The 512,874-nt window shown below is 44.5% G+C and overlaps 2 protein-coding genes, 1 long non-coding RNA gene and 1 pseudogene across 6 annotated transcripts; 3 read left to right on the forward strand and 1 right to left on the reverse strand.

Annotated features, from left to right (window-relative positions):
* The first annotated feature begins 56,853 nt into the window (after positions 1 to 56,853).
* LOC135394429 (ABC transporter G family member 20-like) lies at positions 56,854 to 440,479 on the forward strand. 2 transcript variants are annotated; one of them, XM_064625169.1, is made up of 17 exons: positions 56,854 to 56,924; positions 129,503 to 129,604; positions 165,657 to 165,810; positions 194,203 to 194,357; positions 194,463 to 194,570; positions 310,319 to 310,412; positions 314,823 to 314,921; positions 361,722 to 361,915; positions 369,970 to 370,135; positions 383,656 to 383,759; positions 386,881 to 386,963; positions 400,405 to 400,511; positions 421,623 to 421,693; positions 421,752 to 421,840; positions 430,983 to 431,159; positions 435,760 to 435,846; positions 440,211 to 440,479. In XM_064625169.1, exons 1-17 carry the CDS (start codon positions 56,917 to 56,919, stop codon positions 440,423 to 440,425), a joined length of 2,013 nt encoding a protein of 670 aa, XP_064481239.1. In that variant the 5' UTR covers positions 56,854 to 56,916; the 3' UTR covers positions 440,426 to 440,479. The 2 variants fall into 2 exon arrangements, with proteins under 2 accessions (XP_064481239.1, XP_064481240.1); XM_064625170.1 differs by lacking the exon at positions 430,983 to 431,159.
* Positions 177,879 to 180,353, forward strand: LOC135394430 (uncharacterized). Its single transcript, XR_010422896.1, has 3 exons — positions 177,879 to 178,101; positions 178,989 to 179,208; positions 180,203 to 180,353. It is a non-coding gene; the product is annotated as an uncharacterized LOC135394430 (long non-coding RNA).
* Positions 260,785 to 261,479, reverse strand: LOC135395163 (E3 SUMO-protein ligase ZBED1-like; annotated as a pseudogene).
* Positions 334,823 to 345,266, forward strand: LOC135394428 (uncharacterized). 3 transcript variants are annotated; one of them, XM_064625168.1, is made up of 3 exons: positions 334,823 to 336,907; positions 340,314 to 340,738; positions 341,107 to 345,266. In XM_064625168.1, exon 3 carries the CDS (start codon positions 341,214 to 341,216, stop codon positions 344,211 to 344,213), a length of 3,000 nt encoding a protein of 999 aa, XP_064481238.1. In that variant the 5' UTR covers positions 334,823 to 336,907; positions 340,314 to 340,738; positions 341,107 to 341,213; the 3' UTR covers positions 344,214 to 345,266. The 3 variants fall into 3 exon arrangements, with proteins under 3 accessions (XP_064481238.1, XP_064481236.1, XP_064481237.1); XM_064625166.1 differs by having other exon boundaries at positions 334,823 to 336,508; positions 336,566 to 336,907; positions 340,314 to 345,266; XM_064625167.1 differs by having other exon boundaries at positions 334,823 to 335,531; positions 336,700 to 336,907; positions 340,314 to 345,266.
* Positions 440,480 to 512,874: the final 72,395 nt, after the last annotated feature.

The raw sequence follows: 512,874 nt of genomic DNA on the forward strand, positions 1-512,874 counted from the left end.
ATATTTTGTGAATTGGATCTACGTTTATGTGTGACCTGCGCTGATCTGGTTATTATAATTAATATAACATATCTTCCATTGTGTTTATGCATAACGCTCATCTTCATTGTATATTGGTTATTCTGATGACGGTTGTGTGATCCGCTTCTCCCAAAATCTGATTGCCACTTGGAAATTATTTCATATACGTTTGTGTGCCGTGTGTTACGAAGACTACGTGATTAGATATGTAGACTTGGCCTGCACGTCATGCTCGTAAAATCTTTCGTTTGCATTGTGGCATCTGATAATAGATTCGCTTTTCGCGAAGGCTTCGTATTATCTCTCAGGCACTGAATCCCGAATGCGATTGTAAAAGTCGATGACAGTGTGTCACGAACGCTTTGGCTTATCCCGCCGCAGTCAGTTATCTTGCCTTATTTCCCGTTTTGCCCTGTCTTGGACGGCTCATTTTTCCTATCGAGTCATACAAACGGACAATTGTGTTGACAAAAATATTTATTTATTTGTTCCGCACTCCAATCGGGTTGCTTGCAAAGACGCCTTTTCTTCTTCCTTTACTACGTCTGGGCTAGTGCAACTGATTGAGAAATATACATGCACTGTGGAATTTAATTCATGAAATATGATAAGTTTTCACATTAGATTAGTGATCCTTTTTTGTAATCATAGACTGATGTTTCATGTCTCTAAATTTCAATGATCGATCCTTCTCCGGCAATTCTATCCTTCGGGTGTTGAACTTGTACAGAGTGTAGTCGAGTAAAACCTATTTGGTGGTTAGGTCTCATTCCATATGAGAATTCTTACACAAATTGTGGAATATTCGTTTCCTTAGCGATCACTGTTCTTAGTCTAGCCATGCTAAATGCAATGTGTTTTTCATTGTGATGCGTAGAATTCAATTTAATGATGACAAAGATTACATTTATTGTTTCAGTTATACACTTGTTTATTTCGATAAATTACAGTTCTATTTCAAACTCTGAAGTTTTCGTTTGTTGTCTCCATTGATGAATTCTGAAGACATTAAATAGTTTATTCTGATTATCGGGCGCTTGAATCCAGCGTTGATTGACGCACGCGCTATGTTGTCGCCGTGTTTGTATTGCTTCAACAACTTGCATTTTGTCGCGATGAACTTGCACAGTCTCTTATGGATGTTTCCTTTCTTTGTATGAAGACTCTTGAATGGCGTACAAGAGAGTATTAGATGAAAATCGTCCGGTGGTCCACTACAATTGATATGTTTGTTGAGTTCCAACAGGTGATAATGCATCAGACCTTGCACGACAATATTGAACTTCTGCTTATTCGACATCACTGACTGGCAGAATAAAATAATTGCGTTGCCGTGGTATTGGAACATATCATGTGATAAGATTTTATGTACTTCCCATCTCAGATATGTGTAATTTCAACAAATCCGTAATGAATCGTGCGATATAGACCGCTTGTATATGGTAATTTGATCCGACTGCTTTCTTGATGAATGCAATGCCTATTGCAATGATTACAATTACATCTGGTCTAGTGTATTTCAATTCTTCGTTAGCAAACCTCAAAAACTCCGCCACCAATCCCAGTGGCCCTTCAGACGTTGATGTGCAGATATTTTTATAAGTACTGTAGATTCGGCATATAAATTCTTGCACCTTCAGTTCTGTAGTTTGTACCATATCTCCGAATACGACCATGCCTAGGACGTATTGAAATGCAGCGATAATGAAATCGTTTCGCGGCTCCTCCTTTTCGAAGCAGTTTTTTATCACATCTTCTCATGACTTATGGTATCGAGTACAAAATCTGTCTAATTTTCAATGTAGAGCAATTGTCTCTTCTGTTTTCAAGTGCACGTCTACACTTAATTAAAAGCATATCTATGTTTATTTTATTGATTAAAATTTTATTATCTGGTTTAGAATGCTATAATCTCCTCCTGTCGTGAGAATTATTGTTTTGATTTTGTTTCAAGTATTGAGTCGACAGATAATCTATGAGTTGTCAACTTACTGCCTGAAATAATTATTGTCTTGTATTTGTTTCAATTGTTCACTCGATTGACATAAGTAAGTACCTCTAGGATGGGAATGCCTCATAACTTTGAGTTGCATTTCACATTTGATATTTCTGTGTGGTTCATTAGAAATTTCTGTTGCAAGATATTACAAAAAATGATGTAATTAAATTTGTTTCTGGTTTTTGATTGAGTATCGTTGCTACCAATTAATAATTTGGACTTTCTCTACATGTTCAATAACAATATCGCGTCTCTACAAACTTAGTCGACTTGACAACCAATCTACTTGTCCTACGCGTGTTTATTTTTCGTGTTATTTCAGTTGTTCCACTGTTGAACCTTTCTCTTCTTTTCTTTTTTTTTCCTTTTTTGAGGCACACGAAGACGGGTATAATTTGTCTGAATGCAGACTAACGACCGGAGTAACGCGTTAATTTTTTCCTCTTTACTCTATTACTTTTGAAGTCGAGCAAATGGTAGCGGTAATCAATTACTTTCTCGAGTAACGGGCACAAGTCTGGTTCCACGCAATGTTCTTCCACAATGGGGTCAACGTCTTCCCGGGCGATAAATAAGTACACATACAGATCTACTTGTCGTACGCGTGTTTGTTTTTCGTGTTATTTCAGCTGTTCCGCTGCTGAACCTTTCTCTTTTTTTCCTTTTCTGAGCACACAAAGACGGGTATAATTTGTCTGAATGCAGAGTAACGAGCGGAGTAACGCGTTACTTTTCTACTCGTTACTCCACAACTTTTGGAGTTGAGTAATTGGTAAAAGTAATCAATTACTTTTTTCGAGAAACGGGCACAAGTCTGGTTCCACGTAATGTTCTTCCACAATCGGGTCAACGTCTTCCCGGGTGATAAATACAGTAGACATACATATCTACTTGTCGTACGCGTGTTTGTTTCTCGTGGTATTTCAGATGTTCCGCTGTTGAACCTTTCTCTTTTTCCTTTTTTTTTTCTTTTCTGAGGCACACAAAGGCGGGTATAATTTGTCTGAATGCAGAGTAACGAAGGGTGTAACGCGTTAATTTTCTACTCGTTACTCTATTACTTTTGAGGTCGAGCAATTGGTAACGGTAATCAATTACTTTTATCGTAGCAGTAACGGTAACGGTAATCAATTACTTTTTTCGGGTAACGGGCACAAGTCTGGTTCCACGCACTGTTCTTCCACAATCGGGTCAACGTCTTCCCTGGCGATAAATACAGTAGATATACAGATCTACTTGTCCTACGCGTGTTTCTTCTTCGTGTTATTGCAGCTGTTCCACTGTTGAACCTTTCTCTTTTCTATTTCTTTCCCTTTTCTGAGGCACACAAGGACGGGTATAATTTGTCTGAATGCAGAGTAACGACCGGAGTAACGCGTTAATTTTCTACTCGTTACTCTATTACTTTTGGAGCCGAGCAATTGGTCACGGTAATCAATTACTTTCTCGAGTAACGGGCACAAGTCGTGTTCCACGCAATGTTCTTCCACAATCGGGTCAACGTCTTCCCTGGCGATAAATACAGTAGACATACAGATCTACTTGTCGTACGCGTGTTTGTTGTTCGTGTTATTTCAGCTGTTCCACTGTTGAACCTTTCTCTTTTTTTCCTTTTCTGAGCACACAAAGACGTGTATAATTTGTCTGAATGCAGAGTAACGAAGGGTGTAACGCGTTAATTTTCTACTCGTTACTCTATTACTTTGAGGTCGAGCAATTGGTAACGGTAATCAATTACTTTTACCGTAGAAGTAACGGTAACGGTAATCAATTACTTTCTCGAGTAACAGGCACAAGTCTGGTTTCACGCAATGTTCTTCCACAATCGGGTCAACGTCTTCCCTGGCGATAAATGCACTAGACATACAGACCTACTTATCCTATACGCGTGTTTCTTCTTCGTGTTATTGCAGCTGTTCCACTGTTGAACCTTTCTCTTTTCTATTTCTTTCCCTTTTCTGAGGCACACAAGGACGGGTATAATTTGTCTGAATGCAGAGTAACGACCGGAGTAACGCGTTAATTTTCTACTCGTTACTCTATTACTTTTGGAGCCGAGCAATTGGTCACGGTAATCAATTACTTTCTCGAGTAACGGGCACAAGTCGTGTTCCACGCAATGTTCTTCCACAATCGGGTCAACGTCTTCCCTGGCGATAAATACAGTAGACATACAGATCTACTTGTCGTACGCGTGTTTGTTTTTCGTGTTATTTCAGCTGTTCCACTGTTGAACCTTTCTCTTTTTTTCCTTTTCTCAGCACACAAAGACGTGTATAATTTGTCTGAATGCAGAGTAACGAAGGGTGTAACGCGTTAATTTTCTACTCGTTACTCTATTACTTTTGAGGTCGAGCAATTGGTAACGGTAATCAATTACTTTTACCGTAGCAGTAACGGTAACGGTAATCAATTACTTTTTTCGGGTAACGGGCACAAGTCTGGTTCCACGCACTGTTCTTCCACAATCGGGTGAACGTCTTCCCTGGCGATAAATACAGTAGACATACAGATCTACTTGTCCTACGCGTGTTTGTTTTTCGTGTTATTTCAGCTGTTCCACTGTTGAACCTTTCTCTTTTCTATTTCTTTCCCTTTTCTGAGGCACACAAGGACGGGTATAATTTGTCTGAATGCAGAGTAACGACCGGAGTAACGCGTTAATTTTCTACTCGTTACTCTATTACTTTTGGAGCCGAGCATCAATTAGTTTCTCGAATAACAGGCACAACTCTGGTTTCACGCAGTGTTCTTCCACAATAGGGTCAACGTCTTGCCGGACGATAAATACAGTAGTCATACAGATCTACTTGTCGTACGAGTGTTTGTTTTTCGTGTTATTTCAGATGTTCCGCTGTTGAACCTTTCTCTTTTTTTCTTCTTTTTTTTTTCTGAGGCACACAAAGACGGGTATAATATGTCTGAATGCAGAGTAACGACCGGAGTAACGCGTTAATTTTCTGCTCGTTACTCTATTACTTTTGAGGTCGAGCAATTGGTAACGGTAATCAATTACTTTCTCGAGTAACGGGCACAAGTCTGGTTCCACGCAATGTTCTTGCACAATCGGGCCAACGTCTTCCCGGGCGATAAACACAGTAGACATACAGATCTACTTGTCGTACGCGTGTTTGTTTTTCGTGTTATTTCAGCTGTTCCGCTGTTGAACCTTTCTCTTTTTTTTTGCTTTTCTGAGCACACAAAGACGGGTATAATTTGTCTGAATGCAGAGTAAAGACAGGGGTAACGCGGTTAATTTTCTACTCGTTACTCAATTACTTTTGAAGTCGAGCAATTGGTAACGGTAATCAATTTCTTTTCCGTAGAAGTAACGGTAACGGCAATCAATTACTTTTTCGAGTAACGGGCCCAAGTCTGGTTCCACGTAATGTTCTTCCACAATCGGGTCAACGTCTTCCCTGGCGATAAATGCACTAAACATACAGCTCTACTTGTCGTACGCGTGTTTGTTTTTCGTGTTATTTCAGCTGTTCCACTGTTGAACCTTTCTCTTTTTTTCCTTTTTTTCCTTTTCTGAGCACACAAAGACGGGTATAATTTGTCTGAATGCAGAGTAACGAGCGGAGTAACGCGTTACTTTTCTACTCGTTACTCTACTACTTTTGGAGTCGAGTAATTGGTAAAGGTAATCAATTACTTTTTCCGTAGAAGTAACGGTAACGGTAATCAATTACTTTTTCGAGAAACAGGCACAAGTCTGGTTCCACGCAATGTTCTTCCACAATAGGGTCAACGTCTTCCCGGACGATAAATACAGTAGACATACAGATCTACTTGTCCTACGCGTGTTTGTTTTTCGTATTATTTCAGCTGTTCCGCTGTTGAACCTTTCTCTTTTTTTCCTTTTTTTCCTTTTCTAAGGCACACAAAGACGTGTATAATTTGTCTGAATGCAGAGTAAAGACCGGAGTAACGCGTTAATTTTCTACTCGTTACTCCATTACTTTTGAAGTCGAGCAGTTGGTAACGGTAACCACTTACTTTCTCGAGCAACGGGCCCAAGTCTGGTTCCACGCAATGTTCTTCCACAATCGGGTTAACGTCTTCCCTGGCGATAAATGCACTAAACATACAGCTCTACTTGTCGTACGCGTGTTTGTTTTTCGAGTTATTTCAGCTGTTCCACTGTTGAACCTTTCTCTTTTTTTGCTTTCCTGAGGCACACAAATACGGGTATAATTTGTCTGAATGCAGACTAGAGACCGGAGTAACGCGTTATTTTCTACTCGTTACTCTATTACTTTTGAAGTCGAGCAATTGGTAACGGTAATCAATTTCTTTTCCGTAGAAGTAACGGTAACGGTAATCAATTACTTTCACGAGTAACGGGCCCAAGTCTGGTTCCACGTAATGTTCTTCCACAATCAGGTCAACGTCTTCCCTGGCGATAAATACAGTAGACATACAGATCTACTTGTCGTACGCGTGTTTGTTTTTCGTGTTATTTCAGCTGTTCCGCTGCTGAACCTTTCTCTTTTTGTCCTTTTCTGAGCACACAAAGACGGGTATAATTTGTCTGAATGCAGAGTAACGAGCGGAGTAACGCGTTACTTTTCTACTCGTTACTCTACAACTGTTGAGTCGAGTAATTGGTAAAGGTAATCAATTACTTTTTCCGTAGAAGTAACGGTAACGGAAAATCAATTAGTTTCTCGAATAACAGGCACAACTCTGGTTTCACGCAGTGTTCTTCCACAATAGGGTCAACGTCTTGCCGGACGATAAATACAGTAGACATACAGATCTACTTGTCGTACGAGTGTTTGTTTTTCGTGTTATTTCAGATGTTCCGCTGTTGAACCTTTCTCTTTTTCTCTTCTTTTTTTTTCTGAGGCACACAAAGACGGGTATAATTTGTCTGAATGCAGAGTAACGACCGGAGTAACGCGTTAATTTTCTGCTCGTTACTCTATTACTTTTGAGGTCGAGCAATTGGTAACGGTAATCAATTACTTTCTCGAGTAACGGGCACAAGTCTGGTTCCACGCAATGTTCTTGCACAATCGGGCCAACGTCTTCCCGGGCGATAAATACAGTAGACATACAGATCTACTTGTCGTACGCGTGTTTGTTTTTCGTGTTATTTCAGCTGTTCCGCTGTTGAACCTTTCTCTTTTTTATTTCTTTCCCTTTTCTGACGCACACAAAGACGGGTATAATTTGTCTGAATGCAGAGTAACGACCGGAGTAACGCGTTACTTTTCTACTCGTTACTCTATTACTTTTGAAGTCGAGCAATTGATCACGGTAATCAGTTACTTTTACCGTAGAAGTAACGGTAACGGTAATCAATTACATTCTCGAGTAACGGGCACAAGCCTGGTTCCACGCAATGTTCTTCCACAATAGGGTCAACGTCTTCCCGGACGATAAATACAGTAGACATACAGATCTACTTGTCCTACGCGTGTTTGTTTTTCGTATTATTTCAGCTGTTCCACGGTTGAACCTTTCTCTTTTTTCCTTTTTTTTTTTCTCCTTTTCTGAAGCACACAAAGACAGGTATAATTTGTCTGAATGCAGAGTAAAGACAGGGGTAACGCGGTTAATTTTCTACTCGTTACTCAATTACTTTTGAAGTCGAGCAATTGGTAACGGTAATCAATTTCTTTTCCGTAGAAGTAACGGTAACGGTAATCAATCACTTTCTCGAGTAACGGGCCCAAGTCTGGTTCCACGTAATGTTCTTCCACAATCGGGTCAACGTCTTCCCTGGCGATAAATACAGTAGACATACAGATTTACTTGTCGTACGCGTGTTTGTTTTTCCTGTTATTTCAGCTGTTCCACTGTTGAACCTTTCTCTTTTTTCCTTTTTTTTCTCCTTTTCTGAGGCACACAAAGACGGGCATAATTTGTCTGAATGCAGAGTAAAGACCGGGGTAACGCGTTAATTTTCTACTCGTTACTCTATTACTTTTGAAGTCGAGCAATTGGTAACGGTTATCAATTTCTTTTCCGTAGAAGTAACGGTAACGGCAATCAATTACTTTTTCGAGTAACGGGCCCAAGTCTGGTTCCACGCAATGTTCTTCCACAATGGGGTCAACGTCTTCCCGGGCGATAAATACAGTAGACATACAGATCTACTTGTCGTACGCGTGTTTGTTTTTCGTGTTATTTCAGCTGTTCCACTGTTGAACCTTTCTCTTTTTTTCCTTTTCTGAGGCACACAAATACGGGTATAATTTGTCTGAATGCAGAGTAAAGACCGGAGTAACGCGTTATTTTCTACTCGTTACTCTATTACTTTTGAAGTCGAGCAATTGGTAACTGTAATCAATTACTTTCTCGAGTAACGGGCCCAAGTCTGGTTCCACGTAATGTTCTTCCACAATCGTGTCAACGTCTTCCCTGGCGATAAATACAGTAGACATACAGATCTACTTGTGGTACGCGTGTTTGTTTTGCGTGTTATTTCAGCTGTTCCACTGTTGAACCTTTCTCTTTTTTTCCTTTTTTTCCTTTTCTGAGCACACAAAGACGGGTATAATTTGTCTGAATGCAGAGTAACGAGCGGAGTAACGCGTTACTTTTCTACTCGTTACTCTACTACTTTTGGAGTCGAGTAATTGGTAAAGGTAATCAATTACTTTTTCCGTAGAAGTAACGGTAACGGTAATCAATTACTTTTTCGAGAAACAGGCACAAGTCTGGTTCCACGCAATGTTCTTCCACAATAGGGTCAACGTCTTCCCTGGCGATAAATACAGTAGACATACAGATCTACTTGTCGTACGCGTGTTTGTTTTCCGTGTTATTTCAGCTGTTCCAGTGTTGAACCTTTCTCTTTTTTATTTCTTTCCCTTTTCTGAGGCACACAAAGACGGGTATAATTTGTCTGAATGCAGAGTAACGACCGGAGTAACGCGTTACTTTTCTACTCGTTACTCTATTACTTTTGGAGTCGAGCAATTGGTCACGGTAATCAGTTACTTTTACCGTAGAAGTAACGACAACGGTAATCAATTACTTTCTCGAGTAACGGGCACAAGTCTGGTTCCACGCAATGTTCTTCCACAATATAGTCAACGTCTTCCCGGACGATAAATACAGTAGATATACAGATCTACTTGTATTACGCGTGTTTGTTTTTCGTATTATTTCAGCTGTTCCACTGTTGAACCTTTCTCTTTTTTTCCTTTTTTTTCCTTTTCTGAGGCACACAAATACGGGTATAATTTGTCTGAATGCAGAGTAAAGACCGGGGTAACGCGTTCATTTTCTACTCGTTACTCTATTACTTTTGAAGTCGAGCAATTGGTAACGGTAATCAATTTCTTTTCTGTAGAAGTAACAGTAACGGTAATCAATTACTTTCTCGAGTAACGTGCCCAAGTCTGGTTCCACGCAATGTTCTTCCACAATCGGGTCAACGTCTTCCCTGGCGATAAATACAGTAAACATACAGATCTACTTGTCGTGCGCGTGTTTGTTTTCCGTGTTATTTCAGCTGTTCCACTGTTGAACCTTTCTCTTTTTTATTTCTTTCCCTGTTCTGAGGCACACAAAGACGGGTATAATTTGTCTGAATGCAGAGTAACGACCGGAGTAACGCGTTACTTTTCTACTCGTTACTCTATTAGTTTTGGAGTCGAGCAATTGGTCACGGTAATCAGTTACTTTTACCGTAGAAGTAACGGTAATGGTAATCAATTACTTTCTCGAGTAACGGGCACAAGTCTGGTTCCACGCACTGTTCTTCCACAATAGGGTCAACGTCTTCCCCAACGATAAATACAGTAGACATACAGATCTACTTGTCGTGCGCGTGTTTGTTTTCCGTGTTATTTCAGCTGTTCCACTGTTGAACCTTTCTCTTTTTTATTTCTTTCCCTGTTCTGAGGCACACAAAGACGGGTATAATTTGTCTGAATGCAGAGTAACGACCGGAGTAACGCGTTACTTTTCTACTCGTTACTCTATTAGTTTTGGAGTCGAGCAATTGGTCACGGTAATCAGTTACTTTTACCGTAGAAGTAACGGTAATGGTAATCAATTACTTTCTCGAGTAACGGGCACAAGCCTGGTTCCACGCACTGTTCTTCCACAATAGGGTCAACGTCTTCCCCAACGATAAATACAGTAGACATACAGATCTACTTGTCGTGCGCGTGCTTGTTTTCCGTGTTATTTCAGCTGTTCCACTGTTGAACCTTTCTCTTTTTTATTTCTTTCCCTGTTCTGAGGCACACAAAGACGGGTATAATTTGTCTGAATGCAGAGTAACGACCGGAGTAACGCGTTACTTTTCTACTCGTTACTCTATTAGTTTTGGAGTCGAGCAATTGGTCACGGTAATCAGTTACTTTTACCGTAGAAGTAACGGTAATGGTAATCAATTACTTTCTCGAGTAACGGGCACAAGTCTGGTTCCACGCACTGTTCTTCCACAATAGGGTCAACGTCTTCCCCAACGATAAATACAGTAGACATACAGATCTACTTGTCGTGCGCGTGTTTGTTTTCCGTGTTATTTCAGCTGTTCCACTGTTGAACCTTTCTCTTTTTTATTTCTTTCCCTGTTCTGAGGCACACAAAGACGGGTATAATTTGTCTGAATGCAGAGTAACGACCGGAGTAACGCGTTACTTTTCTACTCGTTACTCTATTAGTTTTGGAGTCGAGCAATTGGTCATGGTAATCAGTTACTTTTACCGTAGAAGTAACGGTAACGGTAATCAATTACTTTCTCGAGTAACGGGCACAAGTCTGGTTCCACGCACTGTTCTTCCACAATAGGGTCAACGTCTTCCCGGACGATAAATACAGTAGACATACAGATGTACTTGTCCTACGCGTGTTTGTTTTTCGTGTTATTTCAGCTGTTCCACTGTTGAACCTTTCTCTTTTTTCCTTTTTTTTCTCCTTTTCTGAGGCACACAAAGACGGGTATACTTTGTCTGAATGCAGAGTAAAGACCGGAGTAACGCGTTAATTTTGTACTCGTTACTCTATTACTTTTGAAGTCGAGCAATTGGTAACGGTAATCAATTACTTTCTCGAGCAACGGGCCCAAGTCTGGTTCCACGCAATGTTCTTCCACAATAGGGTCAACGTCTTCCCGGACGATAAATACAGTAGACATACAGATCTACTTGTCCTACGCGTGTTTGTTTTTCGTATTATTTCAGCTGTTCCACTGTTGAACCTTTCTCTGTTTTTCCTTTTTTTTCGTTTTCTAAGGCACACAAAAACGGGTATAATTTGTCTGAATGCAGAGTAAAGACCGGAGTAACCCGTTAATTTTCTACTCGTTACTGTATTACTTTTGAAGTCGAGCAATTGGTAACGGTAACCACTTACTTTCTCGAGCAACGGGCCCAAGTCTGGTTCCACGCAATGTTCTTCCACAATAGGGTCAACGTCTTCCCGGACGATAAATACAGTAGACATACAGATCTACTTGTGGTACGCGTGTTTGTTTTTCGTGTTATTTCAGCTGTTCCACTGTTGAACCTTTCTCTTTTTTTTCCTTTTCTGAGCACACAAAGACGGGCATAATTTGTATGAATGCAGAGTAACGAGCGGAGTAACGCGTTACTTTTCTACTCGTTACTCTACTACTTTTGGAGTCAAGTAATTGGTAAAGGTAATCAATTATTTTTTCCGTAGAAGTAACGGTAACGGTAATCAATTACTTTCTCGAGTAACGGGCACAAGTCTGGTTCCACGTAATGTTCTTCCACAATCGGGTCAACGTCTTCCCGAACGATAAATACAGTAGACATACAGATCTACTTGTCGTACGCGTGTTTGTTTTTCGTGTTATTTCAGCTGTTCCGCTGCTGAACTTTTCTCTTTTTTTCCTTTTCTGAGCACACAAAGAAGGGTATAATTTGTCTGAATGCAGAGTAACGACCGGAGTAACGCGTTACTTTTCTACTCGTTACTCTATTACTTTTGGAGTCGAGTAATTGGTAACGGTAATCAATTACTTTTTCTGTAGAAGTAACGATAACGGTAATTAATTACTTTTTCCAGTAACGTGCACAAGTTTGTTGGTAGGTAATCCTAATGCTGTTTACTGTTGTCTTACTTACGATTCTAGATACAGCAGCGGCATGTGGAAATAGACTGAGTATGATGTTTCTATTCCTCCTATTGGTACAAGGTTTCCCGGGTGCCTCAAACTATTTTTTGTGTCAGATAGATTTGTTGTTGTTTCAGTATGCACCTGATCAGCTTTACACAGCCGCACACGATTTTTCTTGAGCAATAACGTTATCGATTAAATTAACGTTGTCGATGAAATCCACGGCCTGTTTCCTCATTGCCAGGTCATGCTTGGTGGCGGTTTCAACTTTCCGAATATTGAATGGGGGCCAAGGCCAATCGTAAGTTCTGCCATTACGTCCAGTGATTCTCAGTTTCTTGATCTAACTCTCTATACTGGACTTACTCAGGCGGTGTCCTTCCCTAACCGCCAATCAGCCACACTTGACCTTTTTTTTGACATCCCAACCAACATTGGTTTCAAGTGTTTTACCCCTCGAGTATATTTGTGATCATGTTCTGGTGCTTATCGACTGCAGTATCCCTACCAAGGAAAGTTTACCCTACCAAGTTATCCCTACCAAGGAAAGGACTTGTACGAAAATCAATTCTTAACTATGAGCGCGCTCACGTATCTGCTTTCACTGAGGGATTGCACAGTCTACTGAACTCTCCGGACCTTAACTATCCCGAGGTGAACGTGAACTGACGCGCGTTAAGAGACAACCTTACCTCACTCATGCACAAATGCGTTCCTAGGACATTAATAGCAAACAACGACTACAATCCTTGCTTTACAAATGCCCTGAAACGCTTGCTTAATCGTAAGAAACGCCTATACAGAGTGGCCCGATTTTTCAACAGTTAGACTGCTTGGGGGCGATACTTTGCTACTGCTAACGAGTACAAACGGCATATTTGTAATGCTAAAAACATTTTCTTCAAATTCACGATCCTCAATATTCTGCGGGAAAATGTCAAACGTTCCTGGCATATCATCGGCCCGAAGTCAGTGCATATTATGCCCTTACACGGAATGATAGTGAGCAGGCTTCTGAATTCGAAACTGCCTGTGCTTGGAACAATTTTTTGACGCTCTATTTACTGTCGAAAATTTCCCAGTCCCTCGTATTGAGGACAACTCAAGATTGTCCGTCCGCATGCCACCAATCGTTTTTTCCGCTGAGGGAATTGAGTCCATAATTAATCACCTCAGAGTAGGAGCGGCTCCTCGAAACGATGGTATAACAGTAAAGTTGCTCAAACTGGCACCTTCTCCGATCAGCTTATTACTAGGGATGTGCCAACCGAATCCGCGAATCCTTGAATCCACGAATCCTAGGCAGGGATTCGAGATTCGCGAATCCGAATCCCAGTGCCCAAAACGGCGAATCAAATCTTTCGAATCCACCGACCACGTTTTTTCGTTTCTTTTCCAAATTGGCGGAGTTCTCCGGAGTCCGCCGAAAGCCTCATTGACTGACGGGTGTTTTCTTGTTTCTTTGTTTACATGGCTCTGTGCCGAAAGAGTTCAGGCAGGAACTGTAACATTACAAGTTTAAAGGTAATATGGTTTTGCTATTGATTGTTGCTTTACCTTCATGGAAATAATTCAGACTCGAGAATTTATGTATTTCTTCTACTGGATGAAAAATATGTTAAATATGTGATATATTTTCTCCCAAAACTGAAGTTTTTTGTTGTTGTTTTTTTCATTAAACAAATGTATCTTATTCTGTTTCAAAACACTTCTCAGAAGAAGTTTTTTTTTTCTTGGCTTTTTAAACTCTTTTTAAAGAAAGGATTCGAAAGATTCGAGATTCGTAAGGTTCGTGGATTCGCAGAACCTTCCTTGGATTCGGATTCGGATTCGCAAAATTCTGGATTCGTACCATCTCTGCTTATTACTATGCAGACTGTTTCAGAATTCGTTAGACACTTCCACTCTGCCCCAGGACTGGCGATATGGTAAAATTATTCCGGTGCACAAAGGGCGTGACCATGACGTCTCTAATTATCGCCACAAATCGCTTACTAGTGTCATATGTTAGTTAGTTACTAGTGTTACATGGAGCACGTTATTTACTCTGAGATCATGAACTCCCTTTATATGGACAATGTCCTGTTCCATAATCAGCATGGTTTTCGGAAGAACCTCTCCTGCACATCACAACTTTTTGAATTTTCTTCGGATATCCACGCTAACTACCATGATGGCTACCGTACGGAAGCCGTTTTTATCGATTTTGCGAAGGCCTTCGACACTGTCCCACACAGACGGCTGCTGTATAAGCTTTCATGCTTGTGAATTTATCTAACGGTACTCAAGTGGATTGAGGCATTCCTAACCGACAGAGAGCAGAGCGTCCTTGTTAATAGCACATGCTCGAATACAACTCATGTGAAATCTGGAGTCCCCCAAGGCTCAGTCCTTGGCCCCTTGCTATTTCTGGTATATATAAATGATCTATCTTGCGAACTGAAGTCACAAGTCAGGCTATTTGCAGACGACTGTGCAATTTATCGGAAAATCAGCTCGGATGATGACTGCATCGCCCTTCAGGATGATTTAAACGAACTCACACAGTGGTGTTGTAACTGGCAAATGAATATAAACTGTACACAGAGCAAGGTCATGTCATTCAGGCCATCAAAGACCGATATACCCTTGTTGTACTATATTGGTTCATGTGCACTTGAGAGGGTCGTAAACTTTAAATATTTAGGCGTAACTTTCTCTGACAATCTCTCATGGAATGCTCATATATCCAGTATCGTTTCGAAATCTCTTTCTTCTCTGGGATATATTCGGCGCACGCTCAGTGAAGCATCCGTAGAAGTTAAGCTACTAGCTTACCAAACCTTTGTTCGCTCAAAGTTCGATTATGCAAGCATTATTTGGAATCCCCATCAGACTTAACTAATAAACCATATTGAGAAAGTCCAAAACAGGGCAGCGCGATTTACCTTATCCAGCTACGAGCATACTGCTAGCGTTAGTGCTATGAAAGCCGAACTAGGGCTACCTCCACTGGCTGTGCGCCGAAAAGTTGATCGTCTATGTTTCTTCCAGAAATTTTATTTGCAAATGTCATATGTGAAACCTCATTACTGTCGCCCTCCTACGTACATCTCAAGTCAAGTCAAGCAGTTTCATGCCCGTACAGATATTTATAAATTCTCCCCTTTACTGACATGCATTGGTGACTGGAATGCGCTTCCTGAACCGTTGCAACCTGTTGCGACTGAGGAGGATCCTGCCAAGTTTAGAAAGCTTTGCGAAGCTATGTGTTATGGGGCCTAATTTTGTAGGTTACCCTGTTATTGTTACTTTCTTGTTATTGATTCTATTTTCCACCTATGATTGATTCTATTGATTTATTGATTCTATTGAAACATATTGATTCTATTGCTTTCTTGTTATGATTATTATTTTCCACCTATCCCTCGCTGATTTTTTCATTTGTGTACTCTTGTATCCCACCTTCCTCACGTAATGTACTTTACAAGTACCTGTGAGGTAATAACATGAAATGAAATGAAATAAGTCACAAATACAGCCATGCGGAGAAATGTTCTTTCTTTTTTTGTTCTTCTACAATGTGTTTAAGTGCTATTCCTGTGTTTCTACAAAGTGTTATTAAATATGGAATGATGTTTACAAGCCCTACACGTCATATACATTTCAGGAGCAATAGTGCAGCGGTCACCACTGTATCAGCAGTCAGCTTTGTACAAGGCTGTAGGGAAGTTTATTTTTGGCGCGTGTAACAGAGACAGCGGCAGGGAGAAGCGCAAGACAACTGTCAACTTATGCATCACTCCCGCCCATTCATACCCGAACGAAGACCCGGATTCCTGATCTTGCACTGTCGGAATATGTGAATTCATTTTTAAACAAAATGCAACGTTAACATGTTGCCGGAATGCTTCAATGTCATACCAGTCTGTCATAATGCCTGTCTTAATCAGGCTAACCTGAATGCCCTTTCATAGGATCAAGTGAGGGGACGTGGTATTTCCAGATAAAATGGTTAAAAAGCAAGCGAGCTGGTGCCTAAGATTGAGACTTTGTGTTGTGTCGTCTGTTTTTCGTCTTTTTCCCAGTCTCTGGTTTTCGTCATGGGTAGTATTTCCGTCATGCTTGCCAACGTCAGAAGCATTCTTAACAAGCGAGATTCACTTGACTCCACTATTGACACTTGTAATCCAGACATCATAGCTCTCACTGAAACTTGGCTTCACCAGCTGTTAGCGATCATGAGATCTGTAATAATCCATCACGGTTTATCATATACCGTTGCGATCACTCACTGCGACATGGCAGTGGTCTTACTTGCAGTTTCCAGAAACCTGTAATCCTTTCAGATCGCGTGTTCAACCAGCCTTGAAACTGTTTAGGCATCTGTTGATATTGGCTATCACAAACTTTATTTTGGTGTATGTTAGCGCCCGCCATCTTATCGTCCGTTTTTGTTGACGAACTTCACGATGTATTAAGTTTTGTTGCCACCTGTTATCCATCAGCATCAGCATCTGTGTTCTTGCTTGGTGATTTCAATTACCCAAATATTTCATGGCCTTCCGTTACATCCACTTCCTTTGCACATAATTCTGAGCATTGCAATTTCCTTAACCTTTGTTCAACATTCTCCCTGTCTCGGCTTGTCACTTGCCCAACAAATTCCACTGCTAACATATCAGATCTCGTTTTGACCTCGCGTTCTGACTTCACCTCTCCCTTAACTTACTTGCCCGGGATAAGTGACCACTTAGCTATTTCCTTTGTTGTTTGTGTGTCCATAAATAATACACTAAAAATTAGGAAACAAATTCGTAACTATAACAAAGGCGACTTCAACGCAACCCATGTAGCCAAAGGTGGGATAATAAATGTCTAATCGACGTCTAAATTTGGACGTCTGGCAGGTCTAGTAGATGTCTCTCAATTGCCTTAATGTCTAGGGGAGTTCCTCTAGCCTTCCTCTAGAATAACTAAGGTTACGCTGCTTAGACGTCTCAATTTAGACATCCAATGTCTACCCCTAGCCCAACTTTAGACCTTTTATATACCAGACTGAAGCGGTTCCTAGCCCTGTACTAGACCTTAATTATCCATAATGTCTAGGATTATACCTTCATTAGCCTTTACTTAGACCTCACCTAAAAGCTTCTCTGTATGTGTGTACTGTTTCAGGAATGTGTGCGTGTGAAAGTGACACGCAGTCAGTGGCGTAGCCAAGGGGGGGCTAGGGGGGGCCCGAGCCCCCCTACCTGCCACTGACCGACCCACGCAAATCGTGCAAATCTTAGGAGAAAATAATATATACAGGGGAGGAGGGGACCAGTGTGACAATCGCGAAAGTCCTTACAGTTCATGGCGTCTATCTAAGCGGCACACTTGAATGGTTTCCAAAGTATGAGCTTTTCAAAAAATCCTTCCAATCTCGTGACACCACCCCATTGGACATCACAGTATAATCGCATTGTGGATGTCCAAATCAATTATTTTCGGGTTTTTTTTCAACTGCGTGCTGCGGTGTGCACAATTAAGTATTGTGCGTTGTCGCACCCAGGATCAGCGGGGGGAGTGGGGAGGGTTTTCGTATAGAGCCGCCCCTACCTTGGAGGTCTGGCTACGCCACTGCATGCAGTAGCTCATATATGAAGCACGTTGTGACGAAACTTTATTTTAAGTAAAGCTATTAAAACACTGCAAAAGTGACCAACGTATGCACTCTGTACAAATTCATTCGGGTACAAAGTTCATTCAGCTACAAATTCATTCGTTTGCTCTGCACCTCTGGCGCTGTCCTCAAATTAGTAGCAGTATCAAAACAGCCTCAAATCACACAACTGTTATTTACATGGCTTTCAGAAGCGTGAGCATTCACCATCGAGATGGGGATCGCTTACAAGAAACCACACGAAACAGTAACCCATTACAACACAAACTTGATTCAGCACTTACATGTCTTACCGTACAGCGTACCGTTGATCACCAACACACACGCCGTATTCAACAAAGCTTAAACTCATGAGGCACGTATCCGGATTATCCAACCAACGAATAATGACGACCAAACATTTTACTTCAAGTAGTCATCTCCTCGGCGATTGTGTTCTTCTGTCTTTTCGTAGGCTAGGGGATTCGTGATTTCCCGTCCAGTTTGCCTTTCTTGATCCAACGTCGGCGAGAAAGAGTTCCATTACCAGTACGCGACGACTCCATCCATTGCCTGCCGCTTCGTACGGGCTTAACCGGCAAGAAAGACCATTTCAAAATACATTGCTAGAACTGCATGGCGGTTAGTAATAGTCATACCGCATTGTGTCTTGCGATCTCCGTATCAGCCTCTCACAATGCCTGCCAGAGGAGGTCAAAGCAGAAAAAAGAACGGGAATGCCTGTCATTCACAAAAGCATACCCGATACATACTTACCTGAAAAATGGCTGAAATCCTGTAAACCATCCATTGCCTGCCGCTTCGTACGGACTTAACCTGCATGAAAGACCATTTCAAAACACATTGCTAGAACTACATGTCAGTGCGAAGGAGTCATGAAAATATGTAACATACCGTGTGCACAGAGAGCGGTTAGTAACAGTCACACCGCATTGCATCTTGCGATCTCCGTATCAGCGCTCACAATGCCTGCAAAAAGAGGTAAAAGCAGAAAAAAGAACGGGAATGCCTGTCATTCACAAAAGTATATCCGATACATAGTATACTTAGCTGAAAAATGGCTGAAATATTGTAAACGGACCCGGGAATAGCTCAGGGATTTCCCTACACCCCCCTGCATTTGTGCAAAACCATTCCCAACTCGGCCACCAACACGTTCTGGTAGAGAGTCCGGCGCAGCGAATTACATCCTGTACTGTCAAACTTGGGCTGTAGGACCACAGTCACGCAGACGATCGTACCATGCATTTGTCCAATCTGTGTGCTAGGTATTCATTGAGCTTCGTGAGACAAGGTGCTAGTCTTTTTTCTTTGTCGGTTGTGTGATTACGCATCTTAATGTGGGAATGCCGATCATAATGAATCTGTATTCTAATGTACTGTGTTCTAACCTAATGACATGTACAAATAAAACTGGAAAGCTGTGCAGGGGCGTCACCATTGTGCCACGATCCTTTCCGTGTCTAAGAAAAATTCCTTAAGTGGAACCTTCACCAAGCTCACCCCCTTGAAAGCTCGGCACACCCCCCTTCCCCCCCAGCAGTGAATTTCTGGGGAAATCACTGGAATAGCTTCAGATTCGAAACTAGCATCCAAGACAACCGCGAACTTCGACGTTCCACAACCGACAGATTAAACAGATTAAACCGCCGGCGACCGGCCTGAAACGCTTTCACGTGCAGTACAATCTTGCACAGATTGCAAAAACAATAGCTGCTAGAAGTAAGAGCTTCAGTATGAAGTTACAACACCTGTACCATGAAGGAATTGCTCACAAACATTTGAAATCACGCGGACTTTTTGCAACGCGAACGAGGTGGCTCTCAGCGCGAAAACCGCGTGCCAAATTCAAAAGGAGAAGGTAACGCCAGTGGGATGGACGTGTAGTATATTTCTATTGTTGGGAAAAGCTCACATGGCCTCTAGCGTTGGGCCAATCGTTGGACGACGGTTGAGTAGCTTTTTGCTTTATGTCTCCCTGGGTGATCTGTGACGCTGGGGTGCTTTCCCCTTTCCCTCTCTCATCTGTTCTCTACCCTCTCCCCCGCTTTGGCTGTTCTGGGTGGTTGTGGATTTTCGTTCGCGTCGAGTGAAATAAATAACAAAATGCGGCAGGCGTTGGCTGTTTCTGTTACACAAACTGCTTTATTTTTTGAGATAGATATTTCCAAATTACAAACTGCAATCTGCTGCAGCTGTGCAAATCACGAACATGATATGGACATTGTGTCTGAAGTTCGAATGATATGCCGAAGCAACTTTGCATTCACTGATAGCTGATGTCTCACTTGTAAGATTTCACAGTAGAACAACAGTATACTGGCCGCACAGGCACACACATTCAGAGATCCGGCATGACAGAGAACATGTCAATATCCCTTTGCTGCTTGTGTAGGCGCCTGGTTGACCCGCCACAAAGGAACTTGTGCAGCTGCTATGCCGAAAGATGATCCTCCAACCACTTTGAGTGGCTTATCCACTCTACTGTATCCATGCAGATGCTATTCTGAAGCTGATATGGGTTGAGTGCTTATGCCTGAACAAGAAAGATAGTGATCAGAAACGTGAAAACCAAAAATTATACCTGTGAAACTCCTGCGTATATGCCACAGGTGTGGAGCTATGCTATGCTAAGCGGCAGAATGGAATAGGAACTGACTTACCTGTCATCGAGTGGATAGCGGAAAAACACAGTATTCATCCTTCTTGAATCGGTGTCGCACCAAGCAATGCGAAGTAGACCAGCCTTCCACTTATCTATCACTGAATTGACTTGCAGAAGTATCCATGAGGCACCGAGCTTTTCAGAGTCGGTATCGACAACATGTTAGAACACTAAAAACCATCCAAAGCGGTACCGGCATAGATGCCTTGCTTGCGTCCCTGCTGCACCCAACACATTTCGAAACTTTGCTGCGAATTGCACCGGCACCGCCGACACGGTGTCGCCGGCTTGAGCGTGCCAAGGAAAGTTCATAATTTCAAACCAACCAATGAGCGCTCGCATACCGGGGGAGCGGCCTCAGGAGCCAATGGGCTCGTGACGGTTGAGAACTGGGGCTTCGACGTGAAAATTCTGACGTTTCATGACGTTTGATGACGTGAAAAGCTCGCAGCGCCTCACTTTAGTCCGCAAGTGAACTCGCGAGTTTCATTCCCTTGGTCACGCGGTGCAGAAGTCACGTGGCGCTGCCCTAGTCGAAAGAAAGGATGAGAGGGCAAACCAGAGAGGAGAGGCGGGAGAGGCACGAAGTCAGACAGGAGTTCGGCTTTTTTCTTCTGTTCTGTGTCGAAGCTCCGTAGCTCGCTCGGAGCCTCGGAATGTAGGAGGAAAGTTTGCTAGTTGAGGGCGGTTAATTTTTAAAAGCGTCCTTGACGATTGTAATTTCATCTGCAGTGCAGCTACACTATTATTTCATTGACCACCTTCAGATGCTACTAGTTCATCGAAGGCCGTGGATGTGCTCGTGTAACACGCAGCAAATGTGTGTGTGTTTTGTCTTCTTTCAGCTACCTCCTCTTCCTTCAAATAACTGGATGTTTTCAGAACCTATGTGGTCTCCCTGGTTGGCACCTGCAGCTCCATTTTTTGTAAACTTCTGCGTAATTGTGAAGACGTGATTTGAACGTGCGACGCTCTAACATGAGCGTTACGATGCTTTCCTTCGGTCTCTCATGTGTACTTTGTGCTCACCGTTTATATTAAAAAAACTGGAGAGCACAAGAACGGCTCATAAGCTAATTATGTTGCTTATTGCTACAAAATCGTTTCCTCTTTCGTCTCCACTTCTTCTGCAGATACTTCGCTTTGTGTGAAAACATGCTTTTTTTGCGTATGCTTATGCAATGCTACCTGAACCAATTGCTCTCTTTAAAAAAGGCAATGTTTCCTCTACAATTATTACGCGTCGCATTTCCGAGCTCCATGATGGAACTGGCTTTCCTGAGATCCCATGCGCAGGAGGGGGTGGGGAAGAGGGGGAGAGAGGGCTACAAAAAATCGAGCTCATACACGGCTCTGGTCGAGCTTGTCTGCTAACTCCATCACCCGTAGAGGGGGGGGGGGGGGGTACTTCATTCACATAAAAAAAAAACAGAAAGGGAATCACCGGTGGGATCAGTGCAGTAGCTAGGAGACAGAAATAGCCAAACAGAGTAGAACAATTTAAACGTTAATTCCAAATACGAAATAGTACCCGCATACGAAAGTATCTTAAAGTTCTTCTAGGGCTATGGAACAATCCACCATCCTAACGCTTTGCGGCAAACGCCCTGCAACGATTTCTGACAGATGCAGGCTGGGCTCGACGTTGACTGTCACTCTTTGACTCTGACTACTCTATTGTCCCAGTGACCACGTATTTCAGTGTGCACTGCCTGCAACCAGGGACGGCGAGCAAATTACAGGCCCTGGTGATGAGTCATGCCCGGGACCCCCTCCTCACGATACTGTCGTGATAACACCGTTCAGTACTTCTTCTTTGTATGATTACGACAGGCTTGGATTGGTTCTGTGGGCCCCATCCCGCCCCCCCCCCCCCGTCTCACCACCCTTGCCTGCAGCCTCAGCAAACGAATGCGGATCAGCAGGTCCTCGTAGCTCTCACCAACCTGGCAACCTTTCCGCGTATTTTAGCTCTACATATCCCTCCTGCACACACACAAAAAAAGGCACGGCATTGGGAGTCTTTAAGCGTGGTCAACAATTCATACGAGCTGCTATACGACGCGAAAGGGATATTTTTAGCCTGGAACGCGTCGGTGGTGTCTCGTGAGCCATTTTTAGTACATGTCTAAATAACATCTAACACTCTGGAGGTCTAGTAGACTTCCAAATTGGGATGTCTACTAAATGTATAATCCCGTAGAGGTCTAGTAGACATCTAGGTGCAGACATTCACTAAACATCTAGCCCCGTAGAGGTCCAGTAGATGTCTACTTTTATACCTAGCCCTAAAGCCTCAACTTCTCCCTGGGTTAGACGTCTATTATCCCACCATGTGCTACATGGGAATAAATAACGAGCTGTCATCCTTCCTTGATTGCTTTCTTGACGGGTTTGATAACAGATCGATTGAGAGCAATTCGGCTATGTTTAAAACAATGGTTCATGACTTAACCAATAAATATATCCATTCGCGCATTATCACCTGTAATCCTCGAGCAGCTTGGTATAATAGCAATTTAAAACGCTTGTCCAATCGTAAGAAGCGTCTGTATTGTGCAGCTAAACACTCTCAGTCTTCTGCTCACTGGCAATCGTATAAGGAAGCGAACACTTCTTACTTAGTCGCCCTTAAGCTCGCCAAGACTAATTTTTTTCCAACATATCTGGTCATCCATGCTTACCAGCGACCCCCGCAAATTTTTGCGTGTGGTCAGCCCAGCGAAAATCAGTCATATTGCACTTGCTGACTCGAATGGATCATATGTGGTGGACTCCGAGTGTTCATCCATGCTAAATATGTTTTATTTTTTGTTTTATGGTTGTTCTGAGTACTACATCTTCACTTCTTATTCTACGAACTTACGACTATTTTCCAATGGAGCCCATAATCGTTGAACCTAGTGGCATTATCAAACTAATCGGTAATCTCAAGGTTTCGCCAAGCTGTGGCTTTGACGGAATCAATGCGAAGTATTTGGAGAGCACTGTGCGATACACATCAATCATACTCTCCAAACTGTTCCAGCAGTCTCTCAACACTCATACAATTCCTAATGATTGGAAAGTCGGGAAGGTGGTTCCAATACACAAATCTTCGCCATCTAATTATCGTCCTATTTCCGTCACCAGCATCCCCTGCAAATTGTTAGAACACGTTTTATTCTCACATTTAGCCTCTTTTCTTGAAACAAACTTTTTTTTTTCACACGCACAACATGGGTTTCGCAAAAAAAAAAAAAAAATCCTGTGAAACACAACTTCTCTCTTTCACTCATAAACTTCACCTAATTTTTGATCGTAACTCTTCTGCTGGCTGTATATTTCTCGATTTCTATAAAGCCTTTGATAAAGTATGTCACAAACTTCTATTACTTAAACTAAGTAAAATAAATCTTGACCATAATCTTCTCTCTTGGTTGCATTACTACCTATCTAACCGTTCACAGTACGTCACAGCTAACGGCTATGACTCCATGCCTAGCCCAGTCCACTCAGGTGTTCCTCAAGGTTCCGTCCTTGGTCTCCTTTTGTTTTTAATCTATATCAACGACCTACCTAACTGTGTTTCCTGTAACATTGATTTATTCCGGGATGATTGTGTAATTTTTCGTCAAATCACTAATCACAACGATTTATTTGTTGCAACAAGATTTAACTGCTATCTCTGAATGGTGTGACACTTGGTTAATGAAATTAAATATTAATAAATGTAAAGTTTTGCGCATATCTCGAACTAATATTTTACCTCCTTTCACTTACTAACTTAACGGTATCACTCTTGAAAATGTTTCATTATACAAGTACCTTGGTCTTGATATAACTTCAACTCTATCCTGGTCACTTCACATAAAGAGCATAATTAACAACACAAACCGCATGTTAGGCTACCTTCGTCGCAACTTCTCTTCAGCCCCCTAAACCTAAAAACATTATAATTTTGAACGTACAAGAGACGTCTCTTGTACGTTCAAAATTCGAATACTCTGCCTCCATATGGGATAGCTCAGCCACACTAATTAATGCAATCGAACTTGTCCAAAATAATTCTGCACGTTTCATTACTGGTAATTATTCCCGCACACCGAGTATTAGTACAATAAAGAGCACTCTTGCCTTACCTGCCGCTGCTTCACGTCGTAAAATCTTTCGTTTATCTTTATTTCACAAACTTTACTACGACCTGCCTTGTTTGCGTGGTGAACTTCTACATCCTCCCACTTACATTTCATCTCGGATTGATCATCAACACAAGATCATGCCACACTAATACGTGCCTGCAGTCTTTCGTGCCCCGCACATCTGCTGAGTGGAACCACCTTCCTAGTGACATCACACACATTCGCGATCAATCCCGAATTCCCTCTGCATTATGTCCCTTTTTTGACTCACAATAACACCACGTAGTTTTATATAAACCTGTGGACCTTGATGTAAACTCTCCCAACTCACTAGCTCTTGTATTATCAATCTGTTACATTTTTATTGAGTATCTTGATTTACTGACCTTTGTTCACTGTTATTTATTACTGCTTTGTATTTTCTTTTTCTCTTTTCCCACTCCCCTCTGAAATGCCCAACGGGCCTTGAGGGTAAATAAATAAATAAATGAAGTGGTCATAAGCAAGGGCGTTCCCAGGATTTTTCCAAGGGGGGCAGAGCGCGAACCCCCTCCCCCCCCACACACACCACTACCACATCTTTTCTGGAGGCTGACGTTGCGTGGGTGTTCAGAGGTTCCTATTACGACATCTGAGAATAATCATTACGACCTATGACTAAAGAGTGCACCATTTTCACAAGCGATGGAGTTTCAAGGGGGTCACGGCCCCCTTGCCCCCAGCTCGGTACGCCCATGATCATAAGGGGTAGGAGAAACATAGTTTTTTAGAAACCCAGGTGTTCCAGCAAAAATCACAAATCGTAAATGACCTTTGAGATTTTTGTTGAGATAATACAGTAATCTGAAAGATCCAATGAAGGTACATACGAGATAACGGCAAAACTGGCCTGCCAATTATGGACCCATAACGGCAATATGGGCTTGCCAGTATTGGGTCCCCAATATATGGCCAATATTGGGCCGAGTTGCAGTTGCCATATTGGGCCAATATTGGCAATCCAGATTGCCAGTATTGGTTCAATCTTGGTGTGCTGAATGGGTACATCCATTAGTCAGTACATCAACGAGCCATTACATCCCACGGAAAACTATACACAACGAGCTGTTACATCCATTGCGCCGTTACATCCACAGACCTAGGAAAGTGTAGGACGGTGGTGTCAATGACAGCGCAGAGAACGCAGGTGTCGCTGAATGTAGACGCTCTCACCAAAACAAACAAACGAACGAACAAACACAAAAAAACATTCCGAGGATACGCCTCGAAATATTTGTTACAGAGTAGCTGTTTCCAAAACTGCATCGATGCCATGTTAGTTACAGACATGGCATGTCCTGAAGCAGTTTATCCAACGAACAGTCACATCCAAAAGGCCACAAAGCCCGCCGTGTGCTTACATCCAACGTGTCGGTAGATCCATACCGTGCCCTTACAGCCAATGAGCCGTTGCATTCAATGCGCCGTTACGTCCACCAATGGATGTAACGGCGCGTTGGATGTAACGTATCGTTCGACGTAGCGACCCCAGACCAACTGCAGGTAGTCTCAGATTAATATAGCACAGCGTCTGAAAATAGTCAGGGGCATTCAGCGAAATAACAAGGAAGAAAAATTACAGGACGGTTACGATTCGAGTAACGCGAAATTCAGCGTCGGTTGTGCGTGTGATGAAATCAGGCCTGATGAAAGTGTGTAGTCAAATTCATTAAAGCGTGATGAGTATTGATTTGTGGTCGCTGAAATGGTTGGCGAGGTGAGTGGTGTCCTGAACGAGGGGCTGTTCTAGAACACGACGTCTATGCATGAGCCACGTCTATAGGTTTTCCAGTGGTATTTAATCCTTATACCGCGGAATTTAATCCTTAAACCGTGGAATTTGATCATCATGCCGCCACTTTTAATCCTTGTTTCGCTGGATTTAATCCTTATGCCGCCACTTTTAATCCTTATACCGTGGGATTTAATCCTTCTGTTAAATTTAATCCTCGTGCTACCAACTTTAATCCTTATGACGTGGAATTTAATCCTAAATTCTTAGGTTATCTTTTCATTACTTTTTTCACTACAATGCGACAGTGTGGGACTAACTGTAAGATTTATGACCTGTTTTGACTATTTCCTCGTTTACAGCCACACACTGACTTTTGTGACTACCCCTGCTTCATGCACTACTATGTGATAGTATCGGACTACCTGCTTAATTTATGACTTGTTATCAGTATATCCTTGTTTACGGCTACAAATTGACTTTTTATGACTATGTCTACTCTATGCACTACTATGGGATGGTATGAGACTACCTACATAATTTATGACCTGATATGACTATTTCCTTGTTTCTGACTATCAAATGACTTTTTGTGACTATGCCTACTCTATGCAGTATAATGGATGCGATGGGACTACCTGCATGAATTATGACCTATTATGAGTATTTCCTTGTTTACGGGCATAAATTGATTTTTTATGAATATGCCTACTCTATCCACCACTATGGGATGGTATAGGACTACCTGCACAATTTATGACCCGTTTTGACTATTTCGTCGTTTGCAGCCATAAATTGACTTTTTTGTGAATATGCCTACTCTATGCACTACCATGGGATAATATGGGGCTACCTACGTGGTTTATGACTATTACCTACTACCTGATATGACTATTTCCTTGTTTGTGTCTATAATTTGACTTTTTATGACTATGTCTACTCTATGCACTACTATGGGATGGTATGGGACTACCTACATGATTTATGACCTGATATGACTACTTCCTTGTTGATGGCTATAAAATGACTTTTTGTGACTATGCTCATTCTATGGACTACTACAGTATGGTATAGGACTACCTACATGATTTATGACCTCATATGACTGTTTCCTTGTTTATGGCTATAAATTGACTTTTTGTGGCTATGCCTACTTTATGCACTACTATTGTGTGGTATGGGACTACCTGCATGGTTTATGACCTGATATGCCTATTTCCTTGTTTATAGCTATAAATTGACTTTTTATGACTATACCTACTCTATGCATTACTATGGGTATGGTATGGGACTACATACATGATTTATGACCTGATATGACTATTTTGTTGTTTATGGCTACAAATTGACCTTTTTGTGACTATCACTGTTCAATGCACTACTATGCGCATGATTTATGACATGTTTTGACTATTTCTTTGTTTATAAATATAAATTGACCTTGTATGACTATGGCTACTCCAAACACTACTATTCGATTGTATGGGACTGCCTGCATAATTTACGACCCGTTTTGACTACTTCCTCGATTACACCCATAAACAGACTTTTTTGTGACAGTGCCTACTCTATGCACTGCCATGGGATCGTATGGGACTACCTGTATGATGTATGAGCTGTTATGACTATTTTCTTGTTTATAACTATAAATTGGCTCTTGTGACTGCTGCTACGCACTGCTATGCTACTGCTCTATGCACTACAATGAGATGTGATGCGACTACCTGCATGATTTATGGCCTGTATTGACTGTTTCCTTCTTTGCCGCCAACATTTGACTTTCTATGACTAGGATTACTCAATGCACTACGGTGGGGTAGTATGGGACTACCTGCATGATATATTACATGTTATCAGAACTTCCTTGTTTACACCTATAAATGAACTTTTTATGACTATGACTACTACGTGCACCGCTATGAGATAGTATGGGACTACCTGGAACTAACGCGAACTACCTGGAAAGTAGTTGCTTTGAAGCTCGGACATACAAATAGACAAACACAACACTACCTTCGAGTTTCCTAGGAACAAGAACAATTACCAGTTTTAACGAATGGTACGTACCTGAAGTTGAAGCTGGAATTATACGAAGTATATGGAGGCACTTACTATCATGGGTCACATAGCGTTTTCTCTCCGATTCCGCTAAAACTAGCCACGTTCAAAGATTTGAGAAAGCAACCTTGTTGCTCCCCCTTTCCTCCTCCCTTGCACCTTATTTCCCTCATCTATTTCTTGGTGAAGCGCCAGTGCTGAGTAGAGCAAAGAGAATAGACGACACAATGTAAAATGGGTAAACCTCAAACTTTTATTCCCTAGGATGGGTTCTTGAGATTAGTTTCTGCTGCTTGAACCTTGTCTAGGGTTCCCACGAAGGCCAAATGGTGTTACTGTAAAATTGAGATAGAATAAATGTGTCAGGTGATAGTTTCCTTGGGGAAAACTCTGGCTAGGTGCTTGTGAGGGCGGGTCGCATATGGTGGGAAAGGAGTGCCCCATGATAGTAAGTGCCTCCATATACTTCGTATAATTCCAGCTTCAACTTCAGGTAAGTACCATTCGTTAAAACTGGTAATTACACTTCAGTATCTTCCGGCACTTACTATCATGGGTCACATAGCATGTTCAAAGCCTAGGTGAGAATTCGGGTGGCAAACTGTCTATTGGCAATGGGCCTTTGGTAGAAGCGAACAAAGGTTGTTTCCGAAGACCAATTTGCAGCTTGAAGAATTTCAGCGATAGACACCCCTCTCTCGTTAGCTGCTGAAGTAGCTGCCGCCCGTGTCGAGTGCGCTGAGAAGCGTTGTGTGTCTATGCCAGCCGCTCCTAAGGTACGCTTTAGCCATTGAGCAATTGTGTCCTTTGATGCCGCCCCATGAGGTTTGCGAGTGGAAAGCAAAAGGTTAGTTGTCTCGCCACGCACCGGTTCTGTTTGGGCTAAGTAGCTTTGTAGGCAGGAGAGTGGACAGAGCCGGTCTGCAGAAGGAGGTGCAGGTATTAGCAAAGAGCTGTGGTGGTGATTTGGCCGTGAGGTCTTCCTGAGGCCTGACAAACCGAGCGTCCAGCCCTCTGGGGATTTATTCAAAATGCGAGTGGTTAACAAGGAAAGGTCTGCCGTTCTCCCTGCTGTAGATAAAGCCAGCAGCATAGCCAGTTTATAGGTCAGGGTGGTCAGAGGAAGTGAGCTGTTGTCGCCCAATGTCCGCAGATAGGAGGTAACCTTTGACACTGGCCACAACTCCGAATACTTGGGTTTATGGGGGCAAGTGTTAAAGATGCCCTTCAACAATTTGCTCACCAAAGGATGCGCCCCCAAATCTGCCCCTGCTACTCCAGGTACAGACTGTGAGATTGCAGAACGGTAGCATCCAATTGTTCTGTCAGACAGGCCCTGATCGTGAAGGGATGCCAAGAAGTTTAAGAAGTCTGTTGTAGAGGGAGAAAGTGGATTAACCTGTTGTTCAACACACCAGCGAGTCCACCTGTTCCAACACGAAGTGTACACTGCTCTAGTGTTTGGACGCCAGGCAGCTGCGAGAAGTCTGGAAGCTGACTGCGAAATCTGATCTGCTGCGCCTGGTTGTTCGATACCAGCCAGGCTGCGAGTTGTAGTCCACCTTGCAAAATTAAGGGGTGACCATGACCCGCCCTGTTGGTTAGTAGGTTGTGATGGCCCGGCAACAGGCGAGGGAGATCTATTGCTAGTTGGAGGAGGGTAGGGTACCAGGCTTGTGTTGGCCACACTGGGGCCACTAAGTAGATGATAAGATCTGAAGAGTGAAGTTTCTGGAGACACTGGCCTATCAGGGCAAATGGGGGAAATGCGTACTTCGCTTCCCCACTCCAGTCCTTGGAGAGAGCATCTACTCCGCTGGATAGGGGGTCTGGCTTCCAGCCGTAAAACGTGGGCACTTGGTAATTTGTGTGGTCTGCAAAGAGATCTACTGTGAACGGACCCCACAGGTGCTGTATCTGTGCAAATACTCGAGGTTGAAGTTGCCAACAGCTGCTGTCGAGGACATGGCGAGAAGCCCAATCCGCGCGGTTGTTCAACCTCCCTGGGATATGTTCCGCCCTCAACGATATTCCGAGCTGGAAGCACCGTGACCACAGATCTCGAGCAATATTGGAAAGTGTTGTTGATCGAGCACTGCCCAACCTGTTGATGGCTGCTATGGCTGTCGTGTTGTCCATTTGGATCAGGACGCAGCCCTGGTGGAGGTTTTTCGCAAATGCTTGCAGACCCAAAATGCTGCTTTCAACTCTAATTCGTTGATGTGAAGGTTGCATTCTTGGGGATTCCAGAAGTTTCCAATTGATTCGATCCCACAAACTGCTCCCCACCGAGTTAACGAGCTGTCGGTCTGGATTATTTTGACTATCGGAGGATCTAGTAGGGGACGACCCTGCTGGGTGAAGATGTTTGAAATCCACCACTTTATCTCCTCTGTCGCTTCCTTTGAAAGTGTAATTGTGGAATCCCAGGATCCCCGCGACAGAACTAACCTCCTTAGATGTTGGAAGGTCCTGTAGTGCAAGGGTGCTGGGAAGATTGCTAGTGCAGTGGCATTCAATTTGCCGATCAAACGGGATAGTTCCCTTGCAGAGAGAGTTGGATTCGATAGAAGTCTTTTCAGACCACTGGAAAGGGTGACTCTCTTTTCGAGTGGGAGAGAGATGAGCATGGTCTTGGTGTTCAATGTGAAGCCCAAGAACTGGAGACATTGACACGTGGTTGTCTGTGACTTTTGTTGATTGAGTTGGAATCCAAGTGATGTCAGAAGCAAGCTCACTTCTGTCGTGAGGGAATGAAGACTCACTGCATCCTGGTGAAGGAGCAGGATGTCGTCTAGGTAAATGACAATCCGTGCGCCCCTGGCCCGAAGGCAGGCTACCACTGGCTTGAGCAGTTTGGTGAACACTCGGGGAGCTGACGCAAGACCAAAAGGGAGTACGTTCCATTGGTAATAGAGGGAACGCCATTCGAAGCAAAGGAGATTCCTGTGTTGTGCGTGAATGGGTACTGACAGGTAAGCGTCCTGCAGGTCTAATCGTGTCAAAAAATCGTCTGGGCGAATGAGGGACTTCACAGTGTGCCAACCCCCATCTTGAAATGTTCGTACCTTATGTGCTGGTTCAGTAGACGTAAGTTCAGAACAGGACGAGAGCCACCCTCTTTTTTGGCCACACTGAAGAGGGGCGACACGAAACGAACATTGTGGGGCGCGATTAAGGATATTGCCCCTTTGGAAATGAGAGAAGCTATTTCCAGGTCTAACAGTCGACCCTGGTTCTGAGATAGCTGCGGTGTTAAGGGGCGGCACAACTGTAGTGGGGCAGTGATTAGATCTAACCGATAACACTGTACTGTCTGATGTATCCAGGGGTCGGACGTTATTGCTATCCACTTCAGAAGACACTGTGCAATTCTGCCTGCCGGTTTGCAAGGAATGGGGGGTGGTAAAAGGGCACTTACCTCCGCCACGTCGAGAGTAGCCCCTCCCTCGGGTGCCAAAGCTTGAGGGGGGGCCGTACGGAAAGGGCAGGGGTCGCACAGGTGTGTCCTACTGATACGATGGCCTCGTCCTTTTGGGCGCCGATGCCGATTCCCCTGCCGACCTTTTGCCGCCCACCTCCACTGCTGTGTCGAGGGACCGAAGCAGCGCAGCATTGTCCTGTAGCAGAGTCAGGAACTGGCGTCCAAAGAGGCGGGCCGAGTCTTCGCCTGATGGTTCTGGGAGGCCAGCCACCAAGGCCCGCATGCTCTCTGGGAAAGAGAGCAGGGCACCCTCCCTACGCTCACGTATGATGAGGGCGTTAGTACCTGCTAGAATGGCAATAGCCCGGGTTACAGCTGCGGCCACAGCCGCCTTGGTTGGTGGGCAGTCCACCATCGAGGAGACGAGCCCTGCGAGGGGCTCCACCCCATCTAAGAGAGACTCCTGGATCTGATGGATCCTACGGTCTCGTACGTGTTGATGGATAGGTTGCGGCCTGCTCCAAAAGTATGGATTTCCCGATCCAACAAGGGGCGGGAGCTAGGGGAAGTTTTAGGGCGGGAGTGCCCTTTGGTCGCCGGCACCTCTCAGCTCTTCCTTCTAGCTGCCAAGCCCGAAGCACGAACTCTGCGACCTCTGGGATGCAGGATGTTGAAGAGGTCAGTGGCTGTGGGAGCAAAAAGGCCACCCCCGGCTTTTCTCGTGGGTGCTCCTGATCTGAGAGCGGTACTGGATGATCATTGGTACTGGATGCCTGTTGGACAGCTTGGGATGGTGCCCCTGTTGGTGGGATGTCCCCTTCTCGGGCATCCTCGCCAGACGGGGCCTGGGAGTCTTCCGGTGCTGGCTGTATGGGGGGTCCTTCGGGAAGGACTTCCTCTTCCACCCTCTCCACAATGAGGTGTCCTCTGGCAAAGCACTCGTGGAAGGGGGCTGTGAGATTAGCCATGCCCTCTTCCACCGCACTTAAACGTGCTGATGCCTCGGGGTCGAGAGCCATGACTGTTATGAACAAACAAAATCGTTACCCAGGACCATAATCAGGCTTCCAGTCTATCCCCGCCAAAGCGGGTGAGTGTGAATAAATTTAGAATAAGGGCAGGGATAGGGCATAGAGATCCCCTCACGGGTGTCCCACACTCAGTGAGAAATTTATGTGTGCATAAGTGCCCAGGAGAACAGCAGTTTTTTTTAGCTGTGTTTCTGGCGGTTCTCCAAAGCCAGCTTGCAATTATATACTGTAGTGATGTGATCACTGATAACTAAGTATAAGGCAGTCACAAACAGTAAAGGCATAAAGTGCCCTGCAGGAAGTTCTTTGCCCAATGCAATGCAGGAAGGGCATAGGCTGCCCTGCACTAGGCTTCTTGGCGAAGCCGAGACAGGAAGGGCATAAATTGCCCTGCAGGAGGTTCCTTGCTCAAACAAGGCAGGAAAGAGCATAAAATTGCTCTACAGGATGTTTCTTGTTCGGGACAGGGGAAAAAACACAATGTTCAGCATATGTTACTTGTTTCAGGCCGGAACGTAAAACATGACAAACTTCTGTTTATAATCCCTCAACATTGGGTCACACGAGGCAGTGAAGGGGATTAATCCAACAAAAGTTCAAGTTCGCCTCGTCCCCTTGAAACAGGTTAAGAAACAACTAAGTTACTACCGGCTAAGCCCAGGTTAGTGCCTGGACAAAGCAAAACTGTGTCGTAACATGGCGGAGCAAAAGGGAAGTAGCAGTAAAGTGGAAGTAGCGGTTCGCGAACAAAAATAAAACAGGAATGGTAAAGACGGTATATATGGAGCCTCTACTCACTGAAGAGGGTACTCAAGAAATAATGAATGTGTCTGCACTCCCAACTAGGACTTATGTCAGGTTTCGTGGGTATACTAAGATGACCACAAGCGGAAATTAACACAAGTACAAGGTAAGATAAAACAACCCGGGGGTTCCCCGTCTGAACTGTGTCCCGTCATTAACGAGCTAAAAGTAGAGATAATTACTTACTACAAGCGGTAGTTGACGAAAACTGAAAGCAGCTGAGAAATCCAAAAAACGATAAGTAGCAACAAGAACGTGACCAGTCGGCGCGGAGCCAAAGAAAAAGATGAGGGAAATAATGTGCAAGGGAGGAGGAAAGGGGGAGCAAAAAGGTTGCTTTCTCAAATCTTTGAACGTGGCTAGTTTTAGCGGAATCGGAGAGAAAATGCTATGTGACCCATGATAGCAAGTGCCGGAAGATACTGAAGTGTAATTGAAATAAGACATTCATCGAAAAAGCCCCCTTCTTTTTCAAATGTAAGTTGGTCAGCAATGACATGCACATCACAGTAACACATCCTGGTAATCAGTTCTTTATAATGCTCTTCATGTTTGCATACAATCTATCGCTTCATTAATCTCTTTTCGCGTCACAAACCTTCTGTGTTAAAGTGACGTGAGCACAGTTCTTGAATCCTCACATAGCAAGCGTTATCGTGAACGTAGCCTTATACTATCCCATCGCTCAACCCAAGGTTCAGTTGAAGCTGCGAACATGAAACAGTCATAACATGTCATAAATCGTGCAGGATAGTCTCGTGGTATTCCTGGCCGGATCGAGTCCACTAACGCTCTTCGATCAAAGCTCTTTTAACCTTTCTGGACACAATGGGATTTCGATCCTTATTGTGAAGGGGCTCATTATTTCATTCCTCACGTCACCACCATCAATGGGGTAGAGTATCGCTTCTGGCCATGAAACTCCACATTCATCATCTTAAAATAAAGTTGTTACTGTTGCTGTATTCCATTCTAGTGCACAGTGTAGTCGTCATAGTCACAAAAAGTTCATTTGTAACTGTAAACAAGGGAATTGTCATAATAGGTCATAGATTATGTAGGTAGTCTTATATATAATATAAGTAGGTAATATATAGGTAGTCTTATAATATCCCTTTGTTGTGCAAAGGATAGTTATATGCATAATTGCCCCATGGTAGTTCAAATAGTACACACAGTCGTAAAATATCAAATTATCAGTGTTGTAAACACGGGTTGAGTACAGCTTGTATATTACGTTCATAATAAATTTTGCTTTAACAACAATGAAATAGTCATAATAGGTTATAGATCATGCAGGTGCTCCCATACTATGGGATAGTAGTGCATTTATCAGCGATAGCAAATTTATAGCTGCAAACGAGGAAATAGTCATAACTGGTCATAAACATTTTAGGTAGTTCCATATTGCCAAATAGTGCATGGAGGAAGCCAGAAAAGAGGAAATAGTCATAACAGGTCATAAAGCATACACATAGTCCCACACCTTCCCATTGTGGTGTATAGAGTAGTCCTGGTCATAAAAAGTTATTTTGCAGGCATAAACAAGGAAATAGTCATAACTTGCTATAAATCATGCTGGTTGTCCCATACTTTCCCATAGTAGTGCATAGAGAAGTCATAGTCATAGTAAAATCAATTTATACCCATAAACAAGGAAATTGACATATGAGGCCACAAGTCGTGCAGGTAGTTCCATACTATCACACAGTAGTGCAGTGAGTAGTGTTAGTCGCAAAAATCTATTTATAGCCAAAAAGAAGGAAATAGTCATATCACGACATAAATCGTGCAGCTAGTCCCATGCTATCATAGGACAGTACCATGTGGTACGTCCCCTGAGGAGTCACGCTTTGTTGATGTATGCATGAGTTTTGGCCTATCGCAGTTGGTTTGTGAACCTACTCGAGTCTCGTCCTCATCTCAATCCATTCTTGACTTAATACTAGTCACTGACCCTTCCATCCTCGGTTCTGTTTCATTGCCTTTGAGTCTTAGTGACCATAAAGCAATTCACGTGCCACTACGCTTACCCCGCCCTGCCAGGCAGAGAGTACGTAAGACTATAAAGTTATACGAGCGGGCTGATTTTTCATCCATTAATAATGAACTTTTTTCATACTATGCAACTTTTCGTAGTCTGTTCGACACGCGTTCAGTAGAGGAGAATTGGCGGCTCTTCCGCAGTACACTCAACCATCTGGTTGAGACTTACGTTCCATCAGCGGTTATCCGGGCACCCGCAAGAGCACCATGGTACTCTAATTGCCTAAACAAACTGAACAATAAGAAAAAGCGCTTGTATCGATTGGCAAGGCGTACTGGCACTGAATCCGCTCATTTAAGGTATCAAGAGTGCTCCCGACAGTATTTAAGTGCCCTACGCAAGGCCAAACGTGCCTTTTACACCACCCACCTCCCCAACTTGCTTTCTTCTAACCCAAGAAAATTTTGGAAGGCTATTAACCCATCACAACCCGAGCAGCTACACGTTCTGGACTCAAACGGTTCTAAAGTTACTGGCATAGAGTGTGCTGCCAAGTTCAATGAAGCTTTTGCTAGCGTCTTCACTAATGATACTGATTGTGTCATACCTGACTATATGGCCCCCATAGGCATCCTAACACCCATGAGTAAGCTCACAATATCTCGAGCAGGAATCATAAATATCATTGACAACCTAAAACTCTCGTCTTCATGTGGGATGGATTGCATTAACTCCAAGATCCTTAAAAATACAAAAGAGGCGTCATCCTTGTACCTGCGTGACATTTTCACTCAGTCACTCGATCACGGGTATGTGCCTCACGACTGGCGTCTGGGGAAGGTCATTCCTGTTCATAAACATGGCGATAAGACGTCTCCTTTGAATTATCGCCCCATATCTTTAACAAGCATATGCTGTAAAATCCTAGAGCACATAATCTATTCAGCTGTCTCTTCTCATCTCGAATCTAATAATTTTTTTCATGAACACCAACATGGATTTCGCAAGGGTTACTCCTGTGAAACACAGCTATCTTCTTTTGTCTTTGATGTTGATTCTCACATGGATCGTGGTATTCAAACGGATGCAGTCTTTCTTGATTTTAAGAAAGCATTTGATTCCGTTTCTCATATTATGCTAATACGCAAACTCTCATCGCTTAATATCCACCCTACTGTACTACGCTGGTTTCAGAGTTATCTCAGTGATCGTTCACAGGCAACCCTTGTAAATGATTGTCTTTCTCCTTTCCTTCCTGTTTCCTCCGGTGTCCCACAGGGTTCCGTCCTTGGCCCACTATTATTCCTCATCTATATTAACGACCTGCCAGGTAGACTCTCATCCTGTGTCAGGCTTTTTGCCGACGACTGTGTTGTCTATCGCTTCGTAACATCCTCTTCTGACCAATTATGCCTTCAGCAAGACCTAAGTTCAATTTTCTCATGGTGCTCCACATGGCTTCTTTCTCTCAATTCTTCTAAATGTTCCTATGTTCAGTTCTCTCGCTCCAGGTCACCGCTCCCTTACCAGTACCACGTTGGCCATTCTCCTATACCACAGTCGTCTTCGTATAAATACTTAGGACTCCATCTCTCCTCAAATCTCTCCTGGTCGGATCACATCCGTAGTGTTGTGCGTGATGCCAATCAGAAACTCGGCTACATACGCCGTAACCTTCGTTGCGCACCCTCCAATGTCAGACGCTTGGCCTACCTAACATTAGTTAGGCCCAGGCTTGAATATGCGTCAAGCGTCTGGGATCCGCACCATGCTAACCTCATCTGCCTTCTTGAGTCCGTTCAAAACCGCGCCACTCGTTTCATCCTCTCAGACTATTCCTATCCTTCTAGCATCTCATCACTTAAGTCTTCTCTGGACCTTCCACCTCTCGTAACTCGCAGAAGTTTCTTCCGTCTTTCCCTTTTTCACAAATTTTATTCGAACCCATCTATACGACCATCTTTCATCACAGCCGCACCTTACATCTCAGGCCGATTAGACCACCCATGTAAGGTTGAACCAATCACTTGTCACACTTCCCACTTTTTGTATTCTTTTTTTCCACATACGATTGCCGATTGGAATAACCTTCCTCAGTCCTTAGTCACCTCGCCTAACCATCAAACTTTCCGTAGAAACTTGGCATCATATCTACACATTTAGTGAGAAAGCATTATTTCATCTCTTGTATGTGTGTGAATTTTGTTATTACCTTAACTATTTTGTGCAGTGTATGTGCTGTTTCATGTACTAATGTTGCATATATTGTACGTATCCCCCTCATGTATCGCCCTAAGGGCTCTTTGAGGTATTTACATAAATAAATAAATAAATAGGAATGCACTGAGCAGTGATAGTCACAAAAAGGCAATTTATTGTCGTAAACAAAGAAATAGTCCATAAGGTCATAAATCACGCAGGTAGTCGCATACCAGCCCATAGTAGCGCATCAAGTAGGTATAGTCACAAAAAATGTCAATTTATAGCCATAAACAAGGAAATACTCATATCAGGTCACAAATCGGGCAGGTAGTCCCATACTACCCCATAGTAGTGCAGAGAGCAGGCATAGTCATACAAATCAATTTATAACCGCAAACAAGGAAATACTTAGTCAAAACAGGTCATAAATCATGCACGTAGTCTCATAATATGACATAGGAGTGCACTGAACAGTAATAGTCGCAAAAAGGTCAACTTATAGCCATAAACAAGGAAATAGTTCATAGAGTAGGCGTAATCAAAAATCAGTGTATCCCATATACAAGGAAATAGTCATAATAGGTCATAAATCATGCAGGTAGTCCCATAGCATCCATTAGTACTGCATAGAGTAGGCATAGTCAAAAAAGTCATTTGATAGTCATAAAAAAGGAAATAGTCATATCAGGTCATAAATCATGCACGTAGTCCTATACCATACCATAGGAAGGAAGTTGCCTGTCCTGAGGCAACTTCCTTCCTACATCTCTACCGGTTCGCTGGATTTCTACTCATCTATATACCATACCATAGTAGTGCATAGAGTAGGCATAGTACAAAAAGTCAATTTATAGCCATAAACAAGGAAATAGCCATATCAGGTCATAAACCATGCTGGTAGCCACATACCATACCATAGTATTGCATAGAGTATGTATAGTCACAAAAAGTCATTTTATACCCATAAACAAGGAAATAGTCATAATAGGTCATAAATCATGCAGGAAGTCCCATACTATCACATAGGAATGCATTGACAATGATAATCACAAAAGTGTCACCTTATATCCATGAACAAGGGAATATAGTCATACCAGTTCATAAACCATGCAGGTAGTCCCGTAGTATCCCATGGTAGTGCATTGAGTAGGCATATTCACAAAAAAGTCAATTGATGGCTGTAAAGGACGAAATAGTCAAAACGGGTCGTTAATCGTGCATGTAGTCCTATACCATCCCATAGTACTGCATAGAGTAGGCATAGGCATAAAAAGTCAATTTGTAGCCGTAAACAAGGAAATAGTCATACCAGTTCACAAACCATGCAGGTAGTCCCATACTATCCCATGGTAGTGCATTGAGTAGGCATATTCACAAAAAAATCAATTTATGGCTGTAAAGGACGAAATAGTCAAAACGGGTCGTAAATCGTGCAGGTAGTCCTATACCATCCCATAGCACTGCATAGAGTAGGCATAGTCACAAAAAGTCAATTTGTAGCCGTAAACAAGGAAATACTCCTAACAAGTCATAAATTATGCAAGTAGTCCCATACTATCACATAGTAGTGCATTGAGCAGGGATAGTCATAAAAAGGTCAGTGTATGGTTGTAAACGAGGAAATAGTCAAAATAGATCATGAATCATACAGGTAGTCCAACACTGTCGCATTGTAATGAAAAAAGTAGTGAAAAGGTAACCCGAGATTTTAGGATTAAATTCCACGGTATAAGGATTAAAATTGGTAGAATGAGGATTAAATTTAACAGAAGAAGGATTAAATCCCCCAGTATAAGGATTAAATATGGCGGCATAAGGATTAAATCTAGCGAAACAAGGATTAAAAGTGGCAGCATGAGGATTAAATTCCACGGTATAAGGACTAATTTCCGTGGTATGAGGATTAAATACGACGGCAAACCCTGTAGTTGTTCCACGCACTGCGTAGTGATGGTGCGTAGGCGGTGCAGCAGTCGATGAAATTCTTCTGCCAAAGTTCTGTCGATAGTCGCCTTTCCGTAATAGAAGTTGAAGTCGTTGCCAGCTCACTCAGCTATCTCACATTCCATCGATAGCGGTTGTAAACTGGCTGGATTCTCCTCCTTACTCCCAGCGCTGAGCGCGCATGGGATACGAGTTTTATGCGGAATTGCGAATGCTGACGACGCCGACACTATCTCAGGAAAGTCTCCACTAAAATTGTACACGCTGTAAAATTTTACAAACAACTTAAGTCCCGTTTCCCCGCTGTCTTCGTCGTTTTCATTCACGCCGCTCCTGTGATAGTACGTATCTTTCCCTTGTCGTCGTTTTTTTGCGGGCGGACATGCGAATGTCGACGAAGCCGACGCGATCGCGGGTAAGTCTCCACTATACAGGTGACGCTGTAAAACACCGGCTCGCTCTGGACTGACCTTCCCTCTATTTTCCTTTGGCTAATCATCATCACGAAACGCGTGTACTTTTCACTATCCCCAAACCTCAAGCATTTTGCTTTATAAAACATCATCAACCAAAAGCTGAACCGCCTGTCATGAAAAACCACTGCAAATTGCCGGAACCGAAATTGTGACCGAACGTTTTTCTGTGCATAACCGCATGCTACCGACAAGAGCAGCATTCAGGGACACCCCCTCTGAAACCCGGCTTGACCTGATAGCAGAGGACTACGCAAGGAAGCTAAGTTTACAGGGTGGTGCGTGAGTACGTGAGGAGGAACAGATCTGGGCAGGGAGAGGAGGACATATCTGAGGCGAACAATTCCCTTTCCGCGCCCCGACCTGATAACAACACCGATAACACGCCCGGGAGCATTCGCGTAAGATAAAGAATAAGACTTGATGTATAACTGTGGGAACGAGCATGAGACTTTCCAGATATCGGGAGATTGCCGGATGAAATTGGCAGGTCGGCGCCTGTGATAGCCTTCTGGACGACAAATTCACTAAATGCGAGTTGTAAGAGTGCAGCAAGGACAGCAGCTATGATCCACAGACGATACACAGACTACGTAATTTTATGATGATACCATCAGTATGAAATTGGTATCAAGAGTTATTACGAGCTAAAATAGAGGAAACTGACAAATTGGTGCCAGTGAGTGCCTCTTCGGCGACGATTTGGCAAAATGTCTGAAGTATATAGATTGGGCTGGTTGGTGTAAATCCACAAGCGACCAAAGAACAAACACGAAACAACAACAGAGCGACTTGTGTCTGATCTTGTCTCCTGTTTGTTCTTTGGTCGCTTGAAAATGAATGATTTGACCAAACGCTACTTCGCGGGCTCTGGCAAGGGAATCAGGTATGGGCCGCGGACTCATAGCTATTAAGCATGGATACACAGACTACGTAATTAAGTGATGACATCTTCGATATCACGTTTATATCCAGAATTATTACTAAATGAAATGGAAGATACGGACAGTTTGGCGTCTGCGAGTGCTGTGGTGATGCGAGTGGCAATAGTTTGATCAAACGCGACTTCTTTGGACCAGATATTTTGGAGCAGAACTAAATACCAGATTTGGAGATAACGCTAAACAAGTGCTACGCGCCCTCGAGTACATTATTTATTTCTCGCTTAAGATGAAGTAATGCTTAGATCAGGGCAATCATGGCTCTGACACACGCGGGCCGCATGTGCATGGCTTGCATTCAGCTATTCTGTGTCCCGAGGGCTCTTGACCACTAAATTGAATAAAGCTGCCCCCCCCCACACACACACACACGCACGCACACCAATAATGAAGAAGTGGGAATGAAACCAGGTTTTCAGGCATTGTTTTTACCCTTGCTCGATGTAGTGTTGCTCCTGTCGACGTTAGGAAGGACATTCACATTCGAGCAGTTCTTGTGACTCATGAACCTCAGCTAGTAGTTATAGCGATTAGCGATCTGGTCTGAACGTGCATTTTGATAAGCTACACTGTAAGTAATATGATAATTGAGAAGTTATAGTGGAGACAAGTGCAGAGAATGACATCATCTTAATTATTACACTAAGTTTATGGGCTTACAGCATAGCAGCAGCCTCTCCGGATATCATGCGCGAAAAACTGTATACTGAGCACAGAGAGGCGCAGTGCAAAAAAAGAAAAAAAAATAGATGGAGTAGTTATGTTCGAGGGTCATTGTGTGAATATTTTTAATTATTTCTCTTTCCCTGATTTCCTTTTTCTTTTTCACGTTGAAAATGCAAGCAAAATCAGCAATACAGTGTGTAAACCGACAATTTCAGTGCTCCTGGACGTTGGGATAATCGTTCGTGAAGAACTATGTACGAAGAACTTGCAACGCCTTTCAAATTTTCAATGTCTAATTTGGAAAAGAAGCTCATTTGTCTCTGCTGGTGTGTCAAGTGAAGTTTCTCATTGACGAATTGTATATGCGAATGCCTAATAACTATACCGCTCAGCTGTTTACGCTAAGGTACTTTGCGATAATTGCTGTCCTTTCCAGGGTGATTACCCCCACCCCCCAGGGAGGTGTACGCTCCCCCTGAATTTTTCCAACCACTCCCCTGTAATTCATGAGATTTCCCGATACACCTTGGCCACCAATGCATATACGCATAGATATGTATCCATATAGATATACCACCCTATGGTTCTCTCCACTCGAAATCACGCAGACATCTTATCACGCCGGGTACCGCATCTTGGCTTCTATGCGCATTGATGATAGTGCCAGCCGCAACAACAATGACAAAGAAGAAATTGTCGTTCCTCTTCGCTGCTGATACGAGTAGCGCAACGGACCAAAGGCTGGTACCTTCCGTTTGAATTCAGCATCAGAGAGCCGCGACGGCAAGGAAAAAAACTTGCCAAGATACGGGGCACAAAAGTGAACTTGCACAGCAAATCGCCGGCAGTCCGAACATTTACACGGCAACAGACACCTACGAGCACTGGTGCTAAAGTCTGAGGAAAAGACATCATAGATGAAAATACATATCCGTTACAACAACAACAACAAATAGTTCATGACTATGGCCTGGGGTGGTTCACCGCTTGAGAACATATCCGTTACGAAGCCCTTTGAATTTCGCTGTTCATGGTAATCAACCAATTTTTCTCGAAGTGCAGCACGCATAAACAAGTCCATGGTATGCTTACACCTCGACCTGCAAGAAATGACCCACAGTGACCCTAGAAGTCTGCCCAGGACGCACATTTCACCAGGGCGTCAGTCGTGACGTTGCCCATATACGCGAGGCCGACAACGGCAAGCCCTTTCACCATCACCACCACAGTATCCTTCTGAAACATTGCATCACTTGCCAACTTCTTTGAGAACAGTAAAAAGTAACCTTTCTGCAACCCCGATGATGGCAGGGGCACCCATGGAATACACCACAAAGAGTCACTGGTGTATTCTGCATAGCGAAGCCATTATCAACGACTTATACTAGGCCCTTGTACTGGGATTTTGACAGTGGTGACCGCAAAATTTGGAAGAGGCGCCGACAGAGCCCTCTAAAACGGGCAAAACCCTTTGTATCATGGTGTCAAAGGCATATTCGAGACGGCTTATGCTATTGCCCTTCCCACTGGGATTGTAACGGAGGCGACCGCAAAATCCGTAAAAGATCGCAGCAGAGCCCTTTAGAACGGGCAAAACCTCTTTAATCATGGTTCCAAACAGATACTATCAACGGCTTATGATGCTCTTCTACAGGGATCGCAACAGAAGCGACCACCAAATGCGGAAAAGGCAGCAACAGAGTCCATTAAAACGTACGAAACCCCTTGTATCATGGTACCAAAGGCATAATAATGACGGCTTACGCTGTGCCTTTCTACCGGAATTGCGCAAGAGGAGACCGCATAATTTGGATACGGCAGCAGCAGGGCCTTATAAAACGGGCGAAACTCCCTGTATCATGGAGCGAAAGAAAGAAAGTTACCAGTGTCTTGTGCAATCCTATTCTGCTGGAGTTATAACACAGGCGATCGCCAAATTCGGCAAACGTGGCAGCAGAGCCCTCTTAAACGAGCAAAACCCCTTGTGTCATGCTATCACAGTCATATTATCAACAACTTATACTATGTCATTCTACCGAGATCATAACACAGGCGACCGCAAATATCGGGAAAAGGATGCAGCATAGCCCTTCAGAACGGGCGAGACTTCTTGTATCATGCTGCCGATGACATGTCATCAATGGCTTGTGCAATGCCGTTCTACTGGGATTGTAACAGAGACAACCGCAAAATACAGAAAATGCGGCAGCAGAGCCCTTTAAAACGGTCGATACCCCTTGTATCATAGTTCCAAAGTCATATAAGTATACGCAACGGGTTATGCATGCTATTGCCGTTCTACTGGAATTATAACGGATGCGGCCGCAAACTCCATAAAAGGCTACAGCAGAGCCCTTTAAAACGGACAAAAACCCCTTTAATCATGGTGGCCGACATTTTACACACCTATAAAGACGCGACGGCTTATGTTATGCCCCTCTCCTGTGATTGCATCGGAAACCACCGCAAAATTTGGAAAAGGCAGCAGCAGGGCCCTTTACAATGACTCAAATGACTTGTATCATTGTGCCAAAAAGATACTACGAACGGCTTGTACTGGGATTGTAACAGAGGATACCGCAACGCTCGGCAGCAGATCGAGCCCTTTAAAACGTGCGAAGCCCCTTTAATCCTGGTGCCAGGCCGTACATGGAGAGGTCGCGTTTGAAGAAACTGCTTCCGAAACGACACTCCCTAAGCAAAAAGCGTCCTAAGCTGATTTTGTAGTATGTATATGAGAAAGTAAGATCACGGTTTGAACCCCGTATCTTGTTCCCCTGTTGCACCCTGACAGGGCGCGTTTTAAAAATCGCTTCCAAAATGGCACTCGAAATGGCCAAATGGCCTATTTCATCAACTTCGGGGCTTAATATATTTTTATATAACAATAATATTAAAGATGTCCAAAGCTGATTTTCTAATGTGTATATCTGAAACTAAGATCATGGAGTTTGAACCACGTACCTTGTTCCCCTGTTGCACCATGACAGGTCGAGTTTGACAAAATCGCTTCCAAACCGGCGCTCGAAATGGCCATTGGCATATTTCATCAACTTCGGGACTTAATATCATTCGATATAACAATAATATTAAAGATGTCCTAAGCTAATTTTGTAATATGTATATGTGAAAGGAAGATCACGGGGTTTGAACCCCGTACCTTGTTCCCCTGTTGCACCCTGAGAGGTCGCGTTTGACAAAATCGCTTCCAGAACGGCACTCGAAATGGCCAAGTGGCAAATTTCGTCAACTTCGAGGCTTAATATTATTTGATATAAAAATAATATTAAAGATGTCCTAAGCTGATTTTGTAGTATGTGTATGTGAGAGTAAGATCACGGGGTTTGAACCCCGTATATTGTTCCCCTGTTGCACCCTGAGAGGTCGGGTTTGACATAATGGCTTCCAAACCGGCACTCGAAATGACCAAATGGCCAATTTCCTCAACTTCGGGGCTTAATATCATTCGATATAACAATAATATTAAAGATGTCCTAAGCTAATTTTGTAATATGTATACGTGAAAGGAAGATCACGGGGTTTGAACCCCGTAACTTGTTCCCCTGTTGCACCCTGAGAGGTCGCGTTTGACAAAATCGCTTCCAAAACGGCACTCGAAATGGCCAAGTGGCAAATTTCGTCAACTTCGAGGCTTAATATTATTTGATATAAAAATAATATTAAAGATGTCCTAAGCTGATTTTGTAGTATGTGTATGTGACAGTAAGATCACGGGGTTTGAACCCCGTATCTTGTTCCCCTGTTGCACCCTGAGAGGTCGGGTTTCACAAAATGGCTTCCAAAACGGCACTCGAAATGGCAAAGTGGCGAATTTCGTCAACTTCGGGGCTTAATATCATTTGATATAGAAATAATATTAGAGATGTCCTAAGCTAATTTTGTAATATGTATATGTGAAAGTAAGATCACGAGGTTTGAACCCCGTATCTTGTTCCCCTGTTGCACCTTGAGAGGTCGGGTTTGACAAAATGGCTTCCAAAACGGCACTCGGAATGGCCAAATGGCTAATTTCGTCAACTTCGGGGCTCAATATCATTCGATATAAAAATATTAAAAATGTCCTAAACTAATTTTGTAATATGTATACGTGAAAGTATGATCACGGTGCTTAAACCCGTACGTTGTTCTCCTGTTCCACCCTGAGAGGTCGCGTTTGACAAAATCGTTTCCAAAGCGGCACTCGAAATGGCCAAGTGGCCAATTTCGTAAACGTCGGGACTTATTATCATTTGATATAAAATTAATATTAAAGATGTCCTGAGCTGATATTATAATATGTATACGTGAAAGTAAGATCACGGGGTTAGAACCCCGTATGTTCCCCTGTTGCTCCCTGAGAGGTCGCGTTTGACAAAATCGCTTCCAAAACGGCCAAATGGCGAATTTCATCATCCTAAGCTGATTATATAACGTAATGTATATGTGTATGTATATGTGAGAGTACGATCGCGGGGTTTGAGCCCCGTACCTTGTTCTCCTGTTGCACCCTGAAAGGTCGCGTTTGACAAAATCACTTCCAAAACGGCACTCGAAATGGACAGTTTTATCAAGTTGTATAGTTTAATATAAAAGCGATATAAAATACAAGACGGTATCATTTGTATATTACTCACTGAAAAAGTTGTCTGTTCTATCAGTCACTTCGAGTTCTGGAAAAAATGACAGTTCTCGTTTCGAACTCCTTCAGACCGGCCGTACAGTCTCAGCGCATGCGTATTACGATAATACTGGGACTTAGTCCGTCGAGCGCCTAGGAGGGGAACCCTGTCTGAGTCGCAACTTTGAAGGCCCTGGGTGCATCAGGATTAACACTCACACATCGTGCCGTGGTTGGTATGTGGCCTGGAGGACGTTCTGAACGAAAATAGGCGATGACATTTGCAGAATTTGACTGCCTTTGTCGAAAAATCGTATCTAAACATGTGCGATGTGCAAAAATCGACGGAATCCCCATAGGCGCAATGCATTAAAATTCATTTGGCCAGGGTGCACTAGGCTTATATTCTGCTGGTGCCTTTCATGTCTCCAGGGGTTCTTTACATGGTGTTCTTCTCTATTAGGCGACGACATCTTAAAAATTTTATTCTGTTTTGCTGTTAATTGGCATAAACGCTGTCCCCCATTGAATTAACATCCTGTAAGGCAGCTTCCCGCATAGCGGCTGAGTATAGTGACGGAGTGCGCCGGCGGGGGGGTGACCGCGAATTTTGGGATTGACTAAGTAAAAACAGCGCAGAGACAGGGCACGAAGAAGAACCAAGTGCACGCACAGAGCACTCTGTGTGTGCAGTTGATTCTTCTTCGTGTGCTGTTTCTGTGCTGTTTTTGCGTAGTTATGTAGAGCTGCCGTCAAGTTTAATAATAACACTGGGATAAATCGTTTCATTTCTGAGCGCAATAACAGCCACCCTAGGGGCATTGGGGGAATGTTAAGTGAACAAAATCCTTGCATTAAACTAATAGAATAATTATGTTCAACGAAGATTTTCTCATGGTCACAAGGGTTGCTGTAATCGCGCTTGGGCACGAGACCATATTTTCTAAAGTGTTGTTATTAAGGCTGACGGGAGCTGTACCAACTTGCCTAAATCTTCGCCTTAACTCAGCTACCGAACTGCAAGCCGAAGTTAGGCCGATGACTTGTGACCTTGGGGCACATCGCCTTTCAACCTCAATGGGGTAATCCGTGTATCCATAGGATGAGAAATCGCACACACTGTACCGTCGTCGATCCGAATTGGGTCAACATCAGGGGTGCCGAAGTGGCGACCCGCCTGGGGTTGTCATGCGGCCCGTGTGGCCCCCGAGCAAAAAATTATATAAAAAATATTCTGCTCAAGCTTCATGAACGGTCGTGGCGTTATCACTGGGATTTGTACTTGTTCAGCTTATCTTGCGTTAATTAGTAATAGAAAACTGTTACCGCTGACCTGTAACAGCTGAGGACTCTGTAACTATAAGAGACGAGCGGAGCCGGGTGCACATGACAATAGCGAAGGCGACAAAAGGAACACAAAGACAGTCATGGAACGTCTAACTTTCCACGTTTAATCTCATGATAATAGGTTGAAAGTTTCCTGTCAGTCTCTGTGTTGCTTTCGTCGTCTTCGCTCGTGAGTCTTTAAACCTCTCCCTGCGCCTGATGTTTACATGATTAATATTACTAGGACACTCCTACCAAAATTTCTGAGCAAACCCTACATGGCCGATTTGTAATTTTGGTAGCTTCAATGCAACCAGAAACGGGCGCAGGCTTGGTGATCTCCCGAGTGAATTCGAGCAAAGATTCTTCGAGTGACTGGAGTTCCCACGTCAACCCTCCCCCCCCCCCCCCCCCTTCCCTGGAGACTTGAAACGGGAGTTTTGGCTCGCTGTTTTCCGAAATTGTTGTCAACGTTCCTGATGATTAACAAATGTAACTAATTGACCACTGATAAAAAGCAGGTTCGCTGAAGTTGGTGAGACTTCGTTTTGTTCTTACGCTGGGTGAAAGCATCTAAGGATACGTATGTTGTCTTGGACAAACCTGTCCATGTTCGGTACAACCATACGTTTAATAATAATAATAATAATTCGTGGCTTTACGTCGCGAAAGAACTACGTCAACGTACGTCTGCGAGCAGGCGTTTCCTATGATGAACCTGAATGAGTCAAAGTTACGCTTACAACTAACAAACAAACGCTTCGCACTCTCCAATATTGCACTTGCGCAATCACTTTTACACGATGCTGACGCAACAGTTAAAAAGAAGATGTGTCAAGTTTCCTCCTGACACAGCAAATGAAAAGGATTGCTGGCCCTGTGAATGAGCAACGCTAAGAAACCCAAACACATACTTTATAGCCGTTTTAAGTTCTGTGTTGTGTCATCTATATCAGAGACAGGCTGACTGCCATGCCCAGTCAGGGCATGGAGTTTAACTTGCGGTTCTGCCGACCCTTTGTTGAGGGATGTTGCCTTGTGGTGGGATGAGCTACCCCGCAACAAAGCAAAGTTGGAAATGCGCGACGGGGCAGCGAAGGTCGCCGTCACATTATGGGAAGTCTTGGAAGACATAGCAACGACCGAAAAGAGAGGGCCCAAGTGTCTGCCAGACAGCAGAGCTATAGGATTGAGACATCTGGACCTGGCATTATGGGCCTGAGACAAGGTCGGCAAAACAGCAGAAGGAGAAGACAAAAGCGAACCTCCCTTTAAAACCGGGTGTCTGACCTTCAGGGGGGAGATCGTCGAAGCGAGAGTCGTCGTCAGGGCTTCGATAAGCGGAGAGCCACCAGGTGTGGCCAAGCGTCGATGACCCACGGAGCTTCCGACAAGACTGAATCTGCCCCTGCACCAACCTACAAGACAGACAGAAACGCAGAGGATCCGAGAGGCACGACCGGGCAGCGAGGCGTCAGCAACGGAATCGCCCACTACGAGATAAGTCTGAACGCACGCACACCCTTAGCATAAGGTTAGTCAGTCCCGTAAATGTGTTTTGTAAATAAAGCGTTCGTTTTCCCGAACGTTTCGCCTCTGTGCCTCACTCAAAAGCGAACCCAGATTCGTGCGACCACCTCCTCGGAGGCCTGGGTCGTCACATTGGTGGCAACAGTGGGATCTCGCTTTTGAGCTGTGGTTGAGAAAACTAATTCCCTCTACCACGAGAGACAAGAGTAGGCGCAGCCTTCGGTGACGGACGTTGCAAGTCCCTATATAAGTGAAGCGAAGTACCAGTCATGGCGGAGTCAAACGTACCACCCCCTCAGGGAGCGAGTCATAGTGTTTTGGCGTTGAGTCACTTGATTCCACAGTTTTCTTCTGGGTATGGCCAGGGCCCGAATATCGGTAATGTCCTGGAGATGATAGAACAAGTGTCAAAAATGGGAGGTTGGAAAGACAGCGATGTTGTGTACATGACCAAATTCAAAATGATAGGTGTAGCACAGGAGTTTGTGTGGCATGACGAGACGGCAAAGGCAACCGACACCTTTGCGAAACTGAAGGAGGTGCTTTTGAAGCGATTTGACACGGGACCGTTAAGTTCGAAAATTCAAAAGTTCTTGAATGTGAGACAAAAGGCGAATGAGGATGTGCAGTCGTATGCAACGAGAATTCAGATGTTGGCCTACGCAACGCTTACCGATGCTTACGGCGAAGCGAATGTAGAGAAACGCGTGATGCGGAAAGAGCTATTGCAGGAGCAAATGTGCTCGCAGTTCATAAATGGTTTGAGAGATCCCGTACGTAGATTTGTGTTGTCCCGCTGCCCTAAACAGTTTACTGAGGCGGTTGACATTGCTGTGCAAGAAGAGGCCAACGAGGCACTCAGCTCAGCTGTAGCCCGTGTGATGATAGTCGACGATTGCAAAACAGATAATAGAGACGAAGTGCAATCGCTAATGTCGAGGCTGGCCGAGTTAGAAAAGATACTCGAAGAAATGGAGCGCCCGATGCATTACCCCGCGAGTAGATTCCGAGAATCCGACAACCGGAGGTGTTTCAAATGTGGGCGTATCGCCCATATAGCACGGCACTGCAGGGTTCGTGGAGGACCCGAGATTACGGAAGTAAACACGGCTCCAAAAAACGCGTATGGTCCCCCTCAGTAGTTTGGCGATGAGGGGGGAAACCAACAAGACACAAACAAAGCGCGCGTCGGAGAAGACGCCACAGGAGGAAGGCTCAAAAGGGGATTATACAGGGAGACGCTGGAGTCGCCATTATCCGGTATTCAACAGAAAGCAGTCCCATAGTGCCAGTTCAAGTCCATGGACACCCTTTCAAACTGTTGGTGGACACAGGGTCACGAGTTAATCTGTTGCGCGAGAGTGCGTTTAATGAAGTGATAAAGGGTGGCCACAAGTACTTCAGGCCGGCAAAATCACGGTACCACAAATTTGTCGGTTTTACTGGGCATGACATAGAGTGAGAGGTTGTTTTGTAATGAGTCTTTCGTTAGGGTCGTTTTCATTTCGACACCCTCTGTACATAGTTGCAGATAATCATTATCTCCCGGTAGACGGAATTTTGGTAGCACCCCGATTCGTCCAAATGTTTATTTCGTCCAAGTATTTACAACGTCCAAGTACTCATCACGTCCGAAAAAAATTGGACATAGTGGGCATTGGACGAACTGAACCAAAGGGGGGAGAAACTTGACCAACCCGTCCAAATAACCGTACCGTCCAAACGCTTGTTTCGTCCGAAAAGGGAGGGGGATCTCCGAATGCAAGTGAACAATTGCTTCGTTTACGATAGAAGGTAGGATTTAAACATTCACACCGAAAGATGCCATGCCATACACCAAGTAAAACGAAAAACAAACGCTCAGCCTGCTCTGTTTATTTATTTTTCTTTCTTTCTTTCTTTTTCCATTCCAACAACTGACTTATTAGTTGAAGGTGAGATTTAAACATTCCCAATGAAAGATGTTATACACCGAGTAAAACGAGAAACAAATGCTCAGCCTGCTCCGTTTAGTTTTTTTTTTTTTCCCTTTGAACAACTAACTTATTAGTTAGCATGGCCCAGCAAGTGGGACATGCGTTGCAGGTATGCCTTGATGACATGAGCAAACTGCTCTGTTACGTCTGTGAAGGGTGCTTCGTTTCCCAGCATCATTTCCCCTGAGCTGTATTTTCCGTACGCCCATGAGAAGGAAGAGCGAGCCTCTTGTATCGTCTCCTGCTTGGCGAAGCCCCGTTCAACAGCAGTCGAATGCGTACCTGCAAATGGCGGTAAGAAGCATGAATACAAAGAGAGCAAGCGAGGAAGTATATATGCCATATTCTATTAATTATCATGATGATGTTCCCTGATTATGCGAATTTGTTGCTTACCTGGTTGTGCCTACATTGTGTATGGTTGACTCAAATTCGACGAGGAACTTCGAAAACGTCATGGGGGGTTGGCTCTTGAATTTCATGCGCAGCGAATTATGCCACCCTTCGGTGTGATTGTTTGTGCGGAGATCGTCCTCATCCGCAAACTAATTCCAGAGATGAACGTTGGTAAGCCACTGCCGCTCGAAGTAGCCTACGTAAAGGCAAAGGACCGCAAGTTTCCTTTCAGATCGCTAGATGTTTCCAAGAAAGATCACTGACATTGGGAAACGCGGTACTTAGCGAGAACACAGTTATAGAAAACAACACATCGTTAACTGGACGGTAACTGTAGGTCAGCGGTCCTGTGAACGGGTTTGTGTTTTCTGTGATTCCCCGTTTGATCGATAATCCATTTGCTTTCATGAATACAGTCACCTGCCATTCACCCAATGTCAAAATGGCCTGTGCTTTCATGAATGCAGCCAGGCAGTCGCCTGCCGAAAGGAGCAGAGCCTTAGGCAGTCGTCTGCCGAAAGGAGCAGAGCCTTTGGGAATTCCCCCATTTGGACGAAATGGGCTATTGGACGGTACGGGTATTGGACGCGCTGGGTAAGTTTCTCCTCGCCTGTTCATTTCGTCCAAGTGTTCAATACGTCCGATTTTTTTCGGACGAATTAAATATTTGGACGTTGTGAGTACTTGGACGAAATAAACGTTTTGACGAAATGGGGCGTAACCGGAATTTTGGGTCAGGACATTCTCTCAGGCCAGAACATTGACGTTCTTACCACGAAAGGGGTCCTTCGGGTGGACAGTGTAGATATACCGATCGTTAACTGGAGTACACGCAAAGTTTGCGACAAGCTGACTAAAACCGAAGGAGAGACAATTGTCGCCACAGTGCGGTTTGATGCGATGTGTGAAATTTCACCTCTTTCCCAGGCAGTCTTCTGGGCTAAACTCACATCCTCAGTTGAAGAAGGTGAAATAGGAGTAATTGAAGCATCAAATCTGGATGTACAAGGCCTCCAAGGTACGGATGCTTTAGTAAGTGTTTCTGAGAACTCGCGTGTACCCGTCTGCTTTACCAATCTGACGCTACAGGAGATAACGTTACCCCGAAACAAGAACGTGGCCACCTACGCGACAGCTCGGGAAGATTTGGCTGTGGAAGTTAGGTCTGTAGGGGAGACGCAGTTGAGTATGACAGATGAGGAGATAGGCACCCTTTTTTCCTCTTTCACATATTTCTGGTCAAGAGGTAGCACAACTTCGAGAACTCCTACGTAAACAATCCTCAGCCTTCGCAAAAAGTGACTTGGATCTCGGAAAATGCGATACAATCGAGCTAGAATTAGCACAGGCGATACCGCCCCAATATACCAAAGGGCCTACAGAATTCCTTATTCCCAACGAGAGGAGATGGATAGACAGGTGAAAGAAATGTTGAAGGGTGGCATAATAGCGTCCCAAGTCGCCATAGGGAGCTCCGGCTCTTTTAATGGAGAAACCTGACGGCTCCTTCCGATTTGTTGTTGACTACCGCAAACTAAATAGCGCAACGAATATAGATTCCTATCCTTTGCCTAATATCCAGGAAACACTATCCAAGCTCGGGTCGGCGAAATATTTTTCTGTTGTGGACATGGCGTCAGGATTCTGGCAAATCGAGATGAACACGCAGGACAGAGAAAAAACAGCATATAACACGACGAGCGGGCACTACCAGTGGCTCGTATGCCCATGGACCTTGTGAATAGTCCTGCGGTGTGGCAGCGGACAGCAGATGTTGTGTTGGATGGATTAATTGGCTCCCTTTGCCATGTGTACATGGACGACATAATTATATATAGTTCCACTTTTGAACAGCACTTGCAAGATATTGAGCGGGTACTGCGGCTATTGTCAAGTGCCGGACTGAAACTCAAACCCTCAAACTGTCAGTTTCTTAAGACCGAGGTTAAATATCTAGGCCATATCGTTTCAGCTGAGGGTGTACGTCCAGATCCCGAGAAAGAGAGGGCAGTCAAGGAATTTCCTGTACTGCAGTGCGTTAGGAAAGTAAGGGAATTTTTGGGTCTTATTGGCTACTACCGCAGGCACATAGGAAACTTTGCGAAGCTTCCAAAACCGCTCACCCGACTGACCACAAAGAATGCGAAATTTGAATGGAGTGAAGAGGCTCAAAGTGCGTTCGATTGTTTGAAAGAATGTCTTCTTCGGGTGCCATTACTTAAATATCCAGATTTCACGAAGCCCTTCATTCTCGCGACAGATGCATCCCAATATGTTTTGGGCGCAGTATTATCCCAGCGACATGGGAACGTTGAACATCCGGTGGAGTTTGCGAGCCGACAGCTGAATAAGGCGGAGCAAAATTACAGCGCCACGGAGAAAGAGTCCTTGGCAGTGTTTTGGGCTGTGAAGCATTTCAGGTGCTATCTTTACGGACGCAAATTTAAGATAGTAACAGACTGCCGGCCCCTGCGATGGTTAATGAACATACGTGACCCGAACTCACGACTGGCGAGGTGCAATCTGCAGATGTAAGAACATAATTCGAAATTGAACATAAATCGGGAAAGGCGCACTCCAATGCCGATGCCCTAAGCCGAGCTCACGCGGCTAGTGCGCTAAATAAATATGTACCAGTAATTGAAACGTCTAAGCATAAAGAAGAACAAAGGAAAGACAGCAACATTAGCGACATCATCCTAGATCTCGAGCGCCATCCGTCTACTTATGAAGATTAGGTACTAGATGACGTCGGGTTGCTGCGGAGGAGAAGCAAGTTGAACGATTCCACTTCTTACCGACAGAAAGAGGCACATAAGATAGTCGTACCGAGCGGTATGGTGCTTGACGTGTTGAAAGCATTCCACGGTGCACCGTACTCGGGGCATTTTGGAGTGAAGAAAACGCGCCAGAGGATTGAGCGATCGTACTGTTGGCCAAGTATGAGGAGGTATATTGGGAATTACTGTTCGAGTTGTGAGGTATGCCAGCTAATGAAGACCCTTAAAATCGGAAGAAAGCTCCCCTGCAGGTTTCTAGCCAAGTCAACATGCCTTTCGAACGGGCAGGATTGGACATAATGGGTCCGTTGCCCTTAACAGAGGGGAATGGCTATATCTTAGTCTTTGTTGATCACTTGAGCAAGTTCGCGGAGGCATGCCCCATGAAAGACCAGAAAGCACCGACAGTAGCCAGAATATTTGTGGAGCATATCATTATGAGACATGGTACACCGAGACAGCTACTCACAGACCAAGGAGCCAATTTTACATCCAAGTTATTGAATGAAGTGTATCAGCTCCTCAAAATTGAGAAGTTGCAGACTACTGCGTATCATCCAGAAACAAATGGCGCAGTAGAGCTCTCAATCAAACAATCAAAGGCGTTCTGTCGTCTATCAATATAGGCGTTCTATCAATGTTTGCATATAATACTGCGGTCCATGAAACCACGAAAGAGACCCCGTTCTTCCTGCTATATGGCCGAGACCCTGATTTACCCCACGAGGTAATATAAACTCCCAGAGTCCCCCATTACAGGGCTTTCGATGACTACAAGACAGAGCTGGCGCTCCGCTTGCATAAATCGTACCAAATTGCAAAAGAAGTCCTCGCAAAATAAGCAAGATTGCAAAAGCGAACGTACGATAAAAGGACCGTAGATCCTACCTTTAAGGCATGCGACCGTGTTTACCTGCAAGTGACAAACGTTACCCCGGGTCTTTCTCGAAAGTTGCAGCCTCGTTGGAAGGGCCCATATCGAGTTACAGAAACCCTACCGCCTGTTAACTTTCGCATTCGCGATCTCAACAATGGTAGAACGCAAATAGTACATGCGAATAGATTAAAGATCGCACATCACGAAGTCCCATATCCAAGCCTAGATAGCAATGAAAACTACCCGGTTATCCCAGTGTCAAGTACATCCTCGTCCGTACGGCAAGAAAACGATGATAATGGACAGGAGAGTCAAATCCAATTGTTCCAGGTAGATGACCTGTGAATTCTCCAATCTGTAACATAGATTTGACGTATACGGGTCATATGTAAATATTGTACATACTCGTGTTTGCTTCACTAAATAGCTAACGAAATTTTGTGTTTATGATCATTTGTGCGTTCGGTCAGACTGAGTGTTAGTGCTGTGAAGTGCTATGTGACTTGAACAGGAGAAAGGGAAAGAAACTGACCACAAAAACACAAAGTGACTGTAGTGCAGTATGTGCAATATGTGTGAAACGAACTGAAGAAAACTCGCAGTGACGTCAACTTCATTCATATATGTGTTCATTGTTATGTCTCTTGTTTTCTTCTTCCCTTATACAAAGAAGAAAAAAAAGGGTGGGCGAATGTCATGCCCAGTCAAGGCATGCAGTTTAACTTGCGGTTCTGCCGACCCTTTGTAGAGGGATGTTGCGTGCGTGGCCTTGTGGTGGGATGAGCTACCCTGCAACAAAACAAAGTTGGAAATGCTCGATGGGGCAGCGAAGGTCGCCGTCACATTATGGGAAGTCTTGGAAGACATAACAACGACTGAAAAGAGAGGACCCAAGTGGCTGCCAGACAGCAGAGCTATAGGATTGAGACGTCTGGACCTGGCATTATGGGCCTGAGACAAGATCGGCCAAACAGCAGAAGGAGAAGACGAAAGAGAACCTCCCTTTAAAACCGGGTGTATGACTTTCAGGAGCGGGGGGGGGGGGGGGGGGCAGAGATCGTCGAAGCGAGAGTCGTCGTCAGGGCTTCGATAAGCGGAGACCCACCAGGTGTGACCAAGCCTCACCCAGGACCTGTGGCCAAGCGTCGAGGACCCACGGAGCTTCCGACAAAACTGGATCTGCACCTGCACCAACCTACAAGGATCCGAGAGGCACGACCGGGCAGCGAGGCGTCAGCAACGGAATCGCCCACTGCGAGATAAGTCTGAACGCAGGCACACCCTTAGCATAAGGTTAATCAGTCCCGTAAATGTGTTTTGTAAATAAATCGTTCGTTTTCCAGAAGGTTTCGCCTCTGTGTCTCACTCAAAAGTGAACCCAGGTTCGTGCGACCACATCCTCGGAGGCCTGGGTCGTCACAAGGCTACCACAAGACCGTGGTATGCGGCCCGCGTAGTTCCTCCATGGCTTGATGCGCCCCGCGGAGATGAATGAGTTCGGCACCCCTGGTCTACAGTCTTCATCGCGAGCAATACAAAACGAGGAGGACGAGGAATATTATTGAGAACATCGTTTTCGACACTGGTGCTGCCATATCAACGATGTCCAAGTAAGTAAGACTGCACAGTTATCCGCTATTTTTTGCGAACTCGGGTGGAGGCGACACAAACTACTGACATGACGACTGCACCTATAATGAAGCGGCAGCCATCCTTCACCTTGAGCTGACGTTCATAAGGCGACGTTCTGTGATCACCGGCGGGGCGTAGTTTCATATCAGGTCCAATGTGTTGTAAAAGTTTGAAAGTAAATACTGAATCGATAAATACGAAAAGCATAAAAGAGTGTGGTCTATAATATGTTACTCTTCTGTAACGCTCTATAAAGCAGCTTTTGCAAAAGCAGGGCGACGACGTTTTTAAGCCTAACGGAGGTAAAGGATGGCTTATCGTGGAACTAGGTGTACTAACAGGACCTGTAACTTGTAGGATACTAACAAGAGTTGCGTATCTGGGGGCACATGTGAGACAAAATACAGAATCCTCTGCTGACGAATAGAGCCGCGGTTGCGCGTATTTTGCCTAGTCGATACTCTAGTTCGTTTTGGTGTGTGAACAATGCATGAGCATACTAAAGAATAATATAAAATTAGAGCTTAGCACCGTACTGAATGTCAACAAGATCTGTCCTGACTAGCTACGTAATTTTCCAATGCATTGAGGTCAACACGTACCTCAGTCCCGCAAAGAAATGTGGGGCTTCTTGGTGAGTGCTTTCCTGTTATGTATATTATATACTCACGATCAGCTTCATCGCTGGGTATTTTTCCCCGGACACAATACAAGCTCATCCATATTTGTTACGACGTGATACAAAACAGATTCTTGCTTTCCTCGTGTCTGATCACAACTCTAAGCTACCTGTTTACAACTGCTACTGTACATCTTTGCTACATAAGAATCAGAGTTGTGTTGTCCTTTTGTACTGAATATAATATTAATATCCCCTAAAACCACCGCGCCAAAGCCCCTACCAAGAAACTATTGTTAGTTGACATTCAACTGATCAATAAACTGATTAACATTCTTCATGAAGGGACGATAACTACAGCCTTATGCAATTTCGTTGGGGCATGACCTTGCGGGAGATTGCGCCTGCGTCAGTTAGGTAGGACGCTCTATCGGACGTCGGACGCTCTCTCTAGGTCGGCCCAGTTGGAAGGCTGATGTCACGTTTGAGTGTTCGAACATGTAGCTAGAGAGCTTGTTCCCGAGTGCATAGACATATAGCTGTGGTTACGCATGATGCCGTGAAACAATGCCACCAGTTCAACAGCGACCACGCTGTCCTGGACGGTAGTATTCTACGCGACTAAAATCTTGGAGATGGCGCTCGACGTCTTCTCTCCTGATATTTTGCTGCTGTTTCATGACGTTGATACCATCACACCTCACAGTGATGTGATGTGCACTGCACACCGCACCGATCGTTATAAACGGGCGAAATCCAGCAGCTGAAGTTCGGATCAGATCACCACTTGTTATGGAACAGGCAGCTACGCAGCCGAGCCTTCTTTGCCGGCGGAGAACTGATAGTTGCCGTAGACGTTCGCTAACTGTAGTTATACTCAGCCATAGGTGGGCGTTTTCTTGTGGCTTCACTCATCCTCACCTCGCGAAGCACAGACTTTATCGGTCTCACTCACCCTCACCAAATTTTCCTCACCAGTAACGTAGCCTCAGTCGCCCTCACATTCCATTTTAAATTTTACCCTTACAAACCTCACCTCAGGGCGTCGGGATCCCGAAAGGCCTCACGATCTTCATCCTCATATGCCTTCACCTCATGAGGTTATTCACAACCCTCATGGGCTCACGTATCTTCACCTCATGAGGGTCCTCATCCTCACGTGCCGTCACCTCATGAGGGCCCTCAAGTCCTCACGGCGCCTCACGTACTTTCGCCTAATGAGGACCCACATGGCCTCACGAGTCCTCATCCTCATGTGGCCTCACGTACAGCTAGGGACAAAAGTTTACGGAGCACGGCACCAGCGTATTTCTTCATTGGAGCGGCCCCCCTGCTAGTATGAGGAACGGGTGACCAGCCATTTTATTCACCACTCAGTATGTGTGTCTACTACAGTTTGCTACAAGAGTGTCGGCGCAATGCAGAAATGCGCAATGCAGAAATGCGTGCGCCGCAATGCAAGAAAAACGGAACACCCCGGTGTTCCGTAAACTTTTGTCCCAAGCTGTACCTTCACCTCATGAGGACCCTCATGGCCTCACGTTTCTTCAAGTCACTAGGAGGCAGCCCCCGACGGTATGTACAGCCTGCTGGACACGGTGTGTCCAGCTTGGCCTGTGCCGAACGACACGGAGTTAGATAGATACTTGCGAGCCCCATGCAGCGTAGATGAACCACTTTCATTTCGAAAGACAAATTCTTGCATCTACCCACAGCTTGCGATAAGCTTGCTGCTGTGTGTTTTGGCATGCCAGCTACATCGGGGTCAACTAAGACTTTTTTTCTAGAGAGACCGAATCGAGAATTTTCCGAATACGAATCCGAATCCAAGGAAGGTTCTGCGAATCCACGAATATTACGAATCTCGAATCTTTCAAATCCTTTCTTTAAAAAGAGTTTGAAAAGACAGAAAAAAAAAATTGTGCTGAAAAGCGTTTTGAAGCAGAGCATGATAAATTTGTTTAATGAGAAACAAATTAAATAATAGTTCAGTTTCGGGAGAAAATATAGTCATATAATTCTTCTTAGACACAATTTATTTAACGTGTTGTTCATCGACTACATGAAATACATATATTCTCGAGTCTGAATTATTTCCATGAAACTAAGCAACAATCAAAAGCAAAACCAGGTTACTTTTAAGCTTGTAACGTAATTGTTTCTGCCCGCATTCTTTTAGTCCAGAGCAATGTAAACAAACAAACAAGAAAACACCCGTCGGTCAATGAGCCTTTCGGCGGACCCCGGAGGTGCCAGTTTGAAAAAGAAACAAACAAACGTGGTTGGTGGATTCGAAAGAGTCGATTCGCCGTTGTGGGCGAATCTCGGATCCCCGCCTAGGATTCGTGGATTCGATGATTCGCAGATTCGGCTGACACATCCCTACACTCTTAGAAATGAACTTCACGGCATAGCATGCTCCTAGCCAACCATCATCTCGAATGATATCGTTATGTGCCCTGATTCATTGAAAACAGGAGGCGTACGACTTTTTGTGAGAATTATGAACAGCATAAGTGTCACAAAAAGGCATACACCTCCCGTTTTCAACAAATCGTGGTAGATAACGATATCATTCGAGGTGATGTTTGGCTAGGAGAATGCTATGCGGTGAAGTTCATTTTTAAGAGTATACTTTTGTCCATTGCTGGCTCGCTACAACGCTGCAGCGCGCACAAAGGTCATCACTCAAACCTGAGACAATCGAGCAGCTGATACTCATCGGGAAACGTGTTTGTTCAACAAATCCCTGATAATACGAACACTTCGTGTACTTCTGGTGCACCGTAAATGACAAACAAGAGGCAGTTTATCAACATGTGAAAATAGAGTTATCATGACGTCGGTATAGCTTAGTGTTGGGTCTGAGTCCTGCACGTTTCCTTTACGTCAAGGTATGCTCACTGAGAACTCAAATTAGAAGACTGCAATGAGCGAAACAGACCAGAATTCTCTCCCATCAGTCCATCTCTGTCCTCCGCATTGAAGTCTGCGCTTTCGCCTCATCTTCGATCATGACATGCCCCTTTCTTATTTCCTTTTTGTTTATTACTATCTTAATTCATTAATGCTGCCTTCCGTGAGTTTTTGAATCTTGTTTGTTCGCTTGTTCTGCTTTGTTACTTCCTTCCTTAGTACTTCATTCATTATTGCTGTTGCACAGTCTTTGGAGAACCCGGTAAAGGCTGCTTTTTATTAAGCTTTATGCTTTTAAGAACAAGAGGCGTCAAAATAAAGAGAAAGCCTCGTTACATTTCCAGCAGCGGTAACATTTGTCTGAAAAGAAAATACAAAAATGCCGCACATGGCACCTTTGGCACGACATAGCACGCGTGTGTCCACTTGCAATCATTCGAAATTAGCGGGGAAAAGCAGTTGCACGCGCTTTTAAAAACGCAGTACAGGGCCTCTCCAACAGTAGACAGATGTAGTAGATTCCAATAAACAGACAGAAAAATGAATCCACGAGAGGTACGTCGCGCCCAAAACACAACGTAACGTCAACGAAATCATGTTCCCTACACTGTAAAAAGTAGTCGTGGAAAATACGGGCATATCGCCGCGAAAATACGGGGCGCGAACCCGTTGTTTCAAATCACACTCGTTTCCTTTTATTTCGCGGGGGAGGAAGAGTCTGGGCATGCGCACTGTATCTGCATGGCCTTCTCAGCAACCGGCACTCGTGTCAGGAACGCAAGTGTGCCCACTCTGTCAAAACCGCAAAGTCAAAGCTGTGCCTGCCCTCGTGGGCTTTCGCAAGAAGATTTTGAAGGTATGTGAACTCTTATTATGCCCTTTATGCTGTCAGCTTTTTAGAATAAAGGGAAACATGCGCCGCCGTTGTGTGTTACCAAATGCCTAGTGGATGGCGTCTTCTTCAACGGAACGCTGTCGCCTTCCGCTGTGTTCTCACTTGTCACACTGTCATTGTCGTAGCCATGCATGTTCTTCAAACTTCCCTCTCAAACCACTAAAATTAGTAATGTGTAACTTTCTGGAACTAGTGGATGGGTGTGCGTTCACCCGCGTGAACATTTGAAATAGGCCGGGATTCACCAACGCCGGTTAACCGAGATTGAACGCTCAATCGAGATTGAGGACCCTTACACCTTTTTATTAATAAGGTTAATTCGTGACGCAAGATTTATTTTAGAAATGCTTGGCAGTGCTGTCCAAAGAGAGTTGAGTCGCAATTCCAAGTTGAGGGACCCTTGATCTCGTTTAACCGACGTTGATCATTGAATGAGGCCATTGTGTACGCCCGTCGTTCATATAATGTTTAAGTAACTATTAACTATTTAAGTAACTAATAACTATTTATGAGGAAATATCAATGCTCTATACAGAATGCATGAAACAAACATGTGGATAAAACAGTAGAAGAAATATTGGTAAAAGCGTTGGCGAGACGTATTTTCCCTTGTCCCGTATACGCTAGAGTATCTTCGTTGTTAGCGCCAAAACCGTTCGACGATATCGCCTGATATGAACGGGTATCAAGTTACGGCACCGCACTGATGGCACACCAGCAAGACGAGCCCGCTTTGAATGGGAAGAATAACGATTGCGCGTCTCTGAGTTTAAAGGAGCATGGAAGTGATAATTAACATGACTCGAAATCCTGCTTCATTTGTGCAGCTGCCCACAAGGAGTCACCATGCAAAATATTTCCGATCTGCGGCGTATTGTCACTGCGCAATAAAATTTATAAAAGACAGTCGGATAAAGGACAGTTGCGGGCGAGAGACACGAACCCCGCGTGACGTAGAAGCTGCTCGGTGCCTTTTTTCTTTGTCTTTTCATCTCGGCTCACGCGCCGCTTATACATGTTTCAGCTGTGCCGTTGGACGTCACTGGTCACGTGCCGTAGCCCGTGATACGTCACGCCGTCTTCGGCTTCGCTTCGGATGTGGAGAGGGTTCTTTAAAGGTGTGCGAAACCAGGGATGGGCAGTATTTAAATACATTGTAATTAAAATAGTATTTAAAATATAAAATTGAATTAAAAACAATTAAAAACCCCCAGTGCTGGGTAGGACAAGGACAGAGGATAAAAGGACAAGGACCGGCACTGATCCTCTGTCCTTGTCCTACCCAGCACTGGGGGTTTTTAATTGTTTTTAATTCAATATGAACCAACCAGCCCAAACGCTTACTCTGCTACATGTGCTGTTAAAATATAAATACATGTATTTATATTTTGTATTTAAATACAGACTCGAAAAATGTATTTATAATTATATTTAAATAGCAATTTTCGGGTATTTATTCTTGTAAATACTTTATAAATACTCTTAGATACAGAATATACTGACTCATATCTTAAAGTTGCCTGCATTTGACCTTTCGGGAAGAAGGGCGAGTTTGGGGCGCAGTTATGCCGGGTTAGCGCTAGCATGCGCAATCTTTTTTTTTTTTTTTTTTGATTGCGTGTTAGCGCCGCGAAGCAACTGTGGCTATGAGCAGCGTACAGATGAGGACAGACGGAGAGAGGACAGCAGGAAGGAGTGGGGGACAGGAGGATTAGTATGCGTCCTGGGCCGACTTCAAGGGGAACTGTGCCGACATTCGTCTGGAAAGTCTTCGGAAAACCCAGGGAAAACCTCAGACAGCACAGCCGGTGGTAGGATTCGAACCCACCACCTCCCAGTCTTCAGCACGACCTTGGTTACCACCAACGAGCGGGACGCCTTAGCCCACTCGGCCATGCCGCTGGTGCATGCGCAATCGACAAACCATTTTAGATCAAGGAGGTGAACCCGAGAGTTCCGTTTTAGATGGCGAGTTTTTCACTGTTGTTGCGGACAACGGTCGTGACTACCAGATTACATTGTTCTACGAAGCATCTTCGTCAAATTTAATACAAGCATTTGTTCATCGGCACCTGTGGAGATGCTGTTCTCCTTTGCGAATCTGATTGTACGGCCGAACAGAAGACGCCTAAAAGAAGCAGTCTTCGAGAAATTTCTAATATTAAAATCGCCATGATAATCTAACAAATAAATGCTATTCTTCCTTGCTGATTTGTCCTTATGATCATCATTATTTCTGTAATTCCAGATAACATCTTCCTCACAGTATTTATCGTAGTAGTTACGGTATTTAAATACCCCTATTTATATTTTGTATTTAAATACTCATGTTGAAAACTATTTATGAAGAGTATTTAAATACCCCTGTCAACAAAGTATGTTGTATTTATATTTAAATACTCAAAAATGTATTTATGCCCATCCCTGTGCGGAACAGATCCTTGCGCGTGCTGTTTGGGCTATCTGCGCTGATCGTTCTTTCGCAGCAGCTCATTTTATGTGTTGTAGCTGCAGCGAAAAACTAATAATATTTTGGGGTCACGTCCATGCTCCTTTAACGAAAATCTGGCGAGGGGTACGCGATAACGTTGTGACAATTTTCGTTAAGCCCGGACCCCATAACAAGCGACATGCTTCAGATTTTGTCGCTGTCGCGGGCGCTAGTGCTGCTGTTTTCCGACACATTTGAGCGGCGACAAAAGCGAGCTGCGAAACAACATTTCAGGAAAGAAATCGGCGTTTCCCAACATAACACCTCACGACGTGAAGTGACTTTAGTTTATATACACCACACAACCAAATGTGGAGTCATCAATTAATAGCGTCAAATTGTGTGCACATGTATTTCACGGGGCTGGCTCTTGGTGGCGCTGCGGTTCCCGCGTTTTCGTCGTCTTGTTCGTTTGTTTGTTTCTTTTTTCTCATTCCGGCACTTTTGCTTTCGAAAGTTCGCTTGCTTCCCACCTACATGCTCGAAATTTCGTTTTAATAAAATTGACATGCCACCCAAGCAACGCCGTGGCCCCCACATTTCTGTCATTTATCATTCACTTCAGTTATATACCGCCAAATCTAGCGGATTTGGGCACGCGCCGTGCAACGGTCTCTGGCGACAAGCGACAAATATCTACGGGCTGTAGATGCAAAATTTTGTAGCCGCGACAGAGCTTTTTTCTCGCTCGCGTGGCGGCGCTGCCGTCGATTTTGTCGCTTGTACCGTGTCGCTGTCGCTTGTAGCTTGTTATGGAGTCCGCGGTGTTTGCATGATGAAGTTATAGTGTAGCAGCACAATACTTTTTCTGCTACATAGCTCTTACTCTGACGCAGACAGCATCTGTTCCTTTTCAGGCATTTTCTTGTATACGCCATTTTTTAATACCTTTTGTGGACTTATCTCTTTCTCTATTTTATTACCAAACAGGGTCTGGGCATATACAGACAAGAAGCAAGCAGCAAACAAGTATGTACTCTGCTGCGAATGCAAACTACCTCAAGTATACCTTTATGACTATCAAAGGCACTTCCAAATACATTCATCTATACATAGCGTATCTGTGTCATGTACCCAAAGAGACTGGAATGGAAGCCGCAAAAAGAAAGTTGCTGCAGCCCATATAAGGCACCCGTGATGAAAATGGCCGCCCAGGACAACATATGTTTGTGTTGAAGCCGGTCTGCGCATATTTTAATGAAGACTATGAGGTCTGCATCTCGTTCCACACTAAGTTGTCATGCACCGTCTTGATTCTGAGAGTTCTGTGATAATATGATCATTGACACATTTCTTGGTGACACACATGAAAAAGAAAATATCAAAGATCAATGTAGTATGATTGACATCTGAAGGTTGTGTCAGTGCAGGGGGTATGAACTTTAATTCAGACAAGCAGTTCTAAAGGAAGCAGCTTGCAATCACAGGCGATTTTCTCCATTGTCTCTGTTTCCTGTCTGTCAGTCAATTTTGTAAGAAGTACCGAGTGCACAATGCTTTTTCATGTTTATGTTTTTTATGATATATTTAGTTTCTGTTTAATGTTGCATATTTTCTTGTGTCTGATGACTATTATATGACTGTTCAACTGTTTGCATTACTGGGTGAGGTATACAATCTTTCTTTAGCACGAAGCTGGGCCAACAGCTGTGGAGTGAGCACCCCCAACACCACGCCTTTCTATTGGTATGAGTGCTTCCATTTCCTGGAAGTCTTCTTTGCCTGCTATTGGCACCTTGCAGTGGTAATTTCTTCTTTATGTAAAACGTATTTCTGTCTTGTGCAACTGAAAAAGTATGCTGTCACGAAACAAAAGTCTGTGCTGCAGCTGCAACATGGGCTCTCAAAGCATTTGCAGCCACTACAATAGATTTATAGTACATCTCTCATAGGGTCATCACTGCTACACTTCTCAGGCATTGTTCTTCCCTTGGACAACGACAACATCCTAACTGCAAGGAGCGTGGAGAAAGCATTGGCGCTTCAGCTCGGACTCTAGTTCAACTACGATGAGCAGTAACTGCCACCAGCGTTTCATATGTTAGAGTTCATGCAATGGTATGCGTTCTCATGTATTATACTCATCGTATCATAAATCGTTATCACGTAGTCGACAACAACTCCGCTGTATTCATGCTTGTATTGTTCATAGTTACCGTGGGGTGACAATAAGTTTCACGGCCATGTGTTTCAAATGTTTCTTTTTTCTGTCTTTCTATTCCTTGGTTTCACAGATACTGAAAAACCTGCTGCTGCTCTAGGCAACGTGGCGTTATTGGGCAACTGGGTTGTCATACATTCACTTGTGGACAGCTAGGTTTGCCAATTTTATTGTGTCAGTTCCGGTGGCAGAAGAAAATTAGCAGCCTTATCTAATTCATGAACAGATGGCCGACCTGCCCATCAAGCTGGGAAGGCAGTCCAGCACCTGACATGGTACAGCATGAAGAATTAGGATTGTTGAAAAATGCCCTCCTTTTTATTTCACAGCTATTTTGGACACACCGGCCCTGAAAGAGGAACGGCAAACAAGATTAAGTGGCATGTCTGTTCTATCACTCCGCTGCAAACGCCCGCAAACCGCCATTTTTCCTCTTCTCTGCTTCACGTGCACCCTGCATGTGGTCCATCTCGTTGTTCCATATGTTTTGGTTTTGCTTCGTCTCCAAGCAGCGCCACCTATACATGGCGGCCACCTATACATGGAAGGAAAAAAACATGGCCGTTTGCGGGCGGTATAGGCCATAGGAAATGCATGGGGTGTGAATTTGGTTTTCTCCTGACCTTTTTTCTACAAGGTGACAGCATTTGAGAAAAATATCGATACAACTTGAGGCAAATGACTATCTGACTGCAAGGCTTGAAGCGCCACAAACGTCGTCTTCTATTTTTGCGACTTGATCAAAATGTGTATCCTTATCAAATTAAATAACTTGAGTTTTGTATTGGGGTAGTTTCATTTATAATCGACCAAGGGGCGCCGATGACATTTTTATTTTCTTCAGGAAAAAATAAACGTTATTCCTAAGCCAAAAAGAAGCAAAATAAGCCTGGTCGCAGGCCTCTCAGATATTTAGTACTCGGTCTGCGAGACTCGAAATAAATGAGCGCCATTTGGGCAGTTCTAGCTTTTCCAGATTTGGCGCGCTGGATCCTTCAAACGGCTGCTCTCTTCTGAAAGCAATTCTTTTCACTGGCAGAATTGGTGGTGAGGATTGAATTCTGTGGCAAAGCCCGAAAAAATTTCGAAAAAAATCGCGAAAACGCCTCCCAGGACGTTCGTAGCGTAACATTGCCAATTTCATACGTGGTCCCATGATTTTCGAATATCACGAAAGCCACTTCAGGGTGAAGCTGTACCTGACATCAGGAAGTCTCGCATGGAGGTCTCTTTACATGCGTTTTGCGACGTCTATTTGTTATTCCATTTCACGCACCAAAGCGCAGTTGAAGAGACCTCCTGCGAGATTTCCTGTTCTCACGTACAGCTTCACCCTGAAGTGGCTTACCTTCAAAGGATTAACCCTATGGGAAGAGGTGGGTGGGCTGCAGAGTGCACTTTTGTTTAAGTTAGCTTTAACAGTCGACGTACGTCTTGGTTTTGTCAACCCCTAATGACGTAGCCTTCAGAAAAAGGTAAACGGCTAAAAAACGCCATTCTCTGACTCATGAGATCGAAAAGTAACCAGGGCGCGGGAAAAGAGTTCGCGCGCCCTGAAGAAATAAAATAAGCAGAAAATTTATTTTATAATATCAAAGAGTGGTGTCTAAGGCATGTCTTCAAATATAAACAAAATTGAAGATGGCCTTTTTGAGCAGGCATGACGCTGACATAAGTCATGTAAAAAACGTTCAAAAATAAATCTCTTGAAGATTCAAAAAACAAACTCTTCAATATAAATCATGCGAAAAAGCTGTCCAAATAAACTCGGAAAAATAAACTTTGAAGAATAAACGCTTCGAAATAAATCTTTTAAAATCCGCCGTCCCTGATTGGTGGACAGCCGACGGCTCTACGCCGCCGCGGAAAATAGTGCGCTCATCGCGCTTGGTGCTAGCCGGGGCAGGAACTGTGAACCAGGATTTTTTTACAACGGAAGTAGGTTGTCTCTCTGTATCCGACCCGTGGCCAGTGTTCCCAACTTAGGGTGGGTTCACACGAAGGACGCATCCCCGGAATAAGTCAGCGGAGGGTGGTGACGTCACGAGGACGAAAGAGTCCCCGTCCCCGCCGAGCATTCACACGGGACGATGGACGGGAGTCCGTCTGCAGCCGCGCTTTTATTGCTGTGCGTGAGCGTACAAAGTTGTGATTTCTTGATCTGTGCTGAAATGGATAATCAACGGAAAAGGCGTCTTTGCACTTTGGCAGCAGCTTTAGCTGTAGCTGATGATGATGAGTTTTTACAACGAAAAAAACGCGCATTTTGGACAAAAAGCTGGGTGGCAAGAAAAAACCGCAGCGCTAGTTCACTGTTGTACAAGGAGTTTGTGGTAGAGGACCCCAACGAGTGCCGACGGATGATGCGGCTAAGTCAGGAGCAATTTGAAGATATCCTATCTAGAGTAAAACATCGCCTCGAACGACAGACAACGAATATGCGGAGGCCGATTCCATCAGCTGATCGCCTAACGATAACGTTGCGATACCTTGCGACGGGTAAGTACCTATCGATTTGTATACGCTTCAGTACTCTCCCACAATGACTTTTACTCCCATGAGCTTTATAACTTCTATGCTTAAAACTTTATTATAACCCCCAAACAATAAACTTAATCCTTTTTTGCTTGCAGGGGAAAGCCAGCACTCGCTTAGCCGCCAGTTCCGTGTGGGACATAGCACAGTGAATGGCATTCTTTTGGACACTTGTCAGGCAGTTTATGATGAAATGCAGAAAGAATTTCTGCAAATTCCACGAACAGAGGAGGACTGGCTGTATGTAATAGACAGATTTAACACTATTTGGCAATTTCCGGGCTGCGTAGGAGCCCTTGACGGAAAGCATGTGGCGATAACGAAGCCAGCGAAATCTGGTTCCTTGTACTTCAACTATAAGAAATTCTTCAGCATCGTTCTTTTTGCACTTGCTGATGCACAGTACAAGTTTCTGTACATCGACGTTGGTGCAGAGGGTTCGTCAAGTGACGGAGGTATATGGATGACGACGCCACTGGCATCTGTCATTAGGCAAGGAAAAGCACACCTTCCAGCAGGTGTGCCACTTCCAGGACAGCGTGAGCTACATATGCCTCCTGTCATCATAGCTGATGACGCCTTCCCTTTGGCTGAACACCTTATGAAACCCTACGGAGGGTCAAACCTGAGCGATGATAAATGCATCTTCAACTACAGGTATACCATCCCAATGTAAATGGCTGCATTTGTGTGATACTTCCACATGTTCAGTGACAATGTTTTCATTTGTGCACGCCGTGCTTTTGTGTATGGTGTTTACTATTTCATAATCATCTCTAGGTTGTCCAGGGTTCGGAGGGTACTTGAGAGCGCTTTTGGAATCTTATCCAATCGCTTTAGGTTTCTCCATACAACGTTACAAGCAGAGCCAGATAAAGCAAAGGCATACGTCCAAGCAGCGTGTGCGCTTCACAACTATCTGTGTAATGCACAAGGTCAAGTCTCGGCATCTGCATCAAGTGAAGCAGAGACACACCTTCCTGACCTGCTCCCCAGCAGAAGCCGTCCTTCGGCCAGAGCTACCTATTACCGTGATCAACTTTGTCGGTATTTCTGTGGAACGGGTGCCATCCCCCACCAGGATGAAAGTGCCTTCATTAACGTATAGATAGAGAAGGCATGTGCGTAAAAACGAGAATAAAAAGCCTGCTTAACATGAAATTGTACAAATAAAATTATTGAGACATCTCAGACAAGTGTTGCAAGAACTGGTACACACAATTTTATTCAATAACTTCTGAGATTATATTCAATATCGCAATTTGACATTTCAGCCTACGGGCATTATCCATGCTACGCAAGTAATCGTCGATGACTTTGCCAAAGCTTGTACAGCTGTCTTCTTGCACCGGCTGCATCATTGACTCGGCTATTTTATGTAACGCTGCTGTTCTCTCAGCAAAAGAGTCGTCAGTCCTCTTTCTCTTTCGGACTTGCCGCACATTTGGAGTACTTAGTGCTTGCATAGATGAAGATGCTCCTCCCTCAGCTAAAGATGATGAACCCTCTGGCAGGGCACAAGAGCTGTCTCCTTCGTTAGTTGAAGGGCTGCTTTCAGTTGCATGATTCTCCGTAGCTGGGGCTAAGGTAGCATCATCCTGGTTTGTGAAAATTATTTTATTAAGGACACGTGATGTCAAGAAACTTGATAGGCATGCAGACAGTTCCCTAAAATTGCAAACAATGATGAAGAAGCATAACCAGCTTTTAAGATCTGTAAAGCGTTATAATTTTGTAAGGCTGATTATTTTTGTTCACAGCAAGTTGTCGTACAAATTTTAGAATGCCAGCTAAAATTTCAAAGAGGGGCAGTTTCCAAAATTCTTGTGTGTATTCCAATGTGACTCAGTTTTGTTGCTCGAGCACTGCATCCGTTTGAACGACGGGCTCGGACCTTCCTACATAACAATATGAAGATACCACTACAAATTACCTGTGTTAGTACATCATCAAACGTGTCACTGATGTCTCTCGGTGTTGTGCTGCAGCCTGCCGTGAGGAATGACATGGCGCTGAAAAATTTCCATGTTCCCACGTACTGTTCAGTAACTTCCACTTTCCACTTTTTGTCACTGTTTTTGTCGCCTTCTCTTTCCTGTACGTTCTCCTCTTATGCATGAAGAGATTTTTGAGGTCATCTGTAGTGAAGGAAGAGAGTTCGAAATATGGCAGTCGCGTGCCTAATCATGTTCAAGTCGCCATCGTTTACGTGCCAAGCTCTTACGTTTAAATGAATTTAATACACATTTCTGGAAGTGTGACTACGCGGAAAGCAACTTTAGATCCGCATAACGTATAGTACACAATTGCACAGGCTCTGGGATGTTGAACTTCACATCATGCAACAAGCTGTGCTTTACTTCTCGACAACAAGGCTCAGATGATCAATTCAAATTGCTCGTACTGAATTTCATGGTCAATATTTGAGACTAAAGTCTTATTTACTTACCAACAGAGAAGGGTCCAAGACTAGGGTATCTCACTTTCATCTCGTCCGTGATTCGCTCCCATAGCTTCTTCTTCATTTGCACGTTGTGATACATTTCATCCGCAATATTCCACAATGTAGGAAATTTCTCCACCAACGAAATAACTAAAACGCTGTCATCACTATACAGCACAGATTTCGCGGCCGATTTCGGATTAACGTAGGAGCAGGTCTTCAGTTTTGCGGAACTTCCACTCTGTTGAACTGGAACGTGTTCTGTGCTGTCGCGACTTATGCTTTCTCTCAAGAGGAGGAAAATGACAAACGCTAGCTCTTTGGTTTTAACAGACACTGCAATTTCTTTACAGAACAAAGCCAGAAATGTATGTCGAAAACGTTGACTGACGTGCAATAAAATCACATTCCCACGCAGTGCCCGCGTGTGTATAATATTTCTGCAGCTCCACTTGTCCCCCCAGCGGAACCATCGTTTTCCCCGTTTTTCCTTGCTTCCTAATTGCCCCTACACACGAAGTTCCCGTTTTTTATAACGTGGTTCTTCGTATCACCTCTGCTCCAGTGGTTACAGCAGGGCGAAAGAAGACGAAACAAATAAAAAAACGCTGGTCCGTCCTCAAGTCCCCCGCCAACACGGGGACCGTTTGTGGGTCGGAAGCGAATGGTCCGCGGTGGGATTTCGGTCCCCCGCGGACCGGAGAAGGCGCACATTTTGATGACGTAGGCTGTGACGTTTACACCGTCCGCGGACTTCTCCCGGGCATGCGTCCCTCGTGTGAACCCACCCTTAGTGGGGGGAACGTTTTCCGATTGGGCGGCTGGCAAATTTTATTAGTCGTGTATCCTGGCCGGCTTTATCCCTCTCTCTCTCTCTGGCATAATAACATCCAGCCGTGCGAATGACCGTCGCCGCACAGTCCGTCCACAACACCGCCATAGCCATCTTCCCTCCCCCAAGTATGTTATCCTCGTTCACAGCTCAGCAGCTCTCAGCTAGTTCAACGGTCAAGGGTGGGTCCTGTATTCATATACGCATCGGCCTCATCACTTTTAAACTGGATATTTAGAAATCCAAAGTTGTTATTTGAAGAAATGTACTTGAAAACACTACAGACATGAGTAAGAAACATCATAATAGCATGTTCCACCGAAAAGAACATCGTGCCGCCCATAAACTATCATACGGAACATTAGCTTGCTAAGCCTAACCGTGATTTATTTTAACAGCGTTTATTTTGAGGTCGTGTATTTTTAAACGGTTTATTTCAGAAAATAGATTTTGAATTGTGGAAGAGTGCAATTTTAAGCGTGGATTTTTAATGTTTTACTTTAAAGGATTTATTTTGGCGTACAGCCTTTCAGAAAAACGGCCCCGAAAACAGCGATTTTGTGGCACCCCTTCGCGATTACGGCATCACTGTAGACGGATGTCAGAAGGTATGACAATGCGCTATATACTAAATGGAAGAGTAGAAAAATCTCTTTCATCTCATATAACTTTCGTCATATTAGGAAATCGTGGGACCACGTAAGAAATTGGCAACTCGGAGGTGTTTCTCGATTTTTTTCGTAATATTTTTGGGCTTTCACTCAGCATTTAAGTGTCTTAAGCAAATCTTCACCACCCATTCTGCCAGTGAAAAAAGTGCTTTCAGAAGAGAACACCTGTTCGGAGGATCCAGCGTGCCAAATTTGGAAAAGCTGGAACTGCGCAAATCGCGCTCATTTATTTGGAACCTCGCAGTCCGAGAACTAAATATCGCAGAGACCTGCGACCAGGCTTATTTTGCTCCTTTTTGGATTAGGAATAACATTTATTTTTTCCAGAAGAAAAGAAAAATGTCACCGGCGCCCCTTGGTCGATTATAAATGGAACTACCAACTGGATATTACATAACATTTGGTAGTATGATCCACATGATCTTAACCTTGCCGAACATGCTATACACAAAACATGCCACTGTATTTACGCTCACAATTTTTAGACTTTTGTTACGTTGAAGATGGTAATTAGAAATGCCTGAATCTAGTCATTTTCTCTTCAGCTAGTGTGATGCATTAAGCACACCGCTTGTGAGTGCTCACAAACAGGAGAAAAATCATCTCCATGGAGATGATTTCTCTGTCTTAAAGGGGTTGAGACAGATCATCCCGCGTTATGCCAGATAAACGTGGGATAACGTGGTTCCAAGTGGTCCCGTGGCTCCAAGACTGTTCTTTGCACCAATGTGAATCAGTATTGAAAGTTCCACAGCGAAAAGAGTAATAGAAGCAGAGAAAATGAGCCCCGGAAATACCGAAACTCATGCGGCTCTGACATCACAGCGCACGCCGCTGCCAGTGAGGCAGCGCACGAGAAGGCACGTGCTTACGGCTGCCAATACTATCTCTATTATGATAGTGATAGTAACTGTTGTTGGAGGCAATGCAGGCGCAAAACGCGACGCACAACACGCGTCACAACGTGACGCATACTCCCTTCATGGCCACTGTAGAAAGCCTCGGATTGTGTCGTATAGAAATGGACGCAACTCTGACCTCTCCGACATCGGCGACTTCTTCGGAAGTGTGTTCGGGGCCTCAGTATTCAGGCGTGCAGTACAACGCGTCCATACTACAATGAATCGCATCTATGAAAGTGTCTGAACTCCTTTAATATATGCTACTCTGCTTCGGGTGCTGTGTTGTGGAAATTTGGCAACTATATAGGCCTCCAATAAGCTAGATGGTTCCACCACGCTGCCTTACTTGGGTCGTCTTGTATATGTGGTCACATTTTTCTATGTCATCTTGTTTCCTGTTTTGTAGGCCTTGTTGATGTATCAGCCCAAAACTTTAGCATTTTGTTACTCCAGTGTCAAATTGATGCATAGATGTCATTTGATGTGCTGCAGCAAGTATTCATCTATACGAACCACAGTTCTTCGCACGCACGTTGGTCCCTGCATTCAGTAAATTGTTTTAGATATGTTAATCCATAAGTGCATCTACACTTACATGTGCAAGTTCGCCAAATTTGCTATTGAATCTCACATTTGGCATGTTGTCAATCACCAGCTACACACTAGCAAAATGTTCCATCTGTTCGTTAGGAAGTCCTGTGCATAGGTGGGCATTTTCCTGCGGCCTCACTCATCCTCACCTCACGAAGCACGGACTTTACCAGCCTCACTCACCCTCACCAAATTTTCCTCACCAGTAACTTAACCTCAGTCGCCCTCACCCTCACATTCCATTTCAAATTTTTTCCTCACGAACCTCACTTCAGGGCATCGGGATCCCGAAAGGCCTCACCATCCTCATCCTCACATGCCTTCACCTCATGAGGCTATTCACGACCCTCATGGCCTCACGTATCTTCACCTCATGAGGGTCCTCATCCTCACGTGCCCTCACCTCATGAGGGCCCTCATGTCCTCACGGTGTCTCACGTACATTCGCCTAATGAGGACCCACATGGCCTCACGTGTCTTCATCCTCACGTGCCCTCACCTCATGAGGGCCCTCATGGCCTCACGTACCTTCACCTCATGAAGACCCACATGGCCTCATGTGTCTTCAAGTCACTAGCAGACACGTACGTGAGCCTCAAAAGAACTTTCCGTCATGTTCACATGAGACGTCGGCGTCTATCTACTGTGTCGGTAGTTGGTACTAATGATACTGCGCTTCATTAAACTGTTTACAGGGTTTCGTGCTCTGCTTGGATAAATGTGCTGACAGTTGTTACTGTCACAGTGAGGTTTAACGTTGGTGTTTGGCATCAGTAAAGTGGAGCCCGAAATACTACAGTGCAGATGTACCGCTACGGAAATGATCGGTGGTGGCGGGGAATAGTGCTTGAAGAGATCCTGTACTCGATTCTCAGAACCGTATGACGCTGCTGCCAGAATCGGAGGATACGCTCACAGCTGAAGTGTTTGGGCACAACGATGGTATACTTAATCGCACCTGCAATCAGGTCGTGCCTTTTTATTGTTGTTTTTTCTTCTCCTTTTTTTACATTTCAAAGGCGCGCTACAGTCCCGAGGATTCCAGTTTTCCTGGCTTCGTTTTGAGGAGACATAGAAATATTTTGAAAATTCTTACAACTCCATGATGAAAAACCCGAGACTGGGGAAAAGACGAAAAACAGACGACGCACACAAACTCTCAATTTCAACTCTGTTTTTCGTCTCTTCCCCAGTCTCGGGTTTTTCATCATAGATCTTTTTGATTGTTATTTGTTTGTTCTGCTTTGTTAGTTCCTTCCTTAGTACTTCCTTCATTATTGCTGTTGCACAGACTTTGGGGAGCCCGGTAAAGGCTGCTTTATATTCAGCTTTATGCTGTTAAGAACAAGAGATGTCAAAATAAAAATAAAGCCTCGTTACATTCCCAGCAGCGGTAACATTTCTTTAAAAAGAAAATACAAAAACACCGCACATGGCATCTTTGGCACGACACAGCACGCGTGTGTCCAGGTGCAATCATTCAAAATTAGCGGGGGAAAGCAGCTGCACGCGCTTTCGAAAACGCGGTACAGGGCCTCTCCAAACGAGGCTGCTATTCCAGTAAACAGGCCGAAAAACGAATCCACAAGAGGTAGTGTGGCGCTCAAAACACGACTTCGAAATCGTCTTCCCTATTCTCGTGGTTTTATCTTATGCAACAATACCGTGACCGCCTAAGAGAGTCATGACTTATCTGTAAGGTCACTTATGAAAAAGTCGCATGCCCCTTTGAAGTGAGATTCTTCATGGTAGCCTTCATACAGGGTGGCCCACCAACCCGGTAGAAATTCATAGTAAAAAACGTAGACCCTGGAGAGACATGCGGTGAAGGGATCTTTTTCTACCAGTAGCTTTTGTCACATATTTGTAGTATTTTGATTTCAATTGACGGAAAGTTAATTTCTTGAATTGAACTCCGAAATTTCCCAAAGCAATCTAACATATTCTTTGCGGAAATGGGTTCCCCGTCGTCATTTTACTCAGTATAGCGCATGACCCCACTCGTAATGCAATGGCAATTGCCGAAATAAATTAGTCGAAAATCGTGGAAATGAGAGCCCTTGGCACCGCCTCTTTTTTGAGCGCAAAGCTGCGAAGAAAGGAGGTTACATTGACACGCCACACGAGGGGGAAGGGTTACAAACCCAACCCACAGAAGAGTTCCGCTGCCAGGTATCAGCTTTGCCCACGTCACTTTCAGGGTCGCGCTCTTTTTCCTTCATTCGTGTTTTGCTCAGTGTGTTTGTTTGCTTTTGGGTGCGTACGCGGCTGTTTTCACTATGACCGCTGATAGCAGTCTCGTTGTTTTTCTGCACCACCTTATTGTCATGAACCTGTGTATGTGTGTGTGTGAGAGAGAGAGAGAGTTGTATGCGCCCGAACGCCTGTCAGCTCTCTTCTTTTTCCAATTCGTTTGTTTCAACATGCTACGGATTTCTTCACATTCAATACACTTCCTGTGTACTTTGATTACGTTATTATTAGCGTAAACGCGGTCGAAGCGTTCGCCATCTGCTGCAATGCACAGGTGGGCTCTCCGAATTGTATCTTCCACGGTCCTTTTTATTTCGGATCTGGAAAGCGACGAGCGGAAAGCAGTGATTTTCCCCTGCTGGTCAGCCGGCGATCCTGGTTCGCTTTTGTATACTTCGTCTTTGATGCGAGCCCAGACGTAAAAGTCCATCGGCGTTAAGTCAGGAGACCTGGCGGGCCATGACACTGGACCAAATCGGCCAGCCCACTTCTCCCGGAACATGTGACGGAGCAGCTGTACTGCACGCCGCGCGCTGTGAGGTGGAGCCCCATCGTGCTGAAACCACACGCGGGTCTGTTCAGCAAGAGGCAGGTCATCAATAAAGCTGAACACGGCATCTAAAATTTCGCTACGGTGGCGGTTGGCTTTTAGGGGTCCCGTGAAAAAGATTGGCCCAATAATGGTTCCGTTATAAATCCCGGCCCATACATTCAATCCCCACTCGTACTGATGCTTGCAGTTGGTTTGTTTGGCTCCAATAACGCGCGTTGTGTCGATTCACTTGAGCGCTATGGCAGAAGTGGGCCTCATCAGTCCAAATGACCCTGTTCACAAAGTTTCTTCTTTCCTGGGTCCGACGTCGGATCCAGTTACAGAAATCCAGCCGTTTCTGGTTGTCGCCCGGCTGGAAATGTTGATGAAGGCTCGCGTGGTATGGGTGGAGTTTGTGCTTGTGTAGTATCCTCAGCACACTTGACTTTGATGTCTGTACTCACTTTGCCAGGGTGCCCAGACTTTACGTAGAGATCTTCTCCTTCTTTCAGGGCCTGGTCTCTTTGTGTCGACTCACTGGCAGAGATTGGGTGTGACCGGCTGTGGGTACCGGAATGGAAACTTCCTGTTGTGGACAGTCTCACAAATGCACGCCATATGATACAAGAGCTCACCACCCTAGTTTCTGGAAGCATTTCACTGTATTTGAGGACTGCTCTGTCATAGTTCATACCTGAAGCCCCCAGAGCAATGATCATCCTTGTTTTTTCTTGGTTGGAATACACGGTGCTTGCCATCGCTGCCGTTTACGTGTTCACTGCATTCACTGTGTCCGGAGTGCAAAACGGTCCAAAAATGTATTTCCTTCCCTACCTGTCAACACGTCGGGTGACCTCATTTTTCATAAGATAGCTCTGATTCCCGCACTCACCGCGGGTGTTTGTTCCGTGGGTAAGGCATGTAACCCTTTCCCCCCTCATGTGGCGTGTCAATGTAACCTCCCTTCTTCGCAGCTTTGCGCTCAAACTTAGAGCCGTCAAAAAAGAGGCGGAGCCAAGGGCTCATCTCCACGAATTTTCGACGAATTTATTTCGGCAATTGCCATTGCATTACGAGTGGGATTATGTGCTATACTGAGAAAAATGACCACGGGGAACCCATTTCCGCAAAGAAAACGTCAGGTGTCCTTGGAAAATTTCGGAGTTCAATTCAAGAAATTAACTTTCCCTCAATTAAAATGAAATAAAAATGTTACCAATATGTGGCAAAAGTTATTGGAAGAAAAAAAATCCCTTGACCGCATGTCCCTCCGGGGCCAACGTCTTTTACTATGAATTTCTATCATGGTTGGTGGACCACCCTGTATATGGAGGAATGAAACCTAAGAACGGAACATGGCGATCCTCGAAGATCTTCGAATTTCCATTGGCCCTTCGCGCAGAGTGATGTCATCTGACGCACACATTCTCCAAGCGAAGGGATACAGTGGCTACCCCTTCATCCATGAGGCTCTTCACGAATGGACCCATGACCTCTTCCGTGAGGTTCCTCACGAAAGGCCTCACGGCCTCATCCGTGAGGTTCCTCACGAAAGGCCTCACGGCCTCATCCGTGAGGTTCCTCACAAAGGGCCTCACGGCCTCAACCGTGAGGTTCCTCACAAAGGGCCTCACGGCCTCAACCGTGAGGTTCCTCACAAAGGGCCTCACGGCCTCATCGCTGAGGTTCCTCACAAAGGACCTCACGGCCTCATCGGTGAGGTTCCTCACAAAAGGCCTCACGGCCTCATCGGTGAGGCTCCTCACAAAAGGCATCACGGCCTCATGTGTGAGGCTTCTCACGGAATCCGTTGTACCCTCACGTATTGATGGCCTCACGACGACTGGCCTCATGAGGGCCCTCACGGTGGGCCTCATGAGGGACAGTGCCTCACGACTGTCCTCATGAGGAACTTTCAGCGTGGTCTGGCCTCACTCACGCTCACCTCATCGTCGTGAGGTGAGGGTGAGGCGTCCTCATGAGGGTCCTCATGAGTGAGGCCGCCCAGGAGAGCAGCAGTTCGTTTGTGCACTTCATCGTCCGTGTCCCTTGCTGCGTTCCGTTTATCATTATGTCCTGTGGAGAGACAGAGGATAACAGGGATAAATTCAAGGAAAAGTTGTCCAGAGAAAGTCCTACTCATGTCACATCGGATATCCTCAGGATTTGGCTGGGACATCCAAGGATACATATTCTGCAGTCCCTGGAACGTCCTTTGGGCGTCCTTTGGCGGTACTTGAATCTTCCTATGATATCCTTATCCAGGACAGGGATCGGAACCGGTATTTTTTCGGTCTGGTTCGGGTTCAGGTTTAGCTCCGCTGAACCGAAATTATCAGCTTGAACCGGTTCAGGTATATCGGTTCGGTTCGGCTCAAGGAGAACTCCCCCCGCACACACACACACAAAAAAAAATCGGTCAGCAGTCGGAACATTTACAGGGATTGGAACCGTTATTTTTTTCGGTCTCGGTTTAACCGGTTCATGGGCAGTAATTTTGCTACATGAAAGCGAGCTTACGCTCACTGTACACGGTTGTAAAAGAAAGGTGTGAGATAACCGTTTCAGGTGAAACACCTTTCAGGAAAACAGATGAAACCACAAGACAAGTAATAAACACATTTATTATTTACCTGATATTTTACTGTATTGTACTCTCGTGGTCGTCTACTGAAAACGAAAAGCGAACTGCTGGAATCTTTTTGGCAGAACCCGGTCAGCGCCCTACTTTGCTGCGGTAAAAAAACTGGGGCTACAGTCACAAACTTTAACTCGCATCTGGCATCGTACAAACAAAAAATAAACAAACAAAAAAGGTCGCTCAGTAGTATAATTATTTCACCTCTGAACCGATTCCCGAACCGGTATCCGTATGAATTTTTTTCGGTTCAGTTCCGGTTCAGGTCAGAACAAGCAAAAAAATTGTTCGAGTTCGGTTCGGTTCGGGCTCGTCAGAAAATAACGTTTTTTTCTGGTTTTCGGTTCGGGTTCAGTTCCGGTTCCGATCCCTGGTTCAGGACATCCCTGAGATGTCCTTGGTTGTGTGGGGAATGTTCGCTACGATCCACTGTTGAAGTCTTCTGAGAAACGTCATTTTGAAGTCGTTTGAAGTTCAAGAGACGCATTTTCTGTAGCTTCCAACTTTGTGCGGTCGACAGTCCCGTACCGTGACGTGTACCGTACAACTATCATGTTTGCCGGATCAACACAGTCTCGCGATGAAGATATCTGAGCTCGAAATCAGTTCAGACGCGTCATTTTGATGTCACGCAAAAAGACAGACACATTTGAACATGGTCTGATTGACGGTCGTTTTTATCCACATCTGCTGAACTTTCTTCACTTCCCGACGAACTGGCACCGCTGGCAAACAACGTCGCTAGGAAATTATGTAACTTGGGAACAACGGTAGATGAAGAGCTGGTTACGTACACCTAATGCCACCGTTACGTGGCCGAATAAGACGCGAATGAAAAATATACAATGTTCTTTACAGACAGTAAGCAACGAAGAAGATACTGATTTATTGATTCCAATGAGGATGCCTGTGCCTTTTCGCGACGTTCGTTCGCGTCTCTGAGCATTCATATCTAATCTTTGGGTAAAAGTTCATGGTTCCCGACACCTGCTGTCAACCAGGTCTCGGTTAAGACAACACAATTAGCTTCACTATACAATCAGAGATATCGTCACCTTTGGGAAGAATATTACCTATATTCGAGGAAAAAAAGCAAGAAATCGGATGCTGTACATTACATAGGGTCGAAACTTGGGGTAGTTGGTACATACTTTGAGTTGCAACAGCGCCAAAACACAACACGGAGAAGGAGATGTCAGAGAACGCTGACTAACCATTGCGGAAGGAAGACAGCCAACATGTTCCTGACCCCAGTGATGGAAAGTAGTTAACTACACGTACTTACACTAGTTAAACTAGTGCATAGTACTTAAAAAGTAATTAGAAACTATCTCTGGGAATGTAATTATAACTAGTAGATAAACAACATTTTTTGTAATTAACTACAGTAACTACAGTGTGTTAGTTAACTACGGTAGTTAGGTTAGTGCGGGCTACAACTACCCTTCGCATTTTGATGACTTTGTCTCCAACGTGCTTCGCAGCTCTCCACGCGATTGTTTGAGGTGGGCGCAATAAACTTTTCGGCTTTGCGCGTCACATGCCGGTATAAAGAAAAAAAAAAAAAACGACCGCACGGTTAGGTGGAGAAATGGGCGGAGTCTTGTTTGGCAGGAGCAAATGTCTCCGTGAGCCGTACGTTGCTGGGAAAAGTTTGGATTGCAGTTTCTCGGCACTAATTTCTGATGTACACTTCGGGTCTCAAGTCAATAAATAAAAAAAGCTTGCAACGTAATCATATGGCTTCACTGCTTCACCCACTGTGCAACCATCAGGTACGAAGCACTCTGACGTTTCCCTGTCTTTGTGAACTCTACTTCTCCACTGCGAAGCCAATTGAACCATCGATCCCTCATTGCTGCTTTGAACGGTGTGTTCCAAACGACATCAGCTGGCTGCAGAAGTGGCGTCAGACCACCAGGAATGACAGACAGACATGTGTTATAGTGCTGTTTGAAGCTGGTCTTCGTAGTGTTTTTCAAGTGTGCGGGTGCGCTATCCATTACAAGAACGGCCTTCGGCTTGAAAAATGCTCCCGGTCGGGCGCCCCACACTTTCTGCTTGTAGGTGTTCATTAATTCTGCCGTCATGCTTCCTTTCATTGAGACAGTGACGACGACTTCCTTTGGGAACTTTGGCACGTTCTTAAGCCCCTTAAAAATAATCATTGGCTTCAACTTTGTTCCATCAGCCATCACACTCAGAACAACTGTGTACCTGAGTTTCTCCTTCCCCGTCGTCTTGCACGTCACTTGTTTTACGCCCTTGAAGTCGAATGTCCTGCTTTGTGGCATGTCGAACCACAGAGGGGTCTCATCCATGTTTCCAATGCAGGATGTAGGCACACCATCAAGGACTGACTTGTGAAAGGTGAAAAAGTTTTGGCACAACAAGTCTGCATTTGATAGCACTTTCTGTCCCACACTTGTCACTGTCCTGCTGACGATATCGTGGCCCTTCAAGAACCGTTCCAGCCAGCCGTTCGACGCATGAAACCCTTGTCCGTGAGCATGTCCGTCTTCTAATATTTGCTGAGCTCGTACCTTAATCGTGCTGGAACATACGGGGAAGCCATTCTCACGCTGCAGCGATATCCATGACGACAGTTCCTGCTCCATCTCAGGGAACTTGGCTCGTTTCCTTCTGTTTTCCTCACTGGAAGGCAGATTCCTTCTTTTCCGAACGCAAACGTCGTTAACTGATGTGCAGGCCTGTAGTTGATCCCGGCTTTTCAACCAGTCTTGCACGCACTGGCGAGGAATACCAAATGCTCTTGCAGTTGCACTGATGTGGCCACCGACCTCATCCAGTCACTTTATAACATCAAGCTTGAATGTGATCGAATAACTTCGGGTCCGGGTGCGTCCGCGCTGTCCTCCTCGTAGCACTTCGTCTGTCGCTGATGTTGCCGGGGGCTGCACGGCAGCGTGCATTTCGTATGCTCCGTCCATCTCCAATGGTGCACAATCCACGACTGAACTGGGAAACAGAGTATGCACGGCATCCTCTTGGTTTCGCTACTGCTGTACTTCCTTATCTCCTTCCTGTCAAGCCTTTGTCCTATATAGTTACGCGGGTGGGGTAACGGGGTTTTACCCCTGTGCTCCCTGACCTACTGGTGTTTGTCACTCTTGCGGTCGCTTGTCAGGGCGCAAGAAGCACTCTCGTTAATCCTTTCTCGGTTTCTGCCTTTCTGTTCCGTGACCTTCTGTTATTTATCACCGATCTCGCCAGGTTGTTCACCCCCCAAAAAATTCCCTCGGGTTTTCCGGCATGCTGTAAAATACGGGGTTCTGCGGCATCCGAAAAAAAATCCTGGCGGCTGTCATAGGAACTAGTTGTGTGAGTCCGCTCGGTTCTTGAGGGCTATTCGTACGCTTTCAGTAGTCACCTTGCTTCGGTTACGCCGCGCTTGAATTGATGGCATGCTAAAAGTAATGCCGTAGCGCACGAACTGTTGAGTCGTTGTGTGCACAAATACGTATGAGAATGCCGGGTGTAGGGAAAAAAATGGCCCCTGGTGATTCGGCAGCAAAATGGTCCCACATGTTCCTGCGCGCCCCAAAAATACAGGGGCGTGGTTCCGGATAACTGATGAAACAAATCACAGCCGACCGAGCGTTACTATTGGCTCTCCCCATTCGTTGCATATGCCCTTTTCATCTGTTAATAGATAATAAAATCTGCACGCCATTCAATGAGTACCGTAAAAACGACATCATTCGCTGCACTAGTTCGCTAGCGATATCGTTCGCTGGATGGATGCTAGTATTTTCCTACTGTTGGTCAGACACTAGTTTTGTGTTTATAAGTTTGAGCTTGATTGTCAAAGAAAAAAAAAGTGACATGAGTTGTACAGTTCTTCCCTGCATCTTTTCCGTGTTGATCTTTATGGACAATAAAAGCTGTCGCCCTCTCATTCATTGTTTCATTGGCTTTTCAACTCCGCGTCTGCTCAAGATACGGTTCATTGACATAGAAAGTATGACAGAACAACTGTAAAACCTGTCTGACCAACAATAGGAAGACACTATAGCTTGATTTGTGAATTGTAACACTAGGTTGAATTGGGAACTACATCCAACGACCCACCCCGTACAGTGAGCGTGAGGTAGGAACCAGGCTAGTGAGCTCAGTGCAAAGCGTTTATATGTGTTTTATTTTATTGGTACGAATACAGAAGGTAACGTGCCTCTTTGCTTGCTCTTCTGTAATCCGTCCTGTTATAAAAGAACGCGGGTACCTTTTTTCCGACGTATCTGCAAGCAATCTCATCGCATTGTCTGTACTCCACAAAAAAGAGAGAGGAACAGAAAGAACAGTTGAAGAAGAATCGCTTGATGTGATGTGATGATCGCAGAATGTGATCGCTTTGATGTTCCTCATTCAATATGGTGCCGCTTTTATTGTGCATTAACATCAATCAGGGCGAACAAACAGATAAATCAGGAGGGCGAATGATAGAACTTGGTCCGCTACGATCCCTTTCATCGGCTCTCCAACGGCTGCAGTATTTTTGGCGCACAGAACTCCGCGGGACCATTATTTCCGCCCACGCAACCAGGGATCTTTTTTTTTTTTCGGGTCCCGAGAATGCCCCAACGGGTACAAGGTTCTGCAGTTTCTCACCAAATCCACACGATGTGGACAGGAGAAGATGGGTTTCGGCCGTCAAACGTACGTGTCACAAAATAAGCTACTCCGTGGAGTCTATGTCTTTTCTCGGCCAATGATCCTAATTGGTTGCCGTAATCAGACCATATATCCTTCGTGATGTGTGTTCTCAATTGAGACATTAATTTCCATCTAGTTTGGACCTTGTGGCTTTGTCCGCTCAGGTAATGAGAGTTCTGCATCTCTTTGCTGTAAAAACTTTAAAACAAAACACACGCAAGTGCGGTGCGCGCGAAGAAAAGCTCAAAGAATTGTAATAACGACAACATGCCTGCTTCTGCATATAGTCTTATGCCTTATTGACCTCTAAGGACAGAAATTAGTCGTTCGCAGTCTAAAATGATTGAAATAGGCAAAGTCGCAAAACCGATTTACACATTTTTTTTTAATTTTCTTGACGCCCGCCACATACACTTTTGACTGGTTTCGATATCGGACGACTCACACAAAAAGTTCGCTTTCCCACCGCTACGTGGCCACGCAAAGCGCCACCTTTAGTCTCTGCACGAGGCGTATACGGTAATTAAGCGAAAAAAAAAATGACCAGGCGACTAGAACACAGGGCTCGCTAAGTACTATCCAGCACTTCTGCTTCACGTAGACTGGACATCTTGTATAACAAGGATGCCGAACTCATGGCGATCAAAAAACTCCGTTTCATGTCTCCTGCACTGGAAGGATATTTGCTCAGATTCACTCGGGAGATCACCAAGCCTGCGACTGAACCCGGCCCGTTTCCCGTGGCATTGAACGCACCCATATCCCTGGATTTTTTAAAATTAGAATTTGAACTTTTCCCCACCTGATTCGGTTTCTATGCTTTCCAAGGAACCCAGAAATACAAAATAGAGGTAACTACTTCTTGGCTATAGAAGATGGCGTCGTGTACTTGTAAGTACACGTAAGTACTACAAGTAAGTAGTATTACAAGTATTACAAGTAAGTACACGTACACGTACTTGTAAGACACAAGTAAGGGACACCCTTCCTGGTAGCTCGCAAGGGAGCAAGTGAACGAACGTTTATTTTGCTCGCGCCTCAACAACAGCGGCGCCGCGATGCCGATGGCAAAGCCACCACAAATCCCCCCCCCCCCCCGCTCCTAGCGCGTCGCTGCAAGGCGACGGGTGCGGACCAGGTTTTTGGACCAGCTCACGGAACGGCGCATGGTCGATGGAGGGGATAAGCCTGGACCGGGCGAGGAAGTTGAGAGGGCGAGTTCGCGAGGTCGATGGAGGTCGAGGTCGATAGAGGTCGAGGGAGGTGGATGGTTGTCGAGAAAGGCAGGCTTTAGGCGCTCGATGCTGACATTTTCCTCTTTCCCGTTGACGAGAACGGTGTAATAGCTGGCCGCTCGGCTCAAAACACAATGCGGGTCGGTGTAGGGGGGCTGCAGAGGTTTTCGCACTCTATCACAGCGAAGGAAAACGTGTGTAGAGCTGCACAGGTCAGGATGTTGGTAGGGACGTCCAGAGTAGGAACGGAAAGGTGCAGGGCGTAAGGCAGCCATGGCGCTGCGTAGGCGGGTGACGAAATCGGATGGTGGGAGTATACGGCGGGAGTAGATGGGGGTGACACGAGGTCACCGGGCAACCGGAGCGCCATATCATACACGAGCTCTGCCGAGGAACACTCGAAATCTGGCTTGAACGCAGAGCGGATTCCCAGCAGGACAATGGGTAGGGCTTCAGGCCAAGGAGTTTCGGGTGATGACCGTAATGCGGCCTTGAGCTGCCGATTGAGTCTTTCCACAAGGCCGTTGGATGCGGGATAGTAAGCGGTTGTTCGGATGCGGCGAGTCCCAAGAGCGTTCGTAAGGCTGTAGAAAAGCGCCGACTCGAACTGCGGGCCCCGGTCAGTGGTGATGATCGACGGGACTCCGAATCTGGAGACTCACTCACGGACAAGAGCCGCCGCAACAGTTGGGGCCGTGGGATCTGAGAGAGGAACTGCTTCCGGCTAGCGGGTATATCTGTCGATGATAGTGAGGATATATCTGAAACCCTGAGCTGGTGAAAGCGGGCCCGCGAGGTCCACATGTATATGGTCGAAACGTTGATCGGGCGGGGGAAAAGGAGAAGGCGTCAGGCGAGTGTGGCGGTGAACTTTGTTTCGTTGGCAGGGCAGACAGGCCTTCACCCAACGGCTGATGTCGCTGTTCATACGCGGCCAGACGTAACGCTCGCAAATGGCCGCTCGCGTCACGCGGACGCCGGTATGGCACAAAACATGGAATGTGTCGAACACAGCGCGACGGAAGGCCCGAGGAAGGAAAGGGCGGGGACGTCCTTGGGAAGTGTCGCACGCCACAAGCTTGGACGCGCCTGGCAACGCAATGTCTTGGATGACCAGGCCAGACGACGAGTTGGCGCGGAACGTGGCGAGTTTAGAATCCATGGATTGGGCTTCAGACAAGGTGTCCAAGGACAGCGTCGACGGGGATTTGGCAGAGTCAACGGTTGAGACAGATCTGCTGAGGGCGTCAGCGACTGGGTTGTTGGTGCCAGTGACGTGACGGATGTCCGATGTGAATTCAGCAATGTAGCCAGATGTCGGGTTTCTCGTGGCGTATAACTGGTGCTGGCGGATGGCAGAGCGTACGTAAGGGGCTTGTGATCGGTGAATATGATGAAAGAGCTTCCTTCCGGCGCCATAGGAATCTGGTGGTATGCGCGAACCAAGTCAATTTTCGAAAACGTTGTGGCCCCTTCCAGGCTGGCTGCAAAATCGAGGATGTGCGGAATGGGGTAGCGGTCACGGACGGTGATGCGGTTTAAAGCGCGGTAATCACCGCAAGGCCGCCAGTCGCCCGTTTTCTTAGGCACCATATAGAGGGGTGACGCCCAGGTGCTGGATGATGGGCGAATGATGCCGAGCTCCAACATGTGATCGAATTCGGCCTTCGCAATCCTGTACTTTTCGGGAGCGAGACGACGTGGTCGAAAGTGACAGGAGGGCCAGTAGTGAGCACATGATGTAAAACGTCGTGTTGGACGGGCTGGTTCCAGTCAGGTGGTTTGGTGAGTGCGGGAAACTCCTTTAGTATGAGAGCATAAGGAGGAGATGGCTCAGCAAGGGAAAGAACTCGTTGGGGACTTGCCGGGGCGCGAATTCCGTGCACAGACAGGTGTGTCAAGGAGTTGACGAGGCGCTTCCCAGAAACGTCGACGAGCAGGTTAAAGTGGTGTAAGAAATCTGCTCCTAAGATCGCCTGGTGAACATCGGCGATCAGGAACAGCCAGCGGAAGGTTCGTCGCAATCCAAGGTTTAGGGTTAAGGACTTTTGGCCGTATACAGGGATGGTGGTTGAATTGGCCGCCTTGAGGGATAAGCAAGGTTCTCGGGAGCGGCGGCTGAGTTTCGAGGCAGGGATTACGCTAACTTCAGCGCCAGTATCCACGAGAAGACGCATGCCGGAGGTACGGTCCACGATGTGAAAAAGGCGGCAATCATTAGGGCCACGTCCACTCGCCGCCACTAGTGGTTGGCCGGCGGGTTTCCCGACCACGCGCAAGGTTGGAAACAGTGTCGGTCTTCCTGGCCGAAGCGGTGATGGTACCAGCAAAGCCCGTTCCTGTCGCGTGAACCTGGGCTGCGATGGCGAGGAGACCGGTTGCGGGAGCGGAAACGCTGGCGACGTGGCGACGGAGAGCGGGATCAAGTAGACAAAGCCGCAACTAATTGAGTCAGGTGAGCGACTTGTTGAGAAAGAGTGGCGAAATTCGAGTTGGCGTCAGGGAAGGGAGGTACACTTGGGGGAGCATCGACTTGAGGCGCTTGGACGGAATCCAAGGTCATAGTAGCAGGTGATGCGACTTCCATGACTGCGTCAGCCAAACTCGCTAGCTCTTCATTGCTGAGGTTGTGAGTGCTGGCAAGAACCATCTGGACATTTTTAGGGAGCCGTTGGAGGAATAGCTCGCGGAGGAAACTGTCGGTACTTCCTTCGCCGAGTAACTGTTTCATCCGGCGCAGCAGTTGGGTTGGGCGCCGGTCGCCTAGTTCTTCAGCTGACAACAGCTGTTGCAGACGGGCGCGGTCGGACGGCGATGTACGCTTCAAGAGTGCCGCTTTCAGGGCTTGGTACGGGGTATCGGCGGGAGGGTTGGCAATGATATCAAACACTTCTTCTGCCGCTGATGGTGAAAGGGCCGCGATGACGTGGTAATACTTGGTACGTTCGGCCGAGATGCCGGAGAGGTGAAACTGTGCTCCCGCTTGAATAAACCACGTCGCGGGGTTGCGATCCCAATACGGAGGAAGTCTGACGGCGATGGAGGATACCGGTGTAACTGAGGTTGTCGCTAAGGATTGTCCAGTTGGGGGAGCATCGCCAGTAGAAATAATGGCGGATGGAACGTTAGGGTTCCACGTTCGGGTCACCAGTTGTAGCGACAAGTGACACAAGTAAGGGACAACCTTCCTGGTAGCTCGCAAGGGAGCAAGTGAAGGAACGTTTACTTTGCTCGCGCCTCAACAACAGCGGCGCCGCGATGCCGATGGCAAAGCCGCTACATACTAAATATAGTACACCAGGGTTCAGTAGATGTGAACAAGGTAAAAATATTTGGCGCTATAAGAGTTTTCGGGAATCGGTTGAGCACACCCGGTATGATCAGTTGGGAGAGAAGTGAGCGACCCGCATGCACTTTACCCCGCGGGGACTATCCTTCCTGCACGGCGATCTTCCTGGGCGCTTCGAGGACACGATCGGTTCGATTCCGATGGTTCTCTTTCGGGGACCCCTCAACGATGCCGAAACATAGCCGCCGCAGCCGCGATGGATTTCATTTACCTGGCAGCAGTCAAGTATGCTTTGGTTGGCGTAATGGTTCCTTACCAAGCCCAAAATTCGCGGTAACCTCCCCCCCCCCCCCGGCGCGCTCCGCCACTATGCTCAGCCGCTATGCAGGAAGCGGCCTTGCAGGATGTGAATTCAATGGGAGACAGCGTTTATGCCAATTAACAGCATAACAGAATAAAAATATCAAGATGCCATCGTCTAATACCGGAGGGTACCATGCAGAGAACCCCTGAAGACACGAAAGGGGGGGGGGCAATAGCAGTATATAAACCTAGTGCACCCTGGCCAAATGAATTTTAATGCATTGCGCCTATAAGGATTCCGTCGATTTTTGCGCAGGGTCCATGTTTAGACTACGATTTGTCGACAAAGACAGTCAAATTCTGGAAATGTCATCGCCTATTTTTAGTCAGTACGTCCTCCAGGCCACATACCAACCGCGGAACGATGTGTGAGTGTTGCACCTTGATGCACCCAGGGCCTTCAAAGTTGCGACTCAGACAGGGTTCCCCTCCTAGACGCTCGACAGACTAAGTGCCAGTATTATCGTAATACGCATGCGCTGAGACTGTACGACCCTTCTGAAGGAGTTCGAAAGGCGGACGGTCATTTTTTCCGGAACTCCAAAGGGCTGACAGAATGGACAACTTTGCGTTGAGAGAGTAATATAAAAATCATAGCGGTTTGCGTTTTATATAGCTGTTATAGGGTGATTTCACGCCGGATCAGGCAGGGTGGTCCGGTCCACCTGTTCGATTTTTTCTTTCAAACATATATTAAAGCCTTGTCCCTAGGAGGCATATTGGCCCTGAAAGTAGTCAAAAATAATTGCTGGTTATTTTTTAATGAATTATCATTCAGATGTGGGCATTTCGACCATTCCGCTTAATAGGCAGTTTGACGCCACGTATCGTCATAACTATTTGACATATTCAGCTGAGTTGTTTTTTACGTATTGTCTGGGGTGGGTAGCATTGCATCCTAATTTCTGAAGATTCGGTTGTGAACAAGGTAAAAAGGTCAATTGTTTTCTACGTATTGTCTGGGGTGGGTACCATCGCATCCTAAGTTCTGAAGATCATAAGGTTTGCCTTTGAGGAGATAAAAAATCGCAAAGTTGCCTCATTTGTAAGATATGGTACGTTTTGGGAACCTCACAACTCGTCCCCCAGTTGTGATACCCCAAAGTAATATACACCATTGTGTTCGTCTCGAAATGCCCTTTCTTCTCATAGCGACTACATCGTATTGTGAATTAGGGCAACGCCCCCAACAGTCTTTTTGTTCTCCATACAAACGTTCTCCATCACGACTCAAAACAGCACATAAAAAATTCTGCTTCAGAGATGGTCGAAGTTACGTTGCGAACGACGTTGAGTTACGAACGTAACTTCGCCCATCTCTGAAGCAATTTTTTTTTAATGTGCTGTTTTGAGTCGTCATGAAGAACGTTTGTGAGTAAAATGAACGATGTCACGAGTGGGAATATAAGGGATGCGCGTTGTCGGATTTACGCATTTTCCGTAGACACCCCTCACAAAAAGACTGTTGGGGGCGTTGCCGTAATTCACAATACGATGGACGCGCTATGAGAAGAAAGGGCATTTTGAGACGAACACAATGATGCAGATTACTTTGGGGTATCACAACTGGGGAACGACTTGTGAGATTCCCAAAACGTACCATATTTTACAAATGAGGCAACTTTGCGATTTTTTATCTCCTCAAAGGCAAATCTTAGGATCTTCAGAACTTAGGATGCAATGCTACCCACCCCAGACAATACGTGGAAAACAATTCAGCTGAATATGTCAAATAGTTATGGCGATATGTGGCGTCAAACTGCTTAGGAAGCGCAATGGTCGAAATGCCCACATCTGAATGATAATTCATTAAAAAATAACCACCAATTATTTTCAACTACTTTCAGCGCCAATATGCCTTCTAGGGACAAGGCTTCAATATATGTTTGAAAGAAAGAAATTGGAGAGGCCGACCGGACCACCCTGCCTGATTCGACGTGAAATCACCCTATATTAAACTATACAACTTGATAAAATTGTCAATTTCGAGTGCCGTTTTCGAAGCGATTTTGTCAAACGCGACCTCTTAGGGTGCAACAGTGGAACAAGGTACGGGGTTCAAATCCCGTGATCTTACTTTTACATATACATATGACAAAATCAGCTTTGGACATCTTCAATAGTATTGTTATATCACATGATATTAAGCCCCAAAGTTGATGAAATTGGCATTTGGCCATTTCGAGTGCCGTTTTGGAGGCGATTTTGTGAAACGCGACCTCTCAGGCTGCAACAGGGGAACAAGGTACGGGGTTGAAACCCCGCGATCTTACTTTTACGTATACATATTACAAAATCAGCTTAAGTCACGTCTAATATTATTGTTATATCAAATGATATTAAGCCCCAAAGTTGATGAAATTAGCCATTTGGAGGGCCGTTTTGGAGGCGATTTTGTCAAACGCGACCTCTCAGGGTGTAACAGGGGAACAAGGTACGGGGTTCAAACCCCGTGATCTTACTTTCAGATATACATATTATAAAATCGGCTTAGGACATCTTTAATATTGTTGCTATATCAAATTATATTAAACCCCAAAGTTGATTAAATTGGCCATTTGACCATTTCGAGTGCCGTTTTGGAGGCAATGTTCTCGAACGTGACCTCCCAGGGTGCAACAGGGGAAAATGGTACGGGGCCCAAACTCCGAAATCTGAATTTCACGTATGCATTCTGTAACACCAGCTTGATACATTTTTGATAATATTTTTATATCAGATCATATTAAGCCCCAAATTCGATTTTTTTTTTGCCTTCTCGAGTGTCGTTTTGGAAGCAGTTTCCTCAAACACGACCTCCCCATGTACAGGGGATACAGGTACGCCCTGTCACTACGATTAAAGACGATTTGCACGTTTTAAAGGGCTCGATCTGCTGCCGAACGTTGCGGTAGCCTCTGTTACAATCCCAGTACAAGCCGTTCATAGTATCTTTTTGGCACCATGATACAAGTCATTTGAGTCATTGTAAAGTGCCCTGTTGCCGCCTTTTCCAAATTTTGCGGTAGTCTGCGATACAATCACAGGAGAGGGGCATAACATAAGCCGTCACGTCTTTGTATGTATCTAGTGTGTTTGCCACCATGATTAATGGGATTTTTGCCTGTTTTAAAGGTCTCTGCTGCAGCCTTTTATGGAGTTTGCGGTCGCGTCCGTTATAATTCCAGTGGAAGGGCAATGGCATAAGCCGTTGCGAATACGTATATGACTTTGGAACTATGATACAAGGGGTATCGACCGTTTTAAAGGGCTCTGCTGCTGCATTTTCCGTATTTTGCAGTAGCCTCTGTTACAATCCCAGTAGAAGGGCATAGCACAGGCCATTCATGACATATCTTTGGCAGCATGATACAAGGGGTCTCGCCCGGTTTGAAGGGCTATGCATAGGGTTTCGGGTTTTCGGTAGTTACCGAAAAGCACCAATAAACGTACGCCGGTAACATTTTCTCATGTTCGGTGGAAAGGGATTTTGCATTGATAGCCACCGTAAATGACCTTCTCAGGCTGCTCGGTTTTGCACAAAAGAATGGAATCACTCAAGTAACTGATGAACTCCACTTCCCTCAAAGGCAAGAAAGCGGAGAAAATGCGGAACCTGATGTTGGGAGACCCTGCAGTACTGTATGCTAAGTTGACCTTTCTGTCAGAAACCTCAAGCGTTCTTGTTGAAATCATGAAACTGATTGAGTCTCTGCGTACAATAGTAACTGACGTTTTCTACGTGGTTGGACTGCGATTAGAAGCGAAACTGCAGACGTGGTGTGAAGCAACACCGTGTTCGGATTTTGGAACAAGAACAACAACGCTTCTAGAGACAATGATGGAGTTACATCGGGGGCAGTGCGTGGCAGCATTCAGTAGATTTTACGAGACTGTACGCACAAAGATCTCTACAAGGGAAAGGAACCTGCCTCTCACAATGGACATTTTAGATGAGTCCTTCTGGTAAAAAGTCAGGGTTATTGATCCCACCAACAAGTCCGAAGTAGGCGGTAGCGCTAATTACATTCTTCACGCTTTTAAGTGTGTTGTGTCATCCAGTGATCTACCACAACTCCAGGACGAGCTGGCGGTCGCCTCCGTTACAATCCCAGTGGGAAGGGCAATAGCATATGCCGTCACGAATATGCCTCTGGCATCATGATACAAAGGGTTTCACCCGTTTTAAAGGGTTCTGCATGCGCCTTTTCCAAATTTTGCGGTCACCACTGTTAAAATCGCAGTACAAGGGCCTATAGTATAAGTCGTTGATAATAGCTTCGCTATGCAGAGTACATCAGTGACTCTTTGTGGTGTATTCCTTGGATGCCCCTGCCGTCATCAGGGTTGCAAAAGGTTGTTTTTTCTTTACTTTTCGCAAAGAAGTTGGCAAGTGATGCAATGTTTCAGAAGAAGACTGTGGGTCATTTCTTGCAGGTAGACGTGTAAGCGAAGCATGGACTTCTTTATGCGTGCTGCACTTCGAGAAAAATTGGTTGATTGCCATTAACAGTGAAATTCAAAAGGCTCCGTAAAGGATATGTGTTTTCATGTATGATGTCTTTTCCTCAGGCTTTAGCACCAGTGCTCGTAGGTGTCTGCTGCCGTGTAAGTGTTCGGACTGCCTGCGATTTGCCGTGCAAGTTAACTTTTGTGCCTCGTATCTGGGCAAGTTATTTCCTTGCCATATCGTCGCGGCTCTCTCATGCTGAATTCAAACGGCATGCATCAGCTTTTAGTCCGTTGCGCAACTCGCGCAGCGAAGAGCAACGACAATTTCTTCTTTGTCATTGGTGTTGCGGCTGACACTATCATCAATGCGCATAGAAGCAAAGATGCGGGACCCGACGTGGTAAGATGTCTGCGTGATTTCGAGTGGAGCGAACCATGGGGGGGGGGGGGGGGTAATGAATCTTTGGGTATATGCATTGGTGGCCAAGCTGTATTAGGCAATCTCAGGAATTTCGGAGGGGGGGGGGGTAATGGAACTCCTGGAAATGATCGCAATTATAGCAAAGTGCCTTAGCGTAAAAAATATAGAACAGAAACAGCTGAGCCGTATTGTTATTAGGCATTCGCATATACAATTCATCAGTGAAAAAGTTCACAGAAACAAATGAGCTGCCTTTCCACATTAGACACTGAAAATTTGAAAGGCGTTTCAAGTTCTTCGTACATAGTTCGTCACGAACGATTATCCCAACGTTCAGGAGCACTGAAATTGTCGGTTTACACAATGTATTGTGGATGTTGCTTACATTTGCAACGTGAAAAAGAAAAAGTAAGAGAAAGAGAAATAATTAAAAACAATGACCCTCGTACATAACTGCTCCATCTCTTTTTTTTCCCATTTTTTTCTCTGCGCCTCTCTGTGCTCCGTATAGTTTTTCGCGCATGATATCCGGAGGGGCTCCTGCTTGCTGCAAGCCCATAAACATAGTGTAATAATTAAGATGATGCCATGCTGTGGACTTGTCTTCACTATTACTTCTTAATTATCATGTTACTTACAGTGTAGTTTATCAAAATGCACGTTCAGACCAGATTGCTATAACTACTTGTTAAGGTGTATGTACGCGTACTTCCTAATATCGACAGGAGCAGCACTGCATCGAGCAAGAGTAAAAACAATGCCTGAAAACCTGGTTTCTTTCCGAATTCTTCATTGTTGAAGGCGGGTGGGGGGTGGGGGGGCAGCTTTATTCTATTTAGTGGGCAAGAGCCCTCGGGGCACAGAATAGCTGACCACAAGCAATGCACATGCGGCCCGCGTGTGTGAGACCCCGGTTACCCTGATCTAAGCATTGCTACATCTTCATCGAGAAATAAATAATGTACTCGAGGGAGCGTGGCACTCGTTTATCGTTATCTCCACATCTACTCAAGGACAACTTTATTTTTAACATTGGATGTCTAATAGCCACCGGCGGTACTCTGCCCTGTTCCAGTCTCTAGTACCCTATATTCAATCCGATGCCAGTCTTCATACCATGGATCCATACAAATGGTTATTGGAAATCTACAATAAACATTGCAGATCAAGTTATTATAGGCTGGAATTGAAGGAAGGGGTCGCACAATCAAGCCGCGTTATTGTTGTTTCGTTTCAAGCTTATCTAAACTCTCTGATTGCTATATGCAATTTAGTTTTGGAGCACCTTATATTTTCCACGCATAACTATACTACTGAATACAACAGGCATCGGTATACGTCTGTACGCCGCTCATAGCCACAGTTACTTCGCGGCGCTAACACGCAATAAAAAGAGAACTGAAGACAACAAGCTTCGTGCGACGCATCCGATGCACACTACATTTGTAGCTGTAAGGGACGAATGTTGCCCCGGTATAAATACTTTCACCCGCTGGATCACGTCACGGAAATGTTTCCTTTCCAGGCGGGGGGCGGCAGACGTGTACTGTCATTCAGAGATGCGATAACACACCACCGAACACGTTTCAAAATGGACTCCCACAAAAAAGCTCCCCTAGCAGTACAATGTACTGAGTGCAATAGGGGTGGACGGGTAGGTGGAAGGCTTTGAACAGACTCGTGAAACTAAAGAACATTGATAAGACACATACCGTCCACCCCTATTGCACTCGACTTTCAGTACATTGTGCTGCTTGGGTCATTTTCATGTTATTTTGGTTTTGTCACTGATTTTCCTTTCCCACACTTCAGCCAATCAACTTTTTCCTACGTCCGGAAGGCAAAATCTGACATGGTGCTTTAAGTTAGAAACTGCAACATCAGTTGTAATTGTCTGTGTTGTTGTAAATTGCTCTGTGACCTATCCACCTACGACTATACCCACAAGTATGGGTAAACAGTATTGTAAATACACTAAAATAGAATTCACTCAGTGTTCTCTACTTCTTCACCGCCTCGTGTGTCAGCGACCTTCTATATTCCTGGCCACTACAGATATTTGGGAATATACACGCCTTCGATTCTGAATGTATTTAAATCTGCACCAAAATTTCTGGTCCAACGAAGTCTCGTTTGATCAAATCATTGCCAAGATAGCTCTCGCAGACGCCAAATTGTCCATTTCTTCCATTTCCTTTGGTAATAACTCTTGATATAAACGTGATATCGAAGATGTCATCATTTAATTACGTTGTTATATATCCATGCTTCATCGCTATGAGTCCGCGGCCCGTACCTCTTTCCCATGCTACAGCGTGCGAAGTAGCGTTTGATCAAATCGTTCATTTTCAAGCGACCAAAGAACAAACAGGAGACAAGATCACAAACAAGTCGCTCTGTTGTTGTTTCGTGTTTGATCTTTGGTCGCTTGTGGGTTTACACCAACCACCCAATCCATATACTTCACACATTTTGTGAAATCGCCGCCCAAGTGGAACTCACTGGCGCCAAATTGTCAATTTCCTGAATTTTAGCTCGTAATAACTCTTGATACCAACTTGATATTGACGGTATCACCATATAATTACGTAGTATGTATACCGTCTGCCGACCGTCGCTGTTGCCCTTGCTGCACCCTAAGAACTCGCATCTAGTCAGTTTGTCGTCTAGAAGGCTATCACAGGCGTCAATCTGCCAATTTCATCCGGCAGTCTCCCGATACCTGGAAAGTTTCATGCTCGTTCTAATAGTTATACATCACGTCTTATTCTTTATCTTACGCGAAAGTTTCCGGGCGTGTTATCGGTTTTGTTATCCGTTCGGGGCGCGAGAATTGTTCACCTCAGATATGTCCTCCTCTCCCTGCCCAAATCTGTTCAGCCTCACGTACTCACGCACCACCCTGTAAACTTAGCTTCCTTGCGTAGTCCTCTGCTATCAGGTCAAGCCGGGTTTCAGAGGGGGTATCCCGGAATGCTGCACTTGAAAGTTTCATTCCTCGGAAACCTCGCGGTCTGCGATGTTTCTGGTTCACCATTAGTCAGATTAAAGGTCAGAAACTCGACGTAGAAAATATCGGAAAGGACCACTGCCGCCATTTTGAATGCCGTTCCATGTGGGGATGCTGTTTCATTTCGTAGATTGTACAATATCTTATCGATCGAATATATACGTGTGGGAGTACGGATATTATTGTCCTGTGAAAGGATATTTACAGTGCTTCGGAAATATGTTTCCTTCTATTCTCAACGAGAGATGGCGCCGCGCGTATTGCGGCTGTTCCCGGTTGAAAAACACTACAGAAAATCTCATAGAAATATAGCATTTTCTCAGAATTTCTTACAGAAGCGACTTCATCTCTCATCTCTCAAATTTCTACCTTGGTGTTCATCTCTCAGCATTTCCTACAGAGGATACAGATTCGTATACATATTCTCACAGGAACATCAATGAGAAAATATCCTGTGGGATAATTCAGGGTCTGGCCTTGCGATTTCTATGAGAAAACAATTCATACAGGACTGACTTTCTCATGAACCTCGCTTCAGTCTTAAGAAAATTTTGAATGATATTTCCCTGTCGGATGAACATGAAGCAAGAAATGACGGGCCGCAGAGAGTGATATGTCGTCCGTGTTGGAAAGTAGTTCGTGCGATTTCGTATGTTTGTGAATAATCCCTGTTAGGCAGAAGTGCCCTGATTGCTCTTTTTTTCGTTCCTAGTGAAACTATCAATTTTATAACCCATTATGATATTCCATCGTACATTAGTGGAGGCGTTTGTGCCAACCGCCAGCAAGCTAGTTAGTCTGCTTTGAAACGAGGAAGCGCATGGACGCAGCTATGCATCTCAAGCAAATACCGCATGACATTGAGGATTTTCGTCGCATTTGAGGTATGTAGCACGTGTGCGTGTCGTATATAATCGTCGGTGCTGTGTATTCCCATTCTTTATGAGTCATTACCCCTGTTTGCAGGTATTTTGTGGGTCGGAAGGTAGAATGCTGTGAGATCGTTATAGCAACTGTGCTTTGGGAAAACGGTATGTTACATATTTCTATGGCTATCTCTCACGCACGCACATGTTGTTGTAACCGTGCTTTTTGAAATGCTTTTTCTTCTAGGTTAAACTCGTAAGAAGCGGCAAGCACGCATTGGATGCGAGTTCGTGGTCGTAACCCGTTCTCGTCTCGAGGAGGTTGGATGGTACTTTTACGCAAGAAATCCAACGCGTTCCCAAGGTGCAAAACATGAACTTGGCATAGTCACATGAAGAAATTTTTTGGTCGTCGCATTAGAGATTTCAAGTATGTGTACAATGCATTGAACGCTTTTACGGCAGTGTGCGTGAATGGCGCGCGGATGCCATTTCAAAAGTACATAAGAACTGAATCAAGTTCCTTGGTTTATTATTTGTGTGATATCTAGCGATGGCTTGATTCATCTGTGTTTCGTATTGAAAGCTTCCCAAGTGATCTCAATAAAGAATGGAAAGCACACGTGATGGATTCTGTGGTTCTTATTCTCCTGGTTTCTCCTGGTAAGAAGTCTAAAGGAAATCCTGTAATATTTCTGTAAGAAACTGGGGAGGGGGGGGAAATTCTGAGAGAATGCTTTGGGAGAAACTCTGTAAGAAATTCTGTGAGAATGTCCAATTATCACACATAAAATCTCTTAGAATAACGCAAGATATTTTTTGTGAGATTTTCTGTAGAGTTTCTCAATAGGGAATTGTTCCTCTTCGCTTCCCGAAAACTCCTTTTTGCGAGTCTCCGGTGGTTCCTTGCCACAGGACCACGTACCGACCCACCGATCGGCCGCATACACCATGCCAGTTCACGAAAACTACCTATAATTTATTTTGGACCCTCGACAGAAAGGGGAAAATGTACACGATGAGCTAACGGTTGTCAAAAATACTGCAGCGCATGTGGATATCGTTCTCGAAGATGAACATTTATGAGCAGCCCCAAAAATTAGCAGTATGGCTTCTTCATTAGTTTATTTCGCCATTATACATGCCCTGTGATTTGCTGTTCATCAAACACGTCAGTTAGCTCATGTAATACATGATGTCCATCGTCTGCCGCACCTTGTGAAGCAAATTCTGCGTCTTCCTCCTTACCTGGATCATCATCTCTGTCAGATGCCTTTCAGTTCCTAAGTAAAGAAACATGGGAATATGAAGGGAGAAGCCTCCGTCGCAAAATGAAAGTTACTAGGCGCAATTCATATGAATAAAATAAAAAGAAAGCTAAGGAAACGCTGTTGCGAAGGGCTACTTCCTGAGCCCAACTTCCAAGGAGTGGCAGGCGCTGGACTAGCTGGACCCTGGTGTAGTAAATACAGGGTGTTATCTGCAACAAATTTTCATAAAAAGGAGAATTGCCTAGGACGTTTTTACTTTCGCCATTGGTTTACTCGACTGGGCTGGTACTAGAAAGCAGTATGTATTCTCAATTAGGGGACTAATTAACAGATATTTTAATCAACCTTTTAATTATTGACTTTAGGGAGCACATTGCAATTGTAATATAAAAGCGCTTCACTGTAAAAGCGCTGTAATATAAAATGCTTCACACGATGCTCTCGAACCACTGACGAAGCACGAAAGTAATCGCAGCGCGCGCCACATACCTGGTTATTTGAGCTCTGCCGTCTGTTGCGCACCTTAAGTGATCGCCAAAAGAGCGACGGTGACGTCAATATCTCCGCGCTCACTTTGCTCACAGAAAAACGTAATGTTTCACGATCTTTGTTTTGTTTTTCTTTTTTTGCTTACAATGAGCTTTGTACTTCACCAATACCTATCAGCGCTTATCATACCGGGGAAGGGCAAGAGCCGTGTACGGCAGGATGAAATGACTAATACGACAAGCGGCTGCGAACACATGAAGGAACAAAATGAAGAAAAAAGAAAAACAAAACAAATATTGTCAAACGTACTGCGATAAGGGTTTTCCAACATCGCGTATGACGAGTTTCTGTGACGTTAAAGCCCCAGGACAGATTTTCTCTTCAGGAGGTAAGGAAGATTTGATTGGCTCCGAAATGGGAGAGGATGATCAGTGACGAATCCAAAATAACAAGAAAATGAGCGAGCTGCTCCAGCCCGCCTTTGAACTCGCGTCCGCGCTTATCATAGTCTGCTAATCTATCGCGGAATGATTCAGCAGAGTCTTCTCCTCCTCTGGAAAGATAAAAATGTGGAAACGACGTGCTGAAACGACTGAAAACATTCAGGAAAAGTCCTTTTCCAGCATGTGTCCTCCGGGAGGTTCCTCCTATCATTATTTCGAATGGGACGTGTTGTATTGGTCGTACCGGTACAGGCGGTGAGTGGAACATGCTCCAAAAATAAAATGAATGAGAAAGAGCCACACTGGATACACTTCAGCGATATAATAAATGTTTCGATAACCTGACCCCTGGGCTCATTTAAAGTGTGCCCCTTAAGCATATGGCTAAAATGATGCTCCTGGTTTATCTCAATAAATATCCTATTTCTCATTATCTCGGAATGACTGTTGAATGAATGTTGTGTGTGTCTGTGTTCGTCCTGGTTTTAGCGCTTTTACGTTATGGAAGTCGGAATGACTGTTTCGGAAAAGTCGGATAAAGTATGAAGTCGGGGACAGCAAACACGTGACACAAGCAGCACGAGTAAAATATGTCGTATATATGTACATGTGTCGTATCGTCTATGTGTATATACGAGATGAAGGCTGAGGAAGGGGATGTGTCCCCTTGTCTTCTTGTCCCGGGCACCTCCCTTCTTGGGATACTCAGCTTCCTTCTCGACACGTACGCTTGGCGTACCGTGTTGGAAAATCTACACCTTTACTTATTTCTACATTACAGCTCAGCTTCAACCTTCACCAGGAACAACAAAAATGTATTCATTTCACGTGTGCGAACTTGGAACGATAATTCGAACGATAAACACAATGACAATGCGACAACTTTGAATGTTCATCTGCAGACAGTAATATCCGACTAAAATACTGGGGTATTCTTTTAGGAAGCAGTCATAGTTCTGCGCCTTTTTCACTTTGGTGCCGAACGTAGGTGAGAATGTCGCCTCGGTTTGCCTTAGGAGTATACGAAGAAAGAAGAAAAAAAATTAAAGAGAGACGTAGACCGCACTATTGCGCCCGGTCAATCCACGACACTTGAATTGGTCACCACTTTTGAATGCCGCTGCAAAGCCACCTCTTGTGTATCTCGTGATGTATACGTAAACCCGCCCGCATCATTATCATTATCTATCTGGGGGTTATTGGATATATAGTGTTCGCTGAGCGCCTACGTTGTGTGTACCTGCTTCCATACCTAAAGCACACGTGCGCGGTTCCAGTGCCTGTTGTGATTCGAAGCAAGCACACGTGAAATGAATACGTTTTTGTTGTTCCCGATCAAGGTTGAAGCTGAGCTGGAGCGTAGAAATAAGTGAATGTGTCTATTTTCCAACAAGGTATGGTGAGCTAGAATGAATGGTGTGCTGAACGGCGACTGAAACCGGGTCGTGACGACGGGCCTGCTGATAGGTGGCTACCAAGGGCTCGACCCGCTGCCGCTTCTTGCGCTCTCACGGCCATGTGACACCATGCGCAAAGAGCACCTGGGAGCGCCAGGGAGTTCCCGCGATGGCCGAAATTGAAGCAATCTGGCAGATAACAGGGGTAGAAAGAAAAAAAATGTGGTCGTGCTGATACGTCACGCTTCGGAGATAGGATTACGACGGACTGACGAGTTCGCGTTTTGGAATGTTGTGGTAAAGGTAGTGTTTCAATGCCTTTCGATTCCTTCTTGGGATAATCGGGAGATAATTTTCTTCGATGGATAAGGAATACCTCTGGTTCTGCTACTTCGCTTCTGCGCGAAATCCCCTAATTAAAAAGGATAATGAATTTTAGGTAATTAGTGACCTTGTAGTTACATACTTTCTTCGAGGGAATGTTCGCCTAGCCGTATATAACTCAAAGAGAAAAAAGCAAGAAATAAATAAAAGGGAGGAATGGAGTGGACTTTCACTGCTGCAATATATCATGGAGCCAAGCTTGTACAAGATACTAAAAAAGTATTCAAGTCAAGATACTAAATACTGCCTTTTAAAAGTATTTGTAAGATACCAAGTTACTTCCAAAAGCACTTAAGGGAAAGTAACTTGAGTAGAGTATTTTTGTTATGTACAATTCTGTCTGAAGCTCTGTCATGCAATGCACAAAGGCATTCCATACCAGTCTCCTTGGGTACATCACACAGATACGTTATGTATAGATGAATGTATTTGGAAGTGCCTTTGATAGTCCTAAAAATATAAAGTTTTTGGGCGCGACAGACTGACCATCGTGATACACGCTCTCAAAGTCACACAAATCTTACCATACTCACGCTGAAATTTTGTTTAAGACTCCATTTCCAAAACAGCGTCATGTACTAATAGATGCAGAGTATTGGGAAAATCAGTCAGATACCCAAGCCAATTCTTCACATCAAATTATGCAAGCTGAAGAACATCTCCTTATTTACCTCATAACATGTAATCGGAACATGTAATAACATGTAATGTAATCGGAATGAATGGAATTTATCCACCAGCTAGCCTGCATTTACGCCATTCTGTCAACATGTAATCGCGTCGTTCGACAAGCAAAAGTCGGGGTGTACTATGTATCTGTCGCGAACATCGTACTAGACGTAGTGGAAGGTGAGATCCTGTTTAGACAGAAAGTCACATCCTGTAGGAACACTCTTTTATCCTTCGTCATAGAGGCAATGATACGATTTCAGAACAGGGTTTATACACTATGTCACTGCTCTCTCCCTTTCCCGGCTTTTCGCGATGCAACAAGCTTTCTATTTCACAGCTGGACTAGAAAGTATATCATGCTTTCTAGTCCAGCTGTTCTGCCGCCCAAATTTTGAACGATAGCTGCAGCAGAACCAGCAATCCCAAACGGGGTCAAGTCCGGGCCACTCCGCGAACAAATCTGCGGCGGCCCTCCTGGTGCTGGGGTTCACTATGTGTTAGAATGTGAGGTGCCCTTTTATGCTGACATGGCATGCCGAGACTGGCAGGTAACCTGGGTTCGAATCTCGGAGGAAGCTGTGCTGTCTGAGGCTGGGCTTTGCTCGTACACTTTAAGACAAGTGTCAGCACAGTTGCCTATGAAGTCTGTCTTTAAGTCGGAAATTTGCCTAGTAAAGATCACTTTTTTACCCCACCAATGTGAAGAGCGTGTCTAATTTAGTGAAATTCATGATAATTCACAGTGATATTCACGAGCTATCTCATCGGAAAAAATAGCCGAATATCATGCTTTTCGGAGCACCGGACCATAGCGCGCGATGACTTTTTGAACGCAATCGCTCTCGGTGCGACGAAAGGAGGTTCCGAAGCCAGCCCACAGAGTGGTAGTAGAAAAAGTAAGTTCCAGCGGTAACGCGTGCGCTTGGAGACTGGGAGGTCCGCGGTTCGAATCCGCGGGCCGGCTGTGCCGTCTGGGGTTTTTCCTGGGTTTCCCTCAGATGTGTAATAGGCGTATGCCGGCACAGTTCCCCTGAAGTCGGCCCATGGACGCAGCTATCCTCCCCCCGAGCGGATTCCGCTCGGTCTTCCACTTCACCCTTTCCTCTCCTCCTCTCCACCACCTTTCCCTTCCCGATAAACATGCCGCCTAATCAGGCAGGCAGACCTCTCGGGTTCCTTCCAACGACACTCCTCCTCCTCCTCCTTTCTGCGATGTCGGGGAGGGCTGGGTTTCCAACCTCCTTTCGTCGGACTGACAAAGATTGCGCTGAAAATTCATCGTGCGCTATTCTGTGCGACCTCCGTAGAGCATGATGTTCGGCTATTTTTTCCGATGGGATAGCTCCTGAATATCCCTGTCAATTATCATTAATTTCACTAAATTACACACGCTCTTCACATTGGTGGGGTAAAAAAGTGACCTTTACTAGGCAAATTTTCGACTTAAGCTCGCAAAAAATTACATGATTAAACTTACGTTACACGACATTCACATGAGGAGGTGGCAAAAAAACAGTAAGAACAAATGCCATTGACCGCATGACTCTAGGTGTTGTAGCTTTTTAATTATAATTCAATGTCACGTTTTCTGGGACACCCTGTAGAGTCTCATTTCTTGAAAACAGCGAGAAACAAGCAGTAGTTATGATGTGACTGTGAACAGCAGGCACATTATCGCCGAAGTTCTTTCCACTTGTTCGTACACCAGCTAAGGGGTTCAGAACAGGATGAATAGAAAAGCAAACGAAACGTCGGGTGGCTTATCGTTAAGGGATAACAAGTGAAGATAATGTCGCATGCTTAGATGTAATTTATATCGCATCAAATACAATGCGGTGTAGTACATATGATCGCGGTATTTGATTAGGCAATCGTCTGTAAAGCACTGCGCGGTCCTACGTTTGTCACTCGGTCAGTGTCCGAAGCGACGAGGGTTTATCTGACCCCTGATTAAACTGTCGAAAACTGTTTATCCGCACACTTGGTGCGCTTCCCTACTTATCCCGGCCACTTGCCGGCCTAATAAAACGCGAAAGAATACGCATCACAAACTCTGACCAGGTTCGATAATTCTTGCACTGCGCACGAGTTCGACGCTGTGCTCTAACTTGTGAATCACTGAGAGAAACGGTTTCTGAAAACTGTGTGAAATTAGAAAATATAACATCCAACGATTTGTTGCTACTGATTTCTCGATTGAAACCGTGCTGTCTCGGGTCATACTGTGAGGTCCTGTAGTGGCCCTTCTCTTGCCTTCGATACACAATCCTGGCATACTTGTGCCTGACGCGGCCTTATGCGATAGCGGATTTCGAATGCGAGAAAACAAGCACAGTTAAACTGCAAGGAATAGCCATTGCACATCGTCTAACCAAGTCTACGCGTACTTTACAATCAGTGATTTATGGAGGCCCCCTTACTAAAACCCTCAATTGTTTGGCGTCAGGTTGTGGATTCCATTCTGACTGAGGAGGCTATCAGCTTTTCGGCGGGGTACGAGTTGTGTGAGTCGAGGGAGTTGTGCAAGTTGCTTATAGATTGTGCACGCGCAGTGAGCGAACGCCCAACGCATTGCCAATGCTACTGGAAGGGTTCCCCGGAGCGCAAAGATCCCTCAAGTCTGAGCGAGAATACGCAGAGAATATGCACAGACCGACCACTGTTGCATCGCTTATGATCATTGTTATAAGCAACAAATTATCAACTGCAAGAGAGTGAGAGATAACCTCAGCAAGCAACGACTTTGCACTGAGCTCGTGATGCCCTTCATAAACCATCCATCGACACTGTTCCGTTTCTCGGCCGGCGCGCTGCGAACCTCTGCATTTCACGGAAAGGGCATGTGATACGAAACAGGAGAGTACCTCGGATCCCCACAAAAACCCTTCCGCAAGGCGCGCAGCGAGCTTCAGCGCATCCATGTAAACAATCGCACGTGGTCACCGCGACCTAGCGCTCCCATGCGTTGGATTGGCCGGTAAGCACACCAGTCATTCTAGCTCACCATAAATAAGGGTCACCAACTGCACATGGCGACAAAACGAATTGGCGGGGACTAACACAAGGGGACACATCGCCCTCCTAAGCCTTCACCTCTGATTTGCACATATTTTACTCATGCTGCTTGTGTCGCGTGCTTACGGCCCCTGACAGCGGTTTATCCAGAAGCCCAAGTATGAGGGGTGTTGCAAAAAAATTGGGCGGAGGTAGGGAGTGTACAGGTAAAAAGTTAGGGGTGTGTCGCCGAACATTTGGGAGTGTTGAGGGTGCAGGGGGTTCTGGATAAATCACTGGTCTTCGACTTCCCATACTTTATGGTCCGAAAGAGTCATTATGGGGTAACAGAAATTCATGGGAAATACATAGCATACCTGTTGGGAATAGCGTCCTGAGGGTCTTCATTATTATAACCATCATAGGGAATGCTCAAGGGCACACTTTAAATGAACCCACAAATCCCCTTACAATACATTTATTTTCTTGCTCAAGTGTCTCATCCAGTGTCGCTCTTTTCCATTCAGGACCTTTCCCGAATTGAAATGCTTTCAGTCGTTCGAGCACGTCGCTCCCACATTTTTATATTTACAGACGAGGAGAAGAGTCTGCTCTATCATTCCGCGATAGATTAGCAGACAATGATAAGCGCGGACGCGAGACCGAAGGCAGGCTGGAACAGTGGGCTCATTTTCTTGTTATTTTGGTTTCGTCAGTGATCATCCTCTCCCATTTCGAAGCCAATCAAATCTTCCTTACCTCGTGAAGAGAAAAATCTGACCTGGGGCTTTAAGTGAGGGCGGAGATATCGACGTCACCGTCGCGATCATTTTCTGTTTCCAGCGGACGGCCGAGGTGATATACTTGGGTCTATAGCACACGCTGATATTACTTTAGTGCTTCATCAGTGGTTCGAGCGCATCGTGTGAAGCTGAGGCTTTAATATTGCAATTGCAAGTTGCTCCCTAAAGTCAATAATGAAAAAGTTGATTAAAATATATCTGTTAATTAGTCCCCTAATCGAGAAAAAATGTTTCATAGTAGCAGCCCCGTCGAGTAATCCAATGACAAAAGTAAAACCACCCTAAGGCAGCTCCCCTTTTTACGAAAATTTGTTGCAGATAAAAGGGAACACCCTGTATAGTACGTACTCGTATGAACCTGGACGTGCCATATCCGATGCATACGCTGGGGCAATAACTTTTTAGTGTCCATAAGTTCTTTAATCGTTCATAAACAACATGCAAAATTACAATACGTTACGCCAGTTACAATACATGATTCACAAAAAAAATATATATATACAGGGTGTTCCATTTAAGATTGACCCCACCTTTAAAAAATAATGAATCATCGCAGAAGAATGAAACCACTTGCATAGTGTTACCAGTGACCTGGAGCATTTAATAGTATTTTTGACGCGCAATTAACTGATTAATTAATTATTTTAATTTTCTAACTTTTTAATTAGGAGGATCAAACCGGAGATGTCAACTGTGAAGTTCTGAGCGTTGACATGAGAAAGCGAATGCAGTGTGTTGCAACTCTCTAGCTCATACGAGTCTTTTTTTCCCGGGCCAGCAGAAAGGGCCCGGAGTTCCGAAAATACGACGGAATCAGTTTCCGTCGCGCGAAAAGAGCCCTTGATTGCAGCGCTTTCTCACGGCCGCTTGACGAACAAGCCGTCCGTTTCGCCGATGCTGTTATCTGTCACGGGTGCGGGGACACCAGCAAGGTCACTGCGGCGCTTTATCTCTTGATTCTTTGTTTTTTAGGCGTGAAACGACACAATACACGGGAAGGGGAAGATAACCGCTCAAGGCCTACCTTGAACCACGAGCGCGATATTATTAAATCAATGAGAAAGAAAGAAAAGCTGTGGGCTATGAAATTTATGAAGTCGCTCTTTTACACCTTTCCATTTGCACCCACTCTCTGCGTTGTAGCACAAGTTATGTCTTTTCCAACGAAGAGATAGTAGGTTCGATGCTTGTCCTAGATGTTGCACAGGGCAAGCAAGAAAGGAAGGAAGCAACCGAGCATGTAAATAATAACAGTAATAATTTGGGGGTTTATGACTATAGGGGAGACAACGGTGATCATGACCGACGCCACGGTAGTCGGCCTGTGAATTAATTTTGCCCACTTGGAGTTCTCTAACGTGGGTGGAATCTTATACACGGAAGATCGTATGTAAGTCACACCAGGAGACGGCATGCCTAAGCAATCCGTGCCTTCAAACAAATTGCTTGCGTCTCCGCCCGCGTTCAGAGCACGCGACCTTGGGAATGGAAGCAGGAAACGCTGTTAACCAAGCCATCGTCTTTTTTTTTTTTTTTTCAAACTGCCAACCGAAGTTTGTTCAAGCAAACAAAAAATTAAACGAGTAGATAAAAATAGTAAGCCTCTTTTTCATTGAACTTATTTTACAGAACATTGCACAGGTAACAAAACATGCATCTCTTAATTGTGTCCTCCGTTGCCCTCCGCAACGTGGCCGCGGGCATTCCACGGCACACTTCCGTGATCCTCGCCTTAAGGGCGTCAGGTGTCAGGTGGGCGTCAGTTGTCTCCTGGTCGTACACGCGATCCTTCAGATATCCCCACAGAAAGAAATCTAACGGCGTCAGGTCTGGGGACCTCGCAGGCCTCGACACAGGTCCGTACCTTCCTATCCATCGGCTAGGAAATGCCCTGTCGAGATAGGCACGAGCTTGGCTAGAGCTGTGGGCGGGTGCGCCATCGGGCTGAAACCACAGCTTGCCAAGCCGTGCCAGTGGAACGTTGGCGCAGAACTCTTCCACGGGCCCAATAGAATCTCATTGAGGTACCTCACCGCGGTCAGTGTCCCATCAAGGAAGACGGGGCCAATGAGATACCGCACCACACGCTGAGCGACCACTTATACTGGTGGCGCGTCCTTCCAAGCCAATGCGGATTAGTAGCGCTCCAGTAATGAGCGTTATGCAAGTTCACCTGTGCGTCACGAGAGAAATTTGCCTCGTCAGTCCATATTGTCACGAAGCGAAATGGGTCGGCGAGTCGTCGAATAAACAGCGAACGGTTTATTAGACTACTTGGTAGCAAAACACAAGAGTGATAGCTCTCTGAACACAACTGAGTCCAAAGAATGAATGCTCCAGCTTGGAGCGCACAAGCATTTAAGCGTCGCGCCGAAGAGTCTAGAAACACCACGTGCGTTTGCCAGAGAGCAGGCGATAGCCGCGTTTACATGAATACGACACAAGCGTATCGAATCGAGTCGAAACCGGAGAGAAGACGATACGCCACCGTTTACATGAATGCGCATCGAGTACAGGGCGAAGATTGCGCCACGCCGTGTCGTATCCAAAAGTTAGAGGTGCATTGCGCACTTCCGCAAAAAGCGCAGTTTCCGGTGTGCCGCCTCATTCGAGCCGAGCATGGAAATGTAGGAAGCGTGTTGCGTTCTCACGCGTACTTCAGAAGTTCAAAATGGACCCTTCACTACAGCTGCAAGTTCTGCTGCTCATGTTCGTGTGGACCCACCTTCACATCCTTCTGTGCACATTTGAATGGGCGCGGTATCAACAGCGTTGCCGGCAGATACGGTTTCTTTGCAACGAAATGGTGCTGGATGCAACACGCGTACTTTCTGAATCTGACTTCAGCGCATGGGCAGTCATGCAAGGTAAGGAAATAGCAATAGCTGTCATAGTTTTCGTAGTCTGTCGCAAAAATAGACGTTCACGAACTGTACTGCCAGTAACTCCCACCTCAAAAGTCAACTGCAGTACGGTACAGTGCCATGTAGAGTTGCTATTTTGCGACGTTATTATTTGCATAGCTTATGTTGCATACCTTCCTGTCATTTATACAACCTTTTACCCCACTTGATTTGGTTGCCAAAAGGTGTCTAGCCTTATATATAAATAAATAAATAATAAATAGATATGCTTATATCACCAATAATGATGTATTAAATAATACACAATTATGCGAGCTGTCATAATGATGGCCTTCCACTTTTTTGAAAATATGTGATTTTGTATATGTCACTGAATTGGCCATCGTAAATGAATGATCTCACATAACCGCAAAGGGGGTACGTTTTCATGCTGTTGAAGGTGGTTTCAACACCGTTCTGTGGTGCACTTACCTTTATGCAGTGCATCATTTTGTCTGTGCTTGTTAGTATACGGTATAGCTGAGCCAGCATTGCTTGATATCACATGTGATATGTATATATATTGCAGGTACATCAGCAGGTCAACGCAACAAGAAAACAGTCTGGATGAAAACACGGTCTGATGACTGGTGGACACGCATAGTTCTCACTGAGTTTACAGATGATGACTGGAAGGACAATTTCAGGATGAGCCGGTCCTCATTTAACGAACTGGTTGCACTTGTGGCACCATATATGTCTCCAGAGCCTGTTTATGTGAGGCAACCAGTACCTCTTGAGAAGAGAGTGGGCATTGCTCTGTACAAAATGGCGAGTTGCTCAGAGTACAGAGTAGTCGCAAACCAATTTGGAGTACACAAGTCTACTGTCAAGAAATGTGTATACATGTTTTGCGAGACACTTGTGAAGCATTACCTCAAGGAGTACATCAGATTGCCCTCTACAGAAGAAGCCATCGACATATCCAGGAATTTCGAAGCCAGATGCCACATACCTCAGATTTTTGGAGCCATTGATGGAACACACATACCCATTCTCCCGCCAAAGAAAGGATACAGAGACTTTGTAAACCGGAAAATGTGGACATCATATAATATGCAAGCAATAGTCGATGATAAAGGCCAGTAAGTATCATTTATGTATATCAAACCTTACACTTTATGCATACTGTTTCCTTAGTATTGTGATGGGCATGTGGTTTTGCAGTCAAACTAATAAAAAAAAGTATTAGCACTGCAGTTATAGTGCTTGTAACATGGAACTGTGCGAATTAACAAGCCTTCTTTCTGTTCAGCCAGTGGAGTCATTTCAGTTTAGCTGTGATAAGGTAAAGCTACAACTTATTACATACTCCAGTCATGACTTTTAAATTTTCAGGTTCCGCAGCATCACATGCAACGTACCGGGAAGTGCGCATGATGCAACTGTCCTTCGCCTATCATCTGTGTATCAGAGAAGTGAAGAGCTCCTACCAAAGGAAGAAAGATTATTTCGTGGACATCCAATCAGGTTTATGTTGCTGGATGACCCTGCGTATCCTTGTCTTCCATGGATCTTGAAAGGCTATACAGTGTCATCGAAGGGACTATCTAGAGAGCAAGAGTCGTTCAACGTGTATCACAGCGCTGGGCGGAATGTTGTTGAACACGCTTTTGGCAGGCTCAAGGCGCGTTGGCGCATAACTTTAAAGCGGGCTGACATGCATTACAAATTTATGCCTACAGTAGTATCAGCTGCTTGTATTCTTCACAATTTTTGTGACAAGAGATGTGAAGGTATTCGGGACACATGGCTATCAGATATCAGGAGTGAGCAGAACTTGTATGAGCAGCCATCAAGTAGCCCTCGAGATGCAAACCTTGTTTGCGCAGTGCGGGACTCTTTGAAGGACTACCTGGCTGACGAATTTCCTCTGCGTACTTCCTCGTGGTGAACAGTTCCTGATACACAACGCAATATTAGCAAGTTTTGGTACATCGGAAGAACTCCATACGAAAATGATGCGATAAAGAAAAATATCAAACCAAATCATAGATGTGATGTCTCGTGCTCCGAAGAAGCAGGGTGATTGAATTATCGTCTCCGATGTACGAAAACTGGATATTAACGCATTTCAGTACATCGCAAGAACTGCAAAAACAATATGATAAAGGAAGTTACCAAATTCACGTTTACCAATGTGACGTCACCAGGACCAGCGAGAGAAATTGAACCTGTGTACGCAATAAGGGGATAAGTCGACTTATCCCGTTTTTACTATTTTTGGCTGCAATGACATCTGCATAACAGTATGTGCCTGCAAAAGAAAATTTAGGACCGTATTGCAATTTATTGGCACACTACAGGAGGGTAAAAAATGGGAAATGCATGTGCGTCAATGGGACGGACAATCAAATCAGGCCCCTTTTCTCGGTTTGAAATTTTTCGACTTGCCATTGCATACAGAGGTTGATTTACGGACCTCGGTGAGGGGGTCATCGCGAGGCCCCTCCTCATGTTTCGATAACAAAGCCCAAGTGTTCCTTCATTATAATGATTGCGACAGGTTTTTTGGCCCCACTCTCTAGCCCTGGCTGCCCCACCCTCTCAATGGCCCTGGATGTCGCCAATTTTAAAGAAACGGGGATTGGCTTATATTTTTCGAACAGTTATCATGAACACCTTCCGATGTACTAAAGCTCGCTGTGCTGCTAAACACATGCTGTAAAAACACGCTATGAGTGTGGTTGAGGTTAACTATGTAAAAAAGATCTGCTGCTCGTACTTCAGAAATTGCAAAGGTCACATTTAAGTGCCTAGTTGCAGATGGACACGATTTTAGCACTAGTTTCTTGATTTGCCTAAATATATTACTTCTTTTTTCTGTCTTCCATTTGTATATGTGCATCTCTTCTAATATATCCTCCCCTTTAAATGTGATTTATTCTTCTCAATACATTTTTTGCTTTGAAACTATTTAAATACATCTGGTATCCCTTTTGTTTGTCCCTAGTTATGTTGGCGACATTGGTGTTGGAAGTTAAGAAGTTTATTAGTTGATTAAATATAGTTTACTAACATTTGTCTTTGGGCTTGTTGGTAGAGATTCATAGTGGGGTAAAAGTGCTAAAAGGATGACTAACAGAACATAGTGGTCACGGCCATGTTGGACTAAACTTCGTTGGAAGCGAGTGCTCTGTCCTCTCAGTTCCTGTATGTTCTGTGATGGTCCTTTTAGCACTTCTGCCCATTATAAGTATACTTTAATTATGATTTTGTTGCTGCTGTTCAGTAACGTTTCGAGGAGACTGTGCAGCAACATTGGGGCATTGAAAGAAGTTGCCTTGTCCAGGTGCAGCCTGAGTCGCCGGTGGTGTGAAGGGCTGAGGAGGCTGGAAGGCAAACGGGCGAGATTGCATGTTCATTTGGTTTAACACGAGTTGCATGCCTTGGAGATATGACGTGCTTATGCCAGACACAACTCTCTCCATGTGTTGTCTTTCTTCCTCTAGGAGTTCTTTTTGCTGCTGAAACATTCTATCTGCATGCTGCTGCAGCTGCTCTGCATTTCGTCTGTGTTGCTCAGCCAGTAGTTCTCCTAGTTCCACATTCCTGCTGCGTCTTGACCTGCTTCTTGGTTGCGCGGAGGACAAGGAGCTGCTTTCAATTGCTGTAGTAAAATCGACAAAATCTCAGAACCAGGAAACACAGAAACAGCACGAAACACAACAGTAACTGACAAACCAAGACTTCTACCAACCGCTGACATACACACTGCCTGTTTATACTTAGCTTCAGTTGCTGCAAATACGAAGATGTGGCCATTGAAAGAAGGAAAGGCACATTTACCCGAATGGATATGCTACATGTCTGACGTCATCTTTATTGGGTTGTACACAAAAGAGCAAAAAATGGCAGGTGTCCATGTCAGTGCAGTATCCTGTATTGCAAAAGCATAATGGTGAATGGTTGTTCTATGCAATAGTTTGTAGCCCAGCTGCTGACCATATAACTAAAATAAATTCCAACAAATTCCGTGCTTCACTGATCCTGCACCGAAATAGCAAAGCTTGGTAAAGCACGAAAAGCTGTGGGGAGCGCGAATTTTCATAAATTTGATGGGTTGCGGGGTAGAAGAGTTCGGGAAGCTGTTAATGACTTACAACAGGAAAATCCTTGATTGTCCAGGTTACTCTCATCCTCGGGCTCACTCCTATTTGAAAGTGAAATAAAGGCAGTGCTGCAATGTCTTCGTAGTTCTATATCTCTAAACGTGCATGCGATGCAACCTATCCTAAATACGGATGAATTACGGGCGTGTGAAAGGACTCATATAATACAGGAAGGAATCTAACCTCCTTGGCTATCGTCGGGGTATTCGGCGTTGCTGTCTATCCCGTAATCCCTCGCTTCGACCATCGGGCGGTGGGCCAGGAGTGCGTTCATCTCGCTGAACCAAGTCCATGTGGACGGAGCTGCCCGCTCTTTTCTTGCGCGGCTCGTTCCTGGCGAGCATAATACTAGTTGTTACGCACAAAAGTGAAACGACTACCACCAGTAGACCAAAGCAGTAGTACCTTCTACCAGTAGAAGGTACTACTGCTTTGACAAATAATGGAAAAACACGTCACCTACCTTGTTGTACCTAGTTTTTCCAGTGGGTACGCAACTGTTGCCACGTCCATTTGTACCCGAGAACCCCCATTTCTTTTTGAACCCTTTCGAAATGTACTTGATTCCTCTGACGCCTAGAGTCGAGGAGCTCACTAATGTTTAGCTCGCTAATTATTGCGAGGAATGCTTGTGTTTCGTCGCGCGCGAAGACTGAGCGGGAACGTCCTGCTGTCGCCATTTCGTCGTCGTCTGCTACGACTACGTCGACGTCTGCAGACGACGCAACTGTCCCGCGGCGGGAGCCTTCCCATAATCCTCTTTTTTCCTCTCTCGATGCGCATCGTCTGTTTACATGCACAATCTGAATGCGCATCCACCGTCTCGATCCACCTCGTTTAGCGAATTGAATTCGATACGCTCTCCTAGCGAATTGACGCGTTTACATGGGTGGATTCGATTCGACAACTGGATACGATACGCTTGTGTCGTATTCATGTAAACGCGGCTGATGTGTCTGGAAGCTTCTTCCTTCTTCTTCAGCATGCGCCGGGATGAGATTTACCGTTTCGTGCCTGCCCTGGAAGTTTCGCGATGATGATTCGTGGCAATATGACATTTGTTAGAAATTGGGGGTTCTCATCGACGATCTGCAAAAGCCAGTTGGCGTAGTTCAACCGGCTTTCAAAGTCCTTTTGTTCCAACCTGTGGTGAAGTTGTATGTGGTATGGATGGAGGCCTGCTTCTTTTACCACTCTAAACACCGTAGACAACGCGACGTCTGTCTGCCTGCTCGCCTCGCGGAGGCTAGCTTCAGGGTAGGCTTCAAGAAATGCCAAGATGTTGATGCGAACATCGTCTGACAGCTCCGCTGGCCTACAACGCTCCTTGATGAACCTGCCATATTGCTTCAGCGCCTCGTATTGTCGGACAATAGTCGATGGGTGTGGTCTTGTGCCAGGGTGCCACCTCTGAATATCTTGACTGCCTTTTTCTTTTTGCCCCCTGCAGCACCTAGGGCAAGGACCATGTCCGTTTTCTGTTCGTTGGAGTAGGGCATTGTTTGTCCCTCAGAGCGTTCAACAAAGAATGCCGGCACAGTGATAGCCCACAGCTTTTCTTTCTTTCTTATTGATTTAATAATCTCGCGCTCGTGGTTCAAGGTAAGCCGTGAGCAGATATCTTCCGCTTCCCGTGTTTTGTGTCGTTTCACGCCTAAAAAACAAAGAATCAAGAGATAAAGCGCCGCAGTGACCTTGCTGGTGTCCCCGCACATGTGACAGATAACAGCATCGGCGGAACGGACGGCGTCAATGCTTGTTCCTCAACCGGCCATGAGAAAGCGCTGCAATGAAGCGCTCTTTTCGCGCGACGGAAACTGATTCCGTCGTATTTTCGGAACTCCGGGCCCTTTCTGCTGGCCCGGGAAAAAAAGACTCGTATAAGCTAGAGAGTTCCAACACACTCCATTCGCTTTCTCATGTCAACGCCCACAACATCCAGCCAGTTGACAGCTCCGGTGTGATCCTCCTAATTAAAAAGTTAGAAAATTAAATTAATTAATAAATCAGTTAATTGCGCGACAAAAAATACTATGAAATGCTCCATATCACTGGTAACACTATCCACTTGGTTTCATTCTTCTGCGATGATTCATTATTTTTTTAAAGGTGGGGTCAATCTTAAACGGAACACCCTGTATATATATTTTGTACTTCCCGCTGCTTCCCTCGCAAGCGTCTGTGCCTTCTTCGTCGTCTTCTCCTGTTGCAGAGCACACGAGAGCCCAACAAGCGATGCAGATGCGGATTAGGATGTCTCACGAATATTTTCGCTTCTTCTTTGTCTAATTCGGGCATTTCATTGAGGCGTCAAAACAGATCTTTGTTGTGTACTTTTTTTAGTATACCAGGGCCGAAACTGATATTACAAATCGGCCATGTAGGGCTTGCTTCTCAGATATTTTGAAAGAATGTACTAGTAATATCAGTCAAGTAAATATCAGATGCAGGGACAGGTTTAGAGAGTCACAACTGCGAAGACGCAGAAAGCAACACTGTAGGTCCATTCTTTTCGAAAGAAAAATGCTGCACTCTGCTGCACCAGTTCTCAAACACATGCGAGGTCTATGACGAAAAGAATGCGAGAGGGTTGCACTCCTTACTCAGGAGGTCAGGCGGAAAGAATGGCCTTGGAGACAGGCAGGGATCGTCGAACTTTCAACTTTTCATCATATGATAAAGGTTGACTATGATTAAAGGTTGAAAGTTCGACGTTCCCTGGCTGTCCTCGTGTTACTTTTGTCGTCATCGCTGTTGTCATGTTTCAATCGCCCCCCCCCCCCCCTCGTCTGTTAGAGAGTCATCGGCTGTTACAAGTTAGTGGCAACTGTTTCCTATTACTAATTAACTTAAGATAAACTGTACGAGTACCGAGCCCAATGATAACGCCACGACCGGTTCATATAGCTTGGGCCGAATATTTTTATTTTTATTTTGGTGATTGGCCACTTTGGCCGCCACTTCGGCACCCCTGTTGTATAACAACGCGCACAAAACGCCAAGGTAGTTAAAAAATTAGTTAAACTACGTCGCAGTAGTTACAAAGTAGTTTTAACTATTGGTGCTATGATGTAGTTACACTAGTACACTCCTAAATATGAAGTTCACTGCATAGCACGCTCCTAGCCAACCATCATCTTGAATGATATCGTTATCCGCGCTGATTTGAAGACGGGAGGTGTCGCCTTTTTTGTGACACTTATGCCGTTAATCATGGTCACAAGAAAGCCGTACGCCTCCCGCTTTCAACAGATCAGCGCATTTCATATAACGATATCATTCGAGATGATGGTTGGCTAGGAGCGTGCTATGCGGTGAAGTTCATTTGTAAACTACAACTTCAAGAGGTATTTAGCAGGACTTTGTAGTTAAACTAAAAAGTAGTTATTGCCCATCCCTTGCCTGACCCCTAGTGACATCTTCCGGAAAGAACTGATTATTATTTTTCTTTATCTGCTACTGATAAGTGCGTGAACAGCCCCCTTTATTTCCAATCACCCTAGCCCCCATCAACCGTAAATATTTTATCTCATCACAGGTGATTACCACATAGGTTGAACTGACATATTTTTCCTTCTTGCTTTATCAATATGATAAGGCCCCAAAATATCTCTTTCAAGATTTAGAGACTTAGGGAAGGCTTAGGGATAAGCTTGAAAGAGAAATTTTTGATGATTATCACATTCATCAAGCAGGATGGGGAAAATGTGTCATTTCAGCCTCTGTATGGCAGTATTTAAGGTTGATGGGAGAATTAGTAGTGCTGTACCCGTTACGTTAATACGGTATCGCGATACCGATACTCGTTACTTGAGTAAAAAGCATCGAAAAACCGATACTACTTTTTTAAAGTAACGGACTACCGCTCCCGTTACTAAAAGAAAGTAGCCCGATACTTTCGTTGGAAATACGAAAGTGATGCGACATTTAAATCTCGCGTACGCGAACACCCCATTTGGATAATAGTATATTGGGAGAAGACTGTTTTGCAGTGAAAAGACTGCATATTTACTATGTAGCTCAGACACTGCTTGCTTGAGTTTTATCAATAGCTGGTCCCCAAAGTCCGTGGTCTCTCCGGTAGCTGACAGAGGCCAATATGACAAGTATGTTAGCGTCAGGCCCCCATATACCGTGGAGTCCAATGACCAAGGAAACGTACTGTATCCGAAGTTACAATAGCACGTGGTATTGTAACTTTTTAGTTTAGTTTATTTTATCCGTGTGAATGGCTGTAGTTGGTTGCACAATTCTAGTGCGCTACGGCGAAAACACATGTGCCGGCTTTTTTATCACACCGTCCATTCTTCTGTTTTCTTTTTCCTTCCAGTGGTTTATAGGAACAACACTGAACCCAATGTTTTAAGGTGCGCGTGGCAATTATGCTGGCTGTCGCTTTATTGCCCACCGTGCTGTCCAGACTTGCCGTCCTGCGCCCCCTGACGGAAGGCGCCCCTGGCGGCTGCCCCCCCCCCCCACTCGAAACGACTCTGACGCCTACCTCAGACTCTAGTCTGTTGATTGTGGGAGACAGTTTCGGAATGGCTTCGTCGGTAACAACTGTCTTATAGGGGCCTTACCATAATCAGTAATTCATCTTCAGTAGCTTATTCATAGCACCGTCTAGTCGTGTAACTATCTCAACAACATGCGTGCTCGTTCATCTTGGGTCCTCGGGCCTGGGTTCAACTCTACGTCATCCAGAGGTCCAATAGAAACGACAGACACACTATGTATAAAGTTGGAAGGCATAGCGCAGCGAAACTCTGAACGACGCCCATTGGGCACGAAACCGCTACCAAACAACGATTTCAAGAACAAAAGCTCTTAGCTTGAGGTTTGTAACTAACCTGGATTATCAATTAGTGTGAGCAATGCGTCATATATTAGCGCAGACGTGCCCAACTGACGGTACGCCGTTCCAGTCCTTTTTTGAAGTAGTCAAGTTCAGTAGCGGGTACTTGTGGTGATATCTGAAAGCACAAGTAGGTCGAAGTTCGGTGAGCGTGTCAACACGATAGGGTGCTGGCAGATGCTGAACAAGGTAGTCAAGGGTAGGGAAGTTGTCCCGGATCAGTGTCACGAGCCGCAGAAGCACCTGGATTAACGAGTGCTAGCGACGCAACAGTAGCAGCGCCGTGCCTCACGTCAGAGCTTCACGCGTACGTGTGTTCGAGGTGATGTCTCGCCTAGTACGACAAGCAGAAAATAGTTCCTCAATAATCTGACATGCGGTACAATGCATTCATGTTGTAATGTACCATATATCTGAAGCTGTTACACGCCCGTAAAGACAGAATCCCATTAAATGCATTGCCAATCACTGGGACGTTGCCCCGTCTCTCTCCGAGATATCAGCGGCTCCCAACCTAAGGTCGGAGTCACACTGGTTATACATTATACACGAACATCCCGTCATACATGTATGACGAGCGTGTATAACAAACATCCCCTAAACACGTATGATTATACTGTGCTGGTCACACTGCTTATACACCGGCAAAATATGTTTTAAAACACCTATGTATAACCAGTGTGACCGTGTCGTCATACAAGCAAGCGCTCCGACTGTGTTTGACAACATGTTGTCAAACACACGACGATGTATTTGGGCACTGCCTAAAAACGGTGATGGATAAGTTGGAGAAACGGTCGTATTCGCCACCACAGTTTTCGTTCGCAGGAGTCAGTGTCAACGACATCGTGATGCGCGTGAGTTATTTTGCACGAGTAAGTTATAAGTCAGTGTCAGCGACATTGTGTCGCACGTGTGTTCAAAATGGCGAGCCCTTTGCCAGCGTACATGGAGCATGAGACAATCGAAAAGCAGCAAGTGAAGCCCCACTCCCACTTTTCCTCGAGTTAGGTTATATAACCAGTGTGACCGATGTTTGAACAACACATGTTCGAGACTATGTATAATCATACAAGCCGGCTGCAAGTTGTCAAACAAGGATTGTATAACTAGTGTGTGTGTGTGTGGGGGGGGGGGTGATGTAGGGGGAAGGTGCGGTCAGCCTGCTCTGAAGTGGCGGCTCGGTGCACCCAGGTGAGGGAGAAGAGTGGAGGGTTAAAAAGGGAGGGGAGAGATGATGGTGGCACAGGAGAGGGAGAGGTGTGCTAACCCTCTTGCTCTGGGACTAGGGTAGTCGAAGAGGACTACCCACCACAGAAAACATGTGATTATCCCTCAGTAGTCTTCATTGGGATGCTCCTTGTACCACGGTAACCGCCAGGAGTATTGACGAAGTTACCCCAGTGTGACCGAGCATTATACATACGCCATACACGTTTGAAGACATGTTGTTATACATGTTTGGAGCACGTGTATAACCAGTGTGACTCCGGCCTTAAGGGTTCGCTTCAATTTACCTTGGCATAATAGCTGCATTTATCATGTTTCTATGTATCATGGAATTGCGTTTTAATTTTAATACAGATGCCTCCATGCGCAGAATGAGTTCTAATAAAATGATCATTAATGTAATCGCGAAAATCAATAAAACTTGACCAACCTACTTTCTAACAAACTTTTCTAGTTCTCTTTGGTAATATCAGTTAACAGCGTATCAGTTAATGAGCGTAAATCCTTAGAAGCAAAACAGAAGCGCTCATATCGACACGTAGAAGACCAGGGACACGGGACAATATAAGTATGACACAGGAGAATTTTAATTTCCTGTCTCCTTCTTATTGTTCCATACCTCCGGGGTCCTGTTTCAGAGTGTATGGCCCTCTCCGTTCTCGTGGGCGTATCCCTTCCTCTTTTCTTGGAGACCTATAGTTTCCCATAAAGGATCTTTGTTCTTGAGGTGAAACTTTCAAAGATTAACAGAGCAGGATAATCCGTTGCAGCTAATTGCTTAACCCTGTGTCGCAATGCATGCCCAGCAATTCGGGAGAAAACGTAAAGCAGGCTTCACCTGATACTGCTCCCATAGAAGCCATGTATTAGGAATAGAAAAGCGCGTGTAGCACGTTCCTTTGTTACCGCTTTGCATTCTTTCTGTAGGGGACGTTCTCTGTGTCATAGCGAAACATATGGTGCAAGTTTCGTTAACGAATATTGGGGTCTTCGAGGTTCCATTTTGGTTCCAAATTTCAGACCTGTAAAATAAGCTTCACCAGATGCACTGAAGCGCTGGTTGAAGCCCTCTACCTGGTGAGTTAGCGCAAATACTCCACGTACTTTGCAAGAAACGCGTGAGCAATTGAATGCTCTGTACGGCATCTCAAACACTCTGCAAGACAGATAATTTCGCATAATTTGTTGCGCATGCAAACAAGAAAAAAAATCTCTTGCTCTCACGAGTCTCTTGCTTCGATGCACGGAGCTTGTGAGGAGGTCTTAGGCCAGTGGCGCGCGCAGGCAAAGAATATCGTGGTATGAGCGGTGGTAAACAAGCACAGAGGCTGATATTAGAGCAACTTTTGCGGTGCGCTCGCACCTTCTGTGGTGCGATCGTACCGTTTCTTTTGTTGTGGGGTAGCAGAATTCGCTTGCGCGAATTCAACCTACCCTTGTTATTTAACCAACCAACAACAACAAGTTGATTCCTTTCGCATGGTAATAAGCAGGCATCATCTACCTACCGCCGCGGGATGCGCGTATTGAAAATCAGAGCGCGTGTAGTGTTGTTTTTGTTATGGTGATGCTTGTAAATGCATATTTGTGGGTGAATATGGTCAGGTTCTTTTGGGGTCTCTCCTGCGTCGACTCCTTCTCAATGTGGCTTTCACCCCACAATTCAAGTGCATGATCAATGCTGGCACACAAGCCTCTGCTTAACGTGCGGTGTCGTTGTGAACTCTCAGCACATTCTTATGGAATGTGCACTCTACTGCCCGCAAAGAACATACTGTGTGATGAGGTAGCCCCTATCAACAAGAGACCACTCAATTTAGCTGCATTCATTGTCCCCATGAAGATCCTGTGCTCCATCCATCTCGGGTTCTTCACCTGGTCATGGACTTCCCGTCTTCCATTGAATGGACGCTCTCATTCTTTCTCGTATTTTCATCCTTCCTTCATCAGCTTCATATAATGTTCCACGTGCAATGGGTTAGGGTACTAAACCACCGCGGTGAAACACCCCATCTCATCGTCATCATCTATTGTTGGTGTTGTCCTTTGAGGTTCCAAACTGTTCCGCTCGGTTTGTTGAGGGAGCTTCACTTGGGAGCCCCAATGTGTGTGTGTGTGTGGGGGGGGATATTCTCTGCATACTTCCGCATATACTTCGCGTGCTCAACATTCCGCTTGCATGGATTCGAAATAAGGAACAGATCCAATGCTCCTACAACCCGAAGTCCTGAATAGGCTGTGAAAAGAACAATGAAAATCAGGTGAGAAGATGGTGATATTCAGAGGGCGATGGTAACATCCCCTTTCTTTTTCTTCTTTTTCTGCCAATAAATCCCCCCCCCCCCCCCCGCAACGAATATCTGTTTTCAAAGTCCCGAACGTACACACTCATCCTGGCCTCCTTTAATGTTCTTTATGATTAGTCCTTCAAGGAGCCATATTTCCGTATGAATGTCTTTATGTTTGCGCTACTTGGCTAGGCGCGTTTCGGATCGTTTTTCCTCTGTTTGGTTGGTAACATGTGTCATGGTAACATCTATTTCTGTCATTTGTCATCCATTGTACATTCTCCCGTCTAATTTTGTACAAGCCAGACATTCTGCTGCTGCACGAAAAAGAAAAGAAACGGAAGAAGCAAAGCTTTTCAGACATAGTATGCGGAAGCAGAATTGGAACAAGCGGAAGACCAGCTGTCCAGCACCGGATCAGAATCCGTAAAAGTGAAGCACAATTCACTTTGTTGAGTATGAGGTCATCGTAGTGCAGCACACAGTTCAAGCAATTCCAAACAGTTCTAGCAATTCGTCGAAACATTTATCTACATAGAGGTGACATGACGGGCTTTTACAGCACCCTGCTGTGTGTGATCAAGAAACTCCAAGAGCGTATACAACGTGTTGCGATAGAACCGTGTCACCTTTGGTTCACCAGTAAAATATCAATGAGAAAACATATAACGCCCTCGTACATTTATCGCTTATCGGTGCTTCAGAGAGATATGTAAGAGGGAAGCAACGCTGCCTCTGAGACACCCAAAGCGCATAATATCTTCTCTTTTTATCTTCAGATTGATCGAACCACAGTTAAAGAACACGGGTATCAAGCTATGGAAGCTATATGTGAGCACCTGCTGTACAACGCCTGCGGTCTGTGTATCAGCATCGTGATCATACCATGTAAAGGTTTATTTGAAGCTCTGTACAAAGAGCGGCTGGAACTTCCGATCATATTGCATGATAAGCCAATCGCCCTGTTTCTTTGAAGCGGGTGGCATCACACTGCTAAGCTTGGATATGAGAATTTATTTATCGTATCGTTTTCGTAGAGTTCTTCCGATGTACTAAAACTCGCTATTAGCGAGGTTTAGCGATAATTCTTCCGGTGTACTAAAACACATGATAACACGCGTTTTAGTGCATCGTACGCTATCGCCTTTGCATACGTAAGGGATAGTGTGGTGGTCCTGCGCAGCTCTCTAATGCGCGAAGCTCTGTTTTCCTCATGCGCAGAACCAACAACGCTATCCTTTACGTGCGCAAAGGAGATACCGTACGATGCACTAAAGCTCACTATCAGATAGTTTTAGTGCATCGTACGCTATCGCCTTTGCCTATGTAACTGATAGCGTTGTTGGTTCTGTGCACGCGTAAAACATAAAGCGATCTACAGAAGATACGCAGCCAGACCCAAGGGACGACAAACCCGCAACAACTGCATGCTTACTAACAACTGACATAATTTCATGCAACAGAAAACAAGGAAAACACAAACGGAAGTGATAGGAAAAACTGGCTTGTTAGTCACTATCTTCCTCTTCGGTGGTCTAACAGCGCCTGTCGTACAGGTAGCTAATCTCTTGTGGCGATAAGTCAATTGACCACCGAACAGGAAGGTAATGACTAAGAAGACAATTTTTCTTGTCACTTCTCTTTGGGTTTTACTCGTTTTCTGTTGCATTAAATTCGGTTAGTAAGCAGTTCTTGCGTGAAGTCTGTCGTCCCTTGTCTCTAGCTGCGTATCTTCTACAGCGATATGTTCCAGCAAAAGAGAGCTTCGCGCAGTGCGCATAACCACCACGCTATCCCTTTGCACTAAAACTAGCTGTTGGGGACTCCGGTAAATAAGGTACTTTTTACATTGACGCTTGAATGAATGATAACGAAAAGTAAAGTCAGCAAAAAGGAAAAAAGAGCATATAGTGCTGTTTTTGACACCCGGAGAAGTTGGCTAATTCGATTACAAACAGCTGAAGAAATATGTCCTCCACATAACACGAACAGCAATTTACCTGCCGAAGCGTGATGTAGAGTACGATCATGGCTTTTCGCTTTTATTTCTTTTTTTAAGTGCGAGTGATCTGAAGCAGTCAGCACCGCATTATTGAGACTCCTCAGTTTGCACTTTGGTTTGATTAGGTAGGAAAACACAGAAATTTCAGTATGCAGAAGGCCACTAAGACAGAAAAGTACAAAAAGTTTCAACAAGAAATGCAGCAGCGGCTCAAGGGCTGTTGCTCAACACACATCGTAGTATTTGCCTGAGCTTCCTTATGTCCTTCGAGGTGTCACTATGACACCTCGCCTGATTTGCGTCGAGCTCCGCGCGCAGTTGAGCGTACGTCATTGAACCTACGGATATGTGGTTCCATCAACCTGAAGATAAGAAAAAAAAAACGAAATAAGAAAAACGATATTGTGCGATTTGGGGGCGTCAGAGGCAGCGTTGCTTCCCTCTTAGGTGTCTCTGAAGTAGCGATAAGCGATAATTCTACCAGGGCGTTGTATGTTTTCTGATTGATATTTTACTGGTGAAGTAAAGATAACGTGGTTCGATCACAACACGTTGCATACACTCGTGGAGCTTCTTCATCGCATACAGCAGGATGCTGTAAAAGCGTCATGATGTTACCTTTATGTGCGGAAATGTTTAAACGAAAATTGCTGGAACTGTGCGCTGCAGTGCGATACTCAGCAAAGGGAATTGACGTTCATTTTTACGAATTATGCTCCGCTGCTGGACAGTTAGTTGGTTTTCCCCTTGATGTGCAGCTTAGGACACCAGTTCACGGCACACCGTGGTGTTGCATTTCTCCATTGGAGCGACAGCCCAGCAACAAACCAGAGCGGACGCACACACACACTCAGAGAATAGCTGGTGTTTCTTATTCGATCTCCTCCTGATAGTTAGCAGAGCGCCGCTCCGATGAAGAAATATGTCAGCGCCGTGTTCCGTAAACGTTTATCCCAAGCTGTACCAATAGACCCCCCGCAGCGGCACGTCATACCAAGATATCATGAAACTGGGAAAGAGTGGATCTTTGGCAAAGCAAGCACACGTGGTTGTCGCCGTCGTTTAACGTCGTGGTTTTCGCGTTTTGGTGAGGTGAGGTCAGGGTAGTTCTGCCTCGCACATGAAGTTTTCCTTGGTATCTCCTTCTTGCAATGGCATCCATTATCGGAAACAACTCATGTGGTCGGCAGCTGCCAACCCACGTCGCTTTATTTTGCCAACGACGGTCGCGACATTTGGCAGTGTGACGTAGACTGTTCGCAAACAGCGGGTAGTCTATTGCGCACATTCTATGTACGAAATGCTCTGCTTCTTTCTTTTCTTTTGCGGGTAGCAGGAGAATTCCCACCTTGTACAAAGAGAGACGCGATGATAAACACTGGACGACAAAGGACACAAACAATTGCTCTTTTTTATGTTCAGTGTTAGCGCCGCGAAGCAAATGTAGCTATGAGCGGCGTACAGACGTGGACAGATGCAGAGAGGACAGCAGGAAGGATAGGGGGTTAGTATGCGTCTTCGGCAGATTTCAGCGAGAACTGTGCAGACATTCGTCTGGAAAGTCTGCCCGAAAAGCCAGAGAGAACCTCAGACAACACAGCCGGTGCCAGGACACGAACCCGTGTCACCTCCCAGTCTCTGCGTGGAAATGAGTAATTCTAACCACTATGCCACGGTAGCTAGCACAGAAATATATATTGGGTAATAGGGCAAAATGAGACAGAAATTTGCAATTTAACGTGAAATTTTTATTTTTCGTGTTTTTCAAGAAAACTAGCCATAGACACATTCTCCGGGTTCTACAACTTCTGACCTGTAAATGGAGAACGAATGTAGCCGGTCTAATATAATTACAGAACAAGAAATTTAAAAACGCAGATTGTCTCATCTTGCCCCAACCCTCTGGGCAAGACGAGGCATCGCGTGGGGCAAGATGAGACACTCCGTGGTAATGAACTACACAAATTAGTTTTTGCAATTCATGCAGACAAAGTGAAGCCCGTAGACCCCTACACAACCCCCTGAGCCCACCATGACCACATATAATGTCCAATAAAACCGCACCCAACCCGGGGCTATTTTGCTCCACCGTCCTTTACAAACAGGGCACGGCCCGTCTGACGTGTCGCTGGTGACTCGCTTTTGTGTGCGCTTCTGCTTTGCTGGAAATATCCTAGGAAACAGCAAAATTTGCTGGAAAATACTACACAATATGCACAAAAGAAATTCCTGAGGAACAGGCATAAAGCCACCTAATAGTTGACTTATCAGTTTTTAAATAACATGAAATTGAAATTGCATTCAAATAAAATTACATTAAATTGTCGCGTCTTGCCCCGTGCATGTCATCGGACGCATTATTTTTTCTGTTCAACAGTGAATAACCAAGAGTGCCCATATCTTGTATATATCTAGAAGAATGAATAAAAAAAACGGGATGTGAACTTCCATTGACAGAAAAGGCTGCGAAACGCTGCCGCACTGATTGCAACAAACGGACTACAGAAAATCGCGCCTTTTTGTCGGGTCTTTACATTCCAGTCAGAAGTAACCGATATTTTTCTCCTAAACGCATACACCAGTACGTACAATTCTCACGTGCAATAAACCGGACATGTAGAGCCGCACATGGGTAAAGTTTCAAGAGCATGCAGCAACGCGTCTCAGTAAAGAATGTCGCGTCTTGGCCCGTGTCTCATCTTGCCCCACCTTACCCTATATGTTACCAATCAAAGTGAGAAAAAACGATCCGCAACACGCGTAGTCAAGCAGCGCGAACAAAAAATCATCTATACGCAAATATCGCTGCATAAATCAGCTGTTTCAAGGACGAATCATAAAGAAGAAAGATGGCAGATTCTGTACTTTCGAGACTTTCGAATCCGATGTTCGTAACTGGGATGTTACCATTATCGTTTGAATATATTGCATTATTTGCGCATTAAGATTATTAGCGGTATTTGGAGCACGCGAAGTTCATGCGGAATTGTGCAGAGGAACCAGCCAGATTGGGGCTCCCAAGTGAAGCTCCCTCAGCAAGCCGAACTGGAAAGTTTGGAACCTCAAGGGACAACAACAATAAATGATGACGATGAGATGGGGTGTTTCACCGCGGCGGTGCGGTACCCTACCACATTGCACGTGAAACATTATATGAGGAGGATGAATGAAAATACGAGAAAGAATTAGAGCGACTGGAGCAATCCAGTGGACGACAGGTAGTCCATGAACAGGTGAAGAACCCGACGATGGAGCACAGGATCTTCACGGGGACAATGAGTGCAGCTAAATTAAGTGGTGTCTTGCTGATAGGGGCAAGCTCATCACACAGAATAATCCACCTTTGCGGGCAGTAGAGTGCACGTTCCATAAGAATGTGCTCAGAGTTCACAACGACACCGCAGGTTGAGCAGAGGCTTGTGTTCCAGCATCTGATCATGCACTGGAATTGTGGGGTGAAAGCCACATTGAGGAGGAGTCGACGCAGGAGAGACCCCAAAGGAACCTGACAATATTCACCCGCAAATATGCATTTAGCATTATGCATTTATGCATAAGCAACACTATAAGAAAAACAACGCACTACACGCGCTCTTTGATTTTCAATACGCGCATCCTGTGGCGGTAGGTAGATGATGCATGCTTTACCAGGCGAAAGGAATCAACTTAGTGCTCTAATGTTGGCATCTGTTCTTGTTTACCACCGCTCATACCACGATATTCATTGCCTGCGCGCCACTGGCCTCAGACCTCCTCACAAGCTCCGTGCATCGAAGCAAGAGTCTCGTGACAGCAAGAGATTTTTTTGCTTGTTTGCATGCGCAACAAATTATGCGAACTTATCTGTCTTGTAGCGTGTTTGAAATGCCGTACAGAACGTTCAATTGCTCACGCGTTTCTTGCAAAGTACATGGAGTATTTGCGCTAACTCACCAGGTAGAGGGCTTCAACCAGCGCTTCAGTGCATCTGGTGAAGCCTACTTTACAGGTCAAAAATTTGGAACCAAAATGGAACCTCGAAGACCCCAATATTCGTTAACGAAACTTGCACCATATGTTTCGCTATGACACAGACAACGTCCCACTAGAGAACGAATGCAAAGCGGTAAGAACGGAACGTGCTGCACGCGCTTTTCTATTCCTAATACATGGCTTCTATGGGAGCAGTATCAGGTGAAGCCTGCTTTACGTTTTGTCCCGAATTGCTGGGCATATCCGCAAGTCCCGTGCACTTAGGGAAAGGTATGCTTGCAGAACTGCTATATGTTAGATAGAAATTCGCAAGAGGGCAACAGGGGCCAACATGTCCGCTTGCATACATACGTGCCTAACAAATGCATTGCCGACGAAGAACAAAAAGACATGCGCGCCTCCTTAGAGGAATGAGAACGTGCAACATGACCCTCACAAGAACATTTCCCTTGAATATGAAGAACACAAAATATAGTAAGAACGATTACATAATCCAGGCGAACGTTATGCAGCGCTGACCAAGATAAACCATTCGTTGTATCCAATCAAAACTCATTAGGAGGCGTTCGGTGGCACAAGAAAGTAGTCAGTAATTGTTATGAGAACAACAACACTAACGCTGAAAATGAAATGAAACACTAAACTTGTGGCGACCCCTGCACGATGACAATGTGCCCTTGCTGCCATGCGCTGTGAAACTACAGGTCGAGAAGCTCTCCAGCACATCAGCCTCTCTGGGACATTCAGTCATCGCTAGTAGTGCAGAGGAACAACACTTCCCCTACATTTCGTGATTCATACAACGAACAGCGAGTCTGGTGTACAATTCTCTTCTTACCCGGCACCCTTCGTCTTCAACACCCCGCAACGGTCGCGGTACGCCGTGGTCCCCCCGCCCTTATTCAGCCCTCCATGTACTTCGTAATGTCGCTTGTAAGCACCGCTCCGCGTCTGAGGGAGGTAGGAATGTGGCGACCCGTGGACGACAACGATATGTCCTTGCTCTCAGTCACTACGCATCGGTTCGTCAGTTCAATTGGCAACGTCCTGGAGTGAAGACACGGGTTGAGCGACTCGCCAGCGCGTCCTGCCCTCCTCAACCTTCCATCGTCACCGATCAGGACTCATGTAGAGGAACAACGCTTCCTCTGCACACTGTCGGGCCGTAAATCCGCTCATTAACGGATCCCAGAGGAGCCGTCCAAAGGAAGGAGCCATATCATGACCGTCGCTGACAATTCTAGACGAGGCAATGAAACGCCCAGTAATTTTCGCGCAACAAAGAGCCAGTCGTCTATTGCGACATCAAAGCCAGTTCTTAGCGCTGTAGCCGTGTTCATGACGCTACATGTTTACTCTAGCTGGCGATGCTAACAACACTTTCTTTCGCTTACCGCGATCGAAAGTTTGCACGAATACCTGTTGTTGTTGTTTTTTGTCAGCGCACGTAACTGAACTTCAATCCGATGAACAAGAGAGAAACTGATGTTCTGAGGCTGGAACAACATAGAAGGGACAGATACAAACAAAGCCTCAAACTGCCTAAGAAATCAACGATGAAAGATGAAAGTCACTGAAAAGGTTAGCCAGCTGTAGGGATCGAACCCGATCGAACCCGGTAATCCAGAAGATGTGGGCTCGATCCCTACAGCTGGCTAACCTTTTCAGTGACTTTAATCTTTCATCTTTCAATCCGATGCTTTCAAAAAAGTCTCAGTTTGTCTTTTATGAATTGACATCAGCATCAAAATGGATGACAAGAATTTACACTTAAGCGGTGCTTTGAAGCGATTATCGATTGCGTCTCAGTAGGGTACAGTTGGTGTTCTGCTGATATCAGTACTAGCTAGCTGAATGTGATGAATATTACACTAGAGTATTAATGAATGTTGTGCTTGACCGATTCTGATGGATGCCTCTCGAAGAAGTAAGCACCATATTTAACAAATGTGAACTTCTTGTTTTCTTTCAAGACGACAAGCTGCAGTCACAGTGCGCAACCTGCGGCTTTCATATGATGGGGGCAAGACGTATCAGCTCGATGACATTTGCATGACAGTGCCGATGGCTGGAATGTAAGTCACATTAATATAAGCGAGATTACCAATACTTCGTTTATTCTATGCTGATCAGTTGAGACAGTGTGGTTTGATAATAGCCCCGTGCGTCAGAACACACCTTGCAATTGTGCATGAAGCAGAAGTGTGCTGATCACCTTTGCGTACGTAAGGGATAGCTCGGTGGTTCTGAGCATAAGAAGCTCTCAACGCCATCTCTTCCGTACGGAAAGGCGATACCGTACGATGCACGGAAGCTCTCTATAAACCGTATTTTTCCGAATGTCTCAAAACATAGACGGAGCAGTGGTGTGGGGGGTGTGCAGGTGTAGATATCAGGATTTATTCGATACACCATTAGCGCAATGGTGAATTCGCGGGGTAAATTCTAGAATGCGACGTTTCTGTGGCTCTGCGTTCATCCATTTCATCAGTTGTGAGTTATAACAGACACGTTCTCCTTGTCCGGTGATTAGTACAGTTGATTATGCCGCGGAGTTTATACTTGAAAAGTTGTTTAAAAAATTTTTACACGACCTATCTTTCAACGTTTTAGTTTTCAATATTTTTTCTTTTCGGCGTCATCCTATATTTTCGACTGTAGACTTGCTTTTGCAAAGACTGTAGACTATTGACTTGCTTCACAGAGTACACGTTCGTGAAGATCTTTTTTCTTCCTTCGAGGAACGGTGCTTCCAAAACGGTGGGAGGCACCCTATCCAAGTATGTACTTGATATGACATATTTGTGAAGACTTTCGTGATTTCTGAGCGCGTTTGTCTCACTACGTAATCGACTGCTACGCTACAATACGCTTATACCCCTGTCACACGGCAAATTGAATATCAGCCCCAGTGTCCCAGCGAATGACATTCGCACCGAATGTCATTCGCTGTAAAATGCGTCTTCACTGTCAAACGGCTAATGCATGTGTGTCAATGGGAAGGACAATTAGATCTGGCCCCTTTTCGCGGTTTGAGATTTTTGGACTTATCCCCTTATAGCGCCGCCCTCGGTGGCTCAGTCAGTAGCGTGTCGGCCTGCGCATCCCAAGATCGCGGGCCGACAGTGGCAACTTGGTGGAAGGGTGCAAATTGCTGAAACGCGCCGTCTTCCGCGAGGGACGTTCAATGTGGTGTGCCGTGTGTCGAGATTTCGGCACACGTTAAAGGACACTCACTGTGGCGTCGCTCGTGATCGCGGTTGTGTCGCGACGTAAAACACTGGGAGTGGTCATGTGACCGTACCTTCACAAGGTTAATACCATTTACTTTTCTAGGAACTGTACAAGGCCTTGCACTAGGACTTTTCCTGTCCCTGTAGTGTCTTCCATAACCACAATTTCTTTCCTTCATAATTTTCCTGCTTGCGTGCCTCTTTTAGCTCGCACCGTACCAGACGCTGCTCCTCAAGTACAGGTTTTCCCGTCGTATTTAATCCTCATACCGCGGAAATTAATCCTTATACCGTGTAATTTAATCCTTATACCGTGTAATTTAATCCTCATGCTGCCACTTTTAATTCTTGTTTCACTGGATTTAATCCTTATGCCGCCATATTTAATCCTTATACTGTGTGATTTAATCCTTCTGTTAAATTTAATCCTCGTTCTACCAATTTTAATCCTTATACCGTGGAATTTAATCCTAAATTCTCGGGTTACCTTTTCACTACTTTTTTCACTACAATGCGACAGTGTGGAACTACCTGTATGATTTATGACATATTTTGACTATTTCCTCGTTTCATACCATACATTGACTTTTTTTGACTATCCCTGCTCAATGCACTACTATGTGATAGTATGGGACTACTTGCATAATTTATGACTTATGAGTATTTCCTTGTTGACGGCTACAAATTGACTTTTTATGACTATGCCTACTCTATGCAGTACTATGGGATGGTATAGGACTACCTGCACAATTTATCACCCGTATTGACTATTTCGTCCTTTACAGCCATAAATTGATTTTTTTGTGAATATGCCTACTCAATGCACTACCATGGGATAGTATGGGACTACCTGCATAGTTTGTGAACTGGTATGACTATTTCCTTGTTTATGGCTATAAGGTGACCCTTTTGTGACTCTCACTGTTCAATGCACTCCTATGTGGTAGTATGGGACCACCTGCGTAATTTATGACTTGTTATGAGTATTTCCTTGTTTACGGCTACAAATTGACTTTTTGTGACTATGCCTACTCAATGCACTACCATGGGATAGTATGGGACTACCTGCATGGTTTATGAACTGGTATGATTATTCCCTTGTTTATGCATATAAGGTGACTCTTTTGTGAGTATCATTGTTCAGTGCATTCCTATGTGATAGTATGGGACTTCCTGCATGATTTATAACCTATTGTGACTATTTCCTTGTTTATTGGTATAACTTGATTTTATGACTATGCCTACTCTATGCGCTACTATGGGATGGGACTACCTGCACGATTTAGGACCTGTTTTGACTATTTCCTTGTTTACACCATAAACTGACTTTTTGTGAATATGCCTACTCTATGCACTACCATGGGATAGTATGGGCCTACACTCTTAAGAATGAACTTCACCACATAGCACGCTCCTAGCCAACCATCATCCCGAGTGCATGTTCTCTCCCCTGATTTGTTGAAAACTGGAGGCGTCCGCCTTTTTGTGACAATTAACATTTCTACATAAGTGTCACAAAAAGGTGTACGCCTCCGGTTTTCAACAAATCAGGGGAGAGAACGATGTCACTCGGGATGATTGTTGGCTAGAAGCGTGCTATGTGGTGAAGTTCATTTTTAAGAGTGTACCTGCATGGTTTATGACATGACATGACTATTTCTCTGTTTATGGCTATAAATTGACTTTTTATGATCATACCTACTCTATGCGCTACTACGGAATGGTATGGGACCACATTCATAATTTATGACCTGATATGACTATTTCCTTGTTTATGGCTATAAATAAATTGATATAAATTGATTTTTGAGGCTAACACTGCTCAGCGCACTACTGTGTGATAGTATGGGACTGCATGCACGACTTGTGGCCTCATATGTCCATTGCCTTGTGTATGGGTATAAATTGATTTTTCTATGACTATGATTTCTCTATGCACTACTATGGGAAAGTATGGGACTACCAGCATGCTTTATAGCAAGTCATGACTGTTTCCTTTTTTAAGCCTACAAAAAGACTTTTTATGACCAGGACTACTCTATACACCACAATGGGAAGGTATGGCACTATATGTATGCTTTATGACCTGTTATGACTATTTCCTTGTTTCTGGCTTCCTCCATGCACTATTTGGTAATATGGAACTACCTCCAATGTTTATGACCAGTTATGACTATTTCCTCGTTTGCAGCTATAAATTTGCTATCGCTGGTAAATGCACTACTATCCCATAGTATGGGAGCACCTGCATGATCTATAACCTATTATGACTATTTCATTGTTGTTAAAGCAAAATTTATTATGAACGTAATATACAAGCTGTACTCAACCCATGTTTACAACAATAATTTGATATTTTACGACTTTGTGTACTATTTGAACTACCATGGGGTAATTATGCATATAACTATTCTTTGTACAACAAAGATATATTATAAGACTACCTACATAACCTATGACCTGTTATGACAATTCCCTGGTTTACAAGTACAAATGATCTTTTTGTGACTACGACTACCGTTTACACTAGAATGGAAAACAGCAACAGTACCAACTTTATTTTAAGATGATGAATGAGGAGTTTCATGGCCAGAAGCGATACTCTATCCCATTGCTGGTGGTGATGTGAGGAATGAAATAATGAGCCCCTTCACAATAAAGATCAAAATCCCATTGTGTCCAGAAAGGTTAAAAGAGCTTTGATCGCAGAGCGTTGGTGGACTCGATCCGGCCAGGAATACCACGAGACTATCCTGCACGATTTATGACATGTTATGACTGTTCCATGTTCGCAGCTTCAACTGAACTTTGGGTTGAGCGATGGGATAGTATAAGGCTACGTTCACAGTAACGCTTGCTATGTGAGGATTCAAAAACTGGGCTCACGTCACTTTAACACGGAAGGCCTGTGACGTGAAAAGAGATCAATGAAGCGATAGATTGTATGGAAACATGGAGAGCATTATAAAGAACTGATTACCAGGATGTAGATGGGTAGAAATTGAATAGAAATGAAGATTACCAGGATGTGTTACTGTGATGTGCATGTCATTGCTGACCAACCTAGATTTGGAAAGAGGCGAGAAAAAGGGGGCTTTTTCGATGAATGTCTTATTTCAATTGTCCTTGTTCCTAGGAAACTCGAAGGCAGTGTGTTTGTCTATTTGTATGTTTGAGCTTCAAAGCAACTACTTTCTAGGTAGTTCGCGTTAGTTACAGGTAGTCCCATACTATCTCATAGTGATGCACGTAGTAGTCATAGTCATAAAAGTTCACTTATAGGTGTAAACAAGGAAGTACTGATAACATGTAATATATCATGCAGGTAGTCCCATACTGCCCCACCGTAGTAGGCACTGTCACAAAAAGTCAGTTTATGGGTGTAAACGAGGAAGTAGTCAAAACGGGTCGTAAATCATGCGGACAGTCCTATACCATCGAATAGTAGTGTTTGGAGTAGTCATAGTCATAAAAAGTCAATTTATACTTATAAACAAGGAAATAGTCAAAACAGGTCATAAATCATGCAGATAGTATCATAATATCACATAGGAGTGCATTGAACAGTGATAGTCACAAAAAGGTCAATCTGTAGACATAAACAACGAAATAGTCATATCAGGTCATAAATCATGTATGTAGTGCCATACCATACCCATAGTAATGCATAGAGTAGGTATAGTCATAAAAAGTCAATTTATAGCTATAAACAAGGAAATAGCCATATCAGGTCATAAAATATGCAGGTAGTCCCATACCACACCATAGTAGTGCATAGAGTAGGCAGAGCCACAAAAAGTAAATTTATAGCCAAAAACAAGGAAACAAGCATATCAGGTCATAAATAATGTAGGTAGTCCCATCCCATCCCATAGTAGTCCATAGAGTAGGCATAGTCATAAAAATGTACACCCGTAGATAAGGAAATAGTCATTATAGGTCATAAATCATACAGGTAGTCCCATAGCATTCATTAGTACTACATTGAGTAGGCATAGTCACAAAAAGTGATTTGATAGCCATAAACAAGGAAATAGTCATATCAGGTCATAAATCATGTATGTAGTCCCATACCATACTCATAGTAGCGCATAGAGTAGATATAGTAATGAAAAGTCAATTTATAGCCATAAACAAGGAAATAGCCATATCAGGTAGCCAAACCATGCAGGTAGTCCCATACCATACCATAGTAGTGCATAGAGTAGGTATAGCCACAAAAAGTCAGTTTATAGCCATAAACAAGGAAATAGTCAAAATAGGTCATAAATCATACAGGTAGTCCCGCATTGTCGCATTGTAGTGAAAAGAGTAGTAAAAGATAACCCGAGAATTTAGGATTAAATTCCACGGCATAAGGATTAAAATTGGTAGCACCAGGATTACATTTAACAGAACAAGGATTAAATCCTACGGTATAAGGATTAAAAGTGGCGGCATAAGGATTAAATCCAGTGAAACAATAATTAAAAGTGGCGGCATGAGGATTAAATTCCACGGGATAAGGATTAAATTCTGCGGTATAAGAATTAAATACGACGGGAAAACCTGTAGTTGTGCAAGTAGTGTCCGCTGTGTTGCCTGTTTCGGTTTCTCTTTCTGCACCCTTCGCTGGTTAACTTCTGAACTTTCACATGTCGTCTCCCTTCTAGCACTTAACATGTGCATCTCATGTTAGTGTGATTGAAGCGTTGCAAATTCGTAAAGTGCCTGCTCTTCTGTATGGCTTTCACCATCTCCATGCTCCATGCAAATGATTATCTGAAAACAGAGTGTCCAACATGTAGCTACAAGTACATCATATGCGAGAAATTAGGCTGTATATGGTGAGAAGAAGTGAAAGCACAAAATGGTGGTGAAAATGAAAATTGTGTCAAAATTTCGTGACCCACAACAAGGTAACATAATGTTGAGATTCTTTCGATGAATACAGTGTGCTGAATGTGGTTGTATTGCTGAGATGCATGTGCACCAGTTGGTTGTTTGGCTATTGTATTGCCAACTGTAGGATAGGACAAGCGCAAGCTTGCCCACAGCACATTTCAAGAATAGTACTGCCCTTGCCCTAAAAATTGCCTTTTCACTTCAGTCTGAACACTGCTATTCACACAGCAAAATTAAATCACAGCCATGCTTAAAAGAAAGTTTGATGCTGCACCTGTTCAACGGAGGTGTGGTCGCCATAGGCAGACTTGTCCATGAGGCTGTTGTCGTTCATGAGTAGGGACCCTAGGAAACGATGGATTGTCCCAATGGATGGACGTCCCAGTAAAATTTCCACCGAATTCCCCCAGACCCCACGGGGTGTTTTTTTTTGGCTGTGGTTCCTGAAAAACAAGCATCGTATAGAGGATACTCGTTCTTGAGTATTGGTCATGTCACTCATCGGCTCCCTGTCATGAAAACTTTCTCATGCAGCCCTCTTCCAATTTGGGACAGCTATACCAGACGTTAGGATTGTCCCAACGAAACCCATGTGCCGTGGTTACACATGACAACGTTATTTAAAACACCACACTAAATGGGTGATCACAAAAGGAAGCCCACACTAATAACGCAATACATCTTTTTTTTGCTTCTGCACGTGCAGGTGAGCGTCGCAGTGTCAGACATAGACTGTCACATGCTCCAGTAGACCTGTACTTTGTCAGTTCGGGACTAGTGTGAAGAACGGCAGTGAGCTCTACGGCAAGCCGTTCAGCAAGCAGCTCGACACCCTCAAATATGTATTACAAAGAAGACATGTGTGTGAAACAACCAGTCGGTAACGGGGGAGGGGGAGGAGGGTGCTGGCTTGCTGAGCTCAAGATCGGAGGTTCGATCCCGGCGGTAGAAATGTGGGGGAGGCAAACATTGCTTCCAGCACCGTGTGTCAGAGATTTCCGGCGCACGTCAAAAGAACCCCAGGTTGTCCAAATTATCCGCAGTCCTACCCTGCGGCACGTGCAACATGTCGCCACACTGCGCAGACAAACCTTACGTGTAACATCACAGTACCATTATTGCTCACCTGTAGCGGTTCCCGAAGTTTTCAATTTCAGTTTTCACATACGGTTTCACTTGCTGTGCTGCTCCGGATAGATTTTTCTTAAATCTTTCTCAATAAAAAGGTCGTCTGGGCAGTACTGCTTGCAGTGGTGTTCCGGGAAAATTTTCTTAAATCTTTCACAGTTTTCTGAATTCCTTGGGCAGCAAGCTTCATCGTTATCTGTCCATATATCTTCAAGTTCCGTTTTGCTCGCCATAAATTGCCGAGGAGGAACGACAGGACAGGACAAGCTATAAATTTGAGGGTTCGAAGACATTTGGTCAGTCAAACCAACGTTTATGCAATGGGTGTTGTTTTGTTTGATTTTACTCGATGTGTAACAGGCGTCGGGGGAAGAGGTCTTGTCTCTCTTTACCATTTTGACGCCTGCAAACGACGTGCGTAAACTCACGTCACTTCCGACTTTTCCCCAAGAAAAAGATCACAGGACTCCGCAGCTGGTGGCGATTCTGCCTTAAAACTCCCCTTGGGTGAGGATCATCACGCAACGCTCCCCGATCGAATTAGGCAAAACCTCCTTGATGTGTGTAGATCATGCTTACATATCCACAGGGCGCGAAGTTTGAGATATTTTTCAAGAACATTTAAGAAGAAGCCTGTGCTTACGCAGGCAAAACACAAAGCCAAGAAGGGGGAACAAAAAGCTGGAGCGCACGTCCAAACACCAGCACAAACATGCAAGCTATACGCGCAGCCACAGGCAGACGCCAAAGCCTCTCCTAAACGAACGATGCGCACCACGCATCGTCGGGGCGATTTTTCCATAATAATAATAATAATAATTATTATTATTATTATTATTATTATTGGGGGTTTACGTCGCGAGACAACTGAGATCATGAGCGACGCCGCAGCGGTCGGTCTGTCGATTGCTTTTGCCCACCTGAGGGTTCTTTAACTTGCAATGAAAGCTCATCACACGGCACCCCGTATTTAACGTCCCTCGCGGAAGACGGCGTGTGTACGCAACTTGTACCCTGCCACCAAGTTGCTCGCGTCCTAGGCCGGGTTCGAACCCGCGATCACGGGATCAGAAGCTGCACACGCTACCGACTGAGCCACCGAGGCCGGTTGGGGCGACTTTTCGCCAGAGTTGTCTGACCAGGAAGATTACCGTGCTATAACCATGTTGTGATTGGTAACATATCTAACTATGAAAAAATGGCTAGGAAGCAAGCGAGCTGGTGAAGATGATGCATAATGTAAAAAACCCCGAGACTAGGGAACACGAAGGGACAGACACAACACTTCGTGTTGTGTCTGTCACTTCGTGTTCCCTACTCTCGGGGTTTTTTACATTATGCATATCGAACTAGTAAACAGAGAATGTAGGATTGACTCACTTTGATTGATAGTGTCTTTTCTTCAACTGCCGTATTCGAGTCCAGTAGTAAGAGGGCAGGCCGAGAGAGCGGGGTGATGAGTTAGCAACATGGACCCCTGACCCCTGCGCCGACTTTTTTCGCGCGCGCAATGGATGGAGGGCTGCGCGTGCGCTTACCCTCGCACATTTTTCAGCCAGGACCGACTTCACTCAAATTTTTTCCCGATAGAACAGGTGTGCAGTGAGCGGTTTACATGCAAGCATAGACATGTAAAGGATAGCTGTACACAAAAGTACAAGTCAAAATATCTTTATTAAAGCCAATGCTGTAATGCCAATTTGTGAATGGGGAAAGGGCAGGCCAAGGGAGACCGGATCAGAAACTCAGGCACACCCACCGGGGCAACGCTGCCGTCGCGTTTGGGCCGACTTCACTCGCGTATGTTTTCCCGCGCGCGGCGGCCGGCGCGTGTGCGGAGGGTTGTCCGCGCCCTCACCGTCGGGGGAGGGCTGTGCGTGCACTTAGCGTATTTTTCAGCCATGGCCGACTTCTTTCGCGATTTTTCCACCTGGGCCGACTTCCCTCACAATTTTTCCACTACAACAGGTGTGCGGTGGGCTGTTTACATGCAAGTATAGACATGCAAATGATAGCCATACACAAAAGTACAAGTGAAAATATATTTATTAAAGTCAATAGTGCCAGGAATTATGCTGTGACTCTGTGTGGAGGAGAAAAACCCAGCGAAAAAACCTGAATCTGAAGAAACACAATACAATACACGTAACAAAGAATATACTTATTACAGGTACGATACATAGCATTGAACAGGTATCACAGATCAAGCACAATATTTTTATTAACAGTAATCATACACACAAGTTTTCAATAAATCAGAATTAAAATGGAGTAGCACATTTAATCAAAAAAGATATTCTTAATCAATACGATTACAATCAAAATTACAGGTTGTATGATAAAAGTCTGAGACGTGAGAAGCATCATTGCAGCAGTGAAGTTCTGATAGTTTGATATTCCAACATGACACAAATTTAATTAATCAGTTTCTTATGAAGTGGATAGCACAGACATAAGGAAATAATTCCAATCAACAAGATCAACAGATAGCATTAATACAGAACCAAACCGACATATCCTCCAACATGTAGGGAAATAATCATAGATTGAGAAGTTATCCGTCAAACAGAACTCGTTACAAGTTAAGTTACCGTGTGCAAAATGTAACTAAGTTAATAACGAAGTTCTGCAGTCTGAAATTTAACTCGCAGTTACTGAGTTACTTAAAAAAAGAACGAGTTACTTCCAAGTTACTTCGGACACAAAATAGCATTATGCAGGTACAGCGCGCGTGAGCAGTTGAGTTAGACCATGAGTTGGCTGCGGAGGAGTGTAACACGCTTAGATCGTTTTCGTTTGTGTTTAACAACAGACCTCTCCCTATTTGTAAACAAATGACGTCATAGTGTTCGACAGCGCCAAAATTTGGTAGAATTGAACTACGCTGGAAGCTAGAGGTGAACAAGGTCGCGCCCGAATGTCACGGTCTTGTGGGGATTACGATATGGTCCCTTAAAGGGACGCGACCCTCAGTCCTACTTTTCTTTCAATGGGAGGCAGCGAACAAGTGCCCGTTCGTGGAACCCAGCCCTCTCCTTCCGATTTGTTTCGGTTTCAGTCTTTCTACCAATGTCATGATGACGTTTCTCTGGTAGAGGTCTATTAGAACGCTTTGCATCTTACTTCCTGTGGGCGCACAATGGTTAACGGTAATCATACACACAAGTTTTCAATAGATAAGAATTAAAATGAAGTAGCACATTTAATCAAAGAAGATATTCTTAATCAATACGATTACAATCAAAATTACAAGTTGTATTATAAAAAGTCTGAGACATGACAGACATGAGACAGTTTTAGTTACAAGTTCTGATAGGTGTAAGTAATTTCAGGCACAATATGGAAGCTAGGTTTGATATGCCAACATGACACAAATTTAATTAATCAGTTTCTTATGAAGTGAATAGCGCAGACGTAGGAAATAATTCGAATCAATATGATCAACAGATAGCATTAATATAGAACCAAACTGACATATCCTCCAACATATAGGGAAATAATAGCTACACAATACCATATCAAAACGAGAAACGGACACCACATTTAATCAAAGAAGATATTCTTAATCAATATGATTACAATCAAAATTGCAAGTTGTATTATAAAAATTCTAATATTCCTGTACGTGACCATCATCATTGCAATAGCAGGATTATAATTACAAGTGCCGATAGATGTATGTAATTAATTGTGAACAGCAGAGACCCTGGAAGACCATAGGACACGAACGATAAGAACGACACAAACACAAGAGGAAATAAAATCTATAACACTACATTAATCAAAGAAGATATTCTTAATCAAAACAAAAGAGGAGAATAATCTATCGTTTTAACTATCATAAAATCATCCTTGTGACTTAATCTAAACGAACAGTATACAATTGTCATTCTAAGAGACACTACAAACCTTACCTTGTTTTGTGAATCCAAAATAGAAGATAGATATGTTAAAAATGAACTTAACCGCATAGCACGCTCCTAGCAGACAACCAGCTCTAATGACATCTGCCCTGATTTATTGAAGACGGGAGGCGTACGCCTGTCTTGTGACAGTTATGAACATTTCGCGGGCAATAGGGAATCACAGTTTCATATGTTTTGTACCAACATTACACAACTTTTAATTAATCAATTTCTTATTAAGTGAATAGCATAGACATAAGGAAATAATGAGAAACAACACAATCAACAGTTAGCACTGATAGAGAGCCAAACCTGCACACCATCCAGCACACAGGAAAATAATAGCTAAACAAAATCATATCAAAACAAGAAACATTGCAGATTTAATACTGTGACTAGCAGGGGCTTAACGCTGAACAACAAGGAAACACTCTAAACGGCGCATCTGCTAACGTGTAAACAACAGATACATGCAGGAAAACAATACCGAAACAATCTATCAAAACAAGAAACATCACAAATTTAATACTGTGACTACAACAGACATAATCCTGAATAACAGAGAAACACTCTAAACGGCGCATCATTCAACACGTTAAACAACAGATACAAGCAGGCAAATAGTAGCGAAACAACATATATCAAACGAGAAACATTACAAATTTAATACTGTGACTAGCACAGACTTACCGCTGAAGAACAGAGGAACACTCTAAGCGGCGCCACGTAAACAACAATAGAGGAAAATAATCTATCATTGAACCATCATAAAATCATCTTCGTGATGTAATCTAATCGAACACTATACAATTTTCATTCTAACGAACGCTACAAACTTCCATTGATGGAGACGTCCAACACACAGGCACCGTACAATATGAGAGGATCTCTGTTTTCCTTCAAAGCCCGGAGGCATTATCTATCTATCTATATGATCAAAGCGAAGCAACTGCGCATGCTTTGTCACTCAAAGGGTTGGGGCTATATTCCTTTTCCTTCTTCCAGCAAACAGGATGCTTTCAACGTAAGATACGATAGTAGAAAGACGATATATTTTATTGTACATCGCAAATAGATGTCGGCATTATTCGCGGGGATCACTATCTTTTCACACATTCTTTCCTTGAAACGGAAGTCTTTATTAAAAGTGGAGTACAAGTCGGCTAAGTTTGTACAGAGACGATATTTTTTATTGAAAATGTAGAGAAAGTCGAAGTTATTCAATGATAGAAACGACACTCAATCAAAAACGAGAAACGAATTTAATTTCATCATTTTTTGTAATATTTTGCAACAGAAAGTTCTATATTAATGAACCACACAGAAACATCATATGTGAAACGCAACTCAGAAATATGAGGCATTCCCAACTCAGAGATTATGTTTACTGATGTCAACCGAGTGAACAGTTGAAACAAATACAAGACAATAATTATTTCAGGCAGTAACTTTCTCAGCAAACGAGAAATATTGAAAAGTTTTCCTATAGAGGAAATCAACAGACACAATTAATACATCATGCATACACAATTCCCAACTCATAGAAAATCAATCGAGTGAACACCTGAAACAAAGTCAAAACAATAATTAATTCAGACAAATCATTTCTAAGCAAGCAGCGTGAATACACCACAGAATCTGTACAGAAACTTGTCTTTTTCAATGAATAAACAGGATGAACTAGTGGATTCAAGCGATAAAGTGAGTGATGAAAGCCGATGACCACAACACCAACATCAAGTTAGGGAAGGGATGATTCTAGCGCGGTCTTGTACATAGAATCATTGAAAGCACACGTTTTTTCTTACTCATCACATCTTTTTGTAAATCAATTTCGATAATACTCATGGCACGTGGATATTAATAACATTCTAAACCAGATAGCATAATAAATTTTTAAACAATAAAATGAGCATAGATATGCTTTTAATTAAGTGTAGACGCGCACTTGAAAACAGAACAGATAATTGCTCTGCATTGAAGAGATGGACAGATTTTGTACTCGTTACCATAAGTCATGGGAAGGTGTGATAAAAAACTGCTTTGAAAAAGAAGAGCCGCGAAACGATTCCATTATCGCTGCATTTCAATCCGTCCTAGACATGGTCGTATTCGGAGATATGGTACAAACGACAGAATTGAAGATGCAAGAATTTGTATGCCGAATCTACAATAGTTATAAAAATATCTGCACATCAACATCGGAAGGGCCACTGGGAATGATGGCGGAGTTTTTGAGGTTTGTTAATAAAGAATTGAAATACACTAGACCAGATGTAATTGTAATCATTGCAATGGGCATTGCGTTCTTCAAGAAAGCAGTGAGATCAAATTATCATATACAAGCGGTCTATATCGCACGATTCATTACGGATTTGTTGAAATTACACCTAACTATTGAGATAGAAAGTACATAAAAACCTTATCATATGATATGTTCCACTACCACGGCTACGCGATTATTTTCATCTACCACTTCTTGCTACGATATCGAATGAGCAGAAGTTCAATATTGTTGTACAAGGTCTGATGTATCATCACTTATTGGAACTCAACGAACATATCAACTGGACCACCGGCCGATTTTCATCTAATACTGTCTTGTACGCCATTCAAGGATCTTCATAGAAAGAAAGGAAACATCAATAAGAGATTGTGCAAGTTTGTCGCAACAAAGTGCAAGTTGTTGAAGCGATACAAATACGGCGACAACGTATCGATTGCATTAATCAACGCTGCATTCAAGCGACCCATAATAAGACATCATTATATAATGCATTCCGAATTCATCAATCAAGACAACAAACGAGTTCGGGATCGGACAATTGTAATTTATCGAAATAGACAAGCGTATAACTGAAATAATAAATGTAATCTTTGTCATCAATGTAATGAATTCTACGCATCGCAATCAAAACAGTTTGTATTTAGCATGGTTAGATCGAGAACAATGATTGCTAAGGAAACGAATATTCCACACTATATGCAAGAATTCTCATATGGAATCAGAGCTAACCATCAAAAAAAGATTTTACCCGACTACACTGTGTACAACTTCAATACCCGAAGGATAGAATTGCCGGAGAGGGATCGGTCATTTAAATTTAGAGGCATGATACATCAGTCTTTGTTTACAACAGAGGATCACTAATCTTTGTGAATTAAATGAATTAAATTCCACAGCGCATGTGTATTTCTCAAACAGTTGGACTAGCTCTCTTATGCATGAGCAAACGACAAATTTATTATTGAAAGTATGTCTATAACCTCTTTTGACAATACAGGGTGTTTCATTTAACTCGAACCCCACCTTTAAAAAATAACGGCTCATAGCATCACAACGAAACCAACTGCATAGTATTACTAGTAGCCTAAAGTGTTTCAGAGTATTTTTGTACCGCAATTAATTACTTAATTAGTGGAAATTAATTTTATAACTTTCTAGTTACGAGGATTACAACGAAGATATCAATTGTGAAGTTGTAGGCGCTGCCATGAGAAAACGAGTCCAGTGTCTTGCAACACTGTAGCCCTAAGGACTCGTTTTTTCCCGGGTCTGCAGAAATGTGCCCGGACTTCCGAAACTTGGATGGAGCATGTTTCCGTCACGCCAAAAGAGCGCTCCATCGCAGAGCCCTCTCATGTCCACTTCCCCACGAACAAGGAGATATGCGATCCATTCCACCTACACACTTATCTATCACCCTTGCATGGTGCCTTATCTGCTAGACTATCACGAGGCACGCTGACCACGACAACGCGGCGATTTGTCTTTTTATTGTTTGTTTGATTTCCTCCTCTTTTTTCATTCTTTTCTAACGTTTTTTTTTTCCTTATTTATTTTCTTGTTCACCGGACTTGGGAATCAAAGCATGTACACGCCCACGCGCTTTGCTGATAAGGTGACGAACGAACATCCACAGCATGCCATGTGTTATCACATCGAGACGTTCAGGTGCGTGCCACCCGTCTGTCGTTGTCACGTGACGACTTCGACGTACTGTCCCCTAATTGACAACCATAAATGCAAGCAGAAGGAACAGTGGCCGCTTAAGAAAGCTTCGACATCAAAATGCTTTATTGCTTACACGGAGACACAGGCGGAGACTTAGTTTTCCTTTGTAGTTCGTGGCGAATCCGCATGGTTCGCTGCGAGCGACGACTCGATCGCGACTTCATTTGAGGGACCCCCCCTTCCCCATGCATTGGATAGGCCGATTGGTACTTCTAGCCCACCATACACCTACTACACTCTTATCTATCATCCTTGCATGGTGCCGTATCAGCTAGACGATCAGAGGGCGCAGAGACGATGACAACGCCGCCTTTTCCTCCTGTTTTTTCTTCTTACGGAAAGTACGGGACAAGGAATGTTATCTTGCAACCGAAGCACCTTGATTCTTCGTTCGCTTTCGTCTCCGTACACGCACTCCTTGTTGGGTGCTCTGCGGGTCAAATAATGCCCTATTCCAACGAAGAAAGAGCTGACATGGTGCTTGCCCTAGGTGCTGCAGAGAGCAATAAGAAAAAGGCAGTGAATATTTTTCATGTGGCATCCGGGCAGGAGACCAAGCCCTGCGACGATTGTTCGTCAGTACGAGGCGCTAAAAGAATTTGGCAAGTTTTCCCGAAAGCGTCGTAGGTCATTGACACCTTCAGACGACCTTCGAACCAACATCCTGGCGCTCTTTGAGGCACACCTTCTAGCCTCGAGGCCAGCAGTCAAAGTGGCGTTCCGTTGTCGACGGTGTAGAGGGTTGCAAAAGAGGCCTGCGTCCATCCTTACCACGTTCAACTGCATCAACAGTTGCAGCAAGGAGACTTCGAAAACCGGTTGCACTATTGCAACTGGCTTTTGGGCACTGTTGGTCAGAACCCGCAATTTTTGAGTACATCATCTGGGCGGACGAGGCAAACTTCTCCCAGGACGCGCAGGTGAACCTGCACAACGCTCATTATTGGAGTACCACCAATCCCCTATTGGCTTCGAAAGTCCCATCATCAATACAAATGGTCCCTCAACGTCTGGTGCGGCATTTGCGACGGGACCCTCATTGAACCCGTCTTCCTTGATGGGACATTGACCGCGGACAGATACATTCAGGGCCCCGTGGAAGAGTTCTACGCCAACCTCCCACTCGTGCGATATTGCCAGCTGTGGTTTCAGCACGATTGCGCTCCCGCACATAGCTCCAGCCCAGCTCGCGCCTATCTCGACCACGCATTTCCTAACCAGTGGGTGGGAAGGTTCGAACCAGTGCCATGTCCTGCCAGGTCCCCGGACCATACGCCTCTGGATTTCTTCTTATGGGGATATGTGAAGGACCGCGTGTACGTCGAGGACACGACAACACCTGATGCCCTCAAGGCGAAGATCACTCAAGTTTGCCGTGAAATCCCCGAGGACATGTTGCGGAGGGCGACCGAGAACACAATCAGGAGATGCTGATTTTGTGTGATGACGCACGGCGACCTCTTCGAGCACCTGCTCTGAATATCCATAATATTGTTTCTGTTATGTTGGAATACATGGGCGAAATGCAGACTCACGTTGTTCTATCTTAAAGTAAGTTGTCATTAAAATAAGTGACACCAAAAAGAGGAAATTACTTTTATCTTGCTATTTTCTGTTTTCCCTGTGCAGTACTTAGGGGAAGCATCATACCCGCTGGCTCTTCGCTGGAATAAAGCATTGCTTGTGCCACAAACCATTTTACAGAGAGTGACTGTAAATGAGTAAATGCGTAAACGTTAAAAGAGCGGCTGAACAAATGCCACCCGCGACAGCTCTTCCTTGTGTTTTCTGGTTTGCTTGCCTTTTCTCCTTTTTTTTTGTTTGTAAACACATGCTACCGGTTCAAGGTGCTTCCGTGGAAAGATAACCTTCCCTGTCGCATACTTTGAATTGCTCCACGGCGAAAGAATGAAAAAAGAGGAGGAAATCAAACAAACAATAAAAAGACAAATGGCCGCGTTGTCGTGGTCAGCGTGCCTCGTGATAGTCTAGCAGATAAGGCACCATGCAAGGGTGATAGATAAGTGTGTAGGTGGAATGGATCGCATATCTCCTTGTTCGTGGGGAAGTGGACATGAGAGGGCTCTGCGATGGAGCGCTCTTTTGACGCGTCGGAAAGATGCTCCGTCCAAGTTTCGGAAGGTCGGGCCCATTTCTGCAGACTGGGAAAAAAACGAGTTGTTAGAGCTAGAGTGTTGCAAGACAGTGGATTCGTTTTCTCATGGCAGCGCCTACAACTTTACAATTGACACCTTCGTTGTAATCCGTGTAACTAGAAAGTTATCAAATTAATTTCCACTAATTAATTAATTAATTAATTATTTGCGGTACAACAATACTCTGAAAAACTTTATGCTACCAGTAATACTATGCAGTTTGTTTTGTTGCGATGCAATGAGCCGTTATTTTTTTAAGGTTGGGTTCGAGTTAAATGAAACATCCTGTATATATTGAAAGAAACCTCTTATCAAATGCCGCGATACAAAGGAGGATCTTACAAGTATGACGTGCAGGCGAAGTCTACATTTCTAATCACGTAATCTTCGTAACACACGGCACACAAACGTATATGAGACAAATTCTTAGTGGCAATTACATTTTGGGAGAAGAGAATCACACAACTGTCATCAGAATTGTTTAACCAATACATAACGAGGATAAACACTATGCATAAACACAATGGAAGATTGGAAGACTACTAGGTAAGCTACGTACATCCGGTGTTTCTGACCCGCTTGTTGCATTCTTCGAGTCATACCTAAGTCAGCGTTCCTGTTCTGTTTTTGTCTCGGGCGCGTACTCAGATGCATATGTCTCCACATCTGGGGTTCCTCAGGGATCCAACCTATAGGTCCCCTGCTTTTTAATATTTTTGTGAATGACATGTCATCCTGCCTCAAACATTCTACTCTACTTCAGTATGCGGATGATTTCAAATTAATGAAAGTGATCTCTTCGGTTTCCCACTGCTTACAGACTACAGGCAGATAAATCCAATATACTGTCATGGTGCAGTGCCAACGGTCTCAAAATTAACAGCGCAAAGACGAAGGTTGTCTCGTTCACACGCAAGACAAATATCTCAGTGTTTCGATACTTCTCCGACATTGAAATATGTCGTGTTGACAGTATCCGAGATTTAGGAGTTATTTTTGATGCCAAACTGCTATTACATGAACATGTCACAGCGGTCCGTTCTTCTGCTCTTCGCACGCTGGGCCTCCTGTCATATACATGCAAGGGGTTTCAGACTCCTGCTGTCTTCGTTAAACTTTACAAGTCCCATGTTCTTCCTAGGCTTGAATATGCCTCTGTTGCTTGGAACGCACTTTCAGGTACTGATACAAAGCGTCTTGAGGCTGTACAAAAACGAGCGCTCCATATCATGCACAATGGCTTCTTACGAAAAAAGTTATTGTATGACTATGACACACTATTGCAATATTTTCACCTTCACCCACTGGCCACACGTCGCTCTATCGCCGACGCCCTATTTCTGTACAAATGTGTCCATGCCCGTGTTGATTCGCCACTCCTGCTGAGCCTCCTAAACTTTTGTATTCCTCGCGCGGCTTTTCGTAATCCACCAGTCTTCTACGTTAAACGCTTCTGCCCCAGCGATCCGATTACCCGATGCCAAATTCTTCTGAACTCGCTTCCCCCCACATGTGATATTTTCCACACCTCAAGCGCATCCCTTAAACGCAACGTTATTTCTTTCCTTCATCAGTGAATTTTCAATCGTGATATTCTTTCCTTTGTTTTGTACAGTATATCGTCTCATTCCATCTTATTACTTATGTGCTGCGCGTAACCTATGTATTGTAGTTTTGTTGCTGATATTTCATTGCATGTACTGCGTGGTATAGTTGTCTGTAAATATGTAAGTACGTATGCGTGTCATGTAGTTTTGTTGCTGATGTTTCATCGCGTGTACTGCGTGGTCTATTTGTCTGTAAATACGTATGCCTGTTATGTTTGTAATGTACCTCTGCTAGTATCCCACTGTATATGTATTATATATATGTATGTACATAATTATTTGTGCGTTTATGTCTGTATTGTATCCACTGTGAGTTATGTGTATTGTGTGCGCCAACACCATGGCCTTAGCGGCCGTTCTTGGTCACTAATAAAAAAAATTATTATTATTATTATTATAATCTTCATTATAATAAGCATATCAGCACGGGCCACACATAAACGTAGATCCAATTCACAAAATGTACTCGAGGTTTCCCGTAGCCATACTGAAAAACTCTCACTCTATTCTTAGTGTCATAGCATTCGGGCACTACGCCGGGCCACGTTTCCCCAACCCCGTACCCGAACCGAAGGCGATTCCGTGCACGACGCGTTAACGCAGTACCGCACGCGAGCGTGTTGCTTTTTCCGGAAACGGGTTCGTCGACGCGGATGACCCTTTCTTCGAATTGTAAGTAAATTTCATTCGGAAAATATTCGTAATAATCTCCATGGCACAGAGTATTCGCATTGGGTTGTACTGTATACTCTTCGATTGAAATTCTCTGTCATCGCAAAAGAGTGCTTGTAAAAGTGAGCGAGTTAAAGCCTGCGTATTGTGAAATTACACATTGTACAACACAGATCGTAAATCGCAACACCCATTCAAATTTTAATTAAACACTTACTGATATGTGGTAGTCTCCACTTATCCTGGGAGTGAATCGATAAATTTTAGCATTTAAGCCACAATCAAACACCTTGTATAGTATGTGTGACTATATGCACAACTTTTTAATCTATATCTTTAAAAAAATGCAAGAAAGAGTGTACAGTTTTGACCTTCAAATTTTAAACAAGAAAATTATAATTAGTGTGGAGTTTCCGTTTTACCATGCTATGAGCTAAAAACTTATAAAATTAAAGTATGGCGTTTTCATTTGTAGTGCCCGAATGCCATGACACTAAGAATAGAGTGATAGTTTTTCAGTATGGCTACGGGAAACCTCGAGTACATTTTGTGAATTGGATCTACGTTGATGTGCGGCCCGTGCTGATCTGCTTATTATAATTAAGATTACATATCTTCCATTGTGTTTATGTATAGTGCTTATCCTCATTATGTACTGGTTAAACAATTCTGATGACAGTTGTGTGATTCGCTTCTCCCAAAATCTGATTGCCTCCATCCAATCCTCCATTTGCATCGCGGCATTTGATAAGAGATTCCTTTCAATCTATATATTGTCAAAAGATGTTATAGACATTCTTTCAATTTTACATTATTCGTTTGCTCATGCATAAGAGAGCTAGTCCAACTGTTTGAGAAATATACATGCACTGTGGAATTTAATTCATTTAATTCACAAAGAATAGTGATCCTCTGTTGTAAACAAAGACTGATGTATCATGCCTCTAAATCTAAATGACCGATCCTTCTCCGGCAATTCTATGCTTCGGGTGTTGAAGTTGTACAGAGTGTAGTCGGGTAAAATCTATTTGATGGTTAGCTCTGGTTCCTATGAGAATTCTTGCACATAGGGTGGAATATTCGTCTCCTTAGCAATCATTGTTCTCAACCTAACCATGCTAAATACAAACTGTTTTGATTGCGATGCGTAGAATTCATTATATTGATGACAAAGATTACATTTCAGTTATACGCTTGTTTATTTCGATAAATTACAAATTACAATTCGGAATGCATTATATAATGATGTCTTATTATGGGTCGCTTGAATCCAGCGTTGATTAATGCAATCGATACGTTGTCGCCCTATTTGTATCGCTTCAACAACTTGCACTTTGTTGCGACGAACTTGCACAATCTCTTATTGATGTTTCCTTTCTTTGTATGAAGATTCTTGAACGGCGTACAAGACGGTATTAGATGAAAATCGTCCGGTGGTCCACCGCAGTTGATATGTTCATTGAGTTTCAATAAGTGATGATACATCAGACCTTGTACAACAATACTTAACTTCTGCTCATTCGACATCGTTGCAAGAACTGGTAGAAGAAAATAATCGCGGAGCCGTGGTAGTGGAACATCTCATATGATAATGTGTTTATGTACTTTCTATCTCAATAGTTAGGTGTAATTTCAACAAATCCGTAATGAATCGTGCGATATAGACCGCTTGTATATGATAATTTGATCTCGGTGCTTTCTTGATGAACGCAATTCCCATTGCAATGATTACAATTACATCTGGTCTAGTGTATTTCAATTCTTCATTAGCAAACCTAAAAAACTCCGCCATCATTCCCAGTGGCCCTTCCGATGTTGATGTGCAGATATTTTTATAACTATTGTAGATTATGCATACAATGCAATTCTTGCACCTTCAATTGTGTCGTTTGTACCATATCTCCGAATACGACCATGTCTAGGACGTATTGAAATGCAGCGATAATGGAATCCTTTCGCGGATCTTCTTTTTCGAAGCAGTTTTTTATCACATCGTCCCATGACTTATGGTAACGAATACAAAATCTGTCCATCTCTTCAATATAGATCAATTGTCTGTTCTGTTTTCAAGTGCGCGTCTACACGTAATTAAAAGCATATCTATGCTCATTTTATTGTTTAAAAATTTATTATGCTATCTGGTTTAGAATGTTATTAATATCCACTTGCCATGAGAATTATGGAAATTGATTTACAAAAAGATGTGATCAGCAAGAAAAAACATGTGCTTTCAATGATTCTATGTACAAGACCGCGCTAGAATCATCCCTTCCCTAACTTGATGTTGGCGTTGTGGTCATCGTCTTTCATCACTCACTTTATCGCTTGAATCCACTAGTTGATCCTGTTTATTCATTGAAAAAGTTCTGTACAGATTCTGTGGTGTATTCACTCTGCTTGCTTAGAAATGATTTGCAGGAATTAATTATTGTTTTGACTTTTTTTCTGGTGTTCACTCGATTGATTTTCTATGAGTTGGGAATTGTGTATGCATGATGTATTAATTGTGTCTGTTGATTTCCTCTATAGGAAAACCTTTGAAGATATCTCGTTTGCTGAGAAAGTTACTGCCTGAAATAAGTATTGTCTTGTATTTGTTTCAACTGTTCACTCGATTGACATCAGTAAAAATAATCTCTGAGTTGGGAATGCCTCATATTTCTGAGTTGCATTTCACATATGATGTTTCTGTGTAGTTCATCTATATGGAACTTTCTGCTGCAAGATATTACAAAAAATTGATGAAATTAAATTCGTTTCTCGTTTTTGATTGAGTATCGTTTCTATCATTGAATAACTTCGACTTTCTCTACATTTTCAATAAAAATATCGTCTCTGTACAAACTTACCCGACTTGTACTCCACTTTTAATAGAGACTTCCGTTTCAAGGAAAGAATGCGTGAAAAGATAATGATCCCCGCGAATAATGCCGACACCTATTTGCGATGTACAATAAAATATATCGTCTTTCTACTATCGTATCTTACGTTGAAAGCATCCTCCCAAGTAGCAAAATGTACTGAAAGTCGGGTGCAATAGGAGTGGACGGGTTGGTGGAAGACCTTGAACGGGCTCGTGAAACTAAGGCACATCGATAAGACACATACCGTCCACCCCTACTGCACTCGACTTTCAGTACATTGTGCTGCTTGGGCTGTTTGCTGGAAGAAGGAAAAGGAATATAGCCCCAACCCTTTGAGTGATAAAGCATGCGCAGTTGCTTCGCTTTGGTCGTATAGATAGAGAGATAATGTCTCCGGGCTTTGAAGAAAAACCGAGATCCTCTCATATTGTACGGTGCCTGTGTGTTGGATGTCTCCATCAATGTAAGTTTGTAGCGTTCGTTAGAATGAAAATTGTAAAGTGTTCGATTAGATTACGTCACGAAGATGATTTTATGATGGTTCAATGATAGATTCTTTTCCTCTATTGTTGTTTACGTGGCGCCGCTTAGAGTGTTCCTCTGTTCTTCAGTGGTAAGTCTGTGCTAGTCACAATATTAAATGTTTCTCGTTTTATGTATATTGTTTCGCTATTATTTTCCTGCGTGTATCTGTTGTTTAACGTGTTGAATGATGCGCCGTTTAGAGTGTTTCTCTGTTATTCAGCATTAAGTCTGTTGTAGTCACAGTATTAAATTTGTAATGTTTCTTGTTTTGATAGATTGTTTCGGTATTGTTTTCCTGCATGTATCTGTTGTTTACACGTTAGCAGATGCGCCGTTTAGAGTGTTTCTCTGTTGTTCAGCGTTAAGTCTGTGCTAGTCATAGCATTAAATCTGCAATGTTTCTTGTTTTGATATGATTTTGTTTAGCTATTATTTTCCTGTGTGTTGGATGGTGTGCAGGTTTGGCTCTCTATTAGTGCTAGCTGTTGATCGTGTCGTTTCTCATTATTTCCTTATGTCTATGCTATTCACTTAATAAGAAATTGATTAATTAAAAGTTGTGTAATGTTGGTACAAAACATATGAAACTCTGATTCCCTATTGCCCTCGAAATGTTCATAAGTGTCACAAAACAGGCGTACGCCTCCCGTCTTCAACAAATCAGGGCAGATGTCATTAGAGCTGGTTGTTGGCTAGGAGCGTGCTATGCGGTTAAGTTCATTTTTAACATATCTATCTTCTATGTTGGATTCACAAAACAAGGTAAGGTTTGTAGTGTCTCTTAGAATGACAATTGTATACTGTTCGTTTAGATTAAGTCACGAGGATGATTTTATGATAGTTAAAACGATAGATTATTATCCTCTGTTGTTTTGATTAAGAATATCTTCTTTGATTAATGTAGTGTTATAGATTTTATTTCCTCTTGTGTTCGTGTCGTTCTTGTCGTTCGTGTCCTATGGTCTTCCGGGGTCTCTGCTGTTCACAATTAATTACATACATCTATCGGCACTTGTAATTATAATCCTGCTATTGCAATCATGATGGTCACGTACAGGAATATTAGAATTTTTATAATACAACTTGTAATTTTGATTGTAATCGTATTGATTAAGAATATCTTCTTTGATTAAATGTGCTACTTCATTTTAATTCTGATCTATTGAAAACTTGTGTGTATGATTACCGTTAACCATTGTGCGCCCACAGGAAGTAAGATGCAAAGCGTTCTAATAGACCTCTACCAGAGAAACGTCATCATGACATTGGTAGGGAGACTGAAACCGAAACAAATCGGAAGGAGAGGGCTGGGTTCCACGTACGGGCACTTGTTCGCTGCCTCCCATTGAAAGAAAAGTAGGACTGAGGGTCGCGTCACTTTAAGGGACCATATCGAAATCCCCTCAAGACCGTGGCATTCGGGCGCGACCTTGTTCACCTCTAGGTTCCAGCGTAGTTCAGTTCTACCAAATTTTGGCGCTGTCGAACACTATGACGTCATTTGTTTACAAATAGGGAGAGGTCTATTGTTAAACACAAACGAAAATGATCTAAGCGTGTTGCACTCCTCCGCAGGCAACTCATGGTCTAACTCAACTGCTCACGTGCGCTGTACCTGCGTAATGCTATTTTGTGTCCGAAGTAACTTGGAAGTAACTCGTTCTTTTTTTAAGTAACTCAGTAACTGCGAGTTAAATTTCAGACTGCAGAACTTCGTTATTAACTTTGTTACATTTTGCAACACGGTACCTTAACTTGTAACGAGTTCTTTTTGACGGGTAACTTCTCAATCCATGATTATTTCTCTGCATGTTGGAGGATATATCGGTTTGGTTCTATATTAATGCTATCTGTTGATCGTGTTGATTCGAATTATTTCCTTATGTCTGTGCTATTCACTTCATAAGAAACTGATTAATTAAATTTGTGTCATGTTGGAATATCAAACTATCAGAACTTCACTGCTGCAATGATGCTTCTCACGTCTCAGACTTTTTATCATACAACCTGTAATTTTTATTGTAATCGTATTGATTAAGAATATCTTCTTTGATTAAATGTGCTACTCCATTTTAATTCTGATTTATTGAAAACTTGTGTGTATGATTAGTGTTAATAAAACATATTGTGCTTGATCTGTGATACCTATTCAATGCTATTGTATCGTACCTGTAATAAGTATGTTACGTGTATTGTATTGTGTTTCTTCTGCTTCAGGTTTTTTGGCTGGGTTTCTCTCATCCACACAGAGTCACAGCATAATTCCTGGCACTATTGACCTTAATAAATATATTTTCACTTGTACTTTTGTGTATGGCTATCCTTTGCACACGCGCCGGCCGCGAGAAAAAATACGCCAGGGAAGTCGGCCCAGACGCGACGGTGACGCTAGAAGTACTGGAATAATACAACTTAACGAGCAACTTGATACCTTCCTCCTCTCTCACCCCCCCCCCCTGTTACCCCCAATTTTGCAATTTCCACCCCCACCCAATTGTTAATGTTTTTATTTTCGATTTTTTCACTTAAAATCGCTCATACACGCATAAGAATGCGATAATAGAGCGTAGAATATAATTTTCAATTGATAAATTCAATGACTATTCATTCGAACGAGAGAGAGAGAGGAGGAAGGTATCAAATTATCGTTAAGTTATATTTTTCTATAATGAGACACATGAAAAGAAGCGCACATACGCATAAATACACCTTCTAAACTCATTTAATAATTCAAGTCATTACTATACACATTCAATTTATTAATGTGTCAGACCAGGATCGGTAACAGCATCAGCCCATGGGCGCCGCCATTTGCAAAGCGTCACACCAGGCAGGTCGGAAAGCATCACGTCAGGTGGCAGCACCGCTGTCATCATGGTGACTTCCGTGGAATGCAGAAAAAAACAAAACAAAGAAGCGCTAACGAGGGGAAAACACGCGCGAAAGCAGGCACACACAAGATTTTCACCATCGCAAACATGTGTGGGCATGCACCGACGAGAATAGCAACAAGGAAATTGCGAACATGTTTGGGCATGCACGGACAAGAATAATAACAACAAGGGGAAGACTTTGTGCTAATCGCAACAAGGTAAATCGCCAAACATACACTACTCCAATACACGCTGACAAGTAATCGCAGTTAGGGGGTAGGTAAACGCGACAACAGGAGAACACTGTTAGAAAAATCTATACCTTTTTGGGGTATAAACGGCTTGTCCCAGGGCGCATACCTTTTGAGGTATAAACGCTATACCTTCCTCAAGGTATACTATCTTTATACCTCCCTGAAGGTATATTATTTGAACCTCAGGGTATAAACATATATCTTCTAGAGGGTATATTTTGAAGACCTTGTGGCATAATTGAAGAAAACGGTAATATTCGATTTGTTTTAGCGTCATATCCGAGTGGCGGCTTCCCAGCGCAGCTTTCCAGAAATATTGAGAAAAAAAGGACCAAAGAAACGATAACAAAAAAAAGAAAATACCTGGAGACACTCGCGCACAAACTCACAAAGCATGGATGTGAATCGGAGAGGAAAGAAATTAAGTAACAATTAGCATTAAATTTGAATCCAAGAAGCAACACCAACAAATATTAGGAAAAATATTTCCAGGAGCAGTTGGCATTCGCTGGAGAACAGATACATATACAACACACCGCGGCTACACATGGTGGAGACCATCCTTCGCCCGGGAAGCAACTTAAGAAGTGAGGGCGTGTAAATTTATTTATTTTGGGATCAAATACTCGCTTCAAGATGTCACTCCCCAATATAATTAGAATGCTACTGTATTAGTGACTATGTTTTTAAATTAACTGAGATGATATAACCGCCGTCACAAATTAATGTGATCCCAGATGTTGCGGAAGAAAAGGTATACAAAACGCTGAGGGTACAAACGTAATATACAAGTACTTTTTTATACCCTCAGCTGTCGTAGAAGGTATGGAATCAGTGATCTGTACCTTACACAGGTTTAAACAGGGTATAGACAGTGGTGATGAGGTATAAATGCCGTACTCTAGACCTTATTTATACCTTTCATATACCTTTTCTTCTAACAGTGAAGAAGTAGTATTAAAACGACAACTCACCGACATCGAAGCCTATCTGTATGCACACACACCGCCCTCCATCTTCTTTACATGACTAAAGAGTTCACCATCACATCAACGGTCACGATACGAGCGACGCGCCAGACGTCCGCACCAGACGAGAGGCAAACAGAAAACTGAATCTGGCGCCCTCTTCGCGGAGCCAGTCGCCGGCTAAAGCAAAACGCACCGCCTCCAAAATATTGTCGCCACCGGCGCGCGTACGCGGAAGATCTCTGATTGGCTGCGCAATATATGTATAAATATTTGGATGCTCATTGGTCTAAAAAACTGGCGTCAGTTTCCTTCGCGCTGATTGGGCGAGAGTCATTTGACTGAGGAGCGAGCATCCGAACGCGCGAACTGGCGAACCGCTCAACAACGGAAGCAGTCGAACGGAGGAGAAAGAAAAACGTCCAAAGCACGCAGAAATCGTCAGAGAGGAAGTCTGCACGCTTTCCGACGTACTGCAGGTGAACGGTAAGACAAGTTTGATTACTTTTTTGTGACTGAAGGAAGTAATGTAGGTTTATCACGTTAAGTGTATTACGTACAACATTTACGAGCCACTCGGTACGTTAGCGGCGTTCATTGTGCAGTGCATTGCCGTAACTTGTACGTTTCTGATATGCCGTTAATCAAATTATGTGTGGTTATCCTAGTTGCCCCTCATGCGCGTTGCAGCCGTTCATTCACTGTGATCTACGAACATTCGTGACAAATGCCTTGGTGTTCAAATACGAAATCAAGATCAATTGCCTATCATAGCAGTGATTTTCGTGCAGAGTTACGGATCATCAATATATTTTTTTGTTTTGTTTTAGTTCTCCCGCAGCCATCGGCAACAACGACGAGCTCAGCATTGGCTTTTGAACTGCCCTTCGATGTCGAAGCACCGAAAGCTCCAGTGAAGCCTGTTACAAGACGTAAAAAGATATGTACTGTAGCTTTTTCGATGCAGTTCCCGAGGACAAATAAAGTTGATTTGTCATACACCACGGCTTTTTGATTGTCTGCTTTGGGACAGCATGATCGTTGCTCTACAGCAAGACAGCAAGCGCCGAAGACAAACGGACGATGCTGGGGGGGTAGGGGGGACGAGTGGAGAGACGAAAAACCAGAGAAGAGAAGGGGAAGGAGGTTGGGAAAGGAGGTCGGTCTGCGCATGCACACTGGGCCCCAGCTTTTTTCCCGCGCTGGCCAGCGGAGACACTGTGAGTGGCTCCTGGGGATCACGTGGTTTGGGCGCCCGCCATTTTACCTGGACCATTGCGCAAACGGCAGCTTCCGGCGGATGGCCGAGCACACGTCACACGCGCGCGCTCGCAGCGCCACCACGTCTACCGTCGGACGTTTCGGTTTTGGTCTCGTCGCCCTTCACGTCTCCCGCATGCGCTTCGAGCACGGTGGTGGTGCTGGTGGATTCGCTTTCCTTCTGACGCCCATTTCTTTACGTTTTTTTTATTTGGAAGCGCCGTACAAAGGGAGAGCGCGCTATCCGCGCGTTATCATTCAGACCAATACTTGGAAAATACCATGTGTGGTTTATTCTCCTGCGTTTCCCGTCGTTGCCCGTCGCGAATTTATTCGCGGCATCGTGGAGGAAGCTTTTCAAGTCCACCGCCTGGAATGCTTGCAAGCACGTCAAGAAATGTGTCAGGACAGGATGAAGACGCTCGACCGCATTTTAGCGGCGGACAGACTGACGAGAAAGAAGTCCACCTGTAGTCTGGATAATCTGTATTGGGAACGCAGTTCGGACCTAGAGGACGACGACGACGTGTAAATAAAAGAGATGTATTTCTCTACGAGTCTGTCTCTTCTTTTTCTTCGCGCAACGTGTGCACACGCGTCATGTCTACCCCCGAACCTTTTCGTTTCCGCCATCCTTTTCGTTGTATTTTAAGTGGCCCCTCCATGTGCGGTAGATCCACATTTGTAACGAACGTGTTGAGGAACCTGAACAACGTCGTGGACAAGCCTCCCTCGCAAATATTCTACGTGCAGAAATATGCTTCGCCGAGCATGCAGGACGAATTTGGGGACTCCGTAAAATTTACCGTAAAATTACGTGGGAATTAATTTACGTAATTTTACGTACGTAAAATTTATTTACGTGGGATACGTCGCGCGCCACGCTCATCGTCGTCGACGATCATATGACCGACACCAATTCCATGAAGGAGGTGACCGATCTTTTCATTCGGGGTTCTCACCACGCCAACGCGTCGATCTTCTTACTCGTACAAAACATCTTTTTCAACAGTAGCCATTTTAGAACTATATCCTACAACGGCAGTTACGTCGTCCTGTGGCGCACCGTGGGCAGCGTCCACCAGGTGGAACATTTGAGGCAACAGCTATTTGGACGCATATAAACAAGCGATGTCGTCACCCCCACTTATTTACTCGTGGATCTTCACAACTATACGCACGAGGACCACAGGTTGCGTAGCAATATCTTTCCGGGTGAACGTCAATATATCTACGCTCCGAAATGAATCTCCGTCCTCATCTCACGTTACTCAAAGTACTTTCCATTTTACCCCTCCGCGCCGTCGTCACGTCTTGAGACGTTCTTCCTCCTCCGACATGAAACACCTCTCCGAAATTTGTCTCAATGTATTGAACGGAAAAGTGTCGTTGGCTCCAGATACGTTCGCGCGTTTGAAGAAGCACAAACGCTTCTTACGCCGGCTCGTAAAGCGCTCGTTTGAAGCGCTATCTGTCTCAGCAGCGAGGGCAGGGCGTTCTTTCGTCGGTGGTTCCTCTCCTGCTTTCCGCCGTGTTGAACCTTTTCGACAATGGCCAAGTGAATTGAAGTGACCAGTTCATTCGGAAATATTCTTTCTTCGAAGGAGAGTGACGACGTCAAAGTGAAACTCATACTGCGGGCACTGTACCGCATACTCAAGCAGTACGGATTCGATCCCTACGACAATAAAAACAAGGCGTCCGACGCTACAAATGACTTTGACTATTCGCTCCTCTCTCCAGAGGTTGACGAAGAGGAAGCGGAAACGGTCGTCTCGGAATTAAAAAAAGTTATTTCCTGGGATCGCGAGGGTTGTGTCTCCGTGTCGGGCAAGCCCATCAGGCACTCCTCCGTTTACGAACTCGTTAATTAAGAAGAAAGTTTAATAGGAGACGCATCATCGCGCTCAAGATCAACGACGCGTGGCAAATGGATCTCGCCGACTTTTCAAAACACAAGAAGTTCAACGGTGGCTACCGCTACATTCTCGTGGCGATTGATTCCCTCTCCCGTTTTCTGCGCACCCTCCCGCTAAAGACGAAACGCCCTGTCGAAATGAAAAAGGCCATGATGCGACTTTTTCGGAGCGGTAACGTGCCTACACACATCTTTTGCGACAGAGGAGGGGAATTCTACAACAAGACCGTCAAGGAGTGCCTGGCACAAAAGAAAGTCCACATATATTCCACCTTCTCTCCAGTAATCAAAGCATCACAGGCAGAACAGGTCATACGGACTTTGCGCGACAGAATATTCAGTTATTTTAGAGTAACCGGAAAATACCACTTCGTTTCTGCGCTTCCCAAGATCGTGCGCGACTACAACACCACCAAACACAAGACGTTGGGCATCAGCCCGTCCGAAGTCACGCCCGAAAACGAATTGGAACTGTTCAATAAAATAAATGGGAAGCCCGTTGTACCCTCCGTTAAAAAGAAGCTGAAAGTGGGGGTAAAGTGAGGGTCCTACTGCACAGAAAAGGTTTTCAAAAGAGCTCGGAAGGGAGTTGGTCGCCTCAGATTTTCACCGTCTCCCGCCTGAGAGACACCTCCCCTCCCGTCGTGCACCTGGAAGATTACCGGGTTAAGGAAGTAGACAGATCTTTCTACCCGGAGGAGGTACTCGTCGTAACCCGCGACGCCAGCCAACCTTGGCCTGTAACGAAAGTGCTGAGAAAGAAGAAAGTGAACAGTCGGAGCTTCTCCTTGGTTCGCTGGTTCGGTTACGACAAAGAACACGACAGTTGGGTTCCGAGCAGTGAAGTGGTCAAGATTGGGAAATGACGTCAGACATCTACGTCCACCTCCTCTCGAACGCCAGCATGGATAAGTTTCCTTCGAATAAACTCAATGCCTTCACGGTAGCTTTCGATACTCCCCTTCAACTCTCGGATCGCTATAAAGTCGGCCTGATGGATCTCAGCATAAGCAACGAGTTTTTAAATATCGGATACGAAAAGCAAGATGCGAAAATCGAGGTTTCTTTCGAGGACACGGTCGAAGCCGGGAGAACTTTTCGCGTCACCTCGGATCTGGAGAGGGATTTGGGAAAAGCCCTTTCAGAATTTAACGTTTCTTTCGTGTACAATAAATCGCGATACGACTTTGTATTACCCGAAGACGTGAAAGCCGTGGAACTGGACCCTCGGCTCGCACAGGCGCTCGACTCGTTACTGGCATCACGCGAATCAGGTCGTGCGGTGAAGCCCCTCAAAATGAGCGAGCGCGAAGCCACCTGAGTCTTATTGGAGCACGCTGTACCCGTTGCTTTCGGCGACGTCACATTGAATTCGCAAACAACGTCCCTTCGTAACACACTCAACAAGTATTTCCAATCACACAAGCTGGAAGCAACGCTTGAATTCGCGGATAACGTGTACTCTCTGAAAACACCGAAAGAGTTGAACATTTCAGAACCCTTTTTAAAGCTGCTACAGTTCACACCCGTCGAGGGGCACGAAGAAACTCTGCGCACCTCGTTCGCTGTAACGCGTCAATTTTCTTTCGTGATCAAGACGAAAATTCCTCGATCATTGCAAGTACATCTTCCTCCCGGCTATTATGCTACACCCCAAGCACTCCTGGATGCGGTAAACCAACGCGTTGGTGAACGCGTGCACTTCAGCTTCGATCGAGCCGAACAGAAATGTAAAATTCCACTTTCCGAGGGCACCACCACATTAAGACTTTCCGAGTACCTGGCCGTGCTTTTGGGTTTCGAATCGCGTACCCTGTGCACAGGGGAGGAGGAGGAAGATGCCACGAGCTCAGTGGAGGTACTCCTGGAACCCCCATTTCACAACATAATCGTCTACACGGATATCGTGGAACCCACCTACTTGGGGAGCGAAAAAAAAAACGATATTAAAAATACTACCCTTTTATTACGAGACAAGCACAAGTACGTCGTTACCTACACGTTAGATAACATCCAGTATTTTAACCTGTCTCAATTCGAAATTCCCTCAGTGACGATCGTTCTCGCAGACGAAACGGGAAGACGTTTACCGTTGCGATCTAAAGGTAGAACCAATCTAACGTTGCATTTCAAATATGCACCGTAATTCTTCAAAAATAATCCCCGTGTATACGGGTCCCCTTTTCCAACGCGGAGGTGATGTGTTGAGCAGCATATCCAAATTTATTGTACCCATCTGGCAACAAATAAAACCTATCGCCAAGAAAACGTTGAAGCGCTTGGCGCGGAATTTGGCCGACGGCGAAGGAATATCGCGCGCAGTAAAAAAAAACGGCCATTGCGACGGGGAGAGACGTGTTGGATTCCATGCAGGGCTCGGGGAAGAACGATGGGAAGCTACGCCGCAAAAGACAACAAAAAGCCATACCTGTCGAAGCACCTGCAGACACCTTTGGTTCTTTTTGAGCGAGAGGGTCACATATCCACTACGCCCCCGTCATGACGTCAACGAAAGGAAAAATACAGACGCAACGGTCACCGCACTGTCTTACGAGTGACGTGATGATATTCGACCCCCCTTCTGTTCAATACGGAGTGGAAGATACTTCGTACCAACTTTTTTATCCGGTCAACGGAGTAAGTAATTCCGTGATCGAGTTTTGTATTCGAAATTTACAAAGGGCACACTTGGATCTCTACGGTAGCTTTGTGTCTTTGACCGTGCGCATTGTTCGCGACGACGGGGAAGTAATGGACGAGAAAGATGTCGTTTTCCCAATAAACCATCCGTTGAGCGGCATGTTTAAGATGGTCACCGTTTATGCGAACAACAAGCTCGTCAGTTCCAACGAGTTGTACGCCTACAGGAGTATTTTGGACGTCGTGCTTCATTCCACGCCCCTGGCTCAAGATACAGTGCATGCGGCTGGACTCTGTCCAGGACGACGAACATTTAAAGAACGATTACGACGTCTCGTCTCCCGGTCCGAAACAACGTTACGAAGCGACGAAGGGTGGGAAATACTTTAACCTGGTCGGACAGATCAATACGGACCTGTTCCAACAGCCGCGACTGATGGTACCTGCCGTCGATATTTGCATCATTTTCCTGTTAAACAACGACGAATTTAAACTCATATCGGCGCCCAACGACAAGGAGACGTACAATTACGAGGTGGACATCAAAGAGATGACGTTACACTTGAAAAAGGTGACGCTAGCACCTTCCCTGTTTTTTGAATACGAGCGGCGCCTTCAGAGCACACCTGCTATCTACGTCTTACGCGGATTGGAAACTAAAGTGGAAACTAAGTGGAAGTGGAACTAAGTGGAACTAAGTGGAACTAAGTGGAAACTAAAGGAGTTTGAGTGCCGGGAGCTTGGACGCTCACTTTGAAAACGTTTATCCCGAAAGGGTGCCTTCCAAATTATGCGTCGTCCTGCTCGCCACGTCCGACTTTCTCGGAGACATCCAGTCGAACCCCTACAAATTCCGCCATTACGACCTGTCTCATTCGATGTTCTCCGTGGACGGTCAGCAAGTGCGAGCCGAGTACGACTTTAAGAACGACCTCGTCAACATTCCCTACTTTAACTTCTTGCAAGAACTGGGTGAAAAACATTTCAAGTACAGCTACGACCGATTTAAAACGAACGGGTTCCTTCTCTACTTCAACTTGGACGTGGACAAGTGTTCTTCTTCTTCGCATTTGAACGAGTGGCGAAAAGGAAACGTTCGCCTGCAATTACGTTTCGCTAAAGCCCTTCCGCACGCGGTCACTGTCCTCTTGATTTCCGAGTGTCCCAAGCTCATGTGCGTCGACAAGGACGGTACGGTCACCTTCCCATAGAACAAATGTACGAGAGCGAAATCTTGGAACTCGTGTCCCTGAACCCCCTCGCTTCCTCCATGCTGAGAGGCATTTGCGCTTCACCCTCGCAGCCATCACTGTGAATATAATCGCGTAATCGTAGCAAGTCCCGATACATTCGCATTTGCACAAAGGTTGCAAACCGCTGCTCTGCGTCATGACTGAGACATGAATGAGAGTAGACAACCTTTTTTTTATTTATCGTGAGAGGTTACATGAGTGAGAGAGAGAGAGAGTTAGCCTCCAGCTTTGGTTTCGTAACCGGGAAGACAGCCCAAATACAGGCGAAGGCTCGAGTCTAACCAATGGCTGGGGTTTCTCGACCTGAGTCCACCGCAACGACAGGTTCTCAGCTGATCACCAATCCGCAAAAAGAACGTCTTCGGAGGAGGCTTGAAGGTTAGGACCAAGGGCAGATCTCCCGTCAGTAGCCATTCGTAATCTGCACGAAAGGAGTGTAAGAAACACGTATTTAAAAAAACACACACAGATACACGCAGTCTTCTTCAGTCACAGAGTGACACTGATGATCCATCTCCTCCATCTTCTTCTTCTTGTTGTCGCGTTTACCTACCCCCTAACTGCGATTACTTGTCAGCGTGTATTGGAGTAGTGTATGTTTGGCGATTTACCTTGTTGCGATTAGCAGAAAGTCTTCCCCTTGTTGTTATTATTCTTGTCCGTGCATGCCCAAACATGTTGGCAATTCCCTTGTTGCTATTCTCGTCGGTGCATGCCCACACATGTTCGCGATCGTGAAAATCTTGTGTGTGCCTGCTTTGGCGCGTGTTTTCCCCTCGTTAGCGCTTCTTTGTTTTGTTTTTTCTGCATTCCACGGAAGTCACCATGATGACAGCGGTGCTGCCACCCGACGTGATGATTTCCGACCTGCCTGGTGTGACGCTTTGCAAATGGCGGCGGCCATGGGCTGATGCTGTTACCGATCCTGGACTGACACATTAATAAATTGAATGTGTATAGTAATGACTTGAATTATTAAATGAGTTTCGAAAGTGTATTTATGCATATGTGCGCTTCTGTTCATGTGTCTCATTATAGAAAAATACAACTTAACGATAATTTGATACCTTCCTCCTCTCTCTCTCTCGTTGGAATGAATAGTCATTGAATTTATTAATTGAAAAGTATATTCTACGCTCTATTATCGCATTCTTATGCGTGTATGAGCGATTTTAAGTGAAAAAATCGAAAATAAAAAATAAAAATTGGGTGGGGTGGAAACTGAAAATTGGGGGTAACAGGGGGGGTGAGAGAGGAGGAAGGTATCAAGTTGCTCGTTAAGTTGTATCATTCCAGTACTGCCGGCGCTGCCCTGGCGGGTGTGCCTGAATTTCTCATCCGGTCTCCCTCGGCCTGCCCTTTTCCCCATTCACAGATCGGCATTACAGCATTGGCTTTAATAAATATATTTTGACTTGTACTTTTGTGTATGGCTATCCTTTGCATGTCTATGCTTGCATGTAAACCGCCTACTGCACACCTGTTGTATGGGGAAAAATTTGTGAGTGAAGTCGGCCCAAGCTGAAAAATGTGCGAGGGTAAGCGCACGCGCAGCCCTCCTGCCGCGCGCCGCCCACTGATAAGCGCGCGAGCAGCGCTCCACCCGAGCGCCACCCATTGCGCGCGCGGAAAAATCGCGAAAAAAGTCGGCGCAGGGGTCAGGGGTCCATGTTGCTAACTCATCCCCCCGCTCCCTCGGCCTGCCCTCTTACGACTGAGTCCGACGAAAGTCCATTGAAAGTCAATGCAGATTATCTACCCCTGCTTATTAAATTTATCGCAATAAATAAATACAATGAATTGAAACTAAAATTGTGTGGAAATATTCATGTCTGCTGCCTGAAAAAGTTCCCGTAATCCCGATAATCCGAAAATATTCTCACGCCGTGCAGTTCTCTAACGTTTCCTCTCAAACCAGGTTAGAAAATTATTACTGGACACAGCAGAAGTTAAACTTTTTTTTTTCTTTAAGCTATGGACTGCTGGGAGCGAGTGGCTGTGGAAAGACGAGTCTACTACGGTGCGTTGTTGGTCTGCAACGACCAAACAAAGGTGTTGTCCGGATTTTTGGAAAGAAGCTCAATACTGGACTTGTTCCTGGCCCTGGTGTTGGGTTCATGCCACAAGTACGTGTCGTATGTTGTGGGTTCAGGTGCCACACTCTAAGCAAAAATAGAGTATACCTAACTCTTATTCAGTGTACAATCTTTGTCACTGAGATCACTCTTTTTAGGGTAATGTTCACTCCTTTTTTCGAAAGCGTGTTACACTGTCGCCCAGGGGTGAACTTAACCCTGCAAGGGAGTAGAAATTACTCAGCATGGATGCGGGGTAAAATCATGTTACTGTCCTTCACTTACGCTATTTTGTTAGTTTTTTGTTTATTGATGAAGAGTGCCCTTTTAACGATCACACCCTATGCATGACGTCGCCCTGGGCGAATTCACACTGAGAGGGGCTGTGTGGACGGGCGTACAGACGTTGAGACTTGGGCTGACAAAGGATGGCTCACTAACACGCATATAGGTACTTTGGAAATCACTCACAAGCCGCGATTTGGGAGCACAGGTAGTCAACGGACGAGAACCTGCGTATTCAGCGTGGTATGGCAACGTCATAGTCGTCATAGCAGGGTAAAGAGTACCGGAAGACTAAGGCGGGGTGATCAGAGTAAAGGTGGACAGAAAAAGTAGAGAAAGACTGTAAAAGTCATCGTTACACCCCATTTCTTCTTATTTGCTCTTTGTTTTTCGTAGCGTAGACTAAAAAAAAAACGCCGTTCCTACATTCTACTATCATCCTACTACTACATCCTACGACTACATTTCAAGACTTCCTGTACGATATCCTGAAAAGAACATTAAGAAGGATATCCAGTTAATTTTTCGTCGATACATACATTGAAAATGATATTGAAGAGTGTTCCAGACGCGTTCATAGGCCGGTTTCTATTGGACTATCTTAACAATACGCCCTTCTTAGGCAATGGGCAAGGTAAATATAAATGATAGCGAAGCCTGCATTGGCCACCACGTCTTCAAGGGCGGCCATGATAAAGACCGTCAGCGCCATCCATCCGTTGCGGGGCAAACTACAAATTCCCTCATAATGACGTCACCATTACGTATAGCGCGGGCCGGGCGCTCGCGCTGCGCCTTCCTTCCATCGCGATGTCGAGTCGCGGAATATCACAATCGCTGTTGAAAGCAACTCCAAGATCAAAAACTCATAAACAATTTGTAAACAGAGAAGAATCAACACTAGCGACATGCGTGCAACAAAGGACACAGGAGACCAGGTGGGGGCTTTCTTTCTTTTATCACAGGTAAATTCGCCATGTAAACAGTATAAATACCCACAGGAGACAATTGATGTTCTGAGGCTGGAACACAGTGTCTTTTCAGTGACTTCCATCTTTCATCATAAATACCCACGACAGAATAATGTGCAAAATAACTAGCATGACAGTCCATGTACTGAATGAGCACGAAAGAATAATGCACAAAATTCCAGCAAACACAGGTTGGGCCCAGGGCCTTAACGTTCAATGCATGCTGCTATAGCTGTCCTCATGCACATCTGGAACTTTCCACATATATCTCGTACAAAGTGAACATATTTGCACTTGAAGATCACATTATATGATATTTGCATACTGTGTGGTGCTGTGTCTGACCACAGTTTTTGGCAATGTAACGAATGCTATGGGGGAGTAAGAAGGCACAAGTCCATTAGCTCAGTTTAGAAGTCTGTGATACTTTATCTTGCAAAACAGACACAATAAAATCAGCTTCCAGCAATGACAACCTTGTTCAGTGTGTACACAACCTGCTGATGACTACTACTACTTTGATTACAACAGCGTTTTTGTATTAAAGGCATGTCAAAGCATCGACAATGTTCTGTGCTTCTGCTATTTTGTGCACATTTTGCATGTGGTGTATGTTTTCAAGCTGCACAAGGTGCTTAGCTCTGCACATAACTGCGCCTACATACTGGCGGTTGTGCACACAACTACTGAACTCAGCGCAGGATTCAAAATATAAAATTACGTGCTAGGGATCTATGTACACATGTATACACGTAATACGTATCAAAGAATAGGCGAACTGCTGAAGATTCAAAATAGAAAATGTATGTTAGGTATCTATGTACACAGGTGTACATACACTAAACATATAAATAATAGGCACAGACTACTGAACTCTGCATGGCTGTCAAAATACAAATAACACAGTAAGGAGCTATGTGCAAAAGTTCACTTTGACAAATCGTATACTACATAGGAGTGAAAGAATTACAAGTAGAGATCATGTGTAATCTAGGTTACAACTGAAAGCACTGGATAGACAACAGAACCATGCATATCCTTTTGCATGGAAAGAAAACTTCTGGTTGCATCAGAACAACGTGCAGAGATAACGAACTTAGTCTCGCTGCCTGCTGCAGTGCCTTCTGACGTAACGTACTACTTCGTACTTCCTCATTCCTTTGTCGTGCAAACCAGAACAGTCGTACCCTCAGAAAAAGTGGAATAGATCATCACACACCGATGAAAAACACAAACTGAATGTGTTTGGCACAAGTGTGTCGAACACTTCACACAGCCTGGACCTGACCCCTTGGGAGGTGAGGAATGTCTTGACGTTGGTTTTGAAGGCTTCCTCACACGCACCCACAAACGTCGCAAAGGCAGGAAGAGGAACCGACAGCTCCAAAGTCAGTACTGTCCACATTCTTGACACTCAAATAAAGCAATAGCTGGCTACTGTGCTGAAATGTGGCATTCCTCCGAGGAATGTCCCATGTTGGACTTGGTGGTTTGAAATTGAAAAGACGACGATCAAGAAGAAAACGGCTATGAACAGTCAAAAAGTGCGCAGTCAACGTACGGCAAACTCGTAGCTAACAACATGGAGAGGGACAGGAACCGGAAGCGTACTCGGCTCTGTCTATAATCTTACGTATTACTGGCAGACCGCGCGAATTGCTATATTAAAACATGCATATTGCATTAGTACACATATTATTCGCACCTCCGATTAAAGTATTTTTGTTTACCTTCGTAGTTTGCCCCTCAGCAACCACGCTCGCATGTGTATCATGAAGGGCGCAGGGTTGCTAACACAGATTTCGTATTTTTTCCCGCCTTCGCTACCATTTATATTTGCCTTGCAATGGGCATTCGGTTCTCCTACCTACACATGTTATCTGATTTGCGAGACTGAAACTGGCTTTGCACTCTGAAAATGGTGACGCTTTCGTGATACATATGGTTGGTGCGACACTTTATCTGCATCAAGGTAAGCATTTGGAAAGAGTCACAGCAGAGACTTAGGCCCTGCAACTATCAAAGGCTCATTTAAGAGTGTAGTACGTTGTTACACACGTGTCACCGTAAACGTAAAGCCATCAGTTGGCCTGTGCGCGGGATCATGAAACTTGAATTGTGACGCTCGTGGAAGGTTCCGCCGTTGCATATGACACATTGTTTAAAAGAAGTGGCTCCTCAATATTTTCATTGTTTATTCGCCTGCGGACAGCGGCAGCCCGTCGCAACCTCCATATACCCCATAGTATAGGCTAGTTCACACAACACTGGCCACACGACAAATCAGAATTCAGCGACTCCTCCCTCAATCCACCAATCAGAAGCCTTGCCGTCGGCTCTCTGCTTGGCATGACTGGTTCCGGCTACCACTGACTTCTAGGTCTAGTGGGTTTCATGCATGCCCTAGACTTATTCCGTGGTTCCAAAACAATTCTGAAAATTGTTGTAATGAAAAGCATTTTATTTGATTCATCTTACAAACACAATGGCCTATCAGGCTGTCGCACATACATCCACTGAGCGTACCATTGCGTACGAGTCCATTGCGTACGCTTGCTGGCGCACAGCGTTCAAGTTCAAACTTTCAAAGTACACATACAGACACTGCCTGTTCCCAACAAGGAGCAAGTGTCACACGCTTGCGCGCAATCTCGTGATGAGCATGTCCTTTCCTTGCGTGCTATACGTCAAACCGAAAGTGATTCAGCATCATGAATTGTGTTTTCTTGTCACCGTGCTGCAAATATGACGGCGCCCGAGCCTGTTCCTCGAGCCATAATTCCCGACAACAGTACAGTGTGGAATGCTTGTTTTCAGGGGATTTCAGGGAAGAGATTTCAGTGCAGTCGAGCACCATGCGTGTGCTGTGACATATACATCAAAATACTTCGTTACGCATGCAAGCACTTCTTCCTTCACAGGAGTATATACTGCATGCTTCAAAAGCGCTGCAGGGATCAGAACACTTTGCTTAAATATATTTGAAACAATTACCCTATGGATACAAAAAAAGTAAAGTCTTGGTACAGCTTCAGTAAACTCATCAGTACGGCATCTTCATTTGAGATACAAAAATCCCTCGCACTTTTCAGCTGCCGTACGTCTGCGTACAATTCCGTCAAGCTGTAGAACAGTTCCCAAGTTCCCAATAGCGGTTAAAACCAGAAGTGAGGCTTAATTTTTTACTCTTGACAAGGAGAGTAACTGTTTACCGCCCGTAAACATGGTGGTATTATCCACGTGCACTGCCACTTCTTTACTGAACGCGTGAAAGTCCTGCAGAATGTCTGGAAGATAAAACTTCAACCGTGAGACAAAACAGTTATATATATATATATATATATATATATATATATATATATATTAGCGGTCAGTGACAGTCACTCTAAGAATACCCGTCATTTGTTAGAGCAGCATGCACATGTTGTGTGAAACCTGCATTGATACTTTGAGAGAGGTCAGGAATGAAACATGATTCTCAAGCACAAACAATTTTACGCATAACAGCGAATGGAGGCCTGTATCTTGCAAACTTGTACTTGACGGGCTGTCGTCCTCTGAACCACCAAACAAAACGTCCAAATGGTGAACTAGAGGTTTGCTGAATTCAGCATCTCCAGCCGAGGGCGCAAGAAACAGTGGTCGAGCCATGTCTTCACCTGTATAAGGAGTAATCATCAATCAAGCAGACTTTCAAATGTAGCCAACAAACATGCACTAAACGTCTGCACTTGTTGGACAAACTATAAGCAGGGTAGATTTGCTCACGTAGCACTTCATCGCTTGTTGATCGGAAACAGTCATGTTCTTCACTGAGAAGCATAGAGCTTGAGGATACAGCACGGGCTGTAGGCACAATGCTGAGGTCTAAGAAAGTTAAAATATGTTGTTCCGTTTGGCATACAATGAATTGAAATTTCGCCACGTACTTCAGTTAAGTACAGCGCTGCTGACAGCGCTGTTCAGCAAACAGCTGCTGAAACAACGTTTGCGTAACGCACCGGTTATGTCCTGCAATGGGACACTGAAGCTTCCTGCACAACCATGAGTTTCTGCAACTGTTCCCTATGTGTCATCGGATGTGACGCTAACTGCCGTGGTCAAAAGTTGTCACATAACATATGATATGGGAATGTCTTCCTGCGATACCATCGTCGTCTGGAAATACACACCAGCGAAACCACCATTGAATCTCTTCAACTTCCTGCAAGGCGGTTTTGGCGGACGATCAAGTGGGCGCATTGGCAGATTTTGACTTGGTACTGCCTCCGGAACGAGCCACCGCATCTTCCATCATTTGGCCGAATCGCAAATGCGATTACTTTAATATATCATATCTCACCACTTTTAGATGCGCAATCATTGTTGCAACCTACCGAAGATCTTACTTCCGACTGGATAAATGCGTGCTGCAGACGCGAACATAACTGGAATTTTTGTCGCCCATGCGAAGCGCCATATCTCTTACATTCGAGCGTCCGATGTGTCAGAGGACAGCTAAGAGACTTGCCAATATCTCCTACACACAAAGTGTCCTGACGCCTTGGGTGCGCATCTTGAGGCTTAGATTTGCAGTCTCGCTTGCCGTGGCAGGATTGCATGCATTTTGTGCAGAAGTTTATTATTTTCTCCTTTGGACAGTCTGCTGCTAGATGATTCGCGTATTCATAACAGTTAAAACTTTTGACACGTCCCTGTTTGTCGCTCGCAGGAGCTCCCATCCCTCGCGTTTGAGTAGGCTTCTGCTGGCTCGTGGTAGCTTTTGCTGTCTGATGTTGATGCTTGCTTCGATCCCCCCAAATGATCTCTGTGTTCTCTCTCAAGCCCGTCATTGCGTCGTAAATCACGCAACAAATCCTCGAGACATGCATGCTGCCTTGGCATTAACATCTGATAAGTTGCCCAATCAATCACGCCTAACAAGATCTGTTCCTTGCTCTGAATATCTGTCGATCCGCAACGTGTACACAAATGCATTTTATCCATGAAATATGCCAAAATAGACTCGCCCTTACCGTGAACGCGACGTCTCATCTCATCGAACTTGTTCACTGGGTCACTCGTCGGCGCGAACATTTTTCTAAAGTTCAACTCAAAAAATTCCCATGTTTCACCTTGACCTTCACCTTGGTGCGGTGCCACTGCGAGGCAGATCCCACAAGCTTGGCTTGGACCAGCGTCAGCTTGGCGTTGTCGCTGCACTTGCAGTGAAGCGAGAGCTCATTGAAGGTATCCAGCCACTCTTCTGCATGGAGCACGTCTCCTTCCCCGTTGGAGATTTGTACCTCCTTCGAAAGGTCCGATAGTAAAGTGCGTGGAATGGGACTTTCGTTCGTCTTGGCTTTGGTGTCCATTAGTTCCCTCATCACGCGGTTACGTTCCGCCTCTTGCTCCTTTATAAATTCCAGAAGTTGCTGGACGTACTGCCCGGCCGTCAAAGCTGAAGTTTCTGAGTCATTGTCATCGTGCGCCTTCGGATTCGCATCATCGGTGGTGCTTGTAGTGGTGCTTACGGTGCCTACACCGTCACTTCGTAACTTAGGTGGTATCGTGAATCGACTTCGTTGTGCCACTTGTGGCGACAGGGACGAGCTTGTAGAATCCCACTTCTGAATAAAGTGTAAGCTTTGCAACCGTCGTACGCGTAGCTCTTGCGTATAAGAAGAAATACAAAGCTTCGATATCGTCGTAGGGCACTTATGCCCAGAGCCCGCTCTGGCTGAGGGACGCATAGTCGAAACAACACGTCTTCATGTTACAGTGTTACATGTTGTTCAATGCGTTGCACTGCTATGCATCTAGCTATTATTCGCAACAGTGTTATTAACCATTGTGTAAGAAATCCGATGACAATGTATTTACGATGTTTCGTATAGCGTTACGGGCACGGTTTGAGTTATGTACCGCAAGCTAAACTTTTGTACTATGCAAACCGTTTACCAATGTTTCTCTGTCAGGATGTGTTTCCATCTTATTTTGTTGCAATGTCATACTCCTGAACAGCGTATGCGCGAAGACGCTTTATTGTGTGTCGAGGGCGAAACATTACTTAGGATGGCCCAATGTGACACGTCAGACATAAACACGGCAAGTGCGTGTGTTTGCCCTCATTGACACATTGACCATAGCTTGCAAGGGGATACCACGGGTCAGGGTACGCTTCCTCGGCAGGGTGGTCTGTACGTACCTAACGCAGCATATCGTAACTCACGTAATCCAATGCTCCGATTTCGTTTCGTGTACATAGTGTGAAATAAAGGAGTGTGTTCTCGAAGCTCGAAGTGTGAAGACGTGTTGTCTCGACTCTGCGTCCCTCAACCAGAGCGGGCTCTGGGCATAAGTGCCCTGCGACGACAACAAAGCTTTGTGTTTCTTTTTATACGCACGAATTACGGGTACTACGGTTGCGAAGCTTACAGATGGACATTTATGAAAACTGACGCCACTCTCTCCCGCATATGTGGCACACTGAGGCACTGAAAAAAAGGGTACCATCTCCACTAATATACAGGGTGTCCCAGAAAACGTGTCATTGAATTATAATAAAAAAACTACACCACCTAGAATCATGCGGTCAACGGCATTTGTTCTTATTAGGTTTTTGCCACCTTGTAAAGTTAATGTCATGTACCCCAATTTTAATTATGCAAATATTTGCGAACTGAACTCAGAAATTTGCCAAGGGAAGGTCACTTTTTTACCCCACCAATACGAAGAGCGTGCCGAATTCACTCAAATTCATGATAATTGACGGTGATATTCGTGAGCTATCCCATCGGAAAAATATAGGCCGAATATCATGCTTTTCGGAGCACCGGACCATAGCGCGCGATGACTTTTTGAGCGCAATCGCTCGCAGTCCGACGAAAGGAGGTTCCGAAGCCAGCCCACAGAGTGATAGTAGAAAAAGTAACAGTTCCTAAAATTGGGAGAGGGAAAGCATTATCCCAGCGAAAGTCGGACGTGATAAGCCATGCCTGCATTATCTCTTTCTGCGATGCCGGGATGGGCAGGGTTTCAAACCTCCTTTCGCCGGACTGACAAAGATAGCGCTGAAAAATTCATCGTGCGCTATTCTGTGCGACCTCCGTAGAGCATGATGTTCGGCTATTTTTTCCGATGGGATAGCTCCTGAATATGTCTGTCAATTATCATTAATTTGAGTAAATTAGACACGCTCTTCACATTGGTGGGGTAAAAAAGTGACCTTTACTAGGCAAATTTCCGACTTAAGCTCACAAAAATGTACATAATTAAACTTACGTTACACGACATTCACATCCGGAGGTGGCAAAAACCCAGTAGGAACAAATGCCGTTGACCGCATGACTCTAGGTGGTGCAGTTTTTTTATTATAATTCAATGACACGTTTTCTGGGACACCCTGTATATCCGTTCCTGGTGAGCGAAAATCAAGCACGACACAGGCAAAAACAACGCAGGACGAACGGCTGCGGAGCTCGGCCAGCCGCCGGCTCTAAAGCGAAACCCACCGCCTAATATTGTCGCCACCGGCGCAGCTGATCCGAAGATCTCTGATTGACTGCGCATTATATGTGTAAATATTTGGATGATCATTGGTCTCCGAGAACTGGGCGAGAGTAATTTGATTGAGGCGCGAGTATCCGAACGGTCGGTCGAACGGAGGAGAGAGAAAAACGACGGAGGAGACATCATGAATGCACCAAAAAATGTTTTTCTGCCTGGAGCTAGAATTTCCCACTGGAAGGTTTCCAGCTTGCATGATTGATACCGGTTGGAAATTGTACTTTCCGGCTGGAATGCAAATCCCTTCCACCTTCATGTCATCTTTCCGCCTGGAACTATAATTTCTCTCTGGAAGATTACCAGCTGGTGGTTGAGGGGCCTCCACTACCAGCTGGAAATGGTATGTGGTCCAGCTGGATCTTGCATATTACGCTGGGATTCTGCTTTCTTTTTTGTCTGGAAGGCGAGGTAACAGTTATTGAGTTAACGATGATTAAATACCGACAGAAATATGGTGTTCAACCCGTTATATAACGGTGACTCGATAAAAGGGTCACTTTCTTTGCCTTTGCATGTGCTTTGCACCGTGAACGGACTACTTCCTCATGCGGAGCTTCACACAGGGAGAGAAGCGACAGCGGAGCGCTTCTTTTTCCTCTTGTTTCTCGTAGCTGTCGAGAGTAGTGATGGGCAATCCAGTTCACTTTGGTGAACTCGTTCGTACAGTTCAGTTTGGTTCACTGAACCGTTCAAAAGATTCTTTCGTTCACCTTTCCGTGACGTCATAACATCACGTGACCGATCTCAACGGCGAACCGGCATCTACTTATGTGCAGGGTTGCAGACAGTAACTGAGTAAGAGTTCTGTTTTGTGGGCGAGTGTGTTCCATGATGTTCCATGACATTACCGCGTTAAATCTGACAGTCACCTGCCGGCCATATTGGTCATATGCTGCGATAAGTGATGTTGCAAGCGATAAGTGCATGTTTATGGGACCGTCTTTCGCTGTCATGAAGAAAATAAACAATTCATTCTGCCGCACTGTAATTCTCTCGTAGTTTACATTTTCTTCAGTCCACTTTCCGCTTGCTTCCGCCTCTCGGCAGGGCTTTCTTTGATCACGCAAATTCACTTTCATAGTTACTTTTTGGTCCCCTTCATAGTAGGTCCATTCTTTTCGCCTGCACCACGGCCCTGAACTAGTTCAAGCAGTGCAACCCTCTCACAATCTTTTCGCCATGGACCTCTCATGTATTTAAGAACTGGTGATGGACCTGTGCAGCACTTTTCTTTCGAAAAGAATGACCTTAGTCTACGGGAAACAGCGAGACTCACTGCGACCTGTTAGAAAGAATCGAAAGCCACCCACGATCGAGCTTACTTCCCGCTCGAGGTAGTGTTTCCGCCGTTCCCGGCGGTCGAATGAATCAACACTCAACCAGGCCTCCACAGCTCCCCGCATTTGCGGCAGTAGGAAAATAAAATCGCGTCACAGTCACGTGGTATTACATCGTCAGGCATCATGACGGATGCCCATTGGCCAAAGGAGGATGCGCACTCCGGGATTGGTTGATAAAGTTTCGAAATATCTGACAGCTCACTTTTCGCGGGCAGTCTGGGCAGTCGGCTAGGCGGGCAGCTCCAAGCATGGTCGCTGCGTCTCCGCGGCTAGCCGATGTCGGTTGACCACAACGACCAAAGAGGAAGTGTACGCGCGGGTTTGTTTGTGAAGTATAGTGACTCTGGCCATGTACTGATCTCCGATAAAGTGTCGACCTACGGACATTCTTGCCGGGTCGGAACTGGAATGCTTGGTGAGCTGACGCATGAGGAACACTTTCGAGCGCTGTCGCATTTTCAAATACAGTGACGAAGAAGAGAGTGTTCGTACGACAAAAGTATTTCCCGTGACTGTGTGACCTACGGTGCATCGCCAGAATGAGAAGAAGATGCTCATCTGTGAAACGCACGCACTCGTGGACTTCGCTCGCCTCCAGAAGTAGACTGTATGTGTGCTTTGCAAGTTCGAACTTGGTTTGGTTACTGTCTATTCAAGGAAGGAAACGTCCTGTACGCACGGTGAATATATGAGTCAAACATTTGAGTTTATACGTTGCATCAATAAATATGTATTTCGCCTGTCAAAAATGTCTTAGTTATTTTGGAATAACGGGCGCCAGGTATAAAAACCAGTAGAAGTCAATGGCAGCCAGGGCCGGCCGAAAGCCGAGCCAAACTGAGAGGTTGCTGATTGGTTGGCTACTAGGCATCACGACGCATTTTCATTGGTCGTATGTCCAGTGTTGCCTGAATTATCTTAAACTATGGGCTCTATGGGGAGCTGTGGGCGCCTGACTCAACTATTCCGGTGCGGGCACCATCTGTCGGCATTGCTCTGAAGCTTGAATATGACAGGCCACGAGCTCGATTGGCCACACTGAGAGCTTACCGGTTTGTGATTAGCCAAGCCCCACGATCTGGGATGAATCGGAGAGCACTGAAGGCGAGTCGCAAAGCCGGGGATCGAAGAACGATAGAGAACTCAACTGAATCGAAGGAATAGGAGAACGAGGAGAGAACCGTTCACTCGCGAGCTGAATCGAAGAGCAAAGGAATCGTTTGCTCTCAAACGGCGCACTGGTTCTTCGGTTCTCCGCGACTCGCTGCGTTGTGGCGTTGTTCTTGCTGGTCTCCTTCGGAATCTTAGCGTTGGTTCACTACGGCGCGTCTGCGTTCTCCGCGACTCGCTGCGTTGTTCTTGCTGGTCTCCTTTGGAATCTTAGCGTTGGTTCACTACGGCGCGTCGATATCGAGCTTTGTGGCGGACGTCGTATGGGTGGAAGTATTCAGAATCAAAAATGTGTTTTCTGATTTTTTTGTTAATGATCGGCTCGCTATACGTATCGCTGGTGGTGATCTGCACTCGATAAATCCAAGTTATTTGTCAGGTATACCGGAAAAGGGCCTTTCTGGCTAGTATGTGAGATGGCGGACATGTTTTTCATGTACGTCTTTAGTAATGATCAGTACTTAGAAATCTTAAACCAGTCCCCTGGTGGCTACGCTAGAGGCTCCGCATAAAAAACTAGTAATGATAAGGGTCACATGACCCACTGGCGTCAATGATTCGCGAACGAATCTTTCGAACGAGTCCCTTCGTGTTCACTGATTTGTTCGAACACATCAGATAGGGCCACGCGCGCTGAGCTTCGCCTGGCTAACTACTGCACATGCGTTCAACACTGCTTTACAGCGGCGAACATAGATGGCGACACGCGCACCAATAGTGAATGAGTTCATTCAGTTTGTGCCAGGGATTCGTTCATTCCGAACTGTTCATTCGCGAACGACACATCACTAGTCGAGAGCAGTTGTGCGTCAGTTCTCGCGTTCGTTCGCTTTTCATGTTAGCGCTTGCGCGGTTCGTCGAAGACATTGCAGACAACCGTCGGCCTCTGATCCCAGTGTCGGATATCGTCAACTTCGATCCTGTCGATCAAGATTATTTTGACAGCAGAACAACGTACAGGGCGTACTGGCTCGACGACGACGCGGAGAACACCGGCGAGTATGCAGTACAAATCTTAAGACTTGCAGGTCAGTCGAAGTTACAGTTCAATGAAGTCTTTGTGATACTACAAACGTGATCGTTTTTGCATTGGAAGGCAGCTGTGGAGTTGTAGCTGGTTGTGTGTTAACGTGCGGGGACTATGGACCTACGATCTGCGACTATAAGGTTTCGGGAATAATTGTAACACCAATGTGTTGCTATCTTGAGCGTACAAAGCGCATTTGTCCCCTTTTTAGTTTAATGTATTGGCAGCATAATCTGTACACACAACAGTTGTTAGTTCCGTCACAAAATTGCAGACGCCTGTCTTAAAACTGAACACTTGCGTATTTCACCAGTTGAATGCTTCTCTGCAGTAACAGTGTAACAAAAGTTACGCTGCGTTTGAGAGAAATGTTATAGCCGATAGACAAATACATTTTACCTGTGAAGCTGTGGGAAGGCGAGCAGAAACTTTGGCTCATTTGCGAAGCTGGCGTCTAAAGCGAATGTACGCGGGTATGGCTCAAGGGGCAGCTTATAGCTCTTTCCACTTACGCATTTGCATGGTTCTGTTTACTGACGGGCGTGTTAGTATGGAGTTTCTTTGAAACAGTTCGTTATTGCACTTAGCAAGGAGAGATGGCCAATTCGTTGCTGTGTTCATCATATGGCAACATAGCTCAGCAAGAAGAAATAGATAGAAATTCCTTTTTGAACGATCATACCGAATAAATGATGTGATTCTTGAGGCTGTTCCCTTTCTCATTGCGGCCGGCAGATGGTAGGAACTTATGCATATGGCGTATTCGGACTGTGAACTTGAAGCCAAGGAGAATGTTTGTAGCACATTTTTGCATTCGTTTCAGTTTTCTGTGCTGAAACCCTTCAAGGTTTCCAATTGTGCCAATTCTCTGTGTTCTGTATTTTTCAGTTCCACCTCACCAACAACATTTTTATAACCAAGGAGCAGGCCCACAAGCTGTTCAAAAACAAGAAGGCAGCAATTCTCATCAGGGACGCTACACAGGTGGTTTTGGGGGAAGAAGCACTTGCAAGCCGAACAGTAAGCGGAAGGGCTGCTCCAGGGAAAACAGCAGGCAGTTCAGGACCGTGCAAGCAGCTCACGCCTGAGAAATTGGAAGCTATTCACGGTGAGTGCTTTCCATGGTCAGTTAAATGCCGTCTCTTACGGCATATCATTTTTCAGCCTGTTTGGCCCACTGGGGCCAGCTCCACGGTGCAGATATAACAGTGCATGCACATGACTTGATCGCACAGTCAGCGAAAGGGTCCAGGACGTCAAGAAAAAACTGCGACTTGCAAACATATAAATAGTGCTAGATAGATAGATACAGAGATAGATACAGATCTAGTCATCCGATGTAGTCGTCGGACATTCTTTTTCTTTTTTTCATGCAATATTATAGTCGTCGGACATTCATTTTTCTCAATATTCTAGTCGTCTGATGCAGTCGTCGCACGTACTTTTTTCTCACAATAGTAAAACCATCCCATGTAGTTGTCAGACATACATTTTTCGGAAAATACATGTTTCACCTGAACTTGTCTTGTTTTTCATTACATTTCAGTTATTTTCTTCCAGGTGGATATCATGCCGTATAATCTGTCCGCAACTGGAAGCATTTCCAACTGGAGACTCTTCAGCCGGAAATATTTCCAGTTCCGGCCGGATTATGAGACAAGAAATTATATCCAGCTCGATATCATTTCCTGCTGGAATATTTTCCAGCCTGCTATCCAGCTGGGAATGGAAATTCTTCCCAGCTGGAAAAGTGACCGGTTCCAGGTGGGAAAAATCCCAGCTGGTATCATTTCCTGTCTCATAATCCAGCCGGTAGTGGAAATCTTTTTCATGTGGGGAGGCACTCGGTACGTTAGCGGCGTTTCATAGTGCAGTGCATTGCTGTAACTTGTGCGTTTCGGATATGCCGCTAATCAAATTATGTGTGGTTATGCTAGTTGCCTCTCATGCACGTCGCCGCCGTTCATTCACTGTGATCTACGAACATTTGTGAAAAGTGTGCTTTGGTGTTTCCAATGCGAAATCAACATCGACTGCCTATCATAACAGTGATTTTCGTGCAGAGTTACGGATCATCAATAGACTTTTTTGTTTTGTTTTAGTGCTCCCGCAGCCATCGGCAACAACGACGCACATGGCCCAGCTGTTATCGAAAACTGTATACCTCTATATTCTCGGTGTGCGAACTGCGATTGGCTTCTCAACTGCCCTTCGATGTCGAAGCATCTAAAGCTCCACTGAAGCCTGTTACAAGACGTGAAAACATATGTACTGTAACTTTTTCGAAGCAGTTCCCGAGAACAAATAAACTTGCTTTGGCATACACCATCGCTGTTTGATTGTTTGCTTTGGGACAACATGATCGTTGCTCTACAGAAAGCGCCGAAGAAAAATGGACGAGGCTGGGGGTAGGGGGAAGAGAGGAGAGACGAAAAATCCGAGGAGAGAAGGGGAAGGAGGTTGGGTCTGCGCATGCGCACTTTACCCGAGCTTTTTTGCGGCTCTTTTTGGGCGCCCGCCATTCTCCCTGGGCCATTGCGTCAATGGGAGCTTCCGGCGAATGGCTCTGCGGCAACGGCAAATAAAATTCGTGACGTCAAAGTAACACGTGATGCGCCTGCACGCAGCCAGGCCTCTAGTTCGCTCTCCAGGCTAGTAAAGTCCGTTCGACACCGCTGGTACCCCTCAAACGATTAGAGCTACGGAGGGAGCTCCGGCTCGTGTGCCACAGGCTTCATAAATTGAAGCCTGCTTACCGGAACACCGCAATTAATGGGAAAAGACGCATATGACGCCAAAGACAAGAATTGTCATCCAAAATGCGTGCTAGAAATTAAATAACTCGTAATTGTTATGCTGTTCTGTGTTGTGACAACGCCAACAGTAGGTTTGCATTATTGACCGAAAATCCAAAGTCGCGGGACTGGGGACATGAAAAACAGCCGGGATCCCCGAGATTTCGGGATATCCCGGATCCTACTATCTTACTAGAACACAACTAAGGAAGCTAGTAAACGTAAACAATACCACAGTTGCCATCGTGTGGCTCCTACCTTATACTGCAGCCGCTAGTTCAAAAACGAAGCTACGGGACGCCTCCAGCGGCAGGAAGCCGCCTAGCCGCTGCTGCTGTGCTCTGCGGCTCGTATAAAGCTATGGGACATCGGCCTTCGTTACTCAGACTGCCTGCGTGCCGCTACCATTATTTCCAGACGAATAAACAACAATAATAAATCGATGTGTAAACCATTGAATCGTTTCGATTTGCAAACGGTGTGTCACCAGCAATGGCTGCACCTTCCACGAGTGTCACAATTCATGTGTCACGGCACCGCTCACATGCAGGCTTTACGTTTAGGGTGACACATCTGGTAAACCCGTACAGCAGTTACAAATGCGCCTCTGATAGTTGCAGGGCCTAAGTCTGTGCCGTGACACTTTTCAAATGCTTACTTTGAAGCAGGCAAATGTGTCACACCACTTTTATGTATCACAAAAGCATCACCGTTTTTAGAGTGTAATATAGCGGGCACAAATACATAACGTAGAGTGAAAACAGAGGGGAAAGGAAATGTAACTTCGCCGCTTCTGTAGGAGCGAATATGAAGCCTGATTGAACACAAGGATGTCTTAAAGGGACTATGAAATTTCCCGAACCCCCATACCTTTTTTCGCTGGAAACTGTTCTTACCGCCGAGAAACTAATGTGCCACAAATTTTCCGGACGAAATCGCGCCACTCTGTGAGGGGCGCGCGCTTGAAATGTCTCTTCCGCGTTCCTCCTCTCCCGCGCACATTCTCCCGTCGATGGTGTAACTGTACGGACCGCACTTCTGTGCCCCGTTACGTCACCGGTGTTGCGCAATGGTAACTAATGCTGCGAGCCCGCCGTGGTCGCCTCCCAGTCGCACATAGAAGGTCACAAGGTCTCTGGTCGCGTCTGAGGGTTGAAGTTGAAGCATTACGTTTTCTTGGTTGGAGGCGTTCGGATAACACGCTATAATGAACAGCGTTTTGTGTGTGAATCGTTTGTTAAACTTGAGCTGGCAAGTGTGACATGTGAGCTGTACTTTTTCATCGAATGTATTCGTCCTCTGCTCTGCGGCCGTTCACAACAAGGAACTCACGCACCTCCGTGGCTTTGAGAGTTTTGCTGACGAGTTACGTGGGCCTCTAGCGAGTCACCGCAACGTGTATTGGTTGTATCGCCGTCACCAATGGAAAGTGTCTGGTGGTTGCTTGACGTTGCAGTTATATTTACGTCAGTTGCAGTTATGTTTACGTGTTGGCAATCTGACAACAAAGGAAGTGCGTTGCTAAGTGCGACTGTGATATTTGGAAGACGCCCCCTTTGTTGCTCGATTTGTTTGCACGAATTATCGTAAAAGACTGGGTGGTCTAATGTTTTGTTTTACTTTGTTTCAACTCGTGGTCTTCGTCATCATTACTGTTATTATTCAAAGCAGCTTCGCGCCTTCAGGAGATTTTGATTTACTCTGCATTTATTGTTCTACAGATGGCTGTATTTCCTTCCGTCGAAGGACTTTTTGTTTGCCTAAGAATATGTCTCATGCAATAATTAATTTATGAGCACGTTACGTATTCTGTGTACAATGTGGAGCACGTCATAAATCTGAACACTTAGCATTGCCAACCACCATGCCTACAGAAACTCAACTGCAGCGTATTGTGTAAGAGTATTCTGCACATCGTAGTTATTTCTGGTAACTGCTTGTCGTTTAACAAATTTATTGTTCAACCAGGTTTCCAATACTGTGTAATACATCCATAACCCTAAGGCTGAGGGACACAATCTAACGACACCAGTTTGCCTGCTTCATTGCCATCTTATATTATTGTAACGGAAGAAGTGCAAGGGCGCAGGCGAGCTGGTACATGATAATACGAAGGGAACCGAGAGACAGGGGAAAGAAAACACGAAACACACACGATCTGAGATCGTATATATTATTATACGTATTATATTATTGTGTTACATAAGCTTGAAGTCACTAGTTGAGGTAACTGGAAAGAATAAAAAAAAACAGTACTCACGTAGCATGCCCAATATTTTGGAATTAAAAAAACGACAAGTAATTGGTACTATTTCAAGTAAGCTGCTTGTTGGTCTTCTGGCGGAAATCTGCTTTCTTTGTGAAAGAACTGTTCCATTTGCCACCGGGACAGAGTCCTCAGCTATGCAGGCTCCTCCCAGGGTGTGGGCACTCTTGTATGTGCGTCAAGGACGAGGGCATCAGGCTCAAACAGCTGAAATGTCGACATTTCGCTCAAATAGCACAATAACTAAGACCTAACATCTACATATACACATTATATGCTATACATGCATAATTTTTATTTTTAATAGAACACAGGATATGTTTTATTTTACACAGTCACACAGCTCATCTAACAACTGTATTGGCACCAATGTTACCAGTAAATAAGGGCTGAAGTAGCTGAACAGGCTTGCAGGATGCCCAGAGCAAGATGAACTCGTTGAGCACAGTAGTACACCACTGGTATGATAATGGTTGGAAGGGTTATTTTTTGGTAATGTGAAACAAAGCGCAGAGTTGTAGCAGGAACAAAATAGCATGAGGAAATAGTGCATCAAAGGTACGTTCCTCAATTTAAAGGTGACCTGCAGGGCACTTGCTGGAGTTGTTCTGGCATGTTACCGTGGTGAAAGACTTCAGCTGCCATACACATGGGCTGCCCTGATTTGAGAGAAGACAATAACACAGTATACAAATCCAGTTCCGGTGAATGCAAATGATGTAATCTAGCTGAGCAATGATGATAAGATAAGAAGTGGAAACAAGAAAATATCCCCCTCAATATCATATTTGTGCACATGATAAAGCACACTGTAAATCAACTAACAAATAGGTAAAAAACTGGAAGTAAGGAATCTGGAAAGAGGCTGCACAGCATTTGTCTGCTCTGAATAGTGGATTGCAATTTGCAATGATCATGCTGTCTCACCTAAGGGGTTTCAGGCTCCGCTGAGGAAGTCACCTGTAAACATGAAAGCAGATGAGTGAAGAGAAAAGAACGGATACGTATGTTCAACATATTACATAAATATTCTGTTGAAGTATGTCTAAGATCATGCTAAATGAAGTGTACTTTTATCAACAGTGCACCACCTGAGTTTAGGGACTAGATTCGGTAACTTCTATTTTCCCTTTTTTTACTCACTCTGTGCCGTAAGCGGCGGCAAAGTTCAGAGTCACGCAGATGTGAATTAACCCATTTACGCAATCCTGAAATCTGTGATAGCATTTGAACCACACGGACTGAGAGACCTTTGTTAGCCCCAATAACGAAAAATACTCACACCTTTGCGCCGTTTAGGTGGATGTTCTTTCCCCGGAGTGGAGAGGCATTGTGATGGTGCTACACCTTGATACAAGCGACACTGAGCTCGTTATCCAGTACGTTGAAGAGATTCAGCGTACCCTTCGTAAATTCGATCATGCAAATGTCCGCTACAAACACGAGCAGTCGATGGCACCACATCGTCTTTCCACTCCGGCGGTCCGATTGCTTCGTGGCATCAAAAGCTGTCCGTCTTGTCACTGGGAAGCCTGAGACATTGGCTGCCAGGCGAATATTGACGTAAATTAGGGCAACCAACTATACCAACATCGCCTCGGCATGTCGACGAAAACCACAGGATGCGACCATCGCGCGGAAGCTGCCGTCATGGAGATTTCCACTCCCGATGAACGCATACGCGGGATCCTAAGGGTGCATGCTCCTGGCGGGACAAGGGATCCTCCGGCTTGGCAACACGTCACAATGACGTGTTACCGAGCTGGCCGTGGTCCCGTCAAGTTGCTCGCTGTGTCTCCGCTCGGCAGCTCGCCACGGCGCGGCGCCAACTGTCCTCCCTTCCCCGCTCCGTTTAAATTCGCTCCCGAGAATACTCCTCGCATCATGAAGGTAAAATTTTGTTCTAGACTCGGAAAACGGTTTTCTTTCTGATGAAACCGAGAAAAAAAACATTTCATAGTCCCTTTAAGATCCTGTTACTTAGAATGTGTTACTTACGCGTAGAATGGCTGAGAACTGAAATAGTTGGTGACTAATAGTATTGGTGTGGTGAAACTTCATAAAATAGAACGGAAGTAACAACGTAAAAGGGTACACGTCGGGGTGATGTAACAAAAAGTAAGGCGCAATAACTACGGACTGATTACTAATGCAACACGGGGTGTTAGTAATCACGACCGTTTCCCAAAGTGTGCGGGAAGTATCATCGATGTAGTGTCCTAGAAGTTTAGCACTGACAATTGTCCAAATGTTGAAAAAGTTCGGAAGTCTGTGAACTGGTCGGAAACATCGTTCTTGTCCTCAAGGCTCATGTTATGTTCAACCGAGGGAAATTGGACGTATCGCGAACGAAGGCAAAGTAACAAGTAAATGATTATTGGACAAACGTCCCTGCAAATGCCGCACAGTGCACCTGAAATCGGCATCAACATGAAAGGTCCTGCCGACTCCTTATGACACAGATAACAAAGTTTAGAAGAGGAATCCCAAAGACGAATTGGGGGTTGTTGATAATCAGCTGTGTCTTGTGAGCCATAGTTTACATATTCTTATGCCTGTCTTTAAGGAGTGCAAACCTTCCTTTCCAAGAAATGCATTTTTTGGTTGTAATACAAAATTCACTCGTGTCCGCAGACCGATTGAGCCATGGAGGAATCACGCGGGCCGCATACAATGGGTTTGGGGTAGCCTGTTCCTGACATTGATGAAGCAACACAGAACTTACGACGACATAAAACGTATATGTTTGCGTTGTTGAATCACATGGTCACCAATCATTTGTATTTGCTGTGTGCTGAGGAAACTTGGCACCTCTTGTTTTTAACCATTACGTCAACATCGGGTGAAAGTGCGCGGTTGCAATCTTAAGGACTCCGTTGAGGTGTTCGTTTGTGAGTTGTGAGCGTAACTTTGACTCATTCAGGTTCATCATTCATCACACACACAAAAAAAAAAAAAACACCTGCTCGCAGACCTATGTTGATACAGTTGTTTCGCGACGTAAAGCCAATAATTATTATTATTAGTAGTAGACATCTGTTGTACCGAACATGGACAGGTTTCTCTCCGACAACATACTTCGGATACTTTCGTCCAACGTAAGAATAAAACCAAGCCGCACCAACTTCAACAAATTTGTTCTATATCGGTACGTCGCACCGCAGGTCAATCAGTTCTATTTGTAAGTCATCAGAAACGTTGTCCACAGCTGCAGAAAACGGCGATCAAAAAAGTTCTATTTCAATTATCCTGAACTCGAAGAATCTTTTATCGGATTCACTCGTGAGATCACCAAGCCTGCGACTGAACCGGTCCGTATCTGGTGGCATTGAAGGCAACAATATTACAAATCGACCATGTAGGGTTTGTTGAAAAATTTTGGTTGGAATGTACTAGTAGTATCAAGTAAAAATCATCAGCCATGCATGGGCAGGTTTACAGAGTCATCAGGGAAGACGCCGAAAGTCACCCAGACACCCAGACAGGGAACGTCGAACTTTCAAGCTTTAATAATATGATTAAAGGTTGCTTATGACTAAATTTGAAAGTTCGACGTTCCCTGTCTGTCTGTGTTACTTTCGTCGTCTTCACTGTTGCCATGTCCCAGCCCGTCCCGTTCGTCTCTTATTTAGAGTGTCATCGGCTGTTACAGGTCAATGGCAACAGTTTTCTATCACTAACCAATGCAAGATAAACTGCACGAGTACACATCCCAGACGACGCCACGACCGTTCATGAAGCTTGGGGCGAATTTTTATTTATTTATTTATTTTCGCTCGGGGACCACGCGGGCCGCATGGCAGCACCAGGCGAGGCGCATGCGGCGCGCGGGCCGCCACTCCTGCACCCGTGTGATACACACTAAAATCTAACATATCGAAGTATGCTTAGAACTTTAGCTATACGTGTACAGGGTGTCCCAGAAAACGTGTCGTTGAATTCTAATAAAAAACTACGACACCTAGAATCATGCACTCAACGGCATTTATTCTTGCTAGGTTTTCGCCACCTCCTGATGTGAATGTCATGCAAGGTAAGTTTAATTCCGTAAATTTTTGCGAACTGAACTTGGAAATCTGCAAAGTGAAGGACACTTTTTTACCCCACCACCATGACGATCGTGCCGAATTTACTGAAATTCATGATAATTGACAGTGATATTCAGGATATATGCTATCGGAAAAAAATAGCAGAACATCATGCTTTTCGGAGCACTTGAGCATAACGCGCGGAGACTTTTGGAGCGCAATCGCTGCCAGTCCGACAAAAGGAGGTTGGAAACCCAGCCCAAGCAGCAAAATGTACTGAAAGTTGGGTGCAATAGGGGTGGACGGGTAGGTGGAAGGCCTTGAACAGACTCGTGGAACTAAGGAACATCGATAAGACACATACCGTCCACCCCTATTGCACTCGACTTTCAGTACATTGTGCTGCTTGGGAGCCCACAGAGTGATAGTAGAAAAAGTGACAGTTCATGAAATTGGGAGAGCGAAGGTATGGTCCCAGCCGAAGCCGGATGCGATAAGCCATGTCTGTGTTATCTCTTTCTACAATGCCGGTGTGGGCTAGGTTTCTAACCTCCTTTCGTCGGACTGACAACGATTGCGCTGAACAGTTCGTCGTGTGCTATCCTCTGGGAGCTCCGTAGAGCATGATTTTCGGCTATTTTTTCCGATACAATAGCTCTTCAATATCACTGTGAATTAATTTGAGTAAATTGGGCACGCTCTTCACATTGGTGAGGTAAAAAAACCTGACCTTTACTTGGCAAATTTCAGAGTTCAGTTCGCAAAAATTTACATAATTAAACTGACGTTACATGACGTGCAGATTAGGAGGTGGCAAAAACCTAGTAAGAACAAATGCGGTTGACCGCATGATTCTAGGTATCGTAGTTTTTCTATTAAAATTCAATGACACGTATAAGTCAAAAGGAACAAAAGGTTATAGAACACGTGGTGCCATTTTAAGTCCATCTCACTCTCATCTCATTAAGGCAATCATTAAACCCTTAACGGACTGGTACACCCATCCGAACGGGTGCACGTGACCCTCCATTGTTTCGTCTAGAGTCACTAAATAGGGAGCAGAGTAGCGACACTCAGCCACGCCAGCGAGCGAGCCCGCCATCTTGAGCCAGGCGCGGCTGCGTCGCCTAGCAATAGGACGCCAATCTCCCCCTCTCCGGTGGAGAACAACGCGCAGTCGAGCCAGCTCTCCGCAACTCCCCATAGGGCCCATAGTACAGGAAAATTTACACAACACTGGGCACACGACCAATGAGAATGCAGCGATTGCTCCCTCAATCCTCCAATCAGAAGTCTTTCCGTCCGGCTCGCAGCCTGAGCGGTTCTGGCTCTTGCTGACTTCTGCTTTCCATACTGGCCTGTACCGGCTACCGTTGACTTCTAGGTGTACTACATTCATGCACGCCATAAAGTTATTCCGTGATTCCTAAAACAACTGTGAAAAGTGTGGTAATGCACAGAAATTTATTTGAGTCATTACACTGACACAATCGGCATTTACATGCACTGAGCGTACTGAGTCCATTGCGTACCGCTTCCTGGCACACTGCAACAGAGTTCAAACTTGCAAAACACGCATATCAACACAGCCTATTCCCAACAACGAACAACTGTCACATACTTGCGCACAATCTCTTGCTCATCAGCTCCTTGCCTGCTATACATCAAATATAAAATGATGCTGTTTCATGAATCCTATTTTTTTGTCACCGCTATGCAAATCTGACGGCGCTCGAACGTGTTCTCGAGTCAGAATTCACGACAACACTTCAGTTTGAAACCGATTGGTTGTTTGTAGACCAATGCTTTGTCGTTGATGCTCGTTGCACTAGTTCAGGCGGTGCAGCACTTCTGTATTCGTTTTGTCAGTGCCGCTCGTGCCCTCTGCACTCTCCTATTCGTTTTGTAACGGTGCAGCACTAGTTCTGAGCGAGTACACGGGCGGGCTGGATTTGCTGGATAGAAAGTGCAGAACGAGTGCACGCGGAGCAGACGACACGTCTGTAACGCTGACGGTTCCTTGATATGTGTGCGGTGCAATACCACTTGCATTATGGTGAGCTAGAATGAATGGTGTGCTGACGGGCGACTAAAACCGGGTCGTGACGACGGGCCTGCTGATAGGTGGCTACCAAGGGCTCGACCCGCTGCCGCTTCTTGCGCCCTCACGGCCATGTGACACCATGCGCAAAGAGCACCTGGGAGCGCCAGGGAGTTCCCGCGATGGCCGAAATTGAAGCAATCTGGCAGATACAGGGGGAGAAAGAAAAAAAATGTGGGCGTGCTGATACGTCACGCTTCGGAGATATGATTACGACGGACGGACGAGTTCGCGTTCTGGAATGTTGTGGTAAAGGCAGTGTTTCAATGCCTTTCGATTCCTTCTTGGGATAATCGGGAGATAATTTTCTTCGGGGGATAAGGAATACCTCTCGTTCTGCTACATCGCTTCTGCGCGAAATCCCCTAATTAAAGAGGATAATTAATGAATTTTAGGTAAGTAGTGACCTTGTAGTTACATACTTTCTTCGAGGGAATGTTCGCCTACCCGTATATAACTCAAAGAAAAAAGCAAGAAATAAATAAAAAGGGGGAATGGAGTGGACTTTCACCTGCTGCAATATATCATGGAGCCAAGCTTGTACAAGCTACTAAAAAAAGTATTCAAGTACTAAATACTGCCCTTTAAAAGTATTTGTAAGATACCAAGTTACTCCCAAAAGCACTTAAGGTAAAGTAACTTGAGTAGAGTATTTTTGTTATGTGCAATTTTGTCTGAAGCTCTCACATGTTTTGTGAGATAGCACAAAGGCATTCCATACCAGTCTCCTTGGGTACATCACACAGATACGTTTGTGTATAGATGAATGTATTTGGAAGTGCCTTTGATAGTCATAAAGGTATACTTGAGGTAGTTTGCATTCACAGCGTACATACCCGTTTGCTGCTTGTCTATATATGCCCTGACCCTCTGGAAACATTCAAAGAAAAGTCACTCAGCTCATCTTCCGTTTTGAGACATGGTAGAAGGCTGCTAAAATTTTGGCTGCAGGATTTTTTACACGCCATTGTTGTACAACCAACAATGATGCGCTTGTCGTATAATGCAATGATACACTGGTGCACAATGTATAAAGTTTTTGGGCGCGACAGACTGACCATCGTAATACACGCTCTGAAAGTCACACAAATCTTTCCATACTCACGCTGAAATTTTGTTTAAGACGCCATTTCCAAAACAGCGTCATGTACTAATAGATGCAGAGTATTGGGAAAATCAGTCAGGTACCTAAGCCAATTCTGGACATCAAATTATGCAAGCTGAAGAACATCTCCTTATTTACCTCATACCATGTAATCGCGTCGTTTGACAAGTAAAAGTCGGGGTGTACTATGTATTTGTCGCGAACATCGTACTAAAAGTAGTGGAAGGTGAGATCCTGTTTAGACAGGAAGTCACATCCTGTAGGAACACTCTGTCTCTTTTATACCTTCCTCATAGAGGCAATGATACGATTTCAGAACAGGGTTTATACACTACGTCACTGCTCTCCCCCTTTCCCGGCTTTTCGCGATGCAACAAGCTTTCTATTTCACAGTTGATATATAATCAGAATGAATCAGCTGGACTAGAAAACATGCCATGCTTTCTAGTCCAGCTGCTCTGCCGCCCAAATTTTGGACGATAGCTGCAGCAGAACCAGGAATCCCAAACGGGATCAAGTCCGGGCCACTCCGCGAACAAATCTGCGGTGGCCCTCCTGGTGCTGGGAGTCACTATGTGTTAGAATGTGAGGTGCCCTTTTATGCTGACATGGCATGCCGAGACGGGGAAGTAACCCGGGTTCGAATCTCGGAGGAAGCTGTGCTGTCTGAGGCTGGGCATTGCTCGTACACTTTAAGACAAATGTCAGCACAGTTGCCTATGAAGTCTGTCCTGAACGCCTTCCCGCCCCGCTCCGCCCGAGCAGCATGTGCCGCCAGACAAGCAGGCAGATCGCTCGGAAGTATCCACCACCTTTTATGCTACGCAGACAGTGTATACCGTCCTATTTTGATACAGCATTCAGGGTTACTCCCCCGTAATCTCACTAATCTTTCTCATTTCTAGAAAGACATCGTCTCGCTGTTATCAGGTATCATGATACATGCCGAGCGCCGCTGCTATTTTAATCTTCGTTATTAAGGAAAAGTTTTGTGTGTCCGCTGCAAACGAAGCTGCTCCATAAATTAGTCGAAATTCGACCACCAGTATTGTTGTCTGAGTACCCGCACTTTCACGCGTTCAGCTGGTGAATATTCGGGGAACAAGGACGCTGTAATGTTTATTTTATTGCAGTTTTTATCTTGTCGTTCTTACTTCCAACTTTAGCGACGCTCGTCCATTAATTGCTTGCTATTGAATACTGGCATTCAACAAACCAGTTACATATAAAGAAACTTTAGTGGCCTTATTTGATTGTGTGTGCAATAAAAAAAAAAGCGCGAGATGTACACATACAGGCTGTACGGGTTCCCCAAACACACTTCCTTCGGTTCGTACATAAAGTCTCATTTCTTGAAAACAGCGAGAAACAAGCAGTAGTTATGATGTGACTGTGAACAGCAGGCACATTATCGCCGAAGTTCTTTCCACTTGTTCGTACACCAGCTAAGGGGTTCAGAACAGGATGAATAGAAAAGCAAACGAAACGTCGGGTGGCTTATCGTTAAGGGATAACAAGTGAATTTAATGTCGCATGCTTAGATGTAATTTATATCGCATCAAATACAATGCGGTGTAGTAGATATGATCGCGGTATTTGATTAGGCAATCGTCTGTAAAGCACTGCGCGGTCCTACGTTTGTCACTCGGTCAGTGTCCGAAGCGACGAGGGTTTATCTGACCCCTGATTAAACTGTCGAAAACTGTTTATCCGCACACTTGGTGCGCTTCCCTACTTATCCCGGCCACTTACCGGCCTAATAAAACGCGAAAGATTACGCATCACAAACTCTGACCAGGTTCGATAATTCTTGCACTGCGCACGAGGTCGACGCTGTGCTCTAACTTGTGAATCACTGAGAGAAACGGTTTCTGAAAACTGTGTGAAAATATAACATCCAACGATTTGTTGCTGCTGATTGCTCGATTGGTGCTGTCTCGGGTCATACTGGGAGGTCCTGTAGTGGCCCTTCTCTTGCCTTCGATACACAATACTCGCACACTTGTGCCTGGACGCGGTCCTTATGCGATAGCGGATTTCGAATGCGAGAAAACAAGCACAGTTAAACTGCAAGGGATAGCCATTGCACATCGTCTAACCAAGTCTACGCGTACTTTACAATTAGTGATTTATGGAGGCCCCCTTACTAAAACCCTCAATTGTTTGGTGTCAGGTTGTGGATTCGATTCCGGCTGAGGAGGCTATCAGCTTTTCGCGGAGTACGAGTTGTAAAAGTTGCTTATAGATTGTGCACGCGCAGTGAGCGAACGCCCAACGCATTGCCAATGCTACTGGAAGGGTTCCCCGAAGCGCAAAGGTCCTTCAAGTCTGAGCGAGAATACGGCAATATGCACAGAGCGACCACTGTTGCATCGCTTATGATCATTGTTGTAAGCAACAAATTATCAATTGCAAGAGAGTGAGAGATAACCTCAGCAAGCAACGACCTTGCACTGACCTCGTGCTGCCCTTGATAAACCATCCATCGACACTGTTCCGTTTCTCGGCCGGTGCGCTGCGAACCTCTGCATTTCACGGAAAGGGCATGTGATACGAAACAAAAGAGTACCTCGGATCCCCACAAAAATCCTTCCGCAAGGCGCGCAGCGAGCTTCAGCGCATCCATGTAAACAATCGCACGTGGTCGGGTGCCACGGCCGTGACCAAGCGCTCCCATGCATTGGATAGGCCGGTAAGCACACCAGTCATTCTAGCTCACCATACTTGCATTGTCGCGATAAACAAGTGGGTAGCGATAATGCGGTCATGTGTGAGACTTACCGAACGGATGATTCGAATTTTTGCCTGCGCGGGAAGCATATTACACTTGTCCTTACTGTGTTGGAAAAAGGCGCAAGCTTTAGCAGCCGATAATCGTTTTTTTTAAATCAAAATTTACAGAGATGAACGACCGAGTAGGAAAAACAAGACTCCTATCCGTAGTATCTTCCCACAATGTTCCCGTGACGAATACGATCTTCCTTCCCTTCCGCAAAACCAAATAGAATGCATACCTAGTCAACACGTTGTTACTGTCGGAATCCAGCAGCTCCAATTCTGCTTACAGGTACAGAGCATAACAAACACTTATACCAATGACTAGTAAAGCGGATGAAACACAACTGACACAAATAGTATACATGAAAGGAAAGACAAGCGTAAAGAACACGACAGTGGCCGCGGTGCTGGCAGCAGACCACTAGGCTGCACCTGCACTCACTTGTTCGTTTTGGAAGCGCTAGTGGTCATCCTACACTTGCACTGTCTCAGTCGGCGGCGCACACTCCTGGCACCACATCGGCACTCCCCTGAACTAGTGCCGGAGGTGCAGGACAAATCGAAGATACATCAAATTTCAAATGAAACCGCCGAGAGAGTACGCAGCGCGCAGGCGAGGAAGCGCGAAGTGCCGTTTTCAAATTCCAGCAACCAATCCGAACACGCCTGTGGCGTCCGACCAATGGAGAAGCAAGGATTGCTCCATGTGCAGTAACACGCATTTTGATACAGGTTTTGCGAGAGCTGTGGGGGGCTGGTCAAGCAAGCTCGCAACCCATAGGAAACCGGTTTTGGATGGAGGTAACTCAACATGGACGCCGCGTTTTTGGAAGGAGAAACCACATGACACGATCGGCCCAATAGCGGACACCGAACGGCGGCAACCGACGCCGAAAACCAATGCGATACTTTGTACCCCTATTTAGTGACCCTAGTGTCGCCCAGGAAGAGAATGACGGTACTTCCGCAAAGTTTTGTCCTGCGCTATGTACGTGCAACCTATAAAGTGTAATAATAAAATGCTCTTAGGAAACGGCGCTGTATGACAGCTTCACCATCTCGGAGAATCTTGTGTTTTTCGGGCAGCTCCAAGGCATGCCAGCGAAACTCATAGAAATCCGCATGGCCTTTTTGTGCACGCTCTTCGAACTCACGCCTGCCAGCAGATTTGTTGGAAAGCTTAGGTGAGCCATCATTAGTATACTAGTAATATTTCCTGCGCTGTGTATGAAAAGCAATGTAATTACATGGTGAGTTATTCATACCGCTCGATATTTTATTTTTGGTAGTGGTGGACAGCAGAAACGTGTTTCCCTTGCGGTAGCCCTGATTCACGAGCCTCCATTTCTGATTGTGGACGAACCTACGGTCGGCTTGGACCCAGTCCTCAGAGAAAGGTAAGGTAGCACGGTATTGTCCCGAATGTTACCCGGCGCGCGGGCACTCCGGTTCGCTATGACGTGTCTTCGTGCGTCAGGGTGAAGTTGCATCTACTTGGGGAACGCTCTCTGGGAAGCGCCTCGCCCACGGTGGCCTCACAAGGGTGGCAAGCTGGGGTAGCTGGTTCAAGTTCAACGTGGTGTTCATTGCAGCCAAAAAGACACACACTCAGACAGAGAACACACAACACAAACTGCAAACTCTCAACTAAACTTTAATCACAGTGCACAGACAAATTTAAACAGTCATAGACAGAAAAAGAAGCAGAAAACAATCCGGAAAAGGCACCAAGGGAGAACAAGATCTAAGAACATGAGTCAGACAAGTTCGGGTACACGTGCCCTCACGATATCAAGGCAAGAGCTACTAAGGGCGTGAACGAAATGTTACTTTATCAACTGAGATATTCCAGCTCCGCTTGGGACAGGTCTATGGAAGGCTGACTTACACAATTGTCTGCGCTTCTCTTGATAAGTGAAGCTTCCATTTGCTGCAGAATAAACCGAGAAACTGTCGGCAATCAGTGCACGATTGCACACAAGCAACGTTTTGTTGACTGCAGGCGACAAGTCGTGTACAATATACCTCTCTCCTGTGGACGTGAGTACATTGGATAGACAGGGCGGTGCATAAATATAAGGCTTCTTGAGCATAGATCTGCTGTATCTAATTCCACGCCGTCAAGCCACTTAGCAGTGCATTGTTCAAGGTGCGGTTGTGCCCCCTTTTTTGAAAGAACTTTGATTGTGGCCAGGTTCAAAGACAAGAAGGTACGGGAAATCGGGGAAGCTTCACTTATCAAGAGAAGCGCAGTCAATTGTGTAAGCCAGCCTTCCATAGGCCTGTCCCAAGCGGAGCTGGAATATCTCAGTTGATAAAATAACCTTTCGTTCACTCTTGCCCTTAGTAGCTCTTGCCTTGACGATGAAGGAACGAATAACCGAGAGACACGGGACATGCACCAGTTAGTCTGCGCCCTATCTCTTTTATCGATGATCTTGCCTTGATATCGTGAGGGCACGTGTACCCGAACCTGTCTAACTCATGCCCTTAGATCTTGTTCTACCTTGGTGCCTTTTCCGGATTGTTTCTGCTTCTTTTTCTGTCTATGACTGTTTAAATTTGGCTGTGCACTGTGATTGAAGTTTAGTTGAGAGTTTGCAGTTTGTGTTGTGTGTTCTCTGTCTGAGTGTGTGCCTTTTTGGCTGCAATGCACACCACGTTGAGCACGGTGGCCTCGCCTACCATCCCAGAAGGTGAACACGGGAGTGAATTGACGTACCTCCTCGCGCCACGCGGTCAGGTACGTCACTTGACTCCCGCGTCAACCAACCTCGGACGGTTTACTGGGCGCTTCCTTACGGTGACACTTTTGTGACGCGTTGCAAGCGTCACTTTTTTGCAAAAAAGTGACGCTTTGCTCAAGTGTCACTTCCAGACGCTTTTTGTTCCTTTTTGCTTTTTGAAGCATGTGTCACGAGAGCTCCCACAACAAGTGTCACAAAAAGCGTCGCATACTGTAAAAACAGAGCTTCACCGCATAGCACGCCGAAGGCCAACCATGGTACAGAATGATGCATTTATCACCGTTGGTTAGCTGAAAACAGGAGGCGTAAGCCTTTTTGGGACACTTATGCAGTTATGATAAGTGTCCCGAAATGGCTGACCCTCGCGTTTTCAACAAACCAACAGTGATGAAGACATCGATCTGTACAATGGTGGCCGTCGGCGTGCTATGCGATGAGCTCTGTGTTTAGAGTGCAGGTGGTGTCGCGGTCACGACTGTGCTGGTGGTGCTAGCGAAAGGGCTTGCGGTTGTCGGCCTCACAGAGGTGCCGGCTGTGCTGCTTGGGGTATTTCCTGAGTTTTCCTCAGACACTTTGAGCCATATGACGTCGGCACAGGACGGACATTCCCCCACGGCGTCAGTCATGACGTTGCCCTTGTGGTCGCAACATCGCCTATAGTTGCATAAAAGTTGAGTGTATTGTCTCAATCTCAATCTTGACAATCTTGGTAGTGCATTGAGTGCGCTCCCACGAGCCCACACGGGGAAAGAGTCAAAGCGTCCGAGACAGCATGAGACAGAATATGTGACAGCTACTTAACTTTTATGCAGAAGACTCTCAGAATGTCGCTCTATAGACTTAAGAGATGGGTGGAACATGCAGCGAACACTGACACCTGATGTACTCGTATGTGGAAGGCACGCTCACATGCTAGGGGTCACGTGAAAAGAGAAACATTTTATTTCAGAATTAATACACTGCGAGGTAATCACGCGGCAAGCACGGAGTTCAAGGCCCTCCTGGTTGCTTGATTTCGTAGAACCCCGACTAAGATGGCAATCGTTGCTCGAACTGCATCTCGAAATACATGGGTGTCCTGAAAGGAAGCATGGTAACTGAATAATTAGCAAAAGAGCTTCATTTGCGCTTGCGTTGGCAACTCACACGCTATTCTGAAATTTCCTGATAGGGGTTCTGCAGGTCCTAAACATAAGTGGTCAGTTTAGATCACGACACATTAAAAAAGATAAGTGAAGACAAACGAAATGCAGAACGTAATCGGAAGAAACGGCGCAATGAAGAATGAAGAAAAACAGGCCGCAAAGCCTCCATTCTCGAGAGATACTCAAAAACCTCTGAATTTCTCTCCATCGCTGTAGCTTGCGATTTCGTATATCAAAGCATTATGGCGCACAGATGCACTGGTGAAGGACGCTCATAACGCGAATACGCGTCGTGCCCGTGGTGCAGACGCGCGGATGGGATTGTCCGCTTGGTAACAATTTCACATGCATAAAGTCAAGTATTTCCTAATGCTTTAGGGAAAGCAAGGTGGGGTTTCCGAAAGTGTGCCCGCGTTCGACAGGGTGCCGAGACACAGAGACAATGCGGCACACTTTGCTCCAATTTATCCTCCAGCCTCCCTGTATTCACATGATTTCATTGAAGTCGTAGTACCGAAAAGAAAACAAACCCCAAAGAACTTACCGATACGTCCGTGCTTCACTGAAGGATGCCCTCACATGATGCACCATCCTGCCGTGCACACGGATGTGAACGGTGTGAGCTCATATATGACAGGCACTGGCATAGGTCATACGCACAGATTCCTCGAGTTGTTCCAGTAACATCAACGTCTGAGTCGTCACAGTATTCCCGAAAGCGAGTTAAATAAGCTACATTAGCAGATCAAACCGGACGCGAGAAACTTAGTGAGCGTCCTCGCTTGAACTGGCCAATGACTTGCCCATTGTTGGTAGCTGAATGAGAAAACATAGAGATCCGAAGCGTTCAAACAGCGAAAATATCAAACCATGTGTCACGGGCAACGGCCGCAGCTGCGGCAAGTGTCACAACTCCAGTTTTCAAACGCCCTCCCAGGCTTCAGTAATCATCTACGACACCTCAGCCACTTCGGTGGCAACAAAAATGCGTTTCCGGTAACTGTATATGGACTAAGTTCGCTCTGTGACACATTCCAAATCCAAGGTTGGGCTCGCCCCAAAGTGTCACACCAATTTCATGTGTCACTAAAGTGTCACCGTTTTTAGAGTAGCGACCGTTCCCCGTAGAGACGTATCGTCATGCTGATGCAGAGCGATACCTCATAGCGGGGCGGGGTTCCCGCTCGCAAGACAATATTCGAGATAATACCCATACAGTCTATAGTGTCTTCCTCCTCGGTGAGAATTTCCTAAAGCGACTACACGACGACTCCAAAACGGCATCATTATGACGTTCCAGTACAGGCGTTGTTCGTGACTTCAGGAAGTATCATTTAACTCAACCACACGAACATATTTTCATCGCTCTCGAAAAGAACTTATGTGCGTAACACGACCAAGGCAAAGCCAAGAAAGACACCGTTATTATTTCTGTTATTTATTTATTTATTGTTGTTATTTATTTATTTATTACCGTTATCCTGATTTGACGAGACAGCGGCGCGTTGACCTTTCTGGAACCGGAGCAACGAGGTGATATTTAATGTGTCTGGAAACCCTGTCTCATTCAACAAGCTGTCATGAGGGGTCACTATGCGAAATACTTTCGTTGTGCGCAATCCTCCCACGTCACCTCAGGTGCAAAACAGTTTATACACTGATGACTCCACATTATTTATGTCCAGAAATTCTGGTAATGAGATATACACTAATGCAAACGATATTAGGTTACAGCTATCATCATGGCTAGTAAGAAATTACCTAATTGCTAATTTCAGAAAGACAAACTACATCATTTCTCACACGAAGAACAAAAGACTCATCACTGAAAACATGCACATAATGTTCTTCGACGCCAGTGTACAGCAAATAAGTCGTACGAAATTTCTTGGAGTTGTTATCCACCAAAACCTTTCATTGCAGAAACACATAGACTCCCTGTGTAGTAAGATATATCTAGCCTGTGCTGTCCTTTTTAGACTCCGTAGCATGCTTTCACTAGCGTCACTATTAACCGTCTACCGCTCTTTCATTCATTCTCACATATCATACTGTGCCACTGTGTTCGGAATAACATATCAGTCATCACTTTACCCCACACAATACCAGCATTCGGATCATGATCTACATGAAACGAAACGAAAGTGTCAAATACGTGTATTCATCCTTGAACGTCCTCCTACCAGTTCGGAAACACAACTTTTCGCACCATGATACTCACATACAAAATCGTGCAAAAGCAAATAACGAAACCGAACATTGAACTTACACACAGATGTCGGCGAATTCATTCATGATGGCCTTCACCGAGCTCATTCACTATCACCTCACAGAGAATGACGTGATGTTGAATGAAGGGCATGATGTGGCGTGATGTTGAATGAAGGGCTATGATGTGATTTGATGAGATTTGAAGTTGAAGTCGGTGTGATGGGATTTGAAGTTCAAGTCAGTGTGGTGGGATTTGAAGCAATCCCAAAATTCGCGGTCACCCCCCCCCCCCCCCCCCGGCGCACTCCGCCACGATCCTCAGCCGCTATGCGGGAAGCGGCCTTACAGGATGTGAATTCAGTGGGAGACAGTGTTGATGCCAATTAACAGCTAAACGTAATAAAATTTGTATGATGTCATCGTCTACTAGAAAAGAACACCATGTAAAGAAACCCTGGAGACACGAAAGGTGCTAGCAGAATATAAACCTAGTGCACCCTGGCCAAATGAATTTTAATGCATCGCGCCTATGGGGATTCCGTCGATTTTTTCACAGCGCCTATGTTCAGACTACGATTTTTCGACACTGACAGTCAAATTCTGGAAATGTCATCGCCTATTTTGTTCAGTACATCCTCCAGGCCACATACCAACCACGGCACGACGTGTGGGTGTTAATTTTGATGCACCAAGGGCCTTCAAAGTTGCGACTCAGACAGGGTTCCCCTCCTATGCGCTCGACGAACTAAGTCCCAGTATTATCGTAATACGCATGCGCTGAGACTGTACGGCAGGTCTGAAGGAGTTCGAAAGGCGAACGGTCATTTTTTTCCAGCAATCGAAGAGGCCGACAGAATGGCCGACAGAAACTTTATGTTGAGTGAGTATAATATAAAAATGATACCGTTTTGTATTTTATATCGCTTTTCGAAACTGTCCATTTCGAGTGCCGTTTTGGAAGTTGGAAGTGCCGTTTGATTTTGTCAAACGCGACCTTTCAAGGTGCAACAAGATAACAAGATACGGGGTTCAAACCCCGTGATCTTACTTTCATGTATACATATTACATAATCAGCTTAGGATATCTTTATTACCATCGTTATATCAAATTATATTAAGCCCCGAACTTGATGAAATTCGCCACTTGGCCAATTCGAGGGCCGTTTTGGAAGTGATTTTGTCAAACGAGACCTGTCAGGGTGCAACACGGGAACAAGATACGGGGTTCAAACCCCGTGATCTTACCTTCACATATACATACTACAAAATCAGCTTAGGACATCTTTAATATTATTTTTATATCAAATGATATTAAGCCCCGAAGGTGACGAAATTGGCCATTTCGAGTGCCGTTTTGGAAGCGATTTTGTCAAACGCGACCTCTCAGGGTGCAACAGGGCAACAAGATACGGGGTTCAAACCCTTTGATCTTACATTCACATATACATACTACAAAATCAGCTTAGGACATCTTTAATATTATTTTTATATCAAATGATATTAAGCCCCGAAGGTGACGAAATTGGCCATTTCGAGTGCCGTTTTGGAAGCGATTTTGTCAAACGCGACCTCTCAGGGTGCAACAGGGCAACAAGATACGGGGTTCAAACCCTTTGATCTTACATTCACATATACATACTACAAAATCAGCTGAGGACATCTTCAATAATATTTTTATATCCAATTATATTAATTCCCGATGTTGACCAAATTGGCCATTTTGCCATTTCCAGTGCCGTTTTGGAAGCGATTTTGTCAAACGCGACCTCTCAGGGTGCAACAGGGCAACAATATACGGCGTTCAAACCCCGTGATCTTACTTTCACATATACATACGCAATCATACATACGCAAAATCAGCTCAGGACATCTTTAATATTATTGTTACATCTAATGATATTAAGCCACGAAGGTGATTAAATTTGCTGTTTGGCCATTTCGAGTGCCATTTTGCGATTTTATGTGTAAAATGTCTGCCACCATGATTAAAGGGGTTTTTGTCTGTTTTAAGGGGCTCTGCTGGAACCTTTTATGGAATTTGCGGCCGCGTCCGTTACAATTCCAGTATAATAGCAATAGCATAAACCGCTGCGAATACGTATAATACCTTGGAACTATTACATAATGGGTGTCGACCGTTTTAAAGGGCGCTGCTCCCGCATTTTTTGTATTTTGCGGTAGCCTCTGTTACAATCCCAGTAGAAGGGCATAGCACCAGCCATTGATGATATGTAATTGGCAGCATGATACAAGGGGTCTCGCCCGTTCTGAAGGGCTATGCTGCATCCTTTTCCGATATTTGCGGTCGCCTGTGTTGTGATCTCGGTAGAATGACATAGTATAAGTTGTTGATAATATGTCTTTTGCAGCATGACACAAGGGGTTTTTACACAAAGGGTCACAAGGGGTCGTTTAAGAGGGCTCAGCTGCCACGTTTTCCGAATTTGGCGATCGCCTGTGTTATAACTCCAGCAGAATAGCATTGCACAAGCCACTGATAACTTTCTTTTCGCTCCATGATACAGGAAGTGCCGCCCGTTTTAAAAGGCCTTGCTGGCGGCGTATCCGAATTTTGCGGTCCTCTCTTGCGGAATCCCTGTAGAAAGGCATAGCGTAAGTCGTCATGAATATGCCTTTGGTACCATGATACAAGGGTTGTCGTACGTTTTAAAGGACTCTGCTGCTGCGTTTTCCGAATTTTGTGGTCGCATCTGTTGCAATCCCAGTAGAAGAGCATCATAAGCCGTTGATAACATCTGTTTAGAACCATGAGTAGACAGGTTTCGCCCGTTCTAAAGGGCTCTGCTGCGGTCTCTTACGGATTTTGCGGTCGCCTCCGTTACAATCCCATTCGGAAGGGCAATAGCATAAGCCTTCTCGAATATGCCTTTGGTCCCATGATACAAAGGGTTTCGCCCGTTTTAAAGGGCTCTGCCGACGCCTTTTCCAAATTTTGCGGTCACCACTGTTAAAATCCCATTACAAGGGCCTAGTATAAGTCGTTGATAATGGCTTCGCTATGCACATTACACCAGTGACTCTTTGTGGTGTATTCCTTGGAATCATCGGGGTTGCAGAAAGGTCACTTCTTCTTTTCTCAAAGAAGTTGGCGAGTGATGCAATGTTTCAGAAGGAGACTGTGGGTCGTTTCTTGCAGGAAGACGTGTAAGCGAATCATTGACTTCTGTATGCGTGCTGCACTTCGAGAAAAATTGGTTGATTACCATCAACAGTGAAATTCAAACGGTTTCGTAACGAATATGTATTTTCATCTATGATGTCTTTTACTCAGACTTTAGCACCAGTACTCGTAGGTGTCTGTTGCCGTGTAAATGTTCGGACTGCCGGCGATTTGCCGTGCAAGTTCACTTTTGTGCCCCGTATCTTGGCAAGTTTTTTTTCCCTTGCCATATCGTCGCGGCTCTCTTATGCTGAATTCAAGCGGCAGGTATCAGCTTTTAGTCCTTTGCGCAACTCGTATCAGCACCGAAGAGTAACGACAATTTCTTTTTTTTTTTCATTGTTGTTGCAGCTGGCACTATCATCAATGCGCATAGAAGCCAAGAGCCGCGGTTACATGAACCCGACAGAAATGGGTCGAGTTGACTTATCGCACCTCCTCACATCAATCCTCCCTAGAAGATTGGTTGACATGGTCTGATGGGAAAGGATTTGCTGAGATAAACCAACTCGACCCGCTTTTGCTGAGTTCATGTAAACGCGGCTAAGATGCGGTACCCGGCGTGATAAGATGTCTGCGTGATTTCGAGTGGAGCGAACCATAGGGGGGTATATCTTTATGGATACATATCTATGGGTATATGCATTGGTGACCAAGCTGTATCAGGAAATCTCATGAATTACAGGGGGGTGGTTGGAAAAATTTAGGGGGAGTGTACACCTCCCTGGGTGGGGGGTGTAATGAAACCCCTGGAAAGGACCGCAACTATAGCAAAGTTCCTTAGCGTAAACAGCTAAGCGGTATAGTTATTAGGCATTCGCATATACAATTCATCAATGAAAAACTTCACTTAACACACCAACAGAAACAAATGAGCTTCTTTTCCAAATGAGACACTGAATTCCCTTACAAAAATGGCTGTTGACCTTTTGTTTCCATTCTACAGAACTTAGTCAACAGAGAGCACAGACATTCAGAAGACTTTCTATTAGCCTTATGTTTACCTGACATATTGATTTTATGTTGACTTATGGAACTTTAAGTCTTGTTAACAATTATTCACAGGAAGGTAACATGTCTTTCTGTACACTCTCCATATACTTTACACAAATTTTCGTGTGACCTTCATGTGTAAGTCTTGTTATATGTGATCTCAATTTCTCTGTTGACTTTGTTGTGACGCAGCTATCAATGAGTCGGCGTCAACCACGAAACTACCTTCGTTCTTTTTTAAAAGGCTTGGCGACCGTTACGTGAGGCACTCGGTATATATGCTTCTTAATCGAGGAAGATACATTATTTACTGAAGCCCGATTAACGCCATCCCCGTATGATGTGAAGACTTTTTGCGAACTTTCTGTGACTTGAGCGAAGTTGAATTTCTCCGTTCTATTGTTCACTCAATCGCAACACGCATAACATACACGAAATGAAGTACTGCAAAACTATATATGTATCTATTTTATTCCGAAAATGCATACCTTGAAAGTGGTATCCAGTGTCGACACAATCATACAAAACATCCCGCGCACACAGTAGCGAAGTATTCCACACGTACGCATGCTTTATGCCACACAGTGTCGCGTCGCACAGTAGACAGTCAATGACGGGTTGCAGTCTGAATTCTTCTGGTGACCCACGATAACGGCGGACTTCAAAATTCACTGAATTTCGGCGAAAGCGATGTCTCTGAAGCGCTGGAGAGAAATGTGTCTGAATAGGGCGTTCAATCCCAAATTAGTAATGTTCAATCACAAGTGAGTAAAACCGAGTAGAATGGTCATAGCAACAACAAATTTGGTTCACAATCAACACCAGCCACGAACTGATACTTGTACACTTACCTGACGGGACGCAAAACTGCTGCCGCCGCTCGAAACATACAAAACCCTACAGCACAACAGTCATGGTATGAATACAAGTGAAGCTTGATCACACACTTCTATCAAACAGCTTAACCCTTACGACGCAAAATGATATCCTCCTTTGTTCTTTCATGGTCTGCAAAAACGAGAATGAAATTAGCAGAACCAACACCGGCCACGAAATGATATACTTGTACACTTACCTGACGGGACGCAAGACCGCAGCCGCTGCTCGAAACGAACAGCAAAAACCTACAGCACAACAGTCATCATATGAATATAAGTGAAGCTTGATGACACATGACACTTCTATCACACAGCTTACCTCTTACGACGCAAAATCATATCCTCCTTTGTTCGGTAATTGACGAGCGAACGCTGAAAGCCTGAGACAATTGAAATATGTTGCAACCGTCCCAACGACATTCCGATGATGGTAATGGCGATGACTCCTTCGTGATGAGGCGAGGGCGAGGCACGGAGGCGCAGAATCAAAATGTGCAGCAAACCTGTCGCATGCGCATGATCCTCATGTGGTCGTATAAGTTGGAAGTATATTGTGTACTGAACTGAAGTATAAATAATACGAGGAACCGTCTTTTCAAAGCCATCGAAAATGCTATTTGGCCTTAGTCGCTCTTGTGCCATAAAGCACCAAAACACCAAACACCACCATCGAAAATGTATTTAGTGTCTTAATAATGTAGTTAAAAGGTGGCAAAGTTGTGTTCAAGCTGCTACATTTAATTATAAGGTCAGATCAAAATACCGCTTTGTTTAGAGAGCCGATAGCACGGACCTCTCCACCTCCCAGAAGTGGTGTACACACCACATGGTTTTTTACAACACACCCAAAAATTGCTGATATTACCCAGCTTGTCTCCCAATGAGTAGAGCAGTATGCCTCTATATACATATACCCCCGCCCCCTATGGGATGCTCGGTGCCCCCTTGAGGTCGACCTCTGTGGACATTACTGTCCGATAATGCAGTAATTAATAATACGGAATTCATCTATGTAAAAAAAAAAAACGGTTGAAATAAGTACTTGCTACATAGGCGCATAGAAAGTCCACAAACTGTCAACAACGACATCAATATACCTTATCCACAGAAGGTACACATAAGGTAGTTCAAGAGATTGTAAAAATGATGTCAATAGCAATTCCTGTTGACTTGATCAACAAGAAGTCAAAGTCAACACACTGTCAAGACAGGAAACAAGAAGTCTGCATAAAGGAAAACTCCATTTTCATAAGGGTTAAAATTTGAAAGGCGTTTCAAGTTATTCGTACATAGTTCTTCACGAACGATTATCCCAACGTTCAGGAGCACTGAAATTGTCGGTTTACACAACTGTATTGTTGATTTTGTTTGAATTTTCAACGTGAAAAAGAAAAAAATCAGGGAAAGAGAGTTCATTAAAAATTTTCACACAATGACCCTCGTACATAACTACACCATCTCTACCATCTCTATTTTTTGCTGTTTTTTTTCTCTGCGCCTCTCTGTGCTCCGTATAGTTTTTCGCGCATGATATCCGGAGAGGCTTCTGTTATGCTGCAAGCCCATAAACTTAGTGTACTAATTAAGATGATGCCATTCTCTGCACTTGTCACCACTATTACTTCTTAATTATCATATATCACAGTGTAGTTTATCAAAATGCACGTTCAGACCAGATCGCTATAAATACTTGTTGAGGTTCATGAGTCACAAGGGCTGCTGATATGTGAATGTACTTCGTAACGTCGACAGGAGCAGCAGTACATCGAACAAGGGTAAAAACAATGCCTGAAAGTCTGGTTTCATTCCGAACTATTCATTGTTGGGGGTGGAGGGGGAGCAGCTTATTCTATTTAGTGGTCAACAGACCTCAGGGCACAGAATAGCTGACTGCTGAAATGTGCATGACTGCAAGCCATGCACATGCGGCCCGCGTGTGTGAGAGCCCTGATTATTTGATCTAAGCATTGCGTCATCTTAAGCGAGAAATAATGTACTCGAGGGCGCCTAGCACTTGTTTAGCGTTATCTCCAAATCTGCTAATGAACAACTTTATTTTTGAAGTTGGGGTGTCTAATCGCCGCCGGCGATATTCTACCTTGTTCCAGTTTCTACTTCCCTATACAGGCTTTACTCAATCCCATGCCAGTCTTCGTGCCATGGATCCACACAACTGGTTATTGGAAATCTACAATAAACATTGGAGACCAAGACATTGGAGGAACGGGTCGCACCATCAAACCGTGTTATTGTTGTTTCGTTTCAAGCTGATCGAAACTCGCTGATTGCTATGCAATTTATTTTTGGAGCACCTTACATTTTATACGCATAACGTCAACGTCAAAGTCTGTACGCTGCTCATAGCCGCAGTTACTTCGCAACGCTAACACGCAATAAAAAAAAATACAACAAGATCCGTACGGTGAATCCGACGCATCCTACATTTGTAGTTGTTAGGGACGAATGTAACTTCTGTAGAAATGTTTTCACCCGCTGGATCACGTCACGGCCCCGCCTTTCCAGGCGGGGGGCGCCAGACGTGCATTGACATTCAGTGATGCGATAAAACACCACCGAACGCGTTTCAAAATTAACCCTCAGAAAAACAAGCTAATTTTCATGTTATTTGGTTTCGTCACTGATTTTCCTTTAACACACTTCAGCCAATCAAATTTTCCTATCTGCGGAAGGCAAAATCTGACATGGAACTTTAAGTTAGAAACTGCAACATCTTTTGTAATTGTCTGTTCTTGTGCTGTCGTGTGACCTACATAGGTGGGCATTTTCCTGCGGCCTCACTCATCCTCACCTCACGAAGCACGGACTTTATCAGCCTCACTCACCCTCACCAAATTTTCCTCACCAGTAACTTAACCTCAGTCGCCCTCACCCTCACATTCCATTTCAAATTTTTCCCTCACGAACCTCACTGCAGGGCATCGGGATCCCGACAGGCCTCACCATCCTCATCCTCACGTGCCTTCACCTCATGAGGCTATTCACGACCCTCATGGCCTCACGTATCGTCACCTCATGAGGGTCCTCATCCTCACTTGTCCTCACCTCATGAGGGCTCTCATGGTCTCAGGAGTCCTCATCCTCACGTGCCCTCACCTCATGAGGGCCCTCATGTCCTCACGGCGCCTCACGTACTTTCATCTAATGAGGACCCACATGGCCTCACGTGTCCTCATCCTCACGTGCCCTCACCTCATGAGGGCCCTCATGGCCTCACGTACCTTCACCTCATGAGAACCCACATGGCCTCATGTGTCTTCAAGTCACTAGGAGACACGTAAGCCTCAAAAGAACTTTCCGTCATGTTCACATGCGACGTCTGTGTTTATCTACTGTGTCGGTAGTTGGTACTAATGATACTGCGCGGCATTAAACTGTTTACAGGGTTTCGTGCTGTGCTTGGGTAAATGTGCTGACAGTTGTTACTGTCACAGTGAGGTTTAACGTTAGTTCTTGGCATTAGTGAAGTGAAGCCCGAAATACTACAGAGCAGATGTACCGTTACGGAAATGATCTGGTGGTGGTGGGGGAATAGTGCTTGAAGAGATTCTGTACTCGATTCTCAGAACCGTATGACGCTGCTGCCAGAATCGGAGGATACGCTCACAGCTGAAGTGTTTGGGCACAACAATGGTACTTAATCCCACCTGCAATAAGGCCGTGTCTTTTTGTTGTTCTTTCTTCTCCTTCATTTACATTTCAAAGGCGCGCTACAGTCACGGGGATTCCAGTTTTCCTGGCTTCGTTTTGAGGAGACAAAAGAACGAATTTGAAAATTCTTACAACTCCATGATGAAAAACCCGAGACTGGGGAAAAGACGAAAAACAGACGACGCACACAAACTCTCAATTTCAACGTCTGTTTTTCGTCTCTTCTCCAGTTTCGGGCTTTTCATCATAGATCTTTTTGATTGTTATTTGATTGTTCTGCTTGGTTAGTTCCTTCCTTAGTACTTCCTTCATTATTGCTGTGGCACAGACTTTGGAGAGCCCGGTAAAGGCTGCTTTATATTGAGCTTTATGCTGTTAAGAACAAGAGATGTCAAAATAAAAAGAAAGACTCGTTACATTCCCAGCAGCGGTAACATTTGTTTAAAAAGAAAATACAAAAGCACCGCACATGGCACCTGCGGCACGACACAGCACGCATGTGTCCAGTTGCAATCATTCAAAATTAGCGGGGGAAAGCAGCTGCACGCGCTTTCGAAAACGCGGTACAGGGCCTATCCAAACGAGGCTGCTATTCCAGTAAACAGGCAGAAAAACGAATCCACAAGAGGTAGTGTGGCGCTCAAAACACGACTTCGAAATCGTGTTCCCTATTCTGGGGTTTTTATCTTATGCAACAAAATAACGTGACCGCCTAAGAGAGTCATGACTTATCTGTAAGGTCACTCATGAAAAAGTCGCATGCCCCTTTGAAGTGATATTCTTCATGGTAGCCTTCATACAAGGTGGTCCACCAACCCCGATAGAAATTCATAGTAAAAAACGTAGGCCCTGGAGAGTCATGCGGTGAAGGGATTTTTTTCTGCCAGTAACTTTTGTCACATATTTGTAATATTTTTATTTCATTTCAATTGACGGAAAGTTAATTTCTTGAATTGAACTCCGAAATTTCCCAAGGCAATCTAACGTATTCTTTGCGGAAATTGTTTCCGCGTCGTCATTTTACTCAGTATAGCGCATAACCCCACTCGTAATGCAATGGCAATTGCCGAAATAAATTCGCCGAAAATCGTGGAAATGAGAGCCCTTGGCACCGCCTCTTTTTTGACGGCTCTAAGTTTGAGCGCAAAGCTGTGAAGAAATGGGGTTACATTGACACGCCACACGAGGGGGTAAGGGTGACAAACCCAACCCGCAGAATAGTTCCGCTGCCAGGTATCAGCTTCGCCCACGTCAGTTTCAGGGTCGCGCGCTTTTTCCTTTATTCGTGTTTTGCTCAGTGTGTTTGTTTGCTTTTGAGTGCGTACGCGGCAGTTTTCACTATGACCGCTGATAGCGGTCTCGTAGTTTTTCTGCACCACCTTATTGTCATGAACCTGTGTATGTGTGTGTGTGAGAGAGAGAGAGAGAGAGAGAGTTGTATGCACGAAAGCCTGTCAGCTCTCGTCTTTTTTCAATTCGTTTGTTTCAACATGGTACGGATTTCTTCACATTCAACACACTTCCTGTGTACTTTGATTAAGTTATCATTAGCGTAAAAGCGTTCGAAGCGTTCGCCATCTGCTGCAATGCACAGGTGGGCTCTCCGAATTGTATCTTCCACGGCCCTTTTTATTTCGGATCTGGAAAGCGACGAGTAGAAAGCAGTGATTTCCCCTGCTGGTCAGCCAGCGATCATGGTCCGCTTTTGTATACTTCGTCTTTGACGGGACCCCAGAGGTAAAAGTCGATCGGCGTTAAGCCAGGAGGCCTGGCGGGCATGACACTGGACCAAATCGGCCAGCCCACTTCTCCCGGAACATGTGACCGAGCAGCTGTACTGCAAGCCGCGCGCTGTGAGGTGGAGCCCCATCGTGCTGAAACCGCACGCTGGTCTGTTCAGCAAGAGGCAGGTCATCAATAAAGCTGAACACGGCATCTAAAATTTCGCTACGGTAGCGGTTGGCATTTAGGGGTCCCGTGAAAAAGATTGGCCCAATAATGGCTCCGTTATAAATTCCGGCCCATACATTCAATCCCCACTCGTACTGATGCTTGCAGTCCCGTAGTCAGTGTGGGTTTGTTTGGCTCCAATAATGCGTGTTGTGGCGATTCACTTGAGCGCTATTGCAGAAATGGGCCTAGCCCAAATGACCCTGTTCACAAAGTTTCTGCTTTCCTGGGTCCGACATCGGATCCAGTTACAAAAATCCAGGCGTTTCTGGTTGTCGCCCGCCTGGAAATGTTGATGAAGGCTTACGTGGCACGGGTGGCGTTTGTGCTTATGTAGTATCCTCAGCACATTGACTTTGATGTCTGTACTCACTTTGCCAGGGTGCGCAGACTTTACGTGGAGATCTCCTACTTCTTTCAGGGCCTGGTCTGTTTGTGTCGGCTCACTTGCAGAGATTGGGTGTGACCGGCTCTGGGTACCGGAATGGAAACTTCCTGTTGTGGACAGTCTCACAAATGCACGCCTTATGATACAAGAGCTCACCACCCAAGTTCCTGGAAGCATTTCACTGTATTTGAGGACTGCTCTGTCATAGTCCATACCTGCAGCCCCCAGAGCAATGATCATCCTTGTTTTTTCTTGGTTGGAATACACGGTGCTTGCCATCGCTGCCGTTTACTTGTTCACTGCATTCACTGAGACCGGAGTGCAAAACGGTCCAAAAATGTATTTACTTCCCTACCTGTGAACACGTCGGGTGACCTCATTTTTGATAAGATAGCTCTGATTCCAGCACTCACCGCGGGTGTTTCTTCCGTGGGAAAGGCTTGTAACCCTTTCCCCCCTCGTTGTAACCTCCTTTCTTCGCAGCTTTGCGCTCAAACTTAGAGCCGTCGAAAAAGAGGCGGAGCCAAGGGCTCAGTCTCCATGGATTTCCGACGAATTTATTTGGGCAATTGCCATTGCATTACGAGTGGGATTATGTGCTATACTGAGAAAAATGACCACGGGGAACCCATTTCCGCAAAGAAAACGTCAGGTTGCCTTGGAAAATTTCGGAGTTTCGGAGAAATTAACTTTCCGTCAATTAAAATGAAATAAAAATGTTACCAAGATGTGGCAAAAGTTATTGGTAGAAAAAAAAATCCCCTGACCGCATGTCTCTCCGGGGCCAACGTTTTTTTCTTACTATGAATTTCTATCATGGTTGGTGGACCACCCTGTATATGGAAGAATGAAACCTAAGTACGGAACATGGCGATCCTCGAAGATCTTCGAATTTCCATTGGCCTTCGCGCAGAGTGATGTCATCTGCCGCACACCTTCTCCAAGCGAGGGGATACAGTGGCTTCCCCTTCATCCGTGAGGCTCTTCACGAATGGACCCGTGACCTCATCCGTGAGGTTCCTCACGGCCTCAAATGCCTCACGGCCTCATCTGTGCGGTTCCTCACAAAGCGCCTCACGGCCTCAACCGTGAGGTTCCTCGCAAAGAGCCTCACGGCCTCATCGGTGAGGTTCTTCACAAAGGGCCTCACGGCCTCATCGGTGAGGCTCCTCACAAAGGGCCTCACGGCCTCATCTGTGAGGCTCCTCACGGAATACGTTGTACCCTCACGTATTGATGGCCTCACGACGACTGGCCTCATGAGGGCCCTCACGGTGGGCCTCATGAGGGACAATGCCTCACGACTGTCCTCATGAGGGACAATGCCTCACAACTGTCCTCATGAGGAACTTTCAGCGTCGTCTGGCCTCACTCATCCTCACCTCATCGTTGTGAGGTGAGGGTGAGGCGTCCTCATGAGTGAGGCCGCCCAGCTATGGTGACCTATCCACCTGCGACTATACCTATAAGTATGGGTAAACAATATTGTAAATACACTAAAATTAAATTTACTCAGTGTTCTCTACTTCTTCACCGCCTCGTGTGTCGGTGACCTTCTGTATTCCTACCCACTCCTGTGATTTGGGCATATACAAGCCTTCGATTCTGAATGTATTTAGTTCTGCACCAAAATCTCTGGTCCAATGAAGTCGCGTTTGATGAAATCATTGCCACTCGCAGACGCCACCACTCGCATCGCCACAGCACTCGCAGACGCCAAATTGTCCATATCTTCCATTCCATTTAGTAATAACTCTGGATATAAACGTGATATCGAAGATGTCATCATTTATTTACGTAGTCTGCATATCCATGCTTAATAGCTATGAGTCCGCGGCCCATACCTGTTTTCCTTGCTACAGCCTGCGAAGTAGCGTTTGGTCAAATCGTTAATTTTCAAACGACCAAAAAACAAACAGGATACAAGATCACACACAAGCCGCTTTGTTGTTGTTTAGTGTTTGTTCTTTGGTCGCTTGTGGATTTACACCAACCAGCCCAATCTATATACTCCAGACATTGCGCCAAATCGTTGTCCAAGTGGCTGTCACTGGCGCCAAATTGTCAGTTTCCTCTATTTTAGCTCGTAATAACTCTTGATACCAACTTGATACTGACAGTATCATAAAATTACGTAGTCTGTGCATGTCTGCGGACCGTAGCTGTTGTCCTTGCTGCACCCTTAGAACTCGCATTTAGTCAATTTGTCGTCCAGAAGGCTGTCAGAGGCCGCCAACCTGCCAATTTCATCCGGCCAGTCTCCCGGTATCTGGAGAGTCTCATGCTAGTTCCCACAGTTGTACATCACGTCTTATTCTTTATCTTAGGCCAAAGCTCCCGGGCGTGTTATCGGTGTTGTTATCAGGTCAGGGCGCGAAAAGAGAATTGTTCGCCTCAGATATGTCCTCCTCTCTCTGCCCAAATCTGTTCCTCCTCTCGTACTCACGTACAACCCTGTACACTTAGCTTCCTTGTGTAGTCTTCTGCTATCAGGTCAAGCCGGGTTTCAGAGGGGGGTGTCCCGGAATGCTGCACTTGGTTCAAGTCAGTGTGAAGGGATTTGAAGTTGAAGTCAGCGTGATGGGTTTTGAAGTCGAAGTCAGCGTGATGCGTTTTGAAGGTGATGTCAGCGAGATGGTTTTGAAGTTGAAGTCTGTGCGATGGATTTTGAAGATGATGGATAGGTTTCGAAGTCCTCATAGTAACTTTTGAAGCTGACAATGTTTAGTCGATGTCTGACTTTCGCGTGTCGTTGCTGTTACTTTTGCAAAGGCGTGCCGAGTGAATGGTAAATGTGTATTGGAGTGCACTGGAGGAACAGAAACGCTTCGCGTTTCGTGTCTGGTATGGGGCCTAACACTGTAAATGCCTGGCGGGCTCCCTCCCACCTTCGTTGTGTATCGGTGGACGCAGAGAGGGAAAATGTTTGGAACGCGTTACTCTCTTGCGTAGTGGGGCGCGGAGGGCAATGTCGTGTAGCCAGAGGCAACTGTAGGTTGGAAATGCAAGCCGTAGATTATATAGAGAGGCGATTTGGCGCTCTGCAGTCGCGCGGTCTGCGCGTCGCGGTTCTTTTGTTTGACTCATTTGCTCGCCTACCACTATAATGTGCGCATATAGGATAGGTATTTGTATTTCCTTTTTTTTTCCTTTTTTTGCTACGTGCTGGACGATGTTTGCCCGTACTGTAGTCTTGCAGAATGGCTTCACGAGCGGCCTGCCTGTATCTTTGCTCTTTTCGCGGTAGTGCTTCTCAACAAGACAGTGTCAGGAAGAAATACCGATTATATGCGCACCCTGCGAAACCAGTGTTTGCAGTTCAGCGTAAAAAAATTCTCACGGGAAACCTATACCTTTTGCAAGCACTTATGAGCCTTCACCTTGGGTCGCGTATGCACGTTTTACTAGACGACGGTAGATTACTGTCATGCTGACGAATCGCGTTTTACTATAGGGACTTATTTTGTGTCTTCTTAGATTGCTTCTTTTGCTTTGTTTGATTGGGATCCAAATAGCACAAGATCGGGCTGGTATTCTTTTGTGGACGTCTTGTATTTTAAATGTAATACACAGGGGTCACTATAGCTCTCTTATTTATCTGCGGTGCATAGGTCATGTTTGGAGGAATTATCTGTTCCGCGTGCGTGCAGCATCCATCGGACACCAGTGTTCTGTCAGGTAAAGCACGCACCTGCTATTTCTTAGATATTCATCACCAATAAAGTACATTTCAGCAGAGATGAGGAAGTTAATTACCACTCAAAAGTTGCTAGTTACGAGTAACATCATTGAGCTAAATATGCAACGAAATTACTACCAACTTCAGAAACTACCAACCAAGTTCAGAAAATGAAATTCAGTGAGAAATGAACGTTCTTGCTACAATGCCGAAATTAGTTCTTTGCACTCGCAATCAGTTAGTATTATCACAGTTGGGAGCGGAGTTCCGAATATACTGTCAATTGGGCACAAAGCAAGAATCGGAATTCCATGTTCTGCGGGTTCCCATTTTCCGCGCACATTTCACAAAACCTTGCCAAGTATGGCCCCATCACGTCCCCGTTAAAAAAAGGCACAAGTAACTCCAAAAAACGAACGCTCTGCTGCGACGTGACTCTGAAACACGTCGAAAACGTGGTAGTGTACATTAGATTAGTGATGCGTCCGTCATGAATGATTCGTTCAGTCTGAACGACTCAGTCGTGTGAACTGAATGAACTCATTCTCCAATGACCAGAAGATTCGTTCACCAGTTCAATTCAATGACGCCCTTCGTTTCTCTCTATTCATCACTTTTCGCACAATTTCGGCAATCCGCCGTCCCGCTGCTCGAGAGCGCTGCTCACGACGACATTTCTATCTATGTTGTCCGCTGAGATCTTCAGCTTTAACAGCGGAGCGTGGGTCGCCCTGAGCGTATGCGCGGGAGTGCCAGCCCTGCCGAGAAGAAGCGAGGAGGAGAACGAATTGAATGGTATGACCGACTGAATGACCTGCTTGCGACATCGTTCTCTCGGTCTGTCAACGACATGCTCCAGACCATTCGTTCTGAACGGATCGCTGGTTTCGAATGATTCTCTCTCTCTCTCTTGTACAGGACTTTTGAATGAATGATTGCGTCAGCTCCGCCAAAGAGAGGATTGATACAACATCATAAAATTATTAAAAGGCCCAGTGCTTGGGCTTCAGGACAGTTATGGACAGTGATGGGAAGTAGTTAACTACATGTAGTTCAACAACTAGTTAAGCTACTGCATAGTAGTTAAAGAGTTGTTAGAGCTATCTCTTAGAATGTAATTATAACTAGTAGTTCAACTACATGTTTCTACGTGAGCCGCACTTGCAGGAAGGGTTGCGCTTGCTGTTTCTCAGCGCGCTCTACAAATTTCTAATTTACACCTCGGGCCGTCATTAAAAAAGCTTGAAAACGTAATCATACGTAAAACATAATCAACGTAGGGACAAAAACAGACAAACACAAAATACGGTCTCAAACTCAGCTGACAGGTTTATTGTACAACAACATTTAAATAGACACTAGGTGGGAGAGTGGGGGTAAGCTAACAAGTTCTTCAAAGCGGGAGACAAGGTCAGGGACGGTTTGCTGACACAGTTCCCATAACTGAGGATACAAAGGGACACAAATCCTCAGTTATGGGAACTGTGTCAGCAAAGCTTCTCTGACCTTGTCTCCCGCTTTGAAGAACTTGTTAGCTTACCCCCATTCTCCGACCTAGTGTCTATTTAAATGTTGTTGTGCAATAAACCCGTCAGCTGAGTTTGAGACCGTATTTGTGTTTGTCTGTTTTTGTCCCTACCTCGTCTCTGGTTTTCAAGTCATGGATCGTCACCACCAGCTCGCTAGCTACCTAACTTTCCTTTCGTAATCAGCGTAATCGTACGTAAAACATAATCAACGTACTCATACGTGAAAAAAAAACAAAAACAACGTAATCATATGAGGCAATAAAAATGCCTGAATAATAAACCCTTTCTGTTGGTCCTGGCAACACTGGATATCAAGCCTGTATGAAATCCGCGGCCGCCATATTGAAGGGTTGTTTAGGCGCGAGTGGAGTGTGAGCGATCGTTTTGTTTCGCGGTCTTGAACATGGCAAAACGCATGATATTTCCCGTAACGGGTTGGGTGGAAGATCTATCGGAGCTCCCGAAAATCTCTGAGAACAGAGTAGAAGACTTCCACAGGAACCGCTTGGCGACGGAACGATCTGTTCGGCGTAGCTGAAACTTTCTTGTGGAGTCCTACGTTGTCGTCGCCAGCCTGCGAGCGAACTACGCCAGGAAATCGTAAGTGTTGAAGTGGAAATACGAGGGTGATCTTTGTTTTGGTAAGGAAAGTCTGCAAGAGTAAACGGCTTTCCTGTTGAAAAAAACCCAAAAAACTCTGTACGCGAATAACAATGAGCGGTATGTGGAAAGTAATCAGCCATATGAGGAAACTAAGGGACAAAATGAGGAAAGTAAACAGTATTGTGAGCATGATGAGGAAATTCTCATAATACTCATACCGCTCATAGCCAGCTCATAATCGCAATAAGAAGACTCGTATTATACATGTTTGAGATTTGCACCATTTAGATTTGAACATACAGTTATGACCATTGCTCATAACATGCTCAGTGCTCATAAAATGTTATGAGCCATGGTCTATCTATGGGATGTATGAGCATGCTGATACAATAAACACACATGAGCTATGAGCATTCCTCATAGGTTTAAGCTTACGAGATTTTCATCAGAGTTGCCTCCTGTAAAAGTAAATAGTGCAACCCAGCGTACTCTCATCATTTAAGGACAGGAACGTACTTCGTGCAATGCAAATGCTACCGAAGCAAAAAGAAAACATCCCCCCTACATCATAACAGCTGCTGTGGGTGCTGGAGGGGAGGTGCTCGATGGAAACTGTGCATGCCCTGCAAGGGAAGGATGCTGCAACCACACGATTGCTGTCCTGCGTGCTCTCAGTACACTGCAGAACGAGAACTATGCCGAAGCCCCAGAGCATATATCATGCACTGATCTTCCCCAGACATGGCGAGTTCCCCGTGGCGCAAGAATCAACGGCTCCTCAATACAGTGTATCAACTGGAGAGCGGTGAACGAAGGCTGCTCTGATTCAGCCCTACGGTGCAGACTGTACGAGTGCAGGTCTACTCTAAGAGACAGAAAATGGCAAGAAGATGCGATACTCAAATTCGCTGGGGAACTCTTTGAGCAGGACGGCAAGGGATCGTTCGGTGACGCTATCCTGCAAAGCATATCATGCGGGCAGGAATCCAAGAAACAAAATTTGGAGAGGCTTCTGTGTTCTCCCCCTTGTCATACCAGCAGCCTTTACTGCCGTTTGGATTCATCACTGTCCTGACTGGAATAGACGTAGCTACCAATCAAGAGGCAGTGAACCTACATGAACCACACTTCTTTCGGGATTCAGTAGTGTGGAATCCACCATGTGGACTTGAGACAGACCAAATACTGAAGGTAAAAGCTACGTAATGATTGCATGATGTTGCATACCAGAGCTAAGTTTGTTTATTTGTCTTGCACTTTGTACGTTTTCTCGTTAGAGCTAGTGGACATCACATACTTTTGCGCATGTATTTGCAGGCCATATGTTTAACGCCCGATGAGGCTCTTCAACTTGAGAAGAACACAAGACGGCAACATCAAAGCACAACGTGGAAGACTGAGCGACAGCTACGTCTCACTGCCGCGAATTTTGGTGTAGTTACAAGGAGGGTGGAGTGGACAGCTGATGGGATTCGAGCACTGCTTTTTCCCAAGGATATTCCCAGGGTCCCAGCCGTAAGGTACGTTTTCACTTTTTGCCAGTCGAGAATTAGTTATTACGACTGCAGAAGAATATATCTGTTGATTGCTTTTCAGGTATGGCCAAATGAACGAGGTGGTGGCTGCTCAACGATACCAAGATGTACTTCAAAGTCTTGGGCATGATGTGACTGTTTTTGGTTGCGGACTACTAGTTAACCCGGAGACACCTTGGTTGGGCTCATTACCAGACAGAGTTGTGTTTGACCCGTATGAATCCCAGCCACACGGAGTCGTGGAAATCAAGTGTCCTCACTCACTTCGGAATGCTTCTGCCTCTGATATTGAAACGTTGGACTACATCGCGAAGGATTAGCAAGGCAGACTTCACCTTTCTGTGGACCACAAGTACTATTATCAAATGCTGGGCCAAATGGGGCTCTCGCGCCTGCCTTGGGGAGACTTCGTCGTATATTCAGATGCCTTCATATTTGTCGAAAGGATAAGGTTTGACCATAGAGAATGGGAAGCAACGAAGCTGCACCTCGAAAGCTTCTATTTTGATATAATGTTAGGAGAACTCCACCAGAAGCAGTGAGGCTCCCATGTAGATTCTCAACAGATGATGCTTTGAGCCCAATGCTAGTCCTCTTAGTTTAGTTAGCTTCTAACTTGTTAGCTCTGAAAAAATATATGCAGCATAAAACGTACGGTGGTTTTCCATTTACTACACACACACACACACACTTTACAATATGTTTCTCACACTTTTTACAATATATTTCTTTGATCACATTTGTCCGAGAAGCATAGACACATCAGTCACACGTAGCCTGTTTCATGAGAACTGACTGCATATTGCTAAGTATGGCACATTCTATCCATATCTGGTTTGCTAGCGGTGCAAGCGATATCGGGATACACTTGTCGAATATGTGAAAAGTCTTTATCCTCTGGATCTTTCTTTCAACGTGCATCCTCACTGCAGCGATGTCCTGGGTCTCCTGTACTACTTCTGCGGAGAACTGGTCTTTGCGCAGAAATGGGGGAATATTTAGCTTAACATCCTTCCGGTCAAGCAGGTCCTCAGTCTTGAAACCCTTATCAGCCATTACTGAGTCACCAGCATCAAAGGGCAGCTCAAGAAAACCACTCTTGATAACATATTTCCTGCCTGACACTGAACCCATGAACAGTTCAGAGACAAATGTCCATTTGGAGAGATTCCGATGAGGCCCTTGAATGTGTGCGCTGATTTGTATGTTGAATAGGTGCCTGACTGGGTAACAAATGAACTTGCAACTTCACATTTGATTGCCGTCGCATCAATGATTACACGGGTTGTGGGGTACTTCTCCTTGAACGTTAGTGGCATAGTCTCATCGATGTAGGATCGCGGTAACCAAAGTGGGAGCCGTGTCAACTCCATGTAGAGGGCATTAATCCATGTGTTGAAAATCTTCGACACTGTTGTCTGAGATATGCCGAAAAGATGTCCTAGGTGCTGGTGCAAGAAACCAACTTTCAACTTTGTCAGGACCAGGAACAATTGATTCTCTGTGCTAAGTTTCCGAAATCTTCTCGCACTTGTTTGGTTTTCTTCACCCCAGTAGGTGAAGTGTTCTCCCCATTCTCTCCCGGCTCTAGGTGGTCGTGTAGCTTCTTAAACTTGCTGGAGTTCGGGAGGCCAGTATAAAACTGCATGTCGTTGTCATTAGGCTTGAACTTTTCCACTCCAGATACTACACGTTCTTGTTCGAGTCCAGATATTTTGGTCACTGCGAGCTCCATTTCTGATCTCAGTTTATGCACCTGATCTGTCTTCTCTTTCAAGGAAGTGCGAAGCCTTGCAACTTCATTTGTCAGGCGTCTGGCAGACTCTTCATATATATGTAGCTCACTTTCGAGCCCTTTAACCCTTGCTAAGAATTCACATTCATGTGCTCCTGTGTCGTCTACATTGTTCACTGGCGGTATATTTTCCTGGTGACTGAGTTTAAGAAGTGGTGACGGGGACTTTTCTGGCCCAGGTATTTCCACTGTGCGTTGACGTGGTTGTCAGAAGAAGACTGTGTGAAGACTGACGGTACAGCGTGCTCATGCAAGGTCCTTTGACCACTTGCAACGTTTGGTACAAAGTCTGACTCAATAAAATGCTTAGAGCACACCCTGGTTGCTTGACTTATTGTGAAATATTTTCCCTCATCCCTCCTTATTGCAATTATCCACCTTTTACGTGCTGCAAGGTCCTTTGGAAACTTGTGGAATGACACCTAAGAAACAAGAAAACAGATACACTAAGTAATTGGGGCTTTGCCGAAGTAAAATGCAGTCTACCAAGGTCAATAAGCGCATGAAAAAAAAAAAAAAACGATCGCAACATTTTATTGCTGTATCATCACAGGACGACATACATTAACAGATCCCTGTTTCGTCTGGACCGGCAGCGCTACCGCTGCGTCGTGTACTGTAATGAGTGTACTGAAGTCTTCTGACAGCCGCGGATTCATGAAATCAGAAAGTGTGTGACCATATTTCTGAGCACACGTCATACAGATACCTCACGCGCTCAAGAGCACTAAAAGCAATACATGTCCTACACCACGTTAGTACACGAGCGGCGCGAACAATTCACGCCGGTGCTTTTCAGTGGCTGGCTATAAACTGTGAAGTGTGACATACCTTTCTAACGTCTTTGTCTTGGTACCCTTGTTGGTTGCATTGAGGAAAACAGCAGTATGTCGGCATTCCACGCAGTAGCAGTATTTACGGCGAACGACAAGCGTTGGTCACCGTTTCCAGCTGTCACCAAACGGAGACTACCCTTCAATATGGCGGCCGAAGCTGTTCACCTTTGATAGCGAGAGATGGCGCTAAATAGCGAAAGGGCTCTATTAAGCAAAAAAGAAAAAAACGACTAAAACACAGGGCTTCGAATACTCAGCAGATCTGCTTCATGTAGAGCGCATCATCGTGTTCAAACGGTCGGTGTGCTTTAGGCTGCACAGTGGACACTCTGTATATAGCAACGCGCACAAAACGCCGAGGTAGTTAAAAATGTAGCTAAACGCGTCGGCAGTAGCTGCAAAGTAGTTTTAACTGCTAGTGCTATGATGTAGTTACACTATAGTAGTTAAACTACAACTTCAAGAGGTAGTTAATAGTTGTAGTTAAACTACAAAAAGTAGTTAATGCCTATCTCCGGTTGTAGATGAGCCGTCGCGAACAGTTGTATCTGATCCAAACAGATCAGCGACACGTAGAGGTCATGAGCCTGGTTACTTGCGTAGCACGATGCCTTGATGAAGTACACACCTTGCCTGCAAATAATAATGTTTGTTTGTTTGTAAGAAAAAAAACGAACGAATTAACACACTGTTCTTATATTGTAAAGCGCCCCGAATATGCTCCTGTCAAAATCTGATCTAGATGAATAGCCCGAACGCAAATCTGAATTCTCCGAAATGTGAACAAGCACGCAGCGATTCAAATACTACCTTCGCTCCCCTTGTGTAATCTCCTTGACGATGCAACTACAAACTGCTATATGTAGAAGTTGTAACTTCTCAAATTTCGCTGTGACAAGAGAAACCACGCCATGCCTTCTTCCGAAAGTTTTGGCAACTTGGATAGATTGATCACCCATCCAGCCACGAGAAACATATCCACAGACATGACGAAAAAGAAAAGAAGAAACAGGCACGTATATCATGCTGCGAGCATAAATCGCATACGCCGTTCTCGTGTGCGTGTGTCTGATGCGCTCAGTCTCCCGTAACATGGTGACCGCATAGGTTTAGGTTCAGGTTTAGGTTTAGGTTGTGCCTTGTCCCCTTTGAGTCGGGGCAGTTTCCCTGTCGGTATCCACCGGCACTAAAATAAAAAGAAAAAAATACCAATGATTTATAGTCGCTAAGTTGGTCCGTTGTGTGGTTTTGCGCGAAGAGCACTCGCTGTTATTCTGTCCCAGTTCGTCAGGTGTCGCCTTGTGGTCTCCACGATGTCACTGGTCGTCACTGCCGTCGTCTGGTGGAGCTTCTTTTCCTTCCTTCCGCAGTTACGCTGTTGCGATGTCTGCTCCCTCAGGTCTGGTGGCCATTGTGGCTGGACATCTAAATAAGACACGTCTGATGTCTTCTTCTTCCTCGCCGCACAGGATGCACGTTGTCTCGTTGTGGCGGAATAGCTGGGCCAATATTTGCCTTGTCAGGAGTGCGCCCGTCCTGGCCTGGAATAATAAGCCGTTTTGGCGGTCTTCTCTGTAGGCACTGAACGGGGTCGGTGTACTTTTGTAACTGTTGTAGAGAGCTAGGCTTTGTTTCTTTGTAGTGCGCTGGTTCCAGTCTTCATTTTCAATTTTCTTCATCTCTTTGTTTATGCACCGATTCCATTCAATTGAGTTTTTCGTCGTCTGACGGCGGGTGCCTCTGCTATATTTGGAGTCTATTCGGCCAATGCGTTTTACCCATTCTGTTCTGATGCCAGTGTATCTTACGTGCTCAAAGAGTCGTCTTGCATATCTGCCTTCTGGTAGATGGATGAGTCTTCCTAGGTAACGTGTCTTTGACTGCGCATCTCGGTACTCGAATCTAGACCACCTTATCTCTCCCTCAATGGCGGTGTTGGCGGTGGCCATGTTTCATCTGAAGATCCACTTTCCAATTTCTCTTTGCTGCCGTTCAAGCGCCTTTATGGTAGTTGTGCTCTAGCAGAGGGCTTCATTCGCATATGTTGCAGCCGGTACAGCTACAGTTTCCCATAGGAGTTTCCCAACTGAGTATGGGTTATAGGAGTGTCAAGCAAGATGCCATATATGACCTTTCTTCCTGTTCGTATTAGCAATCATTGGTTTTTCGTATTTTTCCAAGTAGTCTGGCTGGCTTTGCAGGAGTACACATAGATATTTGTATTCATTTGTGTGGGTGATCACGAAATTTTGAAGGGAAAAAGTCTCGCTGCTGGCGCTGTTCCTTCCTATCCTCATCCATTGTGTTTTCTCCTTGCTAAATTTCATTCCGTTAAGCTCTGCCGCCTTTGTGCATAGGTTCAACAGGTGTTGTAGATCTTGTGACGTCCTCGCTAGGAGCACGATATCGTCGGCAAAAGCGAGGGCGGGGAGGTGCGTTGTCGTTTGTAGGCCTTTCGTATCGTGGGTATGTATTGTGACTCCTTTGCCGCTGAATTCTAATTCTTGCAGTAGTTCGTTAAGGAATACGTTAAACAGCGTCGGTGACATTGGGCATCCCTGTTTTAGGCCTACGATCTGCTTAACTTCGCATGACTGATATTCTTCTAATTGGTATGTGCAGTAGCAGTCCGAATACAAATTCCGTATCAACTGTACCATTCATTCGTGCAGTCCAGTGTGCCGTAGTTTCTGCCAAAGTGTTCCGTGTGGTACAGCATCGTAGGCTTTTTCAAGGTACAGGAACGCTAGGTATAAATCGTTTCCTGTCTTCTGCGTGAGTTCCATAAGTTGAGTGATGATGAATAAATTATCACTTCCTCGCCTGTTCCGGCGGAAGCCATTCTGGGCTTCACTTAGGAAGTGCTCGTATGCTTTATTCAGGCGATCGTTGATGATGCTGGCGAAGAGCTTTGCTGTATTGTTTTGCAATGTGATTGGCCGGTATGAGTTTAGGTCATCCATTGATTTCCCGTGGCCCTTTTGGATTAGTCTGACGACGCTTTTCTTCCAACTTTCGGGGATTTCCATTGTTTGTATGTTGTTGAATATTTTTCTCAGGACTGTTTTGGTATGCGGCCCGAGAGCTTTAAGGAATTCGTTCGGGATTCCGTCTGATCCAGTCGCTTTTCCTCTCATTAGTTTCTTGACGTGTCTTTCAAATTCCTGCTCCTCTATTGGTTCCACGCGGTCATCGTTGTAATTTGGCGGCTGTTCCCCTGCTTCGTGTGGGCTCGTCCTCTTGTGGATAGCTTCTTGTTGTTCCTTGAAGAAGTCAGTCATATGTGGCAACAACAACGAAGATGAGCGCGAGCCTCGTGCCCATCAATAAATCGGAATCAGTTTTGGGTTTGATTCCGTCGTTACCAGACGTTGCCTCGCTCTCTCCACAATGGTGATCCGAACGTCCGTCAACATGGACGGTACGCCGCCTGCACCCTTGATATCGCATTTCGCCATCAAGCTACCACCATTCATTCGGTCCCGGCCTGACCTATGGTTCAGTCAAGCGGAATGCTAGTTCACGCTGGGCCACATAACTTCGGCCACAACGAAGTTTCACTATGTAATGTCCGTTCTGCCCGAGGACGTGCTTGTCGGGGTCGCCGACATTCTAACCTCTCCTCCCCCGAATGACCCTTACGCGGCACTCAAGACTGCCGTAATCGCCCGGGCATCGCCTTCAGATCGACAGCGCCTGCACGAGCTCGTGTCGAACGAGCCTTTAGGTGACCGGAAGCCCTCTCAGCTCCTCCGACGTCTGCAGCACATCCTCGGCCCAGCAAACCATCAATATCCCACAGACCTCCCAAATTGGTCTCACACGTCACAGATGTCACGCCTATCCTCACAACGTCCGCTGTATATCCACCATGAGACGTCACAAATATCCCCCAGTGAATATTCTGTGGATATACTACGAATATCACAAAAATGACATTTCATTACCTTACAAGGATTTATTGTGTCGATAACAGCCATTTCCAGCATTCTCAGACGTGGCAATTGCTCACTCTTTCCTCATAATAACAATATTGATGTTATACCCTCATATCCATACCTTTTCTAATCATATTTGTAACGACTCATCACGTATCGCACCATAGTCAATAAACAAAAGAGAGAGAGAGAGAGAAAAAAAACATATTTTACCTTTTCCACGGGAATTATAGTGATCGGTCACGTATGTTGAGGGATATAACAAGAATGAAGTTCCCAACAAGCGCGTGCCGAAGCGTAACGACGTCTGCCTCATCGCCATCGATATTCCCCAACCGCCGTTTCAAACAGGAGAGGCGCGTCGTCGTAGCGGTTCGGTAGGATATGGGTCTATGGGTGGGTTTGGAACCTCAGCATCATGCGTATTTTGTACTGGAATCTCGGGAGCATCGAGGCAGTACTGGCCAGTACGTCGAACAACTACGTTGTGCATAACAACGATTGCCGTGGTGTGCGAGAGCTAGCGTTCCTTTGTTCTCCGGCTTTGCAGTTAAGGTGAGTTCGTTCTTCCTTTTGCCTCACTTAAGATTTGTGCGTTTTTTTTTTCAACAATCACATGTTGTAGATGTGTGGAGCAATGACAGCTTTGTGTCTGAGTAAACAGGCTGTAGTTTGCTTTACCTGCTGAGTCTGGTGCGTATCACTGACGAACTCATGCGAACGGCGGAACTGTGTGAGACTGTGTGTGTACAGCTACAAAGTGCAAGTCCAATTCTTCACATCTCTATGATTCAGGATTTGATTGGGAATGATGGAAGCAATGGTGAAGCAAATTCTATTAACTATGCGCAGCCTGCTAGTAGATGAGCTTGGCTCAGCTACAGTTGTCTTTCATATAAAGGATAGCAGTTATGTTTTCACGTTCGACTGCACTCTTTTTCAAAGTTCCTTGTTTTTTGCATGACCGCTTATCTTTCTTAAATGTCACATGGACGCGATGTGACTCTAGATTAATAAAACATGACTGTTTTACAGTATCCACACACAACCATGGATAGCCTCACACATGTGTAAAGTTACTGGTGTCTCTACAACACTGAAGAGCCAGACATAAACCGGAAGACGTCGCTTGGGTCTGCCAGTGATTAGGCTCCTTCCACATGTAACCATCTATACTGCAAGAGAAACTGCGGTAAGTCACTGTCTTGCATTTGTTCCCACTTTTTGCAGAGTGTCTGTACCTTACGCCTATTTATGGCAGTGTTTGAGCTGCTATCCCAATGGATGGAATTAACTATGTTATTGATTATCTTTCAGGGATGACGGTTGCGAAGTGGCGTAGCAATCACGTGATTATTATTATTATGACCATTATTGTCTTATTATGAGTCTTATCCGTGTCATCCTATATTGTTAATAATTAGCCTATTTATGTTGTAATATCATATTTTGTACTATTAGAAAGAGCGTTTCTTACAGTGCATGTAACATCACTGTACTTGGTTTGTGTTCAATAAACAAGAGTTCGTTGGTACGATGTTCTCTGTTGCAGAGTAGTATTTTCCGTAGAATAAGTAAAAATTGCAAAAAAAGCTACAAAATACAATAATAATAATACGTCCTGTATATGTCCTCTATATGTCCAAATATCCCTGAGAGACATTCCTGGAACCTTCCCTGGATCAGCAAATGTGGAAGAAATACGGGTCCTCTGTCTGTCCCAGAGACGTCAACGGGCTATTCAGCCTAGTCCCTGGGATATCCCAAAATCCCAAGTGGGATATCGTGTGGACGTTTCTGAGACATATATTGTTTACTGGGGGGGGGGGGGTTCTACGCCGTTGTTGGATGACAGAATGCTCCGCGAGGTTTTCCTTTCCAAACTTCCTCCTTCGGTCCAGATGGTCTTGGCAGCCTCGGGCGAAGCTAACCTCCAAGCGTTAGCGGACCGTGCGGACAAGCTCACGGAATTAGCCAGCGAGAGAGATTCCGCTGCCTGCATCACCGCACTGCAGAAGACCCCCGGCAATGACCCAGGTGGCACCTGTCAGACGGCAGTCTGAGTCAACGACCAAGCCGAGTTCGCTTCTCTGCGTCAGCAGGTGCGCCGCCTCGCGGATGTTATAGAAGATCTCCGTTTCGGTGCTATCGCTCCCCGCCGCTCCTCTTCTCCGCGCCCTGCGGGTCATCTGCGCCCCACGTGCGGTACCCGGTCGACACCAGCAAGGTCTCGGTTCTCTTCGTCACCGTCACCTCCACCTCGTAGTCTCTGCTGGTACCACAGCCGTTTCGGTCCATCCTGTCAACGAAGCACCCACCTCGATTATGGTGGACGCCTCGAGCAAGGGCGTCGGAGCCGTCCTGCAGCAACACATAGGCGGTCATTGGCAACCGTTAGCCTTCTCCAAGAAGCTCTCATCCACCGAAGAGAAGTACAGCACCTTCGGTCGCGAGCTCCTCGCCGCTTTCATGGCCGTCAGGACCTTCCGTTATTTCCTCGAGGACACGCAGTTTGTCATTTTTACTGACCGCAAACCCCTGGTGCACGCATACCAATCCGGCAGCAGCCGCTACTCCTCTCGTGAAATTAGGCAACTCGCTTTCCTAGCGGAGTTCCAGGCGACATTCGAGCACGTAAAGGGGGCCGACAACGTTCCGGCTGACACCCTCAGTCGCCTCTTTTCCGTTCAGCACAGACCAATCAGCCTTGCAGATCTTTCTCAGCAGCAGCAGAACGACCCGGAGTTGAAATACCTCCTATCAGGGCGTTCCTCGCTAAACCTGCAAGAAGTACGTTTTCCGGACCCGTCGTCTGCGACATTTCTACAGGCATGCAGCGACCTTTCGTTCCCCAAGGTCTTCGTCGTCAAATCTTCGCGGCGCTCCACAGACTATCCCACCCTGGAATCAAGGCCACACAGCGACTTGTCAGTGCTCATTATGTGTGGCCATCTATGAACACTGACATTCGCGCATGGACGAGGTCCTGCGCGCCATGCCAACGAGCCAAAGTCCACAGGCGCACCACCGTTCCTCCATTGTCAACAGACCCACTGCCCAGCAGTCGTTTCGACGAAGTCCACATCGACATAGTGGGTCCCCTGCCCCCGTCGAACAACCATCGTTTTCTCTTGACGTGCGTCGACCGGTACACAAGGTGGCCAGAAGCCGCCCCTATGCCGGACTCAAAACAATTACAAAAAACGATTACAAAAAATGTAACCACTGTTTACGTGCATTTGACAACCTGCATTTTTATTGCTGAGAGGCTCTCTTCGTAGCAAGAGGGAAAGGGTGCTGGCAATGTGGCGCATGTTCATATGATGTAGAACCAGAGACACAGAAAAAAAATGGACAGCATATCATGATCTCAATCATGTCATTGTGTCGGTGTTTCTGTCTCCTGTTCTGCATTTGTTAATCTTTTTGTGTAGTTGCTGGATTTTAGCCCAACAGCAGGGGTCAGCAATTAGAGCCCATCCAGAACATGCAAGGCATACATTTCCTCATTCTCCGCATTCCTCATTCAGGGAACGTTGAAGTAACCATAGTCGAAGAAACAATACAACAGTGAAGCTGGCTTCAGTACACTACAACATATAACAATATACAGTATGCCTCAGTGTTTCCCAAACCGTGTGTCAGGACCCCCATTGAGGCCGCGATAGCCCAAACGGGGCCCAAGAGAAAGCAGATGAAGTGAGGGCAATATGCCACAAAACCAAGGAAACTATCTCTCTACGACTGCATTATATTGAAGTTGTTTTACAAAAATGCAAGTTCAGTTTAGCACACAATCAGTCGGGAAACAAGCTAACTCGCAGCACTGCTTTGAATCAAGTGTGCCGCAGTATTCCTCACTGTATCATGACGAGACCGTGGACCTACATCAGACGCTACTTGCACGCACTAGTATAACATTCATATTTCTTTATTTATTTCGAGAACCCCAAGGGTCCGGAGGACATTACATGGGGGGTGGGAACTGGAGCGTAAGATACATTTACAGCAACTTGATAGAAACAAACAAGCAAGCAGAAAAGTACAACACAATTAGCAGTAAGTAAACAGGAAAATAAAGAAACGACGACACTACAAACTTATATGAAAACAAGTATTAAAGCGTGAAACAGGGAGTTCGTTCACATAAGTACAGATAATTAACAAATATGATAAGGGGGAGGTGAAAAATTTCATAGCAACTGACATACAAGCGTGGTGGTCTTGTGGGTGGAGTGAACGGGAGATGGTGTTACAAAATACTGTATGCTCGATAATAGTTGTGAGAGGTGATGGGAGGTTGTTCCATTCGATGGCAGTTGAACAAAAGAATGATCTGGATAATGCATTGGTATTACAATGAAAGCATGTGATCTTATTAGTGTGGTGGATGCGAGGAAAAATGACACTCTGGCGGGTGATGGGAGATTGGTGCAGTGGCAAGATGAAAAAGAACCAATGGAAGAGGGCTAACTTGGCAAGACAGCGACGATGTTCGAGTGAGTCGAGATTAAGATTTGATTTTAACTCGGTTACAAGGGATCGAATTTGTAGTCGTTGGAAATGAAACGGGCAGCCCGATTCTGGATGGCTTCTAGGGCGTCGCAGAGATACTTTTGGGGAGGGTCCCAAATAGGTGATGCATATTCGAGCTTGCTTCGTACAAGAGCCGTGAATGTTAGGAGCTTAAGATGGATCCCGCCAACCTGAGCGTGCGTCTAACAAAGCCTAGGGAGCGAGAAGCGTTAGTTATTATGTGGTTGATGTGCTCGTTCCAAGTTAGGTTGGAGGAAATGTGGATTCCAAGATATTTATAAGAATCTGCTCGGGTTAATGTGATATCACTTAGAGGTAGGGGAAGGGAGGAAGACAGGAGACCCGTCTTCGAGAAAACGACAAAATGCGACACTGTGCAATGTTCAGAGGCATTTGCCACACATTGCACCAACGCCGGACTAGTTAAAGGTCGCTTTGTAAGGTTAGTTGGTCAGAAGGAGAGAGGATTTGCCTGTACACTACACAGTCGTCAGCAAAGAGACGAATCGTGGAAGATATGCATGAAGGAAGGTCATTTATATAGATAAGGAAAAGGAGAGGGCCGAGGACTGAACCCTGAGGGACACCAGAAAGCACAGGTACATCTGGGGATAGGTGGTTGTTGCAAGTAACAAATAACGTACGATTAGTCAGAAATTGAGCTATCCAATGGACGACATACGGGTCGACGTTAAGCAGATAGAGTTTGTATAGAAGCTTAGAGTGCGGCACCATATCGAAGGCCTTGCGAAAGTCTAAGAAAGCGGCGTCAGTCTGATCATTATTGTCCGCGTGGAGAAAGATGTCATGAACAAAACTGACTACTTGAGTTTCACATGAAAAGAGGTTTCGAAACCCGTGCTGTAAGTGATAGAAGAAGCATTTTTCTTCAAGGTACTTAACTACGTTGGAGTATGCGTTCGAGGGTTTTACATACTATAGAAGTAAGTGAAATGGGGAGGTAGTTATTAACGATGTGGCAGCTGCCTGATTTGTGAATAGGGACAATCTTCGCCATCTTCCAGTCTTGCGGTATGGCAGAATCTTGGAGGGACTGAGTAAATATGCAACATAGAATCCTGCTGGAAATAGATCTTGTGTTGTATAGAACATTCGGGTTAATAGAGTCCTGACCAGCACTCGACGACAGCTTAAGTGACTCAATGATTTTACAAATGCCATGAGTGCTGATATGAATGGGGACAATAGGTGACAAGGCGATTACTGATAATGGAGTTTGGGTGTACCCGTTATCGGTGTTGAAAACGGATGAAAACAAGGAAGCGAAAGCGTTGGCGCAGTCGATGTCGGCGGGTGTCAGTTTGACTGATAAGGTGGGATTTTGGTGGAGATAAGATTTTCCAAAATTGTTTTGGTTTATTCGTCAAGAGAGACGGGAGGTCGATGGTAAAGAACTTACAATCCCAAAATTCGCGGTCACCCCCCCGCAGCCGCACTCCGTCACTATACTCAGCCGCTATGCGGAAAGCGGCCTTGCAGGATGTGAATTGAATGGGAGACAGCATTTATGCCAATTAACAGCAAAACAGAATAAAATTTGTAAGATGTCATCGTCTAATAGAGAAGAAAACCATGTGAAGAACCCCTAGAGACATGAAAGGCGCCAGCAGAATATAAGCCTACTGCACCCTTGCCAAATGAATTTTAATGCATTGCGCCTATGGGGATTCCGTCGATTTTTGCACATCGCCCATGTTTAGACTAGGATTTCTTGACAAAGGCAGTCAAATTCTGGAAATGTCATCGCCTATTTTCGTTCAGTACGTCCACCAGGCCACATACCAACCACGGCACGATGTGTGAGTGTTAATCCTGATGCACCCAGGGCCTTCAAAGTTGCGACTCAGACAGGGTTCCCCTCCTAGGCGCTCGACGGACTAAGTCCCAGTATTATCGCAATACGTATGCGCTGAGACTCTACGGCCGGTCTGAAGGAGTTCGAAACGAGAACGGTCATTTTTTTCCAGAACTCGAAGTGGCTGACAGAACAGACAACTTTATTTTGATTGAGTAATATACAAATGATACCGTTTTGTATTTTATATCGCTGTTATATTAAACTACGTATACAACTTGAACTTTTGGAAGTGATTTTGTCAAACACGACCTTTCAGGGTGCAACAGGAGAACAAGGTACCGGGTTCGAACGTCGTGATCTTACTTTCACATATACATATTACATAATCCGCTTAGGATATCTTTATTATCATCGTTATATCAAATGATATTAAGCCCCGAACTTGATGAAATTCGCCATTTGGCCGTTTTGGAAGCGATTTCGTCAAACGCGACCTCTCAGGGTGCAACAGGCGAACAAGATACGGGATTCAAATCCCGTGATCTTACTTTCACATATACATACTACAAAATGAGCTTAGGACATCTTTAATATTATTTTTATACCACATGATATTAAGCCCCAGAGTTGACGAAATTGGCCATTTGGCCATTTCGAGTGCCGGTTTGGAAGCGAGTTTGTCAAACGCGACCTCTCAGGGTGCAACAGAGGAACAATATACGGGGTTCAAGCCCCATGATCTTACTTTCACATAAACATACTACAAAATCAGCTTAGGACATCTTTAGTATTATTTTATCAAATGATATTAACCCCCAAGTCGACGAAATTCGCACCTTCGCCATTTCGATTGCCGTTTTGGAAGCGATTTTGTCAAACGCGAACTCTCAGGGTGCAACAGGGGAACAATATACTGAGTTCAAACCCCGTGATCTTGTGACGGACCCTTCTTGTGAACTTGCGACATGAACAATATGCTGGGTGGGTCAGGTAATGCAGACCAGGTGACGTACAAAGGAGCAAGCGACGCGACAAGGCTCCGCGTCTGGGAGCAATTAGAGGACCCCATCACCTCCGGCGACACGGTGGCACCTGACGGCGGCATCAAAGGGGCGCGTACTTCGAGCCGAATGAAAACCATATGTGCGGGGTGCTCGAAGGGAAACAAGCAGGCGAGCGAGAAACAAAGAGACCGAGCCTTCGCGTTAAGGAAGAGCTTTGACGGTGGACAGAGGAGACCCGACAACGAAAGAGAAAACAGCTCCTGACGTTTGGGAGCTCTGAGATTGCCGGTTGACACTAACCGCCTCCCGGAACAACGCCGACCAGGCCCTGCGTCACAGCCAACATGTCTGCGTCCCCGGATCTGAACTGAACACCAACGTGCCTAGTGCGAACGAGACCATCGCCCAGGGTGCCGTCGTCAACGAAGGCCTGTCGGCCAGAACAGCCTGCAAGTCACGTCGAAAGGGTGAGCCTGTCACACATGATGCGATGTTGTACGGCTAGGACAGTAAAGATGCTATAACTGTAAAGCGGTCTCGTCTCGTTTTTCCTCGCCTCAGCGTGGGCCCACCCGTTTTAGTTGTGTTAAACATTAATGTGGATGCAACGCGAGCAGGCGGGTGCATCACAATCTTACTTTCACATATACATACTACAAAATCAGCTTAGGACATGTTTAATATTATTTTTATATCACATGATATTAGGCCCCGAAGTTGACGAAATTCGCCACTTGGCCATTTCGAGTGCCGTTTTGGAAGCGATTTTGTCAAACTCGACTTGTCATGGTGCAACAGGGGAACAAGGTACGGGGTTCAAACCCATGATCTTAGTTTCAGATATACACATTAGAAAATCAGCTTTGGACATCTTTAATATTATTGTGATATCAAAATACATTAAGCCCCGTAGTTGATGAAATAGGCCATTTGGCCATTTCCAGTGCCATTTTTGAAGCGATTTTGTAAAACGCGCCCTCTCAGAGTGCAACAGGGGAACAAGATACGGGGTTCAGAGCCCGTGATCTTACTTTCAGATATATATGCTACACAATCAGCTTAGGACGCTTTTTGCTTAGCGAGTGTCGTTTTGGAAGCAGTTCCTTCAAACGCGACCTCTCCATGTACGCCCTAGCACCAGGATTAAAGGGGCTTCGCACGTTTTAAAGGGCTCGGTCTTCTGCCGAACGTTGTGGTAGCCTGTGTTACAATCCCAGTACAAGCCGTTCATAGTATGTTTTTGGCACCATGATACATATGATTTGAGTCACTGTAAAGGGCCCTGCTACCGCCTTTTCCAAATTTTGCGGTGGTTACCAATGCAATCACAGGAGAGGGGCATAACATAAGCCGTCGCGTCTTTATATGTGTGTAAAATGTCTACCACCATGATTCAAGGGTTTTTTGTCCGTTTTAAAGGGCTCTGCTGTAGCCTTTTATGGAGTTTGCGGCCGCATCCGTTATAATTCCAGTAGAATGGCAATAGCATAAGCCGTTGCGTGTACTTATATGACTTTGGAACTATGATACAAGGGGTATCGACATTTAAAAGGGCTCTACTGCCGCATTTTCCGTATTTTGCGGTAGTCTCGTTACTATTCCAGTAGAAGTCCATAGCACAAGCCATTGATGACATGTCATCGTCGGCATGATACAAGGGGTCTCGCCCGTTCTGAAGGGCTATGCTGCATCCTTTTCCGATATTTGCGGTCGCCTGTGTTATGATCTCGGTAGAATGACAGAGTATAAGATAATATGTCTTTGGCAGCATGACACAAGGGGTTTTGCTCGTTTAAGAGGGCTTTGCTACCATGTTTTCCGAATTTGGCGATCGCCTGTGTTATAACTCCAGCAGAATAGCATTGCACAAGCCACTGATAACTTTCTTTCTTTCGCTCCATGATACAGGGAGTATCGCCCGTTTCGAAAGGCCTTACTGCCGCCGTATCCAAATTTTGCGATCCCCTCTTGCGCAATTCCGGTAGAAAGGCATAGCATAAGCCGTCATGAATATGCCTTTGGTACCATGATACAAGAGGTTTCGTGCGTTTTAAAGGACTCTGCTGCTGCCTTTTCCGAATTTTGTGGTCGCTTCTGTTGCGATTCCTGAGAAGAGCATCATAAGCCGTTGATAATATCTGTTTGGAACCATGATTAAAGAGGTTTCGCCCGTTCTAAAGGGCTCTGCTGCGGTCTTTTACGAATTTTGCGGTCGCCTCCGTTACAATCCCAGTGGGAAGGGCAATAGCATAAGCCGTCTCGAACATGCCTTTGGCACCATGATACAAAGGGTTTTGCCCGTTTTAGAGGGCTCTGCCGCGCCTTTTCCAAATTTTGCGGTCACCACTGTTAAAATCCCAGTACACGGGCCTAGTATAAGTCGTTGATAAAGGCTTCACTATGCAGAATACACCAATGGCACTTTGTGGTGTATTCCTTGGTTGCCCCTGCCATCATCGGGGTTGCAGTAAGGTCACTTTTTACTTTTCTCAAAGAAGTTAGCAAGTGATGCGATGTTTCAGAAGGATACTGTGAGTCATTTCTTGCAGGTAAGCGAATTTTCGCGTAAGCGAAGCATTTCGACGTGTAAGCGAATCATGGGCTTCTTTATGCGTGCTGCACTTCGAGAAAAATTGGTTGATTACCATGAACAGTGAAATTCAAACGGCTTCGTAACGGATATGTATTTTCATCTATGATGTCTTTTCCTCAGACTTTAGTACCAGTGCTCGTAGGTGCCTCTTGCCGTGTAAGTGTTCGGACTGCCGGCGATTTGCCGTGCAAGTTCACTTTTGTGCCCCGTATCTTGGCAAGTTTTTTTTCCTTGCCATATCGTCGCGGCTCTCTCATGCTGAATTCAAACGGAAGGTATTAGAGTTTAGTCCGTTGCGCAACTCGTATCAGCAGCGAAGAGGAACGACAATTTCTTCTTTGTCATTGTTGCGGCTGGCACTATCATCAATGCGCATAGAAGCCAAGATGCGGTACCCGGCGTGATAAGATGTCTGCGTGATTTCGAGTGGAGCGAACCATATGGTGGTATATCTATATGGATACATATCTATGGTTATATGCATTGGAGACCAAGCTGTATCGGGAAATCTCATGAATTACAGAGGAGTGGTTGGAAAAATTCAGGGGGAGTGTACACCTCCCTGAGGGGTGGGGGTAATACCCCTGGAAAGGACCGCAATTATAGCAAAGTACCTTAGCGTAAACAGCTGAGCGGTATAGTTATTAGGCATTCGCATATATAATTCGTCAATGAAAAACTTCATTTGACACACCAACAGAAACAAATGAGCTTCTTTTCCAAATGAGACATTGAAAATTTGAAAGGCGTTGCAAGTTCTTCGTACATAGTTCTTCACGAACGAGTATCCCAACGTTCAGGAGCACTGAAACTGTCGGTTTACACACTGTATTGTTGATTTTGCTTGCATTTTCAACGTGAAAAAGAAAAAAATTAGGGGAAAGAGAAATAATTAAAAATTTTCACACAATGACCCTCGTATATAACCAATCCATCTATTTTTTTTCTTTTTTTCTCTGCGCCTCTCTGTGCTCCGTATATAGTTTTTCGCGCATGATATCTGGAGAGGCTGCTGCTATGCTGTAAGCCCATAAACTTAGTGTAATAATCAAGATGATGTCATTCTCTGCACTTGTCTCCACTATTACTTCCCAATTATCATATTACTTACAGTGTAGTTTATCAAAATGCACGTTCAGACTAGATCGCTATAACTACTTGTTGAGGTTCATGAGTCACAAGAACTGCTCGAATGTGAATGTACTTCCTAACGCCGACAGGAGCAGCACTACACCGAGCAAGGGTAAAACAATGCCTGAAAACCAGGTTTCATTCCGAATTCTTCATTATTGGTGTATGCGTGTGTGTGTGTGGGGGGGGGGGGCAGCTTTATTCTATTTAGTGGTCAAGAGCCCTCGGGACACAGAATAGCTGACTGCAAGCCATGCACATGCAGCCCGCGTGTGTGAGGGCCCTGATTGCCCTGATCTAAGCATTGCTTCATCTTAAGCGAGAAATAAATGATGTACTCGAGGGCGCGTAGCACTTGTTTAGCGTTATCTCCAAATCTGGTATTTCGTCCTGCTCCAAAATCTCTGGTCCAAAGAAGTCGCGTTTGATCAAATCATTGCCACTCGCATCGCCACAGCACTCGCAGACGCCAAATTGTCCATATCTTCCATTTCATTTAGTAATAACTCTGGATATAAACGTGATATCGAAGCTGTCATCACTTAATTACGTGGTCTGTATATCCATGCTTAATAGCTATGAGTCCGCGGTCCATACCTGGCTCCCTTGCTAGAGCCTGCGAAGAAGCGTTTGGTCAAATCATTCATTTTCAAGCGACCAAAGAACAAACAGGAGACAGGATCACACACAAGTCGCTCTGTTGTTGTTTTGTGTTTGTTCTTTTGTCGCTTGTGGATTTACACCAACCAGCCCAATCTATATACTTGACATTTTGCCAAATCGTCGCCGAAGTGGCACTCACTGGCGCCAATTTGTCAGTTTCCCCTATTTTAGCTTGTAATAACTCTTGATACCAATTTGATATTGACGGTATCATCATAAAATTACGTAGTCTGTGTATCGTCTGCGGACCGTAGCTGCTGTCCTTGCTGCACTCTTAGAACTCGCATTTAGTCAATTTGTCGTCCAGAGGGCTATCACAGGCGCCAGCCTGCCAATTTCATCCGGCAGTCTCCCGATATCTGGAAAGTCTCATACTCGAACCCACAGTTATACATCACGTCTTATTCTTTATCTTACGCGAATGCTCCCGGGCGTGTTATCGGTGTTGTTATCAAGTCGGAGCGCGAAAAGGGAATTGTTCGCCTCAGATATGTCCTCCTCTCCCTGCCCGGATCTGTTCCTCCTCACGTACTCAAGCACCACCCTGTAAACTTAGCTTCCTTGCGTAGTCCTCTGCTATCAGGTCAAGTCGGGGTTTCAGAGGGGGTGTCCCTGAATGCTGCTCTTGTGTTTCACTTCCTTGATCGAGCGCCTGTATTCCCGTTCACAGTAGTGAAATTTAGCCATTGATACGTTGTCGCCAAGACGCTTTGCTTTCCTGAATAAGGGCTTTTTCTTGGTTAGCAAGATTTTAAGACTTTTCGTGAACCAAGGATTGTGATCATAAGATTTCACTCTTATCTTTGGAACATTGTACTTGGTAAGGTAGTTTATGTTGTCACGAAAGAGGGACCAGTTATCCTCAATGGAGTGAGGCAAGGTGCCATGAAACGAATTTTCATACAGAGCTTCAAGACCCTCGTTCATGGCTTGGAAGTTAGCTCGAGCATAGTCGTATATGGTTTTATCGTTGAATTTATGAACATTTGGACTACTTGAAGAGATATCTTAGAAAATGGCCTTGTGGTCACTGAGACCATCAGTGACATGCAAAGAAGTGATGTGCTCAGGATGGGAGGTTAAAACCAAGTCAAGGGTTGACTGCGTGGCATGAGTTATTGGGGTAGGATGTGGAACCACATGCGATAAGTTAAATGTAAGGCATAAATCCACAAACAGTGTCTCTTGTGAACTCCGGGAAAGATTGCCGTGGAGCAAGTCCCAATTTATTGACCGTATATGTATCAGCGTATATTGAAGGTGTATATTACTGTATATGTATCAGGGCAGATTTCAAGCTTCCTGGGCGCGCACAGACGGTGATCTCAGTTGTCTCGCGACGTAACAGAAGGAGAAAGACACCGGCTGTCACACACACAGACATCCCGAAGGCTATGCCCATCTTTGTTGATGCACCCACGAATCCACAGGAAGACTGCTGAAGCTCTCCCACTCGTATTAAGTACCTGTAGCTTGAACTACAAACAGTTTAGTGCACACTCCACAAAACGAGAACAGCTGCTTGCTGCTTTCATGGGCGCGGCCACGCGAGCCGAGAAGGACAGTTCAAGAGCGGAGCAATTTTAGGTAAGTTCGAACGTGGCGCCAGTCGTCGGTGCAACAATTTCCAGAGTGAACCGAGCTCGATCAGCTCAGATAACGCTTTTATCGTTCTTTTTCTTTTTAGTAATATTTATCGTTTTTTTTATTCATTTCCAATTCTAATTCCAATTCCAGCTCAACCGCTCAGCGCGCTGACACTAGTGCAACGTAGAGTCAATAAATCTTTCACTTCCTCGCTTCCCTAAGGAGAAGAGTACTTGAAGTATATTCGTGTTGTGTGATTCCTTTTTTCCCTCTCTACGTTCCAGAAACATACGGTTTCTGAGCCAAGACAATATAGCTGCGAGCGCAGTTGACTTACAGAAGTATATCCTATGCAGATCCCGTACCGTGAAGGCCACCACCCCAAACGTGGTTGCCACGGTTTCGGTTTTGGCCATTTGCATGTCAAAATTCAGGGATTGGTATTTTAATACACGTACGCGTTTCAAAATTTTTAAACGTGGATTTTAACTGGACAGTCTCTCATATCGGTATCTGGCTTTTGTTCAAGACGTCCTTATTAGAGTTAATTAATGAATTTAATTGATTAGTCATCCTTATTAGTCATTATAGTCTCTCTTGGAAAAGATACGCGCCCGTAGAACTCAACTGTGAAAATGACGTGCTCTCGTGACTTTTTTTTATAAAAGTTTGTCCAAGCTGAAACACACACACACACAAAATAAACGGGGTGCCACAAACGCATACTTCGTGGTCGTAGCCATTTTTAATGGAGATTTTTTAAAAATAAATGAATGATGAATGATGAATGATAAAATAAATGAATGATGAATCCTTCATCTATATGCTTCAAATTATTATCCACAGAGGTGACATCTGTTTTTAGTGCACCGTTTCAGATTTTCCATTATCGAGATACCTATCGCTCGCACTAACTCGGAAGTCGGCAAGGGGGAGCGAGCCCTAACCTAACCCAACCTAACCTAACCTGAAGGAGAGCACTGCTGGACATGGAGTTAGAGATTGAGAAGTACGGCATTTTCAAAGAGGCCCTCGGAGGGAAAGTTCGGGGGGGGGGGGCAGAGATAGCACCGTGAAAACTCGAGGAGCGGTGGACTGTTCCCCCTGCCCCCACATTCCGATTTATACCGAAACTAAACAGGAGCAGCTTTCCAAACTAGGGCTCCGGAACGAACCGACAACAGTAAAAAACAATAAAAGAAAAAGAAAAAAGAAACAAAGAAAAAAAGAGGAAGGAAGCACAAAAAAGATATATTCGCTTGAACCGCAACGGGTCAAAAAACATTGCAAACTCGTTTTTCTTGTGCCAGTCATCGGCATTTTTAGCAGCTTTTCTGAACCGTGATGTGGATTACAGGCCCAAATAATCACAAATGAGCAAGCACGCATCCTCGCTGCTTAACTCTTGGTTACTTTACGCACGTCCCCCATACTCACCTCGGAAAAGCGTGCAACGAAGAAGGCCGCCACTAGATACCCCACTGTTGCCGTTCCGGATCACTTCAGCGCGCTAAGTTTAGCGGCAAAATGTTTTTGTTGTTTCTGCGAATGAATCCAGCCTTTATATGTCCAAATAAAAAGCGTATAACAACTTTCTGTGTCGTGTTTCACTTTTTGGTCCCGTTTTTAAACGTGTTGAGCGATCGGAAGGATCTAGTGCACGGCTGCGTGCATCACATAGCGTACCTGTCGTACCAGGCGCCGACACTGGCGCCGCAGGCGCAGTCGTCCATTTCTCCTTCGGTGACTTGGCCTGGCTTGGACTGTACTTCAACTGGATCTTTAGCGCGCTGCAATCAAACGCAAGCCAACGTCTGGTAACAATGGGGTATCTAAGGGCGGCCTCCGGCATTGCACGCATCGGGATAGGAACAAATACATGGGAAAATGGCGACCTTGGGGGACCTGACTTTACGTCCTTTGAAGTGTAAATTGTTGCGCCTACCACTAGCGCCACATTCGCGTTCAAATTGCTCCTCTGTTGAACTGTCCTTGTCGGCTCGCATGGCCGCACACATCAAATGGGCAATCAGCTGTTCTCGTTTTCTGGAGTGTACATCCAACCAAACGGTTCACAGTTCAAGGTACAGATACTTAATCCGAGTGGGAAAGCCTCGGCGGTCTTCCTGTGGATTCGTGGGTGCACCAACGAAGATGGGCATAGTTTTCGGGATGGCTGTGTGTTCGACAGCTGATATCTGTGCGCTGAACTAACTTCTATTTTTTAAAAACAACTTCAATATATTGCAGTTGTAGCGTGATAGTTTCCTTGGTTTTGTCGCATATTGCGTTCACTTCATCTGCTTTTTCTTTTCGCCAACTGGTGTAACCCCCGTTTTGACTATTGCGGCCTCCCTAAGGTTTATGTTTGGAAACACTGATATTGTTACATGTGACACATTGTAGTGTACTGCAGTCAGCTTCACTGTTTGACTGATAATTTGCACGGTTACTTCTTTAATATTATTTGGATTACTTTCATCTGATACTGTACCATTAAATAGGATAGGAATCCATTATGGTTCAGAATTATTTTTCCTTTGCAATGTTCCCACACTGATCTTGATGACAAGTTGTCTCTCATTAAATTCCTTTTGGGTTGTATTTCACACTGCTTACAGCATAATGTGAGAATGAGAAAATGTATGCTTCACATGTTCTCAGCATCTTCTACAGCAACTGCTCCTGGGCTTAAAATCCAGCAACTACACACGAAAAAAAAAAAACTATAGAACAGACGACGCATCAAAAAGGACACGACAAAATGATTGGGGCTGTGTTATGCTATACTTTTTTTTTGTGTGGGTGTCTCTGGTTCTGCATTTTTCTGAACATGTGCCATGTTGCCGGCACCCTTGCCCTCTTGTCACAAAAACACCCTCAGACATAAAAATGCAGACAAAAAAGTAGAGAACTCCAACTTAACATAACAAGAGAGAACAAAGATGGGGACACAGGAAGCTTCTAAAGTCATACGCAGTGACCCCTCGGTTTTTAAGAAAAACCGTGGCCCCTCCCCGAACACTACTCCCATCTCCTTAAATAATGACCGGTTGTGCAATCGCTCATTCAGTTTGGCACTGATGATGTCTGTCGCATGACGGTTGAAACGTCTGAGTAAACCTCGTTATTTTGTTATGTTAAGTTGGAGTTCTCTACTTTTTTGTCTAGTTATGTCGTCTCCTGGCTTTTGGAGTACTTTTGCATAAAGATGCAGGTTGTGAGACACACATAAACACTGCTTACATTGCAAACCTGTCTATCACAAGACATGTGAAAGGATTGCCAAATTAAAATACAGTAATACAAAAATGATTCTGAAATACATAATTCCAATAGAATGGAGAGTAAAGATTGGAATAACAGGTAAAGGTAAAGCACTGAAGTGTTGGCATTCTTCTGATGTGTATGATATACTGCTCTATTTTACCCATGACATATATGTTGTCAAACATTAACTTCTTGCATTCAACATCAAGATGCTGTACCTATTCAATCTAAGCGACTCGTCTTTACACGGACACGTGGCACACCATTTTCGCACAAAGATTTGATATCTCTGCTTGTTGGACATATCAAGCAAATACTGTGCCAAAATTGTGTTACCTACATGACATACTGCTTTGCTGAGATATGTTACGGAAGAAATACTCCTGAAGCGATTAAAGGAAGTACATACGAGTACATATGCTTTGCAAAGTTTTTCCAAAGTTCCAAGTGTTGAATTGGCAAAGCATTAGTCATCTCATAACAAAGTGATGAAAGAAACTAGTGAGAAATGCGAAGCCGCAAGCACTGTTGCATGGCCATGTTCACAATGGGCAATGACGCTTTTCACTTTGCGTACCGCGGACTGACTAAGCTCAATGAGTGGTTTGCAGTATCTATGATTGATGTAGGCCATGGCAACTACCGATGCACTTTGCAGAGTGTGCAATGATGTCTTTTGTGAACGAGACAAACCTCAATATATTCCCACGTAATTTTGATCCTACAATTAATTGAGTTGAGGGTTTCAGGTATTTAAGTGTGCACCTCTCTTCTGATATTTAGTGGGAATCACACATTAGTTACGCATCTTCTAAGCCTCTTAAAGGTCAGCTATGCCGATATCCCAAATAGTCGAAACAGTTAAGATATTCTGAAAGCCCACATCCAGCTCTCCCCAAAATGCACCTTCATTCTCTCAGTTCGGTACAGTACCATGTCAAAAAAATAGATAATTCATTCCGAAACACACATGGGCGCAGCCATTTTTATGACGTAGATGCACCCGAACGGGCATTGTGACGTGTACGCGCCTTCGTACTTGTCAGTGGATTTCAGCTACGGCTTCTCACGGCTTCACGTATCTGTGCTTGAAGATGGCGGACAGCCGGGTTCCACCGTTCCGCGGGTGTAAACAGTGCAGCAGCAGCGAACTCATTCGCGAACCAACCTCTGTGCGATGTTGTGACTGGAATTCGTCGTTTGTGTTTTGTGAGCACGTACAATTTGTATCAAGTCGCGTCTGCGTTAGCCCCTTTACAGCACTTCGCCATTGTAGAGACTGACGTTTCGACAGCCGTGTTAGTATAAAAATGCCGACAGCGTTTTATTCCTGCAGGAAAAAATTCCGCTATGTATTTGAGAAACCGCATACTGCTATGGCACAAGTTTTACGTACGATTTATCAATGTGCAACAGCGTCGACGATGGTATGCAACGATGAGAGACGTAAAACGAAATACAAATCACACTCTAAACTTTTTGTGAGATTCTGTGCATTTTCCAGAAGCTTTCTTTGAATCACACACTCTCATGTCACGCTGCGTTGTGTGGCACGCTACAAACTACTGCATTTTATGTCTAACATCTGGATATTGTTTGTAATGAGCACCGTCGCACAAAAACATGCACCCGAAAGCTCCAGTAGCCATGTGGTTGCACACTATGCAGACGCAAAAGAAGTACCAGAGCACATATTGCCTCTTAGAAATGGTGTTTTTAGAAATGTGGTGTCTGAAGAGTTAGGGCATAGCATAAATCCTAGAAATCAGGTGCACCTTATCCTTCTGTAGAGTGCTCGTTCAATTCACAATGCAGCCCATGGGGTGTAAAAGTGTAGAGGCAATTATGTGACTTGTCGTCCTGGGTGACATCACTGGCCAGCCTTGGAATTAATTCCGTACTCAGGAATTATTGTACAAATCGGTTTGTATGTAGGACATGATAAGCAATATGCAAGTTGCAACCTTGGGTACTCCTACCGGGTCCGCCTAACTTGACTTTTTTAGTTATAAGATTTATAAAAAAATAAGTATACAATAAGTAATATAAAATTTATATGAAATAAAAAATAAAATTTATAAAAATAAATGAAAAGGCTTCATGGAAGCAATCCGTTAGCATACCCATTGCACAAAGTACAATTATATATGCTTGGACATCATCTAATTAATCTTTTGAACCATATGTGTGGCTGCATACGCATTTTTTAAGCACGTGCTCTACCTTCCTATTCCTACATGTGCATACGAATAACAGTGAATATATGTGAAGTGGCAAAAAGCAACGCTAGACTCTACCATCATTGTGGACCTTTAACTTTTCGGCATTTATGTCTGGTAAACAGGGAATATCTCACTAGAAAAGAAAACATTTGTGCATTGTTTGGCAAGCAAATAAATATATTTATTTACATTTTCCATCAATCAACAATGTTGTGACCTGGTGCAAATATTAATGTCAACAAGGAAAGTGCTTACAAATTATTCCTATGTGCTCAAATGTAGATATGACAATTATGTTTTTGTACATCAGCACAGCACAGTTTCAAAATTAACAAACTGCACAGCATCAGCAATCTTAAAGTATCTCAAGAGGGGAATCACATAAAGCTCCAATAATAGACTGTGCAAACAAAGCTAAAAAAAACAAAGTACTTCAAGAAAAATCTGAATAATCGGTTGCCGTTGTGATATGTACTACTATGCACAGTTCATGAATGGAACATGTTACCTCATTGCATTGCCTCCATGTGAGCACTAGAACAGGCAGCTTTTTAGGTCGTTCTTTTCGTGTTTTTCTATTGTCTCTTTCGTTTTCTGTTTTTGCAATAGCAAGCATGGCCATAGTGAAACACAAGCAGCCAAGGGCAGGATGAGACATCTACAGTGCGACTGCTAGCTCTAAACTGATATATTTATTAGCAGACTCTGGAATATACACATATATGCTGTTAAGCAAATGACAATTTAACCAATAGAATAACAGACAAGAAAAAAGGGTTATATATCTCCCCCTCTCCTCGTTCTATTTCACAGGCAGCCCTAGTATCATTCTGAGTGTGCCCGTGCGTTCCCTTTGAGATAACGTATCTCGGAGAGAAGCTAATCCAACAGTGGACTGCTGACACATGCAACTGCTTGGATTTCTCAAACCATTTGTTATTTAACCGCTGCCTTGAGCTGTGTGTTCTGGAAATTTAGGCAGCATCCAGAGTCCCTGCAATGTGTTGCCATGTTCCTCGAGGGCATCAAAAGTCTGTCCTTGGCTGCCTGTGTTTCACTATGGCTCTCAGATACAAACTACCCCATTTCAACACAGTAGAAAACACAGATTTGTAAATAGCATCTGTTGATTGCACTGTACATACCCCCCATATAAAGGATCATAGTGGATACTACATCTTGTGCGATAATGTCAGATTTCAAATCACTCTTACGTCGTAGTAGTACTATTTGTGTGCAGCTACGCAATTCCTGTCCTGCAAATAATTTAAACCATATGGTTCATCTGCCAGCGTGATGATCCCCTGAAAAGCAATTCACACTTGGCGGGAACTACCGGTTCTGAAACCTATCCCTGACATGTGTAGCCATCAGGGAGGAAACCCAAGGGCTGCGGTGGAAAAGACAAACACATGGGCTGTGTTCTCACTGTGTATCAGCTGCTCCGGCTACTAAGAAGAACATGTTCCAAATTAATATAACATGGCTTGAGATGATACACCGGCAAAAGCTAACCAATAAAATTAGTAGTAATGTACAATACGTAAACACTTGCCATAACATGACAGTTTCCTTCCTGCATTCATGCGCTACCATACAACCCACATAAGCGGTGTACTGAATTTTTTTATAGCATTACACGTCGTTTCACAGAACTTGAACAAGATTATATAGCACACGATAAAAGTAGAGTGAACATAATGTGCAGAAAAAATGGCTAGGAAGCAAGCGAGCTGGTGAAGATGATGCATATGTAAAACCCCGAGACTAGGGAACACAAAGGGACGTGTCTGTGTCTGTCCCTTCGTGTTCCCTAGTCTTGGGGGTTTTACATCATGCATAATGTGCAGCTTTCCATTCACGCTTAATGGCCGTAGCAGTAATGCATGAAGGCCACTGCTAAGTTGTGTTGAGAAACACCACTTTATGTTTTTCATGCCTAAATGAAACGTACCTGACCTGATCCAAATTAACCGTTCTGAGTCTGGAACACATAAAGAGAAAAACGCAACACACGCCACAACATTAACAGATAAGCAAATGAGCTGTGGCGAGCTCCACCTTGGGACAAAGTCAACAAGTAATTCACCAAAAGTCAATGAGCGCCTGAAATGTAACATCTCTGACTGGTAGCAGGACGGTCCACGTTCAATTCCTGGTGCTAGCACTGACTGGCTTTTTCATGAATTATTTGTTGAAGTTTCGATGTGCTTGAGAACCATTCGTCAACCATTGTATCCTCATGAGGTGATGAGGGTTTGTCATCCCGAAGAGACTCCCTTTCTGGCATGTGTCCTTATGGATGCTCATCACTGCAGAAAAAAAAAAGAAAAAGAAAAAGCATTTATTGACAAGAAATGGATATTCGTATTTACTGTATAATGATTGTGCACAACAGAAAGAAGCCTTTCGCACAGAAGGCTGTGCTTCTTCAGGTCTAACATCAAGTTATAAAATTCCAGAATATATGACATGTTGTAAGGTAGAGAATAAATAGAGTTATTGAGTTGTCGAGTCGAGTTGAGGGGGGAGTTGTACCCCCTTTTTATTTTATTATATATGATTGTATATTTATTTTTATGTCTGTACCAACCCTCGCTCTCTACATTACAACATGTTTTATATATTCTGGGATTTTGTAACTTCACGTTAGACATTAACAAGATCAGCCTTGTGCACGAACCTCTCGTCTCATTAAAATTTAGATGCTCTCAACAGTCTTCTTTCTGTTGTGAATCTCTATCGCAGCATACCTGCACATTGCTGTTCTACGTACTGTGACTTTGCAGTAAGAGTATGGACTTTGGGTAAAAAGACTACACAGCACTGCTCAGGTATTTTTGCCTATCGAACATATGTATGTATGCAGTATGCACACAGTATTTGTGCACCGGACCCACTAAAAATTTAGTGAATGTGGCGTTGCCCACGGTAATGCACCAAATTGAACACAATTATTGTAGAATCCAGGTATTTTAGCTTACATGTCAAGCCAGTACCACATCCAGTGTGAAGTTGTGACAAATAAATGGTTTCCATTTTTCTTAGCTCTCAGAACACAGACAGTGAATTAATAAGAGTAGACAATGTTAACATGAATTCTGAGCTATTCTTCAATTAAAGATTCACAGATAGTAAAGGCACCTTCCTCAATGGACGTTGATGACACTGAAAATTCTAAAACGTTATGAGAGGCGACATCAGCTTCGGTGTGCCAAAGGATTGTATGTCCAACAGTAATCCAGCTAACAGTAACAAAAATGTGCAAAAGACAAATTAACTGAACTAATGTAACGTACCTTCTATATCAGACAGTGAAGCTTGTAACACCCCGTCCACAGGAACCAGTGTCCAGACAGCAGAAGTGCTTGAACTGGGAGATAGCAGCTAATCGGGATGGGGACCTTTGTTTTCCACCCTGAAAGCACAGGTTGTAACTTTGAGGGCAGCTTTAAAAGTGGTGTCAAGATGACTGCATGCGAGCGCACATGAAAAGTTGAACATAGGTGAATACTCAAATTATAACATCATATTGTCATACCTATTGGTGGAGGTAGACTGCAACTAACGTGTCTGCCATTTCTTTATGCACCAGATACAAGCCAGATCATGCTTCATTTCCGCCTTCAGCGTGCACCTGTGGTAATTCAGAAGTTAGATTATCAATACTATTGTGTTGCTAATCGTGGTTATATCAGAGTAAGCGCAGTCGGACAGCTGCACAATCGATTCATTAAGCTTGCTATTTTTTATATCTGAACCTCGACTTACCTTTTTTGCTCTCGTTTTTTGCCTTGATCCTCCGTGACACGTTCAAAACGTTGTGCGTCGGGCACCTGAGATTTTCATCAGACGATTTCGTGCCGAGATTCCAAAGTGCCTCTGGAGACGCGCGTAACCTATGATAACGTTCGTGGACGAAATCCTTGCAGTGGAAATTACCACTGTCAGCCAAGAGCTTTGCACTTTTGGCAGCTTATAATAGGTAACACTTGAATGCTCCGATGAATTGTTCTAACAGCGTAGCACCGTCGTATCTTCGACAACTTCGCCGTGGCATATTACGTATCATATCGCTCCAGCGCATAAAAGGCAAGGTCAGAACAAGGAAGTGCACTTTCCAAACGACGCCGTGCCAAAAAAAATATTCACATGCTTTGTTTCCGGCTTAGCAACAACGCAACAACATAACAGCTGTTCGCTTATAAACGATGCACAGAGGACGAAACGAAAGAAGCCAAGCGGCCAAGCCAAGAGTCCATGCCAAGCCAAAGACAGATAAATCGAGAGCAGTGACGTCGGTGCGCCCGTGCGCAGGGTTTGCCGACGGTCTGACGGCCGGGCGTGGGAACTAAAAAAACTGTTTTCTAAAAAACTACGAACAGTTGGAGCAAGATATTTCGCACACATATTCAGTGTTCGCTAATGAGCACACAGCGCGAGTATCGCTCAGTTCTGCGGCACTTCAAAATCGGGATATCTGACCCTTAAAAAATTGTCTGCTTGAAGTGGACACGGAAACTACCTTTCGCAGACAGTACACTGCTGGCATACAAAACCCTTGTACAAAGTGCCTTAGAAACACTACAAATGACATCATACTGTTCATCATAAAAACAAATGACATATACCGTTCAACAGTGCCACCAATTTGGTACAGTTGAGCTACGCTCAAAGCTAGGGGGGACGAGTTCGCATCAAAAAGGCACGGTCTTGAGGGGATTATGGTGGTCTTTGACAGAGCACGCGACTTTCGGTCCTACTTTTCTTTCAAGAGGAGGCAGTGAACAAGTGCCCATTCGTGGAACCCAGCCCTCCCCATCCGATTTGTTTCGGTATCAGTCTGTCTACCAATGTCATGATGACATTTATATTCTGTTGAGTTTCTTACATGCTGTCCATGACATATATGTAGGTAAGTAGGTATGCCAAGAATTTTTTTTATTACAAACCTTTTTTTGTAGTTTGAATCCCTCGAAAAACCGTTGCACATCACCAGAACACAAAGGCTACATAATGGCCCAGTTTCACCAACCTTTTCAGCATCTGAACTAAGATGAACGGTCATTAAACTATCTGCTTCACCACATCACCGATGGAAAAAAAGAAGTGTCTGTTAAGTGTCTGTTCGAGATTGGCAACCCTTGATATTGGTTCAGTTAACCAGAGTTGGTGAAACCGGGCCTATGGAAGTCACCGAAACATTCGTCACATCACAAACCAAAGTTTGTAAAAAGAATTGAGTGCTAGCATGAAGTTTTGGCAATTGCATTAGCAGCATTAAGTTAGCATTTTAACTGCTGCCTATGTAACTGCTGCATAATTACAAGTAATTCAGAAAAAGTAGTACAAAATTTGAGGGTACTCTACTCTATCTTCCTCTGCATGGTATTGAAAACTGTAATGATTCCAAGTGCTCATCGTCTTGGCCCAGATTCTGTAGCAGATTTATCAGCCATTTGTGTTCCTATTTGTGGTACTGTGGCAAACTAGTCACTCCACCCACATACCAGCATTCCTAGGTTACACATAACATGTGGTTGATATACGAAGAAGGGAGTCAAGTCCTGTAGATCGCATAAACAAAATACAGAAACCGACACTGAAGATTTTTGTTTAAGTTTAATTTGTACAAGGTTTCGCATGGAGGTCCACGCTTCCTTAGGTCCTACCTGAGGAAGTGTCGGTTTCTGTATTTTGTCTGTATCATGTAGTTATAAGAGTGGTTTAAACCACCTCACAGAAGTTGCAGATGCTGTTCATCAACTTTATTTTGAGATGGACAGAGTTTCATTGCCTGGGGCGGTACTCTACCCCATAGCTGCTTGTGGTGTGAGGAAGGAAATAATGTCCCATGGAGTCCAAAATTGCCAAAAGAGAGCAGGCATTCGTGGGCTCGATTTAGCTATAGGCCAAGAAATTTTAGAGAGAGGGGCAGGAGTTCAGATTATTGAGATCTCAAAATGGCAGTTTGGAAAGCTCAGTAGTGTGGGCAATGACAAAGAATATACTCTGGATCTTCTACAGCACTGCAGTGACAGCACCTGAGAGAGTCAACTTGCCTCATGTGGTAATGACACTGAGCTGTAAATGCCCCATTGAGTCACAGTGCCAACATTGCTCAGTATAGACGGGACGAAAACGTCAGTTGTCCATTGACAGGAACACTATTTAAACAATCCATTGATATGTTGGTGAACGAGATGTGCTTTCTACATGACCAGTAACATTCCTTTGCTATCTTTCACTGTGATTTAATTAAACACATCCCTCATGTGACGGCGTTTCCTGCACAGTTTTACCTTGCTAAACCACTTTTCGCGGCGCTTATCAAACATAACATTAGCGGTTCTTCGTAGGCCGAGGCCGAGGAAAGCAAGAGACTTTTCCATGATGTTTACCGTGATGTACGTGATTACCGTCGTGACAAATGGTCGACACAGCAGTTTTGCGGTACGTTTTATATGTTGCCATCGTGGACATTTTTCGCTACCAGATTGCCTGTCCAAAACAGCTACGACTGCATCAATGTCACTTCACCAATGAATTCCTTCATAAGTTACACGCGCGTGTTAGCACACCAAGTCGTTACACGTCTGAAAAATACCTGACGAAATCGGCAGAAGAAACATATGCTTTATTAGAGCTTGCAGTGATTATCCTTTTTATGCAGCACATCACGCAACACCATACAGCTCCGTCATTACTCCATTTTCTCTAATAGCCTCGTCCCCATTGGTAGCCGAACGGCCGAACATCTGAAGCGTTGTTTTTCTAGTATTCATACGCGTAGTTATTTACGCCTCTAACTTAATTAAATTAATGAATAATTGAGAGATACATGCTGAATACCACACAGAATTGCATAAGGACTCGTTATTCTGGAGTTGACCTTCTTAAACACTGATTTTCTCACGTAAAACCATGCTTAACACTGGACTGCATAGACCCATTGTGATTTATTTTGACAGCTTGAATTTGAAAGGATTGGAATTTGAAGGGTGGATTTCTTAGCGTGGATTTCAAAAGTTTTATTATTAAGAGTGGGTAACAGGGTACACCCTTTGGTTTCTGCCTGTTGGTTTTGATACGCACGTTTTTCATCTTGGTCGTCCGCTTTTTTCTTTATTGCTTCTCTCCATTTACGGCACAACCTTTTCTGCCGCATCTGCATCTGCACAACCGCATCTGCTCACGGCCGCTAGGTGGCAGTATTTCGAAACAGGTCTATTGTCCTTGGGCATAGAGATACTTAGGGCATAGAGATACTGTACTTGGGCATGAACCTGCGTACCCTCTGCAGTGCTCCCGCAATCGAAAACAGTCACTCAGCAGAACCCGACGACGCAAGAACACCAATGCACACAACAGCAAACTGGGAAAGCTGGGAATATGTTGCCCGGTTCTTTTCGCAGTATACAACGGGGTCCTCCGCTCTAGGGCGCTTTCAGGAATAAATCTAGCTCGTTGTCCTCCCCGGATAAAATTGCTGGTCTCGCATCATCCAGCACGAAAGAACGAGAGTAAGAACATATGTCCAGCGAAGGTGATCACAGGTCGCTGAATTCGTTCATGATGGCTATTTCCAGTCTCAATAAGCATCATGTCACAAGAACTCATGTAATACTGAGTGACAGGCCACGATGTATTGCGATGTCGAAGCTAATACCTCACGCGCCATGCGTGAAAAATGGCGCGGCAGACAGGGCGGTCGTACGAAGCCACATGAACGTGCAATGTGCTATGCACTCACTTAGCTGTCAACAACGGGCGCAACATTGTGCAACAACCCTACGCGTAGGTAACATACCTCCCACCGCTGTTCACATACGACAGCGGAGGTCAAACGTCGTCCCTCCCATTCCTCGGTTCTTGGTGCACCCTGCTTCCAAGCCCAACCGAGAGCAGACTGACCGCACCTCCAAACAGCATTCCCCTCCTCAGCTTTCGCTTTCGCCGCCACTACCAGGAAATTCGCGCAAATAGGTAGACGCCAACGTCGTAATCCAGTCACGGGCAGCCGGGCATACCAACGTAGGCCTTCGTTGGAATTCAACTTCAAAACCCCATCACCGGTCGTCCAAAGCCACATGAACGCGAAATGTGCTATGCGCTCACTTAGCTGTCAAAAACGGGCGCAACATTGTGCAAGCACACACCTCCCGCCGTTCACATGCGACAGCGGAGGTCAAACGTGGCATCCCTCCCTTTCCTCCTTTATTGGTACAGCCTGATTCCAAGTCCAACCGAGAGCAAGCTGACCGCACCGTCCAAACAGCATACCCCTCCTTCGATAACGCTTTCGTCGCCACTACCAGGAAATCCACGCAAACACAGACGAGGATGACACTAGCGTCGTAACCAAGCAGCCGGGCACACCCAACGTAGGCCTTCGTGGGAGTTCAACTTCAAAACCCCATCACAAACTTCAACTTCCAGATCCATCACGGACTTCAGAACCCGTCATAGGAATTCAACTTCAAAACCGCGATGCGCTCTGAAGTTGAATTCCGATGATGGGCTCTGAACTCGGTGATGATTTCTGAATTTGGAATGATGGGTTATGATGTGATGGATTCTGAAGTTGAAATTGAACGATGTGATGTAATGTGATGGGTTCTGAAGTTGAAGTTCAGTGATGGGTTATGACGTGATTTGTTCTGAAGTTGATGTTGAGTGATGGGCTTGTGATGTCATGTTTTATGATGGTGATGTGATGGGCATTGCAGAAAACGGACCATGATGTGATGTTGAATGAATTCTTAGGAAGATGCCGACCTATGCTTACACATATGTCTATTGCCGCTTACACTCGCACAAATTGTCAGAATTTTCTTGTGGTTCCAACTATGATATCTACCAATTACCGTGTAATATAAATCATTTTCAGTTTTTATTTCAATCATTTCATTTCATTTATTCACATAATACCTACAATTAACATAGAACTGAAGGAACCAGAGGAAAAATTCCGGTTAAAGGTTCCTTCGTAAAAAGCATCTAAATGTCAATAGAGCACTAGTTAGGTAACGCTACAAGGTACAATACAATAAGACAAAAAAGAAAAAAGAAAACAAACAAACAATTAAAACCAGGACAGATGAATGGAATTCAACTGCATTACGAGTTAATACATGCTCTACTCGATTTCTAAACAAAGAAACAAAGAAAAATCACGGATGCTTATTATGACATGAGACAATTGCAGACTCCTCTAAACAAAAATGACAGCCTCACATAGTTTGTTTTCACCACAGGTAAGTTCAACCTACCACCCACTCCAGCCCTCGCTCGTTGGTTCAATCTGAGATGAGTAAAATTAATTTTTGGCGGGATAAGATTAAGGTTTAAGATGCAGTGTGTCAAGGATACACTAAATAAGGATATGAATGTCATGACGTGGGACATGAGAGAAAAATGGCAAACCAAACGTGATCCTAACAGCACAGTTTTGTATTACCTGAAGAGCACGAAGGCACGTTTTGTAAGTTAAGCCACAAACAGGAGCACAGTAAGATAAGTGGGAATGTATAAGGGCATAATATAAATTCAGTAACATAGACGATGGGAAAAGTCTTTGGGATCTCACAAGAACATTTATACCATATGAAATCCTGCCGTTAATATGATTGATGTGCAATGTAAAAAGAAGATGTCGGTCAAACACGACTCTTAAAAATTTGGTTTCATGACGAAATTGTAATGAACTTCCCAGAAGGGATAGTGAAGTGGGCGTGACAACATTATGCTTATGAGAATGAAAAATCTTGGACACTGTTTTGTTTGCGTTCAACTGTAATTTATCAGTATGACACCGATAAACGAGATTACCAATGTATTTATCTAATTTTAACGATAGGTCATCCATATCCTTACCAGTTAATAATAACGTAGTGTCATCTGCATACAAAAATGCTTCAGAAAATTCAATGTGCTCAGAGAGGTCCTTAATATACAGTAAAATGACAAGCTGACCTAGTATAGATCCCTGTGGTACGCCAATATTAGAAACTAGAGGCTGAGAGAAAGCCTCCTGACACCTAACAATATGAGACCGGTTTTCAATGTAACTAGCAATTAGACCAAACGCAGGTCCTGTGATCCCATACCTGGCTAATTTAGAAAGAAGAATTTGGTGGTTGGCACAATCAAAGGCTCTAGAGAAGTCAACGAAGAGAGAAATGGTGAAGCCACCCTGCTCGATAGATTGCTATCAGAAACATACCCACGCTTACTTGCTTCAAAAGTGCCTTACTCAATTTTATCCATTCGTAATAGTGATCACATGTAAGTCAAACTCTTTGTACATACATGTGTAAAATTATATACTTATGTATTCCCCTATTGCTTGTTTTCTGTTGCCTTTTTCAAAAGTTGAGTTGCTCATTTTTGTCAACAGTTTGAGGCCCCAACACTACACTCTAAAAACAGAGCTTCACCGCATAGCACGCTTTGTGCCAACCATTGCAACGAATAATAGGGTTATCGCTTCTCATTCGAGGAGAGAGATGGGCGTATACTTTTTGTGGCAATTTCGACATATGGTAATTGCCACAAAAAGGCGTACGCCTCTCTCTCTCCTCGAATAAAAAGCGATAACCCTATCAATCGCAGCAATGGTTGGCGCACAGTGTGCTATGCGGTGAAGTTCGGTGTAGTTTCTAAACTACATTCTCTTAAACAGATAAAAAGAATGTTTGTAGAGTCCTGGCATATACAGTCGAAACCTGGAAACTTTAACCGATCTGTTGGAGCGTTACAAAGCGTATACATCAGCGTCCTCGGTCACGTGACTGAAAAACAAAACGACGAATCACGAAAACGAACCACGGCAAGAACGCTGCTGCCAACGGCCACTACAGTCGCCCCTGAAGAGGGAGTCGAGCTGGCTCCGAAACGTCGGGTATCCCCGTCCAATACCTTGGTTGGAGATATTAGTTTCTATCATTGCTTTTTACCCAACCAGACACACTTGTGTCGAAAATGTTCACGTTCAAGTCACACGAACTGCATGTTCCCCTGACGACTTTGCGTATGTCCTTGTTGGTAGACATCTAGAAGCAAAAAGGCAATTGGTAGAGCCTTCCGCGACATCGATTTACGACGTTCCGTTAACCACATGCTGCACGAATTTAGTCCGTGCAAACCAAAAAGTACCGAATACATCGGGTATTGTGAGGCGTAACCAGGCAGTGAGGCAAATCCACAAAATCCAAAGGGTACCCCTGTAGGTAGGTCTCACTATCTCATTCCCTGAGAAACATTAAGGGTCAGAAATGTCAAGCTGCGTTTTCTGATCATTTGTGTACATTCGAATAATTGGGTGTTGTAGTACAAGTAGTATGGGATGGACTCTCATAGTGCACAACGCTAACTGGCCTGAACACGATTAATTTAGTAATTAGAGCTAATTGGGACCCCCTCATTAATCAGCACACTCCAGGGAGTCACCACACTAATTGGGGAGCATCTAACTCGTGTCCAAACCTGCTGAGCGTTGTGGACTACCGAGAGCCCATAAAAAAGAAAAAATAGACAGAGATAGAGTGGAGAGAAGGAGTTTAGTATCAACGATGCCATTTTGAAGAAAGCGGTCCAGAACGGCCGCTGACCATTGCTGGGCGACGGAGCACAGAGGCAGGTTGCTATGACCACCAGTTCCGGACATCCTGTGACGTCACCTGTGATGTCATCATAACATGTCTGGGCAGGTTAGGACAGCTCTGGATATGCGAGGAGAAAAACACTCGTAATACAGAGACTGAGAAAGCAAGAGTAAATATGCTAACCATCAATACTTAACAACAAAAAGAATTAGTTACACAACAAATGAGCCCACCACAACAGCAGTCACGGGGAGGGCGGAACGATGCGACTGCTCCATCCGACAGTCAGGCAGAGAACTGACTCGCAATGGTTTTTTCTCCTGTATAAAGTCCTGCAGCTGCACCCCCTAGTGGTTACTTTCTCAACTAACCTCATGACAAAATTATTAAGAATCACGCCAGTGCTACTCACGTTTCCAAGGCAGAAGGAGATAGAAAATGGCAGGGATGCCCGGACAACAGCAACCAGCACCCGACGTGCGCGGGCATGAAAATCGCAAACAAAGCGGGGACAAAGTTGGCGAAAGAATTAGTTACACAACAAATCAACCCACCACAACAGGAGCGCAGACCAATGCGACTGCTCCATCCGACAGCCAGGCACAAACTGAGCGAGCGCGGGGACTGCGGAGCAACCGAGCACACGTCTGCTCTCCGCGACAGCCAGCGAGCAACTGAGTGGGGCGCCGCGCCGCGGCGGCTACGCATGCGCGCGCTCTTAGCGCCCTCTGCGGCGACCAACAGTGAGAAGTAACACGACCGTACCTGCGAGAGGCTACGAGAGAAGTGTATTCCTGCGCCCTCTTCTTGCGTTGCTCATTGGTCGTGACATCATCCCGTTGGCCCAAGGCTACACCGCTTTTTTTTTTCACACGGTCGACACAACTGGACAAGGTCAATCTGCAATGAAGCCATGGCATGACGTCATCATGCACCTGCGTGGCTCAAGGGCGCGTACGCTGTAGACAGGGGACCTATCATTTATTGAATCACTATCCCAAGATTATTTCCTTTATTCTTCTTTAAAGATTGCATAGGAAACTATTGCAGAAAAGCACCATGCATGAAAGCTGATCGTAGGAATTCCAAAGTCTTACTAAATGAGGCTTGCAAAAGAACAAAATATCCTAACTAGTAACTCCATCAATGGCTAATAAGAGGACTAGGTACTCAACAAATCAACACAGAGTACAGGTAACAAGGAGCGCAGAACGTTGCGTCTACTCAATCCGACAGCCAGGCACAGAACTTAATCGTAATGCTTTTTTCTCCTCTATAACACAGGGGGGAGGGGGCATATGTCCACCATTTTTGCAACTACCCTCAAGCGGTCGCTTGTGGCAACGCCGCCATCTTGTCATAGACCGACGTCACGGGGCCATCATCCAATGATATGCCCCGCCGGTTTGTTTTCCAAGGTCGGAATTAGGGTACAGACGCGATTGTGTTTTGCTTTCATCAGTCTTGGTACTTTGTTGTTATCCGGGTTGCAGTAACCGTTCCAGGTTTGCTGGCAAAGCATCTGGCATAACATACCACCAGTAAGTACGCCACTTGGAATGTGCTTTCAGTTGTAGTTTCACTTCCCGACTACACTTCCTAGCTTCCCTCGAGAACCGTCTCTACGATTGTCGTGGGAACATGCGATCCGGAGACCAGACCTTGTGTCAATAAAACACAGCGTGGTCTGCTCGAAGCACTTCAGAAACGAAGACTTCGACAGAAGTTCGCTAACACGGGTCCGTCTACGTGAAGGTGCTGTCCCCGTTCCTTCGCTGCAGGTTCAGCAGGTAGGCATCGTAAACAAAATGCAATGGTGTAGTCAATTACCAGTGGCTGCATTGCCTCCAGTTGCTTGGGAAGGAGCCAGACGTTGCAGGAGTGAGCGATCCCGAACCCAGCGCACAAGAGGCAAGAGCATTGATGACAGTATGTGTATTATAATAAACAGCACATCTTATTATCTCATCACAGTTCCTTGAGGAACAGTCAAGCATGCCAGGAGTGAGCATGCCAGAACCCAGTGCAGAAGAGGCAGGACATGTGAGCATATATATAATGTGAACAGTATATGTCTGCGACATGGTTGTCTCAATCTCAGTTTCATGCCCAAGCGGCTCCCCGTGAGACCTAGACGAACTTGTGTCGGGAAAGTAGTAGCAAAAAGTTAAACTAGGTCCCACTGCCAGTGTGTACTCCTTCATTCCCTAAGGTGTTCACCAGGAACTGCAGAAAGGCTTCACAGAGTAGAACCCAGATTTCGAACAACTGTGTCGCAGGCAGTATACATATGAGTATCACAGTTGTTCTCATATTACAGGTGCACGAGGTCGCGGATATGCCTTCTGTGCCTCCTTCACCTGCTTTGGTAAGTGCTAAAAATCTCCTGAAAACGTATTGCAGTGGTTCTGAAACCACGTACGTTATGGCATGGGCGACAATCTTTATGTGGAGCCAATTTATAAAAGAATCAACCAAATGTGGTCAGTGGATTCGAAAGACTCGATTCGCCATTTTGGGCACTGGGATTCGGATTCCCGAATCTTGAATCCCTGCCTAGGATTCGTGGATTTGAGGATTCGCGGATTCGGCTGGCACATCCATAGCAAAGAGTAATATTAGGACGCAGTCTACATGTTTACTACTACTTTCCTCATACTGTTCTGTTCTGAACTTCTGGAGAGTCGCTAAGGCGTCATACAGAGATTTCATGCAACTGTGTCCATAGCTGTACATGCCTGCTGAACAGACTCACAGTTACATTTGCGGCTGACATATACATGTCACATCACGAGAAACTGGTCAGACCACTTCATGAAGAGAGTGATAAAACGATACTTGAGTTACAAACATGTTGTACATCAAGAGCAGCACTTATTTGTGCCACAAAGGTAGCCTCCAGTTTCTGTGTAGCACTCTTATTACGAAGCACTCTGGTCGGTTTTTCATGATGCACTTGTATAGTGTGTATTGATACGGGCAAAGGTAGTATTTGTTTTGTTGAGTGGGGCAAATAATAATGCACTCTGCATAGTGCAGTTCGAGGTTAAATATTTTTGCATTAAGAAGTGCCTTCAAAGGGAAAAAATGAGATAAATACGTGTATTTGCAGACAGTTGGATGTCATGGGGAACTGTCCAGTTCATTCGGCATTTGTGCATGCTGATGATTCTTACTAACCCTCATACATGTTACAATGAATTGTACTCAGTCTGAGCCAATAAAAATTGATTCTATCGACCACAACGCCATGAGGTCCTTGTGATTTGCATGCCTGATACTTTGTCACCTGTTGCGGCTGCTATGATTCAAGGCCAAATCTCTTCTTTATTCGGTAAGTATACTCTATATACCAAAGGAAGGAAGTATTTTGTTCCACGTGTATGTTGACACTGAGAAAATATCTAAAGGTAGGTGCAATTGCTCATATGGCAAGTTATACTCCGTGCTCTATTCAAACTCCCTTCATGAAGTACCAGCACACTCTTCTCCCTGTTTTGAGTCATGAGGGATTTTCTTTTAATTGTACTATTAAGCCAATATAAATGCACGTCACCAGAATCTGCAAAAGGTCGCAGTACCTGAAGTAGTACGCATGCTCCGTTTTGTGGCTTGCCGGAATATCCAGTGGAGCCTATGCAATAAGGTACCTGCATGTTGTTCTAGGAAAACTCAGCTGAGGACACACCTGTGAAAGCCTTCCTCAAAAAAGAAGTAAGACGGATTGGCAATCTGAACACCATCAGCAAAAAGCGGATCAAGGCTTTGCAGCAAGCCCAACGCCGTATAAAGCAGAAGGTTGCTAAATTGCAGCACATCATACCAGATTTGACTTCCGAAAACATTTTGCTTGAAGAACATGCAGGCTGTCTTGAAAACATTGCTGGGGCGAACAAAGATCTGCTGATGCGACAAGTAGCGAAAAAGGGAGGAACCAGTTTCCCACATCAGTATAGCCCTGAGTTGCGTGCCTTTGCACTCACCCTTCATTTCTACTCACCGCGTGCCTAGAGCTACGTGCGTAAAACGTTTGACACATGCTTGCCCCATCCACGCACTGTAAAAAAGTGGTACCAGTCGATTGATGGAGAAGCTGGATTTTCAAAGGAAGCAATGTCTGCATTGGAAATGAAGGCTGTGACTAACTCAAAGAAAGGAGTACAAACTGCGTGCAGCCTTATGGTTGACGAAATGGCCATTAGAAGACACGGGTATGGGAGTGGGATGGGAGGAGGACGTACGGGTATGCAACTGGTGGGCCAAATTGTGAAGATCCCAGCATAGTTGCCAAAGAGGCTTTCGTGATGCTGCTTGTTGCACTGAGTGAACAGTGGAAGTTACCCATTGGCTACTTTCTGGTTGATGGGATTAGCGGAGAACAACGAAGTAACCTTGTATTCGAAGGGTTGTCGCTTTGTCACGACGCTGGCGTGACAGTTGTTTCCCTAACCTGTGATGGTGCTGCAGCCAACCTATCTATGCTTCAAAGCCTTGGTTGCTCACTGCAGTACGACAGCTTACGCACAAGCTTTCCACACCCCAACACGGCGATGCCTATAAGTGTTTTTCTTGATGCGTGCCACATGTTGAAGTTGGTGAGGAACGCACTCTGCCACTTCGAGTCGTTTGTTGACGAAGATGGGCATGAAATATCATGGAAGCACATTGAAGCCATTCACTCAATCCAGCAGAAAGAGGGACTTCATGCAGCAAATAGACTACGAACAGCACATGTACATTTTCCACAACAGGTCATGAAGGTCAGCCTTGCTGCAGAGCTTCTCAGCACATCAGTTGCAGATGCCATAAGTGAGTGTCGAGACCTGGGTGTACCTGGATTTGAAAACACTAAAGGAACTGAGAGGTTCTTGAGGATAATTAATAACGTATTTGACGTCCTAAACTCTGTAAATGTTCACCAGAAATGTTGGAAGAAGCCGCTGTGTCCTGGAAATATTGAAGATGCCCGAATAATGTTCCAGATGGCTACATCCTACATACGTGCTCTTCGTAAAAGTGAATGTGGAAAATCTGGGCCACTTCTTGTGCAGACAAACCGAAAAACCGGATTCCTTGGCTTCCTTGTGTGCTGCAATAGTACCATTCAGCTCCATAACTTCCTTCTTTCTAAGTCCCTTGTCAAGCATCTTCCCACACACAGGGTCAGCCAAGGTTCTTCAAGGTTGAAGCCTCTTCTTTGGTTTGATAAGATCACATGGTGGCTGCAACAACAACCCAACCGCAAGGCAATTCGAAGCAGCCTACAAAAGGTTGATTGTTAATACCGAAGTAGAAGCCTCTGAAAAGGGGAACTGCCTTCCACTTGAAAATGTCTCAGTGCTTCACGTCAGCAGTGTGACACAACCTCGTTCAGAAGATGTTATAAATTGGACATCGTGAGGACGAAGCAACACAGCTGAAGGAATTCTCCAAGATGACCTTCCTGACCATGATTACTTCTGGGACCCAACGGAGCCAACCATTTTTGGGGACAGAATAATTGTTTTCATTGCGGGACATATAGCATGCCGCCTACAAGAATATTTGAATTGTGAAACATGTATCTCCCAGCTAACTGTGCCCATGTCTTCCATCCACCATTCTCTCATGCAGCGAAAGGACAAGTACGGTGAATTTCGGTACCCATCTGACGATGTTATCACAATCTGTAGGAAAGCGGAAAGTCTGTTACGAAGGGCTCTCCTTCAAGCGGGCATATCGTCAAACACCCTTCTGCAAAGGGTACTCTTGCAGGTTATGGAGTCCACTTTGGACAGCAGTGTCTTTAGCCAAATACGGAGTGAGCACATGCTTGAACAGACATGCCTTGAAAATCACTTTTTTCACTTGATAGAGTCTGTTGCCCAGAGGTATTTAAGTATACGTATGCGTCATGCAGCCAAGACACGTACAGAGGAGCTGCATAAGCGTAGGTGTCGCCAGCTTTTTACAAAGCTAACCCAATTCAAAGGGCAGTAGGTAATACTTGCAGAAGGTGTATCATTCGATACATTTGATAAGTCATCACTGGGGTTTGTAAATAGTACCACGTTTTTGTATAGTTATATAGCTAAAGCTGTCAAATGCAACAAAATATATTTTTTTATTCTGTATCACGTGAGCTACTTTCCTGTCCTCCTGAGCCTTGTAGATAAGAAATCGTTGTGTACTGATCTCCGGACATCAGTTTTGTAGCCTCTTCAAACGGTTCTAGAATCGCCACAACATCCTCGATGAGCATGACGTCTTCTGCTGACAAAGGGCTTGGTGCGCGAGGTAACTTCGACAGTGTCAGAGTAAGGGCCTCGCCAACTTCTAGGATCCTCTTCAGCATGTAAAAAATACTGGTCCACCGTGTTGGAGTTTCCTTTATGAGTTTTAGTTGGGTACCTTACCAATGCGCTCTTGTTCTTCTCGGAGCTTGACGGTAGCGACGGAACTTGACCTTATGTGACGCACAATGTTCTTGCATTTTAACAGCACAGTGTTTAGTTCGTCACTGCTTTTTAGACCATCTTGAACTGTTAGATTAAACGTATGAGCGAAGCATGGTAGGTGATCTATACCAAGCAATCTTGCTGCAAGAATCATCCTCTTGTCGTTGTCGGTGACAAGAGCAATGATTGTATTACGGATACCACAGTCGTCAGCCTCATCTCCGATAGCCTGGGCAACGTTCTCTGGAGTATGAGACCCGTGGAAAACGGTTGTCGACAGCACGGCAGACCGCATAACCGTCTCTTGCAGAAAATGGCAAGTGACAGTGAGGTAGCTAGCAGTTGTGCATGATGTCCACATGTCTGCTGTTATTACACAATTCCTTGCCTTCATAAGAATGACACGGTAGTTTGTCCTTGGCTTCGCCATACAGTGTGGGTAAAATAGCCTCAGAACTTTGGAGCTCGTATCTGGGGTCTAACATGTGGCAGAAATCTCGAAAACCCTTGTCTGCGACAATCGAAAATGGTTGCATGTCTCTTGCTATCATCGAAGCTAACTGCTTGTCAAGCTTCTTTTTCTTTTCACTCTCATCCCCGTGCTTTCTGAGTTTTTCTGCTAGAAAGGAATGTAGCTTGCGTTGTTTTTGTCTTGAGGGACCAGCCAGTCACACACGGATGTGATACCCCTCCAGACTCTTATACTTCTCTGTCCTTTGTAAAAAAACGAACCAGGATGGCTTCGCTTCATATGGTCTCTTAAATTTTAAGTATTTCCGCTGATCTTGTACGATAGTCCACTATCGATAGTTCTCTCACTATCGATAGGTCCACTATCGATAGTTCTCCCACTATCGATAGTCCACTATCGATAGTTTCTCACTATCGATAGCACTATCGATAGTTTTCCTACTATCGATGGTTCGATAGTATTTGACTATCGATAGTTCTGCATCACTACGTCACACACCATTCACCAGTGACGAACCACACATCAGCACCCCATCAGTGGCAGACGGAACCCCATCGAAGCTACGCCCTTCCACGAACGGCCAACGCAATTGCTAGGAACAGAATTAATGCGTCCACACCCGTCAGTGTCCAATAGTGAAGTGAATCCTTGCGCCCCCTGCAGGCCGTGCTCACTGGTCGTGACGTCAGCCTATTGTCTCAGGGCTACACTGTTTTTTTTTCACTAATGCTCCTCTGGACAAGGTCCTCCTGAAATAATAGTGTCGCGGTATTACGTCATCATGCAGCTGCGTGGCTCAAGGACGCATACGCTCTAGACAGGGGACCTGTTATTTATTGAATCACTATCCCAAGATTATTTCCTTTATTCTACTATAATGATTCGATAGGGAACTATTGCAGAAAAACACCATACATGAGAGGTGATTGTAGGAATTAAGCATTTCATTCCCAAAGTCTTACTAAATTAGACTTGCAAAAGAACAAAATATCCTAACACCTTCAATGGCTACATACAACAAGCTAATCGAGACATGTCCATCCCTTCCGAGAACCAGGCAGCTAACTGAATAATGTCGCTTTGTTCCTCGACTGGATAAAGCCATGCACATGTCCCCCATGCATTTACTCTCTGAACTAAATGAATCGCAAAATTATTAAGAATAGCACTACTCCCATTCAAGGCAGCACTATCGACATCGTCAAGAATGTTGCTTGTCAAAAAGAAAAAACTACATGTAGAAGGAAAACATGACAGAACAGGTCAGGGCATGTCAGCGCATGTTTGTCAGACAACAAGGGGGAAAAAGCAAGGAGAAACACTTGAACAAAGAAGAAAACCAGCACCAAACTATTTCTAAGCACACGCACTCCTCTTATTCAAAAACAGTGCTCATCATAAATCCGTCCAGGACAATACACACCATTTTTCTATTGCTACACTTTTTTTCCAGTAACGGTCAATGCATTGCTACAGACTGCATGACGTCATCGCATCCTGTCTGAAGAAGACAGCGGCAAAGACAAACACTCCTATTATTTATTGCATCGCAAGGTTATTTCCTTTGTCCGACTCTTAATGACGTTCACTTTTACAATAAAATTCAACAAAAAAGCACCGTGCATATTAGCGATTTTCACCCCAAAGGCTCATCACGGCCATTAGAGTCACACCAGTAAACTACCACTGCTCTTTTAAAATAATAAGTGAGACCACTCAACATCATCGCCAGGCTTATGTAATACATTACCCTTTCTATGCTCGTATACTCGTTGTCTGAGGCTACACCTGCGAGCAAACAGGCGCGAAAGCCAGGGGGCAAAGTTCCCTTCGCGCTAGACGGAGGACTAGACAGAACGCCGTTACGGGAACATTATGGCATTCCCACCATATTAATGGTTTTCTATCTTGCAATGCAGTTTAGAAAAACTATTACAAAACTTTTATCTTAGGAGCCTATTAAAATTATACTTTCCATGGAAACTATAATTTCCCTATTTCTTGGATCGCTATTAATGAAGCGCTGCAATTTTTTCTCTTCCCATTTCAGCCTTGCCATGCAGTGAGGCAGACTCACATCCAAAATAATGAATTTACCCTGAGGGTGCCGTGCTTCAGGAATTCCTATCCTGCACTCAGATGCAAGCATTTCTGCACGGATACCTATAACAGCTTACTTCTTCAACATACCGAGCTCCTAACAACATCTAACAAACAAGCAGAGAAACCCACTTCTCAGCTTTATCATGCGACTTTTTTCTGCACAAAAGCAGTGATTTGAGGAAAGAGCAGCAAAAATTGCGCGCACTTGTGCTTGACTTCAAAAACTGAAGCATATGCTAATAAACTAAGAAAAAGACACTCATGTCAGGTATCAGATAATTCTTGCTTAATGCTACATACACAGCCGCATTGTCCCTTCGTAAAGAAAGCACAGGAAAGGACACACGAATTTCTTTAAGCGAGAAGGGAAAAGGCTTAAGACGGAGCGCTCAGGAATAATAGCAGGGTCACCGGACATCGCTACGCAGCTAACACAAGGTAACAACAAGATAATAGCGGGGGGGGGGGTAAAATTGCAACACTGCTAAACAAGCCCCAACATGCCATGATGACGTCGCAAACCAGGAAAAAAGCACGCACGCACAGACATCAACTCAGGAATGCACAAGAAGAGATGCTTCATTCGAATTTCTCCTCCACGCTCATATACCAGCATTTCTGCACAAATACTTATAACTGCATACAGCTTACTCCACCAACATATCAAGGAAAGTGAATACTGACACTCAACAACATATTACAAAAAACAAACAAATTCCATTATCATGAACTCTCCTCTGCCGAGCGGCTTTTTCCTGCTCTACCAGGATGCTGACTTTTCCCCCTCACCTACATTCTGAGTAGAAGCAGTGAAAGAAGAAAAGAACCGCGAAAAATTACACGCATTTGTGTCCCAATAGCTGTAACTGCAAGAAACCGTAGCGCACGCCAATAAACTGAGAAAAAGACACCCATTTTTGCCACCAGATAATTCTTGTATAATGCCACGTACACAGTCGCATTACCCTTGCGTTAAGAAAGCACATGACAGGGAGACACAAATTTCCTTAAGTGAGCTGGGAAAAGGCTTAAGTAGAACCGCTCAGAAATAATCGGAGAATCACCGCTTATCGCTACGCGGCTAGCACATGACAGCAACAAGATATTAGCGAAGGGTAAAAATTGCAACACTACTGAACAAGTCCAGACATACGACATCGCATACAAAATACTGCTCATCGGGGAAAAGGCCTAAGCCTGCGACCGAAAATCATGGATCATACACAACTTCATTTTTGTATTTCGCCTAAACTAAACGCGGTCTGCTTGGAAAACGACGCACAAATTTTCTTAGGGAGCAGAGAAATATAGGAATTTCTACTCCGTGCACAGATACCAGCATTTCTGCTCAAAAACCCATGACTGCACACTTAAGCACTGCTTACTTCATCAAGATATCGAACACCCAACAAAATCAAACAAACAACCCCACTTCCACTGATAGAACACTATTCAGCTTTTACCAGGAGGCTTTCTTCTGCGTAAAAGTAGAGAAAATAAGAAAAGAGCAGCGAAAAATTACACGCACTTTTGCTCGCATAGCTATAAGAGAAAGAAATAAACTAACGAGGCACACGCTAATAAACTGTGACAAAGACACCCATTTCTGCTATCAGATAATTATTGCATAATGCTAAATACTCAATTGCATTGTCCCTGCGTGAAGAAAGCACAGAAAAAGGACACACAATTTATCTTAAGCGAGCAGGGAAAGTTACTTCTACTGGGACAGCTTAATACCATAAAGTCTGAATTTTTGCAAAGAAAACAAAGCTTGAACAGCGCTACGAATGTGACAGATACGTACTAACAAACAAACAACAAGAGGACCGGCGTCGGGCACTCATACAATACCCTGCCCAAAACAGACTTCACCAGGTTCGCGAGGCAATTGCATTAAAAACGCTCGTCCTATCCTACAGATAGCAATGCAAACGCGACTACCCTTATTTTTTAAACCACTATTTCACGCAATAGTACATAGATGTATCACTCGTGTCACACGAAAAGGGAAACAGATAGCACTCACTTGTCAAGTGGGGTCCCAGCGAGCGAGCGCGCACACACACACTCACTCACTCACTCACATTTTCACACTCACACTCACATTTTCACGCTCACAAACACAGTCTATTTTCACAACCACATAAATCCATTTTATTCCTCAGGTCAATAATTATCCTACCATCGTCAAAAGAAGGCACACGCATGTATGCAAACAACGCAACAACGCAAAACAATAAGTCTTCGTTCCTGATGTAATAGTGTATCGTCACTCGGACTGCGCGAACCAAAAAAAGAAAAGAAAGGAATGCATGTTCGCTATACGTCCACGAAGAAAACGGTGCGGTGCTTCTGCGCAGCGATCATTATACAGGAGTGAATTCACTTCGTTTTCCTTTTATTTCCTTGCACCCATATATTTTGCAAGAATATTATAGAGCAGAACGGGTAAATGTGAACATCATTCGCTACACACTGTAGCTCATCATTTTTAAGCCAAAGCACTTAACATGTGTTCATAGGCCTTCACTGAATAGGTGAGCCGATAGTGACTCAAAATAAAATAAAAGTAATCATTGCACCATCGCTGGCTGCAAGTTTGGGTACCCAACAGAGCAGTGCGCTCCCATCAACACGCCTTGGGCTGGCCTTACACACCCGAAGCCTTTTTGAATACATTCTGCTGTCGCCGGAATAAAAGATTTATCGCGAGGGTACTACAATGCCAGCTCTGTTGCTGTTTAAGTGATAAAACAGTGCGCTCGCACGGGGAATCGCGCGCGTCGCGCCCGAACAGTGCGCCCGAACCGCGCTCCATGCGAGCCGCGCGCGGGCCCGTTCTCGCGGTTTGGACGCGCGCGGCTCGCATGGGGCGCGGTTCGGGCGCACTGTTTGGGCGCGACGCGCGCGATTCTCCGTGCGAGCGCAACGCGGCCCGTCTTTGTCACAGTTTATTAGCGTGTGCCTCGTTATTTTATTTTTTTCTCTTAGAGCTATGCGAGCAAAAGTGCGTGTAATTTTTGCGTGTAAAAGCGTGTAATTTTTCTCTGCTCTTTTCTTATTTTCTCTACTTTTACGCAGAAGAAAACCTCCTGGTAAAAGCTGAATAGTGTTCTATCAGTGGAAGTGGGGTTGTTTGTTTGATTTTGTTGGGTGTTCGATATCTTGATGAAGTAAGCAGTGCTTAATTTTGCAGTCATTGGTTTTTGAGCAGAAATGCTGGTATCTGAGCACGGAGTAGAAATTCCTATATTTCTCTGCTCCCTAAGAAAATTTGTGCGTCGTTTTCTAAGCAGACCGCGTTTAGTTAACGCGAAATACAAAAATGAAGTTGTGTATGCTCTATGATTTTCGGTCGCAGGCTTAGGCCTTTTCCCGATGAGCAGTATTTTGTATGCGATGTCGCATGTCTGGACTTGTTCAGTAGTGTTGCAATTTTTACCCTTCGCTAATATCTTGTTGCTATCATGTTGTGCTAGCCGCGTAGCGATAAGCGGTGATTCTCCGATTATTCCTGAGCGGTTCGACTTAAGCCTTTTCCCTGCTCACTTAAGGAAATTTGTGTATCCCTGTCCTGGGCTTTCTTTACGCAAGGGCAATGCGACTGTGTATGTGGCATTATGCAAGAATTATCTGGTGGCAGAGATGGGTGTCTTTTTCTCAGTTTATTAGCGTGCGCTACGGTTTCTTGCAGTTACAGCTATTAGGACACAAATGCGTGTAATTTTTCGCGGTTCTTTTCTTCTTTCACTGCTTTTACTCAGAATGTGGGTGAGGGGAAAAAGTCAGCATCCAGGTAGAGCAGGAGAAAGCCGCTCGGCAGAGGAGAGTTCATGAGAATAGAATTTGTTTGTTTTTTGTTATATATTGTTGAGTGTCAGTATTCACTTTGCTTGATATGTTGATGGGAGTAAGCTGTATGCAGTTATAAGTATTTGTGCAGAAATGCTGGTATGTGAGCGTGGAGGAGAAATCCCAGTAAAGCACCACTCCTTGTGCATTCCTGAGCTGACCTCTGTGTGTGCGAGCTTTTTTCCTGGTTTGCGACGTCATCATGGCATGTTGGGGCTTGTTTAGCAGTGTTGCAATTTTGCCCGCCGCTATTATCTTGTTGTTATCTTATGTTAGCCGTATAGCGATGTCCGGTGACTCTGCTATTATTCCTGAGCGCTCCGTCTTAAGCCTTTTCTCTTCTCGCTTAAAGGAATTCGTGTGTCCTTCCTGGGCTTTCTTTACGAAGGGACAATGCGGCTGTGTATGTAGCATTAAGCAAGAATTATCTGATACCTGACATGAGTGTCTTTTTCTTAGTTTATTAGCATATGCTTCAGTTTTCGAAGTCAAGCACAAGTGCGCGCAAGTTTTGCTGCTCTTTCCTCAAATCACTGCTTTTGTGCAGAAAAAAGTCGCATGGTAAAGCTGAGAAATGGGTTTCTCTGCTTGTTTGTTAGATGTTGTTAGGAGCTCGGTATGTTGAAGAAGTAATCTGTTATAGGTATCCGTGCAGAAATGCTGGCATCTGAGCGCAGGATAGGAATTCCTGAAGCACGGCACCCTCAGGGTAAATTAATTATTTTGGATGTGAGTCTGCCTCACTGCATGGCAAGGCTGAAATGGGAAGAGAAAAAATTTCAGCGCTTCATTAATAGCGATCCAAGTAATAGGGAAATTATAGTTTCCATGGAAAGTATAATTTTAATAGGCTCCTAAGATAAAAGTTTTGTAGTAGTTTTTCTAAACTGCAATGCAAGATAGAAAACCATTAATATGGTGGGAATGCCATAATGTTCCCGTAACGGCGTTCTGTCTAGTCCTCCGTCTAGCGCGAAGGGAACTTTGCCCCCTGGCTTTCGCGCCTGTTTGCTCGCAGGTGTAGCCTCAGACAACGAGTATACGAGCATAGAAAGGGTAATGTATTACATAAGCCTGGCGATGATGTTGAGTGGTCTCACTTATTATTTTAAAAGAGCAGTGGTAGTTTACTGGTGTGACTCTAATGGCCGTGATGAGCCTTTGGGGTGAAAATCGCTAATATGCATGTGCTTTTCCGTTGAATGTTATTGTGAAAGTGAACGTCATTAAGAGTCGGACAAAGGAAATAACCTTGCGATTCAATGAATAATAGGAGTGTTTGTCTTTGCCGCTGTCTTCTTCAGACAGGATATGATGACGTCACGCAGTCTGTAGCAATGCATTGACCGTTACTGGCAAAAAGTGTAGCAATAAAAAAATAGTGTGTATTGTCCTGGACGGATTTATGAGGAGCATTGTTTTTGAATAAGAGGAGTGCGTGTGCTTAGAAATAGTTTGATGCTGGTTTTCTTCTTTGTTCAAGTGTTTCTCTTTGCTTTTTCCTTCTTGTTGTCTGACAAACATGCGCTGACATGCCCTGACCTGTTCTGTCATGTTTTCCTTCTACATAGAGTTTTTTTTCTTTTTGACAAGGAACGTTCTTGACGATGTCGATAGTGCTGCCTTGAATGGGAGTAGTGTTGTTCTTAATAATTTTGCGATTCATTTAGTTCAGAGAGTAACCGCAAGGGGGACAGGTGCATGGCTTTATCCAGTCGAGGAACAAAGCGACATTATTCAGTTAGCTGCCTGGCTCTCGGAAGGGATGGACATGTCTCGATTAGCTCGTTGTATGTAGCCATTGAAGGTGTTAGGATATTTTGTTCTTTTGCAAGTCTAATTTAGTAAGACTTTGGGAATGAAATGCTTAATTCCTACAATCACCTCTCATACATGGTGTTTTTCTGCAATAGTTCCCTATCGAATAATTATAGTAGAATAAAGGAAATACTCTTGGGATAGTGATTCAATAAATAACAGGTCCCCTGTCTAGAGCGTACGCGTCCTTGAGCCACACAGCTGCATGATGACGTAATACCGCCACACTATTGTTTCAGGTGGACCTTGTCCAGAGGAGCATTAGTGGAAAAAAACAGTGCAGCCCTCAGACAACAGGCTGACGTCACGACCAATGAGCACGGCCTGCATGGGGCGCAAAGATTCACTTCTCTGTTGGACACTGATGGGTGTGGACGCATTAATTCTGTTCCTAGCAATTGCATTGGCCGTTAGTGGAAAGGCGTAGCTTTGGTGGGTTTCAGTCTGCCTCTGATGGGGTGCGGATGATTGGTTCGTCACTGGTGAATGGTGTGTGACGATTGCGGTGGATTTTGTGACGAACGGATTTACAATGAGGGAATGTAGTGAACGTGAAGTGAAAAATGATGGTGAGTGTCTTTTTCACTTTTTCACTCTGTTGAAGTGTTTTTCTGTGTTTGCTTTCCTCTGTTGCCCGGCAGTCGTGCGATTTTTCCTCGTTCAATAGCACTTCTGACATGTCCTGACCTGCATGCTTTCCTTTGTTGACGCTCTGTATTTTTTTTCTTTTATGGACACGAAAGGTTCATGTTGATCGTTCTTGTCTTGACGATGACGCTAGTGCTGCTGCACCCTTAATTTAAATGGGAATAATGCCAGAACGATTCTTAATAATTTTGCGATTAAATTAGTTCAGAAAGTAACTGCAAGAGGGACAGATGCATGACTTTATAGAGGAGAAAAAAGCATTACGATTCAGTTCCATGTCTGGCTGTCGAATTGAGTATACGCAACGTTCTGCGCTCCTTGTTACCCGTACTCTGTGTTGATTTGTTGAGTACCTAGCCCTCTTATTAGCCATTGATGGAGTTACGTGTTAGGATATTTTGTTCTTTTGCAAGCCTCATTCAGTAAGACTTTGAGACTAAGACAGAATTCCTACGATCAGGTTTCATACATGGTGCTTTTCTGCAATAGTTTCCTATGCAATCGTTATAGAAGTGTGAGCGCGGCTAAGAGAGATAGGCCAGGAGCGTAGCGGAATGCAGATGTTTATTGGCCGGTGACCGCGGATTGAATGAACTCCGGGTGTAGAGTGCGGGCGGGAGCACGCGCTTCTTCATCGTCGGCGGAGGCCGCTACTAGGGCCCCCTCGCTGAACCCGAGGCCGTCGTAAGGGGGCTGCAGCGGCTTACGCGTGGCGTCATGGCGCAAGAAAACGTGAGTTGCTGTGGCGAGTTGAGGGTGGAGAAAAACTTGTCGAGACGAAGGGCGGGTGGGAGGCGGCCGTTAGTCCGTGCAATGAGCTTGCAAACGGATGGCGAAGTTGAGAGGATCGGGGGCCGGCTGCTGGATGCAGGCTGCATCGAAGAATTGCCCGGGCAGACGCAGTGGGGCACCGAAGACCAGGTCGGCAGGGGAGAGTGGGAAGTCGGACCGTGTAGCGGACCGTATGCCCAGCATGATGAGGGGCAATCGCTCTACCCACTGGTCAGAAGGATTGGCTCGGAGGGCGCTCTTGAAGCTTCGGTGGAGGCGCTCTACGATCCCATTGGCGCAGGGATGGTAGGCTGTGGTTTGATGGTGGCGAGCTCCCAGAAAACGGCAGACGTCAGCAAAAAGTCGCGAAGTAAACTGTCGGCCTTGGTCCGTAGTAATAACAGCTGGAGCACCAAAACGGGCCACTGTGGCCACGGGCAACTGTGCAGAAAGGCGCGGACGACAGTGCTGGCAGTCATGTCCCGGATGGGTATTGCCTCCGGCCAGCGCGTGAAACGATCCACGATTGTGAGTAGGTAGGAGTGGCCGGACGACGTGGACAGAGGTCCCACTAGCTCCAGGTGTATATGTCGGAAACGGGCGTCGGATGTTGGAAACGGCAGTGTTGGAGATACTGTGTGCCGCTGCACCTGCGTGCGCTGACAAGCCAGACATGTTCGGGCCAATTGACGGACGTCCCGGTTCATGGAAGGCCAAACGAAGCGAGCGGCGATAAGCCGCTGTGTGGCCTTGATACCGGGGTGGTGGAGTCCGTGGAAGGTGTCGAAGAGACGTCGGCGGAAAGGGAGGGGGACGAGGGGCCTCGGCGTTCCCGTTGTCATGTCGCAGAGTAGCCCGCGCGGTGTGTCGAGGTAGGGAATGCGCTGGAGGTTGAGTGACTGCGGCGACTGTTGGAGGGCTTGGAAATCGGTGTCCGAGGCTTGTGCGTGCGCCAAAGCAGTATAGTCGGGCGCGGGAGGGAACGCTTGCGGGAGGGAACGTTCGGGTCACCAGTTTGTGAGCGTGGCTAAGAGAGATAGGCCAGGAGCGTAGCGGAATGCAGATGTTTATTGGCCGGTGGCCGCGGATGGAATGAACTCCGGGTGTAGAGTGTGGGCGGGAGCACGCGCTTCTTCATCGTCGGCGGAGGCCGCTACAGAAGAATAAAGGAAATAATCTTGGGATAGTGATTCAATAAGTAATAGGTCCCCTGTCTACAGCGTACGCGCCCTTGAGCCACGCAGGTGCATGATGACGTCATGCCATGGCTTCATTGCAGATTGACCGTGTCCAGTTGTGTCGACCGTGTGACAAAAAAAGCGGTGTAACCTTGGGACAATGGGATGACATCACGACCAATGAGCAACGCAAGAAGAGGGCGCAGGAATACACTTCTCTCTTAGCCTCTCGCAGGTACGGTCGGGTTACTCCTCACTGGTGCTCGCCGCAGAGGGCGCTAAGAGCGCGTGCATGCGTAGCGGCCGTGGCGCCCCAGTCAGTTGCTCGCTGGCTGTCGCGGAGAGCAGACGTGCGCTCGGTTGCTCCGCAGTCCCCGCGCTCGCTCAGTTTGTGCCTGGCTGGCGGATGGAGCAGTCGCATCGGTCTGCGCTCCTGTTGTGGTGGGTTGATTTGTTGTGTAACTAATTCTTTCGACAACTTTTTCCCCGCTTTGTTTGCGACATGCCCGTGCACGTCGGGTGCTGGTTGCTGTTGTCCGGGCATCCCCGCCATTTTCTATCTTCTTCTGCCTTGGAAACGAGAGAGTAACGCTGGCGTGATTCTTAATAATTTTGTCATGAGGTTAGTTGAGAAAGTAACCGCTAGGAGGTGCAGCTGCTGGACTTTATACAGGAGAAAAAACCATTGCGAGTCAGTTCTCTGCCTGGCTGTCGGATGGAGCAGTCGCATCATTCTGCGCTCCCCGTGACTGCTGTTGTGGTGGGCTCACTTGTTGTGTAAATAATTCTTTTTGTTTTTAGCTATTGATGGTTAGCATATTTACTCTTGCTTTCCCAGTCTCTGTATTACGAGTGTTTTTCTGTTCGTGTGTTGTGTTTCTGTTCGAGAGCTGTCCTAACCTGCCCAGACATGTCATGATGACGTCACAGGATGTCCGGGACTGGTGGTCATAGCTGCGATGCTTTGCAACCTGCCTCTGTGCTCCGTCGCCCAGCGATGGTCAGCGGCCGTTCCGGACCGCTTCCTTCAAGATGGCGTCGTTGATCTTCAACTAAACTCCTTCTCTCCACTTTATCTCTATCTATTTTTTTTTTCTTTTTTGTGGACTCTCGTAGTCCATAACGCTCAGCAGGTTTGGACACAAGTTAGATGCTCCCTAATTTGTGTGGTGACTCCCTGGAGTGTGCTGATTAATGAGGGGGTCCCAATTAGCTCTAATTAATAAATTAATCTTGTTCAGGCCAGTTGAGCGTTGTGCACTATGAGAGTCCATCCCATAGTACTAGTACATCGGAAAATGTTTACGATAACAGTTATACCGTGAGAAGCCAATCACCCACTTTCGTTCGAGCGAGTAACTTGACATTGCTAAGTTTGGATTTAATGAATTTTTTAATGGTATCGTTTTCGAAGAACTCTTCCGATATACTAAAACTCGCTAATACCTGTACGCGTATAGCGTGCGATGCACGGCGCAACAATTTTTGTTTGGTTAACTATTGACTTCTAAGTGTTCGTGAAATAACAAGCCCGTCTCAACAGTATAAATTACCATGCAAGCATGCCGTGACGTCATGTTGATGCATGTCAACATAAACAAACTTTGACACTCTAGGGAGTTGTAGAATACTTGGTTCAGGAGCTTTTCGCGCGTGAAAAATAGCGTTATCGCCACTGCGCATGCCGAGAACGTCAACTCAGCTTATGCGTTTTGCGCGACCTCGCTGTTTCTTGAAAATTGCGGGGCCAAGCAAAGTTGGCCTTCCGGCTCAGCGTTGTTCCGGCGGCCGCCGAGAAACTTGCGACGGGAAACAACAAAACATGCTTAAGTGGCTCTGTGTTTGATTTTCTATTCTTTTCTAAGTCTTCACTGCTATGCCGTGATGGCGCTGCAAGCAGCTAACGCAAGGCAGCAGCTTTACGTCAAGGAAACGCTACTCTATAAGCACTGTGGGGACAGACCCGTTGCGTCTGATATAACACATACATTTTGCATTTCGTTTCCAACAAACGCTATTCTAAAACTTCCTATTATCACGCGACGTCCCAAGTACAATTAGAAGCTATGCGCTCTATTACGATTACTTCATATATCACGTTAACTTTCTTACATGCAGGCAGTCAATCGGCAGACTTGTGCGGCACATGGCAAAGCTCCGACAAGCGCCCATTGAAATGTGTGTCGTGACATTCGTCGTCGGTACGGTCGTTACGAGCTAACGAGTGGCGGGAAAGAGGGGCGGGAAATAAACAAAAGATGGGCAAGTGATACATTGCACGTGACGTACATCACGCACTTCATGTACCGCGCGAAGAGCGCCGTGCACGTATTTTATCACGTGCTCCGCTCCTCGTTAGCTCGTAACGCGTGCAAGCAATTAAGCCCCTTGGGGCCCTATTCCGAGCCGCTGTCGAGCGCCAGCGACGGTGTCGATAGAGCAGTATCGGTAGAAGGCGATTACGAGCACCGGGAGCGACACCTGCCAGTTTTGGTATTCCCATGTCGCTTTTAACGATAGTGCGCTTGGTTTGTTGACTGTCGTTAGAGGTTAAGACGTCTGGGAACGAGACGCTGCACTCTGAGTCAATAGCGCAGCAGGAGGAGAATCACGTGGAATGCCTTGTTTTGGAAGCAGACGACGACGACGCGTTGACGATGGAGAAGTTATGTTGAGCTCACCATATAGAGAAGTCTCGCGCTTCTCACTCAACGCACGAATAATATGAAATTGTGTTGCAGCTCGTGATAGAACACCGGAATTTATTAACGGGCAATTTGTTGACGGCTTTACGGCTTGACCCAATTAGACAGGCAATATGAGTGGGCAGAAGTAGTCGCGATATTAAATTCCCGGCGAAGGAGCTGTCAGGACAGTCGACAAGTAAATTCTTTTAGGCAAACTTTTGGCAAACCTTTGAGTATTGTGCTGATAGTCTGGACATGGATGATATAGTGAGATATAGCCTCCGCGGTGAAGCAGTTTCACGAAAGAGGTCTCATTTGATACAAACGTGTTGTCGTGCGATCTAAACACCGGCACCCGCCGTGGCGGTGTTGATAGGAGTCACTCGAAGTAACTTGCAGCCATCTTGGCAGCTCTCGCTCCGCTTAACGACAGTATGGCCCACCATAACGACAGGGTGCAGGCTGTCGTTCCCGTGAACGATACCGTCGTTTACGGGCGATGCGTTTGGAGCGCAGGGAATACCAAATTCTCATCGCCAGCGTTACGTTGCGTCACATACCACGTGCTCTCGCTTCCGAACGACACGTTGCGCTACCTACATATCTCGGAATAGGGCCCCTGGATCGTTGGATCCGCACAACGTTCATGTTATGCACAACGATGATGTATCAGACCATGCCACGCGACGAACAAATTGTTTCACTTCGTAACAAAACCCAGAACCCTTTGTCTTTCTACCGGCATACGCGTCTGGGGTCTCTGCAAGTCGTTACGTGCTGGACGAGAGTGGTTGGAATGGTGTAAGGGTGTAAGCGGTACATATCAGTTGGCTCATTTCTGTTCAAACGTCCGAGGTTGGTGGCTCGACCATCAGGGATTTCGACGATATTTTTTTGTGGTGTTCCACTTCACGTGCACAAGACGAATGTAAACTATTTCAGTCCTAAAGCTAACCGCTTCTCCGCTAGGAGGCGCCAACCTTCCGCGTAGTGCGCGAAACCTTGCTCCCTTTGCGCGTCTCCTGCGTGCGAACCCTTCAGCGGATCGGGGAAATCCTAGAGGGATGCGCTTGGAGAAGGGCGTGTCTATTTGCCAGCGGGTTTCTAGCGCTTTGGAACCAAAGAGAACATACAAGAACGGCTGCCGACGTTGCACAAAACCTGCAATATTGATGTTTTTTTATGCCCCGTTACGTATCACACATTGAAATCATTTTTTTGACTAATCCACTTAATCTGGGCATTACCTCAAAAAATGTCGAGCCCCTAGGTGCCATTTCTTAAATAAAAAATTCCAAAGTTCAGTTGTTTCGCAAAAATGCCTAAGTAGAGACGACGAAAAAGCAAACTACCGGACGGCCTAGAACCTCAAGGGTGGTATCAAACTGTAGATCAACGTCACTAGTTCGCAGGAATCTCGAGGGTATTTTTCTTTGTTAGGAATACACTTTTTTTTTTAGGTAGGGCGATGTAGGAGTCACGTCACACGTGAGGGAAACGTGACCCAGTGCCGAGTGTGCCAAAGGGAGTCTGGCCACTAGGAGCAGCCTAAAAAAGAGGCTCGACCTGTCAATCAAACTTAGGCGCATTTCATTGGTTACTGTTTTCCATGGGAGCTGCCATGACACCAAATTTTCTCAAAGATGGAGGATGATGCTTGAAACGGCGAAGCGGAGATTTTGTGACCAAAAAAAAATTGCAAATTGCATTATATATATACATACATATTTGCTCATTTTTCATTCCATCTACTTACATTACGTGATTTAAAACTTAGCGGCAGTCGTCTGCTACGAAGAAGCGGTTACCGCTCTCCTGGCCGATCACTTCTGCCAGCAGCAATTTCTGCAATTCTGAGCCTTCCCAACATGCCTCTCTCCATGCAGATGGCTTGATAAAAGTGGTCGCAAAATCTTTTGTTTTGGTCTGTCACCGGTGGTATCCGTTTCAATCCGAATCAATGGAGTTTCTCCAAAATGGTGGCACCCAGTAAATAAGGGTGAGGTATAAGTACTGGATGGATGTATAATAATAAACAACTGTATTTCGACCTGTGATTGGCTAGATACCTTAAAAAGTGGGTGGAACCTCAGGTATAGGCAGGTCCTATTAATGGCCAGACTCCCTTTGGCATACACGGCATTGAGGTTTTCGTGTTCCGGGCGCTCCTCTCGCCCACAACTCTTAACTGCTGAGCGTTATATACACTTTACTGACAAACGCATAAAGAACATAAGTAGTGAATTTTCATGTATACTTTCATGCGGTCTTCGCCAGCTTGCGCGGCGAGTCTCTTTACCGTTCCTCCTATCCCATCGCAAGGACCTTTCCCGTGGAAGGTGGCGAAGAAGTTCCAAGCGGCAGTCCTCTTCATGATCGACAAATGCCTTGTCTCAGGTTTACTTCGCAGTCCTCTTCATAGCTGCAGGTGTTCGCGAAGTTTTCGCGGTTCTTGTGCTGGGAATCTGCTCCGTCAGTAAAGTTGTGGATCTTCTTTATGACAATATGGATAATCAAAAAGTACTCGAGAAGCATCTTCAGGGACAGGGGCACAGCAGCTGTTTTGTGAGCCACAGGATCTGAGATGACGGCGTACGATTTGGGTTGGAGGGTATGGTTGTCAGTACTGCAGAACAGGAACGACACGGAACACAGTAGTGCGAAACGGCAAATACACCACGTTAAGATAAATTGTAGCTTGTGTGTTCTCCCATTGGAAGGATTTGGGGAATCTTGAACGATGAAGCTGTCGTTCTCAGCAAAGTCGAGTAACACTACAGCTTCATTTGTAGGCAAGTCGGCCTTTAGGTCTGATAAATATTTGGGCCCTCGTTACTGATGAAATGGTGTACTATCAAGCTCTCGAGTTTGGACAATAGTAGCTCTGTGTAATCATCTGCTGGAAGGAGCGTCATCTGAAGACTAATGTGGGTGCTGGGTACCGACTGTTCAAATGACAGTGTCCCAGAAGTCAGAATGAAGTATCTCCTCCTCTTCAAACTCCTCTGAAGCACCGACACAACTTTTGCACGTCCCTGTCATACACTCTTCGCTAGTGATGCTGCATACCATAATTTCTAAGAATTGCTTATGCTCCTGCCTCGCTCCCACTGCAGCAAGCATGAGTCTCAAGTTCTGGTGATACAAGCACACGCAGACAGAGTGCGTCCCAGGAGCGCCTGCCAGTACATACCACGGCAGAGCCGATCGTCGCAAACCCAAGTTTGACATCCTACACGTCTGTGGTCCAAATGAGCATGTTTGCGCAATATCAGCATTCTCATCTCCCAGATCTTCGCGGCGGTTACTGACCGATGTACATTCCATCGTGAAGTGGAAGAGCGAAATGCACAGCACCTCAGATTTGGGTGTCCGAAGAACCGACCTTGACGTCGCGCTATCTTCTACGGTGCCATAAAGTCGGTGTCCGGTGTCGGGTTCGAGGGCGACTACTGTCCTTTCACTTTTCATTGCTTCACAGGCACCTATACGACATCAGAAGCGTGGAACAGCAAAATGTTGTGGGGGAAGGAGCGACCGGCACCCGAAAACCTCACGTGCGGCGCCGCTCTACTTAAAAAAAATTGTGTATTCCTGAGAAGGAAAAATACCCTTTACCCTTTACTCCTGCAAGCTAGAGACATTCATCTACAGTTTGATACACCCTTGGGGTTCTAGGCCGTCCAGCAGGTTGCTTATTCGTCGTCTCTACTAAGACCTTTTTTCTAGTAAAACTGGACATTGGGATTTTTCATTTAAGAAATGGCTGCATCAAGGGGCATGAAATTTTTTTTATGTAATGTCCACAGTCCACACTATGTGGATTGGCGAAAAAAAATCATTTCGATGTGTGATACGTAACGCGGCATAAAAAAAATCATCAATATTGCAGGTTTTGTGCAACTTCGGCAGTCGTTCTTGTATGTCCCATTACGTTCGAAAGCTCTAGAAACCCGCTCACAGATAGACATATCCTTCTCCAAGCGCATCCCTCTAAAATTTTCCCGATCTGCTGACGGGTTCGCACGCAGGTGAGGCGCAAACGGAGCAGGGGTTTGCGCGCTACGCGGAAGTTTACACAATACAACTGGCACACAATACAACTGGCAATACAATATCTGGCTCCTTACGTAGTTGAAGCCCCACGTTTACTCTGTGATACAACAATTCTGGAAATCAGCAAAACCAGCCTGGTGTTGTGTCAGAAAGCAAATGTATGTACGCTCGTTGGTAACATTGTAATGTTGTTTTGTAGCAAGGGGGTTAGGACCCTGATATAACTCACGTCTTTGAAGAATCCAGTCTCAAACTATAGTTTCTTCATTGTACGTATTGTGTGCTTGGAATGGTGACCCTGACACCTTTGTGGTTATAAATGGCTCGGGGCTGTAATACGCTGCAAATTTGCTCATGTGATGTTGCCTTCAAACAGCCTGTTGCTGACCTGGAACTTGCGTTCAGCAGCTCGCCTTAATTTGCCCGTGGATTTTCTCGTTCGGATACTTTCTCTATAGGTCTACTTGTATTATTCGGCTGATTCTCGACATTCGATTTCGGAGTCTGTATGTCGGGCGAAGGGTAGGTTTATCTAGCTGCGAAAAGGCTTCTCTACGGTGACTTTCCACCAATTCAATTAGTAGTGGACCGCAAGAAGGTCTTGTAACTCGGTCTTTCAGTTCCTCTCACTGACTGCGCCTCCAGTAATGCACTCGCAAGGCATTTCCTTGATTCACTCAATTGCAATATTTGCTCCAGACCTCATCGCTACAGCCCCTTGAATACCTCTTCCTGCTGGCAGCAGGCCTTCTTTGTTGCCAGCGAGCCTCGTTGGGAGTTGTGCACCTCTTTGCCTAATAGCCATGGCCTTTTAGCACAACAAAATCTCCTCTCTTGCGTTATCCATGGCAGGATATATAGACTGGTATGCATTCTGAGTAACGGGATCGCATCTTGTAATGACTGCATCCAATTCTCCAGATCGAACAACGTACTTTGTTGCACAGAACGACCGCATGCCCGTCCATCACACATGTAAAAACGGCATCTGTGCTATTCTTATTGGTTTTTGCTATAATCTGTACCGAATGAAAACAACACCCTTGATATATTGCTTCTGATATGAGCGGGGATTGCACACAAATATATAACGTAGTAGTAGCCCAGAGTAGTCCTAAAACGTTGCAAAGGATGCCAATCAAATCTTTTCTCAAATCAAACTACTTTTTGTCGCAGCTCAACGATGAAACGCGATGCTACACCAGAAGTGGGCAAATTCCTTCACGATATTTGCTCTCATCTCAATTTTGGTCCCAGATGTTTTTCCTCATCTCACCTCATTTTTCGGGGAATTCGTTCCTCACCTCAGCTCAGCTCACCTCAATTTTGGGGGAATCTTTTTGTACCTGACCTCACCTCACGATATTCCTGAAAAAATTCCTCACCTCACCTCAACATCCTTTTAAAATTATTTTCCTCACCTCAATTTTTTTTATGAAAAATGTTCCTCACCTCACCTCACCTCACCTCAACCTTCTTTCTAAGATACATTCACCTCATCTCACTTCAACCTACTTGTCATAATTTTTTGCCTCGACTCACCTTAACCTGTTTTTGTAAAACGTTTTCACTTCACAATAGCTCTTTCAATTAGGAGTGGCGTTGTTGATAGCCACAGTTGCTTCGTGGCGCTAACACAAAATCAAAAGTGTTACGAGCGGGTCGATGTATAGCAGCACAATGTACTGAAAGTCGAGTGCAACAGGGGTGGACGGTATGTGTCTTATCAATGTTCTTTAGTTTCACGAGTCTCTTCAAGGCTTTCCACCTACCCGTCCACCCCTATTGCACTCGACTTTCAGTACATTGTGGTGCTTGGGCGTCGTAGTGGGCTTTTTACTCCTTCGTTGGTTCATTCCTGACAACAAGTTACAAGTACCCACTATTAAGATACATTAGCTTGCGTGGTTCGTCCTTCTTGCAACAAGTACAGTGTACAATCAGTAAAAATTGGACGTAGGGTACATGGGTAGACAAGTTGCACAAGTATCTCTCAAGGGAGAATGATAATGGACCTGCGGAGGTCGTTCGCGGAATGTATGCAGCTGTACCTCGAATTACTTGTACATTTTGCATTGTTGTCTGTTATTACTTTATATTATCGACCAATATTATTTAAATAGCAGACGTATTCATATGTAGCCGGAATTCGGGGGCCTTTTCTTCAAGAGTCTAGTTTTGAAGCCATCAGGTAGGCTTGCGGTACAGATCACTAGTGACTTATGTGTTGACTAGCTTATGAAGACACAGACCTCTTGTGCCTTTTCACCTAACTTCATTGCCGTACTAAAAGCTCAATCGCTCAACTTGTTGCAATATGGATTATATGCCAGTATTTGCGCTTATTGCACTTAACGCCCGTGTTGTTTACTCATTTCTTACATCAGTCTCTGGTAAGCTCATTCGTTGTCATGTACTATCGTCCCAAATAATACGTGAAAGACATCTGCTTACAGACTGACTAGTTTGGCTTTGTTGAAATTTCAACACATAAAGCACACAAACTATACTGACTGGTTCCTGTGTCTGGCATATCATGTATGTGACTCAACCGACTAGTTTGACTGTATTGAAATCTAAACTAAATACATCAAGCACACATAAGATATGTTCACTTGTACGTGTATCTGGTGTACACGTCTATCATGTATTTGACTCAACTGAAAGGCTGAAACTAACGGGCTTAATGCGAACACCTTTTAGTGTAGAGAGCATGTGCTCACAGTACAAAAACATTTCTGCTTCGTAATATTAAAAGCTGCTTCTTTGTGCCTTTTTAAGCGATCACGCAATTGAAAATAGCCGCTCCAGAACTCCTCAACCTCCTTCTCAAAACTTTTTCGTCACCTCACCTCAATCTCCATTTCGGAAATTTTTCCTCACCTCACCTCAACCTCCCTTTTGAAACATTTTCCTAACCTCACCTCGCCTCAATATCTCTTATTTTTCCTCACTTCACCTCACCTTAAGGCTATGGTCTCACTCCCCTCTTAAAAAGAGGCAACTTTGTACCAGACCTGTAGCTCTCTTTTTCGTCTGTTGGTGAAACTGGTGCCATTCGGAAGCTATGATTCTTGACTCGGGGGGACCGTCTTCCGATTTTCGGCCAGGCATGCAGTTGCGGCGCCATAAGGCCTGGAATATGCCAATATCTCCGATTATGGGTGGTCTTTGTACGAAACTGGCGCAAAAGGGAGAGCAGATAGCGGCGCACAATTTGTTGCGTTGTGTTGTTCTGTGATACGTGGAGGGTGGACCGTCTCGCTCTTATTGATATATGACGCCGATAATCCGGAAGCGCCTTCAGAAAAACATGAAAAACTGCCTTTCTTTGGCTTCCTGTTTCGAGGTGTTCTAATGTCACCACACCAGCCTAGAAGTGGCAGTGGATGGGCAATAATGCGCAAAACAATTGCTGAAAATTTCAGCATGATTGGAAGAGCACAGCGCAGGTTATTACGTTCCCGAAAGCCATTCCGAAACATTCCGACCAAACCGAAACTATACAGGATTTTCGGTGGCCACATCGTGGCAGAGCATGTAACTACCGTGTGATCAACTCCAGTATTCTGCGAAATGTGGCGGTTGATTCACTTGTGTTCGTTACGTCACGTTGGTTGCTCTGGCGCTCTGGCTGTGCCTCTGTGCTGCGGGACGCATTCATCTACGCCGTTTTGAGAGGTGCTGACTGTCGCGTTCTGATTTGAACTGTTGATACTGCGGTAGGCTGCACGTTCATAGTATCGTTGCTGCTGCCGCTTCGTACAAACTGGAAACGCGCGGCAATGGCACGGCCATGCAAGAATTCTCGGAAACCGCGGAGTTGCGGTCGGAAATCAGTCCGCAAGCTGCGTCGGCGGCTGGCGAGAGGGAAACAGTAAGTTGTAACCAAGTGATTGAAACTTTGTACTGGCGCTTGCTCTTATTTATTTGTTATTCTCCGTAGGCAATCCAAGCTGTGGTCTTTGCCCCCTTGTATGGTCATAGGCATCAGTGGTCTTAGTCTAGTGTTATTGCCTTGACTCCGGGGGCAAGACTGAGAAGCACCTGTATTACGACTCTCCCTGGATTAATTTTTTTTTATAGTCTGAGGTACAGCACAGGAGTGAAAGGGTGAGGATGGACAGCGTTCTCCAGGTTTGGAACTATCTTCTGCTGTGTATCTCACTTCGATATTTCATTTCTGCCCATGAGAGCATTGCCAAGTTTTTGTGCATTTTGACTTTTTCAGATTACCACAGTGGTGCCAACTTTCACTTGCGGCTATCCAAGAGCGTACGATGTGATGCGGTTCAGGACGACCCGGATGTTATCATAAACAATATATGCGTTTACCAATTTCTAATGGCTGTGTTCCATCTCCTCTTTTTCTATGTTTGCTACAGTTGCCGCACTGCCTCATCCCGTTGTTTTACCCTCGCCAAGCGAATGGGCGCTTCCGCACGATGAACTCAGTACGATGAACTCAGCATGGGCATGTTCATAGCAATATCACAATGCCCGTACTAACATACCCGAAATTTGACCCGTACATTCCTTTAGTCTCACCATATGTTCTCGTCTTCTTCTTTTTTTTTTTTTACCTTCTCCAAGGTGCTGCGGTCTCGTTAAAAGTTATCGTATAGATTCCTCTCCCACAAAAGTCTTCTAACACTTTGAATACATTATGCACGAACAGGAAATAGACCAACTTGCACGAGATTTCCGGCCACTGACCTGCTGCAATCGGGTTAGCATGGCACACGGCCAGAAGAGGACAGATGACCGAGGCAAATAATTGGAAAGCGCGCCCGTTCACATTCCTTCGGTTGTTGTACCACCTGTCTAATTGTAAAAGAAAATCGCGGGGGAATGCATAAGGCTGTTATTCGAAACGTGTCTCTTGTGTGCTTCCTTGTTTGTCTTTCTCGCATTCTCGCAACGTGTCCTCGGCCTACCATATTGGCCTTGGCTCATAATCGTTGTTGTGAACGAACTAAAAATCGTAGAACCCTATGTTTGCGACTAGAGAGCAATACCTGCGTGTAATCTGCCTGTGGACCAAATCTAGCGGTACAATGAACGACTGTAGCATTTCGTGCAGCACTATCTTCGGTACGCAAGCAGCCATGGTCTCAAGGGAATATAAAACTGTAACCTAATTATCGCAATACGTTTGAATAATAGCAATTGCGCACCTCGCCGCTGAATCATATACGGTTGCTGCAAGTGTCACTGACATCCTGCGTGTTAGATAAAGCTGTTAGGAGCAACAAGCAGGCTCCTACAAAAGAATTGTCACTGGTAGGCAATGAATTTGAACACAGAAAAGGCTACGAGCTAATTCTCTACCGTCTCCCAAACACATCTTCTTCCTTTATTTTTACTATTTTTTGCTTCATTGTTTCTAATCGAACGGAAGGAACCGGGTTATGCACCAGCTTGTCTGCGTCCTGTCCCTTCGGTCGGAAGTTAGGTAGCGGAGTACCGCTATTCGCTACTCCTCTGAAACGTAGCGCGGTACGGCTACCGGAAGGAAATATGTACCGACGCTACTGCCAAGCTGCCTCGTAAGATTTTTTTTTTATGACGAACATGTAACCATGGTGAGTTAGAGCCCAGACAACGCTTAGGCAATAAAATAGTGTTTTATGCAGGAACTGTTGTTTAGAGCTTGGCTCTTGAGTGTCTCTTCGCTTGTATTTCTGACATTCTTGCAAGGTTTCCACAGAGTAACATATTGGCTTTGGATCGAAACAACTGTTGTGTACAGAACTAAAAATCGTAGCATCCTATTTTTGCCCCTAGTAGGCAATGCGTGCGTGTACAATGAAAGCTTGCGGCATTTCGTACAACAGCTGTCTCGTTGCAATCTTTTCGCTACGCGACGGACAAGCAGCCCTGCTGTCAAATGTCATAGAATTGTATTCGTTATTGTTATAATACTTATCACAATGAAACTGCAATTAAGGCTCGAATCATAACAATTGCGCCCTTCGCTGCGCATGACGAATCAACTTCGGTCTCACAGTGCCACTGACAACTTCTATGACAGGGAAGCCTGTTAGGGGCGGAAAGCAGGCTGTTACAAAACAATTGTCAGTGAATACTATTGCTCAGAGAGAAAAGAATATAAGCCAATCCCCTTCCCCAGAGCACGGGTCCAGGAAGAAATGTCCCCGGAAAAAATGCCCCCGGAAAAATTGTCTCCGAAAGAAATGTTCCCTGGAAGAAATGTCCCCGGAAAAAATGTCCCCTGAGGAAAATTCACTTTTGGTACGCGTGGACTGGTTGACTTCGGACGTTGACTTTTTACTATATAGGACGGTGTGAATGTTTGGATTTTTGAGCACCGAAGCGAGTAATCGTATATCCTATTCCATTTCCTAATCAAATATGGAATTCAATGTTCGAATTCCAAATCGAATTGGTGCTTCTTCTGAACTGAATCTATTTGAAGAGACCCAGCACATGGAGAACAAAAAAAAAAAAAAAGAGTAAGCGCTATACTTACGCATACATATACGTACCGTACATGTTTGTATTCCAATATATGTTGTATATGTATCGAATTACGGTTATTCAACGAGTAGCTTAATTTATTCGTATTCAATTCCATTTTAAAATGACTATTCACACATAGCATTTCTTTGCCTAGGTAGTCGCTGTGGGTCAGTTTTGGTGAAGTTACTTCCTTGTGTCTTGCAACAATGCGGCTTGTACAGTCATGGGGCTCCCGAAATGTGATACAGCTAGACATATTGAAATATATTTTTGTCTGTCAATTTTGTTGCTTCCCCCCCCCGCATTTTATTTCCCTCTTTACACATCACCGTGCACGTCGATCTGCGCACTTCTAAAAAAGAACTTGACATGCTCCTGGTCATTCCAAATGACGTCTTCTCTTCTGATTTGTTGAAACTGGACGTCGTACTACTTTCTGTGACACTTCACATTTGTGCTACTTAGCAGAGAAAATGTTTTTCCGTGTTAGCGCTGCGAAGCAACTATTGCTGTACGCGGTGAACAGGCGTGGACAGAGGACAGCAGGAGGGAGGGTGACAGGGGGCCATTATGCGTCCTGGGTTGACTTCACGGCTAAGTGAGCTGACATTCGTCAGGAAAGTCCGACGGAAAACCCAAGGAAAACCTCAGAGAGCACACCTGGTGACAGGATTCGAACCCGCGTTACGTTGTATCAACGAACGTGAAATTGATTGCAGTGTATTCCCTACGAGAAATCGCAAGTGAAAGTAGGTCGAGCTTTCAAAGTAAAAACCCTTAGTAGGTGGTTAGGAATTTTAGTATTTATTTTGAGCCAGAGGACTTCAAGACCTGCAATATCGCACCCGGGGATTTCGCAAAAATTCCACGCGTACCAAAAGTGGATGTTTCTCGAGGGCACATTTTTTCCGGGGGACATATTTTCCAGGGGAAATTTCTTCCGGGAACATTTTTTCCGGTTCCCCCAGAGTACGCGCGTCTTTGTCTCGTGTCTTTTTCTTTCCAACTAGTTTCTTTGTTTTCTACATGTGGGGGAACTGAACGAAGAACCGGAGCATGGAAGGAGGGGGCACCACGGTAAATGTTTATTATGTAGGCAAGGGGAAGGAGTGCTGTCGCATCCATTTTGCTACGAGGAATTTTTGTCGCACGATAACTATCTTGCAATGCAAATGTAATTTCTTGGATTGAACTCTGAAATCTCTAGACGGATCCTCCGTTTACTCGCAAATACAACGATCGTCTCACGGCAAACTGTGGGCAATCAGCGCCGCGTAATGCGATGGAGACGACTGAAATAAACTAGTGAAATGACCACATTTCGTGGCGAAAGATCACACCTCTCGTCATCTCACAAAGCGATAACACGAATCGCAGCCAAATAGAAAAAAAAAGTTATCTTCACCTACTAGTCACGGCCGCCACTATGCGGAATACGGACAGGTTACATAGCGTATAATTGTCGACTTCCCTATTTTACTTCGGTTATGCCATTCCTTTGATTCTTATCATTTTGTGTGCGTACTGTGAGTTGAACTTCTAGTTTCAACAGAAGTGGTAATTTCATACTTCCATTTCAAGAAATCCTGTTTCTGTAAGCTGTATTGAGATAAAACTGCTACCGTTCGGCACGTGAACAGACTCTTCACAGCTGACTGCAATTATTTAGTATTTGCGTCCATTTTTTATGACGGTTGTTTGCCCATTTTGCATTTGAGATATATATATATTTATATATCTCAAGTATATTATATTTTGCACAGTCTTCGTCACACGCTACGCGCACGGCAGCTACCCCCGTGCTACTCAAACCACGAAAGCACGAAAATAAACTCGCCGTCTTGCACGACAGTTTCAGAAGACTTTTACGAGACAATCCTCCCTTCTATTCTACACACGTATAAACACCGGGTACAATGGCATACAGAAGAGACTCAAGGTCAAAGGGTCCAGTCGGGTGAATCGCGCGTGGGACAGCTGTCCCACGCGCGATTCTCCCTGACGGGGTCATCCACGGAAACCGCGACGGTGGCGCCCCGCCGTAGGAAGTCCGTAAGTAAATTCAAGATGGCTACCGTGAGACCGTAGCCTTAATGTGCGTGAGGTGTGGGTGATGTGATGGTGAGGGCACCCTCACCCTCATTTGCCCTCATGAGGATGCGCACCTTTGTGCTACACACACTACATTCTACATTAAAGGAACTGTAAAGTGAATTTCAACCCTGGGTAACCTTATGATTTTATGAAAGCCTAGGAACAGTACATTTCAGTTACGAAATATTCCTTTTGGGATTCCTTTTTTATTTTAGTAATCGAATTTCAAAGATTGCACTCGAACGCAAGGCTGAGACGTAAGCAACAACACTGGGTCGGCTCGTGTCGGCTATGGCTAGTCTCGCCTTTCTCATCCGCGTCCTTGTCTGTGGCGAAACCAAAATGGCCGAAATGTTTTGGGGTACACGCCGTGCGGTGTCGAGTTTACCAAATCTGAATGCCCTCGAGCTTCGGGTAGTCCAGCAGCCAAGCCGGCAAAGCTTTTGTTCTTACGAGGGCACGCCGGAGGCACAGCACGACACGATGCCATCCGCAGAATCGTCCACGGAGGATGAATTGCCGTCATCGCCATCACCTGGCCGCATGGGAAACCGTCTTTATGTGTAATGAAAATGTTGAGGGCCTCACAGCGGAAATTTGGTGCGTGAAAGTTTTCCCAAATGCGTGCCGATGCCGACCGCAGAGGAACGCCTTTGTTGCCGTGAAGTGAGGCGTTACTGTAGCAGCGCAGCGGTTGCATTACAAGAAATCAGTACTTCGAAATGCTGTGCCTGGACACTGAGGTGCTCCATGTGTCCTACTGCTATGTGAGAGAAAGCGACGACTACGCCTTTATCAGGAACCGCGAAGTGAACAAGTGAGTTCATTCTCGTGTGCGTTCAGTTTATTATTGGTAAAGTTACATATCATCATAATTTTACGCTGTCCATGGTACATGCAGGAAGTTTCGGTACGTCGCCTACAAACAGTTTACCAGGTGGCACTGGGGACCATTAGGAAAGCACTGCAGAAAAGCACTCAAAGCATGTGCTGTACATGCCATAAGGGAAAACTTTCCTTCTGAAGCATACAAAGGCTTTTGCCTTCTGTGTGGTGCAGTAGGTGCAGTCTGACAATGTGTACGTTTATTCCCTTTCACTGAGGTGAAGCTTTCACTTTTCTTTCAGATGCTTGTGTGCAGCATTGAATGCCTGCCATCTTGACAGAGGTACACTGGACGATTTGGTCGTGAACACCGCTGGATCACAACAGTATCCCCTTGATGCACAATAGAGGTATGCCATATACCCTTCTGGAGTAACCAGACAGCCACTACACAGTAAAATACATTTTACAGATATCAAATCTTGTAAATGTTGCTTTATTGATCACTGTGTTTATGAATCAACATTTGAGTGACAGCAGTAAACAAACAAAGAAGGAGAACATCTCCATACTGTGTTCATATCAATTTGAAAGTGCATCACCTCTCACCAACCAGTAACGCAATATATGCATGTTTTTTTTTTCAGTGCACAGGTGTTTGCTACAAACACGTTCCAGTCCGTAAGCTCTAAAAGAGCATAGGCTATCATCTTGCCTATCAGACATCACATGAGTTCATGACTTCTTAATCAGTATAAGAAGAGCCTCAGGTGAGGCCATGCCAATGTCTTCAACAGAGGCTTCTCTTCAGAGGCATTCCTATCATTGACTCCGCAAGCATGTGAAGCAAAACTTTAGACCTTTTCTGTGCGCATCCATCTTTGTAACCCTTTCTCAATTTCTCATAAATTTCCCATGTTTTCCCTCATACCCAGTCCAATTGGAGCCATTGGTGCGGGCTCAGGACTTTTGCAGACCGCTACTATTTCAATGTAGCTCACATCTTTGCAAGTTCTTAGTGTGTCACTCAGGAGATGATCTCCATCCTCTGCCAAGAAAAGAAAATATGGTCATCGCTAAATGTCTGCCCTATACTCTTTATATCAAAACATGGTCCCTCATGTTGATAGCGTGCCGGGTCAATCCTAGACACATTACCTCGAAGTTAGTATACACTGTCTCCTAATTGACAGCTCGTTTGTATATATAAGCTCATACTTCTCCACATGCTAAGCAGAAGCTCTGTATTTCCCTCAGAATTGGAACTACACCAGTAAAGGTGGTTACAAATATGCTGCACGCACGTGTTTAAGGCTGCACATGCACGGGACTTGGCGGAAGCTTCTAGCTTTTTCTTAACCCTCTGTTACAAAATTCTCTTGTGCGCTACATGGCCCATAAGCATTTCCAAGCATGGCAATTGCATATTGCATTTGGTTATTACAAGTAACTACAAGCTAGTTCTTGCTACCTTTTACGACATGTACCGTTTACGTCATTGTTGCAGGTAGATTTATTGTAACATAAAATTCAAGTACGCAGAGCTGGCGTGCCTTCTTTTGTATTTTTTTTCGCGCCCTCAATCCTCTCTAACAAGAATTTGTATTTCCTCTTCGCCACCTTCTTCGTACCTTTTCTCTGATGTATATCAGTATAAATATCTGTACCAAGTGTTAAATGTATCGCACCTGATGAAGGATGGACTCCGTACGAAAGCGTGTGTTTTAGTAAAATAAATTATTTGAATGTTTCAATCCCTTTAAATACTTATCTTATTCACTTGCGAGTGCTAGACTTTTCCCATTCTTGCCTGTTAGTTTCCACTCTATGCTCTGCAACACGGCCGTGAGTTCTGATAATCCTACCTGTGTCGCGAGAGGGAGTCTGCAACCTTTCTGGTAGGTGTTGTGGTGTGAGGTGGTGTGTGTATTTTTTTCGCGCCCTCAATCCTGTCTAACAAGAATTTGTATTTCCTCCACGCCACCTTCTTCGTACCTTTTCTCTGTAATGTATATCAGTATAAATATCTGGGAGTCTGCAACCTTTCTGGTAGGTGTTGTAGTTGAGATCACTTGAATATTAATCGACTGGAGTAACCAGAGAACCTGGTCAACAGCAAATACTACAAGGTGTCATTTGAATATGTGCAAACAGGCTATGCATACACACCTTGGCTGCACTGGCCCCACTGAAGAGGATTGCGCCAGACAGCAAGCTGTTCCCTACAGCCATCTTGTTCACCTCTGGATGGCTTTTCCAAGCTAAGTCCTGTTCACTTGGGCACTCAGCTTTTGCGGTGAGAAGCGTGACGCGAACGTCTGCGATCAGTAGTACTGTTAGATTAGGAAACTACGGCAATGAGAAACACCGGCACCCCCGCCAGGGCAGCGCCACCGTCGCGTCTGGTCCGTTCGCGTATTTTTTCCTACGCGGCACGTGTGCGGAGGGTTGTCCGCGCGATTATAACATGCATAGACATGCAAAGAAGACTCATACACAAAAAGTACAAGTTGAAATATATTTATTAAAGCCAATAGTGCTGGGAACTGTGCCAATTGTAATGCCAATTGTGATGCCAATCATGTGAAGGAGAAAAACCCAGCCGAAAAACCTTCACCATCTGTAACAGAAGAAATAAAAACACAGGACAGTACATGTAAAGAATATACATAATTTATTCGCTATGTCCAGTCCTTAGATTCTGAAAGAAAACATAATATCAACATTCATCACATTGCTTACCAATTGTTCAATTACGGTGCCCCGCACCAACGACCTGAAAGATGACTTATTATTATATGAAACTACATTCGCATTCAATAATACATTCAATACTGCGGCCACACCGGATAATCTGAAAAAGACACATTTTAATATCAACAATCATACTTCCATTATAGCAACAATAATGAAAAAGAATCTCATTTAATATTCTACTTTCAATAATACATACATTGCGGCGGCGGCAGCGGCGGTGGACCCCAATAATCTGAAAGAAAATCTCCTTTATTATCATATTCTACTTTCAATGATACATACAATACTGAGGCCACATTGGATAATCTGAAAAAGGTACTTTTTGATATCAACAACCATACTTGAATCCATGGAAGACCATGGGACATGAACGACAAGAACGACACGAATACAAGAGGAAATAAAATCTATAACACCACATTTAATCATCAACAAGATATTGCTACAATACGACTACAATCGAAATTACAAGTTGTATTATAAAAAGTCTGAGACGTGACCAACATCATTGCGATTGCGGGATTATAACTACAAGTGCCGATAGATGTATGTAATTAATTGTGAACAGCAGAGACCCTGAAAGACCATGGGACACGAACGACACGAACACAAGAGGAAATAAAATCTATAACACCACATTTAATCAAAGAAGATAACCAAACAACAGAGGAGAATAATCTATCATTTTAAATATCATAAAATCATACTCGTGACTTAATCTAATCGAACACCATACAATTTTCGTTCTTACAGATACTACAAACCTTACTTTGTTTCATGAATCCAACACAGAAAATATGTAAAAAAAATGAACTTCACCCCATAGCACGCTCCTAGCCAACAACTTGCTCTAATAATATCTGCACTGATTTGTTGAAGATGGGAGGCGTACGCCTGTTTCGTGACAGTTACGAACATTTCGGGCGCAATAGGGAAGATAAGTCGATTATTCCAACAATACGCAAATTTAATTAATCAATTTCTTATTAAGTGAATAGCATCGACATAAGGAAATAATGAGAAACATCGCAATCAACAGCTAGTATTAATAGAGAGCCAAACCTGCAACTCCTAGCCAACACGTAAACAACAGATACATGCAATAGCAATCTATGAAAACAAGAAACATGACGAACATAATACTGTGAATAGCACAGACTTAACGCTGAAGAACACAGGAACACTCTAAGCGGTGCCACGTAAACAGCAACAGAGGAAATAATTTATCATTGAACCATCATAAAATCATCTTCGTGACTTAATCTAGTCGAACACCATACAATTTTCATTCTAACGAACGCATGGATCAACAGATCACTATCTTTTCGCATCCTTTTCTTGAAACGGAAGTCTTTCGTCAAAGTGGATGACATAGTCGGCTAAGTTTGTACACTGGTAATATTTTTATTGAACATGTAGAGAAAGTCCAAATTATTAGCAACAATATACTCAATCAAAAACAATGAGAAACAAATTTAATTACATCAATTTTGTAATATCAAGTTCTATATAGATGAACCTGGGCTATATTCCTTCCAGCGAACAGTGCGCTCTCGAGGTCAAATAACATAGTACAAAGGCGATATATTTTATTGTGCAGCGCAAATAGATGCCGATATTATTCGTGGGGATCACTATCTTTTCGTATCCTTTCCTTGAAACGGAAGTCTTTCGTCAAAGTGGATGACATAGTCGGCTAAGTTTGTAGAGATGCAATATTTTTTTTATATTGAACATGTAGAGAAAGTCCGAATTATTAAATGATAGCAACAATACTCAATCAATCAAAAACGAGAAAAAAATTTAATTCCATCAATTTTTTTAATGTATTGAAAGTTCTATATAGATGAACCTGGAGCTATATTCCTTCCAGCAAACAGGGCGCTCTCGAGGTCAGATAAGATAGTACAAAGACGATATATTTTATTGTGCAGCGCAAATAGATGTCGATATTATTCGTGGGGATCACTACCTTTTCGTATCCTTTCCTTGAAACGGAAGTCTTTCGTCAAAGTGGATGACATAGTCGGCTAAGTTTGTACAGAGGCAATATTTTTTTATTTAACATGTAGAAAAAGTCCAAATTATTAAATGATAGCAACAATACTCAATCAATCAAAAACGAGAAACAAATCTAATTACATCAATTTTTGTAATATCTTGCAACAGAAAGTTCTATATAGATGAACCACACAGAAAAATCAAATGTGAAACACAGGTGAGAAATATGAGGCATTCCCAACTCAAAGATTATTTTTACTGATGTCAATCGAGTGATCAATTGAAACAAATACAAGACAATAATTATTTCAGGCAGTAACTTTCTAAGCATGCGAGAAATATTTAAAAGTTTTCCTATAGAGGAAATCGACAGACACAATTAATACATCATGCATACATAATGCCCAACTCATAGAATATCAATCGAACCTGAAACGAAGTCAAAACAATAATTAATTCAGACGAATGATTTCTAAGCAACCAGCGTGCATACACGACAGAATATGAATAGAAACTTGTCATTTCAATGAATAAACAAGATCAACTAGTGGGCTCAAGCTATAAAGTGAGTGATGGGTGAAAGCCGACGACCCCAACACCAACATCAAGTCATGGAAGGGAGGGTTCTCGCATGGTCTTGTACATAGAATCATTGAAAGCACACATTTTTTTCTTACTCATCACATCTTTTTGTAAATCAATATCCATAATTCTCATGGCAGGTGGATATTAATAACATTCTAAAAACAAATTTAATCAATAAAATGAGCCTAGATATGCTTTTAATTAAGTGTAGACGCGCACTTGAAAACAGAAGAGACAATTGCTCTACATCGAAGAGATGGATTCGCTTGCGCGAACCAACCAACCAACAACAACAACAACAGTTGGACAGATTTTGTACTCGCTACCATAAGTTATGGGAAGATGTAATAAAAACTGCTTCGAAAAAGAAGAGCCGCGAAACGATTATATTATCGCTGCATTTCAATACGTCCTAGACATGGTCGTATTCGGAGATATGGGGCAAACTACAGAATTGAAGGTGCAAGAATTTATATGCTGCATCTACAATACTTATAAAAATATCTGCACATCAACGTCGCAAGGGTCACTGGGATTGATGGCGGAGTTTTTGAGGTTTGCTAACGAAGAACTGAAATACACTAGACCAGATGTAATTGTAATCATTGCTATGGGCATTGCATTCATCAAGAAAGCAGTGAGATCAAATTATCAGGTACAAGCGGTCTATATCGCACGATTCATTACGGATTTGTTGAAATTACGCATATCTGAGATGGAAAGTACATAAAATCTTATCACATGACATGATCAACTACCACGGCAACGCAATTATTTTCTTCTACCAGTTCTTGACACGATGTCGAATGAGCAGAAGTTCAATATTGTCGTGCAAGGTCTGATGTATCATCACTTATTGGAACTCAACGAATATAACAACTGCAGTGGACCACCGGATGATTTTCATGTAATACTGTCTTGTACGCCATTCAGGAATCTTCATACAAAGAAAGGAAACATCAATAAGAGATTGTGCAAGTTCATCGCAACAAAGTGCAAGTTGCTGAAGCGATACAAATGCGGCGACAACGTATCGATTGCATTAATCAACGCTGGATTCAAGCGACCGATAATAGGACATCATTATGTAATACATTCTGAATTCATCAATGAAGGCAACAAACGAAAACTTCAGAGATTGGAATAGGACAATTGTAATTTATCGGAATAAACAAGAATATAACTGAAAGAATAAATGTAATCTTTGTCATCATTATAATGAATTCTACGCATCACAATGAAAAACACTTTGCATTTAGCATGGCTATAGACTGAGAACATTGATCGCTAAGGAAACGAATATTCCACACTGTGTGTAAGAATTATCACATGGAATCAGAGCTGACCATCAAATAGGTTTTACCCGACTACACTCTGTACAAGCTCAACACCCGAAGGATAGAATTGCCAGAGAAGGATCGGTCATTGAAATTTAGAGGCATGATACATCAGTCTATGATTACAAAAAAGGATCTCTAATCGTTTGTCAAAACTTATAATATTTCATGAATAAGATTCCACAAAGCATGTATATTTCTCAAACAGTTGGACTACCCTCTTATGCATGAGCAAACGACAAATGTATAATTCAAAGTATGTCTATAACATATTTTGACAATATATGTTGAAAGGAATCTATTATCAAATGCCGCGATGCAAATGGAGAATTTTACAAGCATGATGTGCAGGCGAAGTCTACATTTCTAATCACGTAATCTTCGTAACGCACGGCACACAAACGTATATGAAATCTAAATAAGAAATAACTTCGCCTGCACATCATGCTTGTAAAATCCCGCATTTGCATCGCGGCATTTGATAATAGATTCAATGACCGATCCTTCTCTGGCAATTGTATCCTTCGGGTGTTGAGCTTGTACAGAGTGTAGTCGGGTAAAACCTATTTGATGGTCAGCTCTGATTCCATGTGAGAATTCTTACACACAGTGTGGAATATTCGTTTCCTTAGCGATCAATGTTCTCAGTCTATAGCCATGCTAAATGCAAAGTGTTTTTCATTGTGATGCGTAGAATTCATTATAATGATGACAAAGATTACATTTATTCTTTCAGTTATATTCTTGTTTATTCCGATAAATTACAATTGTCCTATTCCAATCTCTGAAGTTTTCGTTTGTTGTCTTCATTGATGAATTCAGAATGTATTACATAATGATGTCGTATTATCGGTCGCTTGAATCCAGCGTTGCTTAATGCAATCGATACGTTGTCGCCGCATTTGTATCGCTTCAGCAACTTGCACTTTGTTGCGATGAACTTGCACAATCTCTTATTGGTGTTTCCTTTCTTTGTATGAAGATTCCTGAATGGCGTACAAGACAGTATTAGATGAAAATCGTCCGGTGGTCCACTGCAGTTGATATATTCGTTCAGTTTCAATAAGTGATGATACATCAGACCTTGCACGACAATATTGAACTTCTGCTCATTCGACATCGTTGCAAGAACTGGTAGAAGAAAATAATTGCGTTGCCGTGGTAGTTGAACATGTCATGAGATAAGATTTTATGTACTTTCTATCTCAGATATGTGTAATTTCAACAAATCCGTAATGAATCGTGCGATATAGACCGCTTGTATCTGATAATTTGATCTCACTGCTTTCCTGATAAATGCAATGCCAATTGCAATGATTACAATTTCTTCTGGTCTAGTGTATTTCAATTCTTTGTTAGCAAACCTCAAAAACTCCGCCATCAATCCCAGTGACCCTTCCGACGTTGATGTGCAGATATTTTTATAAGTATTGTAGATGCGGCATATAAATTCTTGCACCTTCAATTTTTTAGTTTGTCCCATATCTCCGAATACGACCATGTCTAGGACGTATTGAAATGCAGCGATAATGGAATCGTTTCGCGGCTCTTCTTTTTCGAAGTAGTTTTCTATTACATCTTCCCATAACTTATGGTAGCGAGTACAAAATCTGTCCATCTGTTGTTGTTGTTGTTGGTTGGTTCGCGCAAGCGAATCCGTCTCTTCAATGTAGAGCAATTGTCTCTTCTGTTTTCAAGTGCGCGTCTACACTTAATTAAAAGCATATCTATGCTCATTTTATTGATTAAATTTGTTTTTAGAATGTTATTAATATCCACCTGCCATGAGAATTATGGATATTGATTTACAAAAAGATGTGATGAGTAAGAAAAAAATGTGTGCTTTCAATGATTCTATGTACAAGACCATGCTAGAACCCTCCCTTCCATGACTTGATGTTGGTGTTGGGGTCGTCGGCTTTCACCCATCACTCACTTTATCGCTTGAGCCCACTAGTTGATCTTGTTTATTCATTGAAATGACAAGTTTCTATTCATATTCTGTCGTGTATGCACGCTGGTTGCTTAGAAATCATTCGTCTGAATTAATTATTGTTTTGACTTCGTTTCAGGTTCGATTGATATTCTATGAGTTGGGCATTATGTATGCATGATGTATTAATTGTGTCTGTCGATTTCCTCTATAGGAAAACTTTTAAATATTTCTCGCTTGCTTAGAAAGTTACTGCCTGAAATAATTATTGTCTTGTATTTGTTTCAATTGATCACTCGATTGACATCAGTAAAAATAGTCTTTGAATTGGGAATGCCTCATATTTCTCAGCTGTGTTTCACATTTGATTTTCTGTGTGGTTCATCTATATAGAACTTTCTGTTGCGAGATATTACAAAAATTGATGTAATTAAATTTGTTTCTCGTTTTTGATTGATTGAGTATTGTTGCTATCATTTAATAATTTGGACTTTCTCTACATGTTCAATAAAAAATATTACCTCTGTACAAACTTAGCCGACCATGTCATCCGCTTTGACGAAAGACTTCCGTTTCAAGGAAATGATACGAAAAGATAGTGATTCCCACGAATAATATCTGCATCTATTTGCGCTGCACAATAAAATATATCGGATTTGTACTATCTTATCTGACCTCGAGAGCGCCCTGTTAGCTGGAAGAAGCAATATAGCCCCAGGTTCATCTATATAGAACTTTCAAGATATTACAAAATTAATGTAATTAAATTTGTTTCTCATTGTTTTTGATTGAGTATTGTTGCTATCATTTTATAATTTGGACTTTCTCTACGTGTTCAATAAAAATATCACCTCTGTACAAACTTAGCCGACTACGTCATCCACTTTGACGAAAGACTTCCGTTTCAAGGAAAGGATGCGAAAAGATAGTGATCCCCACGAATAATATCGGCAACTATTTGCGCTACACAATAAAATATATCGCCTTTGTACTATCCTATCTGACCTCAAGAGCGCCCTGTTTGCTTGAGGAAGGAAAAGGAATATAGCCCCCAACCCTTTGAGTGATAAAGCATGCGCAGTGCTTTGGCCGTATAGACAGAGAGGTAATATGCTCCAGGCTTTGAAGAAAAACCGAGATCTTCTCATGGTGCCTGGGTGTTGGATGTCATAGAGTGTCATAAGTTTGATATGTTATAGAATTATTCCGTGGTGGTAGCCGGCTCTGTTGCTGTTGTGGGAAATTTAATCACGTCCTTTGACAGAGATATACCAGTACACGTGACACTTTCTTAACAATGCGGCATGCTGTAGACTTATGAATCAAAGAAAGGTCCCCAAGAACAGCCTGAAATGCGCCTGTTGCATAGAAGCACAGCGTTATCAACAGTTGGTTGAGTGGCAACACTGGGTTGTTTCTGTTGCTTGCGTGTGAAAGTTGTGCCTCAAACAGTCCAAGAACGTGCAGAGTCGCAGTTTTCGTCAAGCAGAGTCTTTGCCTAAATGCCTCATCATCCAACCTGCTAAATGGGTAATCTCGTGGGCACATCTGCCTTGGCATTGCTTCCCTTGGCAGAAGAAGGTGGTCCTGTAGATCTTGAATATCGCTGTCCTCAGGACAAGAACCCAGACAAAAGTGCCGTCATTTGGTTGACAAACAAGAAGTCGCAAGACGACCTCCAACTGTTTTGTCGTCTGCAATCGCAGCTGAAGCTAATTCGACAGCATCAAAGAGACCGCGATTGATGCAAATTTCGTTTCTACATTACAAAAAGAAAAACGTCCAGGCAGCAAGTGTGGAAGACCACAGCTATTTATTACATGAGGTCTGTACAATATATCGCTGTTGGTCTGCATTCGTCTGTCTGTGTAACATCGTCTGCGAAGAATCCCGGGTTACAGAAGTGAACAACTTTCGAAAGCAAAAGCCAGTGTCAGAGTAATTAAACACTAATTACGCGACAAAAGTTAATTTAGCAAGGGCTACCGTACGTTTGGGCAAACACTGCCGACGCAGAGATCGTTCCGTTGCCACTTTTCTCATCCTGGCCCAAATCACAGCATTTATGAACCGTGCACTGACGTATTTCACTTGTATCGATGAGCTGGCCCGTGTACAGCACTTCGTAAACCACCACATTTACATACGAACACAGGCAGCCAACACGGCTGTTCACATATGTTTAGCTACCACATCTGCGGCATTATTTTACACAATCTGTGCTCATAAAACTTGAGCGCGCGCACACACACACAGGCACCTCACAACAGTCAACATGGCCGCTTACACGAAACCGTTCCGAGGACTTGAAAATCCGCCCATCCTTATTGTCAGATGCAACTGTATCAACAGAAGAACCGTCGACACTATTCTTCCTCGTAGTAATGACAGAAATCCATTTGTTGACGCCTCCGCACGAATATTTCAACAAATAATCGAGGAAACAGCTGACGGCATGAGCGAGGCTCCTCGCCCAGAGCCACGGTGTAAGAAGAGAGAGAGGTGTCTGGACGGAGCTCCTCCGGCTTTCGAAATTGTGTTCGTTGTTCGCCACAATGACGCCAGAGGCGCTGCGCGGTTGAGGGCCGGATACGTGCGATTCTCATGCTGCCGATCGTGGAGAAGATACTGATTCAGCGCACAGGTTGTTGGCAAACTCATGTCAACTTTTCGTAATGCACTTATGGAGGACGGATTACGAATAGAACTGTAGTTCTACGGCGTATGAATCGTTTCTACAAGTGGTTATGCACTCGAACCTCGACGGCGTCATTGCTTCAGGAGAATGGTGACTGCCTCAGACGGCCTCCCGTGGAAAGGAACATGCACAACCTAAGCCATTCTCAGAAATCCAATACATGTTTATTGCACATGGACATGGGCAACAACGGAATTCATGTCTGCTTTGACGGTGACTTCCGTCTGACCTGCGCACGAGTTTTCATCGATCTCTAATGGTTATCGTTCCCTGTCAGAAGCAACTCATACGAAACACCTTGCACGTCAAAGGACATACCTGCACGGTCACCCTTCGTAGTTTGAGTATAGCACAACGATCGAATTCCTATCCGCTTGTCGCTTTCTTTTCCTCGACAGCTTTGAGAGACGTGTGAGTTGTTGCTGCGGAGAACTATGTGCTCGAATGTCGGCGCCATCATCGACGCCTCCCGAGTAAATAAATTCGTATTCGTCGCATACGTCGTTTTGGGAAAGCAATGGAGACAATTTATTGCACATGGACATGGCAAATACAATGTTGCTGTGATAATCGCTTTTGGAGGGGAGCAAAACTAAGCAGTGTTCATTACTTCCGGACAGAGGAAACGCAGGGCTGCTGTGCTAAACGCACGCTGACAACAGGTCAAATTACGTCAGACACTCAGTGCACGTACATAAAGGTAACACAAACTTGCTCTCAGAAAGCACGTTGAATGGCAATAAAATTAAGTAAGGTACTCACTGCAAAAAAATAAAGTGAAGTTGCTCTCGCAAAAACGTGTTGACAAGAAGTAACATTCAGCACAATGTTCACTGCGCATACGTAGAGGCAACAGAAAGTAGTTCTCACAAACACTCCGTGAACAAACTCCGTCGTGAACGGCTGTCCAAGTTTTGACAATGTAACGCTCCTCGAAGTGCAGCTCACACACTTTGTCCTTGGCGCCCAACACACACCCACACAACACACGCCCAACACTTTCCGCGGTATTGCCCGTCGCCACGCGTTCAACCGATCAGGGTCTGTTGGGACAGAAAACAACGATACTTTGTCCCTGCAGGACTTGTAACCGGTTCGGCAGCCCGGGGCAAAGCGCTTTCCGACCATTTTTTGGCGTCAAAAGTTCCACCAGCAGTTGCGGACGCAGCCATCACCATAGACGTAGGAGGAAAAGAAGGCCCACAAGACGGGTACTGCCCCTCGCGGCGCCTCCCCGAACAACGAACACATCTTCGACATCGGCTGCTCCTTCCGAGTATCGGCCGTTCGGACACGTCTCTCTTCTTACACCGTGCCCCACAGGGGTGGCATCCAATGTATTGCTCCGTAGACGAAAGCGTGCTGGGTGAACGCAATGCATCCTGGACAGGTCCTGGTCGCACGTCACAGCAAACGTCAAGGCACACGTGACCTTAAAGATGGCGGCACCCGTGATCGGCGGTCAACCCGTTTGTAAACAATGCGGTTGTTGTTTCTGGACGACGTGTTGGATGTTTTTCGACCACGGTAATTATTTTTATCCGATAATCTCGCAGTAAAACGCGCAATTTTACACATAAAGCCTCGTATTGTTGACAACTTCCAAAGATGTGATGACGACCGTGCGTTAAGACTTACCGCGCGAGCCGATGCGATGTACTTAAACTAAGGTGAAATGGGCTACCCTGTTGCGGAAGAAGCACCGCATAGTTTACGCTGGCAAAATACGGTCATCTCTTGGTGTTATGACGGCGGAAATAATAATAATAATAATAATAATAATAATTTTTATTAGTGCCCAGGAACGGCCGCTAAGGCCATGGTGTTGGCGCACACAATACACATAACTCACAGTGGATACAATACAGACATAAACGCACAAATAATTATGTACAGACATATATATGATACATATACAGTGGGATACTAGCAGAGGTACATTACAAACATAACAGGCATACGTACTCACATATTTACAGACAAGTATACCACGCAGTACATGCAATGAAATATCAGCAACAAAACTACAATACATAGATTACGCGCAGCACATAAGTAATAAGATGGAATGAGACTATATACTGTACAAAACAAAGGAAAGAATATCACGATTGAAAATTCACTGCTGAAGGAAAGAAATAACGTCGCGTTTAAGGGATGCGCTTGAGGTGTGGAAAATATCACATGTGGGGGGAAGCGAGTTCAGAAGAATTTGGCTTCGGGTAATCGGATCGCTGGGGCAGAAGCGTTTAACGTAGAAGACTGGTGGATTACGAAAAGCCGCGCGAGGAATACAAAAGTTTAGGAGGCTCAGCAGGAGTGGCGAATCAACACGGGCATGGACACATTTGTACAGAAATAGGGCGTCGGCGATAGAGCGACGTGTGGCCAGTGGGTGAAGGTGAAAATATTGCAGTAGTGTGTCATAGTCATACAATAACTTTTTTCGTAAAAAGCCATTGTGTATGATATGGAGCGCTCGTTTTTGTACAGCCTCAAGACGCTTTGTATCAGTACCTGAAAGTGCGTTCCAAGCAACAGAGGCATATTCAAGCCTAGGAAGAACATAGGACTTGTATAGTTTAACGAAGACAGCAGGAGTCTGAAACTCCTTGCATGTATATGACAGGAGGCCCAGCGTGCGAAGAGCGGAAGAACGGACCGCTGTGACATGTTCATGGAATAGCAGTTTGGCATCAAAAATAACTCCTAAATCTCGGATACTGTCAACACGACATATTTCAATGTCGGAGAAGTATCGAAACACTGAGATATTTGTCTTGCGTGTGAACGAGACAACCTTCGTCTTTGCGCTGTTAATTTTGAGACCGTTGGCACTGCACCATGACAGTATATTGGATATATCTGCCTGTAGCTGTAAGCAGTCGGAAACCGAAGAGATCACTTTCATTAATTTGAAATCATCCGCATACTGAAGTAGAGTAGAATGTTTGAGGCAGGATGACATGTCATTCACAAAAATATTAAAAAGCAGGGGACCTAGGTTGGATCCCTGAGGAACCCCAGATGTGGGGACATATGCATCTGAGTACGCGCCCGAGACAAAAACAGAACAGGAACGTTGACTTAGGTATGACTCGAAGAATGCAACAAGCGGGTCAGAAACACCGGATGTACGTAGCTTATCTAGTAGGACGCCGTGACTCATTAAATCGAAAGCTTTTGATACATCGAAGTAGACAACATCAATCTGACCGCGAGCACTGACGACAGGGGCAACAGAGGACATGAAGGATACCAAATTTGTTACCGTAGATCTGCCTGTCATGAAGCCATGTTGAGAGTCAACGAGCTTGCGTTTGAAGAACGACGACAAGTGCGTATATATGATGTGCTCAAACGCTTTGGAAGGCGCACATAGAATACTGATCGGTCTGTAGTTGGTCGCAATGTGCAGGTCTCCTGACTTGTGGATAGGAATCACAACGGATGACTTCCAGTGACTAGGGAAATTATTGCATCTCAGTGACAAGTTATAAATAAACGATAGTACAGGTGTAACAATATCAGAGTAAGCTTTCAGAAAAACAGCTGGAATTCCATCGGGGCCGGGTGTTGTTGTGGGTTTCAACCTGCGGATCGCGTCGCTTACATCACTCTCAGTGATAACAAATGTGGGCAAATCATCAGTGTACGGTGCGGTCTTGAAATCAGCGGAAGCAGTAGTGTTACTGGTACCGTCGTACACCGAACTAAACTGCGCAGCAAACATCTTTGCAACGGTTGGAGGGTCAGAATACAAGGCGTGACCGTCACTGAGAGAAGGCGACATGACCGGACCGCGTTTCTGAAGTTTGTGCCACTTCCAGAAGTTACGAGGATTATCATTTACATTCGCTTCGACGGTGCTCAAGTGCAACCTGCGGTCGTGCACAACGGCGTTTTTGAAACGTGCGCGAAAAGTAACAAATTGTTCGTAGTCAGCCGCGTTCCCATGTTTTTTATACCTCCTGTGAAAATACTTTTTCTTACTGAGATAGCGACGCGATTCAGGGGAAAACCAGTGTGGATACTTTGAACGACCAGGTGTATACTGCGGAACATACTCAGTAATGCTGTCAACAAAAATTTCGGTAAAGCGAGATACGGCGTCGTTGGGGTCAGAACAGCTAAGTACAGACGAGAAATCACATGAATCAAGATGATGATAGAGGCCGACATAGTCGCCTCTATTGAGAGCCAACCTGGAGGACTGGGGACGCGTGACATCGGCCCGTACGTGTGGGAGTACAATGGACAGAGGGGGATGATAACCATCAATAGGAACGATAGGCGAGAGCGCGCGCTCGACAGAGGCACTGAAGTTTGAAAAACATAAGTCCAGCGTGTAACCGTCCTTGTTAGGGACATTATTCAGTTGCACGAGCTGATGAAAGTGAGCGAAGTCAAGAAGTGAATGGCAGAAACGGACTGAGCAGGAGCTATTCGCTGTTACGTTATTGCTAATAAAGTCGACACCAGGAGCATTGAAGTCACCCAAAATTAATATTTTACATTGCAGTCGAATTAATTTTTCTCCCAGAAGTAGGAAGTACCTTTCAAGGGCATCTGGGCTAAATCCAGGGTGAAAGTAGTGCACGCCTATTAGTATCCGGTCATTGCCACTGAGGATGAGCTCAACCCAAACACAATCGGGCACTAGCTCAAGATCGGAACGACGGCGACAGCTATAACGGGACCGCACAGCAATAAGCGAACCGCCACCCCTTTGGGCTTGCGTCTCACAACGGTCGGACCTAAAGACAGTGTAATATTCTGGAAAACACGAGGAACTTGGTATGCCTGGCCACAGCCACGTCTCAGTCAAACAAAGGACATCAAAATCAAGATCAATGACATTGTGGAGGCACTCAACGTTTTTCGTACGAAGGCCGCGGACATTCTGATAATATACGGTGCAGTCAAACACATTATTACTATCGTTATACAGGTACTGCATCGTGTTGAGGGGATGTGGCTGCATCATCGCGGGGAGCCGCTTGAATCATGGTAGGTCGGAGAACGCCAGAAAATTCACGGAATAGACAGTCGCTTGGCCAGACGTTCTCATCTAGCAACTTCATGATGTCGGCGTCACTGCAAGTAACGTGGAATGACGCATAGGCCGGGCTGCGGGTAATCAACTTGGTGCACACGGGAGACACTACACCTACACTGTCTCGCAAGTAGGACGCGACGTCTTCAGGACTAGTCGACGGGCACAGACGGGTGACAAAGACCGCTTTACCTTTGTGTGCGCTGGCTGGGGACGCGGCCTTGAGTAGCGAGGCGGTGGCCTTCCCCAGTGTGACCTCCTTCCTTTCACGTTGGCGGGTCATATTGGGATGTACAGAAAAATGGCCGACAGGAGGAATAGACGGCACTGAAGGAGGCCTCAATGGCGGAAAATGCTGCGGGCGACCGAAATCGTCGTTCCAGGCTGAAGCACTGGCTTCGGGCAGGACTCGACGGTCCTCAGATGCGGCGGGTTGTCTCGACATCAACTTCGGTGGTTTAGAGGAAGGCACTGAACTCCCTTGAGGTAAGGTGACTTGCATTGCCGGGGGCAGCTTGCCGATTTCACGCCGGACACCGTTCAGCTGTATAGTGGTCGCCGCGAATCCTTCAGTCATAGCTTTCTTGAGCGTGCGATTCTCTTCGCGCAGGGAGATCACTTCATCGGTCAGGAAAGACACCTGTTTTTGTAGATCCAACAGCAAGGTGCGAAGATCGTCATCAGCGGCAGAACCTTTCGGGGTCGGGGGATTCTTAACCCTAACGTCGGAAGCCGATGTAGAGCAAGTTTCGCAGACATATGGTGCGTTACCGGCGGACAGTTCTTCATATTCGGTGCTCAGAAGGTTTAAACATGTTACATGAAAACACAGTGCACATTCGGAACAACGCAGGGACTGTTGCTTACTGGGAATCCTCTCAGAGCAAACAGCGCATGATTCCAACCTGGGCGCCATCTTGGAACGGCCTTGTCGGTAAGCGGCAAAACGACATGTAAACAAAGTCACATGACCTCAAAATGACGTTTTCTATGACGTGCGACCAGGACAAGATGGCAGTTTTGCCAAAAGCACCCGCTTGAGGGTAGTTACAACAATGGCGGGTTTGTGTCACCCCTGTGCCGTGCCCCGAGCCGCCGACGAGGGCGGTTCCGCCAGAGGAGGCACAGTAAGCGGGTTTCGCCGCCGCGAAAATAGTGTCGCCGCTGTCATTTCCCGCCAAATTCCGGCTATTTACTTTCCATTGGCTCCGGTCCCCCACGTGACCTTTCTCGATCATGATTGGCTGAGGCTCATTTAACCGGTGGATTCTCCCGCGTTCGTTTCTCCGAGGCGCCGACCCGTCTGACCGTTGTGTAGCGGGCGTCTACGTACGTATGTGAGCAGACGGTGATTTCGTTTCGTGGATTTCGAAGATGTTCGATCCATGGTCGAACGCCTGAATGAAAGGTAAGCAGACAAACGTATGATGCATGTCAGTGATCAGACGTTTAATACTGTCGCCTAATTGTGTGCATGGAGGTACGCCTTACGCGTCCCGCGTATACACGCGTCCCGTATTACATCGCTTTCTGCCGGTTATTAGTCATGATCTGGTAGATGATTATGCATGGCGTTACTTGTTGCGTTTTGTTGCGCTATTTGAATGTGTCTGATGTTTAATAGAATGGTGTGCATGAAAAGGAAAACAGCGTGCATCGCGTACGCCGGGCTCCTCGAATTTTGTCATTCGGTGCGTAACGATAGCATGTCTTACATAGCGTATTCAGCAACGTTGCCTGTGCTCGGGTTTACCATATCATTAACAGGTTCCTTTTCTTTTTTCTTTCATTCAGACGCCGACAGCTGTTCGTTGCCTTGCGATCCGCGAGCATGTGGCCCCTGTCACCTGAAAATTCTACAGTTGTGCTGGGATGAAGCGGATGGCTTCTGCGACTCATCACGTGCTATGTATGTGTGTAATAATATCTACTTTGTCCAAACCTAATAGGTTCCCTTAAGGATTGTATAATATATGATAGTCACACTTTCTGTTGCTCGGCACTATTTATTCTTTATTTATTCTGCAGTATTCTGTAATAATCGTGTAGATTTACTTGCATTCAAATGTTGCTTCTTGCTTATATGTTTACCGTGTCAATAAATTTGTACATGTGAATTCCTTCGTCTTCCGGATCTTCATTTTCTGCTTCTCGATAATATTAGCAGATGGCCTGGCGAAGAGCTCGGAACAGGGGGGAGGGAGAGAGAATTCGAGTGAGAGGGTGTGGAGAGGGCACGCGGTGCACATGCGCAGTTCGATCAGCCAGCGCGCGCATTTTGGCGCCGTTTTCCGGCTACTTTGTCGTGATTCGTTACGGATGATCACGTGGTCAAGGGGGGCGGTGGTTTTCGTGGCGAAACTGTGGAAGCTGCAGCTGCACTCCACTGGTTCCGCAGAGTGGAGGTTTGATACCAGTTTGAGGGCGGCACTAGTGTGGAGCGCGTTTGGTGCAACGCTCAGAAACTGGAACCGAGCTCAACTAGCTCTGCGAGCTCGGTTCTGCGTAAAGCGTCGTTGGTGCAACCGGGGGTATGTCATCCACTTTGACGAAAGACTTCCGTTTCAAGGAAAGGATACGAAAAGATAGTGATCCCCACGAATAATATCGGCATCTATTTGCGCTGCACAATAAAATATATCGCTTTTGTATTATCTTATCTGACCTCGAGAGCGCCCTGTTTGCTGGAAGAACGAGTATAGCCCCAGGTTCATCTATATAGAACTTTCAAGATATTACAAAAATTGATGTAATTAAATTTGTTTTATTTAAAAAAAGATTATTTCCTCTTGTGTTCGTGTCGTTCTTGTCGTCCGTGTCCCATGGTCTTCCAGGGTCTCTGCTGTTCACAATTAATTACATACATCTATCGGCACTTGTAGTTATAATCCCGCAATCGCAATGATGTTGGTCACGTCTCAGACTTTTTATAATGCAACTTGTAATTTGATTGTAGTCGTATTGTAGCAATATCTTCTTTGATTAAATGTGGTGTTATAGATTTTATTTCCTCTTGTGTTCGTGTCGTTCTTGTCGTTCGTGTCCCATGGTCTTCCAGGGTCTCTGCTGTTCACAATTAATTACATACATCTATCGGCACTTGTAGTTATAATCCCGCAATCGCAATGATGTTGGTCACGTCTCAGACTTTTTATAATACAACTTGTAATTTTGATTGTAGTCGTATTGTAGCAATATCTTCTTTGATTAAATGTAGTGTTATAGATTTTATTTCCTCTTGTGTCATTCATGTGCCATGGTCTTCCATGGATTCAAGTATGGTTGTTGATATTAAAATGTACCTTTTTCAGATTGTCCAATGTGGCCTCAGTATTGTATGTATTATTGAAAGTAGAATATTAAATGAGATTCTGTTTCAGATTATTGTTGCTATAATGGAAGTATGATTGTTGATATTGTCACGAAGCGAAATGGGCCGGCGAGTCGTCGAATAAACAGCAAACGGTTTATTAGACTACTTGTTAGCAAAAGCACAAGAGTGATAGCTCTCTGAACACAACTGAGTCCAAAGAATGAATGAATGAATGCTCCAGCCTGGAGCGCACAAGCATTTAAGCGTCGCGCCGAAAAGTCTAGAAACAGCACGCGCAGCAGGCGATGTGTCTGGAAGCTTCTTTCTTCTTCTTCAGCATGCACCGGGATGAGATGTACCGTTTCGTGCCTGACCTGGAAGTTTCTCGAAGATGATTCGTGGCAATATTAAAATGTGTCTCTTTCAGATTATCCAGTGCGGCCGCAGTATTGAACGTATTATTGAATGCGAATGTAGTTCATATAATAAGTCATCGTTCAGGTCATTGGTGCGGGGCTCCGTAATTGAACAATTGGTAAGCAATGTGATGAATGTTGATATTATGTTTTCTTTCAGAATCTAAGGACTGGATATAGCGAATACATTATGTATATTCTTTACGTGTACTGTCCTGTGTTTTTATTTCTTCTGTTACAGGTGGTGAAGGTTTTTCGGCTGGGTTTTTCTCCTTCACCTGATTGGCATCACAATTGGCATTATAATTGGCACAGTTCCCAGCACTATTGGCTTTAATAAATATATTTCAACTTGTGGTTTTTGTGTATGACTCTTCTTTGCATGTCTATGCATGTTATAATCGCGCGGACAACCCTCCGCACACGGGCCGCGTTAAAAAATTCGCGAACGGACCAGACACGACGGTGGCGCAGCCCTGGCTGGGGTGCCGGCGTTTCTCATTGCCGTAGTTTCTCAACCTAACAGTACTACTCAAGTCCTCGAACTCTCGAGCAGTTCTAATAGTGGAGCTCTTAATTTGACGTACTATTTCTGGTCTGGTGAAGCAGAGGGCAGAACACTACAAATTAGAAGGGTATTTAGTATCTGCGAATTGTATAAGCAGGCTATGTACCATTGAAAACTGTCGTCTTCAGATTCCCGGAATGACTCATCAGGTACTGCCACCAGTGGTGAAGATATCATATCAAGCACCTGCAAGGAATGCAGAAGTTCAAATTTTAAACAAAACAAGCACTTGTCCCACCTGTGAGCATGAGGGTATATGGACAATAGGTGTTGAAATCATCACTGGAGAAAGGTTGAGAGGTGTTGACGGTAAATCATGCTTTTACTTTCGATTACCACTTTCTTGTCAGTCAGGATGGAAGCCTGTGTCGCTGATATAAATGAAGAATACAGTCAGTATCTCGCACACAATTTATCTCACCTCTGCATTTTGTCTCTCACAATTTATCTCACCTCTCCAATTTATCTCTCACAATTTATCTCACATTCTCCTGCAAGAGCTCGGGGCTCCCTTGTTCAATAAGGGGGGAAGGGGGATGTTCCGTTTGGTACATTACGTAGCGTAGGCATTACAAAAATCAATTTGAATTTGAAATGAACTATATCTATAATATATGTATTATTCCTGTGTATCGGTAAATACACACCTCGTGTGCACTGGTGTTTGCATTGTCAGACGTCGCAAAGCGAAACACTGGTGTCGGGACTGCGGCCCGTTTGAGGCGTTTTCGACCGTCCGCTGCTATGGGTTGAACAAATACGGCATGGATCACGAATGTCTTGACCAAGCGCTTGCAACCACTTACATTTCCGCGCATTATCCGTTGGAATCTTGTGGTACACAACGTCCCTTGTCGAAAGAGCACATTTGCTGGATCCCCGAACATTACAGTAGATACCTAGCATCCCTCTCAGGTGAAGTTCTGTTCAATTTCAGCAGGAAATGAACTTTTTACATACAGAACCCTCGCCAGACACAATTCACGCCGTGCGATATGGTTGGGAGAGCAAAGAGAGGGCGCTGAAAGTATTTTGGGATACTGCTTCTTCGATATTCTCAGAATTGTCTCAGTAATTCTTGTGATTCTTAAAGTACTGTTTATCAGTAATTAGTAACCGGTCATAAGTTCATCGTGTAATACTTAGGTATCACGTGGCTGGAGTACTCCGATCATGACTTTTATAGCTGTTGCAGGGCGCTACCTATCGTCCGATTTATTTTTCTAATTTATGCTGTGTAATAATTAACGTGCTTTGAGCGCTCTGTGTGCAGCATCACACAGACAAACACTACCAGGTCGCATACAAACAGTGGGGTCATATTTCACTTTACCGTTCCTTTAAGCATACTCAGTGTTGTATTGTGCCCTGCACCAGGTGATGATACCAACACTATGTAGTCTACCTAAGGAACAATTTTGATGCACTTGACACACCGCTGTCTAATGCTATGTTCATCTGTGTTATGCCCGTGTGTTAATTCTTTAATGTCATCACGCCGAAATATCTCATCTCACAATTCTTGGATTTTGTCTTCTGTATGCAGGATATGGAGGTACTTCGTCAATGTTCAGCGCACGGAACATACGACAATACTTGTGACAACACACTTCATCGAGGAAATAGAGAGAGCCTCGGTTGTAAGTTATTGTAATGCCACTAAGTGCGCAGTGTTTGTTATAAAACGGCATGGTCTACGATTCTACAACTTCATGGTAATCACCACGACATTGCTATTCCTCACTATGGCCTGAGTTGCTTGTGCGCCATAAAAACTTCAATCATCATCATCATCACGACGACATTAACACGGCATACTCGCAGTCCAATTCCTCTTCGAATCTCAACATAATGCACATGCGCATCAAAAATAAGTAAACACTGTATCGCTGCATAACACCAAGTTGAGAGACGACGCTAACACTGCCATCTACCGCCTCGAACATTTTCAATTTGTTTCTCTGTACTAAAGTATTCACCCTGTGAAACATGAAGTTGAAAATCGTTCTATATTAACCACGGCCGTGAACGGCGGCTGCTACGACCCGCCTGCGAGCAGACTTGTGCCCGTTACCAAAAAATAGGAACTAAATACCGTTACCCGTTACTTCAGAAAAAAGTAACTAAATACGTTACTCGTTACCAACATACAAAAGTAACGAGTTCTCGTTACTCACAGGTAACGAGTTACTTTTTCGTTACCGCCGCATAGTTAAAGGAGCCAACAAACATGCCGTCACTTGCCTTCAACTCATTATTAATGAGAAATTGCACTTCACAAGAAGCTGATACTCGAAATTTACATCAGTGATCTTCGTTCTCTTTCGTGTGATGACATCTGCTGCCGAGGTGGGGGTGATCGGAGGTTATGCAAACACGAGAAAAGACACGGGTTTTCGTGCCACCGATCACCAACGGTTCCCAAAAACAGACGAGGGGCTGCGTCATAATTTAGGGCTCTCAGAAGCTTAGCAAAGACAAGAAAAGGCTACAAGTCGAAACGTGTTTTTTGTAGCCATAGCACAATTGGTACCCATCCTTGGGAAGCAGTGGTGGTCGGAGATTACGGAAACAAGAGAAAAGACAAGGGCCTTCGTTTAACACGATTCAGCACGTCATCACATCCAACGAGAGACTGCAATAGTACTTTGAGTCACACGTGATCGTGGGTCACGCATGTCCACGCATTGCGCCACACGGAGTGCCGAAATGTGCTCCCCCGCGCTGAACAAAAGGAACGAGTAACGTCAGTAACGAGTTACCAATTTTTGTAACTGATTCCGTTACTATTACCATTTTTTAAAAAGTAACTGAATCGTTACTTCGTTACCAAAAAAAGTAACCGTTACCAAGTAACGAGTTACTTGTAACGAGTTAGGCACAACTCTGCCTGCGAGGCGTGTTGGCCGTGACATCATACACAGAAGATGTTGCAGATTCGTGGACGGGCTTTTGCGAGCTAATTAAAAAAATTGCAAGCAAGCTTGCAAAACATCACCCTGAAATATGTTTTAATGGGAGCTGCTGCGTACGGAACAATTCTTAGTCGCTGAGTGCGTCGCATAATCTCTTCCTCCATCACTGACAATTTGCGTTTCGTCGTATTTCTACTGATTTCTACTGACGACGTCGTTGTTGTCCAAACCGAAACCATGCATCCACGTGGTCCCGCGGGGTGTGTGCTCCAGGTCGTTCACAATTAGCTGAGAGGACTGGACGTTGATGACGTAAGCCAGCTTCGAAGGGATGTGTCCTGCGGTCACGTCCCGCTATTTTTTGCGTGGTAACCGCGCCTCCGGTGCGCTGAATACGAACAAAATCTATGTGTGTATGATAGTGAGGGATCATGAAAACCGTTTCCGGCCGAGTACTCCCACGGGTCAGTGTAACGATCTGCAACGGTCCCAGGAGGCGGCAACGAAGAGTAAGGAACTGTAGAACAGCTCAGAGAACTTGGGACCGTGCGCTACCGGCATCGAACTCCGGATCACTTCGTCGCTCGTGCCTTGCACACGTGCGCCCTCTTTTATTTCTTCTGTGGCAACACATCGCACAACATTACATCCCTTCCCCCCATACCTAACACATAGATAGGTTCAAACACAAAATGAAAACTACCCAACAGTCTTTACGGCTGATACCGGTCAACTGGTCGTCGTGGACGAGTAGACCGCCGCAGAACGGGCGGTGATGGTGCCGCCATAGCCGCTTGCGATGGTCCAGCATTAGCAATTGCGTCTGGGAGTGGACGGACGTTGTCCCGCCCAGGACTCAACGCGGCAGGTACCGCAGGAGGGGGAATCAGGTCCGCGGTTGGTGACGCAGGCATGGATGGCGCCGCCCGGACAGGACTTCCAGGAGGATTCTGCGAAGTGCTGTTGTTTTGTGGTTCCCTTACGAAGTCGGAATGTCTATGCCAGGTGCTACCATCGGAGAGCCGCAGGTTCACAGACGACGAACTTGCCCTGTGGGAAACTTCACCTGGAACCCAGTTTGGTCCTGGTCTGAAATTCCGAGCATAGACTGTATCCCCTGGCAACAACTCTGGGCTATTCCTAGCCTGCTGATCGTGCCATATCTTCTGTTTCAGCTGCTGATAGGCCACGTTTTGCCGCAAGGCGGGGCGAAGACAGTCCAACGCCTTTTTTTAGCTTCCTCCCCATGAGCAGTTCGGCTGGTGTCCGTCCAGTAACCGCATGTGGTTGGGTGCGGTAGTGCAACAAAAACCTGGCGACCTGCGTCTTGAAGTCCCCCGTAGTACTTTTCTTCAGCTTAATAGGAAAAAAAATAGCCGAAGCTCTTTGGCTGCACGTATAGCATATGTCTGTAACTCAAACATCGCCATGCCAGTACTGGACAGCTGTTTCGGCCTTCTTGGACCTCATCAGCAGTACGCAGGCAGGCAACGTTTGAGTGGACGCCATCCACTCAAACGTTGCCTGCCTGCGTACTGCTGATGAGGTCCAAGAAGGCCGAAACAGCTGTCCAGTACTGCCATGGCGATGTTTGAGTTACAGACATATGCTATACGTGCAGCCAAAGAGCTTCGGCTATTTTTTTTCCTATTATACTTCACTGGCTTTGCACTGGGCTTTCAGTGAGTGAGTTATCTCACCCTGACGGGAGGAATCACGTGTTACGTGACCTTCTGACGCCATCAACTCAAACGTTGCCTGCCTGCGTACTGCTGATGAGGTCCAAGAAGGCCGAAACAGCTGTCCAGTACTGGCATGGCGATGTTTGAGTTACAGACATTTTCTTCAGCTTGGCCTTTACCGTCTGTACTACCCTTTCCGCCGCGCCATTTGATGCAGGGTGATATGGTGGAATGAGCAGCTGTCTGATGTTTTTCCGCTTAAGGAAAGCACTGTACTCACTGCTCACAAATGCCGGCCCGTTGTCTGAGACCAAGGTATCCGGCAGGCCATGCGTCGCAAAGATGTCGCGTAAACACACGATCGTTGTGGTCGCCGATGATGACGTCACTGGTATGACCTCAACCCACTTGGAAAAAGCATCGACCAACACCAAGAAATAGTGTCCCTTGAACGGTCCTCCGAAGTCGATGTGGAGTCTGGACCACGGCTTTTCTGGGTACGGCCACGAAGTCATCACGACGCGCCTAGGCATGTTCTGCTGTTGCTGGCACACGCTACAACCTCGAACGGTTTCGGCTACGTCGTTGTCCAGTCCCGGCCACCACACATGACTTCGCCTTTTCAATTCCGGGGTGTCCTTCATGTAGGACTTGCAGTACCGCCGCGCGGAGCTCCTGGGGAATGACCACTCTGGCTCCAAACAGTAGGCATCCATCATGCAAGCTGAGATCCTGGGAACGAGCTCTGTATGGAATGAAACATGCGTCCATTGGGAGCGAGATCCCATGCCTTACGGCTTCTCGCACGCTGTGAAGGTGGTGTCCCTCGTTGTCGCTTCCCGCACAACGGTTGGTGACAGAATGTCCGAATGTGCCCTTTCCAGCATGAATATTTCCGCAGGGCGGTCAATTTCCTGGGGCTTGGTTTCCAAGGGAATTTCCAACTGTTTCGCGGAAATCATTTCATGGTTCCTTCAATATTGTTTGCCTCATTTGGCTACAAGTCTTTTTTTGTAGACAGGCGCTTGTGCGAGTAGAAGGTGACACAATTACAGTGGGCATGGTCAAATACATGATGTGCACGCTAGCGTACCTCGCACAGGAAGTGCCCCCTTGTTAAGTCTCATCCAAGTAGACGAGAAGACGTCAACGAAGGCGCACAACACGAATTCTATTGTGATTTTCGCTCTTTTGGCACCATCTCATCATCGTCTCTTTATGTGTATGTGTACCTTTCGCAACAGATGCTATCCTACCACATACGCATGCTCACCTCATTCGCCACACTGAGCATGACTGAGCATTCTCACGAGTGAGTTTTGCTCAAGTTCATCTCTTCGTTTGCACACTCATGCTCACGAGCGAATTTTACTCATCTCCTCATTGGCTCATTCATGCTAGTAAGTGTGTTTCCTACAGCAAACAGGTGAGCTATTAATGCACTTTTCTGCAGGTCGGAGTTATGAAGGACGGAAAGCTTTGGTGCGAGCGATCTCCACATGAGTTGAAGCACATCTATAAGAAGTCGTCACTCTCAGAGGCATATCTGAGTGTAAGCTCCTTTTCCCGTCCGTAATGTGTCAGTCAACAGTGTATCAACGCAATGGAGGATTATTGGCACTCTAAAATGAGCTAATCTGTGTGACAATTACAATTGACCACCAATCATTCTTAAAGGGGTTTTGACATAGATGGTCCATCACAACATGCACGCATTGTACTGCGTGCCATATTATTGACATTAGAATTTTTCGTTGCTTCCGGCGTCGATCATTTACCTGCTCATCCGTACCTTTACGGTTCACATTGATGAAAACTGCCATCTCACTGCGCAAGTTTGACTTTCGATGGACCTATGCCGAATGACTCAAACGAAAAGCAGTTAAAACCGCAGACGTTATCTTGGTGGTGAGTTAATACTCCAACCAATTCCCCACTTCAGTGTTGTTCTTATGCGTAATCGAATTAAGTTGAGGCACCTCACCCTCCATTCTGACTCAGAGGCAAGTAGGACTCTCGAATTCGCGGAAGCTAGCAAGATATGGGGTGACACCGCCAATAGTCCTGGCGGTTACCGTAGTACAGGGAGCATCCTAATAAAGACTACTGAGGGATGCTCGCATGTTTTCTGTGATGGGTAGTCGCCTTGGACTACCCAAATCCCAGAGCAAGAGGGTTGGCACACCCCTCCCCCTCCTATACCACCATAATATCTCCCCTCCCTCTTTCACCCTCCCCCTTTTCTCCCTCCCCTTTGTGCAACGAGCCATCCCTTCAGAGCAGACTGTATGCATCTTCCCCCTGTTGCATATGCCTTGCTAACTGAGCTTTTTGGGCTTAGGGGTCATGGAAGTTTTTATATTTCTCTTTTTGCTTTTTAAAACAGTCGCGCACATTGCCTGCTATAGGGAAGTGCGCGAAACAAAGAAAAGGAAGAACAGACAATGAAACAAATAAAGTTAAACATACGCAGTGCTACACAATCGCGCGCGTCTATTTTTCGTAATAAATTACGAGTGTTATTAAATTAAAAATTAATTACTTGTCGCCATAGCTGGGCATTTTGGGCCGCGGAACTCAGGATCACAATCATCTGATAAGGCGTCAGCTCAGCCGCAAGCTACGAACTCACGTGAAGGTCGACATGGCGTATAGCTGACCTCCATCATGTTACCTATTAGAGCAGTCACCAGATAACAGCACACCTGTGACCAGAGATCGGCAAAATAACCCATGCTCTGGTCGTACGTGTGATATTATCCCGTGAGTGTGCTAATATGCGGCATGATCGAGCTCAGCGATACGCTATGTCGACCTTCACGTGAGTTCTTCAGCCGGGCCATGCTTGTCCTGTCGTGGAAGCGTTCGAGTAAACACTTAATCACATAATCGACGTAGAAATTGACGTTAAAAAAAAAAAAACATCAGAAAGAAAGATGATGACTTCAACTGAAGACACGCGCTACCTCTGAAGAAGAAAACTACTATTTGTGATGTCAGCAGCACAGGTAACTCGACGTGGTGTGATTCAGACAAATGCACTTTTCCAGATGTTCTGTATTTACATGACTTCGTATCCAAAACATACTACTAGTCATATTTATTTATTGATTTATATTACCCCAAGGGCCCTTACGGGCATTACATGGGGGGTGGGAATAAACAGTTACATTTGCAGTATAGTTACATACATATAGTTACAGTGGAAAAAGAGTAAATACAGCATATAAAATACAAGTAAAATACAGTGAACATTTGCATGATGAGAGAAAAAAAAGAAAGAAAAGAAAAGAGGACTTACAACACGAACAGACTTAATACACTTTGCAAGGAATCTAAAAAAAGAGAAAACAAAAGAGAAAAAGACACAAACAAATAAAAGAGAAAAACAAAAACAAAACAAAAATCAGTGTAGCGGGCTTATAATGTTCAAAAATGACTGGGGGTCGTTCGTGGTAGCTATATGTGTTCTGGGAGATCATTCCAAATTACTATGGTGGAACAAAAGAATGACTTCGAGAATGCGTTTGTGTTACAGTGGAGAGGCGTGATTTCATTAGTATCATTAGGTCTAGACAGGGGATATATCGGCACGAACGATTAGCGATTGATCTGTGGGAATGGTATGGAAGAATGGGTGAAAGAGGGACAACTTTGAAATGGTGCGACGATGTGCTAGGGTCGAAAGGTTAAGACCAGCTTTCAGTGCAGTTGTGGTGCAGTAATTGTTGAATATGAATCGTATTGCCCTGCTTTGGATGCGTCCAAGATTATCGATGAGGGTTGTTTGAGCGGGATCCCATATTGCGGAGACGTATTGCAGTTTTGGGCGAGTGAGAGTGAGATATGCTAAATGTTTTAAGAGAGGAGGTGCCTGCTTCAATGTTCGATGGATAAAGCAAAGTGAGCGATTAGCGTTCGAGATTATGTAGTCAATGTGTGTATTCCATGTCGTGTTTGCTGAAAGATGACCGCCAAGATATTTGTAAGGATATGCTCGTGGCAGAATGAAGTTATCGATTGTGTAAGGAAATGAGGGAAGGGTGCAGAGTCGTTGTCGTGAGAAGGAGACAATGTTACATTTGTTGATGTTCAAGGGCATTTGCCATACTGCGCACCATTCCTGTATTAGTGTGAAGTAATTTTGTAATGTTGAGTGGCCCTGAGGAGAAGCGATTTTACGATAAACGATGCAATCGTCTGTGAAGAGTCGGACGGTTGATGTTAGGCCACTATGTAAGTCATTGATATAGATGAGGAACAGCAGAGGTCCGAGAACAGAGCTCTGCGGTATGCCAGATGTTACTGGGATTTCGGGAGAGTGGAAATTGTTACACGAGACGAAGAGCGACTGTTTTGTAAGAAATGCTTCTATCCACCGGAGAACATGATAATCCCGATTTAGAATGGAGAGTTTATATAGAAGTTTGCTATGTGGGACCATGTCGAATGCTTTTCGGATATCTAAGGATGCAGCGTCCGTTCTAGAGTTATCCGCATGAAAAAGAATATCATGGACAAAACAAGCTAGCTGCGTTTCAGAAGAGAAGTTTTTCCTGAATCCATGTTGCAAGGGGTAGAAGAAATTATTTTGTTCAAGAAATTTAATGATGTTGGAGTATATAAAATGCTCAAAAATTTTACATGATATGGAGATAATAGAAATCGGACGGTAGTTTTGTGCAAGCTGCGTGTCACCTGACTTGTCACCTGTGTACTGCGATGACCATGGCTGTGTTCCAGTCATTCGGCAGGGCGGACAGATGAAGAGATTGTTTCAATATGCAACACTGGATCTCACTTGACATTAGTCTAGTGTTGTATCTTGGAGTTAATTCCGTCTGGCCCAGCAGATGATGACAGTTTTATGTTTTCGATTATTTTAGAAATGCCATGTGAATTAATATCGATGTGGGGCATTGAAGTAGTAAGAGGTATTTCATTTTCATTTTCATTGATTTCATTCTACACAAAATATATCACAAACTAGAGACCATAGACATGGAGGAGCCAGAGGGAAAACACCAGGTTGAAGGCTCCTCCCTGAATAGTGCGTTAAACATAATAAGAGCACAAATCATAATACATGAAATTAACACAGTCCAGGAAAGAAAAAATAAATAAATAAATAAAGAATGGTGCACCATACATGACAGAAGGCACAAGGATCAGCAACTGTTAATTAAAAATACATTTCTTACTTGTTTTCTAAAAGATGAATAAGAACATACATTTTTTATTTCAGGCGGCAACAGGTTCCAATTACAAACACCACGTAACAAAAACGACAGCCTGCCATAATTTGTACTGATCTTTGGTATATTTAACATTCCACCTGCTCCAGCCGTAGTACGCGAGCTTGAATTCAAATTGCAAAAAATTATCTTAGGCACGGTTAGATCAAGTTTTAAAATACGATAGGTCAAACCTAGAACGCCATATGTTATTATGTCCTGGACACTGAGTATATGAGTATCACGATATGAAACATGGGATAAATAAGGCAAATCAAAGATAATCCTGATGACACGGTTTTGTAAGACTTCCAGGACACGTAAGTGGGTCTTATAAGTGATGCCCCACACCGAAGAACAATATGAAAAATGGGAATGTATGAAAGCATAATATAAATTAAGTAATACGGATGTAGGAAAAAACTGACGTCATTTCACAAGTACACTAATGCCATAAGAAACCCTTCGAGCAATAGGAAGGGAGTTGCCTCAGGACAGAAGCTGCCGATATTTCGAAAGAGACTGTTCTTCTTCTGGGCACCGTCCTCATCATTGGCATGGTATTTAAAGGGTTAGGTGTGACGTGTTTAAAGGATGAGGACGGTACCCAGAAGAAGAACACTCTCTGTTCGAAATATCTGCGGCTTCTGTCCTGAGGCAACTCCGTTCCTACATCTCTACCGGTTCGCTGGATTTCTACCCATCTACCTTCGAGCAATATGTTTGATATGTGATACGAAACGTAAGTTTTCATCAATTACTACACCTAAAAAACTGACAAAACTTCTTGACAAAACTGCAATGGAGAACCTAACAGCGATAGTGATGTGGGCGGAACTGTATTTCGATTGGGAGAGTGAAATATCATAGTCACTGTTTTACTGGCATTTAACTGTAACCTATTGCAACGGCACCAATAGACCAATTTCTTAATATCATCTTGCATTTTAACTGATACATCAGAAATATCCTTGCCAGTTAGGGTCGTGTCGTCAGCATACAAGTAAACATCTGAATAAACTATGTGCGCATAAAGATCGTTGATGAAAAGTAAAAATAACAGCGGACCTAGAGTAGACCCTTGACACTCCCACGTTACAAATTGATGGTAATGAGGAAACATCCTGATATCTAACAACTTGAGATCTATCCTGAAGGTAACTTTTAATTAAGTTAAACGCAGGGCCAACAATTCCGTAACTAACTAATTTTTTAAATAGAATGTCGTGGTTAACACAGTTGAACGCATTGGAAAAGTCAACGAACAAGGAAAGAGCGATGCCTCCTTGGTCAATAGATTGTTTTATGCATTCAGTAAATGAGAGAAGAGCAATCTCTGTAGAATATCCACTCCGAAAACCGATCTGGCTGGGGCACAAGATATTAAACTTCTCAATGTAGCTCATTAAACGCCTGTGTAATAATCTTTCAAGTATTTTACTTACAGGAGGAATAATTGATATCGACCTATAGTTATTAATAGCTGAAGAATCGCCCTTTTTGTATACCGGGACAATGATAGCACGCTTAAGTGATCTGGGGAATTCACCACCCTTGAATGCAAGATTTGCGATATGAGACAGCGCCGGTGAAATCATGTCCTTAACCAGTTTCAGCCTCGAAGCAGGTATTCCATCATAACCAGGGGACGTGGAGCGCAAGGATGATATGATAATAGCTACTTCAGATGGAGAAGTGGGTTGCAGAAAAAATGACTGTGGGAGACAAGGCGGCAACGGAGCAGGAGGAGTGTCGTCGTTGTCAATTAGTACGTTGCTAAAGAAATCACTGAAAGCGCCAGCAATATCAGAACGATTTTTCAAAACAGCGTTATTATAAGTGATGTAGTCAATACGTCGATTAACGACGTCCCTGTTAAGAAATTTGTTTACAACTCTCCATTTATCCTTTACAGTTGCGCAGGACGACAATTGAGCTTCATAGTAACGATATTTAGCATGACGAAGTGTCAGCAACAAGTGTTTAGAATAAAGCCGATATCTTTGTGCAAGCGCGACATTAAACGGCTGTCTTTTTAGTTTTTTCCCGAGATTATGTTTCTTTTTAATGCATTTCAAAATGTTAAGGGTAATCCAAGGAGAAACAGGGCCGACATAGTTGTTTCGTGAAATGGACGTTACAGAACTTGAAGCAATGGCCGCAATGATATTCGCAGAAAACAAATCATACGCTTGGTTAACACATGTGGAATTTAGGACTGGAGTCCAATCCAACCGACCTATACTCTGAACGAAATTATTGGCATTGAAACATGCAGATCTAGTGCGTTTCTCAGAATGGCGAAAATTGAGTTTTAGTACAGCCCTAACCGGATAGTGGTCCGAGATATCAACCTGTAAGACTTCAGCATTAGATAAATTGCTGTTCCTTAACCAAATATGATCTAACAACGTTGATGTCTCAGAAGTTACTCGAGTGGGTGTTTTAATTGGACAATCAAAACCATAACTAGCAAGACAGGTCGTAAAGGACAGCGAAGGCAAACAAGACTCATCGAGTATATTAATGTTAAAGTCGCCAGTAAGGACGACAGATTTATTTTCACAGCTGATACGATGCATCACCTGTTCAATGATAGATAAAAATTCATAAACTGAACCGGAGGGGGGCGATAGATAAGACCAACAACAACATTTTTTTGAGCATCGGAAAAAGAACATTTATCAATCTCGATCCATATGCTTTCACAAACAGTCGCGTCTTCTCTAACAGAGTAATGCAACTACGGAGCAATAAACAATTCAACACCGCCCCCATTGCAGGTACCTCCACTAGCATCACGGCAAACAAATTCATACCTAAAATTATGATACTGGTACAAAGATACCTCACTACTCTTCAACCACGTTTCGCTTATTTCGCTATCAAAGAATACTTGTGATCGGCGGCACAAAGAAATGAGATTATGTCGTCAAAATGCCTTCTTAGGCTTCTAGCATTAAAATGAACAAATGAAAAACTCATGTCATCAATCAAGCGTTATATATATTTACATTCTTACTATCTTGGCAAGATCTGCCTCACATCTAATGCGGAGTACACGGCTGTCAGTTGTGTGCCTGACTTTAATCTGACATTGATCAGTCCATACGAATCTCCAACAGTTAGACCTGGCGGATTCACGTGCTTTTGCAAACAGTCTTTTGTTGGCAGGGGTCAGATGGTCATTAACATAAATTGGATGCCTATCATTAGAACTTAGTCCTAGGTCGTTAGCGACTAGCCTAGGCTTTTTTGCTTTCTTCTGGAACTCATTCTTTTTGAGGCGTGACCACAAAACGGACGATTATATTCTTCTCATTCTCCATATTGTAAACTGGGACTCTGTGTACAGCATCAATGTCAGTATCATCAATCCGCAGATTAATCTTATCACCAATGGCCTGAATGATTTTCACACAATCTTCGCCCTGGGTCACAGGGATGCCCTTCACCTCGATGTTATTAAGCCTGGAATATTGCTCGAGTTCACATACTCTCTGCGAAAGTTGAGCGTTAGCCTTCCTTAGGTTGGCATTTGCTTGAAGCACAGCTTCAATCTTTTTTTGCGACTCGTTAAACTTTTCGTTCATAAATGAGATACTTTTTGTCACTTCCTCCATCTGTGCTCATTAATACCTGAAGACAATTCAGCTATAGGATGTCACGCTTCCTCGCGAACGCAGGAGCCTCTCCAGCAAGGAAAACGCAATTGTAAAAGGCGGTCACTTGGCCTATTTGTATTATAACGCATTACTCTGCTCTCTTTTGATCACAATAATGCTCGTTGCCTAGTCAATGTCATCTGCATTTTTTAGATACTGTAGATTTGTCGGTCACCTCGAAACTACAACAAGAAAAAAGTTATAAGATCACGATTTTGTGTTGTTTGAGTCTGATTTGCGATTTTCTGGCGACTCTCTGTTGTTGTCATCTCTCAAAATGTGTCTATCAACATCCATCAAAATAAGCACAATTTCAGACAACGAAAAAAGGGAAAATATTGTTCTGCGTTCCTGTCTTTTATTTTCCATACTTAGCTAACGCCATAGTGGATCAAATAAATCCCTATTGCAGCCTAATGCCGCGTGTTTTTCGACAGCCGTACTCTTGGCTTTTCTTTTCGCCTGTGGAGAGGGTGCTAGCAGGTGTGCTGTCTTACCAGCGTTCTTCTGAAGATTTACAATCTTGATCCAGCCGTACATGCTCGCGCTTTCAGCAGACTGCTTGGGACTGTGTTGTTCGCTATCGCGTCTTTTTTTCATTCGTACATCTTTGTTTCTGTAGGTGTGAAGAAAAGTTTATTGACTGGTTGATAAGCAACTGCGTGCACCACGTAAAAGTCAGTTGTGTACCATCGATTGCTAGTACGTATGTGTCGAATAAATACGAAGAAGCACGATGAACATTTGATTTACACATCAGAGTTCGTGATGTTTTCATGTTGGGAAAAACTTCGCATGGCTGCATATGCGATCACAATGTCCTCCTTTTAACGTTGAAGCAAAAAAAAAAAAAAAACGGGGGCAATTCAAACCACCTTACTCAACCTGTGACGCAACATTTGCGTCAGCTGGATCGGGTCGTCTGGATCACTGATCTCGATTGTAAAAGGCTGGATCGCGGATGGGGAGCGCGAGCGTGAGGAAACCGGCCGCCATCTTACTGTACCCACAACAGTCGCCGCAGCGATCATGGCAACTTTTTGCAATTACGGTCGTACCAACCGTACTGGCATGGATACAGGGCCTAAATTTCTACAGGTGAGTAATTCTTTATCAAGGAATAAATAGGCGTCCATCCTATATATTTAGTTGACCATTATGAAGTGTTTTTTGTTCAAAACGAGCACTGGATGCAGGTTGCTTGATCGCTCTTCCGAGGTTCAATCGAGCACACTTGCATGTTACCTGGTGGCAAATACAGTTTGAGTGCATAATGTGCTTGAAAGAACATGTTATAGTACACTGGTAGTGTTGTCATCAATATATGTGCGAGCACTCGAGCGCTTTTTTGCATGCATTGCTAGCATGGTACACGGTGTTCTCTACGGAAGCGAGTGCACATTCATTTCTTTGAATTACCTTCGCGCACAAGTTCGGTATTACGTCGTAATTAGACCAAGATTGTCACCTTTTTTCATGTATTGGTATTGTTTTGTGCCTTGGTTTGATTTGTGACACAGAATGCTACGTGACGGTGGTGTGGCGGGACTTGGATAACGCCTTGTGTCTCACCTGTATCGTCAGCTTGTTACGATAATAATAATTTGTAGCGTGCCGTGCTATTTGGGGCAGTTTTTAAGGCAAAAGTGGTGTCTCGTCAATACAGGTTTCGTCATGTGGACTACCCAGTGAATAATCTGTGCAGTGTGATACGACTGGGTGTACAGATAAGTATCAAGCTCTTCATCCACTGGTTTCTACTTTACAGGAAGGAACCACCTCAGTGCACGCACTGTGGTTAGCCTCTCTCAAATTTGCACATTTTCATACATGTTGACATCAGAAACACACCTGAGGCTCCTTCACCCAGCAATATAATAATTATAATTATTTTTAGAAGAGTTCCCCATATTCTTTTTAGAATAGGTTTTAATCTTTTCAATTTTTAGAAGATACAGGGATTGTAAGCCATGTTTTAAACTGATGTTTTAACATTTGTCCAATGCATTTATTAAACAACATTCATTTTTAACTGGTTGCACCCAAACCAGTGTTCTGATGTATTATTGCCTTTGTTGTCGATGCACCATAAAAATTGGAATAATCATCAATGCAGGTTACTTCACAACTGCATCGACATACTCAAGAAATGGGTGCAGAACCTGCGTAATGCCCACAAACTTTGACTACCACAGCACCTCCAGAAAGTAAAAGCATATGTGTCACATGGGATTTTTAAAGGCATTCACAGTATATAATACCTTGTGTGAACTGTTGTAGATCTAAGCAGCCTCTACAGTACACTCTCAGAAATTAAAACATGTCAAGGAACTGTGATAATCGTTTCAGTTAATAGGCATGCACATATATGCTATAAGAAGAAATTTATTTATTGAGGATGCATTTCTCTGGTACTGATGTTATTTACATCTACCGTTGATCACATTAAATTTAAAATTCAGCATATATGAGAAAATATCAGGAGGGAAGTTGCTATTCTTTGCTCATTCCAACCTAAAATTGAGTGCTACAAATTTAGAGAGTGTACCTGTCCATTGTCATCCCTAAAATATATATTGTCATTGTAGGAAGGTCACAAAACAATAAATGTAGTCTTTTGCGACCTCCCTGCACGTTCATTGTATCCTGAAATGCATAAGTGCAAGAAATAAATGTTGAACTTGAAAAATGTATACTCTCTTTACTCATCATCAGTGATCTTCTTTACAAAAGCATATCGTGTTAGACTTTTTTGTTTACGCTTCACAGACAGGATACACGAGGTCCAAAATGACAAAAGCACAACTGTTTCAAGCTCCAAATCGTTCTGTTGCAATTTGCAGACCATATGTGTGTAGTGCAAGAGGGCCCCTGCACATCAAAGGGTAAGATGGGGGTCATTAATGAAAGCGGTTCCTATGAGAGACTTCGATGCTGAAGAAAATTGTGCAAACTGCGGAAAGTGCCATAGAAGATCTCCAGAAAGCGTGTCTGGTCTCACAACGGTGCCCCTTTTAGATGACGATGATACTGATTGGTGTTTCAGATGTGGAGCTGCATTTTTTGTAACGTGCTCCACATAACAAGCATGACAAAGCCAGTGCTGGATGGACATTCAGTTTGGCACAACCGCGCCTGCAAATACGCAGAACAAATGAAGGAAGCAACAAACAAACATAGAAGGGCTGTACTTCAAAAAGAGGTAAGTCCTGTGTCTCAAGCAGGTGTCACCATTTCCTAAGTAAGTTAATTGATTAAGCTTACATCACTACCTGACTAACTGTTCTAACGAGCGCGAACGAATTGCGTGAAGTAATTATTTGAGCTGCTTGGCGGTGTGTCCATATGTGCGAGGCATGGCACCCATGTCGTTCACTAAAAGACTCTTTCTGCGGCGATGCTTGATATAAATCATACTAAACGCATACACGGCTAAAACAACGGCTGAGAGTCTACAGAACGATATCTTTCTGTCATGCGAGTATATCTTTTCCCGGACCGTTCGTGACGGAAAACTTTTTGTCCAGAACGCAGCACAGGATATTATATACATGGTTGTTGTTAACCTCACATCGTTCCTTATTGAAATATTGGCTGGGAAACGTGCTGTAGTACAATTCCCAGCGCTGCACTGCAGTGACAGTCTAGTTTCGGAATGCAAAACATAACGTTATTAAGAATCGAAAAGCAGGGCACCTGCGAAACACTGTTAGGGTACATCAGTATACTGGCACCTTACAAAATCGCGTGACGACAAACAATGATCAACGCCTGTAGCGCAATAAATACTCACAATCTCTGTTGCCTCCCATTGTTTCCAATGGGCACACACAGCGTTTTAGGGCCCACCAACATGGCGGCCCGAATGCGTACCTCTCTCCCATGAGCCCCTCTCCCATACGCGATCCAGCCTTTATACATAGAGATCAGTGGTCTGGATCTTTGGACGTCGTTCCCGATTTCCGTTCTTAGCTCACCTCGCGTCATAGAGTCCACACCTAACATGCGTGACACACGCTGTTCGAGTTCGAGTTCGACACTTAAACGTGTCCTCTTGTCTCTTGGATGACATCTTCTTCCCAGTACGTGAGATCAGAAACGTGACATCTCCTAGCCTGTAGCGCTGATGAATTTTCTTCTATCCTTTAACATATATTTTAACCCATCCCATGTTGCGTCGCATTTGTTTGTTCGCCGATGATGCAGGTTGTCTAAGGCACAATTTTTCATTTCTAGTCCTTGGCTAGAAAACCGTCCTAGTCAGCGCTGCTGCATGTGGCTCATCGCGGCGTGATGCGAAAAAAAAAAACATGTATATACGGGGTCACGCTCTCCTGTCCGTACCCCTTGCATTTGGTTTCCAGATCTAGAAACATAGTTAGAATGTTTAACGTCTCCTGACGCAGATCTTTCCCAGCAGTATCTTGCTCAAATTCTTTTACCACACTTTTGAAAAGATCTCTTAACAACTGTGCTCGTTCATCTCTGGTGTCCGAGGAGAGGACTAGGGTCACAAGGCGTGGTAGATTCTCAAGAAGTAAATCGACATTCTTTCCTGTTAATGATGTGAATTTAGCAACTTCCATTTTGCTGTCAGTGAGCAGTCTGACGTTCGCGCGAGATCCCTTTATAATGTCCACCAGCTTTCTCACGGATGTGTTATATATTACTTGCATATTCTCATACAGATTATGGATTACCGTTCTAGCAATTATTCGTTCTACGGCATACAGGTAGTCTGAAGACATATAGGAAAGCCCATCTGTTCGTACTCCCGTCGCAGACTCCCAGAATTCTCAGCCGCAGAGCTGTACGGGCACAAGAGCTCTTGCATACAAGAACAATAGCAAGAACGCGCGCAGAGCGAATAAGCTTTGGTAACGTCCTAGCATACTTCCTACTAAAGACAAGACCGCAGTGCTATCATCTCCAGTCGATATCTTGATGAACAAGGAATGATTTCGTTGAATGAAGTATGGAAGGAAAAAAAAGCCGCTAAAATCAAACAAAACAATAAGTCAGTCGTTACTTTTGTGCACGGGTTTCGTTGATAGCTGCTGTAATCGCTGTTATGACTCGTTCATCATAGATCAACAACTTGTCAACCATTTGTCAACTAGCCATTTTGGGCATCTCGCCGGGCTCGGGCAGCCATCTTAGCTCACCTTCAAGCTGCCCATTCTTTGAGGATTTGCGAGCCTAACCAAGGTCGTCTTCTGAGAACCAACTCCGCGTCGGCCTGGTTTCCCCGACCAGCGGCTACTTAAGCGGCCATGTGTGGCCCACTTTTTGTCACTTTCACTCTTGCTGTACAGTATGTAAAATACACGTTCACTTTCGTCCTGCTTTTGGCTGTTGTCTACATTCCTGCCTGGGTGTTGGGGACCGGCGATGCTACTAACTGGAGGGTTCGCAACAACTGGTGCCAGCGGCGGAATGGGATCCACAGTTTCAAGATGCAGATGGTGAGCGGATTTGACTTTACTGTTACTTGGTCAGGATCAGGACTAGATTTGTGGGCATTCAAATCTATCTGGTGGAAGCCTTTCGGATTGTACTAGTGTTTTGGAGTAGTCCGTCAAAGGTGCCGTAGGACGGTATAGTCAAGTGGATAATCGCATCATGGATCTGACACAATTTCGAAGGATAGACCTAATTCAGGTGTGTAAGGAATTCGAAATTTCGGTAGGCAATGCGGCCAGGAAAGCGCAAGTCATAGAGGCGATTGTAAATGCCGAACTAGACCAGAACGATGTGACGGAAACCCTCAACGAGTTAGAAAGGAAACGACAGGAAGAGAAAGAGAAAGAAAAGCAGAAAAAGGAATCGCAGGCTCTAGAGGTGGAAAGGTTAAAGCTAGAACTAGAACTTCGCAGAGAAACGGCGAGCGCTTCGCATGCAAGGCTGCCAGTCGCAAGGTCAGAGAACGTAGACATGTCCAGGCTTTTACAACCTTTCAAGATTGGCCAGGACATTGGTCTGTTTCTGGTCAATTTTGAGCGCGCATGCGAGAGGGAGGGCTACGCTGAAGAGAGTTGGCCGCCAGGCTTATGACAGTAATTCCCTGCGAGGCGGCCGATACTATAGCACGTCTTTCGGCCGAAGACGCGAAAAGCTACGAAAAGGTGAAACAGGGTCTGCTCAAACGGTTTCGCTTATCCGCTGAGGCTTTCAGGCTGAAGTTCCGCGACGGTGAAGGCAGAAACACTAGTAGCTTTGCCGAACGTGGGTTTGACATTAAGGCAAACCTACGTGAATGGATGAAAAGTGCCGAAGCTTTCGGTAATGCCGATAAAGTCCTTGAAGTGATTGCGCTCGAGCAGTTCTTTCAGGAAATTCCTGAAAATATTCAAAATTGGATACGCGACAAGTCTGGGGTTGCTACAATAGAAGCAGCCGCCGACTTAGCAGATGAGTACGTCTCTGTAAGGGGAATGGACATAAAGGAGTCCACGAAGAAAAATAGGTCAGGCCCCGTAAACGGGAAAGCGCGCGAGCAAAAGGCGAACGAGGAGAACCCGAAGAATGGCCAGGCTAGAGGGGATCAGAAAAGAAAAGAAGGGCGCGACGACAAGGAGAAAGTAAAAGTTTTTGAGAAAAAACAGCCCGTCGGTGTGTCACAAATGCAAATGCGAAGGTCATATTGCGATAGGTTGCAGGAATACTCGTGAGTAGTCAAATTTTGTAGCCCACCTAGCAGTGCCTATCTAGCAAAACAATTGCTAGATACGCTAGCTAGCGTATTTAGCATCAACAAACAAGACCGCCCCCGTCCCCGCCCCATCCCGCTCTTGCGAATGTTAATTAGGGCTAAACCACGTGAGCGCCAGCCCACATATACCGACCTCACTGTATCATCTGAGGAATTAACCACGTGGGCACCAGCCCACTTTCACGACTCTATCTGGTAAGCCATCCCTGCAACATGCCTTTCTTAATATTATAATTAGGTGCACGCCCTACTGTGTTGGAGTAAACCACGTCAGAGTGATACCGACCTCACTGTGTCATCTGAGGAATTAACCACGTGGGCACCAGCCCCCCCATATCGTAAGCCAGCCTCCAGCAAGTCCCTCGCACGCGCAACACGCGCTTCTTATTATAATTAGGTTGCATGCACACCTACTATGTAAATAACTAAGACTGGGCACACGCCTCAGTCTTATAAAAACGGTGCATGCAAACGGAGATTAGTCAGAACAATAAAAAATGGCAGACCAGTTCTACATCAATTTACTCTCAAACGCGGTTGAACCAGCCCACGAAGCTGTCGTTATACTTCTTAATAAGTTTACCTCCACCCTCTCGCAGATTTTAAACCTGACCAGTTGTGGCTGACCACGTGGGGGCACCAACCCCTTTGCTTGCCTGTAGGATGCACTCACTGAATGTCATCTTAATTGTGTAGTTCCATCAGAATGATATACCTCTTGTTTTAAACAAACTACGTTAACAATGAATAATTAGCTTAGTTATGAAATCAGAAATGTGCCATAACCGTTCATCCATCTAAGGATCTTAGTGAAAAAAAATAATAATAATAAGATTACGAAGATTAATTTTTTATGGATAGTTGCACAATTCTTACTCGATCCTGCAAAAGCGTATACGAAGAGGGGTGTCAAGTCCTGTAGATCTCATAAACAAAATACAGAGGAAGCGTGGACCTCCACGCGAAAGCTTGTACAAATTAAACTTAAACAAAAATCTTCAGTGTCGGCTTCTGTGTTTTGTTTATTGGATCCCTGCAAGGATAAAACGATAGCTCGATTCATACATGGCACAACATTGTTCAAATATTTTTTTTTTCTTATTACGTTTAAAGTCGACAAGTAGGACACCTCGCTATCGTCTGCCTAATGGAAATGGTTGATCAGCCAATCGACTCCTTCCGAAGTGCGAAGAGACAGTATATACTTAAACTTCAGAGCGCTAAGAGCGTAACCGAAAAAAAAAAAAAGAAGGCCTACAGCTCTGATCTCCGACAACCGATCGAAAACGAAAAAAAATGCACCGGCCGCCGCCACAACATCGTTGCGAATTGCAAGGATATGGCGTAGCTAGTATTGAGATGTGATTATGGACAGGGTGCTAAGGGCGTGTAACCGACAAAAGGCTTACCGCTTCGAAATTCGACATCCGACGCATCATGGGGAACATCATGATATTCATTGTAGAGATTTCATTAAACATGCTTGGACTTGCAGTCGACCAGGCTACCTCTCCCCATTAATCCGTTTTTGTGTACGACACGGATTAACTCTCGAGAAATGATAAGATCACTTTTTTCCGTATTCCATTAAGATGTTGTTGCGTTAGCGACGCTTTGCATATTAGACGACGGGATGGCTGAAGGTCACGCTGTTTCCACTCAGACTGTGATATCTCTTCTGCTGATTTGCATGAGCACGCGAGCAAGTCGAATAAACGCTCGAAGATACACGATGTTATTGCAATAGCAAGCATTTGCATATAAGACAACTCGTTGGATAAAGGTCGTACCTTTTTACTCTAGCCGGTGTCGCCTTTGCAACTCGAAGACAGGAAAAATAATTACTATGCGATACATGATGCGCCGCAGGAAAAAGAAGAAGAAAAAAAGACGCAGTATACTAATGACAGCCACCTCCATGCTGACTGCTTTGATTTCTGAACAGAGCGAGCCAGCCCGGGTAAAGCCGTAATTACCTCTCAAGGATAAACGATAATATCACTTTCCTCATCACGTCTTTGGGGCGAGACGGTCGACGCTGCACTCTCATAGGCAAACGAAGCGACTTCTATATAAGACGGTTCGTCCGCAACGCTTTCCGGACTGAGCTGGAATGTCAAGTGAATGCCACTTGATTGTTTTCAGGTGGATTCACTTGACATTCCAGCTCAGGTTTTTCCGTGCGGGTGTTTGACTGGAAAAGCAGACTAAGGTGAGTACATGCTTTTTCTCTTCTCTTGTTATAAGTTCTTCCCCTGTGAGCGTGCAAGGTCACAGCCATTTATGGAATGCATGTAGGTGAAAGAAAAAAAGAAAAGAGGTTCATTCCTTCCCACTGCCGACATGCAATCTTTGTGATTTTAAAGTGCACCTTCTTAGATCATCGCAGTAGATGAAGTGAAAAATAAACGATTGCAAACAGTACAACATTATTTTTTTATTTAGGACATTGCATTGAGTTGTATGTTTTGGAGGACATTGCTAATTTACCCCAGACAACCATATATGTCTTTAGGACATCCTGTGGACATCCATTTCTGGACATATGGATGTCCTAAGGACATCCACAAAACTCCTCAGGACGTCCTGTAGACGTCTGCTGGACGGTCAAAGGTGCATCCATGGACGTCCCCCGTTTGTCCACAAGACGTCATATATGACATTTGTAGGACTGAACCAGGATGTTGCCACCTACGCTATATGGGACCTATATTTCGTGTATTTCATTAATGCTCCTGCACCTATGCGTGCAGAGGCAGTATCCCAAACTACTGTAATCTACTGCAACGTACAAGGAAATAGTGGCACGTGTTAATCTGTTCCCTGACAGTTTCTGGTGCTTGCATGTGTAACAATACAAATGGAAAGAGAGTTTAAATGTATATTGAAAAGAAATTTATTGAGGAGTTTGCAAGGTACGCAGCAAATCACAGTGGAGTAACATTTATGAAACGCTTGTCGTCATATATATGTAGGGTGTTGCACGAGAGAGTCACCCTTAATTATTTTAAAAAAAATTTACGTGAGATAAAAATTGGAAACCTATTGCACGACACTTATGAACCTTTTTGCCACCCAAACAGAACGTTTGCATGAGTGTACCTCAATAATTAGGGTAATTATCTTGAACTCAATATTTTGTCACGGAAAGGTTTCTCAGGCGGTTGTTGGGTGTTTTTGGGTGCCAAATTTTTGTAGAAACGTTTGCGAAACATTCTGTATTTGTGACTGAAATGGTGTGTTGTGGCTATGGGCCTTCTAATTAATGCAAAAAGGTTACCTTTTCTTGGCAAATTTTTGAGTTCAATTGCCCTAATCAGATTAATTAACGAGGGACACTCATAGAAAACCACTGTTTGGGAGCAAAAGCCTTCACAAGTGTCATGCAGAATATGTTTTCAATTTTTATCTCACGTAGTTTTTTTGCAATAATTGATGGTCACTCTCTCGTGCAACATCCTCTGTACACATACCGTACATGAACTATTCATATCGATACATAATTTATCACAGCCACTCTTGGTGTTTTTAGCAAAACAATAATTGCAGCTACTTTCTTATAACTGAGGAGGGAGTTGTATGCCCAGACTCAAAGAAATAGGGTGCAGGTATATCACAGTTAGACACTGCCAACACTTCATGTGAAAGAATATCCCCGGCACACCTTGCATAGCTGTCTTGGCCGTTGCATATCGAATGCTAGAAACAAAGTATGTACGTGCTAACCAACAGCATTACATTTTTCCGAAAACGGTACAGGTACTGACAGAAGTGTACGGAATAAGCGAGCTGCGCAATTTTTTCTCCGCCAAGACACCCGAGAGGCAGACGGAAGCAGGTGAGTTTGAGCGCGGTCATTGTTTGAGAGGCGTAGATGAGCGGGCTGCAAGCTACATACTGCGGTAGTTTCGGTATTGCTTCTCACTATAGTGCCTGCGAAGTGAGTTCGAAACCACTGCAGTGTTGTGCAGCACCACGTCATTGAAAGTTTGTGAAGACTGGGAGCTCCCAGGTATTATTCGGGACATAAAAATAAGTCATTGCGAAAACACGATAGTGTGTTTCCCAAATTAAAAAGCGAAGAAGCATTACATATGTTCTAAACACATTAATCGTTAGGGAACATAGCTGTGATTATATTAAATATCTGACGTGACCAGATGACAGCTTACACAGTATTTCAGTCACGTGTTGATGGAGAGCACGGCAGTGAAACCCAACGGGCGTCGTGGGCACGTTCAAGAGAAGCAATACCGAAATTACTGCAGCGAGTTCCTCGCAGCACACTCATCCACGCCTCTCTCAGCAAAGAAGTCTACCGCTCCCGAAGACCGCTTGGGTGCCGCACGAGAGAAAAAGTATGCAGCTCACGTGTTCCGTTAACTTTTGTCGGAAACTGTAGAACACAGCAAACAGTAGGCATAAGTTAAGCTAAAAGAGCTACACCCTGTAAATGTGACAGAAGTTCACAAGTTCAGAAGATGTCGCATACGTAACAATACACCAAATCAAAAATTTGACAAAAAACACAGTAGAAAGGAGCACAGGGTTGACACTCTTATTCGTTTTGTGTTTGGTACCTCTTGGTAGTCTTATTTCCTCCTAGGCACACTTGTGCAGCTTTTGACGAAGTTTTTTTTCTTCTTAAAAACGATCTTTACCTGATAGCCCGCTCCTAGCCAACCACAATCCCGAATGACAAAGTTCTCGCCCCTGATTTGTTGAAAACCGGAGGCGCTGCCTTTTTTGTACTATCATGAAATTTATAAGTGGTACAAAAAAGGCGTACGCCTCCCTTGTTCAACATCGCACGGGCATGAACGATGTCATTCGAGATGACGGCATTGGTAGCAGTGTGCTTTACATCACTTACATCATTACTTACTTCATTACATCGCTCGTGAACGAACCATGTACAATCGTGCTCGGTTCTCTTCTGTCTTGGAAATCACGTTGAGTACTTTTTGTTTCAAACTGTTCAGCACTCTCTGACGTTGAACAATAAGTTTCCACAACCTCCCCTGCGACGGATGATTGGAGAACTACTGAAGACTCAGAATTATCATCACTTCCATTCAGCATGTTTACTATAAAGACCTCATCTTAATTCCGGGATCAAGACGCACGGCACTCGCGTTGATCGCGTTGCGTACTCAGAGCGTTAGCCGAAATCGTAAAGAGTTTTTTCTGCATCCCAACGATCCTTCATGCACACATATTTTTACCCTTAACTTTCGGCGTCATTGCACATTGGAATGTGAACGTTCACAGTGGCGAGCGGATGATGATGATGACGACGTGCGTTATTGTCGATGCTCATGGCGCTTTCTGCTTTTGCGCGGCGGTGCAAGTTAATGCAGCAGACGACGCTCAGCAGTGAACGGCGGGGAACGCGTCTTTGTTTTTGTTCACAGGGAAGCTCGCATACGGTTGGTACTGTCGTAGTTCTATGCACGTTATTTTATGGAGCTATTGAGTAAATGAAACTGGTGTAATATTACTCGCAGGATGCCAATCGAAATATAGCTGCTAAGATCCCGCATCCAAATCTTGCGCTATGTAATTTTACGCATGTAGTTATTAGTTGCGACCAGACTGCACCACACCTTCGTTGTTATGAAAGCTGTTAGCCTAATTGGCTGTATCACAACACGTCCGATATTATACATCCACAAGACGTCCAAGGGACGTCCAGCTCGCAACGTCAGCACTGGATAAATCCAGGATATTTATGGATATTCCGGGACATCCAGGAGATATCCAGTGGACATCCATCATGGACCTGGACGTTATGACCAAACTGGGATGTCCTGGGGACGTTGATGGTTGTCTGGGACAAGTCGGTTTCACCTAACTTCTACGTGCGTTGCGGGAAGTCAACGTTAGGAAATGCTCAGTCTTGCTGGATTGCTTGTTTCTTTGCATTTCAATTCAGCGGAACGGTGTTTTTTTTAATTGTTTGACTTTGGTTCTTCATAAAACATATTTTCCAGTTCATCGTCTTTGTTGTAACTACTCCGACGAGGTTGAAGGGTCATCTCACATTTTGGGCTTGTAAGATCGACTTCTTCTAAGCATTTTTTTAGCTTCTCTTTTTCATTTCATGTTCGGGTAACAACAGAACACTTCACCTGCACGTCAATGGCAAACAGGTCAGAAAGAAAGGAATGTGTCTACCTTCATTTGTGAGATGTAGCTAGTCTTCACCCAACTCCTACGTGCATTGGGGGAAAGCCTACTTTAGGAAATGTTCAGTCTTGTTACTGCATGTTTCTTTGCATTTAAACTTAGCGAAACGGTGTTTTTTTTTTATCGTTTGATTTTGCTTTGACATAAAACATATTTTCCAGTTCATCTTCCTTCTTTTGCTGTAACTACTCCGAAGAGGTTGAAGGGAAGAGTTTGAGATCTTCCTTGACAACAAGGCAAAAATGTGTGCTATACAATGGAGAAGAGGTGGAAAACTTTTTTTTTTCAAGTTAATCCACTCGGGATTCCAGATGAAGATTTTTTTTCTCCGTGAGAGTGTTTGACTGGAAAGACAGACTGTGGTAAGTACATGGATTTGCCCTCCTCTTTTGCAATACATATACTATATATAATGCTTTTCTATGAACATGCAAGTCATTTATGGAAATGCAAATATGAGGAACGACAAGGTTTCATGCCTCTCGCTTTCAGTGGCGACATGCAGGTCTTTGTGATTTAAGGAATGCTTTCCTAGCCCATCACAGGAAGTGAAAACGTTTGCAAACAGTTACATTTTTTTTTTATTTAGATACAAGGACAGTGAGATCACAGCCCTTTTAGATAGTGAGATTCCATAGCCAGAGTGATGTCGACCAATTGTTCTGCCAAGAGAGTAAATGTTGCCTGGGCAGCGGCGAAGTTTTAACTCACGTTCTAAGCACAAACAGCATACATCTGAGCATTCGTTATCGTAATAGGTCCTTGTAAGATTGGCTGTCTCTAAGCATTTTTGCAGCTGGCGTGTTTCGTTTCGTGTTAGGGTAACACCAGAACGCTTCGGTTTACCGTTTTCACTCCAAATGCGTACCACAAGCAAGTCAGAAGGGCACGAATGTACATAAACATATTTTTCTAGTTCAGCTTCTTTGCTGCAATTGCCCTGATGAAGCTGAAGGGAAGAGGATGGAAGCTTCGTTAGCTCGATGATCACCACAACAAGCAAAAACGTGTGCCACACAACGGAGAAGAGAACACACAAACATCTATCCATGTCTGTTCACTCACAATGAAATGAGAGGGCTTAGTACAAATGTACATTTTTATTTCCCTGATACATGAGCGGTGATTTTTTTTTTTTATGCTCCATTGTGCACCAGTCGATGTTTGAAGAGGTCAAGTGTTAGCTTGCTGATGTAGCCTGTTAAGTAGTGCCAACCTTCAGACTCGGCTTGTTCCATGAAACATAGACTCTCGGCAGCAAGATGCATAGCGTCAACCTCGTCAGCATATGTCAAAATTTCGTCCACGTGACGTGACCATTCAGCAAGTAAGGCAAAAGGTGATTCCGAGGCAAACGTACAGGCGGTGTGAACTCTGGCATACATTGTTTTTGCAGTTTTCCAAGTAACCCTGTCAGGAGGTTGATCTGGCAGCGCTTGAAACAACACCATATCCGTCACAATTTTAAAAGCTTCCACGAGCGAAGTTTTGCCTACTTGTGTTAACCCACATTCCAATATCTCTTTGTAGGAGACATGTTTGAGACGACACACAGGCTGCATCCGAAATTCGTGTGTGTAACCTCTTCTCCATCTGCCACACACATCTCTACCTAGCACAGGCTGCTCTTCATCTGCGTCTGATGATGACAACCATGCGCCATCAAGCCGAGGATCAACCTCAGGCCATGTTGTGTCATCGGCGGCTGACTTGTCTTGACTGGTCATTACAAACCAAGGTAATTTTCTGCAATCCACTTCTTGTCCAGACTGCCAGTGAACTGAACCAAGTACTGAAGCTTCCCATTTCTAACTCGTCGTTTTATGATCTTCTCTACTTTTGGAACCTCTCTCACTCGTACAATTTCACTCTCATAAAACCCACCAATGATGTCTTCATTTTTAAGATCACGTAATAGGTACGTGTTAGGATACCCTAACTTGATCGCTCTCACCACGAAGAGTTCTGACGTAAATGACCCTAAATAACGTTTTATTAGCTGATGTCTGTATTTTGCTATTCTCACTACGTCTCCAACGCTGTAGCGCGGCGTTTTTGGTGGTCCAACCGGGCTGGGGTACAGTCTCTCTCGGAAAATGTGCTCGTTTTCTTTCTTTACGTCCACTGGTCTGGCAGAAAGCGATCTGTGTACGCGATTGTTGTAAGCTTTCACTACTTGAGGTAAAATGTTCACATATCGCTTGTGACCCTGGAATGTGAAGATACGGTACAGTGTGGTCACAATTGTTCGCTGACATCGCTCGGCGATACTGGCCTTCATAGGAGAATTTGTATGGATGAGCCGGATCCCCCTTGCTTTCAGAAACTGTTGTACCACCTTGTTTGTAAATTCTGTTCCACGATCTGTGTGCAAAAGCTTGGGTGTCCCAATTCTTTTAAAGGCAAGTTTAAAAGCTCGAATAACCTCGGGAGATCGTTTATTACGAATAGGTACAATGGCAAGAAGCCGAGAGAAAGCATCTATACAAAAGAGCAAATAGCGAAAACCATCGTTCTGGTTCTTTAGACTTTGCAAATCCTTTAGGTCAGCCTGGAATAGTTCACGAAGTCCAAGTGCAATGGTTTTTCGAAACTTCGTGGGTCGCTTGTATTCCTTATGCAAACTGTACACATCACTTGTCTCCAGAAATTTAGTGACTTTGTCCTTCTTTTCGCCTATGGCTCGAGCAAGTCTCTGCACTCCACCAAAGCTGCCGACATGTTGCGGGTCATAGTAAGCTGCCATTAGTACTTCTTCCTACTGCAAACTCTAAGAGCATCGAGTGATAGATAAGCGTTGATTGTAGCTGAAACGTCTCCTCTCATCCAGGGAGGTTGCCTGTTGTGAAGTTCGTACTTCAAAAGCTCAACAATAGATGAGTGTGGCACCACCTTTCCGTGACAGATAACTCTTCCGTACTCGTCGTAAGCCAGAACCGTTGTCATCAGCTGAAGCATAGCTAATACCTTTTTATGATGTCTTGGAGGGAAGTGTGACAGTATTTTTTCTTCTTCGAAGTAGCCTCTCTCCTCGGATTTCAGTACGGTGTCCATGTGAGCTGTCGTGCGCGCTTCGCGGCTCGTGTGAGCGGTGGTGACGCACGTCGAGGTGTGGAAGCTTCACTTACGGAATGAGGTGAAGGAGTGGCCAGAGTTTTCTCTGCTGTATGTTTTTGAAGACGAGATGGGTGCACAATAAGTGCTGGTAAGTTTAGCTTGACCAATAGCGGCAAAATCCGATCAAAATAGGGTGGTCTTTGAACATTTCTTGCTTTCGTCACGAGATAGTATACGAGGTCAATTATATTAGTATTGTCTACTCGCTCACCGTCGACAATTATCTGAAATGTTTTCCTATCCCATGAGATCGTTGGTTCCAGAAGACGTAATAGGTTTTCTGATCTGATTTTATAGCCACTGCTCATGAAATCAACGACAGTATTACTTTTTTCCTCGGTCTGTGTTTCCTCTTCTCTCGCTGTTGTTGAACCCAGTGTAGGTGTGCTCTCACTCACAGTGGGATGTAGCAAGGAGTGAAGATATTGGATTATCTCTTTTGCTTTGATATCGTCTGGTTCATCTTTCTTCAATATCTGTGGGATGGGGGTTTCCCGGTAAGGCACAAGCTCGTATTTCTGCATCGACTACACTCCGATTGCTTTTGCTATCGCCCTTCCACCTAAAGTCGAGAGGAGACCCAGCAAAGGTGGCAAAAGGAACTGTAGAAAACCACCAGATTGTTGCAATACCTTTCGAACTTTCTTCACTCCTGTAGTGTCTCGTTTTGCCAAAAAGCGGATAGGTGTTGCATAAGGTTGCAACTGATTTCTCACTCTTGGAGCTACCTTAATGTTTCCTTTACAAAGATTCATACAAATCTCTCGAATAGCAGTTAGTTGCTCTCTCGTAGCATGTTCCAGGAGAAAATAACGTTGCTCCGGCAACTTTGCATCAGCAAGCAACTGAAGGAAATGAATATTCTTCTTGACACGTTTCATGTTTTATATACTATTTGTCGCTGGTCGTCTGGAAATATATTAGTCCACACCCTAAATTGGTCTGAACAGTTTTGGGATAGGTCAATTACAAGGTATGAATATGGTTTCTTGCAAGCATCTTTATATATACTTGGCAGTAGTTCACTTTTCTTTCGACCAAACAGTTGTCGTGAAAGTATTTGCATTTGGTCCGCAGTGCGGGCGGAACGACATAAAATTAAGGCACTGCTGTTAAACTGAATGCATCTATACAGAGGATCATTAATAAATAAATATTGTGTTATGAAAATAGCTGAACAGTTGAGGTGGTGACAGCCAGCTACATAAAAATTGCAGATTTCTTTGAGCCTTTGTTTGTCGGCTAAGCAATCATCAAATATAATTAAAGAATTTCTTACAGTATCAAGATTAGTAGGAATATCCTGACTGAAGGTTACCTCTGGAAAATTATCAAAGATTGGTTGTTTGTACAAGTATATGTACAATATATGATCAAATGGTTTGTCGAAGACAGCAGCTCTATGTTTAATTAGACGTGTAACAAGTGTCGTCTTTCCACTCTGGCTTTGACCTGATATGGTCATTGAGACCGGAGTGGTAAACCTATAAGGTCCAACCTCAGCCATCTTTTGCAAACGAATGAAGCATGCTATGAAATCACAACATTACATAAAGGAAGGTTACAGCAAAGACGAGCCTGTACATCACTCTCAGATTGGCTAAACTGAAATACAGACCTTCAAGGTTGTAGACATTCAAGGTTGCGCACAGCCGTGTTAGTTATCAGACCAGGAGCATTCCATAATGGAAGGTTACAACAAAAAGCAAAGACAAGTCTGTGCTCTAAGCTTGCCCAAAGTCGAAGTACACACGTTCAAGGTTGTAGACATTCAAGGTTGTGCACGCAGGTATGTTAGTTACCAGACCAATGAAGTTAGATAGGACACGCTGAAACATGTCTTCACGTATAACGTTGCAAGGATGTAGACGTTCAAGGCTGTGCACACATGTTAGAGAGCTGCATGCAATCGCTATATAAGAGCGGACATAGAGAGTGGTTCTTCATTCAGAACGTCAGACTGAGGAGGTGTGTTACATATTCCTGTGGAAGATGTAAGAGTTTACAAATCTATTCTTCTCTTTCAGTTCATTCTATACAGCAAGAGGAGAAAGCAAATTGTCATCATAACAGCGAAGCCTCCATAACACAAGTAAGCTATGTCATCCGTCATGGAAAAGTTGGATAAACTGAAAAAATGTGGTGACGGTGAAATTCAGAAAATGAGCAACATACCCAAAAACGAAAAGTTCGAAGTGCTGGACATTCAGAAAATTGACACTATGTATGGCGAGGCCGTATACGTGGAGCTCCGCATGGAAAACGACAAGCCAGTGAAAGTGTATCTACCTGGACGCTTCAAAAAATTGTCGGAGGAAGAGCTAGAGGAAATGCGACTGCTTCCAAATCTCAAAATGGAGAAGAAAGAACGGTTTACCAAAGATGGTAAAAAAGTCATTTCGCCAGATATTATCTTCACCAATTCGAAGAGAAAGTGATGAGATATGGTGACGTGTCACTTATGCTCCCAGCACGAACGGCAGTATTATGCAACACCATTAGGTCTTCAGATTCACTTGGCAAATGTTCACAATCTTCAAGCCCCCTGCATTCCTTTTTGTGAGACTTTGTGCACACTGCGAAACTATACTAATCGGTTCGAGCTACATTTACACGACAGGGACGTTAGCGGACATGATGTTACAACCTTTTTTCACGAGTACAGACAGTACATTGCTGATGTCTTACGACACTTTGGTTTCCCACTGCGCTATTTTGTATTGCTTAAAGTGGAACTTGGTCGTCACACGCCAGACGATGAGTTACAGCTCGAAATTAGTTTCGTGCCTTCCAAAGTAGTGACAGTATGGTCAGAGGCAGATGTAGAACCTTCTATCACTCAAGTGACTGCTGAAATAGCACAAAATTTGGAAAACCTCGAAGTAGAAGGTTCAGGTTTTTTTCTCTTTCGCATTCATGCCTGTATCATGAACATTGGACGTTTGATGCCTCAACTGATTGGATGTACCCAGTTTGAGTTACCGCAAGAATTGAAGCATAAGTTTCGTTCTCTGTTGTGTGTGGACTTTGGTTTGCATGAAGATGAGCAGAACATGTGTTTTGCCTTCTCTGTAATAGCTGCACTGCATCCTGCTACTGGTTATCGCAGGCGTAGGGCATCTTCGTACAGACCATATATTTCTGAGTATGTTTTTCCGAAAACATTCCCGGTAGCTTTCCCAAAAGAGGTTGAAGCATTCGAAAAAAATAATGGTATCAGTATCAATGTGTACGCCTACGAAAGGGAAGACAAATCTCTGTACCCCATCAAGGTTGTCGATGACGAGCGTGAGAAACATGTGGATCTGTTGCTAATCGACTCTCATTTTCTGCTTATCACAAATTTTAATGGATTATTTCAACCTAGCGGACGGTTTCATTGCAAGAGGTGTATGATGGGCTTCTCATCAGACAGAATCCTCAGTGATCATTTAAAGATGTGTTTGCATCAGAAGGTTGCTAAGACAATTTACCCTAAGAAGGGAGAGACGGTAGCATTTGCCGGGGAACATCTCATGTCGGAAGTCCCTTTCTACTGTGTATATGATTTTGAAAGTGTTTTGTCACCTTGTTTGGAGGAAACAAACGTGTATGAGGATCACTGTCCTTCCTCATTTTGCCTTTTGGTTATACGTGCATCCGACTCACACGTGTTGCAAAAGCATCTTTTCCGTGGTCCTAATTGTGTCACAGTATTTATGGAGCTGCTGCGGAAATTGCATGACGAAATTTTAGGATGGATACATGCTTTTGCACCTCTAGAAATGACTGAAGAGAATGAGCGTCAACATACAGCAGCCACTCATTGTAATATCTGCAAAGAATCCTTTGCTAAAAGACAAAAAGTTCGAGACCATGACCATGTAAGCGGAGAATTTCGACAAACACTATGTCAGACATGTAACCTGAAACTGAGAGTGCCACCCAAGATTCCAATCATTGCACATAATGCTAACTATGACATGAGTTTTCTCCTGTCTCATTTACATCTGCTTAAGAAGTCAGACATCAACGTGATTGCCACCAGCTGTCAAAAATTTAAAGCAATTGACATCGGCTCTTATCGATTCTTGGACAGTTTGAGTTTTCTGAACGCAAGCCTTGAAACACTGGTGAAAAATCTACGTGATAAAGGTGAATCCAACTTTCAATGCCTTCGCCAGTTTTTTCCAAATGAGGAACACTTTCAGCTGGTTGTTCGTAAGGGGGTCTTCTGTTATAACTTTGTCACCAGTTTTGAAGCCTATGATGAGCCTTCGCTACCACCTCGAGATAAGTTCTTTAACATTTTGAATGGAACCGAAGTAAGTGAACAAGACTACAACCACGCGCAGAATGTGTATGAAAAATTTCGGCTCAAGAGTCTTGGAGAGTATTCGGACTTATACCTTCTGACAGACACACTGCTTTTAGCAGATGTGTTTCAGAACTTTCGAAAGTGGACACTCGATGTGCACAAGATTGAACCGTTTCATTTTGTATCCCTTCCAGGATTAAGCATGTCTTGTGCACTAAAAATGAGTCAGGTAGAACTAGAACTAATTAACGACCCCAACGCGTACCTGCTCATCGAGAATGGCTTACGAGGAGGTGTCACACAGTGCTCCCTGAGAAAAGCAACTGCGAATGTGCCAGGAACAGAACAGTTTGATCCCGAAAAAGAAAAAAAAATAATTAACTACATTGATGTAAATGGCCTGTATGGAGCAGTCATGAGAGAACCATTGCCTTACGGAGGATTTGAGTGGCTCACTGAGGAGGAAATTGTTAACTTGGATATAGCTCAGATACGAGATGATAGCCCTGTGGGTTACTTTCTTGAGGTAGACCTAGTGTATGACCGAGCAACTCATGAACGCCACAGAGATCTTCCCGTTGCCCCTGAAAAAATGTCCGTTCGTTATGAGCTATTGTCAGACTATCAGAAGGTGCTCATGAAGAAGTTCAATCTTCCACAGAAAGCTACCGAAGCAAAACTGTTGCTAACATTATTTGATAAAGAGAGGTACTTTCTCCACTATCGCAATTTGCAACTGTATCTGCAATTGGGGTTGCGTCTCACTAAAGTTCACAGGGTTCTCAAGTTCAATCAAAAGCCCTTTCTGCGATCCTATGTCGACTTCAATCACGAACTTCGGAAGCGAGCTACAAACGCATTTGAGAAACAGCAATCAAAGCTAATGATTAATAGTGTATATGGCAGGACATGTATGCAAGTCAGGAAATTCGTAAATTGTCGCCTCACAGTAACAGATGAGCAAGTGTTGAAGCTTCTACGTAAACCAAACTTGAAACAGTTCCGCCCTCTGAGCTCTCACGTCATCTTGTTCCAATTTAGTCAGTCTGTTCTTCGCATGAAGCAACCGCTGTACCTGGGCTTCACAATATTGGAATTGTCTAAGCTGAAGATGTTTGATTTTTATCATAACCATCTTCTCCGTGTAGCCCCTGATACACGACTGCTATATATGGACACTGATTCTTACATTGTGATGCTGAGTGACGATAAAGTACTCCACGAACTAGCTGACGAGCATCTAGACAACTCTGGATATGACCCTGATCACCCACTCTATTCGACAAAAAACAGGATGGTACTAGGAAAGTTTAAAAATGAGCTTCCTCGTGATCACATTCTTGGCTTCTGTTGTCTGAAGCCAAAGCTGTACGCCCTCGATCTGTGCAGCAAAAAGCAGTACAATCGCGCTAAGGGTGTTAAACAATGTGAAGCACAAAAACTCCACTTCTCTATGTATACGAATGCTCTCGAGCAGGGCACAATGCATAAAGTTAAACAGAACCTCATTGTGCACAAGGACAATGTCAACAAAAGTGTGTCAGTGACAAAAATAGCCCTCAATCCACTGGATACGAAACGCTTCATTTGTGATGATGGAATTGACACGCTACCTTTTGGCTATGGTTGAATTTTTTTAATGTGTACGGATTGGTCTCTCTAATGAAGCGATGGTGTTGGGGTGTGCACCATCACGAGGTTTCATTACAGAGTTGGCATACGGGAGTAGGAGGGAACTCATCTGTTATCACCCCCGCAACAGATGTTGCCCTTCTATTCCTGGTCCCACAGAAAAAAATTGTAATAAAGATGTTACATCCATATAGCTATGGTTTGTCATATATTAGAACAATGTCATGTTAGAACCATGAACTAAAGCTATTGCATTATTCCACATCTATGGTTGTCAGTGTGGGATTACTTACAACTGTGAGTTAGGAGCTAGAGGATATTTGTTAGCCACGAGTGATGACTAAGCTGAGACCTGGTTTGATGAATTTCATGTCTTCCTGAAGTAATGTGTAGCTCTTGATGTGAGTGAAAGAGAGACAGTTTGCTTTCCCATATTGCTGCATGCATTTGCGATGGAAATAACAACTGACTTTGTCTGCAAGTCACTGTTTGTAAATGGACCGTCTCAGACGAATTTGATTATATGTGCGTGAAATAACCTGTTTTCTAAGAATTTTATTATAAGAGTATGTGATAACCAGTTTCTAATAGCATGTATGTAATCTATAACAACGTCTTTGTTTGCAAGTCAGTGTTTGCAAATAGCCTGTCTCAGATGAGAGTCACTGTTTGTAAATGATCTGTGTCAGAAAATTTTTGATTATACAGTCAAACTTCTTTATAACGAAACTCAGGGGACAGCAACAAAAATTCGCAGTAAAGGTATTTTCGTTAAAAAGGATGTCCATTATTGGACCTATAGGGCTCCAGCAGGACCGCAAAAAAATTGCTGTAGTGGTATTTTCGTTAAAAGGTGTTCGCTATAAAGGAGTTTGACTGTATGTGTATGAAATAACCAGTTTCTAATAGCATGTATGTAATCATCAACAATGTCTTTGTTTGCAAGTCACTGTTTGTAAATAGCCTATCTCAGATGAGATTTTTTTTATTACCAATGATTCATTATATAGTGTGCAAATTAAGTTGACAAATAAAGCTCTTTTCAGGCAAACTGAAATTTTATTGACTGCTCATAGTACACTACAGCATGACATATCCTCTGTTTTTCTTGGGAAATTTTTTCGAACAAGTGTTTCTATCAATCTGTCATTGTGTCTGAAGTTGGTTGGTGAAAACTTCTGAGTGCACTCTTGAAGAGAGAAACCACAGGCTAGAAGACTACCTACATACAAGCAGTACAGTCCACATGTAGCAGATCCATATCCCTGAAGTCGTTTTGCATTGTAGTGAAAGGAAGATGTTGGGTGAATAAACTGGTAAATTTCTTTGCAAACTGGTCGTATGCCGTAGCTGTCGAAATAAGAAATGCTGTTGTTCTTAGAGATGTAACATAAGGTCCAGTGTTCTCCAGGAGAGGATCTAGGAGCTGTGTTTACAACATACAGCCCTGGTTCAGCTTTTTGACTTGCAATTTCATTGCATGCAAATGTTCCACGAAACAGTGGCCTTGTGCAGTGATTTCGAGCAAAGGCTGCATAAAATTCCCATTCCTCCATTTTTTTTTCTATACGAATTTGACTCGTCTGTCTTTGTTGATTTCTAGCACACGAGGTGTTTCTGAAACAAAGAGAACTGTAACAGCCTCTGTAAGATTTCCACCAAATGTTAGGGTGAGACGAACATTGGCTTGTACCACTGGACTCAGCGACTGCACTTCCACATCTGGAGTGAGATGGTAGTAGAGCATAAACGTTTCTTTCTCATATGCAGCCGGAGCTAGAGGTATGTCTTTCCGCTTCAGCTTGTGAAGCAAATTCATATATCCTTTAGAGTAGATCGATCGTTGAAAGTCAAAGTCATCTGTGTACTGTTGTCCCCCAACATCAAGCACAGCTCTCTTAAGCTTGAAATTTTCAAGTTTAAATGGATTCCTTTGTCTGTTACCCTGGTAGGCTTCACTTCTAACCATCAATACTGTCAGCTTTGAGGGAACTCGTTCACTGTAAAGGTCATCGAAAATCACTTGAGATTGATTTGGAGCAATTGTCCTGTACTTAATCTCTAATCCTCGAAGGAGGTATGATGCTGGAGTTGTCTGAAGTCTTCGTTCGATGCCGACGAGTACACTTGGAGAAACCTGCACACGTCGCAGGTACAACACAATTCGTGAAAACTCTATAGTGTGTTTTTCAGTCTCGCTGGCAGGTGCAAGAAGTCGAAAATCATCTGTGTTCTGACGAAGGACAACTCTTATGTCGACTCCATTGAGAAGAAACTTTTCCTGTTGACATATATCACTGAAGATAGGGGAATAAAGATCGCAGAGTGTCGAACCTTTGGTCCGTTTGTAGCGTGCAAAAATTCCTTTTGCCTCAACAGGAGCGGCAAAATTTTCAGATTCTCCCACTGGATCTGGTTCGTAGAGCATTGCAGAGAGGGTGTGAGTTTGAGTAACATTATTAGCATTTGTTATTATGTCCAAGTATGAACGATATGCATAATTTTCGAAGTTAGAAACCAGTGTCGAATTAAGGTAGACGTGGACATGATGAAAGAGCGAGGATGCAAATGCTTGCACAGGTATCACACTATCTGGTGTCACTGTACTGCCAACTGTACTTGATGCTGTATCTCCATTTTTCCGTACAATTTTGCATTGAATGTGTAGAAAACTAGACTGCAAGTCAAAGAATCCACCTCCGAGACCTGGAACATTATATTCGATTACACCACTTGCTGTAGGGGCAGAAACTGGAAAAAACTCCACATATTCTGACTTCTCCAAGGAAAAGTTTGTTGGAGGAAGAGAAAACAGTTCCAATTGGTTTGTGGTGCAGAGGCAGGAATTCTTATGTACTATTGCGATGCTAGACATTTTCTGTAGTAAAAAAATCGACCTTTCTTCGCTTCTTCAGGGATTTTACTGACCGACCCACCCTCTTACGTTTGCTTTTATTGTTGACAGATTGTTTTCTTTTCCTTCCTTTTCCTCTGAGCCTCTGAAGCAACTCGTCACGTGTTGAATGGATTGTACGACCAACTCCTTTCCTTAGAGCTTCTTTAAACGTTGATCCCTGCTTAACTTCTTCTGCTATGTGTCGTCCAGTGTCGAGGAGCTTTCGACCCACGTAGGGAGCTACCTTCTTCGTTAGTATAGGTATAAACTGCTGCACTAAATCAGAGAAATAACCAGATCCGACTTGATAAAGAGGAGCTGAATAATGTGGCAGTGGTTGATCACGTTTGCCCGTACCATAATGTGCTATGCAACAGGGTGCCTGTGTTATATACATTTTCGAAAATGCAGTGTCACTCCAACACGTCCTGAGCCGGCAATGAATGGAATGAAATCACCTATCTCGTTTGCCAGTTCGATTTGAATGGTGGTCAGTTCTTTTGCTATCACATATTTATAGTAAAGATTAGTGAAAGAATATGAAATCACTTCATTCCGACTCTGCACTCTGAAAGGGAGTAAACGGAGAAGAGGTGCCGTGATATCACCGACAGCTTCATTCTCGATGATGTCACTGTAAATAAAGATATAATTTTGTGCTGGAAAAAGACAGACATCCCGCTGGGCTACAGCAAAACTTGAGAAGGTTGTCCTTTTTCCGAATCCAAGCATCAGAGCCAAATATGGATGAAATGTGACATAACCCTCGCTACGACCTTCCAGCTGACAAACTCCATTGTATGGATTATAAAACAAAACACGTGCACTTTCTGGTAGCCCTAGCTTTGTTCGGTATGCATGATTTATTGCATCAACTAGGTCCTTTCCCGACTCGTAATACCCTTCTGGAATTTCATATTTTGTTGTACGTGAGCGGTACGTGATTAAAGTAATTTTTTCTTCTGTATCCTCTTGATACTTCAATACTTTTACTGGTTGACCTTCATCCACTTCCGAACATCCAATAATCTTTTCAGGAAAACCAAGCTTGGCAGAGAGAGCTAGGCTCAACTCAAGTCCGGTATTGAGTGGCAGTTGTAGCTCATAATGTCCAGTGACACGTAGAATCCTTGCTTGGCTTTTTAAATGTTTCGTTAGGAATTGTCGAATTGGTAAGATAATGTTTTCTCCTGCGCGAAACTTAATTTGCTCTGTTGTGAGTGTAGGAGCAAAGAGACTAGTTTCAGATATAGCGTTAACAGTGTCCGTGACGTTCTTAATTGCAAACGGGACATTCACCTCTGTCAGGGCAACTTCCCACTTCCCATCTAAGTGCACGGGATGAGCAAGTTTAACTCTGAACTTACTCATCGTGTTATTAGGAAATACATCGGTGGAAGCGTTTGAGAGTAAATTGATGTAGAACTGGTCTGCCATTTTTTATTGTTCTGACTAATCTCCGTTTGCATGCACCGTTTTTATAAGACTGAGGCGTGTGCCCAGTCTTAGTTATTTACATAGTAGGTGTGCATGCAACCTAATTATAATAAGAAGCGCGTGTTGCGCGTGCGAGGGACTTGCTGGAGGCTGGCTTACGATATGGGGGGGCTGGTGCCCACGTGGTTAATTCCTCAGATGACACAGTGAGGTCGGTATCACTCTGACGTGGTTTACTCCAACACAGTAGGGCGTGCACCTAATTATAATATTAAGAAAGGCATGTTGCAGGGATGGCTTACCAGATAGAGTCGTGAAAGTGGGCTGGTGCCCACGTGGTTAATTCCTCAGATGATACAGTGAGGTCGGTATATGTGGGCTGGCGCTCACGTGGTTTAGCCCTAATTAACATTCGCAAGAGCGGGATGGGGCGGGGACGGGGGCGGTCTTGTTTGTTGATGCTAAATACGCTAGCTAGCGTATCTAGCAATTGTTTTGCTAGATAGGCACTGCTAGGTGGGCTACAAAATTTGACTACTCTCGTGTCGCGATGGCCTATGAAAGTGGGAGTAGCGAAAGCGAAGATGAACTAATGAAACCATATTGGCATCAGCTCGAAGTCAACGGAATCCCGTGCACTGTCTTACGAGATAGCGGGGCGAGTCTAGATTTAGTGCACCCGTCGTTAGTTTCGCGCGAGAATTACCTGAGTAAATGCGCATGGATTCGTCAGGTAGTGGAGGAACAGACGGTATGCTTGCCGGTAGCGGAGGTGACCCTAAAGGGAAAGTTTGGAGAGATCCGTACCGAAGCCGCGGTGAGCGACCGTCTCCCCGAGAAGTACATGTACTTGTTGTCAAATCGGACAGCTCATATGATGCGTCAAGCCGGAATGAAGTTAGAGACTGAAACAGTTTGCGCATTGACCAGAGCTAAGGCGCGAGAACTGAGGGCCTTGAAAGATGCCGAAGTAACCGCGCAACAGAGCGAAGCCGATGCCACACGTGGCGTCGAACATGCGAGTAACAAGGCGAGTACTGATAGCTCAGACAACTCGGGCGGGAGTACGGGGGAGTTTCTTGCACCTACGAGCGGAGCGTTGTCTAATTTGATCAGGGTAGACAGAGACACTCTTGTCGAACTCCAAAGAGAAGACGAGTCCCTCACCAAACTACGCGATATCACGAAGGAAGGGATAGCTAACAAGAATGTCAAAATCACTAAGAGAGACAATGTCTTGTATCGCCACTATGAAGACAGGAACGGAAGGGTGGTAGATCAACTGGTTGTACCCAAGAGCTTGCGCGCCGATGTTTTGCACCTGTGTCACAGCAACTCCTGGGCAGGACATTTAGGGATACGCAAAACGAAGCAGCGCCTACTTCAGGAGTGGTACTGGCCGGGGTGCTTTAAAGACATAGAGAATTATGTCAGAGCTTGCGACACGTGCCAGAGGGTGGGTAAGCCCAATGAGCGTACCAAAGCGCCTCTAACTCTGGTACCGATCATTACTGAACCGTTTCAGCGCTTAGTGATAGACGTGGTCGGACCGCTGCCTGCGTCCAAAAACGGGAGCAAATATGTGTTGACCATGATTTGCCCAGCTACTAAATTTCCCGAGGCGATACCCCTAAAGGAACAGACGTCTCCTGAGATCGTAGACGGTCTACTCTCCGTTGTCGCGCGGATCGGTTTTCCTAAAGAAATCCAGTGCGATAACGGTTCTGTCTTCACCAGTGCGTTAACTACGACATTCCTAGAAAAGTGTGGAATTCGCGTCATCCACAGCTCGTTGCACCACCCCCAATCGAACAGTGTCGAAAAATGCCACTCGGCATTGAAACGTGTTTTGAGAGCATTAGCCCACGAGTACAAGACGGACTGGGAATTAGGGCTGCCAGGCGCTATGTTCGCGCTCCGATCAGTTCCGCACGAGGCCACTGGGTTTAGTCCAGCAGAACTGGTCTACGGACGTTCGTTGCGTTCGCCTATGCGGTTAGTTAGAGAGAGATGGGAGAGTAACCAGACTGACACTACAGTGCTAGAGTACGTCCTCGATCTCCTGCAAAGGTTACAAGATTCGCGTGAGGTTGCCGAGGCTAACATGAAAGAAGCGCAACAAAGAGCGAAGTCGTATTACGACCGTAATTTGCGACCTAGGCTGTACCAAGAGGGGGACAAAGTTCTTGTATTACGCCCTACGAGGGCTAACAAACTCCAGGTGCACTGGGACGGCCCCTTTACTGTATTACGCAAGTTGTCAGACACAACGTACATGATTCAGTTTAGGGGGAGAAAGAAAGAAGTGCGCACTTACCACACAAATCTAATGAAGCCCTATATAAGCGCGACTCATGTGGTAAGCGTGGCCTTAAATGCCCCGGAAGAACAACCCTCGGACGTTCCCGAATGGGGCGACATTGGAGATAACCAACCCACCGTAGACGAGATCGTTCGGACGGTTGTAGGGAAGATAGAGCTATCGGAAGAGGAAACAGATGACATCAGGCGACTTATTCGAGACTTCGAGGGACTATTCTCGGATATCCCCGGCAAGACTGACCTGATCACACACGACATAGAACTTACCACCGAAGGTCCCGTGCGATCGCGTCCGTACCACATTTCCCCGCGACAGGAGGGCATTATGAGAAAGGAAGTTGAAAGGATGCTCGAGCTCGGTATAGTCGTGGAGGGAGACAGCGACTTTGCGTCGCCGATGATCATCGTGGAGGTACCTGGCAAAGAGCCGAGACCCTGTATCGACTACAGGAAACTCAATGCCGTAACGAAAAACCAGGTCTATCTGATACCGAACATTGAAGAACGTGTCGAGAAAGTGAGCCGAGCGAAATTCATTTCTACTCTCGATCTTATAAGGGGGTACTGGCAGGTACCGATGAGCGAGAAGGCCAGACGTTATGCCGCATTCACGACTCCGTTCGGCACATTCGTGCCACAGATGCTCAGTTTTGGGTTAAAGAATGCGCCGTTTTGTTTTTCCCGGTTAATGGACAATGTCCTGCGTGGAGCGGAAAAATATGCGGTGCCCTATCTGGACGACATCGCCATATTTTCAGATTCTTGGCAGGAACACTTGAATCATCTCAGAGATGTTTTTGGGCGGTTAAAGAGAGCCGGACTGACTCTCAAGGCCAGTAAATGTCACCTAGCCCAGGCCGAAGTTTTGTATTTAGGACACAGGGTAGGACAGGGCAAGCGCCAGCCAGCAGAATTGAAAGTCTCAGCGATAGCGGAGTTTCCCCGCCCTCAGAACAAGGCTGAAGTTCGTGCCTTTCTTGGATTAACGGGATATTACCGAAGTTACATCCGTCAGTACTCGGAGATAGCTAGCCCGTTGTCAGATGCGCTCAGAAAGACAGCACCCACAAAGGTAGTGTGGGATGATGCGAAAGAGGGAGCGTTTCAAACTTTGAAGGCCGCGTTGACTAAGCCACCGGTTCTCATGGCTCCGGACTTTAACAAGCCGTTCATAGTCCAATGCGACGCTAGTAACCGCGGGATGGGAGTTATCCTTTGCCAAAAGGGCGCCGATGACCAAGAGCACCCAGTTTTGTACGCCAGCAGAAAGCTCTCGGTGAGGCATAGGCGCCGACTGCGGGGGGGCGCGGGGGCCCTTGCCCCCCCGGAACGTGAACTAGGGGGGGCGCCGCCTCCCCCGGGAGGTCCCGCTAAGAGACTGACACCAGCCTTTGGGGCACGGCGCGCCCGGGTCAAAAGAGCGAAGAGGCACCAACCCCAAAAATGCATCTTGCAACTTGTAAAATATCTATCCGCCCACCATACTCATTATCACAGTAGAAGGTGAGGCGAAGAAACACAGAGGATGACACAACACATAGACTGAATTTCGCCCAAAGCAATCAGATCAATGAAACGAAGCAGTCGAGAAGGTACCAGTAGCTGCGAGGTGTAACGGTAGGATCTTCGGAACGCATATCCGTTGGGAGCGTGTTCAACTCCCGCTGCTCCATTTCATTGACCATATATTGCGCGCATTTCGGGTCAAACAGCGAGGATTCAATGCATTTTGTTCCTTTTGCACTCAGTTTTCAAAGGCGTAATGTCTTCAGTTGTGCACATGTTCACTGTTTACGTTCTCTCTGTTCTTTCTTTTCCTTTTGTTTTTTTCTGTTCTTCCTTCCTCTTATTCCTATACCAGTTCTGCATACATCATAGGATCCCACCTGAGTGTGTGATTCTTCAACTTTAGTTTTGGGTTCTGCATTTTTCTTTTTTCCTTCTTTTTGTTTTTCTTCTTTTCTTTCCCCTTTCACTTTTTTGTTGGAATAACAAGCCGACATCCATCTGGCTTTCTTTTCCTGTCTTTTTTTTTCTTAATAAACATATCCCCCCCCCCCCGCGCCAGAGTACTTACTTCGCGGTGCGCCCTTGCCCCCCCTGGGAAAATGAAAACTCTCCGCCTCTGCGGTGAGGGAAGAGGCCTATAGCGCCTCCGAAAAGGAGTGCGCCTGCTTAGTCTGGGCTACCCAAAAGTTGTCCTGCTACCTGTATGGAACAAATTTTGCTTTCGTGACAGACCACTGTCCACTGACGTGGTTGAATCAGATGTCCGGGAAAAACCCTCGTCTACTTCGGTGGAGTTTGGCGCTACAACAACATAACTTTGAAGTTCGGTACAAAAAGGGAAAGGCTCACGTCAACGCCGATTGTTTAAGCCGAACGTGACTTGCTGTAATTCCTTACCGTAGCGCCCATTGTCAATGGAAGAAAAAACTTCACGTGTCAAAACGACACTTTCCTTTTGGAAAGTCTACAATTTGAAAGGGTGTCAGACAAGTGAAGTAGTTTCTCTTGAACTTATATCGTCCTACGTGTTCCCAAAATTATGTTTGTTTCCTACGAAAAGTTAGGAATGCGTTTGTACATGTGTATTTGTATAGGAGTGGTTAATCCTGACTAAGTGATGGTGAAACGGATTCGCCGCTACGCTGTGGATTAAGGCTCGTGGTTTCTGGTTCTGTTGTCTGTTTGCTGTGTTGAAGTGTTCTTCCTCCAGTTCCAAGCCATCCTCTACTCCGCCACGAAGCAAAGCAGCGTTTCCCGGTCTACACCTGCATCATCAAAACGGGAGACGGGAAGAACCCCCTGCATCTACCGCAAAGCTGGGTCGAGGACTGCCAATTCTGGAAACCCTGGGAGCTTGACTTCAGTGCCTTCATGGAGTGTCCACCCCACCTCGTTGCAAAGAATTGGCACATCGGGCGACATCCAGATCTTCTCAGGCCTTCACTGTTGAACTGTAGTGCCTTCCAAGATCTACCGAGGGCGGCGACGAGTTGTTATGACTCGTTCATCATAGATCGACAGCTTGTCAACCATTTGTCAACTAGCCATTTTGGGCATCTCGCCGGGCTCGGGCAGCCATCTTAGCTCACCTTCAAGCTGCCCATTCTTTGAGGATTTGCGAGCCTAACCAAGGTCGTCTTCTGAGAACCAACTCCGCGTCGGCCTGGTTTCCCCGACCAGCGGCTACTTAAGCGGCCATGTGTGGCCCACTTTTTGTCACTTTCACTCTTGCTGTACAGTATGTAAAATACACGTTCACTTTCGTCCTGCTTTTGACTGTTATCTACATTCCTGCCTGGGCGTTGGGGACCGGCGGCGCTACCAACTGGAGGGTTCGCAACATCGCCCTCGCCTTTCTGTCTGTCATGTGGTTAACGCGGAAGCCGTGATGAAGCGGGCAACTCTACAAGATACAGATAGAATAATAATTCCGCGCTTGATGCCCCGGTACGAGTACATCATGAGCCGTGCAGCAATGGCCGGTCTGCTGCCGCTGTAAAAAAGAAAAAAAAAAGAACAGGGAAACAGAGAGAGAGAGAGAGAAAGTTCAGTAGTTGCGTGGCTTCGGCGAGTCCCTGCAAAAGAAGCCGATTTATCGCTCTCAAAGAATTTGTACGCGGAAGGTGGACGGTTGTTGTGCTGTGAGACCTACAGACTAATTTATTTATTTGCCCTAACAACATAGCAGCACCCAAGATTTACAACCACATGAAAAAATTGCGCAGATGCGTGTAGGTAAATAAACAAGTACATGAAACATGTTGGTCAACTAGAGCAAACAAGGACAATACGTACGACGTGGAAATTGAAAAATGACTATGCAGCGCAACGGTCATGTCAGCCAGACGCGTGAGCCTTCCTCTTCATCTCCCCCTCTTCGTCCCTTCACCGAGCAAAGTGCCGCCAGTGTAGGCATGCAGATCGCTTGAATTTCCAAGTCCCCCCCCCCCCAGCGGTCGCATAAACATCTCTTAAATTGTTTGGCATCGGTAATGGAATGCATATAAGCTCTTGGATTAACGATCCTCTTAGGAGTTATGATAATCAATTTTGTGAAACATACACTCACAAGTTATTATTCGGCAAGTATAGAAAGCAGACGCAGATTGCGGTTATGCTAACATGAAAAACTCAGTGCGGCATCCCCCATTGTTATCCATAGAACCCCGCTTCATTGTCCTTGATGTTTTGCACATGAAGACACGAATAGTCGAGCGGCTTCTTGAAAACCTGCCCTTGGAAATGCAGGACGTATACACTGCCAATAAAGGAATAAAGGAAAAGACACGTCCTTGAGAAAGCTGGTGGACATTACAAAGGGATCTGGTGCGAATGTCAGGCTGCTCACTGACAGCAAAACGGGAGTTGCTAAATTCACATCATTAACAGGAAATAATGTCGATTTCTTTCTTGAGAATCTACCACGCCTTGTGATCCTAGTCCTCTCCTCGGACACCAGAGATGAACGAGCACAGCTGTTATGGGATCTTTTCAGAGGTGTGGTGAAAGAATTTGAGCAAGACACTGCAGGGAAAGATTTGCGTCAGGAGACGATAAACGTCCTAACTATGTTTCTAGATCTGGGAACCAAATGCAAGGGGTACGGACAGGAGAGCGTGACCCCGTATACAGCGTGTCCCAGAAAAAGTGTCATTGAATTATAATAAAAAAACTAGGCCACCTAGACACATGCAGTCAACGGCATTTGTTCTTAATAGATTTTTGCCAACTCCTGATGTGAATGTCATGTATCGTAAGTTTAATTATGTAAATATTTGCGATCTGAACTCGGAAATTTGCCAAGTAAAGGTCACTTTTTTACCCCACCAATATGAAGAGCGTGCCGAATTCACTTAAGTTCATGATAATTCACAGTGATATTCACGAGCTATCCCATTGGAGAAAATAGCCGAACATCATGCTTTTCGTAGCACCGAACCATAACGCTCGACGACTTTTTGAGCGCGATCGCTCGCAGTTCGACGAAAGGAGGTTCGAAACCCAGGCCACAGAGTGATAGTAGAAAAAGTGACAGTTCCTGAAATTGGGCGAGGGAAAGTGCGATCCCAGCGAAAGTCGGACGCGATAAGCCATACATGTGTTATCTCTTTCTGCGTTGCAGGTGTGGGCTGGGTTTCCAACCTCCTTTCGTCGGACTGACAAGGATTACGCTGAAAAATTTGTCGCGCGCTACCTCGGCAGAGCATGATGTTCGGCTATTTTTTCTGATGGGATAGCCCCTGAAAATCCATGTCAATTATCATTAATTTGAGTAAATTAGACACGCTGTTCACATTGGTGGGGTAAAAAAGTGACCTTTACTTGGCAAATTTCCGACTTCAGTTCGCAAATCCTTACATAATTAAACATACGTTACACGACATTCACATCAAGGGGTGGCAAAAACCTAGTAAGAACAAATGTCGTTGACCGCATGATTCTAGGTGGTGTAGTTTTTTTATTATAATTCAATGACACGTTCTCTGGGACACCCTGTATAGATAGACGCCGCGATAAGCCACATGCAGCAGCACTGACTGGGATGGCTTTCTAGCCAAGGACTAGAAAAGAAAAAAATTGCGCCTTAGAGAACCTACATCATCGGCGAACAAACAAAAGGGACGCAGCATGGGATGGGCTAAAGTATGTCAAAGGATAGAAGAAAATTCATCTGCGCTACAGGCTAGGAGATATCAGAAACGTGACTCCAAAGAAGGTGGCATCCAAGAGACAAGAGGAAAGGTGCCCCGTTTAAGTGTCGAACTAGAACTCGAACAGCGCGTGTCACGCTTGTTAGATGTGGACCCTATGACGCGAGGTGAGCTAAGGACGGAAATCGGGAACGACGTCCAAAGATCCAGACGACCCGATCCAGCTGACGCAAATGTTGCGTCACAAGTTGAGTAAGGTGGTTTGAATTGCCCCCGTTTATTTTGGCTTCAACGTTAAAAGGAGGACATTGTGATCGCATATGCAGCCATGCGAAGTTTTTCCCAACATGAAGACGTCGCTACTCTGATGTGTAAATCAAATGTTCATCGTGCTTCTTCGTATTTATTCGACCCATGCGTACTAGCAATCGATGGTACACAACTGACTTTTACGTGGTGCACGCAATTGCTTATCATCCAGTCAAACTTTTCTCCACACCTACAGAAACAAAGCTGTACGAATTAAAAAATACGCGATAGCGAACAACACAGTCCCAAGCAGTCTGCTGAAAGCGCGAGCATGTACGACTCGATCAAGATTGGAAATCCTCAGAAGAACGCTGGTAAGACAGCACACCTGCTAGCACCCTCTCCACAGGCGAAAAGAAAAGCCAAGAGTACGGCTGTCGAAAAACACGCGGCATTAGGCTGCAATAAGGGTTTATTTGATCCACTACGGCTTAGCTGTATTAAGTATGGAAAATAAAAGACAGGAACGCAGAACAATATTTTCCTTTTTTTCGTTGTCTGAAATTGTACTTATTTTCATGGATGTTGATGGATACATTTTGAGAGATGACAACAACAGAAAGTCGCCAGAAAATCGCAAATCAAACTCAAACTCAAACAACACAAAGTCGTGATCTCATAGAGATAAACTGATGTTCTGAGGCTGGAACAACATAGAGGGGACAGATACAAACAAAGCCTCAAATTGCCTAAGAAATCAACGATGAAAGATGAAAGTCACTGAAAAGGTTAGCCAGCTGTAGGGATCGAACCCACATCTTCTGGATTGCCGGTCCAGGGCTCTACCAATTGAGCTAAGCTAACACGCCTCTCCAGCGACTTTCGGGGTGCGTCATCTGAAGGGACGACAAACCAGCCACTCACTCTCACTCACCCTCCTTTCACTCTTACATTTTTGCTCACTCATACACACATTCATACGACGGAAATCGACGCAAGCGGCACCTGTTGAACAAGAGATAAACTGATGTTCTGAGGCTGGAACAACATAGAGGGGACAGATACAAACAAAGCCTCAAATTGCCTAAGAAATCAACGATGAAAGATGAAAGTCACTGAAAAGGTTAGCCAGCTGTAGGTATCGAACCCACGGATGTGGGTTCGATCCCTATACGAGGCATCGATCCGATGAAAGTCACTGAAAAGGTTAGCCAGCTGTAGGAATCGAACCCACAGATGTGGGTTCGATCCCTACAGCTGGCTAACCTTTTCAGTGACTTTCATCTTTCATCGTTGATTTCTTAGGCAATTTGAGGCTTTGTTTGTATCTGTCCCCTCTATGTTGTTCCAGCCTCAGAACATCAGTTTATCTCTTGTTCAACAGGTGCCGCTTGCGTCGATTTCCGTCGTATGAATGTGTGTATGAGTGAGCAAAAATGTAAGAGTGAAAGGAGGGTGAGTGAGAGTGAGTGGCTGGTTTGTCGTCCCTTCAGATGACGCACCCCGAAAGTCGCTGGAGAGGCGTGTTAGCTTAGCTCAATTGGTAGATCCCTGGACCGGCAATCCAGAAGATGTGGGTTCGATCCCTACAGCTGGCTAACCTTTTCAGTGACTTTCATCTTTCATCGGTGATCTTATAACTTTTTTTTTTGTAGTTTCGAGGTGAACGACAAATCTACAGTATAAAAAAATGCAGATGATATTGACAAGGCAACGAGCATTATTGTGATCAAAAGAGAGCAGAGTAATGCGTTATAATACAAATGGGCCAAGTGACCGCCTTTTACAATTGCGTTTTCCTTGCTGGAGAGGTTCCTGCGTTCGCGAGGAAGCGTGACATCCTATAGCTGTATCATAAATTGCCGTCAGGTATTAATAAGCCCCCGCCTCCCCTCCCCCCCCCCCAAAAAAAAAGAAGAAAGAACTGAGCGAGAAAGAAGGAACGAAAACGAAGCCTCTCGGATATCTTTCCTAGCCGGTCGCTTCAGTGTTCGATGGCGAACTAAAATGGTATACATAATTAGCTTCACTAATTTTCAAACACTGACCCAATGACAGCATCGAAGCCTTTGGAGTCATTGTACATTCTCTATGACCGACACATTGATGTCTATAATTATGAACCTATCCTCGATAAACTTGGTTTGACAACCTTAGCACATCGTAGAACCTCAGATATCACATTTTCCTGTGCAAAGTAGTACATGTCGTCTTAAGCTGTCGTTGGTCTATTTTCTGCCCTTCATTTTAGTTCTTTCTTGTATTTGCATCCTTCCTTCATCATCTTCACATAACGTTCCACGTGCATTGGTGTAGGGTACGCACCTCCGCGGTGAAACACCCCATCTCATCGTCATCATTTATTGTTGTTGTTGTTGTGCCGTTCACTCCGACCACACCTTTATTTCATGTTTTGTTTGATTGCTCACAGTTTAGCAGGTACCAACAGACTTCGTAAAAGCCATAATGTACACACGTTTGCTCTTAATAACAACCTCAACGATGTTAGTTCTCCAAACAGCTGTCAAGTTTTTAGTTTTTTATATCCTATACCCTTACCACGTGATGTTACACACAAATATTTACTCCCCGTATTGTTATTCCTTGTTTGTCTTTTCTTGTACTCTCTTCTGCGCTGAGCCATTTCCCAAACCTGTGGTTGCGCGCGGCCTTGAACGTAGGCTTCGCCGCAACGTGCTCGTGCGGCTATGGAAGGCTCCTTTACAGGTTCAAAATTTGGAACCCGAATGGAACCTTGAAGATGCCACTATTCATGCCCAAAAAATTGCTCAAAAGTTTTGTCCTGGCAGAGGCAAGATGCCATTAGAGAACGAATGCAAAGCGCTGCCAGCAGAATATGTAGCACGCGCTTTTCGTTCCAGAATACACAGGCTCAATGGGAGCCGTTTTAGGTGAAGCCTGCTTTACGTTTTGTCCTTAATTCTTGGGCATGTAAAACGCAAGAATTCGATGTATTAAATGCATCTTTAAATTCATTCTTTAAATGCATCAATAAGGAGGGATGAATGCTTGAGCTATCAGTACTGAAAACAGTTGAGAAGAAGGAAGCAAATTTCGGAAGCACTGAGATTATCCGGTAGAACAGCCCTGGAAGAATCCGTTAAAGTGATGTGATAAGATTTCGGTGGTGACAGAATGTTCCAAATATCTTCGGCTTGTTTGGCAACAAGTTGGGAAGGTCATGGCTGTAAAATTTTTGTTTGGCAGGTTTGACGGAACGGCTATATTCACGGGTACAATCGCGGAACTCGGCCCATGCGTTATCATCATTAATTAATTTTGCTCGTTATACAGGTGTTTTTTTTTCCTATTGAGAAGAGCCTTAAGATGCTTTGAGAACCATGGGTTGCAGTGAAATGATAATTTTTTTTTTTAATGTGGGTATCAACTAGTTGCAAATCACTATCATGGAACAGACGCCAATTATGATCAACTGTGCGCAATGTGTAGTTTACAGAGTTTACGCGAGGTTGCAGAGCACACAACAGGCACGAAAGCAGCGAGTAATACACTGCGGAACGATACGAGGTGCCACTGGTGCCACGTCACTCCTCACGGGCGGAGCGCGCAGCAACGTAGTACGCTCCAGCGAAGGCACACATACTTAGCCTGCGCACGCATTATTCAACACGCACACGAGTACACGGCTCAGGAGGCACATATATTATTCAGTGGGACACACATATTTGGCGATGGGGATCGCTGTGCTTGCTATTTGATAACTGTTACGGCTCGTTCCAGACGTTACGGCTGTGTACCGGCTGTACTTTCTGAGGGAATTTTTTTAAACCGGCACATGTTCGTCCACCAAGGTAGAAATTTGGGGTAGTTGGTACATAGCCATGAGTAAAATCTTGCAGCCAAAGAGAGGACGAAGACACAACGGTAGAAACACACAACAGCGGAACTGCAGTTCCGCTGTTGTGTGTTTCTACCGTTGTGTCTTCGTCCTCTCTTTGGCTGCAAGATTTTACTCATGACATGTTCGTCACAGGATTTAGATTGCAGACTCAAAATTTCGAGCGAGGTGCCCTATTGTATGCATTTGTAAGGAGCATGAAGCATATCATTGTACTTTCAAAAGAAATACAGTTAATGTACAAAGCTCTATGCCCACTACACCCATTTTACGCCTCTTTTACACCCAAGCTCAGTGGATGTTGTAAATAAGGTGTTAAGTTATTATTACACCCATTTAACACCCCTCATCCGAGGGTGTTTCTTCGAGCTGGTGTAATTTGGGAGTAAAAATCCGTTTACACCCCAATTACACCCGGGTCACACCCTAAAGGGAGTTTTAAATTTAACAGTGTAGATAAACCAAATGTGCAACAACCCATAAATTATCTGTCATCTCTGCAGATGGTCACTCACAGTAACAGTTATTGTTCTTTAACAGTATTTCAATAAAAAGGCAACTCAGAATCATGCAATACAGGGTAAAGGGAATCCAACGGCCAATATTCATTCGCTCTCAATAGACAAGACAATTACAACTAAATAAATTTTCAGTAAGAAACTTTAGAATGCCTGTTGAGGGAGTCCAAGACAGTTTGAATGTAATCTCAATGGCTATTTTTGTAAGGGGATAGCGACGTCAAAACAGCGATGTCTCTGCTTGTACAATTCAACTACAAATAGTTGTTTGCAATTATAATTTAAATATGTTGCATGGTGATTCCAAGCGTCATAACAAACCATGCTACATCGCAGCAGCACCAAAATCCTCGCAGAATCACGACGCAGCTCGGCAATGCCTTCTATTATTTTGTTCCCTCATGACAACATACGAAATATCTCTCTGAGCTAAAACCGATAAGAAGGACAAAGCTGCTTGAAGTACTCAACGCAAATTTGGCGTGTCTTAACACAGATGTGTCTCATGCTCTTCCATATTTTAGTTTGTGTTTGTACTCTGCAGATATGCATGGCGCTAGCGGAACCAAGCGAAGAGTCCATTATGCCGAGGGAAGCTCCACGAGATGATGTGGCCAGTGCACCTTTTCCTACAAGATTGTCTGCAAGTGTGGAGCACAATCAGCGCTTTGCTGGAAAGGCTACCCGCATAAGGGCGCTGGTGGTTAAAAATTTAACCAAGATGTTCAGAAGATTCATGTGAGTTTGCAAATTGTATGTCCCTCGTTTCGCTGATTTCTGGAATATTGTTTGAATTCTGTAATCAGCTTCAGAAGGAACGAAACTTGTGAGCGGCCGTACCCAGAGCGGTGAACGTCGATTCAATCACCAGCCGTCTGAGTATCAAACGCGTATGGAATTAGAGGTCATGTAAACTGTGATGGAAAGTAATTGTTTTGAGGTTTCAACATACAAAGTGACAAACAGAACACAAGCCTCAAGTTGCCTGGGGACAGAACAGCTGAAGTATGGCAGTCGTCGAAAAAGCCAGACAGCGGCGGGATTTGAACCGATCCCGCCGATCGAGCGTGTCGACCAATTCGGTCATCCGCTCTCCGAAGATGCCTGGGAGCCTCGTTCTCTCCTACAGTACTCATCTTTTCACACATACATATACACGAAACAAGTACAAAGCACAGCATCTGGTGAACATGATGGAAAGTAATTGTTCTGAGGCTGGAGGCATATAAAGGGGCAAACAAAACACAAAACAAAGACTTCGTGTTTGTGTCTGTTCCTTCGTGTTCCCTAGTCTCGGGGTTTTACATTACGGATCAACTTCACCAGCTCGCTTGCTTCTCAGCCATCTTTTTTTTTTTGGGGTCTTGTGTTGTGTTTGCCCCTTTGTATGTTCCAGCCACAGAACAATTACTTTCCATCGCCTTCACCAGGATGCCGTGCCTCGTATTTGTGTTGTATATATGTGCGTGTGAAGGGAGGAGAACTGTAGGAGAGAGAGTGAGAGTAAATGCGTATCCCGTCAGTCAAATATATCCCCGAGGCATGTCTTCGGAGAGTGGATGCCCGAATTGGTCAAGACGTTGGATCGGTAATCGAGAGATGCGTGCACTGGGGCAAAAGCAGCTGCATTCAAGTGAAAAAAGAATTCCCGGAAAGGCAACATGATTAAAGGGACGACTCGATAGAGCTATAATGCAGAACTAACATTTGGGAACGACGTATACCGTGGGGCAATAATGTTCATCGTGAACCGTGACAGCGACGTAACTTTAGAGCTCAAAGGGGACACGGAAGTGGTAGAAGGAAGGGAAGAGGAGCGATCTGGTGGATAAATGGAGTGTGATATATTTCGCGTTGCAGTTCTAGTCCTTTCAAGCTCTTCCGCTCAGTGAAAACCAGGGTCTACGAATCCCTTCATTTGGAAACATAACGCTCCTCCTGCATTTCGGAATTTCTTTTGGCGCGGATACACCTTTATATGTCGCTTACATGTATAACAAACCTACAGACGCACGATGTCGGTAATGTAGTGGAGGATTCCATAGATAGGGCAGATGTAGCCAAATGCACTATATTATCGAGCTTCACCGTCATATGACGCTGAAAACTGCATAATTCGTGGATTTTATTTGAATTCAAGTATGAGCAAACCACTTGCTAGTCGGTTGAGGATACTTTTATAGTATATTCCTGGGCACGTCCTTAGCCAGACAACAATAAAATCTCTTCGCAGTCTCTTCAGGAGCGTTAAGGAATCATGTTCTTATGTAAGGCAAACAGCAAAGTCGTAGTGAAATGGAAAAGGCAGCCACTATTATTTTAGGAGAGCTTAGACCTGCCTTTACAAAAGTTCTATAGAATTCTTAACTCCGTTTTATAGACAGTCTTGTATCTGTCCACTGCTACTTTCTATCCACTTAAGCTTGTCGCGACGTGAAGAAAGGAGTCGAGGCCAGGCAGCAGGAAGAATAGCCAGTTTACTGGACAAGAGCGCGACTAGAATGAGCGCGGGTGACAGAATGATGATGCGAGCCCGATGAGCTTGGCGGGTCACGAGGGGCGTGGCCTAGCATCGTCGTCAGCTACAGGTACCCCCCCCCCCCCTGGACCGTAAGCCGTCGAGGAATGAGACGGACAGAAGGTGGGCCGGGTGCCCAATGCACCGAACGTAGCGGATGGACCGGTGCAGGCGGGCAGGGGGACGAGGCGCGACAAAGTTCGGGCACCGGGGTGACGGCCGGCAAAAAGGCAGGCTTCACACGGTCCACCGAGACCACTTCGAGCCGATGAGGAAGCCTAATGGTGATGGTCTTCGTGTGACGAGAGTGGACGGTAAAAGGGCCGTCGTACGGGGGTTGGAGCGGTTTACGAACCGCGTCGTGCCGCAGAAACACATGCGTGGCGGAATGAAGAGCCGGATGAATGAAGACGGAACGGGACGAAGAGGACCGTGTGGGCAGTGGTCGCAAGCAGCACAGTACGACTGCAGGCGGGTGGCGTAGTCAAGAAGGTCAGGAGAGGGTTGGGCAAGAGTTGCATGGTCAAAGAATTCTCCTGGTAGTCTTAACGGCGCGCCATGTACTTGCTGAGCTGGTGAGACCGGCGCGTCTGTCTTGATGGCAGCCCTGACGCCAAGGAGAATTAGGGGTAGGCGTTCCACCCTGTGGCTGGGCTCGTCATGTGCGCGCAGGGCGGTCTTCAGAGTGCGGTGGAGTCGTTCTACGAGGCCGTTGGCGCAATGGTGATAAGCCGTCGTCTCTCGATGTTGGGAACCGAGAAAACGGCACATCTCTGCGAACAGAAGGGAGGTGGACTGGCGGCCTCTGTCGGTGGTAATCGTAACGGGCGCGCCGAAGCGGGCCACCCAAGTGTTGAGGAAGACGCGCACCACCGTGTCAGTAGTTATATCGGCGATGGGAATGGCCTCCGGCCAGCGGGTGAAACGGTCAGTGCAGGTGAAAAGGTAGGCTTTGTCGGAAGATGGAGGAAGTGGACCCACCAGGTCCAGATGAACATGATGGAGACGAGCATCGGGTGTAGGAAACGGTGATGAAGGCGAAAAGGCGGGCCCAATCGCGGTCGTCTCGGTTCAGCGAGGGCCAGACAAAGCGAGTCGCAATGAGCTTTTGAGTGCCCTTGATTCCTGGGTGGTGCAGGGAGTGAAAAACGTCGAAGATGTGTCGTCGAAAATCTTGCGGAATGAGGGGCGTGGGATGAGGGGGCGTGGGCTGCCGGTGGAAACGTCGCATACCAAATGGTAAGCGTTCCAGGGTAGGGAAATTTGTGGATGGACAGAGATTGAGGTCAGGCAATGAGGTCTTGGATGGCAGTATCGTGATCTTGAACTTGCGCAATTGAAGCTTAGTCGACAGTGGTCGGGAACGTAATGGCGGAAATCCGTGCCCGTGAGAGAACGTCCGCTGCGACGTTGCTGGCGCCAGGGAGGGGTCGAATATCTGTGGTGAATTCGGAGATGTACGCGAGATGGCGCAACTCCCGAGGCGAATGAGATGAGGAACCGGATGAGATGGCGTACGTAAGGGGCGTGTGGTCGGTGTAGACCGTGAAATTGCGTCCTTCGAGAAAGTGGTGGAAGTGCTTGATGGCGAGATATGTGGCAAGCAATTCACGGCCAAACTTACTATACCGGGCCTCTGCCGGCTTCAGAGGCTTTGAAAAGAAGGCGAGTGGCTGAAGCTGTTCGTCAGGGGTGACTTTATGGAGGGCACCACCAACAGCTTCAGAAGACGCGTCGACGGTAAGGATGATAGGAACGTCGGGAATCGGGTGAGCGAGGAGCGTAGCCTCGGCGAGGGCACGCTTGATGCTGTGGAAGGCTGTTTCGGCGGCAGCAGTCCACTCGAGCGGTTTGGAAGGTCCACCGGGCCCAGAAAGGAGGGAGCAGAGCGGGTGGATCAGCTGGGGATTGGGGACGAAACGGCGATAAAAATTTGAGTCCTAAAAATTCTCGGAGCTTGCGGCGGGTGGCAGGACGCGGAAAAATGTCGATGGCTTCTACTTTGCGGCGGAGTGGGGTGATCCCTGCGGCGTCTAGGCGATGGCCAAGAAACTCGATGGTAGAGACGCCTAGTTCACATTTTGCAGGGTTGACGACGACGCCATACTCTCGTAAACGCTGGAAGAGCTGCCGGAGGTGACCTTCGTGCACGGCGGGGCTGGAGCTGGCCACCAGGATGTCGTCGAGGTAACAGAAGCAAAAGTGGAGGCCGCGCGTGACTTCGTCAATAAATCTTTGAAAAGTCTGCGCCGCATTTGGCAAGCCGAAAGGCATCCGGATGTACTCGAATGATTCGAACGGGGTCTTGATGGCAGTTTTTGGGATGTCAGCGGGCTCCAAAGGAATTTGATGGTATGCCTTTATGAGGTCAATTTTGGAGAATGTGGTGGCTCCATGAAGACGAGCGGCGAAGTCATGAATATGTGGCAATGGGTATCGATTGGGAATGGTCACATCGTTGAGAGCGCGATAGTCCCCGCATGGGCGCCAGTCCCCTGGGTCTTTTTTGGGAACCATATGAAGCGCAGACGCCCAGGGGCTGCTAGAGGGACGAATGAAGCCAAGCGCGAGAAGATGGCTAAATTCGCGTCGGGCGATGGCGAGACGCTCAGGTGGAAGGCGTCGCGGCTTGGCATGCACAGGGGGGCCCTTGGTAAGAATGTGGTGCGTGGTGGAGTGACGAGGTGAAGTGTCCGTGGGAGGCAACCGGGTGACACCGGGGTATTCGTCAAGAAGGGCGCGAAATTGCTCCAGAGCTGACGGGCGGACAATGATAGGGCTGATCGGTGCATGTAAGGCACGTACTCCGTGGACAAACAGACCGGTACTGTTGTCGTGGAGCTTTCTTCTTTTGATGTCAACCAGCAAATCGAAATGGCGTAGAAAGTCGGCGCCCAAGATGGCATCGGAAACGTCTGCGATGATGAAAACCCATTGGAAGCTGCGTCGTAACCCAAGGCTCAATGTAAGTGAACGTTCGCCGAAACACTTGATGGGGGATGAGTTGAGGCGCGTAGGGAATGAGGAGTGGAACGATGGCGACCGGAGGGGAGTGGTGGGATGATGCTCACTTCAGCGCCAGTGTCGACGAGGAAGCGAAGATGATTGATGGAGTCGATGACGTAAATGAGGCGGTTGCCGTTGCCTCCAGCAGCATCTGCCGCCATCAGGTGCTGGGGGAACATTTCCCGCCCACGAGCACGGTGGTTGGCACTGGCGGGCGTGCGCACTAAAGGTGCGGTGATACCAGCAGAAGGGCGATGGCGGACTTTGTGCTGGTGACGGCGAGCGGTATCGACGTGGCGAGTAATGGCGAGTGCGGGATTGACGGCCACGAAAGCGAAAGGGAGATGGTGAGCGGTGACGTGTCGTGGTTGCGTTTATCACAAGGGTAGTCAGGCCTGTCACCAACTCAGTCAGACGATTTACGCTGCACTGCAGGCTGTTGACAGTCGCCGTGAGGTCTGTGGCGATAGGCTGAACGGCAGATTCGGGGATGGACAGGGCAGCTGGCTGAGACGGATGGAGAAAAGGCGCAGCGCACGAAGCGCAGATTGGGTGGGATGCCGAGGAAGATGGAGTGGTACGTAAGTCGAGGATGCGGTCGGCGAGGCGAGCAAGATCATCCAACGACATCTCACCAGCAGCCGTTAGGACAACGCGTATGTCGGATGGAAGGTGCTGAAGAACTAGCTCTTGCATAATAGCGGGGTCAACAGGTGTGCTTCCCGTAAGCTGCCTCATACGGCGAAGTAACTGTGAAGGGTTTTGGTCGCCAAGTTCCACTGCGCCCAGCAGTTGTAAGCGGCGATGGATGCAGAGCGCTGTTCGATCAAGGAGCTCGCGCTTTAGCGTGTCATACGGAGCTTGCGCTGGTGGACTGAGAATGATATCACGGATCTCAGCAGCGATTTCGACTGGAAGGGCGCTAACGGCGTGGCCAAACCTGGATGTCTGCGCTGTGATATGCCGGGCGTCGAATTGGCGCTCAACGTGCGCAAACCAAAGTTCCTGGTCTTGACTCCAAAATGGTGGGAGGCGGAGGGAAACGGTCGGGTCTTCATGGGTAACGGCCGCAGCCGATGTGCTAGGTGGAGTGTTGGTGCCAGATCGAAGGGTAGGCATACCTGGGTCGTCTGGATGCGCGGAAGGTTGGTGCATATAGTCTTCGGGTCACCAGTTGTCGCGACGTGAATAAAGGAGTCGAGGCCAGGCAGCAGGAAGAATAGCCAGTTTACTGGACAAGAGCGCGACTAGAATGAGCGCGGGTGGTAGAATGATGATGCGTGCCCGATGAGCTTGGCGGGTCACGAGGGGCGTGGCCTAGCATCGTCGTCAGCCACAAGCTAAAGTAGAATCCCTATTGACAAGCTGTGATTTCTCTAGCCAGTTCTGCTTTCTACTGTCTACACATGAGATGTACAAGCATTCAATACAAGTTCTGCAAACACTTTTATATACACAACTTACATGATATTTGAGGAAGCAAAATAAAAATATAATTTTAGTACAGATGTGTACAATTGTTCATGAATATGTTGCCAATAATGAGAAGTTTAGAATTGAAATGTTACAGCAGTATTGGTTGTGGTGACGTGTCGGTTGTTTCAAGAATTGTCCGAATCAAGTCCCTGTACGGAATGTTACATGGATCATTTATTGCTAGAGAGAGAGAGAGAACACGCGATTGTGTGGCACTGCGCATGCTTGACTGTCGATGGACCTAGTGAATATCTCAAACCAAAAGCAGTAAGAAACACAGACGTTATGTTGACAGCAAATTAATTCTTCATTTCAACGTTGTTTGTGTGCGCATCTGAATTAATTACCCTTTAGTTTAACTTCGAGGCGAGCTGGACTCTCAAGTTCGCGGAAGCTCTCAAGATAAGCACGCATCCGTTTTCTCTTTGGAAGAAAGCGTCACAACTACGTGCCCTTTTTGGACTTAGGGGCCCTGATACCTTTTTTCCCTTTTGAAAACACATTGTCCGTTATTGGAAGTCCAGCGCTAGGAAACCAGCAGAAAGAAAAGCAGCAAGAGAAAATGAAATGTGTGGTGGCAGAGGTTGAAAAAAAAATGGCAGAAGGAAGAATGCTGATTTCCACTGAAAACCTGTAGTTTATTGGCTCTGATGGATAATTCGATCGGGCGAATACTGAATCTTAAGTATTTTTTGCTACTTCGAAAACACTCCTGCTGTCAACTACATATGCACTGTATAAGTAAATGTGCTAGTTGGATAGGCTTTCTATAGAATGCGACCGGCCAATTTTGTATAGTATGTCCATTCACAATTGTTTAGAAGTAGTTAGGATAGCTATACACATTTGATCAACACCTTCTACAGAAAGTGTATAGACAATAGACAATTTTTGTTGTTGTTGTTGTTGGGTCATTCAAGCTCAAACGTCCCACTGGCGTGGCTCGACCATCGCCGATTTTCGTGAAAAAAATATATCTCCTTCTCACTGACGTACATACGTGCTGTGTGAAATATTTCTTTCGGGATCCGCACGGAATCACCGCTAGGGGCCTTCCGACTTCCGCTCCGAACCCAAAACCGTAATGCGTTTGAGCAGGCGCAGAGTGTGAACGGCTTCACGTATCTGAAAAATTCAAACGGCTTCGACGCTTCAAGAAAAGTTCAAACTAGTTATAATCGGATTTGCAATCACCGCGGGTGGAGAAACAGCGAGCTACGCTTCCGCGAAAGAGGCGCAAAATCGAACGAATTCAACATTTTTCTAAAAAAACACCATGAGCAGAAATTCCTAAGTTATATTTTTTATTTGTAGGGGCCTACCAGTACATTCCACCAAAAAAAGTTGCCAGAAAATTAAATTGTTAGGCTGTAAAAAAATGCGAAAGTCAGTAGTTTTAGGAAAAATTGAAAACTTCGCGGAAGAAAAAGTGGCATTGGCGGACGCGCTAAAGGAACGAAATTTCCGCACAAATGTAGCAGTTTGCCAGTTATAAGTACAAAACATTTATCCAGGATGTTTTTTGTTATACGACCGCGACGAATTTTTAAGTTCACCCTGGTGCGCCTCTCGCGAGGCGCCGCACGGGATGGGCTTCCTCTCGCCGCCCTGTTCCTTTCAGCACAAAAAGGCATGCTATCATTGAAAAACATCCATTTTGTTCCTCAACGTGTTGTGGCATTAATTGTGGCATTGAAACGATTTTAATGCTATTAGCCACGAGGTAAACAGTTTTAACACAATCCAGGGAACAGATTACACTACAGCCGTGTACTTTGTTTTCCACGTGCAGAACAGGCCTGTTCCAGATCGTTGTGCCTGCATGCGTCGGTGTAATTTTCTGTCTGTTCATCGGTGGAAGCCCCTATGACCTTGTTGTGGGAGTTGTCAATGAGGATCAGCATTCTTTGCTGTCCCTACAGTTTGTCCAGCAGCTCGACACCAAGACCGTTACTTTGGTATGTATTGCTCTCAAAAATTGGGAAATCTGAAATACATTTCATCGACATACACTGGAAGATTTAGTGCTTTCCAGGGGCACATACCTGTCACACTTTGCTGATTTTCGAATTTGTTGCCAATCCTGTTGCATAACCCCCAATAATGTGACTTATGGTCCCCTACATCCCTCTTCCCCCCCCCCCAAGGGAAAACAGTACTACATATTGTCACGAAGCGAAATGGGCCGGCGAGTCGTCGAATAAACATCAAACGGTTTATTAGACTACTTGGTAGCAAAACACAAGAGTGATAGCTCTCTGAACACAACTGAGTCCAAAGAATGAATGAATGAATGAATGAATGCTCCTGCCTGGAGCGCACAAGCACTTAAGCGTCGCACCGGGATGAGATGTACCGTTTCGTGCCTGCCCTGGAAGTTTCTCGAAGATGATTCGTGGCAATATGTATTGTGCTACCTTCAACGTTAGCACTCTTCCGAATCCGCAGACATTTTAATTCTGCCTATTAGCAACTGCGGCTATGAGCAGCGTACAGACGTGGTCAGATGGAGAGAGGACAGCACGAAGGAGTGAGAGTCAGGTGGTTAGTATGCGTCCTGGGCCGACTTCAGGGGGAACGGTGCACACATTCGTGCGGAAAATCTGTCAGAAGACCCAGTGAAAACCTCAGAAACCACATCCGATGCCTGGATTCGAACCTTAGTCACCTCCCGGTCTCGGCGTCGAAAGCGATCATTCTAACCACTATGCCACGGGAGCTGGTATAGAAGGTAGTTTTATATTTTATAGAGGTAGGTAAAAGAGCGAGTAGCACAATTTTACTGCAAGGAGTTTGTGGGAAAATCGTTCCACTCGGGGGTTCCAAGCCCTTTGACAATAGCCCAAGAGAAGACTCGTAGAAGCATAGTCCCAAAACAAGGTTTACGTATTACCTAACCAGTAGTGACTGCCCAGCAAACCAAAGCAAGTCCCAAGTACACCAGCAGAATGTCCAACCAGTTCTTCGAGGCTGATGGTCTACTACACCGTTCTGCTCCCGTCATGGTCTCGCTCTTCGGTTCCCGCATGCACAACTAACGTGGCTGCTGAGCTCACGCCCATTTTGCTCGAGCTTCGTCCTTTTCTCTTTTTAGGCATCGCCGTATAGGTAGACAACAAGTACTGTGTGTATACTGTGTGAATATAAATGTTCTACTGTAAAGGTAGCATAATGGGCGATTTCAGAAATTGCACAGATGCCCCGCCAAGAGGCTATGTGTCGCTTGTCCCGCTGCATCTCGGGAATTGGATATCACGAGAGCGAGAGGTTGGTTTCGGGGTTTTAGATGGTTTCGGCTCCTCCACGTCCCACAAGTTTGATGGGAACAGACCAAACAGAAGCCTGTCGATCAACGTACGAGACGGAATTATTTACAATGCAGTAAGTTTTAATTCCATACATTCTAAATACATGATTGTGAAAGTGAAAACAAGTAAATGGCGTTGTTTTTTGTGCAGTTTCAAAAGTTGTGTCGCAATTTAACTTAATGCGTACAGTTCGCGTTTCAGTGAAACAACGTGGTGTGTGGTTGCACACGTAAAAAGCGTACGAGTTTTAAGAAACACATACTATTAAACAGTAGTAGCTCCTGATCTTGAATGTGGTGTTCACGTATTAGTAGGTAGCATTTTTACTTATCAGTAGAAAACGTGGTTGGGCGTTATACGAGATGTTCGGGAGGCCAATGTGCTCCAAGCACGAGGCAGTACATAGTGACATCTCATAAGCATCCGCATGAGAACGAACCATACGAACCAGACCCGTTTGTCTTCATCGTATCGTTTAAAGTGTCACGTTGCCGTACCGTAATATTAGAGAACGAGAGGCGCTAACAGTGAGTTTTAGTATATTGTACGCTATCTTCTCTGCGTACGTAAGGGATAGCGTTGGTGGTTCTGCACACGCGCAACGCATAAACAGAGCTTTGTGCATTGCGCAGAACCCCACCCTATCCCTTACGTACGCAAAGGCGACAGCGTACGATAATACTAAACCTAACTAACATCAGTGTTTCGTGTTTGCTGTACGTACAGTGTTTCCAGCGCTACGTTATCAATGGTGTCTACCAAGACACACTGCGTTATCTCTCTGTGCAACCAACTTTTACAATGGCAGTTACATTTATTCTTATGTCTAATATTCTGTTACAGAAGTTGTCGTTTGCACTCCGAGGGTCTGCCAAAAAGGTCCATGAACTGGGCAAAACAGATGAGTGGCTTCCCAAGAGCATTTTGTGAGAAGTCCATACGTGAATTCCTAAATGATCAGGCCGCGGCAAAGCACTATTCGGAAGGCTACACGATGTTCAAGGCAAAGACAGTGAAGAATGAAGCTTTTGTGAAGTATCGTTTACGCTGCATAAACCATATGCAGTGTGGCTCGTTGTGGACTCCAGTGGAAAGCTATAAAAAGGTCAATTGCAATGCCCATGTGACCACGGTGGAATATGCAAGCATGTGGTGCATTGAACATGAACATTGAACACGAAGGATATCACCTCATTCCAAGGAATGATTCGTCTCGAAAGTAACGCAAAAAGCACATGTTTTCCAAACATGGTTGAATAACTTAGACATCGAGTTAGAAAATACGTGTTTCAAAATTCGAAATGTCTTGACAACTCTGATGACGCGCTCCACATTAATACAAAGTTTCGCATTAGTTCTTGTCCTTTCGTCTATCACGGAGAGCTGTGGCGCACCATAAAGAATGATGGTGGTGGTGATGGTGTGGTGGGGGAATGGTGGAAGTCTACGTTCAGTTGTGCTAGTTCTTCGACAGTAAGAAATCCTCTATCTGCCATTACCGTATCCCCTGGCTCTAATAGTTCCTACAAGCTACTTTGTTTAACAAAAGCCTTATCTGAAATTCTACCTGGGGCAAGATTGCTCACAAACGTGATAAACCCGCGTTAGGAGCAATGCGAATTAGCCCTTTAGCTGTAATATGAGACTTGTACGCAGAGTCGTTTCGTTCCAGTCGTCGCTGTTCGTTGCTCGGACATTGTGTATACGTGTCCCATAAGTTTTGTTGATTACGGCGTGTGTGTTAGTGATGAACGGTACGCTTTTAAAGGTATGTAAGGTTCTTTGTCAGTTACTAAATCAAGTTTGCGTTGCGATTGTTTAGTGTTTCGTGTGCGTTCTTGTAAACGACCCCCATCTCGATGATGAATGCTCACTCTTCTGCAAGCCATGTAAATAACAGTCGTGGTATTATATTTAAAGAAGAGAACTGAAGGGTGTCGAGCAGGACCTTGGGATCTTTTGGCATAGAACGAACAATGAGGATTGGCTGCTAGTCAATGCATTCATGTATGTCATTTGGAAAGTATTATACTACGGGCATGTTACGAGAAGGTGGGGTATACGACAGCTTTTTTGGGGTGCTTAGTATCTATTGAAATTTGTCCGTAAATTGTTTAACTCGATATTTTGCGTTTGAGTACTTACAGAGGCAGCCTACGGGAACTGAAGATCAAGGAACATAAGTAACTGGTGCTTAATATTTCAATGTTATTTCTAGAAGTTCAACATTGTGTGTTGTGATATTAATAGTCATTGTCTAGCCCTTGATAAGCGCCTGCACCATTATTGTCTTGTCAGAGTGCTGCGCAAGTGTAAATTGCATACGCTAGTCAATTCGTTGTAATAGCTTCAAATAAATATTTGTCAAAATATGCTTCTTGTGTGAGCTACTGCGTGTTACTTTCACACGCACACAGACACTCTTGAAACAGTACACACATACAGAGAAGCTTTTTTTGTGCGTGGTCTAAGTAAAGACAATAAGGAAGGTATAATCATAGACATTATGGCTAACACAGGGCTAGAAGCCGCCTTAGTCTGGCAAGACGTTGGATGTCTTGGGATAGACGTCTAGGTGGCGTAACGTTAGCTATGCTAGAGGAAGGCTACAGGAACTCCTCTAGACCTTGGCGCTAGCGAGACACGTCTGCTAGACATGTACTTTTCGAAATTTAGACGTCAATTAGACATTTACCATCCCACCTTTGGATATATGGGCAGAGTACTGCCCATACCAAAAGCTGCGAACTTGTGGATCAACCAACTATATACGGTTTCAATTCACTCACCTCAGAAATAGTTCTATTCGGGATACAACCACATGACTTTACGAAGCTCGAAATCAGCATGTCACTACGAGTAAAGGGCTACGTTTCGCAGGGGAACTCGACAGAAACGCTACAAATGCAAAAAACAAAAACAGAAGAACTTCAACGATTCCAAGTAACAGAGAAACAGCAGATATGTGTCGCCCAAGATGCAATGCACGGCGCGCGACGCTAGGCCCCCACGCGGAGCACAAATGCATTATCTCAAATCGTGCGCTTGTGGTAGAACAATTGTACTAGAAAGGCTTACCTGCTCTGTTCCACACAGAACAAAATAAGAATGTACTTCACACACATCAGGTGCGGTAACGCGTTCGTGAATTAAAAATAAAAAGTCATATAACAAACATCATCGCTTTATTTAATACCTTCATTACCATTTCAAGCCTAATATGGCTACATTCACATGGGTTTTCGCTGAATCGACATTAACAAAATAAGAGAGCCTAATAGCTGAAAAGTCGCTGTGGCCCCTGGTGGGAATACCATATTCACTGTCTAGGACAGTACCAAGGTCGTGGTCTTACATTGTATTGTCACATAAGTAAAACTCGCATTATGAAAGATGGTTGCTTGGTACCCAATAGAAAGCGTGTAACGTTTCTCGCCCCCCCCCCCCCAATAAAGCAAGCTCACGTGTTTTAAAAGCTAGAAATGCATTTGATGACTATATATGAGTTTGTTGGAGCTGCCTGGCTCAAGGCAAATAACGACAACAGGTGCCCAGTAAGCCTCTGTTAATGATAAAATCAGTGCTCTTGAGGTAAGCCATAAAAGGAAAGCCTCTGAAAAGGACAGTATGAAAATTATGCTGAAAGTTATGAAAATGGTTGCTGAGCTTTTGTTTCCAGTCAACAGACCAAAGTCAACAGAAATAACTGATTTTCTTAGGACTTCTTGTTAACTTTGTGCTGACATCATAACTTTACTTCCTGTTGACTTAGACCACTCCCAACAGAAATGCAATACATTTTTCTATTGAATTTACACATACTTTTTGCGTAATACACTCAACAGAAACAACGGATTTTCTTCAGACTTTTTGTAAATTTTGTGTTATTATTATTATTATTATTTATTATATACTGCTAATCGCCTTTTGGCGACCGTAGCAGGAACAGGCTACAATGTTTTGGATGTATAAATGAAGAGCAAACAACAACAACAACAAAGATTCAAACACAGTAATACATAGAATAGAGCGTAGTGAAAACCTAGAACAAGCACCAGAACATATAAAGAGGAAGGGCTTTACAGCTACTGTGGGACGATGGCTGATGAGAATGCATGTAATCATGAAGCATTTGTTATCTCGTACGCGATGTGTTGACATCATATGCTTACTTTCTATTGAGTTATGACCTTTAACTTTCTGTAGACCACTCCCAACAGAAAGGCAATGTCATTTGTATTGAATTTACATATCATATCCTTTTTGCATAAATCAAGCGGTGCCAGTGCACAGATTTTCTGAAGCCCTTCTGTTGACTTACTATAATTGACGTTGGATGCATGTTTCAAACAACAACTTTATTTTTTACCTTGGAGAGTGGGGAGTTTCATCGCCACAGGCGATACTCTACCCCATTGCTGGTTGGAATGGGGTTAATAAAATAACGAGCCCCTTCACAATAGCGATCGAGGGTGCCCAGAGAGCGCAGAGCGTTGCTAGGCTGGATTGGGCTAGGGACCAAGCAATTTCGAGAGGGAGAAAGGGCGAGAGCCCAGCTGACGAAGAGACTCGGAGAGTGTGGTTCGGGAAGGTTGGTAGTGAGGGCAATGAATAAGAATATGCTCCAGATCCTCAAGAGCACCACAGTGGCAGCAGGTGGGAGAGTCAACTTGTCTCAAGCGGTAACGCAACTGAGCTGTAAAGGCCACATCGAGGCGCATTCGGTGGATTAATGCAGCATCTTGACGAGAGGTGTTTCGTGGCATGCGGAAAGCGAGCGTTGGATCAACTCTGCTCAACATAGAGGGGGGGAGAATGTCGGTTGTCCGTTGGCAGGAAGCCAGGGGTGTCACTAGGCGTCGCAGAATTGAACGGCGGTCTCCTCTCAGGAGAACAATACGGGTCCGTTTCCGATACGAGAGTGCTGCTTCTGCGGCGCTGTCGGCCTGTTCGTTCCCCACGACACCACAATGGGCTGGAACCCACTGGAGAACTAGCCTGTGGCCTGCGGCGTAGATAGTGTGGTAAGCAATTAACACATCTGTGACTAGGGGTGCGGATGGGCCTCGTATGCCGGAATTTTCAATTGTTTGAAGTGCAGATTTGGAGTCTGTAAATTCCCGGGGTGTGAAATCAGCGATGTGTTGTAGAAAGAAAAGGATGGCATAGAGTTCCGCAGCTGTGGAGGAGGTTGGATGTTGGTTCCGTGCACAACGCCTACGGATGGTATGACGAATGCTGAGGCGGACTTGTTGTTTCGGGATGCGCCATCGGTATATGCTGCCGTAAACGTAGAAAGCTTCTCGTCTACCAGAGCATGGAAACGGGCTCGGAGGACTTGAGAGGGGACCTGATCTCTTCTTTCCAGAAGGTTTGGGAGGCGTACAAAAGTGGGCGGTACCGGTAGAGACCAGGGGGCTTCCGGCGGTATAGTGTCCTTAGTTATGAAGCCAGTGAGAGTCTGGCGTGTCCTCTGCGCTACTCGATAGAAGTCGCTTTCAGGGCGATATCGAATTTTCCTGGGGAGCGGGTGGCGGGTAATGTGAGCACGCAAACGGAGGTAGTGCCGAGCCGTTTCCCGTTCACGGAGAACCTCAATCGGGAGCTCACCAGCTTCAGCCAGTACTTGCCGTGTTTCAGCCATTCTTGGAACTCCGAGGCATCGAAGAAGGCTTCAAGCAAACAGGGACCGAAGTGTATTTAATGAAGTTGTTGATATCCTGTGCAGAATAGGAAGGCTGTAAAGCACAGTCGCCCTCACCAATGCCGCTTGAACCGCGAGCAGGGAACGCTGATCACAGCCTCATCCTGAGCCAGAAAGATGTTGAATTGCGGGGAGCCATCGCTGCACTTTAGTTTCAAGGTGTTTAATGTGCCGAGCCCAGCGCAAGTCCGAGTCGATTACCACGCAAAGGAAGCGGTGAAAGCGTACCGGTTCAAGCTTCTTTGTACCAAGTCTTGGCCTTGTTTGGCCAAGTTGTTGGCCATAGCCTTACGCGTGAAAGGGAGCTCGACACGCTTTTCGGGTGAAAGCTCCATCGCGAGGTACGTGAGGTACGTATGGATATTGTTTAAAGCGAGCTGCAGGCGGCGCTGGAGAGCTGGGCGTGATTTTCCTACTGTCCAAAGGGCGACGTCATCTGCATACATGGAAAACGACACTTTGCGAGGAATTACTGATTGTAGGCCGGCCATCACCACGTTAAAGAGTGTCGGGCTGAGAATGCTTCCTTGGGGGACTCCTTGAGGAACAGGATGCTGAGGGCTTTGGCCTTGGGACGTTCGGACAGTTCGGTCCATAAGCAAGTCTTGGAGCCAGATGAAGAGCCGACCGGATACTCCAAACGAGCGCAAGGCGTGCAGCACACAAATGTGCGAAACGGTATCATATGCGCGCTTAATGTCGAGGAAAACCGATCGGACGATCCGTCGATGGGCACGAGCATGCTGCACCGTAGAGACTAGGTCGAGAACTGGATCCATGGAGCTTCGGTGGCGACGAAATCCAGCCATTTCGTGAGGGAACGCACGTTGTTTTTCGAGCCACCAGTCGAGGCGATGCACAACCATTCTCTCCATCAGTTTCCCCATACAGCTTGTCAGGCTCACCGGGCGAAAGGAGGATTGGGCATTTGGGGGCTTGCCTGGTTTCAGGATGGGAACAACCAATGCCTCCTTCCATGTATGTGGTAAAAATCCTTGTTGCCAAGACGTATTATGCACATGAAGGAGAGCTTGGAGTGACCGCCCGTCAAGGTTTCGTAGGGCGGCATAGGTGATTTTATCGGGTCCAGGGGACGAGCCGGCGTTCACAAGCTTCAACGCTGGCTTTAGCTCGATTAGTGTGAAGTCGCGTCCATAACTTCCGGGGGACGGGGCCAGTCTTGGTGAAGTTCAGCCATCAAACTGTGGACAAAACTGTGGTGTAGTGGCGTCGTCGAGGCAGCCGCCGGAGTCGTTAGTACCACACAGAAGTCCGTCGCTAGTGTGTTTTCGTCTACACCCTTAACGATAGCCAAGGCCGCGAGAGGATTCTTTTGAGGGGGGCGCCTCCTTCAGAGATTGGATTGTCCGCCAGATCTTCGTGGCCGGATCAAACAGTGAAAGGTGGTGGCAAGACTTACGCAAACGCTTCCTGTCCTGGTTCTTAAGTTCTCGTGTTACTTTATCTTTCATCCGGCGGTATTCCACAATGTCCGTAAGTTGCCCTGCCCGACGAGCCGTTCTTTCTGCTCGGCGACGTAATGCTCTAAGGTGGTTAATTGCTGGGGAATGACCGACATGGCCTGTTACCCTTTTAGACATGACCACCGCGTCCTGAATACCGCGGGTTATTGCTTGAGAGAGAGCCTCTGGGGACATACCGGTGTGCACAGATGTTCTGAGGCCCGCACGAAAAAGTCTCCAGTTTGTGAAAGAAATCAGTCCAGTAGTGGCTGAGAGGGGCAGAGTGTCGTGCGAAATATATAGAGGAAAATGATGGCTACCTCTAGTGTCGACGTCCGTAGCGCACGACAAGTGGCGAATTATGTCGGTTGAGCACCACGAGAGGTCCAATACATCAAGTGACGTTGGGGATCGCATGTAAGTGGGCTCGCGGTTGTTCAGCAGGCACATGTTATTATTCTCCATTGCCTCCAACAACCTCCTTCCCCTACCGTCCATCCTTCGGCTTCCCAAGGCCGAGTGATGTGCATTGAAGTCACCCAGCACAAGCGCCGGGGCTTCCAGAGAACCAAGTAAGCGTTCGAGGTCACTCCACGGGACCTGTACCGCGGGACGGATATAGATACTGACGACCGTTAACAGCATGGGGCCAAGCCGGATGCTGCAGGTGACGTAATCATAAGACGATGACAAACTGACCCGATGGGTGTAGCAACGAGGTCATTGCGAACGTATAGCGCTGTTCTGCTCTCAGGGGATTGATGCATGTTTCATGGGCATTGCTGCGTTACCAGTTTTGGGCATTTTGCGAAATTTGAAAACAAATGAGAGCAGCACACAATACACAACCATCCATACAATACACAACCATACAATACACAACCATACACTCATACACAACCATCCATTCTGCGCTCATGGTGAGTGTTCAATGATTTTGAGGAGTTACAAGGATCAGCACTTACGGAAATGTAGTGAAGCATGGGGGCCCCTGGCGATGTTTTTGGTAGCATCGTGACGTCAGGAACAGAAAAGTAGCTGCATGCCAAAAACGTACCAAGGATCTGGTGAATATCTCTTCACAGTGCCTTCATTGATCCTTTCAAGAATAAATCAGCACGTGCCGTTTATCGCAAAGCTAGCACAATTCGCTGGTAAATACAGAAAAATTATGTCGTTCTCTATGAACATTCTTGCCTTATGCAGGTCAGTTCCAACTTAGGAACCAAGAGGGTATTTGATTTGCAGGATGCGCGTTTTGTACTTGTATTACTACAGTGTGAAGCTGTGTAAGATGGTTTTCCTCGAGAACACATACCTTGCTCAGAGAGTAGAATTATTGCCGGGCAACCCATTCGCTTCAACAGAGTCTTAGCTTCAAACTATGAAGCTGACAACAGGCCCTGAATCGGACAACTCTGGGAACTCGGAACCGTTGGATTATGAATCTATGCCGCTTTCCGCTGTGCATCAGCCAATGAATAAGAAATGTATCCAATATAAAACTATCAACGCTGTGACACATGAGGTACCAGTAGGGGCGTCGGAAGGTAGGGGCAGGCGGTGGCAGTCGCCTCTCCTGAGTTTTCGCAGAGGGCTCTGCCCCTCTGAAGTTTCGCTCTGATGGTCCCTCCACCCCATCTTTCATAGGTAAGTATCATCCGATACAGCGATGAAAGATGAAAGATACAGATTCGCTTTCAGCTCTGTTATCGCAGAATGAAAATGAACACCGTCTTAAAAAGTAGAAAGCGAAATTCACCCGAATAGGTACTATCCCCCAGTTATCCTACGTGTTACTGAATGTGCGGACCTCCTACGCGAGGAGTAGCCACACGCCATTCGGTAGCCCTGCTTAGACGGTACAAGAAAACGCAGATTTTCTCTCCAGCAAAGGACGTTGCCTAGTTTTTGATCAACGCAGGGAGATTCGTGGCTAGAAAGGGAAGCTCTTTTCCTGCGGCGAGCAGCTTTTAACCAGTTCGCTAGTACGTTTGATGACTCATGTAGCATATCTGGCTGTTTTTGCTTAAGCCGTGGCCAGAACACTCGACAGGGCATTTTCAGTGCAGCAATAACGACATCCCTTTGCAGACGAAATCATTGTACTTTTGACGAGAACAAAAATAAAAAAAAATAAATTAAGAAACACTACACTGCGCTCGCTTACTTCTATAAATGCTCCCTTACCGCATTTAATGAAACCATCAACAAGTATTTTAGTTTGTGCTCCTCAAATGCCAATTTCTTTTTCGCCTCAACGTAATCAAGAATGCGAACTGGTCTTCCCTATCTGAATTACAACCTCCACCGTCACCGGATTGATTGGACGGGTCATTTCCGAGGGCCTACAAACGCGGATACATCAGTATGTCTCTATACAGGCCGCATGAAAAAAAAAAAAAAAAAGGCTGGCGGAAGCAGACGTGAACGGATTCTCCATATTTCACTTGAAATGAGTGTGAGTCAATCACATTCGAGCAGGGTGACGTGAGGTACTGGAGCCAATTAGAAAGTGATGTTGCGCACTGGTGCCATCGTTTGGAGGGGAGTGACCGCATCTGAAACCGTTGTACCCATGCCCCTTCAACGGAACCTTTTTCTAAAGGACGAGAGAGAAGCAAGAGAGGGGGATGTGGCCACATGCACAGGCAGAGTAGAAGACGCGTAGAAAAGCGATTCTACTCGCGTGGTGTACCAGTGTTTTGTCCTACTCGTATCCATGAATCATGGTGCTCTGCTTTTTTGGCAGACATCACAATAGAGGGAGTCAAAGTTTTCTGAAGTCTAGCCAAGCGCAGTAAGAGGCACAACGTTGTGTGAATAATCCCCAACAATGGGCACTGTGGGGAAGGATTGGCCAAGGCACAATGGAGCCCACTGTTAAGAATAACTGGGGGGCTGCTGGGCCCTGTCCAATCCACCTACACAACCAACGCGCTCGATTATACATTTGTGATTTCAGTGCAGCGACACCAACTCCCCGTGATTCAGGCTGCCCGCAAAAAAAAAAAAAAGAAAAAAAAGAAGAGGACAGACGTATTGAAAGCTAATAAAGATCTCACACCGGCCGAGCGTCTGGGTACACGTCAAGCGTACATTCCTCCTCATTCAACATGCTGCATGGATGAACCAACATCAACAATATATCGCATTATTGCCCATTATGTCACATAATTGACCATCATTCAACGTCAACATGATCGCTCATCGCATCATGGCGAAACGTTCAGAATCAACACGATCGAAATGAAAAACTGTGATACACGGTTCGTTGTCATCGCGCGTATCTGATTATGTTGTGTTGCTATCTTGCTTGTGATGATGCTTTGCTTTGTCTCCGCGCGTATCAGATGTTTCCGTTGTTGGCTGCAACGAGATTCGAGGGGTGCGTGATTCATTTCCTTTAAACTTACTGGATAGAGAATGAGCGAGGTTCACTCCTTTCGGCTCGGCGACATGCGTCGGGCTGCTCGTTCTGTAGCACTTCCCCTGGAAAAACACAGATTAAACATACGTCACCACGCTATATAGCCCATCAACATAACAGAGAGATAGTAGTTCTGTTATCTACCATTTGCCATGTACCACACCGCTCAGTAAAACGCCATTTTGTAGAGCGGAAGTAGGGATATGCTCGGCATTAAGAACGGAAAGGGGGTCGCCCGTATAGGGCTGTTGCAGCACAGTTTGCATAGCGCAAAGCGGCCACGGATCCAACAGCAGGTAGATACATCAGCGGGTTTTGCGTGGCGTTTCACGCGGTATGTCGCCAAGAAAAGCTACAAAACATCTGGGAAATTCACTGAAAAAGTGGTGCATCTTGCCGAGTGCGAACAACTCGAGACCATGTATTTGAAAGTGTCACGTCGTCTGCTAAACTACCACGCGCGTTACATATTTTAGGACGCTGACGTTGCTGCTCACTCGCGCCACCTGGCCCGCAGAAACTAATGTATTAGCTAATACATCGGTTTCTGCGAGCCAGGGCCCGGAACTACACTACAGTCTACTTCAGGGTCAGGGTGCACGAAATGCAAACAAAGTGATTGGAAGGTGTAGTTACATCTCGGGTCATTGCTTTCTTTTGTCTTCACTGCTGCTCTTTGTTAGAGCGTACGTAAAAAACACTGAGATTCCTATATATGTATTGACGCGACTATAGGCGATTAAATTTCAGACGACGGCTGACGATGGCGGTGAACTGTAGAGCCGTTTGCTATATGGACACACTATTCTACCATTTCACTTAAATGCATGCGGCACCTATATCGACGGGTCTTCCACTGTTTCATAGGTAACAGCATAATGATGAATAAAACGTGGGCGTGATCTGCGTGGGTGCCACTTTTCGACGCTGTAGGAAAGAAACTAAGGAGATGTCCTAAGTGCCTCCCCCAATGCAAGCGGCCGTGCTGACCCGCGCATGGCATTGTGGTTAGTTGCTCGCACACGTGACCTGTAAGCGTCACACCAACACGTCAAACACGGTGTCCCCTACGGCCGTATCTTACCTGAATACGGAGACGAGCAGCGGCCGAATAACTTGCTTCCGCTTTCATAACCTCTTTGGAGCTAGAAGTTATCATACCCGCTGAAACACAAAAATTATCATCTCAGTGTGGAAACAATGGATCACTGAATTGCTAGAAGAAGTACGTACCTCATGATGAAATTGCCTGGCTTCTTTTCTGTTCTGCTGAACTTTCGCTGTGCTATATTTCGCGGCAAATGTTGAAATACCGTGTAACATTCAAAGTATTGTGCAAATAGTCTCCCTGAAAGTAAGAGGTTTGCTGAGGTTTGATGGGTGTGGCATTGCCAGGAGCGACCGCTAGAGGAGTCCTACGGCTCTCCCTGTTTGTCGCCCTCTCCTTGGTTTCTTACCTCCATGCTATGTGCGCTGAATTATGTAACAAGTCAGAGGTGCAATATTCTTAAATATGGCTGCACGTGTTCCAGAAAACATGTCTGAACAGTCTAAAATGCATTTTGCGTTCTAGGTACAGTACGTCAACTTAGCGGATGCCTTTAGTGCTGTCCGGGATCAACAAATATGGGCTGTTATCCACTTCAAAGACGGCTTTCAACGTGCTATGCTCAGGAAGTAAGCATGCCTGCATTCTTTTCCCTTGTGCACCTTTCCTATTGTCTCTTTTGTTGTGCCGTAAGCGTTGGTCCGACAGAAAGCGGCACTGATACTGGACGTGGTATATGGCAGTGTAATATTTAGTCTCGGAAGACTAAACTTTCCTGGCTAAACTAAACTGGCAGAATGTTGAATACCAAGAGAAATGTGAACGAAAAAACGAAACTGGAAATATGTGTATGGGAATGGTGCTGCCGCCCCCAGGCACTGACACCTTGTTAGGTACACCTAACGCGCCCCTACATAAGTCCCCAGCCAGTACACAATATTGGACTCGGCTGGGATATCGGCTGGGCGTCGGCGATACGAGTCCAATATGAGATCCGTTTCGCCAGGATTTTCACCATACAGGCTCAAACTTGGTATTACAGGCCCCATATTGCCAAGTTTGATCCAGTAATGGGGAAAATGTCGGTAATATGGGCCAGTATTGCCAAGTTTTAACCAATTTGGCATAAGTAGTTCTGTGGGACTACCTGGATCCTTGAGCAAGGTGGGTAGTGCATCTGTTCTCCGTTTTCAGAGCGAGGCAGTGTTCTGTAACGCGGTGCAACGTGGATCAATGAGAAGATCTACAGAAAAAAAAAAAGGAAGACGAAATAAGCAATCTCAGTTTCAGTGCCAGATATTATATCACATAATGCTTTATTATTACACAGACTCATTGGACACATATATATCACATCACAGACGCGTTGTCACGGAAGAATTGGCTAATATGGGCGAAATGGGTTTGCCAATGTGGGCAGCCCATATTGGCACAATTGGGAGCCTGTTGCACTTAGCAAGTTTCACCAATATTGGCTGCCGAATATGCGGCTGATATTGGCGAACCTGGCATCTCACATTGGTCCAATATTGGTGTGCTTCCTCGTCACTATACCAGCAACTTTCAGGATGGCATAAAGACGAATAAAGACGAATTCGGTTCGAGAACATGTGTTACCTAACATATGGACTGTTCTCTGATGTCTTGGCATATTCGATAGACGTGGCCTTCCTTCGATATTTTTCAAATTGACTTTTTCTGGTCTGTATCACGAAGTGACTTTACTTCTTTGTCAGCGTTCTAAAAAGCTAACTTGTAGCCTTTCGTTTGCTCGCATAGCGTAGGACACGTTTATTACCACTCCGGTGCACTGCTGTGGGATATTCGCTAAGTAGACTCGTATAGACAGCAAGAAATACCGAGTTTGGCCTTGTACACCCGGCGAGGTAAAGTAACCCCTCCACAGCTTGACAACGTCTGTGGCAGGATGCACCTGTTGGATCTTTTTGACAGTTCTTCCCAGATGTAGTACTGAAAAAGTGAAAAGTGATATAGGGGTGCACATTTAATTCCAAAAACAATTACAATCTGCTCGGCACATGCTGGCTTGGTTAGGGTTAATTTTCTGTCTATACATTGTGGTGACCCGGTCGAGATGAGGGGGCGGCCCTTTGTCTGAGGCCCTCCAACCTTCTCAGCTGCCCTCCGGGCAGGTTTTCTTCCACTGACCAAGATCGCCGCAGTGCCGTTCTGTCGCTCGGATTGGGGTCAGTGGGAGGTGAGGCGGGAGGGAGCGACGGGTTGAACGGGACATTCGAGACCCGAGCAGCACGGGAGGAAGACCTGTACGAGAGGAATAAACTATGTAAGTTGCATTCCAGTCTGGTGTCAGAGTCATCTCTTGGTTGACGGCGGGGAACGTACTCGGCGGTGGTTCAGGAACCCGGTTGGGGTGGCATAATGTTAGGAAGTGAACGCCACGACGTCACTGAATCCTCCAACGTTAAATATGGCCAGCCCCCAATGCTTCTTTGCTTTTTCCTTATCTTTTGCCAACATGAGTGTACTCCAATGCAAAGCAGGCTTGCAAAAGCTGTGCATTTATGTGTACAAATGGGAGAGCAAAAGAGTACACGCATGTCAAATCCCCAACAAGGAATATCCACTGAATATACCACTAATGTCCTAACGTCCGTAGTCGGATTCGCATGTCTGATGGATATCCCTCTGATATCCAGGTGGATGACGAAAATATAGTGCGGAAATGATATTCTAGGCATATCCAGAAACTGACATATGCAGTGATCCATGCTCCAAGAACACTTGGCAGCCCTAACGATATATCCGATGCACGTCTGAAGCTGGATGTTGGAATATTTAGGGTTTCGCAAGACACATACGCTCACAAGTCAAAGTGGAGGAAGGAGTGTGGCTAGACAGTTGGATGACAGACTAATGTGGATAGACAGTTAAGAATTAGGGGACAACATGCCGTGACTGAAACCGAAATCAGGAATTTCATCATTTTCGAAACATAACTGACAAGAAAAAGTGCCGGTAGCTGTGACAGTATAATCCCCCGGCCACCCCTGCAGTTATTGCACCCTATAAACGCTCCTTTCCTTTTTCGGAAATATCAAAGAACCAGCATAGTGGTGTTTCTTGGAATATTCGATTTTGCTAAGTGCAACACGTCAGTGAACCGACACACAGCGAACGATCGAGAGTCGAGAAATTGAGGGGGCTCTCCCATTGGGGAGCAGTTCGCGAGAATCTGGGCGTAGAATTTACTGCGTTAACCTTCAATTTAATGTAGTCTAACAATAGCGACAGATTAATTAAATTATTCACAATCGTAATATAGCGTGTGTGCTTTGAAATTAAGGATACATATTATTTCGGCTTTGATCACACTCTAGACAGTGAAGGGACAGGTGGTATACGTGCATGAGCCCTATACCATTAGCATAGTGCCTCAATTTATTCGTGAAAAAACTGCTGGTTTAAGGACAAGACTACACAAAGCGCCTGTGTTTCCTAATTATATACGATAAAGGAATCGCATATTTGGCAATAATCGGTAGTTGCGGCTAACAAAGAAACTATGAAAAGTCAGCACCACGCTATCTCACCCGCTATTTTCTGACGCCTGAGTAATGCAGTTCCTTCTGGCAAGTTGTTCTGCTATGGTCCGCTTGCAAGGCAGACGCTGTCAATGCATGTGTCCTGACTATTGACCAATGAAAGCAAGCTTTCAGTTTCGTGTCGGTGCACTTGCCGTGCTTATACATGCGACGGACATTTTCCCAGGTACCTGGCACTGTTCACTCACAACATCACAAGAGAAGACGTGGAAGAGACGGGTGTGATAGAGGTCTACATGGACTCCACAGGTATAGTCATCATCGGTATTAGAGCAAGTCGTGCAACGCATTTCTCAGCGAATGTTTCGAAAATATGCCTTTGATTTGTGTCGCTCGTACATAAGTGAATTGAGTAGCTATATGTGTAAGGGAGTTTTTAGTAGAACAGCGAGATCATAAGGTCCGGCAAGAGGCATATGCGCATAGGTGACACGCCACTTTAAAGACATGCTCTGCGCCGTTTGACGTGCGCCTTATTGATGCAATTAAATATCGAAATTTCTCGAGAAAGGTGCATGCATCCCGTAAGCAACAAATCAGGAAAGGGAATGATATAATTCGATATGGCAATTTGTTCCGAGCGTTTTATGCGGTGAGGCCCATTGAACTCAAAGTGCACACCGATCGAAAAATCCATCAGAGCCAAATCTTATGGAATCTTTAAGCCAATAGGCCTATCGTAATTTCGGACATCTCCCATAGGACTAGCGGGTTACTGGTTTGATGGGACCATTAGGACCTAAGGGTCTAATGGCTTGATGGGAGCTCCATAAAAATAAAAATAGTTGAAAACGAAATTTGTTCCTCCCGGTCTTTTTTGCGACTCCTGCCTGTCATGACACAATTTAAACTGGCTTGCTTCGGTTGTTTCTTTTGTTTTTGTGTCGAAGACTTTTCAAAATATACAATGTGCGCAGCGTTTCAAGAAGTAAACAGAAAAAGTAAGAAGAAAACGCTCTCCAGAACTGAAGGCCCTAAAGGAAGGCCCCTCACTTAGGATGGCAGTGTCCATTTCCTTTGATACATTGGCATCAAAGTGGAAGTGGATGCCGACAGTACAAACACTATATTTATAGCTTATTTCGCGAATCCGAGAGTCTTGTTTACTACCGCGGTTAAATAGAAGGGGTGAGATGTCTAAATTTATTTCATTTACTCACACAAGCAACATAAAAGTGAGGAATGGCTTGGAGTATTAGCTCAAGACTAACACCACGTCTGTATTTCTTGCTGCTTTTAGTTGAAACGTTCTGTAGGTTCACCGAGAATCGGACTTCCGCAGTTCAATCGCGCGTTTCTCTCTCTCTCTCTCTGGTAACAGTCCATTCATCAGAGAACTCCGCCAGGACTAGGAAAAAATGTTGAAACTGCCGACACGCGACGTCCGACGGATATGCGGAAAGGGACGTCCACCTATAAATATCCTAGTCTTTTTGTGGATGTTTTTGGTACTGGCGCATGGCACGTGGCCTTTTATAGGCTGGGAGCGTCACGCGATGCTCAACCATTTTTACACGCTGGGCGTTCGCCGCTTGGTCCCTGAGCGCTGATCAGTTTTAGGGGAGTTTTATGAGGGTCACATATCACGAATTCAATCTTGGAGCTCAATCTTTAACTCAAGCTTGAATCAGTATTAGAATATTCCGGGTCGCAACGAGTCAGACGGCATAAAACATTAGTAGCTTGACGGTCAGAGGTCTATCGGCCTCTCAGGACAATGTGAGCTGCCATATTATTACTGTAAGAACGTCGGCTACAGCGTTGCTCATTTCGTATATATAACAGCTAGAACTTTCGATACAAGGAAACACTAAAGGACAGGAGAGGACGCAGTTTCCGTCTTATCCTTTGCAGTTCTGTCCTTTGCGGGGTCTTGCATGTAGTGTTTTAGCGATTATTCGCTATGCCATATCTCTGATGTCCCATTAGGTGTTCCTGATCTGCGATGAGGCATCATCTTTTTGACCACTAAGCCTCGTTGACGGACCATTGGGTTCTCCTGTGGGGCCACTAAGGGGGGGATATGTTTATTATATAAAAAAATTAAGAGGGAAAGGTTAGCCACCGCTATGGCGGCTTGCTATTCCAAGGAAGGAAAAAAATAAAAATAAAGGCAAACAAAAAGAAAAACGAAGAGAAAGGGGAAACAAACAAACATAGGAAAACAAATAAACAAAAGGAAAAACAAATAAACAAAGAAAACCAAAAGAACAAAGAGGAAAACAAACACAAAACTGGTCACAGTTCACCCAGAAGGCCACAGGACCGCAGAAACTGAGCAAGTGCCTTTGTTGGGCCGCCAGGGGCCCTGTGGTACCATCAGGCCTCTTTGTGGGGCTATTCGGCCCACCTGACGGGCTGTTGGACAGCATTTGTCGGACCGCTAACAGTCCTGTTGAACCATTAGGAGTTGTAATGGGCCGATAAGCTGTTTGGATGACCCATCAAAGTATCCTAATGGATCATTAGAATTTGTGATGGGGTCTTGTGGGATTTTTCGATCGGGACGGTGTACAATAGCGAGATGCTAAAGACATCACTCCCCCTAGTTCAGCTCCTCCGTGACCAACTGCTTGTGGCTTTACCCAGAATCGCCACTTGGGTGGTGTGTCACAATCAGTGGGGTCCACTTCACTATAGGGTTGCGTCAGAGTTGTTACAAGCTCGTGTATCATTGCCGACATGTGTGTAAGGCGGAAATAACAAAGCCCCCACCCCCAAACGACTGCCAATGTATGGGGTTGTCCAATGTCTGGATACATCACGGAATGGAGGTATATTCCAACAATCCGTAATGGCAACCAGCTTGCTCCGGCCGAAAAACGTCTGAGCTCCACATTCTGGGCGCAAAAAGGGGTTAAAGCACCAGCTGGGGGCTTTGTTCGTGTTTTGGTTTTGCAGTGAGTGCTTCTGTAGGTTTGCAAGCATTGTGTGCTTCTTGGCACCAATAATTTTCCGGACACTATCTTCAAAAACACCGTAGAATTGGTGCACAAAAACGTGTACACGCCGTGTATTGCACTTTGGTGCTTCTTTAAGAAACGGGAACAGAACTACTTGGCGTTTCACAAAAATCATTCAGCTGAATAATTCAGAAACAGCTCGCGATATCGAAGAATATCTTTCTATGGCGTGATGGATTTTGATGTATTTCTTTTTGGTAAACATTCTTTCAACATCAGCCAACGGCTGGGTAGTAAGGGGCTCATTCGCATGCCCTCATTAGCGAATTTTAGTAAACCACTTCGCAGCGTCCCGGTACGGTACACGATATGATAATTTGAAACGATATCACGATACGCCAGGCTGACGCTGTTGAGGTTACTACATCGTGGAAGGAGACTCTAGGGCTATTTAAAGTCGTAGTGCTCCCGCATGGCAAGTCCCGAAACGTGATCTGAAGGATTTTGATGTTACGCTGTTGAGAAGTTCTGTTATTGCAATCCATTTCGCTGCATCCACGAACGGGTTAGTCGCAATCACCTTGCGCAGCATAAAAATGCTACGAGTACCCGCAATGTCATCTTGCTTCTTGCGTACTTGGCCTAGTCGTCTTCTTTCTCTTCTCGCGGGGCCCCACACCAACGTCGCATCTCCGACATAGCGAAATGATGTACGCTAGGAATGCTTCTTGGCATCTTGCTTCTAGCGTACTTGGCCTTTTGTCGGTGATTGCGGTGAAAAACTCGTCGCGCGCTATCCTCTGGGAGCTCCGTATAGAGCATGATTTTCGGCTATTTTTTTTTCCGATATGATATCTCCTCAATGTTCCCGTCAATTATCATTCATCTGAATAAATTCGGCACACACTTCACATTGGTTCAATGGACTCTACTTGGCAAATTTCCGAGTTCAGTTCGCAAATATTTGCATAATTAAAGTTCGGTTACATGATATGCATATCAGCAGATGAAAAACCTATTAAGAACAAATGCCGTTGACCGCATGATTCTATCATGCGTAGCTTTTTTAAATAAAACTCAATGACACGTTTTCTGGGACACCCTGCATATCACTTCCTTTGAGTGTACAATTACTCTCCATCCTAAGGGGGTACCTGCACTCCCCTCATAGAGTGTAAGCGTGCAGTGTTGAACATAGAAATAAGATGCAAGCGAGATGGTGTATACTTAACGTTGGCAACATGTCCCTGAGCTCGGGGGAAGGAAAAAGACAAAACACCAAAACGAACAGCACAAGAGAAGGCTGACGGCACTCCCTTGTCTTGTGCTGTTCGTTCTGTGTTTTGTCTTTTGTCCTTCCCTCAAGGTCAGGAACATGTTGCCAACGTAAGGATACACTCGTTAAAGAGTCTCGTTACTCCCTTCATTGGACAGCCAGTAGATCTTGAGAGGAGTTTAGTAACGCTCATGAAAGGGTTATCATAATACCGTGAGATGAGTGCAGTAATTCTCGTGAAAGGGGCCCCACAACACCACGAGAGTAGTATAGTAGCTCCCTGAAAGGAATGTTACTACACCTTGGAGGGATTTCAAGTGCCCTGCGATTGCGCTTCACGTGGCAGTAAATATAGTGCAAAATCTGCAGGGTAGTGATCCAAAGGCTTGTACAATGTGGGGGAGTCAGACAAGACACATGAAAATAGTATATATGGGCGCAATGTTGAAAAATTGAGAGACTGAATAAGTGATACCCTTGTTTATTTAGATGTCACACATATTCTACAATATGTATTAAAGAAAATGAAATAAGCTTGTCCCAAAACTTCCTCTGCCAGTTATTCCATACAGGAGAACATGTGTGACTAGTAGTACACGCAGCACAATATAGTTGTTACAGAGGACTACTAGAAACACAAAACTAACTGGTGATCTAAAACGAAATATTTCTCATCCATGCATTATGCTGGGGCTACAAGGTGTGAAGTGTGTGCATGACAAACAATTGTGTTCGTGATGCAGAGGGTGGTAAGAATGGCATTGATTGAACACGGTCAGCAATAAGAAACAGATGCTGAAACCATTTCTGAAAGCAACGTACCTATGTCAGTAATAATTAGACTATCACTGCAGGGAGATAAACCTAAAACGCATACTAAAACATACCAGGCGATGTAATCAATTGAATCACAGATGCATACCAATTTCATGAACCAAAGGAGCCAGTTCTCCTTCACAAGCGCTGGCAGCCACTTCAGAGCATTCACAGCAAAACAGCCTGGCAAGTAGAGGCACTACATGACAAACAACTGCACAAGAAGCAATCGGTGGTTGTATAACAGCCACTCCCCAAGCACCATTCAATACTACTGTAATTCCCTCTCCTCACACTCCAGAAACATAACTTGAAAAGCTACACGACACTCACAAGCTAGCCGCTCAGTCGAGTTATAAAATATTCACTGCATTGCAACATAATGAGCAATGTGAAAAACGGATGCCATTAAGAAAGGAATGAAAGCAGGTTTCCAAAATGAAAATTCGCTAACTTGGGTAACTTCCATTTTATGTGCTTAATAAAATGTTTCAGAAGCTCGAGTTTAGCAATTTCATAGTTCACGTAAAAAATTTACATGAAGACTGTTATTGAGTAATTGAACACAGGAACCGCTGGCGCCCTGACCAACCGTGAAACAGGCTTCGAGGACGTCTAGATTTCGTCTTTGCACGTATACAGATATTATACAGTCATAAACACACCATGTGGATTCAGGTACTGTATGGTGCCTGTGTTTCTTAATTAATTATCCGTTTAACTTAGCTGATACCGTCTCAACAACAACAAAAAATAATAGCGATATAGCATGTTGCGGAAGTAAATGTATAAAAAAGCATAAAGGTGTAAAAACGCAGAAGGTATGAGCAGCCTCACCTACACCATGAGAGGTATAGCCTCGGCGATCTATACCTGGTACCGGGTATCAACGCGTGGTGATGACGTATAAATATGTTGCGTTAGCTCTCCTTTATACCTGTTTTATACCGTTGAGAAGGCTTTGAGGTATACATCGCAAATTTGTACCTCTTCCATAACCTCCAATGGTATGCCCTCCAAATCAAAACGTATGAAACAGAATGCCCATTATTGTACCTTGTTTATACCTTTTTCTCTAACGTTGTACGCGCATCTACGGGTTACACACCTACATGCGAAAACCCACGCTTTTTTTATTCCCATATTATTGTTACTTCCTGCCTTCGCGAACGCTGTACTTTGTTCAGAAGAGCTAAAATTGGCTGACCTGTCAAGCTGCCTCAGAAATATTGTATCATCGAAGCTGGTGTTGAACCAGGTTTTCCACGAATGAATGGGATATCATATTCATGACGGTGAATCATAGAGGTATGATATTCATGCCGAGTGATGTGAATTACAAACATTCGCTCTTCTTGTTATTATATACGTTTTTATTCACCTGTTTCGTTCCGTGTGCGTCCGCGATAAAAACGCTACGCATTCACTGCAGCTACATGGGTGTTGCGCCTGTGATTAACCAAAAGCGCGTTTCTCTCGATGACTGCTATATGGAGTAACTAAAGCCACTATAGTTGCAGTTTAAATAGTTACAGTTGCAGTTTAAATAGCATATATTTAAATATCCAGGGTGTTAAGGAGAGGCAGGACAACTGTTCATGTGGCGCATATGTCCGTTATATATCAACCTGTTATATAAAATTGTTCATGAGCTGATTCGACAATGCGGCGGTTAGAGTTTGTGGAAAACCCGTGTTTCCACAACCTCGGGGCTTCAGTCCGTCCGTTCCGTCGCCAAGGAAGACACAGCAAACGAAAAGGTTCAAACAACAAACAAGGATTTATTCCATACCTTTACACAGCAGTTCGACCCGCAACCGCCGTAACAACCGGCAACCACCCGAAGACCTTTCCGCACGGGAAAACGCTTGCTTAAATACGAACGACCACGCCCCCCTACAACAGTTCCGCAGCCACAACAGTAGATAATGCCAGCAAATGATGATAACAACCAACAACGATAACAAAGTTCAGCCCGGCGAAACGTGAAAACAGATAAAGTCCTACAATTCCCCCTCCCCACAAGACTGGGCGACCCGCTCACTAACAGAAGATGAAGAGACGAAAAGTTCATCTGAAGAAGGACCAGAGGTCGACCTGACGTCTACAAATGGCAGTAGCCACCGGAAAGTCCGTGGGGCCTTGCCCCCGGAGGTCCCAACGCCGCACCAAGCGGCGACCAGGGTCAGGTAGTCGAGCGGTCCTCACACGTCGCCCGGCATATCGATGACGCAGTCCTCGGGAAGACGGGGTGGAGGGGCGGCCGGAACGTTCAGGAGGTCTGGGCGTTGGCGCTGGAGGAGTGCGACAGCTGCCGCGATGTCGTTCGCCGCCGCACGCTCCCTGCGTGCTGCGCGTGCTGCATCGAGCCGGGACTGATGTAGGCGTACTCGGCGATGAGCGGATCGGTGGATCTCCGGCACCGCACACATAGGGCAGAGTGCCCGCCGTTCCTCTTCGGACAAGGGGGAGAGAGGGTCCGCCGGATGCCTCTCCTCCAACGTAAGGCCCCTGAAGGGCCGAGGCACTTCGTTGAGGTCATCGCCGCGCAAGGGTTGGTGCTGGGAGGCCCAGCGCGACCGGGAGGCCCATGCCACCGGGTACCCATCCGCAACCACGGTCCATGTAGCAATGTTCCTCGGAGGCAAGCGTCGGCGAGGCTGCGGTGGCCTGGCCGAAGGAGGCGTCCCTGGAGGGGTGTTGGTGGGCCTCTGTGTCCTCTGGCGGGAGCACCCTCGGCTACTGCTCCGGCCGGTCTGGTTGTGACGTGGAGCCATCTTTAAAAAAATGATAAAAGAAGGCAACGGTCAGGAGGGAACTCCCAGCCGAGAGGGTCTGTCCAGCCCTCGCACAACACTAATTATCGTAAACAGTCGTGAAAACGGAAGACAGACAGATAATTAGCGAAAATACCAAACCAAATCGAGAGCACTAGAAACTAGCGGCCGATGAGGTGGCGTCACGTGCGCTGTCTACGGGGACGTAGGTTGTAGCGACGTCTTGCAGGTCCGGGAGGGGCTCCCTGGTCCGAGTCCTGCAGGGGAGGAGGCGGGAGGTCGGTCTCGTCTCCGTCCGGGTCCCGGAGGTGGTAAGTTTTCAGGTCCGAGATGTGAACTGGCCCAGTCTCTTCGCCGGTGTTGCAGCGACGAAGCCTGTAAGTGAGGCCGGAGGAGCACGCACTTACCTCGAAGGGGCCATCCCACCTATCTGCGAGTTAAGCTGCAAAGTCTCGTGACGCATCACTTAGCGGGTGAGTCCGTCGAAGGACGAGGTCACCGACGCTGTAGGTGAGATTCCGACGTCCACGGTTGTACTGGCGAGCCTGGTCCAACCTTGCGACGTCCAGGTTCTCCCGAGCCGTCCGGGCTGCATCGTCCAGTCGACTCCGGAGGTCCTCAGCAAACCTTGAATAAGGAGGCCGGGTAGCACCATCCCGGAGGCCCAGAGCATTCTCCACTGGAAAAGGGGCCTCTCGTCCCAAGTTCAGGAACGCCGGGGTGAAGCCTGTGGATCTGTTTACTGTTGTCCGTGTAGCGAACGCCAGTTCAGCAAGGCGAAGATCCCAATCACGGTGGTGCTGACTAGTAAAAGCAACCAACATCATTTTCAGGTTCCGATTAACACGTTCGGTAATGTTAGCCTGAGGGTGATATGGGGAAGTCTTCTTGTGCCGAATGCCTAAGACAGCGCAAGAATCTGAGAACACCTTACTTGTAAAGTAGGTAGCGTTATCTGTGATGAGCTGAGCAGGAAACCCGAACCGGCAAAAGGTGTCGAGTAGTCTTTCCCACACTCTCTGGGAAGTCAGCGTCCTGAGAGGAAACAGCTCAACCCATTTCGTGAAATGATCAGTAACCACAAACAAATACTGGTTACCTCTAGAACTACGTGGAAACGGTCCCATCACATCACAAGCAACTATCTGCCAGGGCCTATTACTCTGAATAGGCTGTAAGCGCCCAGGGGGTAAACCACCACGAGGTTTTGCTCTCTGGCATACGGGACAAGTACGAACATACTTTGTTACATCCTGCCTCATTCCTGGCCATGTCGCAACACGACATAACTTTTCATAAGTTTTCCTGCCACTGCTGTGACCTGCCAAGGCCGAATCATGAAAGTAAAGTATGAAAGACTTACGCAACTTCCGTGGCACCACGACTCTGAATGGGGATGAGCCGTCATCGTCATCCGCCTGGGGTATGTATCTGAACAGGATGCCATCCTTGCCCAGCAGATAGGAGTCGTGCCGTCCGTCAGTCGTTCCGGTGCCTGCCGAGTCCTGCTCAGCTAACCATTGAGACACCCGCTGACAAAGGCCGTCCGCTCTCTGAGCGTCTAGGAGCTGCTCTCTGCTCACGACCGTGCCCCAAGACGAAGATACGTCTCGTGCCACTTGTGCTGCTGCCAGGAGCTGGGAAGGCGCCTCGGTGCCTTCCTCTCCCCCCTCCGATAGAGGCGCACGGGAAAGCGCGTCTGCTACCACGTTCGTCGAGCCCCGCCTGTACTCCACGTTGAAGGAGTAGCCTTGTAGCATCAGGGCCCACCTGGCAAGACGTCCAGATGGGTTGCGGAGCCGCTGCAGCCAAGAAAGTGCCTGGTGGTCAGTCTGGACAGTGAAAGTGGTGCCGTCCAGGTACAGATCAAACTTCCTGACAGCGAAGATGATCGCCAAGCACTCCTTTTCCGTGACGGAGTAATTCCGTTCTGCGGGATTCAGCGTGCGACTTGCAAAAGCCACTGGACAGAGAATAGCGTCATGCTCCTGCAAGAGAACTGCGCCAACCCCATAATCGCTAGCATCTGTTTGCACTACAAACGGTTTGTTCAGGTCAGGCAAATATAGCCTGGCCGTATTAGCGATCGCGTGAGAAAGAGCTCGAAATGATCGTTCGTGCTCCTCTCCCCACTGCCAGGGTGTATCGTTGCGCAACAACCGGTTAAGCGGCTGCGCTAACTCAGCGCAATTAGGAATGAATTGTCTGTAGAAACCAACCATACCCAAGAAACGCTGCAAGGCTTTTATGTTACCGGGAACCGGATACTCCATGATCGCCTTTAGCTTGTCATCGCTAGGACTGATGGTTCCTCCGTCCACCATGAAGCCGAGAAGGCTGATCCTAGGCGATGCCAGCTGCACCTTGCGGGGGTTGATGGTTAGCCCCGCCTGCTTCATCCTTGCAAGGACGATTGACAGGTGTTCCAAGTGTTCCTGAAAGTTTCTGGAAAACACTACGACATCATCCATGTACGCCATCGCGAAATTATACTTCGCATCTCCCAATACGGTATCCATTAGCCGTTGGAAACTGGCGGGAGAGTTAGACAGACCGAAAGGCATCAGTACAAACTCAAACAAACCCCTATGACAGGTAAAGGCTGTTTTCGGGACATCCTCCGGGGCAACTTGGATTTGCAAAAACCCTCTACTACAATCAAGCGTTGAGAACACTGTAGCGTTGCCCAGGGAATACATAATAGACTCGATGGACGGAAAGGGGTAAGAGTCCCTTACAGTTACTGCGTTAAGTCGACGGTAATCGACGCATAACCTAGCCGTACAGGGTCGGACACACATAAGCGTATCGCGGGAGCGCATGACCTGCAAGTATGCCAGCGCCGCGCAACGGATGTTCCTGGGTTTGAGACCTCGCGCCTAGCGAACATTCGCCACCTCTCGGTTGGGTCCGTCATTGCTCTCGTGGCGCCGGCGGGCGGGGCCACCCACCTGCTGTTGCTATTCAATCTCTGCTGGCGATGTTTTGATCAGTGCGTGGCGCGGCGTAATCTTTGTCTTATCGGAATCAAGAAGACAAGTGAAACAGGCGCATGTCGTGGCATACTTGCATTTATTGTAATATATAGTTATCTGTTCGTTTACGAAGGATGCATCGTATGCCATCACAACCGTCTGTTTCACTTTCCTTCTTGATCCCGATAAGACGGTGATGTCGTAAAAGATTACACCGCGCCACGCACTCATCAAAACATCGTCAACAGAGATTGAATAGCAACAGCAGGTGGGTCTCCCCGCTCGCCGGCGCCACGAGAGCAATGACGGACCCAACCGAGAGGTGGCGAATGTTCGCTAGGCGCGAGGTCTCAAACCCAGGAGCATCCGTTGCGCGGCGCTGGCATACTTGCAGGTCATGCGCTCCCGCGATACGCTTATGTGTGTCCGACCCTGTACCATCACGTTTCGGAGCCAGGACGACAGGAAACGCCCAAGGGCTCTGGGACCTTTGAACTGCACCGGTTTGGAGCATTTCATCAAGAGCAGCGTCTAACAAAGCACGCTTATGCACACTCAATGGTCTCGGATTACAACGCCAGGGCCTAGCGTTACCCGTGTCTATGCTATGCTGTAACACAGACGACTTACCGGGTTTTTCCGTGAAGGCACCGTCAAATTGCCGCAGTACTTGTTCAAGCTGACGGCGCTCCTCCTCGGGACCATGAAATGACCCCAAGACAGTCGGGAGCGGGGACGGTTCGACGGACGTTGCTGCAGCTTGCTTAGCTGAACTGCTGTCCTGTGGCACGGCGAAAGGAAAAAATCCTGACGATCCGTGGTAGACGTATCCTCCATTGGGCAGGTCCAGCACAAATTTCTGCCGGATGATGAAGTCCCTGCCCAGGATAACGGGCACTGCCAGGCCAGGAAGGTGGACGAAGCGCTGCTTTCGTCGTCTCCCATCAAAGCGAAGCCAGAGCACAACTGCAGTTTGTGCTGGAATCACGTCGTTGGAAGCAAGACGTAGAGTGACATCTGTGGATTGCAATTCCAGATTCCGTGATGCGCAGTGCTCGTAAACACAATCGCCGATAAGGGAGACTGTAGCTCCCGTGTCGATAAGGGCGATGTAATCTCAAAATCCCAAAATTCGAACAGCGATGTTTGGTTCCTTGTCCTCGATGTTATCTCGGACAGAAAAAGCAAAAGGAGCTAAAGCGTCTCCTTTTATCTTGCTGCTTGCAAAGCCAGCTTCTGAATTATCAGGGTCACGGATTGTAACCGTTCGTTCGCTCTTTCGGCAGATAGCCGACGTCGCTGAGCGATTGTTTACCGGCGTCGGCTGCGACCGTTTCCCGTTGGCACATTACGGGGGTTTGGTCTTTGCTGCGGACAGTCCCGACGAAAGTGGTCCGGGCTGCCGCACGTCCAACAGCCGGCTGGCATTCTGCGTTGCTGCCGCGGAGCATGCCGTTGCTCCTGCGGCCTCCTTGGGGTTTCGCCAGCTAAATAGCCGGGTTGCCCATGATCATGGGACAGGACGGGTCTGCCAAGGCTCGTTCCTGCGGGGATCGCCCTCTGTTCATAACGGAAGGGATCGGGTGCTCGGCGTGATGGCTCCGCACAATAATTGCGGTTCTGCTCATCCAGTCCCACTGCAGGTGGGCGCTCAACCGAGGCTGCTCCCGCTGACCACGCACAGCGCGGTTCTAACGCCAATTCAGGCGGCGGCGGGGGCCGATAGTCGAGTTCCGCTAAGAGGTCTCCTTCAATTGAGCGAGCCTCTTGCGCCAGCGCCTCAAGGCTATTAAAGCGATGGGCTCGAAGATAGGGCCGGTAGCGAGGATGACACTGACGGATAGCCCGCGTCACACGCTGCTCCTCTGTAGCAGTAGGTTCAGCTCTGCTATACAGGTCTTGCAAGGCCCGAACGAATTCTGCTAAGGTCTCATCTGGATGCTGAGTACGCTTATGCAGCTCCTCCAGGATACGATATTCGTAATCCGGTGGAAGAAATTCGCTCTTAAACCGCTTCTGAAAGTCCTGAACGGACGTAAACCTCGACTGCAGCCGAAGCCAGCGAGCGGCGTCTCCGATCAAAGCAACCTGCAGGATGCGTTGTATCAGGACTTCATCTGAGATTCCCATACCAGTCTGATAGGCTGTAAGGTCATCCAAGAAGTCTGCGACCGACTTTTTATCGGTGTAACCTGAGAAGGTAGGGACCGGTAAATTCAGTCGCAGGGGCGCTTGTGCCTGCGGCGGTGAAACCGACCCGGCATCAAGGCGTTGTGCCACCAACGAACATAACTCCGTCATGCATGACAAGAGTTCTGTCGTTATAGCGGAGTCAAGCTGCGGCACTGCAGGCACTGCAGATACCGTAATTGACGTACCTTGGGACGGAGGCACTGCATGTGCTCCTTTGCCCTCGGCTGGTCCTTTCGGCTCCGAAGGCGCCGAGTTGTCCGAAACCAGTCTCTCCTCTGAACGAGACCGCTGATGAACAGGGCCTTTGTTCCGGAGGTTGTATCTGCCTGGCGGCGGCGAATGGTGCATCGGCTCCGGGGCTCGGGCACCGAGTGGGAGCTGCGAAGCACTCGCAAACAACTGAAACACACTCAAAACAACAACGCTAGCTCAAAAAAGAAAAAGAAAAAGAAAAAAAATGACACCCCGGAAAAAGAACACAAACAAACCGGCGGGTCCTGCATGAAAGAAAAGAAAAAGAAAAAACGTACCAAAGGAAAAATTAACAACGCGTGCTGCGTCTTCCCCGCTGTCGAACGGACGAACTGTGACCCCAAACGTTGGGCGCCAATTGTGGAAACCCGGTGTTTCCACAACTGACGCCCCGAGGTTGTGGAAACACCGGGTTTCCACAAGTTTGAGTACAGACATTTAGTGTGCAGGCTGCAGTGGTAAGGAAGGGTACGCTAAGAGCGTTGTTTGACTTTGCAGATTTCCAAATTCGAGGCACGCTGTTGAGTACCATGCTGCAAGCATACAAAAGTATCCTGAATCAACTCACTCTCACAGAGTTCAACTTCACTTTTCAAGCAATACGGGTAAGTGGATGCCTTATCAGGACAAATTTTCATCCGAGCTTCACAATACTGTATAAGTAGTAATTCTCGCGAAACTCGCGAGCGGTCGTTCTGCGAATTTAAACAATATTGGAACCAATACGCTAGTGAAATAGGTAAGTAATATTACCCAGCAGGGCGATGAGACAACTTGTGTACGTGGTCTCTTACGATGATAAACTGTATTGCCTGACAAAGTGTTCAGTTCTCCGCTGCGAGTGGAGACAGTAGTCAAGCCTTCACGAATCCCGCGAGGATGTCGGCATCCCGTGATTCCAGTTCCTTGTAAGCCTGAATCGTCCAGGAAGTTGCCGCGTCACTATCGAGTGCCAATCGTGCCTACTCGATGCGGTGACAGAAATGACGGGAAACAGCACAGTTTGGCAATGACCCAGACATCAGCCGAGTAATGATCCCTGATAGGAAAAGGAAGGCAAGTGCAACTCGTTATTACACAGTTTTTCATAAATTTGGGGTGTGCCGTGTGTCGAGATTTCGGCGCACGTTAAAGACCCTCAGGTGGGCGAAAGTAATCCACAGACTCGACCACTGCGGCGTTGCTCATGATCGCAGTTGGGCGATTTCACGCTAAAACGTCCAGAGACCCTGCTCGACCCCCCGCATATTTTTATGGAAGGATTCTGAGGTGTTTCCGGTCACATGTAATGTCTGACTACGGTGTATTTCTGTGCTGATGCCATGCGTCCCGGCGCTGGGCACGATAGAACAGAGCGCGCTTCGCCAAGACCACTATACGTGAGGAATACCCAAAACGCACTGATGCAGGATCCACATCGCGCGCAAACGTGGGTAGGCAGCGACTGTGATCGCCATTAGGTGCGGACAAAGCGAGTCTCGGCGACAGAGATCAGCAACGCAGACACTTGTCCCCCCTTCGAGAACATGATTACACACTTCGCGCAGGCGCAGTGACTTCCTTTCACCCTGAACGTGAAGTGAACGCAGCGTGCCCAGCGGGATTGCGTCGACAAGGATCGCGGACCCATCCAGATTGTGTGGGACAGTGCGTTTTGGGTAGAACACAACTGGGGCATACTGAAAGCGCGTGAAATGTTGCCGTTTTTTAATCGCGTAGAGGAATGTCCTCCCTATGCTTGTGCAAAGTCACGGGCGTTTTACTGCAATTTGTACGCTTCCACGGAGGCGACGAAAAGTGCCATCTTCTTGCAAACTCAGGAATTGCAAGTAACAATTTATCACTTCATTTTCGCTGATAATTTTCTGTTGTATAAAAGTTATTGGTCGCTTCAGCATGGAAAAGTTTAGAACTTTAATCGGGATTAGTTTTTGTTTTTGTTTTGTTTTTAGTTTTAAAATTGCCACAGATGACGCTTTTTGCGAAAATGCGCATAAATGAGCCCAGAATACAGTATGAAGAGGCAGGGCCAGGATAGTAGAAATGGATATCATATTATAGCACAACCCCTCTCCTAAAACATATAAAAAAATCGCGAGGGTGTTTTTTGATAAAGTTTAGAAAATATTTGTTTTCCCGGAAGACGGCCTGCCGATCACTCCAGTACAGCGTCCACTGGTCTTGTCGCCGTACGGGCGCGTATTGATTTATCTTCCGCGCCCGCCCTTTATTCATTCACATACTTTATTCATTTATTTCTTTGCTATTTTTTTTACAATCCGTACCATATTTCTCTATGCAACGGGTTCCTTGCGATGTATCTGTGGCCGTCCTTCATTGCTCTCTTTCAGCTAACTGGTGTTTAGCCAGCCATTGTTAGCAATGTGTTGGTTGACTGCAGGTCATGGAATGGTGGGCTTAATAGCTCTTGCTTAGGTTACCCTGCCTCCGGTGAAGAATCCTTCTGTGCCCTCATCGTCCTCGTACACCGTACAGTCAGTGTACTGTAGTACTGTAGTACAATGGATGCAGCAGCCTGAGCATATCTGGTCTCCCGGTATCAAAGCAGGGCGCGCCTCAGCCATGCGCAGTGTCACACGTTTTGTCCCTCTTCAACTTTGTTTTGTGATCTCCGAAGGGGTTGGTACACAGTTTGGAAGCCACCAGGGAGAAATACTTCTATATACAGATAGTAATGGTGGGAGCACAATTGACTGATACACTCGTTAGCCCACATAATCCAAATGAGCAAGAGACGGGACGCAAGCATTCCGACTGGTTCTGGTATAGGACTACGTCCGAACAAAGAAACAAATAAAGCGCTTCAGTTTCATTGGCAGCTGATACTTTTCATTAATTGAGGGCACGGAATTATATTTACCTCACTGAACTGCAGGGGTTGGCGGAGCTTCCCGATGCCTCTCATTCGGACATGCTGCGTACAACGACTTCTTGAACGTTTCGCACCCAACATGTGACTGACTGTGTCTCTTAATAACAAACCAGTACCCTCACCATGGGTGCCGTGCATGGGTGCCGTGCCGTCACCGGAAAGGTGACCATAAAATAATAATTCCGTCTTAGGTCGACGCCTGGGCAGAGCTCCCTCGTTGCACAAAAACATATTTGCCACGAACAGGAAGTCCCACGCTCGCTGTACTGTGTCTTTGTTAGGCGGCAGTTTTCAAGCAGTTCGAGCACCCGTTGATTCGACAAAAATGATACGGGCAGTAAAAAATAACAAATAAATAAATGAATAAAAGAGAGTGTGCCCATAAGGCGGCGGGCGCGCAAGAGAAAACAAAACGCGCTCTGCAGGGCGGCAAGACCGGCGGACGTGAGCGGCAGATGATCACATCAATTGATCACAAGAACCCCGCTTTCTTCGCGTTTGATCCCGGATTGTCACATTTCTAGGCACAAGCATAATCACATTTAAAGGGCATCGTAACTCGAACGGATGACAACTCGTTTTATCCAAAAACAATACGTGAACGGAACAGCCTTCCGGCCACCATTGTGAACCAAGTTGATATATATAATTTTTTTGCAACTTTAGAACCTGTTTTCCAGTCCAGCCACCTGTTACGGTCCACCTGTGGATCAACAGTATCCTAAATAAATATAAAAATACCGTATTCTGGTCTCGTTATGCCCATTTTCGCAAATAGTGTCAACTTAGGCATTTCTTACCAAAAAAACAAATTGAGATTGCACTGTCCATGTCTGCCGTCTGAAGCGTCTGAAGCTGTCTGAAGCGACTAATAACCTCTACATAACGAAACATTATCAGCGAAATTTAAGTGATAACTTGTTAGTTCAAAAAAACTCTTTAATTTGCAAGAAGATTGCACTTTTCGTCGCCTCCGTGGAAGCACACAAATTGTAGTAAAAGGCTCGTGACTTTCCACAAACATAGAGAAGACATTCCTCTACCTCATTAAAAAATGGCAACATTTCACGCGCTTTCAGTGTGCCCCAATAGACGATTTCAGAAATTGCATGGATGGCGCGCCAGAGAGCGCCATGTTGCGAATGCCCCACTGCACCTTGGGATTTAGTTTTCATGAGTCAGACAGAAGAAGAAGAGCGCAAACGGTTTCGGTTTTCCCTCCTTCCTTCGAGTAATACTTCGAGCAATAGGCAGGCAAGGCAAGCACGAATGTAAACCATTTCCCACGACGCATTGCGCGATGCGCGTGACTTGGGCAACGGAGGGCCCCCGTGCGGAGCACAAGGGCAATATCTGAAATCACCTATTGTCTTCCTCACGTATAGTGGTTTTGGCGAAGCGCGCGCTTTTCGAGCGTGCCTTGCGGTGGGACGCATGGCAGCAGCACAGAAATACTCCGTAGTCAGACATTACACGTAACCAGAAACACCTCAGCATTTTTCCAGAAAAAAATGCGGGGGTTCGAGCAGGGTCTTTTGACGTTTTAGCGTGGAATCGCCCAGTTGTCTCGCGACGTAGAGCACCGAATTATTTATTCATACCTTTGGTTAATTTATTCCTGTATGTTCAAGGTGGAGGGCCCCTACGATGCTTGAGGCAGCTTTGACACACCGTGGTACAGTGAATTTAAGCTTCCAGAAGATTAGCCTGATCCTGGCTCCTCACGAATTAGCGAACTATTGAGCTCGCGAATTTAACCACTTATACAGTAGTTGACACAAGTTGCAGTAGTAACAATATTTAACACAGTCTCAAAAGAATTCGCTGTATTCTTTGGCGCACTGCAAAGCGCGTACGAAATGCGATAGCATTGCAGCAGACGAAGGGCAGTCCTTGCGGCGTTATAATCGTACATGATTTGCGTACTTGATTTGCGCTCATCCGAGAGCAGGTGATATGCAATGCACTCGCCGTAAAACTGGATCTCGGCCATGAGCTGGATACTGGGACACACCCTCTGAAAGCCGGCTTGGCCTCACGGCACAAGACTACGCAAGGAAGCCAACTTTACAGAGTGGTGCATGAGCCACGTGACGAGGAATGTATTTGGGCAGGGAGAGGCGGACATATCTGAAGGCGATGATTTTCTTTTCGCCGCGCGAGCATGATACCAACACCAATAACACGTCTGGGAACTTGTGCAGAAGTGAAGAAAAAAATATGTATAACTGTTGAAATAAGCATCAGGGGTCGCACAAACAGCACAAAGCACAAACAGCTCGTATGACGAGTCTGTCGTAACTCGGTCCTACGAGGAAGTTACGACGAAGTCTAGATTCACGAAGGGCGCGTCGCAAAATCCTCGCAACTCACGGCGGAATCCTGCGAGAGCTCCCGAGGAAAGATGGCGTGTTTGGCAGCGGTGGATTTTGAGACGGCAAACAAACACTCCGTAATACGCGCCCACGCATCGCACTTTGCCACAAATCCCTTGGGGACGATCCCCCGTAGCATCAATGGCGCACTTTTTGCTTGATAATCTTCAACAAATGCTTCAGTTTTGCGCTTCGTAAAATCGGGTAGCAGGGATTTTCCAATCATCCACTACGCCCCCCTAAGGCACCCCCCCCCAAATCTTGTAACACCCCTCCAAATTGTCTGCAAGAAAGGCCAAAACAGCCAGAAAAGCTGCAAATATGGGTGCGTCGCCCCTCGCCGAGGCGAACATACTGGGAATATCCCTGCTGGGTCGTCGAACGCGTCTCGCCTGTGATTGCATGCCATACATTATGGCTACCGAAAGATCGAGAGCACGTGTAGTAACAACACAATTGGGGACGGACGACTTCTTCTAACGGGACGACTCTTATTGGTACGGTTGCAGATTTTCGTGATAGTTACCATAGTGAAAACGTAGTCTCGCACGTGTTGCCTCTTCCTCTCCGAGCTGCACATGACAGGAAATGAGCAACTCTCTGTTCCTAGGAAAAAGGGGTACCCTCTCCACAACGATAGCCTTGTGAATACGACCGCTTACGCCGCCGTCGTACGCCCGTCGCAGGCTGAGACGTCTTAGGCGCATCTTATCGTTACTTACGATGGCGTTTGTGAATCCGACCCCAGATCTTCGAGCTGCTGAAATGGATTGGCAAAATCACAACTTTCGCTTCAGGTCGTTCGCGCGGATGAAGCAATTTTTTATCCGGAATAATATTTTATGGCGCGTGACCCGTTCTTTTTGGTTTGGCAGTAATCGTAGAGCACAGATTTTTATGCAAATTATTTTTTTTTGTCTTGATACAGTTATTGATCTGGAGAACGAAAAAAAAAACATATTTGGCCGTGCTTCGAATGAATGGTCTAGTTAGTCCCGTGCTGAGTGTAAATGCATGCTTTGTACGTTGTGGCACACTTCTTTTTTTTTTTTTTTCGCGGAAGTGCGCGAATTGCGCATATTCGCTGTCCTCGTGGACATTGTATTTTGTATTTTTCGAAGAACTTAACTTACGGTATTCAGAGTTCTCCTCCTTGCATGTCGATGATGTTTTCGCTGCTTCGGTCACGGTGGTGTTCAGTCCCCAACCAAGATGCTCCACAACATGAAGTAGGTTTACCATCAGGCCAATGGCAAACGATGCTCACGAGTCACGATTCCAATTTAGGGACCATTACGGATGTTATGAGCTTGCAGTAGCGCATCTTGCTTCATGTGATCGCCCCCGGGTGGGCAGTAATAGTAATTATTTGTATTATAATAATTATTACTGTAATACTTGGAAGGCCTTGTATTACGAATGACAACAATTCATTTCGTTAATCTGTTTGTATCTCTAACATACACAATGCAAGTATTACATATTATAACATATTTAATACTTGCATTGTGTATGTTGTGTATGTATGAATGTTGTGCAGATATACGTAAAATCTGGAAGCTGTAATACTTTATCAGATGCCTACAATCACACTAATGCACATTACGGATAATTTTCTTGCTCTTGAAAGGCGTCGGCACGGCTTCAAGAGGACACCTACTGTGGAATGGTTTCAAATTGTTTTTTATTTTTTTGCTCTATGATCCCTGGCATTGAGTATCAGGCAATTTTGTTAATTCCAAGAGAAACTTTCAGCACCCATCAAAGCACAACTATTGTTCATGTTATATAAATGAGCATTATAATTCTGTAGCGTAATGCAGATTTCTGACAAGCAGTATTGTATTTGTATCATAACACAAAATATCAGTATTAGTGCCTCCCCCTGGTCACGCCATTCCAGAACTGGAGCCGGGACGAGAAGATTGTCATTGGTAGTATCAAGTATTCGCGATAGATTTCCACATGTGTCCACTCCTTTCGGTAAGAACATTACAAAGAAACTGAAGAAATGATTGAAATTCGAAATAATGGGACAAGTTGCATTTTCATAACGTCAAAATGTCGTTTTGGTTGCCCGGGGGGAAAGTGTCTTGTCAGATTTCGACAATGTAAACAATTCGGGAGATATGGGGAAAGACAGCCGTTACACCGTATCTCTGGTCCCCGTGATGGCCTGTGCTGTCAATTAAACCAAAGTTCAAGGAAAGAGAAAATGCAGCTTTTGGAAGAAGTTCCGTGACGTCAAAATGACGTCGCGTAACTTTTTTTTTCCACTGAGAAAAGTGGAACTTCCTGTTTCCTGAAGTGGTTCTTCCTCGCTTTTATTGCCGTGCCTTTACTACTGCGCCTCTGACTCCGCATTTATCATGAGTATGAAGATACGTTTGAAGTACCAAACGAAAATTTTTGCCGCTGTTACCGACTGTCGAAGAACGCTGTTCGTTCGCTGTGTGACCATCTGCACAGAGCGTACACTCTCAGAAGCGAACTTCACCGCATAGCATGTTGTGCGCCAACTACAGCCACGAATGATATGCTTATCGCTTCTGATTTGAAGAGAGAGGTGGACATTGGCATTTTTATAGCAATTATCATATATCCAAATTGCTATACGCCCCCCTCGCTCTTCGCATCAGAAGCGGTAATCCTATCATTCGTGTCAATGGTTTGCGGACAACGTGCTATGCGGTGAAGTTCTGTTCTGAGAGTGTAGGGTTCACGCCAGATGCGCTTCTCGTCACGAATAATGATATAGTTGCGCGCAAGATTGTTGTGTTCTCCACATATGACACTGTACCTCCCATGGCTGCAGGTTCCGTGATGTCCTGTTGTTTTCACGTGGTTTCCGTGTTGTACAAAAGTGCGATTTTCCATTGAGACGCAGAGGAGGACAACAACTTTCCTTCTGATTGAGAGATGCATCCTAAATATAAAATGCACACAACAGAGACATGAACACTGCATATGCTGGGCGTTGGAAAGCGTCTGTGCTCTTCTATGCAGCGGAGCAGCACCTCGAAATCAGCGCTTGCAAGTGCGCGGACCCAGGGTTTCTCGGACATGCGACTTTTCCGTCCCTTTTACCATGAAGTGGTTGTGTCGTCGCAGAGTGGGCAATAGTCTGTTTACATGTGCTCAAATTTACACAGGGTCATTTTGAAAAAGAAGCGAGCAGATACATAGAAAAAGGAAATACGAAGTACATAGTTTTTTAGCCGAAGCGTTGTTTGTTCACTGATCTCGAATACACGTATAGCACACATGCCGATACAGCGGGTGTGTCATGTAATGTGTCACAAAATAGAGGCTTAAAATTCTACTTCGGGGTGTCACTGGCGCTTGTCATCGACAAACTTTTGGTGTGACTTGCGCGCACTTGATCGATTTTCAGTCGCGAGAAATATTCTGAATAGAACTCTGAAATCTGCCAAGTCAGCGCAACTTTTTTTTCATTTGTTTGTTGTTGTCTTTCTTTGTGTTTTTTCTTGTCCGAAACAGAAAGGGCATTTCGTTTTCTCAACCAATTTCAACACAAAACACATCACCCTACTACAATAAAAATAGCTGGGAAAAATTTTCTTTGCGCAAAATCTCGACCGCGTTAATTACTCCGTCATGTAATGTAGAATACTGTGGAAAGAAACGATGAGTCTCCCCTTCAGTTCCCTCTTCCATGCTTCTGCTGATAGCAGGAGCAAGCTTGAACCGATGCAGCTGTCTGAAGCAATAGTGAGGAGGTTACAAGAAAAGCCGTGTCACCGGGCGCTTCGTCTTTTCGACTTTTTGTTTTTCTTTTTGCGTTTGCATAACTTGACGGAGGACTGCCCGGCCCGCAATTTCCGTGAATCGTACAACACTCCTCCGTTTCCTTTTTACCATTACCAAGCCGCGTGGGTGCTTTATGATGCTAAGGGATCAGTCGTCGAGTCGTGCTGTTTCTGTATGTATTCAGTTTGGAAGAAATATTGATTCGATTCAAAATTGAACATATAATTCCGCATTCGATTCGGAACACAGTTACGCGCCTCGAGATCCGAAATATTCTAATATTCGCGCAGCCCAAATATATTTGACAATGTATAATTTGGCCTTAAGTCCCTCAAGGATGTATTGCTCTGCATTTCATTCTTCACTGGAGCGCACAGAAGCGGTGCGCTTGCTCGTTCTTCATTCTGTCACGCTCGTGCCAGTGGGCGGGTCGCTCAGAGACCGATTTTGATCGGCACTGACGTGGGCCATGACGTAGATCCAACTTCAGTTGCCGGGAAAGGAAAACATTTTTCTTGAACTTCGGAAGTTCAAAACTCCTCCCCGCGCGACGTCATCTTTTAAACTTAGTTCTGCTTTGACGAGTCTAGCACCCCTGCTAGCTTGTGCAAAACCCGGTGAGAAACAGAGGGGGGGGGGGGGGGGGACATGGCGACACGCAATCAACTCCGTGATGAGATTAAACGCACATTTCTTTCTCGTTCGGACTGCAACTTAGCATGGGAAGTGCTTCATCCTGACCGTCATCTCAGTGGAAGTGGCAAAACCGGAGTGACCGAAGCCGAAATGTACGAAGAGTCGCTTTGTCATCCATTGTCACTGCCATGTCGACTGCAAACTGTAGGAACAATTCCAAACAATTCATTTTCATGTAATCGGTTATTTTTATTCCCGACAACGCAGTATGCCAGCAAAATGTGATTATTTTACCCTTTTAGTCGTTCTTCGCTTCTTAACACTCGTTTGCCAGTCGTAATCGCGCTGGTAAGGGGGCGTCTCGGCCCACTGCATCGTTCCAAAAGCTACTCAGGACTGAGCTACTCATTCGATCACGTGGTACAGCCTGGTAGACTCCAACCTACCCGAGGGTTTGGGAGTTAGGGAGTTGGGAGTCTCAAAAGGGGGTTTTCGTACATCGGAAGGTGTTCACGATAACAGTTCCGAAAACATGATAACCCTCTTTGTTTGGAGTGAGTGACACCACATTGCTAAGCTTGGATTTGATAACTTCTTTTATCGTATCGTTTTCGTAGAATTGTTCTGATGCACTAAAACTCGCTATTGTGACCCGACGCGTCTAATCGGTGCCTCAAAAGTGCGGAAATCGAGGCACACGTATAGGTGCGCTCGCTTCCTGTCACGTGGTACAATTAGGCGCGCGTTCTTTCGTACCAGAAAAAAATTAAAATAAATAAATAAAAAATATTAATTTCACACAAGGCGTACACTGTAGGAAACAGCTTTTACTACCAATTAAATAATGTCGAATAATTAAAAACTTGCTAATCAGCCACCATGAAAAATACACGCAAGGAGAACACGTTACTCCTCACAATATTCTGCAGTTGTCAATCGCCTTGGACGCACCGTGTTTTTTTTTTCTTTTTGTTTTTTTAGACCCCTGTGCACTTTAGCTTGGACACCCTGTATATTCGATCAAACATTTTGCACAAGATTGATGCGAAGCTCCTTCAAAATAGTAGATCCTGCACCATGATCTTCATCGTTCGCAGCTGCAAATGCTGCATGACCTCTTAATGGAGCGCTAAGTTGACGGAAGCAAGCATGTCCACTTTTGTAGGACCCTTTAGTTGTGCAACTAAAACGGCCAGCATGATATTTTACAAAAACACCAAAGCCCTGGCACGTTCATAGCACACAAATGCTTTTATTTTGGTAGTGACAAAGCTATAGTCACGAAGCAATTATTTCACTTCTGAATAACTAACCGACGATATAAACCGACTCACTATTCCGAATTTCCACGCCAGTGATTCGCGTGGGATTTTCGGTATCATTGCCAATGATCAGAAATGAATGGAGTGCTGCCACAGCTTTGGAACCGATGAATGTGAAGGCGATCGTCCCTTTATACAAACATCAGTTGCTGAATACACTGAACGTCCGACGTTTTCTATTACCGTATATTTCAGGAGATTTCCTGACATCTGCTTCGTTATTATGGTAACATTGGTGCGCACCTTAGCATTCGTGATAAAAATTTCAGAGAAGTTTCGGAGTCACCCCATCTTTGCGATGTCGTCCCTTCCACTAAAATGCCCGTCTCTGATAGAGACAAATATCAGTGATACCCTACTTTGAAACACGGTGGTTCTCACACCGTACAGATATAAGCTTTGACTTTGCAGTTTGGGATTTTGGTAGTGTAGATTTTGAGATATGGGATTTGAGCGCTGGATATTGTGGCATACCCCATTTATGTGCGCGTCGTCGCACCATCTTAACTTTCCGTGTGTCTCGTCTCGTGAGTGTAGGTAGTCTTCCCAGATTTCCGTACCCTCGTTGCGGCTGGATGCGTTACGATTGCTAGATGCTGGAAAAGGCACATCACCTCGCATCATCTCTCCCATCATCATCTGACACCACCACACACTCACCATAGTTTTGGCGCTCTATGGCCTTTGCTGCATTTGTGCCATTAAACCCATAATCTCTCTCTCTCTCTGATTAAGGACTGACAAGGTGAAAAGTAATAGTGAGGAGCTGGTAGGCTCAACAATCTGAGTTGAAACCAATAGAGCAACCCATCGCCATTACGCTGCGCCATTATGCGGACAACCCCTTGAGTTCCATAGTCGAGCCGAATCGAGCCATCGTAAGCCGAGTCTGGCCCGTCCGCGCCGTTCATTCCGTATGCTGTGGGTTTTACTTTCGCTTGGTATCGCATCGGCGAAACATGTCGTGGCCGCAAATGGGCATTCCTGGCGGTGATGAGAATTGGACGAAGGATTTCTCATCAGTTCCTTTGATAACTGAAACGACGATCAAAGACTATTATGCTGACAAATCGAATTCGTCGCGGCAGCTGAAGAAATCATACAACTTCGCTGTGGAGTCATACGTGGACACCAGCACTGTCATGACAAATGCGACGGATGTGAGGTAAGAACACGTATTTCCTTGTAGTATGTGGGCCTTGCACCTGTACAGAAGACGACGACGACGACCGCACTTTAACGATGATGATTGGAGTGTTGTGTAGCGAAGTTAATATACCCATACTTCATGCATGTAGACATGAGGAATATGTCGCGTACGTGGTTCGATAGAACCACGGCGTTGATTTCTAGCGCGAAACCTTTTGCACTCGTGAGAGCGCAGTTGGGTAACATACAACAGCTTCGACAGTATGTTTTCACGCCTTCGAAGGGAAACGTACACCGTCGAAGACGTTGGTACGTTAGACGAGGACTAGGTTGTGCATGAAAATGTATCTTAAGTTGAGCACACGTATGCCAACGTCACTAACACAACACAAGTAATCATTTTCACGCATGCATTCATTTGAACGTTCTTGTGACGCGGATCGCGATATTGGGCCTTCCTTCCAACATCAGACGGACATTTTCCCGACGCGCGAGCCCCGACGCCTCGTCTTGTCTACTTCTTCGTGTGTTATCTCGTTCCCTCAAGCTCAAGGTATGCTACCTTCGTCGAGGGAAATAAGGTCAGGTTCCCGGAATTAGTCAAGGCCGCCAACCCGCTTTCCCGCGCAGCGTGGTCTATAAATACTGGATCAGGAAACGTTTCAGAAACTCATATCTGATATATTTTCTTTTTGTGTGTGTAATGTGTGTGTGCGTGTGTCAAGTATGTGTAGTTAGTACTTTTTCCTGTAACTGACACAGAGTGAAATTTGCTTGTAATGTGCTTCTGTTGTAATGTCTGTGTCACTAAATATTCGTTTCGTAGGTCTGGCAAGGTATACGTGCGCGGCATGTGCTACAGGAGCCAGAACAAGAGTGGGCGGCCGTATGCAGCATATCTAGTGTTGCAGACAAGAACCAAAACTGTAGCAGAGTCGTGGTGCCAGTGCCCTGCTGGTGTTGCTGGAACTTGCAGCCATGCCATGGCCCTACTCCGTGTAGTGTCCTTGCTACGAATCAATGGTTTTGACGAGGCTCCCCCTGAAATTTCCTTCACAGACCTTCCACAGTGTTGGCGTCGTCCAAGGAAAGCTGCAATGAGACCGCTGAGTGTGCAAGAGGTGGACTGGAGAAAGCCTCGAGAAGGAGGGAAGCCAACACCAACATCTGTTCGGCTATTTGACCCACGAGCTGAGGACGAGAGTGGGGAGACTGTCTTGAATGCCTTGAAAGGCTTTGCCGAACGACTGGCGAGTAAAGGACATCATTTTGGTTTCATACTTCAAGAAGGAGCAAAGGCTCCGTTGACAGAAACAACGTTTGGTCCAGCTCCGCTGGGTTCGCCAGTGGTGTACCAGCAGTCCGACAAGCCAGCACGTCGAGAAGTGTGGCGGTCACAGAACATTAGAGCAGCAACAGGTGGAAGTGCCGTGCCAACAGAGGTCACATTGTTTGCGGACACTGTTACCCCATACAGAGTGCGAGCACTTCTGGACAAGTACCAGGCAGATATACTGAAGGTCATGAAATGGCTCAATGTTTTTGCTTATGGGCTCTTTGTACTGTATTAATGAAATGTATCAGCCACTATGCCCAAGATACAGTAAAATTCAGATAACTCTGGAAAAAGTTGTTGATGCCAGCAACGCTACCAGTTGCACCACCACAGCATCTTTCTCCTGAGTTATTTGAAATTCATATATATTCCAAACTGTGAGATATGTTTACACAGAAATGTGGTCTGCATGATACAGTTCGTTCCTTCAGTTCATTCCTTCATCTTTTTGCTTCTTTGCTGGTTATCTAAAGCTTCTGCTTTTCTTCTTCTTTTCCCTCTTTCAAGGACATCATTCTCACAAAGCAAGAGGCTACATGTCTCGAAAGAAACACAAGTCAGCAGGCTAACAGTCACGCCTGGCATTCTGCAAGACGGTGGCGCCTTAGTGCATCAAAATTTGGCCAGGTTTTACACCGTAGCGAGTGGACAGAGAAGGGCCTGACTAACTTAACTGCGCAACGCGATCTGTGCAAGGTGCGGGCCGTGGGTTATGGAAGGAAAAATGAGGACATTGCAGCACAGTCTTATGCGGATCTCATGAGACGGGTTGGGCATGATATAGTGCTGTCTCCAGCAGGCATCATTGTTGACCCAGGCTGTCCTTGGCTCGGAGCCTCACCAGACAGATTTGTGTACGACCCAACTGAGCACACACCACATGGTGTGCCTGAAATCAAGTGCCCCTATTGACTTCGAGACAGTGAGCCCTCTTTGGCCAAGGACAACATACCATACTTGTGCTTCGATGAGCATGGGCACCCAAAGCTAAAGAGGGATCACGAGTACTATTTCCAAATACTGGGACAAATGGGTTTGACTGGTTGTGAGTGGGGAGACTTTGTTGTTTGTTCAGAAAGGTGGGTAGCGGTCGAGAGAATCTACTTTGATTTGGGACGCTAGAAAGTTGTTAAGGAATTCCTAGGGACCTTCTACTTCAATGTTATGCTTCCTCACTTGGCATCACAAGCACAAAGAAAAGAACAGCCCACACAGTCTGTTTAATGTTTGTATTTTGTTCTACGTACTGAATATATTGTATATGCTGGAGGAGGTTTGCCAGTGATAGGTCTTACAACAACAAAATCTATACATTTCGTGCAATTTTTGATAGATGGTTACAGCTAAAATGTTTGCACTTTGATATTTTTTGTAGTACTTTTAGTTGTTTATTATTTATTTATTTAGTGTGTCCTCTGTGTAATTTTAAAGGTTCTTCTTCTTCTGTCAGTTTCTTTGGTGATATTTTAAATGTTTGTTGCATGGATCAGTTCATCTCCTTGTCTTTGATGATGTTTTCAGAGACGTAACAGTTAATTTGATATTTAGAATACCTCTTGCAATATTTCCAGCTGTGACAGCTGCTGTCTAATGAAAAAAAAAACAGCATAATGGAGCTGGGTGATTATTTATTAAGGGATTTCCTACTTTCTTGTTAATCGTGTGTCATCAGTGTGTCATTGGAGCACAACATCTTGTGATATCTTTTACAGTATGGGACACATGTTCATGTTGTCTGTGATATATTACCATGGTGTTATGTCATAAATACACTTCAGATTTGCATGCAGCTCAAAAAAGGAAAACATCAGGTCAGGGGCCTTCGATATTTTGAAGAGATGCTGTTCTTCAGCTGTGAACTGCCCTCATCATTGTCACTGTATTTTGAAGTATTGGAAGATTATGTGCTAAGGAAGTGTTAACACGGAGTCTCCCAACCCTTTAAATACAATGTCAGTGATAGGAACATCACCCATTAGAAGAAGAGTATCTGTTTGGAATATAGTCAGCTCCCAACCCGAGGCCTTTGCTCCAATCTAGTTGGCTGCATTGCTGGAATGAAGCAATATCCTATAAAATACACATATGTGCAATGTTGCGTCAGTAAAGTACCTTTATTTCTGCCTGACTTTTTGTATTTCTTTTCATGCAAGTTTTATACATGGCTACTTTAGAACGAGATGCACAATGTGTTTCCTCTATGCAGATGGTGTTGGGGCTGTACATTGTAACCATATAACCTACAATTCTCCTTCTAGTATTTTCACCACGTTACCACGAGCAGTGGGGTAGAGTATCACTCATTCAGGTCAACATAAAAGTGTGTAAAATGCAAATATCTCAGTTTATTTATCACAGAAATACGTTGATGAAAATGTAATGCACTGTTAGTCATGTCCAGATCCTGTATAGCATAAGTACATAAAAATTGGTGGCTTTACGTCGCAACACAACTATGATCATGAGCGAAAGAAATGGTCGTCGTCTTCATTTCAAAAAGCCCACTCAATAATAATGATTCGTGGCTTTACGTCGCAAGACAACTATGATCATGAGCGAAAGAAATGGTCGTCGTCTTCATTTCAAAAAGACCACTCAATAATAATGATTCGTGGCTTTACGTCGCAAGACAACTATGATCATGAGCGAAAGAAATGGTCGTCGTCTTCATTTCAAAAAGACCATTCAATAATAATGATTCGTGGCTTTACGTCGCAAGACAACTATGATCATGAGCGAAAGAAATGGTCGTCGCCTTCATTTCAAAAAGACCATTCAATAATAATGATTCGTGGCTTTACGTCGCAAGACAACTATGATCATGAGCGAAAGAAATGGTCGTCGTCTTGATTTCAAAAAGGCCATTCAATAATAATGATTCGTGGCTTTACGTCGCAAGACAACTATGATCATGAGCGAAAGAAATGGTCGTCGTCTTCATTTCAAAAAGACCATTCAATAATAATGATTCGTGGTTTTACGTCGCAAGACAACTATGATCATGAGCGAAAGAAATGGTCGTCGTCTTCATTTCAAAAAGACCATTCAATAATAATGATTCGTGGCTTTACGTCGCAAGACAACTATGATCATGAGCGAAAGAAATGGTCGTCGTCTTCATTTCAAAAAGACCATTCAATAATAACGATTCGTGGCTTTACGTCGCAAGACAACTATGATCATGAGCGAAAGAAATGCTCGTCGTCTTCATTTCAAAAAGACCATTCAATAATAATGATTCGTGGCTTTACGTCGCAAGACAAATATGATCATGAGCGAAAGAAATGGTCGTCGCCTTCATTTCAAAAAGACCATTCAATAATAATGATTCGTGGCTTTACGTCGCAAGACAACTATGATCATGAGCGAAAGAAATGCTCGTCGTCTTCATTTCAAAAAGACCATTCAATAATAATGATTCGTGGCTTTACGTCGCAAGACAACTATGATCATGAGCGAAAGAAATGGTCGTCGTCTTCATTTCAAAAAGACCATTCAATAATAATGATTCGTAGCTTTACGTCGCAAGACAACTATGATCATGAGCGAAAGAAATGGTCGTCATCTTCATTTCAAAAAGCCCACTCAATAATAATGATTCGTGGCTTTATGTCGCAAGACAACTATGATCATGAGCGAAAGAAATGGTCGTCGTCTTCATTTCAAAAAGACCACTCAATAATAATGATTCGTGGCTTTACGTCGCAAGACAACTATGATCATGAGCGAAAGAAATGGTCGTCGTCTTCATTTCAAAAAGCCCACTCAATAATAATGATTCGTGGCTTTACGTCGCTAGACAACTATGATAATGAGCGAAAGAAATGGTCGTCGTCTTCATTTCAAAAAGCCCACTCAATAATAATGATTCGTGGCTTTACGTCGCAAGATAACTATGATCATGAGAGAAAGAAATGGTCGTCGTCTTCATTTCAAAAAGCGCACTCAATAATAATGATTCATGGCTTTACGTCGCAAGACAACTATGATCATGAGAGAAAGAAATTGTCGTCGTCTTCATTTCAAAAAGGCCATTCAATAATAATGATTCGTGGCTTTACGTCGCAAGACAACTGTGATCATGAGCGAAAGAAATGGTCGTCGTGTTCATTTCAGAAAGCCCACTCAATAATAATGATTCGTGGCTTTATGTCGCAAGACAACTATGATCATGAGAGAAAGAAATGGTCGTCGTCTTGATTTCAAAAAGGCCATTCAATAATAATGATTCGTGGCTTTACGTCGCAAGACAACTATGATCATGAGCGAAAGAAATGCTCGTCGTCTTCATTTCAAAAAGACCATTCAATAATAATGATTCGTGGCTTTACGTCGCAAGACAAATATGATCATGAGCGAAAGAAATGGTCGTCGCCTTCATTTCAAAAAGACCATTCAATAATAATGATTCGTGGCTTTACGTCGCAAGACAACTATGATCATGAGCGAAAGAAATGGTCGTCGTCTTCATTTCAAAAAGCCCACTCAATAATAATAATTCGTGGCTTTACGTAACACAACTATGATCATGAGAGAAAGAAATGGTCGTCGTCTTGATTTCAAAAAGGCCATTCAATAAGAATGATTCGTGGCTTTACTTCACAACACAACTATGATCATGAGCGAAAGAAATGGTCGTCGTCTTGACTTCAAAAAGGCCATTCAATAATAATAATTCGTGGCTTTACGTCGCAAGACACCTATGATCATGAGCGAAAGAAATGGTCGTCGTCTTCATTTCAAAAAGCCCACTCAATAATAATAATTCGTGGCTTTACGTCACAACACAACTATGATCATGAGAGAAAGAAATGGTCGTCGTCTTGATCTCAAAAAGGCCACCCAATAATAATAATTCGTGGCTTTACGTCACAACACAACTATGATCGTGAGCGAAAGAAATGGTCGTCGTCTTGATTTCAAAAAGGCCACTCAATAATAATAATTCGTGGCTTTACGTCACAACACAACTATGACCATGAGAGAAAGAAATGGTCGTCGTCTTGATTTCAAAAAGGCCATTCAATAAGAATGATTCGTGGCTTTATGTCACAACACAACTATGATCATGAGAGAAAGAAATGGTCGTCGTCTTGATTTCAAAAAGGCCATTCAATAAGAATGATTCGTGGCTTTACGTCACAACACAACTATGATCATGAGAGAAAGAAATGGTCGTCGTCTTGATTTCAAAAAGGCCACTCAATAATAATAATTCGTGGCTTTACGTCACAACACAACTATGATCATGAGCGAAAGAAATGGTCGTCGTCTTGGTTTCAAAAAGGCCATTCAATAATAATAATTCGTGGCTTTACGTCGCAAGACAACTATGATCATGAGCGAAAGAAATGGTCGTCGTCTTCATTTCAAAAAGCCCACTCAATAATAATAATTCGTGGCTTTACGTCACAACGCAACTATGATCATGAGAGAAAGAAATGGTCGTCGTCTTGATTTCAAAAAGGCCATTCAATAAGAATGATTCGTGGCTTTACGTCACAACACAACTATGATCATGAGCGAAAGAAATTGTCGTCGTCTTGATTTCAAAAAGGCCATTCAATAATAATAATTCGTGGCTTTACGTCGCAAGACAACTATGATCATGAGCGAAAGAAATGGTCGTCGTCTTGATTTCAAAAAGGCCACTCAATAATAATAATTCGTGGCTTTATGTCACAACACAACTATGATCATGAGAGAAAGAAATGGTCGTCGTCTTGATTTCAAAAAGGCCACTCAATAATAATAATTCGTGGCTTTACGTCACAACACAACTATGATCATGAGCGAAAGAAATGGTCGTCGTCTTGATTTAAAAAAGCCCACTCAATAATAATAATTCGTGGCTTTACGTCACAACACAACTATGACCATGAGAGAAAGAAATGGTCGTCGTCTTGATTTCAAAAAGGCCATTCAATAAGAATGATTCGTGGCTTTACGTCACAACACAACTATGATCATGAGCGAAAGAAATGGTCGTCGTCTTGACTTCAAAAAGGCCACTCAATAATAATAATTCGTGGCTTTACGTAACACAACTATGATCATGAGAGAAAGAAATGGTCGTCGTCTTGATTTCAAAAAGGCCATTCAATAAGAATGATTCGTGGCTTTACGTCACAACACAACTATGATCATGAGCGAAAGAAATGGTCGTCGTCTTGATTTCAAAAAGGCCATTCAATAAGAATGATTCGTGGCTTTACGTCACAACACAACTATGATCATGAGCGAAAGAAATGGTCGTCGTCTTGATTTCAAAAAGGCCATTCAATAATAATGATTCGTGGCTTTAAGTCACAACAAAACTATGATCACGAGCGAAAGAAATGATATTGTGTGGTCTCAATGTACACTATTTTGTGGCTCTTGCCTAATAAGCTTAGTTGCTATCTTCACTGAGCAAAGGACCCTGAAAGTTAGTCAAAATAACAGCAACAGTCCACATTTGGTTCAACACAGGTTCAACACATCTTTGAAAGTGTTCGCACTTTTATACGTTGAATTGGTGCTCGACTGGAGACCTAATGAACTTGCTACTTCACTCCGAATGACGGTCGCGTCGAGAATGACCCCTGTGGTTGGATACTCCTCCAGAAAGACCTTGGGCAGCGTTTGGTCCACCACAGAGCGAGACTGCCAGAGTGGCAACTTTCCTAGCTTCGCATACATGAAGTTTAGCCAAGCTGTGCAGATGCGAGAAAGCGCTCTGCAAGATCCTGCTCGAACAACCCCAGGCGTAGCCTAACCAGAACAAGAAATAGCTCACTCCTTAGTTCTCCCTAGCTCTCAAAGTTCTCATCTTACCATATGCTACGTGTGGTGGTGTTTGCTCTTGCTTTTTCTGCCTCAAGCTGAGCAGCCATTTTCTCCTGGGTCGAGAAACTCATGCAGTGCATCAAATATATCTAAGCTTGGCAGTCCAGTGTAAAACTGAGTCATTTCATCTGAGGTGCAGAGCGAATCTTCGTCGTATCTTTTGGGACAGCCATCGTGTTCTTTCTCCAGCTTCATGAGTTCTAACTCGAGCTTCTGCTTCTCCTCACGTGTCCGCCGAGCGTGTTCCTTCGCCAGAAACAACTCACGTCGTAAATTTTGAATTTCGGCGTCTTTGTCCGCGAGCTCTCTCGTTAACGAGTCCACAATGCTACCTTTGTTGCAGCTCTCATTTCTAGATTCTTCGGATTCCATCTGTTCCGGTTCTTCGAAAAGTGCTTCCCGTCCGGGACTGTTTGTGGCACTGTACACCTGTATATCACCATCGTCAACATTTGAAGCACTGCTGCAATCGCCGTTGCTGTCCTGTATTGTTGCCACTGCCGGTGGAATAGGGATGGCATGCGCTGTATAGTTGAATACAGAAGGCACGGCACTTTCTTTCAGACGAAGGAATCCGTTTGCGACATTTGAAAAGAAGTCGCATGGTAAAAAAATGTTTAGAGCACACAAACGTAGATTTCTTAACATCAAATGACGCGTCTTCTTTATCCGATGTGACTGCATTCATCCAGACACTCCTCCGGTTCTCATCTTTCGGGAACCGGTAGTATAACACCCGCAGAGAGCAAAAAGCGAAGTCGCATTTTTCCGCAAAACTGTTGTCAGATTCTGGGACCTACCTTATTCTGTCTGTATCTCGGTAACCTCTCTGCTTACATCCATTTACGCAACAATGCGAAGGCATTTCGTTACGTTAAAGTAACCGTTCGTGCAAATTTGCCGGTCCGTCCGTTTTGTCCGTGTAATGGCGGCGGATAGAGGAGCTTCGCGAAATGTACGATAGGTGGCTCTTTTATTTTTCAAACGATCTATTTCTATCCGATGAGAACGCGTTTCACTTGAGCTTATGATTTCACAACTAGTTACTTATCAGCCCCGACGCATCCGCCGAGCAGTTCCTGTATGATTTATTTCGTCAGCTGACCGTAGTCTAAATGCCTCACATATTGCCACGGTATTTTTTTTAAATAATCAAAACATATCCATCACGAAAAGCGAACGACAAGTGTCCCTTATTCTTCCTAACCTCCTACCAACCCCCGTCTTTTACGTGACTTTAGATACCAATACCCCAGTATTACGCGTTATTCGGCCGCATGGTGGTCATTTACTTCGTTAGTGTCGTACAATCTACCTCCTTGGATACCTCTACCTATTTGGATGTTTGTCAAGTGTCGTGTTCCCACGTTTCTGCTCGATGTCCTAATTTCCCTACTGCTGTTCAGTTTACAGACCCATTCTATCATGGATTCGATTTAACGTTCAGAGAGTTCATGGGTCCAGGAGTTATTATTGCGTAAGTAATCCCTTTCCTGGATGAATGCCGAGAAATTCTTCACTGAATCACATAATAGGCTCATCTTTGCGATGTCCCTCTCACTGACCGCCATCGTGCTTGTACACGAAGTACGGGAAGGACTCCAAGGAAGATGCCAGGTGTCAGGTTCGTAGAGTACTTCGGAATGATGTTACGTATCGTCCTAAAGCGGGAATCATCGTTGTACGAACAACGTATTCCACCCTAGCGTATTTGTTTCCCCGCTCACACAATTAAGACACAAATGCCTAAATAGTCCACTATGTGGAAGTACAAAGTAGTTCTTGTTTCATGACAACTGCTGGTATGAAGTTATAACGCATTGCCAACCTCAAGATATCGTAGCTATGCCGGCTTCGTTTACCACCCACTGGTTACGGTGTACATGCATGTTTTATGTGAGATGTTTTATTTTTTAGCCTTACAAAGTGATCGACGAAGATGCTAGCGAACGTAACGATTTGGGTGTTTCAGCAACACGGAAGAATCGTAAAGGCACAACCCCGCTCAAGGTTGAAAGATAGTATACAGGGTTGTCCACCAACCATGATAGAAATTCATAGTAGGAAACGTAGGCCCCGGAGAGGCATGCGGTCAAGGGATTTTTTTTTTCTGCCAATAACTTTTGCCACATATTGGTAACATTTTTATTTCATTTCAATTGACGGAAAGTTAATTTCTTGAATTGAACTCCGAAATTTCCCAATGCAACCTAACGTTTTCTTTGCGGAAATTGGTTCCTCGTGGTCATTTTACTCAGTATAGCACATAATCCCACTCGTAATGCAATGGCAATCGCCGAAATAAATTCGCCGAACATCCGTGGAAATGAGCCCTTGGCCCCGCCTCTTTTTTGACGGCTCGTAGTTTGAGCGCAAAGCTGTGAAGAAAGGATGTTACATTGACACGCCACACGAGGGGGGAAAGGGTTACAAGCTATCATCAAATCAGAGCTATCTTATAAAAAATGAGGTCACCCGACGGCTTGCAACTCTTTTCCCCCCCGTGTGGAGTGTCAATGTAACCTCCTTTCATCGCAGCTTTGCGCTCAAACTACGAGCCGTCAAAAAAAAGGCGGACCCAAGGGCTCATTTCCACGGATTTTCGGCGAATTTATTTCGGCAATTGTCATTGCATTACGAGTGGGATTATGTGCTATACTGAGTAAAATGACCACGGGGAACCCATTTCCGCAAATAAAACGTTAGATTGCCTTGGGAAATTTCGAAGTTCAATTCAAGAAATTGACTTTCCGTCAATTGAAACGAACTAAAAGTGATACCAATACGTGACAAAAGTTATTGGCAGAAAAAATCCCTTGACCGCATGTCCCTCCCGGGCCTACGTTTTTTACTGTGAATTTCTATCGTGGTTGGTGGACCACCTTGCAGAATGCGCGCGTTGTAATGAGAGAAAAAAAGTTAGTCGATTAATGCGTTAGTTAAGAAATTTGCTTTCAGGATATGTGGAGCCCACTATAGGGTTTATTCACGTGACGTCACGGAAGCGCGTCGTCTGCTCCGACGCCATATTGTGGTACCACCGGATCGGAATATCTGTCCGTGTTGACGACGTTGCCGGACTGTCTTTTGGATAGCTTCCTTCCACAACGGATATACGGCTTCATGTGTGACGAAAGTGCGAGCAAGAAACATGTAGACAGCTTGGACGGTGACGATCTGTCCTGTTATCGAGCGAAAATAGAGTTATGCTTTGGCGTTGATCCGTACCAAGTCCGTACGCTCCAAAGCGTAGTGACTGTGCACACGATTTATCAGTGTGGCCTCAGGTGGACCATAATGATATCCACGAATACTTTGTGATGAAAAATAGCTGTATTTCTAACAAGCAATTCAAGAAGATACGAAGGCAGAAAAAATAGGCGATGTCAAGTTGCCGGTGGTGAGTAAATCAAAGAGTGATATTAAACGGTAGGAACAACTTATTTATTTACACATGGTAAACAAGACTTTCGTGCACGAGTCTGCACTTCTTCAGGTTACAAAAATATAAACATGGTACAGGCACATATATACAGTTGAAGGGGGAGTACTGGCATGAGAGGGTAACAGGTTGATGGAAAGGATGCAAACACAGATAAAAGTCAAAAGAACATAAATACAAAAGCAGGGGTATCAGAAGCGAAACATAACGCGAGCCCAAGGGCTTATACACAGGAAACGAGAACACTTGTTGGTGACGTTCCAGGAATTAAGGATAAAAAGGGGGCGTTATGGCGACGGAATGAATTTCAAGCAATTCAAGGCAAAGAAGGCACTGGAGGCATGCAATTTTTTTTTGCAAGCGAGAAACCCGGACTGAGAGAGATTCAAGACGATCACATGCTAAAGCTTTCACAGGTGAGAACCTTAATTTGACTCCTTGATATGTCTTAGCGTCACAATGCGCTATCACAACATGAGGATGCTATCTCTTACAAAAATTTACGACGACGTTATAATTACACTACGATAATACGATATTGCATGTGGGTACGACTACTCGAAGTAATTACGGATGAATTACATACTTTTCAAATATAAATTATGTTCACTGAAACACTGGATATTTTGGTGTTCAAAACTCAAACAGTTCTCTTATTCCTATTTTTTCTATTTGCACACATTGCTTCGCACAGTGCTGTTGCAGACAAATTCATATGACACTAGATGTACGTGCAAAAATTAAATAAATAAAGCAAGATTAAGATGTTGAGAGGAAGGGGGGTGTAAAATGTGGCCATAGTAAATCACTGATAACATGCACACTTTATAAGACCTCTTAAGTTTTATGTTTCATATTTCCAATATTTTTGCAGGTGAACCATTCCGAAGCATTGTCTGCACTACATCTCAAGGTCTGGATTTTGTTTAAAAAGACTGAGAAATTGCGACAGCCCCACTGCGACTGCATGGCGCCCGTGCCACATGTGGCTGCCCGCAGTTTGCTTCTACCTGGAGGCTGGACTCCTTAAAAAAAAGAAACCTGCACAGACTCGGAGAACAAGAGCCTCCCTGCACACGTCAGGAAAGGCAATGCTCACCCAGTTGCAAAGATGGATTCCCATCTGCCAAACCATTTAGAGCTCCTACGCCTGACATGATACCACAGCGTTCTTGCTGTGGACGATGAGTAGTCCAAGTAAAGTGCCCATTTTACATAGCAAACGAGAAGCTTGAGCAGCTGCGCAATAAGCGTAGTAGCTGTGTATTACTTAATATTGGTGAGCTCATAGCCTGCGATACTCATGCCTACTATTATAAGGTGCAATGTCAAATGCTTGTGTATCAGGTAGAGTGTGCAGACTTTGTGCTCTGGAAAAATATGAAATCTCTGTGCAACGGTTTGTAGGAATGATCAACTTCTTGAAGCTGCCGTAAGAAAGGCTGAAGTGTTCTTCAGACATGCTGTTCTCAGAAATGGTGGAAAAGTGGTTCACCCAACAGAGAAAATAGGAGGACTCGCAGATTAAACTTTAAAAGGACTCGCACGTGCAGATTAAAGCCTTATGTTGTAGCAGATGTTTGTGAGTGTATCATGGATCATGCATTAAGTCAATGGCGAATATGTACGATGTACGAATGTTGGTAATGCAGAGTTTATTGGTGCCAAATCATAAAAACCATTTCATCACACATAGAGTTGTTTTCATTCAAGACAGCATATCGTTACAAGACAAGTCTGTTTAACGTCAAAGTAAGAATAGCACTCACTGGAACCACTCGGGAAAAAGGTGCTGACGCCAGAATTTCAACTTCAACTTTCCACTCTTTTCTATATTGCGAATTCCACGTTTTCAATGTGGAACCGGCTAAGGTTATCAATCCATACCATTCTAGAGTTAAACCTGAATGTTAGCTGGCAGCTAACTATTTTACGACCAGCCACCCTATTTTCACATGTTCTGTGTGACCGTCACTACCGAATGATGACATGGTCAGCCGTTGGTGATGTCGTCTAAAAAAGGAAGTAACTGTGCAATTTGGACATTCACTTCCTCCTCAAGCCTAAAAGGCTGACGCAGCGTTTCCCACTTACGTGGGCATGTCGAATTCAACAGCTTTACTCAATACGATCCTGTTGTATTCATCACCGCATAATTATTTCCAAGCAAAACCGTTGCAGCCTGTGTGTCCAGCTAGCAAGATTTGAGAGTACGAGCAACAATGTCCAGATTAATCTCTAGGCACCACTGTGTTACAGAGATGCGTCAGAGCACAGCACACGACAGCAATTTTGTCGATTGGTGATTTACCATCCTTAGATGCCCTCAACAGCTGAACCGGTCGACAACGTTTCAAAATCATGTACTTGTTCCTAACCAGTCTGATCACTCTGATCCGGACGCTTGCCAGCTGTTTCGTGTGCCCAACTTCATTGGCACTCAATGGACGCTTTCCCCTGGCGAATGGTGGAATGTAAAGAGAGCCCTTGCATACAAATCCGTAGTCTTAGGTGCATGAGGAACACCATCATTTCTTCAAAACTTGTTAAGGTGTTGGAACAGGTTTGCTGCACATGCTGCTCCAAAATATTGGACACTTGCATGAGGGCCAGAAATGACGGTAGTTCAGTGTACAAGGACACTTTGTTTCGTCACTTTGCAGTGCTTCCTCTGTGAATTTCGTTGCCTTTACTGTGTCTCTAAGCTGGCAAGTTTCTGCACTGTGGTGCACAAGCTCTTCTTCCATCCTTGTGATGTCAGCACATGTCAATCCAGTTTGGCATCCTGCGCAAAGAAAAAGAAAATAACATGAGATGGTAGACCATCAGTAGTTATTAACGATCTTCTGGATATGTCGTACACCCTTGTGATATTTGTATAGGAAAAACACAATGTCTCTGCAAACAGGATGTGAACATTGGACCGTCGGACTTCGATCGTTATTGTGAAGGGGCTCGTTGTTTTATTCCCCACATTCCCACCAGCAATGGGGTAGAGTATCGCTTCTGGCGATGAACCTTCCCACTCTCCAAAGTCAAAATAAAGTTGTTGTTGTTGATCGGCAGATGTCAAAACTACGGAAGTATTCTACCCAGCACACACACACATGCACTGTGGTTGTCACTTCAAGGATCCTGAAAATATGGTCACTTTAGTCAATGTCCAATGTTGGTGAAATACAATGACCCCAATGCAGGTGCTCAGGGGCATATACCTTTGTACTCGTACTTGGTATGTCATCAGAAAGGGCATCAGCATCAAAAGGCCCTCAAATTTGTTGGTTAATGCCATCAACGTAGTCTGAAATGACATAAATATCATAGGATCATTCCTAATTGTATAGTGGAAAGACTTGAGTACCTGGTAAGGCTAGAATTGATGACACTGAACCCGGAGTTGCGTCTGTGGCAGTTGTGCCTACAGCTGACTGACCCTGCTTGAGCGTTTTGTAGCGGCTTCCATTAGTGGTAGCACCTCTGCTGTCATAGCCTAAGTGCAGGCAAGGTGCCCAATCAGTTTTGCATTCGTCCAAGAGTTGTGACGGAGATCCTGAAAATTGTCCAGTTACTTATTTAGTGGTGAAGTGTGTAGATGATACTAGTAAGAAGGGAGCGGAGGAACAGTCAGGTACAAACGTGCAAGAGATCCTGAAACTATTCGAGATGCATACTGTGGAAGATCATTCTTTACATGGGACAAAGGAGCATTTACAGCAACCCGCACAGAGTGTTCAAAGATACAGCATGGGGGACATTATGTGGGTGATGGTCAACCCGAATCACTCAATCCAGGGATTTTCCCAGTATCCACAATGCCCTCCTAAGACAGCCTCAACAATGCACAAAAAAGGGGCCCCCAACAGTAAAATGCAGAAATACCTGACTGTACCTCGGTTTGTAAGCCATAGTTTTAGAGCGGGGACAGAAAAACAACTATGTGTGTTAACAATGCAAATATAACGCTCTAAATAACTGCATTCAACTGCGAGCAACAATGTATAAACTGCATTTGACGTGTTCCAAAGTGGAAATTGTGTGAAGGTGCAACAAAGCATTCGCTTGGGCATCACTCTGTTTTATTTTATGCTCATTCAGAGTTACCCTTACCTGAGATGAAGTGCCGTGAACAAACCTTGTACTTGTCCAGGTCTGGACTGAGGTCTTGTTGTTTATGCGTGACAGCCATTCACGGCAGCGCCTTTCTGAGAACTCCTGTGTCTTTTCACTCGTTTAGTTCGGTATTTTGAAGAAGTGAGGGTCTGGCTGACTGCTCCTAGCCTTCAACTTCTTCATCTGAGTGCGACTACTGCACCCGATAGTGTTACAAAATCCCATGTGGAAAGAATCAGCGGATAAAAATCGCAGCGTAAGCCTTGAGAAAGTACGCAGCAGAGCGACGATGGTACCACAAAATGGCGACCGGACCCAGCATGCATCATTTCAGTGACGTAGGTGAATAGCTCCTATAGTGCCTTATATTTCCTAAGGCGTCCGAATATATCGGTAACCTGTATGATCAACTCTTTAGTAGTTACCACAAAACAACCTTAACATGAGTGTTACCCAGAGGTGGGCATCCTCACGAAGGCAACTGCGGGTGAGGGTGTCCTTACCGTCACTTCACGCACATTGAGGTGAGGTGAGGAAAAGTTTCGAGAAGGAGGTTGAGGTGAGGTGAGGAAAAATTTTGACAAGGACGTTGAGGTGAGGTGAGTGAGGAGAAATTTCCGAAATTGAGATTGAGGTGAGGTGACGAAAAATTTGTGAGAAGGAGGTTGAGAAGATGTGGAGCTGCTATTTTCAATTGCGCGATCTCTTAAAGGGGCACCGAGAGCCAGCTTTTTATATTACCAAGGTAGCAGAAATATTTTTGTACTGTGAGCTAGGCTCTCTACACTAAAATGTGTTCGCTGTAAGCTCGTTAGTTTCAGACTTTCAGTTGAGTCAGATACATGATAGACGTGTCAGATCAGATACACGTACAAGTCAATATAGCTTATGTGTGCTTTATGTATTTAGCTTAGAATTCAATAAAATCAATCTGGTTAGTTGTGTCTCGTACATGATGTGAGACACATGAACAAGTCAATATAGCTCCGTGTGCTTTGGGTGTTTCGATTTCAACAAAGCCAAACGATATACAGGGTGTCCCAGAAAACGTGTCATTGAATTATAATAAAAAAAACTACGCCACCTAGAATCACGCGGTCAACAGCATTTGTTCTTATTACGTTTTTGCCACCTCCTAATGTGAATGTCATGTACTCCAAGTTTAATTATGTAAATATTTGCGAACTTAAATCGGAAATTTGCCAAGTAAAGGTCACTTTTTTACCCCACCAATATGAAGAGCGTGCCGAGTTCACTCAAATTCATGATAATTCGCAGTGATATTCACGAGCTATCCCATCGGAAAAAATAGCCGAATATCATGCTTTTCGGAGCACCGAACCATAGCGCGCGATGACTTTCTGAGCGCATTCGCTCTCAGTGCGACGAAAGGGGGTTCCGAAGCCAGCCCACAGAGTGATAGTAGAAAAAGTAACAGTTCCTAAAATTGGGAGAGGGAAAGCATTATCTCAGCGAAAGTCGGACGTGATAAGTCGTTCCTGTTTTATCTCTTTCTGCTATGTCGGGGAGGGCTGGGTTTCCAACCTCCTTTCGTCGGACTGACAAAGATTGCGCTGAAAAATTCATCGTGCGCTATTCTGTGCGACCTCCGTACAGCATGATGTTCGGCTATTTTTTCCGACGGGATAGCTCCTGAATATCCCTGTCAATTATCATTAATTTGACTAAATTAGACACGCTCTTCACATTGGTGGGGTAAAAAAGTGACCTTTACTAGGCAAATTTCCGACTTAAGCTCGCAAAAATTTACTTAATTAAACTTACGTTACACGATAGTCACATGAGGAGGTGGCAAAAACCCAGTAAGAACAAATGCCATTGACCGCATGACTCTAGGTGGTGTAGTTTTTTTATTATAATTCAATGACACGTTTTCTGGGACACCCTGTATAGTCAGTCTGTAAGCAGATACCTTTCACGTATTATTTGGAACGATCGTACATGACAACCAATGACCTTATCAGAGACTGATGTAAAAGGCAACAACACGTAAGTGCAGTAAGCGCAAATACTGGCATATATTCCGTATTGCCACAAGTTGAACCATTGAGCTTTTAGTACGGCAATGAAGTTAGGTGAAAAGGCACAAGTGGTCTGTGTCTACGTAAAGTAATTTAATTAGTAAGTAAACATATAAGTCACTAGTAATCCGTACAGCACGTCTACGTGATTGCTTCAAAACAAGGGTCTTGAAGAAAAGGTCACCGCATTCAGGCTACAAATGAATACGTCTGCTATTTAAATAATATTGATCGATAATATAAGGTCATAACAGACAAAAATGCAAAATGTACAAGTAATTCGAAGTATAGCTGTATACCATCCCGAAAACGACTTCCGCAGCTCCATTATCATTCTCGCTTGAGAGATACTCGATAAAAGACATTCTTGCTTTACCATGATTGAAAACAAACTCAAAATCGCTCGGTTTGTGCAACTTCTCCACCCATGTACCCTACGTCCAATTTTTACTGATTGTGTATGTAGTGGATACTTGTTGCAAGAAGGATGAACCAAGCAAGGTAATGAATCTTAGTTGTTGGTACTTGTAACTTGTTTTCATGAATCAACCAACGAAGCAGTAAAAAGCCAACTACAACGTATACACCTACCCGCTCCTAATACTTTTTTGATTCCGTGTTAGCGCCGCGAAGCAACTGTGGCTATGAGCGACGCCGCTCCTAATTGAAAGAGCTATTGTGAAGTAAAAACGTTTTACAGAAACAGGTTAAGGTAGACGAGGCAAAATATTATAACAAGTAGGTGAATATATTTTAGAAAGAAGGTTGAGGTGAGGTGAGGAAAATGTTTCAGAAAAAAATAAGGTGAGGAGTTGAGGGATATTTTTCAGAAACAAATTGAGGAAAGGTGAGGTGAGGAAAGACATCTGGGACGAAAATTGAGGTGAGGGCAAAGACCGTGAGGGCATTTGCCCACCTCTGGTGTTACCTACAACACGACGCTCCCTTTCACTGTGGAGTTTAAAGTTGAGAACATAATCCTATTATCTAACATCCTAATAATCTACAATATGAAACTCAGGCGTTGTTACAATCCAGCAGAAGCGGGTGGAACGAAACTAGTTTCATGATATAGACCGCTTTAAAAAGCGACCACGGCGAGACTGAAGAGTAGAATTATCTCACTATCCATCTCACAGTTTGCCTTAATTAATGGTCAACTATGTCTCCAGGAGTGACACCCGCTGAGGTGGTGATCGGCCACGCTGTCGTGCAGCTAGTAATGGCACATATGCAGACCATGCTGTTGCTCATCACATTCGTCTATGTGTTCCATATGCCCGTTAGGGGAAGTCTGCTGATGACTATTTGCCTCCCGCTGGCCATGGCGTTTTGCGGAATGAACTTCGGTAAGTATTCGTGCACACCTTCGTGTATTTTACCTACGTGACGACAGGGCACTGTCAGATGCTACAGAGTTCTGTTGCAATGCAGAAGTACCCTGTGCAAGCTAGCGGGTGTGAACCGGACAAGGCCAGCATTTCTTAAGACACAAACAGCAGTTATTTAAGTAGAGAAGTACATGTATAGCATTTGGGGGAAGAACCCTTTCAAAAAAAGAAGAGAAGCTGGTGAAATGTCAGCGAAATCCTTGCTGCCGTGATGACGACGTAGTTTCCCATCACCGAGTTTATCCACCATCTTATCCGTACTTATGATGATTTATGATGCTCTTGCAAAATGTTTACACATAAGGTTTGGAATGACAGTCACAAGTGTCCAGATAGCAGTGTTGTACATAGCGGCGCAACTAGTAGCGCCACTACCGCAGCTGAGTAGCGATACCGCAACATCTTAAATTAGTAACGGAAGAAGTATTTCCGCTACAAGTATGGGTAGCGGCGGACTCTTTATCCGCTACAAGTATGGGTAGCGGCGGACTCTTTATCCGCTACAAGTATGAGTAGCGGCGGACTCTTTATCCGCTACAAGTATGGGTAGCGGCGGACTCTTTATCCGCTACCGCTACTTTTCATAATATGGAAGACGTGGAACACAGAGGAAAAGTGAGATAACAATGAAGCAGAATTTCTTGTTGTCATTGCTTTTAGTTGTTAATCGGGCAAACTGATGTGACGATCTTCTTCAATTTCACTAACTGGGCCCCAAACAAAGGGCCCAGCGTCAAACATTGAACACATATAACACCGCTGATTCCATTAAGAAGCCGAGGAGAAAACGTCACACGAACAAGTCCGATCAGGAAGCGCAAAGGATGAAGGAAACCTAAGGAGGGAGCACCACCGTTTGTCTCCGAATCACGAAAGTGTAGTGGGAGTGACGACATATATAGTGCACGTCATATATATCAGGTGACCGGAGCCGAACAATCTGCAGTGAGACGTTGCCCCAACTGGAACAAACAATCCAGCTACCAGCGTAGATGGCGTAGACCGTCATAGATACGAGATACAAGCAAACGGACAAGTGATGCGCCAAATTTGTAGTCTATCGCTGCACGCTCCGAACTTTTAGGAGAGACAATTAAGCCACGATTAAGCTACAATTAAAGGGACTATCGCATCCGGGAACGTATGTGTGATACCGATAGGATAATGTTCGTCACCGTTTCAGAGTCAACTTTGCCAAATTTCTCTTCGGAAAACAGCTTAAATATTAAGTAATCGAGTTTTAAAGGTCCGCATTCCATCTGCAGCCAACACGATGATGACGTAAGCCAGGCACACGAATAGGTGCGCAGCGCAGGCGATTGTCTCCGAGATCGTCTGCTTGGCGTTCGCATCGCACTATACTAAGTGAAAAGTCCTCGGTAAATACGCTGGCTTTCGCTTACCAGTGTGAGTGCAGACGTAACCATGTTACGTGAAACAAGGCGTTACGCTCCTGACTGTACGAACACGTTCGACACTAACCAGAAACAACGTTCCGCGTAACAGAGAAGACGCCGCTCCCTAGCATTCCGCCTCGCTTCCCCGCCCGGCCGCCTGTCTGTCGGTTGCCAAGGCTACCAAGGTCCCTCCGGCCGCTCCGTGATTGGTATTCTCCATGTCATAGAGCGCGCAGTGATTGGCCTCGTCCGTGTGACGTTTCCGGAGAGGGAACCCCGGAATGCGTCGTCTGCTCTTGCGAAGCTTTATATCAAACTACACAGGAACAACGCTGCCAATTCGCGTCGGGTTTTCGGCGTTATTATCAGTGATGAACGCGGAGTAAAGCGGCGCTACAGTTTTGGGAATCGACTGAGATGGATGCTATAGTCCCTTTAAGCTGCTCTGGGAGCTGCGCCGAGCTGGGAGGAGAATTGTTTGTCCACGTTGTTTCCCCTCACCTAAACTTCCGGATTCGCGCGGAATGACGTCACGCTCACTCGTTATTTTTCTCGCCTACTTGGGAAGCGCCCTTTGCGGGTTCGACGAGGCGAGCGGGCGGGCCGCTACAACTCGCTGAGATCTGTGATAGGCTTATCGAATGTCGCTTCTGGATTAGCAGATGACGTGTTCGTACAGTCAGGAAGGTAACACCTTGTTCTACGCGACATGGTTGCGTCAGAACTCACACACATGAACGAAAATCGGTGTGTTTGCAGAGCACCCTTTCCTTAGTATTTTGCGATCGCGGGCGCGAAGCAGACGAGCTCGGACACAATCGCCTGCCTTGCGCTACCGTTGCTGTGCCTGGCCTACGTCATCAACATGTTACTATCGCTGGGGCTTCCTCTAGTGCAGAGGCAGTGCGAATCCTTAAAGCTTTAAATCTCGTTTATTTAATGTATACGCCGTTTTCGGAAGAGAAACATGACCACGTAGACTGTAAACCGGTGCAAAACATTACTCTATCGGTTTCAGGCACACGTGCGTGTGTACTCTCTATCATGCACATGTTTCCGGATGCGATAGTTCCTTTAAAGGGAGACCCCGGGACAATCCGAAACCATTATAATGGTTGTGTAAATAACTTCGATACATTCTTCCCAGGGTGTCGAACCGAAACGTTTTTCGTTCCGGTTCTATCGTAAACGGTCCGTTACAGGTTCTGCTCCGGAGCAAAAAAATAACGGTTCATACCGGTTTGAACCGGTTCCGCTTCTGGTGGGCATATTCATTCCGAGAAAAAATGAATGTTGCTAAATGTAAACCCGTTTATTCCGCATACATGGTATTTAATTTTAATAGGCAGCGGTGAAATTGGTAGCTCCTGGTTCCTGTAGGTGACTGTCTGTTCAAATCGGCTTCCTCCTTTCTTGAAGCGCATGATACAGACGGACTTGTTTGTCGTGATGTCATACGTAAAGTACTTTCTTACTGGATTGGTGCGATCGCGTCCATCCGAATGTCTGTTGCTGCTGACTAGCCAACAAGCACCACGGCATGAGTACGACGCAAATCGAGGAACACTTTCACTCACAAACGCGCTCGACGGCTCCGTTTTCTTTTCTTCGTGTCCTGTCCACAAAAGAGGCGCCACTTCGCACGCGCTTGCCCTCGCGGATACCGAAATGTATTCAACTTCGCCGCTCTCAGACAAGGGACGCGTTGCGCGACATTACCGATAGAGAAGCCGTTGAGCAGCCCCCTTGGATCGTTGTTTAGTTGAGTAGAGTTTGGGCGGATGAAATTAAAACGAACGCTACGGCACATTGGTAAAGAGTCACAACCGGTCACATGTACCTCTAAGTCTATGTGCGCGAACGATAAAACGTTACAAAGGGAGCCTAAGGGTCATAGTATACCGACATACATTCCACAGTAACCGTAACCCTCGTAAAGTATCCATGACATGACTTCAGAACACACGACGTCAATTTAATTCGCCTATTCGTAGCCCAAACTGGCGAAGTTTTTTTCTTGGACCGAAAACCGTTAAATAAATTTTTCGGTTTCCCTCCTGAGAGAAAAAAACGTATACGGTTTCGATTCCGTTCCGGTTCGCACCAAAATAGCGTTTTTCTTCGGTTTTCGGTTCTGGTTTTCGGTTGTCTCCGACACCCTGATTCTTTCGAAACGAGAAATATACTTGGTTTGGCAGTCCGGGACTCGTTAGTTGCCAAAGGAGCTGTGAAGCGCAAAACGTAGCCGAATTTTCTCAAGGTCTCACTCCTACCTCCTGTACCACGCGTGACGGCACCGGTAGTCTCCTGTGGGCCACCGGCTGTTTTTCGTGCACGCGCTTTGTAACTTCTTCGTGTCACATAGATGACCAGTCATATGCTCCCTCGATTTCGTTCGAAAATATTCGCCAGCGGTAAAAGCAAAATCTACAGAAAGCGGTACACGAGGAATACCGGTGAGGTGAAACCCAGTATTGCTGGACTCCTTTTCCGAGGAGGAGCGCATAACCATTCAAGGAAAATATTCCTTTTCAAATTATCTGTGTCACTTGGGGATGAGAAACTGTATTCCCTGAAACATCATATGGTACGGATTGACGTCGCACTGTTACCCCAACACGTTTTTGGTGCGGAATCTCCCTTTAAGTCTGATCGTCCGCTTCGTTCCATGCCGATGAATATGCTTCAGAGGTTGCATAAGTTGTTTGGGGGCATCTAAACTTCAGTGGTGCACAGTTGGCAGTGCTGCAAACAGCTCCCTTGCCTTGCGTTTGCAATCCGTTATGACGCACAGTACCGAGCATACGTCATCACTATAGGAACAACGGAAGAAACGTTCCACCCCGTAAGGGTGTTCCATATTCCGAGGTTCCGACGACCTTCCTCAGGCAATTAGTGATTGATTGATTTATTAGTGATCAGGCTTCAGGACAATTAGTGATTGATAGCTTTTCTTCTTACCGTAACAACATTGGTAATCATTATTTATTGATGATCGCGCGTTTAGTTGAGAATACAAGCTACAAAGGCTTCTAATTATCGCTGTGTCTTGGTTCGAAGCACCTCGAAGCTCTTCGGTTTTGGAGTGATGCAGGTGCCCTGCTGAGGGCAGGATTATCCGTCTTTTGACGTGATTAATAAACCAACCTTGTTATCTCTAGGCTTCCTGGCTTCTGCACTGTCCTCGGACGAAACTACGGCGCTGCTTACATCGTTGACTGCCCTTTACCTCGCACTTCTTGTGGGCGGTTAGTATGCTGCGAAACTCAGTTTTGCCCAGTGGCCAGTGCACATACATACATCTATTAAGTCATTCGTGACGCTACACAGATGTCGTGCGCGATTGGGCTCTTTGATGCGTAGATATACAACGAGGCAAATGAACAGTCGCATGCACAATTCTCGGACAGGCTATTATGCAGCCCCAACAGCTTTAAGACTAACTGGTGCATGAACAAATAAAGTTTACCTGAGCTACAAGTAACGTAACAGTGCTGTGCAATTTTAATGCCCTAGCATTAGAAGTGTTGTTTCAAGGAAAAGTGCCGGTGTCTATACGTGGTCAAAACGTGGAGAGGGAAGTACGCTGCGTGAGAGAGGAGGGCAGTGAAGAGTTAAGTGTAAGGGAAAGTAGGTCACGGAGCGGAAGCCAATGTACGCGCGCCGCGGCGGGTGACGTCACAAAGAGGAGCACGTCTGCGGAAGTTGTCTTCAGTGAAGACAGCTTCCGCAGACGTGATGGGCAAAATGACTCCTTAGTGAATCGATTCATTTGATTCAGTTTGTTTTAGTGATTCTTTCAGGGATTCTGTGACGTCACGACACCACGTATCGCAGTGACGTCATCAAGTCACGTGACCTCACATTTATTATAAAGAAAGAGTCAAGAGAAGAGAGGCGCGCTTCCGGCAGTCGCATGTTGCTGTGGTTATGTCTACTTGTTATAACATACTCACAATCACTCATAAGAAATGAAGAAACACGGAATAAAAAAAAACGGACGTGCAGAGAACAGTTTAATGTTTACGTCCCCACGTGCACATTGAGCTTTCATCGACTCAGCTACACTCGCTTTCGCGCCCTTGTCATATATACCAGTACTGTATCACACAGTAGACGAACCACCACTGCTACCTAGTAATTCAGATAATCGACATCGAATTCGTTAACATAGAATTCCCAGGTGCCTACTCACGTTCACACTTCACAGCCTACATGACCACCCTGCCTTCCAAACATATGCATGAAAATTCAGTCCGCTCACCGGCACAAACGCGTCGCTGAGAGGACGGCGGCTCACAGAAGATGGCACACGTCGACGAACATACCCCAACCTCGAACTTCAGCCTGGGACGCTGTGACTATGAGCCAACACCAAGTCCCTCACAACGAGCGCGGCAACGGTTGCACCCCCTTTTGAAGCGACGCGCCAGGGCTGCTTCCGTAATTAAGCTCAATGAGATAATTAACTCGTTAGGTGCCGAACGGGGGGGGGGGGATCCATCCCCGTGAAGGATCAGCAGAGGAACACGCAGACATCAGCAAACCAATTCAAGCCCCGTTCCCACTCACACGATCAGGAGCGGCCACATCATTCCGTGGATCACGGCACGAAGCGCGAACGAACAGTCCTAGAATATCCCGAAGAGAGCGAATCACACCATGAATCGGCGAGTCAGACAGAAAATTATCCCCCAGCGACCGGCGCGAAACGAACGGATCGGAAAACGATTCAGTGATCCCCACGAGCACAGCGCACTACCGAACTACCAAACCGCCCTCTATCGCAAATTGATCATTCGGTGAGCCGCACAAGCACAACCATACAAAGATTCTCCCTCAAACTCCAACGGTCCGAAGCAAACGGACTGCTACATGAATCAGTGATCTAAAACGCACAGCAAACGAGCCACTTCGACTCGAAGAGAGCAGCCGCGCAGCAGCCAGCCGTGATTCGTACGACTCAAACCACTCAAACTGAATGAAAAGGTTCAGACCGATTCACTTGATTCAGTCACACTGTCGTGCCCTCACCCAGACGCTGCCTCACCATACCACCATACGACCACACCGTGTGCGCGCATGCACACGTCACTGCGGATGCGTGCTGTGATTGTAGTTTTGCATTCAGAGATGCCGCCGCGCTGACCTCTGTCAAATGTTTTGAAATCAAAATGTTGGCTTTTTTTTGTAGTTTTTGAGGACCCTCATTGAAGGTCAATCAATGAACGAATCTTTTTAAGGAAGGTGCATCGATTCACTCAGTTCAAGCTACTGATCCGTTCACCAAGAACGATTCATTCATTATCGGCACATGGCGGCGCGTCAGATACTCGAGCGAGTCTGAACTTGCGGGTGTGCAACGCGCGTATGGGCTGAATGCAAGTACACAATGGTCTGTGAACCGAGTATGAGTGCCGTGCCAAGTAGGCGCCAAAGAAGACTGATTCTGAGCGCAGGCGACAAGCTACCGAAACCGATGAACAACGCAAGCAATGGCAGGCAGCGGATGCCGCTTCTCGGCGTCGAAAGCGGGCGAACAAGACCGAGGAAGAGAGAAAGCAGCGTTTCAAAATACGCCGCCGACATGGAAGAAGGCTTGCGCCCAGTCATGGGCAGTATCGAAGATACATGTATCTTCGATACTATCTTTCGATGAATTTTGTGTATCGGTATTGAGCTGAGAGTATCAAAACTGAGAGTATCGGAGTATCGGTATCAAAAATACATTTTTAGTGTATCGTGTATTTTAACGATACTCGATACTAAAAAAAGACGCAAATATTGAGGCTGTTGTGAGACTTAGGGTCGGCGGCGCTCGCTCAGGCGGTAGTACAAGCCAGGCCACAGCAGCGTAGGCATGTAGACCATAAATTCGCTCGAAGCTTACGTCCGCGTGCGCGCTCCATCGTCAAGGTAGCCGGGAGAGGAGGCCCTGGGCCGTTCTCTGGGACGCGCTCGTGGGCGCGCGCGGCTTCTAGTTGGTTCCAGAAAAATCTCTTCCGTCTCTTTCTACGGCGGGCGCGCCGAAAACGCTCGGCATCTTCCATAGCGGCCTTACAGAGGACCAACCTGCTTCTGGAACTGCGCTGCCCGATGTCCCCCTGCTCAGTGCGCAAGAGCACGTCCACTTCACTTGAAGTATGGATTCCACGTCTGTCATGCCGAAAGAATAGCCGCCTTCTTAGCTTGAGCACTGTAACCCGTTCTACAGCTCACAATTCACAACGGCCAACTAAGAAAATCAAGTATCAGCTATGGCTGACGAACTCCGGTGTGCCATCTTGGATGGAAAATATTTTACTATCGCGTCGTCTGATGGAGACCTAATCATATTGCCAGCCTTATTATATTGGGATTTCAGTGATGTAAACTTCGCTAATCATAACACCAGCTTTATTATACTCGGGATTTCAGTGATGTATCGAAATATCGACGATACAGTATCGAGTATCTGTACCGAAAATCAATTTCGGTTCTGTATCTTGTATCGGTATCGGAAATACAATTTTTGAGGGTATCGAGTATCGGTATCGAAGATACTTTTTTGAAGTATCGTGCCCAGCCCTGCTTGAGCCGCTGCTGTGGCTGTGTAGTTAGTGACAGTTAATGATAGTTAGAGGTGGATAGTGATAGTTAGTGGGTCGGCTGAATACTAACGCATTTCCGCTGCATTGATTACATTAATCGTCCTTCAATTTTTATGCCTAAGATTCATTTTCGAAAACGGCTTTTTGCCATATGTTAATAACCGTCCGGGATTGCACGACAGTTCGGTGAATAAGTGGACTATCCTATGTAGACTGTAGTAGACTATATGTAGGCAAATACATTAGCGTACATTAGCAATATGGCACTTGTCGAAAAATCCGGACAGCGGCGGGTTCCAGCCTCAGATCAGTTAGTCTTCACATTGTTCAAATACATTGTTACAGAGTTGTTTATACACTATAGGCGTTATAACCAAGACAAAAAGCAATACCTTTAAAGCGACCTGCGTAGCCTAGCGGGTAATTTAGTGTACAAATACATGTCTACAGTTAAGGCGATATGCGCAAAAACAAAAGACTCGAATAAATCTTTCACATATTACAGGTATTTCCTCGTATTTCCAGTTATATTTGGACGTTTTCTGAAAGTTGTTTTGTTGAAGTATAAAAGCGAGCGCACACACTGGGCACATTATTTAGGATTCTTACATAATCCAACCACCTTGAAACATCCTATCAGAACGCATCTGTGCGTGAATAAGAAGTACAATGACTTTTTGGAAATATGCAGCCTACGCAACACGAACTCAATTGAGACCTTGTCTGTGTTGTCGTTTTTTTTTTATTTATTTTTTTTGTCCCCTAGTCTCGGGTTTTTAAGGTATGGATCAGTATGAGAGACTGTACAGATACTTATTTTAGAATGGTTACCTTGCATCGCAAACTCAATACATTTTATTCCTTTGAGATTGAAACATTATGAGTAGAAACGCAAAAGCACGTACAGCGGGATATTACGTTTGGCCTAGAAGAACTGGTACGACAAAGTCTTCATTTAGTAGCTTGCCCAGTAAGCCCAGTTTGCTCTTCATTTTTCTCTTAGCCTTTTTATATCCATGCAGGTATCATATGGCCGCTACAAAGCATTCCAAAAATAATGCAGACCCTGAGCGAATTGGTCCCACAGACGCTGCCGGTGCGAGCCATGAGGGGAGTGATGATCCGTGATTATGGAGCAGGTGATCGACACGTTTTGCGAGGACTGGCCTCCAGCTTGATATGGGGAGTGATATTCTTTGCACTCTCCATTTTTATCTTCGCTCGCAAGAAGGCTTAATAGGAGGAGAACAGAATACTGGCTGTTAGACTGCAATAAAGTGAATAACAAATATATACATAAAAAAAAGATGAAGAAGGGGGATGGTATGCAACCCGTGTATGGACGTCGCTTCTGTGGTTTGCGGGAGGAGGGGAATCACACGGGTTACGTCTCATTTCGCCTAATCCAAGTTATCAGATTACAGCGGTGGCAGTGGTGAGAGGCATTAGGCGAAATGGGGCCGACGCGCAGTCGGATTAGGCAAAGCGGAACTGCCAGCAGGTGAGTGTTACTTACGCGTCCCGCTCCTCTAGTGATTGACATCTCAAATAAATCAGTGCGATCTTGCGTTGACACATTACGTAGTGTAAATCAAGGTGTGTGCGATATTGCACTTAATGAAACCATTATCACTACCGAATAGCACATTTTCGAGGGACTGGTTCCCCTACACACTGGACGCGGAATGCGATCTGCTACCACAATGTAAAATGGCGGGAACACACACGCTTTTCGTGCAACTCAGAGAATTGAACTTTGTACTAATGTAATGTTGAGTGTATAGTGTCCCTTAGGTGTCCCCTCGTTATTCGCCTCTTATCAACACAGATACACAACTCGACGTGGTAAATTTCGCGTAGGCACTTTTCTAAAGCAAATAGCAAAGTAAACACAGCAACTACAGGTTTTCCCGCTGATCTTAATCAATTTGTCACTCAATTTTATCCAAGCGCTAATGAACCCAGTCTGCCAAATACAACCCATGTCCCATGGACTAACGATTCCTCATACTGAGACGTCCTCAGGCTGTCTGGAAACCTCACAGTGATCAACTTAGTACGTATACGTGGGCCCTATTCCGAGCTGCTGTCGAGCGCCATCGACAGTATCGGCCAGAGGTGGGCATCCTCACGAGGGCAAATGAGGGTGAGGGTGCCCTCACCCTCACATCACCCTCACCTCACACACATTCAGGTGAGGTGAGGTGAGGAAAACTTCTCAAAAGAGAGATTGAGGTGAGGTGAGGAAAATGTTTCAAAAGGGATATTGAGGTGAGGTGAGGTGAGGTGAGGGAAATTTTTGAGAAGGAGGTTGAGGTGAGGATAATTTTTTGATAAGGACGTTAAGGTGAGATGAGTGAGGAAAATTGAGATTGAGGTGAGGTGAGGTGACGAAAAAAATTTGAGAGGGAGGTTGAGGAGATGTGGAGCGGCTATTTTCAATTAAGCGATCTCTTAAAAGGGCACCGGGAGCCAGCTTTTTCTATTACCAATGTAGCAGAAATGTTTTTATACTGTGAGCATAGGCTCTCCACACTAAAATGTGTTCGCTGTAAGCCCGTTATACCCCTGTCACACCGGCACTTTCGATCCGCATTGAGCCCATGCTAATCGAACTCAATGCGAATCCGGCGCTGCTACACGGACACGTTCGAGCAGGATCCAACTCAGATCCTGCTGAACCGGGTGTACCCTGTTACCCACTCTTAATAACAAAACTTTTTGAAATTCACGGTAAGAAATCCACCGTTCAAATTCCAATCCTTTGAAATCCAAGCTGTCAAAATAAATCACAATGGGTCTATGCAGTCGAGTGTTAAGCATGGTTTTACATGAGAAAATCAGTGTTTAAGAGGGTCACACTCCAGAATAACGAGTCTTTATGCAATTCTGTGTCATATTCAGCATGTATCGCTCAATTATTCATTAATTTCATTAAGTTACAGGCGTAAATGACTACGCGTATGAATACTAGGAAAACAACGCTTCAGCGGTTCGGCCGTTCGGCTACCATTGGGGACGAGGCTATTTGAGAAAATGGAGTAACGACGGAGCCGTATGGTGTTGCGGGATGTGCTGCATAAAAAGGATAATCACTGCAAGCTCTAATAAAGCATATGTTTCTTCTGCCGATTTCGTTAGGTATTTTTCAGACGTGTAACGACTTGGTGTGCTAACACGCGCGTGCAACTCATGAAGGAATTCATGGGTCAAGTGACATTGATGCAGTCGTAGCTGTTTTGGACAGGAAATCGGGTAGCGAAAAATGTCCAGGATGAGCAACATATAAAACGTACCGCAAAACTGCTGTGTCGACCATTTGTCACGACGGTAATCACGTAAACATCATGTAAACAAAGATGTGGGTTCGAGTCCTACAGCTGGCTAACCTTTTCAGTGACTTTCATCTTTCATCATGTAAACATCTCTCGCGTTCCTCGGCCTCAGCCTACGAAGAACCTCTAATGTTGTTTGATACGAGCCGCGAAAAGTGGTTCAGCAAGGTAAAACTGTGCCGGGAACACCATCACATGAGGGAGGTGTTTAATTAAATCACAGTGAAAGATAGCAAATGACTGTTACTGGTCATGTAGACAGCAGATCTCGTTCACCAACACATCAATGGATTGTATAAATAGTCTTCCTGTCAATGGACAACTGACATTTTCCTCCCGTCTACACTGAGCAATGTTGACCCAGAGCTTGCTTTTTGGATGCCACAAAACACTTCTCGCCAAGATGGTGCACTGTGACTCATGAACTTGACTCAATGGGGCATTTACAGCTCAGTGTCATTACCACCTGAGGCAAGTTGACTCTCTCAGATACTGTCACTGCAGTGCTGTAGAAGACCCAGAGTATATTCTGTGTCATTGCTCACACTACCAAGCTTTCCAAACTGCCATTTTCAGATAAAATTGCTTGGCCTGTGGCTAAATCAGCCCACGAATGCCTGCTCTTAAAGCTCTTTTGGCAATTTGGGACTCCATGGGACATTATTTCACACCACAAGCAGCTATGGGGTAGAGTATTGCCCCAGGCAATGAAACTCCCTGTCCATCTCAAAATAAAGTTGATGAACAACATCTGCAACTTCTGCGAGGTGGTTTAAACCACTCTTCTAACTACATGTTATATAAACAAAATACAGAAACCGACACTGCATATTTTTGTTTAAGTTTAATTTGTAGAAGCTTTCGCGTGGAGGTCCACGGGAAAGCTTGTACAAATTAAACTTAAACAAAAATCTTCAGTGTCGGCTTTGTGTATTTTGTTTGTGATCTACAGGACTTGACTCCCCTCTTCGTATACACTTCAACTACATGTTATGTGTAACCTAGGAATGCTGGTATGTGGGTGGAGTGGCTAGTTTGCCACAGTACCACAAATAGGAACACAAGTGGTTAGCAAAAATCTGCTACAGAACCTGGGCCAAGACGATGAGGACTTGGAATTATCACAGTTTTTAGTACCATGCAGAGGAAGATAGAGTAGAGTACCCTCAAATTTTGTACTACTTTTTCTGAACTACTCGTAATTATGCTGCAGCTACATAGGCAGCAGTTCAAATGCAACTCACAATTGCCAAAACTTCATGCTAGCACTCAATTCTTTTTACAAACTTTGGTTTGTGATGTGATGAATGTTTCGGTGACTTCCATAGGCCCGGTTTCACCAACTTTGGTTAACTGAAACAATATCAAGGGTTGCCAATTATTGAACTTAACATACACTTCTTTTTTTTCCATCGGTGATATGGTGAATATTTCAGTAATAACTCCTTTAGTGAAGCAGATAGTTTAATGACCGTTCATCTTAGTTCAGATGCTGAAAAGGTTGGTGAAACTGGGTCATTATGTAGCCTTTGTGTTCTGGTGCTGTGCAATGGTTTTTCGAGGGATTCAAACTACAAAAAAGGTTAATAATAAGAAAATTTCTTGGCAAACCTACCTACCTACATACATGTCCCGGACAGCACGTAAGAAACTCAACAGAATATAAATGTCATCATGACATTGGTAGACAGACTGATACCGAAACAAATCGGAAGGGGAGGGCTGGGTTCCACAAATGGGCAGTTGTTCGCTGCCTCCTCTTGAAAGAAAAGTAGGACCGAAAGTCGCGTGCTCTCTCAGAGACCACCGTAATCCCCTCAAGACCGTGCCTTTTAGACGCGAACTCGTCCCCCCTAGCTTTGAGCGTAGCTCAACTGTACCAAATTGGTGTCTCTGTTGAACAGTGCGATCTCATTTGTTTTTATGATGAAGAGTATGATGTCATTTGTACCGTTTCCAAGGCACTTTGTACAAGAGTTTTGTATGCCAGCAGCGTCCTGTCTGCGAAAGGTAGTTTTCGTGTCCACTTCATGAAGACAATTTTTTTAAGAGGCTTAGAGGATGCGTAACTACTGTGTGATTTCCACTAAATATCAGAAGAGAGGCGCACACCTAAATACTTGAAACCCTCAACTCAATTAATTGTAGGATCAAAATTACATGGGAATATATTGAGGTTGGTCTTGTTCACAAAAGATATCATTGCACACTCTGCAAAGTTCATCGGTAGTTGCCATGGCCTACATCAATCATAAACACTGCAAACCACTCATTGAGCGTAGTCAGTCCACGGTACGCAAAATGAAAAGCGTCATTGCCCATTGTGAACATGGCCATGCAACAGTGCTTGTGGCTTCGCATTTCTCACTAGTTTCTTTTATCACTTTGGTATGACATGATTAATGCTTTGCCAATTCAACACGAACATACTTTGTAACACTACTTGGGACTTTGGAACAACTTTGCAAAGCATATGTACTCGTATGCACTTTCTTTAATCGCTTCAGGAGTATTTCTCCCGTAACATGTCTCAGCAGATGCAGCATGTCATGTAGGTAACACAATTTTGGCACAGTATTTGCTTGATATGTCCAACAAGCAGAGATATCAAATCTTTGTGCCAAAATGGTGTGCCACGTGTCCGTGTAAAGACGAGTCGCTTAGATGGAATAGGTATAGCATCTTGATATTGAATGCAAGAAGTTAATGTTTGACAATATATACAGGGTTTCCCAGCTAAGTGTATACAGATTTTTTAAAAATATATCTAACACTTTTTCCAAGATGAAAGCAATTGCAATATAGCATATGCTGAAGGGCACTCCCTAGGGGGGCATTAGCAAAGTCCAAAGGCAATGTCGTAATTAACTTTCATTACTGAACTTGTTAATTATAAAAGCTACAAAGTTGTCCCAATGAGAACATCTGTTCCTTTCGGTCACCTGATATCGTAGCCGTTTCCAGAACAAAAATCCGTTCGATGGATCGCCCGCAAAAAATTCGTGAAGGAACGCCATTTTTTTCTTTATTTTGTTCATCGCGCTTCTTAGAAGACGCGTCTTTCCTTCATCCCCAATGTGAGAGGGAGAAAGAGCACACTATGGCCTCTCGCGTCCTGGAAAAAGATTAAAAGGAAACAGAACATGCAACCCAAGATAAAGCCAGTTCTGATAGAGTCACCAGATACATTTGTGTTTGTTTTGTTTCCGCAAGTTAAAGCTCGTCTTCGACGCATGAGGCGGCACTGTGCTCCTTCCCCCTCTCACATTGGGAATGAAGGAAATACGCGTCTGCGAAGATGCGCGACGAACAAAATAAAGAAAAAAATGGCGTTCCTTCACTAATTTTTTGCGGGCGATCTATGGAACGGATTTTTGTTCTAAAAACGGCTACGATATCAGGTGACCGAAAGGAACAGATGTTCTCATTGGGACAACTTTGTAGCTTTTATAATTAACAAATTAATTAATGAAAGTTAATTAAGACATTGCCTTTGGACTTTGCTAATGCCCTCCTAGGGAGCAGGGATGGGCAGTATTTAAATACATTGTAATTAAAATACTATTTAAAATATAAATACATGTATTTATATTTTGTATTTAAAACAGACTCGAAAAATGTATTTATAATTATATTTAAATACGAATTTTCGGGTATTTATTCTTGTAAATACTTTATAAATACTCTTAAATACAGGATATACTGACTCATATCTTAAAGTTGCACTGCGTTTGACCTTTCGGGAAGAAGGGCGAGTTTGGGGCGCAATTATGCCGGGATTGCGCTAGCATGCGCATGCGACAAACCATTTTAGATGGCGAGTTTTTCACTGTTGTTGCGGACAACGGTCGTGACTACCCGATTACATTGTTTTACGAAGCATCTTCGTCAAATTTAATACAAGCATTTGTTTATCGGCACCTGTGGAGATGCTGTTCTCCTTTGCGAATCTGATTGTACGGCCGAACAGAAGATGCCTAAAAGAAGCAGTCTTCGAGAAATTTCTAATATTAAAATCGCCACGATAATCTAACAAATAAATGCTATTCTTTCTTGCTGATTTGTCCTTATGATCATAATTATTTCTGTAATTCCAGATGACATCTTCCTCACAGTATTTATGGTAGTAGTTACGGTATTTAAATACAGTATTTATATTTTGTATTTAAATACTCATGTTGAAAGCTATTTATGAAGAGTATTTAAATACCCCTGTCAACAAAGTATTTTGTATTTATATTTAAATACTCAAAAAATGTATTTATGCCCATCCCTGCTAGGGAGTGCCCTTCAGCATATGCTATATTGCAATTGATTTCATCTTGGAAAAAGTGTTATATATATTTTTAAAAAATCTGTATACACTTAGCTGGGACACCCTGTATGTCATGGGTTAAATAGAGCAGTATATCATACACATCAGAAGAATGCCAACACTTCAGTGCTTTACCTTTACCTGTTATTCCAATGTTTACTCTCCCTTCTATTGGAATTATGTGTTTCAGAATCATTTTTGTATTATTGAATTTTAATTTGGCAATCCTTTCACATGTCTTGTGATAGACAGGTTAGCAATGTAAGCAGTGTTTATGTGCCTCTCAGAACCTGCATCTTTATGCAAAAATACTCCAAAAGCTGTGAGACGACGTAACTAGACAAAAAAGTAGAGAACTCCGACTTAACATAACAAAATAACAAGGTTTACTCAGACGTTTCATCCGTCATGCGACGGACATCATCAGTGCCAAACTGAATGAGAGATTGCACAACCGGTCGCTATTTAAGGAGATGGGAGTATTGTTCGGGGAGGGGCCACAGTTTTTGTTACAAACCGAGGGGTCACCGCGTATGTGCCAAGACCCTAGAAGCTCCCTGTGTCCCCATCTTTCTTCTCTCTTGTTATGTTAAGTTGGAGCTGTCTACTTTTTTGGTCTGCATTTTTATGTCTGAGGCTGTTTTTGTGACAAGAGGGCAAGGGTGCCGGCAACATGGCACATGTTCACAAAAATGCAGAAGCAGAGAGAGAGAGACACACAAAAAAATGTACAGTAAAACCTCCAAAGTCGGACACCTCCCTACCTCGGACAACTCCCCATGTCGGACAAGATTTCATGGCACAGGCAGGCTCCCATTGAAACTACATGGGGACGAAATTCTCTATGTCGGACACCTCCCTATCCCTGAATCAGGACAGGGTTTTCCCTGCTAAGTCGGACAAAACCCTGGCCAAATTACCTCAATCTCGGCCCATCTTTGCACCAAAGACTCAAAGTGAGCCAGTGGCCTTGACTTTCGCCCCTTTTTTCCCCTATACTGGTCTCAGCATTTTGTTGCTTTTGTTTTTCGAGTCCAAAAACAAGTGCTGTCAGTCCACATTGTAATTCTTTGTGTGAACACTTGTCTTCGGTTTGTCTAGAGCCTTTGAACGCGCACTGCACCAAAGCAATGAAAAGCAGGCTGACACTTCAGAGACATGTCCTCGCTGCTCGAAAAGCTCCAGAGGTAATGCCATTGAATGGAATCTGAACGGAATTGAATCTACCAAAATCAGTAATAATTATCAGTGAAGAATTGGTAGAGGTACCACTACCACCAGGTACCACGAAGGACCATAAATTGAAGAAGGGGGACATTTCTAGCAACACAGCTGTGATGAAAGATGAAAGTCACTGAAAAGGTTAGCCAGCTGTAGGGATCGAACCCACATCTTCTGTATTACCAGAAGATGTGGGTTCGATCCCTACAGCTGGCTAACCTTTTCAGTGACTTTCATCGTTGATTTCTTGGGCAATTTGAGGCTTTGTTTGTATCTGTCCCTTCTATGTTTGTTCCAGCCTCAGAACATCAGTTTCTCTCTTGTTCAACAGGTGCCGCTTGCGTCGATTTCCGTCGTATGAATGTGTGTATGAGTGAGCAAAATGTAAGAGTGAAAGGAGGGTGAGTGAGAGTGAGTGGCTGGTTTGTCGTCCCTTCAGATGACGCACCCCGAAAGTCACTGAAGAGGCGTGTTAGCTTAGCTCAATTGGTAGAGCCCTGGACCGGTATTCCAGAAGATGTGGGTTCGATCCCTACAGCTGCCTAACCTTTTCAGTGACTTTCATCTTTCATCGTTGATTTCTTAGGCAATTTGAGGCTTTGTTTGTATCTGTCCCTTCTATGTTTGTTCCAGCCTCAGAACATCAGTTTCTCTCTTGTTCAGCTGTGATCTTTTCCATTTTTTGTTTCCCTCATATTCTGTAACTCGGACACCTCTATAAGTGGGACACGCTTCAGCTGCACCGCGGGTGTCCAACATAGGAAGGTTTCACTGTATAGCATAACACAGTCCCAATCATTTTGTCGTGTCCTTTTTGCTGTGTCGTCTGCTCTACATTTGTTTGTTTTTGTGTTTTTGTTTTCGTGTGTAGTTTCTGGATTTTAAGCCCAAGAGCAGTTGCTGTAGAGGATGCTGAGAACATGTGAAGCATACATTTTCTCATTCTCACATTATGCTGTAAGCAGTGTGAAATACAACTCAAAAGGAATTTAATGAGAGACAACTTGTCACCAAGATCAGTGTGGGAACATTGCAAAGGAAAAATAATTCTAAACCATAATGGATTCCTATCCTATTTAATGGTACAGTATCAGATGAAAGTAATTCAAATAATATTATATAAGAAGTAACCGTGCAAATTATCAGTCAAACAGTGAAGCTGGCTGCAGTACACTACAATGTGTCCCATGTAGCAATATCAGTGTTTCCAAAACTGACTCATAAACCTTAGGGAGGCCGCAATAGTCAAAGCGGGGGTTACACCACTTGGCGAAAAGAAAAAGCAGATGAAGTGAACGCAATATGCGACAAAAACAAGGAAACTATCTCGCTACAACTGCAATATATTGAAGTTGTTTTTAAAAAGTTCAGTTCAGCGCACAGATATCAGCTGTCGCACACACAGCCATCCCGAAAACTATGCCCATCTTCGTTGATGCACCCACGAATCCACAGGAAGACCGCCGAGGCTTTCCCACTCGGATTAAGTATCTGTACCTTGAACTGTGAACAGTTTGGTGTACACTCCAGAAAACGAGAACAGCTGATTGCCGATTTCATGGGCGTGGCCATGCGCGCCGACAAGGACAGTTCAACAGAGGAGCAATTTGAACGCGAATGTGGCGCTAGTGGTAGGCGCAACAATTTGCACTTCAAACGCCGTAAAACCCATAAAGTGAGCAGCGAGGATGCTTGCTTGCTCATTTGTCATTATTTGGGCCTGTAATCCACATCAGGGTTCAGAAAGGCTGCTAAATGTCGATGGCCGGTGCAAGAAAAACGTGTTTGCAATGGGCACCGTGCACTAGCGAGAGGACGCTGCGGTCGCTTGATCGACAGCGCCACCGGTGGCGATTTCGCGCGTAACGGTCTGGTACTGACGCCGTATCGGCGCCTTCGCGTATGTAGCTTTGGTAGCGTACGGGTGTTTTCCCGAATTTTATATATCGGCTTTGGGGCTTTGGACTCATTAACCCGTGAGACTACTTGTGTGGAAGTGGTTTGTCACGTAAAATGTATGCGATGGGGAAGCCTTTTGCACGTGGAACATTATGTGTCTATGCACAATGTGTGACACGGTGTGTAGCGCAGACAAGCGTGTAGTATTCGTGGCCCATATTTACGTGAAGTTAAGTGCATATTTATCCGCAAGGGACTACCAATTATAGAGTACACATCAGACACTGGCTACGTCCAGTACCTGCGCTATGAGGACGCAAATCTCGCACTGAAGAATTCACAATAATACAGTCAACAACAAATTGGAATATACATTACGAAGGTAGCGGAAAAAAACGTTCTCGTTTCTTTCTTATGCATAATCCGTTAACGTGATGATGCACTGTGAGGATATGTTCCTTAGTCAAATTATTCCCAACCTTGCATCGCTCAAGTCGCCTTTTAGCCCTTCGTGCCTGCATTTGATGCACAGTTATAGTAATAAAAATCAATCAGTCAATCAAGATTGTTTCAGGATATAAATAAGGCGTGTTTTTGTTTGAAACTGGATATGTAATGATAATAATGTTTTATTAGTGCTAAACAACGACCACAGCGGCCTTAGTATAGGTGAACATAGCGCATCAGACACATTGTCGCAAATTGCAACATAGAAGACGCCAGAAATATCACGCAAAAGAAACGCAAAACATTAACTATGCTAAAAAATAAAATAAAAATGTCAATAATTAAGAAGAAACAGTGAAGTTGCTGTTCGACAAACGCACGATTACCTTTGTGTGTGTTTGCGTGTGCGTGCGCGGACGAATAGGAAGGAGCAAAGAACCACTTGTAAACCGAGATCACAAGATTTGGCAACGATAATAAGATCATAGGGACAGAATGCACGTACATAAAATGATGACGGCTTGCGAAACGCAGCTCGGGGAGGACAAATAACTCCCTGTGTTCGCATGCAAGCTTTATATTGTAGGAAGACGAGATCCAAATCCAGTCTTCGCCGACACGCAGCAAAATTAATGTCCGAGTAAAAGAGATAAATACTGTACGACATATGGCAGACACTAATTTTAGCCAAGCTCCACGATGTTCATTGGTCATTCATTGGTGTATTTCGCAACTTTTTCACGTCAGTTGCTGTGCTATAAGTCAGCATCGTGATGCTCAACTGGTCATTGACAAATATACTAAATGCAAGGAATGAGTTCTAAGTTCGAAACAACGGATTTGAGCGGCACGTTGGGTGGATTGCCGTGAAAGCGCTCTCTCAAATACGTGATCGGCGGGACGATACAGCGAGAAGGACGAAAACTTTACGGCAAGTTGCCTCTCGTTCACAGTAACTTGGTTGTCGTGGCAGATTACCACATATAATTAGTTTCCATTTTGTCTTCTCCTTTGACTTTCTATGCAGGCAGCTTCAAATCGCTCTTTTCGAACGGCGAAACTAGCACAGCACTGCTAGACGCTGCTGGCTGGTACCAGGGCATTACGCCGCGTTTCCCCTCGAGGGGCCGCTGCCGTCGATAGAAAACTCTAGCGCACGGTGCCCATAGAGAGAAACTGATGTTCTGAAAGATGAAAGTCACTGAAAAGGCTAGCCAGCTGTAGGGATCGAACCCACATCTTCTGGATTACCGGTCCAGGGCTCTACCAATTGAGCTAAGCTAACACGCCTCTCCAGCGACTTTCGGGGTGCGTCATCTGAAGGGACAACAAACCAGCCACTCACTCTCACTCACCCTCGTTTCACTCTCACATTTCACTCTTACAGAACATCAGTTTCTCTCTTGATGTTCTGAGGCTGGAACAACAATAGAGTGTTTGCAATGTTTTTTGTCCCGTTGCGGTTCAAAAGAATATATACCTTTTTTGTGCTTTCTTCCTCTCTTTTCTTTCTTGTTTTTTTTTTCTTTATCGTTTTTTACTGTTGTCGGTTCGTTCCGGAGCCCTAGCTTGGAAAGCTGCTCCTGTTTAGTTTCCGTATAAATCGGAATGTGGGGGCAGGGGGAACAGTCCACCGCTCCTCGAGTTTTCACGGTGCTGCCCCCCCCCCCCCTTCCCGAATTTTCCCTCCGAGGACCTCTTTGTATGTGCCGTACTTCTCAATCTCTAACTCCATATCCCGCAATGCTCTTGTTCAGGTCAGGTTAGGTTGGGTTAGGTTTGGGCTCGCTCCCCCTTGCCGACTTCCGAGTTAGTGCGAGCGAGGTATCTCCATAATGGAAAACCTGAAACGGTGCACTAAAAACAAATGTCACCTCTGTGGATAGTAATTTGAAGCATACAGATGAAGGATTCATCTCATATCTAAACCGATTGCCAGCAATTCTGCTCTTTCTGTTTCTCGAAAGAAAGAAAAACAGCTTCATAAAAATAAAAATAAAATACATCTTAGTGAATTATGGAAATTAGAATGCCAAAATACCTTGCAGATAAGGTTTTCCTCCACTCGCATACGCGTAAGTGCGAAACTAATGTACACGTAGTCCTAGTTGTTTTATTTTAAAAAAAAATCTCTATGAAAAATGGCTACGACCACGAAGTATGCCTTTGTGGCACCCCGTTTATTGTGTGTGTGTGTGTGTGTGTGTTTCAGCTTGGACAAATTTTTATCAAAAAGTCACGAGAGCACGTCATTTTCACAGTTGAGTTCTACCGGCGCGTATCTTTTCCAAGAAAGACTATAATGACTAATATAAGGATGACTAATCAATTAAATTCATTAATTAACTCTAATAAGGACGTCTTGAACAAAAGCCAGATATCGATATGGGAGGCTGTCCTAGTTAAAATCCCCACCACGTTTAAAAATTTTGAAACACGTACGTGTATTAAAATATCCATCCCTGAATTTTGACATGCAAATACCCCAAAACCGAAACCGTGGCAACCACGTTTGGGGGGGGGGGGTCTTCACGGTACGGGATACTTCTGTATGTCAACTGCGGTCGCAACTATATTGTCTTGGCTCGGAAACCGTATGTTTCTGGAACGCAGAGAGAGGAAAAAGGAATCACAAAACACGGATACTATACTTCTCCTTAGGGAAGCGAGAGATTTATTGACTCTACGTTGCACTAGTGTCAGCGCGCTGAGCGGTTGAGCTGGAATTAGAATTAGAATTGGAAATGAATCTAAAATAATAATACTAAAAAGAAAAAGAATGAAGAAGCGTTATCTGAGCTGATCGAGGTCGGTTCACTCTGGAAATTGTTGCACCGACGACTAGCGCCACGTTCGAAGTTACATCCTCTGTTGAACTGTCCTTCTCGGCTCGCATGGCCGCACCCATGAAATCAGCAATGAGCTGTTCTCGTTTTGTGGAGTGTGCACCAAACTGTGTGTAGTTCAAGCTACAGGTACTTAATACGAGTGGGAGAGCTTCGGCAGTCTTCCTGTGGATTCGTGGGTGCATCAACAAAGATAGGCATAGCCTTCGTTATGGCTGTGTGTGTGACAGCCGGTGTCTTTCTCCGTCTGTTACGTCGCGAGACAACTGAGATCACCGTCTGTGCGCGCTCAGGAAGCTTGAAATCTGCCCTGATACATATACAGTAATATATACCTTCAATATACGCTGATACATATATGGTCAATATATTGGTACTTGCTCCACTGCAATCTTTCCCGGAGTTCACAAGAGACAGTGTTTGTGGATTTATGCCTTACATTTAATCTATCGCAGGTCGTTCCACATCCTACCCGAATAACTCATGCCACACAGTCAACCCTTGACTTGGTTTTAACCTCCCATCCTGAGCACATCACTTCCTTGCATGTCACTGATGGTCTCAGTGACCACAAGGCCATTTTCTTCGATATCTCTTCAAGTCGTCCAAATGTTCGTAAATTCAACGATAAAACCATATATGACTACGCTCGAGCTAACTTCCAAGCCATCAACGAGGGTCTTGGCTCTGTATGGAAATTCCTTTCATGGCACCTCGCCTCACTCCATTGAGGATAACTGGTCCCTCTTTCGTGACAACATAAACTACCTTACCGAGTACCACGTTCCAAAGATAAGAGTGAAATCTTATGATCACAATCCTTGGTTCACGAAAAGTCTTAAAATCTTGCTAACCAAGAAAAAGCGTTTACTCAGGAAGGCAAACCGTCTTGGCGACGACGTATCATGGGCTAAATTTCACTGTGAATGGGAGTACAGGCGCTCGATCAAGGAAGTGAAACATAAGTTCTTTACCATCGATCTCCCGTCTCTCTTGACGAATAAACCAAAACAATTTTGGAAAATTTTATCTCAAAATCGCCAAAATCCCACCTTATCAGTCTGACACCCGCTGACAACGACTGGGCCAACGCTTTCGCTTCCTTGTTTTCATCCGTTTTCAACACCGATAACGGGTACACCCAAACTCCATTATCAGTAATCGCCTCCTCACCTGTGGTCCCCATTCATATCAGCACTCATGGCATTTGTAAAATCATTGAGTCACTTAAGCTGTCGTCAAGTGCTGGTCCGGACTCTATTAACCCGAAGGTTCTATACAACACGAGATCTATTTCCAGCAAGATTCTATGTTGCATATTTACTCAGTCACTCCAAGATTCTGCTTTACCGCAGGACTGGAAGACTGCGAAGATTGTCCCTGTTCACAAATCAGGCAGCTGCCACATCGTTAATAACTACCGCCCCATTTCAATCACTTCTATAGTATGTAAAATTCTCGAACACATACTCCAACGTAGTTAAGTACCTTGAAGAAAAATGCTTCTTCTATCCCTTGCAGCACGGGTTTCGAAAGCTCTTTTCGTGTGAAACTCAAGTAGCCAGTTTTGTTCACGACATCTTTCTCCACGCGGACAATAATCATCAGACCGCTTTCTTAGACTTTCGCAAGGCCTTCGATATGGTGCCGCGCTCTAAGCTTCTATACAAACTCTATCTGCTTGATCTCGACCCGTATGTCATCCGTTGGATAGCTCAATTTCTGACTAATCGTACGTTATTTGTTATTTGCAACAACCACCTATCCCCAAACGCACCTGTGCTTTCTGGTGTCCCTCAGGGTTTAGTCCTCGGCCCTCTCCTTTTCCTTATCAATATAAATTTCTTCAGGCATATCTTCCACGATTCGTCTCTTTGCTGACGACTGTGTAGTGTACGGGCAAATCCTCTCTCGTTCTGACCAACTAACCTTACAAAGCGACCTTTCACTAATCCGGCGTTGGTGCAATGAGTGGCAAATGCCTCTGAACATTGCAAAGTGTCGCATTTTGTCGTTTTCTCGAAGACGGGTCTCCTGTCTTCCTCCCTTCCCCTACACTCTAAGTGATATCACATTAACCCGAGCAGATTCTTACAAATATCTTGGAATCCACCTTTCCTCCAACCTAACTTGGAACGAGCACATCAACCACATAATAACTAACGCTTCTCGCTCCCTAGGCTTTGTTAGACGCACCCTCAGGTTGGCGGCCTCCATCTTAAGCTCCTAACCTTCACGGCTCTTGTACGAAGCAAGCGGGAATATACATCACCTATTTGGGACTCTCCCCAAAAGTATCTCTGCGACGTCATAGAAGCCATCTAGAATCCGGCTGCCCGTTTCATTTCCAACGACTACTAATTCGATACCTCTATAACCGCATTAAAATCAAATCTTAATCTCGACTCACTCGAACATCGTCGCCGTCTTGCCAAGTTAGCCCTTTTCCATAGGTTCTTTTTCATCTTGCCACCGCAACAATCGCCCATCACCCGCCCGAGTGTCATTTTTCCTCGCATCGACCACACTAATAAGATCACACGCTTTCATTGTAATACCAATGCATTATCCAGACCATTATTTTGTTCAACTGCCATCGAATGGAACAACCTCCCATCACCTCTCACAACTATTACCGAGCATACAGTATTTTCTAACACCCTCTCCCGTTCACTCCACCCACAAGACCACCACGTTTGTATATCAGTTGCTATGAATTTTTTCTCCTCCCCCTTATCATATTTGTTAATTATCTGTACTTATGTGAACGAACTCTCTGTTTCACGCTTTAATACTTGTTTTCATATAAGTTTGTACTGTCGTCGTTTCTTTATTTTCCTGTTTACTTACTGCTAATTGTGTTGTTCTTTTTTGCTTGCTTGTTTGTTTCTATCAAGTTGCTGTAAATGTATCTTACGCTCCAGTTCCCACCCCACATGTAATATCCTCCGGACCCTTGGGGTTCTCGAAATAAATAAATAAATAAATACATAAATATGAATGTTATACTAGTGCCTGCAAGTAGCGTCTGATGTAGGTCCAGGGTCTCGTCATGATACAGTGAGGAATACTGCGACACACTTGATTGAAAGCATTGCTGCGAGTTAGCTTGTTTCCCGACCGATTGTGCGTTGAATTGAACTTGCATTTTTGTAAAACAACTTCAATATAATGCAGTCGTAGCGAGATAGTTTCCTTGGTTTTGTGGCATATTGCGCTCACTTCATCTGCTTTCTCTTGGGCCCCATTTGGGCTATCGCGGCCTCAATGGGGGTCCTGACACATGGTTTGGGAAACACTGAGGCATACTGTATATTGTTACATTTGACATGTTCTAGTGTACTGAAGCCAGCTTCACTGTTGTATTGTTTCTTCGCATGGTTATTTCTTGAACGTTACTTGAATGAGGAATGCGGAGAATGAGGAAATGTATGCCTTGCATGTTCTGGATGTTCTCTAATTGCTGACCCCTGCTGTTGGGCTAAAATCCAGCAACTACACAAAAATATTAACAAATGCAGAACAGGAGACAGAAACACGGACACAATGACATGATTGAGATCATGATATGCTGTCAGTTTTTTTCTGTGTCTCTGGTTCTACATCTTATGAACATGTGCCACATTGCCAGCACCCTTTCCCTCTAGCTACGAAGAGAGCCTCTCAGTAATAAAAACGCAGGTTGTCAAATGCACGTAAACGGTGCTTACATTTTTTGGGGTCTTCGCTCATCTAATGTTTATGGCAGAAAATGCTCCTCTACACTCTAAATCGTTTCACACCTTTAAAGGTGTAAAATAGGTGTATTAACAAAGATCACACCCCTTTCACACCCTACAACTTTGTTTTGGAAGTTCCTGAGGGTGTAACAATGGTGTACTACACCCTCAGGTGAAATATGGTGATAGTGTGTCGCCTGGGTGTAGAAAGGGAGTATGTTTGTTTTTGTTCAAAAGTAAATATATACAACAACAGGGAACAGGAAGTTACATTACAAAAGTGCATGCCCTGGATTTACAACACGTCTACCATCTGGTAATGCATGCAGATTTAGAAGATTTGTTGAGATAGTGCTTAAATTTCTTAAAACACGTTGCTCCTCATTGCAAGACAGAACAAATACATGATAGTGCTCATCATACTCAACTGTAGTTAATATTTGTATGAGAAAAATTGTATCGGAGTTAATAACATGTATGCCTGAAATCTCAATGAACACGGGTAAGTCCTCCTCGGAAGATTCTTTTGCAAGCCAACAGCAAATGTGTTATCATTATCAACTGCACTTTTCACATAGACTATAGATTCTGCGTGAATATCACGGTCCTGAATGTAACTCTGAATTTATTCTGGGGCATGTTGAAGTGGTATCTCCTTGGAACCAGCAGTAGATGTGGCATTTCTCATGAAGGGCTGCGACCACACATACATTTGATAGAATTGATGTCTTCTTGCTAATGAAAGGGTTATGTTCTTAATATGTCGATTTTTTTCTAGCAACATCTTTAAAATGCTCGAAACGCGAACGCCTTCGAAACGAGAACAACCATACAGATAGGAAAGGACCAAACACCCTGATGAGTCGCGGATAATGAAGAACATCATGCATTTTACAGGGGTTGGATATTTGAGGGTACAACACTGCAAAACCTTGAAGAAATATGCAGCGAATAAATGCAGCGTTCTAAGTAATGAACATGCATATGGTGGAGGTGCCTGCTCATTAGAAGGTCTACAGTTACACGAAAAGCTATATACAGCTGCCATGCTTCATTGCCATGCACACCTGCCACGCCATACATGATTGTCTGTATGTTGGCCGTGCATGTTTACACACATATTTAGTCACCTGATGTGCAGACATATATGGACCTCAATGTGATTATACGCAATATGCTGGTAATTGTGAAAACACAGTTACCAGCATATTGCCACAAACCCAACAGTTTTATTCGGTGTTACACCCTTTACACCCCAATTGCCATGAGGGTGTTAAAATACACCTTAAAAGGTGTGCGCCATGAACATTTTGATTTACACCCTTTAAGGTGTAAAACGATTTAGAGTGTAGTTCACAATGCATACTGAATATGAGTGTGCTCCACAGCCACAAACTACATTGTAAATTAGCACTGCAGTATGTTTATCGGCACACATGAAATTACCCTTCATAAGTGCATCATGCAAGCTCATTGATTCTGATGCTAATTGCTCATGAAATAACATGGGGTATAGGGTGAAAGACACTGGAATCACATGTTGCGTCACTAGCAGTGCCACTACTCACTCAGCAGTGACATCACAAGCAATGATCGAAATGCCATCGAAAAATGTGATGACGGTCATTCTCGTTGATTTTGGCAATGAAACCATTTTAGGATAAAAAAACACCTGTCAAGGTGTAAGCGATGAAATGTAGTAAATTGAGTGAGGTATTTTAAATTGCCTTTTTTCCTTTATATTTTCAATGCTGACATACATCAGCCTGTGTAACTGTCAACCTGGGCTCTATTCCAGCCAAAACCAGCCAGAGATGTAGCTTGACTCTCTTAAATATCACTGAAAAAAATTTTGCGCATTTTTTTAGACGATGCGTATATCGAATATCGAATGTAAATCATGATTTTGTTTTCTTGAACAATGGGCGCGCATTAAACTGTGCCGAAATATGAAGTTGTCCCTAACGAGCTTCCTTCTGACATCTACATATACATCATTTGTGCGCTTTCCTTGCCTGGTGTTAGAGGGGAAGCACGGGTCTGCCATCCCAAAGGGTATGTAGAACGAGAATAAATCTGGTGACGTGGTGAGAACTCAAGAACGGAGCACATTTGGGGTCAAGTTTACAATAAATTTCTCACAAATTGGCATTCTTGAAGGAGCCCCAGATTATTTTTGCTTGTAACTGATTGCTTGTGATTAGCTTCACATAAAAATATCAAGCTGATCTATATTCATTGTCTAACCAAGTGTTTGAGAATATCAGGCACTTGCAAAAAATTACTTTTTTTTCACATAGTATATTCACATATAGGTCGTCTAAAAGAAATCTTCCCTTATTTGTATAACTAGTCCTCTCCTGCAACATATTGAAAATCTACAGGTTTATTTTTCTTTAAAAAAAATAAAAAAATTGTCACCATAATGTGCTGCAGCTTGTTCGTCAGTTGAGGCCATCTAGGAAACAAAAAAAAAATAAAAGATGCCTTTGTGGCTTTCTCCTGCGAAAATCGACACTCTGCTTTTCCATTTTGAGAACCTATGTTCTTACGCAAGAAAAATGTTTCGTCAGCTCATTCATATCCCATCTGTATGACGCTATAGCACACTTTGAACAAATTTTGCATTCAACTGTTCTGCCCAGTTCTACAGATTAGTTGGAGTCGCTGCTTCACAGCAGCTTTGTCAACATTTATGATTGTTTTCACATACCTGAAGTCATCTGGAAAGTGAACAATTCTCATCATTTCAAGGGCATACCCTCTCCTATAGCATGTTCAGAATCTGCTGGCATGTGTTTTCTGTAGATCTTATAGCATCAGCTGACCATATTGGCTCAGATCATGTCAGAATGCGACGTAACAGCTTTTGGAAACAATTTATTATGATCTCGTGTGCCCTTCAACCACAACAGAAAAAAAGCCCACAGTCTTTCTTTCAGTGGAAATAGGTGTTTTTGCTGCATTAACAGAAGGTGGCTCAAATTAATTGTATCTCATTGTGGCCTGAGTGGAGCATGCCTCACTGTGCTTTATGTCCAGTAATTTCTTCTCCAACCGTATCTCTTCCGCAGTGAGCCACAACGTATGCAGTCTTCAAGCTTTCTTTCACCCGGAAGCACAGCTTACAGCTCTGCAGGCATCAGAATATCTGCACACAATAGAGGGCTGCAATCTAGCCCTATAGGTGCCAACGTTTTAAATGGTACTGCAAACACAGTCATAGTACCCTTTATCACGGCACAAAGCAATTATGTCAAAGTCATGCTTGTGGAGGCAAAGCCATGCTTGCTAAAGCCAAAGAGGCAAAGTGACGCTTATGGAGGGTTTTATTATGCCCTGCTGCTCAGTGTATGGCTTCTGTTTTTAGCTGGAACAAACCAATAATAAAAAAAAAATCTGAGGAAAGAAATATGCCACCTTCAGTTGCCATCGACCAAGCAAACTAAGTCAATAATGGTGGTTGTTATTCACTCTGCTATGTGATTGTGTTCATGTTAATTCACCTGTTTGGTACTGTGGTACCAGCTAGCTTCCTTGTAGTGTAACATATATGTGACCGCATGGAGGACAAAGAGGAGGAATTAGCTAGTATGGCATAGGAGCTCTCACACTGGCATAGCTGGTCAAAAAGAAAATGTGGGCCATACATCATATAAAACACAAATACCAGTATATTTTCAGCAAGCACCGGTTAATTTCTGGTAGGTGCGGTGCATATAGCGTGTCCATGGACTGTTTTTTTTATTCTTAGAGAAATCATATTTTTTGCAGTTATAAGGGATGACAACATGTTCTACATCCGAAGTGGATGTGCTAATTAGGTCTCGTTTAATTATTGGAAATAGAATGTCGGTACAAATGCAACGTCGGTTTCCCTATGTGCCGCTATAGTTTTCAAAAGCACGCTCGTGACCATTTAGCGTGAGGACATGGCCCCGAAATAATGGTTGTGTGAGAATAAGTCTCGGAGCGTTCTTTTTGCCTTTTCACTTGAACGTGAGGAAGAAACAACACTGCAGCATTGCAAGCGGCACATTTAATGTAATGTCGTGCAGGATGCAAGTTTTACAGCGATTTCATATATCAGCACAATATTTATAAGCTGTAAAAATAGGTGCAAGGGTACCATACAATGAAGCAGCTGGTACCATAAATTTTATACCTCTTCTTGGCGTGGGTGCTTGGCATAAAGAGTGACTGCTAATAAACGTACTTCGGGATTTCTGAATGCGAAGATCATAGCAGAGAAAGGAAGGCAAACAAATACAACAGAGGGTGCCATTCATTTCTCGCACTTCTGATTTCAGTTACTTATTGCGCTTGGTTTTCTTCATGTTCCGACATTTGATAACCAGAATTTGCACTGTATATTCACGTGAATAAAAAAGATGCAAAAAATTCTGTGAGAAAATTTCATGGTATTTAAGAAAATGGCATTCTTAGGTTCCAGAGTATTCAAAGACCAGTGAAAACAAAGTGCTTGAAGCATTATGTCTAGATACATCTTCTGCAGCTTTTGCATGGCAAATCGTTGTCTAGGAAGGTGCGCGAATCAATGTGGATGTTTCTGAAATTATTTCGTTACACTTTGAGATTACCGTATGCTGGTTACAAAAAACTAGGGTACCTCTGCTGACTCAAGTTATACATCCGAGAGAAAATAGTTTTTTCTTGCAAACAAACAAACAATTTCTTCACATTCATATGCAGCTTATTTGCAGAAATGCATTTCGAGAGTCTGTCCAGTACCTGTTCCCTGCGTTTATCAGAACGTAGGCTCACAAGGAAAACCACAGGCAGGTTCCGATTTCACGATTCTACGGTTCTGAGGCTGAAACACACACAAACACAACACATCCACACGGTATCGGAATCGGGATTTTTCGTCGATCGTCACTTTTCAGCTCTACAACTTCACAACCAAGGCAGCCCTGCAGGAGAACGGCGATGTTCGCGATAATGTTCATAATATAGCAGGTGTCCACCATAGCTGGAACCAACACCGGGAACTCATTTGGTGACACGACACGAATTCAGAGTTCGACATACTCAAATTTGACAGGCGAGCAGCAGAACAAATCATTAATAACTGCAGTGTCAACAGAATCCTGATAGCCGGCGGAGAATACAGTAAACGATTCGTCCAGACTCGGTACTCTCGTTCCCAGCCCACCGCAAAATGCCTCACCCTGCGGGGAACTATTTTGAGACGCGGAAGCCCAAAGCCTTCGCTGCTCTGAGGCTGTCGTGCCTGTCGACCAATCAGAGACGATTTATTTTGAAAGTTTGAATCTGAAGCGTTTGTATCGCAAAACTTGATTTTTACGGCTTTATCTTTACACCGTGGATTTTTTCGTGATTTATTTCGAGGAGTTTATTCTCGAAGTTTATTTTGCGTAAACCAGAGTCATCCCGCTGAACCCGATCCCGTTCGTTAAACGGGATTGAGATTCTCCAGACAGCTTGAAGAGCGCGATTGGCATCCTCGAACTCAGCGACTTTGTAGTGGTAAACAAAACATACATTAATTTGCAAATGTTACTGTACAAGTCCATGTAATTTCACATTGATGGTTTTAGTCTAGGTATGGCGGGCGACTGCGTTTTCCAATTTGTTTAATCTCGACCCCTCTCGACACCGCGCCCCCCGCAAAGGCTTAGTAAACAGCACAATGCGGAAGCAGATGCGGTTATTCTCAACTTTTTAGGAACATATTTGTCAATCTCGGCGTACTGCCTCGAGGTTGTTAGCGCCGCCTGTCCACAAGCCAACCTTTCAATACGCATCGAGTTAGACCGTGTAGCAGCGTCGCGCACCCAACTCTCTGGAGAAACTGGATGCAGATCGGATTCTGTTGTAATATTCAAAACTGTGCGCGTCAAATATGTATTTTTGGGACTACGTGGTGGTGGTGGTGATAGGGCTTGCCGTTGTCGGCCTCACGTATGTGGGCAACGTCACGACTCACGCCCTGGGGGAATGTGCGTCCTGGGCCGACTTCTAAGGGAACTGTGCCGACATATGTCTGAAAGCGTCTGAGGAAAACCCACGAAAAACCCCAGACAGCACAGCCGGCACCGGGATTCGAACCCGGGTACCTCCCAGTCTCGACGTGACATGGCCAGCACGCTAGCCACTGACCACGCTAACCACTAACAACTTTCCTGTGAGTTTTTTGACCGTGTGCAATAAAAGCACCTGGTTGAGCGTGCAGCTCGAGCAGGACATTCCATAGCTATCACAAGATTGGGGTCGGACGTGTATTCTTTGACTGCCGTTAGCAATCTGTTTGTCTACGACGTGGTAGACTTCCACTGATCCATTGCAACAGATTCCATCCGCATTGAAAGTGGCGTGTGACAGGGGTATAAGTGTCGGACTTTCAGTTGAGTCAGATACATGATAGACGTTTCAGGTCAGATGCACGTACAAGTGAATATAGCTTATGTGGGCTTTATGTATTTAGCTTAGATTTCAATACAATCAAAGTCAGTTGAGTCACATATATGATGTGAGACACATGAACAAGTCAATATAGTGTGACGTTTCAGGTCAGATGCACGTACAGGTGAATATAGCTTATGTGTGCTTTATGTATTTAGCTTAGATTTCAATACAATCAAAGTCAGTTGAGTCACATATATGATGTGAGATACATGAACAAGTCAATAGTTCCGTGTGCATTATGTATTTAGATTTCAACAAAGCCAAACTAGTCAGTCTGTAAGCAGATGTCTTTCACGTATTATTTGGAGTGATAGTGCTATTTAAATAATATTGATCGATAATATAAAGTCATAATAGACAAAAATGTACAAGTAATTCGAAGTATAGCTGCATGCCAACCTGAAAACGACTTCCGCAGCCCCATTATCATTCTCGCTCGAGAGATACTCGATACAGGCCATTCCTGTCTTGCCAGCATGAAAAACAAACAACTCAAAATTGCTCGGTTTGTGCAACTTCTCTACCCATCATACTGTACGTCCAATTTTTACTGATCGGACATATAGTGGATACTTGTTGCAAGAAGGACGAGTCAAGCAAGGTAATGAATCTTAGTTGTGGGTACTTGTAACTTGTTGTCAGGAATAAATAAACTAAACGAATCAACCAACGTAAAAAGCCAACTACAACTTATGCACCTACCCGCTGCTGATACTTTTTTTTATTCCGTGTTAGCGCCGCGAAGCAACTGTGGCTATGAGCGACGCCACTCCTAATTGAAAGAGCAATTGTGAAGTGAAAACGGCAAAAATTATACCAAGTGGATATATTTTAGAAAGAAGGTTGAGGTGAGGTGAAGTGAGGAAGATACTTCAGAAAGCAGGTTGAGGTGAGGTGAGGTGAGGAGAATACTTCAGAAAGCAGGTTGAGGTGAGGTGAGGTGAGGTGAGGAAAATTTTTCAGAAACAAATTGAGGTGAGGTGAGAAAATAATTTTAAAAAGACGAGGTGAGGTGAGGTGAGGAACGAAATCCCCCCAAAAATGAGGTGAGGTGAGGAAAAACATCCGGGATGAAGATTGAGGTGAGGGCAAAGATCGTGAGGGCATTTGCCCACCTCTGGTATCGGCAGAGGAGTATCGGTAGGGAGCGATACCTGCCAGTTTCGCTATTCAGGTGTCCCTTTACCGATACTGCGTTTGGTGTGTTGACTGTCGTTAGAGCTGGCTGCAGAGTTAGTATATATAGGGGCGACTCCGTTGAGCGGTAGAACGAGACTCCGCGCTCTCGTGAAGCAATTGCGAAGCAGACGGAGAAACACGTGGAATGCCGTTTGCTTTGAAAGCAGACGACGGACGACTCTTTGACGGTGGAGTACAAGTCTCGGGCTTCTAACCCAACACACAAGTAACATGAAATGATGTTGCAGTTCATAATCGAGCACCGCAATATATTCACGGTCATTTTGTCGCCATCCTACATGGAATTAAGCAGGCGAAAGGAGTGGGCTGAATTAGCCGTTATATTAAATTCCAGCCAAGCAGCTGTCAGAACAGTTCACCAGTGGAGAACTGTAAGCTTTAGGCAGACCTTTGCATATGTTGATAATCTGTAAATGGGTGATAGTGAAGTGTAGCCTCCGCGGCGAAGCAGTTTCACGAAAGAATCTCCGCCATTCGTGACTTTTTGCAGATATCTGGGAGCGTAGGTTGCTGTCCTACCGCGGATGGTATTCATCATGCTGCTGGGACACATTTTGCGATAGGTACTACTAGGTTCTTTGATTATTAGCATGCGATTTTTACCAGTATTCTCCTGGAAGAAACGCAGCAGGTCAAAACTAAAAACTTTATTGTGGAACCTCAAAAGAGAAGTATTAACATATCATTCCACGACCAAGCATACTGTACTGACGTTCATTACCGTACCGTATCGTACTGAGTAACATAAAAATGTTGGGCAAGTCTCTCTTTCTCATTTAGTACTTTAAAAATAAACAGGTAAACAGGTAGTCAGCTGAAACGAGGGAGGCAGTGTAGGGTAAGGTGGGGCAAGATGAGACACGGGGCAAGATGCGACATTTTTTGCTCGACGCCGCCTGTCTCAGAGACGTGTTGCTCCATGTGCCTGAAACTTTACTCATAGTTGGCTCTGCATGTCCGCTTTTTTGCATGTGATCATTATTTTGAAGAGGGAAGAAAATCGGTTACCTCTGCCTGGAATGTAAAGACCCGCAAAACAAGCGCAATTTTCTGTAGTCCTTCTTGTCAGCTGTGCAGCAGCGTGTCGCAGGCTTATTCTGTCAGTGTAAGTCCACGTCCTATTTATTTATTCAGTCATCTAGATATATGCAAAATATGGGCACTCATGACTATCCGGCGTTTCACTTAAAAATTAATACATTCGATGATATGCACACGGAAAGACGCGACAACTTATTGTAATTTAAATGCAATGTAATTTAAATTTAATTGCTTGTTCCTCATAGATTCCTTTTTTTGCATATTTCCTAGGATTTTCCAGCATTTTTTTCTGTTTCCTGGGATATTTCCAGCAAAGCAGAAGCGCACTCAAAAGAGAGCGACCCAACTATACATCAAACTGGCGGTGTCTCGTTTGTAAAGGACGGTGGAGGGAAATGGCACCGGGTTCTGTGTGGTTTTATAGCACATCATGTAGGCGGTGGGCTCAAGAGGGCGGTGTAGGTGTAGGTTGAATTGCAAAAAGTAATCCGTATAGTTCATTACCACGGCGTGTCTCATCTTGCTCCACGCGATGCCTCGTCTTGCCCCGAGGGTTGGGGCAAGATGAGACAATCTGCATTTTTGAGGTTCTTGTTCTGCGTTTATTTTAGAACCGGCTACGTCCGTTCTGATTTACAGATCACAAGCTCTAGACCTCTGAGAATGTGCTTAGGCTAGTGTTTTTTTTTTCAAACACAAAAATAAGAATTCCATATTCAATTGCAAATTTCTGTCTCACCTTGCCCCACCTTACCCTATCACTGCCACACCCTGACAAGATGTGTCTTTGGGTAACTTGCCCAGTAAACTTTGCACTTTTTTATGTAAATGGCTTGTCCTACGGCGCACATCTTTTTGGGTTGCTTTACACACGAATTAGGTGTATTTCTCATAAAACACTCTTATAGCGGGCGTTTAGAAACAAAACGCCATTAAAAGGGGAGTTTTCTATTGAAAACACTTTTTACGATGGAGTTATTTTCTGGCAAATACTCCCTCTCAGATCGCTAGCGTAATACAAGCTCTCGCGGCAGCATGCCGTTTTTGCTTCTATGGCAAGCAGCACCCTGAACGCGGCAGACTTCCAACCGTGGTTCCATCCTACAACCTTAACCGGAGCGCAAAGCGTCACAGGCACGCCTCATTAGCTTGGTAACACTGTGGAACGAGCGTGAGTATTGAAGTAGCCTATATTGGCGTATCGGATGTATCATACACTCTAAATCGTTTTCTACCTTAAAGGATGTAAATCAAAATGTTCATGGCGCACACCTTTTAAGGTGTATTTTAACACCCTCATGGCAATTGGGGTGTAAAGGGTGGAACGCCGAATAAAACTGCTGGGTTCGTGGCAATATGCTGGTAACTGTGTGTTCACAATTACCAGCATATTCACACATAATCACATTGAGCTCCATATATGTATGCACATCAAGGTGATTAAATATGTGTGTAAACATGCACAGCCGACAGACAATCATGTATGGCATGGCAGCTGTGCATGGCAACGAAGCATGGCAGCTGTATATAGCTTTTCGTGAAATTGTTGACCTTCTCATGAGCAGGCACGTCCCCCATATGCATGTTCATTGCTTAGAACGTTGCATTTATTCGTTTCTTCAAGGCTTTGCAGCGTTGTACTCCTAAATATCTAACCCCTGTAAAATGCATTACATTGTTCATCATCCGCGACTCATCAGGATGTTTGGTCCTCTCCTAGCTGTATGGTGTATGCATTTCGAAGGGAAACACCAGCATTTTAAAGCTGTTGCTAGAAAAACTCGTCATTTTAACAACATAACCCTTTCATTAGCAAGAAGACATCGATTTTATCAAATGTATGTGTGGTCGCAGCCCTTCATCAGAAATGCCACATCCACTGGTGGTTCCAAGGAGATACTACTCAGGGGCGGCGCTAGGGGTGTGCGGGGCCTGAGGCAAAGGCACATCGCGGGTCCTGTTTCACACCGGCAGTAATGAAAAGATAAGAAGTGATAAGATTTTCGCAGTGGGAGATTTTAGCAATACGGGAAATGACAGCAGGAGAGAAGGGTGCGAAATCCTCGGTATAGATTGCAGGGTTGGCGGATTTTTCTTAAAAGTGGGCCTTTTTGGGGGGACCTTTGGGGCTTTTTGGACGGGATGGCACATAACACATTCTTCTCTCATTTGCGAGCGATTAAGTGCATACTTGTTATTTAAAAATAAGTAATCCCTGGTTGAGGGCTTCTTGCGCGGGGCCTATGCAAGCGCGGGGCCTAAGGCGGTCGCCTTACTCGCCTACCCCTATCGCCGGCCCTGATGCTACTTCAACATGCGCCAGAAGCAATTCAGAGTTCCATTCATGACCGTGATATTCATGCAGAATCTATAGTCTATGTGAAAAGTGCAGTTGATAATGATAACACATTTGCTGTTGACTGCGTTGTTGCCAAAGAATCTTCCGAGGAGGACTTACCAGTGTTCGTTGAGATTGCAGGCATATATGCTATTGACTCTGATACCATTTTTCTAATACAAACATTAACTACTATGATGAGCACTATCATGTATTTGTTCTGCCTTGCAATCAGGAGCAAAGTGTTTTAATAAATTTAAGCACTATCTCAACAGATCTTCTAAATCTGCACACCTTACCAGTAAATCCACGCCATGCACTTTTGTAATGTAACTTCCCGTTCCGTGTTGTTGTATATATTTACTTTTATGTGAACGAAAATAAACATACTCCCTTTCTACACCCAGGCGACACACTTATCACCATATTTCACCTGAGGGTGTAGTACACCATTGTTACACCCTCAGGCATTTCCACAACAAAGTTGTAGGGTGTAAAAAGGGTGTGATCTTTGTTAATACCGTATTTTCACGCGTATAAGCCGCACCACAGATAAGCCGCAGGACGCGTTTTTAGGAACGTTTTGAAAATTTTCCGGGAGATAAGCCGCACTCGCAGATAAGCCGTGGGCAATACGAGACGACTCCTATGTGCGACAAAGGAGACCATAGAGTAATGCCATAAACCCTGTGGTCCATACTCCGGGATCGGCATAGTGTACAACAAAGGAGGTCAGTTCTAGAGTTCTACCAAGATCGGATTGTGCCCTTGTTGGGCGCTTTTCATATATTGATGGGTCAGTGGTCTTGGGACTAAAACTGGGAAAAATAATATCTCAGCCTGAAGCTCTCAACGTTATCAATAGGCTTACTAAATCCAGAAAAACTCACATTTTCTTTTTGATTTTGCTTTAAAAATTGCTTGCTTCGCTTACAATCAATCGTTATGGACCATATCCCAAAAAGATGCTGCTCTCTCAAGTAAAAAAGTACATCACTAAAACTAGGAAGAATAATATCTGATCCTGAAGCTCTGAACGTCATCAATAGCTTACTAGATCCACAAAAATCACATTTTCTTTCGGATTTTGCTTTAAAAATTCATTGCTTCGCTTACTATCAATCGTTATGGACCATATCTCACAAAGATGCTGCTCTCTAAAATAATAAAGTACAGGACTAAAACTAGGAAGAATAATATCTGAGCCTGAAGCTCTCAAACTCAATCAATAGGCTTACTAAATCCACAAAAAGTCACATTTTATTTCGGATTTTGCTTTAAAAGTTGATTGCTTTGCTTACTATAAATCGTTATGGACCATATCTCGCCAAGATATTGTTCTCTAAAATAATAAAGAACAGCACTAAAACTGGGAAGATTAATATCTGATCCTGAAGCTGTGAACGTGATCAATAGGCTTACTAAATCCACAAAAAGTCACATTTTCTTTCTGATTTTCCTTTAAAAATTGCTTGCTTCGCTTACTATCAATCGCTATGGACCATATCTCACAAAGATGCAGCTCTCTAAAATAATAAAGCACATCACTAAAATTAGGAAGAATAATATCTGAGCCTGAAGCTCTCAGCGTCATCAATAGGCTTACTAAATCCACAAAAAGTCACATTTTGTTTCTGATTTTGCTTTAAAAATTGCTTGCTTCGTTTACTATCAATCGTTATCGACCATATCTCACAAAGATGCTGCTCTCTAAAATAATAATGTACAGCACTAAAACTGGAAAGAATAATATCTGATCCCGAAACTCTGAACGTCATCAATAGGCTTACGAGATCCACAGAAAGGTACATTTTCTTTCTGATTTTGCTTTAAAAATTGCTTGCATCGCATACTATCAAACGTTATGGACCATATCTCACAAAGATGCAGCTCTCTAAAATAATAAAGCACATCACTAAAATTAGGAAGAATAATATCTGAGCCTGAAGCTCTCAGCGTCATCAATAGGCTTACTAAATCCACAAAAAGTCACATTTTGTTTCTGATTTTGCTTTAAAAATTGCTTGCTTCGTTTACTATCAATCGGTGTGGACCATATCTCACAAAGATGCAGCTCTCTAAAATAATAAAATACACCACTAAAACTGGGAAGAATAATATCTGAGCCTGAAGCTCTCAACGTCATCAATAGGCTTACTAAATCCACAAAAAGTCATATTTTCTTTCGGATTTTGCTTTAAAAATTGATTGCTTCGCTTACTATCAATCGTTATGGACCATATCTCAGAAAGATGCTGCTCTCCAAAAAAATAATAAAGTACAGCACTAAAACTGGGAAGAATAATATCTGAGCCTGAAGCTCTCAACGTCATCGGCTTACTAAATCCACAAAAAGTCACATTTTCTTTCGGATTTTGCTTTAAAATTGCTTGCTTCGCTTACTATCAATCGTTATCGACCATATCTCACAAAGATGCTTCTCTCTAAAATAATAATGTACCGCACTAAAACTGGAAAGAATAATATCTGATCCCGAAACTCTGAACGTCATCAATAGGCTTACGAGATCCACAGAAAGGTACATTTTCTTTCTGATTTTGCTTTAAAAATTGCTTGCATCGCATACTATCAAACGTTATGGACCATATCTCACAAAGATGCAGCTCTCTAAAATAATAAAGCACATCACTAAAATTAGGAAGAATAATATCTGAGCCTGAAGCTCTCAGCGTCATCAATAGGCTTACTAAATCCACAAAAAGTCACATTTTGTTTCTGATTTTGCTTTAAAAATTGCTTGCTTCGTTTACTATCAATCGGTGTGGACCATATCTCACAAAGATGCAGCTCTCTAAAATAATAAAATACACCACTAAAACTGGGAAGAATAATATCTGAGCCTGAAGCTCTCAACGTCATCAATAGGCTTACTAAATCCACAAAAAGTCATATTTTCTTTCGGATTTTGCTTTAAAAATTGATTGCTTCGCTTACTATCAATCGTTATGGACCATATCTCAGAAAGATGCTGCTCTCCAAAAAAATAATAAAGTACAGCACTAAAACTGGGAAGAATAATATCTGAGCCTGAAGCTCTCAACGTCATCGGCTTACTAAATCCACAAAAAGTCACATTTTCTTTCGGATTTTGCTTTAAAATTGCTTGCTTCGCTTACTATCAATCGTTATCGACCATATCTCACAAAGATGCTGCTCTCTAAAATAATAATGTACAGCACTAAAACTGGAAAGAATAATATCTGATCCCGAAACTCTGAACGTCATCAATAGGCTTACGAGATCCACAGAAAGGTACATTTTCTTTCTGATTTTGCTTTAAAAATTGCTTGCATCGCATACTATCAAACGTTATGGACCATATCTCACAAAGATGCAGCTCTCTAAAATAATAAAGCACATCACTAAAATTAGGAAGAATAATATCTGAGCCTGAAGCTCTCAGCGTCATCAATAGGCTTACTAAATCCACAAAAAGTCACATTTTGTTTCTGATTTTGCTTTAAAAATTGCTTGCTTCGTTTACTATCAATCGGTGTGGACCATATCTCACAAAGATGCAGCTCTCTAAAATAATAAAATACACCACTAAAACTGGGAAGAATAATATCTGAGCCTGAAGCTCTCAACGTCATCAATAGGCTTACTAAATCCACAAAAAGTCATATTTTCTTTCGGATTTTGCTTTAAAAATTGATTGCTTCGCTTACTATCAATCGTTATGGACCATATCTCAGAAAGATGCTGCTCTCCAAAAAAATAATAAAGTACAGCAGTAAAACTGGGAAGAATAATATCTTAGCCTGAAGCTCTCAGCGTCATCAGTAGGCTTACTAAATCCACAAAAAGTCATTTTGTTTCTGATTTTGCTTTAAAAATTGCTTGCTTCGCTTACTATCAATCGGCGTGGACCATATCTCGCGAAGATACTGTTCTCTAAAATAATAAAGTACAGCACTAAAACTGGGAAGAATAATATCTGATCCTGAAGCTGTGAACTTGATCAATGGGCTTACTAAATCCACATAAATTGACACTTTTTTCGGATTTTGCTTGAAAAATTGCTTGGTTCGCTTACTATCAATCGTTATGGACCATATCTCACAAAGATGCTGCTCTCTAAAATAATAATGTACAGCACTAAAACTGGAAAGAATAATTTCTGATCCCGAAGCTCTGAACGTAATCAATAGGCTTACTAGATACACAAAAAGTCATTTTCTTTCTGATTTTGCTTTAAAAATTGCTTGCTTCGCTAACTATCAATCGTTATGAACCATATCTGACAAAGATGCTGCTCTCTAATATAATTAAGTACAGTACTAAAACTAGGAAGAATAATATCTTATCCTGAAGCTCTGAACGTCATCAATTGGCTTACTAGATCCACAAAAAGTCACATTTTCTTTCGGATTTTCCTTTAAAAAGTGATTGCTTCGCTTACTATCAATCGTTATGGACCATATCTCAGAAAGATGCTGCTCTCTAAAAGCAGAACACTAAAATTACGAAGAATAATATCTGATCCTGAACCTCTGAAGGTAATCAATAGGCTTACTAGATCCACAAAAAGTCACATTTTCTTTCGGATTTTGCTTTAAAAATTGCTTGCTCGGCTTACTATCAATGGTTATGAACCATAACTCACAAAGCTGCTGCTCTCTAAAAGCACAACACTAAAACTAGGAAGAATAATATCTGACCCTGAAGCTCTGAAGGTGATCAATAGGCTTACTAGATCCACAAAAAGTCACATTTTCTTTCGGATTTTGCTTTAAAAATTGCTTGCTTCGCTTACTATCAATCGTTATGGACCATAACTCACAAAGATCCTGCTCTCTAAAATAATAAAGTACAGCACTAAAACTGGGAAGAATAATATCTGAGCCTTCAGCTCTCAGCGTCATCAATAGGCTTACTAGATCCACAAAAAGTTACATTTTCCTTCTGATTTTGCTTTAAAAATTGCTTGCTTCGCTTACTATCAATTGCTATGGACCATATCTCACAAAGATGCAGCTCTCTAAAATAATAAAGTACAGCACTAAAACTAGGAAGAATATTATCTGATCCTGAAGCTCTGAACGTCATCAATAGCTTACTAGACCCACAGAAAGGTACATTTTCTTTCTGATTTTGCTTTAAAAATTGCTTGCTTCGCTTACTATCAATCGTTGTGGACCATATCTCACAAAGATGCTGCTCTCTAAAATAATAAAGTACATCACTAAAACTAGGAAGAATAATATCTGATCCTGAAGCTCTGAACGTCATCAATAGGCTTACTAGATCCACAAAAAGTCACATTTTCTTTCGGATTTTGCTTTAAAAATTGCTTGCTTCGCGTACTATCAATCGCTATGGACCATATCTCACAAAGATGCAGCTCTCTAAAATAATAAAGTACAGCATTAAACTGGGAAGAATAATATCTGAGCCTGAAGCTCTCAACGTCATTGGCTTACTAAATCCACAAAAAGTGACATTTTCTTTCGGATTTTGCTTTAAAACTAGCTTGCTTCGCTTACTATCAATTGCTATGGACCATATCTCACAAAGATGCAGCTCTCTAAAATAATAAAGTACAGCACTAAAACTAGGAAGAATATTATCTGATCCTGAAGCTCTGAACGTCGTCAATAGCTTACTAGATCCACATAAAGTCACGTTCTCTTTCGGATTTTGCTTTAAAAATTGCTTGCTTCGCTTACTATCAATCGCTATGGACCATATCTCACAAAGATGCAGCTCTCTAAAATAATAATGTACAGCACTAAAACTGGGAAGAATAATATCTGATGCTGAAGCTCTGAACGTCATCAATAGGCTTACGAGATCCACAGAAAGGTACATTTTCTTTCTGATTTTGCTTTAAAAATTGCTTGCTTCGCTTACTATCAATCGTTGTGGACCATATCTCACAAAGATGCTGCTCTCTAAAATAATAAAGTACATCACTAAAACTAGGAAGAATAATATCTGATCCTGAAGCTCTGAACGTCATCAATAGGCTTACTAGATCCACAAAAAGTCACATTTTCTTTCGGATTTTGCTTTAAAAATTGCTTGCTTCGCTTACTATCAATCGCTATGGACCATATCTCACAAAGATGCAGCTCTCTAAAATAATAAAGTACAGCACTAAAACTGGGAAGAATAATATCTGAGCCTGAAGCTCTCAACGTCATTGGCTTACTAAATCCACATAAAGTCACGTTTTCTTTCGGATTTTGCTTTAAAAATAGATTGCTTCGCTTACTATCAATCGTTATGGACCATATCTCACAAAGATGCTCCTCTCTAAAATAATAAAGAACAGCACTAAAACTAGGAAGAATAATATCTGATCCTGAAGCTCTGAACGTCATCAATAGGCTTACTAGATCCACAAAAAGTCATATTTTCTTACGGATTTTGCTTTAAAAATTGCTTGCTTCGCTTACTATCAATCGCTATGGACCATATCTCACAAAGATGCTGCTCTTTAAAAGCACAACACTAAAATTAAGAAGAATAATATCTGATCCTGAAGCTCTGAAGGCAATCAATAGGCTTACTAGATCCACAAAAAGTCACATTTTCTTTCGGATTTTGCTTTAAAAATTGCTTGCTTCGCTTACTATCAATCGTTATGGACCATAACTCACAAAGATGCTGCTCTCTAACATAATAAAGTACAGAACTAAAACTGGGAAGAATAATATCTCAACCTTAAGCTCTCAGCGTCATCAATAGGCTTACTAAATTCACAAAAAGTCACATTTTCTTTCGGATTTTGCTTGAAAAATTGCTTGCTTCACTTACTATCAACCGTTATGGACCATATCTCACAAAGATTATGCTCTCTAAATTAATAAAGCACAGCACTAAAAATGGAAAGAATAATATCTGATCCTGAAGCTCTGAACGTCATCAATAGACTTACTAGATCCACAAAAAGTCACAGTTTCTTTCGGATTTTGTTTTAAAAATTGATTGCTTCGTTTTCTATCAATCGTTATGGATCATATCTCACAAAGATGCAGCTCTCTAAAATAATAAAGTACAGCACTAAAACTGGGAAGAATAATATCTGAGCCTGAAGCTCTCAGCGTCATCAATAGGCTTACTAAATCCACAAAAAGTCACATTTTGTTTCTGATTTTGCTTTAAAAATTGCTTGCTTCGTTTACTATCAATCGGTGTGGACCATATCTCACAAAGATGCAGCTCTCTAAAATAATAAAATACACCACTAAAACTGGGAAGAATAATATCTGAGCCTGAAGCTCTCAACGTCATCAATAGGCTTACTAAATCCACAAAAAGTCATATTTTCTTTCGGATTTTGCTTTAAAAATTGATTGCTTCGCTTACTATCAATCGTTATGGACCATATCTCAGAAAGATGCTGCTCTCCAAAAAAATAATAAAGTACAGCACTAAAACTGGGAAGAATAATATCTGAGCCTGAAGCTCTCAACGTCATCGGCTTACTAAATCCACAAAAAGTCACATTTTCTTTCGGATTTTGCTTTAAAATTGCTTGCTTCGCTTACTATCAATCGTTATCGACCATATCTCACAAAGATGCTGCTCTCTAAAATAATAATGTACAGCACTAAAACTGGAAAGAATAATATCTGATCCCGAAACTCTGAACGTCATCAATAGGCTTACGAGATCCACAGAAAGGTACATTTTCTTTCTGATTTTGCTTTAAAAATTGCTTGCATCGCATACTATCAAACGTTATGGACCATATCTCACAAAGATGCAGCTCTCTAAAATAATAAAGCACATCACTAAAATTAGGAAGAATAATATCTGAGCCTGAAGCTCTCAGCGTCATCAATAGGCTTACTAAATCCACAAAAAGTCACATTTTGTTTCTGATTTTGCTTTAAAAATTGCTTGCTTCGTTTACTATCAATCGGTGTGGACCATATCTCACAAAGATGCAGCTCTCTAAAATAATAAAATACACCACTAAAACTGGGAAGAATAATATCTGAGCCTGAAGCTCTCAACGTCATCAATAGGCTTACTAAATCCACAAAAAGTCATATTTTCTTTCGGATTTTGCTTTAAAAATTGATTGCTTCGCTTACTATCAATCGTTATGGACCATATCTCAGAAAGATGCTGCTCTCCAAAAAAATAATAAAGTACAGCACTAAAACTGGGAAGAATAATATCTTAGCCTGAAGCTCTCAGCGTCATCAGTAGGCTTACTAAATCCACAAAAAGTCATTTTGTTTCTGATTTTGCTTTAAAAATTGCTTGCTTCGCTTACTATCAATCGGCGTGGACCATATCTCGCGAAGATACCGTTCTCTAAAATAATAAAGTACAGCACTAAAACTGGGAAGAATAATATCTGATCCTGAAGCTGTGAACTTGATCAATGGGCTTACTAAATCCACATAAATTGACACTTTTTTCGGATTTTGCTTGAAAAATTGCTTGGTTCGCTTACTATCAATCGTTATGGACCATATCTCACAAAGATGCTGCTCTCTAAATTAATAATGTACAGCACTAAAACTGGAAAGAATAATTTCTGATCCCGAAGCTCTGAACGTAATCAATAGGCTTACTAGATACACAAAAAGTCATTTTCTTTCTGATTTTGCTTTAAAAATTGCTTGCTTCGCTAACTATCAATCGTTATGAACCATATCTGACAAAGATGCTGCTCTCTAATATAATAAAGTACAGTACTAAAACTAGGAAGAATAATATCTTATCCTGAAGCTCTGAACGTCATCAATTGGCTTACTAGATCCACAAAAAGTCACATTTTCTTTCGGATTTTCCTTTAAAAAGTGATTGCTTCGCTTACTATCAATCGTTATGGACCATATCTCAGAAAGATGCTGCTCTCTAAAAGCAGAACACTAAAATTACGAAGAATAATATCTGATCCTGAACCTCTGAAGGTAATCAATAGGCTTACTAGATCCACAAAAAGTCACATTTTCTTTCGGATTTTGCTTTAAAAATTGCTTGCTCGGCTTACTATCAATGGTTATGAACCATAACTCACAAAGCTGCTGCTCTCTAAAAGCACAACACTAAAACTAGGAAGAATAATATCTGACCCTGAAGCTCTGAAGGTGATCAATAGGCTTACTAGATCCACAAAAAGTCACATTTTCTTTCGGATTTTGCTTTAAAAATTGCTTGCTTCGCTTACTATCAATCGTTATGGACCATAACTCACAAAGATCCTGCTCTCTAAAATAATAATGTACAGCACTAAAACTGGGAAGAATAATACCTGAGCCTTCAGCTCTCAGCGTCATCAATAGGCTTACTAGATCCACAAAAAGTTACATTTTCCTTCTGATTTTGCTTTAAAAATTGCTTGCTTCGCTTACTATCAATTGCTATGGACCATATCTCACAAAGATGCAGCTCTCTAAAATAATAAAGTACAGCACTAAAACTAGGAAGAATATTATCTGATCCTGAAGCTCTGAACGTCATCAATAGCTTACTAGATCCACATAAAGTCACGTTCTCTTTCGGATTTTGCTTTAAAAATTGCTTGCTTCGCTTACTATCAATCGCTATGGACCATATCTCACAAAGATGCAGCTCTCTAAAATAATAAAGTACAGCACTAAAACTGGGAAGAATAATATCTGATGCTGAAGCTCTGAACGTCATCAATAGGCTTACGAGACCCACAGAAAGGTACATTTTCTTTCTGATTTTGCTTTAAAAATTGCTTGCTTCGCTTACTATCAGTCGTTGTGGACCATATCTCACAAAGATGCTGCTCTCTAAAATAATAAAGTACATCACTAAAACTAGGAAGAATAATATCTGATCCTGAAGCTCTGAACGTCATCAATAGGCTTACTAGATCCACAAAAAGTCACATTTTCTTTCGGATTTTGCTTTAAAAATTGCTTGCTTCGCGTACTATCAATCGCTATGGACCATATCTCACAAAGATGCAGCTCTCTAAAATAATAAAGTACAGCATTAAACTGGGAAGAATAATATCTGAGCCTGAAGCTCTCAACGTCATTGGCTTACTAAATCCACAAAAAGTGACATTTTCTTTCGGATTTTGCTTTAAAACTAGCTTGCTTCGCTTACTATCAATTGCTATGGACCATATCTCACAAAGATGCAGCTCTCTAAAATAATAAAGTACAGCACTAAAACTAGGAAGAATATTATCTGATCCTGAAGCTCTGAACGTCATCAATAGCTTACTAGATCCACATAAAGTCACGTTCTCTTTCGGATTTTGCTTTAAAAATTGCTTGCTTCGCTTACTATCAATCGCTATGGACCATATCTCACAAAGATGCAGCTCTCTAAAATAATAATGTACAGCACTAAAACTGGGAAGAATAATATCTGATGCTGAAGCTCTGAACGTCATCAATAGGCTTACGAGATCCACAGAAAGGTACATTTTCTTTCTGATTTTGCTTTAAAAATTGCTTGCTTCGCTTACTATCAATCGTTATGGACCATATCTCACAAAGATGCTCCTCTCTAAAATAATAAAGTACAGCACTAAAACTGGGAAGAATAATATCTGAGCCTGAAGCTCTCAACGTCATTGGCTTACTAAATCCACATAAAGTCACGTTTTCTTTCGGATTTTGCTTTAAAAATAGATTGCTTCGCTTACTATCAATCGTTATGGACCATATCTCACAAAGATGCTCCTCTCTAAAATAATAAAGAACAGCACTAAAACTAGGAAGAATAATATCTGATCCTGAAGCTCTGAACGTCATCAATAGGCTTACTAGATCCACAAAAAGTCATATTTTCTTACGGATTTTGCTTTAAAAATTGCTTGCTTCGCTTACTATCAATCGCTATGGACCATATCTCACAAAGATGCTGCTCTTTAAAAGCACAACACTAAAATTAAGAAGAATAATATCTGATCCTGAAGCTCTGAAGGCAATCAATAGGCTTACTAGATCCACAAAAAGTCACATTTTCTTTCGGATTTTGCTTTAAAAATTGCTTGCTTCGCTTACTATCAATCGTTATGGACCATAACTCACAAAGATGCTGCTCTCTAACATAATAAAGTACAGCACTAAAACTGGGAAGAATAATATCTCAACCTTAAGCTCTCAGCGTCATCAATAGGCTTACTAAATTCACAAAAAGTCACATTTTCTTTCGGATTTTGCTTGAAAAATTGCTTGCTTCACTTACTCTCAACCGTTATGGACCATATCTCACAAAGATTATGCTCTCTAAATTAATAAAGCACAGCACTAAAAATGGAAAGAATAATATCTGATCCTGAAGCTCTGAACGTCATCAATAGACTTACTAGATCCACAAAAAGTCACAGTTTCTTTCGGATTTTGTTTTAAAAATTGATTGCTTCGTTTTCTATCAATCGTTATGGATCATATCTCACAAAGATGCAGCTCTCTAAAATAATAAAGTACAGCACTAAAACTGGGAAGAATAATATCTGAGCCTCAAGCTCTCAGCGTCATCAATAGGATTACCAAATTCCATTTTCTTTCTGTTTTTGCTTTAAAAATTGCTTGCTTCGGTTACTATCAATCGCTATGGACCATATCTCACAAAGATGCAGCTCTCTAAAATAATAAAGTACAGCACTAAAACTGGGAAGAATAATATCTGAGCCTGAAGCTCTCAACGTCATCGGCTTACTAAATCCACAAAAAGCCACATTTTCTTTCGGATTTTGCTTTAAAAATTGATTGCTTCGCTTACTATCAATCGTTATGGATCATATCTCACAAAGATGCTACTCTCTAAAATAATAGAGTACAGCACTAAAACTAGGAAGAATAATATCTGATCTTGAAGCTCTGAACGTCATCAATAGGCTTACTGGATCCACAAAAAGTCACATTTTCTTTCTGACTTTGCTTTAAAAATTGCTTGCTTCGCTTACTATCAATCGTTATAGACCATATCTCACAAAGATGCTGCTCTCTAAAACAAAAAGTACATCACTAAATCTGGGAAGAACAATATCTCAGCCTGAAGCTCTCAGCGTCATCAATAGGCTTAGCAAATCCACAAAAAGTCACATTTTCGTTCTGATTTTGCTTTAAAAATTGATTGCTTCGCTTACTATCAATCAGTGTGGACCATATCTCGCAAAGATGCTGTTCTCTAAAATAATAAAGTACAGCACTAAAACTGGGAAGAATAATATCTGAGCGTGAAGCTCTCAACGTCATCAATAGGCTTACTAAATCCACAAAAAGGTAGTTTCTTTCGGATTTTGCTTTAAAAATTGATTGCTTCGCTTACTATCAATTGTTAGGGACCATATCTCACAAAGATGCTGCTCTCTAAAATAATAAAGTACAGCACTGAAACTGGGAAGAATAATATCTGAGCCTGCAGCTCTCAACGTCATCAATAGGTTTACTAAACCCACAAAAAGTCACATTTTCTTTCTGATTTTGCTTTAAAAATTGCTTCCTTCGGTTACTATCAATCATTATGGACCATATGATTGAATCTTGCATTCTCTAAACTAGGTGTCATCTCGAGACTTACAAAAAACTTCTCGCACCCCCTATGCTTCTTTCGCTTATTCTTTTTCCACGGTTCTCCCTCTCATCGAGTTTTCCTCTGTTGTATGGAACTGTTTGAACAAATCTCTCACATCTGATGTTGAAAAAGTCCAAAGACGATTTATTGCTATTTACCACGACCGATACATTGGTAAAACTATGTATTATAACTACGACCACATTCTTGAAAAACTTAACCTACCCACCTTAGCTCATCGAAGGACATTGCGCGACTGTCATTTCCTTTTCAAGCTTGTGCACGGCATCATTGACTGCCCTGATTTGTTATCTTCGGTGTCTGTTCATCTACGATTGCGTAACTTGCGATCCCAACCTGTTTTTCATGAAAATATGGCCCATTACTGTGCACCTATATCTCGCTTGCAGCGCACCATGAATACTCTCTGCCAGAATTATGATATTGACATTTTTTTTCTCATTCTCGTCATTTAAATCTTCTCTTCCTAACAGCAACGCGAGAACTGTTTAACCCTTAACATTTCATTATTTGCTGTTTGTTGTTTTATGCTTTGTATTGTGTTCCCTGTGTCTTGGTGCACCATCCGTTAGACCCCACGGTCGTTGATGCGTACCCTCAAAATAAAATAAATAAATAAATATCTCACAAAGATGCTGCTCTCTAAAATAATAAAGTACAGCACTAAAACTGGGAAGAAGAATATCTGAGCCTGAAGCTCTCAGCGTCATCAATAGGCTTACTAAATCCACAAAAAGTCACTTTTTTCTTTCGGATTTTGCTTTAAAAATTGCTTGCTTCGCTTACTATCAATCGTTACGGACCATATCTCACAAAGATGCAACTCTCTAAAATAATAAAGTACAGCACTAAAACTGGGAAGAATAATATCTGAGCCTGAAGCTCTCAACGTCATCGGCTTACTAAATCCACAAAAAGCCACATTTTCTTTCGGATTTTGCTTTAAAAATTGATTGCTTCGCTTACTATCAATCGTTATGGACCATATCTCACAAAGATGCTGCTCTCTAAAATAATAAAGTACAGCACTAAAACTAGGAAGAATATTATCTGATCCTGAAGCTCTGAACGTCTCAATAGCTTACTAGATCCACATAAAGTCACGTTTTCTTTCGGATTTTCCTTTAAAATTGATTACTTCGCTTACTATCAATCGTTATGGACCATAACTCACAAAGATGCTGCTCTCTAAAATAATAAAGTACAGCACTAAAACTGGGAAGAATAATATCTGAGCCTGAAGCTCTCAACGTCATCAATAGGCTTACTAAACCCACAAAAAGTCACATTTTCTTTCGGATTTTGCTTTAAAAATTGCTTGCTTCGCTTACTATCAATCGTTATGTACCATATCTCAAAAAGATGCAGCTCTCTAAAATAATAAAGTACAGCACTAAAACTGGGAAAAATAATATATGAGCATGAAGCTCTCAACGTCATCAATACGCTTACTAAATCCACAAAAAGTCACGGTTTCTTTCGGATTTTGCTTTAAAAATTGATTACTTCGCTTACTATCAATTGTTATGGACCATATCTCACAAAGATGCTGCTCTCTAAAATAATAAAGTACATCACTAAATCTGGGAAGAACAATATCTCAGCCTGAAGCTCTCAGCGTCATCAATAGGCTTAGTAAATCCACAAAAAGTCACATTTTCGTTCTGATTTTGCTTTAAAAATTGATTGCTTCGCTTACTATCAATCAGTGTGGACCATATCTCGCAAAGATGCTGTTCTCTAAAATAATAAAGTACAGCACTAAAACTGGGAAGAATAATATCTGAGCGTGAAGCTCTCAACGTCATCAATAGGCTTACTAAATCCACAAAAAGGTAGTTTCTTTCGGATTTTGCTTTAAAAATTGATTGCTTCGCTTACTATCAATTGTTAGGGACCATATCTCACAAAGATGCTGCTCTCTAAAATAATAAAGTACAGCACTGAAACTGGGAAGAATAATATCTGAGCCTGCAGCTCTCAACGTCATCAATAGGTTTACTAAACCCACAAAAAGTCACATTTTCTTTCTGATTTTGCTTTAAAAATTGCTTCCTTCGGTTACTATCAATCATTATGGACCATATGATTGAATCTTGCATTCTCTAAACTAGGTGTCATCTCGAGACTTACAAAAAACTTCTCGCACCCCCTATGCTTCTTTCGCTTATTCTTTTTCCACGGTTCTCCCTCTCATCGAGTTTTCCTCTGTTGTATGGAACTGTTTGAACAAATCTCTCACATCTGATGTTGAAAAAGTCCAAAGACGATTTATTGCTATTTACCACGACCGATACATTGGTAAAACTATGTATTATAACTACGACCACATTCTTGAAAAACTTAACCTACCCACCTTAGCTCATCGAAGGACATTGCGCGACTGTCATTTCCTTTTCAAGCTTGTGCACGGCATCATTGACTGCCCTGATTTGTTATCTTCGGTGTCTGTTCATCTACGATTGCGTAACTTGCGATCCCAACCTGTTTTTCATGAAAATATGGCCCATTACTGTGCACCTATATCTCGCTTGCAGCGCACCATGAATACTCTCTGCCAGAATTATGATATTGACATTTTTTTCTCATTCTCGTCATTTAAATCTTCTCTTCCTAACAGCAACGCGAGAACTGTTTAACCCTTAACATTTCATTATTTGCTGTTTGTTGTTTTATGCTTTGTATTGTGTTCCCTGTGTCTTGGTGCACCATCCGTTAGACCCCACGGTCGTTGATGCGTACCCTCAAAATAAAATAAATAAATAAATATCTCACAAAGATGCTGCTCTCTAAAATAATAAAGTACAGCACTAAAACTGGGAAGAAGAATATCTGAGCCTGAAGCTCTCAGCGTCATCAATAGGCTTACTAAATCCACAAAAAGTAACTTTTTTCTTTCGGATTTTGCTTTAAAAATTGCTTGCTTCGCTTACTATCAATCGTTACGGACCATATCTCACAAAGATGCAACTCTCTAAAATAATAAAGTACAGCACTAAAACTGGGAAGAATAATATCTGAGCCTGAAGCTCTCAACGTCATCGGCTTACTAAATCCACAAAAAGCCACATTTTCTTTCGGATTTTGCTTTAAAAATTGATTGCTTCGCTTACTATCAATCGGTATGGACCATATCTCACAAAGATGCTGCTCTCTAAAATAATAAAGTACAGCACTAAAACTAGGAAGAATATTATCTGATCCTGAAGCTCTGAACGTCTCAATAGCTTACTAGATCCACATAAAGTCACGTTTTCTTTCGGATTTTCCTTTAAAATTGAATACTTCGCTTACTATCAATCGTTATGGACCATAACTCACAAAGATGCTGCTCTCTAAAATAATAAAGTACAGCACTAAAACTGGGAAGAATAATATCTGAGCCTGAAGCTCTCAACGTCATCAATAGGCTTACTAAACCCACAAAAAGTCACATTTTCTTTCGGATTTTGCTTTAAAAATTGCTTGCTTCGCTTACTATCAATCGTTATGTACCATATCTCAAAAAGATGCAGCTCTCTAAAATAATAAAGTACAGCACTAAAACTGGGAAAAATAATATATGAGCATGAAGCTCTCAACGTCATCAATACGCTTACTAAATCCACAAAAAGTCACGGTTTCTTTCGGATTTTGCTTTAAAAATTGATTACTTCGCTTACTATCAATTGTTATGGACCATATCTCACAAAGATGCTGCTCTCTAAAATAATAAAGTACAGCACTAAAACTAGGAAGAATAATATCTGATCCTGAAGCTCTGAACGTTACCAATAGGCTTACTAGATCCACAAAAAGTCACATTTTCTTTCGGATTTTGCTTTAAAAATTGCTTGCTTCGCTTACTATCAATCGTTATGAACCATATCTCACAAAGATGCAGCTCTCTAAAATAACAAAATACAGCACTGAAACTGGGAAGAATAATATCTGAGCCTGAAGCTCTCAACGTCATCAATAGGCTTGCTAAATCCACAAAAAGTGATATTTTCTTTCAGATTTTGCTTTAAAAATTGATTGCTTCGCTTACTATCAATCGTTATGGACCATATCTCACAAAGATGATGCTCTCTAAAAGCACAACACTAAAATTACGAAGAATAATATCTCTTCCTGAACCTCTGAAGGTAATCAATAGGCTTACTAGATCCACAAAAAGTCACATTTTCTTTCGGATTTTGCTTTAAAAATTGCTTGCTTCGCTTACTATCAATCGTTATGGACCATATCTCACAAAGATGCTGCTCTCTAAAATGATAAAGTACAGCACTAAAACTGGGAAGAATAATATCTGAGCCTGAAGTTCTCAGCGTCATCAATAGGCTTACTAAATCCACAAAAGGACGCATTTTGTTTCTGGTTTTGCTTTAAAAATTGCTTGCTTCGCTTACTATCAATCGGTGTGGACCATATCTCACAAAGATGCTGCTCTCTAAACTAATAAAGCACAACACTAAAATTAGGAAGAATAATATCTGATCCTGAAGCTCTGAAGGTAATCAATATGCTTACTAGATCCACAAAAAGTCACATTTTCTTTCTGATTTTGCTTTAAAAATTGCTTGCTTCGCTTACTATCAATCGTTATGTACCATATCTCACAAAGATGCAGCTCTCTAAAATAATAAAGTACAGCACTAAAACTGGGAAAAATAATATATGAGCATGAAGCTCTCAACGTCATCAATACGCTTACTAAATCCACAAAAAGTCACGGTTTCTTTCGGATTTTGCTTTAAAAATTGATTACTTCGCTTACTATCAATTGTTATGGACCATATCTCACAAAGATGCTGCTCTCTAAAATAATAAAGTACAGCACTAAAACTAGGAAGAATAATATCTGATCCTGAAGCTCTGAACGTTATCAATAGGCTTACTAGATCCACAAAAAGTCACATTTTCTTTCGGATTTTGCTTTAAAAATTGCTTGCTTCGCTTACTATCAATCGTTATGAACCATATCTCACAAAGATGCAGCTCTCTAAAATAACAAAATACAGCACTGAAACTGGGAAGAATAATATCTGAGCCTGAAGCTCTCAACGTCATCAATAGGCTTGCTAAATCCACAAAAAGTCACATTTTCTTTCGGATTTTGCTTTAAAAATTGATTGCTTCGCTTACTATCAATCGTTATGGATCATATCTCACAAAGATGCTACTCTCTAAAATAATAGAGTACAGCACTAAAACTAGGAAGAATAATATCTGATCTTGAAGCTCTGAACGTCATCAATAGGCTTACTGGATCCACAAAAAGTCACATTTTCTTTCTGACTTTGCTTTAAAAATTGCTTGCTTCGCTTACTATCAATCGTTATAGACCATATCTCACAAAGATGCTGCTCTCTAAAATAAAAAACTAGATCACTAAATCTGGGAAGAACAATATCTCAGCCTGAAGCTCTCAGCGTCATCAATAGGCTTAGTAAATCCACAAAAAGTCACATTTTCGTTCTGATTTTGCTTTAAAAATTGATTGCTTCGCTTACTATCAATCAGTGTGGACCATATCTCGCAAAGATGCTGTTCTCTAAAATAATAAAGTACAGCACTAAAACTGGGAAGAATAATATCTGAGCGTGAAGCTCTCAACGTCATCAATAGGCTTACTAAATCCACAAAAAGGTAGTTTCTTTCGGATTTTGCTTTAAAAATTGATTGCTTCGCTTACTATCAATCGGTGTGGACCATATCTCACAAAGATGCTGCTCTCTAAACTAATAAAGCACAACACTAAAATTAGGAAGAATAATATCTGATCCTGAAGCTCTGAAGGTAATCAATATGCTTACTAGATCCACAAAAAGTCACATTTTCTTTCTGATTTTGCTTTAAAAATTGCTTGCTTCGCTTACTATCAATCGTTATGTACCATATCTCACAAAGATGCAGCTCTCTAAAATAATAAAGTACAGCACTAAAACTGGGAAAAATAATATATGAGCATGAAGCTCTCAACGTCATCAATACGCTTACTAAATCCACAAAAAGTCACGGTTTCTTTCGGATTTTGCTTTAAAAATTGATTACTTCGCTTACTATCAATTGTTATGGACCATATCTCACAAAGATGCTGCTCTCTAAAATAATAAAGTACAGCACTAAAACTAGGAAGAATAATATCTGATCCTGAAGCTCTGAACGTTATCAATAGGCTTACTAGATCCACAAAAAGTCACATTTTCTTTCGGATTTTGCTTTAAAAATTGCTTGCTTCGCTTACTATCAATCGTTATGAACCATATCTCACAAAGATGCAGCTCTCTAAAATAACAAAATACAGCACTGAAACTGGGAAGAATAATATCTGAGCCTGAAGCTCTCAACGTCATCAATAGGCTTGCTAAATCCACAAAAAGTCACATTTTCTTTCGGATTTTGCTTTAAAAATTGATTGCTTCGCTTACTATCAATCGTTATGGATCATATCTCACAAAGATGCTACTCTCTAAAATAATAGAGTACAGCACTAAAACTAGGAAGAATAATATCTGATCTTGAAGCTCTGAACGTCATCAATAGGCTTACTGGATCCACAAAAAGTCACATTTTCTTTCTGACTTTGCTTTAAAAATTGCTTGCTTCGCTTACTATCAATCGTTATAGACCATATCTCACAAAGATGCTGCTCTCTAAAATAAAAAACTAGATCACTAAATCTGGGAAGAACAATATCTCAGCCTGAAGCTCTCAGCGTCATCAATAGGCTTAGTAAATCCACAAAAAGTCACATTTTCGTTCTGATTTTGCTTTAAAAATTGATTGCTTCGCTTACTATCAATCAGTGTGGACCATATCTCGCAAAGATGCTGTTCTCTAAAATAATAAAGTACAGCACTAAAACTGGGAAGAATAATATCTGAGCGTGAAGCTCTCAACGTCATCAATAGGCTTACTAAATCCACAAAAAGGTAGTTTCTTTCGGATTTTGCTTTAAAAATTGATTGCTTCGCTTACTATCAATTGTTAGGGACCATATCTCACAAAGATGCTGCTCTCTAAAATAATAAAGTACAGCACTGAAACTGGGAAGAATAATATCTGAGCCTGAAGCTCTCAACGTCATCAATAGGTTTACTAAACCCACAAAAAGTCACATTTTCTTTCTGATTTTGCTTTAAAAATTGCTTCCTTCGGTTACTATCAATCATTATGGACCATATGATTGAATCTTGCATTCTCTAAACTAGGTGTCATCTCGAGACTTACAAAAAACTTCTCGCACCCCCTATGCTTCTTTCGCTTATTTTTTTTCCACGGTTCTCCCTCTCATCGAGTTTTCCTCTGTTGTATGGAACCGTTTGAACAAATCTCTCACATCTGATGTTGAAAAAGTCCAAAGACGATTTATTGCTATTTACCACGACCGATACATTGGTAAAACTATGTATTATAACTACGACCACATTCTTGAAAAACTTAACCTACCCACCTTAGCTCATCGAAGGACATTGCGCGACTGTCATTTCCTTTTCAAGCTTGTGCACGGCATCATTGACTGCCCTGATTTGTTATCTTCGGTGTCTGTTCATCTACCATTGCGTAACTTGCGATCCCAACCTGTTTTTCATGAAAATATGGCCCATTACTGTGCACCTATATCTCGCTTGCAGCGCACCATGAATACTCTCTGCCAGAATTATGATATTAACATTTTTTTCCTCATTCTCGTCATTTAAATCTTCTCTTCCTAACAGCAACGCGAGAACTGTTTAACCCTTAACATTTCATTATTTGCTGTTTGTTGTTTTATGCTTTGTATTGTGTTCCCTGTGTCTTGGTGCACCATCCGTTAGACCCCACGGTCGTTGATGCGTACCCTCAAAATAAAATAAATAAATAAATATCTCACAAAGATGCTGCTCTCTAAAATAATAAAGTACAGCACTAAAACTGGGAAGAAGAATATCTGAGCCTGAAGCTCTCAGCGTCATCAATAGGCTTACTAAATCCACAAAAAGTCACTTTTTTCTTTCGGATTTTGCTTTAAAAATTGCTTGCTTCGCTTACTATCAATCGTTACGGGCCATATCTCACAAAGATGCTGCTCTCTAAAATAATAAAGTACAGCATTAAAACTGGGAACAAGAATATTTGAGCCTGAAGCTCTCAGCGTCATCAATAGTCTTACTAGATCCACAAAAAGTCATGTTTTCTTTCGGATTTTGCTTTAAAAATTGCTTGCTTCGCTTACTATCAATCGTTACGGACCATATCTCACAAAGATGCTGCTCTCTACAATAATAAAGTACAGCACTAAAACTGGGAAGAAGAATATTTGAGCCTGAAGCTCTCAGCGTCATCAATAGTCTTACTAAATCCACAAAAAGTCACGTTTTCTTTCGGATTTTGCTTTAAAAATTGCTTGTTTCGCTTACTATGAATCGTTATGGACCATATCTCACAAGGATGCTACTCTCTAAAATAATAAAGTACCGCACTAAAACTGGGAAAAATAATATCTGAGCCTGAAGCTCGAGATGTTGGAATGTTGGTTGGTTGTCCTAGTTCACGTGAATATTCGCCGGCATCCAATGTCATGTGCTTCCCAGTCACGAAGCAATCGGAGCGCCGGAAGACGATGCGGTGCCATCGACTGCTCGTGCTTGTGGCGAACATTTCCATGATTGCGATTACGAAGGGGACGCTAAATCTCTTCAACGTACTGGATACCGAGCTCAGTGTCGTTTGAATCAAGGTGTAGCGCCATCACAATACCTGTCCACAACGGGGAAAGAACATCCACCCAAACGGCGCAAAAGTGTGAGTACTTTTCGTTATTGGGACTAACAAATATATCTCAGTCCGTGTGGTCCAAATGCTATCACAGATTTCAGGGTTGCGTAAATGGGTTAATTCTCATCTGCGTGAGTTGGAATCTTGCGACCGCTTACGGCACACAAGAGAGAGATTAGACGAAAATAGACAAAATAGAAGTTACCAAATCTTGTCACTAAACTCTGGTGGTGCACTGTTGATCAAAATAGACTTCGTTTAGCGTGATTTTAGAAACCATACTTTAAGAGAATATTTGTGTAATATTGTTACATGACGACGAGTGGTTCAGCGCGCGAACCGGTGATTCGGCTCGCTCTCTCTGGCTGCTCTGAGCATTAAAACAGACTCTAGCGCAATCGTGTCTCTACTCGCGTCAATATATTGAACATATGTGTCCGTTCTTTTCTCTTCACGCTTTCATGTTTACAGGTTACTTCCTCAGCAGAGCCTGAAACCTCTGAGGTGAGACAGCATGATCACTAACAAATAACAAACAACGTTGGGCTAGTTGGTAAGCATACGACATGGTCGAAAGCGCACAAAAACACGGACTGGAAGAAGACGACAATACCAGCGCTGGTGTTGTCTTCTTCTAGTCCGTATTTTTGTGCGCTTTCGACCACGTCGTGGCATGATCACTGCAACCCACTATTCAGAGCAGACAAATGCTGTGCACCCTCCTTCCAGATTCCTGTTTGCAGCAGGGTCTTGCCTACCATTCGGGCTCTGTGTATGGTTGACAAGATTTGTGTTGTTGTTGTTATTTGATTTCAGTTTGCTTTACCATGTGCACAGATATGATATTGAGGATGACATTTTCTTGTTTACACCTGAATAAGCTAGGATGCTTTTAAGAGGTGCAGAATTTTGTTGCTTATCGTATAATCATTGCTCAGGTGGATTACATCCATTTGCATTCACCGGAACTGGAGTTGCATACTGTGTTATCCATTTTCTTCTCTCAAACCAGGCGGCCCATGCGTATGGCAGCTGAAGTCTTTCACCAGCGTAACATGCCTGAACAACTCCAGCAAGTGCTCTGCAGTTCACCTCTAAAATAAAGGAACCTACGTATGATGCGCTATGTCCGGATTAGATTTTGTTTCTGCTACAACTCTGAACTTTGTTTTACATTACCAAAAATAATCTTGCCAACCATTACCATATCAGTGGTGTACTGCTGTGTTCAACAGTTCAACTTGCCCTGGGCATCCTGTAAAGCCTGTGCAGCGACTTGAGCCGTTATTTGCTGGTAACATTGGTGCCAATACAGTTGTTAGATGAGCTGTGCGGCAGTGCAAAACGGAATAGATACTGTGTTTGCAGATGCATAAAAATTATGCATGTGTAGCATGCATGTAATGTGGATATGTAGATCTTTCAGTTGTTAGGACGTGACTACTGAGGCTTTTTGCTTCTTTCCAGGTACCTCAACTTGTGACTTCAAGCTTATATAACACAATAAGTTGGCAATGATGCAGGCGAGCTGGTGTCGTTAGTTTGTGTTCCTCAGTCTTGGGGTTATGGATGTATTGGGAACCTGGATGTATTGGATGGAGTATTGGAAACCTGGTTGAACAATAAATGTGTTAAACAACAAACAGTTATCAGAAAAAAATGCGATGTGCAGAATCCTCTTACAGAATATGCTGCAGTTGAGTTTCTGTTGGCATGGGTGTTGTTAAAGGGACTGTCGCATCCGGAACCGTGGTTACGAATCCAATTCCAATTTGTTCGGTACACTACCACGAGCTATTTGCCAAATTTTCTCCTCCCAAAACTGCCCGGGTGATGAGAAATCGAAATTAAAAGATCGCGTTTAGTTTTGATTCTCGAAAGCGCCAGCGCCAACAACATCGTGTGACGTAAGTTTCAGCCAGGTTCCAAGGTCGAATCTGGCTAATCCGCGGTGAAGGACGCTTTCGTATGCTGCCAACTCTGGGGCTGCTTTGCTTTTCCTGCACGTCGCCCGCGTTCACGTGTGAGCTTCACTTTGTAGTGACGCGGATACTCTTTGTGAATCGGAAGAATATCTGCGCTTGCATCGCTCGCGTGAGATGCCGTCCGGAAACCGATGCAGCGTTCCCGGCTGCAGAAAAACTTCCTTCGAAAACCTCGACGTTGATTTCGTACGCCTAAGGAGAGCCAGACGAAGCGAAAGTGGGAAGCAGCTATAGCACTAGCAGGTATCCAGATGAAGTAAGGAGTATTCATGCTGTCCGCGTATGCTAATCGCATTTCGCCGATGATGCGTACCTGGATGAGAACATCATGCAAGTGCAACTTGGATTGACACAAAAAAGAAAAAAAACTGAAACTTGATGCCGTTCTGACAGTGTTCCGCGAACAAAGGGAGCCAGCAACTTCGGCCGTAAGTCACAATGTCTACGTAGTTTCCCAATCGGATCTGTCACTCTTGCGCATGAGCACAACTTAGGAGCAAACGACGAAATCGGTACAATATAACGTATCCCCTAACCTGTCATTAGTAAATAGATAAATAAAATAGAATAAATAAGTAAAAGAACGTGATGTCATTCATATGAAAGTGATTTGCTTTTCTCGTTATCGAACGCGTTATAATGAAACTTTCTCTATTACTGAACCTGTGACTTTCGTCTCCTTTTGTGGAAAGTGGTAGATATCATTGGTTTTCATCTGTATTACAGGCACGCGCAGGCAGCTCGACAGAGTCAAGCGCAAGTGGTAGGTATATTACTAACATACATGTACTGTGTTTAAACTTTTTTGACACAGAACAATTCACAAACTAAGAACCCAGATCACTAAAAGGAAGAACTGACGCTATTTCTGTGCTTGTGTTAGAAAGAGGCACTATATACAAGCAGTACCGTCTGTTCATAACATAAGCGCCATAAAACCACTTCCCAGTTTTCTTTTACCTCGCTTTTGGCTTTTGTGTGCTGTAGAGAGGCGGTTTTTGCGGTTGTCGTGGCCAACTTCTGTTGCACTTTTGACATTCTGTATTATAGAAGGACCAGGTGCAGCTGATCCAAGTCCCATCCATCAATGAAACGGCATCAAACAAGGTAGGTGTCTGCACGACAATTTTGCTGAGAGATCCGGCTTGTACACTAAGGCCTGTACGATGCCTCTGACAAATTAGGATCTTCCAGAACAGTGCTTCCTTCATCCAGGTTCAATAAGTAAAGATAATGGGGAATGACTTAATGACTTCCACTGACATGCTCTGACATCTCACAGCTGCATGTCAGGACAAGATAACTTGAAGGAAGAAAATGAAGAACAAACAAAGAAAAAAGGCCCTTTTCAGGGCCATCCAAATGCTTGTGCAGAGGTTGACAACAACTTTATTGTGAGATGATGAATGATGCTGACGCAGCGTTGAGATTAAGCCCTTGTTTTCTTTTTTGCAATGCTAAACATTACTGCTGGTTAAATGTAAAATGATGCACCTACCTCCAGACATTAAGGGGGCTACCAGAGATGTAGTGTCAATACACCAGAAAACCTGCATGTTCTACGAGGCACCGTCACATAGGCATTGGCCAAATTTGCTCTTCTGTGAGCTTTGATAGGATATGCCGTAGATAGTATAGAGGCCGCCACCTACTGTAAGGGGGAGGTGCAGTGTTCGAACATTGGGGGCTGAGGCATGGGGGTCGTTTCAGTATGTACTAAAGATTCCAAAATTTTACAAAAGGTTGCGCCCAGATATTTATCCAGATCCCCCAACACCCCTATTTTTTTTTCCTTGTGTTCCAGCGTTATAATGTAACTGCACCCCCAATTTTTTTGCAACCCCCTCCCCCCTCCCAAGCTTGCGGTTCTGAATAAACTACCGATTTTGCGTTTGCCACCGTCCAGAAATGTAAGGAACGCACAATTCTATATTTCCATTGCTGTACAAGTTCCATTGTAGTTGAAGCCCTTACGAAGCTGCCTTTTGTGAGTCCCCGCTTCAGATGCCAAGGGGCATTGCCAGTGTGGGGCAGGGAAATTGAGGAAATCACGCTGATAACTGTCTGTGCATAGCAAATAATAAATATTTGTGTGAATGAAGAATTGGATGTGGACCTATGAATGGCTCTTGAATGGACAACACTCAGTAGTAATAATATTAAGGTGGGAGAGAAAAACAGTGAGAGTTAGCAACATGGACCCCTGACCCCTGGGCCGACTTCACTCGCGTATTTTTTTCTGCGCGCGGCCTGCGGCGCGTGTGCGGATGGTTGCCCGCGCACTTATAACATGCATATACGAGGGATGTTCAAGTCAAACCGGGACTTTCTGTCCTGAGTGTAGAAATGACTCGCGCTACTTCTTTTTCGTCATTATCATACGCGAGAGGCCTCCACGTTCACCACGTGGTGGTCCAACGTTTGTGTAAAACAGAAGACACGTATGCTGGACAATACGGCCGACAACGAGGTGAGCACACACATCGAACAGCGAATTATCATGAACTTTCCTGTGAATGAAGGCGTACAGTCATTTGAAATTCACAGAAGACTTCAGGCTCAGTATGGCCACGATACACTTAGCCGCAGCAAAGCGTTTGAGTGGTGCAAGCGGTTCCGAGACGGCCGTACATCAGTGCATCCAGCAGCATCATGCAGACGATCCCGGCCGGGGCGGCTCAGAGCCCAGTGTCAGAGTTCCTGAGAACATCCAACTTGTGGAGCGCCTGATCCTCAAGGACCGACGGATAACATGTCTCGAACTGGCTCGAAAGACGGACCTTTCTGCGGGAACGTTGAACACTATCATTCATGAACACCTCCAGTTCCGGAAAGTTAGTGCCCGTTGGGTCCGGAGGCAGTTCTCCGTGTTTGACCGGAAGCGAAAACTGGAAATCTCCAAAGAGCTAAGGTACCGTTTCGACACTGAAGGACAGCCGCTCCTTGATCGGATCATCACATGCGATGAAACGTGAGTCCACCATTTCACTTCTCAGTCTAAACGCGCATCAAAACAGTGGAAGCATCCGGGCTCACCAGCTCCCAAGAAGTTCCGAAGCACCCCGTCTGCGGGTAAGGTCATGGCCGTGGTTTTCTGGGACAAGGCTGGCGTTGTTCATGTTGATTTTCTCCGCAGTGGTAGCACAATCAATAGTGCACTGCCAGGTTCTCAGGGCGCTGCAGCAAAAGCAGCCGGGCCTCGCCACCAAAGGAGTCCTCCTCCTACAGGACAATATACGCCCGCATACCGCGCACCTCACGACACACACCTTACAGGAACTTGGCTGGGAGTTGCTGCCATATTCCCCTTACAGTCCAGACCTCGCGCCCAGCGATTTCCATCTCTTCGGGCCACTGAAGGCGTTCCTTGGGGGTCGCCACTTCAGCTGCAACGACGAGGTCAAAGATTGCGGTCCGATTATGGCTGCTACGCGCCGGTAAGGATTTCTACGATGCTGGCATCCAAGCCCTCGTGAAACGCTGGGACAAGTGCATTAATGCAGCTGGAGATTACGTTGAAAATAAAACTAATTTCTCGCCTGTAAGTTAATTATACTTTTGCGAAAAATGAAAAGTCCCGGATTGACTTGAACACCCCTCATATAACTTTGATCTTTTTATATCTTTGATATCTTTGATCTTTGAGGATTATCTTTGATTTGCCTTATTTATCCAATGTTTCATATCGTTTTGCGAAAAATGAAAAGTCCCGGTATGACTTTAACACCCCTCGTACATGCAAAGAGGAGTCAAGCAAAATGTACAAGTTGAAATATATTTATTAAAGCCAATTATATTTACAATAGTGCTGGGAATTGTGCCAATTGTAATGCCAATAGTGCTGCCAATTGTGATGCCAATCAAGTGAAGGAGAAAAACGCAGCCAAAAACCTGAAGCAGAAGAAACACAATGCACGTATCAAAGAGTACACGTATTACAGGTATGATGCAGTAGCATCGAAGAGGTATCCCACGTCAAACACAATATTTTTTATTAATGGTAATCATACACACAAGCTTTCAAAAGAATCAGAATTAAAATGAAGTAGCACATTTAATCAAAGAATATATTATTAACCAATATGATTACAATCAAAATTACAAGTTGTATTATAAAAAGTCGAATATTCCTATATGTGAGCATCATCATTGCAACAGTAGAGTTTTGATTACAAGTTCCGAGAGATGTAAGTAATTTCGAGCACAATATGGAAGCTAAGTTTAATATTCCAACATGACACAATTAATCTATTTCTTATGAAGTGAATAGCGCAGACATAAGGAAATAATTCGAATCAACACGATCAACAGATAGCATTAATATAGGAACAAACCGACATATCCTCCAACATGTAAGGAAATAATAGCTAAACACTGCTCTATCAAAAACGAGAAACGGACGTGACTTTTAATCCAAAAGACATTCTTAATCAATACGATTACAATCAAAATTACAAGTTTTATTATAACAAGTCTGAGTCGCGATCACTATTATCGCAACACTAATAATTTCCTCATTATCATATTTATTATTAAGTGTTTTAAGTAATTTCCAGCACAATAGGGAATCTAAGTTGCATATATACCAACATGGCGCAATTATTCAATTTCTTATTAAGAGCCAAACCTGCGCATCATTCAACACGTAAACAACAGATACAGGCAGGAAAATAATAGCGAAACAATCTATCAAAACGAGAAACATTACAAATTTAATACTGTGACTAGCACAGGCTTAGCGCTGAAGGACAGAGGAACACTCTAAGCGGCACATTCTCCAACATGTAAACAACAGAGCATCATCCATCAAATCCATCATTGAACCATCATAAAATCATCCTCGTGACTTAATCTAATCGAACACTATATAATTTTCATTCTAACAGACACTACAAACATTACTTTGTTTTATGAATCCAATACAGAAAATAGTTATGTTAAAAATGAATTTCGCCGCATAGCATGCTCCTAGCCAACAACCAGCTCTAATGATATCTGCCCTGATTTGTTGAAGACAGGAGGCGTACGCCTGTTTTGTGACAGTTATGAACATTTCGAGCGCAATAGGGAATATAAGTTTCATATTCAAACAAGGCACAACTTTTAATTAATCAATTTCTTATTAAATGAATAGCATAGACGTAAGGAAATAATGAGAAACAAAAGAATCAACAGCTAGCCTTAACAGAGAGCTAAACCTGCGCACCACCCAACACGTAAACAACAGATACATGCAGGAATGTAATAGTGAAACACTCTATGAAAAGGAGAAATATTACAAATTTAATACTGTGACTAGCACAGACTTAACGCTGAAGAACGGAGGAACACTCTAAGTGGCGCCACGTAAAAAACAACAGAGGAAAATATTCTATAATTGAACCATCATAAAATCATCGTCGTGACTTAATCTGATGGAATACTATACAATTTTCATTCTAACGAACGCTACAAACCTTACTTTGATGGAAGCATCCAACACACAGGCACGATACGATGTGACAGGATCTCGGTTTTTCTTCAAAGCCCGGAGACATTATCTCTCTATCTATACGCCCAAAGCGAAGCAACTGCGCATGCTTTATCACTCAAAGGGTTGTGGGGGCACTATTTCTTCGTTCAGCAAACAGGACGCTCTCAAGGTCAGATAAGTAGTACAAAGGCGATATATTTTATTGTACATCGGAAATAGATGTACGCATAATTCGAGGGGATCACTATCTTTTCACATCCTTTCCTTGAAACGGAAGTATTTCATCGAAGTGGATGACAACTCGGCTAAGCTTGTACAGAGGCCATGTTTTTTTTATTGAACATGTAGAGAAGGTCCAAATTATTCAATGATAGCAACAATACTCAATCAAAACGAGAAACAACTATAATTACATCATTTTTTTGTAATATCTCGCAACAGAAAGTTATATATTCAGGGTGTCCCAGAAAACGTGTAATTGAATTATAATAAAAAAAAGTACATCTCCAGTCATGTGGTCAATGGTATTTGTTCTTACTGGGTTTTTGCCACCTCCTCATGTGAATGTCCTGTAACGCAAGTTTAATTATGTAAAGTTTTGCGAGCTTAAGCCGGAAATTTGCCTAGTAAAGGTCACTTTTTTACCCCACCAATGTAAAGAGCGTGTCTAATTTAGTGAAATCAATGATAATTGACAAGGATATTCAGGAGCTATCCCAACGGAAAAAATAGCCGAACATCATGCTCTATGGAGGTCGCACAGAATAGCGCACGATGAATTTTTCAGCGCAATCTTTGTCAGTCCGACGAAAGGAGGTTGAATCCCAGCCCTCCCCGACGTCGCAGAAAGAGATAAAACAGGCACGGCTTATCACGTTCGGCTTTCGCTGGGATAATGCTTTCCCTCTCCCAATTTTAGGAACAGTTACTTTTTCTACTATCACTCTGTGGGCTGGCTTCGGAACCTCCTTTCGTCGCACTGAGAGCGATTGCGCTCAAAACGTCATCGCGCACTATGGTCCGGTGCCCCGGAAAGCATGATATTCGGCTATTTTTTCCGATGGGATAGCTCGTGAATATCACTGTGAATTATCATGGATTTGAGTGAATTCAGCACGCTCTTTATATTGGTGGGGTAAAAAAAGGTACCTTTACTTGGCAAATTTCCGAGTTCAGTTCGCAAATATTTACATAATTAAACTTGGAGTACATGACATTCACATTAGGAGGTGGCAAAAACCTAATAAGAACAAACGCTGTTGACCGCATGATTCTAGGTGACGTAGTTTTTTTTATTATAATTCAATGACACGTTTTCTGGGACACCCTGTAGTTGAACCACACAGAAATATCAAATGTGAAATGCAACTGAGAAATATGAGGCATTCCCATCTCAGAGATTATTTTTACTAATGTCGATCAAGTGAATACCTGAAACAAAGTCAAAACAATAATTAATTCAGACAAATCCTTTCTAAACAAGCAGCGTGAACACCACAAAATCTGTCCATCTCTTCAATGTAGAGCAATTGTCCGATCTGTTTTCGTGTGCGCCTCTACACTTAATTGTAGAGCATATCTAGAAGTAAAAGCATATCTATGCGCGCATCAACCGGGCAAAGAGTGTTTTGCTCTTCCTTAATGCTACTCCTTCGTGCCCTGCGCCCTTTGGCACTCCTGTTAAAGACGATGTTCGCATACTAGGGCATAACTTTAATAGCTGCGGACTGTCGCAGTCCTCATGGCTGAGGGTGCACCAGCGCAGTGTCCCCGTTCTTGCTGATCTCAGAGGTTTGGTGCTCCCTATCACGTGTCGAGCCCGTCTTGCCACCTCATGGTTTTTCAGTAAGTATTGGTACCATGGCAGTGTCGTTATTCCCCCTCGTCAGATCTTGGTAGCTGCTACTCGCACAGCTTTTCGTTTCATCTGGGGTGGCAGCGTGGAATGGGTGTCACGCGCCCTCATGTGCTTGCAGCGGGAGTTAGGTGGCCTATGGGTTCCACATATGAAGACCAAGTGCCTTGCCCTTGGTCTTAAAGGTATTTTTGATGCGCTCATGGAGCCGTGCCACCCTGCCCATGATCTGTTACAGTTCCTCCTCGGTCCTGATGTCAGGTTTTTTTTGGCTTTTTCGCTGAGTAGGCCTCGATCTGAGTTTGTCGCACCCCACCTCAAGGAGTATGCCTCCTCCATGCGGCGCCTGCGCGAGTCCTACCCAGGTGAACGCATTTCTACGTGGACTGTGAAGCGACTGTACAAATCCCTCTTGGAGCTTCTTCCCACGCCTCCGGCGGCTGTGGGCCTTGGTGTGCCCCGGCTGGTTGCTTGGCGTCTTGTCACCGCGGGCTGGTTCGACGCACGACGGCTAGCCTGCAATGATGCTTGGCACAAGGCGTTTTACCGCTTCGGGACCGTCTGGCTCGGTACGGAGTCACCACTCCTTTCTGTCCATTCTGTGCTTGTCACAAAACTGCGGAACACGAGTTTCATCAGTGCCTTGTGCCCGATACGCTATGGCACAAAGTTGAAGTCCTGTTCGGTGTGTCACGCATTCGGTGGGCTGTCATTCAAACGCTCTTTCAGCCTCCCGTCCCGCATCACGATAGGAAACAGTTCCTCCTTCTGGCAGTTGAGATTAACTACCAGGTGTGGATTTCTCGCTGCATTGCAGCACAGGGTGGCCGCATCCGTAGTGTAGCAGAAGTGCTAAATCTTGTTCGAGCAGGGGTTCGTCGCGCTCTTCGTAGAGAGAGAGCTGTGCTGGGAGCTGTACCCTTTGCAAGACGGTGGCAGACATCTTCCGTCCTCTTTGAAGATGATAGAGGTACGTATGTGCTTCACTTTTAGGTGGCCATGTACAGTGTGCCGTTGTCACGTTCGCAGCTTTCCGCGAGTATTCGTTCGTTGCATGCTGACGTCCAGCACACATATTAATCTAGAGGTCATATTGCTCTAGAGTTGGCATCTACGTAGCCTTAGTTTAGTCCGTGTGAAACGTTAGAGGGAGCCAGTCTGTGTGGCTGGTCTTCCGCTCCGATGCCAATACATGTGTGTGTGTGTGTGTGAGAGCATATCTATGCTAATTTTATTGTTTAAAAATTTGTTATGCTATCTAGTTTAGAAAGTTATTAATATCCACCTGCCATGAGAATTATGGAAACTGATTTACAAAAAGATATGATGAGTAAGAAAAAACGTTTGATTTCAATGAGTCTATGTACAAGACCGCGCTAGAATATACTCCCTTCCCTAACTTGATGTTGGTGTTGAGGTCGTCGGCTTTCATCACTCACTTTATCGCTTGAATCCGCTAGTTGACCCTGTATATTCATTGAAAAAGACAAGTTTCTGTACAGATTCTGTGGTGTATTCACGCTGCTTGCTCAGAAATGATTTGTCTGAATTAATTATTGTTTTGACTTTGTTTCAGGTTTTCAGGGATGTTCATGATTACAAAATATATGTGGTTCTCAATTCTTGCAGTGCAGACCTAGACAACAGTCATTTTACTGCGTACTTCACAAACAGTGTCCGTCGACGTGGACAATGTGCTGGCAGCATTAGTGTAGTCCGATACAGCGAGTTCTATGCACAGGTCTATGAAGTCATTGCAGTCGACTTGAAACAGTTTTAAAACCATTTCAAAAGAGAAATTTTGAAAAGATGGTCAAATGATGAGATCTCTACATACTACGAAGCAACCTGGCGCCACTTCAACACTGGAAGGTCCCTAAAATTAAATTTGTTCATGTTGACAATGTTCAGTACGGGACACGCAGGATAACGTAACTTAAATGGAATACGTCATCGCTATATTAGAATATATACACATGTGACGCCTGTACATACCTGAGAGGTTGTGTTGAGCTCGTCACCTCGGTGAAGCAGAATAACTGGTTACTGAAATGCAGTTTGTTCGGACGCTTTCGCAGTTCGCCTGCTGCGGCATCTTCGTAGTCATCGGCAGCAAAATGGGCTCAACACACACAACACGACTGCTGTATCTAATAGCCGAGTGCTTCGAACCACATTCGTTTTTTCGCGCACTCTCCTGTGGAATCTTGTGGTAGAAAACGCCCGTCGTCGAACATGAACGAAGATGATTTTTGCATCCCCGGACCTACATGTGCCTGTAGTTGTGGTAACTACACCAGGCACATGTAGGTCTCTCGAATACGTGACACAGCAGCGACAGACAAGTGATTGACTTCCACTTTCTGCTTCGCGCGACCAACATGACAACCCACGCCGTAGACAATAAACGCGATAACACAGACGGCCTTGCAGATGGCGCGGCGGATCGTAGCTCGTAGCGGCGAAGTAGCTGAATACTCTATTGTAGAAACTATGGAAGTGAGGGTCTTTTTTAAAGTGACGTTTAGCTGTGACGATAATGTGCGTCAACTTTGTTCCCTACAAAATTAACTCTCGCGTGGTGGACTTCATATTACAGGATATGCCGCATGTAATATAGACATTCTTTTCAGTGAAAGTGGCCCAAGCTTTCCAAGTCACTTAATAAGTGGTTAGGGGTTTTTTTTTTTTTTTTGAGTCCGAGGACTTCAAGAATATCGCAACCGGGGATTTTGCAACAATTCCACGCGTACCAAAAGTGGATCTTTCTCAGGGGACCTTTCTTCCGTGGACATTTTTTTCCGGTTCCCGGGTAATACACTAATACCGGTACCACACGTTTTTGAGTATTGCAGCATTACAGTAATACTATAATACTTTGTATTAGACCTCTCCCTCATTACAAACAAATGACGTCACACGGTACAACAGCGCAGCCAACTTGGTAGACTGGAACTACGATAGCAAAAAATCAATAAGTCACAAGAAAGCCACGCTTAAATATAGTTTTTCATATTGTAAGGTTTTTATGCAATTCATGCATACTATTAGTTGTATGACCTTGTTCTGCTCCATTTTACCGGTAACCCTGTCTTTTCGGTAGCCCTTTCTAAAGATGGCTACCGGGCTTTTCCATCTTCAGGAGCCTGAAGGGCACGAGTTTCTCTCGGAGTGCGCGTGGTTTCTCTATACAAAGTAAGCGCGAACTACGTCCTAATAACAAACCACATTCCGCACAGGGTTACGACGTTGACTTTCGAGACGATGCAACAAACGCTTGGGTGGAGACTTCTTTCCGCGGTGGACTGGGGGGAACGTGAATGAAGACACCAAAGCGACTAAAAGCGTGACCTCATTAGTGTGTACCACTAATACAAAGAAGCCACCCGTGACCCTCGTGAAGAAATATGGCTTTGTGAGACGGCGGTGTTCTCCCCCGCGCCGTTTCGGTTTCACTTTGTCTACCAACGTCATGATTACGTCATGGTGACGTTTCTTCGGTAGAGGTCTTACCGTTCGCGCTGTTTCGGTTTCGCTATATGTCTACCAACGTCACGATTACGTCACGGTGACGTTTCTTCGGTAGAGGTCTATACCCAAACGGAACAAAACTTCCCGTGGTATTCCTGGGGATATCATTTCCCGGAAATTTGGATCTCCCTGGGAGACAGACATTTTCCCGACGGACCTCCCCCACATCTCCAAGTGGCCACGGTTAGGACTTCCTTTACAAATATCCGTCGTTTGTCCTCACAGGAAGTTACACAGAGATGCCCGGACGTTGCACGGACTTACTTGCGTACGTGCTCAAAGCCCATTATTTTCTCATTATCATTGATACTGTATATTTGAGCTGCTGCGTAAGTGGACACATTCTTACTCTGCCTGTAGGCGTTTTTGTTCTGCCATTTTGTTTCAGCTTTGGCCACTGCTTCTTACTTTCTCTGTTGCTCCTCTGTTTGTTTCTCGTATTTCCGTTACGGGCTACGAGCACGTAGTTTTAAAAATCAAAAGTAAAAACGTACATGTATAAGCTCTTAGAACCATGAAGGCCACTTAGAAAGGCAGTGGAAGACCTTTCCAAAGCGAAAACAGATACTATATATCGCTTGTCTAGCGAGGCCACAAATTCGAGAGTCCTATTCGCCTGTGAGTCAAACTAAAGGGTGAGGTGTTTAAGTTTAATGCGAGTGCGTATGCCAATAACACTGGACTGAAGCTTGGCATATTAACTCACTTTGACGATAACGTCTGTGTTTCTTAGTGCTTTTGGTTTGAGGCATTCAGTGTGTTTATCGAAAGTCGAACTCACCCCGCGACACACCTTGCCATGTTTCTCTCTTTTGCAATAATGATCCATGTAACATCCTCTCAGGAACTTCTCCAAACGGCCGTTATGGTACATCCTGCGGATGTACGGCAAGGGACGTCCATCCATGTCCCAGAGATGTCCACCTGACATCCTTTTTAGACCATGGACGTTGGGATCTATTTCGGACGTCCGCAAGAGATGGTGTTCTGTCTGGGGGGTTGACCAATCCCTGGGAGCCCTGGACCCGAAACCCAAGTTGCTCTTTTTTGCCGTTCGTTGGCAGCGCCGTCATGTTCCGGCAATCTTCAAAATATTTGCACGTAAAAAAAATGCCGAATTGAGAGGTAATGCTTTCTCTGTGTTATCAAACAATGATGATGTGCACGATAGTGAGCAAAACACGGGAGTTATTTTTCACTTTACAGTCCCTTTAATGCGAATTGTTCAGATTTACGACGTGCTCAACATTGAATACCTCATAAAACACAAAATCTTGTGTGAAACATATTGTTAGGCAAACAATAAGTTCTTCGACGGAAAGAAATACAGCCAGCCCGTCCCGTCTGTAGACCACGAAATACAAAGTGAATCAGAATCGCTTGAAAGCGCGAAACTGCTTTGAAGAATAGTAATGCTAACGAGGAACACGAGTTGAAACAAAGCGGCTTCTGTCCTGAGGCAACTCCTCCTTTCTAAGACCACCCAGTCTTTTACGATAATTCGTGCAAACAAATCGAGCAACAAAGGGGGACATCTTCCAATTATCACAGTCGCACTTCACAACGCACTTGCTTTGTTATCAGATTGCTAACACGTAAATATAACTCCAACTGACGTAAATATAATTGCAACGCTAGGCAACCACCAGACACTTTCCATTGGTGACGGCGATACAACCAATACAACGTTGCGGTGAATCGCTAGAGGCCCACGTAAGTCGTCAGCAAAAACCTCAAAGCCACGGAAATGCTTGGGTTCCTGTTTTCATTTCATATTTTTTATTTCATTTATTTTATTCTACCCAAGATACATTACAACTGGGAATCATAGACATGGAGGAGCCAGAGGGAAATACACGGTTGAACGCTCCTCCCTAAAAAGTGCGATAGCCACAATATGAGCACAAATCATAAAACATGAAAGTAATACAGTCCAGGGGGGGGGGGGGAATTGTGCACCGTATATGACGGGAAACACAAGGATCAGGAACTGTTATTTAACAATACATTTCTTACTTGTTTTCTCAAAGATGAGTAAGAACTTTTTTTTTTTTTTTCAGGCGGCAACAGGTTCCAATTAGATACACCACGAAACAAAAACGACAGCCTGCGTAATTTGTACTGATCTTTGGTAGATTTGACATTCCACTTGTTCCTGCCCGAGTACGCGAGCTTGACTTCAAATTGCAAAAAATTATCTTAGGCAAAGTTAGATTAAGTTTTAAAATACGATAGGTCAAACCTAGAACGCCATATGTTATGTCCTGGACACTGAGAATATGAGTATCACGAAACATTGGATAAATAAGGCAAATCAAAGATAATCATCAAAGATCAAAGATATTGCCACGTCAATGTCATGTCAATCATGTCAATCATCATCGCGAAACTTCCAGGGCAGGCACGAAATGGTACATCTCATCCCGGCACATGTTGAAGAAGAAGCAAGAAGCTTCCAGACACATCGCCTGCTCTCTGGCAAACGCACGTGCCGTTTCTAGACTTTTCGGCGCGACGCTTAAATGCTTGTGCGCTCCAAGCTGGAGCATTCATTCTTTGGACTCAGTTGTGTTCAGAGAGCTATTACTCCTGTGTTTTGCTACCAAGTTGTCTAATAAACCGTTCGCTGTTTATTCGACGACTCGCCGACCCATTTCGCTTCGTGACATTTCTGGTGGAGGTGCGGGGCATTCCTTGTCCAACGGCCTTGAAGACCAACTGCGACAAAGCAGAAGACAGCTTGGTCTGCCTGCAGAATTCGGTCCATTAGAACCCCCTAAACGCAAGAAGATGACTGCTGAGACCAGTACCCAAGTGGCGCAACCTGTTGCCACGCCCATAGCCCATGCACGGTCGCCGAAGACATTCAGCGGGGAGTATTACGACGACGTGGACGATTGGGTCAACCACTATGAGCGGATCGCCAAGTTCAACAACTGGAGTGACGACCAGAAGCTCGTCAACGTCTGTTTATCCCTGGAAGGCACCGCGAAGACATGGTTCGAGAACCGGGAGACTTCGCTCACGTCCTGGGACGTCTTCAAAAGCAAACTCCGCGAGGCGTTCGCTTTTCAACAACGAGCTGAACGCGCTGAACATCTGCTCCAGAGACGGATCCAGCTGCCAAACGAAAGCGTTACATGCTTCGTCGAAGATGTGTTGCGGCTCTTCCGGCGAGCTGACCCCAAAGCATCCGAGGAGAAGAAGGTTCAGCGACTCATGAGGGGCGTAAAAGAAGAAATTTTTCGCGCCCTGTCCCGGGATCCACCCGCCACGACCGACGCTTTTCTGGACGAAGCCGTCCGCATTGAGAGGACCCTGCTCTCTCACGCTACCGTCAACGAACGACACCAGGGCTACGAGGCTTTCTCCACGACCGCTGGCCTCGACGTCGGATCGCTCAGACAGCTGATTCGACAGGTGGTACGCGAAGAAGTACGAGCTCTCCTCCGTCCTGAGAAGGCTCAAGACCCTTTGTCTTCGATCGGTGCGATCATCAAGGACGAGGTTCAGCAGGCAATCCAGACATCGTCAACCGCCAACCCCGACGCCGAAGTACCGAGACCAACCTCGCCGCCGCTGTGAGACAGGTGCCACCTACTCGTCCGTCGTACTACGGAAACCGTTGGACGCCTCCTCGGCCTGTCCAACCTACTCCGAGCGACCCGCCACACTCTCAGCCGTTTCGCAAAACGGACGTTTGGCGGACTCCCGACTTCAGACCGCTCTGCTACCATTGCGGAGAGGCCAACCACGTCTATCGCCGATGTCCCTACCGACGACTTGGCCTTCCCGGTTTTTCACCCGACGCCCCCCGCCCCCAGCGCGGTAGTCGCCCAGCCGCAATTGAAGACTATCTACGGCAGCAGAATACTTCTGCTGGCTCGCGACGCGACCTGTCCCCGATCGTCCCCCACCGCAGCAGGTCGCCAGGAAGAGCACGTTCACCGTCACCGGCAAGACGACCTGTGTGGCGCAGCCCTAACCGGGAAACCTGAAGACTGCAGCTCCGGCAGGTGAAGCTGTGGACCGACGACAAGTTACAATTCCTCCAACTCGACGAACAGCAACGCAGCACCAACACGACGCTCGAAAAATTACCAATAACCTGGAAATACTCATCGACGGCCATGAGATGATTGCGTTAATCGATACCGGAGCCCACGACTCTGTTATAAGTGGTAGGTTGGCTAAGAAGCTTCACAAGGTGCAAACGAAGTGGGATGAGCCTAACATCGGCACTGCTGGTGGACACGTCGTAACACCGACTGGCCGATGCACGGCAGTCATACAAGTGCGTGACATCCAGTACGTCGTCAGCTTTGCCGTCTTGCCGAACTGCCCACGGGATGTAATACTCGGAATGGACTTTCTAGTCGAAAACGAAGCAATCATCGACTTCACAAATTGAGTTATCTCTTTTAGAACGTATCAGAATATAGTCCAATTGCCTGGAGTAGACATCTTTACTAGTTTGAATGGGACTGATGATGGGACCCGAATGGGACCCGAAACGTTAACTGTATTTTGTTATGTTTGTTGAAAGCCGGTGCGGTTCAAACTAGTAAAGATCTCTTTTAGAACGCCGGAAACAGCAGTAGACAAGTGGTGGGCACGAATAACCCCGGAGAAACGCGCAAACACGGACGTACCCGCCGTGACGACTCAGCACGTCAACCTGCCTCCCTTGTCGTCAGTCCTTGTGATCGCTACGTGCGAGAGAGCACCGACTGGCTGTTTGTTGACTGAAGGCAACATGCAACTTCTCCTCGAACGAGGAATTGGGATAGCAAGAGGAATTGTGCCCGTAAGAAACGGAATATTCGAACTCCTGGTCACAAATTTTCGACCGGAGCCACAACACCTCGCGAACGGCACGAAGATAGCCGTCATCGTAGACCAATACTCCACCACGGATGTTTGCCTGATGGACGCTACTCGCATCGCGGTCACCACGGAACACGAGGCCGAACACTTCGACATAAACCCTCAACTCAATACAACTCAAAAGCAAACCCTTCTCCAGATGCTCAACGATTTCAGTGACTGCTTCGCTGCATCGTCCAAAGTAAGACAAACGCCCATTGCGAAGCACCGCATCATCGTCGACGAAAAGGCCCGTCCAATTCACCGCATGCCGTACCGGGTCTCCTGCAAAGAGCGAGAAACTATCCGAACGCAAGTAGAAGAGATGCTAAGAGATGACATTATCCAGCCGTCGACCAGTCCGTGGGCATCACCGGTGGTACTAGTGAAGAAGAAGGACGGAACACTCAGGTTCTGCGTCGACTACCGGAAACCCAATGAGATAACGAAGAAGGACGTCTACCCGTTACCGCGCATCGACGACACGCTCGATCGCCTTCAAAACGCAAAATTTTTCTCTTTCATGGACCTCAAGACGGGGTACTGGCAAATTGAAGTCGACGAACGGGACCGTGAGAAGACTGCATTCGTCACTCCGGATGGACCTTACGAATTCAAGGTTATGCCTTTCGGCCTTTGCACAGCACCAGCGACGTTGCAGCGTGTTATGGATACAGTTCTCGCCGGGTTGAAGTGGCAAACCTGCCTGGTGTATCTCGACGATGTTGTCGTCTTCGCAAGAACATTCGAAGAACATGTTGAACGGCTAAAGCAAGTCCTCGAGGCTATCAGAACTGCAGGGCTGACGTTGAAGCCTCAGAAGTGTCGATTCGGCTACGAGGAACTCAGATTTCTCGGCCATCTCGTGAGCAGCGACGGCGTACGCCCCGACCCCGAGAAGACGGCGGTCATCGCAAATTACCGCGTTCCTTCTAAAACGTGAAAGACGTTCGAAGCTTTCTTGGCCTTTGCGCCTACTACCGACGGTTCATTCCGAACTTTTCAAGAATTGCGTCACCCCTGAATGCCCTCACGAAGGACGGATCCACGTTTATCTGGAGTGAAGCCCAGCAACAGGCGTTTGATGAATTGAAGACGCGTCTACAGACCGCACCCGTGCTTGCCCACTTCGATCCAAACGCCGAAACAGAAATACACACCGACGCAAGCAACGATGGTCTAGGAGCCGTGCTCGTTCAACTGCACGACGGCGTCGAACGTGTCATCGCTTACGCAAGCAGAACGCTAACCAAGGCAGAGAAGAACTATTCGACGACCGAAAAAGAGTGCCTTGCACTCATATGGGCCATCACAAAGTTGCGCCCCTACCTGTATGGACGACCGTTCAAGGTGGTAACAGACCACCATTCTCTGTGCTGGCTCGCTGGCTGGTTTAAGGGACCCCTCAGGACGCCTAGCGAGATGGAGCCTCCGATTACAGGAGTATGACGTAACCGTCACTTACAAGTCAGGAAGAAAACACAACGACGCCGACTGCCTGTCCCGAGCACCACTCCAGCGACAGGACAACAGCCTCCTGATAATGTCCTCCCAGCCTGATAATGTCCTCCTGAACAGAGCGCATGAGGAAAAGCTTGCAGACGACGCGACATTATCAGACCATCTCTCCCGTCTGGTGGCGTTGTCACAGCGTAGTCACCGCTAGGGTGCCCTACTAGTCACGGAAGTGAGGCGAAGGCGGTACTAACTGACGACCTCGGTTCGCTACACCAGCCTGACACGCGCTCGCAGATTTCAGAGAACCGTGTCGCATACAGTACGTAACAAACGAAGTTTGTGCAATTTATGGCAGAAACAAAAGCGGATGGCAAGATTCAGCGAAGTGTCGCTAGTTAGATTCGAAGCCACACCTCTCCAGTCAGATTTCCAGTCAGATCTGTTCGGTGAATGGCTTGGCGTGTCTTCTGAACAAGACGCTGGCAAGTTAGGGGCGCGATATTGGCGTGGTGTAATTGGTAGTACACCTGACCGGAAATCAGAGAAGTATGGGTTCGAGTCCCGTTACCGGCGCTTCGCTGACTCTTTGCCAATTGCCTTACAGTTTCTATATTGACGTGCTTGCGTGTTGGCGAGACATGTGTTTGTGTAGCCTTAATTCTTCTCTAGCCTCATCCATCTGCGTTACTATCGTGTAATTTGTGGTTCGCGCTAAGTTTGATGAAAACATTTCGGAATTCAGATTCACTTTCTTCATACACAGGCAGGGCTTCTCTTGGCCTCATTGTAATACCTTCGTCTTGGTCGCTCTGTTCGTGGACACTAGCTTCTTTTGTATTACGCCATGACTGTGCAATCTTATTGTAGTGCATGCAGTGTATTATAGGTCATCCAAATAAATAATGCGCCTGTTATCTTGACTGTCGTGTTGCTGTTTAGGTCTGCATAACACCCTTACTGAAAGGTTTTGTCCTGCCTGGGGGTGTAGACATACACCAAAAAGGGAGTCAGGGTACCGCTGGATTACACCAAAAGAGGTACACCCTATCTGAGGAGTGTAATCTTGCCAGAGGGTGTATATACACACCGAAAAGGGAGCCAGTTAGGGTATTGTCGAATTACACCCAAAAGGGAGTTATATTTTTCGAGTATAGGAGGGGACTCCTTTGGTGATGAGGCCCGGCCGCTTTTGCTTCAGCGCCTTATGCACATCCCTTAGAACCTGGCAGTAATATGTACTATTGATCGTGGTACCACTGGGCAGCAAATCAACATGAACAACGCCAGCCTAGTCCCAGAAAACCGTGGCCATGACCTTACCTGCAGACGGGGTGCTTCGGAACTTCTTGGGAGCTGGCGAGCCCGGATGCTTCCACAGTTTTGATGCGCGTTTAGACTCAGGAGTGAAATCGTGCACCCACGTTTCATCGCACATGATAATCCGATCAAGGAACGGCTGTCCTTCAGTGTCGAAACGGTACCTTAGCTCTTGGGAGATTTCCAGTCTTCTCTGCCGGTCAAACACGGAGAGCTGCCTCGGGACCCAACGGGCACTAACTTTCCGAAACTGGAGGTGTTCATGAATGATAGTGTTCAACGTTCCCACAGAAAGGTCCGTCTTTCGAGCCAGTTCGAGACATGTTATCCGTCGGTCCTTGAGGATCAGGCGCTCCACAAGTTGGATGTTCTCAGGAACTCTGACACTGGGCTCTAAGCCGTCCCGGCCGGGATCGTCCTGCACTGATGTACGGCCGTCTCGGAACCGTTTGCACCACTCAAACGCTTTGCTGCAGCTAACTGTATCGTGGCCATACTGAGCCTGAAGTCTTCTGTGACTTTCAGATAACTTTACGCCTTCATTCACGTGAAACGGCCATTTTGTCCAGCACGTGTCTTCTGGTTTGCACAAACTTTGGACCACCACGTGGTGAACGCGGAGGCCTGTCGCGTGTTAAAATGACAAAAAAGAAGTAGCGCGAGCCATTTGTACACTCAGGAGACAGAAAGTCCCGGTTTGACTTGAACACCCCTCGTAACTATCCCAGCAATCTAATTGAAAATGCTTTCACCAAATCATGCTCACTGAACAGAGAGGCACATCTTTCCAGCGAGCCTAAGCAGGAACAGGGAAACATTACTTTCGTGACCACCTACAGCAAAGCCCTTCGTACACAAAAACTATAGTTTTCAGCGCCATCTTAACATTACACTACACAGTGACGAAAAATTGAAAGAAATATTTCCTTCTGCCCCCATTGTTACATTCCGCAGGTCACGGAATATCCGGAATATCCTTACTTCTCGTTTGCGCCGTACTACAACACCTGGTTCGGGTCCCTGCAATGGCATACGCTGCCAAATTGGTAATCTTATGTCTACCTGCACGAAGGTCTCCAGTACCATAAATAACTACATCTTTCAAATTAAACAATCATTGCACTGTAACTCCTTTAACATTTGTTATGTAATAACATGTACAAAATGCAATGTTCATTACATTGCTGAAACCTCCAACACCATGCGTCAGAGGTTTTACGGTCATAAATCCGACATTGTCAATAATCGCTGGGCACGACATGAATACACACCTGTTTATTGCAATTCTTGAATCTGGCTACATCACCGATTGCAAACGCAAAAATCGCGAGTCCTTCCTCATTTCTAAGTTTCCTTCTTTAAAACCACGGGGACTAAACGTCCATGGCGGTCCTCTGCAGTTGTTCAACCTATCATCCAGCTAAGCTACTTCAATATTCACCTTCCATTCTTAGCATTCTTAGCTCCATTTTCTCTTCAGCCCATAAGGTCACTCAGGTCTTCCTAGAGTCACTAAATAGGGGTACAGAGTATCGCATTCCTTTTCCGCGCCGGAGTCGCCGTTCGGTGTCCGCGATTGGGCCAATCGTGTCACTTGGTTTCTCCTTCCAAGAACGCGTCGTCACATTCAGTCCCCTCCATCCAAAACCGGTTTCCTCTGTTGCGAGCTGGCTCCCCTGCGCACTGTTCTCCGGCGGAGAAGGTGGCGGTTGCCGTCCCATTGCTAGGCGACACATCCGCGCCTGACCCAAGATGGCGGTCTCGCTCGCCGGCGTGGCTCAGTGCCGTTACTCTGCTCCCTCTTTAGTGACTCTAGGTCTTCCCACGCAGTTCAACAAAAGCTGTGTTCTCCACGTACGCGGTTAGACATGCACCCCCGTCTTCACCACCAAATCTTTTGAACCCCAATTCTCCGAATGCCTCAATTACCCGTACAATTTCTCTTTTCTGATTCTTATGTGACGGTTGCTCACGTGATGCATTGTATTCCTGTCTGGTTGTTTCTGTTTACTTGGTTCTGGAAACCTGTTTTATTGTATCTGTTCTCTTTGGTTATATATACTTGTGTCGCAGTTAGTTGTGTAACCTGAAGAAGTGCAGCCTCTTGCACGAAAGTTCTTGTTCAAATAAACCTCAGTTGCTCCTAACCGTTTTTATGTTACGTGTGTGATTCCCTCATCGCGGGCTCCTTGACACTGTTTCTTCTCTTTTTTGTTTCCCATTTCGACGTAATCCTGATGACACGGTTTTGTAAGACTTGTTGTGAACGGCCGCCGAGCAGAAGACGATTACACTCGATGAAAAAGTACAGCTCACATGTCATACCTGCCAGCGCAAGTGTAGCAAACGATTCACACACAAAAAGCTGTTCATTATAGCGTGTTATCCGAACGCCTGCAACGAAGAGAAACGTAATGCTACAGCCCTCAGACGCGACCAGAGACATTGTGACTTTCTAAGTGCGACTGGCAGGCGCCAACGCCAACGGGCTCGCAGCTGGCTATGGCGAGCATTACTTGCCATTGCGCAACACTGGTGACGTAACGGGGGACAGGAGTACGGCCCGTATAGTTACACGATCTACGGTTGAATGCACGCGGGAGAGCATGAATGCGGAAGAGACACTTCAAGCTCGCGCTTCTCACAGAGTGGAGCGATTTCGCCAGGAAAAATTTCTGGCATGTTAGTTTCTCGAAAGAAAAACAGTTTCCAGCCAAAAAAGAAAGTGGGGGTACGGGAAATTTTAGTCCCTTTAACAATACGTCGAAAAGGGGAACAAAAAAAAAAAGAAACACTGTCAAGGAAAAATGGCTAGGAAGCAAGCGAGCTGGTGAAGATGATGCATAATGTAAAAAACCCCGAGACTAGGGAACACGAAGGGACAGACACAAACACGAAGTCTCAAAAGAGACTTCGTGTTTGTGTCTGTCCCTTCGTGTTCCCTAGTCTCGGGGTTTTTTACATTATGCACTGTCAAGGAGCCCGCGAAGAGGGAATCACACACGTAACATGAAAAACGGTTAGGAGCAACTAAGATTTATTTGAACAAGAACTTTCGTGCAAGAGACTGCACTTCTTCAGGTTACAAAACTAAGTGCGACACAAGTATATATACATACAACCCAAGAGAAC

This window comes from Ornithodoros turicata, chromosome 5 (assembly GCF_037126465.1).
Source record: "Ornithodoros turicata isolate Travis chromosome 5, ASM3712646v1, whole genome shotgun sequence".
In the NCBI taxonomy this organism is placed as follows: domain Eukaryota; kingdom Metazoa; phylum Arthropoda; class Arachnida; order Ixodida; family Argasidae; genus Ornithodoros; species Ornithodoros turicata.

What these genes read in the sequence shown, in the direction of transcription:
- LOC135394429 (XM_064625169.1), top strand. An exon ending in GTGTTGGGTTCATGCCACAA is followed by an intron (nt 165,811 to 194,202) that starts GTACGTGTCGTA and finishes AAATGCTCTTAG; the next exon opens with GAAACGGCGCTGTATGACAG. An exon ending in GGTCTACATGGACTCCACAG is followed by an intron (nt 386,964 to 400,404) that starts GTATAGTCATCA and finishes TTGACTTTGCAG; the next exon opens with ATTTCCAAATTCGAGGCACG.
- LOC135394428 (XM_064625166.1), top strand. Translation starts at nt 340,731, where the DNA reads ATGGTGACGTGTCACTTATGCTCCCAGCACGAACGGCAGTATTATGCA.